Raw genomic sequence first — 576,716 nt, forward strand, 5'->3', positions numbered from 1 at the left:
CAAAACAGGTTCCTTCCTATTCTTCCAAAACCATCAAGGACCACATTGACACCTTCGTTCCTGCCCTGGCTGACTTCTGAAACCCCTCCTTCACCTCAGGAACCTTCCCCTTCCCTCTGAAACACTCTCTTGTGTACCCTGTTCTTAAGAAACCCACTGCTGACCCTTCTTACCCAGCTAACTATCGCACAATCTCGATCACTCCTTTTCTGGGCCAACTCCTGTAAAAGCTGTCTATTTCACAGCGTAACCTTCATTCTGATTCTGTTGGTTATCTACACGACCATTAGGCTGGCTTTATAGCAGCCAGAAGCACAGAAACCGCTCACCTGAACATCCGTTAAGATCTGCTCTCCAACTTTGATTCTAACATCCCCTCTGTCCTCTTTCTACTCAATCTCTCTTCTGCCTTTGACACGGTCAACCATACCATCCTGGCCTGGCTGACTTCTCTCCTCTCTGATCGGCCCTCCCAGGTCCAACTTGGGTCCTTCCTTTAATCTATCTCCCTTTCTACCTGCGATGTTCCCCAGGGGTCTATCCTCTCCCTGGCTTTTCAACAAATACCTGGCAACTCTTGTCCACCGCATTGCCATTTTCTGCTCCAATTTTCCGTGCTATGCTGATGACACTCAACTCATTTTTAGGCTTCCCTCGCTCGGCCACCTCCTCTCCTTCTCTCATCTCCGATTGCCTATCTGCCATTCAGGATTGGTGTGCCGCCAATGATCTCTGCCTCAACACCAGCAAGACGGAGATCCTTCTCATTGGCACACCTCCACCCTCCTTTCCTGTCACTCTCTGGTCGGCCTCCCTTGGCCCTCCTCCTACCCCCACCTGCAAGGCTAATATCCTCAGAGTCATCTTTGACTCCACGCTTTCTTTCTCTGCCTACCTCTCTGACGTCTCTAAAAAGGCAAATTTCATACTGCACCTCTTTAGAGGTATTCTGTCTTTCCTCTCCTTCCTTCAGAAGCTCACTGTCTCTCGAGCCCTGGTCCTCTCTAGGTTGGATTATTTCAACATCCTCTTTCTAAATCTACCTGCTTCTGCTCTCTGCCCTTTGCAACGTATCCTGAACAGGACTGCAAGACTTGTTTTTGGCCTTAAGCCCTGGGATCGTATCTCTGCAGCCCTGAAATCTCTCCATTGGCTCCCAGTGGCTGTAAGGATACAATTCAAGACCCTTTGCATGGTCCACAAGGCTTTCTGGGGCCTTGGTCCAAAATACCTTCAGCTTTCGCTCCGTAAATACCTTCCCTCCCTAGCTCTTCGCTCCTCCTCATCTAACTCCCCCAGGGTCAGTCATTTTTCTAAGAAACAAGCTGGGGGTAGAACTCTGTCTTTGGCTGGGGTCTCCCTCTGGAACAGCCTCCCTGCCACTCTGAAGCTCGAGGAGAACCATCTCTGGTTCTGGAAGCACCTCAAGACCTTCCTCTTTGCTTCTGCCTTTGCTCCTCCTCTCCCCTGCTGATCTGTTCTTTCTCTGCATTGTGCACCTGGTCACCCTCTGACTTTTGGGCACAGGTACCTGCTCACCCTGCCACCCACCCGCACTGTCTCCTGGCGTTCCCTTGCACTTGGGTCTATCTTGTGTCTATATCTGTAAATCTACAGCAGCCCCCCCATTTTGTCTTTCTGCACTTAACAGAAATGAAATAAAATTATATTGTTATATATTTATATCGGGCTCATACACCATTGTTTCACAGCATGAAAACACCCTGTCTGTTGCCTTAAACCTAGCACTTGCCACTCGCTGGCTGCAATACCACTGTTGGTTGCTTTTATTATTTATTGACTTATTTATTATCTATTTTTATGTTCATGTATTTGTATTCCTTTGCTCAACACTTTCCACTTCTCCTCCCCCTCCCATGCACTTTCCCCTTTCCCTCTCCTATGCACTTGCGCGTTCTCAATGTCACTGGGCCTAGTAAGATCGTTGTTTTTGTTTCTTCCTTGCTCCCCTCCCTTGCCTAGTCCCGTTCTGAAACACTTGTGTATGAGCGCAATACAAATAAAATATCAATATCAATTGCAGCTGAAATGGAGATTGAACTTTTATGAGAAACAGAAAATACGAATTACATAGGGAAAATCATAGAATTGTTTGGATTTGAAGTTTTCATTCCGGGATGGCAAGTGATTGTGCCAACTCTTTGTGATAGTTAAGGGTATTAGTTGGAAAGATTTTTAACAAGATAAGATACTAACTGTGACAAAATTCTTTTTTAGAAATGTGATTGAATTTGCCAGCTTTTTGTGACCGAAAAAGTAAAAAGAGAGCTGTGAAGAAAAATGTGTAGAATTGTTTGGAGGCAGGCATTCACATTTAGAGGCCCTAACTGAGTATGTCAAGCAGTGGCATCTTGGGGTTAGTGTCACAAATGGCTCAAAGAATGCACATGAAGTCTGAGAGAGAGTTCACAGGTGTTCAATAAAGTAGTATGGGCCCTAGAGCCATCATTCTCTCTCTTGTCTTGCTGCAAACCTTCTCCGTATCCATATCTCTCGGGAGGATAGCTCAGGGGCAACATGCTTGCTTTGAAAGCAAGAGGAGATGGAGCAACACAGGTTTGATCCCCGGGACCACACTTAGTAACCTCTGGGTATTAAGTGTGTTATAAACAACCAATAATATCATGTCTGTAATCCCTGGTTAGTGTTACCAAATGTTGACCCCTACTGTTTAAAAATCTCCCTTCTTTTAATGATGGTTCCCTAATGCAAACTATCTGAGCTCCCTCAGAAACTTCACAACTGTCCCTACTCTAACAGAGGGTTAGTGTTCTAATGGGGTGGGCGTTGGTTTCTTGCAATTACACTGTTTGATATGTTCTAGTTTAATTATGCCCCTACTCTTGCTAGCACACACCTCCTCTTAATCTTCCCACCAATTTTCTGTCCCTTCAATTTTTCACTCCTTATAGTCCTCACTTCCACCCTTTGAAGGTACACCTCCTCCCACTCATCCTCACCTCTCCACCTCTCCCTGACTACACCCATTCCTCACACTACTACCTCCTTCCTCCTACCACTTCTAATCTCTTTCCCACATGAATACTCTCCTCCTCCATTTACTACCGCTCACCTCCTCCCACTGCTACCATAGTCCTCAGACTACTACTCTTCCCCTTCCACTACTACTCTCCTCCTCCCACTACTACTTTCCTCCTCCCCTATTACTTCCCTACCACTATTCCTCCCTCCAAAACACTAATCAAACACCCGACTTTCACTCAGTACCATTCACTTCACTCGCTACACAAACACACACACTCACACTGCTGTACCCCTGCACTCACTAAGCCAATATTTCACCTTTCTCCAATAATTTCCTCCACACTCCACTGCTTCTTCCTACCTCCTTCTGATCTCTTGGTCAACCAGTCTCGGGAAGATAGCTCAGAGGCAACACGCTCGCCTTGGAAGCAAGATGACACGGAGCAACACATGTTTGATCCCTGGGTCTGTGCTTAGAACCTCTAGGTATTAAGCGCGTTATAAATAACCTATGATATCTTATATCATATCAAGTGCCACCCTTCTTCCTGTCCGTTGTAGATTAAAGTGTCTCTCTGGTTAACTGAGCCCTCTGATGCTCTTGATCAAAGTGCAGGTCTCCCTTGAAGTTTGTGGTGGGAACCGACTTCTGTCTCCCTCAAATCAAATACTTCATCTATTTGAAAGCGGTCCGCTTTGCATGGGTTACCTACGGTAAATAGTGGACCCAGACATGCCATTCACTTTCCTTCATAAAGAGGGGTGGGAACTAGTGTCAAGTTGACACATTGCATATCCAAGAGGTGTTAGTCCTGCCTCCATTCAGTGATGAAGCATGATGCAGGCTTGTTCCAATTAACTCCTATTAGTATCTGCTGCCACCAGCAGTTTAGACAATAGGAAGGCACATCCATGTAGCCTTTGCTATTTTAATTAGGCTGCACATGGCCGGAGGAAGGTGTCCCCTTTCCCCTTCTTGAGATGCTTTGATATACCCATGGCTGTCACATTCCAGCTGAACATGACAGGGGAGAACGGCGCCTTTAGGCTGTGTCCTCCCGGAGAACACTCGAGTATGCATTTGTTGTATGGTGAGCAGGGAAAATGTGTGTAGAATAGCCCCACACTTTTTTGGAGGCTGATCTCTCATCATTCATTTTCATTTTAATTTCAAAAATGAAAAAAGTCCAGACGAGTGCACACTCCCCATGCGGATGGTCGAAATCCTCACAATATCATCAGATTCCTCACAGAAGGTAAACATATGGATTAAGCAATGCAAGACCTTCTAGCACAAATGTACAGCCAAATGGAATGATTTACTAAAGAGAGAAGTGTTTTGTTCTGCTTTTTTTTACTTTTTGGGTAAAAATTGAAAGGGATTGGGAAACCTTTTTTTAGTTTTTTAGAGTTTTTCTGTCAACATTAAGGGGAAAAGGAACTGGAAGATGACCTAACTTTCATTAGAGAAAGTCCTAGTAAAAATGGAAATATGGCAAAGGTGCCCAGTAAAAACACAGACAGGCAAAAGTAAGCAAATACAGATTACCAAACACTCCTAAACATGATAGAAAAGACTACCAAACCTCACCAAATGTCCACCAAAACTCCTTGTCACTCATTTTCTATTGTCATTGGAAGAGTTTGATATGGCGATACAGAACCGTTGGGTTTGGTGTGTTCTTGTTTCTTCCAATTTTCAAAGATCCATGACATTACAATGAAGCAGTTTTGTGGTTTAGTGTCAAAACACCAATTGAAAGAGTTCTGCCCCATCCTTCCTTGCCTTCAATGCCTTCTATGAATTCCAACCCAAGACTGTCACATATCAATGGCAGTTCTCTTTACACTTTCTTCACTTTCATACCTTAATCTGTCACCCCATGCCGCTCTCTGCCCTGTGAAACCCTGCCCATGACCTCTAAAAAAGCCTCCCATAACTTTCACCCTAGCACTTTAAATGATCAATGCCAGTTCCCCATCGACTGTCTCCACCACTGTTTACCGTATTTTCCCAGTGACAACCCTGATCAGTATCCATCTTTGGATGTTTTGGGACTACTTGGCATACATTTCATCGGTGTGCCACACAGATTTAGACAAGATTACTCATGGTCATGGTATAAGAACAGTGGTGTTCCCTGTGAGATCAGGCTACCCCACTATTCACCTGAACCTATAGTGTGGATGATGTAAAGTGAAAATATGAGACAATATTTTTGAAATTCATTCAAGAGTGATTGTAGGGGATCATAATTATAGATTTCCAGCATTACAAGTTGTAGTGAAGGAGCCAAGTACCCCCACCTCAACCACCTCACCCATGTTGTCTATATGTTGGGAACCAGAGGCATGTGCAGTATCATTGAAACTGCAGATACCAAGGAGAATCCTGGAAGCAAGGTTCCCATTAAATAAGCCATACCTGAATACACGACAGTATGATGGCCATTTGAATGAAATTCCAGAAGAAACATGCCAGATGAATGAAAGAGAAGAATGGTGACATCACACTGGAAGCAAGGCTAACATGCATAAAAGAGATGCAGAGACAAGAGAATGCAGATATTCTATAAGGTATCAAGAAAGTATCAAAGATAAGTGACATCTTGGGCTCAAGATGAAGGAACTTATGATACAGAAACGATGAAGATATCAAGTAATTTTACATGTGTACATATGCAAACAAACGCAAGCAGACAAAGTATTCATGAGGATAGCTTTATAGTGAATAGATTGCAGCATGCACCAATGTATACATATATAGGAATGAGTAAAGAATTAATGTTTCCACTATGTATTATAGCAGTGGTGGACAAGCAAGGAAGGCCTTTCCAGTGTGTCGCAGTTATAAAAGAAATTGGATTAACAGGAGTTTAACTCAGAAAGGTGGGGCTGGATGAGCCCCAAGCAGCGAAGGTCGCATCAGAATTGGGTGAACTGACATTGGAATCAAATCATGTGAAAGAATGAAACTCCTGTTCAGAAGGCATGGGCAAAAACAAGGTAGATGTCAGAGGTTTATAAGAAAATAGCATTTTAAATGCACCAGAAGCTCAATTGTGTGGTCTTCAGTCACGTGGAAGGATAAAGTTGGACAAACATGACGACCACACCTACGCATGAAGGCAGAGAGTGCCTTCATACCCCTGAATTATCCAGAGCAAAGAACATTTCCAAGGACAAGTTCAAAGCCTTAATTGACAACAGACAACTGAGGTGATGATAGATGATATGCTAATTGGTGGGAAGCTATGGTTATGACCAGCTCACCAGTACCTGGGAGTCTAGCCTGTGTGCTGCTAACGTAGGTGGAAAAGTACTGTCAGAGATTAGAGTGGCAATCAATTATAGGGGGCTGTGTGATTAAGGGACTTATAGTTTGTGTAACCAATGGATCGTTGTGTATTTAGTGACATGTTTTGTGGGCGGGCTTAGTTGCCATACCTGATGTTAAGGAGCCTATTACTCTCTTAGACTACTATGGAACGTAAACTTAGATGTTCCCTCCAGTCCTATCACTGGAGGTCATTACAACTCAGGCGTTAAGGGTTAACGCTGTCGTTAACCCTTAACGCCTGATTCCAATTTTAATGGCTGCTTTTAGCAGGCGTTAAAATCCATGGCGCTAAACCTTCTTGGTGCTAATTACGGCACCATAATTTACGGTGCCGTAATTAGCGCCTTCCCCACTCCCATTATGCCCTATGGGGCAAAAATGGGAATGGGGAAGGGTAAATGGGAAATGGGGATTTACCGCCCCACTCACCTTGGAATGGGGCGGTAAATCCTCCATCCACCATGGTGTAAACGCAGTTTACACCATGGTGGTAAAGTTGGTGTACTTACCGCCTGGGTCGTAATGACCTCCACTTTCTTCAATAGGTTTTTGTAGTTTGCCACGTAGGATGACGTTAGTAAATACGTAGGTTGATGTCATCAATGATGAGTTTTTACTATAAAGAAGATGTTTTTTGTGAAGCAAATTGAGAAACCATGCAGTGAGATGTCCATTGATGTCTGTTGTGCTCCCTGTTTTAGATAATTGATATTAAAACAGTTAACCTTTTTGCCAACTACCTGAGTCATTTTGATTACTGATATTTGAGTAACCTCTGCATCCCCATTCATTTCCAGTGTATTGCTACCTCATCTTAAAGGGCTGGGCGGACACCCAGTTCACGCGGTAGCGGAGAGGATGGTTAAAAATCCATCGAGATAGTAGGCTTCGGGGTCCCGGAAATATTGAACGTCCTCTTCCATTTAGCTGAAAGGAAGTGAAGCTCCCTGTAGATAGCTGAATCAGTTTATTAACATTAGACTTGCAAGCAGGGGTAGATGGTTCCCCAGGTTTCCACTAAATCCCCTCCCGATGTCTACAGGAAGCTGAACGAACGGAAGGTCGAAGCAGCAAATAAGGTGGCATTGATCCTGAGTCGGAAGTCGAAAAAGCGAATGGTGAGTAAAAACTGAGTGAGGTGGGAATGGGTAGTGAATGGAGAAAGTGATCAATGGAAAACGAGTAATGGAGGGAGGTTGGGGTAAAGCAACTTGAGATGATGAGTGTCGAGTATTAAGTAATTGACTTGAGGAGAGGCCAAGCAATTAAGAGAAATCGTGAGGAAAGGGGCCACAATAAAGATTACGCCAAGTTTCCTGAGGCGTAAAGACGTAACAGAAGGAACCATATCTAGAGCCCTATTTACAGGTGACGTAGGCCACAGGTTTGTTTAAAGAGAACGGTTCACATCCCAATCACGGTATTTTTAGGGGCAATAAAGGGTCAGTCTTGAGGATAAGACTGAGATATATGTGACCGGTCGAGTATGTTGATTTGTCTAGTTGTGGTTTGTTTGTTTATTTTATGTGATTATATATGGTGAAGAAACAATAGGGAAATTGAGAAACGTAAAAAGAAACACGAGATTTAAGAATTAATTGTTTATTTGTTGGAACGAATTGAGGGTGTTTGAGTGAAAAAAAATAGATTGAAATAGAAAAATGTCATATAGAGGGTTTGGCACCTGCGACGATTAGTGCACGCTCATATTGTTTTATTTTCCTGAAACTTAGTTTTTGATTTCAGAGTGTAAAGGTGAGTATTGACAATCAAGTGTGACAAATCAAAATGGAGGATATTACTCCACTTATACATCTCTGCAAACAGTTGCCCAAACACGCACCCACACTTAAGCAGTACAGTGCAGAATGGGTTAAAGGCACAGCACATAAGATGTTCATGCCATGGCCACAAGGGGAATCACTATCGAAGGCAGTCTTGCTACATGCAGCATATACAGGAAAAAGTTAGATAAACGATTTGCGAGCTTAGAGCTCTGGAAAATGTACTAGAAGGAAAGAGAGCAGCCACCTCCTGAAGATTTAATATTGAATATATGCAAAGAGGGGGCTGAGGAGCCTTCTGCTCCCCCTGCCGCACCTGAAGTAGACGGTGATAGTAAGAAGGAAGATGGGTTGTACCCATTAAGAGAGCTTAAGGCAGCAACAGGGTAGAGCAAACCGGCATATTAGTCACCTGCGCAAAGCAGTGATGAGGGTGCAGAGAAAATTCCTAAGAGAGATGTAATCTCTAAGTTCCAGAGGGACAAGGAGAGACACGATAAAGAGAGAAGTGATCAACCAGGTACATCCTTAGATATAGGACGAGAAATAAAGAGATGGAAACGAGAGAAGGAAAAGGCTGATGAAGTAGCGCTTATAGAGCATGAATGGATGGGTGGTCAGATTTTGCTCAAACTCGATGGTAAGAGCATTGAGGACGTGAGGCAAAGGGAAGATCAAGACGAACAGGACAAAAAGGATAGAGAAAGAGAGGTACAATTGAAAGAAGATGAGATGAAAATGAAGGATAGAAAAAGACTGGAACAGTTGTATCAGGAGGAACAACTGAAAAAGCAGGAAAGAGCAGAGGAGCAAAGAAAGTATGATAACAGAGAGAGGGCAATTGAAGAACAAGAAAAACGAGAAAGAAAGAGAGAGGAACGGGAAGAACAGAAATTAAGGGATAAAAGAATGCAAAGACGAAGAGATGAAGAGAAACAAAGGGCAAATGAAAGAAGAGATATTAAAAGAAAGGAGGAAGAAAGGGGAAGAGAGGAATCAAGGAAGCGGAGAGAGTTTGATGATGAAATAAAAGGAAAGAGGAGATAGTGAGCATGCGATCTTGAATGTGTGGAAAAGGAATTAATGGATTCTAATCCAGTAATGGCATGGGAGGACATAGAATAATTCTTCCCAGCACAGGAGCCCATACCAGGTCCATCTAAAGCAAATCTAGAGGATGAATTTGACTCTAGAAGCATTGGGGACACAATTGATAAAGTCTATCATGATATGAGGACTAAGAAAGTACTACAGGGAAAAGGTAAAAATGACTGACTTGAGAGTACGCAGTTGTACAACAAAGAGGTAGCCTCATGTAGTTTTGAGCCTAAAGAACTGTCTTTAGATAGCCTGACTCTGAATAGAGACGAAGAGGAGAGAAGTCACACATGTTGGGGACAGGATATTTCAGACAAGGACAGAGAAACCTTCCATGGGGAGAAGGAAGGTAACACATGTGGCCCTGAAGGGTGTTTTTCAAAGGGCAATGAAGTAAGATGGCCAGATCTAGATCTACCCAAATCGCGGGCATCAAAGTTTCTGGTGCGACTAGATCAACCTAAAGGGTGATCCCATGGTGAGAGGGGGGACTCACCACCATATGTGAGCAGGTTAAGGTCACTGCCAGGAAGAATACGGTGCAGAGCCATTGTCCCTGTTATAAACAGACAGACGATGGGGGATGGGATTTCACAGTTTCCCTTGTTAGAGAAAGGAGGAGCCAGGGCACAGTATATTCCTTGGCCAGAGATGGATAAGGATAATTTAAGGTGTAAACTCCTGAGTGTAACTTCTGGTCCTGGGAAATGGATACATGAGTTAGAGAAAAGGAAAGGGGGAAACACTTTAGCTATAGGGGACATTAAAGGTCTGCTAATCGCTATCCTTGGAGAGAGAGCTGATGGCGTTTGGTCGAGAGCAGCATATTCAAGTGTTACTACTTTGAACACTGCTCATAATGGAGCACCGTTCAATAATTGTAGGGCGGTGGTATGGAAAGCACTTAGAGTACTGTATCCGGACATGTCAGATATGGGAGCTATAATGGCGAAAAAGATGCAGGAAGGGGAAGATCCTCTTGTTTACATATAGAATTTCTAAGATCAGTGGGCTTTGGAGACATGCGAGGCTTGGGGGATAACAATACCTGTATTTTACCGTATATTGTGTCAAGGACTGCCTGAATCAGAATCAGTACAAAAGCAGCTAAAGAAATTGGTGGGCATAGAAGCAAAGCCAAGGCCAGAAATACAGATGACCATTGTGCATTATTGCAGATTGTTGCAAGAATGAATCAAAAGAAAGACGATGCTAGGAAAGGTGAAGAGGAAAAGTTAGTACAGAAAAAGTTATCAAAATACGCCATTGAAGGGGCAATGTTGACTAGCGGAGAAGGATCAAGTTCACAGCAAACAGTATGCATGGCACAGGTAAATAACCGAAGACAGTTAGAGCAAGGTAATACTGGATTTGTACCACGAGGAAGGGGAGGCTTTCGAGGTAGAGACCTTCAGAATAATCAGGGATATTTCTATAGTTACCAAGGTGGGTTTCAAAACACACAGAACGACAGTTAAAGCATGCAGGAGGGACTGACTAGGAGACCTTCTATATGTTGGACATTTGGTATGTCAGGGCACTATGCTCGCATGTGTCGAAGTCAAGGATTTGTGCAAAATGGGCAGTTCTCAAGAGGGTGGACTACAAACCCGCCTGCATATTCGCAACAGAATAGAGATGTGTTTGCTAAAAATCAGACAGTGCAGCAAACACATGTGCCGAGAATGCAGCAAGATTTACAAACACAGCAGGTAACAATGAATCCACTGCAAGGGCAGTTGCAGCATTCACCCATGCAGATACAGCAGGGCCCAAGCATGGGACAGTTAATGACTCCTAGAATAGTGGGTGTCACTGTTGATGGAGGGAATCCTTTTACAGGTACAGGGATGAGAATGTATCCACAATAGGACAGCTCACTGGGAGACTTGATGTGTTCAATGTTATCTGTGACACCCAATCCTAAAGAGGAACCGAGGGTTGATGTCAATATAGGAGGCACATCTTTTTCTTTTTTAGTAGACACGGGTGCAACACGCTCCTGTATACGAGAGGGGAAATGTATGATGTCTGAAAACACCATGAATACTCAAGGTTTCACATGAACTGCAAGTAGAGTTCCTTTAACTGAAGAATTATCAGTTTCTATAGGAGTGTGTGACATGTCTGTACGATTATTATATTCAAGGCAGACACCTGTCAATATATTAGGTCAAGATCTAATGGCCAAGTTGAACATGACAATTTCATTCACTGATGAAGGCATAGTGTGTTGAACACCAGGAATGCATTATTTAAACGTTAGTGAATTTATTATGGCATTTTCAGGACAAGTGGTCATACGAGGAGTACAGTTAGAACCAGCAGTTTTTCACTTGGGGGTACGCATTTTGTTAGCATGGTTGCCAGGTTTAGTGAGTAGAACTATGAGAATACCTGATGAATTTTTATTTAGGCCAAAGATACCTATGGATGAAGAGGAAGGACATATCTTTCCTTTAGAATTACAAGCAGCCATAGTGAGAGGAGAAATGGCTTTGCTTGATGGGAATGATTATGAAGACAGACGATGGAGCATAGTGATTGCCATTGGGGAAGGTTACAGATTGACTGACGTCACTGATGAGGATATGTTTGGAGACTATCCATTAGATGATGAAGTAATATTTGAGTTGAGTATTACTTATTGGGTTCTAGCCATTAAACGTGAGGTACCCCAGAAAATGATGTTAGCACAGAAGCGCCCTGAGTATTTTGATGAAGACATAGCGAAAGTGCCAGTTTCATTATGGACAACAGGCCCCTATGATGTAGGCCTATTGAAGGGGGCTGGAGAAGTAATGATTAAATTAAAACCGGGACCAATTTTATCTTGAGAACAACAGTATCTCATGTCTCAAGAGGCAGATGAAAGTATTTTAAAGACGATATCCGCCATGATGGAACAGGGTATCTTGGTGATGTCAGAGTCACTGGGCCTCACCGTTCATTCCGGCCACCCTATTACGAGGTCTGCTACCGGGTCCCGCTGAGGAAGTCTGGTCAGACTATGCGTCCTTAGCGGGAACCGCTAGCAGACCAGGATGCTAACAACGGGCCCATCATTAACGGGCCTGTTGTTAGCATCCTCCCCATTCCATTTGAACCCTATGGGGGCTGAAATGGGAATGGGGATGTACCGGGTCCAGCGAAAGGGATTTACTGGGCCCTCCAAGGTCGGAATGGCCCAGTAAGTCCTGTTTTGTGAGACCCGGACCTGAGTTTGGAGGCATGGCTACCTCCAAACTCGTAATGAAGCCCACTGTGTAATACTGCAGTGTATCCTGTGAAAAAAAAGTAAAAGGGGGTCGTGGTGTCTAATTCAAGATATGAGGCCAATTAATCAGATTGTAGAGACCGAGTTCCCTCTAGTTCCTAATCCTGTGAAAATCTAATGTAGTATCCCGGTTGATGCATGATATTTCACTCTGATTGACTTGAAAAATGCGTTTTTCTCAATCCCATTGCATACTCACAAGATTTGATGTAATTTATGTTCAAACAAACTCGTCTGAAAACTACTCGCCTACCCCAGGAGTACTGTGAGTCTTCGTCGATTTTCAATAGAGTCCTGCAGATGGACTTAAGCAATATCGGAAAGTGTTGTGTTGCAATACATGGATGACATATTGGTCTGTAGCACCTCAGTGGAAGAGTGCAGACGTGATTCAGTTCAGCTAATGATTATTCTTGCGGAAAAAGGATATAAAGTAGAGGACAAATTGCAGTATGGTCAAGAAGAAGTACTGTATATAGGCCAGTTAATTTTGCATGAGGGTAAAAAGGTTACTCCTGAGATGGCTGAGGCTATTTTAAAAACAGCAAAACCACACACGATAAGGCAAAGGCAGAGATTTTTGGGACTATGTAATTATGTGAGAGCATGGGTCTTTAACTGATTAAAACATTGTCTGGACTGAAGAAATGGAAGAAGGGTTTGATGAGTTAAAAAAGACAATTTGCACAGCTCCAGTTTTAGGGATTACCAATTATGCAGAGAAATTATTTTTATTTTCACACACCAATGGCACTGTTATGACAGCTGTACTTATGCAGAGAACCACATTGGGGTACAAGCCCCTTGCATATTACACTGGGTTCTGGACCCAGTAATGAGAGGTCATTTTCCTTGCAAACAATATTTGGCAGCCGCCGCGTTCACCATTGAGATGGCTGGCAGCATAGTAATGGGGTGTTCCATGATGTTATTTGTTGAACATGTATTATTTGCCATTTTGGAAAAAAACTAAAGGCATGTTGACATCTCAAAGGGCTTCTGCCAATAAGGTGGCTATATCGAATCCAGCGATTAAAATACTTTGATGCAGAATAGTGAATCCTGCCATGTTTATAGCAGAACTACTGTCCGAGGACGAGCATGCGCATGATTGCTCGAAATATGAAGAATTCTATGACGAGCTGCCAAGGGTGAAGGAAAACGCCTTGGCAACTGGGGAGATTCTATTTATGGACGGTTCTTCTAGAATCGATCAAAATGATGAACAAAGATATACAGATGCCGCTATGGTGAAGCACATGGCCAATGGAGAGTTTGAAGTTCTGATAAATGCATGACTACCGTCTCACTTTTCGGCACAGGCTGCAGAATAAGTGTTGCTGATTGTCGCACTCGAGAATCATGCAGACCAGGAAGTAACAGTGTACAGTGACTCTGCCTAAGTGACGTCAATGCTGCACGCAGGGCAAGCATGTTGGAAAAGGAGGGGCTAGCTCCGAGCAGACGTCACTCCAGTGCAGCACACAGCCGTATTGGATCGACTCATTAAAGCACTACAACTCCCAGTAGGTATCACAGTCATTAAATGCACAGGTCACACTAAAAGAGCAGATTTTATCTAATATAGGAATCAAGCAGCAGACGAGGAAGCAAAACATGTAGCATGTTCAGAAAACATTCTGACATTTGATGTACCTGATGTGAACGAAATCATGGTGGTAATGATGAGTGTGTCTGATTGTTATAAAAATTTCTCTAAGACAAAATTAGAAGAGATTCAAGGGGAAGTGCCTCAGGATGAGAAAGACCTGTGGACGCGGAGGCAATGTTCTTTGAACCCTTCCCAAGCATTGTGGCAACAAGACAACACTAGTAAACTGGTGATGCCTGTATCCTTATTAAGGGTGGCGTTAGAACAGCTACACTACCCTGTGCATGTCACTAGATAGAGCCTTGCTGTAACTATTGCACAGGATTGGTTTGTTCCAAATTTGGTAGAACACATTGCATTTTATGTAGTAAATGGCATCGTATGTCGAACGTTTACCACTGGGCACATACTGCGCACAGTTAGGGGAGTCATTCCGAGACCTAATGGTCCCTTTCAGCATTTGCACATCGACTATATTGATATGCTGCAAGTATGCAATGGATTAAGATATATGATTGTAGTGGTATGTCCTTTTTCAAGGTAGATTGAGGCTGGTCCATGTACACACCCAGATTCCACCCGTGCAGCAGCATATTTATTACGAGTAGTGTTTCCTAGATGGGGATATGTGAAGTATTAAGATCAGATAATGGCCCTCATTTTGTTAATGAAGTCTTTGAACAGATAAGCTTGTTGCTTAGTATAAAGCACAGGTTTTCATCAACTTATCACCCGCAAGTGTGAGAGACTCAACGGCCTACTTAAAGAAAGAATAGCCAAATTGAAGCTTACCCTGAAGAAAGGATGGTTGCATTGCCTACCACTGGCAGTGTATGCATTAAGAAATCAACCAGGTTCCGACAACCATCTTACCCCCATGAAATAGTGACAGGGAGGCAAATAAGGACACCTCTCACACCTCCGTCTAGAACTAGAAGTGATGCCCAGATGACAGCAGAATTGTTAGGCAATGAGTTACGTGGTTACTTAACATGCATGACTTCAAGTATCTCTGTCATTTCAGATCTGCTCAAGCGAAAGGGTTGCGGGGCACAGAACACAGGAGATGCTACAAAAACCGGAGTTGAAGAATTACATCTTCCCAAACTTTTCCCCAGTGATTTGATCTTGATCTGCAACGTCACTAGGAGATCGCATGAACCACGTTTTAACGGGCCATACATCGTGGAAGACGTGATGCCGTCTGCAGTCAAAGTGCATGGCAGATGCCCTTGGATATTTCTCTGAGACGTGAAGATCTAGGCTGGAGAATCCCCTTCACCCCCATCCCCATTGGAAGCAAGCATTGAGGAAGAACCTCAGCACATGCAGACTAGATCCATGACGAGGAAGAAGGACACAAAAGCTGTCGAATAAACAGAGTATATTGGACTGTGGCTTGTTTTCGGGACTCTCTTTTTCAACAATTACAAAATGAGTTATGGGAAGCTCTTTGTTCTTGAGCCAGAGGAGTTTGTTGACATTGGACTGAGACATATTTAAGTCTTGATAGAGAAGGAAAGCATGTCAGATTTGGAATTCCTTTTCGACGACTGGAAGAGTGAACAATTCCCTGATTCCTTTCTCACTGAATTTCTTTTTCAGAGGTGCCCACGGTGGTGCCTAATGACAATGTTTCACGGATTGTTCTTGCAGTTTTTCTGTTCATTTCGCGTGCATACCCTGCACTTGTGGGAGAACTACTAGCTTTCATCTATTCCTGCAAGGTCCTAAGTCTGGTCCATTCATGAGGAGATTGCTATTATAGAGCAAGTTCTTCAGCTTCCTGAGTATAGTGGGGAAAACACAAATGCCCCTATCCGATGATAATGCGCATAGACTGGTCGGCTTGGTGTTCTACTACCTGATTGAGGAATGCCAGCATCTTGGTAAAACAAACTGAAGTCTGCACCCTTTGAGAGACCCAAGAAATAATGCGGCTCTTAATGAGATGTTTTGAGAAAAAATAGCACAAGTCAATCTGTATTAAGAGAGAACACTGAGAACTGAGAACTGAATTTGTATTTGTATTTATTTTAATGTATATAGCACTTTAATCCAAGGTGCTTTACATGAGGAACAAGAAAATACAACAAGCAACACATGACATTAAATCTAAACCAGAAAACAGTACAAGGAACAATTTACATTATTTATGAGGTTAAGTGCAAATGGAGAGGGGGGATAGGAGGTGAAGGTGGAGGTGGCTTCAATGGAGAAAAGGAAGAAAAAGAAGCTAAGGGGGCGAGTGGAAGGGATAGGATTTTAGAGAAGTGCGAAATGAATGGTAGGAGATAATAGAGTGGATGTGGAGAGGAAGGCGTTCCAATGGAAAGGAGTGAGAAGTTGGAAGGAGCAGAAGCGGGAAGGGGCACAGGGTGGAGGAGAAGAGAGAAGGAAGTGATCTGCAGAACAGAGAGAACGAGACGGAGTATAGAAATTAAGAAGGGATGATAGGTAGGGAGGGGCAATACAATAGCAGGCTTTGAAAACTAGGCAGAGGAAGTTGAATTTGAGCTGGGAGTGAAATGGGAGCCATCCTAATGAGTTAAGAAAAGAGGAGATGGAGTCGTGAGGTGAGAGAATGCAGAGGGAGCAGATGGCAGAGTGGTAGATAGATTTGAGAGTTTAGTAGCATGAATGGTTAGGAAAGGGCGAATGTTACGGATGTTGTAGAGGTGGAAGAGGCAAGATCTGGCAGTGAGAGAGATGTGGTTAGATAGAGAAAGGTGAGGGTCAATGTGGAGACCAAAGTTGCGGGAGTGAGGAGAGAAGGGGAGTTGGGATTGGGGAAAGAGAATGAAAGGAGCAGGGGAGGGAGGAGGGAAAGTGTTAGCAGGAAAGAATAGGAACTCGGTTTTATCAGTGTTAAGAGTAAGGAAATCAGAGGAAATACAAGATTTAATAGCAGAGAGGCAAGAAGTAAGCTTAAGGTGGATTTCAGGAGAGAAGGAGGAGAAAGAAAGGAAGAACTGGGTATCATCAGCATAGACATGGTTTGAGACGCCAAAGGAGGAATTTGCGTGACCTAGGAAGGAAGTATAGAGTGAGAAGAGAAGGGGGCAGAGGACAGAACCTTGGGGAATGCCATGGTTTAGGGGGAAGATAGGGGAGAAACAGCCACCCCATGAGACTGAAAAGGTACAGTTAGAAAGATAGGAGGAGAACCAATTAAGAACATAATCTTTAAGGCCAAATAAAGATAGAGAGCTAAGGAGTGGAGGGTGGTCAACAGTATCAAAGGCAGCAAAGAGGTCAAGTAGGATAAGAATAGAGGAATGCTTAGAGTAGCGAGTAGAAAAGAGAGAGTTGAGAACAGAGGTTCGAGCAGTTTCCGTGGAGTGCAGAGGGCGGAATCCAGATTGGGTGGGGGGGAGAGAATGGTGTGAGATGAAGTTAGAGAGTTGAGAATAGACAATGCATTATAGAAGTTTTGAAAGGAAAGGAAGGGGAGAAGAGAGATGTGGCGATAATTGGAAGCAAGAAGGGGATTAGCAGAAGGTTTTTTGAGAATAGGGATGATAGTAGCAAGCTTAAAAGGAGTGGGGAAGGTGGAGGTGGAGGGACAGATGTTGAAAAAGGAGGTGAGATAGGATATTAAGAGGGGGTAGATTTTAGGGATGAGGGAGGTAGGAATGGGGTCAGTGAGAGATGCAGTGGGATGGGTTTTAGAAAGGAGGAGGGTAACTTCAGACTGAGTGATAGGGGTAAAAGAGGACATGGAGAAGGAAGGGGAGGAGGGGAGTATGAAGGGGAGGAGAGGATAGTTTGTCGGAGATTGAGGACTTTGTTGGAGAAGAAGGTGGCAAAATCAGAGGCAGAGAGAGGAGAGGCAATAGAATGATAGGGGTTAAGAGGAGAGAGAAGTCGAATTAAGGTTTGAAAGATACGGTGGGGATGAGAGGACTGAGAGTGAAGAAGGTTGGAGAAATAAATGAAATAGGCAGAGTTGAGACAAGAGTCATAGAGGGAGTGATAGTAGAAGTATGCAGATAGGTTGGAGGGGGAGGGGTGTTTGAGCCAGGAGCGTTCAAGGCACCTAAGAAGGAGGCGCATGGAGGAAAGATGAGCTGAGAGCCATGGTTGAGTAGGTCAGCGAGAAGGGCGGAATGAGGAGAGAGGGTAAAGAAGATCTAGAGTAGAGGAGAGGGTGGAAGTTAAGATGGAGGATGCTTCAGTGGCCGAAAGAGAGGAGAAGTGGGAGGGGGGAGGGAAGAAGATCAAGAAGTGAGCAAGAGGGAAGGGTTGAAGTTACTTAGGTCACGCCGGAAGAAGGGGGTGGAAGAGGGAGAGGAGGGGAGGAGGGGGGGAATGAAGGAGAAGGAGAGTAAGGAGTGGTCAGAAAGATAGTTAGGAAGAGAAGTAATAGGAGAAGCGGAGAAGGAAGAGGTAAATATGAGGTCAATGGTAGAGCCAGATTGGTGAGTAGGGGGGGAAGGGAGAGGAGTGAGAAGGTAGGAATCAAGGATGGATAGTACAGGAGAGAAGGGGGACTGGTGGAGAGATGAAGATTGAAGTTGCCAAGTACGATTAAAGGGGTGGGGCTAGGGGAGAGGAGGCTGAGAAGATGGTCAATGTCCTCGTAGAAGGAGCCCTGATATAGCATAAGGAGAGTTAAAGATTTTATACATGAATTCAAAGGAAGGAAGAGTGGTTAGAGAAGTAGGAGAGGGAGAGGAGATAAAGTGAGGGTGAAAAAGAATGCCTGAGGAATGAGACGGAAGGAATGAGACTTTCGGGGGAAGAGATCCAAAAGTTTACTGATTAAAGTACTTTGGGCCTCATCACGACTTTGGCGGTAACCCCTAAATCCGGTGGTAGCGCTATTACCGCCGGATTTAGGGGTCCACCAAAGCAGGACTTCGGCGGATTTCTCCCCAGCTCTGAGCTGGGGGGAAATCCGCCCGAAAATTCGCGCTATTACCGCCTGCGGGAAATCCGCTGGCGGTATTAGCGTGAAATTTCCCCATTGAGCCCAATGGGGAATGGGGCATTCCCGAATGGGCTCAATGGGGAATGGGGATTGACATTACTGCCGAACTCGTGATCCGGCGCTATTAGCGCCGGGGAGTTCGGCGGTAGGGCTAATACCGCCCGCGCTAATAGCGTTACCGTTACCGCCCAAGTCGTGATGAGGCCCTATGTTTCATGCTGAAGGAGAATCTGCATTTCGTCTGGTGAAAGGATGATTCCTGTGTCTTCATTGGGAACTTTGTTCGCTGTCAAGCAGCAGCCAGCTGATCGATAAATGTGTGGAGCAGACTCAGCAGATTCCAGAGTACTGAATGATGTTGCCTGATTAAAGTTACATTTTTCCTTCCTTAAAAAAGAGTAAGAGGGGCAGTGTCAATAGTAATAACATTATGGCAGATAACGAGAGACGTCCACAGTGTGCAAGAAGCTATTGTTGCAAAAAATGGGCTTACTTGTACGTGATTTACACATGAATTTTGTTTACAGTGATATTGTTCTCACTTACAATACGCGAGAAAGGATTCCGGTGTATCTTCCTATGCAGAAGGAGGGTCCAGATGCGGCAACTACTCAACAACCCGAGACCTTAGGTGATTGTCCCTACTTTGGAGGTACCTTTAAAGACACCTTGGGCCACATTACAAGCATGGCGGTCCGAGAACTATGGTACCGGTAAGCATGCCGGTACCGTAGTTCCCGGACCACCATACTACGTGCTCTGCTCGTGGGTGTCGTTTCACTCACTAGGTTTTTCCTGGTGGGTGTAACGGCACCCACGAGCAGAGCATGTTGGATGCACCGGCACAACTCTGTATGTGCCGGTGCATCCGACCTCCCCATCCCCATTCAGCCCTATGGGGCAGAATGGGGATCGGGACGCCCTTGATTCCGGCACCCGCAAATGGGCAATTACCGGGTCCGCCAAGCTTGGCATGACCCGGTTCTTGCCCATTCATGGGTGCTGGAAAAAATGCGAATCCCGCGGCAGCCGTGCCCTTAATATGGGCACAGTTACCACCAGAGTTGTAATGAGGCCCCTTGTCCTGAAATAGACAAATCTGGGTTACCTTTTGGAGGGAGGTTGCATACGGAGGTTATAATGGAGTCTCTATGGCCAGCATGTTCTGCTGCTAAGAAAAGACATCAGGATAGGCAGAGGCTTTTGGACCTTTCTCCTACATATATAGTACACGGAAAAACACCCAGCACACTGACAACTGGGTCTATGATGGGTCCAGTATGAAGGCATTATGCTGACATACTTCATGAGATGATTATAGAAGCTCAGAAGAAAAGAATGAGACCTAAGAGAAGTGCTAGGGAGGGTGATCATGAGTTGAATGATTACCTGGACAGTACAGCACACTTGGGGAATAACATATGGTATCAGCATATGAAAGAAGTGGGAAGGAGCACCTGAAAGGAGGAATGCTTTGTATGTGCACTCTTGATTTATAGCATGGTGAAGTCTAAAATCTTTATAGCTATTGAAATAGACATCCAGACATAGCATTTTCTATCACACATAGCACTCTGCCATACAAGGGGTCAGTTCATGGGCCGAGATGCCCGTATCCAATGGGCAACTGAATGGGCAGATCCAGATGAAGACGATTATGTCCAAGATACAAAGACAAGGCTAAGAGCTCATACTAAGAATCACTTGATCAGATACGAAAAACCTGGAGTGAAAGGAGCTGAAATCAGATGGGCAGTAAACAGAAGACTTGAGAGTCCAAGAAAATCTGCAGAACAAATTTGTCGAAGGAAGAATAGAGGCGAGATGCAGGTTTGGGCATCAGTGTTATCACCAGATGGCTGGGAAGAAGCAGTGCTTATCTGCAGAGCCTAGTTGGTCATTAGTTATCAGCCAACCATTGACATTGTGCAGAATAGATCAACCCACTATTGCCAAGACTTGCTAAACCTCTGACCTGGGTCGGAAATAAAGGAGGACCCTTGCAGATAGTCGGCCTCATTACACGGTAGGTGGTAACCATGGCGCTATTAGCGCCATGGTTGCCGCCGGTATTTTACCTTGTCCGCCTTGGTGGATGGCGGAATTACCACCGTAATCCAAGGTGAACGGTGGCGGTAATTCCCCATTCACCAAGGCAATCCCCATTCCCATTTTTGCCCCCATAGGGCATAATGGGAATGGGGAAGGTGCTAATTACGGTACCGCAAACTGCGGTACCGTAATTAGCACCAAGGTCCCTTTGCGGCACCCTACTTTAATGGCTGGTAAAACCAGCCGTTAAGGTCGGGTCACGCAAAGGGAACTCGTAGTAAGGCGGTAAGGGTTTACCGGTACCGGTGCTCTTACCGATACCGGTAAACCCTTACCACCTACCGTGTAATGAGGCCCAGTGCCTTTGGACATTGCAAAATGATGCTTCAGAAACAATGGCACAAGAAAACCTGGAGAGAATCAGAACTGTGGTCGAATCTTTCATGTACCAGGAATGAAACTTGAACAGCAATGATAATGGATCACTATTGGACCTGTGGATCCAGAGCCTATATGAAGCTACCCAAGGATTGGGGAAGAAAATGCTCACTAGTGAATGTTCATGTTCCAGTTTTGGTGATTCCTAAAAGTGACTTAATCCATGACAGTTTCCCGAAAGCAGATGCTCACCTGAGGAAGAAGAGATCTGCAGAGCTGATAAATCGAATGAAGAGAGAGAGAAGTATTTATCTGCCAAGTCAATAGAAGCTTTTGAAGCCATCCCATACGAACACAGGTTGTTCAGCCAGACTTCTTTGATATTCACTTTGATCTTTATGCTGAGTATCCAGGTTGGAGCAAATACCAAACAGCTGCAGATTACCAGATGGGAGTTGTTCCAGACAATCAACACTACATCAAAGGGATTCAATGCTATCAGGGAAGAGCTGAGAGCCATAATACTGACAAATCTTCAGAACAGATACGTCCTAGACATGATCACAACTATGGATGGAGGTGTTTGTGCAAAAATCAGAGGATCATGTTGCACGTTCATACCTTCCCATGACGACGAGAATGGCACCTTGTCCGAGGCCATAGAGATGCTAACAAAGCTACACGTCCAGATGGTGGAGGAAGTAGAATATATTGCTGATGATAGCCAGTTTGGAACGCTCTTTCTTGGGTTACACAGTGGATGGAAGACATATTCAAATTCCTTGGAGTCCTGATTGTGATGGTATTGCTTGGATTTTGTGTGATCAAAATAATAATCTCACAATGCAAGAAGACAGCAAAGAAAGCTATAGGGATGAACATCATGTCTGATGTTGAATCAGGATGGAAGGGCAGAGATTTGACAGATGAATAAATCAAAAACTTCGTGAAGGCCAGCATTCATGCACCTGAGGGAACAAAGTTCCTACATCCAAAGAATCATAAGGGTTTTGTGGGAAAGTGGATCTATTGCAGCCCAAGTGCACAGTGCATGCCCATGACTTGGAAAAAGGATGAGCATGTAAAATCAGATGAATATCTGAAAGGAGTCGTAAAGATATGGATCCCAAAGAAGCATTACTTCAGAGGAGGATGTCTAGATGTGAAGGATGATGGGAGAGCGGTCAATGAAACACCCAGGGGCTCAAGATGAAGAAACCTATGCTACAGAAACAATGAAGATATCAAGTCATTTTACATGTGTACTTATGCAAAGAAACACAAGCAGACAAAGTATTCTTGAGGCTAACTTTATAGTAAATAGATTGCGGAATGCGCCAATGTATACATATACAGGAATGAGTAAAGAATGGATGTTTCCACTAAATATTATAGCAGTGCTGGACAAGAAAGGAAGGCCTTTCCAGTGTGTCACAGTTATAAAAGAAATTAGATTAACAGGAGTGAAACTCAGAAAGGCGAGGCTGGATGAGCCCCAAGCAGCCAAGGTCGTATCAGAATGGGATGAATAGACATTGCATACAAATCGTGGGAAAGAACGACACTCCTGTTCAGAAGGCATGGACAAAAACAAGGAAGACATCAGAGGTCTATTAGAAAATAGTATTTTAAATGCACCAGAAGCTCAATTGTATGGTCCTGAGTCACGTGCAAGGATAAAGTTGGACAAACATGATGACCACACCTACGCATAAAGGCAGAGTGTGCCTTCACTCCCCTGAATTCTCTTGAGAAAAGAATATTTCCAAGGACAAGTTCAAAGCCTTAATTGACAGCAGACCACTGAGGTGATGATACATGATATGCTAATTGGTGGGAAGCTATGGTTATGACGAGCTCACCAGCACCTGGAATTCTAGCCTGCGTGCTGTAAGAATGCCAACCAATGGTAGGGGGCCTCGTGATTAAGGGTCCTATAGTTTTTGTAACCAATGGGACGTTGTGTATTTAGTGACATTCATAGTGACATGTTTTGGGCAGGGCTTAGTTGCCTCATCTGATGTTAAGGAGCCTGGTACTCTCTTAGATTAGTATGGAACGTATACTTAGATGTTCCCTTCAGTCCTATCACTTTCTTCAGAGCCCTGGTTCTCTCGAAGCTGGACTACTGTAACAGCCTCTATCTAAATCTGCCTGCCTCTACTCTCCGCCCGCTGCAACTCATCCAGAACAGGACTGCGAGACTTGTCCTTGGCCTCAAGCCCAGGGACCGTATCTCTCCAGGACTGAAATCGCTACACTGGTTCCCTGTGGCTGCGAGGATTAAGTTCAAAACCCTCTGCATTGTCCACAAGGCCTTCTGGGGCTTTGGGCCAAAATACCTTCAACTCTCTCTTCCTAAATATCTTCCTTCTCGTGCTCTTCGCTCATCCGCCTCCAACTCCCTCAGGGTCAGCCGCTTCTCCAAGCAACGAGTTGGGAGATCTCTCTCCGCAGCAGGGGCCTCCCTCTGGAACAGCCTTCCTGCCTCCCTGAAACTTGAGGAGAACCATCTCCGGTTCTGGAAGCACCTCAAAACCTTCCTCTTTGCTTCTGCTTTCTCTCCCCCTCTCCCCTACTAAATCACTGAAACTGTACTGAATCAGCAACTTGGCCACTCACCAATCTCGGCCCTTGGCCCAGCCACTCTCCCCTTCACTGCCTCCCTGGCAACCCCTGCACTGCGGGACTGTCTCTGTATCCTTACAGTCCCCCTTCCCAGCACTTGTCTGCACTTATCCTGCACTTGCCACCAGCTGGCCCTTATTATTTATCTTGTATTTTACTGATCACTTTGTACTGCACTTTCCCCTCTCCCTTTCCCCCTTGCACTTTTCCCGTCCCCCCTACCCATGCACTTTCGCGATCTGAATGACACCTGTCCTAGTAGGATCGTTTGTCTGTCTCCCCTTGTTCCCCCCTCCCTGCCTCGTCACGCCTTGAAACACTTGTGTATAGGCGCGTTACAAATGCCATATCATATCATAATAGGTTTTTGTAGTTTGCCACGTAGAATGACGTTAGTAAATACATAGGTTGACATCATCAATGACAAGTTTTTACTATAAAGAAGATTTTTTTTGCTGAAGCAAATTGAGAATCCATGCGCTGGGACGTCCGTTGAGGTCTGTTGTGCTCCCTGTTTTAGATAATTGATATTAAAACAGGTAACCCTTTTTGACCAACAGTTGTTTCGATTATTGATGTTTGAGTAACTTCTGCATCCCCATTCATCTCCAGGGTATTGCTACCTCATCGTAAAGGGCTGGGCGAACACCCAGTTGAAAGAGACAAACATTATATTGCTTCTGATAAATGTTTGCCACACAAGGTATTACGAACAGAAATATGTTGAGTGTTGGCCAATGCTGAAGTGCCAAGGCTTTTCTGTATAATATTCTATTACATGGAGTCATTATAACTCTTTAGAGATTGTAAACTATATACTTCACCTACTTTCTGTAGGCTTTTTGTAGTAGAGCCTCACCTACTTTATGAGGTTATGAGTCAATGATTTGCAATTTTCTTTGCATATTTTGTAAATTGTTTTCACAGTAATTTAAGTGTGTGTGCTTTGTTATTGTATGTATATGTGCATTTTGTGATTTTGTTTGTATTTGATCAATTTCTTTATATTATGTAATAATGTTTTTTTTTATTATTTCTTTAGGTTGACAGATGTTTTAATTTTAAATTTGTAACAATAACGTGATTTGACTGTTTTCTACATTTGAAAGGTTGATTTTATCAGCCTAACATATAAAAACTAATTTAAAAAAAGTATTTCTTTATAGATGTTTTGTTATAGGTTATAGGTTGCCTTTTCCCCTACCCCACTGTTTTGACTAATTGTTCTAGTGACCGTGAAGGGTTTGGTACCGCAAGTTTACATTTTAAACTGTTGAGTCCCGGTTTTCCAATTTTGTTTTTTGCATTCTGCCCATGTCTTCCATCCTAGCTCCCTACAATTTCTACCACTAGCACTCCCCACAAATGTAGCCAGTACCCACTTTTCTCCCTTTAAGCCATTTGACATGACTCCCACCCAAGACTTCCACCACTTCTATGACTTCCACATAGAATCTTCAAATATTCATGAAAGGTAATGCGAATGATATCAATGCTTAGTGCTATAGTCACCTCCACAGCTTTAGCTGTCATCAGAGTAACCACCTTCCTCACAACAACCCTCACCATGACTTCTGCCCTAGCCTTTTATGTCTTCCATGATTTCAACACCAGCTTTAAAGCCAGCTCTCATCACAGTGTCTTCCCCTTCACAACTTAAACTGTCAACCCACTGCCCACACTCCTCCGCATGACACCCTACCTATAAGCCCAACCCCAGTCTTCCATCCCTTTGATGCATTCCGACCAACCACACTGACATATCCTTGCATTATCTTCACCTCCACAACTTGAACCCTCAAACCAGTGTCCACACTCCTCCCATTGACATGCTGCCTATGACTTGGCTGCTAACATTCTATCCCTGAAATGCCTTCCACCCCACAATCCGTGATTATCAATACCAGCACTCTCACTACTGTCTTCACATCCACCCCTGTATCTCCATCCCAGTTCACCCCTGACCAATTTGTACTAGTGTATTTATTAATGTATTTATTCATGCACACATTTATTTGCAGGTCAATGTATGTAAATAAAACATACAACAAAAACGTAAACTTGGGTTGTATTGTCTCTTTCTTTTCATGGCCCGGTCCTAGTGCTTAATTTGTGCCGGTGTTTGCTGGTGGGCAACACCGGCACTCTTTTTTGGGCATCGTCACTCGTTTTGGTCCTTCCTTCTGCAGAAGGAACCACCAAAATGAGTGTCGGTCTGCCTCATAATTTAAGTATGCTGCCTGCCTGCATGCGACAGCCCATACTTATTTATTTATTTTGTTTTCCTGCCTGACCTGCAGTGCCGAAGTGCAGCCTGTAGGTCAGGTCACGGTGGTCATCTGTTTTTTAATTGTGTGTCTGTGTACCGTGCACCGCCCGTGCATGACTGTACGTGCGTGCCAGCTAGGCGGGGGAGCGCAGACTCAGTGAGCCTGAGTCTCTGAGACCACACCCTGGTTAGTGCACACGTGCAGTCACAGTCAGCAGCAAGTCAGTGGGACCTGCAGGATTACTAGTCACCAGTAGTCCTCTCCTCCCCAAGATGTGGTACAGGCCAAGATAAGTGAGTGGAGGGGAGGCAAGAAACGTGCGCCACCGAAGCGACTGAGCGCTGAGCAACAAAACATGTGCTGGTCAGCTGATTGGCATGGACAAACGACTCTGCAGACAGATTTACACAAAATAATGGCATAGACGTCTGCTCTTAGGAGAAAGGCTGAAGGTGTGGGCTTTACTTTATCATTCCCCTATAACGCCAAAAACCCAGGCTGTCTAGTCCATGCAGCAAAAGAAAGCTATAAACTACTAAGGTAGCTCAATGAGTTAAACGTAGAGCACTGCTATGTATGCTTGACCTGTATGTTACGTGCTCAAATGCCACCACATCCTTCTTGCCCCTGTGAAAGACAGATTTAGAAATCTCTACATTGAGTATTAGTTGGGCATGTTTTTAAAGCGCTGCATGGTAATATAATTGCTGTACTGAGCACCATAAAGTTTACCATATTATAAGCAGGCATTCGTTGCCTAGAAAGAACCCAAGTGGCATATGAATATAAATGTACAATAAAGAGGTGGCATAAAGATAAGAAAAAATGCAAAGTGGAGAAGTGTGTTCTTTACAACTCCCGAGTGTCACACTGATGACCTACTATAAACTAAAGAAAGCTGCATGTGTTCTTCTACCATTTGTTGAAGACTTCTGATCAAACCAACACTACCTACATCGGTTGGCTAGGTCCTTTCACATTTGTTGCACAGGAACATAAGACACATGATTTAGAAGGTCTACAGGTCTCACAAGCCCTCTGGTTTACGTTTGACATTGGTAGACCCACATCGTCCCTATCGTTGCCCAGGTTTACTCATAAGCACATACATTACAGCCATGCACTATTGCTGCTGCCACCTTCTGAACCCTATGAAAACAACAATGTAAAAAAAAGTTGCTCCCAATAGAACCCCTCACCCAGCTGCTTCACACTGACCTTTACGGTTTGTTTTTGGGACAGTTTTCCTAATAGTTTCTCTAGCTTGTTTACGAGAAAGATTACTTTTTGCACCGTTACAACTAATTTGCTTATTTATTTTATTTAATTGGGCATTTGTAATGCACTTATACATCAAGAAATTGTGTTTCAAGGTGCCCACAGGGCAAAAGGGAGGGAACAAGAACAGCAAGACAATATAGTATGATAACAGTGATGAACAAATACAAGAACGGTCCTAGTAGGCCTTGTGAACATTTGGAGCATGCAAGTGCAGAGAGATAGAGAGAAGGGACATGGGAAGGGAGTAAGTGCTAGAGGTTACACAGAGTGCCAGAGAGCCAGTTGCAAAGGAAGAAGGTAAGTGCCAGAGAGCCAGTTGCAAGGCAACAGGTAAGTGCCAGGCAGTGGCCACTTGATGGTAGAGGGGTCACCGGCAGTACAATAAGTGCAGGCTTGTCAGTACACAGGCCAAGGGTGCCCAAAGGGCGGGTGCTGCGGGCAGTTGAACAGAAGGCCAGGACCCGGGTGGACACGTAAGGGCCCGGGACACCAATCAAAGCGACTCTGGGGTTTAGCACAGGAGTTAGAGAGGGTAGGAGGAGGAGAAGACGAACGTCTTGTGGTGCTTGCAGAATTTGAGGCGATCCAGCTCAAGACGGAGAGAAAGGGGGAGGCTGTTCCAGAGGACAGAGCCAGCAGAGGAAAGGGAACGGTTGCCACTCACGGCTTAGAGAAACACTTGACAAGTAAGAGAGTAAGAGCCATAGGATCGGAGGGACCTGGAAGGAGAGTATTTGGTGAAAGTTGTAGATAGCGTGGTCCGCAGCCCCAGACAGCCTTATGGATGATGCAGGGGGATTTAAATGTGATCTTTGCAGCTACCGGAAGCCAGTTCAGAGTTTTTTAGGGCTAGAGAAATACTGTCCCTGGGCTTAAGATCAAGGATACGTCTTGCAGCCCTATTCTGGATTCGCTGGAGAGGGCAGAGAGAAGAAGGTAGATTGAGGAAGAGGCTGTTACAATAGTTAAGCCTGGAGAGTACCAGATATCTTGAGATATTAAGCTTCTGGGGAAAGGTGAGGAAAGGGAGGATGCCCATGAGGAGGTAGAGTTGGAAATGGGACTTCTTGGCAAGGTCCAAGATGTGAGCAATGAAAGAGAGAGAGTAGTCGAAGATAACTCCCAGGTTTCTGGTTTCAGCAGAAGGAGAGGGGGAGAGCCCATCGATCGTGGCCAGGGTGAAGGGAGAAAAGAGGGAACAGGCATCCCAATAGGAAGAATCTCAGTCTTTCTGGCATTGAGACAGGGATCATTGGAAGTACACCAAGACTGGATGGCAGAAAGGCAATCGGGAATGACAGAGGAAGTCAAAAGAGATGCAGAGGGTATTCTGAAGAAGAGTGTGGTGCCATCTACATAACACTGAAAGAGGAGATAAGGTGAGTGGGAGGGGCATGATAGATGTTAACGAGCCATGGTGAAAAGATAGAGCCGTTGGGAACACCACAAGTGGAGATATAGGGGGGTGAGGAGAAAGAACCTGGGATACCCTGGGAGAGACAGTCAGTGATGAAGGAGGTCAGCCAGTCCAGTGCCCGCTCTAAGATACCAAGGGTATCATGGAGCCGTTTTCTGAGGATGGAGTGGTTGACCATGCCGAAAGCAGAGGAGAGATTGAGTAGAATGAGAACAGCCGGGGAGTTAGAGTCAAGAGATGCAAGCAGTTCTTCACTGGTGTTCAGGAGATCAGTTTCTGTGCCTCTGGGTGCTCGGATTAATGGTCGTGAAGGCAACCAACAAGATCAGTATGCTGGGCCAGTTGGGGAAAGACCAACTTCTCCAGAGGTTTCCCAAGGAAGGGAGTGAGAGATGGGGCAGTAGTTAGCCGGACACGAGGGGTCAGTGGAAGGCTTTTTCAGGAGTTGGTGCACAAAGGAGTGCTTGAGGGAAGAGGGGAAAGACCCATTGGCAAGAGAGTGATTATAGAAGTCAGCAAGGGTAGGTGCAAGGGATCTGATATTGTCCTTAATAGTTCTGGAAGGACCTGTTTGGAAGAAACCTTCACAGAGCAGACAACTTTTGTGACCTTGTCCGATGTGATAGGAGAGAATGAGTAAAGAGAGAATGGAGGAAAAGGAGGGGCCGATGGTGGTAGGGGGATGGGAGGAGGGCAAAGGAGGAAGAAAGAGAACTCAGTATGCCCTGAGTTTTGGCAGTGAAGTGGGTGGCCAGTGCAATGCAGATTGGCTTGGAGGGAAGAGGTGCGGTAGAGACTACAGATAGACTAGCTATTTCCTTGCATATTTTAAAGAGTTCAGACATGTTGTTAGAAGATCCAGAGACACAGGTCTGAATTTGAGCCCTCTTATTGGAGTGAATGGAGAGACGATATTGCCTTTGGAGAAGGTGACAGGCCAGTTTATCAGAGGATAAGCTCTAGGTCTGCCACTTCCGTTACACTTGGTGGCAGGTTTTAGACAGATCCTCATGGCAGATGTAGATTGTTGAGAGCAGAGTCAATAGTTGAGTCAGTAGTTGGAGGAGGGCGGGTGGTGAAGGTGGAAGCGAATGCAGCAACAGCCACTCATTTCATCGGACGGATGTCTGAAATTGAAGCTGGAAGAGCTGGGGGTGGTTCAGTCAGAGGGCTGAGAGGTCCCAGGTGGGGGGAGAAGAGGGGGTCGTCAGACCAAGAGAGAGGGGTGGAGAGTGGGGTACAAAGCAAATGATCAGTATGGATGAAGGCATCAGCAGTGTGTTCAGCAGAGTGGGTAGGACCGGAGGGGAGAATAGAGAGGGAGAGAGAGGTGCACAGATCACAGAATAGAGTAGTGATTGAGGAATCCAGGTGGATGTTGAAGTCAGCCAGGAGGAGGAGTTTAGAGGTGGAAGTCAGGACAGAGGATGAGAAATCTCGCCATTCTGAAAGGAAAGAGGAGATAGTACCCAGAGGCCTGTAGATAGTGGCAATGGTAAAAGAGGAAGTAGGAGAGATGCCAAGCTTGCAGACCAGGCTTCAAAGGATGAGTAGGGCTGGGTGGGTATGAGGGAAGAAGGGACAAACTCAGGGAAAATCAAGGCTACTCCACCACCAGCTTGGTTGGGACGAGGATTGGAGATGATCTTGTCGCCATCAGGGAGAAGGAAGTCAAAAGCAGTGACCGAGCTGACATCAAAGGTACTGTTTTGGTGATGCAGCCAGCCTCCAATCCCGACGGAGATGTAGGAATCAAAAAGACAACATACGCGCATACAGTGAAAAGATTTAGATGCCCCCTCACTAGATACCCCGAGATGTGCCACAATAACCAGGCACGATAACCAGAAACACATTTATTGGAATCAAAGCATATAGGTTAAACTAGCATTTGCCTCATCATGTTTTGAAGAAAGTCTCCCAGACTACTTAATAATTACTCATTCATCCATTGTGTGCTAATGGTTCCCAGGTGGTAGGCTTACTATGTACTGTCTCGCTGTCTGCAAATATCAATATTGGTAATGCTTAGGTGTTTGCAATGCGGACTGCACGTGATGGAACATACCCAAGAAACTCTGTAATTGGTTTGCACACTCTGCACAAGATTCTCGGATGTAGGTGACTTCTAAAAAATAAATATACCCACACCTAAAAGCTAAGCCCAAGTGGAACGTTTAACGCCATGGAAATATTGCCATGTTAATAAACGGTCTCTTAAATTTAAGTAACCCTTGTTTTGTGAGGCAGAACAATGTTGTGTGCTTATGGAACCTGATTACCATAACGATCTGAGAGCCACTGACACTGTGTGTGTGTGTGTGTGTGTGTGTGTCTGCCTAGCTGTGACTTGGGAAACAGGCAGTGTTTGAATGTCCGGACGCTTTTATTGAGCCTTCGAAATAAAGGTACACTATGTAAAAATTAAAAGATCTAGTGGTACGGCGTACCAATGATTTATACTACACTTCCATCTCTGACCTAACCTGTAAAAATTGCCATGCCCAATAATTCATATTTCTATATGGTCAGCTCCTCCGAGTAATTTAGTTCTCAGTGTGCGCACTTCAAAATATCTCCCCTCATGGTTAAATTGCCAATAGCACTGCTTCATGTATAATAATAGGGAGGTTTGGCATATAGCGCATCACAATTTGTTTCATGGCGCACTCCTGGCAACACTACTTAAAGAAATGGGATCTCTAACTAATCTGTATCCCCCCACCTATGCTGTGGTATGTGTATTCGGCTCATTGCGCCAGGTGTGTGTCGCTTTCATCCATGCTACAGCAGTTGTACATTCTGTGAAGCTGCTAATCTGAGTTCTGTATCAATGCTGGCGCATGTGTACCTTTAGCATACAGCAAAGTATCAGTGTCCTGCTGTACTACAGGCACAACAATGCTTCTCCTTCATTACTATGGCGCGATTTCGAGAGCGCATATCAGTGATATACAAATGATAACTACAAAGCAACATAACGTTCAGCGAGATTGATACTGAGCCAAGATTTCTTGGGCACTGGCACTTCTTTTTTACAAATTAAGCAATGGGCCCGGCCCTATGAACAATGAAAATAAAAATATCACTACTAGACTTACTCTGGCCTGTTGTACATTGCAAGGTATATGGAGGTAAAGCGAGAGTCCCATCCCTCTGTTATCCCCTATTCACAGTGGCCTAATGACTACACATGGAAAGATGCAACACTGCAGAAATAGCCCAGATTCCATCACCATGGGAGTAGCAGAGTGGCTAGATATATACATAGAACTGCAATGTTTCACAAACATCACACAATTAATTAAATGAAAAACCTGCCAATATGCCTGTGCTCGTCAGTCCTCGGACGGCCCACCTCTTCCCCGTCACGTCCACGCCCTGCATGGGCTTTCTCCACACAGCACTGTGCGTTGTCAGGTGATGGGAGGTTGCACTGCTTCCAGATGGTATCATTGTTTTTTTGTTCTCTGAAGGAAACGGGCCGGCAAAAAGGTACTGAACACTCAATATAATGTTTATTTAATGTTCATTAACATTTTTCTTTGTTAATTTCTTTTTCACACACTTATTTTGTGGTGCACGTCACCAATGAAACTTTGCAGATATAAACAAAGAGCACCATTCCAGATATGAAAATGTCGACCTCTAGATGACCGATGCCCTTTTCGTTTGCTTCTAAGCGGTTCTTCCTTATCTCCCATAATACATAATAGCAATCCTTTGTGCAGGGGCCATGTTTTTACTGGGTACTGCACTGAAATACCTCCCTTCCCCCACTTGTCCCCTTCACACCGTGCCCACTCGAATGGACTGTTGAAACTCTGTAATGCACTGTCTTTCTTAACGCTACTGCCTAGAACAGCTTCCCCCAGGATCTAGTTGAGTAATACAATGCATTGCCAAAAACTCTTCCTTTTACCACAACATGACCTCCAAAATGGCTGTTTGCCCATCTAAAGTGAGGTTGGTGTGACAGAGTGGCCAGATCTGAACACTTGTATTGTTGCGCGAACACCCAACTGAATGACTTCTGCTTTTATACCCCTCCCCACTCTCAGTCGTCTCACTTCCCATCTCCCCTCGAGATTGACTGTAGACTCAACTTAACATAGACCTCATCACGAAGTTGGCGGTATCCCGGTAGTAATTGCGCCGGGATACCGCCAACACAAATAGTGTTACCGCTACTGAGCCCGGTTCTATTCGTGCTGGATCATGAGTAGCTGTAAGGCGGTAAATCCCCATTCCCCATTGGTTCCATTGGGCCCAAAGGGTTTGGGGTGGCGCTATTAGTGCCGGCACAATCAGCGCTGCGCTAATACTGCCAAAAACAGACAGAAAGGGAACTGTTACTGGAGGTAAAAGTCCCAATTTTCAATCAACTAATGATTGGGCCAACCCTTAAATGTGATGGTAATAGGGTTGTTGTCGCATTTAAGAGTGACTGCCCAACTCGTGATGAGGCTAATGTTTTATTTAGCATCTATTCTTTATTTGGAAAACCATGGATAAGAAACACATTTTCAGACACAGGGCACCTTGCAAGAGCCAGCGTCAGTACTGGGTGCTTGGCAGGAGTTTAACACATGATTCCTTAGCTGTGTCGCTAAACAGTCAGTATTACTATTGCAAACATTGACAGATTCATTTAACAGTAATGGATGCACAAGGCCAAAAAGCATCAGGCCTTGTGCCGTATAATGAAAGCGGAGAGCACAAGAGATGATCTAGCTCGTGCTATGCAATGCCAAAACACTGGATGTGAAAGGTGGAGAAGGGGTCAGTAATACAATAGCTTGCAAGAAAGGTTTAACAGCAAGGCCATCATGCCCTGAGCGAAGACAGACACCAATCAACCATGTGCAACATTAGGTTCTGATCTGGCCTTATGAAAACAACAAAGGGAAAACCAAAAAAACAGCATTGGTCTAGATAATTGTATTATATTTTCTAAATCTGTACAATGGGATCCTTCGAAGACAGCCCCAAAGGTTGCTACCCTGGTTGAGTATTTAATCTTCTGCACTACTAAGGATGTGATCACTAAGCTCAAAAAAGGTGTTTATTAGCTTAAGCCAAAGGGCCTGGTTATGACTTTGGCGCTGGGGACAAAAATGGCACTAATGTAGTGTTAACAAAGTGAGCCGGTGGTAATTCCGACGAAATCCCCATGGAGTCCCAATGGCTCCATAAATGGGGACTAACACCGCCATATATCACTTGTGATCCAGCAGTAATTCCGCCGGACCAAGTGGTGGTAACAGTAAATACATCTGGTGGTATTTTGGTGGATTTAGTGCCGAGATAACACCAAACATGAAATTATACACAAATAGTTTGAGGGCCTGTTTCAGAGTTCTGTAGTAGTGGTAAAACATCAGGTATTTTCAAATACCCGAAAACTCACCACTGCACACAATTTCAACAATAGCATCTGGAAAAACCTGGTGCGTTCGGTTAAACCCAAAGCATGCAATAACAGAAGAAAAACAGGTCAAGAAAATAGCAGATGATGTTTACCTGACAATATTCATGCAGTAAATACCTGCAGATCCCAACTACCCATACCACTAAAAATAACACATATTAAACATCTTCAAAGGAGGTGAAAATGAATGCCAAGTGTTGTGAAGAGTAACACAGGTGCATCAGATTGATGTACACACGAAGCATAGCTAGACCTCTCACAAGAGACACAGAGCATCACTCAGCCTGTGTCAGCCCTGTCACTTCACTCTGGGGAGCTGTAACTACTATTTTAGGGCAGGAGAAATGAACACTCATGCAACAGAAGGCCCTCCAATTAAGGAGGAGAGCGTGAAGTTCAAACATCCCCTGAGTCACATTGTCCCTATGTGGCCTAAAAATCCACATGTCCTGAGATGGCTTTGACTGCACAGGCCCCATCATCTACATGCTCCAGCTCATTGAGGGTATCTTGAAAGCCAGATAATAATATGGACTGCCATACCACCCCCACTGAAGTTAATAGCTGCACTCCATTTCTTCCAACATGCTCTTCCATCACCCTATTGTCATGATGCATAGCCTAGAACAGCCAAAATTAATACGCACACTTGCACATGCTACAGTATTCTGCAGCATGCATAGACCTCCGCACAACCCCAGAGGCAATACATGCTATCAAAGGACACTTTTACAACGTTGCACAATTTCTAAAACCCCTCAATGCCCTCGACTACACACATATACCATTATTGTCCCCACATGTGAAGCAGCTGGTATTTTGCCAATGTAAACAACAGCACACCCTGAATGTACAGATGACGTGTGATGCAGACATGACCATCGCCCACTGCTGTACCAGGTTCTCTATGTCCAGTCACAACTCCAAGGTACTCTGCAACAGTGTCCTGCTGCATACGAAGCCACACACAGGGGCAATGGATATGGCTATCTGGCAAGTGGAGTATGGACATTAGCCTGTGGGGTGGGGAGGAGAGATGGAGAGCCTGGAAGGGGGTGGTGAAGAGAGAGTGCCTGGAAGTGGTGGGTGTAGAGGGAGGCCCTGAGATTGGGGAGTGAAGAGGAAGTGCATGGAAGAGGGAGGTGGAATGGCAAGCTATGACCTAAAATGATCTAGTATGCCCCCTAGAATATTGCACATGCAGAGACGCAATGCAGACCCCCGAATTGTGCATGTACATCAAAGGAACATACAACACTGACTCCTGACTCAATCCTACCCCCATCCTAAAAGAGTATGCCAGCTATGTGCTTCTGCTGGGCTCCTGGTACCATTCCGAAAATCTTAAGACCTAAGAGGAGAAATGTTACAGCGCGGCCTACATAGGGACATGCAACACCATCGAAGGGGCATTAAGACTGCAGAAAGCCAGGTTTGGCGTCTCCAAGGAAAAGGAGGAGCCCTCATAAATGAACCTCAGAATGTTGGTCATATCATAGCATGCTTCACTATCTGTGCATCACCACAATGTACCTATGCCCCACAATAAAATAATATATCCGGACAGTGACAATGATGATGTGGGCGACACACCTATGCACCCCGTTTGGATATGTCAGAACTCTGAATCCCAAAGCAGAGTTTGGTGACTGCATGCTTCTGGCTGTAGGTGTGATGAGTCCCTAAAACCACCTGGAAGTCATGGTTATATCTGTATATATGGTTCCGGATTCACCATCATCTGAAGAAGTAGAGATGTGCTCACTCTGTACTGTGTAAGTGTTCACAAATGTATGGCCTCATAGTTCATGTGAGGCAGCACATGGAATAATGGTCGATGTGTGCATGTCCAGGTTCTGCACTTGTATCAAATGGCCGCATGAATGACCTGCGCACAGAGTCCCATGAGGGAGATCCCTTGAAAATACTACAGCCTTGGTACATGAGGCATGTGACATGTTTCTTGCACATATCTTGCCGACAAATAAAAAAATGATGACATGGGAAACTCAATCGATGACAAGTCACAGGCATCCATTACACCTGCATGTGGTTGCATATGTGTGAACACAAATGTGAGATGGACAATATCAGCCTGTCATGGCATGCAGTGTATGTACAAATTACCTGCAGCATATCATGTGACCCTATGCAGGGAGGATAGCTCAGGGGCAACGTGTTTGTCTTGGAAGCAAGACAACGCATAGCAACACAGGTTTGAATCCTGGGCTCGCTCTTAGAAACTGGTCCCTGGTATTATGTGTGTTATGAAAGAACAGTTATTATATAATCCAATACTGTCTAAAGCTGACACCAGTAAAGAGGGGTCACTTCCACAAGATGGCCCAGAAACCTATATGGTTTATAAGACTGTTATTCAAACTTAAACATTGAAGTGCTCCTCGTCCCAGATACATCTTAGCATGAACCTCTACCCACCCTGCCTCTCACACACCACTTAAAACACTCCGCAAGCAATCAGATGTGAGGCTAAAGTAGCATCGAGTTATCAGTGACAGCGCTGTCTCTTGCCCTTCCCTGGAGAGCTAGAGGAGGAGATTAGAGAGTCTGTGTTATCAAGGGCTGTCTACCAATGATAGACTCAACAGTCATTTGCAGTGAGGTGGAGGGTCAGGTGCTAGATTGGCAGACCACATACAATGCATGAAGACCAGGGTGCGTTCTTTTCTCTTCAACATAGCAGAAATGAGTTGGAAGCCCTAGATGGTGCAGTCTGCACCCTCCCTATTTTTCTGATTCGACAGAGCTATGATAAATGCCCCACAACACTTCTTGCATGGTCAGTGATGGCATGATGTATGACCTGGAGCACTTGAAATTAAAGGAATAGTGCGCTCAAAAATTGGATTGTCCCGAGCGTTCGGGCATGTGGTTTAAAGCAATTTGTGATAGATCGTAAAAACATTTCCTATGCACCTTACCATAGTTTTCCTTACTCTTACACATGCAAAATCAAGCATCGGGGGCGGTCATTTTGTGCTAATTGTATCCGTTGCTGCATCGCCCTAAATTGAACTTCCCTTGCTGCATTAAATTATATCCCCGCCCCTGAAGCTGACATCACTAGATGCGTATGGCCCATTTCTCAATGCAAATGCACGTCTCGTGTCAATGTTCTCTGTGTGCCAGCTAATGACGCATCTCCATGGAAACAGCAGGACGCATCTTTCCTTAATAAGTATAAACAGACCACTTCTCATATGACAACATCAGATTTGATTTTTCAATAGTTTTACTGTCTTCCTTTGTATTTCCTGTGACTCGTTTCTGCTCTGTTCAGCTATCTTCATTGCTCGTAGCCTGTGCGAACAGATACTAGTACTAGCATTACTATCGATTTTAATTTTGTTGTATAATGGCAACAATACAGCCCTACCAGTACAAGCCAGAGTATTTGAAAGCAGAATTAGTTGAAAGAGAAAGATGCAGAAACGATGGGGCATCGGACGACAGTTGGGAGGACGAATCACCGGATCCTGAGCCAGAGCCTAGTCGCATGGAAGACGTCTTCACCTGATGTACCTGCAATCGGTGCGAAGTCATGCCAACTGAGGACGAGAACTGCTGCTGCAGAGAAAATTCTGGATGCTTGGCCAACATTCGGAAGACGACACACGGCCGCAATGCGTTACCGAGCTGCATGACTTCAGGGCAGCTTGCCTCACAAGGTCCGTGTTGAGGATTATGATGGGTCTTCTGCACGAACTTCGCGCAACAGTTTGCCCTTGCGATCCAAGTAAGGACTAAGTGTACTCTAGATGTGATGTAACTTTGGCAGTAACATTTCATGTTTGTCTCCTATATTGTTGTAACTTTGATCTATCACTGCCATATGAATGTAGTCTGGCAATTCAATACATATCTCGAGATTTGGGGAAATCATAGTGGTCATCTTATGTGTCTTTCACCTACAACCAAGAAACAATATTTCTCTGTCCCCAAACGTTATGGATTGCATGGGTGTTCACTTTTGTAATGTGTCTACACTTTAAAGCCCAAGTTGATTGATCCATGAAGTAACATTTGTACGGGCAACTTTTCCAATAGGATACTACAAGATTGCATTTTCAACTAAGGTTTGTACACTTACATGTTCATTTTAATACAGTTTGTATGTTTCTCTTCCACAGGTGGTACAGGCTGGTGGTCTATCATTTGTTTACATGGTGGCTTCATGAGAGGCTTGGATACCGCGTTCGATGAGTAATACCCGCCTGTGTCGTTGGTATCATTCGAGCCAAATTCCCCAGTGACATCGGTTAGAACAGGGGATTTTCTGACACTGTGCTGCAACCCGAAGTATACAATTTGTAGTACATTTGTGCCATCAACATCAGCAACAAAATAAAAATCATCTTTTATGAATAGGTGTTTCAATTTTTCATTGAATCAAGGACACGCTCACTTGTCCTGGCAGGGCTGCCAAGGTGGGAACGGCCAAGGTGCCAAACACTATGTACACTTCAAAGGTATCTTCCATGCAGGGGCCATTGCTCACATGGCTAGCCAGACCCTGTGTCTCCAGGCAGGCTCCCCTGAAGTAGGCCATGGCCCTGAAATCCACATAAGTGTGTCTCCATTCAGCAGTGTTCCGGCCCTTTTCTGCATGCCTCAGGCCCCTCCATCCACCCTCCAGTATCAATGGCAGTTCGCACCTATGGCCGTGCCCTCCCAAGGGGGCTGGCAGGGTGGGAACGGCCAAGGAGCCAAACACCATGTACATTCCAAAGGTATCTTCCACGCAGGGGCCATTGCTCACATGGCCTAGCCAGACCATGTCTCCAGGGAAGCACCCTGAAGAGGGCCGTGCCCCTGCAATCCACATAAGTGTGTCTCCATTCAGCAGTGTTCTGTCCCTTTTCTGCATCACAAACACACCCACTTGTCTAATTCTTTATAAACCCCTTGATAGTTATCCTGAGAACATCTGTGAGCACTGGAACTCAACTCGTAATCATGCTACCTGTTCACCTGCTACTAACTACCCTGCTTGCTGAATCCAATTGTTCGTTAGTCTAGGTAATGGCAGGTCACCTAATCATCTATTTCTGATCTCAAAATGTCTATTTTGAATGAGTGTACCTAGTAGTGTAATGTTCTTTCATCTCAATGACTTTACCATTGTCTACTGTTTAAAGTGTTCTGATCTCGATATATAGCAGATTTCATCAGTGTCAATTGTGATAGAATTTCATCTTTCTTGAACCATGTCTATAAGAATGTTTCCTTTTTGATGCATGAAAGTACATTCAACGGACAAGTAAAACATTACGATTTACATTGTGTCAATCAATTTTGTATGAAAGTTATCCTGGTGTATATTTATAAACGCTACACAGGTTTTGCTTTTTTGAACAAAAGAAACATGCTTAGAGAATTTTGATATAATCCCATCAATCTCATGCATTCAGTAGATTTTGTTTGTAATTATGTGTTCTTTTTTATACAGATTTTTCAAGAATGCCTGCTTATATGGTTTTTGGTTGCTGTTCTAGGAGCCATGTCAAAAGTATGGGCACTATCATGCAAAAATTCCCCAAGAATATTGATTTAATAAGAGAATGGGTTGGATGTTGTCGATTTCCGGTGGACGAGCTTGAAAGTATAGTCGAGGATGTCTTGGGAGACTCGAGGGCCAATCGATTCTGCATCTGCAGCCTGCACTTTACCCCGATATGTATGACCAATCACAGTACACAAAAAAGCATTGACTCAGAACATCTAGCAAATTGCTTCCAAATACAATTCCACCTCTATTCATGCACACGCTGCCTCAGGTGAGTCCCAGATGATGAATTGCATATTTACCAGATTGTATTACTTTTTAACTATACCATATTTTACTATACTTCTGTCCCGGTTTATGGAGCATCATAGAAAGTAATTATGACCATAGAAAACAATGCCATAGTGCCCATCAAAAGAAGCATAATCTTTTCGTAATTGCCTGCTTGACATGTCAATTTTTTTAGGAGAGCATACTGACTGGAGCATAGACCTTCGAAAGTGACAACACAACTGACCCGTCCATTATACCAATGGTGAGATCTACAGACTTGCAGAAGTTCATATTATCAAGAGTTGGATCTTCCCACATATCTAATGTAAATCTAATTTTCCCCTTTACCACTTTGTGACAATGCACTGAAAATGAAGGAGCACGATTCTGCATCCATTTCTTTTGCGGAGTCAACAACAACTTCTAGCATCTATCAGGTAATTTTATTTCACTTTTCATTTACGAGAATGTATTATGCTTGGAATTTCAAATAATATTAAATTGTTTATGTATCCTGTCGGTTGTTTACACTAGAAGCTTCAACATGAGTTGGGCGCTAACCCAGCCAATATTACCGCCAAGGCTATTACCCCTACCGCCAAACCCCCCCAGCGCTATTAGCGCCGGATCATGGGTTTGGCAGAACGGTAAGTCGCCATTCCCCATTGGGCCCATTTGGGAATTTCCCATTCCCCTTTGGGCCCAATGGGGAATGTTTGGCACTATTAACGCTGGTATTAATCAGCAAAATCGCAGTGGATTTTCGTCCAGCTCAGAGCTGGGGGTAAATCCACCAAGCCTGTGATTTGGCGGACCGTTAAATGCAGCGGTAATGGCGTTACCACCGCATTTAATGGTTACCAACAAACCCATGATGGGACAGTATGTGTCATTTAAGGGTTTCTCTTTATATGTACCATTGTCTGCATTCCATTGTCTTTGTTCCATTTCACTGTTTTCATCCATATTAAAACAAGTACTGTGTTACAGGGGAATGCTGGTACTTCAACTACAATTACATCATCCTTTGGAGCTTGTCCAGAGTAGGAGGTATGGGTACTGACAGTTCCCTTGAATGAAAGAAAGTAAATCCTACATAGGCTACTATTAGACAGTGACATTCTTACAAACGTGCAGTCTTTCAAACTTTTATCATTTCAGTTCTAACTTTACATTTTCTCCCTAATGCAGAATACATTGCAAACTGTTTGAGGGCAACATTACAATCAGTATGTTTGGCACGGTGATCTCTGATCGAGTACACTTGCCATCAATCAGGTGAAATTCAAAATGTATATTTTGACTAAATGACATACATTGTTAACGAGGGTATGTATGTAAGCGATGGGTGCGATGAAAGATTTTAATTTAAAAAATGTTTGATTCTTTTTTTTTTTAAATCAATATTCTATTCAAGGAATATATACAAGTTCGGGAATTAGAAGAGGAGACACATGGATCAGAGCTGGTGGACCAGCAAGCTGGTGTGGTCATTACAGAGAAGACCACAGTTTCACAGAAAATCAAGAAAACAAGGGTAAATAAAAAAAATGGTTTTCATTTTCTCTAAGTGTTTTGGGCTGGTGTTTTCTTCATAACATGTTTTTTTTTTCTTTAAAGTGCTATCTACTGTGTGTATGATTTACATTGAACATGTTTTTACAACCCATCTCCTAGAGGCCCAGAAGGAAAAGAAGTATAAAGACACAGACAACAAATGAAACCAAATATGATGCTTGCCAAACAGATTTCACCATGGAGCAACTACTATTTAAGGCACAGTGTGGTCCAGTCAATAAGCAGACTCGGGTGCTTATGTCCAATGGCCAGAAAATGAATTGAATGTGACTGACAAAGCCAGCAAAGTGTTGTTGAACCACTGCTACAATGTGAGAACTCGACAAGATGAAGATGAAACTGAATATAATGCAGATGCATTGGAATTCCTCGAGGACCACCTGACACAATCTACACCTGCAAAAAAGGTTTACCCAATAAACATTCATTGTTGACAGTTTCTCCAATTTGTGTGCAAATAACAGAAGCTGAACTAACAGAGACTGAATATTCAATGCAATTCACTGAGGAACTTCCCAAAGATCTTGACTACAATTTGCCTAGTTTGGACACACTGTCCACCACAGTTGAGTCACAAACCACAATCATGCACGAGGATTGGCTTATAAAGGAGCAGAACTACATTGTATTCGACAGCTGCCTGGCAAAGATTATACTGATGCTGAAATGTGTGCATCGAGTGAGGGGGAAAATATGCAGGGAGCTATTGGTGAATGTGACATGTGCATTACAAGACACTAACCTGAAAATCCAAGCCACGTGTGCTGATCTCCATGATACATTTTCATGGTCCGCTCCACTGATGCTGTGCAGAGTAAATGCCAGTTGGAAATCTACTGTGTTCAGCGGCTCTACTTTTCAGTGGCTCTACTTTTAATAAGTTGTCTAGTTTCTGTCAATTTGTGGGGCTTCAGTTCCTTGCTAAATCGCATACCACAAATATCAAAGATAACTGTTATTCCCCGCTATTAGTCAAGCCTGGAAAATTGAACAAATGTGAATTGACGGCACATTCTCTTGCAAATGGTTCAGGCTAGCTGGCGATGGACAACATGACTGCCCTAGATTTTCAGCAAACTATTGCACATACCATTTTCAGGACATGGAAACTAAAATAATTGTGAGTTTGGTGGTCGTGCAAGTATCCAAATGTAAATCCTCAGTGGCCATGCAGAAACATGGTTTCATAAAATCCCTCAAACATCTGAATCAAGGAAAATGCAAATAGACCTCATAGCCACTGACAGACATGTTTCAATAGCCAAGTCCATGTGAGAGCAGTTTCCAAACATTCGCCATAAGTTTGATGCATGGCATGTTGGCAAATCCATCAATAAAAAAATGACAGCTGCAGGTAAAAAAAGGGTTCTGAAAATATTTTACAGTGGTCCCAGTCTTTCAGCAACCATCTTTGGTGGAGCTCCAAAACTTGTGATGGGTCTGTGGAAATTCTACTTTTAAAGGGGGCGCTCATTTATGTACCACTGTTCCAATGTTCACTCATGGCATGAAAACCAACATTTTCACCAATGTGCACATGGACCTTTATTGGAAGAACAGGAAGGAACGCAAGAAGAAGTGGTTGGTTCCATCTTCACCTCCACATAAAGCTCTTGGGAAGATCTTGTCAGATAAAACTCTTCAAGAGACCTGAAGGGACTCACAGAATTCAGTCACACCAGAGATTTGGAGGTGCTCCACAATATGTGCCTAAAGTACAGGCCCAAGAGGATGCATTTCAGCATAGACGGTATGCAATATCGAACATTCCTAAAGATATTAGCGCATAATGAGAACATAGGGAGAGAACAATCGAAAACTGCAGGAAACTTTGGGATGCTTTTTTACACAATGGCCTTTGCAAAAAGAAGCAAAAAATGGATGCTCAAGCCAATAACCAGGAAATGGAATTCGATTTTGTGAAAAACCTCACTTTGACTGTGTTGGACATGCATACTCATGGAATCGATCATGATTTTCTTCCTAGGACACATACATTGCCACAAAAGATTGCAAATATGCCCTGTCCACCAAAAGCGGATCTGGTTGAACAGTTGACTTCTCGGTTTAAATGATTAGCAGTGGTGTGTATGTTCCACAATGTTTGTACATTGTACAGGACCAAAGAAAATATATTTAACTTGAATTTCAAAGCTATTAAAAGTCCAAATTGTCTTTTCAAATGTATCCTTATTGTCATTTTTTTTTGCAAGAAGTGCCTGTTGGAGGATGACATTCAATGTAACTCTGTGTTTTCCCCCTTCCCGCTCTTGTGGGTACTTCACTGATCAGGGCATGGGAGGGTCAGATGGATATCAGCATGAAAGCAAATGCAGGGTCTGCAGTTGCCTTAGCATGCACGTGTCCAAATAGACTGAAAAAATATGCGTCCCACTAAGGAATGAGACCTACGCTAAATAACAAAGTTGGCATGCAAGAACTAATGGCTGTAAGCAAAACACTGCATGAAAGGGGGCTGCTGGTGTGAAAAAGCTGCATTCGGACCTATAGTTTGAGGAGGGCATGTGTTACGGGTAGTTGCTTTCGGATGCCTTATCAGAAACGCTGATCTTTGATTTGCAGCCTTTGGAGTCTTACAATTTCAAACACAGTGGGGAAAGGTGTTAGTGTTACCAGAATATATGACCACTCTAGATAAGGTATATGGGAGGTGAATTTGAGGTGGTGCGGGGGTAGGGTCTGGTGACCAGATGTGTTTAAAGGGAATAGGGGTCATGGGTTCAGGAGGCCGTGGATTGGCAGGGAGGGGTTGGAGCAGGCCTTGCTCTCACATTCTTGGATGAACACATTTTGTCAGGGCTCGAAACTCGCTACTTGCAAATCATAATAGCTGCATTTCCTTGAGAACAGGAGACGCGCTGAGTTGACAGAGGACAGAGGTGGTGGGGGCTGGCTGTGCGCGACTCTGGGAGGGGGAAAGGGAACAGTTTGCCAGAGGGGCAGAGGAAAAAGAAGGCGTTAGGAAGGACACAAATGGAGCTCAAAGTATACACATTAGCACAGCGTTAATACACTTATATGAAACATGGGTGATACAAATAGGTGCTGGAGGGGTGGAGATGTCTCCCACCTTAGCTTATACACCATTTGCCCAGTACAAGAATGGTGAAGGGGGGCGGGATATACAGCCTCTCCTCCAACATTTGTTAGTGCACGCGAAGTTCAGTGGAGATGGGACGGCACTTGGATTTATGACTTGTCAGTGTCTCACGTTATCCGCAGAGAACACTCCCCTGCGAAAACACGGCGCATGAAATGGGGAGGACACTAACTGGAACTGTTGTCATAATAACTACATCACTATCAATGTAGAAGAGTAACATAGTATTCATGGTAGCGCAGCATTGGTGGATGCCAGCAAACAATTTGTGGCTTTCCTTCACCAAAAGTAAACTTTGCATGCGCGCTCCTATGACGGTTCAATTGTTTTTTGTCCATGGAAGAAAGGGAGGATTCACTTTGGATTAAATGACAGGAGGTTTATAATACCCGCAACAATGATAATGTTCACCATTTCAAAACTGGACCAAGGAACATATAATTTAATTTTATGAAACCCGTTGATCTGAGCGGACACTCTGCGATACACCAAGAGTATGGAAATACCAAATATAATGTCATTTTTACTGTAGACGAGGTAATAGTCGCGCCTTGAAACACTTGCATGTAGGCGCGTGACAAATACCATATCATATCATATCCTAGACAAAGGAGTCAGGGTTTCATTTTCTGACCGTTATTGCTTGATTACATTGTTATGGGTTGTTGGTTGGGGCATATTGTGACGACACGCAAACACAACATTTATGTATTTGTCTTTGTCCTAGGCACATGGGCAGTCCTGCACCGAAATGCATGAAGTCCACGTCTGGGTTCCCCCATGTTCCACCAACGCCAAGTCCATTGCTAATATTCCATTATAATGCCGTCTATGTGTTATTCTAATTCTTCCGTCACCTTCTGCATCCCCATCCCATTGCGAGCTAAACATATTCCACAGCACTAACCTCTCAAGCACATTGTCGAATCCAACTTTCCACAATATTTTCTCTGTGTTTCCATTGTTTCTGGTTTGTGTTCATTATTAGGTTTCACTCAGGGCAGAATTAAATGATAAATGGATAAGTTAGAATATATTTCTGTTATGTTTTCTACACAGCTACGATTGTCATCAATTCCAGATACCCATTGATGGGTTCTTCAGCAGGCAGTGGCAGATACACCTAAATGGCTGGCTTACAATTACGCTAATGTAGGACGATCGCCCCGGACCGATATGCCATTTCTCGGTACCAGCAATAAGAAGCAACATAGCATTGTTTACGGTGGTCTAGCAAGAAGCTGATGCCGAAGCCTTGCGATTCAAGGTGCGTCCAATGCGCTTCTTCTACCGAAAGGATCACAGTGTGCCCCATGATGAAGATTTGAGGTTTGAAAAGAAAGAAATAAAAAATGTGGTTGAATATGGAAATTGGCAGATGTTCTCGGAGCGTTTATTGTGAAATAAAAGCATATTATAAATTGCAGAGTATTAGTGTTTCCTTTAAAAATACTTCGATATTTCGATTTGGGACGCGCTGTGCTGTGAGAGGATGTGTGTGTTGATATTCTGGGTTCTGCGTCAACTAACGTTAAGACGTAGGTGATGACTGGGCGCATTTGGCTACGCTGCCCACTAACCTTCATAAAAATAGGTGGAGAATATCGCTAGGAATAGTGATTTCAGCTTCAGGGGCGAGGGATATGATTTAGTGCCGCGAGGTCAGTTCAATGTAGGGCGATGCACCAATGGATACATTTAGCACAAGATGATCACACCCCGACCCTGCTGCCTGATGTCACATGTGTAAAAGGGCAGAAAACTAAGGTAAGGTGCAAAGTAAATGTTTTTACGATCGTTCACAGTTTGCGTTAAACCACATACCCGAACTCTCGGGACAATACACATTTTTGAGCACACTATTCCTTTAATGGCTGTCTAGACCCTTCTGATTATGGAGACTTTTTTCCATTTCGCTGAGTCAGGTGAAAAAGAACAAATGTTGGCCCTTTTTGGTCATGCAGTATTTCTGGTCTAGCCCACCAGATGAACTATATGATGTCAAGTGTCCTGCTGCCAGCTGTATCTCACATGCATGTGTATGGATGTCACCACTGAGCTCAGAATCTGGGGATCACACAACTGTAACACCTATGTCTCCATCAATTTCCTCCAATCCTGCACTAGTAGGCATGCCAATTGAGGTGATTCTGTCATTCCCCATTATGTTATCTCCAGGATGCACTGTATTTGGTTTGGAGGAAGGAATAAGTGGGGTAATCTGTGTTGTCTGTCCACATGTTTCTTGCTTTCCCTGCTTCCCTTTGTTGGCATGGGTGGGTGCATCCTTTTTAGTGGCGTGTTGAGTGGTGGGTACAGAAGTTACAGTGGAAGTGTCTGTACCTGTGACACTGATTCTAACCGATGGAGCTGTGGCCACTCTTCCTCTTGAGCATGATGGGCCCTCTTCATCACAGGCGGTGTCATCTGTGGATACCCATGAGTAAAATGTCATTAATCATTGTGCAGATTTTTGAGGCTTGGTATATACAGTAGGTTCATCTGCATGCTTGATTGTTCTGTGGTCTACGTATGCTACCCATGTTTGTGTGTCAAGATATGCATTGTGAATTGGACACACCCCTTATGTGAAATGTAGCCTACAGTACATATTGCATGACATGGCAACCCCAATCGTGGCACCCTCCCATTGCTAGGTTCATGCTCATTAGTATAATAAAAAATAGCCACAGTCAAGGAGTGCATTGCCTGGTGTTGCAATAGGTGGTGGCAAGCGGCATGGTTCATGCTTTTGGCTATGTCAGAGATGCTGCCTGTGTCAGTGCAATGCTAACTCAATTTATACAGGTTTATTTGGGGTTTACAGGGTCTATGACATATTTGCTGGTTGTCTTATTTATTTATTTATCTATTTATTTATTTTGACATGTGTATAGCACACAGAACCGGGAGGCATCTGGGCATCTTAAAGTGAGGTATGGTCATGGCAGCCCTTCTTTGATCTAATGTTGTCTGATGCCCGCCCACTTTATACTGCATGGGCATTTCATCAATGGCATCTAGGCCTGTTCCTACCTTCCCATGGTATTGATAACAATATATAAATAGGGTACTCATTGCCAGCAAACTGCATGCCTGCTCAGACCTCAGCATCACCGATTCCTGTAATGCCAGTGATGTCTACTACCGTTGCTGACTTTTCCTCCCCCAGGTGCATGAAAGGGTCTATAATGGTTCCTCCACCTCTTGCCATGCACTCCTCCCTGTGGTAAAATATTATAAACCCACCTCTTTCTGTCATGCCATCACTTTTAAATGTTTCTTGTCATGTAGGGACGTGCCAACACAGCCATTACGTTGTCTCCCACCCTGTCCCATTCCTGTGCACTATTGGCTGCGGCTGTTTTGGACATCAGGTGCCCAACAATCATGGATGCCTCCTTGGCCACTTCCTCTGCTAATACAATCAGCTCCTGCTCAGAGAACATTAGTTTCCATTGCCACCTGCGAGGTCCTTGACCTACTGAAGGGTCCAATGACTTCTGGCTGCTGGCCATGTTTGATGGATAATTTTCCCTTGCTTTGATTTTAGATGGATTTAACTCTTAATCTGGGTGCCCTGTGAAGTAATTACTTCCGCATGTGCACTATTTCTGGTTTTGGTAACAGTATTACCCGATGCTGTGATGTGTTTCTGTTCTTTTTCGGGATATCATGTTGTTGTGTTTTCGCATCCTTCAATTACAGGCATCACATGTTTGGAGGTAAAACCCTAACTGTCTGGTACAACTCGCTTTAACACAGATGTCATTAATAGTTACTGGATTAACTTTTTCATGACATTTTAACTGACTCCAATAATAACATTTAGTGAAAATGAGTTCATGATGTAAACTGGATGCAGATTGAGTGAAATGCATGATGCTCTGAAAATGGAAAAGAAAAATGATTTAAACATGCAGGCTGGATCTATGTTGTAAGCTGAAGAATGTGAAGATCTGTAATACTAAAATGATGGCATTGTTTTGGGGTAGGAAGAAATGTAGCAATTTCTATTCAGCAATGCAGTGTGTGTTTTGGCTAAAAGGCACAGAGGAATCACGTGAGGTTTTAGTGGGATGATCTTGTGAAAGAGAGGTCCTCTTGAATTACTGGGGGTTTCATGAAAAGGGTTTGAGGCAGAGTTGCTGGGCATCATTCTTTCATTCACTGACGAAGGAGGCAGAAGTGCTGGTTGCTGGGCTGAGGCTGAGGATGTCTCTCTCCAGGGTTGGAAATCTCTAGAAGAGCTGCAAAGTCTCGAGCGACCTTAGCTGTGAATGACCTAGGTTACTGCCAAGCTGAATCGAGGAAGTTTGCCAGCTTAACCTTGGTAATTATGAGGTTAATTGAGGTGTGTGTGAAGTGAGTTATACTATGTAGCACAGATTAGATAATTCAGTTCATTTGTAGGCACTGCATTAATGATGAGAAATTAAATTTGCATGTACCACTTTGTTTGTATTTCTCTAAGTTTTTCTGCAAGTCAAAGTATAGTTATCCTGCCAAGTTTTGCTGCGAAGCCAAGGTTCATTTAGCAGAGCTTGGCACATTATCACACATAAATCGATGAAAGCCATTGCAAGGAAAACTTTGCTTACATTGTGAATTACAACGTGAGTGCACATGTCACTCTGTTTAACTTGAATAATTCTAGTTTATGATAAAGAACAAGTTCAAAAAGGTAATTTAGTCTCATTGTATTTTTCTGCATTTCAGTCTCATTGGTTTGGTGTCCATAGGTAGTTAGAGTGTGAGCTAAGAAATCTTAAAGCAAAGCGGGCCACGGTAAAAGGGAGAGGCTGAATTAATGTTTTGTATTTCATTTGCATACTTTACATTTGTTGAAATGCAGCCAAAAGGGCACAAATGTGATGTTGTAAATAAAACATCACAGGAGAGCATGAGCCATTTATTCAGAGTGTATTAAGTCCAGTATTTGTTTATTGTTAGTGACCCTGGTGAAGTTAATATATGGCAGCATTCTTAAATTAGTCTCACCACTATAAAAATACCACCAAAGCAAAGTACCAAAAAATACCATGAAATACTAGATATAACACCAACAATATCCTTCAGCGCTTCCCTTGAATCATCCAATCTGTATCATCTTTGCTGTGGTAGATTTACCTTGCTTGTTGCTTCTAGTTTGTCTCTGATATCTTATCTTGAGCACTTGTACATTCTAGGAGGTTTCAATTCTGGTTAGGTATATGCTGGGGTATATGTACTTTCAATGGATACAGATGGGTGTACTGTATCTAAGCTATAGCATGTGTAACTTTTCTTGTGGTTGCTTTTGTTAAAATGCATCCTATACCAATGCAAGGACACAAGTACCCAGATCTTAGACTGCTTTTGCTGCAAATGCCTTCGTTTATTATTCTGGTTCCAGAACAAATTATAGGGGGAAGGGAACTTTAAGAGAATTCCCATGCTTATCTTAATCCCTGCAAGAGCAGTATATGAACGTTCCACTTGTGATTGCAGTTATGGGGGCCATTGCACAACCATTGATTATTGGATCTTTTCCTTTCTTTGATTTAGTTCCCCAAAACTGGTCTGTGTCCTGGCCCAGAATTCATTAAGAAAGCCATGGCTCCTATGATGATCAAAGTCGTTGACAAATAAGGCTAATGTCAAGTGGAGAACAATTGAGCATCACCGGAGCACACATCTGGGCTTTGGGATATATCCATGGCTCTATCCTGGTCCAGGTGATCAAGAGCTTAAGGAGTGTTAGGGTGTGTCGGACATTGTTAGGCTTCCCAAAAGACACAATAGTCCAAGCTCCCAAAAGGCCAAAATACAAGTGAAATGAATGTGTTCTACATGGAAACCCCCCTCCATCACTTTCTGTCATCAGTCTTGAACTCTTTGTTCACTTGTATCAATTAGGGCTAGACAGAGCGAGAAGTAAAAGGAAGTAACTGTTTCAGACATATTGCGAGGAAGTGGAACAGACAGTTTTAGAGAAGAGGGGTGGTCATTTTGGTATCATGCGCTTCCTCAATCAGGTCTGAGTGTCCTTCCCAGTAACCATCGGATTTAAAACCCTTTGCCATGTTCTGAGTCCACTCACGGCTGAGAGCTTGGCCTAGACATGATGCAGGTTTTATAGTACTTGGTACAAATGCATGAGCTGGCCTGTTTCCATCCAGCTTTCAGGGTTTACGTTCTATGCCTTCTCAGACCTTGTTTTAGGGAGTTGATGGATAATCAACATCCTGTGGAGATCCTGACAGCTTGGGGAGGGAAGCAGACATACAAATGACTCAGATGAAAAACAGCTATACCTTCCTTTTACTCTCCCTAAGAAGTACTGTGAGAGGTTTCAGGGCTAATACACATATACGTTGAAAGGTCTATCGCAAGAGAGAGGGAGATTGTTGTAAATCCAGCCTTGTTATTGCAGGAATAATTTGAATTTATCAAATAAGAGAGTGGTTATATCTACTATGTTTTAAACCTTGTGAGTCTGTGGTGTGAAAAGAAAAAAGTTCAACCAACACTGTGTGGTTATATGTGATCTTACCGACGACAATTACAGAGTGGTAAATTTCATCACGGACAAAACACTGCAGAACACCAAATTTATTTTCGTTTTTTCAATTTGGGGGAGTCACCCCTAAAGCCCCCCATGTTTTAACCTTATAAATATAAACCTACCCCAACACCATTCCAACCCATTTTTACCACTTACCGCACTACATTTTATGTAGTTAATTCATGTTTACATTGTTTTTGCGGTGTTATGGTCCGCTCTGAAAAGGACCACTCTGTTTTGTTTGCAATAAAATGACTGGGTACCTGTTGTGTTGGTCCAGTTTTAAAAATCATACGTGATACCTTTTATAGGACTAACTGAAAATACCATGCAGATGGTAAGGTATAAAATGATTTGTAAAAACAAAGCCACAGTGCAGTTTGTTCACAAAATGAAGAAAAAAACAGCATTTTAAACTTTGTTGGTTAAAGGAAAAGTATGCCTGGAGTGTGGGTGTGGACACTTCTGTCTTATTAGGCCGTAACAACTCCTGGAGTAGGGAACATATACCGGTTGGGAAGCAGTACACATCCTTGGAGGACATTTTTATTTTGTCTTTATTGTCCTACATTTACTCCATGATTTCTGTCCACTAGGAAAACATTGAGATTTGCAGAGCGTTAAGATGGTGCATGTAGCACGTCTGTCATGCAATCTGAACGGGTCTGCCTTTGACAGACACGAGTCACGTGAACACCGCACTGCTCACATCTTGCATGTTGCCTCTCATCATGCTCCTCCTCATCCTGGGCTTGCTTTCAGTAGTGGATAAATGGAGAACCAGAATCCCAGAACAGATTTCAAAGGCAGAATGAGAAAGTGATTTTACAGGCAACAAGGTGGAGGGAGTCTATGTCAAGATGGGTAAGGGGTATTGTGTTTCCAAGGGATACTTTTTGGAAGTTCATTTCCCTGGAATGGTGGATCTATAAGGAAGGACGAGGGCAACGCAGTAGTGGGAGGTCGATTCAAGATGGCAGACCTGCATTCCTGGCAGATGCTCCCCCTTAATAGATTTTACGACCCGGTCAATGAATGCCTCCATCACTGGCGATAGGATGAAGTAGAAGCAGCACAAAAAATAGACCCATACACTCGAAAAAGTGCCCTGTGTGCACAAATTACAATTTGTGAGTTTTCAATGCAATCTGAGTAGTACTTGAGAGCACATAGTGGGAACATCTGTTGCAAAACGGTGCAGTGTGAAGTACCGCGTGTAGTGTCCTGTCCTGTTTTGCTATCCATGCACTGTTGCAAAACATGAAGGGAAGCGAGAGGAACAGAAGGAGTCTGTTTTAGTTGCGATGTATGAAGAGAATAAAGAAGACGTATATTTCTGACTCTGATGTTGGTATACATACACCAGGACATCACATTGGCTATGAGCTGAAGTGGACCGCGCATGCCCTCTGAAGACGGATCCGGCGTTGCCAACACCCGTTGTTCATGTGATGCGTAGAGACACCTGTGCGAGTGCCAAAACACCCCACCCAGGCCGGTCAGCATCCAAGCTTATCATTAAGGTGCAGTGGCAGTGGAGCAGTGAACTCCTGCCAGCACTCACCATGACCCGCTGAAGATGGGGGAAGGCCAACTGAGGTCGTACTAAAACATTGTCCTGCCTGCACACACGGTGCACCACCAGAGTTGGGAAGGTCTGCTCAGGCAGCGGCTGCAAGAAAAGAAAAACAAATATGCTTCTGTCAGCATGCGCCCTAAACCTGCTAGAGAGGAAGTAGGACCACTCCTCCAGAGGTATTTTTCCTGAAATTTGACCTGATCAGAGTGAAGAACAGTACAGTGAAACTCAGTGCAGCTCACATGGAAAGCTGACAGGCCAGTTTGCCACAGCACTGATTCTGAAGTCATCCTTTCAGATGAAGACAGTTCCTAAAACACACACACAATGTTTTCGCCACCGCAGGCTAGTCACCCTGAATGCCTGCATGATGCCGTGCAGTTGCAAACATGGGGAACCTTTTGAAATCACTTATTCCAGCCATCTAGAGCCCAGGTGGGATTGATGGCTTGCGCATTTTTATGTATATCTGGATGCAATGGGTTTACGTGACGACAGGCGCATGAGAGGTATTTTATGCGTGATTTTGATAATTACGCAAAAGAAGAAGCTCTTCGTTAACAGAAATATTGCAGGAAACAAGATCACTACCGGAAATCTTGATGCTATCACACACGTCAATGGCCATTGATCTGCCAGCAGAGATTATGGACAAGATCAAGATATCACAGTCAAACCTGCCACCTGTGTGTCAAGTAAATGTAGCACAAAAACAAGAGCATATTCACAAACGAATGTGCTACAGATGCGGATATGATTTTCTGCATGAAAGAATATGCCCGGCAATAGGAAGCAATGTGATGAATGTGATGGGCGAACCATTTCCAGTCGTTATACAGGAACTAAACATATGGACATTGCAAAAATGGCACGAGAGGATCCATGCCAAATTCAATGCCACCCTGACAAGAGAGAAGAAGATCACCTAAACAAAGACAAAGGAGGTCACCTGAAAAAAAGACACTCCCTGCGGAAAGCGCAAAAGCGTGCAGATAGACCCTGCAGGCCCCCTTCATGATAGAATCACCAACCAGAAGAGAGAGCCCAGAAGGCATTCAGCAGGTCACACAATACATTATGTTGGGTCATCACCACAGCTTAGAGAGGATTCTGACTCTTGATCCAGCGTAGAGAGGAAAAGAGGGTATGTATATGTCATAGGAAATCTGACAGCGATTGAACATAGTCCTACATTATTACTACAAGAGAATGGTAGTTCTCGCAAATTTGTAATTGATACATGCACAACAGTAAATGTCAGACATGAAGAGACACATACAGGGTTGAAATATACCTCTAGACTTATAACTGTATGGCTAAAAATGGGCACTTCCGTGTAAAGGGATGTTTCAAACCACATGCTCCTGTAACAGCAAAATGAATAATTAATGTCATCAAAGGGGACTTACCAGGAGGATGCATCCTCAGTATTAAGTCAGAAATGCAGATGGGCCTAGTCCACATTCTGTATTGCATCATATTGGCATAAACGTCAAGTGCAAAGGACATGGTTATGGCACTAATCCCCACTTTCTACCAAGGTCATGGCAAGCTAAAGGACAGACAGATAAAACTACATATAAATGAAATCATCAAACCTACAGCACAACATTACAGGGGCATCTCTCTCAATATACAATTGCAGGTGGAGGATGGAATAAAGTAATTACTGGAACAGGATATAATCAAACCTACGTCATTGGTTTCCCCAATAGTGCCAGTACCCAAGAAGGAGGCAGGTGGACAGATTTGTATGTGCTTGAACAACCCTGAACCAAGCTATCAAGAGAGAAGGGCACTTATGATATGATATGATATAAGTCATGTATAACGCACCTGTACACAAGTGTTTCTATGTATGACAAGACAAGCAGGGGAGGACAGAAGGAGCACAAAGCAACAATCTTACTAGACCTTGTTTCATTCAGATCACGCAAGAGCAGGGAGGAGGGAGGGGGAGAAGTGCCGAGGTATGGGGGGAGAATTGCAGGTCACTCAATAAGTGCTTCCAGAGGGTGGCTCATAAGTGCAGAGAAAAAAGGGACCGTAAGGTTGCAGATATAGACCCTTAAGTGCTGCAGAAGCCTGGAGGCAGTGCGAGGACAGGTGGACATGCAGGAGCCTGGGCCTGAGTTTCAGTGGGTGGCAAAGTGACCAATGTGCAGAGTAGTCAGCGACATCAGCAAGGGAGAGGAGTGAGCTTCTGGGGGAAGTGAGAAAAGGCAAAATACCTCTTAGGATGTGCATCTGATAGTGTGACTTTTAGAGACGTCAGATATGTGAGGAGAGAAGGAGAGGGTGGAGTCGAAGATGACACCAAGATTCATAGCCTCACAGGAAGTAGAAGGAAGAAGGCCCAGGGTTGGTGGCCAGGGGTAGAGAGGAAAGGAGGGAGCAGGTGTCCCGATGAGGAAGATCTCAGTTTTACTGGCATTGAGGCAGAGATCATTGGCAGCACACCATTCCTGAATTGCGGCCAAACAGTCTGGTATGAGAGAAGGAGCACAGGTGGCTGAGGGGAGCCTAAAGGAGAGCTGGGTGTCATCTGCATTGGACTGAATTTTAGAGCAGAATGTAGTGATGCAGTGGGCAAGAGGTACCAGGTAGTGGTTGAAAAGCCAGAGCGAAAGGTTTGACCCCTGGGGAACACCACAAGTAGACAGAAAGAAGAGAGGAAAGATCCAAGATGGACCTGGGAGGGTCAGTCAGTGAGAACTGAGGTCAACCGGGCCAGGTCCTGACCAGTGATACCAAGGTTGTTGCAGAAGCAATTGAGCAGGATGGCGTGGTTGACCATGTCGAAAGCAGAGGATAGATAGAGGAGAATGAAGACAGAAGGAAGGTTAGAGTCAAGATTAGAGAGCAAGTCTTCACAGGTGTTCAGGAGAGCTGTTTCTGTGCTCCTGGCAGCTCTGAAGCCAGATTGGTGGAGTGGAGAGAACCAACAGATTTAGTATGCAGATTAAGCTGGGAGAAGGCCAGCTTATCTGGGAGTTTTCCCAGGAAAGGAGTGATGGAGATTGGGCGATAGTTAGCAGGAGAAGAAGGATCGGCAGAGGGCTTCTTTAGAAGGGGGTGTACAAGGGAGTGTCTAAGGGGGGTTCCAGTGGCAAAGGAGTGCTTGCAGAAATTGGCCAGGCTGGAGCAAGGGCGTCAGTATGGTCATTTATGTTTCTGGATGAGCAGGGAAGAAACTGCTTTGATGAGACTTTCATAGATTGGAAGTGTCTAGAAACATTGTCAGGGGTGAACAGGGGAAAGGAGGAGAAAGGATGAGAAGAAGTGGCTGAAGAGAGGCCAGGGGTGGCAGAGGAGGAGGAAGAGGAGGTAGAGGAAGAGAGAGTGGACAGGATGTCCTGTGTTTTAGTGGTGAAATGAGAAACCAGGGTCATGCAGAGGGCCTGGAAGGGTACAGGAGAGGTAGAGACTGCAGCAGGATTTTCCAGCTGCTTACAGATTTTGAAAAGTTGGCTGAGTTGTTAGATGCCACAGAGACGTGGGATTGGACATAGGCTATCTTCTTAGAGAGGACAGAGAGTCTGTAGTGCCTTTGGAGAAGGTGGCAGGACAGTTTGTTAGAGGGTGCTCTTGATGTGCTCCACTTCCTCTCAGCCACCCTGCACTTGCGTTTAAGGGGGCAAGGTCGGAATCATACTAAGAATTGCACTTGGATGTGGGCTCCAAATGAAACCTCATGACAGGGGCAAGGACATCAAAAGAGTTTTAGAGATAGAGAGATGAAGGTTAGAGAGGGGTGTGTCAGAGTGTGAGTCAGCCAAAGTTGTAGGAGGAGGGGAGAAAATAGCAGCAAAAGCCGAAACTGACACACGCTTCATTGGCTGGATGAGCGTGAAGGTGGGTGGCAGTGCTGGGGCCGGCTTGACCTGAGGGGTATAGAGAGGAAGGTGGGAGGATGGAAGAAAGTGGTCACTTCAAGAGAGAGTAGTGGTGAGAGGGTTTGAGAGGGGGAGGTCTGAAGAGATCAGAACATTCAGGGTTTTCCCTGGAGAGTGAGTTGGGCCAGATGGAAGAAGAGTTAGAGAGAGACAGAGATTCGCAGAGGTTGCAAAAGAGCCCCAAAGAGGGGCTAGAAGCATCCAGGTGGATGTTCAGCTCTCTGAGGAGGAGAAGTTAAGAGGTAGATGCAAGGAGAAAGGAGAAGAGGTCAGACCACGCAGAGAGAAAAAGAGCAACCTGGCCAGCCGGCCTGTAAATAGTGGCCACAGTGAGAGAGGGGCCAGGAGAGATAGAGAGCCTTTAGATCAGGCATTCACAGGAGGAGTAGCCCTGCATTGGAATGAGAGAAGCAGTGATCCACTCTGGTAAAATCAGGGCTAAACCCAGCCGGGACGGTTGGTTCTGGGTTTGGAGAGGATCTTGTAGCCATCAGGAAGGAGTGTGTCAAAACTCATGACAGAGATGACCGTGAACCAAGTCTCGGTGAGACAGAGTACATCCAAATCAAGCTCTTCCAGAAGACGGCAGATGTTAGAGGAATGTTTGACAATGGAGCAAGAATTAAGAGTAGGTATGTGGAACAGGATGCCACTTTTGCAGGACTTCCATGGAGGGTTACAGGCCAGAGGTATGTCCTGTGGAAGTGTTGAAGGTGCCCGAAAATGGGCAGAGCAGGTAGGAGGAGATGGTAGGGTAGTCAGAGAGGAATAAGTGAGTGCTAAGGAAGTAGGCAACAGTGTGGCCAACAAAGCAGCAGAGGGTGCCAGAGAGCTGCGAGAGGAAGGAGGCAGCAGAGGAGCCAGAGAATGGTAAGCAGGGATAGGAGGAGAAAAAAGGAAGTTGATATGGCATGGGAAGGGTCTATCAAAAAGGAGGAGATTGGTCTGAGGACCTTGGACCAAGATGGTGCCATTTAAGTAGACATTAATGATGGTCTTAGAGGAGTGGGTGGAGGACAGAAGGGCCTCCCACTGGGTGCCATCATTAATGGGAGATGAAGAAAAAGGAGAGTGAACAGAGCCCATATGGGGGGGGGGCATCCATAGGCCTGGAGGACGCACTGGTGTAGGTATCAGCGATAGGGAGGCCTGGGTTGGAGATTTTGAGCTTCTTCCTGCCAGATGTATTGAGAGGGATAGGATAGTCGATAGAATAGCAGTTGGATAAGATAGTGGAGACAGAGAGCACCATAGAGGGTGCAGGGTGGAAATAGGGGGGAGGGGATCCCAACCAGAGGTCGGGGTAATACTGGGGGAAGGAGGGAGGCACAAGGGGGGGAGACAACTGAGAGGGGAGCACAACACAGAAACAAGAAACACCAAATCCTCCAATATCAGGTGCAATACTGAACCCATCAACAAAGCACAATACACGACCAAGTAAACCTAGAAGTAAAGAATTCAGGTAATGAAATGGAATGCCAATACCGTAGAGAACAACACAATGTCAATGCAGTATAGGAAAAACAACGGTGGTGTCAAAGAACAGTACACAAACCCAACCCAACAAGGCACAATACACAACTAAGGAACCTAGAAGTAGAGGAATGCAGGCAATGCAAAGGCACAGTAGAGAAAACAAAACAATGGAATGACCAGGGAAACACTGCACAAGGGGGTGACAATACAATAGGTTAGACAAAAAAGGGAGGAAAGATGCAATAGGAAGGTAGGGAAACCGCTCGGAGGGGAAGCATAGACAGGATGCGGGGGAGCCAAAGAAACGAAGGAGCGCACGCGACCAAGGTTGTGAGGGAGTGCACATGGCCTATGTTGCGAGGGAGCGCATGCAGCCTAAGTTGCGAAGGAGCGCACGCAGCCTAAGTAGTGGCACGGCCTGATACAAGGGAGCACATGTGGCCTGAGTTACAAGGAGTGCACGTGGCCTAAGTTGCGAGGAAGCACATGTGGACTAAGTTGTGAGGGAGCGCATGCATGCTTGGGTTGTGATGGAGCACACGTGGCCTAAGTTGCAAGGGAGCGCACACGGCCTAAGTTGCAAGTGATTGCACGTGGCCTAAGTTGCAAGGGGGTGCACAGAGACAATGGAGAAGACAAACACATGGGGGGTGAGGTTGAGGGGGAAAAGTGCGTGCAGAGGGAGAGGGGCACAAGGACAGGGGGTGCATGGAGTGTAGCATATACCCAAGAATGACCGGCATGATGCACTTAGTGTATGAAGCCACTGTGTTCTCTGTGCTGGATTTAAATAAAGAGTATCATCAACTAGAGTAACATCAAGATTCCTATTATAGAACAACTTTCACAATACCTTTAGGTACAAAAGACTCAGTTTCGGGGTTTCAGCAGTGGCCAAAATATTCCAAAATGCAATTCACAATGTCATACACTATATTCCTTTAAATATGGGAAAATAGAACGTGAATAAACAGGTCTAGAGAGGGACGTATAACTGACGGTGAATATAATGTATTTAAGACACTTATAAAACAAGTATTAAATAATTTGTTGCCAAGTCAAAAAATGTCATAGGAACTTTACAATGGCCCTCATTACGAGGTTGGCGGAATGGGTTTACTGGCACCACCGGCACCGGTAATGGTGCCGGTGCCGGTAAACCCATTCCGCCCTATTATGAGGTCTCCTCGCGGGACCCTCAATGGGCGCCCAGTAAAACCAGGCGTCTCCTTACTGGGTCCCGTGAGGAGACCAGGGAGCTAACAACAGGCCTGTTATAAACGGGCAACAGGCCCGTTGTTAGCTCCTTCCCCATTCCCGTTGAGCCCTATGGGGGCTCGAATGGGAATGGGGATGGACCGGGTCCGGGTTCCTCGGATGAGGAATTACCGGGTCCGTCAAGGTTGGCATGGAACCTGAGCCCGGTATGTGGTAAGGAGGCAACCTTGCTGTTAAATGTGGCATGGTTACCTCCAACCTCGTAATGAGGGCCTACTAACAGCTAACCTTCATTTGGAGCATAGAACAAAGCAAAACATGGTGAATCATTGTTTGCACTGGTTAGTATATTAACAAGTGGCACTGGTTTGTTGAGTCTGTTATTATACAGAGAAATATAGGGGGTCATTACGAGTTGGGCGGTAAGGGATACCGGGCACCGGTAAGGAGACCGGTGCTGGTAATCCCTTACCGCCCAATTCCGAGGTCCCCTAGCGGGAACCGTAAAGGACGTGTGGTCTTACCACACGTCGTTTACGGATCCCGCTAAGGGACCAGGGCGCTAATAACGGGCCTGCTATTCGCGAGCCCGTTATTAGTGCCCTCCCCATTCCCATTGAGCACTATAGGGGCTCAATTGGGAATGGGGAATGGTTTGTTCAATAGGGACTTACCGGTCCCTCCAGGGTCGGAATGCACCGGTAAGTCGCCACTGAACCAGACCGGTGCCGGACCTGGTATTGGAGGCAGCCATGGCACAAATAGCACCATGGCTACCTCCAATCTCGGATTGAGGCCCATAGTTTCGACATGTTTCAGTTCTAAAATGTCACATATACAGAACTTTCATCAGGAGGAGGTTGTGTGCAAAGAATTCATATTCTGCATCCAGTTTCTGTTAAGGTAGACAAACAAACACGACCTGTCGAGGTTAAAAAGAGAGAGAATATGTGTAAGCTATTACTGCTAATATAGATCTCTATGAGTTCAATAGATGAACACTGAACCAATCTTCAAGGATAAACACATTTACCTTGGAGTGGTTCTTGTGGGGGCGTACAACTCTTGTGATGAATTGTGGTAGGAGAAACAAGTAATCCTACAGCGTGGCTGCAAGAAAAGCAAGTAATTATCTTTCCATACGCAAATGGAGTACGAGGCTCTCTTAAGACAAACACAGTAGGGTTTGGGAGGTCAGTTTAAAAAACACAAGAATTTGTGTTGAACCCACCTGTAGTGGAGCTTGCTATCCTCGCTGCGTTATTGAGGAGTCTTGCCACTAGCATTAAAATTTGGAGTCACAGTCACTGTGCTGGACTCAAAGTCCTCAAGGGAAATGCTGGAGACATCTCACTCACATCCGTGGTGCAGCCGTCACCTGGAGTGAAGAACAGAAAAGGGGGGCGTTTTAAAGAGCCCTCTCTGTAAATTGTGTGCAAGCGGTGCCCCGGCTAGGGCATTCCATGGGCGCACAGCTAGTCTAAGTAGAACCTAAACCTGTCCACTTTTCCCTCTTATAGAGAGTGAAATTATCAAAAAGAAGTGAAATGCCTCTGAAATGTATCCCAAGCAGTAGTGTCTACACTGCGGTTACACCTCAACACCAACTACTGCTTGGGATACATTTCAGAGGCATTCACTACTTTTTGATAATTCCACTCTTTAACAAATTCACAAAATGAAAAGAGAAAAATATAAACATTTCATTGCCAGGTCACGGACATGGACCATTCTCTGGGTTTTTGTGTTCAGTACATATCACTGGAGGTGGGTGGGGGAATCAAGCACTGAAGAATACAGACGTGTGGAACAAATTCCCTGCACACAGCTATCCTAGCATAGGAGAGGGATGCGTGTACTATATCAATCATCCCTTTTATAAATAACCCATTCATTGTGTATGAGAATCACTCCCTCGCACCAGTTTTGGCTATATATTTTTTTAATTACAGAGGTGATGTTATGGGCCCCACGTAATTACGCAATGCACACAATATTTACAGTTTTGAAAAGTTGGCTCAAAAATGCCTTATGCCTATGAAGCAAGCGCTGCATTCAAATCAACCGATACATGACAAATGTTCTATTATTACCTGGCCAATATTGCAAAATATGTAAACTGCAGAATGTGCCGTATTATGAGTGTAAATAGTTGCAAAGGTGCATTGGAGAAACACCAGTAAATGAACCACACCCTGCGGGCTACATAAATCATAACCCAGGGAGTTAGATTTCCGGAGACAATTAAACAAAATGTCACTGAGCGGCAGTAGGCCAGGATAAAAAGGGCACAGATACATAGAAACTGGGAAATCTCTTTGAAGATGATGAGATGCACGCAATGACCTTGGAGCGGCCGAACACATCCTGGGCAAAGGTCCTGCCTGAGATGCTGTCTGTGTCTTATATGAAGGTCTTTCAGGGAGAAGAAAGTGATGTGCATTTACTAACTAAGTCTTGAATTCTGAAATTTGGTTCCGTGATCTGAGGTCTCACATTCTCCTCAATTTATAAAATGGTTAGTTGTGACCACGCCTCCTTGGTCTTTAGAAGAGGCTTTTGGAGACTGGTTCATTTCTCTTACAGGCGTGTTTTGGTTTGTGCTTAGGAATTCAAGCTGATCAAATGGATGAAGAGGACCCTTTAAAATACCACAGTACCCGTTTAAAATAGAGATTGAGATTATTAAAATGTTAAAAGGCAAATAAAATGTTTACAGGAAAACATGCTGAGAGATAGGCCTGAGGATTTGGCTAAACATAAGTGCATGGAGGAAACACTACTCGTGTCCCTGTTAACCATCTGTACAGACAAATTTTTTAATATTTCTTTTCAGTTTCCGACTTTTTGTTCTTGTTCTTACAATATACACCATAGAGATAAGAAGAAAACAGTATCCCTATTTCGAACCTGGTCAGTCATCAGGGGGCCCTCAGCAAGCCCTGTGCACCTTGCTTTCGAACTCACACATGTTCCCTTAACTGCCAAGAATCTCCTGTTGGGCACTCAAAGAAAGACTGTGTAGGACATACAGTGCCTGCAATCCACGCACAATGAACAAATCAGATGCTGGGTAAGCTGGAGAGAAAGAAGCACTTACCCCACAATTGCCAAGGTATTAAGATAATATACATAGAGAGGCCACGCCCCTTAGGTCCCTTGCCTCCATGCTAACCACATCAAAGACATCAATGAACTCAAGAAGGTGGACCAGATACTTGAGGTCTTGTTTCAACCTCCCAGCACTTCAGTGAGCCCAGGTGAGGGCATTAAGCAGAGGCAGTCATAAGCCACCACTACTTTACACACATTTGTGCAGACGCTCACCTGGAGACCAACTCAAGGTGATGGATGACCAAACTATGTAAGCCCACCTTCTCAGATTGGTGGTGTGGGTGTTTTGAGTTGTGGCAGGCATTTGACAAAATCTAGCAAATTTGGACAAAGGGGACGGACGGAACTTGAAGAGCAGAAAGGAGCAGAAATTGGTGGAGACCAGATAAGGATATAGATGTGGTAAGGGAGACTAAGAAGGAGGTTTATAGACATAAGGAGGATGTGGATTAACTTGAGGCGTGGATGGTAACATAGCTAAAGAAGAAGGTGGTGAAACAGAGGGAGAATGTAGAGAAACATAACAAGGACTTGGTAAGAAAGATAAAGGAGGAGGTAGAGAATCACAAGACGGAGATGGAGAAACATGAGGTGGTGGTGGTGGTAAAAGAGATTAATGTAGAGGTGGAAAAACAGAGGGTGGGATTAGTAAACAAGAAATTAAGGAGGAGGTTGATAAAGGAGGAGGTAGAAAAGGAGAGAACCCTCAGGAGGATGTTGTGAAAGTGATTCAGTAGCAAGTGAAGCAACATCAAGAAGGGTTTTAAAAGACAGAAATACCAGAAGGTGGAGAGAAAGATGAAGGAGGAGATGGGCAACATCAGGGGGAGGTGGTAAAATACATTAAGAAGATGCTAGGAGAAACAGAAGTGAGTTTGGAAAACAAATGGTCAATGAGAGAGAGACCGAAGAACATTAGGTGGAAAAAAAGTCTGGAAATTAGACTAAAGAACATCAGGAGAGAATTAGCAGAGAACAGAAAGGCTCAGCCTTGGACATTTTGCCCAAGGCAGTGGATAAGGTGCTGAGTGAAAGTCTGATTTAAAGGAATTGGACCAACAGTGGAAGATTAAATTATCTTATGGCATTGAGGTGAAGAGGGACAGCACAGGAGTAGAGAAGTGATTTGCAGGGTAAGGATCAAGGACCTAGATGAGGGAGGGGAAAATACCCTGGGATAATTCTCTACTAAGGACAATTAGTCAAAGCTACCCACCAACACTTTGCTCTATGCCCAATAGTTTAAAGTAAACTCCACCATCTGTGGCAGAAACAGACCACATACAATCATTCTGGGGTTGTAACAAGGATAGAGATAACTTTATTTCCTTGCACAGCAATGTACAGAACTACATGTTCACTCTACCAGAACATTCCTACACCAACCTGACTCACTCACCAGACTGCTCCCCTTATGGGATATGACCCTATGTGTGAAAGGGAAACCTAGAGAATAGCCTTCAAGAACGCAGATCCATTTTCCAGTCTCTAGAAGAGGCCTCACTCGCCAGTCTTTTTTATCTGGAAACATTAAATAACCCAGCGTCAATGCAGGTGTCACCACTGAGGCTGCCTATCACCTGACAGAGATTCTTCCGGAAGGTTTCCGACTGAGCGACAATCAGAACCACCATTTTCCTTCTTCCATTTGGCTGTAACTTTCCACAATTAACTGCTCTGTCCCTTAGTCTAATTTACCTATACAAGGTAACAACTCTGGTGCCTCACACAGAAAGATCACATCAGCATCTGTCACGACTCGAGTCAAATGATGCATTTTAGTCCCAAAAGTGAATGTAACAAAACACATAACACAATAAACACCATCATATTATGGTGCATTCTTATTGGCTGGAAGAAAATGAAACATTAGTGAGTATGAACATTAATGTCGGAGCAAAGCACAAATGAGACAATGGTGTCATGGGACTGATTTGCAAGAAGAAAACAAAAATAAATAATGAATTTGCCTAATTTCCCAGAGAGTTTGAGTAGATGAGAAACACCAAGATGTCAAAATTATGGTCAGCAACAGGAACAGTAACATAGGTTTTGGCTGCCCTTTGTGATCAACGTGATCGGAGAGGTCAGGTCCTGGAAGCCCTACAACCTGCCAGGAAAAACCTTTTTGAAACACCAAAGAAAGTCCAATGAAGCACACCCTAAGAACAGACACCCTGGTCTCCCAGGAGTGGATTCCATCAGGATGCACCAGAGGGTCTGAACTCTTTATCACTGAATAAAACAAGACCAAGAACAGACATACATTTGGATCTGGTTTCTGTTCCCACTCACTCACGTTGAAGGTGGTGTAAGAAGTGGGATAATTCTGATTAGTCAGGGTAGCTCACCGAGGAATTCCCACATTGATTAGAAAAAACTCTTCTCCACTGTCATTGTGGCAGGATTTTGTGGGGCCTCCTTGAGGTCTAGGGTGCAGGAATGTAGTATCAACTGCCCAAGGGAAGAAGAAAGTGAGCCCAATAAAGAGGTTGATGAAGAACATTTGCTCAGAGTCAAACTGGGCCACACCCCCTGAAGGCCAAACCCAAGCACACCTAAAACCAAACTAGAAATCATCTTTTCAGCAGCTGTTTTCTATTATCTTCAGTCAAATACCACAGGGAGACGGCCACATTTTTTTGTCTCCTGCACTGGTGATCAACTTCTTTGCGTAACCAAACAACCCTCAGTCAAGATGCAGGACACAATAAAACATGTACACCATGTGAAAACAACTGAAGCAGTGCCTGAGCACTGTGAAAAAGCACAGAACATTAGTGGTTGGCTATGTCCTGTGACAAAAGCTGAGAACCTAACTGGGTGGTTATCCCGTGTTAAAAAACCTGAGACCTCTACAGGGGGCATCTGTTTTGTGAAAGAACGCAAGAACCTTAGTGGGTGGATACGCCATGTGAAAGAAACAGAAACGTGGTAATTTACTGTGTAAAATCTGTGGCTGCATTATGTGGAAACAAGGGAGAAACTTAAGCGGTGGCTATGGCCTGTGAAAAAGAAATGGAGAACCTGAATGCGCGGACAATCCATCTGAAAAAAGTCAGAGAAACTTGTCTATGTCCTGTTAAAACACCTGCGGCTACATCATGTGGAAACAAAACCTGAGCATGTTAAAGGGTGGCTATGACCTGTGAAATAAAAATGAAAATTTTAAGAGGTGGTTGTGTCCTGTGAAAAAACATGGGAAACTTTGATAAATGTGTTATCAGGATTTGTAAACTTTACTTGCACCATTGACCATGCAACAGCATGTGTAACACAGCAACTGGTCAGGGCCTCTCAGTCACATTCACTAGCACTACAGGTATCTGTCTCCAACCCACATGCTCCACAAAATAATCCCAGTCCACTTTTCAATGCCTGGCATGTACCAGGTAAGAAGCCATTGTCATAATACATCAGCACTGGTGTAATTCCTTATTGGTTGATGTTGTTCCAAGTCTTCTGCAAGGAAATGCTTGTTCATTTTTATAAATGTTAATTGTTTAACCTATGGAAAAGTGATACTTTTCCTGTGGTTAGAGACAATAGCACTGCTGCACTAAATACTCTCTCGAACTGCACACTTTTTGGGTGGGGTGCAGCTTAGTTGTTCAAAAGCAGCTTGCGCGCGTGTCACTGTCCAAGCAGACGGCTTGCTGTACCAGGATTGTTATGGGCCATGATTCCTTCCCATAGCTGAAGTTTAAAATGAATAGGCAACAAGCACCTGTGTGGCTGTTGGCCTGCTATCTGTTCCTGATTACTTGCCTGTATTCAAGATTTCTGAGTTACTGAGAAGGATGTCACACACATGTTCCGACCCTTGGTCTGTCTCCTAACTTCTCACAAAGCTTTCAACAGGGGTCAGTGATGTTCCACCCATTGATCGCCCTTTCTTCTGTGACCTTCACATGCCTGATGCATTTGGAAAAATATGGGCTATTTTCCATTCTTCCTGATGTCTGTGTTATTTCTCTAATTAATGTTGCAGAAATTGCAGCAAAGCATCCTTGCTCATTTTCACAGTCTCTCCTCCTAGAGAAGCTAGTGGTGAGTCCTCCAGGTCCACCACCAAAACATGCATTTACTTTGATACATCAATCCACAAAGGCAGCCAGTTTATAACAAATGTCATGAACTGTGTGAAGTTGAATTCCTGAAACTTCGTAGAGGCCTCCGAAGATCTTTTGCCCCACGAAAATCATGAAGAATGGGCCTCATTATAAGTTTGCCTGTCCGGTAATAATGGTACCGGTAAGCTTGCCGGTACCGTTGTTACCAGACCGGAAAACTATGTGTTCTGCTCGCGGGTGCCTTCCCGCCCACCAGTTCCGACCTGGCGGGCATACCGGCACCCAGGAGCAGACCAGGTGGGATGCACCGCCACCATTCACGAATGGTGCCGTGCATCCAGCCTCCCCATTCCCATTGAGTCCCATAGGGCTCAATGGGAATGGGGAGTAATGCATTCCAGCGCCTGGCAATGGGGAAGTACAGGGTCCGCCAGGGCTGTAATGCCCCTGTATTTCTCCATTGCCAGGCACCGGAAAAATGTGCAAGTTCCGCGGCAGTCTGACAGTTTTACCGGCAAGGCTACTGCCAAACCTGTAATGAGGCCCAATGTATCAACTATCAATTACCCTACAGGTGCAGAATAACATTGCTTAGCTTGGGTAAGATCCAACCTTATCTTGGCAGATAATGGAAATGCCCAGCGATTAATGTCTTTTACCTATGTCCACAGAGACAGTGAAGCACACCTAAACGCCCAGCTAAAATTCACAGTGGCAGGACAAAGCTATAAGCAGAGAGGCCATCATTCCAGACCTGGCTGATGAAATAATTCTGGGAACAGACCAACCTCACTTTTATTAGTGATACAAAATAGTCAAAATAGAGGAGACTTCGTCTGACGAGAAAGAACTAGTCGACTGGTTTGGAAAATCCGGTCAGACCATGGAGCGACCTCAGGAAAGCCAGCGAAAGTTAGTGGTAAAGCCTACCCCCTAATGCAGTTTCAAACCACCAGGCCTCCGAGAGAAGAGGGGAAGATATGTGATGAAGTGTAATGTTTGACTCTGAGGGCTACAAATGTGGTGACTAAAAGGTTTGGGTACCTTCCCATTTAAGCGGATGATAGATCCGGAAGTGGTGCACAGAGGATTCCCAGGTCACCGCGACGTAATCCCTGTCATAGAGCAAGGGATCATCACAGCAACAATGTTGAGGACATTGGAACTTTAAGAAATACCACATAAAGTCTAGATCCCGAGCAAAGTAGCGAGTCAATAAGCCATTGTCCAGGCCACTCAATAGCAGAAGAACTATGTATTGCATTGATCCCAATGCAGAGCACACTGTTTTTTAAGAAGCACACAGAAACAACTAGGTTTCAAGTTAAGTAGCACAGTAATAATCCACAGTTTTTATTTCCGAATAGTAGGAATCACCTTAATTTTATGGGCTACCAAAAAAAGGGCACAGTCCCTTTAGGAGTTTGGGGATGCAAACATTTACACATAGCATATAAGGCCGGCAAAAATATTTTCCCATGTAGGAGCTTGGACCGTCATCAGGGGACTTTCATCAAGCCCTGCACGACTAGTCTTGGGAACCTGCATGGGTCCCCTTACCGGTCAAGCCATTCCCTTGCAACTGGTTTAGAAACTCCATGTAGATCTGAAAGTGCTGGCAATGTTAATTTGCTGAACAAACCAGACACATGAAACGGATTACACCATGATTGCCAAGGTAGTCTGATAATGTACAAAATGAGGCCTTGATCCTAGATTGTCTAGGGTTCCATGTAAACAACATCAAAAACATTAATGAACTCCCTGATGGTGCACGATCCATTTGAATGTTTTGTTCACCATTCCTAACTCTAAATGACCCAGGTGAACTCATTAGGCAGAGCCAAAACCAAGTTCCCATCAATTTACCAAAATAGTTGCAGACCTCCACAGTGAGAACAACCTATATATGCGCACGCGCTCAGACAGGCAGAGTGCATGTTTTGAGGAGGTTGTGTTAGGCTTTTGAAAGGAGTTGGCGAATTGGAAGGAAGGTGATTTGAGGAGCTTGGAGAGAAGGGAGGGGAAGAGGTGCTGGAAATCAGGGTGAAGAAGAAGATAGTAAGAGAGATATGAGGAGGTAGGAAACATAAGGAGGAAGTGGATAATGATGAGTATGAGATGATAAGAGGGGTTAAGAAGATGGTGAAGATATGTAAGGAGGCATTGATAAGAGAGATTAAGGAGGAGGTGAAGAAACATAAGGAGGAGGTCAAGAAGGATATGGTGGAAGTGGTAAGAGAGAGACACATCAGTAGGAGGGGGTAAAAGTGATAAAGACGAGACAGAGCACCAAGAAGAGATGACTAGCGTGATTCAGGAGGAGGTGGGAAACAACAAGAGGTGGTGAGAAAAGGGATTAAGACAGTGACTGGGCCTCATTACAAGTTTGGCGGTAGCCTTTCCGGTAAACCCGGCAGGCTGCCGCCAAACTTGCAATTTTATTCTGGCACCCGCAAATTGGCAATTACCGGGTCATTAGGGCCATACCAGACCTGGCAATTGCCCATTTGCGAGCACCGGAAAAAAGATGCTCCCCATTCCCATTCGCCCCCATAGGGCTGAATGTTGAGCTCGGATGCACCGGCACCGTTTGCAACGGTGCCGGTGCATCCGACATGCTGTCCTCGCGGGTGCCTTTCTGCCCGCCAGGTCCGACCCAGGTCCGACCTGGCGGGCAGAATGGCATCTGCAGGCACAACTTGTGGTTTGCCGGTCCGGGAACTATGGTACCGGCAAGCTTAATGGTACCGTAGTTCCCGACCGACAAACTTGTAATGAGGCCCAGTGTCATGAAATCTAGAAGAGGAAATTGGAAAACAGATGCATGTGAAAAGGAGAGACTACAGTACATTAGGAGGAGGTACCAGGAAAGACTGAGAAAGAGACTGGAGAATATCAGGAGAGATGTGGGCGGATGTGCCAGGAAAGACTGAGAAAGAGACTGGAGAATATCAGGAGAGATGCAGGCGGATGTTGTGAAAAGACATGTCTGAAAAGGCATGTTTTGGCCAGTGAAAGGGGCTGGTGGAAGATTACAATCAGATGGACCCATGGTGGGTGCAAGAATGTGCTTGTGGACTAGTGGTGATGAGGGACAGGGACAGGTCCAGCACAGGAGTAGGGTGGTGATTCACAACTCCTGGGAGCATGATTTGTATCAAGTACCGAAATTAGATGTATGTGGGTTGCAGTAGGATCAGGGTGTTGCTGAAGGGCGTGCAGTTTCCATAAGTAACACAAGACTTGAAGAGTTAGCATATGCCAAATTAATTAAAGACAAGGTGGTTGGTCAGTACTTGTGCAACAAATTTCACAGTGACGCATCTTAATAATGGTTCATTTATTGTCAAGCGATTACAATACACTGTTTTATATATGTCTGTCCCCAAAGATACAGTGGGGGGAGGAGGGGATGTTAACATTGTTTCATGTTGATGGGGACTTGTGGCAAGGTATAGTAGAAAATGTAAAACTCTTCCAAAGGAATACATTTCCCATAAATCCTGACATTGAGTATTTATTGAAGCACAAAAACGTCCACACTATGAAAATGAATATACATTAGAACAAGTTCACAATGAGTGACGTGGGCTTGACAGAGGGAGATGTTCACACATGGGGAACTTGGACGGAGAAGGGTCTGGTGATCATAGCTATGTCCATAGTATACTTTTTTGTGTGGTTGATAGTGGCTAAGCTCAGGTTACATTTGATGTTTACATCATATGTTCTTTGGCTGGGTTCTCTTTAACAGAGCCTCATTTGTTTAGGTAAAGGCACTAAAGAATGGAAGGAACAACACCTATGGAAAATGCTCTGCTATCGGAGAGTTAGTACAAGCTCCTTTAGCACCAGCTCTCATTTCCCAACAGTTTACAAGTCTACAGGTCATGCCACCATCATTTCCCAGAGGGATCCAAGAGATGAGAACACCAGGATGAAATAGAGAAGTGGAACCCGTCAATCCTGCAACAAAAAGCAGGAATGAAGGGTACAGGTACCCCTTTAATCCCAAAATAAGGAAGAGAACCCTTTTTGAGACCTCCCAAGGCGAGCACAGTGAAGCCTGCCTAAATACACACCATGGTTGCACAAGAGAAGTTGCATTATAATCCTCCCATGTGTATTATTTTGAGACACTCTGTAGAAGTCTTCTGAATAAAACAACACTAATGCATAAACACACGTTTGGATGTGGTTTCTGTTGCAGGTCACTCACGTGACGGTATCCATTGGCACGGCTGACGTTGTTCCTGCTAACCAGTAATTGTGTGTCCACAGATATTGCAGCAGGTGCATATTACTTTCAGAGGGTCGAGAAGCTAGTGCGTTTGGCAGGTGATCGCAATTATAGCCTGGGGGGCTGTTTTTTTTATTGCAGGATTTAGCATTGTTACTGGTTCCAAAGAAGCCCTGGTCAACAGTATGTGTTATTTATTCTTTTCAATTCCCACCGCTTATATTGTGTTACATTTTTCTTCATGATAATGGTCTGGAATGTTGTGAAAGAGATTCCGTACCAAATGTTTGCATCATGAACAAAGTACTATATTTTTTTGTTGGGTGCTAAGTTTTGTGCAGTACGTTCCTAGGTACAATCTTTCACGTTAGATGGTATATGGTTTGTTACACATTATAATGTTTTATGTTTCGCTGTGTTTTGTGTCTATTGTAATGTTTTACACTGATGCTTAGATGACTTATTGTTGTATTGCTATTTTCCTTCTTATTTGTTCTTTTTGTGGAAAAGATGCGATGTGTTTCGCTTCTGGAACTGTGCTTCTGTACTATGTTGTATGTCTTGTGTTGCGTTCAATAAGTTGTGTGTCAGGATGCTTTGTGCTATGTGTTAAATGATCTTGGCCTGGTAATACTGGGCCTCACTAAAATTGGGTGGTATGGTAAAAATGCGGCAGTAATAGCGTAACCACCGCATTACTGCACTGCTCAATCACGAGTTTGGGGGAAAGTTGGAGAATTCACCTCCAACTCCATACTACAGCTGCCAGCTGGAGGTGAATGCACCGACTTTCTGCCCATTTTCAGTGCAATTACCACAGCGCAATTACCGCCGTGGTTATGGTAATTGCATCGGGTGGTTTTCTGGTGGGATACTGCCCAACTTGTGATGAGGCCCACTGTGTTAAGTCGTGTTATATGATTTAGTGGTTTCAAGCTGTGTGTTATGCCGTGCAGGTCTTAAGCACACACGAGTTTGCGGTGACCTGAATTGACCAGCCAATGTAAACCAAGGGCTCAAGTCTTTAAGCCCATAAGTGTTGAAATAAAGAGGTTGATTGCTCTGCCTCAGAGCCAGCGCCAGCAGGTCTCCCTTACCTCGAATGGCGGCAGGCCTGGCAGCAGCAGGCTCACCACTTGCAAATCAAGCAGTTGAAGGCGGCAGAAAAATCAACGGCATTTGGGGTCAGAAGGAAGAAGTTTCGGAATGTCAGGCCAGGTCCACAAACAGCTGAGACAATTAAAATGCAGATCAGTCTTGTGCCAAATATGCTGATCCCATCTGCAAATGATTTAATGACGAAATAATTCGTAACGGGAGGCAAAACAATGGAATCATCCAGACCGCCAAAATTGTCCTGAAGTTGAAAAGAAAAAAAGGGATGGTTTTGTTCTTCAAGGATCCCTGCTTCTAGGCACGTTTTTAATGAACATGTCGGATCACTGCTGATCTATGACATATTCATCAAGATGGCGCGTTGTGATAGCATGATCAGCACTTTTAGTGTCCTTAACATTACCCTGCATACACTAGGGCTAGAGCGACCACTCTCACTATCTATTTCTCTATTACATTGGCTGGGAATGAAGAGTAGCCCAGAGCTCACACATACTTAAACTAGTAGGCGCTGCAGCTCTGAAGGACTGTATCAGGAATCAGCTTCTCATCATGGCCAATGGAGCAGGGGATTTGTTGTCTGGAGCCAATGTGATACCGAAGTGGACATTCACGCACCAGTGTCTGCATATCCTGAGCTCAGTTGCTCCCCAATGATGCGGCTCCGCAAAAGGCCACCTGAACAGGTGGTGTACTGAAGTGATTAGCAGCACGTTCTGGATGGGCCTTGGGCACCCTGCATGGGCATACTCGTCTCCAGGTGTGATGGCGGCATTCAAAGTTTATGAACTGACAATGAGACATTGAGTGATGAGTTGGTCAAGGTAGTTGAAGTGAAATTAGTGTTCTATTAGTTCCCCTCTGCCCAAGAACGATTGGATCTCGGGTTGTAATCCACTCCTGCGATCGAAACATTCCAATATGCACCAGATGCCACCTAAGACGCCTGGCCTCCAATCCCTCCAGCCATACGCTGCTGACTACCCAAGACCACTCCTTCTCTTTCTCTTAATATAAATAGTCCTCACTCACACTCCACGTTCTACCTCCACTCGCTTTTACACTGGTTGTGCTTAAAAAATAGAGAAGGGGCAGAAATGTTGCAGCAGTTCTAAAGGTGATATACTGCTCGGGCAAAATGCTAGTATCTGGCTGCATCCCTCGGTGTTCGGCCATTCCCACTCAAAGATAGTATGACCAACATATTGCCCTTTGTCCCCCATTAATAGGATTGTAAAAAAAGAAAAACACACACAATTATGATCAACCTATACTACATTATACTTTTAATTTGATTAGATTTTTCTGTGGGAGATGACTGCAGATTTTCTAGCTGTTGAATTTCAATTCATATTTGTTACTGGTACTTCTTAAATAAAAATACATCATATGAACAAACTGTTCAAACAGTATGAACCCATTTAATTCAATTGCATTAAATTGAATATTTAAAAAAAATAATAATAAAGGTGAGGAGGAAACTGCTTCTTATTTAAAGGATACTCAATGGGACTTGGTGAACAATGATTGCACGGAATCAACTTTTTTTTTTCCTTAACATTATTTTTCGAACTTGGCCTGTTCAACCTTAGCATTTGGGTGAGGGAAGAGAGTGGCTCTTGTCCTCTTTCTACTTGTAAATGCTCTAACATGGACATTGGAATTTCCAGGAACACATTTTCAAGATCTTATTTGCCATCATTATCTCATCTAACACGGCATCCTCAACTTTGCAGTCTTCTCAGTTTCACAATACACTTTAATCTCATCTAACACGGCATCCTCAACTTTGCAGTCTTCTCAGTTTCACAATACACTTTAATCTCATCTAACACGGCATCCTCAACTTTGCAGTCTTCTCAGTTTCACAATACACTTTAATCGTTTGTCTGCCAGGGCTCCATCATCTGATAATTCCCCTTTCAGAAGCACCAGCCTCTAGGGAAACCTCCTTATTCCTCTCTTTGCCCGACCACTAACTTTGAAGTCCAAGTCAATGGTCAGCTTGCTTTACATGTGTGGTAAGCTACCCTTGTATGTTGAATGAAGCAACCACGAATGTATACATATATAATGGATACACAGGAGTCGACCATGTTTTGTTGTGCTGTTATACCATTCACAGATTCTGCAGGCAAGATAATACAATAATAAACCACATGACGAAAGTCCGAGTGGTTTAAAAATAAATGTCACAGATTCGTGTGCCCATACGGTGTGTGATCTGCAAACATTGTCATCTTGTATGTTCTTTACACACAGTCCCAACGCATGATTCTCAAGCATGCTTGTCGCCTAGGTTCGTTTGACCAGTTCCAGGAATGCAGCAACCTTTTCATTACATAGCATATCCCATGTTGTATATGCAAATAATCATAATTTCTTGCCACAACTATAGTGAGAATTTCAAATAATCACCCTACCCATGTAACGCAGAATATAGTAAAATAATGTGTTTCACCACCGACACTATGGAAATGTATTTGACAAAACAATTTCCTGTGCTAATGTTATACAATATACCATGTTCATTGCACAAGGGACATACACTGACTACCAGACAAAGGGGCCGATTCATGGAACAAACGTGCGCCGAAAATCTTTGCGCAAGCAGGCGCAAGCGGAAAAAAACAGGCGCACGCGCACGCGTGCGATTCATGGAAATCCCTGCGCGTGTTCACCTCGGGATGTGCGCCAAACCCGTGCATGGCGCACAAGTCACTGCAACATCCCGAAAGGCGTGCGCGACGCGCACAGTGAAAGCGCACAACCTCGGCGCATACACCAGAAAGTGGGCGGGACACGGGGCGTAACGCGCAGAATGGGGAACAACGCGCGAAAATAAGGGCGTAACTGGGGATGTACTGCAGGGAAGCAGACGGGACGCTCACACGCACTCGAACCACACGTATTCATGGAATCGAATAGGGCAAAGCCACGCAGAGCCAAAGACACGCACAAGCTGAAACACGTCCGCCACACGAAGGCAGGCGGTAGAGTCCCAGCGCATCACAAAAGTGGCAACATACAGCAATTGGGCCTGTGTGAGCGGGGCACGTGTATTGCGGGGGTGCGCGGGAAGCAACACACGCGATTGAGCGGGGTACGTGTATTTCGGGGGTGCGCGGGAAGTCACACATGCGATTGAGCGGGGTACGTGTACATCGGGGGTGCGCGGGAAGTGACACGCGATTGAGCGGGGTACGTGTATTTCGGGGGTGCGCGGGAAGTCACACACGCGATTGAGCGAGGTACGTGTATTTCGGGGGTGCGCGGGAAGTCACACACGCGATTGAGCGGGGTACGTGTATTTCTGGGGTGCGTGGGAAGTTACACACGAGATTGAGCGGGGTACGTGTATTTTGGGGTGCGTGGGAAGTTACACACGCGATCACATCAGGGTACGTGTACTTCGGGGGTGCGCGGGTAGTTACACACGCAATCTCATCAGGGTACGTGTATTTCGGGGGTTTGCGGGAAGTTACACACGAGATCTCATCAGGGTACGTGTATTTCGGGGGTGCGCGGGAAGTCACACACCCGATTGAGCGGCGTACGTGTTTTTCTGGGGTGCGCAGGAAGTTACACATGCGATTGAGCGGGGTACGTGTATTTCGGGGGTGCGCGGGAAGTTACACACGCGATCACATCAGGGTACGTGTATTTCGGGGGTGAGCGGGTAGTTACACACGCAATCTCATCAGGGTACGTGTATTTCGGGGTGCGGGAGAAGTATCCCACGCAACATCAGCAGGGTACGTGTATTCCAGGGGTGCGCGGGAAGTTCCACACGCAATCCCATCAGGGTACGTGTATTACAGGGGTGCGCGGGAAGTTCCACACGCGACCTCATCAGGGTACGTGTATTACAGCGGTGCGCGGGGAGCAGCACACGTGAATTGCACGTGTGGGTCCTCCCAGGTGTTCCCTCTACACCCTCCACGGCCCCTGCAGGTGGCTCACACCACAGGGGCCTACCCTGCACATGTCCTGCAGGCACCCCTCCACCATGGCCATGCCCCCCAGCCAACCCACATGTCAACTTGCACTACTGCCCACCAACGCATGTCCCCCTGCACCCCCAGCCACCAGGGGCACCCCCCACCAGACCCCCACCCATGTCTCCCACCACCCCCACCCCCCAGCACTGTGGGGCACCTGCCAGCAGGCCCCCACCCATGTCCAACTCATGTTCCCCACCACCCCCACCCCCAGCCACCAGAGGCAGCCTCCACCAGGCCCCCACCCATGTCTCCCACCACCCCCACCCCCCAGCACTGTGGGGCACCTGCCAGCAGGCCCCCACCCATGTCCAACTCATGTTCCCCACCACCCCCACCCCCCAGCCACCAGGGGCAGCCTCCACCAGGCCCCCACCCATGTCCAACTCATGTTTCCCACCACCCCCACCCCCCAGCAGTGCAGGGACAGCCTCCACCAGGCCCCCACCCATGTCTCCCACCACCCCCACCCCCCAGTCACCAGAGGCAGCCTCCACCAGGATACCACCCATGCCTCCCACCACCCCCACCCCCCAGCAGTGCAGGGGCAGCCTCCACCAGGCCCCCACCCATGTCTCCCACCACCCCACCCCCCAGCCACCAGGGGCACCCACCACCAGGCCCCCACCCATGTCTCCCAGCACCCCCACCCCTCAGCCACCAGGGGCAGCCTCAACCAGGCCCCCACCCATGTCTCCCACCATCCCCACCCCCCAGCCACCAGGGGCAGCCTCCACCAGGCCCCCACCCATGTCTCCCACCACCCCCACCCCCCAGCCACCAGGGGCACCCACCACCAGGCCCCCACCCATGTCTCCCAGCATCCCCACCCCCAGCCACCAGGGGCACCCACCACCAGGCCCCCACCCATGTCTCCCACCACCCCCACCCCCCAGCCACCAGGGGCAGCCTCCAGCAGGCCCCCACCCATGTCTCCCACCACCCCCACCTCCCAGCACTGTGGGGCACCTGCCAGCAGGCCCCCACCCATGTCCAACTCATGTTCCCCACCACCCCCACCCCCCAGCACTGTGGGGCACCTGCCAGCAGGCCCCCACTCATGTGCAACTCATGTTCCCCAGCCAACATGTCATCACAATCCATATCCCTGGTCCCTATGGTCAGCCTCCAAATGCAAAACACCCACCCGAGTATTGCATCCACCCACTCATAATTTGCAATTACATCACAGAACACCAATTGCAAGTTCCGAAACAAACACATTTCCCTCACATGCACCCAATGGGTGTCAGTGAATCTCAAAACACATATCATGAAATGCATGAAACCAATGAGATACCACACATTGAAGTTCACCAAAAAAAATATGTATTAAAGGAAACATAAATAGAATCAAAAATGAAGAAACAGAAATGTGAATGTACAAAAATGAAAAGAAGCATGTCCGTGAAAAAAAGCAAAACCAAAAATAAAATTCCAAAGTTATGTTGTCCAAAGTCAATGTCCACAAAACAAAATCCAATGGGAAATAAAAAAGAAAGCCATTGCTCCATGGTTAAAATGTGAAAAAATAAATACAATCCAACAGTGAACTATGTACATGGGAACAAGCCAGGGTCCATTATCCCAACAAAAGAAAGGAAACCTATCTAACTACACTAAGTAATAAAAAAAACTATATACAAAAATGTGGCCAATGTCCGAAAGGTCCAAATAAAATCAAAACAAAAATGAAACCTAACACTACCTACATAACTATGTACAAGGGCAGCGGGGTAGTTTCACGGCTCAGTTGTGGATGTCCCAGGCCAGGGCATCATCGAACTCCTCCTCAATGTCCTGGAGGCGGTCCTCCTCCATGGCCCCGAGGGTCTGCAGGGCCATCGACGTGTCCACCTCCAAACCCCTGCGGATTGCCTCGAGGCACTCGGCCCGCCTCAGGGCCCTCCGCATGGAGTTCTCCGCCCTGACCATTGTGAGCCGTGCCTCTTCCGCCGGCTGCCGCTCCGCATCTATGGCGTGGCCCAACCGCTGCCACACGGAAGACACTCTCTGTCCTGGGTCCTCCTGCCCTCCGGCCGATGCCTGCCCCTCCGATGTTGAAGGCCCCGAGCCTTCAAGGCTCCCACCACGTTGCTGCTGCTGCTGTGCCTCTGCCCGTGCACTGCCTCCTGCTGCCTGCACATCCTCCGCCGGCTGGGGTGCAGTCGTAGATGTGGCCACCCCTGCTGGACGTCCGACTCCCGACTGTGGCAGGGATGCCTCCTCCACCAGTCTGGCCGCACCGTCAGAGGCAGCTCCACAGGGCACCCAGGTGACTGATGGGTGGGAAGATGGCACGGAGGTCGACTGGCGCGTAGGGGGTCCAGTTGAGGAGGGGGTCGTAGCAAGCCCCATCAGACGGAGGAATCCGGCCTGGGTGAGCTGTCCCAGCAGGCTGACGTGGTCAACGAGCCATTCGAGATGACATGCAGTCTCCTCATGAAAAGACTGCAGGTCACCACGCATGGCCCGTTGATGCAACGCCACACCAGCCAGGACAGGCTCAACCCGGACCCGGATAGCCACGTCCGCAGGCAGAGGAAGGCTAGTTGACATGAGCTCGTCCCCTGCGTGAAAACGGGTCTGGACGTAGGCATCCCTGCTGGTGCAAGATGATGCAGGGACAGGATGAGGGACAGGATTGCACACAGGCACCTCCGCGGCGGCCTGTGCTGCCTCCTGTCCCTGGTCCTGCACTGCACCACTAGCACCAGTGGGATCCCCACCTCCAGACCCCGTCTCTGGTGCTTGCACGGCCTCCTCCTCCACCAAACCCCCCACCAACCTGGATGACTCTGTGCCATCTTCCCCTGTAGGGCCCTGTGGGGTCCCAGCTGCCCCTTATGCTGCCGAGGAGTCCAACTCCAACCTCCGCCTCTTGGACCTCCCCCCGGCAGCTGCGGCCTGGGATGCGGCACCGGACTCCTCACTCCCCGACGAGATCACAACATGGGAGGGGAGCCGGGCCTTGCGTCTCCGGCTGGCGGTGGGATCCCCGCCGCTGTGCTCCACAGCACCTTCTCCGCCCTCTTCATCAGTTGACGCTGCAAACAGGAAGAAACAAAACACAGGCATCAGGGCACTGTACAATGGACACATACACACATGACAGTTGTACATGAGTGGCATTGGCAAACCTCAGACATGTCATCACAATCCCCAACACACATGTCATTTCAACTCGCACACATGAGCCATACCACAGCCATATCGCAACTGCCAGCACCATCCATACACATACAACAGCATGAGCAGCCAAAGGTGAGCCAGACATCACATGCAACACAGGAAGTGCACCACACATGTACACACACCACCACACTTGCATGCATGTGTACACCTCTGCCAAGTGTCGCAGTGTTCAGACGGGCATCCATGTCACATCTGCCAATCAGGCTTCCACATACCGCTGTCACATGCATCCATGTTGCATCACTGTTGCACCCTTGTCACACACACATGCACATGTACACAGTGCTGATACATGCAGCCGAAAACAACATACATGCGTAACATCACGGACATGTCTACTTACATACACATTCATCCAAACATGTGTGCCCACACAATTGCATTTGGCATGCAAGCCTACACACACAAGCACCATCCATGTCTCACACATTCCAGCCCTCGCATGTGTTAGCCCCACGGCCCTGTACACGCACTGCTCACAATCAGAATGCATGTACACTCACCGTTCGACTCCAGATGGGTCTGCCTCTCAAGGACCTGGACGTGGAGTGCTGGGGATATGCGTTCCAGGACCCTCATCTGTTCTTCCGACAAGTGGCCCCGGCGCCCCTTGGCATCCGCTGCCTTCAAGAGGCGCCGGGCCTTGTTCAGGGTCCTGGACCTGAAGTCCTCCCAGCGCTTCTTGACATGTTGTAAGTCGGGGACTGCCACCCCCTCCGCGTTGATGGCAGTCACAATGTCAGTCCAGATCCGAGTCCGTCCTTCCTTGTCGGCACGGGAACTTCCGAAGAGGGCATCATACTGCCCCAGGACTTGCTCCACCAGGACACCAACTTCGGTGGCACTGAAGCTGGTGCCCCTCTGCCTCTCTGGCCGGGGGTTGTCAGTGGTCTCAGATGGTGTTTGCCCCGACATGACAACCCCAGAGGCAGGAGTGGGTGGGCTACTGGGTCCTGGGGCTGGGCTGTGGAGCGATGGAATCCCAGTCGGGAGTCTTCGGTTCCAGCAGGGGTGGACACAGCAACAGCACCCCTGGCTGATGTGCAGGCAGCAAATGGCAGGGCACGTGGGCAGCAGGCAGTCAGGCAGCAGCAGATGGCAGGTGGGAGCGTGCTCGGGGCTCTGAGGGCAGTAGTTCGGCCTTCTGGGCAGGAGCGTGGTCTTCCGTGTGCTTAGACGTGGCCAGCTTGATACGGAGTGATTTGGCACGTGAAAAATCTGCACGTCAGCGTGTAATTCGAGGAAAGGCCCTTAGCGCGTAAGCGCGTCTGCACGCATACGCATTTTCATTGGACAGAAGGCCCCTCAAGCGCAAGCGCCCCTGTGACGTGACGTGTACAGACGTGCATGGGCATTTCAGCGCGCGTGAAAAACTGCACGTCCGCGTGTAATACGAGGAAAGGCCCTTAGCACGTAAGCGCGTCTGCACGCATACGCATTTTCATTGGACAGAAGGCCCCTCAAGCGCAAGCGCCCCTGTGACGTGACGCGTACAGACGTGCATGGGCATTTCAGCGCGCGTGAAAAACTGCACGTCCGCGTGTAATACGAGGAGAGGCCCTTAGCGCGTATGCACGGCAGCACGCATATGCGATTTCATTGGACCAAAGGCCCTTAGCGCGTGAGCATGTCTGTGACGTGACACGCGCGGGTGTTTCCCTCATTGCACGTGATGACAGAACACACGTGGATTTCTACCAATCGCGTGTGAAAGTTCCCGGCACCCCGGAACACACGTACCCAGGCTAATCGCGTGTGGAACTTCCCGCGCACCCCGAAACACACGTACCCAGTCCAATCGCATGTACGCTCACTCCCCTCCGATCACACGCGATGACACTCGGACCTACAGTCTTACCACGTATCCGAATACGGGAAACCCGTGCACGGCAAAAGACGTGCACAGGCGTCAACGCTTCCGCCCACACGAAGGCAGGCAGAGGCATCCCCGCGCACAGCATAAAAGTGCGCGCAAACAACAAACGCGTATATACAGCTACGATGAATGCCCCATTTGTCGCTGCACTGATCATGGGACACCGCAGGAGGAGAAGAATAGCTAGGGCACGCATTTTCTCACCACGGACAAGCCTTTTTGGGAAGCCTGACGACCAGGTCTACGGCAGGTATAGGTTTCCACCCCATATCATCCTAGACCTGGTCAGGGAGTGGGAAGATGACCTCACATCCCCCACCCTTTGCTCCCAAGCATTGAGCCCCTTGGAGAAGCTGCTCAATGTCCTGCATTTTTTGGCCACTGGGTCATTTCAGCAGACCACTGCCATATTGGGGGGGGTCTCACAGGCCACACAGTCATGCTGCCTACACCAGGTACTGGCAATCATGACAGCGCGCCCCTCAGTCCGCAGGCACATATACATGCCCAGAACACCCGCAGAAAGGCAGGCCGTTGTCCTGGATTTTTTCAGGGTGGAACACTTCCCCAAAGTGCTCGGTGCCATAGATTGCACCCATGTGGCCCTACGTCCACCTAGGGCCATTGAGCACATCTACTGAAACCGCAAGCACTGGCATTCCATCAATGTACAGGTGGTATGTGATGCAAAGGGAATCATCACCTCTGTCTATGCAAACTACCCTGGCTCCACCCATGACAGTTTCATATACAGAATGTCCGCCCTGAGCCGGGCCCTGGAAGCTGAGCAGCATGGCGACACATGGCTCCTAGGTCAGTACAAATGCCCTTGCACATGCATGCAAGTCACACACAGACAAATATCCAAACCCTAATGATCTCAACTATTATCACCTCCCCAGGGGACAGTGCCTACCCTGTGAGCAACCACATGATGGCGCCAATCCGGAACCCCACCACACCACTCCAGGTAAGATACAACGCCGCCCATATTGCAACCAGGGGCATAGTGGAGCGCACATTGACCGCTCTGGTGGGCAACTACTCTATGCACCACCAGTAGTGTGCAGGATCATTGTGGCAGCATGTGTTCTGCACAATGTTGCAACACGGCAGGGCGTCCCGGTGGACATGGTGGTGCCCCAACATCCCCAACCACAGGCACAGGTGCTGCCCATGGGAGGGGACAGGGCACGTGGCGAGGAAGCCCGGACCCAGCTTGTTGCCACATTTTTCACCTAAACTCCCACCCCTGCGGAGTGCACACAGGCCTGGCACATACCAGGTGACAATTGATGATGACAAAGAGACAGTCAACTGTCACAACCCTACCACCCTGAGATAGTTGCCATGGAAGTGCCACATCGTCTGCATCCCTAGCTACTTAAACACAAGCTATCCTGTGTGACCAAAAGGCACACATATGACATATGACATATGACATATGACATGATATGGGCCATACACAAGTATTTCAAGGCGCAATGAGGCAGGGAGGGGGGAACAAGGGAAGACAGACAACGGTACTACTAGGCCAGGTGTCATTGAGATCGTGCAAGTGCAGGGGTAGGGGGAAGGGAAAAGTGCAAGGGGAAGGGTGGGGGGAGTCCAGTACAGGGGAAGTAGCCCAAAACATAATACATAGGTCGGCTGGTGGCAACTGCAAAGGTAAGTGCAGACAAGTGCTGGGAAGGGAGGGCTGTAGGGATAGAGAGACAGTACTGCAGTGCAGGGGTTGCCAGGGAGTCATTGCAAGTGCAGAGTGGCTGGGCCAGGGACCGAGGTCGGTGAGAGTGGCCCAGTTGCAGCTCCTGTGCAGTACCAGTGAAGAATTCTGCAAGGGAAGGCAGAGAGTAAGCAGAAGCAAAGAGGAAGGTCTTGAGGTGCTTCCAGAACTGGAGATGGTTCCCCTCAAGTTCAAGTCAGGCAGGAAGTCTGTTCCAGGGGGAGGGCCCTGCTGCGGAGAGAAATCTACCCCCATCTAGTTGCTCTGAGAAGCGGATGACCCGGACATGCAAGGTGTGCATCACACACACCTGCAAAACAGGCCATGGCCATCACTGTCATGTCACTCAAACCCTCCCAAACATCAACATGACATGGCAAGCAATACCCATACACCAACACAGTAACGATAAGCTACACATTGCCATGTCCTAAATGTACAGTGGCATCGGACAATGATGCCTGACCCGGAATCAGATGAAATGACAGACCAACAAAATCTCCCACCCAAAATAAGTCATTTCCAAATGCATTACAACAGTCGTAGACGTAAAATAACAATGAATGCCTGTCTACATGCACATTATGCATTGCAAAATCAACACTGCAGCTCATGTGTGCAGTGTCCTACTCCTGCATCACACTGCTCAGCGCACAGCACAGTGAACAGCCATTGTGTGTGATGCACACCCTGAGCATCACATCTAAGTGACAGACCACATCAAACATCAAATTAGGCATGTACTGGATCCATAATCGGTCACAGAACATGTGCTGCCGGGACAGAGTGGGCACCAGAAGGCAAACAGTGTACACGTGGATATGCCAGGGTGGGAGTACATGCAGTGCATCAGAGTGCAAGTGTGTGGTTCTGCAAGGACATGCACTCCACATATGCATGTGCACTCAAGTGACCATCAGTGTTCCCTACACATCACATGTGAACATCCACCATGTGTACACCCCAGCATGTCAAACCACAACTATCCCCTCGCACCTGAAAGGAAAACACAACACATGAACAGGCATTGATCAGCAGAACACAACATGTACATAGGATACCACCATTACTATGTCAGAGTTCCCATCACACTGCAGGGCAAGGCAACTATCAACAACAACCCCCCCCTCCCTCACAAATGACCATCACCCACTGAACAACTGCACCTGGGTCATGGTGCCTCCAACCCTCAATTCCACCTGGCCACAGGATCACCTTTACCCTTCGTCACCATCTCCCACCTTGTGTGTAAAAAGATGCCTGAACCCTCAGAATCCACACTCATTTCCAAAATCACAAAATCCAAGGCATAAAAACGAACCCGAACACCCTCCAGTAGATGACTTGACGTAGCAGTACCTCACAAAGGCCAAGTACTACCACAATGATGCAACAACCAAGGTAGCACAGCAAAACAATGTCACGACAGGATGTGAGACATGTGTGGTACATGACATAGGATGATGCACCATGAATGGATGTGTACTGTCACAGGTCCCCTGTACAGGCGCGGGAGTGTCACGAAACAACCACCCCCACCATGTCCCAGGTGCCTGCAAGGTCAAACTCACACAGGCCCCTGAGACCCTGGTGGGGAAGGAGGTTCAGGGATATGCAGTCAGGACAGGTGTTGACACACTGGATGACTGGAATGAGTGGCAGGAGAGGGGAGGAGGAATGACACATGAAACTAGGGAATGCACGAAAATGAACAACCTGCATGAACACATACACAATCCAAACAAACTTGGACATCATTGTCATGGCCTTCTGTAGTACAGGCTCAGGAGTGGTACGAACCAACCACCCCCTCTAGGGTTTTGGCGCCTGCAAGTTCGGGGCTTACACAGGCATCCGCAACCCCAGTGGGGAAAGAAGGTCAGGGAACGTTGCTTGGATAGGTACGGGAAGCAGGAACACCGGGTAGAGGGTACAGGTTTCAAAATTGCATAGGATCACGGGTGATTAGGGAGAAAAAACATACCAAATTGAACCACACATACATCCATGCATCAGTACACTCCCCAGCAAGCCTATGCAGAGCAGTTCGAAAGAAAAACAACAAGACACTTAGCTCTGGTTTTGAGTGCTGGCCTCCTGCCTGCGCACTCTCAGGTCCGGTTACAGGAGCATTGCAATGCTGCAAAGAGAGCCACAGTCAACAACCTGTACGTGCCAATTACACAAAAACACAACACCAAACATGCCCCATAGCAACAAACTACTCTACAAACAGACAATCTGTGGTCAATGCTTCGTACCCATATATAACATCACCCCTGTGACGGGTCATACACAGTCAATGCAGTAAGTCAGCCGCTGGTGTGTGCGTGGCAAATGGAACACCAATGTGTCACAATTCACACAACATGCAATGTTCCCTGGGTAAGCAGACAGACCCATATTGCAAGCCATAACTACAGAGCAAGTTGCGTACCACCATGACCGAAACAAAGTTGGCAGTGCATTTATCATGAAGTACGTGGAAAAGACATGCACTGCACCCGAGTATGTCCCTTGCTGTATGTCCCTGTGAGCTGCCCCTTTCCATGTCTCGGAAGGCTACATGGTTGATACAAGTGCCTCAATGGACCTTGGTGTACCGGAGGGTATGTGCCACTGCCCCTGCATGTGTCCCAGACAACCCTACTATCAACAGCCATCAGTCCACAAACACATCTGAGCTGCATTGTGTGCTTCAACACCAATATTCGTCTAAGCTCACCCTCAGTGCTGTGACTAAGCCTGCATGTGCAACTCGCCTGGTGCAAGCTTTGCTGTGTCGTGGCCCCCCTGTGATGCTCACCTTGCCTGGAGTTCCTTGGAACATGTCAGCAGTTCTAGGATGTGGGTCTGCAATCACTGTGCCTCTGCTTGTGCACACATGTGCATGTGAGCACCAACAAACGGGTCCAGAATTCCGTCGTCCAATGGGCCATGTCTGCTGGCAAAGGTGCTCTGGAGGCTCATCCACCTGCAGAAAGGGCATGAAACACATGATTAATGCTTCAAAGTCATCTGTGTGTGTCTCATCAGGCATCTCATCACTTGACCATGTCAGAGAGTCACATCACAAATCACACCATCAGTCCGCCTTTCACCTCCAAAGTGTGGAACACTATCTACAGCATGAATTGCAAAAAGCATGTGTACAGGAAAGATATGAAACATACTACACAATGCATAGCAATCAATGTACACATTAATCATGACACGCCCCATCTAGCAAAAGCTGAACAATGGACAATGACACCTAAATCATCCCCACTAGGGGTGTCAACACAAGTCACACAGCACCAGACATGCCACAGATATGACAGTCCAAAGCCCTTGTGTAATATTCTTTAACACCGAACCATCCTTGCGAGCCCATGGATAAGGGAGGCAGGAGTGGCATATGTGAGTCAAGGACCCCAAGCAGCAAACACATACACAAGACAACCATGAAGGGCCCAGCTGGAACAGACAGTGGATGCCTTCAAAAGCCACAAAGCACCGCACCGTCACATGAAAGCACAATAGACTAGCAATTTTAAACTAACTCACTATTAACTAATTACACTAACTATGGAAAACCTACATTACCTATTTAAACTAACTATCAAACAGAAACTTAACTAACTAAACTAAAAGAAAAATCAAAAATGGCCACATACGACCCGGGGGGGAGGGGAGACACCCAGGAGGGGGGAGGTACAGGGTGATGCTCAACATCCACATGCGATGATGCTGAGCCAAAAAAAAAAATCCTCCATGGGCTCAACGCCTGCACAGCCCGACCTATGTGGGAGATAGATGGTCGTCCGAGTCTGGCTCATCCTGGAAAGGAGGATGTGGCACAGTAGCCTGGCCACGCCTAGCTGCAGCTTGTCCCTCGTCGGCAGCAAGTCTGCCGGACGGGTGAGCCTGGTTCTGTGTGGCGATGTGACATAGGTCTGCATGCAGAACCTTACGTGATACACGTGCTTCCTCTTGCAAGGCAGCACGTGTAACACGGAGTTCCTCCTGCAAGGCCTGGCTGGACAACCACTGCACCTCCCGGCAAGCCTGTAGCTCAGCCGAGATGGTACGCTCAAGCTGTGCAAACCTCTCCTCTGCCTGCTGCCTCTGGGACATCATAAGGACACCCAGAGTTGATCTGAGTGAAGCATACTCCTCCCTCAGGGCATCCATGTGCGCCTCTGCGTGAGCAGCAATTGCTTGACTCAGAGACGACATTTCAGCCTGGCGTGCCCTGTCTGAGGCCGCCATGCCCAGCCTGAGCGAGCGGGCCGTGGACCGTGCCGCCTGCTGCTGGAGAAGCACCTGCCTAGCAGGGGGGAGCACAGATCGGGCCACACGCTCCATGCTCTCAGCGATGTTCTCCATTGCTGCCCCCTGCCATTCTGAATTGGCAGTCATGTCTTGCTCCCACTCAGTATACAGCGGTTGCGCGCGGCGACCGCGTTGCCGGGCTTGACCCCTGCGGGACCCAAGGACCGGGGGTCCTCGCTGTGTTGGCACCGCCGGCGGCTGCACGACTACATGCCCCCGTCGACGTGATGTCCCAGGTACATCAGTGACTGGTGTGGAGGGTGACCCTGTGTCCCGATCCACCACGGGCGAAGGAAACAAGACTGTCTGATCCCTCAGTGCAGGTGTCGCAGACAGAGGAGTGTCCACATCAGAATCACTCACCCCTGACACATGGACTTGATGCTCATCCAACTCAACATGGACGTCAGAGTCGTCATCAAGGCTGGACTCATAGGCAGCCAGAGACAAGATGGACTGCAGCACTTGGGGGTTTTCGTGGCCTACCACCCCACAAACCCCACTAGTGCCGGGTTGATGTGGTGTTACCAACCCTGTGTCTGGCATGACAAAACTATCCTCTGCCTCCATTGCGTCATCACCTGAAAAATAGAGAGAAAAAGGTCATTACACATGTCAGAAGCACACGACACACACACACACCGACAGCAAAGGCATACGGCAGACATGTGACACACAACATATGACCTGGCATGCATGCTGGGTCTACTTTGAATAGCTTCTGTGATCAGACCTGTTGAAAGGTGGCAGTTTCCATGGAAGTGGGTCTATGCAGTGCAGAAAATGTGTACGCCACTCACTACCTATATGTACAAGCACTCCATGATGTGTGCCAGGAAATGTGAAGGCAGTGCAATGTCAAATTCAGACATCACGTGCATTGTGCATTCAATGTGTACCATGTCTAGAAGCCAAGCACCCCTCCACCCCAGTACCAAAGCAGGGATGCCTAGCATGGTATCAAAAGGCTGACCATACACCTATGTATTGACAGGCAGTGTTGACTGGCATCAACAGCTTAATGTGATTCAAATTACAACACTGCAAATGATGCTGGGACAGTGGGCAGGACACATTATGAAAACTCCGGAGGCCGCCCACGTGTGAAGAAGACACAAGAGTTGGACAGAGTCATTGGCCATTGAACAGGCTGAGGCCTGTGAGCCACACAGATTGTCAGAGCCTAAACATGTGTGCAACGCAGGACTGAGCCACAGTTGACATGGGGAGGCCGATGAGATGGCAGGCAATGTATGTAACCAAGGACTTGTATTACAGTGATCATCCAGTCAAGGACACATAGGGGCATGCGTGCAATGCACATGGAGCATGAATGGGCACTCATGTCCCTGCGGGACATCTGACCCATGCACAGTACAAGTGAGATCCCTGCATCGAGTACTAAGGCTGTACCACACGGCATATGTCTGGCAGTTTCTACGCTGGAAGTTAGCATCTACACAGGACACATGAACAAGAAACTACACATTGGCAAGATTGAAGCAGACCAGTGCAAAGGTGGAACTGGGGTGCAGAGTGGCGGAGGAGGGGCAAGGGAGCATGTCCACATGGAGTCCCGCATGCAGGCAGAGGAGACATGCATGACAGTAGCATTGCATTACTTACACATCAGAACCATGTACACGTCACATGTAGCAGCAATCATGCACAATACATCCCACAAGTGAAACACACACGTCCTCAACAAACACGCATCAACACTCACTGGACTGGGCATCAAAGTCCAGCATCTCTCCCACTCCTTCGACCAATTCAGGTGGTATGAACTCCGCAACGAGAGCCTCATGCGGAGTGAGTTCTTCCTCCTCTGGTGCAGACCCACCGCCAGTCACCAGAGTCTAGTTGTAATTTGAGGCACGCTTAGCCTTAGTGCTGCGCTTGATGTCATTCCAACGCTTTTTGCACTCCTGCGCCGTGCGCACCTTATGGCCGAATGAACTGACATGTTCCACAACATGCTTCCAGTGAGTGTCACGTTGGGCAGCCGTAGTCTGACTATTGGCACCCACTAGCATGTCACGGCTGTGGCCCCGCACGTAGTCCACGAGGAAGTCCAGTTCCTGCTTACAGAAAGGCTTCTTCCTCGACGTGCAGGAGGTCGTGGCTGTGTGTGGGGTCCCAGCCTGTGCTGCAGCTGCAACCTTCCTCCACTTGGACTGTGGCGCAGACCCTGGCTGGCTAATGCCGCCCTGACCAGTATGGCCAGTGGGTTCGGTGGATTGAGCCAAGGGAGTGGCAGGCGGAGGGATGACCAAAGGCCTGACTTGTGTCAGTGGCAGCTGGGTGCCCACTAACGGACCCTGAGCAGCAACATCAGCTGTGGCAGGGTCATTGACCGCAACGGTCCTGGTTGGCAGACTCACAAACGGGGTGCTGTTGGGTGCATCTGCCCCTGCACTCGCCAACACCCGGCTGTTCGCGCCAGCAGATGACATGACTCCCCCAGGGACACGTGTCTTGGTCTGAGCAGCCCGGCGTGCCCCTATGGTTTCCCCCCTGGCCTGTTGGAGATCTACCAAGGGCTCTTCAAGTGCCAATGCAGCCTGCGCTGGCAGACCCTGAGCCTGGGTGGCGGTGTCCACAGCTGCACCTTGTAGGGTATTTTGTGGAGATTTGGGGCCTGACGTTATTTTCTTACTGCCGAAAAATAACTTAGCAACAATCACTCCTTGTATTCAGATTGGGCCATGTACAACAATAATACAGTGGACATGCATTATTTCAGCACACAGACATGCGTATTTGGTATGCATGGTTGGTATGCGTGGTTGGTGGTATTTTGGTGAGCATAATTCCCTTGTTTTATTTGTGGCCCCGATATCCAGAACCCCTTATTTTTGTTTAGATTTTTCGTGTAATCACTAGAGAGACCTCAGGCTTGCATTTCAGGAACACCTCATTTTCATTTTTAGTGTGCCACCATGGGCAATTTCTCTCTGTCTTATTCACAGCAGCGAGCTATCATGTGGTATTTTCACTATCTTATATACGGTAGTGAACTATGTCCCGGGCCTACCTTTTTGCCGACGCATAGACCTCCGACAAACTACAACACACACAGTTAGTTATAATTGCTCATACTGAATTACATTGTGCACACGGCTGCAGCCAAATTTGATGTTTAGCTACCTTGAAAATGACAATTGCACTGTCTAAACATCTCCCCACATCATCAGCACTGTATTGGTAAATATAAAACACACCACCCGTCTGCTTTCAAATATTTTTGTGTATTATAAAAGTTGCATTTAAACACGATCTCACTCTTTACAGAAATAAATAAAATAGCACAGTAACAGCATTGTCTGTGATACACTGAAAAGAGAGTGGCGGAGACAAGAACTCAATTTGCAACATTAAAGATGAGAGTAAAGCACAGGAATCTCCTTTCCTACACTGACTGAATATTCTCGTACACACTCAGCCCCCACACTTCTGTAATTACCTTATCTGTTCAGCATGAGTTTTCTTCAGCTGTTTTCTTTCTGAATTTGGCTCCCTTGAAGATTAACCCCAGTGAAAACAAGCGTCTTTCGTTCTCAAACCGGGGTTATTGCCTGGAATTCTCAGCTTTTGCAGCAGGAATGCTTCAGCCAGGAAACAGGTCCTTCTCCCAGCTCTGCCAAATCTCGATTGTCCTCCCCCTCTTCTCAAGCTCCCCCAGCAAAACTCTAATCACTGCATGATACTTGCTATGATGCTGCTCCAATCAGAATCAATCATGCCATCTCCTCCCTCACTACACAATGGCTCATTTCTACAGTAACCATTTGTAACCAACTGATTTCCTGTTCCTTCGAGCCCTTTGCTTCCTGTAGTTATGTGGACAGAGCAGCAGAGAAGAAGAAAAAAAAATGAATGTGCGTTTAAAAGTTCACTTTCAGAGTAGGCCTAATTCTGCAGTGGAGACACATTTTTATTAGTGGGTTATGTTAAATGCAGTTTTATTAGTCAGGTTAGTTATTAATAAGGTTAGTTATTAATTTTCAAATGTGTCTCTTGCACCATAGGCATTTTAGGTGGAAAATAGTGTGCATTTTTGAATGTGCACGTGTGCTTTTAACTGTAAAAATAGATTTGCATCTTATATGTTAAAATCGTTTTTGACTGAATAGCCTGTCTTTACTTATATGTCCATGTTAATCTGGCAACACATATAGCAATGCACCACACCCATGTGGTGGTGCTGCATCAAAAAAATTGCTACCTGTGCAGTAGTGCTGTACTCTGTGCTGTAACACGCCAAATATCCTTACAACCTGCAGCTACCACTACCCTTGGGCCCGTGGCAGTCGATGGAACGGACTGCCGGGTCATATGGGTGCCAGTGCCAGATGCAGGAGCTGCATCCCCCGGAACCACAGGGGGTGGTGGCATGGCTGCACCGACACATGGCACAACATTGTGCTCAAGTGGCGCACCCCTGCCTCTTCCCCTTCTGTGGCTGCCCTGGACACCCTGGAGTCCCCCTACTCCCTGGTCACCACGGCCATGTCCCCGACCACGCCCGCCACGAGGAGGACGCCCAGCTGAGGCGCCCCTCACCTTTGGTGCCCTCCCAACCATGGCACAGATGTAGTAGTGCTGGCACAGATGGAGTGGTGCCAACGGGACGTGTACACCACAATTGACCTGGGCAATTGGGCTGAAGGGGGTGGGAAGCAAGATGTTAACAGCCCCCCTGCACCTGCAAGGCTGTATGTGACCCCGGTGATGTGGTGACGGGTCACGCAACGCTCAGGCACCCCAAAACTGCAGTAAAACCGTGCACGCAACCCTGCAGCCTAAGTGCGTGGATTCAACCTCCCGCAGTACGCGGTGGCACCCAGTAACACGAATAACGCGTACGCGTGGGACACGCAGGCTACTATGACATCGAAAATGGGTGCGATACACAGGGGCACCCGCAGTGGGAAAAAGAGCGTGTGCGACTCACGTCTGACTAGCGCGATGCAGAAAAACATGCGTAGCCAATACCCCCGCCAAAAGAAGAGATACGTCCTTGATAGCTGTGAAGTTGTGATGGTGCGCGAAACAACAGGAAGCAGCAACACACGTCGGTCTCCACGAAAGGCACGTACAGCGAACTGCTGGGCCCGCTCACCTTTAACCCGTGCTGAGGGAAACGCACACACGCATCACATCACTTACGTGCATGCGCCCTTTCCTCGTATTACACGCGGACGTGCAGTTTTCCACGCGCGCTTACACGCATGGGCCCTTTCCACGTATTGCATGCGGACGTGCAGTTTTTCATGCGTGCTGAAATGCCCATGCACGTCTGTACGCGTCACGTCGCAGGGGCGCTTGCGCTTGAGGGGCCTTCTGTCCAATGAAAATGCGTATGCGTGCAAACGCGCTTACGCGCTAAGGGCCTTTCCTCGAATTACACGCTGACGTGCAGATTTTTCACGTGCCAAATCACTCCGTATCAAGCTGGCCACGCGTAAGCACACGGAAGACCACGCTCCTGCCCAGAAGGCCGAACTACTGCCCCCCAGAGCCCCGAGCATGCTCCCACCTGCCATCTGCTGCTGCCTGACTGCCTGCTGCCCACGTGCCCTGCCATTTGCTGCCTGCACATCAGCCAGGGGTGCTGTTGCTGTGACCACCCCTGCTGGAACCGAATACTCCCGACTGGGATTCCATCGCTCCACAGCCCAGCCCCAGGACCCAGTTGCCCACCCACTCCTGCCTCTGGGGTTGTCATGTCGGGGCAAACACCATCTGAGACCACTGACAACCCCCGGCCAGAGAGGCAGAGGGGCACCAGCTTCAGTGCCACCGAAGTTGGTGTCCTGGTGGAGCAAGTCCTGGGGCAGTATGATGCCCTCTTCGGAAGTTCCCGCGCCGACAAGGAAGGACGGACTCGGATCTGGACTGACATCGTGACTGCCATCAAAGCGGAGGGGGTGGCAGTCCGCGACTTACGACACGTCAAGAAGCGCTGGGAGGACTTCAGGTCCAGGACCCTGAACAAGGCCCGGCGCCTCTTGAAGGCAGCGGATGCCAAGGGACGCCGGGGCCACTTGTCGGAAGAACAGATGAGGGTCCTGGAACGCATATCCCCAGCGCTCCACGTCCAGGTCCTTGAGAGGCAGACCCGTCTGGAGTCGAGCGGTGAGTGTACATGCATCCTGATTGTGAGCAGTGCGTGTGGTGATTATTCAGTAGTGTGCAGGTTGCACATCTGTTTGTATGGGGTCGAGTATGGGTGGGGGTGTACAGGGCCGTGGGGCTAACACATGCGAGGGCTGGAATGTGTGAGACATGGATGGTGCTTGTGTGTGTAGGCTTGCATGCCAAATGCAGTTGTGTGGGCACACATGTTTGGATGAATGTGTATGTAAGTAGACATGTCCGTGATGTCACGCATGTATGTTGTTTTCGGCTGCATGTATCAGCACTGTGTACATGTGCATGTGTGTGTATTTGACAAGGGTGCAACAGTGATGCAACATGGATGCATGTGACAGCGGTATGTGGAAGCCTGATTGGCAGATGTGACATGGATGCCCGTCTGAACACTGCGACACTTGGCAGAGGTGTACACATGCATGCAAGTGTGGTGGTGTGTGTACATGTGTGGTGCACTTCCTGTGTTGCATGTGATGTCTGGCTCACCTTTGGCTGCTCATGCTGTTGTATGTGTATGGATGGTGCTGGCAGTTGCGATATGGCTGTGGTATGGCTCATGTGTGCGAGTTGAAATGACATGTGTGTTGGGGATTGTGATGACATGTCTGAGGTTTGCCAATTCCACTCATGTACAACTGTCATGTGTGTATGTGTCCATTGTACAGTGCCCTGATGCCTGTGTTTTGTTTCTCCCTGTCTGCAGCATCAACTGATGAAGAGGGCGGAGAATGCGCTGTGGAGCACAGCGGCGGGGATCCCACCGCCAGCCGGAGACGCAAGGCCCGGCTCCCCTCCCATGTTGTGATCTCGTCGGGGAGTGAGGAGTCCGGTGCCGCGTCCCAGGCCACAGCTGCCGGGGGGAGGTCCAAGAGGCGGAGGTTGGAGTTGGACTCTTCGGCAGCAGAAGGGGCAGCTGGGACCCCACAGGGCCCAACAGGGGAAGATGGCACGGAGTCATCCAGGTTGGTGGGGGGTTTGGTGGAGGAGGAGGCCGTGCAAGCACCAGAGACAGGGTCTGGAGGTGGGGATCCCACTGGTGCTAGTGGTGCAGTGCAGGACCAGGGACAGGAGGCAGCACAGGCCGCCGCGGAGGTGCCTGTGTGCAATCCTGTCCCTCATCCTGTCCCTGCATCATCTTGCACCAGCAGGGATGCCTACGTCCAGACCCGTTTTCAGGCAGGGGATGAGCTCACGTCAACTGGCCTTCCTCTGCCTGCGGACGTGGCTATCCAGGTCCGGGTTGAGCCTGTCCTGGCTGGTGTGGCGTTGCGTCAACGGGCCATGCGAGGTGACCTGCAGTCTTTTCATGAGGAGACTGCACGTCATCTCGAATGGCTCGTTGACCACGTCAGCCTGCTGGGACAGGTCACCCAGGCCGGATTCCTCCGTCTGATGGGGCTTGCTACGACCCCCTCCTCAACTGGACCCCCTACGCGCCAGTCGTCCTCCGTGCCATCTTCCCACCCATCAGTCACCTGGGTGCCCTGTGGAGCTGCCTCTGACGGTGCGGCCAGGCTGGTGGAGGAGGCATCCCTGCCACAGTCGGGAGTCGGACGTCCAGCAGGGGTGGCCACATCTACGACTGCACCCCAGCCGGCGGAGGATGTGCAGGCAGCAGGAGGCAGTGCACGGGCAGAGGCACAGCAGCAGCAGCAACGTGGTGGGAGCCATGAAGGCTCGGCGCCTTCAACATCGGCGGGGCAGGCATCGGCCGGAGGGCAGGAGGACCCAGGACAGAGAGTGACTTCCGTGTGGCAGCGGTTGGGCCACGCCATAGATGCAGAGCGGCAGCGGGCGGAAGAGGCACGGCTCACAATGGTCAGGGCGGAGAACTCCATGCGGAGGGCCCTGAGGCGGGCCGAGTGCCTCGAGGCAATCCGCAGGGGTTTGGAGGTGGACACGTCGACGGACATGCGGACCCCCGGGGCCATGGAGGAGGACCGCCTCCGGGACATTGAGGAGGAGTTTGATGATGCCCTGGCCCGGGACATCCACAAGTGAGCCGTGAAACTAGCCCGCTGCCCTTGTACATAGTTATGTAGGTAGTGTTAGGTTTCATTTTTGTTTTGATTTTATTTGGACCTTTCGCACATTGGCCACATTTTTGTATATAGTTTATTTTATTAGTTAGTGTAGTTAGATATGTTTCCTTTCTTTTGTTGGGATAATGGACCCTGGCTTGTTCCCATATACATAGTTCACTGTTGGATTGTATTTCTTTTTCACATTTTAACCATGGAGCAATGGCTTTCTTTTTTATTTCCCATTGGATTTTGTTTTGTGGACATTGACTTTGGACAACATTACTTTGGAATTTTATTTTTGGTTTTGCTTTTTTTAACGGACATGCTTCTTTTCATTTTTGTACATTCACTTTCTGTTTCTTCATTTTTGATTCTATTTATGTTTCCTTTAATACATATTTTTTTTGGTGAACTTCAATGTGTGGTATCTCATTGGTTTCATGCATTTCATGATATGTGTTTTGAGATTCACTGACACCCATTGGGTGTATGTGAGGGAAATGTGTTTGTTTCGGAACTTGCAATTGGTGTTCTGTGATGTAATTGCAAATTATGAGTGGGTGGTTGCAATACTCGGGTGGGTGTTTTGCATTTGGAGGCTGACCATAGGGACCAGGGATCTGGATTGTGATGACATGTTGGCTGGGGAACATGAGTTGCACATGGGTGGGGGCCTGCTGGCAGGTACCCCACAGTGCTGGGGGGTGGGGGTGCTGGGAGACATGGATGGGGGCCTGGTGGTGGGTGCCCCTGGTGGCTGGGGGGTGGGGGTGGTGGGAGACATGGGTGGGGGCCTGGTGGAGGCTGCCCCTGGTGGCTGGGGGGTGGGGGTGCTGGGAGACATGGGTGGGGGCCTGGTGGCTGGGGGGTGGGGGTGGTGGGAGACATGGGTGGGGGCCTGGTGGTGGGTGCCCCTGGTGGCTGGGGAGTGGGGGTGCTGGGAGGCATGGGTGGGGGCCTGGTGGAGGCTCCCCCTGCACTGCTGGGGGGGTGGGGGTGGTGGGAGACATGGGTGGGGGCCTGCTGGAGGCTGCCCCTGGTGGCTGGGGGGTGGGGGTGGTGGGAGACATGGGTGGGGGCCTGGTGGATGCTGCCCCTGGTGCCTGGGGGGTGGGGGTGCTGGGAGACATGGGTGGGGGCCTGGTGGTGGGTGCCCCTGCACTGCTGGGGGGTGGGGGGTGGGAGACATGGGTGGGGGCCTGGTGGTGGGTGCCCCTGGTGGCTGGGGGGTGGGGGTGCTGGGAGACATGGGTGGGGGCCTGGTGGAGGCTGCCCCTGCACTGCTGGGGGGGTGGGGGTGGTGGGAGACATGGGTGGGGGCCTGGTGGAGGCTGCCCCTGGTGGCTGGGGGGTGGGAGTGGTGGGAGACATGGGTGGGGGCCTGGTGGAGGCTGCCACTGGTGCCTGGGGGGTGGGGGTGCTGGGAGACATGCGTGGGGGCCTGGTGGTGGGTGCCCCTGCACTGCTGGGGGGTAGGGGGGTGGGAGACATGGGTGGGGGCCTGGTGGAGGCTGCCCCTGGTGGCTGGGGGTGGGGGTGGTGGGAGACATGGGTGGGGGCCTGGTGGAGGCTGCCCCTGGTGGCTGGGGGGTGGGGGTGGTGGGAGACATGGGTAGGGCCTGGTGGTGGGTGCCCCTGGTGGCTGGGGGGTGGGGGTGCTGGTAGACATGGGTGGGGGCCTGGTGGAGGCTGCCCCTGCACTACTGGGGGGGGGTGGGGGTGTTGGGAGACATGGGTGGGGGCCTGGTGGAGGCTGCCCCTGGTGGCTGGGGGGTGGGGGTGGTGGGAGACATGGGTGGGGGCCTGGTGGAGGCTGCCCCTGGTGGCTGGGGGGTGGGGGTGCTGGGAGACATGGGTGGGGGCCTGGTGGAGGCTGCCCCTGGTGGCTGGGGGGTGGGGGTGGTGGGGAACATGAGTTGGACATGGGTGGGGGCCTGCTGGCAGGTGCCCCACAGTGCTGGGGGGTGGGGGCGGTGGGAGACATGGGTGGGGGCCTGGTGGAGGCTGCCCCTGGTGGCTGGGGGGGTGGGGGTGGTGGGAGACATGGGTGGGGGCCTGGTGGTTGGTGCCCCACAGTGCTGGGGTGGTGGGGGTGGTGGGAGACATGGGTGGGGGCCTGGTGGAGGCTGCCCCTGGTGGCTGGGGGGTGAGGGTGGTGGGAGACATGGGTGGGGGCCTGGTGGAGGCTGCCCCTTGTGGCTGGGGGGTGGGGGTGGTGTGAGACATGGGTGGGGGCCTGGTGGAGGCTGCCCCTGGTGGCTGGGGGGTGGGGGTGGTGGGAGACATGGGTGGGGGCCTGGTGGAGGCTGCCCCTGGTGGCTGGGGGGTGGGGGTGGTGGGAGACATGGGTCGGGGCCTGGTGGAGGCTGCCCCTGGTGGCTGGGGGTGCTGGGAGACATGGGTGGGGGCCTGGTGGTGGGTGCCCCTGCACTGCTGGGGGGTGGGGGGGTGGGAGACATGGGTGGGGGCCTGGTGGAGGCTGCCTCTGGTGGCTGGGTGGTGAGGGTGGTGGGTGACATGGGTGGGGGCCTGGTGGAGGGTGCCGCTGGTGGCTGGGGGTGCAGGGGGACATGCGTTGGTGGGCAGTAGTGCAAGTTGACATGTGGGTTGGCTGGGGGTCATGGCCATGGTGGATGGTGTTCCTGCAGGACATGTGCAGGGTAGGCCCCTGTGGTGTGAGCCACCTGCAGGGGCCATTGAGGGTGTAGAGGGAACACCTGGGAGGACCCACACGTGCAATTCACGTGTGTTGCTCCCCGTGCACCCCTGTAATACACGTACCCTGATGGAATTGCGTGTGGAACTTCCCGCGCACCCCTGAAATGCGCGTACCCTGCTTGCACGGGCCCAATCGCGTGTAGAACTTCCCGCGCACCCCTGGAATACACGTACCCTGATGGAATCGCGTGTGGAACTTCCGGCGCACCCCTGGAATACACGTACCCTGCTGATGTCGCGTGTGAAACTTCCCCCGCACCACGAAATACACGTACCCTGATGAGATCGCGTGTGGAACTTCCCGCGCACCCCTGAAATACACGTGCCCTGCTGATGTCACGTGTGAAACTTCCCCCGCACCCCAAAATACACGTACCATGATGAAATCGCGTGTGGAATTTCCCGCGCACCCCTGAAATACACGTACCCTGCTGAAATTGCGTGTGGCACTTCCCGCGCACCCCTGAGATACGCGTACCCTGCTCGCACGGGCCCAATCGCGTGTGGAAATTCCCGCGCACCCCTGAAATACACGTACCCTGCTGAGATCGTGTGTGAAACTTGCCCCGCACCCCGAACTACACGTACCCTGCTGAAATCGCGTGTGGAAATTCCCGCGCACCCCTGAAATACACGTACCCTGCTGCAATCGCGTGTGGCACTTCCCGCACACCCCTGAGATACGCGTACCATGCTCGCACGGGCACAATCGCGTATGGAATTTCCCGCGCACCCCTGAAATACACGTACCCTGCTGAAATCGCGTGTGGCACTTCCCGCGCACCCCTGAGATACGCGTACCCTGCTCGCACGGGCCCAATCGCGTGTGGAAATTCCCGCGCACCCCTGAAATACACGTACCCTGCTGAGATCGCGTGTGAAACTTGCCCCGCACTCTGAAATACACGTACCCTGCTGAAATCGCGTGTGGCACTTCCTGCGCACCCCTGAGATACGCGTACCCTGCAGGCACAGGGCCAATCGCGTGTGGAAATTCCCGCGCACCCCTGAAATACACGTACCCTGCTGAGATCGCGTGTGAAACTTGCCCCGCACTCTGAAATACACGTACCCTGCTGAAATCGCGTGTGGCACTTCCCGCGCACCCCTGAAATACGCGTACCCTGCTCGCACGGGGCCAATCGTGTAAGGTACTTCCCGCGCACCCCAGTGATACACGTAGCCCGCTTGCCGTGCTGGTACAGGGTTAGCGCAGCCTTTTGCGCTGGATTCGGTATATTGATGGCTTTTCCCTGCGCAAGAGGCATTCTTGGGGGCGTAACCGGCGCTGCTGCAGGTGCACTGCGCCACTGTGCACCACGGCTGGTTTTGGTGGCTGGAATCCATGAATACGCTGTGCGCGGAAATGGATTTTAGCGCACGCGGCTGGCGCAGGGATTCTAACGCGCACACTGTGCGCCAGCCGCGTGCGCCACTTGTGCGCTGAATTCTATGAATTACCCCCAAAATGTTTGGCACGTGATTGCAAATTCTCTTGAAGAAACCTACTTTGATTTGCTTTGATAGCATAGAAAAGCACACCACATCTTCCTATGTTTCACATATATGAGCTGTTAGTTTCCATTGTGGAGGAGGAGCCAAAAGCCTCTACCGGAAGTACCGCCCCTAACCTGCCTATATGTTGGGAACCAGAGATAGTGATAAAGACGACACCAGTAATGACACGAGCAGCCTTTGAAGCAAAGTACCCATTAAGAAAGCCATTCTTTATGTATCCACAAAGAGCTGATAGTCTCTTGGGGAAGATCCCCGAAGAGTGGGAGAAGATGAATGAAAGAGCAGACTGGTGACGTCACATGATGTAACGTGACGCACTGAGAAGAGATAATGATGAGGCACATAAAGAGAACATATACAATACGATGTCGAAGTAAAGAATCGAGTAACCTGTTACGTGTAAAATGAAGATTACACATGTGAAGAGCACGGAAGAAAATGCAAATCGTTTTATGAATGTACAAAGCCAGCAACACAAGTAGACTAAGTGATTAAAGAAGCTAGCTATATGTAGTATAATAGACTCGAGACGGTGCAGCCAAGATATATATATATATATAAGCATAAGAAATCTGGATATTCCACATTGTATTTTAGCAAACTGGGATCTCATGAGCAGGAAGCCTGAAGTGTGTTGCGGTTAACCAACATTAGCTGATGAGCAAGAAAGAATCAAGGAGGTTGTCTGGCCCAGTGTCAAAAGGTCAGTACTGCTGAGAACTGGTTGTCTCTTCAAAGGACACAATTAATACAAGGGACTAGCCCAGCTGCTGCCAAGGTGCATCTGAGAGACAATGAGTGTGTTTTAATACCATTTAATATTGATTTGAAGCTCGAATTGTGGTCTTCAGACATGTGACCTAGATGGAAATAAACTTGAGCAGATGACGTTGAGGTGAGAAGGTGCGAGTATGCCCATACTCCCTTTTTATTCCCAGGAGTTTGTGGAGCCTGCAAGGCCATGTTCAAAGGCTAATTATATGACAGACAGCTTGAGTGATGATAGATGTTAGGCTACTTGGGTGGGGAGGTATGGTCAGGAACAACCCACCCACACCTGGAGTACCAGCTTGTGCGCTGCTAGCGAGTGGAATATTCCAGAAGGGTACTAGTATGACAGCCAATGATAGAGGGCCACATAGCAAAGAGCCCTATAGTTTATGAACCAATAGATTGTCGTGTATTTTGTGACAATGAAGATGGCTTGCACTACAGGAGGGCTTAGTTTCCCACCTGATAGTAGAGACCCAATCACGACATGAAACCCCATAGAAAGTATATGTAGATGTTTCCCATTACCCAACCAGAGCCCCCATAAGTTTTACAATTTGCCACAGAGTATAACATCAACGATGACAAAGTTTTTATTATAAAATAGTGTTTTTTATGACAATCTTTGAGCTTGATACTGTTGCCAGCCGTAGATGTCCGTTGTAATCCCTGTTTTAGATAATTGTTAATAAAAAAAGTACCTTTTGCAAACTTCCAGAGACGACCTTATTAATGATGTTTGAGTAATTTCTGCATCCCCATCCTTCCCATAAGAGTGCCACCTCATATTAAAGGGCCCCCTCATGTTCACCATCATCTTATTCAATTTACTGCATGACAGGGCCTGCTGAGTCAGTAGCACGCGGCTACAGTACCACAGGATGTTACTATCCCTGCTGGGTCAAAAGAAAAACAGTGCTGCATTAAGCTGTCCAGTCATTTGGTCGAAAGACATTTGGTCGAAAGACAAATGGTCGACGGAATTTGGTCGAAAGACAAATGGTTGATTTTTTTTTTATTTATATATATATTTTTTAGGCTTTCGTTTAGGGAAAACAGGGTTTTTTAGAAAAGAAAGGGGGTTAAAAAAAGTGAAAATACACAAAAAAAAAATCGACCATTTGTCTTTCGACCAAATGGTGTCGACCATTTGTCCTGTCGACCTTTTTTTCGACCAAATGACTGGTAACCCTGCATTAAAGGCTGTTACTAGAAAATAACAAAATAATATATTGTTTTCTATAGAGCTTCATGTTAAATTCCTTCCTCCTGCTCCCATGTGCTGTAATATTAGTTGGCATTGTAATCCATTTAAATAATAATCAATTTATTGATCTTGGAAAAATGTATGTCTTAGTCAGTGCTTTCAAGATCAAACCTGGGTCTGCATTTTCACACAGATATCTGATGCAAGCATTTAACTCTGTGAGTGATCTTACCAGATGGCTTTATAGAGCCTGAAGAGAAAGGGTGCTGAACGTATGTAATCACTGAGCTTTTGGAATCAATAGAAGAAGGATGCAGTACCCTCTCCTGTTACTAGATGGCCCTGTACATTCAGCAGCACACGCATGCAGTACATCAGGGCATTGTTGTATGGCCCTTGAAGCCAGCGGAAACTGTCACTTCCAAGTGGGATGCTAATTATCAAATGGAGACTACTGAAATGGATAGTATGATATGATGTGTCCAGTGACTGCATTGATGATGTAATTATTGATTTCTTGATGAAATAACTGGTGTGATCAATGATGTTATTGAGGATGATAAATTGCATGCTATTAGTATTGTCACTGGCAATGTCTTCTTATGGATCCTTTGTGGCTATGTAGGAGTTAATGGTGTGTACCTAGCCTTAACTGGAACATTTTGAGACATTTGTGGTTTTATGTTATAACTGTAACCTCCATTTTTCATCAAATGTATACATTGTGTTCATAACATATTATCTTCGTTCTCCTTTTCAGGTGATCTCAATGTTGCCTCAATTACAATGCTGTCAACATTTCAAGTAGCTTTCTGCCAAATCTATCAACAAGCACATTTTTTTTTTATTTTTATTTTTATATTTGCATATAATCAATTTAGATTTTTACAAAAAGGATTTTAGTTCTTAAAGTTACACGAAGGACATTTCTGCGTAGTTGGTGATTTCTCAAAGAAGGCCAAGAAGGCGAAAAAAGCAAAGAGAGAGGCTTTTCCGAAGATTTACTTCTGTATCATTTGCGACGTCTTCTCTAATGCAATGGTTATCAGTTTGGTAGCTGCTATAAACCACCTTGTTTGGGCTTCCGTGATGAGGCGGTTCCACCAAATGTTGTCATCAACGACGTAAGACAATTCGTACACAGGACCGAGGAAGGCCTTTCTTTCTTGGTCTATTGCGGGACAAACCATCAGGAGATGTTTGATAGATTCTATGGATTGAGCATCTCGCAGAGTCTACAGGATCTTTCTTCAGTTGCTGAGCGGATGGTTAAGACTTCTTGTGTCGGTAAGAGATTTAGACGGGCTTACAACAGAGTTCTCATAAGAAGTTTGTTCGTGTATTTAGTACAGTATTCCATCAGTTGTTTCAGTTTATTGAAGACTGGTGGCAAGTGGACTAGCAGTTTGTTCGCCACAGCATTGTCATTTGTTTTTATCCAATCGAGCCATTCCATTTTTTCTTTTATTCTCAGAGGGTTCTGGATAAGTTCTTCTTCTGAGCAAGCTATATCTTGTAATATACGTTTTTGCTTATCAGCCCAGTTGTTGAGGAATGTGTTGCTCCCTTAAGATAATTCCTCAGAAATCATCCTGTATATTTCCAGGCTTTCTGGGTTCCTGATTTTCCTGTAGAGTTGGATGGTGCTATGAGCGACCACTGCCTCCATGGAAAGCAGCCCGAGTTCACGTCCTATAGGTGCCACAGCTGTCGATTTCGGTAGGCCTAAAATTGCTCTCCAGATAAAACCTTCTAATTTGGTCCACAGGGTCGAAGGAATTGCGGGGCTGGCGTCCATGCCGTAAGTTAATGCTGGAATCACTTTTGACTTATAGAATTGGATTGCCGGTAGAAGACTGTATTTGCCGTATTTTCTGTCGACTGCTCGTAGTTGGGCCGTTAAGTTTTTGGCCTTTGACCACAGGGTTGCCTGCATACTTAAACCTCTTTTCGTGCTGTCAATGTCGACTCCAAGGTATTTGAATGTGGAGACAATTTCAATTTTAGAGTGGTCAAGGAACCACTTCAAGGACTCTTTTTTGGCCCCTGCTTCTGAAGAATCAGGACTTTCGTTTTAGATTTATTGATCTCCAAATTGTTCTCCTTGGTGTAGTGGGCCAGGTTATCCAATTGGTGTTGAAGGCCCACCTGAGTATGATCTAGAATGATGAGATCATCGCTGTATAGAAGTCTGGTAACCGTTGTGTTTCCAATTTTTGGCGGAAAGGATCTAATCAGATCTTGTGAGGCTTTGAAGTCACCAAGAAAGGAGATGAAGAGAGTAGGAGCAAGAGGGCATCCCTGTTTGACTCCACGATTGGATGGTATGAGTTTGGAGAGTAGCCCTTGGTGGTTTAGTCTGACTGAAACGCTGGTATCGGTGTGTAAGGCGATAATCGGGTCAAGGATCCGGTTAGGGCAGATCCACTTCTTCAGTTTGGCCCAGAGTTTCGATCTGTCAACTCTATCGAAGGCCTGGGATAAGTCCACAAAGGCGAGGAAGATTCTTGGGGCACCTAACAAAACTTTTTCTTTCAGGATATTTAGAATCATTATTTTGGCACCTGTACTGGCGTTTTTCTGGAATCCCGTTTGGAGTGGGTCCCTGGCCGGAGAAATTCTTGCCCAGTTCTGGAAGTGGGTCAAAAGGCTAGTAGCAAAGACTTTGCCGATGACATCCAATAAGGCTATAGGACGGTAGTTGGAGAGGTCTTCCCTGATGCCTTTTTTAAAGATTGGAACGATGATTGCTTGGTTCCATGAGCTAGGGATTGTCTTTCGTTCTTTGCAGTCTTTGAATATCATGCTCAGAACCGCTGACCAAGCCTCCGGATGTTGCTTTAAATCAGTATTTGCTAGACCGTCGGGCCCTAGAGCGCACAACAGTTTCAATTTCGAAATGATAGACCTTATATCTTCTATATTGGAGAGATCAACCCAGTTAGATTTGGTAGAAGATTTAGTCCTCTCGATGGTGGAGGGAGGATGGTCAAACAGTTTTGAGAATGGTTAATCCAACACTCTTCAGAGACTGCGTTTATCATCTGAGAATTCGGATGGGGTTTGGTGTTGTTGACTAATTTCCAAAACTCTTGATTTTTTTTTGTTGGATATGATCTTGATCATATTTTCGGCATCAGCTTGGTAGAGGGCTGATTTGATGTTTCTTATCCACTGTTTATAGAGTCTCAGCTCGAAAAGATAGGATTCCCATAGCGTAGGAGAGCTCGAAGTCATAGCCTCTTTTTTAAATTTTCTTAAGAGACGACGCCTGATCACTAGGCTCCGATTATAAATGTGGTTATGGTTTCCGGCCTGCTTGTCTAGCCCTTTTAGAGTTTTTTGTAGGTCAGAAGCAGCAGGATGGAGCTGGACCTGAAGATTGCGTTATCTGCTTTGATGTCAGAGGTTAAGATTTTGTATTCATCTGACAAAGTTTTGATATCGTTTTCGGTCATGCGTAGACGAGAGAGCTGCGTGTTGGTCTCAATTGCAACGTTGTAGAATTGCTCATCCCGTCGTCTGGTACTGCACGTGAGGTTTAGCAGATTGTGATCGCTAGCTTCCGTTCTGATTACTTCGAAGGAAGCTATAATCGAATACATTTTTTCAGAAACAAAGATATAGTCGAGATTTGCTGTAGATTGATCGCGCTCCCATGTGGGAATTGTAGTTTGATTAGTAGATTTTTCAGCATTTCGAAGATTTTTAGAGTTCATTAACGTGATCCACATTTTTCCTCTTTCTGCCATCGGTGTTAACTCTGACAGGTTCAAGCAATTAGCATTGAGGTCTCCACAGATAAGGATGTTCGAGGTTTCGTGTTTGATCATTATTTCATCGATGAGGTTAGCTGCTTCGTCACAGAATTTACTGGAAGACGTTTTTTGGGGGTTCCAGTAGGCGTTGATAATCGCCCAAACTTCAGAAGAGTTTTCATCGCTCGTTGTTATGAGTACTGCCAGAAATGCATAGGTAGCTGCTATTGTCTTGTTGATAGTTATGTTCAATCCCGTCCGGATAGCAGTCAGTAGGCCAGAGGATGGTCTGCCAAACTGACCTTTCAGGGCAGGCGAGATCTCAATGGTGTAGCCGTCTAAAGCGGGCTTGTTCAGTAACCAAGTTTCTTGAAGGCAAAGAATATCGTGGACCCCAAGGTTGTAGCTACCCATTTTTGGTTAGGTGCGTGCGGCCTCTGGTGTTCCATGAAGCTATGGATATGGTAGAGTTCTGAAGAGCTTCGTAGTTCGCTTGGGGAAGCCACGGTAGAGAATTGGCTCCCCTCGTTTGCTGCTATCTTTTGAGGCCTGGTGTAAAGGCATCTCGTAACCAAGACCATGTGCCTTTAGTTGACTTGATGTCTAGATGGGGTGTAGACTGGTCTCTAATTTGTTTTGAGCGTACAAGGTGATCTGGTGATGCAGGTCTTTGTTCTTTGTGGTACTCTTTGTACTTTCTTGGGTCACTTTTTCCTTCAATTCTCTCATTGGCGTGGTGTTGATCTTTCGAGTAGTCCGATCTGTTTGGATATTTCACCGAATATCTGCGTTCGTTGTGGCCAAATTTTTCCTGACGAGACGGTGTTCTTCCCCGTCTTTTCAATCTGTACAGGTCCTCAGTTTGAGATTTGTATCTGTAGTTTTTAGCCGGGATTTTTTTAGAATGTTCCGCGTGGCTCTTGTTGGTATTTGCTGTGTGGATCTCCGTCAAGATGAAGCCTGCATGATCCAATTTTGCATAGACTTCTTGGGGAATCTCCCGAGCGCCAGACTTTTGATGTGTAGGAATGCCTTTGCTTGCTTGTTTCTGTGGTAAGGCTCTATGAGCGTGAAGACATCAGATTTTAAGGTGTTAAGTATGTCGACCTGCTTGAGGATCTTGAGGACGGTTCTTCTATTCAGGATCATGTAATGATCTTCGAATGGTTTTTGTTCGATTTTAAACAGGCGCGCAGAATCTGCAGACTTGCTTTTAGATTTTGAAGACGGTCCGCTTTGGTATTCGGTCGAAGACTTTCTGTCTTTAATAGGCGAATGTCTGGTCGAGGAGTTAGATTGGGTAGATTTTAGTTTTTGGTATAATTGTTCAACGCTCATGTCTTTCGCCTGGTTTGTGTTAGATGACCTTGTGCCCGGGTTAGAGAGTGGAGATTTGCTAGTGTTTTTTTTTGTTAATGGCGATTCGATTGGAATTTGGTTTCCAGGGCTATCTTCAGTTTCTGTGTCGAGCTCGCAAATTTCTGCTGAGTCCTCATGCTGTGATAGATCGATCAAGGAACTTTGACAGATAAATTCGTCAGCCGATCTTGCTGAGAGGATAGGGTGAGTCGCAGTGTTGATAATGTTTTTGGGTTTGTTCGGTTCATGCGAGGTCTCTCTTCTAGTTTTTTTAAGGTTTCCATTTGAACTCGTTGCTGGGTCTAGTGTCGGTTCTTTGCACCTTGCACTCGAGTCGTGTTGAGGGCTTCTGGATAGCTTCAATAAAGGTTGTTTAGCCGTTGATATTGTAGAAGTTACACTTTTGAGTGCCGGTTTCGTGGTCACGGTAGGTTGTGGGGAATTTTTGTTTTTTTGAGTATCAAAAAGGGGAGCCGTTTTAATGGTTTGTGGTTGGCATGAGGTCTGGGTTTCTTTATCATTTGAAGTGGTTTTTTTCTGGCTTGTGGATTGGAGGAGTCGTAGTTTCTCCTCCAAATCTGACATCTTCAGGTCCCAGGTTTCTCTATGCTTCTTGTTGATTTGGTCCAGAGCGGTGATAAATCCTTCCACGAATATCAGTTTGGTGTGCATCATTGTTGTAACTGTGATGCTGTCTTTTAATGAATCGTTGATACGTTCGTAGAGCTTCCCAAATGGGGCTAGAGCTATTGTTATAGCCGACATGATGGTGGCCAAGTCGATTTTTTTAGATGGTGAGTCTTTTGGATTTGTGGAAGCTATTTCGCTAAGTCTCCTATTTCTTGGAGTAGATCGTGTTCGAGGTGTGGATGGCGATATTGGTGGTGGTAGACATATACTTTCCTCTGTCTGAGTAGGTTGATCTAGATTTTTAGGTTTCAAAATTTGCTGCACTTGAGGAGGTTGGGTCTTCGGTTGAGTCCCAAGTAATGATTGGGGATTTGGGACTGGGAGAGGCGACGGTGTATTTCCATCAAAAGATTTTTCTATGAGAATGTTTTCTATGGTTGATGGCAACTGGGTGCCAGTTCGGTCTTCCACTTGAGGAGGCAAGGAAGTTTTGATCATGTCTGCTGCTTCAGGTTTTCCCAAGCTGTTTAAGCCTAGAGTAAGTGGAGGTGTACGCTGTGAGATAGCGGCCGGGGTGCTTGGTGTGACTTCTTTTGGGTTAGCGTCTGTAATCTCATTTATTGCCTTCGTTGGTTTCCTTCCCCTTTTCTCCGCATTGTTTGGGTCTAAATCTCTTTTGTCGGTACTCAAGGCGTCTATTGATTTTTTTGCTTGTGGTGTTGTTTTTCGAGCTTTGGTGGCTGGTGGGAGGTCTTGGATTGCCTCCAAAATTTCTACATCCGAAAGTTTGTTTGCCTCATCTAACTTTCTTTTGTACTGTTTTTTAAAGAAGTCCTTAAGAGCCAAAGATAACAGCGGGCGAGGGAGGATTGTCTTCCCTGTATCCTTTTTACTGTATTTTCTTTTAGAGTTTTGTGTTTTTTTAGATTGAGCATCGTGTTTGGTGTTCGACGCCAGGGTTTGAGGGTCAGTGAATTCGGGGACGAATACCTCTGGCAGTGCTTCAATGATTTCGTGAGATGCTTTAATAGTGCTGGCTTCGCTTATTTTTAACGAGGAGGGGTCTTTGGAGATTAGACGGTCCCCCTCGCTTTGCTCCCTTGGCGAGTTTGCTGGAGCAGTTTGCTCCATTGCTGCGTGGATTTGGGCCAGAGTTAGAACTGTAGATGTTGATGGTTTCACTAGCTGACAGGGGGTCCCCTGCGGGGGCACCACAATGTCGGCTGTTTGGGTTGTTTGAATTGCAGGCGGAAGCTGGGTTTCCGGCGGTGCTCGCGGGGCCGTGCTCGGGGGATAATGGCCACTGTCGCGAGGTGAAGTCTGAGCCGGCAAGATTTGATCCTGTTCCCTCTCATTTTCGCTTTCACTTTCTTCAGCAACTGGATAGTCTCCCACAACCTCCGGCTCAGCCCAGGCTGCAAGCACAGGGGCGGATGCTGACCATCCTCCGACAGTCAAATCGTCCACACCTCTCGCCACCGTGAGGGCCTGGCGGGAAGGCTGAGCAGGCTGGGTACTGGCGTTGGAAGGAGAGGAGGGAGGAGATTCCAGTGCGATGGGTGATTGCTGTGATGCGGGAACTGCAGTGTTGCGAAGATCCCATGAGTCCCGTAGGTCCCGAGAGACTTCGGTGTTCGTAGTCTGCTGAGCAGGTAAGACGGGGAATTCTGGGGGGGGGTGTAGTTGTTAGGGGAAACGTACGAGAAACTTGGTGGGACCGCCGGGGTGGAAAATGTCAATTCCCTGAGGTCGTGCTGGGAGAGCTGAGTTCTTGTGTTTGTTACATTTGTTGTTTTTGTGTCTTTCATAACTTCACTCAATTCACTCGATTCAGCAGCGTTAAGTAAGGGCTCCATGGGTGTCGAGCATGAAACAAAGGGTGAACGCTGGCTTCCGTAAAAGGGTTTTCAAAGTCGAATCGGGCTGCTGGATTTTTATCTGGCGGAGCGGAAGCCAAAGAAGTATTTCGTTGTGCCTTCGGTTTTTTTGCCGGGGGTTTCAGTGTCACTGGGTCCGTAGACTTAAAGTTACTCCTTAATAAGCGCTGCTCTGCTGCACGCTCGGGTTGAAGTTCCAGCGGGTTAGGAGTACTAATTAGAGTTTCATGCAAAGTTTTGCAAGGCTCGCAAGTCTCCATTCAAAGGGCTGTGCTGCTGCGGGCTACCGCGGACTGCCGGAGACTGTCTCAACCTCGTCTCAAGCTCCGCTCACCGCTCCGCGGTGTATGCTGTAGTTATGTGGGTCCTCCCACGATAGACAAGGTAGAGAGACTGCTGCTGCCGAAGACAGTCTCAACCTCGTCTCAAGCTCCGCAATAATGTATTTGATCATGTTTCATTTTAACTTTGGTGGTTTTGCTTTGTGTTTTTTTGTGGCTACTACTACAAACGTTTTGGGTTCAACATCACCTTACAAAACAGTGTACCCTAAATTTACACTTCATTCAGTAGGAATTAACACTTTTTGCCATTTTTTGTTGGACCACTTTTATGTAACCTGCACAAGAGTTTTTCAAGAGCTCGGTTGTTTTCATCTTGCATGATGCCATATGCCAATATGTCATCTTGAAAGTGCAATATGTTAGTGACCTTCATGCAAATGTATGTTATGACTCTCTGAAAATTAGAAGCTGCAGAGCTCAGTCCAAGCTTCATTCTTGCAATAAGCACAAAAAAACTACTGTGTCCATACCTGGTGCTTTACAAGTCTCCAATAAATGAATCAATAAGCCTTCTGAGGTAACACATCTTTAAGATACTTTGAGTCTAGTGTCAATTTTATGCGGTGGCTGGTACGTTTCAGGTAAATTTTCATGACATGTGCCGATTTTTCTCATAGTAGGACAGTTTCATTGATGTTTGGGTGTAGGTTTATCAAGCTTTTCCATTTTAAAACACCGGAAACTCTGAAACTCAATCAGAAGGGATCTTTACACAGAAAGGCCTCTCCTTTAATGGATTACATGAGTAACTACTTAGCCCCACCCCCACCCACTGAAATCCCAAAGAATATTTTGTTTCAGAGGGCAGAGCCACACACAGATGCATCCTGCGGCTCATGATAAACAGAGAGCAACCTGTTCAAAATGTCAGTTCCACCTGAATCTAAGATGGCGATCAGCCCATTTAAAACTTTGACCCGTGGACCGCACACTGTTAACAAACATAGTGACCAGGAATATGCATAGCACATATGGAAAGTGAAAGGGAAGAATCTAATACTGAAGGGAAATTAGGAACACAACATCAGAATCACTGCTGCAGTCCAGAGTTAATGAGAAGACGGTTAAATGAATGACAGACATCAGTGAGACACTTAGACCTATGTAGTCAATATAAAGGGATGCACAGGATGGACAAAACTGAATGCTAGGCCAGTCTTCCAGAAACATGGGTTATTAGTGGGCACCCTTTTAGGAGGCATGAGGAGAAGGTGGCCGAGTCATCTAGCCCAGTCCCCGAGTGAGGTCAGGCAGCAATAAGGACTTGGTGCAAGGAGCCAGCTGGTTGAGAACTCATTGCGAGTGTGATCTGCTTGCTGAGAGAGCCTATTGGCATCCAAAGACCACCATGACCTGTGAAGGAAAAGGGCCTATTTGTTGGGGTGGAGCTAGAAACCTAGAGAATCCAACCAGTGTTTATAGTCCAGGAAGGAACATCAGAAAAACCTCTGTCTGAAAAGCACCCTAGTGATGGGGCAGAGAATGTCCTGCCGGTAATCTTTTTCTGGGCACCATTATGGCATATGTTTTGGCACATGGGTGTTTTCTGTGTCAGATTTAAAATTAGAGAAAATTGTAAAAGGATTTTCTGTTGTAGTCAATAGACTCAGACCTTTATGCTGGTCATTTCCGTAACAAACCATATCACCTTACTGCATGTCTAAAGAATTTGTTATACTCTATTTCTACCACTTTATTATTATGTATTATTATAATAGTATTTTCTTCAGGAATTCAAATGTATGAAATCTTGATTTTTTTCATCAGTGGATATCATGACGTGATAAATTTTGCTATCCTTTTATGTTTTTAGATATGACTGCACCCAACTGGTAGGAAAGGTTAGTAGAAACTTACTTAGGTAATCCCTTCAAAGCAATTTTAGGTGAAAAAGACACCAGCTAAGTTTTGAGCATCAACCTCTGGGTCAGCATGGGCACATTTGCATAAAAGGCAGTGCTGCGCAGACATAACTCACTTTTATGCACATGTTTGGCAATTAAGCCTGCCATGACCTTGTTAACGCTGACCGGCTTGCATTAGACAATTTCTTCTGAAGGCTCTGAAACCTGTAGGATTTTTATTTATGAAGCTCGTAGAAAGAATAGGGCTTATGGGACATAAACTAAATTAACTCTTTGCATTAAGACATTACACAGGCTGTGGTAGAGGCTTTGTAGGTTATGGTTCAGTTGCTCAACCCATAAGAAGAGCACTTTTTGGGCAGCTTTTAACTTCGCTCCCCCTTGATAAATCCTTACCAAACTTTGCAAAAAAAGTATATGGCACAATCAGAAATCTTTTGGCAGGTTTGGTGAGGTTTCATCAAAGGGGGGCAAACTTATAGGGGGTCCCAATTTTTTTTTCATAGACATAAGGGAAAATAATTTTGCTCATGCCTACAGCCGAAACCGCTGGATGGATTTTCACCAAATTTGCACCAAGAGCAGTGACTTGGTCCCGAATGTGTGCATTTGTAAATTTTGTCTAAATCCGTCCAGCAATTCTTTTTAAAATGACCAAAAAGTAGGTCCAAAAAAATTAGTGATATCTGGGTTCAGTCCGCTGACCCATTTCCCTGTTTGGTCCGCAGACAGGCATCCGATTGGCCTGGAGGGTGCCGTGATGTCCGCGGCATCGGACGTGTCCATTGATTAGAGGGTGAAAAGCGTGAAGTGCGTCTGATTTTTGGAAACACCCGCCATGTTGGATTCACGGACAAAAGTTTTCAGAAAGATTATAGATCCAACCTTCAATTTTTGTGTAAAGACTGAATAGATTTTGTCAAGTGGGGGCTAAGTTATATGACTGTTATATGTACATACATTTTGACACTTTTGAAAAAATAAAACATGGGTGGATTTCAAGCAAACATGTGTAAGGAGCATTGGCAAGGACCTTAAAGAATGGTTTTGCAAATGTGCCCGTGTTTTATTTATTGACAAGTGTCATAATGTAGGTCATGTGGCCATGGGCAGTGGCCAGATTGTCCGAGTCATGGTATAAGGTCATGACCCGGACAATCTGGCTACTGGCCATGACCCCGAGGGACGAAAAATTTTGATAATGTGGCCATGTCCACCTAGGACCGGCTATGTGGTAAAGTTATTCGAAAGTGGGATAGGTTTGAAAAGAAAACAAAATGTGCTTGTGGTAATATGGTCAGAGACTTCTCTCTCTGCCTTCTGCAGGCTGCCATGGAAAAGGAAGAGTGTCTCTGTACGGTGCTCCGACTTCCCTTTCCATGGTGGCCATCTTGAAAAAGGAAGAAAATCTATTTTCTAGCACCACTTTGGGAACCAGTGGTGCTACTGGCCTTTATCCCCCATTGCAGGGGCTGCAATGGAGTATAATGGTCCAGAGCCCTCGTTATTCATTTATTCATTTATTTATAATGCACCGAAGCCCGCAGGCATCAGGGCGCACACAGACACACTTCGCTTGGGCTGATAACTTGGGCTACCATGCTGTTATCCCCCATTCCGGTCCCTGGAACGGGGGATTAACGTCACATTATTCCCATTAGCATTACACAAAATGCTAATGGAAATGTTGGAAAATGTATTGAATCTGTGTACTTTACTGAGAAATGTAAAGTAGATGGAGTCTATAAGACTTTTTTTAGTTCTATTTTTTAACTGTGAAAGGTGCTTCCTAAAGGAAACTTTCTTTTGTTGTTAAAAAAAAACATGCCTGCAGGAGAGGCTAGAAGGTAAGGTGAGGAGGGAAATGATTGAAGAGGCACCAAGCACTGATATGGAGGGGCAGGTGGACAGGGGAAGATGTTGCGCGTGTGTTACTTCTAGGCTAGTGGGCAGTGTTTCTAATGTACCTTGATTAGAGCTTTAAACGCAAGTCAAAATTACTTCCCCCTGCAGTAGTGTGTTGCAGTATATACAGAGGACTGTTGTCTTCCATAGATATGGATAACAGCCCCTTTTATAGCTTGCAAGGTAGCTGGTGGGATTTTGTGTCCCACAGAAGTAGGCTGTGTGGTTACAGCATTGGTTGAGGAAGATAATGTGAAGAGAGACTGCTTACTACTTGCTAAGAAAGGAACACTGTTTCTGAGAGCATTGCGGTAGTTGGATTTGGTGTGGCGGCGCATGGAGGTGGTCCCGTAGGAGTAATGTCCAGGTAGTCTGCGACTGAGTACAAAGTTGCACTCAGTGCATTTCACTTTTGTAGCTTTAGCCTTTGGTACATTCCCAACAGTGGTAAAGAACTGCCACACCCATGATTCTCTCTGGGTGGTAGAGATAGGCACTTTCTCTACCTCCTCTTTTTGGTCCTCTTCATTGTCTTTGGAAATACTGCGCTTTTTGTTGTTGTTTGGGTCCTGCAGCTGGTGGTGGTTGTGGCTCTTGGGGAGGAGGGATGGCAATAGCTGATGCCATTTTTAAGATAAATAGCAGTTTTGCTCCTATTCTTCCAAGTATGTGCTTTTTACTAGATTGTTAGGGGATAATGAGTAAGAATAGGCGTAGGAGCTGTGCAACGGTGCATTTTGAGCCTGAAAGTTCCTAGATCAGTAGAAAATGAAGTTCCGAACTGTCCTCGAAGCAAGGACCCGAACGCGAAGTGCAAACGCGTTCATGGACACATGTCGCGCGCAAGCGCATGGTCATCAATGACATTTGTGATGTCATCTTTGATGACCTGGGTGTTAGTCAAAGCAGTGCACAGTGGTGGGGCCAGTTATGGTTGCTTAGCTTACCATAACTGGTGAATTTCTTTTTTTTGGTTTTACCCATAACCATAACGTCACTTTAACAAAGTTTTTAATTGAATATATATATATATATATATATATATATATATATATATATATATATATATATATATATATATATATATACATCTGAATAAAATGGGCCGGTTTTGACTCTGAATGTACAAGTAAATACATCCTAATTTTCATTGGGAATCATTGAATTTGAAGAAGTTGGGGTCACTGGGTAGACAGGAACAGCACTGCCAGTGTTATCCTCCATGTGAGGTCCCACCCTGAGATCTAGTTTACTTTAATTTGGAAAAGAAATCATTTTATGAACACACAAATGGCGTCATGGCCAGGATTAATAGGAAACATAAGTAGTCATCACTTTCCATCACTAACCATCCACAGGTGGGAGGCTCTGCTAAGCAGCCTAGAAAATGGCTGCTGCCTGCTAGATCTCCATGACAGCCACCCGATCCTGTTGACATTGGTCTGTACGTGTGGCGTTCACCAGCACCAGACTGCAGGCTTTGAATCCTGGGGTTGCCGTGAACCTGTGGCACAAAAGAAGGAGATCCTGAGGGTGTCCCTGCAGTGGGAGGACACAGTTGGAGCCATGACCAGCTTCTGCGGCCTGCACTGCTGCCAACCCAAGTGGCCCGTGGCAGGTACATGCCATCACCCACCATGTGCAGATCACAGGTGGCTCCGTACGGAAGAAGATTATGCTCTGTAGAGCGCCAGAGCCCTGTCGAGACATCCGCATTATACGCTGCCCAGTATTGTAGCTAGGAGCCGTGAAGAGGAAACTGAGCTGCAGCAACGGGGTGGCGGTGTGCCGGAGCATGGCGCGATGTGTGTTCGGTGCCTATTGCAGCTTAGGTGGCCATTTCCCCAGGGCCAGCAAACACAATTCAATCCCCCACCTGACAAAAAGTGGGGGCTTGGCTCTGCTGAAGTGGCTGCCTGAGCAGCCTGGAGTGCAGCCCTGGGGACCTGCCGGCTTCCTCACACCTGGATGCTGCAGTAGGGCCATCTACATGAGGCACAGTAAGAGAGAAGGCGGAGGTGGGTGAAGAGAGCACTGCATGTATAGCAAGTGCCAATTTCTGGAACTGATCTGTGCAAGCAGTGGGCTGTTTGACTGCAGCTTCATGTAGCGGATAGGCCCATTGGTTTTGGGGAATGAGGCTGGAGGCAACGTAAACACACCAACCACCAATACACTCAGTGTTTAATGTTGCAAGTACAAGTACTCCAGGCCAGTGACAAGGGGCGTATGGTGTTCCCATGGGGCAGGCTTCACTGCGGTCACACTGCACTGCTGACATGACTAAACATGGTGGAGGAGCAAAAAAACAAAGCAACTTGGAGGCAGAACAGGAGGTATCCGGTGCAGGGGATCAAGAAATGCCAAATCTCCGGCAGATCATGCAAAGCATGCAAACTGGTTTCACGGAAGCAGACAATAAACTCGATGGTATAACCTCTATTATTACTGCCATGAATGCTAAGATGGAGCATGTGAAAATGAGGGTAACACAAGGGTAACAGAGGCGGAAACCCAAGTGTCCATGATGTCCAAGGATCTGAAACAGGCTTTGCTGAAGTGTGATCATCTGGACTCCTGCCTGAATTAAGACTTGCTCTGTAACCCATTGCTGTCTGCTACTTTTGTGTTGGAGTGGGCACATAGGTCACCTCCATCTAAGCCTCGGCTGGTGGCACTCCCCAGACAGGTCATTGTCAGGCTGCTCAACTATAGAGATTGTGATACTATCTTGCGACGGGCTAGGGAGAAGTAGCCCCTACATTTTGTATCTACCACAATACACATCTTTCCAAATTTTTCCATGGCAGTCCAGCTGGAAAGGAAATCCTTTATGGAAGTAATAACATTGCTGCAGGAGAGATCCATACAGTATGTGATGTTGTTCACAGCACAACTAAGAATACAGCACAATGGCAAGACCTATTTTTTCACGAGTCCGGAGGGGCCAATGGCATTTTTTTGAGGCGCACATTCTGACTTCCAAAGAAACATATGCTGGTTTTCCAAGCACTACTCAAACGACTTGAGATGATATTTATTAAATGATTTAAGATGGTGACTGTATCATTTTCTGAGCACAGCTAACTGTGCCCACAGGATGCTATGGACATATCTGTGGCAAACCTATCTGTCTGTGTGCTGGGAGCGATACTTGAAGAAGTAATGCAATAGCAATGTCTACTTATAGTTATTGATATTGATCCTTTCCTGAGCTTGCTGAGCTGGTGACGAAGACAACCAAGGTGTAAGGCATCAGCCCCGTATGCAAGGCTGCCTATTCATGGTTGGGTTGTACGTTATGTTAGGGGTACAGCATTGGGTGGAGGTTGTAGTAGACACACACTCCCCTGAATGGGAGGGGGAGTCTTGGGATGGTGGTTTTATGAAAAAGGGAAAATATCTGGGTAATGGCACAACATCATGTTACATGATCTATGGTACTGTTATGGGTATAAGACGAACAGGATATACTCTTGTCATGATATCCGCAAACTGAGTAAATGAAAATGGTTACGTTGTTGAGCTGGAACATGCTGGGCTTAAGCAATTATTTTAAATCCAGGAAAGTGGCAGCCTACATTAACAGACACTCATCCATTGTCCTTTTACTCCAGGAGACGCATGCTGTGGGTGGGGGTAATCTCAGTTTTGCTACAGTGTGGAGTCCAAACTGGTCCTACACCAACTATTCCATGCAGTCCAGGGGAGTACTCACCATAATACATAAGACCATCAAATTTCAACTATTGCATACCCATGTAAACACAGAAGGCCGATATGTGATAATACACTGTTATCTTGCCAATGTTGAACTATTGCTTGTAAACATATATGGCCCTAACCTAGTTGACCCTCTGTTCTATGAAGCTGTAGGAGACTTATTGAAACTATGTTCATTGACTCACGTTATATGAGGGGGCAACATGAATACAATACTCGACCAACATCTTGACAGAATGGGGAAAGTGCCCAGACCACGCTCTAAGGGAGCTCCTCGCATTATACGTCAGATGGTTAGGATGGAAATGTGTACCCCCGGGGCGCGAACCTACACTTATTACTCTACAGTACACAATATGTCGTCTAGAATTGATTTGTTTCTAGTTTCACGATGCCTGATAGGCAATGTGACTGGTACTGATACACTACCATGCACATAATTTGACCATTCACCCATTGTCCTGCAGTTTTAGTGGTGGAAAGGAGGCGTAACTGAGCTACATGGCGCTTTAAACCAGAGGCATTGCAAGACCTGGTATTCAGGACAGACATAGAAGATGATATTTGCAAGTTCTTCACTACTAATGACAACAATATGGTATCCCAGTGTATACTGTTGCAAACCTTTGAGGTTAATATCAGAGGGTTGTCCATGTCCAAGTAATTTGGCGTACTTGAGGTCATTGGGTGAGATCTGCAGCAGAGCAAACGTGGTTTACAGAACCTTGAGAAAGAAAATGCAGAGGAGCAGAATAGAGTCGCACTAGTGGAAATAAAGACTGCTCTGGACAAATTTAAAGAGCATGTTGATATGGAGGTCTGATACTTTACTAAACCTGTAGCGGTTTGGAAATATGGGGAGGAGGAGCATCCAGGTAGGACACTCGCTGGGTTGATTAGGAAAGAGAAGGACCCAATGCAGGAGACCTCCATAGCGGATGCTCAAAGGACGGTAAAGAATACTGATCAAGATATCAAACAGGTGTTCCAAACATTTTACTCTGCCCTGCATGGAGCAGGGGTGGTACATGATGGAGCAGATGTCCATGCATTGCTGCAGGGGGTCCCACTGTCTAGATCATCAGAGAATGCCACGGCACAAATGAACACCCCTCTCATTATTGACAAAATCATGCGGGTTATTAAAGAACTCCCAACAAATAAAGCCCCAGGGCCTGACGGGCTCACAACAGAATTCTATATGGAGTATGGAGTTTTATTTATCAAAGGTCTGGTTTGAGTCTCTGGAAAAGGGAAAACTCCCAGAGTCACTACGAGAGGCGGTGATCATTGTATTACTTAAGCTAGGGAAACCTGGCAATTAATGCAGGTTGTACCGCCCGCTATGGTAAATGAACGTCGACACGAAAATATATGCAAAAATCATTGCCAACCGCCAACTTCCCTTAATGCCCCATCTGATACACTGTGATCAAGCGGTATTAATTTCTGGTAGATCTGCAGCTCTAAATATCCACAAACTGTTCAATTTCATGGCACAAATATCTCTAGAGTCAACAGCTGTAACTGTAGCGCTTGATGCGTACGCAGAAGGCCTTTGATATATATCATATATATATATATAATATCAGTGAAAAAAACTTTGTTAAAGGGACATTATGGTTAAGTTGCGCTACTAAAAACCTATGAAATTCAGTGAAAAAACTTCGTTAAAGGGACGTTATGGTTCCAAGTAAAACCGAAAAACCCTTAAAATTCGCCAGTTATGGTAAGCTAAGCAACCATAACTCGCGCCACCACCGTGCACTGCTAAGACTAGCACCCAGGACATCAAAGATGACATCACAAATTTATATTTATAAACTTTCTGTATTAGATTAAAAAATATATTATCTTTTTTTTTTTCTCACAGAAATGTCTAGTACTCTGGAATGGCTAGAGGACAATTTCCCACATGAAGAAATGTCACAAGATAGTGAAACTAATGATATGATATGATATGATATGATATGGTATTTGTAATGCGCCTATACACAAGTGTTTCAAGGCGCGACGAGGCAGGGAGGGGGGTACAAGGGGAGACAGAAAACGATCCTACTAGGCCAGGTGTCATTCAGATCGCGCAAGTTCAGGGGTAGGGGAGGGGAAAAGTGCAAGGGGAAGGGGAGGGGGGGAAGTGCAGTACAAGGTAAGAGGCGTACGTAATAAATAAATAAATAGGGCCAGCTGGTGGCAAGTGTGAGGTAAGTGCAGAACAAGTGCTGGGGGAGGGGGGGCTGTAGGGATACAGAGACAGACCCGCAGTGCAAAGGGGTTCCAGGGCATCAGTGCAAGTGGAGAGTGGCAGGGCCCAGGACCGAGGCCGTTTAGAGTGGTCCAATTGCAGGATCAGTGCAGCTTCAGTGAAAATTAATTAGCCGCTCAGCAGGGGAGAGGGAGAGGGAAAGCAGAAGCAAAGAGGAAGGTTTTGAGGTGCTTCCGGAACCGGAGATGGTTCTCCTCAAGTTTCAGGGAGGCAGGAAGGCTGTTCCAGAGGGAGGCCCCTGCCGCGGAGAGAGATCTGGTAAACAGAGAGAATGGTAAACACTTTATAATATAAACCATTTAAATATTATTATTTTGTATACATTTAACATATATATATTTTTTTTGTACAGAGCATAACAAAATAGAAACTACCTCTGAAGAAGCTGTTATGGAAAACACGCTTGACAACATAAAAGAAAAAATTGATTTACTGTTGACCAATTTTAATAATTTGAAAACTTTTGTTGAAGATCATTTTAAAACAAAAATGTCATACCTTTGCCCCACATGTACTTGTTCCTCCTCACCATATCCCAGTCAATTATCCCCAAACCCTCTCCATAATCCAAAACGTTTTGATGAGATTTCCATCCCTTCTTCACCTAATACCAATCATGTTGAAACCCCAAATTCTCCTGTTTTTGTTTCTGTTTCTGCCTCACCTTCTCTGTCATAAATTATTAATATATGTTAAATAAAGTTTAATTTTTAAATTGTATTGTGAATAGTTTCCGTTTTTTTTTTTTAAAACAATAAAAGTGTCCGCGGACAGTGCGAGTGTTCTGAAATATTCGTACATAAACGAAAATGGAGGTGTCCTGAAGAACACCAGACCTGTTCGTACTGTTCGCTAGCAAGTTGAAACTGTCCTAAGAACACAATTGGTGTCCTGAAATGTTCGTAAAGAAACAAAAATTAAAGTGTTCTAAAGAACACTATATCTGTCCGTAATGTTCGCTATCAACTTAAAACTGTCCTAAGAACACATTTGGTGTCCTGAAATGTTCGTAAATAAACAAAAATGATGTGTCCTGAACAACAGTATAACTGTTCGTAGTGTTCGCTAGCAACATGAAACTGTACTAAGAACACACGCGGTGTCCTGAATTGTTCGTAAACAAACAAAAATTAAAGTGTCCTAAAGAACACTTTACCTGTCCGGTACTGTTCGCTAGCAAGTTCAAACTGTTCTAGGAACGCTATTGGTGTCCTGAAATGTTTGTACGTAAACGAAAATGGAGGTGTCCTGAAGAACACTATACCTGTTCGTAGTGTTCGCTACCCAATTGAAACTGTTCTAAGAACACAATTGGTGTCCTGAAATGTTCGTACATAAACTAAATTACACGTGTCTTGAAGAACACTATGGGCCTCATTACGACCCTGGCGGTAAGGGGTTTACGCCAGCGTTAGCTGCGCCGACCCCTTACCGCAAATTACGAGGTCCCCTAGCGCCATGGTGCTTTTAACACCTGCTTTTAGCAGGTGTTAAAATCCATGGCGCTAAGGGACCATGGAGTTAATTACGCCACCGTAATTTACGGTGGCGTAATTAACGCCTTCCCCACTCCCATTATGCCCTATGGGGCAAAAATGGGAATGGGGAAGGGTAAATGGGGATTGGGGACTTACCGCCCCGCCAAGGTCGGAATGGGGCGGTAAGTCCGCCAACCACCATGGCGTAAACGTAGTTTACGCCATGGTGGTAAAGTCACGGCCCAGGCGGTAACTTACCGCCTGGGTCGTAATGAGGCCCTATATCTGTCCTTACTGTTCGCTACCAAGTTTAAACTGTTCTAAGAACACACGCGGTGTCCTGAAATGTTCGTTTCACGTGTGACGCACTTTTAATTACTTCAGAACCCGAACAGTGTCCGTAGGACATCAATGCGCATGCGCTAACCAATCTCCGTGCACTTGGTGTCCTGCGGACAGGCGCTTCCTTCGCGGACTAGTTCGCAAACGGATCATATGACCGCGTCCACGCTCATCGTGTGTCCTGAAATGCGGACACTGTTCGTGTCCCCGAACAATTTAAAAGTACATTTTCAGTTAATCCATAATATTTTTCATTAACATCTCACCATGCCACAAGTCCCACATAGCAATCTTGAGTTTCTATATACCTTTTGAAACTTTCCGATCCTTTTTTTGTGTTTGATCTGTCCGTGCACAGTGCGCATGTCCGCGGACCGCGCACAAGCACCCCTATAAAAGACCACGCCCAAGAGCTTATTCCCATTGTGTTTCTGGCTATTCTTCAGAACACAGTGGGCCTCATTCCGAGGCTGGCGCTATCCATGGAGTAAATAGCACCATGGTAATCAACCATGGAGCTATTTACTCCATGGAAATCCGGCATGGTGAATGGAGTAATTACCGGTCCATTCCAAGGTTGGAGGGACCGGTAATTCCCCATTCACCATACCGGTTCCCCATCCCCATTCCTGCCCCCATAGGGCTCAATGGGAATGGGGAAGGAGTACATTACGGCACCGTAAATTACGGTGCCGTAATTTACTCCAAGGTCCCTTTGCGGGTTGGATTTTTAACGCCTGCTAAAAGCAGGTGTTACATGCCAACCCGCAAAAGGGAACTCGGAATATGGTGGTAAGTGTTAACGGTCACCGTTGCCATTAACGGTGACAGTTAACCCTTACCGCCAGCCTCGGAATGAGGCCCAGTGATTTTTGCTGCCACCTGCAGACTACACCATCATCGACATGGCATCCTTGGCTGCTGAACTGCCACTTGGTGCTGCACCTGCTTCAGCACCACCACCCCCTCCACCACCACCACCTCCCCAAGGGCCTGAAGAGGGGAACAGGACTGAGGATGCGGAGGAGGAAGAAGAGGATGATGAGAATGAGGTAGAGGAAATTCCTACTACCCGCACTAGACGTGAGTCTTGGGTGTGGCGTTTATTTACCATTCATGGGAATAGACCTAAGGCTCGTGTGAACCATGTTGCCTGCAATGTGTGCAAAATGATACTCAGTCGCGGGAAGCACGGTAACTACAGCTTTGGGACCACTACTATGAAGCGACACCTGAGGTAATTTCACTCTGGGGCTATTCGCAGGGTTGTACCTTGCGAAGAACATAGCAGGTTGATTTCCTCTACTTCATCCTCTATTTCTGATCCTGTCACCACAAGGACCACCTCTGTGGGACAGCGTCTTTCTCAACCTGCCTCACAGGCCATACAGAATGCTGATGACCCTTACCTTTCGAGGGTCACAGTTGTATGTATGTACTGTGACACAGTACTCTGCAGGGAGGAGCGACTTCGGAGTGCTTTTGAGACTATCAATCGAGAGCACGAGAAGACCTGCTCACTACCCAAATAAAACCCACTCTACATCTTCCTCTCTCAGCTCACCCTTTCTTATCCCTGTGGTTGGTGTCCCCCCTTTACCCTCCTTTACCCTCCTCTCCTAGTGTGTCGTGTCTGAAAAACCAAAAAAAATAGAAAATTACAAAAATCAAAAAAAATAAGGCTCTTTTCAGAGCCGCCTTTCCCAGTTAAAAAATAGAAGTGAAAATAAATGAAGCAGGGCTCTTTGTATTTTTTAGAAGTTCGCGGACAGTTCGCGAACATTAAAAAAATTGGGTTACTACTCCATCACAAACATTGTCATTTTCTCTGGAAAGAAGTGGTGGCTCTGAAAAGAGCCTTTGGGTGGTGTTTGTAAGTCAAAAATTGTAAATGCTTAACATCTACTTCAAAATCGCTGTTGTAATTCCAAAAAAGGTTGCAATGCATTTTGTACATTTCTCAGAAAAATCTGATTGCCAGCATAAGTAAGATGGACTCCATCTCTGAGAAAAATGTATGTACTACAAAACATAATATTTTCATTGTGAAAAGAAGACATGCCAAAATCTCTTAGAAAGCCACAAACAGCCTTATTAACATTGCGCCTTGCTTTTTCCATTTGTGGACCAAATGAAGAAGAACGAAGCCACATTTGTCTCTGCGCAATCCGTGAAAATATCACTTGAGAATTAGGAAACATGTCCATAACCTTCCTCAGTCCTTCTTTCATAGCAAATTGCAAATAAATTCCAGTCACATGCCCTAAACTGTTCCCTCCACAATGAATTACAATTATGTCTGGATGGTGCTCTGTCTCCAAAGTAGCACAGAGAGGTAGCAAGTCCAACCACATCATTCCACATACTCCATGCCAGTGTTCTTCCACATGTGGGAATCCAAGATCTACAGCTACTCCACAGCTTTCTGCATTCACCTTCAACCAATGTATCCACAAATCTAATAAAATTCAAACAATGTGTTTTCTGAAACACACAGCCATAGCTATCTTTTGTTCTCTCAGCAAAAAGAGTATCTCAGAAAATCTCCCCCGCACAACACACCCACCAAACTTTCCCGACCAATCCCTTTCAGTGCTTATTCTCATTTGCATGACTTCTGAACCCAAAAATCCCCGGATGTAACTCCCGATGTCCGGGAACTACCGCCATGTCCTCGGACATATTGTAACATGAACAGCCCTTCTATCATTTCCACTACACTCTCTCTGCCATTCCCTCATTGGATGTACCTCAAAAATCACATGACCATGCACCAATCACATTCAAGAGCTCTACATCTAACTGCATCATCATAGATCAGCACTGCAAATGTACTCTGAATCTCTCTGAGTACAAGTGTCATATCATTGGCAAGCAGCATCTACCACAAATACTGTACAAGTCTTCAAGATTTCTACTTGCAGTTCCATGCATATCCATATGCATGAAAACAAACTTCAGGTATGCATATTTTCTGTATAGTAGATGACATAGCTCTCAACCATTTTTGTTTTACAGGCGGGTGAAATCACCCGATTTTGTTTTTGGCGGGTGAGACGCCCATTGGAATGAATGGGCGTGCAGGAGGCTTGGCGGGTGAGTCTGCCCTTTACAAGGCCTGTGACACCCGCCAAAAGCGTGTGAGTTGAGAGGTATGGATGAACACATTTTCAAACAGACTTTTACCTTGTAAAATCTGTAAAATGAATTTACTGTACTTTTTTCAATTTCCTAAAATCAACTATCACTTATACACCTTTATACTTTTTACTTTCTTTATACACACACACTCAAATCATGTTAAACTAACATTTTTTAAATGAAATATATAGACTACATATATTCAAACAAAATTGCATGCAAACACAATCTATGTTTAAACCTTTATAAAAATACTTATACTATTTCATATTTTTTGTTTTTATTTATTTATTTACTTAATTACTTTATATTAGACATGACATTGAGGCGATATTACCTAGAACAGTTTAATTACAGAAATAGTAGTATTCACTAATATATTATAAATTTCACAAGACATAGTAAAGATATTTTATTTTTGCTACAGTTAGTCATTCAATACAATTTGTTCATTAAGAACATATCACATGTACTGAACTGATGCAATGTATCTTATGTAAATAAATTAGTTTAATGCTTTTACAGAAGGCACTGAGGATTTCAATTAAAAAAATCAATATCTAAATTAAAAACAGTGATATATACAAACAAAGTTACTAATTTGAAGCTTTTACAGTTACAGTGAAGACCAGTTTCCTGAAAAGAAGCAGCCGAATTCGAAGAAGAAAGAAAAACTAAGAAGTTTTTTTTTTGTCATCTGAACCCCAGTTTAGTGACACATAAATTCAAGAATACCTATCCCTACTAGTTTTAGTTTCCAATACACAATCACACACCATTGCATACATCTTTATCATCTTACTCAAACACTCATGCACACAGCACACATACATTCCGGAACACCCCAACCCATATCTTCTTTATTTTTTTCAACAGACCCTAAAGAATGCCTACCAAAAGACAACTCCGTAGAAAGCAACGCAAAATTAGAGCAAATGAAAATAAAGGAGTCCAACATAAGCATCCATCTCTAGCAGAATTTGTAAAAAAAGTTGAAACAAAACAGCTAATACAATCATTTAGTGAAACACAAGAAGTTTCAAGTACAACAACTTCGCTTCCTCTATCAAAATGTAAAACAAACCAAAAAACAATTAACAGAAAATCAGCTTTCAGTACAGATAAAACTACTTCTTCACATTTTAATATAGTGCAAAGTAAGCATACCAAGAAAAGTATTTTAGCCAAAATATACCGTCACAAAGTCCTTCAAAATCTTATAAAAACAGGAGAGAAATCAGGTTCAAAGCTTAAAACCTACCGTAGGAAATTAATCTTAGAAGCATTGATGGACAGTGCAATTCTTCTCAAAAGAAATGTATTTATTTTACTTTTAAACAAAATGAAACCACTAACAAAACTAATAACTAAATTACAAAAAAGACTTCTCAATAAGCGAAATGTCAACAGAAAGAACTTCTTAAGTATCTGCGGAGGTGAATGGAATCACAATATGAGCACAGAACCATATTTTAATGAAGAAGCATACAAACAAAAGCAAACGAATACAATTGCCATAAATAGCAGTGGTCGAGGTTATGAAAAAGTGAATAATACCATAATGGAACAAGAAGTACTCCTTACAAAAATATGCCCTGAAAACTTAGAATTACCCCTCCATTCAAGTGAATCAGAACGTCTAGTGTACAAATGGCCATGCACGTCAATGTGTAACATTCCCAAACAATGTTTCAAATCTTTACACCAATTGCTCAATAAATATGTAAAAAGCAAAGACCAAATCAAAATTAAATTACTGCAAAATATAGATACCTGTCCAGTGCGCAAGTACACAGGACTACAAGGACATTCATTGGCCTGCATTACAGGACCTACTTGTAAAATCACTTTCCATATCAAAAGGATATCAACACATCATTCAACTATAAGAAATCTAGTCTATAAACTGTACTATGCTAAAAGTCCTGCTTTAGCACTAGCAAAGTTAAATAACATCCTTCTACATGGTACAGCAAAAGACCTACTTGAAGAAATTCACTATATCCAGAAAAAATATTTTGGAAGTGAAAGCCATTTACAGAATGAAATAGCTTTAACCAATTAAGCAACAATTCTACACATGGCAACCTTTTGCTAAACGCATACAAAAAAGAAATACTAAAATTTAAAAGTACATCAGCTGAAGTACCAAACCATGTATGTGTATGTTGCCGTAGAATTTGTTATAAAAGTAACACAAAAACTGTGGACCTGTCATACAAAATAGAAGACAATGAAGATTCTAAATGGTTTGAATTAGCTCTCTACCTTCTAGCAGAAAACAAATATGAAATAACTGAGCCCTTAATACTTTGCAGTTATTGCACTACAAAACTTGACAACAACCAAACTCCTTCACGTTCTATCACAAATAATTTGGAATTATACCCAGTACCAAAACCTCTACAACAACTTAATTTATATGAGAGCATCATAATTCAAACAGTACACCCATTTCAAGCAATAATACGCCTTCAACCAAAAACAGCAAAATTACCTCCCTCTGAATTGGTAAAAGGCATTTGTGGAAAAGTAGTTTATTTACCATTAAATCTAAAAGAAAATGTGCATACTCCAGGAGTGCAACGTCCAATGCAGCAATCTTTAATTATATTAGTAAATGGAGTACCTACAAAAGACAAAAAAATATGGCAACAGCTGGTAGATTTATATAAAGTTAGACAAGCCTTCCAATATCTTAAAGAGAATAATGAATATTACAAAGAAATTAATATTGAAGAAAACTTGAAAGATACAACTGAAATAATTCAAGAAACACAAGAAGCTGGTCAATTTGAGCTACTAGATCCTGCTACAATATCAAATACTTTAGACCATTATACAATTCATCTTTTGCACTGTAATGACACCGTACAAGATGTACTGGAAACTTACCAAATGCGTCAAACAAAAGGATCGCCAATCAGCATATGGGAAAAAAGTGTAGAAGCACGTACTTTTCCTCTACTCTTTACTACTGGCAAAGGAGGAAGGTATGATGATAGACCTATTCAAATATCAGCTTCAGAATACCGCTCATTACGGATGTATTTTGAAGATCCCAGATTTAGACAAAATGTGGAATACATATTCCACCTACTCTTTGAAAGTGAACTAGCAACTTTATGTTACGGAGTGGCACACATATTAAAATCAGGATCAAACTTTCAAAATATGACAGCTACACAATTATTAGAAAAAGTGCAACAAAAGGATGAGGTTTAACAATCAAATATTACTAATCTATTAGCAAATATGCGTGGTACTAAAGAGTACTGGTTTCGACGTCATGGAGATGTACGTTGTATGATCAGAAACCTTGGCCCACCCACTTGGTTTGTTACATTAAGTTGTGCAGAATATGCAGGGGAAGATTTACATGATTTCCTACGCATATCAAATAAAAACAAAACAAACATAGATATTCTAACACCTGGAGAACTTTGTTCTTTGGATCCTGTTAATGTTTCAAGATATTTTTACCATCGCTTCATTGCTATGCTACATTTTATTTGTAATAAAACTGTTCCTCCAGCTTGGAGAAGTGCAACACTTCTTTTGGAGAAAAGAATACCAAGCCAGAGGAGCACCACATATCCACATGCTTTTATGGATTAAAGATGCTCCTAAATTTGGTCAAGACAGTGATGCCACTGTTTTACAGTTTATTGAAAAATATGTCACTTGTGAAATTCCATCAGAAGCCACAAATAGTGATCCTCGTGCACAAATTTTACAATTTCAAAGACACAAAGGTGGAAAATATTGTCGTCGCAAATACAAAAACAAAGGCAAATACTACACCAAATGCCGATTTGGTTTCCCTAGACCAGTTACAAATACAGGTCAAGTAAACAACCTCATGTCTTCAGTTAGACATACTGTTAAAGGAAAGTCACCTAAAAATACATATTACATAAAAAGAAAAGAAGAAGAAAAATATATCAATGATTATAATGCAATCATTGCCCACTTATGGAATGCAAACATAGATGTGCAGTACATTGCAGACAATTCTACTGCAGTTGCACGATATGTCACAGCATACTTAACTAAAGCAGAAAAAACAGAGCTCCAAGACCTCTGGAATGACCTGTCATCAGATAAAACAGTATCTCAGAAATTGTACAACTTGGGCATAAAAATGCTCACCCATAGAGAATGTGGATCTTATGAAGCAGCTGATCGTTTAACTGGTACTTCATTGTATGGTAAATCTGAAAATATAGTATGGCTAAGTCTTGGTGCAGCTAAATCTAGAAAGAGAGTTCTAAAATCATATGAAGATATAGACACAATAGCCAAACATGATCCCAACAGCCAAGACATTTTAAAAAACAATTTATTGGACACATACTACCCAAACAGAAGTAATACTTTGGAAAACATGTGTCTATACCAAATAGCCCAAAACTACACATACAAAAATAATATGAAACCCGATGAAAAAAAAGGTAAATATAGAGTGACAGACTGTGAAGGCAGCTTAGTTAAACTCACTAAACCAAATTTAATTAATCATATCAAATTGTCATTGAAGACTCCTCAACATAAAGAAGTATATTACATGTCCCTGCTACAACTCTTCAACCATGGAGAAAAGAAGAACAATTACTAGATAACTATGACTCATATGAGGATGCTTTCAAAGCAAATGAAAGCACTATAACTGATGTAAACTTTACACAGTACAAAACAATGTTGCACAATGTACAGCAACATGAAGAAGAACTCCAAGCCCAACTAGATAAGGATACTCCTGACAGTAGTCAACCTTCTGTAACAGGAAGCCAAGAACCACTGGGAGAACCACTAATAACAAATGAGGCAGAATTAGCTATGATAGAAGTAGAAAACACCATGTGTCAGTATGAAGATAAGGAAGACTTAACTATACTACAATCAAAACTAAACAATGAGCAAAGTAGCATTTTTCAAGAAGTAACAAAACAAATTGGACATGTTGTAAAACATGAAAATAAAGAATGTTCCTGCCATAATTATAAACCTATACTACTGTACATCAGTGGTGAAGCTGGTCTGGCAAAACATTCCTAATCAAAATCATAAGTAAGTTCCGTCAACAATTGACAAACAACAAACTGTCAGCTGTTGTCACTGATCCACAGGTTTAGCTGCCTACAACATAGGTGGTGTTACATTACACCGATTACTACTATTGCCAGTAGGACACCAGAACAAATTAGACTATTACAAACTTTCTGCAGAAGCTGCAATGGAATTACGCAGAGTATTGAAACAAGTGAAAATGCTACTAATAGATGAAGTGAGCATGGTCTCCAACCTGATGTTAGCTTTGATTCACCTCAGATTACAAGAAGTACTCAAAACAGATTATGAAGAGCTCTTTGCAGAAAAACACCTTATTGTTTTTGGAGATCTGCTTCAATTAACACCAGTAAAAGGTGAACCTATTTTTAAAACATTAGGGCACAAACTCTGCCGTAAAACTTTTGGCAGCATTGGAAATGTCAACCTTTGGCAACATTTCCAATACAGAGAATTAACAGAAAACATGTGCCAATCTGCAGACCTAACTTATGCCAACATTTTAAAAAGTTTGAGAGTTGGTATACTTTCTAAAGAAGCAGAAGCAACATTGAAAACCCGGCACATTAATGCACTTTATGGCAATAATGCATGTGCTACAGATGTTATGGAACAATTAGCCCACAAAAATGTCAATTGTATGGCCTTAATGCCAACTCTTGCAAGCTGTTTCAAATTCAATGAAATCATGCTAAGTAAAGAAATGCAACCAATAATGGAAATTAGCGCCACAGACAAACTATGTGTACATGGTATGACACTACCCAGGTGTGACCAAGCCACAACAAGACTAAATAATTTAGAAAAATCAATCTCAAACACAGGAGGCTTAGAAAAGATGTTAAAATTATCCTTAAATTGCAGAGTAATGCTTAAACGTAACCTTGACGTGGACCAAGGACTAGTTAATGGAGCACTGGGTACAGTAGTTGGCTTTCAAACATACCCACGTGACAACAAAATTCAGTTTGTCAATATACTCTTTGACAAACTTTCAGAAGTAAGACGGATAGGACGCTCAACAGCTAGATTCCTTCTCTTCAAAGATATGTATGTACGCAGAGAACAATTTTCTCTAACTCTTGCATGCGCAGTCACAATTCATAAATCACAAGGTCTTACCCTAGACAAAGCAATGATAGATATTGGTAACACAGTCTTTAAAGAAGGCATGAGCTACGTAGCACTATCACGCTTACGTACACTTGACGGTCTATTTCTAATCAACTTTGATGCAAGTAAAGTAAACGCTGATATTCCTTGCATTTTCGAATATAATAGACTTCTCTCACTATACACTCCCCATCTAAACACTTATTCTGTTCCACAAAAACTAAAACGTTGCAAAAGAAAACTAAATCAAACAGAAATGCAACAGGACATCACTGCAAATCCTCCAAAGAGAGTAAAAGAAACTAATACTTCATCAAGTACCACAAACAAAAAAGAATCAATTAGAGAAAGTAAACCAGGTACTTCTTTAAAGAAGGAAGACAAACTCCAAAAAAAGCAGTTAGATACAGAAATACCTGGACCATTTAAATTCTCAAATATAGTTGGTGTATGTTGCTATGCAAATGTAGCAATGAATATTCTACTTCAATTACCACCAATTGTTGACAACATTTACTCACACAGTACAGACCCATTGTGTTTGCAAATGTTAGTACTTCACAGAAATGCAGCAAACAATCTTGACAACACATATAGTGTTTTTGGAATAAGACGACAATTGGACTACTGTGCTGGAATGGTGAAATTCACTATAAACTCACAGGAAGATCCACAAGAATTTCTAATGTACTTACTACAAGTACTTGAAAACAAAAACATACCTATAAATGAAATCTTTCAGATTTCATACATGTGGAAACATACATGCACTCTCTGCAACAATGTGACACAAGAAGAAATCCCCAATGAACGCTTCATATATATATCAATACCAAATTGTGAACCCATTCCATTTCAGCGACTTGTACAAAATGCAAACCATGGTAGATTATGCTCTACCTGCAATTCAGATAATCGCTCCACGTTAGTAATACAAACACATAGTAAATACGTAATACTAATGCTTCTACGTTACAATGCAGATGGTACCAAAAACAAGTGCAAGCTGACTGGATTCACACATGGTCAAATATCACTTGGTAAGAAAACCTTCACAACAATAGGTATAATCTCCCACGCAGGAGCCACAACCAATTCAGGGCACTACACTGCATACATAAAAAAGAAATGTGGATGGTTTGAATGTAATGATAGTACCATTACTCTAAAGCAGAGATTACTAGCAAATCTTACAAACGCTTATTTGATGTTCTTAAAACCAAAATTTGATAAATAAACTGTATTTAAACCTTTAAGTAAATTTGTGTTACAAAAATATAAACTGTTAGAATACTCCAAAAGCTATCTAACTGCTCAAAGATTCTACAACAACTAATCAGATAAATGAATAACACTAAATTGGACCAAAAAATACACAGTTAGAATACGCCAATTGGTATCTAACTGTCCCAAAATTTAACAATATCCAAATAGGTAAATCAAAACCACTAAAACATATTAAAAAAATAGACAGAATACGCCAATTGGTATCTAACTGCTCCAAAATTTTATAATATCAAAACAAATGAAGAATCTGTTACTGCTCCAAAAAAAATACAACAAAGCAAAGTATAAAGCATTAGACAGAAACAACAAGTGAACACCGAAAACAAACAAACAAATAAACTGTAGCATAACAGAAAAAGTTTTTTTTTTAATCCAACATTGATTTTTTTTTCTCCCACAGACCCAATGATTTTAGCAACAAATACAGAAACTGAGCAAATTGCACAGTACTCTGATTTGTACTCTACTAAATATGAGAGTCGAAAAAAATAAAAGTATATTGCTTATACAATGTAATAAGTCATTACAAAATACTAATACTAACATGCTATTTTCTTTTATCACAGAAATGAAGAAGAAAAACATTGACTCCCATTACTAGACCAAACAGTAAGTATACAATAATAAGGACAACCATAGCAGCATATCACTTCCATAGTATCTAATACCTTTGTTCCTTATACATTTGTTTTTCACCCAAAGTTATAAGCAAATATGAATGTGATATGCTGCGGTGGTTGTTGCCAGGGCATAGAGTCTTGGGTGCATGGCCATGCACCCAAGACTCTATGCCCTGGCAACAACCACCGCAGCATATCACATCCATAGAGTCAAACATTTCAACTATGATCTATGGGAAAATTTTAATGTCCGCGAACAATGTGAGTGTTCTTAGAAAACTTTGAACTTGCCAGCGAACAATACGGACACCGTTTTCAGGACACCCCCTACGAACATTTCAGAACAACGCGATAGTTCTTACAACACTTTCAACTTAACAACGAACAATACGGACAGCGTCCTTAGGACACCCCCTACGAACACTCCCCGGACACCGGGAGTGTTCTTAGAAGTGTCTTCAGAACACCACCATCTTGTTTATTTGCGAACATTTCAGGACACCGCGAGTGTTCTTAGGACACATTCAACTTGACAGAGAACAATACGGACAGCGTCCTCAGGACACCCCCTACGAACACTCCCCGGACACCGCGAGTGTTCTTAGAAGCATCTTCAGAACACCCCCATTTTGTTTATTTGCGAACATTTCAGGACACCGCGAGTGTTCTTAGAACACATTCAACTTGACAGAGAACAATACGGACAGCGTCCTTAGAACAACCCCTACAAACATTTCAGGACACCGAGAGTGCTCTAAAAAACGTCTTCAGAACACCCCCATTTTGTTTATTTGTGAACATTTCAGGACACCGCGCGTGTTCTTAGAACACATTCAACTTGACAGAGAACAATACTGACAGCGTCCTCGGGACACCACCTACGAACACTCCCCGGACACCGCGAGTGTTCTTAGAACAGTTTCACTTTGCTTGCGAACAAAACAGACACATATTGACTCCTTAGAACACCCCCTAGTCAGTTTATTTAGAACATTTCAGAACACCCGTGATGGCCGCAAACAAATCGAACACAAAAAGAACGTCTAACACATAAAAAACACAACTTTCATCCTATCTCATACACTCCCACCCTCCCCAAACACTCCTACACACCAACACACTCTACAAAATACACATTTTGAACAAAGTTTCACCGCGCTGTCCGGGGACGTCTGCGAATCCAATATGGCGGGCACTACTGAAAAATCTGACGCGCTTCACGCTCCACGCCCTCCAATCAGTGAACACGTCGCATGTCCGCGGACATGACGCAAGCCCATGGGCCAATCGGGGTGCTGTCCGCGGAGCGAACAGGGAAGTCCGTCCGCGAAGCGAACGCAGATATCACACATTTTTTTGCCTTACATTTTGGTCATTTTTAAAAAAACTACTGGACAAATTTACACCAAATTTAGAAAAGCACGCTTTTGGGACCAGGCCGCCGCTCCTGCCGCAAATTTGGTGTAAATCCGTCCAGCGGTACGGGCTGTAGCCGTGCGCAAAGTTTTTTCCCATTCAGTCTATGGGAAAAAAAAAAGTTTTAGGACCCCCCCTATAACTTTTCCCTCCCTGGACGAATCCTCACCAAACTTTGCAACAAAATTCAGAGTGACCCAACTACTTTTTTTGCAAAGGTGGTGAGGATCCGTCCAGGGAGAGCGAAGTTATAAGTTGCCCAAAAAGTGCTCTTCCTATGGAAACAGCAACTTAACCATAACTACATGGCCACTACTGTGGCCATGTAATATATATATATATATATATATATATATATATATATATATATATATATATATATATATATATATATATATATATATATATATATATATATATATATCGTGTTATCGTGTCCTGGGAGTACCTGTTTGTGGTTTTGAAAAAATGCTGGCTGGGAGAACAGATGATTAAAGTTATACAGCTCCTATACTGATCCAATGGACAGGGTCCAGGTGAATTCAGTAAGCTCAGACTAGTTTGTATTGCATAGGGGTACTCATCAGGGTTGGCCCCTGTCACCTATACTTTTTGCGCTTGTGATTAAACCTATGGCAGACTTCATCAAAGCATGACATAAAGGACGGGGGGGTTTGTATAGCAGGACCCCCAGAAATCATCTCACTATATGCAGATGATGTGCTAGTGTATGTCAGGGAGCCATGTGTAAACCTAGATTCTATTATGGAGCATATTATGCATTTTGGGAAATATTCGGGGTTCACTATAAACTGTACCAAGTCCGAAATATTCCCCTTAACAGCCAACACAACTAGGCCAGTCTTTAGTCATCCGCTTAAATGGTCCCATATGGGATTCAAGTACTTGGGAGCAATGGTTTCTAGGGAGAAGAAGTCTTTCTTGGTCGATAACTTCTATAAACAGGAGACTTGCGTATAATCTAGACCAGATAGATGGTCCAAGATCCCATTCTCTCTAGCGGGCAGAGTAGCTCTTGTCAAAATGATACTGCTCCCCAAGATGCTATGCATGTTCGTTAATGTCCCTATCTGGCCTGGTAAAACGTTTTTGTAATCTTCATAAAACACTGTCCCAATTCCTATGGCATGCAGGTGCACTAAGGAAGAAATGGGGCAATATGGTGCTTCTGCATATCAAAGAGGGATTTTCCTGTCCAAATTTTTAAGTATATTGGGTGGCAGCCCAGGCGCAGTTCGCAACTTACTGCTAAGGACAAGGTGGATGCCTCACCTCATGTAAAGTTGGAACGTGCAGCTGTTGACATGGATGGCAAGAGGACCCTCGTACTGCAATTCACGTAGGTAGATGAATGCCCGTACCACCCAGTACAGACTACCTTGCTTGCATGGTGATCTATATTAAAACTTTTTTTACGTGAAACGGCCATACTAAATATGCTTTCCACTGTAGAGGTTTCCAGGTCTGCAACCTACTGGGGATACAACACTCAACACACACTCAGAGAAAATAGGCTACAGAGCTTAGGGGGACTTATTCCCAGAGGGCCGATTATTGACATTGCAGACATGGAGGGAGGAACATAGAGGCACTGCCATAGAAAAGATACCCCCTTGAGAAAGCTTGGGTGAGGGAATTATGCCATTATGCCTAACATCACACCCCCACCCTCCGCACTCATCCCCCCTACGCCCTTCCTTCCATCCTTCTTCACCAAACCCACTGATCACAAACCCAGCACACCTTCGACCCGCCCTAGAGCTACTAACTCTAGAAATCAAATATTAGGCCTCCGCTCCAGATCCTCACCACAAACCCAATCAGCCAAATCTGAAAACAAACCAACCTCAGAACACCACAAACTGGCCTCTACCAAGAAGGCAGCCAAAGGGCAGAATACCACCCCACTGCCACGCCCGACTTACAATGCGCATTAATTAATGCCAGATCCCTCCCTGACCATGCTACTGAAATTCATGACCTGCTTACCAACCTCGACCTTGACATTCTCGCCATCACCGAAACCTGGCTAAACAATGCCGCCGGCCCTGCCATCTCCCTAGCCATCCCATCAGGATACTCCATCCTTAGACAGGACAGAACAGTGTCCACAGGTGGGGGTGTAGCCCTCATAGTCAAAGATCACCTAGAAATAAGACAACTCTCCTCAAAATTAGGGGAGAACGTAGACTCTCTATCTGCTAAAATCGCACTCTCCCCCAATACCACCATCACCCTCAATCTAGTATACCGCCCACCAGGCCCAATACTGGACTTTCAGGACAACGTCTCACATCTACTAGGTGAAAACCTTAAAACAACTACCAAAACTATTCTTCTAGGAGATCTTAACTTGGGACTCCACGACCAGAAAGATAGACCCTCCACTACACTAGCACAAGCTCTCCGAGAAATGGGCTTTGAACAAAAAGTACTTGATCCTACCCACAACAAAGGACGTACTCTTGATTGGATAGCTGACCACAACTGTGGCATCGACATCAGCTCCATCACACCCACCCCATGGTCCGACCACTCCTCATTTATTTCCTCATCCCTACACCTAACAACTCTGTAAAAAAACTCAAGCCAGCACCTCCAGCCCTAGCCAGAAGCGCCAAGAGCATCACCAAAGAAAATATCTCACCCTACCTACACACCCTCACTTCTAACCTCCCTGCCACATCTGACCCAGCTGCACTGGCGGATATCTACAAATCCACCATTAGCACTGCCATAGATATCATCGCCCCTCTACAAAATAAAAAACCAAAAAATACTAGACACTCCAATACCTGGTTCTCAGCAGAACTAAAAGAATTACAAACCAAAAAACGCAAAGCCCTAAATTTATGGCAAAGTGCGCCCAACACATCCTCGCTATCCTCCTACAAATCACTGGCCACCCAATACAAAAAAAAGTATCATAGCAGCCAAATCCGCGTCCTACAACGAAAGAATCTCCAACGCCACCTCAGAATCCAAAGAGCTTTTTGCCATCTTCAGTGAACTATCCACACCTGCTACTAAGTCTCAAGAGGTTGTTAAGGACCAAGCATGGTGTAACACCATACAGTCCGCCCTCTTAAACAAAATCAAACTCCTTCAAGCTAAAATCCTAGACCATCACAAAAATCTCACTCAGCACATCCTATCATCATCCCATACGGAAACTGTGACTGAGAACATAAAGTCTAAGCTCTTTACTCCATTCAAATTCAGAGAAGTCTCAGAAAAAGAGGTAATTGATATTGTTAGCAGAATCAAACCTTCAAATGTAAAGACGACGCCTGCCCCGCCAAACTAGTTAAAGACTGCGTAGAAACACTAGCACCATTTCTTAAAACTTTCATCAATGCATCCTTCAACACAAACTCAGTCCCAACCAGCCTAAAAGAAGCCTGGGTGCGCCCTCTTCTTAAAAAACCCACTCTAGATCCCGAAAACGCCAACAACTATAGACCCATCACTACCGTTCCCTTCCTGCTCAAGATCCTCGACAAAGTTGCCTACACGCAAATACAGCAATACCTGGAAGAAAACCGCATTCTAGGAAAAAGGCAATCGGGTTTCCGTCCTGGACATGGTACCGAATCGGCCCTACTAGATCTCAGAATCCAACTAAATGACATCATGGACAAAGGCAAACCTGCACTCCTGTTCCTGCTAGACCTATCTGCCGCCTTCGACCTGGTCAATCACGATATTTTAGGCACGCAACTCAAAAATGAAGCCCACTTCTCACCAGAAGCCATCTCCTGGGTCAAATCATTCATCGAGGGTCGACTTATGAAAGTCTTTTCAGACTCTGTGAGCGCTACCCCCACCACCATCTACTGTGGCGTCCCACAAGGGTCCTGCACTGCACCCACCCTATGCAACCTCTTCACTCTCCCACTGTTTAATGACTTGGACCGTCGTCACATAGCATACACCAATTATGCTGACGACACGCAAGTTCTGCTCCCTCTCACAGGGGTCTATGAACAAGACGCAGCGGCACTAACCAAGATCTATACTGCCATCCAAACCTGGATGCCAGCCAACGGCCTCTGCCTAAACGGGGACAAAACAGAGATCTTACTAGTTGGCACCAAAGAAATACTAAACAAGCTCCCACTGCAGTACAAATCCTTCAACATAGATAACTCCACCATCACAGTCTCCACTGCAGTAAAAACACTAGGAGTATACCTTGACTCCACTCTCTCCATGACACGGCAAGTCAATGCCATAGCTTCATCTGCCGCACTCACAACTAAGATAATCAACGCTGTTAAACCCTTCCTATCCACTAAAAACTATCTGGCCGTAGCAAGAGCCACAGTAGGTACCAAATTGGACTATTGCAATGCCCTCTTCCTGGGCACATCTGTACAAAACTTTAAAAAAATGCAAGTCACACAAAACAATGCCCTAAGGGCAGCCTTAAGCATCCTCAAAAGGGAGCACATCTCCCAAGCCAGAAAAGAAGCCCACTGGTTACCAATAAAAGAATGGATACTATTCAAATCCATGGCCATCACCCACAGATGCCTCTCCGCAAAGGCTCCACCCTATCTTTCCAAAAGAATCACCCTTAACACATCCACTAGACCCACTAGGTCACACATGACCAATCAGACCTACGTACCCACATTTAAAAGAAGCAAAGCCGGGGGGTCGAGCTTACAACACCTAGCACCCAAAAATTGGAACGCACTCCCCACCGCGTTTAGGAACGAAAACTCATACCATATCTTCCGCAGACTTCTCAAAACCACGTTGTTTAACTAACTCCACCCCACCTTACCTATCCTACTGTATTTTCACAAATGTATGTACATAAGCACAATTGTATGTATATATGCTAACATGTTCTGCATTGTTTTTCTATAAATATACCATGTATGCCTGTACCAAGTTAAGATTGCCTCAGCGCCACGATGCCCCTGGGCAGATGTGCTCTATACCAATCCAAATAAATAAATAAATAAATAAATAAATAAATAAATATGATCCAATGAGTGTGAAAAAGTATTCATTTCCCTACAGCCACCAACATTATATATGATGCAAATTCCGTGGGTTCATCTCACGAACCAACACTATTTTTTGACCCCCTGGGGGGGACCAGTTGGGCTCTAGTGTTCCTTGTTTACTGCCTTCTGTTTTTTCCTTTTTTTTTTTTTACTTTTCCCGCCAACATTGTATCACAATAGATAAGTCTTAAGTACTGTCATACAATATGTGCATAATTGTTTCATGCAACTGGTGTTCATGATATGTGCCTAACATGCTTAAATAAAGTTGTAAATAAATGTTTAAAAAAATTAAGGAAAATAAGCATCCACAGGTCACAGTTCCATGCCTCCATGATGACCCACATACAGTTAGAACCACCAATTTCCTCGGGTGTGTTACATAAAGATAGTAAAACCCACAACAATGCTAGAACTCACCTGAAGGAGGAACATCTTGTACACCCCAATAAAAGTACATTCACACAATCACTGCATTACAATATCAGTTGTGCAAACCGAAAACATGGAGACCAGGGTACACATAACTCACCTCCCTAATACAACAACATTAGGAGTAACACCGACTAAAGGCCAATACAAGGACACTCCCTCATTATTGAAAAAAGCATGCCATTGGCCGGGCGGATACCTCAAGCACAACATGGTCTTCTTGGAAACAGGACAATGCCGTGATCCCTGGGTTTGAGACCCCTGTAGAGACAACTGAGCCCTTCACCCTCCTGAGGTCAATAAATGGAGTACCACGAGTGGGTAATACAACCACCATGTTATTATCATTCTTAGTATAATTGGTTAACTATGCAGATAAGCTGCAAGGTGGTATGGGCATCGGAAATCCTACTGACTCAACAGACTGGTGAGTCCTGGGAGAAGGTTCTTCCAGAGGGTTACATTAATATTGTTTTCAAACTGTTTGAACCAGCACCTTTCCTCTTTAACACTATAGTCTTTGCAGATACTGGTGAACAGGGCAAATAGATCCCGCTTATAAGATTTTTCTATGCCCGCACATTACATTTCCGACAGCTCCTCCACACCCTAGATGGCTGCCCATGGCAGCCACCCTGAGGAACTGAGCCTCAGCCTCACATATAAGCAACTAATGTATAAAAATGAGGTGCACATACCAGATCATACATCTCATTCTCTGCAAAAGAGACTTGACCACCTATCAGAACGGTCAAAATGAGATGTCATAGATTACGTTTTTTTTTTTTTTTTTTTTTTAATTGTTGGGAGCAAGTGGCCCCATATTTCTGCAGAATAATAGCAGCAAGGGATACATAAAACATCTCCATTTCATCTCTGGATATGTCTCACAATCTTCCCACAGTTCAGTACAGTTATTCCATTTGCCACTTCTACACTAATACCTGTACTCTATCCTCATTAATGTTAATATTAGTTTAGGCTATTAACTGGTGAGCAACCCCCATCTGTAAGCCATAACTAAAGCATTTAGGTACAGCTATGATGGTTATGGCATGTCGAGGAGGGGCACACAGATTGTGGGTGTTGTTTGGTTATTTACTTACTTACTAACTGCTCATGGCCATGCTAATCCCTATGGTGTTCCCACCCACTACCTGCCTCTACCCACCCAAAACACCCTCCTCATATCTCTTTAAGCTACCTCTATCAAGCAGTAACATCAAACAATGGCCTTCCAGTGTTATTTCTATGCAGTCTGCTGGGAGTAATTGCTTTAGCAGGCAGTTATAAATTTGGTGTACTAAAAATGACTTAACAAAGTGTGCCTTCAGTCACTTGATTTATATCTGTTTCCTGTGCGGCACTCCTGTTAAAAATTAGCATTGACAAAGCCAACAGCAATGGCTTTTCTGAAGTAATGGGATGGGCATTTGCTATGCACTGCTGACTTATGGCTAGGTAGTCTCACCTGGCAAATTCCCATGACATGCCAAACACAAAAGACAAAACTGTTGGCTTTGCCAATGCTTGTTTATTTCTAGCCATTGACCATATAATAGATAAAAGCATCTGCTTTACCTTCCAATACCAGGACTAGTCACGTATGGCCCATGAATACAATTCAACTGCTCTTTTGCTGATTGACATATTTTTGGTTAATCCAAATATCCCCATAGTGGGACGAGGAGCATTTTGTTTTCCTGCAATTTCCCTAATTGTTCCAAAAATATCCTTCCGGGATATTTCTAAACTTGGACAGAGTCAAGCATTTGGCTGGTACACATGCAGTAGAATTATGACTCTTATTTTCTTGTAGAATTTAGGATGTTGGAATGAGTAAAGAAAACCTTTCAAAGGGTTTTGGGATCCCATCTTAGTGAAACTTGAAATATCAAATAGAGAACTAGAAAGGTGTGTTAAGAGCCTCGAAAATGGAAATGCGGCAACAATGTGATATCTTCCTAGGTCAGGAAAAGACCATGCAGCAATTTTCTTCTGCTCGTTCTGCTTGATATTTGTTCCCATTTGACAGGCCACAGGACACGCCAGAGTCTGGAGTAGTCGACAGTAGCCTCCTCAGACACATCTATGAGTGTCTCTTTAGCCTGTGGTTATGATGTATCTTGGACTGCATCTTCTGTTCTTCTTTTTCCTTGCTTAGGAATATGAAGGTGTCACTTTCCAAAGGGATTCCTTCAGGATCCTGCATGTTTCTACCAGAGGGTGCCCAAAAGTGCCTTTGTGGTGGAAATCATAGGGCAGTGTGCTCCTTCACTTTACAAGTATTCTGGCACTGATTTATGCGTCTGGATGGTTTATGGAATCAACGGTGGTCCATTGCCCTATTTCAAATTTTACAGAGCCTCGGTGGTGCATTCTGGTCTTTGTAGTGTCTTTTAGTGTCTCATTCTGTGAGGCTATGAAAAGCCTTCCTTTTTGAAGGTTGTGTAGGGTTTTCCTTTAGCTCATCACGTGCCTGCATTGTTCAAGACTCCCGACAATTGTCAATGTACCGCTCTAACAAACTGAGGAGCCAACTGAAGCCAAGAACCCATTTCACACATTGTTGGATTCAAACTATGAAAAGACCATGTTCTGCAGATGGAGTGTCAAGGGTTCAAACTGGTCCAATGAGTACACCAGTGAGCCTGCATACCCCCATAATCCTGTCTCTGTCTATTTGTCACTTTCTCAAGTTGTGTTCCTCGTTTGAGTGCAGTTGTCTTTGTGTGTCAGTGACTCGACACTCTTTCTTAGCTTCAGCTTTGATGCTCGTTCCCTGTTCCTGAATTAGTTCTGTAGTCCACTCTTGTTTTCCAGCTCCTTACTATTGTAGCCACACCTTTTGTTTTCATCGGTTGTTAAGTTACACCTCTTGAACCTAGGATGCTTTCTTATCTATTGTGTTATTTCCTAGTTTTAAGGTTTGCATTTAGTTCGTGTGTTTAGCCGTGTTCTGTTTTTTTAGTATTTCCCTTTCTGGCCTGACCTTCACGTTTTGGCTTTCCATGATATCTTACTTTGACATCCTGATTTAAATTCCTTTGTTCCAGAACCATTCCTTGTTCTGTTCCTCAGGTCTCCTTCTAGTCCTGCATCATTGAAGCCCTCTCTTTGATCCCATTTCGTTTCCCACATTCCACTTTTTCTTGAGATATTCCTTTTGGTGACCTTTATTGGTTCTTCCCAAAATATCTTAAAAACAGCTCATATTAGTTCTGCACCTTGATGGATTGGTAAGAGAATGAGGGGCCCCTTTTTGTCAGTGGTCCTCAGCTCCTGGGGTCTGATGAAGGTGTCCAATCGACTTTCTTCCACCGAGAGGTAGTGCAGAAATGCCACACGTCCTATGGCAGTGGTCTTCAAACAGTGGATCACAACAGCACGGATGTGCCGCCAAGGCACATCAAGGGAGGTGGGATTTCCCAGGTTTAAAGATCAATTAATACACTAATTGACAATTAAATGAACAAAAGTAGGTATTACAGAAACCTGGCCTAGGTGCCGGCGCAAGTGACCTTGGACAGACATGGTCCTAGTGCAAAGAACATGCTCTTGCAATAATGTTTGTACCAGGGTAATGTTTGTAATAGTCCCATGCCTTTGCACGTTTGGACAATGTATTGAAATATTTATTTCTTTGCCCAGGGGCCATTTTTGCCCTAGTACTAATCACGTTCTTCAGTGGCAAGTGTCTGTAGTATAGCCCAAAGAGTTCATTTGGGCATCAACCTTCGAATCACAGAAAAGGGGTGGGGATCTGCATCTTCCATGTCTTTCCAAGCTCGGTCTGCCCGTGGACAAATCTGTTGTCACGACATCTGACTGACGACCAGGAGTTTTTAGAAAGGTTCTTTAAACTCACCCGTTCCTTGTTTAGTGCTCCTGTTGTGTTGTGCTCCTTTGTGATGGTTATTACATCAGTGGTTGAAGCAGCTACTTGGCAATGTGCAGCGCTGGTCATTGGGCCGTCTCTCGCTGGATCTAAGATCCGGCACCAGATGTGTAGCCGGATCTCGGGATCCGGCCAGAGTCAGCCCCCAAACCCATGCTCTGCCCTGGGTTACTAAAAAAAAAAAAAAAAGAGAGAGAGCGCCTGCGACGGTGTGGGGCAGAGCAGCTCCTTGCCGAGCCCCAACCTAATCTGCACTGTACTCTGTGCACAGTGCTCGCACAGGGCAGATTAGATCTCTGAGCCACCACCTTGGTGGCAGTGGTGGAAGTGAATGGGAGCGGTCGGGAGCAGTGCTCCTATACTTTTTAAAATTGCCTTGTACAGCTCCTATACTTTTATTTTAAAAAAAAAAACGTTCTGGAATGGTTTTGTTTTAAAATATAAGTGTAGGAAGAAGTTGAAACCTTCACTTGCACTGCACTGAATGTACCCTTAAACAGTAGGTGCAAGTGTTTGGGGGGTGTATTGTGTGTGGGAGGTGTTGTGGCAATGGGGTTTGTGGGGTGCAGGGGCAGGCCAGCAGGGAACATAGTTCCACTACTTCTTTTCGTACACTTCGGCCATGGGCTTGGAGTCTAATCTGCCCCACGATACAAGCGGATTGTGCACACTGCACGGAGCATTTTTGTTATTTTGTGCTCTCCGGGTGCTTTAATTTTCATTGTGCACCCGTTTCCGTTGTCTCTCTGGTGTTTATTCTTAGTTGGTTATACTTATTTGTATAAAAACAAACACCAGAGAGACACACGGAGGCAGCACACATTGCAATCTGACCTCTACAAAATGCAGCACATCAGATACGTTATATATTATGTGATGTGCTGCATTTTTTAGAGGCCAGATTTTAATGTGTGCTGACTCCGAGTAAAAGTGTGATTTGTGAGTGATGCTGTACGCACATTTTATGCGTCTGCATACTGACTGCCAGGGTTGAACTCGGGCATAAAATTGTCTCGGCTGCAATGCAAAAGTGGCCCACATTTGCACATGACCATTCATTCCTTTTGTGCCAGAATGTTTGATATTGCTGTTTAAACTATTATTTCCTCGGACAACACCCCATTCCCCCCAAACTCCACCCCCACCTCGACCGTTGTGGGATCCCCACCAACTTTTTTCCATTTCCATCACTGGCAATGTGTGTGTTTTATAAAACCACTGCAACCCAGCATCATAAACACGTGTACACGTGCACTACCCATAGTGATAAACGCAGATTCTAAAAGGTTCCATAAAGATTAACTTCAAACAGATGCCTGCTTTATTGATTACAACTCAATGTCAACCAGAGATCTTCACTTTAGAGAGATCTGCAGTGGGAGCATTACGTCCCGAGCAAAACAAAGCATGTTACACAAAGGGAATTTCAAGACTTAAAATGGCGGCCGTCGGGGGTTCAGAGTAGACATGCGCGTTACAGCACTGATTTCCTGTGGATATTCTGCCATATTTAATGCATGTTAGTGGTAACGTCTAAACTAAACATTAAAGGGAGACGCATAGGTATAAATAGAATGTGTCATCTTCAGTCTCCCATGCTGTGACATGCCAAATCAGATGCATAACACCAAAACATACAATAGTAGATAAAGGAGTGCTGAGCTCATCCACTCTCCTTATCTGATGTCACGCGACACAATGTCAATACACGGGCCACTGCTCATTCAAAAGCCGACATTTCCTAATCCCAACGTCTTTTCAGATCAGAACTTCAACTGCCAATCGTTCATCTAGCTCCGTTATTATAGTTTAGAAGAACAGCTGAGGAAATACAAGTCTGTCCAGTGAGTCGATGTGCTGCTGCAGTCGGTCAGTGAAAGGGCTCATTACTGCATAAACTGCATAACCCGTGCATCCGTCCATTTTGGACCCATCACATAGCAATAGCTCATTCCCCTTTCCCCTCAGAAATGTGTAGAATGAGTCTTGCTTTGTTTTTTGGCATAAAAAGGCCACAGATTTATTTTCCACAATATCATAAAAAACCACACAGCACACATTTGTGGAAATCACTCAGAAGATGCGGCGACTGCTCCATGTCCAAACAACCTGATTCCCCCTTTCCTTCCCAAGAGTCCAGAATAGGCCCAACTCTCCCAATCCTTTGCGTCTGAGCCTCTCCTGCCCCTGCAGGTGCTCATGGGCGGGGAGAGTGCTGTTTCCTTGGAGGAAGCTGAGCCCTTGTTGTTCCCCCCAGACACCCCTGCCGCTTAAGCTCCCAAGGGGCACTGGTCTGAGAAGAGCGAAGACTCTTCCGGCTTTCTCCTTGCTCATCCAGAGTCTGTCTCTTGTGTTTGGTCGCCCAAACACCGCCACACCACCTTGTCGTCCTGCGACGTCGACGACCAGGCCTCTCTGCTTTGCCCTGTTTGTAGGGTGGGTGGGTGGGAAAATGAAATCCTCTTCCTGGTTGCGGGCGGGCATCCTTCTGCCGAGGCTGGATGCTGCCTGCAGTAAGGAGCCCGCCGGTTATAAAGGGGTAGCTCCTCCCCTTTCCTTTGTTGCCCTTCGCAGACTTTTTCCTTATTTCGCCGCGCTTTCTCCCGGCGCCTCCCCTTCGTCCCCAGAGGGGGAGGACATGAGGAGGAGGACACTGCCTGGGTTATCGGGGTGCCTCCTCCATTTTGTTGTGCTGTTCAGCGTCACTGGCAGTACATGAATAGCTGAATATCATTGTTCTGTATTCAATCCATTTCAGAGTTTTGGTTTTGATGGATGGAAGTGGTGTTATCCACAAGATCCAGAAGTGATGTGTAATTATTGTCCAGACCCCATGGCTATCAGTCTTCTGTCATTTCATGGATGCAAAAAAAAAGTTTTAATAAATTGGTTTCTACTTTCTGGCAAAACGCACAATCTTCAAGTTTTTTTGTGCCCACATAACTTCTGGTTCTCGATGGCTTTGGGATTTAACAACACTCTGTGCTTATTTCTCATCCCTGATCTCTCCTAATGCATAAAGGGGGCCATCTGGTCAAAAGTGACACCTCATTATTAGTGTTTCTGTAAGGCAACAACGGCGGCGGTAGTGCTACTGGTGCCGTTGTTACCTCGCCGCAACATTACGGTTCTGCTCGAGGGGGCCGCTCTGCACGCCTAGTCAGACCAGACGTCCAGAGCGGCACCCGCGAGCAGTACCGGATGGTAGCAACGGCCCCGTTACTAACGGGACCGTTGTTATCATCCTCCCCATTGATTCCTACGGGGGCTCAAATGGGAATGGGGATGACCCGGGTCCCGCGTATGGGAATTACCGGGCCCGCCAAGGTCGGAATGGCCCGGTAATTTCAATTTTTCGGGACCCGGACCCGAGTTTGGGGGTAGCCATGCTGGTAAAAACAGCATGTCTACCTCCAAACTGGTAATGACGCACATAGTTATACTGTCACCGCCACTGCTAACGCCACTAATAATCAGTAATATGATTTGAAATAGCACAGCGAAGGTGTTTATCTCCAGTTTTGAATACCATATGGCATGATGGGGATTGGGGAGGAAATACCCTGGGTGGCAATTCCTCTGCAGTAATTATTTCCGTTGTTGGCAGTGGTTTGCAATAGATGCCTCCAATGTCGGAGTTATTTTCTCCACTTTACTGTCAAACGCATTGTATGCCTGAGTGGTAAAAGTTGCAGCAATTCTGTTAGTGCCACTTTTTACTGCCCCCTTGATACACATAATGACCCTTAATGGCCTCTAATCCTGAAAAGCTGGCAACAACGCATACGGTGTGAGAAGTCACGTATAAGCCATGGTAACGTACTGCTTATTTGACAAGGCCGACTTGCCGTCCGTATTTCACAGAAGAAACTGCAGCCTAAAGTACCTCCCTGCTAAGACATCTCCAAAATAGGATAGCAGAAATGTTGGAATCACAAATATATCTCTATGGGCAAATGCAATACCCCCAGCTAGTCCCTGTCCAATTATAGGAATACAGCTTACATACATAGGATGCAAATAGAGTGAAATATATGACAAACACAGAGTAAGCCTTGGAACAAAGTCATACATGTAAAAAAATAGTACGTGCTACTCCTATCTGCTCCACATGGTTATTTGCCTCCACTGTGATTTTCCAACAAGGTGATCATCCCTGTCACCTCCAGGTATGTCACCTCCAGGTATGTCCTCCACTGTGAAGTGCTCTTGGGTGATCTGCGCAGTGTCTTTGCTATCAAGTGCAACCATAGTAGGGCCGCTGCACAGATAAACAGGGTAGGACACTGAAAAAAGTCTGACAGGGACCTGGCTACCTGATCCCCTCACTAACCCACTCAACATCTGCATATCAACTTATGAAACACACACGAGCCGAGCCACCCACACAGCAATTGAGAAGAGCCTCCTAACACACAATAAAACCATCAGAACTCTACACCTCTCCCTTTGCACAACCCGGCCCAACCAATGCACCACAGCCCTATAGGCCCCTAGGCTCTCTTCAGGATCCAGATACCTCAAGATCCCTTGCCACAAATCACCCATATGCAGAGCGTGTGGTTCTTATGACCTGCACCCACCAATACAATAGCAAGACTATCTAGCACTTTCTTTCTGTCTCTAGTGAGTAAACCGGAAAAATGCCTCTCTTGCTGATCACTTAGACCATGCAAATGGAAGTGCGGAGTGGTATACATCCCAATATGGGCGGGTGAGCAGGGTCCAGCCTCATTCTTAGTGCAAGATGGCATCCCACCAAACGCTTAGAACAACATCAGCAAGTGTTCTAGTAGCAAGCACCTTGCTGCAGAGAATCTAAGCCCAACAAGCACGAGTTGTTTTGAGATGAGTGTGAGAAGTTGGGCTTCCAGGGAAAATGTTATGGTGTTCTGTCATAATTTCGAAAAAAAAAATTGAAAGACAATAATGTCGAAACAATAATATCGAAAAAAAATATATATTTTTTTATTATATATTTATTTTGGGGTCCGGGAGTAAAAAAAAATGGGTAAAACAAAAAAAAATTAAAAAAGGGGGGTTGGCAGGAACCCCCCCCCATTTCGAATAAAAAACGTAATTTAAAAAAAATTCAATTTTTTTTTCGAAATTTTATTTTCTTGATATTTTGACTTCCGAAATTTTTGTTTTCGAAATTATCACTATAAACCAAATGTTATACTAGGCCAGAGGTCAGAAGTGCATAGGATAAGAAGTCAGAGGGAGCAGTTCAGATGCACATACTCCGAATACTCACCCCTTGGATCCCTGATGAAATACAGGAGGACATCTCCAGCCAATCTGTGCTTTTTCTCACAACACAATAGTTGCCCATGCCCCCATTGCCACCCCATTTCATGAGTGAAGCTGCCTGAATAGGATAGCAAGACACATCAAAGGACTAAGGAATTGTGTCCACATTACCCCCAGATTGATAGACCTACAGTGGCGAATGCAGCGTTTGCTTCTGCAACCATGACATTTGCCCTGATTACGAGACTGCCGGTAAACCACTAGTGCTGCTGGAGGGTTACCGGCAGTTTCGCCTTGCCATTACTAGCACCAAATCATCCCGGTTTTACCGGATATTATGGCCATCGGCAATGGCGGTAAGTTACCATTCCATGGAGACCTGTAGAACTTCATGGAATGGGAACCACTGAAGCACCGGCACCTTTGTTAACCATGCCAGTGCATCAGTAATTGTTCTGCGGTAGGGGCCTGAACTACTGGCAGGTCAGGTCTGCTGGTAGTGCACTGCCCCTACCGGCACACTCGGAGTAACCCGGTCTGGGTAAAATGCCTGAGTCGGTAGTTCCAGCTATTGTACCAGCATTTTTCTCCACACCTGTTTACTTGTAATGAGGCTGGCTTTGCTTCAACAAACGACTATATCAGAAGGACTTCCCCTGGCTGGTGTTAGCATTTTAGAGCGTCTTACTTCTTCACCTTAACTACTCCCACGTTTCACTTTGGCAGTAACTGACATGTCAAAGAAAGTAGCAAGCACCAAAAACGAAATATTATCTCAAATTAGGAAAGGTAGTACGAGTTAATGACGCTGAATGCCTTTTTGTTTCAGAAATAACTAAACAAAAGAGCTGTTAAAAAGGCGGGTGGAAAGGGAAGTGCATATTGGAGAAGTAAATCAAAGCTTATTTAAGGAAAGTCATGAAAAATAACATTTTTCTTAGCTTTAAATTGAAGAACTTGTAAATCCAACGTCAAACAGCAATCCAAGAATAAAAAAAATCAAGAGAACAATAGAGGACCAATAAAGAATTGGTGCAGGGAGACCCACATATCCCCTCTTCCCCATTACACTTCCTACTACATTTACATTATGCTTCTATTTGAAAAATAATGTGCTGTTTATAAAGTAAGTGTGCTCAAATGAAGGTACAACAAACAGTTTTCTTGAAATACACATTGCGAAGTAACTAAGGAAATAACAAGGAAGAAGCACTGTGTCAGAAGATGTAGGACACTGTAGCAATACAAGAAAACGAGGTAATGGTAGAAAATGCTTTTAGGGTGAAGTCGATGGGATATCTGTTACTACTCCAGACACCAACCATATTTAAGACATGCTACGTTATTTACAAAGCAGTAACAATTAATGTCCCCTTGTGCCTTGCAGAGACATTCCCAACCTGGAAACCAACAGACGAAATAATGATGAGCCAAGCCTTTGATAACTATGTGCCAGGGATCTGGAACAATATCCCTGTAGAAACATGAGATTGGCACTATCATGCCTGCTCTCTAGGAGGGCACAGGAAGCTCATCCATGTAAAGATCACCTGATCCAATACAAATAAACTAGCCAATAAGAACACCAAGTACTTGAACCATACCCTTTGCAGCTAAGTACACGACTTGAATCTTTCCCCTCACCCATTCCTTGATCAACACCCCGCTGCTTCAAAGCTAGGATAACTCTCTATAAACCCCAATACATATATAAATAGCATCGCACACGAAGGGGAGAGACAATATGAATCTAAGTGATTTGCCCGCGGCTGAAAGTACCGTGGGCAAATCATTTGTATGAGAAAGGTGCGAACTACCACATTTTTGTACCTTTCTCGTGCAAACACACATACATTCTCACACCCACACACACAACACACCCAAAACACCCCCCACCCACACCCTCAGCAAACCCCCACCCACACCCCCAACATAAACAAACCCCACTTGCCTTCATCTTCACGCTGGGTTCCTGCAGCGCCAGTTACTTTCACTTCTGTGATCGGCAACCGGCGCTGCAGGGTCCTTATCTTTTCTTTTTTTTTGTAACAGAAGGCTGAGGGGTGTCCCACGCAGCCCCCGCTCACTATCCCATAAAGTATAGTGAGCGGGGGTTTTGGGGGACACCCCCGCAGACCCCGTTTTTTGTTTCTTTTTTAAACAGAAGGCTGCAGGTGTGTCCCCCGCAAACCGTGCTCACTATACCATGAAGTATAGTGAGCGGGGCAATGCGAGGGCCACCCCACAGCCCCCGTTTTTTTTTTTACAATGCTACCACCAAAGGTTTGAACTTTCGGTGGTAGCATTTTTAGAACTTTTGGTCAATGCAACCATTTATTTACTAAAAGGCCACCATACCAGGGATGCCTCATTACATGACTAGCATGCCTGATACCATTGGGTCATTGATTGAAATGCCCTGTACAAACAAGGCTTCAACAACTTCGCATCGGGAAGGCCTTCAGCACGCACATTTGAAGGATTGCCATCTCTAAATGGTGTAAAAGTCTGAGCTTTTTTATTTTTATTATCAATAGCATGATGTGGGTAATCCGTCTCAGAAAAGGTGGTCCGCTAACTAGACCTTCCTTTCATTAAACTCAATTCCAAAGGCATAGTCTACACCTTTGCTCTCTTGGGATGCTGAGCTTTAACCCCCTGCTCTTGCATGGCACAAGGTAGTTCAGATGCCCCGTTTGACCTGTTTGACAGCTGCTGGTGACAGCCAAGTCACTGCATTGCAGAGGTTGGATTTAAGTCTAAACATGTGTTACAAATTCAATTTGATTATGAAAAACTACCCACCTGGTGGCAGGGAAATCTGAAAATATAAGGAATACCTCTAGTGGTTTGGTTGTTGGTAGTTCACATACTTATTAAAGGCACACCTGGGGCCAGATTACAGAAATTGTGCACCGGTGCAAGTGCAAAGTTTGCACGGTATTAGCACTATGGCAAAGTCTGCCCTATTTTTAAAAACTTTGCGACACATTAAAAAAAACACTGCACCTCGCCAACTGCAAAAGCACCAGGGCAAACATTGCCCTAGTGCAAAAAAGATGCATTTCAACTACATATTTGCACCATCGCACAATTTGCCCTAGTGCTAATACGGAATGGTATCAGCACTAGGGCAAACTTTGCTCTGATGCAAAAATTCATCAAACATTTTTCTTTTTAGCATCAGGGCAATTTTAGCCCCGGTGCTTTTAAATTGTCAAACTGCACTTGTCGAGGTTGTCGAGGTGCAACGGTTTTTTAATGTGTCACAGGCACTGATTCATGGAACTATTTGCCTGTGAAATGGGTATTTGTGCGCCATTCAGCCCGCAATTCCCCATTTGTTAAACAGGGGTTTTGCAGGCAGAATGGCATGCACATTCACGTTTTACAGGCAAATAATTCCATGAATCAGGGTCACAGTGTTTTTAAAAATAGGGCAAACTTTGCCCTAGTGCTAATACCGTGCAAACTAGACCTCTTTGGGTGAGTTGATCTTTTCAAAGCCATCATCCATTGAATTGAAGAAGGAGTGCTTCAGGCCAGAAGCAGGCTCTGCTCCCTAACCACTCACAGGGACCATTGGGGGTGACTTGCTGAGGACTAAGTCCTATGATTTGGCTGAAACTATAACTGTGTTTGGGGGGGCCATAGGCTGAGAAGCACTCATCTTGTCCTACAGCAACCTGCAGTGGGTCTCACAGCAGCCTGAGACCCAGAATAGCCAGGTTTTCTGTTTTTCATCACATCAAAATGATATAATCATATTCAAATCATGTTACTGCACTGAAACAAAAGAGACCCAACCATGCTGCTTTTGTCATTCCCTCGAACTCCAAACCACCACTTTTACATCCATGGAACTGGCTCTCTGCCGCATCGCACTAAGAAGAGGAAGTCACCTGTTTGACTTGAAAAGCCAGCTCGCAGCTGTGAACAACTTGCGACCACCCCCTCAGTGAACATCGCATTGGATCATCAGGATGATAGCTTTGAACTGCCAGACCTCAACTTGAACCACTGGAACATTGTGTCACTTGTTGAACCAAACCAGCGGTTAGCAAACTTCTGAAATTGGCTCGTCCTTCAAACAGACCCTGGAGAGCCACCATATCTGCAACACTGAAATATTGCACTAGATTGAACCGAGCACCGGCTTGAGTGCATGGACAGATCAAAATTAGATGATACAAAGTCTCAATCCCTTCATTAGCATTACAAAGTCTGCATCTCCTACCCATTCGGCCACCCACGTCTGGCCTGCAGAATTTCGAATGTCCGATATAAGTTCAAGAAGAGCTGCAAAAACGTAGCTCTCCACACTAGGGAAGGAAACCTCTGGACATAGGATTCGGGAGTAAAGAAAGATTTAAAAACCCTTGTGATTTAATGAAATAATGAGTAGTTATACACTGCCTGAAATATTCAAATCCAATCTCCTTCATTTACCGCTCTCTTCACCTTAGCTGGATCAATAATTAAATGGTCAATTGAGCGATCAAGCTACGATAGCTTACCCTGTATGTCCGCTAACCACTTCCAGAGGGAAGTTACCACCCTACCCTCAAATGTTAAACTAATATTACAGTTGGCTTGTGAGCAGAAAGTATACGAAGAAAGCTTAGCAGGTTCCTGCCCACAACTTCCTTTATAGATAGAAGGCACAACTCATTCTTAATGATGGCTACAGAGACACCTTTGGAAAGACCAAGAACGCTCCTCCATATCAAGCCCTCCAAGATATTCCAATGTGGATGGTCAGTGTGCACATACAAATTAATATCATGGAACAGAGCCGGCAAGATTCAAACCTTATAGTAGGAAAAAGCCGGCAAAAGAGAGAATTTCCTGAGCTTAAAAATAATATGTCTCAACTGGGTGCTCTTCCTCTTCATAAAATCTATATGCAAGGTTTTAGAATTACCACTATAAATTGTGAAGCCCAGGTAGGAATACCAGTTCACTCTCCTCAAGACCGTTCCTTTTACCTTACCACTGAAAAGGGGCACATTTATTCTGCTTCCCACCACATACCACAATCTTTGTCTTTGAGATATTGATGCGAAGGCTGTGAGCATCCCTAAACAAGGATATTTTGTCCAGTGAGTGTTGTAGTCCAATGGGCATCAGGTCAAACATGACTAAAGTGTCAGCATAGAGAAGGTACAAATAATACTGGTAACCCATACTAGGAGTGAAAGACCCCTCCCCATCTAGCCAAATCCCGAGGTCGAAAAGATAAAAAATTAAAGAGTGTCAAAGCCATGACACAGCCCTGTCACACTCCGCATCATGTTTAAACCGACTCCAACAACCCACCCTCTGCGTTCAGATGCACCGGGATTGTTGTGCCTGTATGAAGTGTCATAAGTATATCCGATACATTGTGTGGAATGTCCCAATCCTTTAATTTCCACAAAAGAATCCCTCTATGAATACTATCAAATGCTTCAGTCAAATCGACAAAACATACGTAGAGAGGTTTTTTTGCCTGTCTACTGTGAATAGCAAACATAGAGAGCGTAAAACTATTAACTAAAGTCCCAATACCCTCATGGAAACCAGACTGATTAAAGTCAAAACAATTAGTACCGTCAATCCATTCATTAAGACTTTTCAAAACCACAGAAGCAAAAATCTTACTACTACAGTCATTGGCCATTAATTGGTGGTTAATAGTCAATCATTCTTCTTATATATTGGAACAAGAATATTTTTCTGCCCAGACTCTGGGATTGACTTGCTTCTGAGTATATCTTCAAACAAAGTAAAAAGAATATTGTCCCACAAACCCAGATACTCCTTCATAATACTAATGGGGATCCCATCGGAACTGGCCACCCTAGAAGGTTTTGCTTTCCTGATCAGAAGCTCAATGAGATACCTATCCATGGCTAACTCCCACTTCCCCGACTAACCAGTGGCATATATTTATATACAACTTTTATTGGGCAGTCTTTTATTTTGGAACTGTCTACTATTTTGGTTTGGAATGCTACTGCCTCACATTCACACCTCTTCTACAGTATAGCCTTAACACAGCCCACGTTACCACAAATACTGGAAGGAGGTATATCGCTTATGTTTGCCTGTTTTACTTTTAAGATTGGAATCGCTTTTGGTTTGTAGAAGTGTGGGAGCTGAGCAACCACTACTCACCCTCACTACTCTTCCACAACCTCTGTGAGTCTCTTTCCCTCACCAATCTTCAATCTGGTCCAACCCACTGAACCGGGCACACCTTGGATGCGCTCATCTCAGCTGATAACCCCTTCTCTAACCCTCTCACTACTCCTCTCTCCTAATCTGACCATGCTCTCCTCTCCTTCCATCTGGAGCGCCTGGGCTCCCCAGCGAAGCCTCCAACTGCACTGCCAGTCTCCTTCTCCATCATTCAACCAATGAAGCAAATGTCAGTAGCTACTTTTGCCACCTGCTTCACTGCTCCCACTCCTACTCTTCACTCACAAACAGACTCAGCTCCTGCTAACCTTCACCTCTCCATCTCCAACACCCTTGACATCTTTGCCCTAGCCATGAAGATCTGCATGAAGTCTGCTTCCAAGTGCAATAGTTAGTATGATTCTGACCAAGCTCTGCTGAAACACAGGGGCAAAGCTGCAGAACAGAATTGGTTGGGTTCTAGTACATCCTCTGATAAACTGGTCTGTCGCTTGCTCCAAACGCAATACAGACTCTCCATCTGCTCAAGGAAACGGGCCCATATCCAAGCTCACATATCTGTGGCCACAAACAATTTGGCTGAACTTTTCAAAATCTGTAAGGAACTTGCCAATCCTACTGCAGTCCCTACTTCTCCTCTTCCTTCCCAGGCCCTCTGCATGGTGTTGACCTACCATTTCACAACCAAAACTCATGACCTGTCCTGCCTCTCCTCTATGCCCCTCCCCCCATCCCCACCTGCATGCACACCTCCCTCTACCTTCCCCCTACTCTCTTCCTTCTCACCCGTAGCACCGGATGAGGTCACCAAGACAGTCTGCTCTGTGAAAGTCTCCTCCAAAAATGTGCTTTCCTGCTCCTCTTGAACTATCAAGGAAACAAATTCCTCTCTCAGTCCCTCCTTGGCTGAGTTCTGTAACCACTCTTTTGCCACTGGATCGTTCCCTTTACCCCTCAAGCACTTCCATGTGCACCCCCTCCTAAAAAAGCCATCTGCGGACCCTTCCTGCATGGCTAACTACCACCCTATGTCCACTACCCCCTTCTTGGGCAAACTCTTGGAGAAATGGGTCATCTCCCAACTAATCCATCACACTGAATATGTTGGCTGCCTCCACGCCTGCCAGTCTGGCTTCACAGTATCCAGAGGCACGGAAACTGCTCTCCTGAACACATATGATGACCTGCTCTCAAACCTTGATTGCAACTCACCTTCTGCCCTTATCCTCCTCGATCTGTCCTCTGCCTTTGACACAATCAATCATTCAATCCTCATAAAGTGGCTCTGTGATACCCTGGGAGTCACAGACCAGTCACTGGATTATTTTACCTCTTTCCTCTCAAATCGGCCCTACCAAGTTCAATTGGGCCCTTTCCTCTCCTCTGCCTCACTCTCGATTTGCGGCATCCCTCAGGGCTCTATCTTCTCGCCGTGGCTTTTCAGCATTTATCTCGCCCCTCTTGCCCACATGTTCTCCACCTTCTCTCCTCATTTCCATTGTTATGCCAATGGCACAGAGCTCTATTTTAAGCTTCCCCCCTCTTCCTCCTCTCCTTCCTCTCTCATTCCCGACTGTCGATTGCTATTCAGGAATTGTGTACTTCTACCAATCTCTGCCTTAATGCCAGTAAAACTGAGATCCTTCTCAGTGGGACTCCTACCCCCTCCTCCCCTCATAAACCCTGGCTGCCCTCCTTGGGCCTCCTCCCCTCAGCCTCGTGTGAGGCTAAAAATGTGGGTGTAATCCTCGACTCCTCTCTCTCCTTCTCACCTCATATCGCTAACCTTGCCAAGAAGGCCCACTTTCAGCATCCCTTCCTCAGAGGCAGTCTCCCCTTCCTCACCTTCCCCCAGAAACTCAATGTCTCCAGAGCTCAGGTTCTCTCTAGGCTGGATTATGGTAACAGCCTCTTCCTTATTCTGCCTCTTTCCTCGCTCCGCCCTCTTCAACTAATCCAAAATAGGACTGCAAGACTTATCCTTGGCCTCAATCCAAGGGACCGCCTCTCTCCAGCCCTAAAATCTCTCCACTGGCTCCCGGTGGTTGCAAGGATTACATTCCATTCCCTCTGCACATTCCATTCCCTCTGCATCATCCACAAGGCCTGGGACCTTGCTCGATCCAGCTCTCTCTCGCTAAATACCTCCTAGCTAGAGTCCTTCGGTCCTCTAGCTCCAACTCTCTGCAGATCAGTTGTTTCTCCAAGCAGAGAGTCGGACGAGATCTCTATCTTTGGCAGGAGCCTCCCTCTGGAACTGGCTCCCTGCCCCTCTCCAACTTGAGCTGGATTTCTTTAAGTTCCAGAAGCTTCTCAAGACCTTCCTTTTCACCTCCTCCTTCCCTCTCCTCCTCCCCTGCTATGCTCCTCTGCTGCGGCGACTGGTTGCCTGTGTCCCTTATGAATCTTATTGTGTCAGCCTCTCCTTCGACTAGTCTTCCCCTGCACCCTTCACAGCGGCACTTGCCCTCTGGCACCCTTACCTGACTAGCCTACTGAGGTTGGTCCTCCCTTCCTCGCACTAGTTGACCCCTACCCCTGGTTCCCCCTGGCACTTGCACTCGTGGGATCCCCTTCGCACTTGCCCAGCCCCTCGTGCCCCCTGCCTCCTGCACTACTCCCCTCTCACTGTTTCCCTATGCCATCTTTTTGCCCTGATCTGCTTCCTCCCCCTGCACTTCTTGATACTGCACTTGGACAATCCAAATGTCACAAGGCCTAGTAGCACTGTTATTGTTGTTTTCTCCTCTGTCCCACTGCCCCCTCTTTTTGTCTTGTGGTGCCGGAAACACTTTTTGCTCTATAGGCACCATACAAATGTTCAATAAATAAAAATAAAAATAACTCCCACTTCCTAGACTAACCTGTGGCGTAGTATATATTTTTATATAACTTTGGACAGTTTTTTTATTTTGGAACTGTGTACTATTTCTGTTTGGAATGCTACTGCCTCACATTCACACCTCTTCTATAGTATAGCCTTAACGCAGCCAATGGAACCGCAAATACCGAAGGAGGTATTTCGCTTAGCTCTGCATGATTTACTTTTAAGATTGGAATCGCTGTTGGTTTGTAGAAGTGTGGGGGCTGAGTAGCCACTACTCACTCTTGTGCACCTGCAGAGCAGAAGTCATTTCTTCACAGCCACTACTACTTAGAGTGCTATGTAGGTGAACCCACATGTGCACATCTATTGGTGGGGCACTAGTTTATTAATGAAGAAGCCATATGCAATGACAACAGCATTACTACGGCATTATCACATGGCAAGCACCATGGGCCAATCATAGCGGTCCTGGCGCTCAACCATTCTGCAAACAAATCGGTAGCCTTGAAACTAAGATAAATGCTGACTTCTTGACCAGAACAACTAATGATATTGTTGACTGATGAACTGAATTCACAATCAGACATATAAGCGAGGCACGCGTACAGTCCACAACCACCTGCGTGCACATGAGATGATATGATGTTAACATGGGTATGTTTCTTTGCTTTCTTTACCAAAATGTACAGCCGGTGCAAGAAGCTACAAATGCACAGCAGCAAAAATTGCACTCAATTAAACTAAAAAATAGTACAGAAATTCACCATGAGATGTCAAGTCAAAAAGGCACATTCATAGATCCGAAGGAGAAAATGAGTGTAAAGACATGACCTACTTGAATACACACAAGATAAGCGGATCACTCTTACTTCTACCTCCTACAGACCAATCAACCTTGTCAAAGGAAACCATCTAGCACACAAGCACTCATGTCTCACAAATGACTGTAGGTACAATCCATCACCTGACATGTCAATGTATTGAATATCATCCTCTCACACCAACTAAAAACAATAGCCTACGGAAAGATGTAAAGGATCTTGCCGTGCTCATATCTGACGTATTAGGCATAATAGGGTTACACTGATCACAACACAAGTCCATGTGAACATATTTCTGGTCTACACATACTGTAAAAGAGACTGCTACTGGACCCTGGCCTGTGAAATGCACTGTACTGCTGTGACAGTAAGCATGTGCACTAGAAATAGCATGAAATACAGGATGGCAACACCAGTGTAACATTATGGCTCAACCGATAGGAGGATCTAAGGACACTCAATGGTGTTTGTCTCATTTGAACATTGTTCAAATTCTACTTCAGGAAATGAGGGCCATTGAAATGTGTTGTTTCCTTTTTGTTATGTTAGAAATATGTATATTGTGCCATATCACAACTGTAGAGGTTTAGAAGCACGAGGCTTGTCTGGGAGTTCGTTTATTTTGGACCCTCCTGGGCTATCCAGATGGTAATCTGCAGAGGAAAGGAAAAGGAAGGGGGCAACATACTTTGGTAAATATGTTACAGAGAAAGCAAACAGAAGGGGGAGTCAAATAGGGAAAGGGCAGGTTAAAGGAATAAACAAATTGTTACTGGTAGTCTGGATGATTGTTGATCCAGATAAACTAGATCCAGACTGCAGAAATTAGGAAGGTAAATATTGATGTGTGAATCAGAAGGGAGTATTTACAAGAGGGTCAATTCAGAGGGCTGAATAGGTACTACTAAAAGTGTGTCTGCTGAGCCACAGAGTATCGTGTTATATCATCCCTGTTTAAAGGAAGCGGGATTGCAGTGAGCGTGCTGCATCGCTAGGTGTGACATCAAAAATCATGCCTTGCTGGATGCTAAGAGTCTCATTTGTTGCGGGCGATAGATTAAAATGGGAAGGAGCACAGAGGACTGAATTAGGCAGGTTCAGGGAAGGGGGTTGTGGTTGAGCTCAGAGAGGTTGCGTGCTCCATCCCAGGCGTGATCCAGTAAAAGTCTCACCTGTGACACATTCGAACTCCTGGCTCTCCTTATGTGTCCCCTCTTGGGCCCTATCTCTGTAGGCGGTGTGAGGGCCTCAAAATCATGCATTTGCCAGACATCAGAATGCATGTCTTTGTCATGACAGATCCATGATTACCAAGAAAGTGACTCTATTCCCATCTGGAATCTAGAGCCTGTGGTGACAGATTTCACTCTCCCGGGAACCCTCGGCTCACAGAGGAATAATGACAGATGCTAAGAAGGACATCATTATTCACAAAGACATGAGCCCTAAACCCACCCAAAAATAGGAGAAACCCACAGTCTCCTGAAAGTGGCATAACAATAGATCCTGTGCACAGATCTATAATTCAATATTGATAGGGAAATAACGTTCTCCCTTCATTATCTGATAATTCCAACATTCTAAAGGAGGTCTTGTGGCTGAACCATAGGATGTGCATTACAAGTGCAAATTGGGTCTAATTGCTGTCTAAAAATATTGTTCACGTTAATGTGCCACAAGCTCAACTCAACTGAATGTTACAGTCTACATCCTCTTGGAAGTCAGAAAAGCCCTCTGATACTGTTTATAATGTGTGGGGTACATTTACCAGCCCAGCAGAACTTCCCATACATCACCAAACTGCATTTTTAGAAGTTACAAGAATAATGGCTGCGCTGGCTCTGCTGAACACTTATTCCATTGCACCAAAACTGCATTTTTAGCAGTTACCAAAAATAATGGCTGCACTGGCTCTATAAGCACATATGGGGCGAGATGAAACATACAACACTGCAGTTATTTTCTTCATGTGCACCAAAAAGAAGAATTCAAAAGCAGCCGAGTGCAGTGCTGCTATGCCGCCAGCTTACACCTTCCAACTGAAAAAGGAAATGTTCCTCGTTTAAAATGGCTTTGCACTGGTGCCATTTTTCATCCCTCAACATTACACAGTTTGGTTGCAGTAAAACACAGCCATGCCCATCTATCTTCAGAAATGACCCCCATCTAATGAGGGCCATTCCTCCCTGAAAGGGATTGTGTGTCAAGCAAAATATAGGAACAGCAGAGAAATTTGTTTCAGGCCGTATGACCCGCGTTTACTTTTGCAACAATTTAACCTGTGCAGAGGACTTCAAAAATAAAGCTTTTCTCCCTTGATATGCATCAATTAAAAAATAAAACTATTTCTAGCACCTTTCCCTGCCATGAAACTGATCTGATCTATCCAGGCTGTTCTGAAAATGTGTGTTAAAGAAACTGCATCTGGTGAAATCCCCATGTAAAATAAGCATGTGTAAATTCGTTTTTTGCAACAGCAATGAAATAACACTTTGAAAGTTAAAATGTGAAATCCTCTCAACTACTCGCCCAGAAATATTATTTTAGGTGGGGATGGGGTTTGGTTTAAATGTATAATATATTTATGTACAAAAAGACTGGCTTTTGTAAAAGAAAGAGAGAAGAAAAATGTTTGAAAGCTATATGAGACCAGCAGAACCAGTTGGGCAAAAGGAGAACACTTCAAATGAAGCCCCTTTCCCAATGAAAGGACCAAGGTGTGAGAATTTGTGACCTGGTCAGACGGAGCGGCATTGCTGCAACATGAGAGAATGGAATGCCCTGGCACAGAGGTGTGAAATCCTCTGACACCTCTCCTCAGCTTCAAACAACCTAGGATTAAATGGGAGTTATAGCAACCCCATGTGCAAGTTGATCAGGGAAGGACATTTGCCTGGGGGGTTGGAAAGACGGCCCATATTTGGAAACAAAGCCAGCTCATTTGATTTCAAAGACTGTTCATATCATGACATTTATTTCAGTAATCTAAAGGAACAGTAATGGGAAATTATGACCGTTTTAAATGTCATTGTTGCGCCATTAAAATAGGACATTGTAGGTTTCTCTGACATGAGGTGGACACAAACGCCAGTAGAATGACATTTCTGGGGAAAGCGTACATGGTACAGTTTTGAAACGTGATGAAAATATGCCCAGTGATAATATGTATATATGAAGACAATTGTAGAATTTTAGGTGAAATGTTTTTCATGGAAATGGCGAAAGATTGCCATAATGACTAAACAGCATTGCACCGACTTGGGATTTGGAACAGCATATTCCTTGTAAAATATGGAGTCTGCCTATCTAATTTTCAGGAGGATAACAATTGTAAATATAGGGGTTTTGTGTCATAACTGATTTTGGAAACAGCAACTATGGCATAACAATGCAGCTCATAAAAACACACACACTAAAACAGAGTCACTTTCTTCAATTCAATCTGCTTACCGGGAGTCAGTGACAGTTACAGGCTGACCTATCCAATTTAGAGGTATGTCTTGTGGGATGTTTTAACCCACTAGTCCATGCTCTGCAACATTACTGTGCACTGCATGCATCAGAAACCTCAGAATGGCTGCAGGAAAGCATTGTGCGTGCTAAAAATCACCCAGAAATGCACAGGGAAACCTGAAAAATAGGCCACCAATCCACTTTTGCCTATGTCAGTGGCAACACAGAAGACCACTGCCAAAGCCCATCATTGGGCTACCCACAGAGTAACCTGAAACTACTTGAAAAAAGCAATGCTGATTGCAAAGGAAACACAAGCTGTTTAAAAATCTGTTTTTCCTTGACTGTGGAAAGTGCAAAAATCATGGTTCCCAAACATCACAAGAGATCCAACCTCCTTGTTCGGTGTGAAACATCAATGTATATAAAGAATTCACCGAAGCACAATGTCAGCATAAACATATTTGATCAGAAGAAAATCCACATTAAAAGATGCTTGCTTGGAAGAATATGTCAAAAATGGGCGCAGTACCGCTACTCGCCTGTGTCAGAAGCTGGCAATTACTTAACCTGTCATTTTAAACTTCTACATTAAGATCTAAGTATGGTATGGAAAAGAACTCCTATCGAAAGCAATAGAGGTGGATACAATTCAAAACTATATTTTAAAAAGGCTGGAATTAAGAGATTTGTGGATATATTTGTAAAAATGTAATTTGTATTTTAGGACAAGACTATTTAAACACTGTTTTAAAAGTGAGTAAAGTTAGCCACACTGAGCTTCAAAGACATTCCACACCTTTTACCCAACAAAGGAATCTTCCCCCCTGCTCTGCTGAGAAACTGGCAGGGGTGTGTGAAAGGAACTGGGAGGGGGACTTTGGCCTGTAGCTCTGCTAAGAGACAATGGGATTCTTGAACTGAAAGGAAATGCTAATTTGGGGCATCAATAGAAACCAGCCCTGGCAGGAAGAAGCTCAAGTTACTCTCTGTCTCAGCCAAGCCTTGGAGGCGGGCCCAGACTGAGATGTGGATTTTAAACTGAAGAAACTATATATTTGAGAAAAAAGACTTATAGAAAATTGTGCCGAACTGGTAAAAATCTGGAATTTATAGATTGTTAAAATTAAAATGTTGCTCACAAGTAGAAACTACTCTGGAAATTGTTCGATGTTCAGAGACTAACCCACGCAAATGTTGATATTGTAGCAATTGTGATTATGCTAGGAATATGACAATTTACAGGAATATGCCCAGATGAACACATAATATTAACATACAATCATGGCATGATAAAATTATTAGATCTCCACGCCCCCCCTAAAAAACAACAAGATATGCCCAGATGAACACATAATATTAACATACAATCATGGCATGATAAAATTATTAGATCTCCACGCCCCCATAAAAAACAAGAAAGTCAGACCCAATTCTAATCACCAAAAATGGTTCAATGCTGAAGCGATTGAGCTCAAGAAAGATAAAAGGGATCTTGAGAGGAAATGGCTAAAAGAACCCACAGAAATAAAAAAAACGAATTGGAAAAATGCAGACGGCATCTACAAATCTAAACTTATAGATCTGAAGAAAAATTACTATAACAACATCATTAGTACCGTGGCAAACTCCACTGGATAGCTCTTCCAAATTCTCAAATCCATAGACAAACCCACGACTCTCACTCCACCCTTCCAACCCACCGAAATAGATTGTGAGAATGTTCAAACTGCATTTCATAATAAAAGTGTTCAAGCCAGAGAAACCATCATAAACTGCCAGACCACAAATACCTCAATTGACACCCACTTTGTAGAAAATAAGATTGAATCAGAAAATCACAAATTTCAATTCAGGTCCATCACACTAGATGAAATGAAGAAAACACTCTCCAATATGAGATGCACCGCGTGTTCTCCAAAATTCATTCTGGACAATCCAGATATTTTTGTCTCCTTCCTCAGACGAATGGTAAATGCTTCTTTTAGGGACCAAACTGTACCCAACATCATTAAAACAGTCACGGTCACTCCCCTACCAAAGAAACCAGACCTCAATCAACAAGACCCAGCCAATCTCAGACCCATAACTAACTGCAATTTTCTGCTGAAAATTCTGGATAAAGTAGCTACAGAACAATTCCAAAGCTATGTGGACGAAAACAACTTATTACACCCACAGCAGTCCGGATTTAGATCCAGCCATAGTACCGAGTCTGCTCTGTTAGACCTCCAGACTGAAATGCTGTCAATAATAGATAAAGGCAAATCAGGCCTGTTAATATTATTGGACCTCTCAGCAGCATTCGATTTGCTGGATCACACAAAACTCAGAGAGGCCCTGGAAAAATCAGGAAATTGCTCATCAGGGGCAACCGATTGGATAGCCTCATTCCTTCAAAACAGGCAATCCAGGATTGTCTGGGAAATAAAAAATCAAACACCAAACCGGTGGATTGTGGTGTCCCACAAGGGGCCAGTTACTCCCCTCTTCTTTTCAACCTTTACATGCACTGCCTTTTCACCATGTTATCCCAAATGGGTATTTACTTTACGAACTTTGCCGATGATACCCAGCTAGTCTTCGAACTTAGCGGGGATTACAATAAGGACAGTGACAAACTCTCATCCCTATACAACACCATAGAATGTTGGATGAAAGAAAATTGGATGTGTCTAAACAGCTCCAAGACCGAGCTTATGATTTTCGGCTCTACACAAGCCAGAAAGAAATTGAGCCCATTCTACTCTACATTTTCTATTAAAAACACCCAAATTCCGATATCAGAAAAAGTGAAGACACTAGGTGTATATCTTCAAGCCTCGTTAGGTGCTGAAGCACACACACCCTATCTAAAGAAAAATTGCCAATACCACCAAATGCTACTGAAAAAAATCAGACCATTGCTAGACCAAAAAAACAGCACAACCATCGCTAGAGCCACTATACTATCTAGACTAGATTATGGAAATTCTCTACTCTTAGGAGCAAACAGCAAATGTGTGAAGAAATGTCAAACAATCCAAAATAACGCCATCGGGACCATCACAGGAAGAACCTGGAGGGAACATATCACTGGAGAAAGGAAGGCCCTCAATTGGTTGGCTATGAAAGAAAGAATTACTTCTAAGTCTCTCACCATGGTTCATCGTTGCTTATACGGCAAAGCACCGGCCTACCTCAAGAAACAATTCAAGTGGCATGAGCCACCAAGACGGCTCAGATCCTCCAACACAGGCCAATTGTAAACCACCATAACAAAAAAGCAGCACGGCCTTGGCAAGGCTTTCCCGACACTAAGCATAAAAAAATGGAATGAACTTCCAACCTCACTGAAGCTCGAATCCAACTACATTCTTTTTCAGAAGAAATTGAAAACAGTACTTTTCAACTAACTCCGGGTAACAGGCCCATTCGATCATGAGGAAATCGGTCATTCACACTCTGTTCTGTTTTTCCACTATCTGTTGTCTTGTCTCTTTATCAGTGCTCTGATGCCTGCAGGCTTTTAGCGCTATACAAACAAATAAACACATAAATAAATAAATAAATAAATAAATAAATAAATAAATAAATAAATAGATGGTATGTGCATGTATGTGAAAAAATTGGTACAGAACTGACACTGAGTAACCGACCAGAAGCGCAAAAAACTGTCACTTGTGAACCGAAGCTCTCCAGAAGATGGGACTTTGACAGACACGTGCCTTAATTAATCTGTAATGTAAATATGTAATATTAGCAAGTTTAGAATATTTTGATTATGTTTTTTTATGAAAAATAGATTTTCTGGTTAGACACAAAGGGGAGTTTTTTCTCCCTGGACCATACACATGACACATCATGACACACTGTTTCCTTCTCGAATAAGGAGAGAGGGAATACTTAGACCAATCAGTTTCCTAGAGGGTGGGCTTAGTATAATCAGCCTCCCCACCCCCTTGGGAAATACATAAATAGGGACTGTTCAGAACACACACACATTCACCCATCACTGATCTACTGGCGAAGCGCTCTGAAGGAGAATCCAGACTCCAGAACTATCCAGGCTCCAGAACTATCCAGACTCCAGAACCCTGAAGCAAAAGGCCCAATCCAAACAGCTGAACCCTTCTCAACTGGCCTTTAAAATCTTGCAACCTGATTTTAACCCCAAACTTCCATAGGGCCCAACCAATTCAACAGCCTGGCTGTGCTGTTTTGGCTGCTTCTTGCCAAAAACCCTTGCTAGAACACAGAGATCCAAACCAGTAGAGCAGAGCTGTACCCAGAACCAACCCATCAGATCCAGTCCAAGAAGCCGTGCAGTAACCAGAGGCCGTGCTGAGTGCAGAACCAAGCGTCTGAAACCTGTCCGGTGGCGAGCAAATTCCAGCCAAACCTTTGACCACATCTTGACGGGCCTATTCCTTTCCAAAGCCATAGTTGTGAGTATTTAGCATAGAATTGTGCATAGCCATCTCCTAACTTTAAGTAATCCTATCGAACTCATTCCAACATAACCAGTATTGCATTGTAGAATCTCTTTGGTCCATCCTGAATCCTTCTCTCATCCAGATAATTCTGTGATATTTGTAGTGATAATCATCTTTGCGCTAATATTTTTGCTGAAGAAGGCAAGTGTCGGAGTGGACAAAGATCAGACAGAGGCGCCTCTGGACTGGTGGCTGTACCGTTGGTATTGCGCATCTTCATAGCCTCCCTTAGTGTTAAGAAATCCTTGTTTGTAATATTCAAAAAGCGCATCTCTCATTTGAAATTTTGACTCTTTCTGAAAAATCGACCTTTACTAATTCCGTAATAACTTCTGAACCGTACATGCTAGGAACAACATTTAAATGTCAATTTGAAATGCACTAAGAAACACACTCCAGCTCCTTATAGTTTTTCTGTAATCACATTTCTCGTGCACTGGAAAGTTTGCCAAGATTCTGCATTTGTCTCAATTTCATTCCATATAAAATTGATATTTCTTGCATGCAATCTCTGAATTCAGCTTCCTATCTATTAGTTATTCCAACATCATTGCTAGTTTCTACCTGAACCTATCCAAAGCAGCTCCCACTAATTTTGAATCCCATTAGCGAATTAAAATCAATTTTTAGCATTTTTCCATTCATTACAAATCACATTCAAAAGCAATTGACCTGTTTAAAATCATTCCTGTTTTCTCTAAGTTTGCTCGGGGGAATTGGGATTGAACTTGCATTTGTTGATTGTATATTCCTGAAACCTGTGTTCCCTCATTCCATCTCTTCATATTGCATATTAGGGGGATTGAGTAGTAACAGGGGGAAAGAGGGATTACATTGTCTTTGATTGAATTCATATCACGTTTCATTTCTGTGCTGCATTAATTTCATATCATTGCATTTCATTCAACCTACACAAGTTATTCTCTGCTACGTTATTCTTCTCACCCATAATCCTATTGATTAAAGAGATTGTTGATTGTTGTGATATCACCCATTGCTGATCAGTGTATAAAGATTAATAAGTGTGATATCTAGATATTGTTCATATTAATAAAAGTGTGATATATTGTTCAATTCATCAAATAAATCTTTTAACTTTGCAAAACAACCTACTTCTTGGTTCAGTGATACCGGGGGGGATTCAAGGAGAGGGGTGTGATATAAGGGTACATCATCCAGAAATAAAAGAACTTTAGACATAAAAATATATAAATAAGGGTTCCAGCTGGGCATCTCATGCTAGGCATTAACTTAGGTGGCGTGCTGGGTTAAAACCACTTACCGATTGGGGGCTTGTCGCAGTATTTCTGGTTTAGATATACAATTTATGACAGCTTGACACAGTGTGCTAACTAATAGGATATATAAATCCTGTTGGGCTACCACGTTGTGTTACACTGTAAAAGCACCCCTCAAAAGGGAACGCTCTAAGGAAACGGTCTGTTTTGTAAAAATAAAATAAACTTCTGTAAGTCAGGAAGGAAATTAATATTTCCAGAATGGTGACATTCGTAGACATAAATATGGCTAGAGACACCTTTTGCATAAATTATTTGTGAGAGGTGAATGGACAGAGCAGGATCAGAATGTGTGGTTGCAGGCAATCACACAACAGATCACTGCAACAGGGTTCGATAAATGAAAAGACCAGGGTCCCTTACATTTGGCCCTGAGTGAACTATATATGGCCCCTAAGGCCAAGGAAGAACAAAACAAGATTGCCAACATAGCGGCATATCCATATTTATCTATGGGAGCCATACAGGAGAACTATGCTAAAGGCCAAGATCTGGCAAGTAAGCAATTGCAGGCATTAGAAAGGGCCCAAACTGATCTGGACTCTTCTGAGCAGAGGCTGCAGAGGAGCCAGGAGTCAGAAAATGAAAGCAGGCAGTATATAGTCAAAATAAAAGAGGACATTGGTATCCTGCAGCAGGAAAAGGCAGAACAGGATACCAGAATTCTGGCCTTGCAGAAGGAGTACCAAGAAAGTTTGGACTCCCTACTGCAGAGCCAGAAAAAACTGGAGCAACAAATAAACTCTACCTGCGCAGAGCAGGTAGTCACCCTGCAAAGCCAACTAGATAGAGAGAAAGAGGAAAGCAATTAATTAATTTTGAAAGACCTGGGTACCCAGGCAGAGTTTGATGAAGAGCGCCAGAAAGTTGGTGCGCTTCAAACACAGAGGGACGACCTGGCAGCACAGAGGCAGGCTCTTGCTCAGGAAAGGGACACCTTAGGCCAGGAAGTCTATTATTTAAAAGAGTAACTGGAAGAAAATCACCTGGCCCTCCAGAGACTGGGTGACCTCCAAACACACCATCAAAAACTGTTAGTGCACACCAGGAGGGTGGAAGAGGCTCTAGCAAGAAAGGACCAGGCCAGTATGGACAGGACTCAGGAGGTAACCCTCTTGCAGAAAATGAGGCTCTCTGTGAGAACAATGACAGGCTCCACAGGCAGGTAGCCATACAAGAGAGACTGATAGATACTAGTAAGGCCTTGATTGAGGAACAGAAAGCTCAGGTTCTTGCATGGCAACAGGGAGCAGGGGCTGATAGAGATGAGGTTCGCTGGGAAAGGGAAACACCTGAGCATAACCTCAGGAACCCTAGTACCAGAGGCCTTCATCTCTCCAGTCCCTGGACTCTGCCACCCCTATATCCACTGACGCACATGAGCCCAGGGCCACGGGGATGGCAGATTTCAATCCAATCAGAAGTATGGGGCTCATAGACCAGCACCTCCCAGCAATGGATGGGCGGGCATCTGGGTATGGGTACTCAAGCACTGTGAAATTTAGTGGGGAACCCCATGAGAGTAGGCCCACTAAGGGCATCCTGAAAACCTCTGCCCAGCTAGGACAGTGGGGGAGGTACCCATCAAATCCTGGGAGGAAGGAGGAATCAGAAGACTCCTCTGAGCGCCCCAGGATACAGGAGACTAGGTCCCCACATTCTGCCAGCCATTCCCAGGCTTGCAGAATCTGGGAGAAGCTAGAAGACCAGACGGGCACCTCTGGGAGCAGTGCCTCTGAGTCAGAGGAGGATTGGACCAGGGTTACCCAAACCAAGAAGGCCAATAAGGCAAAAAGGGCCTTGCATAAGGACCCCTTAAAACAAATCAAGGTGATAAGGTGCATCATCACGCTTTATCATAAGAACTCTAAGTATTCTGTTTGGGAGCACTTAGAGCTCTTTGAGCAGATGATGGAAACTTTCCATTTGAAAGACAGCATTAGCTGCATTCAGTATGTGAAATGGACCTTCTCACCAGAATACTCCAGCTTCTTTGCTGGGCTGGAGGACCAAAATCATTCTAGATGGTCCACCTATAGGGCGGCCATCTTGAAGCATTTTTCTGTTCACAGAAATCCCCAAGAGGCTCGCAGGGCAGCCTACAACTTACAATGTGGGGAGGATCAGGCCCTACAAGAATTTGGGCAGGAATTAAAGCGTGCCTTTGCGCAGACTACCAGAAGGGTGCGCACGGACAGCAAAGAATTTGCCAATACTTTTTTCCACGCTCTACCAAAGTACATCATGACCCAGCTAGTGAGAGATTTTCATGAGAAAAGATCACTAGACTGGGTCATTGAACAGGCCACACGGATCTATGAGGTGCAAAGTCCATAGAAAACAAGAATAATCATAAAAGCCCCAAAACAACCAACACCCCTGCTGCTGCTAAGGTGGCAGAGGTGAAGGTTGCCCCCATTTTAGATTTGGAGATGGGGGGCCTAAAGCCCACCTGCACAGCAGAATAATCTCAAGCCCAGAAGGCCCTCGGGCCAGTCACAGACAAGGAGCCAAGGAGGTAGTCCCACAAATGGGATCCCTCACACCCCTGACTATGTAAGTCCCTGCTACAAGGGGAATAGACCCATCCTGGGTTATGTGTGGACTCCTCCAGCCCAAGAGGGGCGGAGGGGGGGTCCAGCCAAGCAGCACCTAATCCAGGGAACTTCCCTCCTCACTTTCCCCAGGAGGGCAGAAATTCCCCAAATCCTCGACAGAACTTTTTCCCCAGGTACCCACAAAACTTTCAACCCCAGAACAATCCATCCTTCTTTCCCCAATTTCCTGAGCTCAGACAACCCAATCCAGGAGGCCATGCGTGGAGGGTTACCCAAATTATCCAAACCCGGGGTATTTCCAGAGAAGGGATAGCTACCTTTCCCGGAATCAGCCCAGGGGAGGAATGAGAACGCTGTATCAGCCTGAGCGGGTATCACAGCTGGAGCGCCAGGTCCAAAACATGGCACAGGATCTGGGTCGCATGCTGAGGCCTGAAAAGAACCCTCAGATGAGCATGCCGGTGCAGAATGCCCCAAACCCCGGACCTGGTGCTCCAGAACAATGACGGGGGCCGAACCCCGACAACCCACCGGTTCCCAGGGAGGAGTCACAAGGGGAAGGGGGGTGTAAAGCATTGGAGGAAGCTTCCTTCCCCACTTGTAAAAAGCCACTGGAAACCCAGGAACCAGAACGAAAATCTCCTACCCCTGAAAGTCTACCAGCCAAGGAGCAGAGGGGGGTAGGATAAACAGACCCATTTTGTGGAGGAGGTACAGATCTTCCAACTTGAAGGAGAGGGATCCTCAGAGGATCCTGGGAAAAGGATCTTCTCCTTCAGAGATGGGGGAACTCCTCCCAAAGAGAAATGGGTCCCAAAGTATTCAAATCCAGACTGGGTAGATGTGGGGACTGAGCTAGCGCCGCCCATCATCCAACCCCAGAACCAACAACATGAAAATCCCCTTGTTCAAACCCATCCTGGTGACTGCCTCCAAAAAGGGGGGGGCAGCCCAGCACCAGAACCAGGTGAACTCAAAACGTCTCCCATCTCTAGTGGCCACCTTTTCTTTTCAGATTCCCTAGACTCTGAACAGAATTCTTCCCAAATCTCTTCTCGATCAGTGCCCAAAACGAGAAAACTAACCCACTAGTTGTCCAAAAATGTACATTATCTGTGCTCCCTTGCGGAGAAGGAGGGAAGATTCTATGCCCCGGTACAAATATAAGGGCAGGGTACAATTTTGACACTGGTGGACACTGGATCCCAAGCTACCCTTCTGTCCAAAAAGGCCTTTGAGAAACTGAATTCAGGAAGGGGGGAGAATTATCAAATTCCTCTCACCCCTCTTCCTGGACAACTTCAGAACTTTGACGGGAAGGAAATTCCCGTCGAGGGGACTCTGGATTTGGACATTAAAATTGGGGGACACAAGGTGAAACACGCGGTTATAGTTGTAACTCCAGAGGGCACCCCTTGTTTACTAGGGAATGACCTCCTGCAAGCTTGTCACCCCTAATAGATTGTGTAAACAAGGTCCTCTGGACCCAGACTAGCAGACCAGTCAAACTAGAACAGATGTCAACCATGTTAGTTTAAACGGCACATGCCACATGGTTGAACAAAACTCTGACCAAGAAGAATTTCACTTCCAGAAAAACCAAATTCCAGACGTGACAGTAATAGCAGTAGGACAACAAACTGGTGATGGGGGTCCTCTCTATTTCTGAAAATCAACCTTCCTTCCAGTTTAAAGTTGCATTCCACACTGGAAGGAAACACTCTGAAATTCTTTACCAATCCACAATCAGACATTCCAACTCCTATAGTGCAGAAAGATGAGAAAGCAGCTCAGAGCCTGGCTGATATTCAGCAAATTGGAGAGCAGTTGTTCATCCCTGTTCAGTTAAATGAAGGGAAGGACTCTGTTCTCACCCGAGTGTGTGTGAACAACGGTAAGTGCTTCATCAGCAAAGCCATGTTCCGCCAACTCCCAAAAGATCCTGCCATTCCCACATTCAAACTAATAGACAAATGGGAAATGGATCTGGAAACACTGATGCAGTTGAAATTCAGATTGGAGAGGAAGTCACCATCCCAGAAAGGAACCGACAATTCTCCCTGGAAATGAGAGTTAAAAGAGGACAGAAATTGAAAAACTCTAATGCCTATATTCATTTAAATGCTTCTCTCCAACAGCAAGGGTTGGGGGTAAACCCCCAACACCACTAGTCAATCTAGAACATGACACCATTCCAATAGAGGTGGATAACAGCGACTTAAAGAGTATCACTCTAGCCGCAGGCACCATTATTGGAATGGCGGTTGATGACCAACATTTTTCCATAGATTTAGGTAATGAACTGTTAGGACCAATCCCCAAGGACTGTTTTGTCAGTGATAGTGATGACAACACAACACCAGACAGGATCTTTACCCGGCATGGGGGGAACTTCCTGGTGTACACTTCCTGCCCTTATGGTAAGGAAGATGTGACCTGTGACTTCAGGAGGGATGAGGTGATTTTCCAGGTCCATGAGGGCTGCCTTCCCCACCTGAACCCTCCAGTCCAAATCAGCACTGAGACCAGGGACTTCTCCACCCAGCTGGAGGAGGCTGCTGAGATAACAAAACCAGAAGTCTTTCCAGGCTTCAGGCAGATGGTTGAAGAGAGAGTCAACCTAGCTGATGCCTGTGAGACTCTGGAGCAGAAGCAAAAGCTGAAACAAGTTTTCTTGGATTTTAGAGATCTCTTTGCAGTGGACTCATATGACTGTGGTCGCACCGACATCCACACAACAACAATTCCCACGGACACTGGCATGACTCCAGTGTTTGTGAAGCAATATCGCTTGCCTCTCACATCAATGGAGTCCCTTACTGAAATAATTAAGAACCTTGAGTCCCATGGGATAATCCGTCCAGTCCACAGCACCTTCAATAATCCGGTGCTGGGGATATTGAAGCCAAACAGCCAGTGGAGACTCTGTTCCAACCTTAGGGAGCTCAAAAAACGGGTCCATACTTCCCTATGGCCTCTTTCCTACATCGACCAAGGGCTAGCCCAGATCCAGGGGTCACAGGTATTCACTACAATACACCTGACCAATGGGTACTAGACTGTACCTGTCAGTAGGGAGGACCAATAGAAGCTGGCCTTTACCTTCGAAGGGGCAGCAGTACACATGGACCCGGACTCCCTTTGGATACATCAACTCCGGCAATTAATTCAGCATTTTTCTGCATAAGGCCATGCCCGACCTGGGTGAGAGGGGTAACCTGGCTTACGTAGATGATGTTCTCATCAAAAGCTCAACTGTGGAGGAACACATAGCAGAGATCCGTTATGTTCTGACCCAGTTGAGGGCAGCCGGAGGAAAATTTTCCTTTCAAAAGGCACAGTGGTGTAGAACCTGTGTAAATTTCTTGGGGCATGAGATTACTCCTCGGGGTCTCTGTCCCCAGTAAAAGAAAGTGGAAGCACTCCAGAAATTGAAAGACCCCACAACTCTGCGGGAACTAAGAAGCCTCCTTGGACTGACTAATTACATCAGAAACTACATTGAGGACTACACAAAGATCACAAGACCCCTGATTCATCTTTTGAAGGGGGGGGTCAAGTGGGAATGGGGTCCAGAAAAAGCCGAGGCAGTAAGGCAACTCAAAAGGAGCCTCTCACAAGTGCCTTGCCTAGCTTACCCTGTCAAAAACAAGGAGTTCTTCTTGGAGACAGGGTTCTCTAATACATGCTTGACTGCAGTATTATACCAAAAGCATGACAAGGTCAATAAAGTAATCTCCTATGCGAGTAAAACTTTATCCTCTGTGGAGGAAAAATTCAGCAATTGTGAGAAGGCACTCCTGGCATCAGTGTGGGCATTGAAGAATTACCGCCCATTCATCCAGGGGAACACATCATAGTGGAGACTCCATACCAGCCTCTGCAATATCTCCAAAGTGACAGAATCTGGGCCGGAAATGTGAGTAATTCCCGAATTACTTCCTGGATTCTGTCAATGCAAGGCTTTCCTGTGGAGGTCAGATGTGGCCAAAACAAGAAGAGTCCCCTCGCACATGGTCTGGCTGACTTGCATGATTGTGCCAGAGAAAACTGTCTCGAGGACGAAAGTCTAAAAATCAAGGACAACATGGAGACATACCTCAATTCCCCACACAAAGTCTTTGAAGAAGAAATGTGTGAGGGAATGCCCACTGTCTATGTGGATGGATGCTCTTACCATGTTGACAACAACGGGGAAAACAAACTTTTGGCCGGCGTAGTTAATGCATGGGTGAATGAGACCCCAGAACCCTCCGCTAGGTACAAGATTGGTCCCTGAAGTAGTCAAGTGGCAGAGTTGATGGCTGTGCATAAAGCCATCCTCACTGCTGTCCAAATTCAATTCCACGAACTGGTCATAATCACTGATTCGGATTTTGTACGGAACGGGTTCGTGGAGAACCTGGTTAACTGGAAAACCAGAGGCATGTTATGTGCCAATAATAAACCGTTGAAACATGGGAAATTAATTCAAAACATTGATGATCTGGTCACCTCGAATGGGATGACCATCTACTGGAAAAAGATTAAGGGTCATTCCAAAGTAGAGGGACCAGACAAAACTAGAAATGACTTAGCTGATCAGCTGGCCAAAACCGGAGCCATCCAAGGGGATCTACTAGAGACTGAGTCCCTGTTGCGGAGATCCAGGTCACTGCTATCACTAGGTCCCAGACAAATGCTCACAATGAACTCTCAACTGTACAATGGAGTGAGGATACCCCAGATGCTGATTTGATTGCAGCTCAGAAAGGGGATCCAATAATTGGTAAGTTTTATCAACACATTGAGGAACCTGAGAACTTTCCCCTGACGGATAACGATTACATTGGGAAAGAGGACCTCAGAGTGTTGATGAAATGTCAAAAATGTTCCGAATCCAAGACGGTTTGGTGGTCAGGAGATCCCTAGCTGGCCATGATCAGAGGGTGGTCCCTACCTCATTCCGAAGCCTAATGTTAAGTCACGCCCATGATGCGACCACAGTCGGTGATAGGGGGTTTCATACAACACTTGAAATCTTAAGAGAGGTTGCATACTGGCCACACATGGGGCAGGACCTCGACCAATACTTGAAGGGGTGTCTTGTGTGTGCACAATTGCAGCCAACATCCCTCACACACCGTGCGCCTCTCCAAAAGAGGGGGATGACACTGCCATGGTCAGATTTACAAGTCGATTTCATCAGGCCTGTGATTCGCTCCTCTAGGGGAAACAAGTACATGTTGACCGTGACATGCTTGTTTACTAAATGGGTGGAATGTCTCCCGGCCCCAAACTGCAAGGCAGAAACAGCAGCTGCCCTGATGATCAACCACATCTTTTCTCGTTTTTGGACTACTCCAAAGGATCGAGTCAGACCGAGGTAGCCATTTCACCAGCAAACTAATGACAAAGATGTGGGAGATACTTGGGGTAAAAAGGAAGCTACACATTGCTTACCGGCTAGCCTCTAGTGGTGCAGTAGAGAGATACAACAAAACAATTGTGAGCATATTAAAAAAGTTTGTGGCAGATTCTTAGGATATTCAATTACCGCTTGTCTTAATGGCCATCAGATCTACCCCTTCATCTGCAAATAAAATGTCACCGTTTGAGCTGATGACTGGACGCAGGATGATGCTTCCCCAGCATCTGCTCTACAGAACCCAAGAGCAGACATTGATCAATGCCTCCACAACTCATGAATATGTTGAAAATCTAAGAAAACACCTTAACCATGCATTTGCCTATGCTCAGCGAAATCTAGAGAGATCTGCAGACAGCATGAAGACCCACTATGACTTAAAGACTACCAGAAAAGAATACAATGTAGGAGACCGGGTCTACTTATACAATTTCCAAAGGAACCAGGTCAAACAGCGCAAATCTTTGCCTACCTGGAGGGGTCCTTTTGAAATTCTAAACAAAATTTCACCAGTCGCCTACAAAATCCGCATCCCCAAAGGCAGTTTGGCAGAGGGGGAAGATAAGTGGGTCCATATTAACCAACTGAAGTGTTGCCATCCTAGGCACGCTCTGCAGCAACTGGAGGAGTCTCCTGGAACCCCAGAGGGGGTCACTCCAGCTCCTTAGTATTCCAACTATAAAATATTCCATATATATTCCATGATTTACCATATAAAAATGTGTCCAGTTTATCAAAATGTATGTGTCCGCCACACTACATTAATAGTGGTGGGGAAATGTCTACAAATATGCTTTTGCTTTGTCATCCCAAATAAAGGGAGCTCTAATCAACGCTAGATCTCTAGTAGCTCAAGCAACCGAAATTGCAGACCTAATTATCATTGAAGACCTGGACCTCCTTGCTATCACAGAGACCTGGCTCCATCCGGCAGCCGGCCCCATGCTTATGCTAGCTGTCCCTGATAACTACACCATCCTGAGACAAGACCGACCTAATTCTAGAGGAGGCGGTGTTGCCATCATTCATAAACAGAGCCTTCCAATAAGAGCAGCTACCACCATCAGTGTCCCTTCCTGCGAACTACTTTCAGCCAAAGTGCCCATTACCAATCCCCAAACCCTTAACATCCATGTGATACATCGCCCTCCAGGCCCACTCGGCACATTCAATGAGGATCTTAACTCCATCCTATCCAGGAACCTAAAAAACACCATGCAGGTACTCACCCTTGGAGACTTGAACATGGGTTTCAACGACCCCGAAGACCAAGCTGCCATCACCACACTTAACACCCTTACCGAGCTAGGATTCACTCAAAGAAGCCTTAAACCCACCCATGACAAGGGCAGAATACTTGACTGGGTGGCTGACTACAACTGCCTAGCTCACATTACTGACATCACACCACTAGCCTGGACTGATCACCACCTGGTATCGTTCTTGCTGTCCACCACTAGACCTCCTCCTATGCAGCCCAGTATGGCCCCACCCACACTCACGAGAAACAAAAAAAGTATCACGGTGGAGAGACTTATCCCCAACCTACTCCCCACTCTCAACTCACTCCCTGACAACTTGGATCCTGAGACCCTAGTTGAGGAATACAATAAAATCATGTCCACCTCCTCGGACCTAATCGCCCCTCTCAAACTTAGGCCAAGCAAGCCCAAAACACACCTTAACAATTGGTATACACCATTCCTCAAAAACTTAAGACAGCAAAAAAGAAATTGTGAAACCATCTGGAAAAGAGACCCATCAGTAGCCAATAAAACCAAATTCACTAAACTAGCGGTCCTGTACAAAAAAGAAATCATCCTAGCAAAACGTACCTCCTTTGACTCCCGCATCTCCCAAGCCAGTTCAAACATGAAGGAACTATTCTCTATTCTAAAAGAAGTAGAAACCCCCATAGCACCATCAAACACCTGTAATAAAGATAAGAATTGGTATACCGATATCCAAAATGCCTTAGCCAACAAAATCGCTATGCTACAAAATAAAATATCTTGTAAAAAAGCATCCTTGAACAACCCTGCCTTGTCCAAGCCACCCGTGAAGCAGACTACAAGTGAATATACACGATTCAATTTCACCGAAGTGACCACTCTCGAAGTCGAAAAAATCATCTTGTCATTGAAACCCTCGAACTGCCAGGGAGACCTATGTCCACTACAGCTCATAAAAGACGCTGCCCGCGACCTCTCCCCATTTATCACAAATCTTATCAATGCCTCCTTCTCCACTGGGTCCATCCCAACGAACCTAAAACAATCCTGGGTATTACCTCTACTAAAAAAACCTACCCTTGACCCAGCCACCCCCACCAATTACAGACCCATAACAACGGTACCATTCCTCTTGAAAATCCTGGACAAGGTCGCCTATGTTCAAATACAGAAGCACTTGGAAAACACCACCTGCTAGGAACCAGACAATCAGGCTTCCGACCCCAACATGGGACTGAGACAGCTCTCATCGACCTTAAAACACAGATCGACCTACTCAAAGACAATGGCCAAGCAGCACTACTCCTCCTCCTCGACCTCTCTGCAGCATTCGACCTGGTCGACCACTCGGTCCTCTGCTCTCACTTACACACGGCCGCCCACTTCTCCCCCGAGGCCATTACATGGATTAGATCCTTCCTCGATGGCAGAACCATGAGGGTTTTTTCGCCTACAGATGCTGCAGACCCCATACCCATTACCTGTGGCGTACCCCAGGGCTCCTTTGTCTCCCTCACACTGTACAACATATTTACCAAGCCCCTTTTTGATGATCTGGATCATCTCGGTATCACCTACACTAATTATGCAGATGATACCCAGATCCTCCTTCCGCTTTCTGGAGATTATGGAAAGGATGTGGCCTTGGTGAACAGGGTTTACATCATCATCCAGGCATGGATGGCCACTCACGGTCTATGCCTGAATGATGATAAAACTGAACTCATCACATTAGGTACCACTGCCAGCCTAAAGAAACTAAGCCCAGCTTACTCATCCTTCATAATTGATGGCAATACGATTAAAGTGGGACACGAAGTCAAAACATTGGGATTCTACCTGGACTCAAATTTCACCTTCAACAGACAGGTGAACTCACTAGCCTCCTCCACGGCATACACGTGCAAATTGATCCGCACAGCCAAACCTTTTCTTTCTGACACCAGCTGCCTGACCCTGGCCAGAGCCCTCATACTATCCCGTTTAGACTACTGCAACGCCCTTTACCTTGGGCCCTCTAAAGCCACCACTAGCAAGTTACAAACCCTCCAGAACAACGCACTCATGGCAGCCCTGGGCATCTCAAGAACAGATCACATCACAGCACACAGCCAGCAGCACAACTGGTCCCCTATCATAGACAAAATCTCCCTAAAAACTGCCTCGCTCACTCACAAGTCCCTCAATAACGCTGCACCCATATACCTGATGAACAGATTTCACAGACTAACATCCCTGAGACCGACAAGGACAGCATATAGAGACTGCCTCTCCATCCCTAATTACAAACGCTCGACCATAGGAGGTAACAGCTTCCCAGTTAAAGCGGCTAAATTGTGGAACTCCCTACCATCCACCCTCAGAATGGACCTACCCTACCAAAACTTCAGCTCCAAGATGATGTCTTGGCTGAAGACAGCCACGGTCTAACACACTGAGCCAGGCCCGACTCCCCCTCTTGTCACTTGCCATACTGGACACAGAACTGTTAACTGTATACATGTATATATTCCTGCTTACCTTCATTTTACTGTGTTTATGCCTTGTATATACTTTATTACCTGCTTACCTTCATTTTATTGTGTTCATGCCTCGTATGTATTTTATTGTTTGTAACTAAGTTTCGCATATTCTTGTATCTGCTGCGCCCTGTTACCTTAGGGTATTCCGGCGCATTACAAATAATAAACAAACAAACAAACAAACAATCCTAGGATTGGAAACCATGGAGACAAACCAACGAGGACTACCGGGGAACGGCAGCAAAGATCCGAGGGGCCTGGAGTATCGCTTCATTCTCACATCAGGACTGGGTGAGGGGAACCGGTCGATCCACTTCTGATGGAGGAAAAGATGATGAACTTTGCCATTTTTGGAATCAAAAGAGATGAGACTGACATCCCAGTCTTGCGAATTCCCATTGATGGACGGTCAATGCTAAATCGCAAGAGGGGGGGCTTGTGGGATGTTTTAACCCACTAGTCCATGCCCTGCAACATTACTGTGCACTGCTTGCATCAGAAGCCTTAGAATGGCTGCTGGAAAGCATTATGCTGCTAGAAATCACACAGAAATGCGCAGGAAAAACTGAAAAATAGGCTGCCAATCCACTTTTGCCTATGTCAGTGGCAACACAGAAGATCACTGCCAAAACCCATCATTGGGCTACCCACAGAGTAACCTGAAACTACTTGAAAAAGCAATGCTGATTGCAAGGGAAACACAAGCTGTTTAAAAATCCATTTTTCCTTGACTGTGGAAAGTGCAAAAATCATGGTTCCTAAACATCACAAGAGATCCAACCTCCTTGTTGGGTGTGAAACATCAGTGTATATAAAGAATTCACCGAAGCACAATGTCAGCAGAAACATATTTGATCAGAAGAAAATCCACATTTAAAGATGCTTGCTTGGAAGAATATGTCAAAAATGGGTGCAGTACCGCTACTCGCCTGTGTCAGAAGCTGGCGATTACTTAACCTGTCATTTTAAACTTCTACATTAAGATCTAAGTATGGAAAAGGACTCCTATCAAAAGCAATAGAGGTGGATACAATTCAAAACTATATTTTAAAAATTCTGTAATTAAGAGATTTGTGGATATATTTGTAAAAATGTAATTTGTATTTTAGGACAAGACTATTTAAACACTGTTTTCAAAGTGAGTAAAGTTAGCCACACTGAGCTTCAAAGACATTCCACACCTTCTACCCAACAAAGGAATCTTCCCCCCTGCTCTGCTGAGAAACTGGCAGGGATGTGTGAAACGAACTGGGAGGGGGAATTTGGCCTGTAGCTCTGCAAAGAGACAATGGGATTCTTGAACTGGAAGGAAATGCTAATTTGGGGCGTCAATAGAAACCAGCCCTGGCAGGAAGAAGCTCAAGTTTCTCTCTGGCTCAGCCAAGCTTTGGAGGCGAGCCCAGACTGAGATGTGGATTTTAAACTGAAGAAACTATATGTTTGAGAAAAAGACTTATAGAAAATTGTGCCGAACTGGTAAAAATGTGGAATTTAAAGATTGTAAAATGAAAATGTTGCTCACAAGTAGAAACTACTCTGGAAATTGTGTGATGTTCAGAGACTGAACCACGAAAATGTTGATATTGTAGCAATTGTGATTATGCTAGGAATATGAAAATCTACAGGAATATGCCCAGATGGTATGTGCATGTATGTAAAAAAATTGGTACAGAACTGACACTGAGTAACCGAACAAAAGCACGAAAAACTGTCATTTGTGAACCGAAGCTCTCCAGAAGATGGGACTTTCACAGGCACGTGCCTTAATTAATCTGTAATGTAAATATGTAATATTAGCAAGTTTGGGAAATTGTGAATATGTTTTTTATGAAAAATAAATTTTCTGGTTAGACACAAAGGGGAGTTTTTCTCCCTGGACCATAAACATGACACATCATGACACACTATTTCCTTCTCGAATCAGGAGAGAGGGAATACTTAGACCAATCAGTTTCCTAGAGGGTGGGCTTAGCATAATCAGCCTCGCCACCCCCTTGGGAAATACATAAATAGGGACTGTTGAAAATACACACACATTCACCCATCACTGATCTACTGGCGACGCGCTCTGAAGGAGAATCCAGACTCCAGAACTATCCGGACTACAGAACTATCCAGACTCCAGAACCCTGAAGCAAAAGGCCCAATCCAAACAGCTGAACTCTTCTCAGCTGGCCTTTAAAAATCTTGCAACCTGATTTTAACCCCAAACTTTCACAGGGCCCAACCAATTCAACAGCCTGGCTGTTCTATTTTGGCTGCTTATTGCCAAGAACCCTTGCTAGAACCCAGAGATCCAAACCAGTAGAGCAGAGCTGTACCCAGAACCAACCCGTCAGATCCAGCCCAAGAAGCCGTGCAGTAACCAGAGGCCGTGCTGAGTGCAGAACCAAGCGTCTGAAACCTGTCCAGTGGCGAGCGAATTCCAGCCAAACCTTTGACCAGATCATGACGGGCCTATTCCATTCCAAAGCCATAGTTTTGAGTATTTAGCATAGAATTGTCCATAGCCATCTCTTAACTTTAAGTAATCCTATCCAACCCATTCCAACATAACCAGAATTGAATTGTAGAATCTATTTTGTCCATCCTGAATCCTTCTCTCATCCATATAATTCTGTGATATTTGTAGTGATGATCATCTTTGCGCTAATATTTTTGCTGAAGAAGGCAAGTGTCACAGCGGTCAAAGACAGACAGAGGCGCCTCTGGACTGGTGGCTGTACCGTTGGTATCTCGCATCTTCATAGCCTCGCTTGGTGTTAAGAAATCCTTGTTTGTAATCTTCAAAAAGTGCATCTCTCATTTGAAATCTTAACTCTTTCTGAAAAATCAACCTTTACTAAAACCTTAATAACTTATGAACTGTACATGCTAGGAAATTTGAAGCTAACATCCCCAGCTTTCAAACGAACTAAGAACCGCACGCCAACTCCTTATAGTTTTTTCTGTAATCCCATTTCTCGCACGCTGAAAAGTTTGCAGCGATTCTGCATTTGGCTCAATTTCATTCCATATAAAATTGCTATTTCTTGCATGCAATCTCTGAATTCAGCTTCCTATCTATTAGTTTTTCCAACATCATTGCTAGTGTCTACCTGAACCTATCCAAAGCAGCTCCCACTAGTTTTGAATCCCATTAGTGAATTAAAATCCATTTTTAGCATTTTTCCCATTCATTACAAATCACATTCAAAAGCAATTGACCTGTTTAAAATCATTCCTGTTTTCTCTTAGCTTGCTCGGGGGAATTGGGATTGAACTTGCATTTGTTGATTGTATATTTCTGAAACCTTTGTTCCCTCATTCCATCTCTTCATATTGCATATTAGGGGGGATTGAGTAATAACAAGGGGAAAGAGTGATTACATTGTCTTTGATTGAATTCATATCAAGTTTAATTTCTGTGCTGCATTAATTTCAAATCATTGCATTTCATTGAACCTACACAAAGTTATTCTCTGCTACATTATTCTTCTCACCCATACTCCTATTGATTAAAGAGATTGTTAATTGTTGTGATATCACCCATTGCAGATCAGTGTATAAAGATTAATAAGTGTGGTATCTAGATAATGTTCATATTCATAAAAGTGTGATATATATATATATATTGTTCAATTCATCAAATAAATCTTTTAACTTTGCAAAACCACGTACTTCTTGGTTCAGTGAGACCGGGGGGATTCAAGGAGAGGGGCGTGATATAAGGGTACATCATCCAGAAATAAAAGAACTTTAGACATAAAAATATATAAATAAGTGTTCCAGCTGGGCATCTCACGCTAGGCATTGACTTAGGTGGAGTGCTGGGTTGAAACCACTTACAGTCTAGTTTAGTTCTGCCCACATAGTAAAAATCCTCTGATTTCAACCGGTCTATATAAGGTGGAGACATAGAGACAGACAGGATTCAAGAAAATCCAGCATTCATGAATCAACATCCAGAGATCCAGACATTCCACATTAACCCTGCAAGATTCCAGATTCCGGTGCCAGGCCAGGGGTAGCTGATAGCAGACCCAGACTCAACCTCTAATCCAGAATTAAACCCTACAAAAATCCCAATAATTCAGGGAAAAAGGCGGGAAGGCTGCTGAGCGCTTTGGGATTATCCAGTGACCAGACCTGCTTTGCCCAGCTACCTACTTTGCCCAGCTGATGCACCCCGCTGCCCACTGAGACCAGACCCCGGTTGCCTCGCTGTGTCCCAAGAGAAGAGCTGTGCTGCACAGTGACCAGACCCCTGTTTCGCTGTCCAAAGACCCGGCTGGCTGTCCAAACATTTCCATTCAAGTGCTTGTTCTAAGTATTCCCTTCCCCAGTAACCGAAAAACTGCATCCCTTGCTTTGTTACCTGGTTCATGGTCCATTGCGACACCGGGTGTACGTTAAGGTGGGTGTGAGACGGGTTGGCTGCCTTCTCAAAAATGAATCCAAATTCATAAATTTAAAAGCAGTTTTGATTGTGCGCTGCATCCCTGGCCAGTATAGAGAGTCCTTGTCTGGAGTGTGACGCCTCTTTAAAATCCTTAACAAATGTCCTGGTTCAATTGTTGCTCAATCCCCTTTTCTTACGCAAGATTCATCACAGATGGTCTGATTAATCACGGGAACATGGTTGGCAAGACCTTTCGCCAATCTGTCTGTGTTATGCTGGGTGTGAATGTGTACATGAAGTTTATATAAATGTTCTTTTCGTCATACAGCAGTACTGCTTATAGGTGGGGGCACTGTAAAAATGAATCCTATCCTCACTTAAGCCGGATGTGATAGGAGTGATTCAAAAACAATAAACTCAGAGAGTTTATTCATAGCCGGAACCCAAACGGTTCATATAATTGAAATTAATTATACTGTAATGTTTATAATTTTCATTCAGTGAAATCACTGAATAAGAATTAACTTATAAATAGCATTTAAAGCGCTGACTTGAGAACATATTGAGCATCTATAGTCCCTAATGTGCACAAATATTCTGCTGAAGGAGAAAGTAAGAAAACATAGCCACCCTTTATGAACACCTCCCATGCTTGCCATGTGCCAATCAACGTCCATGCAAGACTCAAAATTATAAGTAAAATGTTTGTCAAATCGTGACCCATAATCCTCTAGTTTCTCAGCTTCCCTATGGTTACACGCGCGTAGCCATACACATTTACTCGGTCCAGAAAACGTGCATTCAGTGAGTGTGATGTTCACGGGAGCAGGTACTTACACATGACAACAGATGCACGGTGCAACCATCACCCACATCCATCTATAGTCCACATATGTACCCTTAACGCCCATACTTAAGCCCTTGATGACTCTGCTAAGGAAATATAATTGTGTCTCAGCAGAAGAGGCTTAATCTTGGGCTTGGCATTGGAAATCCTCTGGTCAAGTCTCCAATGTCTACCCACCTTGTGTGGTGCACGGTAATGTGGTGTTGCATTTTGGACAACTCAAGCTTGTTACATAGTATGTAAAAGTGCTGAGTACAGAGGTGTACTTTTGGAAAAGCAATGAAGGCAAGAGCAGCTTTGAAAAAAACACATTTCTGGAGATTGAGGAGGAGTGAAGAGTGGTCAACAGTCTCAAAGGTGGCAGAGAGGACCAAAGGATGTTTTTAGAAGAGTATAGAGTAGTGAGCATCAGAGAGAAAGTTGGAGACATGCATAAGTGCAGTCTTGGTGGAGTGTTTACTAAGGAAGCCAAATTGAAGTTGATATCCTCGAGGAACTTTGTTATCTGGTTGAAGACCACCCACTCAAGGTCTTTTGACACGATTAATCATTTCATCCTCATAAATCGGCTCAGTGATAACATGTGCATCCCAGATGGGCCACTGGATTGGTTGACCTCTTTCCGCTCATATCGGCACTATGAAGTTCAACTAAGCTCTTCCCTCCCCTCTACCTCACTTCCAACTTGCATCAGGGCTCTATCCTCTCGCTGTTGTTTTGAAACATTTACCTTGCCCCTGTTGTCCACTTGATCTCCACCTTCTCTTCTCATTACCAGTGTTATGCCAATGATGCACAGCTCTCTTTTGAGCTTCCCTCCTCTTCCTCCTCTCCTTCCACTCTCATTCATTCCAGACTGTCTGACTGCTATTCAGGCATTGTGTACTGCTGAAAATATCTGTTTTAATGCCTGTTACACAGAGATCCGTCTCATGGGGACTGCTACCCCTCCTTCCCCCCTACACTCAGGCTACCCTCTTGCTCCCCTCCCCTCACCCTTGTGTGAGTCAAAAAATGTGGGTGTCATCTTAAACTCCTCTCTCTCCTTCTAACCTCATATCGCTAACCTTGCCAAGAAGGCCCACTTTCAGCATCACTTCCTCAGAGGCAGTCTACCCTTCCTCACCTTCCCCCAGAAACTCAATGGCCCTCATTACGACCCTTGCGGAAAGCGACTGACCGGAGCGCCACAGCGTAAATAGCGTTTCCGCCATTGCACGAAGGAGCAAAGTGCGGCCCATTCCGACCCATCGGGCACGAGCACCACGCCACGGCGGAAGTGCAAAGTCCGCGATGGCGGAAATGACCCCAAAACGGCCCACACCGCCGCCGTACGGCGCCCTAGGTGCAATACCGCCACCCCTCTTAGCGGTCACCGCAGTGTGCGCCTACCGGAAAGTACGGTGACCGGAAATATACGGAAACGGAAGTAAAAACATGGGCCCGGAACGGGAAACATCCCGGCGTACACCTATAAAACCACTAAAACCACACAACCACTAAAATCACTACCCTGAAACACACCCCAACCCGTCACCCACCCTAGCGAAACCAAGACAAATGGGAAAAGTAGCGAAGAAAGCGTGCGACCGCAAGCGGCAAGTCCACTTCTCCCGCGAGGAACTCACCGTGCTAACAGAGACCCTCCAGGAGAATGCTGCCGTCGTCTTCTCCACGCAAATGACCAGAACGGCACTTGCAAACAAGAAGACCATATGGGCTCTGGTGGCACAGCGGGTAAGTGCGGTGGGGACCGCACCCCGCACCCCACAGCAATGCCGCAAGCGATGGGACGACCTGCGGATACGCGTCCGCAGCATACTCTCTGCCAACCGCAACATTGCCACAGCCACCGGGGGAGGTCCTGAATCACCCATCAAGTTGACCCCCTGGGAAGAAATCTGTGCCTCCACCATCGGAATGGAGAGCATAGAGGGAGTCGGAGGGATGGAGAAAGGAGTGCAGACATCCGAAGATTCAGGTAGGTGTACCAGATAAAACAATGCCAAATCCACACAGTCCATCCATGTGAAGTACCATGCGTCCACATAGTGCAACAGAAACACATGTCCAGGAGAACGGCCACACACATCGGCCTGATAGCGCACGTTAAAACCCACAATAAATACATAAATAATTAAAAACCCCTAATACACGCACTACACGTGCAGCAGGCACACCCTAACTGCAGGCTGCCAAACAACTGCACCCTCACTCCACACACAAATCAAAGCACCTCCAAGGACCCGACCCAAATCACCCTCAGGTACCACCCCAGAGCATGTGATACAATGCCATTCCAATTCCCACAGACCCATCATTAACCCTCGCCCTCCTTTACTCCACCACAGGGTCCGATCCAAACGACGAGCTACAGGACACCCCTACCAGCACACCTGCAAAGAGGGCCAAGACCAACGGCCAGAGACCCTCCACCTCAGCTGCACGCATCAAGACACGGCAGCAGCACAAATCAGGTGGCAGCACAGAGGAGGGAACATCAACAGGCACCCCAGCAGCCAGCATGCCCACAACACCACCACCACAGGTCCCCCCAATGGATGCCACAGAAGGCACTGCCTCTGGTGGCAGCAGCACCATAGGTGACACCCCATTGATGGCAGCATGCTCCGACACAGAAAACGGGGATGTCGAAGTCAGATCCATCCATGACCTGTCCCAATCCCCCTGTCTGTCCCATCCCGTACAACATGAGGATACCACGCAGGGGCACCCACAAGACAACGACTGGCCATCCCCCCCAAGCCCTGTGGCAAGGCAAAATGAGAACAACAGCCCCTCTGTGACACCCCCGCAAATGGGCATGGCCCAGCAGAGGCAACAGTCCCTCGACCAGTTAATCGTGCAACAGCAGCAAATGGCCACGCTCCTCAAGGACCATGCCGATGAATGTGGGGGCACTAAGGCAGACATAGTAACATCAACTGAGACACTTAGGGCAGAAATGGAGAGAGGCACAGAGACGCTGAGGGCACAAATGGAGAGTAGCACCGAGAGCCTGAGAGTCCAAATGGAGAGAAGCACCGAGAGCCTGAGGGGGGAACTGCATGCGACGTCCAAAGACGTATGTGCCGAACTTGCCGCAGTGCGCCGTGTGCTCACTGAGCTCTCGCAAACCCTTAGGGACATGCATGGACGTGAGCAGGCAGACACATCATCCGTTGCAAGTTCCGTCCAGGGCAGCCCCCAACGTAGATCTGGAAGGAACCTGCGCTCCACAGGCAGGGGTGCCCCTGATACCCGCAGAGGGGGCTTGCAATAGCGACTGCCCACTGACAATGAGCATCTTTGGACACTGGGGTTCGTGGGGGAGGTAGGAGGGTGGAGGGGGTGTGTTGGGCTCACTTGGGTGGCGGGTCGATAGGGTGTTCAACATGACATCACATATGCCATAAAAAGTGCACGATCAACCAATGAGATGTGTGGACATTGATTTCTGTGTACTAGGCCATCATAGGCGTACAGTCCATATTGTGCATGTCCCAGACACGCACAGTGCCACGAGTCCCGTGTCCATGTATCAGCCACCAGGCGTGAGTGCTAGAAGCATACATCAATGAGATGCTGACGAATGTCACGGGCCTCCGGTGCCTCGCAGACTCCATGAGGTGCTGCCACATCCCCACCCTCATCATGACCATCATCATGTGCTTGCAGTTCTGCGTCAGGGGGCATGGGCACATTTCTACGTACGCACATGTTGTGGAGCATGACACATGCCATGACCATCTTTGCAACCTTCTCATGGCGGTACAGGAGTGCCCCGCCAGACCTGCTGAGGCAGCGGAAACGAGTCTTCAGTAGGCCGAATGCCTGTTCAATGACTACACGGGTACGTGAGTGGGCATGGTTGTAGTCCTCCTCATGCTGGTCCCGTGGGTTCCGGACTGGTGTGAGGAGCCATCTCTTCAGTGGATATCCAGCATCACCTGTATGTGGACGAGAAACGTATGATGTGGAATGCCATTGCTACGTACGCACACCCCCCCCCTTCCTGCCAGGTCATTGCCAAATCACATTCCCCACATAATCATGCATGTAATGAGACTCACCGAGTAGCCAGGATCTGTTCCCTGCGTGTCGCTCCATGTAGCGTGGTATTGTAGAGTTCCTCAAGACCATAGAATCATGGGTTGATCCAGGGAATCGGGCACAACAATGTGTAATGATCCTGTTGGAGTCACACACCATTTGTACATTCAGGGAATGAAATTGTTTTCTGTTGCGGTACTGGGCCTCCATGGCATGTGGGACGACCAATTCCACATGGGTGCAGTCGATGGCACCAATGCAACCCGGTATGCCGGCAAGTGCATGGAATCCCACTTTTGTGTTGGTAATTTCCTGCTCCGAGCGTGGTAGAGAGATGTAGTCGTCTGCGTGCTGCAGGAGGGCATCGAGCACTTGCGATAGTGTCCGTGAGAACAGTGGCTGAGAAATGCCATGCAACTGTCCGACTGTGTGCTGGTAGGTGCCTGTGGCCAGGAAGTGGAGTACAGACACCACCTTCAGTAGGGGTGGGATGGCGGTTGGGCTATCTATCATGCTGACAAGGTCAGCCTGTGTCATGTCCACAATGGCGGCTATGGTGTCCCGGTCCAGACGGTAGAGGGTGTGGATCTGCTCATCAGTGAGGTTGAACGGATGTGCTCGGAGGCGTGGGATTGCGGGCTGCCTGCGTGGTGGTAGTGGCTGTGCTGGCGGCCCTTGCTGGCCCTGCCTTGGCCTCCTCCTCCTCCTGCGTCTCCTTCGTGCGGCCGGTAGCACTTGGTGTTCGTCTTCTTCTTGGAGTTGGAGTACTTGCAGTGCTATCAGGTCCCCCAGGGCCAACATCGCGAGTCCTGCCGGTAGCATTTCGGTGTGGTTGTGGGAGGAGACTGGCTGTGCAATTTATGTGTTTTCAGGCTGTATGGCCTCCACCTGTGGTGATTAATTCCACCTGTGCAAGCTACTCTCCCCTTTGGCCGAGCACGTCCCGCGCACAACGCTGCAAATCTGGGAATGGCATCTTGCTATTGCAATCATGTATTTGTACCCGATGGCCGTGTAACATTGGTTGACATGTTCATTCTGCTGTGGTCCCATTGTTGCACATACTATCTGTGCAGTCGCGAACAGACTTGTGAAGGGTCAGTGGAACGTAGTACTCGAGTAACGGTGGGCCCTCATGCATCACTGTACCGAGTTGCAATGACGGGCGGGGCGTCCCATTTGTGGGTGAAGGCAGTTGCCATTTTCACACACAGCCGCACTCGATGGAATAATTAGTGATTTCAAACGGCCACAGATGCCTTTTCGGCGTGATGTTGCAAATGTGGAATTCCAAGGGCGGCGCTTTCGGTTTCCAGCTAGCGGCGAGGAGATGCCCACAGGTCTGACTGCAAATATAACGTTCTGTTGTTCAATGTCCTTGAGACAGGGCCTATGGCGAGGAAGCAATGATTGATATGAATAGTTTGGGATGCGCAATTGCTACGTGGGCGATGAGGCCGGCCGTTCCCACATACATGTTACTTCACAACACTGGAATTACGGGCTGGGGCACTGTGGATTTTGCAGGCTGCATAACGCACAGACTCAATGGATGTTTCTAATGTTATGTGAGTAATTATTCAGGCGTTTTGATTCCGGGATGAGGGAATGATGAATGGATGCATGGGCAGGTGATTTGATACAGAGTTTGCCATGTACAGGGCTTCTTGGGATCTATCCGCCTCCCCTACGCTATGTGATGCAGGGCTGCCATGGTGGGACCATCGTCTATCTGGCCTTGTTGAGCCCTCCCTGTCTCGACACGCCCTCAGACACTTGTGTCCATGCACATTAACATTCCCATCTGATGGATTCTGTTTTGACAGACGCATGCACAGGTACACTCGTTTGTGATGGTGTTTGCACCTCGATATAGATGGTTAGGAGTCGCAAGTGGTTTTGGGGTGGTGATGATCCTTTGGAGTGGGCTAGCATGCATATGGCTGTGGATTTCGTGTGATCATTGAAGTGAGTTGTTGGAATGTAGTTCTGATGGCCATTCTGTTCTTTTTCTTTTCTTTTGGTTGACAGGTATCTCCTCCCCTTTTGCCACTGCCATCTGTATGCCACTCCTGCAGATGGGTTTTACTCCCGACACCTGCTGCTTCGTGTTAATCAGTGGAGCAGCATTACGATCTTATGGGACGATCGCCAATGGCCCACATGCCCTTACGCAGTACTGGTGGCTCGGAGCAACATTTCGGCCTTTCAGCTGGACTAGTGCCTCCCCATTGGGACGGCCCTGCGGTTCTGTGCGCTTCCATGTTGCCTTTTCGTACGTGAATGTGGCTCTGTGTACCATGAGGGAACAGGACGACACACAAGTAGTGGCTGGTCATTTCCTGCGGATGCAGCCCACAATGGTGATTGGTGTTTAGGAGTTCATGGCCTGATGGCTGTATGGGCTTGGTGACTTTGATGTGCATTAAATTTCTATTCTGATTTGGCCCGTGTAGCGTTTTTCTTTGCAAGTGATGTGGCATATGCCTATTTGGGGGGCGATGTATTGTGAGGAGATCTGCATTGGGTTCCAGCTTCGGAGTTTAGTTGCGTGGTACTGTACTGGGCGCGTTTGGCTACTAAGCCCGTGAGGTCAGGGATGGGGGCTGCCAATATGACAGTTTGAATGTTGTCATGCTCAGGGGCGGGGGATTGGGTTTTGTGTAACAGATGCCGGTCAGCCAGGTGGACTGGTGGAATGATGTGATTCTCGGAATATGGCTGGTCACAGGTGCCTGTGTTTGCGTGCGTTTCTTGGTGGGGGACTGTGGTCATGTCCATTGGGATGGCTTCTGTATTCGTGCCATCTGTGCCCTGCAGCTCCCATTGGCCCCTCTTGTGTTTCTTTTGTTCGTTGCCATGCATGGGTGACTTGTACATTTCAATGGTTGCATTGTGGCTTCATTGCACCTACGGGGAGTTGTACTTTGTGGGCAGGGAGCGGTGTACAGGCACTCAGTGGGGCCGTTTACGGTTGATTCGCGATGCCGTACTTCTCACCATGGCGGAATGGTACATTACGCCATGCCTGATGGCGTTAGGTACATGTCCGCTAGGGTCGGAATTGGCGTACCGTTGCGCCGTGGTGGTGTTTGCGGTTTGGCATGGCGCGCGCGCGCGTGCTTGGTGCAGTTAGCGTTGGCGTTCACTACGGTGTCGCTAATGGCTTCGTACTTTGCGGTGACGGGTCATAGTCGCACCGAGCGCTATTCGATGGCGGTATTGCATTTCCGCCATCGTTTTCCGATTTCCGCAAGGGTCGTAATGAGGGCCAATGTCTCCTGAGCTCTGGTTCTCTCCAGGCTGGATTCCGGCAATAGCATCTTCCTTAATCTGCCTCTTTCCTCTCTCTGCCCACTTCAACTAATCCAAAATAGGGCTGCAAGACATATCCTTGGCCTAAATCCCAGGGACAGCATCTCTCCAGCCCTAAAATCTCTCCACTGGCTCCCGGTGGTTGCAAGGATGATCAAATACAAGACTCTCTGCATCATCCAAAAGGCTTTCTTGGGCCTGGCTCCTTGGTTGATCCAGCTCTATCTTCCCAAATACCTCCCTGCTAGAGTCCTTCATTCTATAGCTCCAACTCTCTGCAGATCAGGCATTTCTGCCAGCAGAGAGTGGGGGTAGATCTCTTTCTTTGGCAGGGGCTTCCCTCTGGAACTGCATCCTTGCCCCTCTCCAACTTGAGCTGGATCTCCCTAAGTTCTGGAAGCTTCTCAAGACCCCCTTTCTCCCCCTTCTTCCCTCTCCCCCTCCCCTTCTGGGTTCCTCCTGTAGCTGCGACTGGTTGTCTGTGTCCCTTAAGAATATTATTGGGGTCAGCCCCTCCTTCGACCAGTCTTCCCATAAATCCTTCTTACTCGCACTTGCCCTCTGGCACCATTCCCTGACTAGCCTACTGAGGCTGATCCCCTCTGTCCTCACACTATTTGACCCCTATCTATAGTTCCCCCTAGCACTTGCCCTCATGGACTCTCCTTAGCACTTGCCCAGCCATTGGTACCCCCTCACTCTCGCACTTCTCCCTTCTCATTGTTTCCCTATCCCATCCCTTCCCCCTGATCAGCCCCCTCCCCCTGCACTTCTTGATACTGCCCTTGCACAATCTGAATGTCACAAGGCCCAGTAGGACCGTTATTGTTGTTTTCTCCTCTGTCCCGTCCCCGCTTTGCGGTGTGTGGAAGCACTTTTTGCTGAATAGGCGCCATACACATGTTCAATAAATAAAAATAAAAATAACTCCCACTTCCTGGACTAACCAGTGGTGTAGTATATATGTTATAGGGCTTTGATTGGACAGTCTTTTATTTTGGAACTGTGTACTATTTCTGTTTGGAATGCTACTGCCTCACATTCACACCCCTTCTATAGTATAGCCTTAACGTAGCTCACGTTAACACAAATACCAGAAGGAGGTATTTCGCTTAGCTCTGCCTGTTTTACCTTTAAGATTGGAATTGATGTTGGTTTGTAGAAGTGTGGGGGCTGAGTAGCCACTTCTCACCCTTGTGCACCTGCAGAACAGAAGTCATTTCTTCACAGCTACTACTACTTAGGGGGCTATGTAGGTCAACCCACATGTGCACATCTGTTGGTTTGCCACTAGTTTATTAAAGAAGAAGCCATATGCAATGACGACAGCATTACTACGGCATTACCACATGGCAAGCACTATGGGCCAAGCACAGAAGTCCTTGGGCTCATCCATTCTGCAAACGAATCCGTAGGCTTGAAAATAAGATAAATGCTGACTTCTTGACCAGAACAACTAATTATACTGTTGACTGATGTACTGAATTCACAATCAGGCAAAGAAGCGAGGCAAGAATACAGTCCACAACCACCTGCGTGCACATGAGATGACATGATATTAGCTTGGGTATGTTTCTTTGCTTTCTTTACCAAAACGTACAGCCGGGGCAAGAAGCTTCAAATGCACAGCAGCAAACATTGCACTCAATCAAATCAAAAAATAGCACACAAATTCAACATGCGATGTCCGGTCAAAATGGCACATTCATAGATGCGAAAGAGAATATGAGTGTAAAGACATGACCTACTTGCACGCACAGAAGCTAAGCGGATCCCTGTTATTTTTGCCTCCTACAGACCAATCACCCTTTTCAACCACAAACCACCTAGCTCACAAGCACTCATGTCCCACTAATGACTGTAGGTACAGTCCATCACCTGACATGTCAATGTATTGAATATCATCCTCTCACACCAACTCAAAACAATAGCCTACGGAAAGATGTAAAGGATCTTGCTGTGCTCATATCCGACGTATTAGGCATAATAGGGTTACACTGATCACAACACAAGTCCATGTGAACATATTTCTGGTCTACAAATACTGTAAAAGAGACTACTACTTGACCCTGGCCTGTGAAATGCACTGTACTGCCGTGACAGTAAGCATGGGCACTAGAAATAGCATGAAATACAGGGTGGCAACACCAGTGTAATATTATGGCTCAACCGATAGGAGGATCTAAGGACACTCAATGGTGTTTGTGTCATATCAACATTGATCAAATTCGACTTCAGGAAATTAGGGCCATTGAAATGTGTTGTTTCATTTTTGTTATGTTAGAAATATGTATATTGTGCCATATCACAACTGTAGAAGTTTAGAAGCACGCAGCTCGTCTAGGAGTTGATTTATTTTGGACCCTCCTGGGCTATCCAGATGGTAATCTGTAGAGGAAAGGAAAAGGAAGGGGGCAACGTACTTTGGGAAATATGTTACATATAAAGCAAACAGTAGGGGGAGTCAAACAGGGAAAGGGCAGGTTAAAGGAATAAGCAAAGTGTTCTTCAGACTGCAGAAATTAGGAAGGTAAATATTGACGTGTGAAGCAGAAGGGAGTATTTATAAGAGGGTTATTTCAGAGAGCTGAATAGGTATTCCTAAAAGTGTTTCTGCTGAGCCACAGAGTATCATGTTATATCATCCCTGTTTAAAGGAAGGGGGATTACAGTGAGCGTGCTGCATCGCTAGGTGCCGGACCAAAAATCATGCCTTGCTGGAAGCTAAGAGTCGTGTCTGTCTAGGCGATAGATTAAAATGGGAAGGAGCACAGAGGACTTCATGAGGCAGGTTCAGGGAAGGGGGTTGTGGTTCAGTTAAGCTCAGAGCGGTTGTGTGCTCCATCCCAGGCGCGATCCAGTAAAAGTCTCACCTGGGACACATTCAAACTCCTGGCTCTCCTTATGTGTCCCCTCTTGGGCCCTATCTCTGTAGGCGGTGTGAGGGCCTCAAAATCATGCATTTGCAAGACATCAGAATGCATGCCTTTGTCATGACAGATCAATGATTACCAAGAAAGTGACTCTATTCTCATCTGGAATCTAGAGCCTGTGATGACAGATTTCACTCTCCCGGGATCCCTCGGCTCACAGAGGAATAATGCCAGATGCTAAGAAGGACATCATTATTCATAAAAGCATGGGCCCTAAACCCACCCAAAAATAGGAGAACCCAACAGGCTCTTGAAAGTGACGTAACGATGGATCCTGTGCACAGATCTATAATGCAATAGTGACAGGGACACAACTTTCTCCCTTCATTATCTGCTAATTCCAACATTCTAAAGGAGGCCTTGTGGCCTTGTGGCTGAACCATAGGATGTGCATTACAAGTGTAAATTGGGTGTCGAAACATATTGTTCACGTTAATGTGCCGCAAGCTCAACTCAATTGTGCTAATCAAATGTTACAGCCCTCTTGGAAGTCAGACAAGCCCTCTGGTACTGTGCATAATGTCCTGGTTCAATTGTTGCTAAATCCCCTTTTCGTACACAAGATTCATCACAGATGGCCTGGTTAATCACGAGGAGCATGATTGGCAAAATTTTTCGACAAACTGTCTGTGTTGTGTTGGGTGTGAATGTTTACATGATGTTTATGTAAATGATATTTTCGTCATATAGCAGTACTTCTCATAGGTGGGGGAACTGTAAGAATGAATCCTATCCTCACTTAAGCCGGATGTGATAGGAGTGATTCAAAACAATAAACTCAGCGAGTTTACTCATTGCAGGAACCTAGACGATTCATATCATTGAAATTAGTTATACTGTAATGTTTATAATTTTCATTCAGTGAAAATGACCGAATAAGAATTACCTTATGAATAGCATTTAAAGCGTTGACTTAAGAATATGTTGAGCATCTATACTCCCCATGAGCTCTGAGCCATGAGTAAGTAGGAAAATACATAGCCACACTTTAAGAACATCTCCCATGCTTGTCATGTGCCAATCAATGTCCATGCAAGACGCAAAGCTATAAATCAAAGGTTTGTCAAACAGTGACCCATAATCCTCTAGTTTCTCAGCTTCCCTATGGTTACACACGCGCAGCCATACACATTTCTGCCCCGTCCAGAAAACGTGCATTCAGGGAGTGTGATTTTCAGGAGAGCAGGTATTTACACATGACAACAGATGCACGGTGCGACCATCACCCACATCCATCTATAGTCCACATATGTGCCATTATCCCCCATACTTAACCCCTTGTGTCCCAGCAGAAGAGGCTTCATCTTTGGCTTGGCATTGGAAATCCCCTGGTCGAGCCTCCAATGTCTACCCACCTCGTGTGGTGCACGGTAATGTGGTGTTACATTTGGGACAACTCAAGCTTGTTACATAGTAGGTAAAAGTGCTGAGTACAAAGGTGTACTTTTGGAAAAATATCAGCTTTGCAGTCATCTCTCCTCTAAAATACTATATTACCCAGAGTGTCACATTGTCCGTCTCCGTTTCTAATCCACACCATGCACGCATGCAAAAAGTCACTATGCCTAATACACTTCTTTGCATGCACTTCTTTGCCCATGCTGGTAGGTTGTGCACACCTTCAACTACTAATCCAACCCGTGCAACACCTCTGTCCTTTGACATGTTAGAGGTCACACACCTTTGCGCCTGGGTTTCAACCTTCTGGGTTTTCTGCTGAGTAGGAGTTGGGAGTATACGGGACGTGAGTGGAGTACACGGAAGAAGAGCAAAATCTGAATGGGAAGGGTGGTTTTTCAGACCTAAGGTGTACCCTTCCCCCTAGAGGGTTAAAGGGGAAACAGGGGAGTGAGATGGGTCCGACTTAATTGGACCACTAATAGAGGGCCAAAGATTGAAACAAGGGGACAGAGAGGTGTCCCTATCTCAGAACTGATGGACCCCAGGGCACAGGGAACACATCCCCCTGGAGGAAGCCGTGGGGGTGGCAATTGCTGCACACCATAATGTACTAAAGGGGAAGGGATGTGGGCAGCACTTAGTCAGAACTCCAGGGGTAGAAATGATACTGCCAACAAATAGCTTGACACTTCTGCAAATACCATTGGGGTGAGAATTGCAGCATACCATAATATACAACAGGGAAGAGATACGGGCCACTGTTAGTCAGAACAGCTGGGGTAGGAAGGGGTACTGCCACTAACTAACCCTACTAAAAACTCACCCTTCTGCATACACCTCTCAAACTCTGAACTAAACACAACCATGCCTTTGCAGCAAAACAAACCGCACGCACTTCTCTACACCACAACAACAAAAAAACCACACATAGCCTTGCCCAACAGCACATGGCAGCTACCAACTGAAAAACACACCTGCGTTTAGTGAACAGTGTCAACCGAAATGAAGCTGCCAACAGCAAATCACAACTCTCTTGTGCTTTTCTCCCGCTCAGTCATACCAACTTACCCTCCTATCCCCTTCTTTTACAGATCCGCCAGAGTGCCAAGAAACTACGCAGGTGGCAACAGTGTGCGGTATAATAGCCTTTAGCATAACATAACGTGCTGATGATGTGGGCCCGCAGTGACACTGGCACAAGGTAAATTCTAAATATCCCCAGAATTCAGAACAAGAATACTGGAAAAACTCCAGTTGCCTTTGATGGTCATCAACCACCTTCCTTCCATAAGAGCTCTTCAGTGGCTGTCCATCAGGCATGGTCATATGTGTCATATATGGGCACTTGAGAGGACTACTGTATTGCCTAAATTCTCTGCAGCTCCAGGTCTAGAGTGCCAGTGATGTGCGCTTTCTTTCCCCAGTAACGTTATAATTTTAGACCCCCCCTCTCCCCTTTGCACTAAGATGCACTGAGATGCATTGAGCCAATTGTGGTCTAAAATTGTGATCTAATACTCAAAAGCAGATGATAAAATGGTCACAAAAGAACAGACCCTGAGAACTGAGGAGAAAACCTAAAAATTCAATTTAGATATAATACAAACTGACACTTGTCAAAATAGGTCCTGCACACGTCAGGTATAGGTCTGGCAAATGATTGATTTAGTATTCTTCAATACCCTTTAGGTATGACTCTCACATTGAGTCTACTTTCAGCCATCTGCTAAAAAAAAATATAGTTTGCTTCTACAAATTGGCTTTGCTCTCTGAGTACCCATTGTATTTGGCTTTCTGATTGGTGGAGCTGTTGAGGTGGAGCCAAGTAACCCACTCCAACTACCCCGCCTTCATTACCTGAAACGTATGAACCAAAGTATGTGACGTCTACTGAACAGCTAAACCAGCAAAGAGAAGAGCGTGGACTCTGTGCAGTTCCCATAAGAATACCTATACCTAAGAGACTATCGGAGGTAAAGTATTTGTATTTGTATTTATTTAGTTTATATAGTGCTTTACTCCAAAGCGATGCACATTTTAACAACAGGATACATAAAACAATTAACATTATAACAGTTACAGTAGAAGCAATTTACAATTGTGAATCAGACCAACAAAACAGTAAGTAGAACAATTAAACTGAAGGGAAGAGGAGAGTAGTGCAGTGGAACTGAGAGGGAGAGGGAGGGATGGGGAAGAGGAGGAGGAGGGAAACGGATGGGGTAAAGGGTGAGAATGAGGGGTGAGGGGAGGGAGATGATCAAGGTGATGAGGCAAGGGGGGAGGGGAGCAAGAAGGGGGAGGGGTTTTAAGGCGGGGAATGGAGAAGGGGAGATTTAAGGGATGTGCGGAATGAGGAAAAGGTAGAAATAGAGCGGAGATAGAGAGGTAAGGAGTTCCAGTGCAGGGGGGCTAGGAGATGGAAGGAGCGGAAAACGGGATGTGGCACAAGGGGAAGGAGGAACAACAGTGAGAAGGAAGTGGTCAGCAGAGCGAAGGGAGGGGGAGGGAGTGTAGAAAGAGAGGAGGGAGGAGAGATAAGTGGAAGCAAGACCGTGGAGATATTTAAACACTAGGCAAAGAAAATGAAATTTAAGTTGGGAGTGAAAGGGAAGCCAGCCAAGTGAGGAAAAGGAAGCAGAGATGGAGTCACGAGAGGAGAGGAGAGGAGAGGAGACAGAGGGTACGGATGGCAGAGTGGTAGATAGATTTAAGGGGGGCGAGATGAGAAGTAGGAAGTCCAAAGAGTAAGGAGGAGCAGTAGAAGAGGTGAGAGAAGATAAGGGAGGAGATTAAAAGTTTAGTAGCGTGGAAAGTGAGAGGGCAGACTTTGCAAATATTAAAGAGGTAGAAGCGACAGGCACGAGAGGTGAGAGAGATATGATGGGAAAAGGTGAGAGAGGAGTCAAAGTGAATGCCTAGGTTACGAGCGTGGGGGGAGAAAGTAAGATTAGAGGGAGGAAAATGAATGAAAGGGGGAGGAGAGGAAGGGGGAAGGGAGTTGGAAGGGAAGAAAACTACTTCAGTTTTGTCAGAGTTAAGGGAAAGAAAGCGAGAAGCCATCTAATTATTTAATGTCTGCGAATTTCTTGTGACCGCACCCACTCGAAAGCAAAAAGCGGTCAAAGCCTGGGTATTAAATAGTTAAATATTAGCTCTGTCAATAATAAACTATACTATGTTCTGGTGTCATCAATGTACCCGGAGCAGACAGGTGTGTTGGGATGATGCATATTTCTGGGTGAAAGAAGCAGAGGTGGGGGAAGGAGCACAGCGGAAGGAGAACAGGTGGCTAAGGAACAGAGGAAGAGAAGAGGAAATGGGGGAAGGAGTACCCCTTCCCCTCTATTTCACTCCGTTTGTTCCTCCTCCCCCCTTTATCCCCTCCCTGCCCGTCTCCTTTCCCACATGTGCTCCTCTCCCCAGACGCCTTTTCCCCCATACTTCTATTGCACTGTGTATTCCTATTTGATCATCCCCCATGCTTACGAGCTGAGCCTGAATGTGGGTCCTCTGCCTGCTGGACCTAGAGAACTGCACACAATCCTCACTGATGAGGACCAACCAGGCCGAAACATGTCTGGGGATGCTTGTGATCTTGTGTAGAAGGGATGTGACCAAGTAGTTTGGGCTGGACTGCCCCTTTTGGGTGGGAACAAACCTGACTGGCATATGGTCTTTCCCATTCCTATAATGACTTGGCAGGCGGAGAACTATGGTCTGGAGGGTTGCCCAGAGCAATGGCAGAGGTTAAGATTCATTCTATTCCAGCCATCGCCTCTTTTGGTTTTCGAGTTGATCTTGGGCCACATTATCAAACCTTTGTCCTTCTAGGAAATGGATCTTGCATTAACTTTGCTGGTTATACAGTGCAGAATGGAAAAATCAGATCATGCCCCAATCCGTATTATCCAAACATGTTTAACTAGGGCAAAAATTAAACTTGCACTGTCCTGCTGCATGGAGGTTCAAACAGTGCGCTCCAAGGTCTCGACCCCAAAACACACAAAGTATAGTCATTTGTAAAACTGTCAGATGACCACCCAGTGGTATGATAATTACCTCCATGTAAAGCCATGGGATTCAGATCTTGCTTCACACTACCAGGCAGATCAGTTCACTTAGATCCAGGGCTTAGATTCGAAGTACCAGGTCTTAACTGTACCTTTTAATGGGAAACAGTGAACCAATGGCACTGCACAATGAGCCAGCACGGAAGCTGGCGCAGAACATGGAATCTTTGCCTTCAGAGCAGCAGAGCTTAAGAAGTGGCAGTGATATGATGACCCGCCGCTGACTAGTCCAGAACAAAAGTAGATAAGTCTAGTTCTGTTGTGAGACCTACTAGTCATGGATTGATCAAATATTCTATTTCATGCCTAGGTGCCGGAAAACGTGACCACTGTACAATAGCACAAAAATCAGAATAAGTGGTGATCCAGTATATGATGGTGTAATAACGTGGGACATATAACGGGTGGAGAACAAAAACAAACATAAATAAATATCTGTAAGAAAACAGTTGACAGATAAAGGTAACATTAAACCAATGGGGTGAGGCCTTCAAACTAAAGAGGTGTACTAAACAACGCTGTAACCTTTTTAATAAATTGCAACTATTTTAGACTTTTGAATTACATTTTAAGGAAATATATATTGTAACCTAATTTTTTTAATTAATTTGTTGGGAAGAAATTTGAAATTTTAATTGAGTTGTGAATTGTTTGATTTTGTACGGTCTTTGTATACGGTTTGAAATCAGAACAAAAAATAAAGAGGTGTACTATATAAATAAAAATAAATGACATTATTAAGTGTCACTGAAGTGAGTGGTGGAGTCAGGTAGGGAGGATGGCGTACAGGGCAGAGGGAGGTCCTTCTTTAGCAAGTTAGTGAAGTGTAAGCCAAGCTTTGAAAAGTTTGGCAGTTGTGCTGGCTTTGAATGTGATGGGCAGTAGGTTCCAGTGGAGAGCGGCGAGTACGGAGAAATAGCGGAAGCAAGGGGAGGCATAGGGAGGCACAGGAAGGCTATGCATACCTCTCAACCTTTATGGCCCCATAGGCAGATGAAAATAGCCAATTTCATTTTGGGCAGTAGAGAGCCCATTGAAGTGAATCGACATGTAAGGAGCTTGGCGGTTGAGAGAACTGAGTCCATGGTGGGTGACACTCACCAAAAGAGTGTAAGTTGAAAGGTATGTCTATGGGACATTGAGGTTAAGCACAGAGGAGGATCGGAGGGAATAAGATGTTGAGTAAACTAAGGTAAATCAGACAAGCACCGAAGAGAGTTTCGGCCAAAATGACCGAATCTAAATGACCTATACCACCAAAAGTTCTAAAATAGATAGTACTAAATGTCCTACTGACTAAATGTTCGTAGGACATTTTGTAGTATATATTTGGGGGTGTTGGTAAAAAAAAAGGCTGCGGGGGCTGCAGGGGTGTCCCCCACAACACCCCACTCACTGTACTATACACAGTACAGTAAGCGGGGGTTGCAGGGGACACCCCTGCAGCGTCAAAAAAAAAATAAAAAGAAAAAAAAGAAAAAGAAAAGGACCCAATCACGAAAGTGAAAGGGAACCAACGTTGCAGGGACACAGCACATCAGAAAGAAAGGTATGTAGGGGTGGGGGTGTGTTGGGGTGTGGGCAGGGGTGTGGGTGGGGGTGGGTGTGGGAATGTGGGCAGGGTTTAGAGTTTCTATATATTTGGGGTTGTTTTACCGTGGATGTCCGAAATGGAAATGTATGAACAATTTTGTATAATGTACATTTCTCAAGCAGTCATTTACGTCGCAGACATTTCATCCGTGGTAAAACAACCCAAATCCCAACGAGCAAGGCCATTTATAGCTTTGTAGACTAGACAAAGGAACTGGAAATGGGTGTGGTTGTGCATGGAGCGCCAACAAACATATTGTTGTTAGGTAGAAGTGGGTGAGGATCTGGGTAGGTGGGGAGAGTGCATGTAGAAAAGTTGAAGACTTTGTCTAGAGGAGGATGGAGTAGAGAGGAAGGCCAAGCAATAGGTTTGAGCAGTCATCAAGTTTGCTAAGTACAAGGGCAGAGATTAGAATTCTTTTTGATTGTCTAGTAAGAAAGGTACACATTTTCAGAATGTTAAGGAGGTTAAAATGAACAGTGGTGGTGAGGAATTATTGCAGTCGGAGTTTGCTATAAAGAGAAACCCAAGTTTTCAAGCCTTTGGCGATGAAGCAAGAATGCCAGGAAGAAGCTATGGAAATGGGGGTGGCATTGCAGGGAGGCAGAACAATGACTTCTATTTTCAAAGCGTTCAGCATGAGGCAGCCGAGAGCTATCCAGTGATGAATTGCAGTGAAACAGTATGTAATCTGTTCCTAGATGTCAAGGGTAAAGGAGGAAAAGGAGAAACATATTTGCGTGTAATCAGCAAAATTGTGATAGTGAAAGCCAAAGGACAAGAAAAGGCTTCCTATGGCATAGGTGTAGAGGGTGAAGGGCAGAGGTCGAAGGAGTGATCCTTCCGGGACACTGACAGGGACATGTCAGTTCCAATAAAGTTTTAATACTTGAACCACCTGGTAGACAGCAAGGCAGGCAAGAGCAGATTTGAAAAAAACAAAGTTCTGGAGATTGAGGAGGAGAGATGAGTGGTCAACAGTCTCAAAAGAGGCAGAGAGGACCAAAAGGATGTGTTTAGAAGAGTTTAGAGTGGCGAGCATCAGAGAGGAATTTGGAGACATACATAAGTACAGTCTTGGTGGAGTGTTTACTATGGAAGCAAGATTGAAGTTGATCTTCATTATCCTCAAGGAACTTTGTTATCTGGTTGAAGACCACCCACTCAAGGTCTTCTGAACAATGGGGAAGGAGGGAAACAGGTCAATAGTTTGCTGGGACGTTTGGGTCAGCAGAGGTGTTCTTCAATAGAGTTAAGAGAGTTGCAGATTTGACACAGGGAGGGAAGAGCCCAGTAGAGAGATAATGTTCAAAGATAGTGTCAATTGATTGAGACTAAGTCCATGACCATTTGGGGAGCAAAAAGGTTGATATGAGGGTACAATGGGTTTCTACTGAGAATAATGGGTGCGAATTCAATAGGGGAGGTCGGGGAGAATTAGTCGAGAGTCAAAGAGGTGGGGGTGAGGTAGTGGGCAGTAGGAGATCTCAGAAGAGGATGAGAGGAGGGCTGTGAGAGTGTCAGGAATTTTGGAGATTTATGAGGCATGGTAGTGAGCAAAGTTATTGGCAGAAAGGGAGGAGGTGATGGATATTTATTTTATTTTTTACTTTTTATTTATTACATTTGTTATATGCCCAGACCCTGAGGTATCACGGCGTAGTTACAGATAAAGCAAGTGCAATCTTGGTGTCAAGCAAAGCATTAAGACAGTTGATAAAGGTTTGCATTTATACATTTATATACAATTACATGCACTTATATACAGTGAAGATTGGGTAGTTGGTCTGATATGCTAGGTATCTGGGTGAAACTTAGAACTGGTTGAATAACCATGTTTGAGTCATTTTTTAAATTGTGGGGAGGACGTTCCGTTCTTGATGTTGATAGGTAATGCATTCCAGTGCTTAGGAGCGAGTACTTTGAAACTGCTACCCCCTGCTTTTTCTCTTTAGTATCGTGGGATTTCGAGGTTTTCGCTGTTGTTCGATCTGAGGGGTGTGGTATGGGTTTTCTTAGTAACTGTGTTGAGGAGGTATTTAGGAGCTTTGTTGGCGATGCATTTATGGGAGAAGCTGATGGCTTTGAAGAGTATTCTGCCTTTGATAGGAAGCCAGTGGTTTTGTCTCCTGATATTGGAAATATGATTAGATTTTTTTATGCCTAGTGCAGCTCGTAGGGCTTTGTTCTGCATTAGTTGGAGTTTGGAAAGGTTGGTATTGGAAGTGCCTAGAAAGAGGACGTTACAATAATCAAGCTTTGAAAGTATGAGCGCTCTTGCTAATGTGACGCAATTTTCTGGTGTCAGGAATTTGCGGCTGAGGGAGATGAGTTTGGCTGTGTAGGAGGTAGAGGAGGCTAGGGTGTTTACTTGCTTGGACATGGTTAGTGTCACTTCTAGGTAAACCCTGAGTGTCTTTACTTGTTTAAGTACTGGGATTGTGGTGCCATCAATGATGAACGATGAGTAAACAGGCTGTAGGCAATTTTGGATGATGATCCTAATATGAGTAGCTCTGTTTTGTCATCATTGAGACATAGGTTGTTGCTAGCCATCCAGTTTTGGATTAGTGAGTAGATTTTATTGATAAGCAAGGAATCTTGCTCGTGATTACCTTTTAGTGGGATGAGGATCTGAGTGTCATCTACAACATTGGTGTAGATGACACCCATAGCATCCAGTTCTGCGAAGAGCAGCTTGGTGTAGGCTTTATATTGGGTGGGAGAGAGACACGAACCTTGAGGGACACATATCGGGACTGGTATGGGATCTGCTGATTCTTTACCAATGCCAACTCTAGAGGTCCTATCTGCGAGGAAGGATTTAATCCAGTCTGTGGCATTGTTAGATAGGTTGAAGTTGTTGTTAAGGGTGGCACATAGTTTGTCATGGTCGACCAAATCGAAAGCTGCCGATAGGTCTAGGAGCATAAGCAGGCAGAGTTTACCTGCTTCTCTAGTGGCATCCATTTGGATCTTCAGGCCGAGTAGGGCTGTTTCCGTACTATGGTTAGGGCGGGATCCTGACTGTCGGTCCCCTAATAGTTAATGGTGTTTTAGGTGGTTTTGAATTTGGGAGTATGCTATTTTGTCGATGGTTTTCAGTAAAAATGGGACAGTGGTTATGGGTCGGTAGTTGGTGGGGTTTGAGGGGTCCAGAGTTGTTTTTTTAAGGAGGGATGTTACCCAGGCTTTTTTATGCTAGCGGGGACTGTGTTTGAGCTGAAGGATGCGTTAACAAATTCAGTAATGAGTGGTGATAAGGTAGGGGCGCACAGTTTGACTAGATGGGAGGGGAATTGGTCTTCTTTGCAGTTGGAAGCTTTGAGTTTCATTATAGTGTCTAGTACTTCTTTATTAGAGGTGAATTGAAAAGGGATGCAGGTGGAAGTAGTGGGAAGGTTGGAGGCTATATTAGGTAGTGTTTTTTCGGCAAGGAATGTTTTTTTGCAGTCAATTTTCTTTTGTAGTAGCATAATTTTAGAGGCTAATGTGTCTTGTATTGTGGTGCACCAGGTTTTACTGGAATTATAGGGTACTGTCACTTGGCATGGGTTCTCAAGCTCTCTGAGGATGGTAAACAATTCTTTACTGTCAGAGTTGGCATTGGTTATACGAGTGTTGAGGGTGTTGGCTTTATGAGTGATTATGGCTGATTTATACTTTTTATTGGCTGTTTTGAAAGCTTCTGCTGATTCAATGGTGTTGGTTTTCCTATGTATCGTTTGCCTGGTTTCCGAGTTTTGGTGGTGACAGGGGCGAGGGAGTCAATGGTAATGGTGAGACATTGTTGACAACAGTCTACTAAGTAGTCGGAATTGTTCTTATTGAGGGTAACGTTGGCTAGGGCGGTGCGCAGAATGGGGGAGGGGTTGTCTGCTGTGAGTTTTTTAATATTTCTAGATTCAAAGGTGTCTGGTGGGTTGGGGCTGGTGGGGTCAGTTTTATTGTATTTCAAGGTAAAGCTGATGACAAAGTGGTCTGACCATTCTACCGGGAGGATGGAATCTATAGTGACTTGAGACTTCAGGGAGACAATCCAGTCCAGGGTTCTGCCTTTGGAGTGGGTGGGTTCATTAATCAGCTGGGTGAAGTTCATATCTGACATGGCTGTGTGAAAGGCGGCAGCGTCTGTGTCCAAGACTTGAGAGGAGTGATCAAAGCTTGAAGCGTAGATACAAGTTTGCGGGAGTGACAGTGAAGGGAGGAAATTAGATTTGTGAAGTCAGTTGATTTGGCAGAGTCCATTAAGAGTTAAAGGCAGCAAGGGAATTTTGATAGGCTAGGAGAAGTGTAGGGGTTCATAATTGATGTCAGCATTTTAGGTCACAGTGCATATTTGTTTTGCGGTTCTGAATTTCAGAGGTGATCCAAGGCTGGATACGGGGAAAGGAGGGTGTGAGTGTGTAGGAAGGATAGGAGGAAATGGAATCATAAATGCATAGAGAATGTCAGAAAAAGAATAATCCATGTAAGTGGCATGAAGAGGGGTGAGAGACATGAAAAGAGGCCCTCGCATCATCAAGATAAAAGGCGAGACAGTACTACCTGAATTTCCTCTTAGACTTCGAAGAGGGGAGAGGAGGTGTAGAAGGTGGAGGACTAGGAGCTGAGATGTTTAAGAGGACAATACAGCAATCTGAGGGAGAGGGGTCAATGAAGAGGTCAGAAGAGGAGTGTGAATCAGAGAGAAAGACAAGATCAAGAGAGTTCCCACCAGAGTGGGTTGGCTGGAATGTTGGGATTAGAGGGAGTGGCCAGGTAGAAGGAAGACAATTTCAAGGCAGGTGGCTGCAAAGGGTTTTGGAAGGTTAAAGTCCCCTATTATGACAACAGAGAAGTCAGTAGTAACTGACACTAGGAGAAAGTTCATATCAGGGAAGAAAGAGTTGAGAGGACCAGGCATTTGATAGAGAGCCAGAACAGTAAGTGAAGTAGGAGGGAAGAGTTCAATAGAGGCATATCCAATCCATATCTCGGGAATTGTCACAGATCAGATGGAAAGCTCATAGACAACCAAATTCAATGCTCCAGGAGTTCTGGGAAGGCCATTCGGCAGCTGAAGGACTTCCTTTGCCATGCCCCTCTTCTTATCATGCCAAACCCTACTGATCCACTTATCCTTCTACCCCATTATTCACAAAAAGGTCTGGGGCAGGAATTGTACAAGTAAAAAATGGCTTGGAACAATATATTCAATTCAAGAGCAAGGCGTTTTATCCAAGAAAAAATAACTACCCCACTATACAGTGGAAGTGTGGAGCTATAAGGTGGACCATATGAAATCTAAAATACTATTTAGCAGGTCACAAAATTACTTTAGAGACCAATATTGCTCCACTGACATTATTTTTTGGACCAACAACAGCGACCTAAGAGTCATGAGGTGGTTCCTAGCTCTACATCCCAACTCTTTGTCATGGTGTATAGGGATAGGGATGCATAGCTTCAGGCAAATGTGAATTACCAGAGTCTTTACCCAGTGGGAGATCACCAAGAGAGCCCTGCAGAAGAAGGGGGTTATGTGATGAATTCTCCTGCCTGGCCCTTTGGACTTCTACTGGGGGGGACCAAAGGGCTGAGTCTCTCCCCAATTTAGGAGGTGATGGGCATGGACCTGAAAAAAGGAGTACTTCATGGACAACTTCAGTTTGACCTCACCTTAGGGGCAGGTATAGTCACAGTCGGTATGCAGGGGGACTCTAGTCCTTTAAAAACCATCAGTGAAACACACAACCTATAGTACAATGGCCAGATCTCACTGTCCTGGCTCCCCATTTTCAGAGACTACCTAAAATGAATTGACTACTATAAAAAAAAGGCCACTGTCCATGTAAGGTAACAGGACTCAAACTGGTCACTGAAAGTCATAGTGTACAAATCAGGAGAAATGATTGCCCCAAATTGGAGCCCATTCATCTATCAGGGCCCTCCCTTACCAATGTTTTCTGATGACATGAAGAGTGAAACAGCATGCCACAGGTCCACATACTACATACAAGCACGATCAAAGGCACGATGGACGAGTCATTTTAAAGCTTGGTTTACTCTCCCAGCCCATCAGCAAGCCAAGGTGAGTTCATTAAGCACAGCCAATGCCAATCCCTCACCAATTCATCAATGCAGCAGCAGACCCTCACAGGGAGCCCAATGCCAGTGGCTACAGGGTTACAGGAGCCCACTTTCTCAGACAGGCTGTGTGGGTTTTCTGAGCCAGTTCTGGCAGGCATTTGGAGAGGGTTGGTGAATCTTGAGGAAAGTGGCAGAAGGTGTTTGGAAAGGAGGAGGTTGAGAATAGGGAGGGAAGAAGAGGCGGTTGGAGAGACTGAAGAGAATGAGGAGGAGTAGGATTGAAAGACCCAGTAGGAGGTAGCAGGAGAGAATGTCAGATCCAGGCACGAATAGTATAGCTCAGTGGCAACGTGCTCGTCTTTGAAGCAAGATGACCCAGAGCAACACAGGTTTGAATCCCGGGTCCGCGTTTAGAAACCTCTTCGGTATTAAGCAAGTTATAAAAAAAACAATTAAAATATTTTACAAAATTTGGCGGATGTTAAAGATCATCACAAGGAGATGGTAGGATAGACTGAGTAGGAGGATGGATAGCATTGGGGGTGGCAGAAGAGATTAAAGAGCAGGTTGGGAACCATTAGGAGAAAGGCAAAGATAACCAGAACAAAAGAATTGAAAGAACTTTGGCCCCATTAATGGGAAAAGTGAACACTTTGATTTGAAATTGGTGTACACAAGGGGGTAGGGCACAAGGGAGTGGCATGGAAGAATGTCAGATGCAGAATAGGGATAAGGATTGGATTGGTAAAAGTGGATAGGAATGAGTTCCACAGCAGAGAGTGCTGATAAGGTCCTACTAGGTTCACAAGTACACCTCCGTTGGAAAACTCTAAGCCTGGTTGACAAATTACAACTGTACAGCAGTTAGTGAAAGAGACCCATTGACATCTGTCAGCATTACCTTGGCTGTGATTGGAGGAGAGGACAACGAACTGGAGAAGCAGAAAGAGGTTTTGAGAACCACTGAAAACCTCAAGGGAACTTGTGAAGAAGTCAGGATTACCCTTAATGCTGCAACAAAAGAAGCGGGAAGTTGTATAAAGTTCTTATCCCCCACCAATGTGGGAAGCCATAGAAAACAGCAGGTCCAAGACTTTAGTAAACCTTACCCAGAGGTGTGAGCCATGATTGTGGTCAGACATTATTGCCTAGATATATGCGTGCTCAAATAAAGACTGTTTTAAACTTACATTCATTGTCCAGTCACTTTGTGATGCCCTTTGGTTAAATGACAATATATACATATACATTTATTTTTATATCAATTGTTGATTTTTAATTGTTTTTCTTGGACTGGTTGTTTATGATCACTTTGATGGTTCTAAAACTACAATAAACACAATGACGATAATGAAAAGTGACATGTTCGAAAACGTATCTACTATCACCATTCTCACCAAACATCCATCAAAACACCTACTGCACAATAAACTCTCTTACTAGGAAATACCATGTTTCAGCTATCACAAGCAAAGGTCATAACAAACCCACTCGCCATTGATCAGGGGATTTACTCTGTGTGCAAACAGAACAAGAATTTGCATACGTATGAACATTTATACCCAAAGTTACACGATAAATTGAACTTTGGGCCTTGTGGATAATTTACTTTATTATTGTATGTCTTATAGATGCACTAGCGCATTGTGATCACTTCAACATGTAACTCGGTACAACACACTGAAGACGCAGTCCACCCTTCTTTACTTTAGGTTCTTCCCGAGGAACTGAGGATACAACTTCAGAGAATCAGCCCGCATCTCCTTACATATTCTAGCATTAAAGGAACGTGCCAAACATACTAATTGCTTTGAGGCCAGTGTTGAAAATTGGACTTCTCAACCACAAACTCAAGAGTCATTTCTTAAGACATCAGGCTTAACATCCTCTCAACTCAAAATATAGATAAAGAAGGAAAATAAAATCTTTGGAATGCCTGATGGCTATTTCGATAATGTACATGATGCAATATTTGGAAATTTGTATGACCAGATTGAAGACAAAAGGAAAAAGTGCTCCAAAAACCAATGCGTCAGTTCAGTGCCCAGGCCCCTTCAAGGCTAATATCACCCCTTTGAACATGTACCAGGAAAGTTAAAATACCTGTAAAGAAAGATGTGCCCCAAAACGTGCACAATAAAATTACTCAAACAGGCCAAACAACCACTGCACCACTTTGCAACGGAAAACTGATTTTATTATATGCAAAATTCTCAGACGGTCCCATAGAACCAAACTGACACAGAGCTCTCCACGCCCCAAGAAGTTACAAGTAATATAGCGGAAAACCCTATAGTAGCACACATAGGTTACAATGTCATCTCACTACCCTCATTGGCTAGCACCTATAGAATATGCTAATGCCCCCTTATATTCCCTGGACTGATTGCCCATACCTTATCTAAACCCATTCCTCTATCAACGTGACCCACTACATTGTCACTATTGAATCCAAGTACATGATTGGCTAACGGGTATTTTGACAAACTAATTGATTGTGACCGTCATGTGATGTGCACCTCTTCGACCCATACATGTTCAAAGTAAGAATGGCCAAGCCAACTCTGCTTTGGTAAAAAAATGGGCTTCTCATTATACCAGACTCTGCGGCACAAATAAGCTGCACGGCCAACCTTGTATTGAATGTACTGGCATCACCTCTGCTCCTCCTATGCCAAATCACAGAACATTTCAGACATGGCTCCTCCTTATTTCCTTCAAACCTCAGGTGCCCAGTAATGACGTGACCAGGGTACCACTCTTGAGTCTGAATTTCAGGGATTTATTTGCTGTTGTTATGCATCTACTTGTAATTCATATGGGTTGACCACACCTGGCCTATTGGCATCACACAACCTTGTGCCGTATTCTCATGAACTTGTCCTTCAAAGAGTACATCTCTATCTGCCCCTACCCCCCGCAAAGCTAACATTATATTCCCATCACCTTCAAGCTCTGCAGCTGGATACAATTAGCACTTGTCTGCACAATGTGGGTGCCTCTGACCTTTGCTTCTCTCTTGGGGAATGCAAAAAGGATTTGTCTTGGGACTGAGCTAAACAGAGCCGCAGCCCCACGCCAGGGCCTTTATTCTGTTCATTGTGGACTAGGCTTTAAAATGCAATATGGCAGCACTCTTGCCATGGCGACTCTCTGACCATGCTTCGCCCACAATACCTCTCTGACTCCATTTTCCACCTGCTTCAGCTCCCTTCTCGCATCTCACATAAAGTGTAACCTCATATAATATTTCTAAGCACAGGCCTATAACACACTGCCCTATCTGTAACAACTGCAACCGCAACAGTGATACATTTGATTCTCAATCTGTGTTGCTATGTTGGGGTATTTATGAGGTGAAACTCAATCTGCTCCCATTGTGGCCCCTACTAATAGGTTTTTCTCAGCCTGAACCTTTTTGCCTGGCTTGGATGCTGCACGTGCATCTCAACATATCTCTATCAATATTGACTGTTTCTATATCCAAAAATAGTTCTGTGTATATCATGACAGAGCAATACAAAGCTTGTTGGATAATTAATGCTTTTTCAGCTTGTGCATTGCTCTTTGTACAAGTTTGTATTTTTAACAAATGCATAATTGCAGAAGCATTTTGAGAGCACATTTTAATGAGACATCTATAAAAGTTTGAAAACAACAAAATCCGTTTAGTTTCATTAGCAGACCGCGAGAATAACTTCTGCATTACACATCCATCTTCTACGATATATAGGATATGATATTATAGGTTATTTATAATGCACATAATACCCAGAGCTTTCTAAGCGTGGACAAGGTCATCGAACATGTGTTGCTCTGTGTCGTCCTGTTTCCAAGGCGAGCACGTTGCCCCTGAGCTATCCTCCCGAGATAGTCATTCTGAGTAAAGATCAGGAAAACCCTAGTTATTCAACACTCTACGCCACAAACCCACATTTCTCTTACCCAACAGGCCATTCCTGCACAAATACTGGAAGACTTCACCTATCTACCCTTGAAGTTCTAATCAAGATGAACAGATGAAAATATCAATTAGCTAAACAATGTGAATTAATTCAAAATAGCAAAATATCCTTAATCTGTTTAAAGATGCTGGGACAGTACATAGCCCAAATGGCTTTAACCTATCCTCATAAAAATCAAAGGCTGTCCAGAAAGAGGTGGGACATTTAGAGATTGTGTTACTTAAGTGTATTTAGTTATTGAAAATTAAATTCAGTTTGCCAAGAAGTACTGTAAAGGGCATATTGATGGGTGGGACCGTGCCATTGTGGGATGCTTTACAAACCTTCACAGACCCTGATCCAATAGTTTCTGCATTAAACTGACCGGTGGAAGAGAATTAGATGGATACAGTAAGTGGGAATCATGCAATAGAGATTTCAAATACATCTTCAGTTATTAGCAATTCATTCCTAAGTAATTACATGTAATTATGCTATTTAAATATATGCATATGCAAATTAGTAATAGATGTGTCTGTCCTATAAGAAAGATCAACTGAAAGCACTCATCAAGAGTCTTTTTTTTCTTCTTTTTCTGACAAAGTATGCATCCGTCATAAAAGAACAACTGTTCCGGTTTCAATCTCTATTAAAAGATTCATAGTACTGGTGTCCAAATAGTACAGGATGAGTGGGCTTCGGAAACATTTCAGAAACTCATGATGCTGACATGGAACAGATTCATTACCAATACCAAATGCTCTTACTGCAGCATCACTTCAACTACATCAATCCGTAGGGATTCAATAGCGGCCTCAGTGTAATGATTATTACCATTCAGTATGATTGATACTAGGGCACCATTACGAGTCCGGCGGTAACCATGATGGTGCTACCGGCAGGTTGCCGCCAGACTTGTAATATTTTACCGGTGCCTTACTTCCCGGTGCCACCAGGACATTACAAGTCCGGCAGCCCGGGAAGTCAGGCACCAGTAAAATGTTAGTCCCCATTCCCATAGAGTCCAGTAGGACTCTATGGGAGTGGGGCCTCGGAAGCGCCAGCACCATTGCTAACGGTGCTGGCGCTTCCATGAAGAGTCTGCCTACCGTGGCCACCACTCCCAGCAGGGTCAGACCTGTTGGGCGCAGCGGCCCCGACAAAAAACCTGCAGTTTACCGGTCCGGTAACAAGGGTGCCACTAAGTTTACCTGCACCCTTGTTTCCCGGACCTTGTTTCAGGACCGGCAAAGGTGTAATGAGGCCCTAGTTACTGTTTCCTACTTACATAAACAGGGTTCCCTAAGATGTTCTGATGGACCTTCTGGTCCAGCAATCAGACCTTGGTCTCTGTGGCTGATTGTATTGGTACAAGATAAGCAGTAATACCACATCATAGTGATGGAAGAATAGGTATTTTCAGCTAAAAAGTGACATATGCACAGTTCCTCTCGAGGTCAGAGCCACAAAAAATGCATTATACGCATGCAGATTAGTTGAAAAACATGTTTTTGTCCCATATGAGGAAATTGTCATGTCTTAAAGTGCACTCCCATTTTATACACCCAAGACGGACAGAGTTGAAGGATGCCCCAGCGGTTTCGCCTCCCTGTGCACATCAAGATGAGGCAAAACCAGGGGCGCAGGAGATGCATACAGTCTGAGGGGGACAGGGGACACCTTAGGATCTTTTCTACAGACACAAACGAACCACAAATATCTTTTTGCGGCATTCTGTACACCTCACAAATGCTTTATGTTAATCAACTTTACTAGCTTAATATGCCGTGTAATCTGTCCGCTTTCCTGTTGTGGTTCGACTGCTGCAAGTAATCAAAAATCAGCTCTTGTTTTGCTTTCTTCAGGCACATGAGTTTCACTGTTTCACTTCAAATTTCCCTTTTGAACTAAATACATATGAAGCACAATGTTATGATGCGAACAGCATATTTATTTATGATGTTTTCGTACATGCACATCACAGTTACTAGCTTTCCATCGCATGACTCTTGCATAACACTGTAATAGGCACAAGACATCAAGTGCCAGGCTCTTGTTAACATCTCTGGCTCTAGAAACAAAGGGCCTGAAGCATTTTACAATCAAGGAATCCCATTAAAAAACACTTTGTAAATCAGGCCCAGTGCTGAGCAATATAGGATGGTAGGTAACACATACTAGCTTATTTGAGAATCCCATTACCGTAGGGAGTAGGACTCCTGACACATTTAACATCATGTTACTGACTGCACTGCAACCTGGTCAATTTGCACAATGCTCGGAACATAGCAACCGCTGGGGACATTAACCAATAGGCTCCTCGAAGCCACTGTTACCAAAAATAAAGGAACCTGTGTGTGACTATGTAATATGCGGCCAAAATGATATTTTTTTTCTATTTGCATTTCCCACTACGTCCTCTGCATGTTTACCGCAAAAGAACCAAACATTTCCCCGATGGGCTCCTGCGCAAACACGTTAACTCACTGCGACCCCTTACACTGCCCTGTGAATAGAAATGGATTAAAATGCCTGAGAAAAGAGCATTCGACCTATGTTTGCCGGAATTTCCACGTCTCTTACCAAATTAGTCTCAGTTAAAGCGCCTCAGTGAGGTGCGATTTTTAATTGAGTTAGGCTGTGCAGCTTAAATACTTACCAAGGTTTTAAAATTATAATTCTAGAATGAGCAAGATGGAACACTGTGAGATGATTTAATGGTCACCTTATGCGCCAAACCGCAACTGCACCTTTCAGGCATGGAGTGATGTGTACACAATCTGGCAACGACTGGTAGATAATTCATTTAAAAAAATGTATATTCATGTAGTGACTCATGTCAGCGATGCACAATGGAATGATCACACACTAAAAAACACTTCTATTGAACTGCATTTTATAATTCCTACATTTTCAGGTAACAAAGGACGAATATACGAAGGTAGGAAGTGAATTTTGTTTTTTTGTACAAAAACGCACTTGACGTTGACATTTGCTTGGTCATTGCTGCAGCCTGCAGAATCCGAAGAGTGGGGTTCTGAATATAAACGCACGCCCCCAGAAAACAATTCGAGAGTCCACATAGTAACGGTGGCCTAGCACTTAAACAGCACTTTATAATCACAAGCGCTAGAATTACTGCACCCGCATGTCAGACAATATATAAAAATGTATACAGAAAGCACATTAATCTTGCAACTATTTCAGTGCTCTGATGCACCCCATTGTGACAAATGACAACGGAGTGAAGAAAATGCTGGAGATGCCAAAGGGAGATTTCTCTTGGAACGGTGTCACTTTTTGAGGATGGGGTCGTTTCTCAATTAAGAAACATTTCTGAGTCAATCGTTAGAAAGTTTGGCTGATAAAATGAACCCATCCGTTTCCCCAACACTCAACCGCTTCAGTCCTGGATTTAAGTTTTACAAAGGAATGTGCTTAGCTGCTTACATCTGTATGCATATGCACACAAGTTGTAACGACTCCCTCCTAGAGATGGTTCGTTCTGTATGGCGCAATCGCAAAGCATGCAGTGCCGGAAGGATGCTGCTTGCAGCAAGGGCAGTCTCAGTACGATTTGAAGTCCCTTCCAAGGGAGATGCAGTCGACTACAGACTGCAAGCTAAAATGAGGACGGACTGGAAGCTGGAAAAACATAACTGCAGAGCTTCCTTGAGGAAATGTAATCCCGAAAACCCACATTAGGCATTTAGAAGTTAGCAGCAAGAAGAAATAATCAAGCCTGTATTTAGCCTGTATTTAGCATGGGAGAACGAGCGTTCTCCTTTTCAGCCACCCATAAACCGGGGGGCTCAGATTATAGCGAAATGAAGGTACTGTCCTTCAGACAGTGCTGTCCGTTTAACCCATCTAGTACTCCGCACACTCATGTAGCATATTATGTTTTCCCCCCCACACTACTACTAACCTTTAGCTTGTCTCGGTCTCAGACTCAGTCTGAGTCTTGCTAAATCAGACAAACTCACCTCAAGACAGTCATCAGCAACCACTGCCAGCCAGCAACCACTTGAATTTCGATTTCTGCAAATATAAGCCCAGCCTGACTATGACTAAGCACAGAGCACGTGTCGCTGCCTGCTCCTGCTCTCTGCGTCCTGGTCGAATGCCATGCACAGGGCACATGCAGTTTGTTCCCCGGCCGGGGAGGTGCCGGAGTCAAATGAGCAGGAGCCGTGAAGTGCGCCAGTATTTTTGGTCAAAGAGTGCCACATTTTTGGCCAATTTTTGCCGGTTTGATAAGTTAATTCGCTTTGTGGTTAGTAGTTTTGACCAATGTTGCTGAATAAATATTCTTTAAAATGCACAATTTGCATCACATTGTATCCAACAACAAAAAAACTTTGGTTACTATTCAAACAGTGTCACAAAAGGAATGAATAGCCATCTGCAACTGTGGGCCACTTTTTGCTTTGGTGCCCGAGACAATTTTACGTTCTAGTCCGACCCTGGCCAGGAATATGCAGCAGCAGTGACAGTGCACAAGTCACACCTCAGAGATTCTGGGTGGGATAAATGCCATTTTATCCCCCTCCTTAAAATTGTGGGGGGAATTTGTCCCTCCTACGCTCCCCATGTCCTACGCCCATGGGCAAAACCAAGATATAGATGAAGCCATTATCAGTCCACACTGCAAAGACACAGTAAAATGAGCCGCCTATAATTATTATAGCCATCCAATCAGGGATCAGAGATCTAAAACTAGAACAACTGAAGTTGGATAGAGTCATGGACTTATTGATGGCTTGTGCATGGGCACAAGGGTGTATGTGTCTGGAGTAGTTTATTGGGAAGAGGATGGACGCGAGAGAGAGAAGACAGAGTGAGAACAGGAGGCTAGAGGAGGATGAGGAGGAGGAAAGGAAGAGGAATGAAAGAGAGGTGGCACATTAGAACTTAGAGTGAGAAGGAGGAGTGCGAGAATAGAAGGAATAAGGAGAGGTGGCACATCAGAATTTGAGGCAAGAGGAAGAGGAGAGTGAAACGAAAGAAAAGGAGCAGAGGTGGAACATCAGAAGTTGGAGATAGAGGGAGGAATAGAGGAAAAAGAGAGGGGAAGAGTGAGAGACAGGAAGGGAGATAGAGGCGAGTAAAGAAGAGTGTAGGTGAGAAAAGAAGAGGGGGAGAAGTAGGTGGGAGAATAGGAGAAGACGGGAAAGAAGAGGAAACGGTAGAAGATGTGATGTGAGGAGAGATGAGAGGAGAAGAGAGGAGTTGAGTGGAGAAGAGAGGAGAGGAGGAGAGGAGTACCATCAGGGAGAGAGAGTGGAGGCAGTGAGAGAGAAATAATTTGGCTCAGAGAATTATAATGTGGTAGAGTGGACATGTTTGAACCCTAAAACTACCAAAGGGGAGACTGGAATGGGTGGAATAAGAAGCATGTGGCTAAGAAATGAGGAGGTGCAGGTGAAGCATGAGAACGAGAGGAAAGACGAGGGAAGTGGAGAATGCCTCTTAGGCCTGGGCACATGTAAGATGATGTGGGGGAGGAGAGAGAGTGAACGGTTGGTTAGTTGTAGAGTCAGGAGCCTCAGAGAGTGGGGTGGTAAGAGGCCGAAGGAAAAGCCAGTAGAAATGTCAGGCAGGATTCTGCCTGCGTAGTATTCCTGGCTTTTGGCTGAAATAGCCCAACTCAATGTTTGACACATATCCAGAATGCAATTATCACTCAGTGCATGTAACTCCGGGAGGAGGTCTTCCCCACTGTACTCAAGAAACTCAAAGACCCAGCTGAGAAAATAAAAACTTCAAGTGAGAGAGAGCGAGAGAGAGGGAGAGAGGAAGCAAGAGAGAGAGAAACTGCAGCCAGAAACTGTGAATGATGGGACAAGGCCATGCTAATTCGCAAGCGGAATTGTGAGACATGCATTTTGTCTGAGTTTTTTGTTTTTGCCTAATCTGTATACATCCCACATTAGTTTTGTCATGTCAATCCACTGGGTGAGAACATGAGCTATCGTTGATAACAACTAGAAAGGCTCTGACTTAGTTCCTTTCAAGCCTCAACCAGAGAAATGGAGATCTTCAGCCATTCTGAAACTCATCTAGGGTATTTGTGCACATCTAAGTGATTCTCTGTCGTGGTTAAGATCAAGTTTGCATTTGTGTGTATATTATTGCTCTCAAATGCTTGGTCTGTTTAAGCCCTGTGAGAAAATCCAAATAAAAATATATTTGAAAAGATAGTTTGTGTCTGGTCTATGATTTATCAACACTCACTTCTTGACGTATGGTATGAGAAATGGGATCAGTTGGGTTAGATCTAGTGGGTTAACTAGAATTGAGATGTATTTAAGGTGGCAGGGTTGATCATTAGGGCATACAGGTTTCAATTTAGGGCTAAGGGGTAGAACCTAAACCAAACCAACCTCCTACTTAGGGGTCACCATAGTTTTAAGATCACAATGCAACCAACCATTTCATCTCCTTGTGGGTAAAATTCAGAAGACAAACCTCTGTACCTGTATGAGGCCAGCACTGGGACAGTCCAAGCCAAATCAGAACGTCTCACGTGGAGAGTAAGGGAAAGGGGCACCAACCCTCAGTAACAAATAAAAACAAGGAAGGAGCAAGGTGACTGCCTAGAGAACCCCTTGAATGCTACATTCCTTGTGACACTTGTAATAACCTGGACAAGGTTACAATTTCACCTCGGCTAGTTTGGATACTCAGACTAAGGGCAGTTTGGGGATCCAAGTAAACCGGGCCCTTGCAAAATCTCCAGCGCCGGGTGGAACCAGTCAAGAAGGAAAGCCTGTTTTCCCACTACCAAAAGTAGAACGTCAGAACTGACCTATCATTTAACCAGCTACTGGATCTGGCCCATACTCCTACAAACTATTCTGTAGAAGTTAGTTTCCACATTTCCACAAAAGTTGCTGTGCTAGACCACGTTGGTCACCTACTTGCACACTTTATACCCCTGTCTCTTTACTCCAAGCTTTGTGCAGAGGTTTTCTTATGAACCTTTCAGTGATTCACCAAGACTGAAAAATAGGACAAGCACCCTAGCCTCAAGACATTGCTCTATTAATAACAGGCAACCTACAAGCAGTATATCAAGTACTGAACACCAATGGATAGACACAATACAAGACACAAAGGAATGGAACTTTGGGTTGACAAGGATGAGATAAAAAGTACCACTGCCAACAACTAAGAGTGGTACAATTGGCCGACCTTGAGACCCTACAACAGATGACATTTGGATGCGTTTAATGTTGGTGAAAATATTTGGCAGTATGAAGTGACTGGAAATGAAGGAACATCTCATTAATTTTGTAAATTCCCTCCGCACCTATTTACAGTACCCCTTTAGGCACCTAATGAGCAATAATTAAAAAAAGCATTTCAGACAGTCACTTTCTTCCTCCGAGCCCAGCAATGGATTCCAGTTCCTGCTGAGTGGACATCACGGAGGCCCCACTGCCCCGCCAATTAGTAAACCAGTGGAAAGCATGGTAACACCACCTTTATTGCCCCTATCAAATAAGGAGGCCATGCAAGCTTGCTACATCAAGGTTCTTTGGTACATGTGGTTGAGAGAGTGAGCCCTTTGCTGTCAGAGATAACACACATCAAGTTCTACGCTAGTGAAAAGGTAGGTACATGGCAACAATAGGTCCCAGTGCTTCAAAACTCAAACTAATAGACAATAGTTACTGCACCACAGGGGAACCTGACCCCAGAATGGAGGACTGATAGTTGAACAGGAAACCAAAAAGTGGGAGAAGAGAGATATGCTCACCCAGGAATGGCCGAGACAGAGGTAATATCTCCCCATCAACTAGAAGATCAGCCAGCGGTGGTCCTGCTCAATTTCGGAAGCCAATCTATGGATATCCACTCATACTTTGTATACCTGCATTGACTTATAGTGAATAGATAGATTCTGGTTATCTTTAAGCATTCGAACTGAGTAATCTATCCGAAAGCTCACTTGCACTTCTCAATCGATGACCATCTGTTTCAAGCAGAGGCGACAGCAATGCTTGGGCTCCCAGACGAGTGTCCATGGTTCTGAACCCAATCCTTTTGACGCCTGGTTTCAACTGAGCCAGGAGACAATTATGTTTGAACACGTTAGAACAGGTACACTTGAGAGAAGAGGCACCAATGAAAATGAAAGGAATGGTTGGCCTGGAGATACTGATGGTGGTTGTGAAGGGTCCCAGGATTATCTGGATCCCTCAAGCTAAAGCAGCGTTGACCCTAGAAGCCCCCCCCAAAACAAACAGGGATGGATTCAAATATCGGGGAAAGATATGTATGCAATCACCTATCTGTCCCTTGGGATGATGGTTGCGCTGGTGGCTAAGGGGGTCAAAGTACTTCAACTTGCACTGTGATGCTGGGTCCAAGGCAGAATAGAGATGATCCCTTGCCCGGCAGCAAAAAAGAACAAACAATGCTAGTCAGAAGTACTACTTACCAATTGTACAGAAGATCCCAAGGATCGTGTCTCTACATGCTTTGCAGTCTTCCCGCAGGAGTTAAGAGCATGAGCGAGCAAGTGGATCGCTTGAGCAGATAAACACACAGTTTGGCTGCCTGATTGCATGTGATGGAAACAGTTCCAAGGCTGTGGACCAAGGGCCTCATCACAAGTTGGATGGAGCAGTAGAAATGCAGTGGGAATGCTGATACCACCGCATTATTGCTCCGCCCAACTATGAGATGGGCGGAAAGTTGGAGATGTACCTCCAGCTTTGAGCTGGAGGTTAATCTGGCCCCTTTCCACCAATTTCTGGCGCTACTTGCATCATGGTAATAGCGCCTAAAATGCCTCATTGGTTCCAATGGACCCAATATAAATGGGGACTTACTGCCCCACTATAACTCGGGATCCGGCGCTAATAGCGCTGGGCCGAGTTGCGGTAACGCTATTTGCATTGGGCGATATCCTGGCAGATTTACCGGCACAATACCGCCAACTTGTGATGAGGCCCCAAAACTTCATCATCTTGCACAACAGAGATACAGGGAAAGGGGCAGGGCCTAGAATGGGTGCAATATACCACATTAGTACATCTAATGCCTGTGAAGTCAGGGACCTATATTATCCTGGGGCTCTGGCAGAAGGGTATGGTTATTTGTGGAAGGTGTTTATTCTGAATAGCCCGGAGGAGAGACAGAAAGAGTAAGAAGAGGGGGTCATGAGTTGGAGAGAGGAGGAGATAGGTGGGAAGTTGGGAAAGGAGTAAAGGGGGACACCCAGGAGGTGAAACGAGAAGAAGGAGGAAGACAGTGAAAATAGTGGAAAAGAGAAGAGTAGGAACTTTAGGTATTGGGAAGAGGAGAATTAATCTGAGAGAATGGCAAAAAGGTGGAAAGGGGAACATCAGGATTTGGAGAGGGATGGAACAGTGTGAGAAGGGAGGCAATGGGAAGACAAACAATGTGAGTAGGAATACAAACAGAGATAGAAAGGGGGTGGGTCAGTGAAGTACAGTGGGGTAGTGAGGAGTAGGATAAACCCAGTAGTTACCTATGCTGTTCATGGCACAGTTAGAGGAAAGAGAAGCATTGTGGAAACACAGCTGAAGCACAGAAGTAGAAAGAAGAGGATAGCGAAGAAGCCATGGCCCCACAGATACATGCAAATGGCAAGATTTCAAGGAGGAGTGAGGGAGAGAGTGCGGGCTGGTGGGTTGTAGCGCAAGAACCATGGGATATGGAGATGGTGAGCACTACAGAGAAGCGAGTATATTTATTAGGGAGCCTCTTGTCTGCTTCGAGGTCTGGGAATTTGGGTAAAGTGAGTCATACTCAAGATCCAGTGGTTCACGAACATTCCTGGCCTGAGACCACGGAAGGAGGTCTTCCCCACTGTATTTATGCAGCTCAAAGACCTACCTGAGAAAACAGGAAGTGAGTGAGAGAGAGCGAGAGAGAAAGAGAGAAAGAGAGAGAAAGAGAGAAAGAGAGAGAAAGAGAGAGAGAGAGAGAGAGAGAGAGAGAGAGAGAGAGAGAGAGAGAGAGAGAGAGAGAGAGACACTTCATCCATAGATTTTTAGTGGTGGAGTAAGGCCCTGAAAATCCACAAGAGGAAATGTAAGATACATTTTTGCTTTGAGTTATTAACGTTTTATGTTGCCGGTACATACCCCACATCTGTTTTGTCATGTCAAGCCGGCCAGAGACAACAAAGCCGGGCTTTGACAGCAACTGGAAGACTTTTGCTTTGACCGTTTTGACCCTCAACCAGTGGCCCTAATGTCTTCTGCCTTTCTGGACCTGACCCTAGGGAGGGAAATGAGCACATCTAATTGAACCATTGTCTGTCTATCATGATATTGACTTGTGTCTCTATATTCTTGCTATCAACTGCTTAACATGTTTTAAACCTGTGAGAAAAACCCAATTAAAACGTGTTGGGACAGATCTCTCAGCTATGATTGATGCACTTTCACATCGTGACACTGCCACTTTTGCAGTGCTCTACACATTCAACTTTTACGAGCTTCTTTCTGGTCAATTGAGTCCAGACACACTTGTCACATTGGCAAGAATTGCCCTTGCCTCAACATGCCTTCTCAAAGTCCCACTCTGGTTAGCAATGACTCTCTGTGAGCACATCTGTATTCTATAAGCACCTCGTAGAATCAATGTCCTGGGTCCCTGCTTGAGATATCTGAAAGAGCGGGAGCCTGTATGTGATCCCTCTGACTGCTGCCATGCCGTGCCTTCTGAAATGAAGTAAACAAGCTTTCCTGTGAATCACCCTTATTAATAGGTGAGCAAGGATTTAAATGTTACACCCATTCCACAGAGTCTGGAATGCTTGCAGCATGGTCTACGAACCACAGTCTAACATGCTTCAATAATACAATCCAAACGGTCTGCCAAACCCTCCAGTTACAGGAATGTAAGCTGTAATATCAGGTCTCTTTGGGCCTTTGCCTACTGCCAACATTCTCTGACACATGCTTGATTAACAATGCCAAGACCCTGGTGAACGTCTCTGAGGGATGCTTGCTTGAAAAACCCAGAAAGCTTCTGAGACCTTTGCCCCTTTCTTCCAGTAGTGAAGGAACCCAGAAATTGCAGTTCAGCATCCCGCGACAGCACTGAAAATCCAAGCCACGGTGCACCCTCTCACAACAGCCTTTCTGGACCTCCCACCACCCAGGCCCCATTGCCACCCAGCTCCATTGGAGTTACCAAAGACCTCCTGTCATTGCTCAGTATCTTATGTCCTTCCCAAAATGTATTAACAAGTGAGTGAGGGAGGGAGGGAGGGAGGGAGGGAGTGAGGGAGTGAATGTCTGAATACATTTATGTAATACACAATACAGGCCACTTTCTCTAGGCACTGTATCCCAGCTCTAGTCACTGTGACCTCTCCCTTAGCAATATTATTGAGATGCGTCATGCAGGAGGGGACCCAAACACTATGGCAGCTTGTACTGCCAGATCTCCGAATGCCTGTCAACACACTGACCTCAGGATGGTGTTTCTTTATTTTTGACCCGCTCCCCCTGTGGTAGTAGGGATGTCAGCGATGCAATTGATTGTGCCTGCAGTTTAAAGCATTTGTTCATTTTGATACTGAAATGCGAAAGCAAAATCAATCACAAAACAGCGACACACTCAAGTAAAACACAACAAACCTATTGCTGCATGTATTGTTCCTCCATGTATTGTTCCATCCTTCCTCGCTGAGGGTAGAGGGCAGGAGCCCCCCCTCCCATCCACTCTACGCACACGGAGTGCATCCTCGCCGGCACCATCGAAGGGCCTGCCTGACCCTGTCTTCAAGAGTTCCTGACTCCCGCATGCCGGGCGCCGCGCGGCACGAAAGCGAGGCTGATCCTCGCTCGAAGCAGTTTTACACTGCTTTCATCCGCCGGTAGGCGGAACCGCCGGCGGCCAGCACGAAGGCCACACAAAGGCCTGTTCCTGCACCTGTTGCGCGCATGGGAGCGCGGTGTGGCCACCCCCCCTGCCCAATTTAAACCTCCCCGACCGCCTTCTGCAAAGCCCGAGGCAAGCTATCGGATCCAAGCATCCTAACATCTCCATTCATACAAGGAGATCCTACTGTAAGTACTTTGCCCCTGTCCTTGTCCAATTACTGAGATTGCAATGTTACGACTCCTCCTCAGTCGGCCCATTTCAGTACCCCTTTTACTACGTGGTCATTTCAAGGAGTATAATCTCGCATGCCAGTACCGGGGATACTACTGTAGCCATGTTCTCTGAGCCACTATTATCTGAACGTGTTTCCGGCCACCCTTGAAACTCTCGAACTATAGCATATCATAATTATATTGTGCCTCTGGGCCACTACTAGACTACCTTATAACTGTATTGTGCCTTAAGGTCTCTTACAGACCATTCAATTGTGTTGTGCCTTAAGGTCTCTTACAGACTATTTCAATTGTGTTGTGCCTTAAGGTCGTTTACAGACCACTTCAATTGTGTTGTGCCTTAAGGTCTCTTACAGACCATTCAATTGTGTTGTGCCTTAAGGTCTCTTACAGACTATTTCAATTGTGTTGTGCCTTAAGGTCGTTTACAGACCACTTCAATTGTGTTGTGCCTCTTGGTCGCCTACAGACCATTTCCTGTCCCTGCCAACTAGCTCATAGGGAACCCAATCTGGCAGCCAGCACCACCATCATGCACATCAGCGTGCGCCTTCTATTGCACTACCTCCTTACCACACATCTGTCCCTATTCACTCAACCACCCAAGTCAACCACTCCTACCATTGAGGCTAATAACCTTGCCTGCCCTTACCCACTTGACCTAGCGTCACCCACCATGACCTTGACACCCTCAACGAGTCCTCCAGTAACTACCGTCGACGCTCACCACCCCTGCAACCAGATTAACCAATACCTCAATGACCCAGCCCTCTGGCTCAAACACTTTGCCACAAAACCTACCCCCAACCAACCCTGCCCTCTCACTCTCAGGAACACGAGACTAGGCACTAGATTCCGCATTCGTCCTTCCCGCACCAATACTACCAAGCAAGCCCCACGCATTCCACCCATCCCACCTTCGCCCACCGCCACTTGCAAAACTAAGACCACAGGGGTTAAATTGCCTGTGTTCAAGGGTGCCCTCATCAATGCAAGATCTCTCACAGCACACGCTCTTGACATAGCCGACCTTATCACCATTGCCGACCTTGACTTCATTGCCATATCTGAAACCTGGCTACATGCCGCCTCTGGCCCTTCTCTATCCTTGGCCTTACCACCTGACTATGGCATCACTCGCTGTGACCGCTCCTCTACCCATACTAGAGGTGGCGGCGTGGCATTCATCCACAAAAACTCCCTTGACCTAAGAGTGGTATCCGAATCCAAACTTGAATCAGCTGAACTGCTGACAATCAAATTACTACTAACACCTAACCAAACGGCCACCCTTCACCTTATCTACAGGCCTGCACCCACCTTTGTCAGTGAAATTTCCACTCTTCTTCTTGACAAAACAAAAAACAACTCCCAAACAATCATCTTAGGTGACTTCAATCTTGGTCGCGGTGACCCTAAGGATCCTGTAGCAACTGATCTGGAATATGCTCTTACCGACCTTGGCCTCACCTTGTACATACAAGAACCGACCCACATCAAAGGCAGGACCATCGATTGGTTAGCCGGTTCCAACTGCAACATCCAGGTCCTCAATAACTCCCCTTGCTTATGGTCTGACCATCACATCATAACATTTAACATTGAAGCTACCCCGCGAGCCCTAACACCCATAGCCCCAGCCCTCCCCACCCGTAATAAAAAAAACATAACAAGAGAACAACTCCTCCCACTGCTACTCCCCTCTCTTAATGCGGCGACCAACGCCTGTTCTGATCCCACCTCCCTAGCAGACATCTACAACCAAACGATGCTCACGGCCATTGACACCATAGCACCAATTAAAACCAGGAAGGCTAAACCACGAGCACATCTCAACTCATGGTTCACTCCACAGCTAAGAATCCTCTGCAAAGCCAAACGCTGCGCGGAAAACCGTTGGAAAGCCACCCTTCTGATGAGCATAAAGACGGCTTCCTTCTCGCCTCCCTCACTTATAAAGACGCCATCATCACTGCTAAAAAAGAATCGCTTAATAATCGTATCATGCAAGCCGACTCTAATTCCAAGGAACTCTTTAGAGTCCTAAAAGAGCTCGAAACCCCAGTCTCCCCATCAGACACTTGCACGAAAGACAGCAAATGGTGTGCTAACATTCAAGCAGCCCTTCTAAACAAAATCTCTACGCTCCAATCTAAAATAAATGAAAAACAGGACTGCCTGAGGCGGGACAACCGCTCATTCTCCCCCACTAGGCCCACCTTCTCCAACTCTGCCAACATCAAACCTTTCACCTTCGCACCGCTCACTGTCACCGAAGTAGAAAACATCATCCTCAGGATGAAACCTTCCAACTGCCAAGGTGACCCGTGCCCAGCTCCCATCATTAAGGACTCCGCCCATGACCTAGCCCCATTCATTACAACCTTCATTAACTCATCCTTTGAAACAGGTATTGTCCCGGATAACCTTAAAGACGCCTGGGTGATCCCGCTACTAAAAAAACCGTCCCTTGACCCAAGCATACCCACAAACTTCCGACCCATCACCACAGTACCATTTCTGCTGAAGATACTGGACCGGGCAGCTTATCTGCAGATCCAAAACTACCTTGAATCTAACAATCTGTTAGGTCTACGACAATCCGGATTTCGGCCCAGACATGGGACCGAAACGGCTTTACTAGACCTAAAAACCCAGATCGAAGCCCTGAAGGACAAGGGCAAATTAGCAATGCTATTACTCCTCGACCTCTCCGCCGCATTTGATTTGGTTAACCACCAGATCCTTTGCAGGCACCTCCACTCTGCTGCCAACTTCTCTCCCTCCGCAGCAGCCTGGATCAAATCCTTCCTGAGCAACAGATCTATGAGGGTCTTTGCACCCTCCGCTGCCGCAGCTCCCTCCCCTATTCATTGCGGTGTTCCTCAGGGTTCTTGCGTGTCACCTACTCTTTACAATATCTTCACGAAACCACTCTTTGATGTGCTTGATTATCTGGGTGTCTCCTACACCAACTATGCGGACGACACCCAGATACTCATTCCCATTTCTGGTGATTATCTTGCTGACACCAAGGCCCTCAATGACGTCTACTTGGTCATCCAAGCCTGGATGGCCCAGCACCAGCTATGTCTGAACGACGATAAGACGGAGCTACTTATCCTGGGTACTTCACAACGCCTTAGCAAACTTGAGCCTTCCTATCAGTCATTCATCATAGACGGCAACTCCATACAAGTCTCGAAAGACACCAAAACACTAGGCTTTTACCTAGATTCCACCTTATCCCTGTCAAGACAAACTAATGCAGTCAGGTCCACCTCCGCCTACACGTGCAAACTCATTTCAGCCTGTAGACCTTTCCTCACCACCCACAACAGCGTCACACTAGCGAGAACACTTATCATGGCAAAAATAGATTACTGCAGTGCTCTATATTTAGGCACTAGTCAAGAAAACCTATCCAAACTCCAAACCACCCAGAACAATGCAATTCGAGCGGCCCTGAACATCCCTCGTAACCACCACATCTCAGAAGCCAGAACTAGCCTTAAGTGGTTACCCGTGAAGCAGAGAATTTCCCTAAAAACGCTTGCCCTCACACACAAATGCCTAGCCAACAAGGCTCCGATCTATCTCTGCAGTCGGCTTTCGCGCCACTCCACTGCCCGTCCACTAAGAACTGCTCAGACTAACTGCCTTACTATCCCCAGGTTTAAGCTCCAAAAAGCCGGAGGCACCAGCTTCCCTGTCCTAGCCTCCAAACTTTGGAATACCCTCCCCGCTGCCATCAGAGCTGAAGACTCCTTCAACTCCTTCAAGAATAAAACCAAATCCTGGCTCTTTGACCAGCAATAGTTGTGTCAGACATTTGTCCTACTTACCCAGCCCGCCTGTTCCCTTACATGATTTCAGGGCTGCTACCCTCCCAACTACCTCAGGGATACTTCCTCTGCTGAGCCTAGGGATACTGTACCCTGTGTAATATTTATAATTATTAAGTTTGTTTTTTGCTGTATTGATACACTTTTATTGTAATTTATATCCCTGTATGTTCTTTTCTTGCAACCTTGTACAAATTGCGCCCTGATGCCCCTGGGCCTATTGGTTTGCGCGTTATAAATAAACAAATACAAATACAAATTGTATTAAATGAATAGAAATGAAGATGTTCGGTGTCTTATGGAAGGTGACTCGAGGACACTCTGATCATTCCCTTCATGTCTTATTTCGGCTCATTGAGCACCTGGTATTGGAATCCGCGGTCTCTTTGGCAATTTGACATTAGTTTGCTGCTAAGTCTACTGTCAAGACTCCAAAGCTGGATGCGTCCTCGCTTCGGTGTGTTTCTTTTCGTATGGAATGCTATGTGATTCGCTATTCTTTTGAACTTCAAGAGTACTGCTTTTGGAGTGGCCTTTCAAAGCAAGATGAATGTTTTAACACTGTTTATTGGGTGTTTCTTTTCTAAGCAGTGATCTTATTGTATTTGACATTTATGGAGCACAATGTTCACCAGAGGCTTCTGGCCCACGAGGAGGGGAATATAGAAATGATATTAGTTAAAACAGCAAGTTCTTCTGACCCTCTCTGAATAGCAGATGGTCTTTGTTTGGGAATGGTGTCTTTTTGCAGCTTTCTCAACATTGATTTCAATGGCACCCCATGCATATCTGTCTATGTTTTGGGATCCTGCCTGACGTGTAAGGTAAGTGAACCCTTTTGAGCGTCTCTTGCCTTCTCAGCCAGTTTATTTTGGGGGCACTAGTAAGGCATCAGAGACTAGCATTGCGGGGACGCAGTTTCTCCCATTTATGATGCCCTGCGTTTTCTTTTTGCCACACCCACCACCTTAAGTGGAGTGTGAAAGGGCGCCTTTATATCCCCTTTCCCTTTCGCCTGGCAACATTTTCTATGTCTTTGTGATGTGTCATCTTCCTGCCCTCTCAGGGTGGAAGCTCCCCTTAAGTGCATGTACTTTCTTGGGGGCCCGCTGCAGGCTTCTGTGCGGGTGTGACTGAGCTGGTATGGTCCCAATCCACTCTTCTTCCGGGAGATACCTCTTGACGTGGGGTAAGTGTCTGTTCATGATTGTGCAGCCTGTGGCTGTTTGAATGGCTCAGGTCGTTCCCATTGCTAGGCCAGGGCAACCGCTAGTCTGGATTTTGGATAAGAAGAAAGGGTCTGGAGATTTTCTAGTGTTTTCCCACTGGACCCAAAAGTGCAAAGATGTGAATACTGCACTAAAGGCCCAGAGCACTGATGTAAAATGAACCAGCGTTAAATAGACCATCGACCAGTGAACTTCATCTGCCTCTCCTGTGACCAGGGAAGGCCTTTGATGTGCCTTCCTGCCTTCCTTACACTGGTGGGATGAACTAGTCCTGTGTCCTGCACCCTGACCCTGCCTACCGTGGACCTTGGAAGTTCCCCCGGGCCATCATGTGGGCTACCCATTCACTGACCAGGCCTCTATGTTACAATGGTTGCATCCTGCAGGTCCTCATTTTGTGGCGCGGGAACATTGTTGCCTGCATTAGCTGTCCTCCATCCTGAATAGGGACCTGCCTGATATCTGTTCTTTACCGCTGCCTTTTGCTGAGCATGCTGAGCCCTGACCGAGGTTTCTTTGCTGCTTCACTTCTCCTGCAGCGTCCTGGGGCTCCATCCTCTTTGTGGGAGTCATTGTGGCTGCTGTCCTTGGGTGTCATGCCCCTCCTGCTGCAACTCTGATGGAACCCTCCCAGAACCAAACATGAGAACAGCCGCTTCTAGCCGCCAGACTCAGAGCCGGCACCTACTTGGAGAGAGCTTGGATTCGGAGTGGAATTGACTGTGGGATGTTGGGATTAGTCAAGAGGTTTGATCTCTGGAGAAATGTGATGCTGATATTCATGGTAAAACAATGTTGTATTTTATATGGATTTAAGCATTGCGAATGGCACGTGTATGACTGTACTTTGTTGTGGCAGACATTTAATAAGGGAAGTACCTATTTGATTCAGACACACTATTAAAAAGTAATGTTCTCCTCCTGCACGCTGCAGTGAGTGTTGATGATAGTCAAGAACTTTGCCTTCTTGTTCTTCCTGCATCTGTTATTATGTACTTAACTATCATGCAGGCCTGGAGCGTGGCAGTGGGGTTTTGGTTAATTGGTGTGTGGTGTGGGTATTAGAGCTGGAGATCAGGTCCACTGTGTTGCGTGAGTTCTATTGTTAGACACAGAACTGAGGTTTGCGGTGGTGACCGCTATCTTCAGTAGTACCTCAAATCTAGCACTCAGAGGTGCAGCCTTATTGAACTTTCCATCATTTCCTCCACATGATGTGTTCTTTGTTTCTATCCACATTGGTGGCTTAGAGGAGGCCAAGCCACAATGGCCTTTGGGTACATCCTTTCCATCTGGTGTCAAGACAATAGGTCAAGAGGGGTAACCTGCCAAAGGAAGCTCCATTGTGACCCTTACGGAACTTCACCTCCACTCATGCTTCCACTCACGCTCCCAATGCCTCTTGGCTAAACCTGCTAAGACCATTGACCTTGGTTTAAAGCAATGCCTATCTACTTGACGTTTTTACTGCCAGTTATCTTTCCAGGTGTCTCACAACCTTCCTTTGATGTATCCATTTCATTGGACCAATTTTTCAACTTCAGGGGTCTGTCTTTGACCACGAGGTCATAGGTGAAAATCCTTGCTGGTCCACTGACCCATGTATCAGTCCGATGTCGATAAAATCAGTAGCATTAAGTTGCGCAACAATACACATCTGCCATCAGTCAATAGTCTCAGGAGACAATCTCCCCCTCGGGGTCAATGTGTGCTCTACAAATACACCTGTTACAGTATGTGTATGTTGAATCTAGAGGTGGCACCCTGGCATCAGGGCTGCCTGCTTCTGTTTACCAAGAAAGCTAAAGGATACTTTTCTTTAAGGTTAACTTTTTTTGTTTTTGTTGTTTTATTCTTGTGGTATAGCTGCTTATTTCTTTGTTATTGATTGGTTTGCCTCTTATGATATCATTCTGAAATAGCTATTCTTTGATTTTGATATTATTAATGAATTGCGTTCTATAGGAGTGGCTGTAACCTGTGTGTCCAGGGCCACTTGATAAAACAATCAGATTAAAATAAAAGAAACAAAATATCCTTGGCCATGACAGCTTTCTTTAAAAAATAAATTGTGTTTTTATTTGTTTGGCTGAATAATTCAACCTTTCAAATTTTATTAATTTTAGATACATAATTTCGATATACATTGAGTAAGATTGCGAGTACAAAAATTTACTAAAATACAAAGTAGTCATTTTGACTTTCTTAATAAAAGAAAAGGACAATCTGTACCTTATACCATAAAACAATATTTTTAGAATATATAATCAAACCAGACTTCATCCATGATCAAAATGTATGATAATGAACTAAATTAAATGTGTCTCTCTGGGTAAAATAGCATTTACAAACTGAGTAAGTGCAATGTATATGACAGTTTTTGAATAATAATAATACTTAAGGCCATCCTTGTTTAGTAGCTTTTAAACCCTAACCCTGACACTCTGACCTTTTGATCACATGCTTTCAAGCTTTGTTCTGCTGCCAACCGGCTGCGCGATGGCACCGTATTATTTATGCTTCCCACAGTAGCATCCACCCTCTTGGTTGTACCACATGAATTGTCTGCTGTATAGCTCTGCTATGCATGTATTTTGTTCTATAAAACACTTTGTATTGTAATGGCACTTCACCAAATCCCCTCCCTTCATCCAGCACGTACAGGATCTGTAATGTTCCAAGGCTGTGAATGAACAGATCCCATCTGCTCCACCCTCCCTCTACTTCCCAACCTCTTCCATTCGGGCACAACCAGTGACTGTTTTAACAGTTAACACTGTTAAAATCACTAAGAAAATAATAACTAAATGTCAGTGGGTCAAGCATCAAAAAAGGAAAACAATGCAGTTCATTCATGCAGAAGAGAAAAGGGTGAGCAGGAGGCAAAGTGATTGTCATTTAACAGAACTCTATGTGGCCAGTCTTATACATGCTGAAAAATGTTTCAGTTCACCAAATGATTACAATTGTCTTTATCCTTAGAACTTAATATACAGGTAGATGCAATAGAAATTATCACATAAGATCAGGGATTTCAAATGTCTGAATCTGAAGCTTAAAAAGATGGGGCTTGTCTATATTCCTTTTGTTTGGCCCAAGTGATGGGATGTGCTAACTTATCCCCAACCGAGAGCCTGCATCCAGATTGAATGTGCTTTGGCATGCATAGAAAAGATAACCGCATGCACCTATTTTGAACAGGCTCAGGGGGATGTGCACTGCATGAGAAAGTGATTTTTTCGGATACTTTCTGACATGTATTTTCTCCACTAAAAAGTGGTACCGGGTGAGGTCATCACACAAATGGCTATATAGAAGTTACCCATGGGCCTTTAAAATTGGGAACTAACCCATGCAGATATTTACATGTATTACATGTTCTCCACAGGCAATAACGAGTAACACCTTTTTTCAGTGTTTCAGGATGACGTACCACCAAATGCTTAATTTTTTCTATTGGTGTTTTATGTCAATTGTAATGCCCTTGGCCTGAAATTAAGCCCATTTTGCACTACATCATCTTGTTCCAAAGGCGAATGCGTTGCCTCTGTGCTGTCGCCACAGGCTGTTAGGCCCTGAAGCTTTTGTGAGCATCATTGTACTAGCCATATAGAATAATTATAAAATGGGTCCCTGACATGCATCTTCAGTGCACTGCCCCCTAGGGATCTGCTTCCAGAGGAAAGTAGATGGATTGGGCAGGCTGGCAGTGGGTGGTCACAGCGCGGGCAGATTCTTCTTCTTGTGGCTTACAGACCATTTTGGTGCAGCACAGAGCTACAAGCACCAATTAATTGTCAGAGTCTCGTACTCAGGTCATCTACACTGGGGAGAAAGTCTGCTCTTCAGCAAAGCCCAAATCTGGAATGCTACTGTCCCACGATCCATGTGGATCTTCCGTGAAATTCAAAGAATGGTTGGGTTTAGGATGCATGTGACAGTACCAATCAGATTAGAGCAGCTGGTCACTAAGGGCAAAGATCATCCAGTTGATCACTCACAGGAATACCACCTTAGATTCCTGGTGCAACCGTGCATTTGCATTGGCCCAGTAAAGCCAGACAAAGAAAAAAGGTTCTGCATGCGGCAATAGCTGGCTTCCGGCAGAGAGACTGGTTATCTCCACATCTGCACGGGAATACTTCATGGAGAAAGAAGGATTGGATTTTGGGAATAACAGGATATTTATTTGGGTGGCTGGTAACCACTATTCTTTTGAATGGCTGTAAGGTGTCCCAAGATATGAGAGGAAATGCCATTGGTCAGGCAGCTTGTATACCCAGCCAGGGGAGGGCAATTGCCTGCAGAAAGGGAGATAGTTTGGGGACCTAATCCTGAAGGAGACTAGGCATTCTGTGTAGCATCTGATCCTGGAGGGTAGTGGTGTGAGCCGGCTAAATTAAGGCGGGGATAAGATTGCGAAACGACTACGAAACTGAAAGATAGTCACAGCTAAGGAGTTTGGTTTCACAGTAAAGATTGTATTTTGGAACGTGTATTTTAGATGGCAGCTGAAGTCCTTAGAACTCGAAGATACCTAAAAATTGACAGTCGCTAACTTTCAAAAAATTACTACAAAAGGCACACAAACGTTGCTGAAAATATGAAAGACTATAAGGTGGACGACAGTTAGAGGATTCTCTCTGCAGAGAAATTCTGATTAAGTTTTTTAATGAAAGGAAGCAGGATTGCAATTTGCGAATTCCCTGCAGATTAGAGCCTGGTGTCGGAGCCATGCTTGAGCTGCCTTAAAATATCGTAACACACTCATACACAACTCTTAAGTTGTAATAACAATGCTCATGGGGTGTTCAGATATTCAGCAACCCTATTTTGAAGCAGTGACACTGCTACAAAAATACAAAAAAGAACAATCTGTGATTAGAGCTGCTTTTTTCTGTCACATTAAAAGCCTTGACGAAATGTTCTTGTTTTGGTTAATTATAGCACAATCTTGCCGAACACTTCTTTTTGTGGCCTTCATACGTACAGCAGCCGGGCATGAAACCTGGGCATAGGGCGTGGCTTGGATTGTGGCTATTCGCCAAGCGGCAAGGATGTAAGTTGAGAACATTGCGTTCGGTAAGCAAGTATATAGAAGGGTCAGTGACTGTCAGGAGGCCGGAACCATGCTATGCTTTCTTATAATTGTATTTGGTTCTTTCTTAAAATGGCTGTGGTTTGAGTGGGCCAGTCCTCTTCTGGTTAATATACTTCATCCTGGTGATCGACTGCCTCTGGATTCTCAGGAATCGTCTTTGAGCTTGCAATGTTTGCTGTGGATGTGGAATTCTGAATATCCCCCTGAAACGGCAATGGAGAGTAAGCCTGGCTTCCTTATATGCATTTAATGCTCTTCTTATGTCAGATGCATCCCCAATAGGCCATTTCCTTGAGGTGTTGGAGTAGTTTGGTCTTCTTCTCTGCCCTTACCCTCTCCTGCCGTTAGTATGCTCCCTGGATGCCAGGTGCTCAGCAAAAATGAAGTAGTACCAAAGGTGCCCAAAACCTAACAGTAGGAGTCCAAATAGGCAGGGATCCTTTATTTATTTTTTATTTTATTGTTGTTTTGATCAGTAAAACCTGACCTTTCAACATATCAATACAAGTTTAGAAAAAAGAAGAGAAAAAAAATAAATTAGGTATATAAAATTAAATTACATTCAATTTTTTTTACAAACAATAATTAATAATAAAACAATAATTCATAATAAAATACCATCAGTTTTTATACAATTGTTACGTAAATCACTCTCAACATTATTCAACATGATATAGATATATTTATCACACCACTCTTTCTTGAGCTCTGATGACTTGAGTTTCGATGATTTTAGACACAATTGGGACATACTTCACTCGCAAGATAATTCAACATGATATGCATACAGTTGTCACATCTCTTCCACTTTAACATCATTAGTCTCCGGTAACCTAATTTTCAATGAGTTTAGATAATTCACGATCGCAAACTTATTTGTTTTGAATGTCCTCCAAATAATATTGTCCATAATTCATCATGCATGACCACCGTCTTGTTAATCAAGTGCTTAAAGTAAATTATTCTTGTTGATAAAAGACTAACACATTCTACCACCAAATGTTTAATCGTTTCTACCTGTTGATGACAGAATCGACAGGTTTGAGCAGATGTCTTCTTCCATCTAAACAGAATCTCTCTCATAGGCCAAATGTTCAATCTGAAGCGCATGAAATCAGTACGATGTGTAGGATTCGGGGATTGTTTTAGATCATTTTCTAAATGACCTTGTGCTTTTAAGGCAAATGGATTTGACCCGAATTTAATTATTTTCATGCACGCATCACGGGTTTTGATCCAATCGGATTCCCATAATTTGGTTTTGGCTTTATTGGGATTTTCGATAAGCAAGATTTCAGAGACATCTGCTCCTTTCAAAAATTTTCTAGCACATGTACGCCATTTCTTTGGAAAGTTGTCATCTGATAACAATAAATAGCTAGATATGATGTCAAGTAGCCCATTAGTGCTGTCTTTCATGATGCATTTTCTATATAATAGACAAAGCTTCCATTTATACGCAGCATAGAGGGATGTAAGCCCCAATTCGTGTCTGATGATTGAAATAGACTCAGAATTTGGAAGCATGAGGGATCTTTTCCAAAATTTGCTTTCATATTTAACCCAGTATGTATATGAATGACATATCTCCACTTCAGACCCATACAGGATAGTGGGCACATATTTTTGCTTATAAAATATGATCATAGGGTCAATGGTAAATTTGCACTATTTTGCCCGGATTATTCGTAGTTGGGATAACGCACTCAAATGTTTTAGTTGCAAATGATGTTCCTGCATTTTATCGGACAATTGACTAGCCACACAGACCCCCAAGTAGATGTATGATCTTACAAGCAGCAGGTCATTGCCTTGAAGTTGCCAGTGACATGTTTGTTTGACCTTTGTTAACACCAAATTGCATGATTTGGTTTTTTTTAGTATTAATGCAAATACAATTACGTTTAGCATATGTATCCAATGCATTTAGCATATTACATAGGCCAATAGGTGTTTTGGACAGTAATACCATGTCATCGGCGTACAAAAGCCACTTAATGGCTACGCCTTGCAATTTAGGTGGATCAACAATCAGCCCCTCAATGCTGGAGCCAAAATCTAGAAGAAAGTAATTAAACAAGGCGGACGCTAACAGGCATCCTTGTTTCAGACCCCGAGTAGTCTGTATGGGTTCAGACAAGAGGCCTTCGTTGTTCAGGCGAATAGAAATTGAGGTGTTTGAGTGTAATTGAATGATCCATTTAAGTATACACCAGGGGCACCTTAGATCCATCAATTTCTTAAATAACAATTCCCTTGGGACAAGGTCAAAAGCTGCCCTAAAATCAACAAAGGCCATATAAATTGGTTGATTGCGTTGTTTATTCAAGTAAATAATAGCCTTTAAAGTAATCAAGTTGATGGCAGTGCCTAACCCAGGGACAAACCCTGTTTGAAAGGGGTCTCTATGATTCAGTTGGTTTAGCCAGCGATTAAACTCACCCAAGATCAGGCGGGGAGAGATTTTTAACAGACAGTCCAGCAAGGCAATAGGTCTATAAAATGCTGGGTTTGTCCTATCACCTTTCTTAAATATGGGGAGAATGATAGATGTTTTCCAATTTGCTGGCACTAGACCTGTCAACATGATGTGGTTGAACATATAAAATAAAATGTCCGACCACAAATGTTTATTTTGTTTAATCATGGCAATATGTAGCCCATCTGGTCCAGCAGCTCTGGATACACTCAATTTTGATATGAGAAACAGCATATCCTCGCGATCGAAATTCACATTATGATTGCCTGTGATGGTGTCCCAGGTTATACCAAGATCTAGAAAGGGTGAGGTGTATGTATTACCATAGAAATCATTCCAAGATTCTTGGGAGATGGAATTCACCTGCAGTGAATGTTGGTTTTTAAACGCGGTGTTGTTTAACAAAGCCCATATGCCTGCAGATGACTTGAGGATGATTTGTTTCAACATTGCCTCCCCATCGAGTTGGTATTGGGAGGCACACCGATGTCTAATCCAGTTTTTATACTCCTTTTTTATTTGTTTGATCTGTTCTTGATTAGAACCTGGGACAAGAGTGTACCTATTAGATAGCTTCTTGACATGCCTTCTTAGTTCGCTTTTCTTGTATTTTACTTCTAAGTCAAAAGCATGATGATGTACCTGGGTAGATCTTTTAGGACAAGCCCTCCGTACTGAAAAGCGCTGGATGGCATGTACATAGCAACCACTAAGACATTCATTGTCACCAGCATATTGTTCCCACAAGGTATCTCTAAGCTGGTATAGTTTCCTCTGAGTGCATTTTAATCGATTACCAGCATTGTTAATCTGTAGGGTAGTAACATTCATATTCTGCGGAAGTTTCTTCGTTTCAGGCCAATCATATTTCAAATGTAATAGACTATGATCACTCAAAATAGTTGGTTTAATGGAGAACATATTTATATTATTCAAAAGATTAGTATTAACAAAGATATAATCCAACGTTACATGGCTATTAGCATTGTGCCATGTAGGTTTAGGAGGAATATCCCCATGTATTGAACCATTAACCATTACAAAATTGCGATCAGCCATTAGGGTTAACCAGCGACGTTCATCAGACATGGGACTCAAATGTTTGGGAGCTAAGAGATGAAGATTCAAATCCCCCATTATGAACGTGTTGGTGATAGAGACATCAAATGATACTTGATCAAGGATCATAGTCAGAGTTTCAAAAAATACCTTCCAGGATATGTTTCTTCCACCAATAGATGTTTACCATGGCACAGAAGGTTTCTCCAACATGGAGCTTCACATACTGGAAGCAGGGTGACGGTGACCTATGCCAAATGATTTCAATATTCTTATTCTTTCGGAAGGCCATAAGGAGCCCAGCCATGGGGTGTCCCTTCACCGGCTCAATGGCTGGTACCACAAAGATATTGTACTGATCCCATGTTGGTGTATCACAAAGCCATGTCTCCTGGAACACTAATATATCAAACTGAAAGAGGTCCTTGTTTCCATTATTAATAAAATGTCTGTGACCTCTAGTATTCCAAGAGAGAAGACTAACTGATTCCATCTTCTGGGATGGTTACGATCTCGGATTATCACTGTCACAGGTCCTTGCATCATAAGTAGTTCCTACCTCCGATATCGTGGAGGTTACGTTATCACCATACGTTCAACTTTTAGGATGTTGAATGTTGGATTGCTTCTGATCGTCATGAATCACATCTTGTGTTAATGAGAACCCAAATTATAAAATGCAGTTCGAGCCAGCCACAACTTGTTTAATACCACTCTTTATTGTATGTATAAACGTGCTTCTGTTAGATCTTGGTCATTAATAAATTCAACCAAACTAATATCAGCTGATGTTATATCTTCAAGAGCGGTAATATCAGCACAGATATTCAAAAGGCTAGCTCGATTAAGGTCATAAGTGGGAAATGGATGACCACGACATTTTATACGAAGGCGAAGGTGATTTTTAAATTGAGCATTACCAAGATGCCTAGACGACCCTGAAATATGCTCACTCTGTTGTCTCATGGGCAGCATGATAGAGGATGATGAACCCCTATTTCCCACATCCACATGCTCGTGTGAAGTAATTTTTTGTAATTTTTTAGGTCCGAGTAATAAGGGTTCAGTACAGGGTTCAGTACAGGGTATGTCCCTTCGAAAATCCTGGGTGGGTAGATCGATTTTATTCAGTGAGCCCTGATTAATTGACCTAATAGTTTGCGTAAGAGCTTCATTTTCTCTGGTGTATCTTGCGAACGAAGCTCGTATCTCCTCACGCAGATCTTGTAGTATCACATCAGACTGAGGTACTTGTGTATTAGCTTCTTGCAAATGGGTGATGTTCATTTGTTTAACCTTATTCTCAGTAGGTGGAACAATGTAACGCTGTACAAGAGCCTCATTGACTTTGGTCTGTTTGTCAAATGAGGCTCGTAGTTCAGCACATAAGTCTTGTAAGATATCACCAGTAGTATTTGAAGCATTTTCGAAAGTAACAGCAGATTTAACTCGGTCACCACATAAACTTTTGGTCGACGTCCTATTTTCAACAGATGGTGGTTGAGGACCCCCTACGGTTACGGACTGAGATGTAGTAGCCCCACTTTGAGTCTGATTACCCTGATATAATGGATTTAGGGATGAATTTGTTACACTGTCGAGCAAATCATCAAGTGGTTGATATTTTAAAGCTTCTTGTCTAGTCAGCTGATTTTCAATATTTGCGCTCAATTTTCATTTTTTCCTGGCAGATGTCACTAGTCTGGCGGCTTTTTTTGCTTTTAATTTAGTATTAGTATTGCCAAATGATTGACGCTTTATTGGTTCTGGTTCAACTAGGGTTTGACTCAGGATGGTCACGGGATGAACTTTCAAATTACTAAACATTGGTGCAAATGTTACACCTTGTACTTTCGGGGTTATCCCGATCGTCATAGCAAGAGCTGACTGCGTAGAAGCTTCTTGAATTGGAAGCAGAGTACCCTGATCTTTCAGGACTGCCTCAGAGGGATTGATAGGCACTAGTTGAACTCCATCATCCAGGATGGTAGTTGGAGCAGATTTTATATTAGGTATTAAATTTAACGGCAAATCTACCATCACATCTGGTGCGTGGCTTATGTTTGTTTGTATGGATTGATTTGTCATCTTATGTATAGTAGAACCAGATGATAATATGCGTGCCTTCTGTTCTTTTTTAAGGAGCATGTGGAGCATATGTAGCTCGCTATTCTGGTACCACATCTTTTCGTCTAATGATTCATAGAGCTTGGCCAAAGACAATAAGGCGGTGTTCATGGCACTCAATGTATTGTTTAAGGCCGGGCCTCAGGAAAAGAAAACCTATTTTCTTTAAATGGCATCTGACTATCACAAATGGAATATGGGTGGCTAGTATCAGGTTCTATAAACCTGGTACGTCTAGGTGTTGGAGCTACGAAAGATGTATTTGATATTAATGATGGAGATTTGTCAAATAATACCGGAGATTTGTATAAGTCAGGATTCTCTGACTCAGCTGGTAAAGTGGAATTTAGTTTTTGAACATGGTTTATGCATTCACTTGTATGAACGTGCGAGTGATCAGCCAATTGGATCAGATCGCCCGTATTTGAGCAAATATTCATTATGTCAGGTGTTTCAGATTCATGAGGACTAGACGCTAGAATAGATGCTAAGGTATCATCTCCAAATTCACCCACCGCTGTTAGTTTAGCATATTTAGTTCGTAATAACTGCTGAGCTGCAACAGAGCACAATGGCACAGGGGGGGGTTCATTCGATTTAGCCGCGGCGGTGAATGCTACTTGTGATGTGCATATTTCGCCTGATGTATAGGCTAAAGCAATTGTAGCATCTGCTACTTCTGTTCCTACATGTTTTGGTTGAACACTGGTAGAGTATGCTTTAGGCTTAATTACAACCTTCTCTGAATTAATACTTGAAGTCACTGAGTTTGTATCGGACTCCTTAGAAGCAAGATTTAGGGGCAACGGGACCCTGGGCAGAGCTGTTGTGTTAGGACAGACCGCCTGATGACCAATGGCCGTCTCAGACACATTAGAACAAATCACCTGGTGAACCCTAGCTAACTCTGTCGCAGAGGGAATGATTATTGACGGCAGAGTTGTCTCCGTTTGTAAGGACATTGATGAAATCTTTTCGGTTCCCGCAGCATCTGCTGTACAATAGGAACGAATATCCACATTAAGGGAGATTGCTCGTTTCCTCTCTTTAGTTTCTTTTATTCTTTTAGTGATTAGGGTCTTTTTAGTCAAAGGGGGCACCAGGTGATACGTGTTAGCTACAGACTCAGGCATTCCCGTTTTTAACAAGTTGATTTGACGTAACATAGGGAAAGATTGAAGAAATCTACAGAAAAGAACACAGGTGTATTGTAATTAAAAAAAAACAAAAACAAAAATGAAATAAAACACGGCAAACAACAAATCTTACTTTGGAACCTGAACCCGCTCTCCCGCTAGACAGCGAGACAGCAATACACTTTGCATTTCACTTGTGCAATTCGCGCGCACATTCGCGCATGCGCGGTGTTTTTATGGAAAACTGCGGGATTTGCGTGATGGGTGGGTTCAGTTAGCTAAGCAGAAAGAAACAAAAAAAATGGGTCACAGTCTAGAATTCAAAAAAACTCTTCAGTTCGCAGCCCAAAAAAAAAAAACTCTGGCTGCGCCTACCCAATAGGATCAGTCCATCAAAGGCAGAAGGGCGTGTCCAGCAGGTCTCAGCGGGGCAGGTGAATCTGATCGGCAAGAATCCTCTGGCAACCCGGCAAGACACAGCGAGACAGCAATATACTTTGCAATTCACTTGTGCAATTCACTTTTGCAATTCGGGATCCTTTAGGTTGATGGGTCCTGCTACACACCCACACCCTCATCTTTTCTGAGATGAGGTAAAATGAAAGATTATCCAACGGTCTTGATAAGAAGTAAGCACTGGCTTGTGCCCTCGCTTTGCGTGTGGGTTATGAACCATTGAAGGACCTTGGGATCTTAACCCTTGTATCAAGCCGTACAGGCTGGAAGGGTGGCAGCCATCAGATGTTGACATTGTCAACCTGGAAGTAATATTAATTACATCCCAGGACTACTTTTAAACTGTGGAATAGGGTTGTTCACTGGGTTGTAACATGCGGCTAATGTGCAAAGTGGGCTTCTCAATCATGACTTCTTTCTGAGGGTGGATTCTCCCAGACATTTATATTGCCATAGTAAAGAGGGCCCTGCTTAGGTGTAGGTAAAGCATCATGAGCATCAGGTCTTCATTGAAATTTGGTTTGGGCATTCCTCTTTAATAGGGATATGAGGTTGCAGCTCTGTGGAAAAGTGGGGTTGCAGCAGCGATCATATGTGTTATGTTATGTTACCTTATGTTATGTTAAGTTATGTTATGTTATGTTATGTTAAATGTTCTTATACCACGCGCTGTTGCCACCTGCATGCTCTCTTGGCGCTCTTCCAAGAAGACTTAGGAAAACCATGACTTCTTATTTGTTTTTTTGGGAGAGGGATTTTCTTGGTGGCTTCTAACTTTGAGGCTAGTGGCCAGATTATCCTATTTCTTGCCAGGTGGCTCCGGTATCTTGTTGGCTTGTGTCTCAGGACTCAAGGTGCAAGATTTGACAGTAGGGTGTGGCTTTTCAACACAGAGCAGATGTACCAGATGACACTTCCAGATAGCACTACAGATGACAATGTTGTTCAAATAGGTCCCTGCATATTTGACATGGATCATCAGTGTTTTGTCCGTCAGTCGTTGGAAAGTGGCTGATGCCAATTAAGGGCAACATTTCATGACCTGCAACTTTTTATAGCCCGGATTGTGAGGAGAATACTGTCTTTTCTCCATCAGGGAAGTTCAAAGGGGTTTGCTAGTAGCCTTTACTGAGCAGGTCTAATGTGTATGTAGCCCAGTTGTTCTTGCCCTAAAGCGCTGGATTTCCCATAACCACCAGCTGTAGAAAATAGCATGTTAGACAGCCTTCAAGTAAACAAAAATAGGGTTAGCGTGACTGAACAGGAGATGGGAGTCCACAAATAACTGACACATGCGGCATGGAGGATATTTTTTTACCCCAAGAGGAACTTCATTTTTTAAACCGTGAGCAGCCACAAGGTGACATTTCATATACTTTGAGGTACATTTTCAGATGTCTTTTCAACAGTCTCACCTATTTTTCACTGGTCTGGCTAACCACCTCTCCCTCAAGTAATTCACACAAAGGACCTTTAAGGCAGACAACCTGAGAAACACCAACTCCCTACCTATAACAACATCGATGTTTCCACCTGATCCTTGAGAAAAAAGTAGCTTTTAGGAAAATTCAATCTGCAAGTGAGGTAAAAAGCAGGCTGCAACTCACATCACAACCACCACCCTGCCACTTTCCCCCTGTGACCTCTCACACCTTGGTAACAGCAGACACACTTTTCCCCCTATGAACATTTATATAACTAACCCTAACTGTTCGGGAATTCCTTCAAAGACAGTACCTTTACTCGGTCATATTGGTTATTTCTCCTGCAGCTATGCAGTTACTGGAAAGCTACTTGATATCACAGCAGAGCTTTGGTCCCCTCATCATTGTTCCATGAATCATCCAATCTCCTCCTCCTGCTGTCAGGCCGGCCCCACTCCAATCTTGTCTCAGACAGCTGAAGCGATGTCTCCCTCCACTGAGGTTGAGTGCGTTGGGCCTTGCCCATGGTGATCTGATTCTCCTTCAGCGAGAGGCCACTCCCACATTGTAAGTGGTTTCTACCCAGCACTCCACTCAAGTCAATGCCTAGCGTGAGATGCCCACCTGGAACCCTTATTTATATATTTTTATGTCAAAAGTTCTTTTATTTCTGAACGATGTACCCTTATATAATGCCCCTCACTTTGAATACCGCCCGGTCTCACTGAACCAAGAAGTAGGTTTGTTTTGAAAGTTAAAAAATGTATTTGATGAATTAAAAAGTATATATATATCACAAATTTATGAATATGAACAATATCTAGATATCACACGTATTAATATTTATACACTGATCAGCAATGGGTGATATCACAACAATCTCTTTAATGAATAGGAGTATGGGTGAGAAGAATAATGTAGCAGAGAATAAAAACTTTGTGTGGGTTCAATGAAATGCAATGATATGAAATTAATGCAGCACAGAAATAAAACTCGATATGAATTCAATCAAAGACAATGTAATCACTCTTTCCCCCTGTTACTACTGAATACCCCTTAATATGCAGTATGAAGAGATGGAATGAGGGCACACAGGTTTCAGGGATATACAATCAACAATGCAGTTTCACTCCCAATTCCCCCCAGCAAGCTTAGAGAACAGGAATGATTTTAAACAGGTCAAATGCTTTTGAATGTGATCTGAAATGAATGGGAAAAATGCTAAAATGACTTTAATTCGCTATAAGGGGTTCAAAACTAGTGGGAGCTGCTTTGGATAGGTTCAGGTAGACACTAGCAATGATGTTTGAATGACTGGCAGATAAGAAACTGAATTCCGAGGTTGAATGCAATAAATATCAATTTTTATATGGAATGAAATTGAGGCAAATGCAGAATCGTGGCAAACTTTTCAGCGCACGAGAAATGCGATTACAGAAAAACTATAAGGTGTTGGAATACGCATCGTAGTTCGAAGGCTGAGGATGTTAGCTTCAATTTGACACTTAAAGTTCACTCCTAGCATGTTCGGTTCAAAAGTTACAGAGGTGTTAGTAGAGGTCGATTTTTCTCAGAAAAGAGTCAACATTTCAAATGAAAGATGCGCGTTTGAAGATTAGGAACAAAGATTTCTTAACACTAGGGAGTCTGTGGACCCACAAGCTACACAACAGCACAGCCACCGATCCAGAGGCGCCCCCGGATGGTTTCTATCTGCCGAGATGCTTGCCTTTCTCCAGCAAATATATATTAGCGCAAAGATGATTATCAATACAATTATCACAGGATTATATGGATGAGAGAAGGAGTCAGTATAGACAAAAGAGATTCTACAATGCAGTTCTGGATATGTTGGAATGGTTTGGATAGGATTACTTAAAACTAAGAGATGGCTATGGACAGTTCTATGCTAAATACTCACAACTACGGCTTTGGAATGGAATATGCCTGTCAGGATCTGGTCAAGGGTTTTGGACTGGAATCTGCTAGCCACCGGACAGGGTTCAGGTGCTGGTTCTGCTTTCAGCAAGGCACTCTGGTCTGCACGGCCTCCTGGACTGGATCTGACGGGTTGGTTCTGGGTACCAGCTCTGCTCTACTGGTTTGGATCTCTGGGATATAGCAAGGGTTTTTGGCCAGAAGCAGCAAAACAGCATGGCCAGGCTATTGGATTTGTGGTGCCCCTCGGAAGTTTGGGGTTAAATCAATTTGTAAGATTTTAAAGGCCAGCTGAGAAGGGTTCAGCTTTTTGGATTGGGCCTTCCCGTTCAGGGTTCTGGAGTCTGGATATTTCTGGAGTCTGGATAGTTCTGGATCTGGATTCTCCTTCAGAGCGCTTCGTCAGTAGATCCATGATGGGTGAATGGGTGTGTCTTTCTGTGCCCTCAACAGTCCCTATTTATGTATTTCCCAAAGGGGTGGGGAGGCTGTTTATACTAGGCCCACCCTATTGGAAACAGATTGGTCCCAGTATTCCCTCTCTCCTGACTTGAGAAGGAAACAGTGTGTCATGATGTGTCATAGTGACACTGTGTTTATGGTCCAGAGAAAAATCCTCCCCTTTGTTTCTACCCAGAAAATCTATTTTTCATAAGAAAACATATTCAAAATAACACCATCTTGCTAATATTACATATTTACATCCCAAATTAAATAAGGCACGCATCCGTCAAAGTCCCATCTTCTGGAGAGCTTCGGTTCACAAATGACAGTTTTTTGCGCTTTTGGTCGGTTACTCAGTGCCAGTTCTGTACCGATTTTTTCACGTACATGCACATACCATCTGGGCATATTCCTATAAAGTTTCATATTTTTAACATTATCACAACTGCTACTAAGTCCACATTTTGATAATTCTGTCTCTGAATATCGCACAAGTAACAGAGTAGTTTCTACTTGTGAGTAACATTTTCATTTTAATAACCTCTAAATTCCATATTTTTACCAGTTTGGCACAATTTTCTATAAGTCTTTTAAAAAAGATATTGGCCCTCATTACGACCCTGGCGGAGGACCATGGTGCAATTTGCACCATGGTCCATGGCGCAGAGCTGCCAACTCCGCCATGGGGGTTGGCGGACTTACCGCCCCATCCCGACCTTGGCGGGGCGGTAAGTCCCCAATCCCCATTTACCCTTCCCCATTCCCATTTTTGCCCCATAGGGTATAATGGGAGTGGGGAAGGCGTTAATTACGCCACCGTAAATTACGGTGGCGTAATTAACAACAGGTCCCGTAGCGCCATGGATTTTTCCGCCCGGAAAAACCAGGCGAAAAAACCACCATGGCGCTACGGGAACTCGTAGTACGGCGGAGAGGTACGCCATGCATTACGCTGGCGTAAACCCCTCTCCGCCAGGGTCGTAATGAGGGCCATTGTCTGTGCTTTCTGAATAAACAAAACTGCTTGTCTCTGCCTCCAAGGTCTTGCCTGGGCTAGAGAGCAGTTCCAGGCCTCTCTGACTTTGGCATCTGGTTTCAGCCTACACCCGAATTAGCATTTCCTTTGAGTCAAAGGGAGTCTTTTGTCTCCTAGCAGAGCAACAGGCCAAAGTGCTCCTCCCTTTTCCTTTCACACCTCCCTGCCAGTTCCTTAGGCAGAGAGCAGGGGAAAAGATTCCTTTGTTTGGGAGAAGGTGTGGAATGTCTTTGAAGCTCAGTGTAGCTGGCTTTAACTTTTAACACAATGTTTAAAATAGTCTTGTCCTAAAATACAAATTACATTTTTAACAAATATATCCACCAATCTCTTAATTCCAGCCTTTTTAAAATATAGTTTTGAATTGTATCCACCTCTATTGCTTCTGAAAGCAAGTCTTTCCTTTTCATACTTTGATTTCAATGTACCAGTTTAAATTGACAAGTTAAGTAATCGCCAGCCGCTGACACAGGCGAGCGGCGGTACTACACCCATTTTTAACATATTTTTTCAAGCAAGCATCTTTAAAGGTGGATTTTCTTCTGATAAATGTACTTCTGCTGACATTGTACTTAGGTGGATTCTTGAAGTAAAGTGATGTTTAACACCCAACAAGGAGGTTGGATCTTTGTGAGGTTTGGGAACCATGATTTTTGCAAATTTAACAGCCAAGAAAAAAAGGATTTTCAAGCAGCTCTGTGTTTCTCTTGCAATGCAGCACTACTTTTTCAAGTAGTTTCATTTTACTCTGTGGGCAGCCGAATGATAGGTTTTGGCAGTGATCTCCTGTGTTACCACTGACATAGGCAATAGTGGATTGGCGGCTTATTTTTCAGGTTTTCCTGCGCACCTCTGGGTGATTTTAGCGCGCATAATGCTTTCCAGTGGCCATTCTGATGTTCCTGATGCACACAGCGCACAGCAATGTTGCAGGGCATAGACTAGTGGATTAACACATCCCACAACATTCATGCAGTACCAGAGCAGCATTTGCACAGGGAGGGCCACCCTTCTGCATTTCTTATTCGGGTGGCCCATGCAACATGTTGCCACCACCTCCACTGGGAGCCACCACTTCTCCCTGAGTTGATCGCTCAGCCCACGACCCAGACTGCTGTTGGCTGGTGGCCGCTGTGGGGCCTCTACTAGAGTCTTCTTTGAGGACTACTCTCCCTACACCATCACACTCAAGTAGTGAAGGGGTGAGCAGGAACACTATCGTTCATCCCCGGGATCCAACAGGCCATCACTCATCCGGGCAAGATGTGGCCATCTTGGCCAGGCCAACCTAAGGACACGGCAGCCAGAATGTCTACATTGTCGGCTTTGATATAGCACTGCCTCCAACCCGGGCCACTCCTGGCAGACACAGATGGGGGTATCTCCTTCCATGTCTCAGGGGGACACTCTTCGGTGGTGGCCCCAGCTGCACAACCTCCTTTGCATTGGGGAACTGACCAAGGCTGCAGCCGCACAGGACCAACTCTTTGCTGTTCTCCCTCCTCCAACCAACCTACATTTGTTTTCTTGCTGTTCTTCCTTCTTCTAGTGTACAGGCTGCCCGCCATCCTGAGTCAATGTAGCGGTGACCCTACCATGTCCCTTACATTTCAACATGGCCTGTCTTCCTCTTAGAGAGAGTATACCCTGCTGCTTGAGTAACTCATAACACATGTGCACAGGTTACACATACATTGATTAAACTGTAATTAACTAAGTTAAAGTGTGTGCATATGCATGTGCCTGCATGTGTGTGTGTTCTTGTGTGACGTGGCCCTTTTTGCTGCAGATAATATTACGTTTTCCTTGGCTTGGGAAACTTGTAATGGTTTTGGTGGACACAGTTCCCAGAGTTACATGTTGATGTATTTGGCAATACCCAGGCACTCTGTATGCTCACCTACCCTCACCAACCCTTGCCATATTGCAGCAATCATATTGCGACATAGCATTGAGCACGCGGAAAACCATTTAAAAACAGATGCTCCTATCCAGCTTAGAAATAAGTACCACAGAAGCGTATAGTCAGATTTCTGATTCCTCGCTGGCTTGATTACTTAGTATTCTCTTCAAGTTCAGATTCTATTACTTTTTCCTTGTCTTGGGAAACTGGTCTAGATTTTGATGGACGCGGATATATACAATACAAAATATCCACGATCCACCCATATTTTTCATGAAAGAGCTCAACATAGGTAAATAACTCATTCTTCAATGTTGACAAATTTGGAGGTTATTCCTGGTTTGCAATCATCTAGAACTACTTCAGATGAATATAGCCTTGCTTTAAGATATTCGCTTGTTCACCTCTCTGACTGGAAAACATGTTACTTTCTCCCACTCATGGCTTCCTTGACTGTATGTGGCTCTCACCTGTGAGCTGACATCCTGTTGGAAGACATAAGATGCGATACTAAATCTTGATCATTGGGTTGGAACCTGCATAGTCTGCCATTCTTGTAATACTGTGAAAAACTCATGGTAGGCTTGTTTTTCCCTGAAAAATTTGAGAAAACAATCTAGAGTCAGTTATGCAAATGCATTTTTTTAAAACAACACAAATTTCTGTGATTCAACAAAGCATGGAAAGGAGGCTCACATTAATAGGACCCTAAATGCTTAGGGTATCACCCCATTATTGGACAGCCAAACACTGTAAATCTGAAGATATTGCATTTTTAATGCCGCATTTTGCTGCATATATGTGTGCAGGGTGAAAAAAAACGAGTTGGTATGGGTGTTACTCCCTATAGAGTGCGCTATGATCACAAGCCCGTTAGGCGTGGCTAGCTGCATCGCAGAATCTGGGTGTAGGTGCACGCATAAGCACCTACAAGGGTTACAAGGTTTGACTTTCAAATTCGGCGTGTCGCGCTCTGCCTGGTATTCACTTATGCCATATAAATGAACAGTAAAATAACTGCAAAAATTGCAACAACAATGTGTTTCGACTGAGGTCGTTTTCAAGGCAGTAATCAAATGGCTTTAAAGAAAAATGTCAGCTATGCAGTGTTTTATTCGCAGTGATCATATAGATCCAATGCCTAGCACTGTCACCTGACACTTTCAAGTGCCTAGCAATGGCATTTGACACCTTCTGTAATTGGTGATACAGATATTTATATGGTGCAATAGTACCCTGAATAACTACTTTAGAAACCTCCTGGAGAGAGTGTTGCTGCTGTTATTCAACACCTGTAGTTGATAATCAATGTTGTTGAAACATGCAAAATGTTATTAGAAATCATCGAGACTTTTGGCAATATTATCTGCCAATATTGCCTACAAAACGTTATTAGAAATGATCGAAACCTTTGCCGATATTGCCTGGTGATGTTGCCTACACGTTATCCGATGCATAAGGAGTGAGTTGCCCCCTATGACAGTACATAATTCAATTAGTCTCCTGTATATTGACACATAGGTAAAAATGGGGTCACACTTCTCCAGGTCTTCCTCAGGGAATCGATGTTAGCATGTTTATGTGTGTCACATGAAGATGAGATTGCGTTGTGTTGTTGGAGCAGTTGGCCATAATTTTGTGCTCCCTGAAATAAGAGAAAATAAATGAAAAAGTAATCTTATTTTGAAATAAACTGTCCCACTGTGTTAGAAAAGAATGATACGTGTGCGTATTTGGATATGCTTATTCCTGTTCTCACTCGTGAATCTATTGTGCACAGTGATTCACCTCCATTTGTGCAACTCTCCCATTGAATGTGGCTACGAAGAACCGCTGGCTTGTTAATATACTTTTGGTGTGCAAGAAAATACTGCTCACCTACTACAATGGTGGCACATCCCCACACGTGCAACAAGTGTTGTGTGTCTTAATCTTCAGTGAATTAATGCCAGGTTACTATGGAAAAATGGCAAAAATGGTTACTATGAAAAATAAGCGGTGGATTTAAGTCCAGTGTCTCATGCAGAACATACATGTAATAAACATGAGTATGCTTACTATTTTCTGGATAACAGGCTTATCCATGTGAAGAGAGGGTGTTATTTGAAACCTGCAGATCAATCAAAAAACAAAACCAATCTTTTCAGAGCACACCTCACAGCTTGGGTTGTTGTCAAAATAAACTTGAAAGTTTAAAGGTTTGTGGTGTCTGTCATAAAGTAAAATGGGTCTAAGTTATAAGCTTTTCTATCTGCTATCACTAACTACTCAGTTAGTTCAAGATGGTTTTCAGCATTTAGTGGAGGCATTCCACATAGCCGTCTATTTGATTGAGGAAGAGGTTATTGCAGTAGCCCAGCCTAGAGAGGATCAGAGCTCTGGAGACGTTGAGCTTCTGGGGAAAGGTGAGGAAAGAGAGAAGGCCTCTAAGGAGGTGAAGTTGGAAGTGGCCTTATTGCCAAGGTCCAAGATGTGAATGGGTGAAGGAGAGAGCTGAGTCAAAGATGACGTTTTTGGCCTCACAGGATGGGGATGGGTAGAGGGCCGAAGAGGGCAGCCAGAGGACAGGAGGGAAACAGGGCGCAGGTGCCCCAATGAGAAGGATCTCGGTCTTACTGGCATTAAGACTGAGATAATTATCTGCACAGCATGCCTGGATGGCGGTCAGACAATCAGGGATGAGAGAGGAGGAAGAGGAGCCACGGCGTAAGGATAGAGCCCTGGGGGAAGCCACAGGAAGAGAGTGAGGTGGTGGGGGAGAAAGGATGAAGATTCAGCTGGGACAGGTGGTTAGTGAGGAAAGAGGTCAGCTAATCTAGCTCCCGATCCGTGATGCCAAGGGTGTCACTGAGCCATTTTATGAGGATAGAGCGGTGACTGTGTCAAATGCAGAGGAGAGGTTGATCGAGGAGAATGAGAACAGCGGGGGAGCTAAAGTCTAGATTTGCAAGCATGTCTTCGCGGGTGGTCAGGAGAGCAGTCTCCATGCCTCTGAATGCTCGGAATCCAGACTGGTGGTCATGGAGGCAACCAACATGTTCAGTATGAAGGTTCAGTTGGGGGGGGACTAACTTCTCCAAGAGTTTACCCCGTAAGGGGGTAGTGGAGAAAGAGTGGTAGCCGGGCAGGAGGGGTCAGCAGATGGCTTTTTTGCAGAGAGGGTGCACAAGGGAGTGCTTGAGGAAAAGGGGGAAGAGCCAGTGGTGAGGGAGTGGTTGCAGGAATCGCAAAGAGCCGGGGCAATAGAGGAGATGTTGTCCTTAATGGTTCTAGAAGAGCAGTGGAGCATCTGTTGGGATAACTGGATAAGTTTGGATAAGTTTGGATACGTTTGGATAACTGCCGGAAGACTTGGGGTTACCAGTGGTTTAGCCTTTTCCCTTTGCGGCAAGGTAGGTGCACGCACACATGTGAGGTACCATTTTTGTTGGGACACCTGTGGGAATGTGGGAAGGTAGAACATCCGGTGTTGTTGGTGTGTTTTGGTGGGTGGGCAGAGTGAAATATCCGAAAATTGTGATTTATTTTGCCAAATTTCAGACTTTGACGTTGGTTGTGGGTAGTACATTCTGGGGCGATTCGCACTTCTCAGACCTTTGTGGATTCCCACGGGTGTGCTCTTTTCAGAAATGCATGGGGTTCACTGTTTTTCTTGGTGGCTTCGACAGCCTAGGCCAAAATCTGTAGATTGTCCACATGAGCAAAATTCCTCAAAATCTGCTCTGCCGAAAGACTTGGGGTTACCACTTGTTTAGCCTTTTCCCTTTGCACCCAGGTATGTGCACAAACTCATGTGAGGTACTGTTTTTGTCAGGTCACCTGTGGGAACTCAGGATGGTACAACATTTGTTGTGTTTGCGTGGTTATCATAATGTTTTGACATATTTTCTGCTGCCCTTTGTCATACAAGCCTTTCATTTCCCAAATGTGACCTGCATTTAGTCGCTACTTTAGGCACTATACACTTTTGTAACTTTCACAAGTCACCTACTCTTCAAAAGGTCTACCTGTGCTCTTTCAAAGAATGTATGCTTGCACTTCCTCACCACATTTATTTTCCTTATTTACACATGCTAAGTATGTCTTTTTAGGCCGTAAGCATAAAACTCCTTTGTTCCATGGCTCCGATTTTGGCTTGTGGTATTGCTTGTTTTGTGAAACATTTCAAAATATGTATGATTTCCTAACTGAAAGAGTCGGAGGAATGCAGCAGAGCATTGTTTTAAAAAAAATCACAGAAGCCATTGCCTTACAGGCCAAACATGTCCACCACATATTTATTTTTTCAGTAATTTTCCCGATTTTTCCCCAAACTATGGAATTTTTCCCTACATAGTTGTTGCCTGACCTGCGCAAATCACCCCTTCCTAAACTTGAAATTTTGTCTACTTTTCAATGTATGCTTTTATGTCTTCCCGTTCAGCTTTCCTACCCTTCTCTTCCATTCCGTCCATGCATGTCCTATTGGAAAAAAAAGGCCAAAATTGCCTACCTCTCACAAAGCAGCTAGTAATCATATCATAATACGTTTTATTGATTTCCACTCAACCTGTTCTTGAAAGCCTGAAAAACGGGGAATTCAGCACAGCAAACCATTAGTTCCTAGCACGTACAAGGAAAAAAACCATAGGCTTCTTTGTACATCATTTTATTGCCATTTTCTGAAATAAAACCAAATGTTCTCACTTTTTGGCTATATTCTCTCACCTCCTACAGCAAACTAGGCTTCCATGGTGGCTTTATGACCGCCTACATGTGGGAAAAAAGGGGCCAAATTTGGCCGAGATATCTCATGTAACAACAAAAGCTAAAAGGGATTGAATGGCAGCATACAGAAATCACCAAAAAAGGCCTTGGCACGGTGGGGGGTGAGGGGGCCATGGCAGTTAAGGGTTTAAAGTTCATCTTCAGGTATATACATTTATTGTGTGTTTGAGGCCTACTTATTGCCCCATGTATGTGCACCATGAGCTGAGACCAAACCCTAAGGAAAGTACTTTAAAAACATACAACAAGGTTAACGTCTGGATGCATAGCACATTTTAATTTTAATATTCTGTCAGTGAACAAAAACACTTTGGTCTTGATATGTCAGTGAACAAAAATGAGTGGACTAGATATGTGATGTCATCAATAACTATTGTGATGTCATCTTTGATGTCCTGGGTGTTAGTGTTATCAGTGTACGGTGGTAGCGCGATTTATGGTTGCTTAGCTTACCATGACTGGCAAATTTCTGGGGTTTTTCGGTTTTACTTGTAACCATAATGCCCCTTTAACAAAGATTTATCAGTAAATATATATATATATATTCCCATCGGTTTATTATTGATCTTAGGGTTATTTATATCGCATGGTGCTGTTTTGAAAGTGAGGTTTTATTATGTGGAGGCAATTTCCCAAATAATGATCTGGTAAAACTGTTCTTAATTCATGCTATTTATAAATGATTCAAGGGTAAAAGACATCTGTTTTTAAGGATGCACAAAGCACTTTATCTTGTTACGACATAGGATTCTGTCACGCTGTTAAATGCACTAGGCACTTTATAAACTGTAAAATTAATTTTTAGGTTATCATATATGGGGCTGTTTTGAAAGTGAGGTTTTATTATGTATAGGCAATTGCCCAAATAATCTGGTAAAACTGTTCTTAATTCTTGCCATTTATAAATGATTCAAGTGCAAAATACATCTGTTCTTAAGAATGCACTAAGCACTTTATTATGTTTCGACATAGGATCTTGTCACGCTGCTAAATGCACTAGGCACTTTACAAACTGTAAAATTAATTTTTAGGTTATCAAATGCACATAGCACTTTAACAACATTTGCTGTACTTTGCAAATTTTGCACAGCTCGTGAATACCGGTTCAGGTGTTTGCACGGGTCAAATTAAGTACACTTGAATCGAACAATTCGAAAGAATGAGTGCACTACGCACTGTATTTTAGATACTGCATGTAATTATTCATTCATTTTTACCAGAATTTACCTCACATAAAGCGTTTTTTTTTGTTAACAATAACCATTTACCCTGGGTTAGCCGAGCATGTCCATATAAGCATGTATTGTTTCTCTTTGCTATTGAGCTTAATGAGTTTTAATACGCTTTAACCCATTCCAAGATGGTGTACTTCTACAAGAGACAAGAAAAGAAAGTGTGCACGACTCTCTAAACAGAAATCATAGAGTTGATGACTGCATAAATAGTCCTTCCATTGTGTTTGTTGCCCTAAACGTGAACAAGCGGTTTGTTACCGCGAAACGCGTCGTTTTTCGTGTTTGTTTCTCCCGTCCTGGACATTTTATGAATTAAAGTATTGATTTTTGGCTGACATTTCCTGGTTTCCTGCCTCAGTGTTTTGCTGTGACTATTGCAAGCAAGAATGTTTCCTGGAGTGTCTTCCACCTTTCCTGGACCTTGGTGCAGGGTTTTCAACATATATATATATATATATATATATATATATATATATATATATATATATATATATATATATATATATATATATTACACAGCCACGGTAGTGGCTGTGTAGTTATGGTTAAGTTGCTAATCCCATAGGAAGAACACTTTTTGGGTAGTTTATAGCTTCGCTCCCCCTGGACAAATCCACACCAAAAAAAAAAGTATATGGCCCACTCTGATTTTTTTGCGAAGTTTGGTGAGGTTTGGCCCAGGGGGGAAAAGTTATAGGGGGGTCCCGAAATTTATTTTTTTCCCATAGACTGAATGGGGAAAAATATTTGCTCACGCCTAGAGCCCAAACCGCTGGACGGATTTTCACCAAATTTGCGGCAGGAGCAGCGGCTTGGCTCCGAAAGGGTGCTTTTGTAAATTTGGTGAAAATCCATCCAGTCGATTTTTTTAAAATGACTAAAACGTAGGTCACCAAAAATTTGTGATATCTATGTATGCTCCGCGGACACACTTCCCTGTTTGCTCCCCGGACAGGACACCGATTGGGTAATTAGCTTGCGTCATGTGCGCAGACATGCAACGTGTTCGCTGATTGGCTTGGATGAAGCGTGAGGTGCGTCGGATTGTTTCGATGCGCCCGACATCTTGAATGCGTGTTTGATGTCCACGGACACCGCAGTAAAAACAAATTAAAAACACAACATTGCGCAGTAAAAACTAATTAAAAAACACAACATTGCACTTGTTAAAGTTATCAAATAATCTTTGGGGAGGTGAGGGGTGATGAGGATGGGATGGGATATGGCTGCAAGAAGCAAAAACGGGTGTTTTTTTCCGCAAAAGTCACACAGTAGATTTGGCGTTGTTCCACACTATGTGCTTAAAGTACAGGCCAAAGAGATTGCATTTTGGCCTTCAAAGGATGAGATGTATAATCATGGAATTGTGGACTTGTAAACATAGATTGTTTCTTTTGCAGTCTGCAACCTCAACCTTACCGTGTGGTATTACAGAGTAATACTACATTCCGAATGCCCGTTCCTCTATATTGTTTATATTGGTTGCCCAATATTTATTAATATTAAATAGAAGCAATTTCAGGTTATTTTACACTCTTAATTAAAACGCTTGATGTTTATAAATTGATGTGGTGGTGCTACACCCAGAGCGCGGCAAATAAAGGGCTAATGATGTCTGTGTTAAAATGTAATTAAAATAATAATGGAGTCAGACTGGCGCCCCCTAGAGCCTCGCACCTCAGGCAGCCACCTGCAGTGCCTTATGCATGTGGATCAGAATAACGGTTCTCATGGATGCGGTGAGGCAAGTTGTTGCAAACTAAGAATGTATGTTGATTCTGAGTGAAGGTCACCAGCTTTGAATTTTTGCTTGCGAGCTAAGGAAGCGCACGCATCGGACACACAGTATAAAGTTCAATTGATTTTTGACCTTGAGAGAAAGGGACTATTCCGAAAGGAATTGAATGAAAGGAGGTTTGTAATAATGCAATATATGATAAGGTTATGCATTCCAAAACTCGCTAAGGAACATGTAAATTCAGTTTATGAAGAATCGTTGGTGTGAACGCAGTTGCGTTATGGTCTGAGTTACGGCAAGAGAATGGAAATGGTGAATATAATGCAAGTTTGATTTTCGACGATTGGATACCGGAACGAGCATGAACTTATTATTATCTGACCATTATTTCTGAGTTGCATTCTATTTGTTTGTTCTGTGTGGCATATTTCAATGAAACGCAAGTACAATCTTTGTGTCTAGTGGTCTTTCTAACGTGCATATGGGGAGTCCAGCATCAAGGTGCATGTAGACCACCACTCGGTTTCCCCAGGTTCAACGCTAATATTTCATTAAAATGTCATGTATGACCATCTCGAATTGAGTACCACTTTCCACATTGTTTTCTCTCTGTTGAGATTGTTTCATGTCTGTGCTAATCATTAGTTTAAACTCTATGCCGAATTAATAAGTCAATAGATAAATTGTAATAAAGATTGGCTAGTGAGACACATTTCTGTTATGTTTTCGAAACAGGTACATCCTGCCATTCTGTGATTGTCATAGATTCCAGATGCCAACTGATGGGTTTTTTAACCGGCAGCTGCACATAGTTGTGAACAACTGGATCACAGTGACTCTTTTTTGGGACGATCGCCAAGGGCCCATATGCCCTTAAGCTGTACTAGCGATTAGGAGCAATATAACATCCTTTACGGTGGTCTAGCCCCAAGTTGATGCAGAAGCACTGGAATTCACTGTGCGACGCCAGCGCTTCTTTTACTGAAAACAAACACCTTGTGTACGCAAAAAGAACAGCGCGTGCCTCACAATAAACATTTTGGATCGCGAGCAAAGAAACAAATTTGCAATTTGATTGAACATGACAATAGTCGGATGTTCTCAGAGCGTTTATTGTGAAATAAAATTACTTTACAAATTGTACAGAAATGTTGTTTTCTTTTAAAGTATGGTTTAATATTTGTTGTTTTCTTTTAAAGTATGGTTTAATATTCCGAATTGGGACATGCTGTGTTGTGAGTCGATGTTGTTAATTTTCAGGTTCTGCCTCATGTCACGTAGGTGACTATGGGCACATTTGGCTACGCTGACGAGGAACGTCACCGAGAAAGGTTGAGAATATCATTAGGTTTGGTGATGTGAGGTTCAGGGGTAGGGTATATGATTTAGTGACGTCAGGGCAGTTTACCTTAGGCCGATGCAGCAATGGATAAGATGGCCACGCCCTGCTGCCAGATTTTGCATGTTTACAAAAGAGGAAAACTAAAGTAAGGCGCTTTGGCAAGGATCTACAAGCATGGTTTTATAAACGTGCCAGTGTTTTATTATTTGACAAGTGTCATAATGTAGTTGCAAAAAATAGTGGTATACCTTTAGTGACTGAGGGGTAGCCTGTGGCCATGGGCAGTGGCCAGATTGTCCGGTTCATGGAATAAGGTCATGATCCGGACTATCTGGCTACTGGTTATGACCACAAGGGACAAAACATAGAATTAAAGAGGCCATATCCACTTGGGACTGGCTTTGTGGTGAAGTTATTCGAAATTAGGGTAAATCTGAAAGGGAAGACAAATGTGTTTGTGGTAATATTGTCATAGGGTTCTCTTTTTGCCTTCTGCATGCTGCCATGGAAAGTGAAGAGGGCCCTGTATGGAACCCTCACCTTCTCATTCTATGGTGGCCATGTTGGAAAAGGATTTTCCTTCCTACACCGGGACGCCAGCAAAATCCTCTTTTTTGGCACCTCAGGTTCCCTGGGTCCTGGGTGTTAGTATTAGCAGTGCACGGTTGTGGTGCGAGTTATGGTTGCTTAGCTTACCATAACTGGTGAATAACAGGGGGTTTTCGGTTTTACTTGGAACCATAACGTCCCTTTAACAACGTTTTTTTACTGAATATATATATATATATAGATATAAAATTTTGTCAGCGCATTATGAAGCAAGACACAGACAACAGACTTAAGTTCAATATAAATTACTTTATTAAATAAAATGTCAGGATGGTATAAGGCCTTACTTGTCCTATGATAAGTTAGGGTCTCCTTACCCGAATTAAACTAACGAAAGTCTGAGTCAAAGTGTTCAACTTAAATGTCTGTCTGTGTCCAAAATCCTTGCCCTCACAACTAAAGCTAAACAATGTTAAGGGATGTCAATAATAAAAGAAATAGTGTTTAACTCAAAGTTCTGAGCTTCTTCCAGCTTCCAGCTCTCTTTCAACTCCCCTTACCCAAGTGTAAAATAGTTCCACAAAAGTCCCAAGATTACCTTTCCCAAGTTCAAGGTGATATAGTTCCAAACAATCCTTGGGGATCCCTTCGCCAATTTCCATGCAATATAGTTAAAACACAAAAAGGTCTTGAGGCTCGGTTCTTAAGACAACAAATGTAGTTCCTCAAGTCTCAGGTTTCCCTTCCCCAAGACTTTAACTTCACCATCCCAATGTCCTTGGTGGTCAGCATTCAGGGCTCACTGGTCTAAGTGCAGTTGTCAAACCAAATGGTCCACCCACCGCAGGTTGTTCAACAAGGATCCCTGGCATCTTCAGCCCACACATGTTCTTTGATACTGGCTCATGTGCACCAAATCACCTTCACTCAGTTCCTCTTTATAAGCATCTAGGCTTTACGTGCTGATTTACACTCCTCTGGATTCTCTTTGTCAGCCTTGAGGCTCTGCCATCACATGTCACAAACCACTTGCCAGTCTTTGGCCTTGCTGCACTGCATTCACTCATAAATGTTTGAGATTATTTTGTCCACACTCCATGTCGCTCTGTCACACTTGCACACTTTTCTATAATTTGTTTTCACATGGACACCTTGGATGTATTCTTTATTTGCTTGGTCCATAACGTTTTATTCCATTCCACATTCAATATGCTTAACTTCAGGCTTTCATTTAATTCAGCGTTCAATATGCATTCATGCAGTTTGCTTTTTAAGTTTTCACTCAGTTCAGTATTAAATGTGCATTTGGTTTGCTTAATTTTAATGTTCCATTCAGTTTGGTATTTAATATGCATTTGTTTTGCTTAATTTTAAGGTTGTATTTAGTTTGGTATTCAATATGCATTTTTCTTGCTTAAGTTTAAGTTTCCATTCGGTTCGGCATTCAATATACATTTTTTTTACTTAAGTTTAAGTTTCCAACAACCGGATAGTTTCGAAAATGTTCTCTCGTAGATAAGCAAACATTCCAGTAAAACGCATTCCTTTTCTAACTTAAACAATGGAAAGGATCTTGCTAATGCACTAACGTACCAGGTTATACCGGGTCACTCATCTGACAGAAACTCACCGCCCCATCGATAACTTCCACAGCAATGCAGAGCACACAGCGGTCTGCTTCTGATGTTAGGGGTCCACCTTTTACCACTCAGACACTCCTGTGTCTTCTCACCAACACAGGAGAACAAACACTTTTGTTCAAAGGGAAAGTGACAGACTCTCCACATGGCTCCCTTCTGCGTTTTCAGTCTGCCCAAAGGAGCCCCAGCTCCCACGCTACGGTTTCTGAGACCACCTCTCTCTGCAATCTCTAGCGTCTCAGCATTCTGCAAATGGCAGACTGACTCACCACAGTTCCATTTTACGGCTCGCCTCCTCTCAACAATGTCCCCTGCTGGTGCTCTCTGCCTTTCATTTTATACACCTGCAACACTTTAACAGGTTGCAGGTGTGCTTTTTCAATTGAGCTGGTCTGACTCTGATTAAGAGGATATGCCTGACCTTCACAACACCCTACAGGCATCCTCTTTGTCAGAGTATGAAAGTGGTGAAATGACATAGTGTTCATCACTCTTAGTCGCTGCTTCCTCGTCTCAGTACTAAAGTGGTGAAATGGCATAGTGTTCATCACTCTTAGTTCCCTCCTCCTTGCCTCAGTACTGTCAAGTGTCACATGAGGGGAAATGAGGCGAGCTGCCTTAAAATTGCCCATAATGGTTGGGGGGTTAGGGGGGTTGTCAATAGGGAAAGAGGGATAACATGTCACGCCTGTGTGCACTCAACTCTGAATCCCTAAGGACCGTCCACCCAGGTGGGCCTCCCTCGCTTTTCCACCCCCAGGATCAGGATCCAAGAGTGATGGCATTTCCCTGGCCACCTCAGAAGAGGATCCAGGGGTTTTAGGAGTGAGAATACCCTCATGTCTCTCTCTCTCTCTCTCTCTATATATATATATATATATATATATATATATATATATATATATATATATATATATATATATATATATACATATATATATATATATATTACATGGCCACGGTAGTGGCCATGTAGTTATGGTTAAGTTGCTGTTTCCACAGGAAGAGTACTTTTTGGGTGGCTTATAACTTCGCTCTCCCTGGACGGATCCTCACCAAACTTTGCAAAAAAAGTAGTTGGGTCACTCTGAATTTATTTGCAAAGTGTGGTGAGGATTCGTCCAGGGGGGGAAAAGTTATAGGGGGGGTCCCAAAACTTTTTTTTTCCCATAGACTGAATGGGAAAAAACTTTGCGCACGGCTACAGCCCGAACCGCTGGACGGATTTACACCAAATTTGTGGCAGGAGCGGCGGCCTGGTCCCAAAAGCGTGCTTTTGTAAATTTGGTGTAAATATGTCCAGTAGTTTTTTAAAAAATGACCAAAATGTAAGGCAAAAAAATTAGTGATATCTGTGTTCGCTTCGCGGACGGACTTCCCTGTTCGCTCCGCGGACAGCACCCCGATTGGCCCATGGCCTTGCGTCATGTCCACGTACATGCGATGTGTTCGCTGATTGGACGGCGAGGGGCATGGAGCGCGTCAGATTTTCTGTGGCGCTCGCCATCTTGTATTCGCAGTCGACCGCGTACAGCGCAGTGAAACGTGGATAAAGAATTGTATTTAGTGCCGTGTGTTGGTGTGTAAGAGTGTTTGGGGAGGGTGGGGGAGTATGAGATAGGTTCAATGTTTTGTTTTTTTATGTGCTAGACGTTTTTGTTGCTTTCGATTTGTCCACGGAGAACACAGCTGTTCTGACATTTTGTAAATAAACTAAATGGTGGGGTGTTTAGAGGACGGAGTATGTGTCATTTTTGTTCACAAGGAAGGTAAAAATGAGCTATGAACACTCGCAGTGAACTTAATTGTTCGTAAATACACAAACTGGGGGTGTCCTCAGGAAGCTGTCTGTATTGTAATCTGTCTAGTTGAATGTGTTCTAAGAACACTCGCAGTGTCCCGAAATGGTTGCAATTACACAAAATGGGGGTGTTCTGAGAACGTTGTTTGTATTGTTCGTTGTCAGGGTGAAAGTGTTTTAAGAGCACTCCTTTTGTTCGCTAATAGTACAATTTCCTATGGGCGTCAACTGACTTTTTGTCCACTAAAGAAACGATAAATCCGGCTGGTGTGTGCCGACATTATGTGATAATCCTATGACTGGTGCTATTGACCTGGCTGACTTGCTTTTGCGACACTAAATCATATCTCCCGCCCCTAAGCCTGATATTATCAAAGCATTCATATTCCCCGGCTCTCTCCGTGACGTTACAGGGTGCGTAATCAAACGCGCCCAGTCGTCTCCAGTAATATGCGACTTTACACAGAACCCGGAAGACAACACACATTATGTCACAACACAGCGCGCCACAATTCGGAATATGAAACTGTGATTTTAAAGCAAACAGCAAGATTGTAAATGTTGTAAAGTACATTTATTTGACATCAAATGTTTAGAGAATATTCAGCAATTTTCATTTGTCTTTGTTGTCGATCCGCAAAAGTTCATGTTGAGACACGCGATGTTCCTTTGCGGTACAGAGAGTGTTAGATCAGCTTACAACTCAGTGCGCCACAATTCGGAATATGAAACTGTGGTTTAAAAGTAAACAGCAGGATTGTACATTTGGTAAAGTACATTTATTTCACATGAAATGTTTAGTGAATATTCAGCGATTTGCTATTGTCTCTGCTGTCAATCAGCAAAAGTTTATTTGGAGCCACGCGTTGTTCCTTTGCGGTAGATAGGCTGTTGGTTTATGATAAAAGCAGTAAATGGTCGCTCTGATAATCGGAAGGTTGCTCCAACAACGAGCCATTAGACCACCCTATTGGTTGGTATGTTGTTTGTAGCCTCTAGTACTGCGTAAGGGCATATTGGTCCTTGGCGATTGTCCCATAAAATGGTGAGGGTGATGAAGTTGCATATTTGGACCTGCACCTGGCAGTTGAAGACGCCATCCGCTGGAGTCTGTAAATCGTGACATAGGCAAAATGGAGCCACATACCTGTTTTAAAAAAAACATAAATTAGTATCACCAGCCGATCTTCATTAAAAATCATCATTTTATTTATTAGGGCATGAAAATATTTGCTATCGAAGATAGTGCAACAGAGTATGTTAATAAAATAATAATATTTTCCCATTCATATAGCGCTAAGAACCGTGAGGTATGTAAGCGGTGCTTATTATTAACCACGGTGTGTGGTGCTCATTTATCGACAACGGAAGGATGAAAGGCTGAGTTTGGCCTTGCCGGGATTCAAACTTGCGTTAGCAAGCTGTGCACGGATGTCAAAGCGAGCGCTGTACTCGCTGTGCCACTTGACAGGCTACAGTGAAGTGGCACAGCGAGTAGAGCGGTTGACCGCCTATAGACCGTTTAAATTATTTCTATTAACCCACCCTGTGTCGTCTGCCTTTTTCAGAGCCCTCTAAACGACAGGGGATCAATTCGGCGGTGATAGTGCGTGGTAGAAAACATTATGCCACTTTCAACGAACAAGTTCAACTTGAGCGGTCTTTAATGCTACGCTATTATATTTGGTATAAAATAATCTAAAGGGTTACTTACAGTACAATTGCAATTTCCATTGTCTACGAGTAGTGCAGTCCCAAAATACGACTCCGTGTGTGCCAATGATCTTTGGCTTAGTGATATAATATATAAAAGTGGTTTCGTTTCAGAAATTTCATCTTTATCTTCCCTTACGTTTTAGCAACACTCCTTCAAGAGAAGTCTTTCATCACAATCTCTGTCTGTCAAGGTCAAAACACAATACAACCTTATAGTCCGCTTCGTGAGCCTCTCCGGGGCCTGAGAAAAAAATGGAAGCAGCTGACCTTCACTGTGAACGAGCATAAATTCTTACTTTGCAACATTCTGTGTAAAGCCATCTGTAGAAGTTGTGGAAGCAGCTGACCTTCACTGTGAACGAGCATAAATTCTTACTTTGAAACATTCTGTGTAAAGCCATCTGTAGAAGTTGGTTTTTGCACACCATGTTTGTATATTGTTTGCGTGATATTAAAAAAAGTTTGTTTAAAGGACGTTATGGTTCTAAGTACAGCCGAAAGACCCCTGAAAATCGCAAGTTATGGTAAGCTTTGAAAAATAACTGGCGCCACCACCGTGCACTGCTAAGACTAACACCCAGGACTTTAAAGATGACATTGCAAATGTCATTGATGAAATCACTGATGACATCACGTGTGTATGTACTTTTCATGGAATTTGTGTACTAGGGATTTTTATTATAATGTTGCGAAAAAAGTGTCAAGGATATTGCAATAAATATCATACCGTTATTAGTGCTTTGAACGATGCATTGATATAAATAGCATTGTATTATGGGATTCTATCTAGTGTACTGAGCTACTAATGGAGAAACATAGCATTGTGTGCAGAGTACAAGATGAAAGTATAATATGTGTAATGTTAATATGTTGAATAATGAAATAATAATTGTCCTGAAATGTTCGAAAATTCACAAAATGGGGGTGTTCTGAGGACGTTATTCGTATTGTGTGATTGCTTAGCTGTATGCAATGAGGGAATGGCACAGAGAGTAAAGTGGACGCCGTCCGCGGACACCGCGGCTGTTCGTGGACAGGGCGTGCTACATCAGGGTTTTTCCAGGAAATCCAACATGGAAAGAAGACTGTACGGATCAGCCAATCAGATGTCGAGGTTGTGGATTTGTGTTGAAAGAGACTGTGTGTGGTGAAGATGACAGAAGTGGAGAAAGTCAGGGTGTTGGTGCTCGCAGATATGTATGGGCATGGTTTACAGCAGTACGCTGAATGCAGGCATGTTGCAAAGAACTTTGATGTGAAAGGAGTGGAGGTGGTGTGGAGCAGTGTGCCTGATTGCAATGTACAGGGAATTGTACAAGTTTGTGAGGATATGGCCACGATGAACAGTCCGCATGTGGTAGTTTTGCACTATGGTGCTTTCCATTTGGGCAACGTCAGTGCCCCTACTTTGTTGGCTGATTTGGAACGCTTGGTTCAAGCAGTAATGAAGATCCTTCCAAATGCAAAAGTAATTTTTTCTGGATTACTACCTAGGGCAATATGGGACAAACGTTCAGTTTTTTGTCCTCAGCAAAATATTGCTAGGTGTGTCATCAACCGAGGCATGTGTGCTTTCATGCTTAGAGCTGGTATGTTCTTCTATAACAATGAGAATATTGATGCCAGTAATGCTGTTAATTTTAAAGAAGATGGCATTTCTTTATCTTTTACGGGAAATGCCTTTCTATTTTGGAATGTAAGGGTTGCTTTGGAGAAGGTTATGTGAAGATTTTAGGAGTAAAGTAAGAAAAAAAAACAAGAAAAAAAAGACAAAATAACAGGTGTCTGTAAAGCATCTGTAAAAAAAAAAAAAAGAAAAACGGCTCTTTTCAGAGCCAACTTCAAAGGGGAAGTGGGGCACACTATTTAAATTTACATTCACATTCACCACGCTCAGATTTTCGATGTGTCCGCGGACATGGCGGTAGTCCGCGGATATGAAAATCACTACGAGGGGGTTAGTATGTTCTATGTTACATGTATATGAAGTCAGGGATATTATGGTTAAGTTGTGCACTAAAAACCTATGAAATTCAGTGAAAAAACTTTGTTAAAGGGACTTTATGGTTAAGTTGCGCTACTAAAAACCTATGAAATTCAGTGAAAAAACTTTGTTAAAGGGACGTTATGGCTCAAAGTAAAACCGAAAAACCCCTGAAATTCGGCAGTTATGGTAACATAAGCAACCATAACTCGCGCCACCGTGCACTGCTAACACTAACACTCAGGACATCAAAGATGACATCACAAATGTCATTGATGACATCACTGATGACATCACATGGCTGGCTCTCCCTTTTTATCCTTTACAGACATATCAAAGCCACATAGTTTTCTTCAGTAACAGTCAGGAAGTAAAAATTGAAAAGGTACTATATTTGTAGACTTAGGGTCCAGTCACATCATATGAAACATATACATAACGGAAGATACAGGCTTGAAAGAGAGCAATCCTTTCTGTGCATGAAGATAATCATTATGGTTATCAGCACTTTCTCATAGTTTTATTTTTATTACTCTACCTTCCCTCTATATGCTCATATTTGTATACATTATACTCACTCTCCATAGAGTGAATGGGAAAAAGATTTTGCTCGCGCCTACAGTCCAAACCGCTGGACGGATTTCCACCAAGTTTGGACCAGGAGCAGCGGCTTGGTCCCAAAAGCGTGCTTTTGCAAATTTGGTGAAAATCCGTCCAGTAGTTTTTTTTAAAATGACCAAAAAGTAGGTAGAAAAAAATTAGTGATATCTGTGTTGGTTTTGCGGACACACTTCCCTGTTCGCTCCGCGGAAAGTGTCCTGATTGGCCAATCGTCTTGCGTAATGTTCACGGACATGCAAAGAGTTCGCTGATTGGACGGCGTGGAGCGTGAAGCGCGTCAGATTTTTCGGTAGCGCCCGCCATATTGGATTTGCGGACGTCCCCGGCCAGCGCGGTGAAACTTTGTTCAAAATGTGTATTTTGTAGAGTGTGTTGGTGTGTAGGAGTGTTTGGGGAGGGTGGGAGTGTATGAGATAGGATGAAAGTTGTGTTTTCTATGTGTTAGATGTTCTTTTTGTGTTCGATTTGTTTGCGGCCATCACGGGTGTTCTGAAATGTTCTAAATAAACTGACTAGGGGGTATTCTAAGGAGTCAATATGTGTCCGTTTTGTTCGCAAGCAAAGTGAAACTGTTCTAAGAACACTCGCGGTGTCCGGGGAGTGTTCCTAGGGGGTGTCCTGAGGACGCTGTCCCTATTGTTCACTGTCAAGTTGAATGTGTTCTAAGAACACGCGCGGTGTCCTGAAATGTTCGCAAATAAACAAAATGGGGGTGTTCTGAAGACGCTTCTAAGAACACTCACGGTGTCCAGGGAGTGTTCGTAGGGGGTGTCCTGAGGACGCTGTCCGTATTGTTCTTTGTCAAGTTGAATGTGTCCTAAGAACACTCACGGTGTACTGAAATGTTCGCAAATAAACAAGATGGTGGTGTTCTGAAGATGCTTCTAAGAACACTTGCGGTCTCCGGGGAGTGTTCGTAGGGGGTGTCCTGAGGACGCTGTCTGTATTGTTTTCTGTCAAGTTGAATGTGCCCTAAGAACACTCGCAGTGTCCTGAAATGTTCGCAAATAAACAAAATGGGGGTGTTCTGAAGACGCTTCTAAGAACACTCACGGTGTCCGGGGAGTGTTCGTAGGGGGTGTCCTGAGGACACTGTCCGTATTGTTCTTTGTCAAGTTGAATGTGTCCTAAGAACACTCGCGGTGTCCTGAAATGTTCGCAAATAAACAAAATGGGGTTGTTCTGAAGACGCTTCTAAGAACACTCGCGGTGTCCGGGGAGTGTTCGTATGGGGTGTCCTGAGGACGCTGTCCGTATTGTTCTTTGTCAAGTTGAATGTGTCCTAAGAACACTCGCGGTGTCCTGAAATGTTTGCAAATAAACAAGATGGTGGTGTTCTGAAGACGCTTCTAAGAACACTCCCGGTGTCCGGGGAATATTCGAAAATATGAATGGGGGTTGTGGCTGACAAGTTGAATGTGTTCTAAGAACACTCGCGGTGTCCTGAAATGTTCGCAAATAAACAAAATGGGGGTGTCCTGAGGATGCTGTCCGTATTGTTCTCTGTCAAGTTGAATGTGTTCTAAGAACACTCGAGGTGTCCTGAAATGTTTGCAAATAAACAAGATGGTGGTGTTCTGATGATGCTTCTAAGAACACTCGCGGTGTCCTGAAATGTTCGCAATAAACAAAATGGGGGTGTTCTGAAGACGTTTCTAAGAACACTCCGGTGTCCTGGAATGTTCGTAGGGGGTGTCCTGAAGGCGTAGTCCGTATTGTTCGCTGGCAAGTTGAATGTGCTCTAAGAACACTCGCAGTGTCCTGAAATGTTTGCAAATAAACAAAATGGGGGTGTCCTGAGGACGCTGTCCGTATTGTTCTCTGTCAAGTTGAATGTGTTCTTAGAACACTCATGGTGTCCTGAAATGTTCGCAAATAAACGAAATGGGGGTGTTCTGAGGACACTGTCTGTATTGTTCGTTGTCAAGTTGAATGTGTTCTAAGAACACTCGTGGTGTCCTGAAATGTTCGTAAATAAACAAGATGGTGGTGTTCTGGAGACGTTTCTAAGAACACTCCCGGTGTCCTGGAATGTTCGTAGGGGGTGTCCTGAAGGCGTAGTCCGTATTGTTCACTGGCAAGTTGAATGTGTTCTAAGAACACTCGCAGTGTCCTGAAATGTTCGCAAATAAACAAAATGGGGGTGTCCTGAGGACGCTGTCCGTATTGTTCTCTGTCAAGTTGAATGTGTTCTTAGAACACTCATGGTGTCCTGAAATGTTCGCAAATAAACGAAATGGGGGTGTTCTGAGGACACTGTCCGTATTGTTCGTTGTCAAGTTGAATGTGTTCTAAGAACACTCGCGGTGTCCTGAAATGTTCGCAAATAAACAAGATGGTGGTGTTCTGAAGACGCTTCCAAGAACACTTGCGGTGTCCGGGGAATGTTCGTAGGGGGTGTCCTGAGGACGCTGTCCCTATTGTTCTCTGTCAAGCTGAATGTGTTCTAAGAACACTCGCGGTGTCCTGAAATGTTCGCAAATAAACAAAATGGGGGTGTCCTGAGGACACTGTCCGTATTGTTCGTTGTCAAGTTGAAAGTGTTCTAAGAACTATCGCGTTGTTCTGAAATGTTCGTAGGGGGTGCCCTGAAAACGCTGTCCGTATTGTTCGCTGGCAAGTTGAAAGTGTTCTAAGAACACTCATAATGTCCGCGGACATTAAAAGTTTCCATAGACCATAGTTGAAATGTTTGACTCTATGGATGTGATATGCTGCGGTGGTTGTTGCCAGGGCATACAGTCTTGGGTGCATGGCCAAATGGCCATGCACCCAAGACTGTATGCCCTGGCAACAACCACCGCAGCATATCACTATCATATGTGCTTATAACTTTGGGTGAAAAACAAATGTATAAGGAACAAAGGTATTAGATACTATGGATGTGATATGCTGCTATGGTTCTCTTTATTATTGTATACTTACTGTTTGGTCTAGTAACGGGAGTCCATGTTTTTCTTGTTCATTTCTGTGATAAAAGAAAATAGCATGTTAGTATTAGTATTTTGTAATGACTTATTACATTGTATAATCAATATACTTTTTTTTTTTGGACCCTCATATTTAGTAGATTACAAATCAGAGTACTGTGCAATTTGCTCAGTTTCTGTATTTGTTGCTAAAATCATTGGTTCTCTGGGAGAAAAAAAAAAAATCCATGTTGGATTAAAAAAAACCTTTTTTCTGTTATGCTACAGTTTATTTGTTTGTTTGTTTTCAGTGTTCCCTTGTTGTTTCTGGCGAATGCTTTATACTTTGGCTTGTTGTATTTTTTTGGAGTAGTAACATATTATTTATTTGTTTTGATATTATAAAATTTTGGAGCAGTTAGATACCAATTGGCGTATTCTAACTGTCTATGTTTTTGATATATTTTAGTGGTATTGATTTATCTATTTGGATATTGTTAAATTTTGGGACAGTTAGATACCAATTGGCGTATTCTAACTGTGTATTTTCTGGTCTAATTTAGTGGTATTCATTTATCTGATTAGTTGTTGTAGAATCTTTGAGCAGTTAGATAGCTTTTGGAGTATTCTAACAGTTTATATTTTTTAACACAAGTTTACTTAGGGTTTAAATACAGTTTAGTTATCAAATTTTGGTTTTAAGAACATCAAATAAGCGTTTGTAAGATTTCCTGGTAATCTCTGCTTTAGAGTAATGGTACTATCATTAAATTCAAACCATCCACATTTCTTTTTTATGTATGCAGTGTAGTGCCCTGAATTGGTTGTGGCTCCTGCGTGGTATATTATACCTATTGTTGGGAAGGTTTTCTTAAAAAGTAATATTTGACCATGTGTGAATCCAGTCAGCTTGCAGTTGTTTTTGGTACCATCTGCATTGTAACGTAGAAGCATTAGTATTATGTATTTACTATGTGTTTGTGTTACTAACATGGAGCGATTATCTAAATTGCAGGTAGAGCATAATCTACCATGGTTTGCATTTTGGACAAGTCGCTGAAATGGATTCACAATTTGGTATTGATATATATATGAAGCGTTCATTGGGGATTTCTTCTTGTGTCACATTGTTGCAGAGAGTGCATGTATGTTTCCACATGTATGAAATCTGAAAGATTTCATTTATAGGTATGTTTTTGTTTTCCAGTACTTGTAGTAAGTACATTAGAAATTCTTGTGGATCTTCCTGTGAATTTATAGTGAATTTCACCATTCCAGCACAGTAGTACAATTGTTGTCTTATTCCATAAACACTATACGTGTTGTCAGGATTGTTTGCTGCATTTCTGTGAAGTACTAACATTTGCAAACACAATGGGTCTGTATTGTGTAAGTAAATGTTGTCAACAATTGGTGGTAATTGAAATAGAATATTCATTGCTACATTTGCATAGCAACTTACACCAACTATATTTGAGAATGTAAATGGTCCAGGTAGTTCTGTATCTAACTGCTTTTTTTGGAGTTTGTCTTCCTTCTTTAAAGAAGTACCTGGTTTACTTTCCCTAATTGATTCTTTTTTGCTTGTGGTACTTGATGAAGTATTAGTTTCTTTTACTCTCTTTGGAGGATGTGCAGTGACATCCTGTTGCATTTCTGTTTGATTTATTTTTCTTTTATAACGTTTTACTTTTTGTGAAACAGAATATGTGTTTAGGTGGGGGGTGTATAGTGAGCGAAGTTTATTGTATTCTAAAATGCAAGGAATATCAGCGTTTATTTTACTTGCATCAAAGTTGATTAGAAATAGACCGTCAAGTGTACTTAAGCGTGCTAGTGCTACATAGCTCTTGCCTTCTTTAAGACTGTGTTACCAATATCTATCATTGCTTTGTCTAGGGTAAGACCTTGTGATTTATGAATCGTGACTGCGTGTGCAAGAGTTAGAGAAAATTGTTCTCTGCGTACATACATATCTTTGAAGAGAAGGAATCTAGCTGTTCAGCGTCCTATCCTTTTTACTTCTGAAAGTTTGTCAAAGAGTATATTGACAAACTGAATTTTGTTGTCGCGTGGGTATGTTTGAAAGCCAACAACTGTACCCAGTGCTCCCTTAACTAGTCCTTGGTCCACGTCAAGGTTACGTTTAAGCATTACTCTGCAATTTAAGGATAATTTTAATATCTTTTCTAAACCTGCTGTGTTTGAGATTGATTTTTCTAAACTATTTAGGGGCCGATTCATAGAATTCAGCGCACAAGTGGCGCACGCGGCTGGCGCACAGTGTGCGCGTGCGAATCCCTGCGCCAGCCGCGTGCGCTAAAATCCATTTCCGCGCACAGCGTATTCATGGATTCCAGCCACCAAAACCAGCCGTGGCGCACAGTTGCGCAGCGACCCTGCAGCAGCGCCAGTTACGCCTCCAAGAACGCCTCTCGCGCAGGGAAAAGCCATCAAAATCCCCAACCGAGCGCAAAGGGCAGCAGCAAACGCAGAGCTGGGAGCGTGTATTCCAGGGGTGTGCGGGTGTTTCCATACGCGACTGGGCTGGGTACGTGTATTTCAGGGGTGCGCGAGAAAGTCTACACGCGATTGGCCTGGGTACGTGGATTTCAGGGGTGCGCGAGAAAGACTACACGCGATTGGCCTGGGTACGTGGATTTCAGGGGTGCGCGAGAAAGTCTACACACGATTGGCCTGGGTATGTGGATTTCAGGGGTGCGCGAGAAAGACTACACGCGATTGGCCTGGGTACGTGGATTTCAGGGGTGCGCGAGAAAGTCTACACACGATTGGCCTGGGTACGTGGATTTCAGGGGTGCGCGAGAAAGTCTACACGCGATTGGCCTGGGTACGTGGATTTCAGGGGTGCGCGAGAAAGTCTACATGCGATTGGCCTGGGTACGTGGATTTCAGGGGTGCGCGAGAAAGTCTACACGCGATTGGCCTGGGTACGTGGATTTCAGGGGTGCGCGAGAAAGTCTACACGCGATTGGCCTGGGTACGTGGATTTCAGGGGTGCGCGAGAAAGTCTACACGCGATTGGCCTGGGTACGTGGATTTCAGGGGTGCGCGAGAAAGTCTACACGCGATTGGCCTGGGTACGTGGATTTCAGGGGTGCGCGAGAAAGTCTACACGCGATTGGCCTAGGTACGTGGATTTCAGGGGTGCGCGAGAAAGTCTACACGCGATTGGCCTGGGTACGTGGATTTCAGGGGTGCACGGGTGGTGGGTGTGTGGGAAGTTCAAGACGTGAATTGGCAGTGTGGGTCCTCCAGGTCTCCCCTCTACCCCCTCCACGACCTCTGCAGGCATCCCACACCACAGGGGACTACCCTGCACCCCATGTCATGTCCCACAGGCAGCCCATCCACCATGGCCATGCCCCCCAGCCAAGCCACATGTCCCCTTGCACCCCCACCCCCCAGCACTGTGGGGCACCTGCCAGCAGGCCCCCACCCATGTCCAACTCCTGTTCCCCACCACCCCCACCCCCCAGCACTGTGGGGCACCCTCCACCAGGCCCCCACCCATGTCTCCCAGCACCCCCACCCCCCAGCCACCAGGGGCACCCTCCACCAGGCCCCCACCCATGTCTCCCAGCACCCCCACCCCCCAGCCACCAGGGGCAGCCTCCACCAGGCCCCCACCCATGTCTCCCACCACCCCCACCCCCCAGCCACCAGGGGCAGCCTCCACAGGCCCCCACCCATGTCTCCCACCACCCCCACCCACCAGCCACCAGGGGCAGCCTCAACCAGGCCCCCACCCATGTCCGACTCATGTCTCACAGCACCCCCACCCCCCCAGCCACCAGGGGCAGCCTCCACCAGGCCCCACCCATGTCCGACTCATGTCTCCCAGCAACCCCACCCCCCCAGCCACCAGGGGCAGCCTCCACCAGGCCCCCACCCATGTCTCCCAGCACCCCCACCCCCCAGCCACCAGGGGCAGCCTCCACCAGGCCCCCACCCATGTCCGACTCATGTCTCCCAGCACCCCCACCCCCCAGCCACCAGGGGCAGCCTCCACCAGGCCCCCACCCATGTCTCCCAGCACCCCCACCCCCCAGCCACCAGGGGCAGCCTCCACCAGGCCCCACCCATGTCCGACTCATGTCTCCCAGCACCCCCACCCCCCCAGCCACCAGGGGCAGCCTCCACCAGGCCCCCACCCATGTCTCCCAGCACCCCCACCCCCCAGCCACCAGGGGCAGCCTCCACCAGGCCCCCACCCATGTCTCCCAGCACCCCCACCCCCCAGCCACCAGGGGCAGCCTCCACCAGGCCCCCACCCATGTCCGACTCATGTCTCCCAGCACCCCCACCCCCCAGCCACCAGGGGCAGCCTCCACCAGGCCCCCACCCATGTCTCCCACCACCCCCACCCCCCAGCCACCAGGGGCACCCTCCAACAGGCCCCCACCCATGTCTCCCACCACCCCCACCCCCCAGCCACCAGGGGCAGCCTCCACCAGGCCCCCACCCATGTCTCCCAGCACCCCCACCCCCCAGCCACCAGGGGCAGCCTCCACCAGGCCCCCACCCATGTCTCCCAGCACCCCCACCCACCAGCCACCAGGGGCAGCCTCCACCAGGCCCCCACCCATGTCTCCCAGCACCCCCACCCCCCCAGCCACCAGGGGCAGCCTCCACCAGGCCCCCACCCATGTCCGACTCATGTCTCCCAGCACCCCCACCCCCCCAGCCACCAGGGGCAGCCTCCACCAGGCCCCCACCCATGTCTCCCAGCACCCCCACCCCCCAGCCACCAGGGGCAGCCTCCACCAGGCCCCCACCCATGTCCGACTCATGTCTCCCAGCACCCCCACCCCCCCAGCCACCAGGGGCAGCCTCCACCAGGCCCCCACCCATGTCTCCCAGCACCCCCACCCCCCAGCCACCAGGGGCAGCCTCCACCAGGCCCCCACCCATGTCTCCCACCACCCCCACCCACCAGCCACCAGGGGCAGCCTCAACCAGGCCCCCACCCATGTCTCCCAGCACCCCCACCCACCAGCCACCAGGGGCAGCCTCCACCAGGCCCCCACCCATGTCTCCCAGCACCCCCACCCCCCAGCCACCAGGGGCAGCCTCCACCAGGCCCCCACCCATGTCTCCCACCACCCCCACCCACCAGCCACCAGGGGCAGCCTCAACCAGGCCCCCACCCATGTCAGACTCATGTCTCCCAGCACCCCCACCCCCCCAGCCACCAGGGGCAGCCTCCACCAGGCCCCCACCCATGTCTCCCAGCACCCCCACCCCCCCAGCCACCAGGGGCAGCCTCCACCAGGCCCCCACCCATGTCTCCCACCACCCCCACCCACCAGCCACCAGGGGCAGCCTCCACCAGGCCCCCACCCATGTCCGACTCATGTCTCCCACCACCCCCACCCACCAGCCACCAGGGGCAGCCTCCACCAGGCCCCCACCCATGTCCGACTCATGTCTCCCAGCACCCCCACCCCCCCAGCCACCAGGGGCAGCCTCCACCAGGCCCCCACCCATGTCTCCCACCACCCCCACCCCCCAGCCACCAGGGGCACCCTCCACCAGGCCCCCACCCATGTCCGACTCATGTCTCCCAGCACCCCCACCCCCCCAGCCACCAGGGGCACCCTCCACCAGGCCCCCACCCATGTCCGACTCATGTCTCCCAGCACCCCCACCCCCCAGCCACCAGGGGCAGCCTCCACCAGGCCCCCACCCATGTCTCCCAGCACCCCCACCCACCAGCCACCAGGGGCAGCCTCCACCAGGCCCCCACCCATGTCTCCCAGCACCCCCACCCCCCAGCCACCAGGGGCAGCCTCCACCAGGCCCCCACCCATGTCTCCCAGCACCCCCACCCCCCAGCCACCAGGGGCAGCCTCCACCAGGCCCCCACCCATGTCTCCCAGCACCCCCACCCCCCCAGCCACCAGGGGCAGCCTCCACCAGGCCCCCACCCATGTCCGACTCATGTCTCCCAGCACCCCCACCCCCCCAGCCACCAGGGGCAGCCTCCACCAGGCCCCCACCCATGTCTCCCAGCACCCCCACCCCCCAGCCACCAGGGGCAGCCTCCACCAGGCCCCCACCCATGTCCGACTCATGTCTCCCAGCACCCCCACCCCCCCAGCCACCAGGGGCAGCCTCAACCAGGCCCCCACCCATGTCCAGGAACAGAGACTTCCATGCTGTCATGTGTGCAATCTGCACAGGGCTCCCCATGTCACAATCAAACACATGCAACAACCATGCGGTTCACACATTACAGGTCGCACATGCATTACCATGATGTCCCTGCACACATACATGCGTACATGGCCTATGTCACACATGCAGGCAAGTATCAGACAACCAGCACACTGCAACATGCCCTGTCTCACACAGCAATGCTTGGCCACTTACCGCTCAACTCCAGACGGGTCTCCCTCTCAAGGACCTGGCTGTGGAGCGCTGGGTGTGCGCGTTCCAGGACCCTCAACTGGATGGAACTCATGCGGCCCCGGCCCCCCTCCACAAGGCGCCGGGCCTTCATGAGGGTCCTGGACCTCAAGTCCTCCCAGCGCTTCTTGACCTTCTGGATGGTGCGGGTTGCCACCCCCTCCGCGTCCTCTCCCGTCCTTCCCTGTTGGCGCGGGACGATCCGAAGAGGGCATCATACTGCCCCAGGACATGCTCCACCAGGACACCAACTTCGGTGGCAGTGAAGCTGGTGCCCCTCTGCCCCTCTGCCCCTCTGGCCGGGGGTTGCAACTGGTGTCAGATGTGGATGTGCTCGACATGGCAACCCCAGGGGCAGGAGTGGGTGACCAACTGGGTCCTGGGGCTGGGCTGTGGAGCGATGTCATTTGAGTCGGGACTCTTCTGTACCAGCAGGGGTTTACACAGCAACTGGACCCCTGCAGATGGCTGATGTGCAGGCACCAAATGGCAGGGCACGGTGGCAGCAGGCAGGCAGGCAGGCAGCAGCAGATGGCATGTGGGAGGCTGCTTGGGGCACTGGGGGCCAGTGAATTGGCCTTCTGGGCAGGAGCGTGGTCTTCCGTGTGTTTTCGCGTGGCCAGCTTCATACGGAGTGATTAGGCACGTGAAAAATCTGCACGCTGCGTGTAATGCGCGTAAGCGCGCGTGAAAAACTGCACGTCCGCGTGTAATAGGAGGAAAGGGCCCATGCATAAGCGTGCGCGCGTGAAAAACTGCACGTCCGCGTGTAATGCGCGTAATCAAACGTGAAAAAGTGCACGTCCGCATGTGACGTGACGCGCGCGTGCGTTTCCCTCAGCACGGGTTAAAGGTGAGCGGGCCCAGCAGTTCGCTGTACGTGCCTTTCGTGGAGACCGACGTGTGTTGCTGCTTCCAGTTGTTTCGCGCGCCATCTACTTCACAGCTCTCAAGGACGTATCTCTTCTTTTGGCGGGGGTATTGGCTACGCGTGTTTTTCTGCATCGCGCTAGTCAGACGGTGAGTCGCAAACGCTCCTTTTCCCACTGCGGGTGCCCCTGTGTATCACACCCATTTTCGATGTCATCGTAGCCTGCGTGTCCCACGCGTACACGTTATACGTGTTACTGGGTGCCACCGCGTACTGCGGGAGGTTTAATCCACGCACGTAGGCTGGAGGGTTGCGTGCACGGTTTTACTGCAGTTTTGGGGTGCCTGAGCGTTGCGTGACCCGTCAACACATCACCGGGGTCACATACAGCCTTGCAGGTGCAGGGGGGCTGTTAACATCTTGCTTCCCACCCACTTCACCCCAATTGCCCAGGTCAATTGTGCTGTACACCTCCCATTGGCACCACTCCATCTGTGCCAGCACTATTACATCTGTGCCATGGTAGGGAGGCTACCAAAGGTGAGGGGCGCCTCAGCTGGGCGTCCTCCTCGTGGCGGGCGTGGTCGGGGACGTGGCCGTGGTGACCAGGGAGTAGGGGGACTCCAGGGTGTCCAGGGCAGCCACAGAGGGGGAAGAGGCAGGGGTGCGCCACTTGAGCACAATGTTGTGCCATGTGTTGGTGCAGCCATGCCACCACCCCCTGTGGTTCAGGGGGATGCAGCTCCTGCATCTGGCACTGGCACCCGTATGACCCGGCAGTCCGTTTCATCGACTGCCACGGGCCCAAGGGTAGCGGTAGCTGCAGGTGCAGTTGTGGACACCGCCACCCAGGCTCAGGGTCTGCCAGCGCAGGCTGCGTTGGCACTTGAAGAGCCCTTGGTAGATCTCCAACAGGCCAGGGGGGAAACCATTGGGGCAGGCCGGGCTGCTCAGACCAAGACACGTGTCCCTGGGGCAGTCATGTCATCTGCTGCCCCGAACAGCCGGGTGTTGGCAAGTGCAGGGGCAGATGCACCCAACAGCACCCCGGTTGTGAGTCTGCCAACGAGGACCGTTGCGGTCAATGACCCTGCCACAGCTGATGTTGCTGCGCAGGGTCCATTAGTGGGCACCCAGCTGCCACTGACACAAGTCAGGCCTTTGGTCATCCCTCCACCTGCCACTCCCTCGGCTCAATCCACCCAACCCACTGGCCATACTGGTCAGGGCGGCATTAGCCAGCCAGGGTCTGCGCCACAGTCCAAGAGGAGGAAGGTTGCATCTGCAGCACAGGCTGGGACCCCACACACAGCCACGACCTCCTGCACGTCGAGGAAGAAGCCTTTCTGTAAGCAGAAACTGGACTTCCTCGTGGACTACGTGCGGGGACACAGCCGTGACATGCTAGTGGGTGCCAATAGTCAGACTACGGCTGCCCAACGTGACACCCACTGGAAGCATGTGGCGGAACATGTTAGTTCATTCGGCCATGAGATGCGCACGGCGCAGGAGTGCAAAAAGCGCTGGAATGACATCAAGCGCAGCACTAAGGCCAAGCGTGCCTCAAATTACAACTTGACTCTGGTGACTGGCGGTGGGCCTGCACCAGAAGAGGAAGAACTCACTCCGCATGAGGCTCTCGTTGCGGAGTTCATACCACCAGAATTGGTCGAAGGTGTGGGAGAGATGCTGGACTTTGATGCCCAGTCCAGTGAGTGTTGATGCGTAGTTGTTGAGGACGTGTGTGTTTCACTTGTGGGATGTGTTGTGCATGATTGCTGCTACATGTGACCTGTACATGGTTCTGATGTGTAAGTAATGCAATGCCACCCTCATGCGTGTCTCCTCTGCCTGCATGCGGGACTCCATGTGGCCATGCTCCCTTGCCCCTCCTCCGCCACTCTGCACCCCAGTTCCACCTTTGCACTGGTCTGCTACATTCTTGCCAATGTGTAGTTTCATGTTCATGTGTCCTGTGTAGATGCTAACTTCCAGCTTAGAAACTGCCAGACATATGCCGTGTGGTACAGCCTTAGTACTCGATGCAGGGCATCCCACTTGTACTGTGCATGGGTCAGATGTCCCGCAGGGACATGAGTGCCCATTCATGCTCCATGTGCATTGCACACATGCCCCTATGTGTCCTTGACTGGATGATCACTGTAATATGAGTCCTTGGTTACATACATTGCCTGCCATATTATCGGCCTCCCCATGTCAACTGTGGCTCAGTCCTGCGTTGCACACATGTTTAGGCTCTGACAATCTGTGTGGCTCACAGGCCTCAGCCTGTTCAATGGCCAATGACTCTGTCCAACTCTTGTCGTGTCTTCTTCACACGTGGCCGGCCTCCGGATCTTCCATCATGTGTTCTGCCCACTGTCCCAGCATCATTTGCAGTGTTGTAATTGAAATCACATTAAGCTGTTGATGCCAGTCAACACTGCTTGTCAATACACAGGTGTATGGTCAGCCTTTTGATACCATGCTAGGCATCCCTGCTTTGGTACTGGGGTGGAGGGGTGCTTGCCTTCTAGACATGGTACACATTGAATACACAATGCACGTGATGTCTGATTTTGACATTGCACTGCCTTCACATTTCCTGGCACACACCATGGAGTGCTTGTACATGTAGGTAGTGAGTGGCGTACACATTTTCTGCACTGCTTAGACCCACTTCCATGCAAACTGCCACCTTTCAACAGGTCTGATCACAGAAGCTATTCTAAGTAGACCCAGCATGCATGCAAGGTCATATGTTGTGTGTCACATGTCTGCCAGATGCCTTTGCTGTCGGTGTGTGTGTGTGTGTGTTGTGTGCTTCTGACATGTGTACTGACCTTTTCCTCTCTATTTTTCAGGTGATGACGCAATGGATGCAGAGGATGGTGTTGTCATGCCAGACACAGGGTTGGTAAGACCACATCAACCCGGCACTAGTGGGGGTCGTGGGGTGGTAGGCCACGAAAACCCCCAAGTGCTGCAGTCCATCCTGTCTCTGGCTGCCTATGAGTCCAGCCTTGATGACGACTCTGACGTCCATGTTGAGTTGGATGACCATCAAGTCCATGTGTCAGGGGTGAGTGATTCTGATGTGGACACTCCTCTGTCTGCGACCCCTGCACTGAGGGATCAGACAGTCTTGGTTCCTCCGCCCGTGGTGGATCGGGACGCAGGGTCACCCTCCACACCAGTCACTGATGTGCCTGGGACATCACGTCGACGGGGGCATGTAGTCGTGCAGCCGCAGGCGGTGCCAACACAGCGAGGACCCCCGGTCCTTGGGTCCCGCAGGGGTCAAGCCCGGCAACGCGGTCGCCGCGCGCAACCGCTGTATACTGAGTGGGAGCAAGACATGACTGCCAATTCAGAACGGCAGGGGGCAGCAATGGAGAACATCGCTGACAGCATGGAGCGTGTGGCCCGATCTGTGCTCCCCCCTGCTAGGCAGGTGCTTCTCCAGCAGCAGGCGGCACGGTCCACGGCCCGCTCACTCAGGCTGGGCATGGCGGCCTCAGACAGGGCACGCCAGGCTGAAATGTCGTCTCTGCGTCAAGCAATTGCTGCTCACGCAGAGGCGCACATGGATGCCCTGAGGGAGGAGTATGCCTCCCTCAGATCCACTCTGGGTGTCCTTATGATGTCCCAGAGGCAGCAGGCAGAGGAGAGGTTTGCACAGCTTGAGCGCACCATCTCGGCTGAGCTACAGGCTTGCCGGGAGGTGCAGCGGTTGTCCAGCCAGGCCTTGCAGGAGGAACTCCGTGTTACACGTGCTACCTTGCAAGAGGAAGCACGTGTATCACGTGAGGTCCTGCATGCAGACCTATGTAACATCGCCACACAGAACCAGGCTCACCTGTCCGGCAGACTTGCTGCCGACGAGGGGCAAGCTGCGGCTAGGCGTGGCCAGGCTACTGTGCCACGTCCTCCTTACCAGGATGAGCCAGACTCGGACGACCATCTATCTCCCACATAGGTCGTGCTGTGAAGGCGTTGAGCCCATGGAGGTATTTTTTTTTGGCTCAGCATCATCGCATGTGGATGTTGAGCAGCACCCTGTACCTCCCCCCTCCTGGGTGCCTCCCCTCCCCCCCGGGTCGTATGTGGCCATTTTTGATTTTTCTTTTAGTTTAGTTAGTTAAGTTTCTGTTTGATAGTTAGTTTAAATAGGTAATGTAGGTTTTCCATAGTTAGTGTAATTAGTTAATAGTTGAGTTAGTTTAAAATTTGTAGTCTATTGTGCTTACATGTGACAGTGCGGTGCCTTGTGGTTTTTGAAGGCATCCACTGTCTGTTCCAGCTGGGCCCTTCATGGTTGTCTTGTGTATGTGTTTGCTGCTTGGGTTCCTTGACTCACATATGCCACTCCTGCCTCCCTTATCCATGGGCTCGCAAGGATGGTTCGGTGTAACAGATTTTTACACAAGGGCTTTGGACTGTCATATCTGTGGCATGTCTGGTGCTTTTTGACTTGTGTTGACACCCCTAGTGGGGATGATTTAGGTGTAATTGTCCACTGTTCAGCTTTTGCTAGATGGGGCGTGTCATGATTAATGTGGACATTGATTGCTATGCATTGTGTATTATGTTTCATATCTTTCCTGTACACGTGCTTGTTGCAAATCATGCTGTAGATAGTGTTCCACACTTTGGAGGTGAAAGACGGACTGATGGTGTGATTTGTGATGTGACTCTCTGACATGGTCAAGTAATGAGATGCATGATGAGACACACACAGATCACTTTGATGCATTAATCATGTGTTTCATGCACTTTCTGCAGGGGGATGAGGCACCAGAGCACCTTTGCCAGCAGACATGGCCCATTGGACGACGTAATTCCTGACCCGTTTGTTGGTGCCCACATGCACATGTGTGCACAAGCAGAGCCACAGTGATTGCAGACCCACATCCTAGAACTGCTGACATGTTCCAAGGAACTCCAGGCAAGGTGAGCATCACAGGGGGGCCACGAGACAGCAAAGCTTGCACCAGGCGAGTTGCACGTGCAGGCTTAGTCACAGCACTGAGGGTGAGCTTAGACAAATATTGGTGTTGAAGCACACAATGCAGCTCAGATGTGTTTGTGGACTGATGGCTGTTGATAGTAGGGTTGTCTGGGACACATGCGGGGGCAGTGGCACATACCCTGCGGTACACCAAGGTTCATTGAGGCACTTGTATCAACCATGTAGCCTTCCAAGACATGGAAAGGGGCAGCTCACAGGGACATACAGCAAGGGACATACTCGGGTGCAGTGCATGTCTATTCCACGTACTTCATGATAAATGCACTGGCAACTTTGTTTTGGTCATGGTGGTACGCAACTTGCTCTGTAGTCATGGCTTGCCATATGGGTCTGTCTGCTTACCCAGGGAACATTGCATGTTGTGTGAATTGTGACACATTGGTGTTCCATTTGCCACGCACCCACCAGCGGCTGACTTACTGCATTAACTGTGAATGACCCGTCACAGGGGTGATGTTATATATGGGTACGAAGCATGGAGCACAGATTGTCTGTTTGTAGAGTTGTATGTTGTTATGGGGCATGTTTTGTGTTGTGTTTTTGTGTAATTGGCACGTACAGGTTGCTGACTGTGTCTCTCTTTGCAGCATTGCAGTGCTCCTGTAACCGGACCTGAGAGTGCGCAGGCAGGAGGCCAGCACTCAAAACCAGAGCTAAGTGTCTTGTTGTATTTTCTTACAAACTGCCCTGCATAGGCTTGCTGGGGAGTGTACTGATGCATGGATGTATGTGTGGTCCTATTTGGTATGTTTTTTACCCTAATCACCCGTGATCCTATGCAATCTCGAAACCTGTACCCTCTACCCGGTGTTCCTGCTTCCCATGCCTATCCAAGCAATGTTCCCTGACCCTCTTTCCCCACTGGGGTTGCGGATGCCTGTGTAAGCCCCGAACTTGCAGGCGCCAAAACCCTAGAGGGGGTGGTTGGTTCGTACCACTCCTGAGCCTGGACTACAGAAGGCCATGACAATGATGTCCAAGTTTGTTTGGATTGTGCATGTGTTCATGCAGGTTGTACATTTTCGTGCATTCCCTGGTTTCATGTGTCATTCCTACTCCCCTCACCTGCCACGCATTCCAATCATCCAGTGTGTCTACACCTGTCCCGACTGCATATCCCTGAACCTCTTTCCCCACCAGGATCTCAGGGGCCTGTGTGAGTTTGACCTTGCAGGCACCCGGGACATGGTGTGGGTGGTTGTTTCATGAGACTCCAGCGCCTGTACAGGGGATCTGTGACAGTACACATCCATTCATGGTGCATCATCCTATGTCATGTACCACACATGTCTCACATCCTGTCGTGACATTGTTTTGCTGTGCTACCTTGGTTGTTGCATCATTGTGGTAGTACTTGGCCTTTGAGACGTACTGCTATGTCAAGTCATCTACTGGAGGGTGTTTGGGTTCCTTTTCATGCCTTGGATTATGTGATTTTGGAAATGAGTGTGGATTCTGAGGGTTCAGGCATCTCTTTACACACAAGGTGGGAGATGGACACGAAGGGTAAAGGTGATCCTGTGGCCAGGTGGGAGTGAGGGTTGGAGGCTCCATGACCCAGGTGCAGTTGTTCAGTGGGTCATGGTCATTTGCGAGGGGGGGGGGGTTGTTGTTGATAGTTGCGTTGCCCTGCAGTGTGATGGGAACTCTGACATTGTAATGTTGTTGTCCTATGTACATGTTGTGTTCTGCTGATCAATGCCTGTTCATGTGTTGTGTTTTCCTTTCAGGTGCGAGGGGATAGTAGTGGTTTGACATGCTGGGGTGTACACATGGTGGATGTTCACATGTGATGTGTAGGGAACACTGATGGTCACTTGAGTGCACATGCATATGTGGAGTGCATGTCCTTGCAGAACCACACACTTGCACTCGGATGCACTCCATGTACTCCCACCCTTGCATATCCACGTGTACACTGTTTGCCTTCTGGTGCCCACTGTGTCCCGCCAGCACATGTTCTGTGACCGATTATGGTTCGAGTACATGCCTAATTTGATTTTTGATGTAGTCTGTCACTTAGATGTGATGCTCAGGGTGTGCATCACACGCAATGGCTGTTCACTGTGCTGTGCGCTGAGCAGTGTGATGCAGGAGTAGGACATTGCACACATGAGCTGCAGTGTTCATTTTGCAATGCATCATGTGCATATAGCCAGGCATTCATTGTGATGTTACGTCTACGACTGTTGTAATGCATTTGGAATCGACTTATTTTTGGTGGGACATTTTGTTGGTCTGTCATTTCATCGGATTCCGGGTCAGGCATCATTGTCCGATGCCACTGTACATTTAGGACATGGAAATGTGTACCTTATCGTTACTGGGTCGGTGTATGGGTATTGCTTGCCATGTCATGTTGATGTTTGGGAGGGTTTGACTGACATGACAGTGATGGCCATGGCCTGTTTTGCAGGTGTGTGTGATGCACACCTTGCATGTCCAGGTCATCCGCTTCTCAGAGCAACTAGCTGGGGGTAGGTTTCTCTCCGCAGCAGGGCCCTCCCCCTCGAACAGACTTCCTGACTTGAACTTGAGGGGAACCATCTCCAGTTCTGGAAGCACCTCAAGACCTTCCTCTTTGCTTCTGCTTACTCTCTGCCTCTCCCTTGCAGAATTGTTCACTGGAACTGCACAGGAGCTGCAACTGGGCCACTCTCACCAACCTCGGTCCCTGGCCCAGCCACTGTCCACTTGCACTGCCACCCTGGCAACCCCTGCACTGCAGTACTGTCTCTCTATCCCTACAGCCCTCCCTTCCCAGCACTCGTCTGCACTTACCTTAGCAGTTGCCACCAGGCGACCTATGTATAATTTTTTGGCCTACTTCCCCTGTACTGGACTCCCCCCCACCCTTGCACTTTTCCCTTCCCCCTACCCCTGCACTTGCACAATCACAATGACACCTGGCCTAGTAGTACCGTTCTCTGTGTTCCCTTGTTCCCCCCCCCGCCTCATTGTGCCTTGTAATACTTGTGTATGGCTCATGTCATGTCACATGTCATATGTGTGCATTTTGGTTGCACAGGATAGCTTGTGTTTAAGTAGCTAGGGATGCAGACGATGTGGCACTTCCATGGCAACTATCTCAGGGTGGTAGGGTTGTGACAGTTGACTGTCACTTTGTCATCATCGATTGTCACCTGGTATGTGCCAGGCCTGTGTGCACTCCGCAGGGGTGGGAGTTTAGGTGAAAAATGTGGCCACAAGCTGGGTCCGGGCTACCTCGCCACGTGCCCTGTCCCCTCCCATGGGCAGCGCCTGTGCCTGTGGTTGGGGATGTGGGGGCACCACCATGTCCACCGGGACGCCCTGCCGTGTTGCAACATTGTGCAGGACACATGCTGCCACAATGATCCTGCACACAACTGCTGGTGCATAGAGTAGTTGCCCACCAGAGCGGTCAAGGGAGCGGAAACGTGACTTGAGCACTCCGAATGTGCGCTCCACTATGCCCCTGGTTGCAATATGGGCAGCGTTGTATCTTACCTGGGGTGGTGTGGTGGGGTTCCGGATTGGCGTCATCATGTGGTTGCTCAGAGGGTAGGCACTGTCCCCTGGGGAGGTGATAATTGTTCAGATTATTAGGGTTGGTATATTTGTCTGTGTGTGACTTGCATGCATGTGCAAGGGCATTTGTACTCACCTAGGAGCCATGTGTCGCCATGCTGCCCAGCTTCCAGGGCCCGGCTCAGGGCGGACATTCTGTATATGAAACTGTCATGGGTGGAGCCAGGGTAGTTTGCATACACAGAGGTGATGATTCCCTTTGCATCGCATACCACCTGTACATTGATGGAATGCCAGTGCTTGCGGTTTCGGTAGATGTGCTCAGTGGCCCTAGGTGGACGTAGGGCCACATGGGTGCAATCTATGGCACCGAGCACTTTGGGGAAGTGTGCCACCCTGAAAAAATCCAGGACAACGGCCTGCCTTTCTGCGGGTGTTCTGGGCATGTATATGTGCCTGCGGACTGAGGGGCGCGCTGTCATGATTGCCAGTACCTGGTGTAGGCAGCGTGACTGCGTGGCCTGTGAGACCCCCCCACTATGGCAGTGGTCCGCTGAAACGACCCAGTGGCCAAGAAATGCAAGACATTGAGCAGCTTCTCCAAGGGGCTCAATGCTTGGGAGCAAAGGGTGGGGGATGTGAGGTCATCTTCCCACTCCCTGACCAGGTCTAGGATGATATGGGGTGGAAACCTATACCTGCCGTTGACCTGGTCGTCAGGCATCCCAAAAAGGCCTGTCCGTGGTGCAAAAATGCGTGCCCTGGCTATTCTCCTCCTCCTGCGGTGTCCCACAATCACTGCAGCAACAAATGGGGCATTCATCGTCGCTGTATATACGCGTTTGTTGTTTGCGCGCACTTTTATGCTGTGCGCGGGCGCGGGATGCCTCCGTGTGGGCGGACTTGTTGGTTTCCCGTATTCGGGTGTCATCGCGTGTGATCGGAGGGGAGCGAGCGTACACGCGATTGGCCTGGGTACGTGTGTTTCGGGGTGCGCGGGTAGTTCCACACGCGATTGGCCTGGGTACGTGTGTTTCGGGGTGCGCGGGTAGTTCCACACGCGATTGGCCTGGGTATGTGTGTTTCGGGGTGCGCGGGTAGTTCCACACGCGATTGGCCGGGGTACGTGTGTTTCGGGGTGCGCGGGTAGTTCCACACGCGATTGGCCTGGGTACGTGTGTTTCGGGGTGCGCGGGTAGTTCCACACGCCATTGGCCTGGGTACGTGTGTTCCGGGGTCCCGTGAACTTTCACACGCGATTGGTTGGGATCCACGTGTGTACTGTCATCACGTGCAATGAGGGATACTCCCTCGCACGTCACGTCACAGACGCGCTCACGCGCTGAGGGCCTTTGGTCCAATGAAAATGCGTATGCGTGCAGACGCGCTTACGCGCTAAGGGCCTTTCCTCGAATTACACGCTGACGTGCAGAATTTTCACGTGCCAAATCACTCCGTATCAAGCTGGCCACGCGTAAGCACACGGAAGACCACGCTCCTGCCCAGAAGGCCGAACTACTGCCCCCCAGAGCCCCGAGCACGCTCCCACCTGCCATCTGCTGCTGCCTGACTGCCTGCTGCCCACGTGCCCTGCCATTTGCTGCCTGCACATCAGCCAGGGGTGCTGTTGGTGTGACCACCCCTGCTGGAACCAAAGACTCCCGACTGGGATTCCATCGCTCCACAGCCCAGCCCCAGGACCCAGTTGCCCACCCACTCCTGCCTCTGGGGTTGTCATGTCGGGGCAAACTCCATCTGTGACCACTGACAACCCCCGGCCAGAGAGGCAGAGGGGCACCAGCTTCAGTGCCACCGAAGTTGGTGTCCTGGTGGAGCAAGTCCTGGGGCAGTATGATGCCCTCTTCGGAAGTTGCCGCGCCGACAAGGAAGGACGGACTCGGATCTGGACTGACATCGTGACTGCCATCAACGCGGAGGGGGTGGCAGTCCGCGACTTCCAACATGTCAAGAAGCGCTGGGAGGACTTCAGGTCCAGGACCCTGACCAAGGCCCGGCGCCTCTTGAAGGCAGCGGATGCCAAGGGGCGCCGGGGCCACTTGTCGGAAGAACAGATGAGGGTCCTGGAACACATATCCCCAGCGCTCCACGTCCAGGTCCTTGAGAGGCAGACCCGTCTGGAGTCGAGCGGTGAGTGTACATGCATCCTGATTGTGAGCAGTGCGTGTGGTGATTGTTCAGTAGTGTGCAGGTTGCACATCTGTTTGTATGGGGTCGAGTATGGGTGCGGGTGTACAGGGCCGTGGGGCTGACACATGCGAGGGCTGTAATGTGTGAGACATGGATGGTGCCTGTGTGTGTGGGCTTGCATGCCAAATGCAGTTGTGTGGGCACACAAGTTTGTATGAATGTGTATGTGAGTAGACATGTCCGTGATGTCACGCATGTATGTTGTTTTCAGCTGATTGTATCAGCGCTGTGTACATGTGCATGTGTGTGTATTTGACAAGGGTGCAACAGTGATGCAACATGGATGCATGTGACAGCGGTATGTGGAAGCCTGATTGGCAGATGTGACATGGATGCCCGTCTGAACACTGCGACACTTAGCAGAGGTGTACACATGCATGCAAGTGTGGTGGTTGGTGTGTACATGTGTGGTGCACTTCCTGTGTTGCATGTGATGTCTGGCTCACCTTTGGCTGCTGATGCTGTTGTATGTGTATGGATGGTGTTGGCAGTTGCAACATGGCTGTGGTATGGCTCGTGTGTGCAAGTTGTAATGACATGTGTGTTGGGGATTGTGATGACATGTCAGAGGTTTGCCAATGCCACTCATGTACAACTGTCATGTGTGTATGTGTCCATTGTACAGTGCCCTGATGCCTGTGTTTTGTTTCTCCCTGTCTGCAGCGTCAACTGATGAAGAGGGCGGAGAAGGTGCTGTGGAGCACAGCGGCGGGGATCCCACCGCCAGCCGGAGACGCAAGGCCAGGCTCCCCTCCCAGGTTGTCATCTCGTCGGGGAGTGAGGAGTCCGGTGCCGCGTCCCAGGCCGCAGCTGCCGGGGGGAGGTCCAAGAGGCGGAGGTTGCAGTTGGACTCCTCGGCAGCAGAAGGGGCAGCTGGGACCCCACAGGGCCCAACGGGGGAAGATGGCACAGAGTCATCCAGGTTGGTGGGGGGTTTGGTGGAGGAGGAGGCCGTGCAAGCACCGGAGACGGGGTCTGGGGGTGGGGATTCCACTGGTGCTAGTGGTGCAGTGCAGGACCAGGGACAGGAGGCAGCACAGGCCGCCGCGGAGGTGCCTGTGTGCAATCCTGTCCCTGATCCTGTCCCTGCATCATCTTGCACCAGCAGGGATGCCCATGTCCAGACCAGTTTTCAGGCAGGGGATGAGCTGACGTCAACTGGCCTTCCTCTGCCTGCGGACGTGGCTATCCAGGCCCGGGTTGAGCCTGTCCTGGCTGGAGTGGCGTTGCGTCAACGGGCCATGCGAGGTGACCTGCAGTCTTTTCATGAAGAGACTGCACATCATCTCGAATGGCTCGTTGACCACGTCAGCCTGCTGGGACAGGTCACCCAGGCCGGATTCCTCCGTCTGATGGGGCTTGCCACAACCCCCTCCTCAGCTGGACCCCCTACGCGCCAGTCGTCCTCTGTGCCATCTTCCCACCCATCAGTCACCTGGGTGCCCTGTGGAGCTGCCTCTGACGGTGCGGCCAGGCTGGTGGAGGAGGCATCCCTGCCGCAGTCGGGAGTCGGACGTCCAGCAGGGGTGGCCACGTCAACGACTGCACCCCAGCCGGCGGAGGATGTGCAGGCAGCAGGAGGTAGTGCAGGGGCAGAGGCACAGCAGCAGCAGCACCATGGTGGGAGCCATGAAGGCTCGGGGCCTTCGACATCGGAGGGGCAGGCATCGGCCGGAGGGCAGGAGGACCCAGGACAAAAAGTGTCTTCCGTGTGGCAGCGGTTGGGCCACGCCATAGATGCGGAGCGGCAGCGGGCGGAAGAGGCACGGCTCTCAATGGTCAGGGCGGAGAACTCCATGCAGAGGGCCCTGAGGCGGGTCGAGTGCCTCGAGGCAATCCGCAGGGCTTTGGAGGTGGACACGTCGACGGCCCTGCGGACCCTCGGGGCCATGGAGGAGGACCGCCTCCGGGACATTGAGGAGGAGTTCGATGATGCCCTGGCCCGGCACATCCAGAAGTGAGCCGTGGAACTAGCCCGCTGCCCTTGTACATAGTTATGTAGGTAGTGTTAAGTTTCATTTTTGTTTTTATTTCATTTGGACCTTTTGGACATTGGCCACATTTTTGTATATAGTTTTTTTTATTAGTTAGTGTAGTTAGTTAGGTTTCCTTTATTTTGTTGGGATGATGGACCCTGGCTTCTTGCATTGTACATAGTTGTGGACTTGTACATACTTTCTTTTTTAACATTATCCATGGATCAATGGCTTATAATTTTTTTTTCACATTGGATTTTGTTTGGTGGACATTGACTTTGTACTACATTACTTTGGATTTCTATATTCTTTAATTTTTTTTTTATTTTGAACGGACATGCTTCTTTTCATTTTTTTCCATTCACATTTCTGTTTCTTCATTTTTGTTTCTATTCATCTTTCCTTTAATACATTATTTATTTGTTGCACTTCAATGTGTGGTGTCTCATTGTTTTCATGCATTTCATGTTATGTGTTTTGAGAATCACTGACACCCATTGGGTGTATGTGAGGGACATGTGTTTGTTTTGGAACTTGCAATTGGTGTTCTGTGATGTAATTGCAGAATATGAGTGGGTGGATGCAATACTCGGGTGGGTGTTTTGCATTTGGGGGCTGACCATAGAGACCAGGGATCTGGACTGTGATGACATGTTGGGTGGGGAACATGAGTTGGACATGGGTGGGGGCCTGCTGGAGGCTGCCCCTGGTGGCTGGGGGGTGGGGGTGGTGGGAGACATGGGTGGGGGCCTGGTGGAGGGTTCCCCTGGATGCTGGGGGGTGGGGGTGCAGGGGGACATGTGTGGGGGCCTGGTGGAGGGTGCCCTGCACTGCTGGTGGGTGGGGGTGATGGGTGACATGAGTGGGGGTCTGGTGGAGGGTGCCCCTGGATGCTGGGGGGTGAGGGTGCAGGGGGACATGTGTGGGGGCCTGGTGGAGGGTGCCCCTGCACTGCTGGGGGGTGGGGGTGGTGGGACACATGTGTGGGTGCCAGGTGGAGGGTGCCCCTGGATGCTAGGGGGTGGGGGTGCAGGGGGACATGAGTGGGGGCCTGGTGGAGGGTGCCCCTGGATGCTGGGGGGTGGGGGTGGTGGGAGACATGAGTGGGGGCCTGGTGGAGGGTGCCCCTGGATGCTAGGGGGTGGGGGTGCAGGGGGTCATGAGTGGGGGCCTGGTGGAGGGTGCCCCTGGATGCTGGGGGGTGAGGGTGCAGTGGGACATGTGTGGGGGCCTGGTGGAGGGTGCCCCTGCACTGCTGGGGGGTGGGGGTGGTGGGAGACATGTGTGGGTGCCAGGTGGAGGGTGCCCCTGGATGCTAGGGGGTGGGGGTGCAGGGGGACATGAGTGGGGGCCTGGTGGAGGGTGCCCCTGGATGCTGGGGGGTGGGGGTGGTGGGAGACATGAGTGGGGGCCTGGTGGAGGGTGCCCCTGGATGCTAGGGGGTGGGGGTGCAGGGGGACATGAGTGGGGGCCTGGTGGAGGGTGCCCTGCACAGCTGGGGGGTGGGGGTGATGGGTGACATGAGTGGGGGCCTGTTTGAGGGTGCCCCTGCACTGCTGGGGGGTGGGGGTGATAGGAGACATGTGTGGGGGCCTGGTGGAGGCTGCCCCTGGTGGCTGGGGGGGGTGGGGGTGCTGGGAGACATGAGTTGGACATGGGTGGGGGCCTGGTGGAGGCTGCCCCTGGTGGCTGGGGGGGTGGGGGTGCTGGGAGACATGGGTGGGGGCCTGGTGGAGGCTGCCCCTGGTGGCTGGGGGGGTGGGGGTGCTGGGAGACATGAGTCGGACATGGGTGGGGGCCTGGTTGAGGCTGCCCCTGGTGGCTGGGGGGTGGGGGTGGTGGGAGACATGGGTGGGGGCCTGGTTGAGGCTGCCCCTGGTGGCTGGGGGGGTGGGGGTGCTGGGAGACATGAGTCGGACATGGGTGGGGGCCTGGTGGAGGCTGCCCCTGGTGGCTGGGGGGTGGGGGTGGTGGGAGACATGGGTGGGGGCCTGGTGGAGGCTGCCCCTGGTGGCTGGGGGGTGGGGGTGGTGGGAGACATGAGTGGGGGCCTGGTGGAGGGTGCCCCTGGATGCTGGGGGGTGAGGGCGCAGGGGGACATGAGTGGGGGCCTGGTGGAGGGTGCCCCTGGATGCTGGGGGGTGGGGGTGGTGGGAGACATGAGTGGGGGCCTGGTGGAGGGTGCCCCTGGATGCTAGGGGGTGGGGGTGCAGGGGGACATGAGTGGGGGCCTGTTTGAGGCTGCCCCTGCACTGCTGGGGGGTGGGGGTGGGGGGAGACATGGGTGGGGGCCTGCTGGAAGCTGCCCCTGGTGGCTGGGGGTGCAGGGGGACATGCGTTGGTGGGCAGTAGTGCTAGTTGATATGTGGGTTGGCTGGTGGGCATGGCCATGGTGGATGGGGTGCCTGCAGGACATGTGCTGGGTAGGCCCCTGTGGTGTGAGCCACCTGCAGGGGCCGTGGAGGGTGTAGAGGGTACACCTGGGAGGACCCACACGTGCAATTCACGTGTGCTGCTCCCCGCGCACCCCCGGAATACACGTACCCCGCTCAATCGCGTGTGGAACTTCCCGCGCACCCCTGAAATCCACGTACCCGGCCAACTCGCGTGTGGAACTTCCCGCGCACCCCTGAAATCCACGTACCCGGCCAAATCGCATGTGGAACTTCCCGCGCACCCCTGGAATCCACGTACCCGGCCAAATCGCGTGTGGAACTTCCCGCGCACCCCCGAAATACACGTACCCCGCTCGATCGCGTGTGGAACTTCCCGCGCACCCCTGAAATCCACGTACCCGGCCAAATCGCGTGTGGAACTTCCCGTGCACCCCTGGAATCCACGTGCCCGGCCAAATCGCGTGTGTCACTTCCCGCGCACCCCCGAAATACACGTACCCCGCTCAATCGCATGTGGAACTTCCCGCGCACCCCTGAAATCCACGTACCCGGCCAACTCGCGTGTGGAACTTACCGCGCACCCCTGAAATCCACGTACCCGGCCAAATAGCGTGTGGAACTTCCCGCGCACCCCTGGAATCCACGTACCCGGCCAAATCGCGTGTGGAACTTCCCGCGCACCCCCGAAATACACGTACCCCGCTCAATCGCGTGTGGAACTTCCCGCGCACCCCTGAAATCCACGTACCCGGCCAAATCGCGTGTGGAACTTCCCGTGCACCCCTGGAATCCACGTGCCCGGCCAAATCGCGTGTGTCACTTCCCGCGCACCCCCGAAATACACGTACCCCGCTCAATCGCATGTGGAACTTCCCGCGCACCCCTGGAATCCACGTACCCGGCCAAATCGCGTGTGGAACTTCCCGCGCACCCCCGAAATACACGTACCCCGCTCAATCGCGTGTGGAACTTCCCGCGCACCCCTGAAATCCACGTACCCGGCCAAATCGCGTGTGGAACTTCCCGCGCACCCCTGGAATCCACGTACATGGCCAAATCGCGTGTGGAACTTCCCGCGCACCCCTGGAATCCACGTACCCGGCCAAATCGCGTGTGGAACTTCCCGCGCACCCCTGGAATCCACGTACCCGGCCAAATCGCGTGTGGAACTTCCCGCGCACCCCCGTAATACACGTACCCCGCTCATTCGCGTGTGTAACTTCCCGCGCACCCCCGGAATACACGTACCCCGCTCAATCGCGTGTGTCACTTCCCGTGCACACCCGGAATACACGTACCCCGCTCAATCGCGTGTGTCACTTCCCGCGCACCCCCGGAATACACGTACCCCGCTCATTCGCGTGTGTAACTTCCCGTGCACCCCCGGAATACACGTACCCCGCTCAATCGCGTGTGTCACTTCCCGCGCACACCCGGAATACACGTACCCCGCTCAATCGCGTGTGTCACTTCCCGCGCACCCCCGGAATACACGTACCCCGCTCATTCGCGTGTGTAACTTCCCGCGCACCCCCGGAATACACGTACCCCGCTCAATCGCGTGTGTCACTTCCCGCGCACACCCGGAATACACGTACCCCGCTCAATCGCGTATTTTACTTCCCGCGGCGCCACTTTTTTGATGCGCTGGGACTCTACCGCCTGCCTTCGTGTGGCGGACGTGTTTCAGCTTGTGCGCGGCTTTGGCTGTGCGTGGGTTTGCCCTATTCCATTCCATGAATACGTGTGGTTCGTGTGCGTGTGGGCGTTACCTCTGCTTCCGTGCAGTGCATCCCCAGTTACGCCCTTATTTTCGCGTGTTGTTCCCCATTCCACGCGTTACGCCCCATGTCCCGCCCACTTTCTGCTGTGTGCGCTGAGGTTGTGCGCTTTCACTGTGCGCGTCGCGCACCGTCGCGCACGCCTTTCGCGATGTTGCAGTGACTTGTGCGCCATGCACGGGTTTGGCGCACATCCCGCGGTGAACACGCGCAGGGACTTCCATGAATCGCACGCGTGCGCGTGCGCCTGTTTTTTTCCGCTTGCGCATGCTTGCGCATGCTTGCGCCTAGATTTTCGGCGCACGTTGGTTCCATGAATCGGCCCCTTAGTCTTGTTGTGGCTTGGTCACACATGGGTAGTGTCATACCATGTACATCTAGTTTGTCTGTGGCGCTAATTTCCATGATTGGTTGCATTTCTTTACTTAGAATGATTTCATTGAATTTGAAACAGCTTGCAAGAGTTGGCATTAAGGCCATACAATTGACATTTTTGTGGGCTAATTGTTCCATAACATCATTGCACATGCATTATTGCCATGAAGTGCATTAATGTGCCGGGTTTTCAATATTGCTTCTGCTTCTTTAGAAAGTATACCAACTCTGATGCTTTTTAATATGTTGGCATAAGTGAGATCTGCAGATTGCCGCATGTTTTCTGTTAATTGTCTGTATTGGAAATGTTGTCAAAGGTTGACATTTCCAATGCTGCCAACAGTTTTACGGCAGAGTTTGTGTCCTAATGTTTTAAAAATAGGCTCACCTTTTACTGGTGTTAATTGAAGCAGATCTCCAAAAACAATAATGTGTTTTCCTGCAAAGAGCTCTTCATAGTATGTTTTGAGTACTTCTTGTAATCTGAGGTGAATCAAAGCTAACATCAGTTTGGAGACCATGCTCACTTCATCTATTAGTAGCATTTTAATTTGTTTCAATACTCTGCGTAATTCCATTGCAGCGTCTGCAGAAAGTTTGTAATAGTCTAATTTGTTCTGGTGTTCTACTGGTAATAGTAGTAATCGGTGTAAAGTAACACCACCTATGTTGTAGGCAGCTAAACCTGTGGGGGCAGTGACAACAGCTGACAGTTTGTTGTTTGTCAATTGTTGAAGGAACTTACTAATGATTTTGATTAGGAGAGTTTTGCCAGAACCAGCTTCACCACTGATGTACAGTAGTATAGGTTTATAATTATGGCAGGAACATTCTTTATTTTGATGTTTTACACCATGTGCAATTTGTTTTGTTACTTCTTGAAAAATGCTACTTTGCTCATTGTTTAGTTTTGATTGTAGTATAGTTAAGTCTTCCTTATCTTCATACTGACACATGGTGTTTTCTACTTCTATCATAGCTAATTCTGCCTCATGTATTATTAGTGGTTCTCCCAGTGGTTCTTGGCTTCCTATTACAGAAGGTTGACTACTGTCAGGAGTGTCCTTATCTAGTTGGGCTTGGAGTTCTTCTTCGTGTTGCTTTTCATTGTGCAACATTGTTTTGTACTATGTAAAGTTTACATCAGTTATAGTGCTTTCATTTGATTTGAAAGCATCCTCATATGAGTCATAGTTATCTAGTAATTGTTCTTCTTTTCTCAATGGTTTGAAGAGTTGTAGCAGGGACATGTAATATACTTCTTTATGTTGAGGAGTCTTTAATGACAATTTGATATGATTAATTAAATTTGGTTTAGTGAGTTTAACTAAGCTGCCTTCACAGTTTGTCACTCTATATTTACCTTTTTTCATCAGGTTTCATATTATTTTTGTATGTGTAGTTTTTGGCTATGTGGTATAGACACATGTTTTCCAAAGTATTACTTCTGTTTGGGTAGTATGTGTCCAATAAATTGTTTTTTAAAATGTCTTGGCTGTTGGGATCATGTTTGGCTATTGTTTCTATATCTTCATATGATTTTAGAACTCTTTTTCTAGATTTAGCTGGACCAAGACTTAGCCATACTATATTTTCAGATTTACCATACAATGCAGAACCAGTTAAACGATCAGCTGCTTCATATGATCCACATTCTCTATGGGTGAGCATTTTTATGGCCAAGCTGTATAATTTCTGAGATACTGTTTTATCTGATGACAGGTCATTCCAGAGGTCTTGGAGCTCTGTCTTTTCTGCTTTAGTTAGGTATGCTGTGACATATCGTGCAACTGCAGTAGAATTGTCTGCAATGTACTGCACATCTATGTTTGAATTCCATAAGTGGGCAATGATTGCATTATGATCATTGATATATTTTTCTTCTTCTTTTCTTTTTATGTAATATGTATTTTTAGGTGACTTACCTTTAACAGTATGTCTATATGAAGACATGAGGTTGTTCACTTGACCTGTATTTGTAACTGGTCTAGGGAAACCAAATCGGCATTTGGTGTAGTATTTCCCTTTGTTTTTGTATTTGCGACGACAATATTTTCCACATTTGTGTCTTTAAAATTGTAAAATTTGTGCATGAAGATCACTATTGTGGCTTCTGATGGAATTTCACAAGTGACATATTTTTCAATAAACTGTAAAACAGTGGCATCACTGTCTTGACCAAATTTAGGAGCATCTTTAATCCATAAAAGCATGTGGATATGTGGTGCTCCTCTGGCTTGGTATTCATTTCTCCAAAAGAAGTGTTGCACTTCTCCAAGGGGAGGAACAGTTTTATTACAAATAAAATGTAGCATAGCAATGAAGCGATGGTGAAAATATCTTGAAACATTAACAGGATCCAAAGAACAAAGTTCTCCAGGTGTTAGAATATCTATGTTTGTTTTGTTTTTATTTGATATGCGAGGGAAACCATGTAAATCTTCCCATGCATATTCTGCACAAATTAATGTAACAAACCAAGTGGGTGGGCCAAGGTTTCTGATCATACAACGTACATCTCCATGATGTCGAAACCAGTACTCTTTAGTACCACGCATATTTGCTAATAGATTAGTAATATTTGATTGTAAAACCTCATCCTTTTGTTGCACTTTCTCTAATAATTGTGTAGCTGTCATATTTTGAAAGTGTGATCCTGATTTTAATATGTGTGCAACTCCGTAACATAAAGTTGCTAGTTCACTTTCAAAGAGTAGGTGGAATATGTATTCCACATTTTGTCTAAATCTGGGATCTTCAGAATACATCCGTAATGAGCGGTATTCTGAAGCTGATATTTGAATAGGTCTATCATCATATCTTCCTCCTTTGCCAGTAGGAAAGAGTAGAGGAAAAGCACGTGCTTCTATACTTTTTTCCCATATACTGATTGGCGATCCTTTTGTTTGACGCATTTGGTAAGTTTCCAGTACATCATGTACGGTGTCATTACAGTGCAAAGGATGAATTGTATAATGGTCTAAAGTATTTGATAGTGTAGCAGGATCTAGTAGCTCAAATTGACCAGCTTCTTGTGTTTCTTGAATTATTTCAGTTGTATCTTTCAAGTTTTCTTCAATATTAATTTCTTTGTAATATTCATTATTCTCTTTAAGATATTGGAAGGCTTGTCTAACTTTATATAAATCTACCAGCTGTTGCCATATTTTTTTGTCTTTTGTAGGTACTCCATTTACTAAGATAATTAAAGATTGCTGCATTGGACGTTGCACTCCTAGAGTATGCACATTTTCTTTTAGATCTAATGGTAAATAAACTACTTTTCCATGAATGCCTTTTACCAATTCAGAGGGAGGTAATTTTGCTGTTTTTGGTTGAAGGCGTATTATTGCTTGAAATGGGTGTACTGTTTGAATTATGATGCTCCCATATAAATTAAGTTGTAGTAGGGGTTTTGGTACTGGGTATAATTCCAAATTATTTGTGATAGCACGTGAAAGAGTTTGGTTGTTGTCAAGTTTTGTAGTGCAGTAACTGCAAAGTATTAAGGGCTCAGTTATTTCGTATTTGTTTTCTGCTACAAGGTAGAGAGCTAATTCAAACCATTTAGAATCTTCATTGTCTTCTATTTTGTATGATAGGTCTACAGTTTTTGTGTTACTTTTATAAAAAGTTCTACGGCAACATACACATACATGGTTTGGTACTTCAGCTGATGTACTTTTAAATTTTAGTATTTCTTTTTTGTATGTGTTTAGCAAAAGGTTGCCATGTGTAGAATTGTTGCTTAATTGGTTTAAAGCTATTTCATTCTGTAAATGGCTTTCACTTCCAAAATATTTTTTCTGGATATAGTGAATTTCTTCAAGTAGGTCTTTTGCTGTACCATGTAGAAGGATGTTATTTAACTTTGCTAGTGCTAAAGCAGGACTTTTAGCATAGTACAGTTTATGGACTAGATTTCTTATAGTTGAATGATGTGTTGATATTGTTTTGATATCATGGAAAGTGGTTTTACAAGTAGGTCCTGTAATGCAGGCCAATGAATGTCCTTGTAGTCCTGTGTACTTGCACACCGGACAGGTATCAATATTTTGCAGTAATTTAATTTTGATTTTGTCTTTGTTTTTTACATATTTATTGAGGAATTGGTGTAAAGATTTGAAACATTGTTTGGGAATGTTACACATTGACGTGCATGGCCATTTGTACACTAGACGTTCTGATTCAGTTGAATGGAGGGGTAATTCTAAGTTTTCAGGGCATATTTTTGTAAGGAGTACTTCTTGTTCTATTACGGTATTATTCACTTTTTCATAACCTCGACCACTGCTATGTATGGCAATTGTATTTGTTTGCTTTTGTTTGTACGCTTCTTCATTAAAATATGGTTCTGTGCTCGTAGTGTGATTCCATTCACCTCCGCAGATACTTAAGAAGTTCTTTCTGTTGACATTTCGCTTATTGAGAAGTCTTTTTTGTAATTTAGTTATTAGTTTTGTTAGTGGTTTCATTTTGTTTAACAGTAAAATAAATAACTTTCTTTTGAGAAGAATTGCACGGTACATCAACGCTTCTAAGATTAATTTCCTTCGATAGGTTTTAAGCATTGAACCTGATTTCTCTCCTGTTTTTATAAGATTTTGAAGGACTTTGTGAAGGTACATTTTGGCTAAAATACTTTTCTTGGTATGCTTACTTTGCACTATATTAAAATTTGAAGAAGTAGTTTTATCTGTAGTGATAGCTGATTTTCTGTTAATTGCTTTTTGGTTTATTTTACATTTTGATAGAAGAGGCAAAGTTTTTGTACTTGAAACTTCTTGTGTTTCACTAAATGACTGTTTTAGCTGTTTTGTTTCAACCTTTTTTACAAATTCTGCTAGAGATGGATGCTTATGTTGGACACTTTTATTTTCATTTGCTCTACTTTTGCGTTGCTTTCTACGGACTTGTCTTTTGGTAGGCATTCTTTAGGGTCTGTTGAAAAAAATAAAGAAGATATGGGTTGGGGTGTTCTGGAATGTATGTGTGCTGTGTCATGAGTGTTTGAGTAACATGATAAAGATGTATGTAATGGTGTGTGATTATGCATTGGGAACTAAAACTAGTAGGGATAGGTATCCTTGAATTTATGTGTTACTAAACTGGGGTTCAGATGACAGAAAAAAAGTAAGCTAGTGGTGTGGAAAAGTACAAATAGTAAATCTAATGTATACAATTAAAACAGTTTTTTGTTCTATAATAAGAAAAATTGTAGTGGTTCAGTCGGCTAATTTGTGTGTCCAAAAATATAAATTTGTGGGCCATTCTGGCTGTAAATTGCTGTTTAAGACATGGAAATTTTTGGACAAAATGGTTCAAAATCTCTATTTTAAGAAACCAAAATAGCTTGTATTAATGTTATAGTATATCTGATTAATAATACAAATATTATGGTGATATTTTACTTACTTATTTTTTAAATTAACAGGTAACTTCTTAGTTTTTCTTTCTTCTTCGAATTCGGCTGCTTCTTTTCAGGAAACTGGTCTTCACTGCAATTGCAAAAGCTTCAAATTAGTAACTTTGTTTTTATATAGCACTGTTTTTAATTTAGATATTGTTTTTTTTAATTGAAATCCTCAGTTCTGTAAAACCATTAAACTAATTTATTTACATAAGATACATTGCATCAGTTCAGTACATATGATATGTTCTTAATGAACAAATTGTATTGAATGACTAATTGTAGCAAAAAAAAAATATCTTTACTATGTCTTGTGAAATTTATAATATATTAGTGAATACCACTATTTCTGTAAGTAAACTGTTCTAGGTAATAGCGCCTCAATGTCATGTCTAATTTAAAGTAATTAAGTAAATAAATAAATAAAAACAAAAAATATGAAATTGTATAAGTATTTTTATAAAGGTTTAAACATAGATTGTTTTTTCATGCAATTTTGTTTGAATATATGTAGTCTATATATTTCATTTAAAAAATGTTAGTTTAACATGATTTAAGTGTGTGTGTATAAAGAAAGTAAAAAGTATAAAGGTTTATAAGTGATAGTTGATTTTAGGAAATTGAAAAAAGTACAGTAAATTCATTTTACAGATTTTACAAGGTAAAAGTCTGTTTGAAAATGTGTTCATCTCATAGCTCTCAACTCACACGCTTTTGGCGGGTGTCACAAGCCTTGTAAAGGGCAGACTCACCCGCCAAGCCTCCTGCACGCCCATTCATTCCAATGGGCGTCTCACCCGCCAAAAACAAAATCGGGTGATTTCACCCGCCTGTAAAACAAAAATGGTTGAGAGCTATGTCATCTACTATACAGAAAATATGCATACCTGAAGTTTGTGTTCATGCATATGGATATGGATGGAGCTGCAAGTAGAAATCTTGAAGACTTGTACCGTATTTCTGGTAGATGCTGCTTGCCAATGATATGACACTTGTACTCAGAGAGATTCAGAGTACATTTGCAGTGCTGATCTATGATGATGCACTTGATTGTGATTGGTGCATGGTCATGTGATTTTTGAGGTACATCAAATGAGGGAATGGCAGAGAGAGTGTAGTGGAAATGGTAGAAGGGCTGTTCATGTTACGATATGTCCACGGACATGGCGGTAGTTCGCGGACATCGGGAGTTACATCCGGGGATTTTTGGGTTCAGAAGTCATGCAAATGAGAATAAGCACTGAAAGGGATTGGTCAGGAAAGTTTGGTGGGTGTGTTGTGCCAGGAGAGCTTTTCTCAGATACTCTTTTTGCTGAGAGACCAAACGATAGCTATGGCTGTGTGTTTCAAAAAACAGATTGTTTGGATTTTAGGGGATTCGTGGATACATTGGTTGAAGGTGCATGCAGAAAGCTGTGGAGTAGCTGTAGATCTTGGATTCCCACATGTGGAAGTACACTGGCATGGAGTACGTGGAATGAAGTGGTTGGATTTGCTACCTCTCTGTGCCACTTTGGAGACAGAGCAACATCCAGACATAATTGTAATTCATTGTGGAGGGAACAGTTTAGGACATGTGACTGGAATTTTTTTGCAATTTGCTATGAAAGAAGGACTTAGGAAGGTTAAGGACATGTTTCCTAATTCTCAAGTGATATTTTCACGGATTGCGCAGAGACAAATGTGGCTTCGTTCTTCTTCTTCATTTGGTCCACAAATGGTAAAAGCAAGGCGCAATGTTAATAAGGCTGTTTGTGGCTTTCTAAAAGATTTTGGCATGTCTTCTTTTCACAATGAAAATATTATGTTTTGTAGTACATACATTTTTCGCAGAGATGGAGTCCACCTTACTTATGCTGGCAATCAAATTTTTCTGAGAAATGTACAAAATGCATTGCGACCTTTTTTGGAATTACAACAACGATTTTGAAGTAGATGTTAAGCATTTACAATTTTTGACTTACAAGCACCACCCAAAGGCTCTTTTCAGAGCCACCACTTCTTCCCAGAGAACATTACAATGTTTGTGATGGAGTAGCAACCCAATTTTTTTAATGTTCGCGAACTGTCCGCGGACTTCTAAATTATTATTACTTCTAATTAACTCTGAAAAGAGCCTTATTTTTTTTTGATTTTTGTAGTTTTGTATTTTTTTTGTTTTTTTCAGACACGACACACAAATATGACCATATACAGGGAAAGTACAGCCATAAAAAAAAAACAACAGAACTATCAGAAAGTGCTCATAAGTCTAGTGATTATCTTTATGCACAAAAAGGATTGCTGTCTTTCAAGCTTGTGTTTTCCCGTATGTATATGTTTCATATGATGTGACTGTACTCTAAGGGAATTACTGTAAGAACCTACTAGAAGGATATGTCTACAAATAAAATAAAATTCTTAGTTTCTGACTGTTACTGAAGAAAACCATGTGGCCTAGATATGTCAGCAAAAGAAAAAATAGTGAGCCAGACATGTGATGTCATCAGTGATGTCATCAATGACATTTGTGATGTCATCTTTGATGTCGTGGGTGTTAGTCTTAGCAGTGCACGGTGGTGGCGCGAGTTATGGTTGCTTAGCTTACCATAACTGGCGAATTTCAAGGGTTTTTCGGTTTTACTTGGAACCATAACGTCCCTTTAACAAAGTTTTTTCACTGAATTTCATAGGTTTTTAGTAGCGCAACTTAACCATAACGTCCCTTTAACAAAGTTTTTTACTGAATTTCATAGGTTTATAGTAGCGCAACTTAACCATAACGTCCCGTTAACAAAGTTTTTTTACTGAATTTCATAGGTTTTTAGTAGCGCAAGTTGACCATAAACTCCCTTTAACAAACTTTTTTCATTAGCACGCAGACAATATACAAAGATGGAGTGTAAAAAGCAATTTCTCAGGGATGGCTTTACACAGAATGTTGCAAAGTAAGAATTTATGCTCGTTCACAGTGAAGGTCAGCTGCTTCCATTTTTTGCTCGCGGGCCTAGTGGCCCACGACTCGCACTATAAGGTTCTATTGTTTTTTGACCTTGACAGACAGGGATCGTGCCAAAAGACTTCTTTTGAAGGAGGGGTGCAAAAACGTAAGAGACGATAAGGATGAAATTTCTGAAACAAAATCGCTTTTATATATTATATCACTATGAGAAAGATCGTTGGCACAGACGGAGTCGTATTTAGGGACTGCATTACGCGTAGACAATGGAAAATGCCAATATAATGTAAGTAACCCTTTAAATTATTTTATACCGGAACATAATAACAATAGCGTGGCGTTAAAGCCCGGTTAAGTTGTACTTGTTAGATCAATGTGGCATATTGTTTTGTACCGCGCACTATCACCGCTGAAGTGGTCCGCTGGCGCTCAGACGGTCTGAAAAAGGCAGAGGAGAGAGGGTGGGTTAGTGGGAATAAGTTAACATACTGCGTTGTACTATCCTCGCTAGCAAATAGTTTCACGCCCTGATAAATAAAATGAAGATTTTTAATAAAGATCGGCTCGTGAGACTAATTTATGTTTTTAAAACAGGTACATCCTTCCCTACTGTCAATGCCACGATTTTCAGACCCCGGCCAATGCATTTTTTAACTGCCAGGTGCAGCTCCTAGTAAACAACTTCATGACCCTCACCATTTTATGGGACAATCGCCAAGGACCAATATGCCCTTACGCGGTACTAGCGGCTAGAAGCAACATATCAACTGTTATGGTGGTCTAATGCCTCGTTGTTGGAACAGCCTTCCGATTATCAGTGCGACCACAGTCCTTCTTTTATCATAAACCAACACCCTGTGTAACGCAAAGGAACAGCGCGTGACTCAAGATGAATTTTTGCAGATCGACAGCAAAGACAAATGCAAATCGCTGAATATTCTCTAAACATTTGATGTCAAATAAATGTACTTTACGAAATGTACAATCTTGCTGTTTTCTTTTAAATCACAGTTTCATATTCCGAATTGTGGCGCGCTGTGTTGTGAGATGATCTGTGTTGTTTTCCGGATTCTGTATGAAGTCGCGTAGGAGCAGTGTTGGCAACTCCTTAGTAAGAAAAGTAGCTATTGGCCGTCATAAAAGTAGCTAGAAGTAGCTAAATGACGTCATAACCTAATTTGCATAATTCACCAGGTGCATGATCGTTGATTGCCGAGGGCATGGTTGTTATAGCCTCTCATTGAGCTCACCCCTTTTTTGCAATGAAAGTCGCGAATGCACAGATGCAAACTCATTACATCCATATGCATACATTCACATGTAAATGCAGTAGTATTTAAATAAACCCCACAATGATTAGGTTGTTCTGTTGTCGCTTCTTAAACGTGTACTGCCATTTTTAATATGCTAGTATTTTATAATCCATAATGCCTCGTTGTTGGATCAACCTTCCGATTATCAGTGCGACCATAGTGCTTCTTTTATCATAAACCAACACCCTGTGTAGCGCAAAGGGACAGCGTGTGAGTCAAGATGAACTTTTGCGGATCGACAGCAAAGACAAATGCAAATCGCTGAATATTCTCTAAACATTTGATGTCAAATAAATGTACTTTACGAAATGTACAATGTTGCTGTTTGCTTTTAAATCATAGTTTCATATTCTGAATTGTGGTGCGCTATGTTGTGAGATGATGTGTGTTGTTTTCGGGGTTCTGTGTAAAGTCGCATAGGACTGGAGACGACTGGGCGCGTTTGGCTACGCGCCCTGTAACATCACGGAGAGAGACGGGGAATATGAATGCTTTGATAATGTCAGGCTTAGGGGCGGGAGATATGATTTAGTGTCGCAAAAACAGGTCAGCCAGGTCGATGGGGCAAGTGATAGGATTATCACATAATGTCGGCGCACAGCAGCCTGATTCATCGTTTGTTTGGTGGACAAAAAGTCGGGTAAGGCCCATAGGAAATTGTTATGTCAGCGGACATAAGGAGGGTTCTTAGAACACTTTCAACCTGACAACGAACAATACTAACATCGTTCTCAGAACACCCCCATTTTGTTTAATTGCAAAAATTTCAGCACCGCGAGTGTTCTTAGAACCCATTCAACTTGCCAGAGTACAATACGGACAGCGTCCTCAGGACACCCTCATTTTGTTTATGTACCAACATTTGAGGACACCGTGAGTGTTCTTAGCTCAATTTTAGCTTGCTTATGAACAAAACAGACACATACTCCGTCCTCGGAACACCCCACCATTTAGTTTATATAGAAAATTTCAGAACAGCCGTGTTGTCCGCAGACAAATCGAACACAACAAAAGCGTCTAGCACATAAAAAAACAGTCCATTGAACCTATCTCATACTCCCCCACCCTCCCCAAACACTCTTACACACCAACACACTCCACTAAATACAATTTTTAATCCAAGTACCACCACGCTGTCCGCGGTCGTCGGTGAATGAAAGATGGCGGGTGCCACAAAAAATCTGACGCGCTTCACGCACCACGCCGTCCAATCAGGGAACACGTTTCATGTCCGCGGACATCACGCAAGCCGCTCTGCCAATCGGGGCGCTGTCCGCGGAGCGAACAGGGAAGTCCGTCCACGGAGCGAACAGAGATATCACTAATTTTTTTGCCTTACATTTTGGTCATTTTAAAAACAACTAATGGATGGATTTACACCAAATTTGCAAAAGCACGCTTTCGGGACCAAGCCCCCACTCCTGACACAAATTTGGTGTAAAACCGTCCAGCGGTTTGGGCTGTAGGCTTGTGCGAATTTTTTTCCCATTATGTCTATGGGAAAAAACAAAAGTTTTGGGACCCCCCCTATAACTTTGCCCCCCCTGCACCAAACCTCTCCAAACTTTGCAAAATACTTCAGAGTGGGCCATATACTTTATTTTCAAGGATTCGTCCAGAGGGAGCGAAGTTATAAGCCACCCAACAAATGCTCTTCCTATGGAAACACCAACTTAACCATAACTACATGGATGCTACCACGTCCATGTAATATATATATAAATATACAGGTTGTGGTGAACAAAATATCAACAGACCTATCCTCCTCGGATGTAGACACAACTGAGAGTGAGAGTCAACAGCCCCCTAGAAAACTACATTTTTTAGAGCAAATCAGGCTGCTGGGAATAGATGGAAGGCAAAACAACAGCAAAAAACAAGAGGCAGAGGTCGAGGCAAACCAACTGGACAAAGAGGAAGAAAAAAACAAGGAGTGGGAGACCTGGCATCAACATCAGGTGTGGACAAATCGGAGCGGTTAATTCACTCTGGGACCAAGAAGTAGCTGAAGATTCTATGGAAGTATTGGATATGTCTGTTATAATCTTTCTAGCCATCCCCTCACCACAAGAGAAACAAGTATACTCAAGTTGGACCTCAACTACTGCCCCACATCCCGTTATGACTATGCAGATACCCGCATCGATTTTGACAAATATATATGAAAAATCAGATAAAAAAATTCTTCGCCATAAACCCACCACAGATGAAGGAGAAACCGTGTACTACAGGGTGTACAAACACATCCATACAAGATATGGTAACATTACAAAATCTTGAAAGCCAACAATTCGATAATGATGCAAGCATGGATATCTTGGATCAAGATTGGCATTTAATGAACATCAACACTACCTGGCCTGGCAAAACTGAATTGACGATTAAATCAAGATTTAATCCTATTTTTAATCCAGAAGGAAATGTGGAAGCCTTTCAAGACCTGGTGATTCATGATTTAAAAAAGATCCGGAAAAAACAACCTGATTATGGCAATAATCTGACCCTTGTTCAACAAGACACTCTAAAACAACTGGCAGCTTTGACTAACATTATCATCAAACCGTCAGACAAAGGGTCTAATATAGTCATCATGGATCGCCATGACTATATTCACGAGGCAGAAAGACAACTAGATGACAAAGCCTGTTATGCCAAACTTACAGAGAATCCGTCCACTATTATGAATGACAAACTTCATAATACGTTGTTGAAATGGAAAGAGAGAGATCTTTTAGATTATGATATATATACATGTTTGCATCCTAAATTTCTGGTGTTTCCCCAAAACTGAAAAACCTCAGAAATTTGCCAGTTATGGTAAATTATGGTAAGCTAAGCATCCATAACTCACGCCACCACCGTGCACTGCTAAGACTAACATCAAGGACATCAAAGTTGACATCACAAAAGTCATTGATGACATCACATGTGACATTAATTTTGATGAAAAGTCCATACAAGAGCTTGTGTTTATAATTTTGGTTACATGTTATCAGGAGTGATTGTGTAATGTTAAACATGTAGCTGACAATTCAAGACTTACTACACACTTGTGCTAGTACAAACAATACAAGTGAAGTCCCACAATGCATACAAATCAGAGGCACATACAGTGAAACTAAAGTAGGGAAGAAAGGAACACATCATCAGAAAATGTTAATAGCAATAAAGTGTATCTTCATACACTTCTGCCTTTGACACTGTCAACCATGCCATTCTGCTTGAGCTGAGCGTGGGTGAGCGGTCGCCGGTAGTCCTGCTGAAAGTATAGGCCTAGGAAGCCCTGCCTGGCCCTAGCGGGCCTCTGTGAGTAGCAAGTGTTTATTTTTCCTTGGATGCCTTTTGCATCCGCGCTCTGAGCGCGTTGTTGTGCCTGCTCTCCCCTCCCCTCCCACTTCCTGGTCCTCCTCTCCCTCCCGCCTCCCTGCCCGCCCACCCCCCCCTCTGATTGGCTGTCCGGCTGCCTCCCTTCTGGGCTACTCGACGCCCGCTTCCCCTGCTCGCTTCTTTGTTGAGCTGAGCCTGGGTGAGCGGTCGCCGGTAGCCCTGCTGAATGTTTAGGCCTAGGAAGCCCTGCCTGGCCCTAGCGGGCCTCCGTGAGTAGCAAGTGTTTATTTTTCCTTGGATGCCTTTTGCATCCGCGCTCTGAGCGCGTTGTTGTGCCTGCTCTCCCCTCCCCTCCCACTTCCTGGTCCTCCTCTCCCTCCCGCCTCCCTGCCCGCCCACCCCCCCCTCTGATTGGCTGTCCGGCTGCCTCCCTTCTGGGCTACTCGACACCCGCTCCCCCTGCTCGCTTCTTTGTTGAGCTGAGCGTGGGTGAGCGGTCGCCGGTAGCCCTGCTGAAAGTATAGGCCTAGGAAGCCCTGCCTGGCCCTAGCGGGCCTCCGTGAGTAGCAAGTGTTTATTTTTCCTTGGATGCCTTTTGCATCCGCGCTCTGAGCGCGTTGTTGTGCCTGCTCTCCCCTCCCCTCCCACTTCCTGGTCCTCCTCTCCCTCCCGCCTCCCTGCCCACCCACACCCCCCCTCCCCTTTCTCTTCCTATAACCATTCCCTCCTGGGCAGCCCTCTGCCCGGCAGCCCCCTGTGGCTAAGGGCCCCTAGGCCAAGGGCGACTCCTACAGTTGCGGCTCCCTGTGTGTCTGCAAGTGTCCGCAGGGGACGCCAGGCGCCAGCATCACTTTCTATCTCCACCTTCTCCCGGCCCACCCCACCTACACCAGGTCACTACATTCGCATTGGTGTCTTCACCTCACTGTGTCCAACAGTTGTGGTTAACTAGGGTTTTTTCTCCCCTCGCAGGATTCTCAAACCTAGGTGGGCTCTCCACTGTGTACCTAATACGCATTACTGCTGTTGTTTCTGAAATGTGGTGAGCTAGGGTTTTTCTCCCCTCGCAGGATTCTCAAACCTAGGTGGGCTCTCCACTGTGTACCTAATACGCATTACTGCTGTTGTTTCTGAAATGTGGTGAACTAGGTTTTTTCTCCCCTCGCAGGATTCTCAAACTTAGGTGGGCTCTCCACTGTGTACCAAATACGCATTACTGCTGTTGTTTCTGAAATGTGGTGAACTAGGGTTTTTCTCCCCTCGTAGGATTCTCAAACTTAGGTGGGCTCTCCACTGTGTACCTAATACGCATTACTGTTGTTGTTCTGAACTGTGGTAAACGTGTGCCTGCCGCTCTATTCCTGTCTGCGGGCTCTCGCATCGTCTGTCTCCCCCCTCCACTCCCTCCTACTCCATGGTGCTCTCTATCTCGCCTATCTTCTCTAACTGCTTCTCCATCGATTATCCTGCTCTCCTCACTAAATCTGGTAGGAAAAAGTTTAAAAAGGACATCCTGGTCTCCAACCCAGGCCTCCCTATCGCTGACACCTATACCAGTGCCTGCTCCAAGGAAACTCTTACTGACATCCTCTTTTTTGTGCCTTCGCCTGACCTATGGACCCTTCATATGGTCTCTGTGCTCTCTCCTTTCTCCTCTTCTCCCATTAATGGTGGCACCCGTTGGGATGTCCTCCTGGCCCCCTTCTGCTCCTCTAAGGCCATCATTAATGTCTATGCTATTGGGACCGTCTTGGTCCAAGGTCCTCAGGCCAACCTTCACCTCTTTGATAGACGCTTCCCTCGCCTCATCAACTTCCTTTCCTCTCCCGCTGTCCCCCCTCCTCTGTCCTCGGCTACCTTGCCTCTACCCTCCCTCCCTGCCCCCTCTAGTGCTCCTTCTTCACCTCCTTCTTCTACACCTCCGCAGGGCGTACCTCTGATCTGTACCCCCCCCCGGAAGTCCTTCAAGGCTGGCAACCTTCTCCACATTGCCACTCTTAACTCTCGCTCTGCCATCAAGCATTCCTCTGATATCTGTCACCTTCTTGAGGAACTGGACCTTGACGTCCTCGGTCTCACTGAGACATGGTTCACAGCCAGCTCTGTCACCAGCTTTGACACACTCCTTCCTGACGGTTACAAGATCTTCTCCGTGCCCAGGCCCAACCGTGCAGGTGGGGGTGTTGCCCTTATCTTCCCTGAGTGGATTCCTGCCACTGTCACTCCTACGCAGACCTACTCCTCTTTTGAATGTCTTGTCTGCCGACTCTCTCTCTCTCCTAGCCATTCCCTTACTGTGGCTACTATCTATCGGCCACCTGGTCAAATTTCCTCCTTCCTCTCTGAGTGGGCTGACCTCTCCTCCTCACTCTTGTCCTCAACCACTCAACTCCTCTTTCTTCGTGACTTCAACATCCACCTTGATGCCTCCTGTCCCCCCACTGGACTCTTTCGTGACCTCTGCGACTCTCTCTCACTCTCTATTCTCCCGTCTGGGCCTACTCATTCTGCAGGGCACACTCTTGATGCTCTGATTTCTTCTGACCTTCCCCTCTCTGTCCCTCTCTCCACTCCTCTCTCCTGGAGTGATCACTTTCTCCTATCCTCCCACCTCACCCTCCCTACCCCACAGGCAAAGCCACCCTCATCATTGCCACCCACCTTCTCGGTCATCCGACCCATGAAGCGCGTGTCAGTTGAGGCTTTCGCTGCCACCTTCTCGCCCCCCCTCCCCCTTCGGCTGACTCCCACCCTGACACAGCCCTCTCCATGCTCCACTCTGCTATATCTGATACTCTTGATATCCTTGCCCCTGTCATGAGAATCCGCCTGAAGCCCAAAGCCAAATGTAACTCCTGGTATGACTCGGATCTCGTAACCCTAAAACGCAAGTGCAGGGTGGCTGAGAGGAAATGGCGTGCTTCATGTTCATCCTCTGATAAACTGGCCTGCCGCCTGCTCCAAAGGCAATACCGTCTCTCCGTTCTCACCAAAAAGAGAGCCCTTATCCAAGCCCGCATCTCTGCGGCATCCAACAACTCGGCTGAACTCTTTAAAATCTGCAAGGAGCTTGCCAACCCTGCTGCAGGCTCTACCTCTCCTGTCCCCTCCCAGGCCCTCTGCACTGCACTGGCCTCTCACTTCATCTCAAAAACTCAGGACATCCTGTCCTCACTCTCCTCCTATCACCTCCCTCCCTCTCTTCCCGACTCTTCCTCTGGCCCTTCTGCAGCCACCCCTCCTCCCTTCTTCTCTGCCTTTCCACTTTTTTCTGCTGACGAGGTTTCCAGACAAGTCGATCTATGAAAGTCTCGTCTAAACAGGTTCACCCCTGTTCCTCCAAAACTATCAAGGACCACAATGACACCCTGGCTCCTGCCCTGGCTGACTTTTGCAACCACTCCTTCGCCTCTGGAGTCTTCCCTTCCCCCCTCAAGCACTCCCTTGTGCATCCTCTTCTTAAGAAACCCTCTTCCGACCCCTCCTGCCTGGCTAACTATCGCCCAATCTCATTCACTCCCTTCCTGGGCAAGCTCCTGGAGAAACTGGCCATCTCCCAGCTTAACCTCCATCCCGAAACTGTTGGTAGTCTCCATGACCATCAATCTGGCTTCAGAGCGGCCAGAAGCATGGAAACTGCTCTCCTGAACATCCGTGAGGACCTGCTCTTGAACCTCGACTCCAACACTCCTGCCTTTGACACTGTCAACCATGCCATCCTGCTCAACCGTCTCCGTGATGACCTGGGTATCACTGGTCAGGCTCTGGCGTGGCTGACCTCTTTCTTTTCAAATCGACCCTCCCAGGTCCAACTTGGGTCCTTCCTCTCTGACATCTTTTTTCCACCTGTGGTGTTCCCCAGGGATCTAATCTCTCTCCCTGGCTGTTCAACCAGTATCTGGCACTCCTTGCCCACCGCATCGCCGCTCTCTGCCCCTACTTTCAGTGCTATGCGGACGACACCCAGCTCATTTTCAGGCTACCCTTGGCCTCCTCCTTTCCTTCCCTCATCTCTGACTGTCTGTCTGCCATCCAGGAATGGTGTGCCGCCAATGACCTCTGCCTTAATGCTAGTAAGACTGAGATTCTACTCATCGGCACACCCACTCCCTCCTTCCCTGTAGCTCTCTGGCCATCCTCGCTTGGCCCTCCTCCTGCTCCTACCTGCAAGGCAAAAAACCTCGGGGTCATCTTCGACTCCACACTCTCCTTCTCCCCTCATATATCTGACGTCTCTAAGAAGTCACACTACCAGCTGCACCTCCTCAGAGGTATTCTTCCCTTCCTCTCCTTCCCCCAGAAGCTCACTGTCTCCCGAGCCCTGGTTCTCTCGAAGCTGGACTACTGTAACAGTCTCTATCTTAATCTGCCTGCCTCCACTCTCCGCCCCCTGCAACTCATCCAGAACAGAACTGCGAGACTTGTCCTTGGCCACAAGCCCAGGGACCGTATCTCTCCAGGGCTGAAATCTCTACACTGGCTCCCAGTGGTTGCGAGGATTAAGTTCAAAACCCTCTGCATTGTCCACAAGGCCTTCTGGGGCCTGGGGCCTAAATACCTTCAACTCGCTCTTCCTAAATATCTTCCTTCCCGAGCCCCTCGTTCATCCATCTCCAACTCCCTCAGGGTCAGCCGCTTCTCGAAGCAACGAGCCGGGGGTCGATCTCTCGCCGTGGCAGGGGCCTCCCTCTGGAACAGCCTTCCTGCCTCCCTGAAACTTGAGGAGAACCATCTCCGGTTCCGGAAGCACCTCAAAACCTTCCTCTTTGCTTCTGCTTTCTCTCTCCCTCTCCCCTGCTAAAGTCTCGACATGAATCTGCACCGAATCTGCAACTGGGCCACTCTCACCGACCTCGGTCCTGGTCCCAGCCACTCTCCTCTTGCACTGCCTCCCTGGCAACCCCTGCACTGAGGGACTGTCTCTGTATCCCTACAGCCCCCCTTTTCCCAGCACTTGTCTGCACTTACCTTGCACTTGCCACCAGCTGGCCCTATTTATTTACTTGTTCTACTTACTTGTACTGCACTTCCCCCTTTCCCTTGCACTTTTCCCTTCCCCCTACCCCTGCACTTACACGGTCTGAATGTCACCTGGCCTAGTAGGATCGTTGTCTGTCTTCCCCTTGTTTCCCCCCCCGCCTCGTCGCGCCTTGAAACACTTGTGTATAGGCGCGTTACAAATGCCATATCATATCATATCATATCATACAAATTAATTGTATGTTGAGGCCTGCCTATCGCCCCATGTACGTGCACCATGAGCTGAGAAAGTACTTTAAGAACATATGACAATTTTAATATTCTGACTGTCAGTAAACAAAACCACCTGGCCTAGATATTTCAGTGAACAAAAACAAGTGGGCCAGATATGTGATGTAATCAGTGATGTCATGAATGACATTTGTGATGTCTTTGATGTCTAGGTGTTAGTCTTAGCAGTGCGCTATGGTGGTGTGAGTTATGTTTGCTTATGTTACCTTAACTGGCGTATTTCTGAGGTTTTCCGGTTTTACTTGTAACCATAACGTCGCTTTAACAAAGATGTATCATTGAATTTCATAGGTTTTATTAGTGCAACCTAACCATAACGTCCCTTTAACAAAGTTTTTTCACTGAATTTCATAGGTTTTTACCAATGCATGCTATTTTCCTACAACTTCCTTACCACAATATAGCAACACTTCTGTCAAATTTGCAATGTGTCACCTTAAAACTCTGCCATTTTACACCTTCTAGCATAATTTTTACCACTTCTAAACACTTTTTGCATCCGTCGACGTCCGCAAATGTCTGATGTCATCACAGACATTCCGGACAATGCCACGTGACCACGCGCTCGCACACAGCAGGATGAAGTGCCGCGAAGGCATCAACACTTCATAATTGGATCCATGCTTTGAGGACTGTTTGGAACTGCATTTTTTGACTGATCTAGGAACTTTCAAGCTCAAAATGTACTCATGCACAGCTCCTACACCAATACTTACTCATTATCCATTAACAATCTATTACAAAGCACATAGTTGGAAGAATATTACCAAAACTGATATTTCTCTTAAAAATTGCATCAACTATTGTCATCTCTCCTCCCCAAGAGCCACCACCACCACCAGCTGGAGGACCTACACAACAAAAAAGTGCAGTACTACCATAGGCAATGAAGAGGACCAAAAAAATGAGGTAGAGGAAGTGCCTAGCTCTAGCACCCAGAGAGAATCATGGGTTTGGCAGTTCTTTACCACTGTTGGGAGTGTACCAAAGGCTAAAGCTACCAAAGTGAAATGCAATGAGTGCAACTTTGCACTCAGTCGCGGACTACCTGGACAGTACTCCTACAGAACCACATCCATGCGCCGCCTCACCTACTCCAACCACGGCAATGCTCTCAGAAAGGTTGTTCCTTTATAAGCAAGTAGTAGGCTGTCTTCATCCACCTCATCTTCCTCAACCAATACTGTAACCACACAGCCTACTTCTGTGGTACACAAAATCCCACAAGCTACCTTGCAAGCATTAAAATAGGCTGTTGATCCATATCTTTCGAAGATATGGATCAAAGGAAGCAATATCCTTTTTTTTACAGCCCTGCGTTACCGCTTTGGGAACCCAGGGTGCTAATGGTCTTCATCACGGGGGATAATGGTCCAGAGCCTTTGTTATCCACTTTCGCTGGCTTGGGCTGATAACCTGGGCTGCCGGGCTGTTATCCCCTGTTTCAGTCCCTGTAAAGTGGTATGAATGCCACTTTATTCCCATTAGCATAACACAACATCTTATTGAGTCTATGTACTTTACTGAGAAATGTAAAGTAGATGGAGTCTATAAGATTATTATTTTTTTGTTCTATTTCTTGTTCTATTTTTTAACTGTGAAATTTGGTTTCCTAAAGGAACCTTTCTTTGTTGTTTTTTGATGTATTTTATTTTTGCAGGAGAGGTTAGAACGTAAAGTGGGGAGGGAAATGAGGCAAGAGGCACCAAGCACTAACATGGAGGTGCAGGTGGACAGGGGAAGATGTTGAGCGTGTGTTACTTCTAAGGTAGGGGCCAGTGTTTCTCATGCTCCTTGCTTAGAGCTTCAAAAACACTTTGAAATTGCTTCCCCCTGCAGAGAGCTGTGTTGTAGTATATACAGAGGACTTTGTCTTTGAAAGATATGGATCAACAGCCTCTTTTATTGCTTGCAAAGTAGCTGGTGGGGTTTGGTGTCCCACGGAAGTAGGCTGTGGGTTACAATATTGGCTGAGGAAGATTAGATGGAGGAAGACAGTCTACTACTTGTTAAGAAAGGGACAACCTTTCTGAGAGCATTGCAGTGGTTGGATTTGGTGTGGCGGCGCATGGAGGTGGTTCCGTAGGAGTACTGTCCAGGCAGTACACGACTGAGTACAAAGTTTCACTCAGTTCATTTCACTTAAGTAGCTTAAGCCTTTGGTGCACTCCCAACAGTGGTAAAGAACTGCCACACCCATGATTCTCTCTGAGTGCTAGAGGTAGGCACTTCCTCTACCTCATCTTCTTGGTTCTCTTCATTGCCTTTGGAAGTACTGCGCTTCTTTTGTTGTGTAGGCCCTCCAGCTGGTGGTGGTGTTGGCTCTTGAGGAGGAGGCATGACAATAGTTGTCATTATAAGAGAAATAGCAGTTTTGCTAATATTCTTCCAAGTATTTGCTTTGTACTAGATTGTTAATGGATAATGAGTAAGAATAGGTGTAGGAGCTCTGCAAGGGTACATTCTGAGCTTGAAAGTTCCTATATCAGTAGAAAATGCAGTACCAAACTGTTCTCGAAGCACGGACCCGATCGTGAAGAGCAAACACGTTTGCAGACACATCATCATGCCGCGGATTAGTTCTTAGTCACGCAGCACTGTCCGGAAGGTCCGCGATGAGATCAGACGTTCGCACACATCTACAGATGCAAAAACAGTGGAAAAAGTTGCAAAAAGTGTGTAGAAGTGTTAAAAATGATGCTAGAAGGTGGGAAATGGCAGAGTTTTAAGGTAAAACTTTGTAAATTGGACAACAATGTTGCTATTTTGGGGTAAGTATGATATTAGTAAGTTGTAGGAAATTAGCACGCGCTGGTAAAAACCCATGAAATTCACTGAAAAAATGTTGTTAATGGGACGTTATGGTTAAGCTGCACTAATAAAAACTTATGAAATTGAATGAAAACATTTTGTCAAAGGGACATTATGGTTACAAGTAAAACTGAAAAACCTCAGAAATTCACCAGCTATGGTAAGCTAAGCAACCATAACTCGCGCCACCACCGTGCACTGCTAAGACTAACAACAAGCACATCAAAGATGACATCACAAATGTCATTGATGACATCACTGATGACATAGGCAATGGATGCAGCATGCACCATAGAAGTACAATATTTATAATCTTATAATGTTGGATAGTAAAAAAATGAATGGTACCGTATAAGAGTTTTGAGTAATGTTAAACATGTAATGACAATGTATCATCACATTTCAGCTTATAACTTTAGTTCTCATAGTCACATTTTTATATGAGATTTAAATCATGGGATGGAGCTTCCCATAAGCTTTATAAAGTTGTTTGATTGATTTCTGTACACCTTATGCTTCATGAGAAAATGAACAAAGTTTGATCATCTACGTAACCCTATGGCAAGATAATGATATACATATTGTTCCTTCAATTTCACATTCCTTTCTTGTCTTCAAACTGAACATGTGAGCTGATATCTGCTTCCTCTGTTGGTTTTGGTCTGGTGTAAATCCATTAAAATTCCTGCAAAGTCAATGGCCGGACCCTGTGGCTGCTTATCTCCAGATGCAGATGAAGACAACTCCACCCCTGACTCATAAAGCACCTTCTGGTGTACGTCAAATGTCATTAGCTCAGGGAGAGGGACCGACCATGAATTTCAGTTTTAAATCCATGTATTTTAGAATGGTCAACCAATTAATGACTGCCTTTATTTACCCAGTTGATGGCTCCTGAGGGGTGAAATAGCCCCTGATGCCATAACGAAAGAGGCGAGAGTCATGAGGGGATGTGCCTCTAAGTAAAAGGCCTGCCCTGAAATAATGTGGAACATAAGGCATTGTACATTCAAATCAAAAGTAAAGGAAATGTGCTTAATTGCAAAATATGGAAAGATGCCAACTGCCTTGAATGAAGGAAGCAAAAGACACATGGCTAGGATATTTTGATTAATCCATGAAGAGCTGCACTGATATTCCATTAAACCACAGTGCACAGGACCACAGGGCACAGTATCTCAAAGGAAATTGCCAAGACTATGTTTTATGCAGCTGTGCTAACAGGAGGTTTCTCTTATGTGTTAACTAAAGGAAAGATCCTTTCATGTTTCCTCCAAAAGTGACAATCTGCAAAATCAAATGGTCACCAAAGCCACTAAAAGTGTGATTATGATGCCCTCATTTAACCAGCATACGCAGGTGGCAACTTTGTAGTAGCACTTATAGATGATAAAACTGTGTGCCTTCCAAGATTGCATTTTAAAGTGAAATGTGAAGTTAAAAGGCAATTCACGGCTGAGTTTGAAAGGTCCTCTGCTGCTTGCCATTTGTGTTTTTTTCTCTTTGCTCAAGATGTGAAACTGAATTCCAGGGTCCATGTTGCCTGGATATCTGGGCCTGCAACTTCAAACCTCAGTGCCTTCCATTAGAAATACAACTTAAAATACTTATAGAGATCAAATTTGCGGTGGAAGACTATATAAGGAGGTCTGTTCTGTCACACTGCTGACCTCCAGGTCACCAAAACGCATAAAAAGTGAATTAGTGGTCATTAGCTCTTGGAGAGCTGAGCTAATCTAAACACAGAACCCTCTCCGAACATCACAGGCATGAACAGGGAAACTGAAACTGGGAGAGCAAGGATGGGGGCCAGAGCCAAGGAGTGGTTTGGCTGCCCATTGTTTAAAAAGGAAAATGCTCTTTATCTTGTAAAATGAACAATATTCATGGTACAGTGTTCATTTTGGGGTTTCTGGAAAGGTGACAGTTAACCCTTTCTGTTCATCCCAAGACGATTTTTGTGAGATAAACAAAACTAAAGTTATTCAGGAAAATGTGATTTGGACCTTATTGTGTTTACCAGTGATGCGAAAATTTGATAAAGCATGTAATATATGATCAGAACGGTGCCCTTAAAGGGCCATGTTTTTCAATGATATGATCCTGGAGTAAATAAAGAAAAACTATAACTCTGCACAGGAATGACATACAGACTCCTGAGTAGCGTCATTGGACTCGCAGAAAAATTTTGTTTTCAAAAATACATATCTGCCAAAACGTGGAAGTTATGGTTATTTGCAAGATAGTGAGATTTTATGTGCAAAAACATGACCAAGCCAACCTGTTGAGCTGAGATGATGAAGTGCTCTCCTCCCCTTGAGTCCCAAAGCACATCCACATTTTATGGACCTATCAGCACACATGTGGGAGTGGGGTAGTGGAGCATTAACCAATGCCTTCTGTGGGAACTATGACAAGTCGAGATATCATTTGCACTATAACTAAGTCTGCCCGCCTCAGAGCAGGACTTTTTCCACTAATCCCATGAGGTGATCGCCTGCGAAATCTGGAGAAACATCTCAGCAGTGAGAGGCCTAAATCTTGCAGAGGAGCCAGGAGATTAGAAGCTGGCTTGGGAAGCCTTGGAGGACTCCGCAGAGACCTTGAATGGCCTTATTTTGCTGTCCCAACAGTGCCCTGACGCTCCTTGATGTTCGGCCCAGACCTCTCCTGTAAGTATAACTAAACCCCAAAAGCCATAGAGTGTGTAGGCCCTGTATTCTTGTAGCATTGCCTTAGATAATTCACCATTGTCAAATCCCCATTTGCCTTTATTCTTGTAGATTGGCTTGGATAAATCTCCATTGCAAATTCCCCATTTTCCTGTAGATATCTGTCCTTTCCCCATTGAAGAATCCCCTTGCCTGTGTATTCCAGCCATTTCCCCATTGAAAAATATCGCATTTACCTGTGTAGATCCATAGTCTATTTATCAAAGTAAATCTATTAATTCCCCTATTGAATCCACAGGATATTGGTGTAATTCAAAACCAACAATCTTTTTTCTGTGTTTTGTGAGCCTGTATAGTCCCATATATTTGCCAAAACAATTGACTTTAAAAAGCCCTTGTTCCATGTGTCCCACTGTAAGGTGCAAAATGAAATTGTTCCCATTTTCCCATTCTGTTCCTATTTCCCCATTGTAAGGTGTAAAACGAAATTGTTCCCATTTCCCCATGCTGCTCCTATTTCCCCATTGTAAGGTAAAAACAAATTCCCATTTGTGGTTTTTCCCCAATTGAAATTGTGCTAAAAATCCCAAAATCGGGTTTCCTCTTCTGTTCTTATCATAAACTTAAAGCCCTGTGTGTAATTGTCAGTTGTGGCAAAACACATTTTCCCCTTGCATCCCTGTCTCCTCTTAAATGTTGTTGTGATTAAGTCTTCCAAAATCTGATGTTCCCCCTGTGTTCTGACTAGTATTCTCTAAAGCCATGCCTGTCTTTCTAAGTATAAACAGAACACATTCCCTTCCTTTCTATTATTTCCCATAGCAGTTGTGATAAATAACAGCAAAAAACATGTTCCCATTGTGCTGTGGCAAACGGATTTTACGTTTTCCTTTCTGTCTCCCATATTGTTTCCGTGAGCATCACACAAAAAATGATGTTCCCCTTGCATTCCTACTCCCTGCCACTGCCTTTCATTCAAAGTAATTAAGCCCAATTGATGTTTGTGGGGGTGAGGGTCGCTGGGGGAGTGTTTAACCATGATGCTATTGCTGTGGGTTGAATTGTTCTTCCTCTGTTTTGTAATTTAAAAGAAAGTACTTGTGACAGTATATCTCAGCCTGGTCGCTTTACAGAAGTCCTTGTGTTTTTGTGTTGCCCTAACATTGCTGGCTGATGTGATCTGTTGGTTCTAATTTGATTGTAATGAATATATTAATAAATATCTTATGAATACACACCGGCCTGGTTCTTAGTCCATTGTGATGCGGGGTATTCATTGGGGTTGTGTGTGAGACGGGTTGGAGGCCTTATCAAAAAAGGACCTGAAGTATAGCAATCAAAGCATTTTTGTTGTGCGCCACATTCATTGTAGGGGAAGGAGGTCCCTGACTTGCGTGTGCCGCATAATAAACCTTGACACTCCAACGCGCATTAAATTCCAAGCTGGTCACTATTGTGGCGTGAAACAATGTTTCAGGTAGATAGAAGATAGAGAGGAGGTGTGCAGTCCTGGCCCTGTGAATCTCATGAGACAATGTCATTTTGGTCTAACCCAGCATTTCTGTAGAAAAATCGCTGACCTAAGCACAGCTCTTCATCATGCACAGAAAACGTGTACTTTTAAATGTTGCAATTCCTACACACATTGGCTTGCTTTCATATCTTGCATAAGGCCATATCTGTCCAATTTTAATTTATACTTTAGATTAAATTGGCACAGGCACTGAAGTTTCGCTGATAGACAGGTCCTTTCAATCCCAGATGTAGTTGTCTTCATTTCCATTCTGCTCTCTTTTTGTAAAAAAGTGCCTTGCATTGTTTCATAATGCAGTGAAAGGTAGGGCTCTAATGTTAGTTGTTTGTGATTCGCACACAGATAGGAAAGTATTTCTGGATTTCTAGGATTCAATCAGCCGAACACAGTTTTCATTTTTACTTGGGGCTCCATTTAAACCCCACAGTCTGGACACAAAGAGTGGGACACAGAATGGCATGGCAGTTTATGGATACATGACGCTTCCCTTATAGCTGTACTTTGGAATTGTGTATTTCCTCTCCAGCCAAACTCCACTAATGCTGCACTGTCCTGACTCAATTTTTCCACAGACCTTGGAAATACTAGTATATATTAGTTGGGCAGGACGAAGAATATTCTGAGGGCACAGCTTGCTTCAAAAGTGGGCAAAGCAGGCAAAGAATGTTGAGGCAAGCCTCATAATGGTCTTTGAGCACAAGAAGCATAAAAGTGTTTTACAGTGGCAATGCTAGCATGTATTATTGGACAGGACTCTGAATTTTGTTTCAGAACGCCTAACTTAAAATAACTTAGCAGCTCTGGCTTATATTGTTCACAGAAGCATCATGAGGGTCTTTGGGCACAAGCTGAATCAAAATGTTTTTCAGAGGCCATGCCATGCTAGCATAATTTATTTGAGTAGAAATCAGAAATTGAGGCATTTTACAAGAAAAGACTCCGAGACTTATGTACCATATTTATGTCATCAGGAAGGTGATGTTAGTGTGTGTGTACCTGTTGCCCATCACAAAGGTAATTTTCTAAACATGCAATTGTAAAAGCAAAACTGTGTTGCACAGTACCGCAAGGAAGACTGCAGGCCCAGTTGACGATGTCAGTGGTGAGCATATCTTGTGGAAACCAAGATACCTCAATACATATAGTGATGTCTTCAAGGCAAAATGTGTCTACGTCATGGAGCTTAAGCCCATTGTAAATATTCATTAAGACAGTTAAAGCATTTTTACTCAGAGGGCTCACTTTCCAATTGCCCACACCTGTGGGCCTCATTATGACCCAGGCGCTAAGTGTTTAACGGCGCCGTAAAAGGCTGCGGCGCCGTTAAACCCTTAACGACTGATTACGAGGTCCCTTTGCGGGTGGCACTTTAACGCTTGCTATTAGCAGGCGTTAAAAAACCAACCCGCAAAGGGACCTTGGTGCTAAGTACCGTACTTAGCGCCTTCCCCATTCCCATTGAGCCATATGGGGCAAAAATGGGAATGGGGAAGGACCATGGCGGCATGGGGAATTACCGCCCGCCAACCTCGGAATGAGGTGGTAATTCCCCATTCCGCCACGGCAGAGTCGGTAAATTACCGGCATGGACCATGGTGCTATTAGCACCATGGTCCAACGCCTGGGTCGTAATGAGGGCCTCAGTGTCTTAAACTGTTGCTATTACAGGATATATGTTGTTCTGACAACCAGAACTAAACATATCAAGTGCAAATAAGGATAGAATTGGGAACTGCTACAGCGCCCACTATGCACTAAAGATGTGTTTGAAGTTTTATGAGATGTAAGCCTTTCAAATCAAGTTTGTGGCACACTTTAGACCCTCCACTAGATCTGCCCCGAAAAGGCTGTAAGTAACACCCCCCTGATTATGACCCCATCATGGTGCTGTACGCTCTCAAAAAGCGCCAGTGGCCTAGACAAAAACCTGCCCACAGTAGCACAATTGTCCATATGGTGAGTTCCCAGAATCCGTTTTTTAACATTTTATTTCCAGCTACGAATGACAGAAAAACTTGCAAACTAGCGTTAAATGATGAAAGATTGAGTTTGTTTTGAGCCCAGCCCAAAGCTAAAAACGATGTCAGCCAATTCAAGGAGTAGAAACGAATTTCAACCTTGGCGGGCCTTCCTGTATTTTGGTCTCTAAAGAAGCCTTGAGCAGAACAAAGGGCTGCACGTAGGTTACCTGAAGATGGCGCTATTGAGCCAATCCAGGGCTGGCTATACGTTGCTGTTCTCACAATTGTATTAGTCCAACCTGGACTGATATATAAAAGAGGGGACATGCTCCTTACCATCACCGTGACTTGAGCGGGTTAAGACTTAGTTCACGAATAGTCGGTCCGTCCTTCAGAGGGCAATAAATGAGCACCAAACACCGTGTGTAATAATAAGCAGCGGTCAGATTCCTGAGGGTTCCTAGCGCTATATAAATACTAAATTTATGAAGGCGAGAATCTCAATAATTATGTGCCACAGTGATTAAAAGTTGCAGCCAGCTTTCTTAAAACAAAAAATGTTTAAAGGAATTATGCAGATGTTAAATTGGAAGCACAGCGTATTTAAGTTGTATTTAAAAAAGTCGAATGAAAATAAAATGGAATCTCTTTTTAAATTGCTTTTAACTATAGCGTTGAATTTCACTGAACTCAGGTTCGGCAGAGAAGATGATGGAGCTGATGTTAGAGCTTCTGTCGAGGGCGCTGCAGTTATATACACCTCACGTCCTTATGAAATGGCCGTTCGGCGTCCCTCGTAGATTGCCCACGCTGGAGCTCGCATACAGCAGGTGTAGGCGTATTGCCTCCTCGAAAATGGCGTGTTTTCCTCATTCCTCGGGCACCGCCCCTTACCAGTGAGCTTATCTTGCGGCAACAGGCGGGCTTGCAGTCTTTCAGACAACGTATCACCCCATAAGAACATTTCACAAAAAAAAAGAAGAGCAGCTATTGCCAAAGAAAAATGACTCACTGAGTCCTGAAGCAAAGATGTTGCTGCCTATGTGCGTGAGTGTGAATTGGAGAACAAGGTGACATGTTTTCTTCTGGATGATGGACGCATGGCAACACTGGGATCATGGGTGGCAAACAGAGACTCGGAGGCCAAATGCACAGAGCCACATACGAACCTATATACACGATAACATATCCCTAACCGGTGAGCAAATACACTGTAATTTCTACACCACCACCACAGGACACATCCATGACCCCCTCCCCGCCCCCACTCCATGATATCACTTTCTTCTTACTTCTCGAGCATCAGGTCTCATGGATAACGTCTTCCCATTAGATCGCCTGACAAATGATTTATTCCTGATCCTTCTGGTCTACTTTTTGCAGGGCTCCATCAAATAGCCAGCCTCCTAGCCTTCTCTTATTTCAGCAAACTCGACATCTTTCTTGCCCAGGATTTATCAGGCGCTAGGCTAGGCTGCCTTCTTTGGAAAGAGCTCACAATGACTTGCCCCTGATTAAACCTCTACATCTTTTCAGGACTGAATTGTTTCTAAACCTAAGCATGCATCAACCAAGGAGGCCTTCTTTGTGACATCTCTATCCTCTACCGGGCAGACTGGCTGAACTATCAACATAACTCTTTCAGGCTTTATTTTCTCCTGTCTCATCCTGCAAATTAATACAGCCAGGCCTCTCTTGATCTCTACCTTCCTAGTGTGAAAGGGTGGTTGTGAGGGGTCATGGCTTCTGGCTAAACTGAGGCCCTGGCGTGTGAACATGCATTCCGCACGTGCTCCCACAAGCGAGTTAGCCAGCTTAGAAGACATGTGTCACACCCACTGCTGGCAGCCCCAGGAGAGGAGGCCTTGTAAAAAAAAGAACGACCCATTCAGCCCTTCTGCTCAGCTGTGTCAGTACACAGATATTCTCTGTAATGCTGGTAGGCCAACAGGACCACATGCCCCATTCTATTTTGGTGGGATTCGTCCAGTGTTGTTTTCTCGGTCTTGGAGCCTTAAACTTCTAATTATTAGTACTGGACTAGAAAGCCCCTGCGCAGCCCCTGCGCAGCCCCTGCGACTGTGTACAAAGTGTACATGAGCCATCCATGGGCCAAAGGCCCTGTTACATGTTATACAATCAGATGATGTGAAAATAAGCAAGTAGGGAATGGACACAGAGAGGGACACATGCATCCTTTGTGCAATTCTCAATGTACATGTTGTCGGTGACCAAGAATAAATATGGGTTAGTCATAAATATATATTTAGACACAGAGAGTAACTATTAACAGGCTCTGGGAATGACAATTTAGCCCTGAAGATGCACAACACACACTTAAGCAATAGGCCCCGAGCAAAGGGGGGTGGAGGGGCATTACCACTTCAAGTAATGCTCCAGGGCCCATAGTTACAGCCTTAACGAAGGCCCTGGGGCATTACCTGAAGTGGTAATGCCCCCCTGCCAGGGGCCTATTGCTATTACTACCCGGGCCCATAAGACCAGGGTACTAAAAGCATTTTGTTTTCTGTTCCAAACCACTACGGCTTTTTGGAAAAGAAAAAAAAATGAAATAAATGCCTGCTGTTGAAGGGAAAATAAAGTTTGTTTTCCCTTTCCATGGCAGCCATTGAAAAAATAGAAAAAAGTAAACATAAAATTGGCCGCCATGGAAACGGGAAGAAAGAACCTACACGTAGTCCCTTCTCGTTTTGTAAAAAGTAAACAAAAAAATTGCTGCCATGAAAAGGAAGAAGGGACTACATGTAGTCCCTTCTTCCTTTCCATGACGGCCTGTGGCAGATCAGCAGCAGACGCAAACGCGCTGGGGGCGCAAGTGTTCCCAGCATGTATGTTCTCAAAATGGACAGAAAAGAAAGTAAGTGGGTGGGGAGAGAATTCTGTGGATGCGGGTGGAGGGAAGACTTACCTCATTCCCTGGCGAGCGGAGATGGTGGCCGCCAGCCCTGAGGAGGCTCTGGGCAGTGGGATTATTTTCTGGTATTGCCGGTGTTCTGAGCCTCCCCATTGGCTGAGAAGCCACCACACCCCCCCAGGCTGTGTACTAATTAGAGTTTATCTGTGCAGTACAAAATTATTTTACTCAATGCAATAAAAACATCTAGGTTTACTTTATTCACCATACCTACATAAGGTTGGCTCTCCTAAACAAAAGCTCCCTTAACATATTATGTACTAAGTAGGCACACAGATTTGGTGTGTTTCCCTTTTTTCTTGGTCAGTGCTATGCTTTTATTCCTCTCCAATGGCCCTACAGATATGACATGTATCACACCATTTCTCTCTACCTTCCATTGTCTAGCATTACTCTACAAACATTTCATATTTGTTTAACTGTGCTCCATCCTTCCAACGTCCTCCACTATGATGCCCTTTTCCATTCCTCTGTAGAGAAAGGTCTCATATCTCTGAAGGGGACACAGTACGCTATTTTCCATACAGCACTTGGTGCTGTTTAGTACACTATGAAGGTGATTGCCTTTGTATACAGATCTATTAACATAACAGATATTGGGCACAGCAATTAACGTGATTTAAAGTGGCAGTGTTGGCAAATATCATGATCACCACTTAATGAAAGTGATTACATGGAAATAAGGGGCATGTGTTATGCGAGTGATATCAAAGTGATTTACACTTTAATGCTGCCCTATGTTATGGGTGCATCAGCATCAAAGTTATAAGAGAGGCAATACTGTCATATATTTTGCGTGCAGTTTTATGACAGGGATTTACTGTGACAATACAGGGATGTGTGTGCAACATAATCAAAGTGAAGGAGGGGTGGGAGCATGGGAGGTGGCTATGGGGGTAGCTTGCTGTAAGGAAGGCATGGTATCAAACAGTAAGGCAGACACAAGTGATCACAGTTCAAGGGCGTTTACTGAACTTCAATTGGGTTTGATAAAAAGCCTATCTGATCCTAAATTTAAAGATGGGAGCAAGCTACAACCATCAAATAATAATAACGCACTCGTAGTGGTGACTTGTCAAAATAAAAGGGCCTATACTAATAAACCTATTGCCAATCCTTACTTCTAAATACAAATTGTGTGGGAAACAATGTTATCCAAAAGAAAAGTGTTAAAGAAATGATATGTCAGGATATTCAAGCCATTGGCTTCCCTTCCCCACATTTTAAGCACAGGACAAGGTGGCACACTCGAGCTTAGCACACTGTCTTCACTAGCACAAGGATGCAGTTCAAGACTTCAACATCAGGGACTTCTGTGGCAAAGTCTCTTTGTCATTCAAAGTCTCTTATTTCAGAGGGCCTGCTGCAACATGACAAAACAGTAAAGTTCCTGTCCTCTCAAGTTTTTCACGTATACAACTTCTCAGGTGTTTTACTGTTGACTGAGGGTCACACTCTGCTGGGCTCAGACCCACTTTAACACAAAACCTTCAATTGGTCTCCCTCTGCCGGGCTTAGACCTGATTCATGTACTTTTTTAAACTTTCTCTATTTCCTCAAAATCAAAGACTTTCAACCGTGTGCTGGATTTTGCTTGACCCGTCGCAGGCCCACTTTCATTCACATGTTTTTGTTCTCTTTCAGTTGGTTTCCCTTTGCTGGGCTCAGACCTAATTTATCTACTTGTATCACTTCTCAGATGGATACCTTAGAGAGACCTTTGATTGAGCACCCACACAGTGCCAAACCACTCCATCAACGGTATTGTAGCTTGCTTTAAAGTTCAATCACTCATCAGCAGTTTAACTTCACTCACATCTCTTATCACACGTGTTTCAACAATGTTTGTTCCAGTGCTTGCCATACAATATTGCTGCTTGCAACTTTGGCTTCAACACAAACCGGTAATGTATTTGTCTCCCCAACTCACCTGCTGTGCTGACTTCACTGAAGCTGCTTTGAACTTCGAGCCAAAGATGGTACCACGGCGGCAGTTGATTCTCCCCACCTTGATTACTGATGCGGGAGGGCCCTGGGTGACACACAATGCAGGATTGTCCAGCCTAGCTTCCTGGTCTTACGCTTTCTATTCCAAGGTCTATGGAAAGTGATGGTTCCTTGTCGAAAAGGTCAAAGGAATGTCCCTTCTTGCGATCCCCTTCAGTTTGCCGTCTTTCCTCCCTTGCTCAACTGCTGTTTCCTCATGTGCTTTGACTCACTCAGAGTATGCTCTCATGCTCCGGCTTTTATCCGTTTGGGGAAGTGTTATGGAGTTAAGGTGTGAGTGATTGTCGATAATTGCCTGCCTGACCTCGCCTGACCATAGTCTTGGGAAATGTCAGGTAGACGGCTCGGGTGTTAGTCTGTTTTCCCTTATAGTACCTGTCTGTGACAAAGTGTTTGTGTTGTAAAAGAGAGGGTAGAGTTCCTAAATATCCTATTGGGTACGATGGGGTAAAGGTGTTACAAGGAAGGGGATACAGCATCTCACCACCCAGTGTCCCACTCCCACTCCCCAAACACCCCTCACCCAGGTGATCCTCCCGCATTGGTACACCCCCAGGAACTGGATCCAAAAGCAATAACCGTGTCCTGGTCACCTGGATGGCAGATCCCCGGGGACTAGTGGGTGAGACACCTTCTGGTTTCTCACATTGTCCATTTAAAAAAATGCAGCACAAAAGACCCCACACAAAGAAATGGTCCAGACCCTAAAAAGCATAATGAAGTTGATTTTCATTGGCAATGCTGGTGTGTATATTTTTGGACACAAGTTCATGAAAATGATTTACAATTACATATATTGTGGACAAAAGCATTATCAAAATGTAAAACGCTACTTTATACTGGTGGTGGCATTACAACAATTTGATTTATTCAGGTGTTAAAGAGCCACTTGTAAATTGTTTCTTTTTTTAGCCTACTTTTCTCACAAATTGTGCACAAATCCAACTTATTATATCAAACATGTTCTCAGAGGGAAAAACCCTAACCACCCGTTTATTTAGGGCTGCCAAATCATACCTGGTCATCATGCCTAATTCACGGGGGATGTTAATACCCTCCAATGAATCGATTCCCCAGCCACCACCAACCTTGAATCATTTACAATTCCGGTGCCCAGCTTAGAAGCATCTTGCACTCCCAGGCAGTAAAAGCTGCACCACTCCTTTATGGCTGATCCTCTGATGGTTTTGGGATGAATCTCTGATGTGATGTGCATCCTAATGTCTCCCCATCAGCCTAAAGTCTATCATAACAGTGATACCAGTCCACGATGTGACTTCCCAATGTGCTCCTGTTCAAGGATTGCAATTATGCTCTAAAGCGTTCAATTTATGTACAATGTTTATACTCAAGCAATTTAATGTCTACACCTTATCTGATATGGCCCTGCTCACATTCTCTTTACACCCATTTAAGTCCTCACATTGCACCATGGTGATCTTGATGAAGACTTCTCCACTGGACAGTTGGCCTCAAAAAGTGGGAACAATACTAAGATTGTAAGATAGCTCAGCTAGTTGTGTGTTCTCTGATGCATTCGCTGTGTGATCTCCAGGTAAACACTTTGAATCCTTTGACAAAGCTAATTCAACCTTTCATCCTTCTGGGGTCAATAAATGAGTACCACAGGGATACTGTACCGCTGCCTCTTTGTTTAACATCTATATCAGGCCACTACTCAGCCTACTGGGCAACCTGCGTGTCCAATATATCAACTGCACTGATGACACCCAGGTGGCCCTTAAGTTGTATGACAATTGGACACAGCACTCAGAAGCCCTCAATACAGACTATGGATAGGATCAAGATCTCTGGCACTTAATAGGGAAAACACAGAGCTCCTTATTGAGGCCTCAGGACCACGATTAAAGAAACTGAACTCCGACTGCAAAAGCTTTGTCATCGCTGGTACCAGGATTACAGTAGCCAAATGTGTGAAGACCGGGGAGTATATTTGGATGCAGAATTATAAATGAGATCTCAGGCCTCACAGATTCGATCCACCGGTGGCTATGTCACCAAGCTCTTAAACCATAAGACCATACATCTACACCAACAGCATGCATTTCTGGCCACAGCTTTAATTAACACCAGGCTAGACTACTACAACAGTCTGCTGGTTGGAAGTTGACAGGCTAACATTCCTCACCGCAAGTCACCCAAAACTGTGCCGTGCGTGTGATTCACAGTCTCTCGAGACGTAAACACATTGCGACAGCCAGAAGGACCTAAAACTGGCTATCCATTAAACAAAGAATCACACATCAGCTCCTTACTCTGTCCCAAGTACTCGACGATGAGTCAGCCAAGTCAAAACCTGCTATTTAAAGACAACTTCAAATGGCCTCAAATGAACTGCGGTTCAAGTTGGCCAGATTTGGAGGTATCAGCTTCAACATTCAGGCACCAAAAGTATGGAATGATCTGCCAGTCGCACTGATAGCTATTAGCTCCCTCTCAGTATGTATTTAAAAGATCAGTAAAGACCCACCTGTTCAACCTCAAGCTAGTTTAAATTGTCCCTTGTCATTTCCATGTCCCCCCTCCACTGCTTTGACCTTTATATGTGAGTGCCCTGTTTTGTCATGCTTGTTTGTGTGTGCTCTGAACCCCACGGGCATGTGGCGCCCTATAAGAAATAAATAATAATAATAATAATAATAATATTAATAATAATAATAATAATACCAATTTCAGTTTGGAGATAATTGTATATAAATGTTCTATGCACAGCGCTATAGAAATAAGAAATTTCTATCATTGCTCCAGCACAGCGTGTACCATTGATTTATACAGTGGAGTAAAACAACTACAATGTGTTCTGTTGATTAGGAGTCTAATTGGTCCAAAAAGCCAATCGGCAGGCTGAAATTTGAATAAGAAGTGCACATTTTTAAAATAAGAAGGAAAAAGACGCACCATGATCAGAATCTGTCATTCCATACGCAATGCTATTGTGATGGGATTATTCACGAGAGATGCATGATGGCACTTTTTTCAATTAGAGAAAAACATAAAATCACTAGAAAGCAACTAAAAAAGGAAAGCAGAAATTCATAGCGGCTGACTTAATGCACATACGAAATTAAATCTGGTGCCACTCACTCCGAGCCTACTGTCCTGTTCCCCCCTCTCTGTGAATTAGTTTGTTTGGTAGCTTATTATTTCATTGTGTTCCAGTTCGGGAGCAAAACCTTTGAAAATGTATGCACTTTATGATATTTAAACCCTTAAGTACTCGGGGCATATCGTATATTCGTATTCTAATTTACATAGGAAATCATTGAAGACCGCCCAGTCTTGCACCATGCAACTATTAATATAGCATGCATGCCCTGTGGCTGTTAGACCATTTTCTATTGGTGAATGTATGACTCTGGTGATGACCCCATCTTAACTCAGCTTTTGGAGTCATTTTTAAGGTCACATTCATCTTCGGATTGATGACCAAACCCATGGTTCATTCAAACAGTGAATAAAGCAACTCATAAAGAATGGCTACGCATTAAAGATGATATTAACTGTTTACTATTCAGTATCTCAATAAAAAATGAGGAGATCATAGACTTGTTCTGGTCAAACCAGGTGCTAATCAAAGGCCTACAATTTACAACATGTAGGGAGCTTAGAAAATCCTACCCTGCTACCGATCTTGGCGAAGCAGTGAAAGAAGATTACACATGAGGTGTTTGCTTCTGCCTTCCATGACACCGAAAGGGGATTGGCCAATGTCTTCACCATCCCGTAATCCTCCTCATGTACTCACAGTCAGACCTCTAGTCCAGGGGGTCTGCAACCTGAGGCTCTTCAGATGCCGTTGACTCTGAATCACATGATCACTAACAATAGGTTACGGTGATAAGGGCTGATGGGCATTGTACTCTAAAACCACTGGAGAGTGAAAAGTTGTAGACCTCTATTCTAGATCGCTCACTAACCTAAGACACTTAAGAGAGTAAAATATTCAGAACACGTCACAAAATGCGTCAACAGTAATGAGGTAGTCAAGAAAATAAAACAGTTAAGGAATTTGAAAGAGTATGGCAAAGATTCAGCTCTGGGATGGATAAACTGGCTTTCAAGGTGCACTCTAGCGATAATTGCTAAGTTATCTTTCAGAAAACAGAAGGGCATTTGTTCTCAAGAGAACCCAAGTGGCATCAAATAAATCAGATTAACTCTTTCAATGCCAATGTATAAAAAAGACATAGCCAAGCCAAATCAACCCCACTTCAATTCTTCCTCAAAAATTAACCACTGACCTTGCATAATAATGTAAAAATATAAGGTAGGAAAAATAAGGAGAAATGTCCATACACGACAGCATATTCCAAATATCACACCACTCCTTGGCATGACAAGAATGGACTTCTTGGGACAAAACGCCATCTGGTGAGGGTGTGAAAGCCCGGGCTTTTTTTATTTGTACTGAATAAAATAATAATGGGGTAATTCTGTTCCTGAAAGCATAGTCTGCAAATCAGAGACCCTTTTCATGAAGCTCAATGGCAAAAACATAGCACATGTATGTGCCCTTGCTGCACCAATCTCCTGGGAACTGCAGCACCTGCTTTTCAGTGGCACAGGGAAGATTCAAGGGCGCCTGTGCATTTGTGACAGCTGCTGTGACCCAAAGTCATTGCAGCCACGGGTAAGATTCTAACTTCTGAACTTTTGATTTAAAGTGAAATGATTGTTGCCTTAACAGTCTGGTGGCAGGTTCTCTTTTAACAATAAGCCATACCTGGCAAGGCTATGATGATGGATAAGAACAAACAATTGTTAAATCCACCAACATTTGATATCATGGAATAACTGATCTCTGTGAGCTCAAACCAGTTATTTGAGGGCAATGGGTATTCATGGCAGCCATGCTCTCTCCACTCCTGCAAGTGAGACAAAAGTCAGTGTGCTGTCTTCCTTTAATTCCTCAGGAGAAAGGGTTCACCTCCCCCTCAGGTACAGGAGCTCTCACCTGGAGATCTCCTGGGACCCCTGCCTTAAAAAGGCACTCACATGACAAGGGCCAGCCTCACACCAGGGTGCTGTACACCAAAGGGCCTTTATAGTCTACAGGCATGGGAAGAGGATGAAGTTACAGTAGTGAGAGAAAAAAGTAGACCTGGGAAAGGGGTCCACTGTCTTGGTTTGCTGTTGGGGCTCTTCTCCTTCCTGCTGCCCTCTCCCCATCCTTTCCTGCAGCAAACAACACTCTCAGAATAATTCAAAAATTCACCGGTCACTTTTTAATGCAAGAGGGATCGGGCCCCACTCCTTCATTGATTCATCTTCGGACTATGAAGAAAAGAAGAAGTATACACTTTTGGAACTCTTTTGGGATTGTAGTCCATTCGAAGACCTTTGCCACATATGTAAAGACTTCGGTATCCAAGACAGAGGAGAGCTATGTCCCCTAACCATCCCCAGAGAACTATGGGGGCAACAGCTGTAGGACTAATGCCTCACTGCGTGCTGCATTGGAACCAGATCCCTATTTACTGAAGGAGAAGGATCCCTATAGGTGCCAGCTATACTCCCTGGAGTGCAAGTGCAACAAACAGACTTATCTTTTTCCTGGAGACCCTGGATTAGGTCTCCCACCAACCCAGAATTCAAGGAACAGCTACCAACCCTGGTTCCTGCATTGAACTGCTTGTGAGCTTCACCAACCCAGATATCACCTGCCTGTCCCAAGCTTCTCACGACACGTGCCATTGCTGCTTGGACCATACTGAATGATCGACCCTGCCAGCCAGCTCAAAAACCCAATTTCAGATCATCACCTCAGGAAGCTCCTAGAAGCCTGAATCAAGGCTGTTGAGCCCCCACAGACAATAAACCTTTTGGGACCACAGGGACTTTAAAGCCCCAATTTTCTACCTTTTTGCCAACGAATGCATATCCTGAATCTAATGACATTTTGCCACACCTCTTGTCCGAACACCCCTGCTGATCAACCCAGCCAGAGTGCCCTTTCACACCAAGTTTTGCATTTGCTGTTTTTATTTTACAGCAGTGGGCTTGTAGTGTTTTGAATTAGTTGATTTAATTTTATTATTCAATTAAAAGTCTTTTTGTTAATAAAAGTTTGGTTGGACATTCTTTCATTTTGGAAGCATTGTGATTATGTTGTATGGGTTGCTACTGTTTTCAGCTCACACCATTCCAGAAGATCTAACCTGCCCTTGGCCTGCACTGTCAAAAGAAGCAAAAGGGGTATACCTTTCAGGCCGTCCCTGTTTCTCCTTTATGATTGGCTTCACTCTTGGTTTTGCAGTAGTGTGGGACGGAGTAGCCGGTTTAGCCACTACTTATCCCTGCCCTCCTATAGCAGTAATAATTCTGTTACACTAGGAATAATGTTTATTACCAAGCTCTCATTCATTTCCCATACTAAACATCATAGCTAAAACATGTGACTACCAAATTCATTTAGAGAAGAAAATATTCCCCTTGCTGTACCTAGTACATTAGAAAGAATCTGTGCTCTCCAGTCCTTTAAAAAGTTGACTAATGCAATAGACTACCAATCCCATGAATCAAGACCACATAATTGGGATCTATAAAGCACTCCTTAGCCCTCCAGAGACACCCTATCCTACAAAGTCTACACACCTGCAAGGACGTGCTCCATTGTATTCTTTAAAAGAAACAACATCATAGCAAATGATTTGTGCCATAGATTAGACACAATCTTTAGAATAGTCTTGCACAGAATTTGAGGATTGAAAGGAAAGTCCTCATATTCAGAAAACATGTTAAATATGGCAATTTCGTACAAACATTCCAAACTTGATCGATCTAGCTCTTAGAACGGTTAAAAAAGATAAAAGGGTTAAAAAATCCCTCATCGACCCTCATTGGTCCTGCTGGATCCATATATCCCCTTCAAATCCTCCTGCATCATCTACAAGTCCATAGTCCTCAAGTCACCAAGCTACCTTGCTGAGAAGCTTAGTATTTCTGGAGGTCTATGATCCACCAGAAGCAAAAACATGTGCAGACTTGAAATACTCAGGTTCAGGAATGAAAGAACCAGAAGTCAGGCTTTCTCTGTCTATGCCCATCGGCTCTAGGACCTGCTGCCCATCAACAACAAACTCACCTCCTCGCTTTTACATTTCAGGAAGGAGTTCAAGAGCCTCCTCTTCAAGGAATGGATCCTCCCTTACACTGGTCCCCACATCTTTCACTACTCACTTAACTTAAAACTAGGAGATCTGTTCCCCTCCAGCTGTCTTCCCTTGTTGCTTGTAGATCCCTTGTTGTCTAATAGCCAGCCTACTCCCTTCCCCATTGTTAGCTCCCACTCCCTTGTATTGATCCCTTGTGATCTGCTTCCATCAGGTTGGCTTGCAAAGTGCCCCGTTGCTTCCCAAAACTAGGTCTGCACTCAATAAATACCCTAATAATAATAATAGTAATAATAGTAAAAACTGATTGTCCTTGAAACAGTAACTGGAATGCAAATTATTTTGGAAAGAATGCTTGTTGAACCCCTTCCATCTTCTATCCTGCACCATTTCCAACCCTGCAAATGTGTGTTTGCACATCCTCTTGCTGTTTTTGTTTGCTTGTAGTGTTTATTGCCTCGTATATGCACCTGTTTACCCATGGGCAGAGGGCACTGTATAAATTTGTAAATAGATAAATAAATGAATAACTCCCTTACCATGCCACTCTAACACTCTGAAATTATCGTTTATGCATGTAGCACTGTAAACCTAACTAAATAAACAAATACTTGTATCCTGCTGTATCAATGTGCTTCTCTGCCCCGAAATCCTAGACTGCTGTGCTTCTCTGTACCTCTAACTTGACAGATTTTCTTGTCCCATGCTCTTCCCCTCTCGCGTTGTTCCTGGTGTCAAGCTGGGCCATAGCTGCTTTTTGTGAAGTGGGCAGAAATGCAAGAGAAATAGTCCAAAGGTCAGAGAAATAGCACTGGTCTGCTTGTTTCTCCTGGGCTTCTATTTGATATCCAAAAAGAAACAAAACGCTATGAGAAAATGACATTCAGTGGAACCAGATTCTCCTATTTGTTAGCCATTCTATGGAACTCGGTAACAAATGAAATACGAATGACGGAAGACAACTGATTTTTCAGAAAACAACTGAAAATCTGGCTATTCAAGCATAAAAAAGTGCACCTCCACAAACCATACTCTGGGACCAAAGCAAACATGGGACAATATACATTGAAGGACCAACAATAAAACGACCACACCCAGAGCCAAATAGAAACCAACTAACCACCCCCTCCTCTTTTCCACACATGCATGCCTCTTATATACTACACATGGCCAAGAGGCAAGTAAAACTACAAACAAAAACACAAAAGCAAATCCAATGCTAACCACGCTACAAGACCAAACAGTTGCAAACAGCCCAGACGCTGGATGTTACCCCTCCATACACAACAACCCCAGTGCGCACAACAAAGCAGACCCAGAAAGCTGAAATTCACAGAAATCTGTTTCTCCTGGTTCTGCAAGCATCAGCAGAAGAGCCCAACTTCTGTCCTATCCTTCTTACCTCACTAACCAACCCCACCCAATTTTCTTAGAGTCACGTGAGTGCCTGGAGAACAGATAAATGGCAGCTGTGCCCGGTGTAAATCATCATAACATAACATAGCATAACATTCACCTCCTCCTGCTCTTCTAAACAGGTGGACGTACAAAGAAGTTGATTACAGAGGGGCAGAGACTAACAGAAAAGAGGTATCTGTTGGTTTAATTTAAAGGTATTGGGCTACCTCATCAATCATGAACTCATTCCTTGCTGTCCACAGTGCCCATGGGGATTTGCTAATGGGCAAACACAAACAGTCACACAAAGGGAGAAGATAGCAAACGTGAACCCTTGACACAGAACTCCAATCCAGCCAGAATAATTTTGTTTCAGCTGGTTCATGCATTTTCCAGCCCTTTTCCATCAGTGGATAAAGTAGATATATTGTTCTTATATGCACATTGCTTGCATGACAGCCTCTGATATTTCTGCAGATAATCTGCCTTCCATGACCAAGCTGTAATTGGGATAATGAACTTGCATATGGAGGGTCATCTACTTTCAGGCTTTTCTTAAGATTCTGGTATCATGATGGAATGATCAGCTGATTTTAAGGTACTAATACATCAAAGTTCCAATGATCCAGGGTATTTGGTACTGGTCCTTCAGATGTCCGACAGGACTTTGTTGCTTCCTAAGGTCATATAAGGCTGCTGCAATAGAGCAATCACGGACAAACCTCTGAGGATGGGTGTGTAGAGTGGAGCAAGAGTTACTATAACACAGGTATTACCAAAGACAAATAAGGCAATAGTAAACATTAGTTAGGGGTTGGAAGGCATATAATTGTAATTGTGAAACAAAAAGCATTAACCGTGTAATCAACGTTAGAGGATGAAAACCACAATTATTCTGACCCCAACATTTCCAAGGTTTTATCTCAAGCATGGTTTGTTAAAATGTTGGGGCCACCACATTCATAGCAGAGTGAGCCCACTAGCATTAGTCTGTGAGTCAAGGTTTTTTCAATAGTGGTCCAACATAAGGGACTGAGCCAGAGAGGCCCCTGATCCAGACGTCCCTTTTCTATAGATGTCTTTGGAGCGTGACTTCTCTGAGCTAGTAGTTTGAGTTTTCTGATAGCTTGTCTTTTTTGGGGATTCCAGACCCTCTGATACATGTTTTCTTGGCTGCCTGCCTTAGTCCAAAACACAGATATTAGTAGGTGAAACAAGGCACAGGGAGGGGGACACAGCTGTGCTGAAACTGCTTTGGTGAACTTCTTGGATCTTGCAATTAGAGAAAAAGGGGTGCCGAAGCTATCTCCAAGACACAGAGCCATGCCTCTTTCCTAGATGACTGTCCTTGTGTGATGGGACCCATGAACCCATGGGCCATAAGAAGAATAGGGAAATAAGTGAGATAGGAGATGCTCATGGAACTGCATGGAGGGCGAGTAGTGTCCTGGGGCACTGATCAAGCAGAGGTGAGTTGGCAGATGTCAGGCATAGAATATACCAGTAGCTGTGAGGACGAGAAGAGCAATATACCTATCTGGACAGGAAAGACAGATTCTATTGAGAGATAGTGAGTGCAAGGGGCAGAGGAGGAATGCAAGACTTTGTGAACTTAAAGGGAAGTTGGATGGTACACTGAGCATGAGCGGTGCCCAGCAGACTAGACCAGGAGAAGGAAAGGAAGTGCTTAAAAGGATTCATGCTTGAGAGAAGTTTGTGTATACATAACAATGTAAAGAGTGTGCATTAGGGCTAAGGCCCATGGAAAACGAGGGGAAATCCAAGGCAATATTAGTAAAGTCCAGTGCGAAATTGATTGAAATGAGAAAGGCTGACAGCTGGAACCTGGGCAGAACATTCCTGTAGCCAATTGCGAAAGTGGACTTCAAGCTGAATCCTAGAGTCAATTGCTGAAGTGAGTAAAAGTGCTGGAACTTGAAAGCAACATTGCTAAAGCCATTGAGCAAATGATAAGCAGGAGAAGCAGTGCATGATGGAGCTTGAAGGTAAAGTTCCTTAAGCCCTTGAGAAAACGAATATGCTCTTTCATCATTTTCTCCAGATCCTGGTCCCTAGTGGGAGTAGTCAGCATTCTTTATGACAGTACTGCATCATCTCCTTCTGTTCCGGGATACAAAGGGCTACACCTGCAGATGTATGGCGGACCTTTGAGGCTTCCTATGCTCATGTTAATGTGTTAATGATTGGTGTGTGGAGTGGAGCAAGACTCAGTCTAACAGATGTTTTCCAAGGTCAATTAAGGCAATTGTCCAGTCAAGGGGTCATTACGAGTTTGGAGGCAGCCATGGATCTATTAGACCCCTCTGACCCTATTACACCCCTATTACACCCCTCTGACCCCTCTGCCACCTCTGACGGGTGTACCACATTCCTGTACTCCTCCTCGGAAGACCATCAAAAATGGCAACCAGCTTCACTTAGCTACCCTCAATTCTCGCTCTGTCGAGCGTAGAGAAGATAGGCGAGATTGAAAGCACCACGGAGGGAGAGCACGCACAGAAGGAGGGGGGGGAGAACTGCAGTGCATGATGCCCAAATTCAACACAAAATAATGCAATAATGCAACAATCAAGAATCAAGTGTCCAGGATAAAAGGGAAACCTAGGTTACAGCAAACAGCAGAAAAACAGGTTATCTGGATAGTGGGAAAAACCTAGATACAGGGAGAGGGAAAAATCATATTTTCAAGTACAGCAGAAAATGTAAGAACAAATAGATTTTACTTTTTACGATAGAGTGGAAAAAGCCGGATTTTCAAACACAACAGCAAATGTAAAAACAAACAGATTCGACTTTCCTAGATAGAGGGGAAAAAAAGACTAATTTTCAAACAAAACTGTAAATGCAAAAACACACAGGTTCGAATTTCCTGGAGAGAAGGAAAAGGCCTGATTTTCAATCATAACAGCAAATGCAAAAACAAACAGATTCGACTTTCCTAGATATACAGAAAAAAATGAATTTTCAAACACAACAGCAAATGCAAAAACAAACAGATTTGACATATTTTAGATAGAGTGGAAAAGCCTCACTGGCTAACTACAACAAATCGCCTAATGCCAGATTAGGAGAACATACAGCAGACTGCAGACTTAGCTCATTGGTGTAATAAGAGAGGAGGGACAGTTAAATAATGAGCAGTAATAGCTGTTCCCTCTGCTCACACCTTTCTTACCTTGTCAGTTGCTGCTAGTTGATGGCTGTGCTGCAGGCTCCCACGGTGAAAACCAGCAAACACAATCTGGAGCTGCTACTGTAGGAGCTGCCCTTTTCCGCAGGGCCTTTAGTTCAGCAGGCTGCATGGGCAGGGGGCTGCCCTGCTGGGTTCACAGAAATGGGGCAGCATGCCCAATCAGGGTTCTGGGTGGGGTGGGAGACGCTGTGGGAACCAGGAGGGTGGAGGAACAGGAAGGGAATTGGGCAAGGAATGCTGCGATGCAGCGAGTGCACAACAAATACAGCACAGAAAGGAAAATGCTTTTAAATATGGGCCCGAGCGTACAAACGGATTTTCAGCTCACTGCAGCTCCAGCTAGATGTAAGTGAGGCGTGCAGAGCAGTGCTGAGTGGTGCTGCAAGCGGGAACCTAGAGCCAGTTGTGAAAGTGATTGGAAGTAGAGATGCTGCATGCTAGAACTGAAAGACTGTTTCTATAGCCAATTAAGAAGTTGACTGAATGCAGAAATTCTGCATACTGGTACTTAAATGCAAAGTTCATGGAACACCTGAGAAAGTAATCACCAGAAGAAAAGCTACATGTTGGAACTTGAAGGCAAATGTTATAGAGCACTTGAGAAAGTAATCATCGGAACATTTTCTGCATACGGAAACTTGAAGGCAACATTCATATAACACTTGTGAAAGTAACACCCAAGACAAAAGCTGCATTCTGGAACTTGAATGAAACGATTCAACAGCACTTGATAAAGTAATCACCAGACAAAAGCTGCATGCTGGCACTTGAACGCAAAGTGTAAAGAGCACTTGAGAAAGTGATCACCAGAACATCTGCTGCATGCTGCCACTTGAAGGCCAAGTTCATAGAACACTTGTGAAAGTAATCACCAGACAAATGCTGCTTGCTGGCACTTGAATGAAAAGATTCAACAGCGCTTGATAAAGTAATCACCAGAACAAAAGCTGCATGCTGGACTTGAAGGCACATATTATAGATCACTTGAGAAAGTAATCACCAGAACATCTGCTGCATGCTGGACTTGAAGGCCAAGTTCATAGAACACTTGTGAAAGTAATCACCAGACAAAAGCTGCATGCTGGCACTTGAACGCAAAGATTAAAGAGCACTTGAGAAAGTAATCACCAGACAAAAGCTGCATGCTGGCACTTGAACGCAAAGATTAAAGAGCACTTGAAAAAGTAATCACAAGAACAAAATCTGCATCCTGGAACTTGAAGGCAATGTTCACAGAGAACTTGAGAAAGTGATCACCAGAACAAATGCTGCATGCTGGAACTTGAAGGCAAAGTTCATGGAACACTTGAGAAATTAATCACCAGGACAAATGTTGCATACTGGATTTTAACGATAAAGTGGCTAGAGCTTTAGGTAAAGATATCGGCAGAAGAAAAACTGCACAATGAGACTTTAAGGCAGGTTCCAAAAAAGGTAAAACCCTGCATGCTGGAATCTGAAACTAGCACACTTTAGAGCCCTTGAAAATGAGGTTAACAGGAGAAATATAGGCAGGTGACATATGTCATTGGGACACATTTCCTAGGACCAACATGGGAAAAGACTAATCAATAGACGTGAGTTAAGGCATGCCGGTAATACAAGAAACAAGCATAAACTTTCCTTACCCCCTTACAAGCAATATATGTTATAGGATTGCTGATATGCTGCCTGACTGAGATTGTAGTCGTGAGCCATCACCACAAACGAGTGGGGCAGATTGGGGTTTTTAAAAGTTAATTCAACTGTATTTGGTAGAAGGAAAACTGCAGGTATGGGTTTCAATGTCTTTCATTGATGGTAAAGTCCTCGTGACATACAGTTGCCTGAAGAGTGACTGGACGGTTTCAGAGGGGTACAGGGAATACATATTCATCCAAGCAGGCAGATCTTCAGTAGTGGCTTTTCTGAACCTTGGAGATGCAGTAATGGCAGATCGAAGAAGGGAGAACACTAATGGGTGCAGAAAAAGGGGTGATGTGCAAATTGGGCGGTGGCTCTCACCACTGATGGTGGCAGTGCCACTGTCGGCCACCAGTGCTTGAGACAGTTCTGTATGGGGGCACACTGGTGTGTGCGTGCACAGCAAGGTGAGTGGCATGTCTGTATTCAGAGACTACAAAGCACTTTACTGAATGTTGTATATAGCACATGGAGTGGCGGTATGCTGCCGGTGTTGAGAGACACTTTCCCATTATACTTCGTGGCAGCTCTTTTAGTGCTCTCAACAGGCACATTTACAAGCCTCCCTTCGTTGTCAAAAGCCGTTTAAGTTGCCTTACATTCATTCTCAAATACTACTCAGTTCCAATTTGCAAGATAAATAAAATGTCTTCGCCTACCCATGAGCATTGAAGCTGATAGGAATGCCCAACAAAGACACTTTGGGAAGATACGACTACAACATAATCAATAAACAATCATATTCAGGGTGCATTATAACATTAAATAAAACTCATCCACAGAGACAAGTTCTGTGTATCAGACGTGCATTAATGTTCATGAAGTGAAGGCTTAAGAACAAATTAATGAAATGGTGCTCATCTATATAAGGGTTTTGCATAAAGGTCGGAAAAAGATTCATATCCATTCATCTGCATTTGATCGATCACAAAACATACACATTTACTATAAAAATAAAACGTATATATGAGAAAATCAATGTATTAAAGAAAAACTGCATATACACCGGTGCACAACCTCCATTACAGTATAGCCCAATCTAAAAGCTTCTTGTGTCTAATACCTAGTGCAACCAACAGACACTTTCCTAGACCATATCAAATAGAAGTGTCGTCTGCTGCAGGGAAAAGTGCCAAGAAGCCTGCTTGATGCTGCTATTAGGCCCGTTGAAAAGACTTTTTTGATTAACAAGTGGTCAAGGTGCTCACATCAAGGCATTTTTAGCAACCTTAACCCCATGGCTTTTACCTTGAGCCTTAGAGGCTGGTTGGGTCCCACTTTCCCACCTTACCCAAGACACTTTAAAGTAACCAAACGTGTTTTGTGTTTCCAATCCTTATTTCTTTCTTGCCTGGCTTTTCTCCCTCGCAAATTATAATACCGAAAGTGTACATTCTATATATAAATATCTACCCTAAAATATCTGTGTACTTTCTTTGCAGAATTTGGTTTGTTGCCTTTGTGTGAAGTAGATATTTGTCTAGAACCGTGATTGGATGATTATTTTATTTATTTTAGCTGTTGTTACCGTATTATTGTTGTCTGGATGCCTCCACTACTGACTCAAATCGCTGAACATCATGGCCTGCCCTTCCCCACATTATGAAATGCATGCTAAAGGAGGTATTCAATTTACTTTTGCCTTGTTTTACCCTTTTGACTGAAAAACCACTGAGGCAACATGTTGTACTGTTTTGAAGATAGCACCTAGATGGTTTTGGTCTTTCCCACATAGACACCTTTGCTCTCTCTCACACCAATACGGTCAATATCCATGACTTCACAAAAGTATAAAATCTAATCTATGCCTACGTTTTCTCCAAATGTATTCCACAGGCATGCACAGAATTGGATGAACCTATGTTCCTCAGATTGAACCCAAAATATAGGGTACAAATTGGTGCCAGGTTTGCCTTAAAAAGAAAATTAGCTGGACAGTTCAGACAATAGTGCAATGGCTGTTGGCGTTTGGTGTTTGTGGCAGAGACTGTGCTGCTACACGGACCGACTTGGAGGCAACATTCCCAGCATTCAAAATCTCGGGGCGGGCGTGGACCACCGCAGAGTGCTGGAGATTTCAGACAGCACTGCATTGGCAGTTGGAGTTTGGTGTTGTTGGCAGATACGGTGTTGCTACACGTACCTTGTTGGACCTTGTTGGCGCCAACATTCCCAGCATTCGAAACCACTGTGTGGGCCTGGAGCACCCCAGAGTGCTGGAGAGTACAAGACTGCAGTGCATTGGTTGTTGCCGTTTGGTGTTTTTGGCAGAGACTGTGTGGCTACATGGACCTACTTAGCAACAAAACTCCCAGCATTCAAAATCTCTGGGGGGGTGCAGAGTGCTGCAGAGTACTCGAGAGCACAGACAACACTGCATTGGCTGTTGGTGTTTTTGGCAGAGACTGTGCAACTACACAAGCCTACTTGGCAGCAACAGTCCGAGCATTCAGAAACTATGGGTGCGCACAGAGCGCTGCAGAGTGCTGGAGAGTGCTGTCAGCCCTGCATTGGCTGTTGGCGTTTGGGGTTTTTGGCAGAGACTGTGTTGCTACATGGACCAAATTGGCAGCAACTCTCCCAGCATTCAAAATCTCCAGATGGGTGCGGAGCACGACAGAGTGCTACAGAGTGTAGACAGCACTGCATTGGCTGTAGGTGTTTGGTGTTTTTGACAGACACTGTGTTGCTACATGGACCTTCGTGGCGGTAAGACTCCAAGCATTAAAAATCTCTGGGCATGTGCAGAGCACTGCAGAGTGTTGGAGAGTGCAGACAGCATTGCGGACAGGTCTGCTGAGAGACATGCTTAGAAATATAAGCTTGGTAGCATTAGTTTGAGCGCATGCAGGCCTAAGTCTGGTGAATGCTGTCTGATGTGGTTAGTTGACAGCTAATGTATGAATTGCGCAGCAGGGCATGTTGTCTTGAACACTAAAAGGCCTGGCAGAGTGGTTTGAGCAAGTGCATGCCCTTCCCCTTCCTGCCTCCCCTGCAGCTTAGGTGGTAATTGAGGGAGGTAGTGTGGACAATATTAATGAAAAAGTCATGAATACCATTCATATGCATATTGAGGCAGCGCAAGCGACAGCCTCTACAAGTAGGCTAAGTAAGCACAACAAACAACAAAAACTTACGAACAGTATACATAAGCATATTGTGGTAATGGAAGAAGTAGCCTCTACGAGTGGACGAAGTAATGAGAGTCTCAGATGTGCTCGAGATAAAATAGCTAAACGAGGAAAGATGACAGCCTTTTTAAATATTTTGAATAAAGGAAAATCTGACGAAACAAATATTAAGAGAAGGCCTTTGATTTCGGGCACAGAGCTCCTGAATCTATTCCATTTGCAGGTGGAAGACAGATTTGAGGAAGATGATAGGAATTTTCACCGGACTCGCCTCCATACTGCCACGAGGAAGAGACTCAAGATAACATTAGCTCTGTGGGATCTCATTCACGATCCTAGTTCGGGAGGGATGGACGTATTTATTTCTTGAAGCAACATCTAACAGCAGATAGGGGCCGAATTCTTCCAACTTGCATGCTTTGAATTATGTTTTGTCTTCCTTTGTCTGCCTCTATGAAAGTCTTACGATTGAGGTCAAGCTCTATGTTGGAATCTGTAACAAGTAAATTAGAAACAATTTCAAAGATGAATGAATTCCGTGCACACTTTAGACTTTTTACTAAGGAGCCTGTGAGTAATACGGGTAGGAAAGACTCATCATCCCTGGCCCCTGTGCCCCATGAAAGCCACACCCGGGGAACAGACAGTACATCTTCAACAAATGCTGCAAGGGGGAGGCATAAGGGAATCTGCAGCCAAGGTCAATGACTTAGGACCAGCTAAAATTGGGTCAGAATGGTCTAGTCCCATTGTCTCTGTTGAGTCAGAATCTTCTGAATGTGGAAGCCCTGCAACTATTATGGAAGCTGAAGAGAATATAAGTTTAAGTAAAAAGATTGATGAAAAGTGGCAGCATAAGCAACCGGTAAAGAAATTGAAGAATATCCAATTTAAAAGCACAAAAAGGCAGGGCTCAAGAAAATTCAGAAGAATCCTGCCACAATTAGTTACTGAACAAACATCAGTTACGTCTATGAAGAAAGGAGTTCTATTTCAGTCTATCTGTTTTAAATGAACAGTTCCTGGAGGTAAGGAGAGTAAAAGGCTAGAGTCTTCCCCAGTTCTTTCATGTTCTTTGGACACTCCTAAGGTAGATCAGGTGACAATATTGGTAGCACCTGGTAAGAACGGCACAGATGTGGAGGTCACCGATAATGAGAGGAGGTGCACTAAAGACTTAGGTGAGGACTTGGGCAAAATACTGCAAAATTACTTGGCGTTAATTTAGCATCATCAACATAAGGAGCAACAGATACTTCTGCAGTCAATATTGCTTGGACCCCAGGAACAAGGTATTTCCCAGAATTCGTGCATTAACCCAGGTACCTCAGACCTCTGGTGTGGCTACATATCTAGCCAACCTATTCTATAATGAAGTCACAGAAATTAAATCTGATAAGGAAATGTATTAATCTATGACAGGAATAGGGCTAGAGTCAGTAGTTGGTGGTTGTAGACCTCTTGATTGTAATTGTTCTTTTACAACACGCTTAATAACAGAGATTGGTTTCTAAGTGTGGGATCAGGATTCAAACCTGTGTTGCGCTGTGTTGTCTTGCTTTCAAGACAAATGTATTGCCCCTGAGCTATCCCCCGCTATTGCCTGCATTGGCCCCTGATCTATCCCCCTTCACTAAGCAGTTATATATAATATTGAGAAGGGCTATTTCCTCAGAGAAACAATCTGGATTGTTTTCGATTTCACTCTCAAATTTCCACAGGGTTATCTACAATGATTATCTACAATGAACAGAAGAGAAAGTAGGTTACAACTACAGTGCATCTTCAGAGAAATACATCCGGTGGTAATGACCTGACGAAACATTATCTTGCTATTCACAGAAATTCCAAATGTGAGAGCCATGTCAATGAAAGACATATCTCGTGTTGAATCCATTGATGATGACTGGGTGGATTTGGTTACTCTGGTTTAAAAAATGGTATATGATGTGGTTTTTAGGGAAGCCACGCTTGCGAGACAATTAGGATATGATATGACATTGTATGTAATGCCATCTAATAGGGAGCCTGATACTTGGTCCAGAACTTCCCTATCCCATTCTAAATAGCTGATAGTAACAATACACAAGAGGTTTGTCTGAAAACAAAAGAATAGCCTCACAAATCGACTGTTCAAGACTGGGCATGGGTGGCGAAAGCGTTTTGCTGCAGTTTAGTGGGGGGAGGTGTCAACACGAGCAAGATCTTTAAGAGCTGTAAGGATATTTGGCGTGTTACAGCACAGAGTACAGCACTACTGCACAGGTAGCAATTTTTTCTTGATGCAGCACCACCACATGGGTGTGGTGCATTGCTATATGTGTTGCCAGAGTAACATGGACATATAAGTAAAGACAGGCTATTCAGTCAAAAACGATTTTTACATATAAGATGCAAATCTATTTTTACAGTTAAAAGCGCACATGTGCACATTCAAAAATGCACACTATTTTTCACCTGAAATGCCTATGGTGCAAGAGACACATTTGAAAATTAATAACTAACCTTATTAATAACTAACCTGACTAATAAAACTGCATTTAACATAACCCACTAATAAAAATGTGTCTCCACTGCAGAATTAGGCCTACTCTGAAAGTGAACTTTTAAACGCACATTCATTTTTTTTTCTCTGCTGCTCTGTCCACATAACTACAGGAAGCAAAGAGCTCGAAGGAACAGGAAATCAGTTGGTTACAAATTTTTACTGTAGAAATGAGCCATTGTGTAGTGAGGGAGGAGATGACATGATTGATTCTGATTGGAGCAGCGTCATAGCAAGTATCATGCTAGAGGGAGTGATTAGAGTTTTGCTGGGGAAGCTTGAGGAGAGGGGGAGAACGATCGAGATCTTGCAGAGCTGGGAGAAGGACCTGTTTCCTGGCTGAAGCATTCCTGCTGCAAAAGCTGAGAATTCCAGGCAATAACCCCGGTTTGAGAACGACAGACGCTTGTTTTCACTGGGGTTAATCTTCAAGGGAGCCAAATTCAGAAAGAGAATAGCCGGAGAAAACTCATGCTGAACAGATAAGGTAATTACAGAAGTGTGGGAGCTGTGCGAAAGTGTGCGAAACTGTTCAGTCAGTGTATTCGAGGGAGTCCCAGTCCCTTATCAGCATATGTAATGTTACCAATTGAATATATTCTCGCAGTTCTCTGTTCATTTTATCACAAATAATGTTGTACCATTTCATTTATTTCTGTAAAAAAGGGTTAAACTGTGTTTAAAGGAAATTTCTATAATACAAAAATATCTGAAAACAGATAGCTAGTGTGTATTATTTCTCTCTTTCATTTTGCATGGGAAAAGGTTTAAACGTGGGTAGATTTTTAAACAGTGCAATTGTCATTTTAAAACAGATGTGTGCATGATTATATTCAGTATGGACAGTTGTGAGTGACTGTTTGTAGCATAGCTTGTTGGAGGTACATGAGCCAACGGGAAGAGAGACTCTCTGGACATAGTTCCATACCGTATATAAGGTAGTGGAAATTACCACAAAAATACCACAATAGCCCATGGTGGCACACAACACTAACACTGAAAATGTGGTATCCCTAAAATGTAGGCCTGAGGTCTCTAAGTGATCAAGAACAATATAGCTAAAAAAAAAGGGATGTTGGATATTGGGGCCACAAATAAACCAACCACCAAATTATCGCGCACATTATCTAAATAGGTCTGAATTCTGAAATAATGCAATGTATTATTGTTATGTGTGATCCAATATGAATACAGAGAGTGATTATTGCTGAAGGTATTTTGGCGGTAAGAAAATACCGCAAAGCCCCAAATATCCACAAAATACCCAACATATTACATTGAAATTGGCCTTGTCAAGCTCGTGAGGGTTTAATCACTTGTAGGCAAATCTGAAATTAAGTCAAAGTTTAAAAACGTATGATATTATTTTGTTGCAAGAACTCAAGAACTGTAGATGTTGTAGGTGCTGGTTATAGATGGTTATTAGATGGCATTTGAACTGGCCAGACATTATAGAGGGGGTCGTCCCTGTTGAAGACTTTTATCAGCCATTAAATTTGGTCCCAAATTTGGTCCGAATACAGTCTTGGGTAAATCCTTTGACATTCAGTTTGGGGCCCTGGGAATAGAGCTATGTGTTAAAATTGATGGTGATAGGTTAATAATAAACAGCTATTGGTATCAAGGGGTGGTGTCCTTGACTAGCTTTCTGGAGAAATTGATGAAATTTGTGGAATACTGGACTCTTCAACAACCAGGGGGTTACATCTTGGTGGGAGGCGATCTCAACTCTACCTGTAGGAATGTGGATGGAAATGAGGTGGGTAGTTTAGGGTTGTGTCCTCTAAATAGATGTTCACAGAAACTGCTGCATGGAAGGTTATGGTTGATAACTCCATCATCATTGAGACTGTGTGAGCTAAATTTGGATTATGGAAGGGGATATTATAATGGCTGCAACATGGCATAATGGAATATTATCATCAGTAATTGATTATATTTTCGTGGACCAACTGTTGTTAAGTACGTGTACAAACATGACCAGTATGGAATCCAGATTGAGTGATCATTATATGGTGAGATTAGAATTTAATATTAATATATTGTCCAGAGATGTGATTGTTAATTCTGAAAAGAACAGGATAAAATGGAGTAGACAGAGATTGCTGAGATTCACAGGGTTGTTAGAAGGAAGTTTTAGCTAATACCAGTAATGAATGGAAACAAAAGGTATTTGGACTGGAACACCTCCTCAACTATATGGAAGATTTAGTGAATGAGCAAATCCATTTTATGAACAGACTGGGACATTTATAAAAAGGGAAATTAATGGTAAACGCTTGAACTGGATATCCCAGCCCCTTTGATGAGTAGCAATTACCCTTGAGATGGATGGGGATGCAGATTTTATTCATACATCAATAATCAAAATGGCTCAGGTAGTTTGGCAGAAGGATATCTGTTTTAATATCAACTATCTAAAACAGGGAGTATAACGAACATCAGTACTCACTCGATCCTCTTACTCAACGAATTTTACAAAAAACTGAGGTTATATTAAGCAGAATCGTCATGAGTTAAGTGTTGACCTGCGTCATTACCAACGTCATCCTACGTGGCAAACTAAAAAAACCTATTGAGGGAAGTTATAGGCTCTAAGTGAGTGTCTAAGTTCCATATGAGTATAGAACAGTGAAGGAAAATGATAGGGTACTTAACATCAGGTGGAGCAACTAAGCCCTCCCCTTAAAATGGCCACTATGAATGTCACTAAATGTACAACATTGCATTGGCTACACAAACTATAGAACCCTTAATTACGTGGTCGTCCACAATTGGTTGGCTTCTAACCCCCGTCAGTCCTTTTCCACCTATGTCTAGCAGCTTGGAGAATGAACATCCAGGTGCAGGTGAGCTTGTTTTAACACTAGCTTCCCACCAATTAGCAAATCAATCCATCATCATTTCAAAGCTCAAGTGTCAATTAGGGCTATGAAACCTGGCCTTGAGTTTGTACTGTGCTCCGAGAAATTTTAAGGAGTGTGGACACACACTGCCCACGTGTGTAGGTGTGACCACCTCGTTCTTCCGACTTCATCCTTTCACATGACTGGAGACCATAGAATTGAGCCTTTTAGTGTATTAAAATACTATTTTCTAATAGTCCTCTGACGTCTCTTGTTTTGGTCAAGCCTTCTGGACATGAGTTTCTGTTATTTCACACGAATTGTATCCAATGTCAGTGCACTACAGTTTGATAAGTCCTTGGCTTCTTGGCTCATCCAACTATTTCTGCTGATATTCATTTTGTAATTCAATTTGCTTTTTAACTGCGACACACTGAAATGACGCCTTCTTGCTAAAGTCCAGCACTGCCTATAATGTGTAGTGGAAACATTCATCCTTTACTTGTCCATATGCATATATATATATTGGCGCTTGCCACAATCTATTCACTGTAAAGCTAGCCTCAAGATTACTTTGTCTGCTTGCGTTTCTTTTGCATCCGTACATGTTTAAACTAACTTAATGGGCCTCATCATGACATCAGTGGTAACCGTGCCTGTAATACAGGCACAATTGCCGCCGGTGTCATTTTTTTTCCGGTGCCCACAAATGGGCAATTACCGAGTCATTATAGCCCTGCCTGACCCGGTAATTGCCCATTGGCGGGCGCCTGAAAAAAGATGCTCTCCATTCCCATTCGACTGCATAGGGCAGAATGGGAATGGGGAGGTCAGATGAACCGGCACCGGCACCTCAGCATGTCGGAGGCACCGGCACCGTTATAAACGATGGCAGTGCCTCTGACATGCTGTGCTTGTGGGTGCCTTTCTGCCAGCCAGGTCCGACCTGGCAGGCCGAAAGGCACCCGTGAGCACAACTCGTAGTTTGCCGGTCCGGGAACTACGTTACCGGCATGCTTACCGGTACCATAGTTCCCGGACCGGCAAACTTATAAAGAGGCCCACTGTCTTTATCTATTTCTGTGGCATACGTTTCTTCACCTTGATCCCAAGATGTCACTTATCCTTGCTACTTTCTTGATGCCTTATAGAATATCTGCATTCTCTGGTCTCCACATCTCTTCTTCAGACATCACATCGATTCTAGTTGATGTCACCATTCATTTTTGCCATTTATCTGCTCTGCTTTTTCAGGAATCTCATTCAAATGGCCATCATATTTTTTTGTATGCAGGTACGGTTTTCTCAATGGGTACCTTGCCTCCCAGATCTTCTTAGGTATTGGTAATTTCACTGGCCCTGCACAGAATCCATACTCTGCTCTTTGTCTGTTCAACTGCTCCGTGTATGTCTCATACTCTGGTTTCCAACAGACAGGTAATATGGGCAGGGCGGTTGGAGTGAGGGTACTTGGCTCATCCTCTACTCTCCCCCCTCTGGGTGATTCATCAACCACTTTCTCATCATCCTCTACATCCAGGCACCCTCTTCTGAAAAAGAGCTTTTTAGGAACCCATATGGTTTTGACTCCTTTCAGGCATCCTGCTGATTTCACATGCTCATCCTTACTCCATGTCATGAGCATGCATTGTCCACTTGGACTGCAATAGATCCATCTTCCCACATACCTCTTATGATTTTTTGGATAAAGGAACTTTGTTCCCTCAGGTGAATGAATACTGGCCCTCACAAAGTCTTTGATTTCTTCATCTGTCAGGTCTCTGGCTTTCCATCTTGGCTCAAAATCGATCATGATCTTCATCCCTATGGCTTTCTTTACTCTCTTCTTGCACTGTGATTTCACATGCTCATCCTTACTCCATTTCATGTGCATGCATTGTCCACTTGAACTGCAATAGATCCATCTTCCCACATATGTCTTATGATTTTTTCGATAGAGGAACTTTGCTCCCCCAGGTGCATGAATACCCTACCTCACAAAGTCTTTGATTTCTTCATCTGTCAGGTCTCTGGGTTTCCATCCTGGCTCAACATTGATCATGATCTTCATCCCTATGGCTTTCTTTGCTATATTCTTGCACTGTGAGATTATTATCTTGATCACACAGAATCCAAGCAACACCAACACTATCAGGGCTCCAAGAAACTTCAACATGTCTGCCATCCATTGTGCAACCCAAGAAAATACCGATCCAAACCAGCTATCATCAGCAATGTTTTCAACTTCGTCTGTCATCTGGCCATTGAGTTTCCTCAGCATGTCTATAGCCTCTGGCAAGTATCCATTCTCGTCATCATGAGAAGGTATAAATGTGCAACATAATTCTCCAATTTTTGCACAAACACCGCCATCCATAGCTGTGATCATGTCCAAGATGTGTCTATTCTGTCATCAGTCTTATGGCTCTCATCTCTTCTCTGATTGCAATGAATCCCTTTATTGTAGTGTTAATTGTCGGCAGCAATTCCCACCTGGTTATATGTAACCACTTGGTAATTGCTCCAACCTGGTTTATCAGCATGAAGATCAACATGAACACTGAAGAAGTTTGGCTAAACACTCTGTGCACATACAGGATCGGGTCAAAAGCTTCTTTTGATTTGGCTGAGAAATAGGTCTCTCATTTCATCCTCTTTATCATATCCACAGATCTCTTCTTCCTCAGGTGAGTATCTGCTTTTGGAAAACTGTCAAGATTCAGATCACTCTTTGGAATCACTAATGCTGGAACATGGACATTTAGCAATGAGCATATTCCTTCCCAGTCTTTAGGTAACTTCATGTATGCCTTGGATCTGCAAGCAAAATACTGATCCATAATTACTGTTGTCCAAATGTTCATTCCTGGTGCTTCAAATATTCACCCACATTTCTGATTCTCTCCCATTGTTTTTGTTCCATTATTTCTGAAACTTAGCTTTGAACTCTCTAAAGCGACTATCTGCAAGGGACTTCCTCTGCCTTTGACCCATGTGAGTAGCCTTGCAAGTTTCACCGATAAAGGTTTACACAACATTTGTGCATGTTCAATCGTTGGCTGGTAGTGACCCATTATTACACAGTCTCTGCAGAACACCACACCTTCTTCCCAGCCATCTGGAGATAGGACAGTTCCCCAAATCTGCATCTGGCCTCTGTTCTTCCATCTAGGAATGTCTTCTGTAGACTTTCCTGGAACTTGCAGTCTTTTATCCAATTCTCATCTGATTCCAGTTCCGTTTACTCCAGGCTTCTCGTATCTGATCACATGATTCCTAGTCTGGGCTTTGTTCCTTGTCTTTATGTCTTGAATATAATCATCTTCATCTGGATCTGTCCATTCAGTTGCCCATTTGAGAGAGGCTGTTCAACCCATGAACTGGTCTCTTGTACTACAGAATGCTAAATGCACTATGGAGTGTGCAGTTAGGACATCTATTTCAACAGTTATGAAGATTTTTGACTTCCCCATGCTGTATGGCAGGAGTGTACATACAAGCATTCCTCCTTTGAAGTTCTTCTCCCAACGTCCTTCATATGTTAATACCATATGTTATTTCCCAAGTGTGCCGTGCTGTCCAGGTAATCATTTAATTCATAAATATCTTCCTGGGTGCTTCCTATAGTCCTCATTCTCTGCATGTGAGCTTCCATAATCATATCATTAAGTGTACCAGCATAGCCTCTTCCAGCTGGCCTGATTACAGGAACATCCATCAATGCTCCCTGTATAGGAGAAGTTTCAGCAAGTTTCATCCTCTCAACATACCCTTTTGGCATAGAAATGTCTCGCAAAATGTCTATGTTTGACTGTCTTTTGAGGATTATCTTTGGGTCATTTAATACAGGACCAGGTGTATTTGCATGCATTACTGGTGTAGGCCCACCCTCTAGCAATCCCTTGTCTTGCCTGTCTTGCCAAGCCTGGATCTGGCATCCAAAACGAATTACTACAACACTTTTTCTCATATTAATGGCACTTATCTCAGGCTTAGGCAATTTGTCATCTTTCTTTGGGGCAGGAATGACCACATAGGGTCTGGGCTTCCCAGTAGTTACCATATATACATTTTCCTTCTGCTCAGCAATATGCACAGGCGTCTTAGCTCCATTTGCACCAATGTAGAATGTTGTGCGTAAAGTCAGTGAAAGCAGTATGACAATGAACACAATGCAAGAGTAAATAACACAAAGGTAAATTACTTTACAGTATCTACTTCATGGACACCGTAGACGTCTGTCTGTGTTAGGCATGATGATGTTACTATTGATGTTGCCCATCTTTATTGCATAAGGAAGGAAAAACTTAAACTTTAATACACCAGCATTGTGACCTGCCTTTTGGAAGCTGCTTTCTTGACTCAGCAATTCGTCCTCATTCAGCTATCCGCTTTCTGGATGATCAGAACAAATTCTTTTACTATATTTCTGGAACTAGTCTTTCACCAGCTGAAATACAGATGCCTCTCCAGTATGAAAAAATGATCTCTGTAAGTCTAAATGATCTCAACAACACAGATCAGCTCCCAGTTGATGCCTCGAATCTGCTTCAGCACAGATGACATGTTGAATTTCTTTCAGCATGAAACAAGAGTCTGTCTTTATCAGCAACCTCTCGATCTGTCCCTCGAAGGAAAGTTTCACACCAATCTGTGATTTTGCTCAGAATATATGGTCACTTGGATTATAATGCTTTCCAAGATCACATTCAAATGTGCATTGTTTCTAGGATCCCTTAGAAAGGTTAGCACATCAGTATGCCTTCCAACAAGGTGTGAGTATTCCTCAATCAGATGAAAGACCACCACACTGACTATTCTATGTGCTGCATCAGTTGATAGTGAAATTTGTGCTCTCCTCACTGTACTCAGACAATTGCAAAATTTGTCCAGTGATAACTATAAGCAATCTTCTTATAACTTGGCCATTTTTAGGATCTTGTAAGAAAGCAGGAATGTGATTAGTTCTCCCCACCAGTGAAGGGAAAGAGCGCAACACCAACTCAAAATAAGTAAGAACCAGCCGAGAAAGGTCATCCCTGGGTAACTCCATAAGTAAATCCAAACAAGAACTGGGTAATGCACCCTCTTCCAATTGATGTAACCACAATCAGAATCTGGCATAATCCTCTTTGTATCAAGGCTTAAGCATACCTCAGTCCAAAGATTTTTAACAAGCTTCTCTGTGGCTTAAGAACAAATCATGTTTTCCTCAACCCTATGATGACTTCTCAGAGTATTCAAAACAAGCCACAGTACAATGAATAATTTTCCATTATTCGACAGCTTCTGCATCGTCCTTCTTCCTCCTCATAGATCTTGTCTGCACGTGCTGTGGTTTGTCCCTGATGCTTGTACTTGCTTCCTGTAGGGGTGTGAGCAGAAGGGTTTCTCCAGAAAAGATCTTTACATTGCCTAGGAAAGTCCAAGCATGCCTGCCCTGCACTTTGACAGCAGACGGCATGACGTCTTCAATGATAAACGGACCGTTAAAACGGGGTTCGTCCCACGACTTCCTTGTATGATTGTGGATTAAGACCGCATCTCCGGGGAAAGGTTTATGAACACGTAATTCTTGAGATTCACTTGTAGAAGCAGCTCCTTCTGTGTTCTGTACTGTCCTACAGCCTTGACGCTGCAGCTACCCCGAAATGACAGAGATACTTGAAGTCATACAGTTCAAATAGTCACGCAATTCCATTCCTAGCAAATCTGCAGTTGGCTGAGCATCACTTCTAACCCTGGATGGAGGCATTAGAGGTGTTCTCATTCGTCTCCATGTCACTATCTCGTGGGGCGTGAGATGGTGGTCAGAACCCGGTTGGTTCTTTAAAGTATATAATGCCAGTGGTAGGCAATGCAACCACCCTTTCTTCAAGGAAAACTTCAATTTGGCTATTCTTTCCTTGAGCATGCCGTTGAGCCTCTCACAGATTCTATTTCCTTGTGGATGATAAGCCAAAGAAAATGTGTGCTTTATACCAAGCAACACGCTGATCTGTTCAAATGTTTGATTCACAAAATGTGGGCCATTGTCTGACCTCATTACTTCACATACTCCCCATCTAGGAAATACTTCCCACACTAAGAATTTTGCTGCACAGGTGGAATCTGGGTGTGTACAGGAACCTGCTTCAATCCACCTTCAAAAGGGACACACTACGACGATGAGGTATCTATATCCATTACATACTTGTATCATGTCGACATAGTCAACATGCAAATGCTGAAAAGGGTCATTAGGTCTCAGAATAACTCCCCTAACTGTGCGCAGTGTATGCCCAGCAGTGAATTTCTGGCACACAAGACAATTCACTACATAAAATGCAACATGCTCTAATAGGTTTCGTACAAACCAATCCTCAGCAATAGTTGCAGCGAGATTCTCCCTCGTTGTGTGTGCAGGGTGGTGTAAATGTTCCAGCGCTACCCTTCATAAGGCAACAGGCATCACCGGTTTACCAGTACTGTCTTGTTGCCACAATGCTTCAGAGGCGTCTAAAGTACACCCTCTTCGTGTCCACAAATTATTTTCCTCTTCAGATGCTTCCCCTTGGACCTCTATCAACTGCATTTTTGACAGGGTATTATAACTTTCAGATACAGTCATCACAACAACCATTTTTTCATTTACATTAGGAGTTTCAACATTCATAATTTCGTTATCTTTATTTGCTACGCGCTTAGCCTCAACATCTGCTGCTTGATTTCCATGTGAGATAAAATCTGCCCTTTGATTCTTGCAATCTGAGGTGAATCAAAGCCAACATTAGGTTGGAGACCATGCTCACTTCATCTATTAGTAACATTTTCCTTTGTTTTAACACTCTGCGTAGTTCCATTGCAGCTTCTGTAGAAAGTTTGTAAAATTATAATTCATTTTGGTTTTCTACTGGAAGGAGTAGTAATCAGTGTAAAGTGACACGGCCTATGTTGTAGGCAGCTAAACCTGTGGGGGCAGTTACAACCGCTGACTGTTTGTTGTTTGTCAATTGTTGAAGGAACTTGCTCATAATTTTAAGTAAGAATGTTTTGCCTGAACCAGCTTCACCACTGATGTATAGTAGTATAGGTTTGTAATTTTGGCAGGTGCATTCTTTATTTTCATGTTGTACACCATGTGCAATTTGTTTTCTTACTTCTTGAAAGATGGTACGCTGCTCTTTGTTCAATTTTGATTGTAGTACAGTTAAGTCTTCTGTATCTTCTTCATAGTGATACATGGTGTTCTCTACTTCTGTCAAAGCTAATTCTGCCTCATTTGCTATTAGTGGCTGTCCCAGTGGTTCTTGGCTTCCAGTTACAGAAGGTTGACTACTGTCGGGAGTGTCCTTATCTAGTTGGGCCTGGAGTTCTTCTTCGTGTTGCTGTTCATTGTGCAACATTGTTTTGTACTGTGTAAAGTTTACATCGGTGATAGTGCTTTCATTTGCTTTGAAAGCGTCTTCATAGGAGTCATAGTTTTCTAGTATCTCTTCTTCTTTTCTCCATGATTTAAAAAGTTGTAATAGGGACATGTAATATAGTTATTTATGTTGAGGAGTTTTTAATGACAATTTGATATGATTAATTAAGCTTCGTTTGTTAAGTTTCTCTATGCTGCCTTCACAAGTTGTCACTTTATATCTACCTTTTTTTTCCATCGGGTTTTATATTATCTTTGTATGTGAAGTTTTGGGCTATGTGGTATAGACACATGGTTTCCAAAGTGGTACTCCTGTTTGGGTAGTATGTGTCTGGTAATTTGTCTTTCAAAATGTCGTGGCTGTTGGGATCATTTTTGGCTATTGTTTCTATGTCGTCGTATGATTTGAGAACTCTTTTTCTAGATTTAGCAGGACCAAGACTTAGCCATACTATATTTTCAGATTTTCCATACAAAGCAGTATCGGTTAAATGATCTGCAGCTTCATAGGAGCCACAGTCTCTGTGAGAGAGTATTTTTATGCCTAAACTGTACAATTTCTGAGATAGTGTTTTGTCCTATGATAGGTAATTCCAGAGGTCTTGAAGCTCTGTTTTTTCTGCTTTTGTTAAGTAGGATGTAACATATAGTGCAACTGCAGTGGAATTGTCTGTAATGTACTGCACATCTATGTTTGCATTCCATAAGAGGGCAATGATTGCATTGTAATCATTGATATATTTTGCTTCTTCTGTTCTTTTTATGTAATATGTGTTCTTAGGTGATATAACTTTAACACTATGTCTAAATGAAGACATGAAGTTGTTCACTTCACTTGTTTCTGTAACTGGTCTAGTGAAACCAAAGCAGCATTGGTGTAGTATTTCCCTTTGTTTTTGTATTTGCAACGACAATATTTGCCACATTTGTGTCTTTGAAATTGTACAATTTGTGCATGAAGATCACTATTTGTTGCTTTCGATGGAATTTCAGAAGTGACATATTTTTCGCTAAACTGTAAAACAGTGGCATCACCATCACTGTCTTGACCAAATTTAGGAGCATCTTTAATCCATAAAAGCATGTGTATATGTGTTGCTCCTCTGGCTTGGTATTCTTTCTCCAAAAGAAGCGTTGCACTTCTCCGAGGGGAAGAACAGTTTTATTACAAATAAAGTGTAGCATAGCAATGAAACGATGATGGAAATATCTTGAAACATTAACAGCAAAGTTCTCCAGGTGTTTGTATATCTATGTTTATTTTGTTTTTGTTTGATATGCGTAGGAAATCATGTAAATCTTCCCATGCATATTCTGCACAACTTAATGTCACAAACCAATTGGGTGGACCAAGGTTTCTTATCATACAACGTACATCTCCATGATGTCGGAACCAGTACTCTTTCGTACCACGCATGTTTGCTAACAGATTTGTAATGCTTGATTGTAAAACCTCATCTTTTTCTTGCACTTTTTGTATTAGTTGCGTAGCTGACATATTTTGAAAGTGGGTTCCTGATTTCAATATGTGTGCAACTCCGTAACATAGAGTTGCTAGTTCACTTTCAAGGAGTAGGTGGAATATGTATTCCACATTTTGTATAAATCTGGGATCTTTAGAATACATTTGTTACGAGCAGTATTCAGATGCTGTTATCTGAATAGGTTTATCATTGTACCTTCCTCCTTTGCCAGTAGGAAAGAGTAGAGGAAAAGAATGTGCTTCTATACTTTTTTCCCATATGCTGATTGGTGATTCTTTGGTTTGTCGCATTTGGTACGTTTCTAGTGCATCATCTATGGTGTCATTAGAATGTAAAGGATGAATTGTATAATGGTCTAAAATATTGGATACTGTAGCAGGATCTAGAAGTTCAAATTGACCAGTTTCTGGTGAGTCTTGAATTATATCAGTTCTTTCCCTTAAGTTTTCTTCAATATTTATTTCTTTGTAGTATTCATTATTGTCTTTTAGATATTGCAAGGCCTGTCTAACTTTATGTAAGTCTACTAGTTGTTGCCAAATGTTTTTGTCTTTTGTAGGTACACTATTTACTAAGACAACAAAGGATTGCTCTATTGGACGTTGCACTCCCAGAGTGCACATTTTCTTTAAGATCTAATGGTAAATAAACTACTTTGCCACGAATGCCTTTCACCGATTCAGAGGGAGGTAATTTTGCTGTTTGTGGTGGAAGGTGTGTTATTGCTTGATATGGGTGCACTGTTTGAATTTTGATGCTCTCATATAAATTGAGTTGTTGCAGGGGTTTCGGTAGTGGGAATATTCTAAGTTATTTGTGATAGCACGTGAAGGAGTTTGGTTGTTGTCAAGTTTTGTAGAGCAGTAACTGCAAAGTATTAAGGGGTCAGTTATTTTGTATTTGTTTTCTGCTATAAGGTAGAGGGCTAATTCAAACCATTTTGAATCTTCATTGTCTTCTATTTTGTATGTTACATCTACAGTCTTTGTGTTAGTTATATAAAAAGGTCTGAGGCACCACACACACACATGGTTTGGTACTTCAGCGGATGTACTTTTAAATTTTAGTTTTTCTTTTTTGTATGTGTGTAGTAGAAGGTTGCCATGTGTAAAATTGTTGCTAGTCTGCTGTAAAGTTATTGCATTTTGTAAGTGGCTTTCAGTTCCAAAATATTTTTGTTGGAGATGGTCGATTTCTTTGAGTAGGTCGTTGGCTGTACCATGTTTCTACATGGTACAGTCAAAGACCTACCCAAAGAAATCTACAGCCAAATTCTTCTGAATGTTATTTAAATTGGCTAGTGCTAAAGCATGACCTTTAGCATAGTACAGTTTATAGACTATATTTCTTATAGTTGAATGATTTGTTGATATCATTTTGGTATGATGGAAGGTGCTTTTGTAAATAGGTCCTGAAATGCAGGCTATTAAATGTCTTTGTAGTCCTGTGTATTTGCGCACTGGACAGGTATCCATATTTTGCAGCACTTTCATTCTGATTTTGTCTTTGCCTTTCACATACTGATTGAGGAACTGGCGTAAAGATTTGAAAGATTTTTTGGGAATGTTATACATTCCCAAAATGTTATACAAAGAAAAAACTTTGTTAAAGGGACTTTATGGTTAAGTTGCGCTACTAAAGACCTATGAAATTCAGTGAAAAAACTTAGTTAAAGGGACGTTATGGTTCCAAGTAAAACCGAAAAACCCTTGAAATTCGTCTGTTATGGTAAGCTAGGCAACCAAAACTCGCGCCACCACCGTGCACTGCTAAGACTAACACCGAGGATATCAAAGATGACATCACAAATGTCATTGATGACATCACTGATGACATCACATGTCTGGCTCACTCTTTTTTCTTTTGCTGACATATCTAGGCCACATGGTTTTCTTCAGTAACAGTCAGAAACTAAAAATTTTATTTTATTTGTAGACGTATCCTTCAAGTAGGTTCTTACAGTAATTCCCTTAGAGTCCAGTCACATCATATGAAACATATACACAGGGGAAGACACAAACTTGAAAGATAGCAATCCTTTTTGTGCATAAAGATAATCAATAGACTTATCAGCACTTTCTGATAGTTCTGTTGTTTTTTTATGGCTGTACTTTCCCTGTATATGGTCATATTTGTATACATTGTACTCACAATACTTTCCTTAGGGTCCAATCACATCAAGTGATACATATACATAGGGTAAATAGCAGCTCTGAAACAGCAATCATTTATTTGCATGAAAATAATCAGTTAGGTTATTAATTGTTTCTGCTACTACTTGTGCTTTTTTGCTAACTTCACTTTCCCTGTATTTACCCATATTGGTATGTGTTCTTATCTCTTTGTGTTTTGTCTATAGTAAAGCAATTATGTAATACATGGGTTTTATTAGCTACTTATTACATATTTCACAGTACACAAAAATCTATTAAGAAAACAATTATCATTTCATTATTCAACATATTAACATTACGAATATTATACCTTCATCTTGTACGCTGCACAATGCTATGTTTCTGCATGAGTAGCTTATTATTCTAGATAGAACCCCATAATAGAATGCTATTTATATCAATGCATCGTTCAATGCACTAATTAGGGTATGATATTTATTGCAATGATCCTTGACACTTATTTCGCAACATTATAATAAGAATCCCTTGTCCACATATTTCATGAAAAGTACATACACATGTGATGTCATCAGTGATGTCATCAATGACATTTGTGATGTCATCTTTGATGTCCTGGGTGTTAGTCTTAGTAGTGCACGGTGGTGGCGCGAGTTATGGTGCTTAGTTTACCATAACTGGCGAATTTCAAGGGTTTTTCGGTTTTACTTGGAACCATAACGTCCCTTTAACAAAGTTTTTTCACTGAATTTCATAGGTTTTTAGTAGTGCAACTTAACCATAACGTCCCTTTTACAAAGTTTTTTCACTGAATTTCATAGGCTTTTAGTAGCGCAACTTAACCATAACGTCCCTTTAACTAAGTTTTTTCACTGAATTTCATAGGTTTTTAGTAGCGCAACTTAACCATAACGTCCCTTTAACAAAGTTTTTTCATTGAATTTCGTAGGTTTTTAGTAGTGCAATTTAACAATAATGACTTTCACTTTATATACATATCATATGGAACTGACTGAATCTCTTCTACTGTACTTGATGTCCCCAAACTCATTTAATGTTCGCCGACATGTTCGAAGAACAGTACCACTACCTAAAAAACTCTGGGGGGGTATGTTTGATTGTTATATCATAACATAGGAACATTTAACAAATTCAAAAAAAGCACACAAACACATTACATGTACTAATACATAAGAAATGTAACCCATATATACAACACACTAACCATTCATTTAAATGCACTATGTTCTAAAATGGAATATACCACAAGAAAATAAATTGGCTTCCAACATAATTACCTTACAAACACAACAGAACTGAGAACAAGAGCAGACCCACTAAGTACATAGGACAAATCTTACCTGAAATAGTAAGTGTACTTAAGTTTATTCATATATTTATAAACTTTCTGTATTAGATAAAAAAAATATATTATCTTTTTTTTTTTCTCCTACAGAAATGTCTAGTACTCTGGAATAGCTAGAGGAACATTTCCCACATGAAGAAATGTCACAAGATAGTGAAACTAATGGTAAACACTTTATAATATAAACCATTTAATTATTATTATTTTGTATACATTTAACATATATATTTTTTTTTTGTACAGAGCATACCAAAATAGAAAATACTTCAGAAAAACCTGTCATGGATAACACTTTTCACAGTATAGAAGAAACAATTGATTTATTGTTGACTAATTTTAATAATTTGAAAACTTTTGTGGAAGATCATTTTAAACCAAAAACCTCGTACCATGGCCCCACATGTACTTGTCCCTCCTCACCATATCCCAGTCAATTATCCCCAAACCCTCTATATAACCCAAAACGTTTTGATGAGACTTCCATCCCTTCTTCACCTAATAACAATCATGATGAAACCCCTAATTCTCCTGTTTTTGCTTCTGTTTCTGCCTCACCTTCTCTGTCATAAATTATTAATATATGTTAAATAAAGTTTAATTTGTATATTGTGTTGTAAATAGTTTCGTTTTTTTTTTTTTTAAAACAATGTAGGTGTCCGCAGACAGTGCAGGTGTTCTGAAATGTTCGTAAATAAACGAAAATGGAGGTGTCCTGAAGAACACTATACCTGTTTGGACTGTTCGCTAGCAAGATGAAACTATTCTGAGAACACACGCGGTGTCCTGAAATGTTCGTAAAAAAAAAAGAATTAAAGTGTCCTAAAGAACACTATATCTGTCCGTAGTGTTCGCTAGCAAGTTCAAACTGTTCTAAGAACACACGCGGTGTCCTGAATTGTTCGTAATTAAACGCAAATGGAGGTGTCTTAACGAACATTATACCTGTCCGTACTGTTCGCTAGCAAGTTAAAAATGTTCTAAGAACCCAATTGTTGTCCTGTAATGTTGTGCATAAACGAAATTGAAGGTGTCCTGAAGAACACTATATCTGTCCTTACTGTTCGCTAGCAAATTTAAACTGTTCTAAGAACACACGCAGTGTCCTGAAATGTTTGTTTCACGTGTGACGCAATTTTAATTAGTTCAGGACCCGGACAGTGTCCGTAGAACATCAACGCGCATGCGCTAGCCAATCTCTGTGCATTTGGTGTCCTGCAGACATGCGCTTCCTTCGCAGACTTGTTCGCGAATGGATCATATGACCGCGCCCACGCTGATCGCGTGTTATGAATACGGACACTGTTCGGGTCCCCGAACAAATTAAAAGTACATTTTCAATTAATCCATAATATTTTTCAATAAAATCTCACCATGGCACAAGTCCCACATAGTAATCCTGAGTTTCTACATACCTTTTGAAACTTTTCAAACTTTTTTTTGTGTTCGATCTGTCCGCGGACAGCGCGCATGTCCGCGAACCGCGCACAACCACCCCTATAAAATACCACGCCCTAGAGCTTATTCTCATTGTGTTTCTGGCTATTCGTCAGAGCACAGCTATTTCTCCAGCAACTTGCTGATTACACCATCGAGATGGCATCCCTGGCTGCAAAACTGCCACCTGGTGCTGCACCTGCTTCAGCACCACCCCCACCCCCTCCACCACCACCACCTCCCCAAGGGCCTGAAGAGGGGAACAGGAGTGAGGATGCGGACGAGGAAGAAGAGTATGATGAGAATGAGGTAGAGGAAAACCCTAGTACCCGCACTAGGCGTGAGTCTTGGGTGTGGCAGTTAATTACCATTCATGGTAATGTTCCTAAGGCTTGTGCGAACCGTGTTACCTGCAATGAGTGCAAAATGATACTCAGTTGCGGGAAGCACGGTAAGTACAGCTTTGGGACCACTACTATGAAGCGACACCTGAGGTCATTTCACTCTGGGGCTATTCGCAGGGTTGTACCTTGCGAAGAACGTAGCAAGTTGATTTCCTCTACTTCATCCTCTGTTTCTGATCCTGTCACCACAAGGACCACCTCTGTGGGACAGCGTCTTGCTCAAGCTGCCTCACAGGCCATACAGAATGCTGATGACCCTTACCTTTCGAGGGTCACAGTTGTATGTATGTATTGTGACACAGTACTCTGCAGGGGGGAGCGACTTTGTAGTGCTTTTGAGACTATCACCTCAGAGCATGAGAAGATCTGCTCACTAGCCAAATAAAACCCACTCTACATCTTCCTCTCTCAGCTCGCCCTTTCTTATCCCTGTGGTTGGTGTCCCCCCCTTTACCTTCCTTTCCCCTCCTCTCCTAGTGTGTCGTGTATAAAAAACCAGAAAAAAATACAAAATATCAAACATCAAAAAAGAAAGAAGGCTCTTTTCAGAGCCGCCTTTCACAGTTAAAAAATAGAACTGAAAATAAATGAAGCAGGGCCCTTTGCATTTTTTAGAAGTCCGCAGACAGTTTGCGAACATTTAAAAAATTGGGTTGCTACCCCATCACAAACATTGCAATTTTCTCTGGGAAGAAGTGGTGGCTCTGAAAAAAGCCTTTGGGTGGTGTTTGTAAGTCAAAAATTATAAATGCTTAACACCTACTTCAAAATGGTTGTTGTAATTCCAAAAAAGGTCGCTATGCATTTTGTACATTTCTCAGAAAAATCTGATTGCCAGCATAAGTAAGATGGACTCCATCTCTGCGAAAAATGTATGTACTACGAAACATAATATTTTCATTGTGAAAAGAGGACATGCCAAAATCTCTTAGAAAGGCACAAACAGCCTTATTAACATTGCGCCTTGCTTTTTCCATTTGTGGACCAAATGAAGAAGAACGAAGCCACATTTGTCTCTGCGCAATCCGTGAAAATATCACTTGAGAATTAGGAAACATGTCCATAACCTTCCCAAGTCCTTCTTTCATAGCAAATTGCAAAAAAATTCCAGTCCCATGTCCTAAACTGGTCCCTCCACAATGAATTACAATTATGTCTGGATGTTGCTCTGTCTTCAAAGTAGCACAGAGAGGTAGCAAGTCCAACCATTTCATTCCACGTACTCCATGCCAGTGTACTTCCACATGTGGGAATCCAAGATCTACAGCTACTCCACAGCTTTCGGCATGCACCTTCAACCAATGTATCCACGAATCTCCCAAAATCCAAACAATCTGTTTTCTGAAACACACAGCCATAGCTATCTATTGTTCTCTCAGCAAAAAGAGTATCTGAGAAACTCTCTCCTGGCACAACACACCCACTAAACTTTCCTGACCAATCCCTTTCAGTGCTTATTTTCATTTGCATGGCTTCTGAACCCAAAAATCCCCAGATGTAACTCCCTATGTCCGCGAACTACCGCCATGTCCGCGGACATATCGTAACATGAACTGCCCTTCTACCATTTCCACTTCACTCTTTCTGCCATTCCCTCATTGGATGTAGCTAAAAAAATCACATGACCATGCACCAATCACATTCAAGACCTCTAGATCTAACTGCATCATCATAGATCAGCACTGCAAATGTACTGTGAATCTCTCTGAGTACAAGTGTCATATCATTGGCAAGGACCATCTACCAGAAATACTGTACAAGTCTCCAAGATTTCTACTTGCAGCTACATGCATATCCATATGCATGAACACAAACTTCAGGTATGTATATTTTCTGTACAGTAGATGAACACATTTTCAAACAGACTTTTAGCTTGTGTAATCTGTAAAATGAATTTACTGTATTTTTTTCAATTTCCTAAAATCAACTAACACTTATAAACCTTTATACTATTTACTTTGGTTTTACACACACACTCAAATCATGTTAAACTAACATTTTTTAAATGAAATATATAGACTACATATATTCAATCAAAATTGCATGCAAGCACAATCTATGTTTAAATCTTTTAAATAATACTTATACAATTTCATAATTTTTAGTTTGTATTTATTTATTTACTTAATTACTTTAATTTAGACATGACATTGAGGCGCTATTACCTAGAACAGCTTACTTACAGAAATAGTGGTATTCACTGGTATATTATAAATTTCATAAGACATAGTAAAGATATTTTTTTTTGCTACAGTTAGTCATTCAATACAATTTGTTCATTAAGAACATATCATATGTACTGAACTGATGCAATGTATCTTATGTAAATAAATTAGTTTAATGGTTTTAAAGAAGGCACTGAGGATTTCAATTAAAAAAATCAATATCTAAATTAAAAACAGCGCTATATACAAATAAAGTTACTAATTTGAAGCTTTTACAATTGCAGTGAAGACCAGTCTCCTGAAATGAAGCAGCCGAATTCGAAGAACAAAGAACTAAGAAGTTACCTGTTAATTTAAGAAAAAAAGTAAGTAGAATATCACCATAATATTTGTATTATTAATCAAACATACTATAATGTTAATACAAGCTATTTCGGTACCTAAACATAGAGATTGTGTACCATTTTTTCCAAAAATCTCCATGTCTTAAACAGCGATTTACAGCCAGAATGGCCCACAAATTCCTATTTTTGGACACACAAATTACCCAACTGAACCGCTACAATTTTCATATTATAGAACAAACAACTGTTTTAATTGTATACATTAGATTTACTATTTGTACTTTTCCACACCACTAGCTTACTTTTTTTTTGTCATCTGAACCCCAGTTTAGTAACACATACATTCAAGAATACCTATCCCTACTGGTTGTAGTTCCCAATGCACAATCACACACCATTACATACATCTTTATCATCTTACTCAAACACTCATGCACATAGCACACATACATTCCAGAACACCCCAACCCATATCTTCTTTATTTTTTTCAACAGACCCTAAAGAATGCCTACCAAAAGTCAAGTCTGTAGAAAGCAACGCAAAAGTAGAGCAAATGAAAATAAAAGTGTCCAACATAAGCATCCATCTCTAGCAGAATTTGTAAAAAAAGTTGAAACAAAACAGCTAAAACAGTCATTTAGTGAAACACAAGAAGTTTCAAGTACAAAAACTTTGCCTCTTCTATCAAAATGTAAAAGAAACCAAAAAGCAATTAACAGAAAATCAGCTATCACTACAGATAAAACTATTTCTTCAAATTTTAATATAGTGCAAAGTAAGCATACCAAGAAAAGGATTTTAGCCAAAATGGAATACATATTCCACCTACTCTTTGAAAGTGAACTAGCAACTTTATGTTACGGAGTTGCACACATATTAAAATCAGGATCACACTTTCAAAATATGAAAGATACACAATTATTAGAGAAAGTGCAACAAAAGGATGAGGTTTTACAATCAAATATTACTAATCTATTAGCAAATATGCGTGGTACTAAAGAGTACTGGTTTCGACGTCATGGAGATGTACGTTGTATGATCAGAAACCTTGGCCCACCCACTTGGTTTGTTACATTAAGTTGTGAAGAATATGCATGGGAAGATTTACATGATTTCCTACGCATATCAAATGAAAACAAAACAAACATAGATATTCTAACACCTGGAGATCTTTGTTCTTTGGATCCTGTTAATGTTTCAAGATATTTTCACCATCGCTTCATTGCTATGCTACATTTTATTTGTAATAAAACTGTTCCTCCCCTTGGAGAAGTGCAACACTTCTTTTGGAGAAAAGAATACCAAGCCAGAGGAGCACCACATATCCACATGCTTTTATGGATTAAAGATGCTCCTAAATTTGATCAAGACAGTGATGCCACTGTTTTACAGTTTATTGAAAAATATGTCACTTGTGAAATTCCATCAGAAGCCACAATAGTGATCTTCATGCACAAATTTTACAATTTCAAAGACACAAATGTGGAAAATATTGTCGTCGCAAATACAAAAACAAAGGGAAATACTACACCAAATGCCGATTTGGTTTCCCTAGACCAGTTACAAATACAGGTCAAGTGAACAACCTCATGTCTTCAGTTAGACATAGTGTTAAAGGTAAGTCACCTAAAAATACATATTACATAAAAAGAAAAGAAGAAGAAAAATATATCAATGATCATAATGCAATCATTGCCCACTTATGGAATGCAAACATAGATGTGCAGTACATTGCAGACAATTCTACTGCAGTTGCACGATATGTCACAGCATACTTAACTAAAGCAGAAAAGACAGAGCTCCAAGACCTCTGGAATGACCTGTCATCAGATAAAACAGTATCTCAGAAATTATACAGTTTGGGCATAAAAATGCTCACCCATAGAGAATGTGGATCATATGAAGCAGCTGATCGTTTAACTGGTTCTGCATTGTATGGTAAATCTGAAAATATAGTATGGCTAAGTCTTGGTCCAGCTAAATCTAGAAAAAGAGTTCTAAAATCATATGAAGATATAGAAACAATAGCCAAACATGATCCCAACAGCCAAGACATTTTAAAAAACAATTTATTGGACACATACTACCCAAACAGAAGTAATACTTTGGAAAACATGTGTCTATACCACATAGCCCAAAACTACATATACAAAAATAATATGAAACCTGATGAAAAAAAAAGGTAAATATAGAGTGACAAACTGTGAAGGCAGCTTAGTTAAACTCACTAAACCAAATTTAATTAATCATATCAAATTGTCATTAAAGACTCCTCAACATAAAGAAGTATATTAAATGTCCCTGCTACAACTCTTCAAACCATGGAGAAAAGAAGAACAATAACTAGATAACTATGACTCATATGAGGATGCTTTCAAATCAAATGAAAGCACTATAACTGATATAAACTTTACATAGTACAAAACAATGTTGCACAATGAAAAGCAACACGAAGAATAACTCCAAGCCCAACTAGATAAGGACACTCCTGACAGTAGTCAACCTTCTGTAACAGGAAGCCAAGAACCACTGGGAGAACCACTAATAATAAATGAGGCAGAATTAGCTATGATAGAAGTAGAAAACACCATGTGTCAGTATGAAGATAAGGAAGACTTAACTATACTACAATCAAAACTAAACAATGAGCAAAGTAGCATTTTTCAAGAAGTAACAAAACAAATTGCACATGGTGTAAAACATCAAAATAAAGAATGTTCCTGCCATAATTATAAACCTATACTACTGTACATCAGTGGTGAAGCTGGTTCTGGCAAAACTTTCCTAATCAAAATCATTAGTAAGTTCCTTCAACAATTGACAAACAACAAACTGTCAGCTGTTGTCACTGCCCCCACAGGTTTAGCTGCCTACAACATAGGTGGTGTTACATTACACCGATTACTACTATTACCAGTAGAACACCAGAACAAATTAGACTATTACAAACTTTCTGCAGAAGCTGCAATGGAATTACGCAGAGTATTGAAACAAATTAAAATGCTACTAATAGATGAAGTGAGCATGGTCTCCAAACTGATGTTAGCTTTGATTCACCTCAGATTACAAGTACTCAAAACAGACTATGAAGAGCTCTTTGCAGGAAAACACATTATTGTTTTTGGAGATCTGCTTCAATTAACACCAGTAAAAGGTGAACCTATTTTTAAAACATTAGGACACAAACTCTGCCGTAAAACTGTTGGCAGCATTGGAAATGTCAACCTTTGACAACATTTCCAATACAGACAATTAACAGAAAACATGCGGCAATCTGCAGATCTCACTTATGCCAACATATTAAAAAGTATCAGAGTTGGTATACTTTCTAAAGAAGCAGAAGCAATATTGAAAACCCGGCACATTTATGCACTTTATGGCAATAATACATGTGCTACAGATGTTATGGAACAATTAGCCCACAAAAATGTCAATTGTATGGCCTTAATGCCAACTCTTGCAAGCTGTTTCAAATTCAATGAAATCATTCTAAGTAAAGAAATGCAAACAATCATGGAAATTAGCGCCACAGACAAACTAGATGTACATGGTATGACACTACCCATGTGTGACCAAGCCACAACAAGACTAAATAGTTTAGAAAAATCAATCTCAAACACAGCAGGCTTAGAAAAGATATTAAAATTATCCTTAAATTGCAGAGTAATGCTTAAACGTAACCTTGACATGGACCAAGGACTAGTTAATGGAGCACTGGGTACAGTTGTTGGCTTTCAAACATACCCACGCGACAACAAAATTCAGTTTGTCAATATACTCTTTGACAAACTTTCAGAAGTAAAAAGGATAGGACGCTCAACAGCTAGATTCCTTCTCTTCAAAGATATGTATGTACGCAGAGAACACACAGTCACGATTCATAAATCACAAGGTCTTACCCTAGACAAAGCAATGATAGATATTGGTAACACAGTCTTAAAGAAGGCAAGAGCTATGTAGCACTATCACGCTTACGTACACTTGACGGTCTATTTCTAATCAACTTTGATGCAAGTAAAATAAACGCTGATATTCCTTGCATTTTAGAATACAATAAACTTCGCTCACTATACACCCCCCACCTAAACACATATTCTGTTTCACAAAAAGTAAAACGTTATAAAAGAAAAATAAATCAAACAGAAATGCAACAGGATGTCACTGCACATCCTCCAAAGAGAGTAAAAGAAACTAATACTTCATCAAGTACCACAAGCAAAAAAGAATCAATTAGGGAAAGTAAACCAGGTACTTCTTTAAAGAAGGAAGACAAACTCCAAAAAAAGCAGTTAGATACAGAACTACCTGGACCATTTACATTCTCAAATATAGTTGGTGTAAGTTGCTATGCAAATGTAGCAATGAATATTCTATTTCAATTACCACCAATTGTTGACAACATTTACTTACACAGTACAGACCCATTGTGTTTGCAAATGTTAGTACTTCACAGAAATGCAGCAAACAATCCTGACAACACGTATAGTGTTTATGGAATAAAACAACAATTGGACTACTGTGCTGGAATGGTGAAATTCACTATAAATTCACAGGAAGATCCACAAGAATTTCTAATGTACTTACTACAAGTACTGGAAAACAAAAACATACCTATAAATGAAATCTTTCAGATTTTATACATGTGGAAACATACATGCACTCTCTGCAACAATGTGACACAAGAAGAAATCCCCAATGAACGCTTCATATATATATCAATACCAAATTGTGAATCCATTCCATTTCAGCGACTTGTACAAAATGCAAACCATGCTAGATTATGCTCTACCTGCAATTTAGATAATCGCTCCACGTTAGTAACACAAACACATAGTAAATACATAATATTAATGCTTCTAAGTTACAATGCAGATGGTACCAAAAACAACTGCAAGCTGACTGGATTCACACATGGTCAAATATTACTTTTTAAGAAAACCTTCACAACAATAGGTATAATATACCACGCAGGAGCCACAACCAATTCAGGGCACTACACTGCATATATAAAAAAGAAATGTGGATGGTTTGAATGTAATGATAGTACCATTACTCTAAAGCAGAGATTACCAGGAAATCTTACAAACGCTTATTTGATGTTCTTAAAACCAAAATTTGATAACTAAACTGTATTTAAACCCTAAGTAAACTTGTGTTAAAAAATATAAACTGTTAGAATACTCCAAAAGCTATCTAACTGCTCAAAGATTCTACAACAACTAATCAGATAAATGAATACCACTAAATTAGACCAAAAAATACACAGTTAGAATACGCCAATTGGTATCTAACTGTCCCAAAATTTAACAATATCCAAATAGATAAATCAATACCACTAAAATATATCAAAAAAATAGACAGTTAGAATACGCCAATTGGTATCTAACTGCTCCAAAATTTTATAATATCAAAACAAATAAATAATATGTTACTACTCCAAAAAAATATAACAAGCCAAAGTATAAAGCACACTGAAGTATAAAGCACACTGAAAACAAACAAACAAATAAACTGTAGCATAACAGAAAAAGTTTTTTTTTTAATCCAACATGGATTTTTTTTCTCCCAGAGAACCAATGATTTTAGCAACAAATACAGAAACTGAGCAAATTGCACAGTACTCTGATTTGTAATCTACTAAATATGAGGGTCCATACAATGTAATAAGTCATTACAAAATACTGATACTAACATGCTATTTTCTTTTATCACAGAAATGAACAAGAAAAACATGGACTCCCGTTACTAGACCAAACAGTAAGTATACAATAATAAGGAGAACCATAGCAGCATATCACATCCATAGTATCTAATACCTTTGTTCCTTATACATTTGTTTTTCACCCAAAGTTATAAGCACATATGATAGTGATATGCTGCGGTGGTTGTTGCCAGGGCATACAGTCTTGGGTGCATGGCCATTTGGCAATTGTATGCCCTGGCAACAACCACTGCAGCATATCACATCCATAGAGTCAAACATTTCAACTATGGTCTATGGAAACTTTTAATGTCCGCGGACATTATGAGTGTTCTTAGAACACTTTCAACTTTCCAGCGAACAATACGGACAGCGTTTTCAGGACACTCCCTACGAACATTTCAGAACAACGCGATAGTTCTTAGAACACTTTCAACTTGACAACGAACAATACGGACAGTGTCCTCAGAACACCCCCTTTTCGTTTATTTGCGAACATTTCAGGACACCATGAGTGTTCTAAGAACACATTCAACTTGACAGAGAACAATACGGACAGCGTCCTCAGGACACCCCCATTTTGTTTATTTGCGAACATTTCAGGACACTGCGAGTGTTCTTAGAACACATTCAACTTGCCAGCGAACAATACGGACTACGCCTTCAGGACACCCCCTACGAACATTCCAGGACACCGCAGTGTTCTTAGAAACGTCTTCAGAACACCTCCATTTTGTTTATTTGCGAACATTTCAGGACACCACGAGTGTTCTTAGAAGCATCATCAGAACACCACCATCTTGTTTATTTGCAAACATTTCAGGACACCTCGAGTGTTCTTAGAACACATTCAACTTGACAGAGAACAATACGGACAGCGTCCTCAGGACACCCCCATTTTGTTTATTTGCGAACATTTCAGGACACCGCGAGTGTTCTTAGAACACATTCAGCTTGTCAGCCACAACCCCCATTCATATTTGCGAACATTCCCCGGACACCGCGAGTGTTCTTAGAAGCGTCTTCAGAACACCCCCATTTTGTGTATTTGCAAACAATTCAGGACACCGCGAGTGTTCTTAGAACATATTCAACTTGACAACGAACAATACGGACAGCGTCCTCAGGACACCCCCATTTTGTTTATTTGCGAACATTTCAGGACACCGCGAGTGTTCTTAGAACACATTCAACTTGTCAGCCACAACCCGGATTCATATTTGCGAACATTTCAGGACACAGCGAGTGTTCGACAACGTCTTCAGAACACCCCCATTTTGTGTATTTGCGAACAATTCAGGACACCGCAAGTGTTCTTAGAACATATTCAACTTGACAACGAACAATACGGACAGCGTCCTCAGGACACCCCCATTTTGTTTATTTGCGAACATTTCAGGTCACTGCGAGTGTTCTTAGAACAGTTTCAGTTTGCTTGCGAACAAAACGGACACATATTGAGTCCTCAGAACACCCCCCATTCAGTTTATTTAGAACTCCTAACACTCCTACACACCAACACACTCTACTAAATACAAATTTTGAACAAAGTTTCACTGCGCTGTCCGTGGACGACCGCGAATCCAAGATGGCGGGCGCTACCGAAAAAAACTGACGCGCTTCACGCTCCACGCTGTTCAATCAGCGAACATGTTGCATGTCCGCGAACATCACACAAACCGATTGGCCAATCAGGACACTGTCCGCGGAGCAAACAGGGAAGTGTGTCCGCGGACCGAACACAGATATCACTAATTTTTTTTACCTACTTTTTGGTCATTTTAAAAAAAACTACTGGACGGATTTTCACCAAATTTGCAAAAGCACGCTTTCGGGACCAAGCCGCTGCTCCTGGTCCAAATTTGGTGAAAATCCCTCCAGCGGTTTGGGCTGTAGACGCGAGCAAAAATGTTTTCCCATTCAGTCTATGGGGAAATAAAAGTTTTGGGACCCCCCTATAACTTTGTCCCCCCTGGACGAATCCTCACCAAACTTTGCAAACGAATTCAGAGTGACCCAAATACTTTTTTTGCAAAGTTTGGTGAGGATCGGTCCAGGGAGAGCGAAGTTATAAGCCACCCAAAACGTGCTCTTCCTATGGAAATAGCAACTTAACCATAACTACATGGCCACTACCGTGGCCATGTAATACATATATATATATATATATATATAGGTGCTTGCTGCATTCTATTCACTATAAAGCTAGCCTCAATATTACTTTGTCTGCTTGCGTTCTTTTGCATCTGTACATGTTCAAACTAACTTAATGGGCCTCATTACGACTTTGGAGGTAGCCATGGCGCTTATTAGCATCATGGCTGCCTCCAAAATGGTGTCCTTGTCCAGGTTCCCTGATTGGGGAATGACCGGGCCATTCCGAGTTTGAAGGGCCCGGTTATTCCTCCTTCAGGGAACCCGGGCCTGGTCCTTCCCCATTTCTATTCAAGTCATAGGGCTCAATGGGAATGGGGAGGGAGCTATTAATGGGCCCATCAATTATGGGCCTGTTGTTAGCTTCCTGGTTCCCTCGAGGAACCCGCTATCGATGTCTGGAAAAACCAGACGTCCACAGCGGGTCCTGCGAGGGGACCTCGTAATAGTGCAGAGTAGGTTTAATGGCACCGGCACCATTACCGGCGCCGTTAAACCCATTCTGCACTTCTCGTAAAGAGGCCCAATGTCTTTATCTGTTTCAGTGGCATAAATTTCTTCATCTTGATCCCAAGATGTCACTTATCCTTTCTACTTTCTTGATGCCTTATAGAATATCTGCATTCTCTGGTCTCTGCATCTCTTCTTCAGACATCAGCTCGATTCTGTGTTACGTCATTCATCTTTGCCATTTATCTGCTCTGCTTTTTCAGGAATCTAATTCAAATAGCCATCATATTTTCTTGTATGAAGGTACGGTTTTCTCAATGGGTACCTTGCCACGCAGATCTTCTTAGGTATTCGTACTTTCACTGGCACTGCACAGAGTCCATACTCTGCTCTTTGTCTGTTCAACTGCTCCATGTATGTCTCATACTCTGGTTTCCAACAGACAGGTAATATGTGCGGGGAGGTTGGAGTAGGGGTTCATGGCTCCTCCTCTACACGTTAATAAGTTTGACCATCAGCAAAAAGATTGTAAAAACGTATGCACCAGGAATTGAGAAAGCTTGGAAAGTTGCCATTGGATATTGGTTCCCAGAACATGGCTATTAAGAAAGTCAAGCAGCAATACCATAACTGGGTAAAAAATCATAGATGGAAAATAATACAGCATGATAGTGAGAACACGCTGATCGAATTGAAAAAGAAGGATGTAACTAGCGTTTGGCATCTTATTAATAACATGGAGACCTGCCAACAGACGGTACAGGCTAATACAATTTCTGAATAGGAATGGGCACAATATTCTAGGGGCAAGTTCAATGCTTGGAAACGAAGCAAGACATAGATAAAAAAAAAAAAATTTCATGAGAGGGTCACTTTGATATTTCTTTTGATGGTAATGATGTGCTGATCAAAAACCAGCGAGCCATTTCATCTCGGGCTATTGGGCCAAATACGCTGACCAATTCTCTTTTCAAATCACTGCCAAAGGTATGGTCTGTAATTCTGGATATGGTAATTAAGCACATTTTGCTGACATTTTCCCAGAGTCATGGCAAACTTCTTATGTAAAACCAATTCATAAAAAAGGGCCAAGGTCAAAACCCAAGAATTATAGACCCATAATGCTAATGCACGCAGACAGTAACATATTTGCATCCTTAGCACTTGCACACCTAGAAAAATGGGAATCGGAAAAGGGTATAATTAAGGAGCGTCAAATTGGGCTAGCTTGGCCCAGAAATATGAGTCCCTTTTCGCAGCCTCAGTGGATCTTACTTCTGCTTTTGGTGTTGGGGTGTGCAACTGATTATGGACAAAATTTGCAGGTTGGGAATATCTGATGGACTTTTGAGAATGTTGATTAGATTCCATGAACATTCAAACATTCAAATCAGACAAAACCTAGATGGAAATATATCAAGGAAAATCGAGGCTATGCTGGGTTTAAGACAGCGGTGCATTCTTGCCTGCTGCCTCTTTAATTTGTGTGTAGCAGATTTGGATGCAGGCTTCACCCAGTACCAAAGTTAGGGGAGCAGCGCCTTAGATGGATTACATATGAAGATGACATTTTGTTATTGGTTTGAGCTTGCATAGGTTTGCAAAGGGCTCTCTCTGCATTTCCCAAAATTTGCATCAGATAACGGTCTGCAATTCAATCTGCAAAACGCTAATATTTTACAATTTTCAATGTCAAAAAAATCTGCCAGCTTATCTTCTGTCATAAACAAGGTAAGCTTAACAAAAATGGACAATCTTATATGTAGGTTTCCCGGTTTTGACCATGCTTGTAAAATTCACCCTGCAAACTTCTTGAAAATAAAGCAGTTATAATGGCTGGTTAGTTAAGAAAGATAAACAATAGATGTCGCACATTTTCGGTGGTTCCTCTAGTTCATGTTTATGAGGGAAACATTAGAACCAAAGCTCCTCTTTCGAACTGAGATGATGCATCCTTGGGTTCTAGGCAGAGTAGAGGAACTGTAAGCAATGTTATGAGAGAGATCACTGGACATCCTAATTGTACTCCTATGGCATTTTTACGCTACAAACTAGGTCTGAAGCCATCGAAAGTAAGAGCTAACTGGAAATCCTTTTCCACTTTTTTTGTGCTTAAAATATTGGTGCCACTGGATGGCTCTTTGCATATGGTTTTAGCTATTTTGAAGGATAGAAGGTGTAATGAAACAGTGAATCAATGGGTAGATCACAGTACAGAGTTATTGATGGGGTTGGGGGTCACTATGGATGACTTAGTGTTAAGTCCTGGGCATGTGAATATAGCATTGTACCGAGCCGACTGATCTTTAACTGCTGAAGCCATGCACAAGTATAGATCTGTGTCTCATCTTTCTTTGGAAAGTAAAACTTTGGGCCTATTAGCACCTTGCTCAGTCTGCTTTGTGAATGTTGGGGTACAAACTGTATTATTGAGATTTCAATAATGGCCCGGCAGCCCAAGTTAACAGACTGAGCGAAGTGAGGGCCATTAACTAGGGCTCCCGGCCATTACCCCCCGTTGCAGCAGTTGGAACAGGGGCTTAAAACCATTAGCACCCCGAGCTACCAAAGCGGTAAACTGGGGTGCTAAAAAAAAGTATGTTCAGTCATTGAATGTGACCGCTCGTGCGTCTCGTTCAATGTCTGAAAATACTGTCTAAAGATGGCCGCCATGGAAAGGGAAGGCAGGGCTCTGAACGGAGCCCTTCTTCCTTTTCCATACGACTGTCGGGAGCACAGAGGAAGGTGCAGCTGCGGCAGCGAGTGCCGTTGCAGCCGAAATAAGGTAAGTGGGGAGTAGGGGAATTAATAACAAAGGGGATGGGAGGGTGGGGTCAAGATGGTGACGGGGAGCTAGCTTTCATGTGGGATGGAATGGGGACTTTCACTGGCAGTTTGTGCCCGCCTTCCTAGTCACCTGATTGATTGGCTCCCCCCACTTGAGTGCTAATGTTTATTATGTGGACAACGATAATCTGTGGCATAGAGTGGTGAGTTTAAGACCTATTTCGCTGGCACTTGAACTCTGGGTTTTTATTAATATGTACATTTTAACTGTAGGAGTAATAACTATGGACAACATGGCTGGATTTATGTATTGATATATTTAATCAGCATATTGTTTGTATAATATAACTTATTAATATGATTGATAAATTTATTGGAAATTGTATTTTGTTCACTGTGTATATTTGTTTTATAATTCATATTTTTTAAGATTGAATTTTTTGTAATGGTTGAAGTATTTCAACCATAGACAATAAACAATAAACAAAAAAAAGAAATTGAGCACTGGCAAAACTAAATCTAGGGCAATGCATGATGACTATCCCGGACTAGACAGCTCCCTGCCTGCACATCTACCTTGCACAAGCAGATAAATTACATTTTCTTACCCAGGATTATAATGGTATGGCAAAAGTTGCAAATGGCTACCTTTGTAGGGTGGGCTTTTGCCCTGTTTTTTCCCATCCTTCCCACTTACCCCACATCCCCATATACCATTACCTATACACCACTTACTTTTTTTCCATTTGTCAATGTTAACAAATTGCACTTTTCTATTGTTAACATGTAATAAGGATTATGGCAGTATTCCCCCAGGATTGTAAATAACACAAGTGAAAAGGATAGGTCTTGCCTAGATGACTATCCCCATAGACTCATTAACATAACATAGTAGTCATATCTGTTTCTTCAACAATTATTTTATATTTAAAGCAACACCTATTGGTCTATTGGCACAAATAAACAATTAAACAAGTTACTTTTGGCTGGACATGGACATAATACATGTTGATTGTAAATAATACATGTTCGAAAAGAGTTGTTTTGAATTTGTTAATACAGAATGACATTCAATGCATAACCACCTACTGTTATGAAGAACAGGTTTAACACAATTCATACAGGTACTAAACAGAATAATAGAACAACAAATAGAACAGTGTGTATACATGGCACGCAGGGGGTACAAAAAGTCTACACAGGTGCACTAACCAGAGATGTTTGGCTTCCATTTGCAAAAACTTTGTGTGGCGCAAAGTGACGTTGCGTCATAAAAGTACACATTGCACAGCGCAAAAAAACAATGTCCGATTAACAAATCGAAATTTGCACAAGCGTTTCTCACTTTCTGCTGTGCAGGAGCGCTTTTGTGTGACACAGAGTGCAACGGTTGACAAGGGCCAACACATAGAAATAAATATGGGGCAGAACATGCAAAATCCCCATTCAAGGAGGAAAATGAGGAAGAACATGGCCGTGCGAAGGGAGCGACCGTGCAAACAGCAAACATGCCCAAAAAAGCGCTAAGGAAACCGTATTCACCAAAGTTCTAGTGCAATTGTCTGGAGTCCAAAGGAGAACGCACATCTCACAATCTTATCACAAGCCTTTACACATCCCAAAGCACAAAGCAGGATTAAAGCTCACACATAAAAGCACAATTCAGCCCCAATGAACATAGACTGTCACAATGCCAGATCCTGCTGGGCTAGCACTGATAATATTACATGGAAGGAGGAGAAGGAGGATGAGGAAGAGGCCCAGAAAATTCCATCCACAAACACATTATTCGGGATGCCAGACAAGTAGGTGCATGGAAGATACTGCTTCCCTCTCCATGTCATCCTAGACCTGGTCAGGGAGTTGGAGAATGACCTGGTATCACACACCATGTGCTCACAGGCTGTGCCTCCTCTGGTCAAAGTGCTATCAGCCCTACACTTCCTGGCCACAGCATCATTGCAGCATACCACAGCCATTGTGGCAGAATATCACAGCCCACACAATCAAGGTGCCTCCACCAGGTCTTGTGCTGCATCCTAACACTTGTGCATATGTACATAAACATCCCACACACACACTAGAGGCCAGGCAAAAGTATGTGCCAGAATGCTATGCATTTGCACACTTTTCCCGGGTTCTGGGACCCATCAATATCTCTAACAACTGGAAACATTGGCATTACATTAATTTCCAAGTGATAGGTGAATCCCAGGGACACAACATGCATGTCATGACAGCTAAATATTCTGGGATTCCCCCATATACCAGCCCCTTGCATCAGGGACCTTTGGAAACATTTGGCTGGTGGGTATCAACTATCATGCACACACAAGCAGTCACCTCGAAGGTATCGCACTCTCTCGATGCTGGAGTGCGACGCCTTGGAGGATCTACATGCTAATGCATAAAGGACTCGGAAAGGCCCTGCATCTACGTGGTTTCCCTCTGCGTTTGAACTGTGCTTGCCGCTGCAGGTAAGAATGATAAAGGTTATGTTCAGTCACGATCGTGCAAAAACAGAATGGATAACTCAACAGTTATAGAATCTGTGGGTACTCATACATATTTGTTAGGTTACCCTACTTACCGCAGACAATAGAATGTGCCCCGTACACATGATTTTGCAGAATCTGAGATGAAAAACTACTGAAATAAGGTACTGGCTCAATTTGGTTTTTACACTGTGTGGAAAGCACAAAGTGAAATATATATTACCTGATATTTCTTGAAGAGAGTTACTTATACTGATGTTTCTGTTTTTCTTTGCATATTTGGACACACTTCACACGCAATGGTATGTACCTAAAACTGAATGCATTAATTTGTATGAATAACATTATATAGCACGTCTAGCCCTGAACATGGTGTTTAGCACCGAAATGCATTGGCTGAATGCGTGAATAGACCAAAGGGTCTTTTTCGACCAAGAAACACAGCACAGTGAAGCTCTGAATATTCGGAATAAATATTTTTCTGCACATTTTTACAAAGGACTTGTCATGAATGAAAAAGAGAATGTGCACACCTGAGAAGTAAAAATATTCATGCTAATGAAAAGGAGAAATAAAAAATACAGCGATACAAATATATAAACTATACACTCAGATTTTGAGGAAACTGAGAGCGTCAGAGATAGCTAGGTGATTTCACACGGTTCTGCTTGTATAATGTTGTGCATTTTACCATCTGGGACACCATTGTGATCTGTTGGGACACTGAATGGGGAGCCATACATGGTATGTCATCATGACATTGGTTGGGGTTGGGAGCGACTGCATTTCTGCTTGACCCTCAGAAGCGTGGCAGGAATGTGTTGCATGCATTCACGTTGTACTGTCAGGAGTGCATGTTGCTAAATTTGGTTGGTTGGAGATGTGCCCTTTCCATTATCCTACTTGCAGGATGCACTTGGGTCACTGCATCATTGGTTTTGTGATGTGAAATGAGTTGTTGCCTTGTGTATGTGGCCACACATGAATATGCTAGGTTCACATGTGCATGTCTCATCATTGTGACTTGTCATTTTGCTTTCACTTCTGAGACTGTATTTATTCTGATTTCAGGGTATGGACCTCTGTGTATGCAGCAGTTGCTTGTTGATTCATGCTGACTGCATGCTATTGTTACTATTGAGGAGACTGCACATGCATTGGCACTGATCATTGATACCTATGTTCCCTGTTACCTTTTCCACAGTTTTGGCTGCTAGAGCAGAGAGTACAAGCTGTGCTTTGAAGCTGCAACCCAGGGACAATGCCCACAAGTGCAGACCCCGGCCATGCCCCTGAGCGTGTTGTGGCTGGGGGAGCATCCCATACATCTGGCGTTGATGCTGAGAGGGGAGTCCCAGGATTCTATCATTGTTGTAGACACCTCAGCTGTAGTAGGACAGGGTGGTGGAGTCATTGCCACACAGCGGGCCAAAACCGTGGAGACCCCTGCTCCTCATCTCTGCCCCAGTCATCCTGAACTGAGGCCTCCATACCAGTGACCACCATAGCCTCCTGTGCACCTGTCCCACCTTTGTACAGTCTGGATGTGCCTGTGTTCCGTGTGAAAGTGCAAGTCCATTTGATGCAGATTCAGTGATCAGCGGGCCTGCCCAGGAACCTACAGGACAACAGGCTGTGGAGGAATGCAAGGCACTTCAGTGCAGTGCTTGTGCTGTACTCCCCCAACGCAGACTTCCATCCAGTCAGAGGGAGTACATTAGTTAAAATGTACATTTTAACTGTAGGAGTAATAACTATGGAACTATGGACAACATGGCTGGATTTTTGGATTGATATATTTAATGAGCATATTGTTTGTATAATATAACTTATTAATGTGATTGATAATTTTATTGGAAATTGTATTTTGTTCAATGTGCATATTTGTTTTATAATTAATCTTTTTTTAAGATTGAATTTTTTGTAATGGTTGAAGTATTTCAACCATAGACAATAAACAATAAACAAAAAAAAAAGAAATTGAGCACTGGCAAAACTAAATCTAGGGCAATGCATGATGACTATCCCGGAATAGACAGCTCCCTGCCTGCACATCTACCTTGCACAAGCAGCTAAATTACATTTTCTTACCCAGGATTATAACGCTATGGCAAAAACTGCAAATGGCTACCTTTGTAGGGTGGGCATTTGCCCTGTTTTTCTCCCATCCTTCCCCCTTACCCCACCTCCCCATATACCTTTACCTAGCCACCACTTTTATTTTTATTTGTCAATGTTAACAAATTGCACTTTTCTATTGTTAACATGCAATAAGGATTATGGCAGTATTCCCCCAGGATTGTAAATAACACAAGTGAAAAGGATTGGTCTTGCCTAGATGACTATCCCCATAGTCTCATTAACATAACATAGTAGTCATATCTGTTTCTTCAACAATTATTTTATATTTAAAGCAACACCTATTGGTCTATTGGCACAAATAAAACATTGAACAAGTTATATCTGAATGGACATGGACATAATACATGTTGATTGTAAATAATACATGTTCGAAAAGAGTTGTTTTGAATTTGTTAATACAGAATGACATTCAATGCATAACCAGCTACTGTTATGAAGAACAAGTTTAACACAATTCATACAGTTACTAGACAGAAGAATAGAACAGTGTGTATACATGGCACACAGGGGGTACAAAAGGTCTACACAGGTGCACTAAACAGAGATGTTGGGCTTCCATTTGCAAAAACTTTGTGTGGCGCAAAGTGACTTTGCGTCATAAAAGTACACATTGCACAGCGCAAAAAAACAATGTCCGATTAACAAATCGAAATTTGCATAAGCGTTTCTCACTTTCTGCTGTGAATGAGCGCTTTTGTGTGACACAGAGCGGAACGGTTGACAAGGGCTAACACATAGAACTAAATATGGGGCAGAACATGCAAAATCCCCATTCAAGGAGGAAAATGAGGAAGAACATGGCTGTGCGGAGGGAGCGACCGTGCAAACAGCAAACATGCCCTAACAAGCGCTAAGGAAACCGTATTCACCAAAGCTCTAGTGCAATTGTCTGGAGTCCAAAGGAGAACGCACATCTCGCAATCTTATCACAAGCCTTTACACATCCCAAAGCATAAAGCAGGATTAAAGCTCACACATAAAAGCACAATTCAACCCCAATGAACCTAGCCTGTCACAATGCCAGGTCCTGCTGGGCTAGCACTGATAATATTACATGGAAGGAGGAGAAGGAGGATGAGGAAGAGGCCCAGAAAATTCCATCCACAAATACATTATTCGGGATGCCAGACGAGTAGGTGCATGGAAGATACTGCTTCCCTCTCCATGTCATCCTAGACCTGGTCAGGGAGTTGGAGAATGACCTGGTATCACACACCATGTGCTCACAGGCTGTGCCTCCTCTGGTCAAAGAGCTATCAGCCCTACACTTCCTGGCCACAGCATCATTGCAGTATACCACAGCCATTGTGGGCAGAATATCACAGCCCACACAATCAAGGTGCCTCCACCAGGTCTTGTGCTGCATCCTAACACTTGTGCATATGTACATGAACATCCCACACACACTAGAGGCCAGGCAAAGTATGTGTCAGAATGCTATGCATTTGCACACTTTTCCCGGGTTCTGGGACGCATCAATATCTCCAACAACTGGAAACATTGGCATTACATTAATTTCCAAGTGATATGTGAATCCCAAGGACACAACGTGCATGTCAATGCCAAATACCAGGCATGCATGCATGACAGCTACATCTTCCGGGATTCCCCCATATACTAGTCCCTTGCATCAGGGACCTTTGGGAACATTTGGCTGGTGGGCATCAACTATCATGCACACACAAGCAGTCACCTCGAAGGTATCACACTCTCTCGATGCTGGAGTGCGACGCCTTGGAGGATCTCCATGCTAATGCATTAAAGCCTCGGAAAGGCCCTGCATCTACGTGGATTCCCTCTGCGTTTGAACTGTGCTTGCCGCTGCAGGTAAGAATGATAAAGGTTATGTTCAGTCATGATCGTGCAAAAACAGAATGGATAACTCAACAGTTATAGAATCTATGGGTACTCATACATATTTGTTAGGTTACCCTACTTACCGCAGACAATAGAATGCGCCCCGTACACATGATTTTGCAGAATCTGAGATGAAAAACTACTGAAATAAGGTACTGGCTCAATTTGGTTTTTACACTGTGTGGAAAGCACAAAGTGAAATATATATTACCTGATATTTCTTGAAGAGAGTTACTTATACTGATGTTTCTGTTTTTCTTTGCATATTTGGACACACTTCACATGCAATGGTATGTACCTAAAACTGAATGCATTAATTTGTATGAATAACATTATATAGCACGTCTAGCCCTGAAGATGGTGTTTAGCACCGAAATGCATTGGCTGAATGCGTAAATAGACCAAAGGGTCTTTTTCTGCCAAGAAACACAGCACAGTGAAGCTCTGAATATTCGGAATAAATATTTTTCTGCACATTTTTACAAAGGACTTTGTCATTAATGAAAAACAGAATGTGGACACCTGAGAAGTAAAAATATTCATGCTAATGAAAAGGAGAAATAACAAATACAGCGATAAAAGTATATAAACTATGTGCTCAGATTTTGAGGAAACTGAGAGCATCAGAGTTAGCTAGGTGATTTCACACGGTTCTGCTTGTATAATGTTGTGCATTTTACCATCTGGGACACCATTGTGATCTGTTGGGACACTGAATGGGGAGCCATACATGGTATGTCATCATGACATTGGTTGGGGTTGGGAGCGACTGCATTTCTGCTTGACCCTCAGCAGCGTGGCAGGAATGTGTTGCATGCATTCACGTTGTACTGTCAGGAGTGCATGTTGCTAAATTTGGTTGGTTGGAGATGTGTCCTTTCCATTACCCTACTTGCAGGATGCACTTGGGTCACTGCATCATTGGTATTGTGATGTGAAATGAGTTGTTGCCATGTGTATGTGGCCACACATGAATATGCTAGGTTCACATGTGCATGTCTCAACATTGTGACTTGTCATTTTGCTTTCACTTCTGAGACTGTATTTATTCTGATTTCAGGGTATGGACCTCTGTGTATGCAGCAGTTGCTTGTTGATTCATGCTGACTGCATGCTATTGTTACTATTGAGGAGACTGCACATGCATTGGCACTGATCATTGATACCTATGTTCCCTGTTACTTTTTCCACAGTTGTGGCTGCTAGAGCAGAGAGTATAAGCTGTGCTTTGAAGCTGCAACCCAGGGACAATGCCCACAAGTGCAGACCCCGGCCATGCCCCTGAGCGTGTTGTGGCTGGGGGAGCATCCCATACATCTGGCATTGATACTGAGAGGGGAGTCCCAGGATTCCATCATTGTTGTAGACACCTCTGCTGTAGTGGGACAGGGTGGTGGAGTCATTGCCACACAGCGGGCCAAAACCGTGGAGACCCCTGCTCCTCATCTCTGCCCCAGTCATCCTGAACTGAGGCCTCCATACCAGCTACCACCATAGCCTCCTGTGCACCTGTCCCACCTTTGTCCAGTCTGGATGTGCCTGTGTTCCGTGTGAAAGTGCAAGTCCATTTGATGCAGATTCAGTGATCAGCGAGCCTGACCAGTAGCCTACAGGACATCAGGCTGTGGAGGAACACCAGGCACTTCAGTGCAGTGCTTGTGCTGTACTCCCCCAATGCAGACTTCCATCCAGTCAGAGGGAGTACATGAGCACATTGCCAGGCAGCAGAAGATGTTGACAGTGAGGAGACAAATCCTGAATGCCATTCTCAGAGGGAGGAGGCAAGGAAGAACACACATGGTACAAGTGAGGCAGGAGGCACGATGGCACCTGCAGGCTGTGGTGTCAGCCTAGGTGCACTTTGTGAGGCATCAGGTGGAAGAGAGGCAACGGACACATGATACGACAATACCCAGGGACAGTGCTGAGGTTGAGGAGAACATGGTGCAGGCGCAGGTAGGGACTTCTGTCCTGGAGGAATCTTGCAGAACAGCAGAGGGGAATGAGTGTGGGATGATGAAGGCAATCCAAGCCCTGCAGGAAACAACTGAGGCCCACCTGCAGGATGCAGAATTGGAGGGAGATTCTTCCTTGGCTGAGACATTGTCAGAAATCGTCATAAACTAGCCTGCTGACTCCTGTATATAGTTCAGTAGTTTTAGGTTTCCTTTTTATATATTTATTTTTTCTACAACAATTTATCTGTTGCCATTCTTGTGCATAGTTTTTCATCAATACAGTTTATTTGTTTAATTCAACAACACAGCTTGCCATCTCTTTGTCTATGCGCACGTTTTGTTTGTACATTATCTCCAACTAAGCATGTTCTATGGCTGTCATGCAGGATTAGTCCACACTTTGAGGGTCATGTTGGTACTGGCCTATTTGCTGGGGGACATGTGTGCATGCATCATGTGAGTGTGATATTTAATATGATGCTTTTGTGTCCAATGTACATATGTGGACAATGGTAGATTTGCAGTCATGTTGGTCATTAATGCGCATGGTGTGTGTGGGTGTGTCTGACATGTATGCTGTGGTTGGCATGGCACTTCCTTTGTACATGTGTTCATGGGTCTTGGGTCATGTTGGAGGTTATATGAGGTAGGCCTGGTGCCATAACATTGATTGACTTGCCCATATTGCCATACGGACGTGTGTCTCTGTTAACATTTGTATGTTCATGCGTCAAAAGCAAACAGTAAAATCAACAATTGTAATACAGAAAAAAACATAAACTGTAAGATCACTGCTGGCGAACAGTAGAACAATCAGGTTATAACAAGCATTACAAAAACAACGGCAAGGCAATAGAGAAAAGAAAAATACACCATTCACTTCTCAGGATTTCTGTTTCTTGCACGTTGTGTTCTTCATGCTTTCACAGCAATTTGGGTGGCCCTTTGGCACTTGCTTGTCCATGTGGATGTACTCACACTTCATGAACGGGTATTGCTTACTGGCATTGGGGATGAGGGGGATGGATGTGGTCTCACTCTGATTCACTGGGCTACACACCTCACATGTGGAATATGTCACCTGACCATCAAGGGACAAAAGTGTAGCTGCTGTGATGTTTTAGTTAGCTGTTGTTGTGCAGCTGGATGTGATCCAAGGGGAGGCCATGGATGGGCTGCCTGTCCTGAATTCAACAGGACTGCTTCCAAGTGATCAACTTGGAGGAGGATGTCTGCTAGGCGTAGTTCATGGAAGACACAGGCCAGAGGAGTTGAGGAAGGTAAGTTCTCCAGAGTGAACTGGGCCATGGATGTTAATGATGCATAGCTGGCAAGTGTTGGTGTTACAATGATCACTAGGCTGACACCACCATCGTACTGAACAGGGCCTGCAAGCCTTGTTTGTCACCTTGTAGGGACAGTGGATGTGTGTGTATATCCATTGCTGTTGGGTATGCAACAGTACCCTTTTCCGGAACAGATCATTGGTGTGTGCCAGCATACTGTTTTGTCTGTTCGGCATGCAAAATATTTAGTGCATCTGCGGGAGTACGATGGTGGTGTCCCAACATACAAGGAGTATCGGGGGCGGGGATCCATTGAGCTGTTGTGAAACTAGTGTCGTGGCTATATTACAAGGGAGTGTATGTGGTCTACTTAGGTGGTCTGGTGATTCATCATGGACCTCTGTAAGCAGGATGGTTCAATGGATGTTCTATCAGATATGTCAAATTTCATTCAACTCCTGGAATCAGTACTGTGCACTGTTGTAACGATCACCTGGTATCCACAGGGATGCCACTCAGCCTGTCTGGACCTCTCAGGACCTCGAACCCTTCCCCAGAATATGTTTGGTTGGAGACTGGGCAAGAAACACAGGATGTCCGGATTTAAACTCTGTTGTCTCTGGATGCTTAACCCCCTCTTCCCTTGGGGACCAAACCTTCCCCTATGTTCTCTCCTCACCTTGTTTTCTGGTGTTGTGTGCTCTCCATACTGCCTTCTGTGCAGGGGTGCGTCGGTTGATGTGGGCGCTATGCAGCCTAGTTGCTTCACTGGTGCAGGCCCAATTGGGTCTGACATGGTAGGCTTGTTGATCCTTAATGAATTGTCCTTTTCTCGTCTTTTGCCCCCTTTATAACGTTTCTCTTCTCCCCTAGGTGTTGGCGGGTTGGAGATGGTGTTGTGCTGCTTAAGGGAGCCGACCACTAAGCGGTGAGTGAAAGCGCGATGCGCTACACTGTTCGCTTTTTCTTGTGCTGATCAAAGCATCTCTTTCTGTCCCCTACAGGCGCTGTAATGTCCCATGCGTGGCAGCCGGCTGAGAGAATAAGGTGCGGTGAGTAAGCATGATATGCGGCACCTTCTTGTCCTTTATATGCTAACCTGTCTTGTATTTTCCCTTTGCAGGTCGATGGCGTACTCCGGAGCGGAATGTACCCTGAGCGGCTCGAGTCCGGGTAAGCGTTTCACTCTTCTTGCTGTTTTTCGAGTGAACTGGGATACGAGAATGCTTAATAATGTCTTTTCCTTTCGTTCGTTTCTTCCAGGATGTGGCGTGTCGAGCTGGATATGACACCACCGTAATGCTGCCCACAGGACTGGAGGAGCGATGGATGGAAGCAGGATACTCGCCAAGGTAAGTATACTATTAACGCTGTTCTTGTTCTTGCAGGTGCACGAGATATGGAGGAAAAGGCAAAGGCCTACAGGAGACCGATCCGCACACGGTGAGTTTCACGCAGCAGGTGCAGAGTAATGCAAAGCGTGTTCCTCTGCCCGGGCGTGGTTTAAATAGCCTCCAGGTATCCCAGGTATCCCTGGGTTGAACTACACCCAAAAAGCTAGACCGCATAGCTCAGTTCATAGAACTGAGTTATGTGGTGGCATCCATATTGCCCACAGTGCATTACAGAGTCCAATGCAAGTTGTCCTCAGAGTTATGTATGACCCTGGCAACACTGGCGCCAGGTCTGACTCCAAGTGAGTCTCAGATAAGACAGAGAGGCCTTTAAGGTCCATGTGGGTGATCGAGGCCTGGCTCCAGTATGTTGTCTCAGGGATTTGGGGGCAGGGATCATGACACTGAGTAAGTGTGGGTGTTGTGGTGATGTGTATTTGGGGTGCTTGATTGTGATGTCGCACCTTGTTGGAGCAAGTACTGTGTAGGTGAGGGGTGGGCATGTAGTGATGCAGTTTGGGGGCACAGTTTAGCAGGGCTACTGGGATGAGGGTGGACTTGTGGGTGCAGCCTGAGTTTAGGGGCTTGGGGAAAAGATCAGTGTGGGTACTGGACAAGGGCGATTTGTGGGAGCTGCTTTAGGTTTAAGGGGTTGGGGCACAGATCAGTGGGGGTACTGGGAGGAGCAGGACTTTTGGGTGTTGTCTTAGGTCAGTGGGCTGGGGCACAGTTTAGTGGAGGTACGTGGGTGCTTCCTTAAGTTAGGGGGCTAGGGACACTTTAGTGGAGATACATGGGTTCTGCTTTGAGTTAGGTAGCCAGGGCGCAGTTTAGTGGAGGTATGTGGGTGCTACCTTTATGTAGGGGGCCGGGGAGCAGTTTAGTGTGGGTGCTGGGATGAGGACTTGTCAGTCACAAGAGTGGAGTGGGAGCAATGTGATTGCTGGTAAGTAATACTTGATTACTTTTTTTCATGGGTCCGGCGCAAAGGTTGTTCAACACTGCTATGTTCTGTTTCGAATGGGGGCATGTTAGGGCATTTTGGGAACTACTCTTTATTGTTTGTGCTGCAGGTTTCTGCTTGCATTTATTTAAAATGCATTAATCGGCTCCTGAGAAATTTGAAGAGAAGTTTTAATTAGCACAAAAAATGGCACAGCAGGAACAACTTGGTCCCTGAAGATGGTCCACAGACTGAAATGGATTGGACATTAATGACTGTATGTGTCTTTGAAATAAACACCTTTCTTATGGATTATACGTTAACGCTCTGGGAAGCAAAAACTTTGGGGCTGATTCATGGAATCGACTATGCAGGACTTTTCCAGGACTTGCATGGAGTTGCTGCAGGCTCGGCACGTCTCTGCAAGCAGACAAGTGCCTTGAGCGAGACACCACACAGAGCATAGGCGCGGCCTGCACAGAAGGCAGAGTGGGGGGCGGAACTCAGAAAATGGGGAAGAACAACACAAAAAGTGGGCATTATGAGGGACGGGCCACAGGCAGTCCATTGCATGCTTTCAAATGCGCACAACAAAGTGTATTCAACCTCCCACCTGCGAAATGCCCATGCAAATCCCTCCACCTCTCCGCCAACTGAAGGCAGGCGTAAATACACTTGTGCATAGCAGCGCAGAGGTGGGTTTCTATGTTGGATTTACAAGTGTGTGTATGCAACCAGGTATCCGATCGGACTTAGGGGTGTGTGTACGCAGTGTAGTGTGGAGCAGGAACCATTTACGGGGGTCACACACAGATTCTCTGAATTTTACCCGAGTTACAATATGTCATACGCATGTCTTCAGGTGCTGGTAAAAGTTATGGGGGACCCCGCACAGGGTCCACGGGATGCAAGCCCACTTGGGGGCAACCACATGCACTGTTTGAAGGGTGTATCTAGTTGCGTCTGGGGTGCACACAAAGGTAGCTGTTCTGGCTTTTTTTGCTTCGCGTGGGGGTGTGTCAGGGCCGTTCCAGGTGCGACTTGTGTATACATTTACTTTGCGCAGTGAATTCCATGAATACACAGAGCACGCATTTCTTACTCTGCGTGCAGGCTCACGCAGTGTCGTTTTTGGGGCCCTGCCATTGCGGGAAGAATGCACACTTTTCCATGAATCGGACTTTTAATGTTGAACTTTATGTTAAACAAAATGTTTTACTATATATAAAAGTTGAATTTATAACTCTACGTGATTTTACACACGGGGTCCTTCCAATCTCCTATGTTGTCCGATCCAGGAACTATTTTTTTCAAGAAATCATTCATGCCCACTTGGGATGGTTGGTGGTGGGAGCCGAGGGAGCCCTGGCAGTGCCCTGCCTCAAAAAACGTTTTTGGAGACTGCCTGAGCTCCACCCATGGCTGGCACCATTCTTCTAGGCCAGCCTGAACTAATTCTGCCCGTCAAAAAAGCACTCTACAAATCATAATCCTAGGATTAATCAAGAAACTTCAGTTTGGACTTACGAATTCACCTTAAATGTGCAAACCCTGTTCCAAAGAGAAATCAGAGATACAATTATCCAAGTAATCTGCATCACACTTAGTGCAAGCAACATAGGCTTCCTATTGCACCAGAACAACAAAGTGAATAAGCTCAGTCCTCCAATACATATACACAGTACGACCAGGGCAACATCATCCACTTAACGAACACCACTGAAAAGATATGAAAGAAGTAACAGAAATATCCAGCAACACAGTAAATGGAACAAGCACCCACACACCTGTCCATTCAACTGGATAATGACTGGACCACACACTGTTACCACTGTAATACTTCCCAGTTGACCTACATGTCAACACAGTGTTCCCAAGCACCCACTAGCAAGAAAAGGGAGTCGTTCATTAAGAGCTTGAAAAGCAAGCACACTATTTTATGCTGTGCATGAGAATGATGAAATGATCGACAGGTCTGCATGCTGCTGGGTGGGTATGTGGTGGCTTCATAGAAACAAAATAGTTTGTGGTAAATTTCATTGAGAGAATTTGATAGTTCGACCCAATAGAAGAGCAAGGAGAAAAGGGCTGAGGCAGAAGGTGTTGGTCGGGGGTCAAAGCAGAGAGAACTAGGGAATGGGGAACCTCTCCATTAAAGGGAAAAATAGTCACATAATCAATAATAGGTCGACCAAACTTGCCTCTCAAAAAATTGTTTCTAAAAAACCACATGAATCCACTGAGTGGAATGCTGAGAGTATGCTCTGGGCGAAAAATATGTGAAACTGAACTGATGTTCGAAAACTGGCAACGAAGGAGTGGCCAGTGTTTACCCTGGTTTTGTGCAGGGTCGGATTAGGACAAGAAGTAGGCCCGATCACTCAAAAAAAAAGGGGGCCGCCCCTCACATCATGACCCGTGACCTCTGATGACATCACCAGAAGTGATGTCATTTCATCCCACTCCAAAGTGACATCCTGGGAAGCGATGAAACACGACCTTTCACCCCTTGACAAAACAGGAAATGGCATGAAAGAGCATTGTTCCTAAGTACACTAAATTACTGTGAATCCAAGCAGACGTCCAAGGCCAAATGATAATATGTTATTGTATAGCACTTACGCTTAAGCTCTTTTTTTACAGAACAAATATGCATACAATATCACCCAATCTGTGTCGGTACTCATTTATCTACCTAAGGAGGAAGAAAGGCTTTTTGAAGAAAAAAAAATGTTGAAAAAAAATATCTTTTTTTCTCCACATTTTATTTTTTCCAAACCGGTCCAGGCATGGCCAGAAACCGGACCCCAGTCTCCAAGGACGATTTCGTCCCGGCCACGGGCCAATCCGAACCTGGTTATGTGGCGTGTAACCTGCAACTAAGAAGGCGAAAACAGCACCGTGGAGACGTATTTGCGACTAATGAAATAGCTGCAGCCTCGGGTTCTGCGCTGAAGGTGTGACGTCTGCGTTGCATTAGGAGAGTCCAACAAAGGGATGGCTTCTGTGCCTGGGACACGGTGCGGATGTCAGGTTATTTTCCATCTGGGATGGTCTGTGCACTTGACTATTTATACACGCTGATGACGCAACAGCCTCCAGCGGCTGCTCTATGGAGAGACACCTGACACTTGATACCCAGAAACCACGAGGTGCCATGGGGCACTCTGTCCTTCTGGAAAGGGACAGCATGATTAGAGCGTGCCCCCTGACATACTCCCCACTCTCAGAAGCGTCACTGTATGGTGCATTGCAAACAATCAGCAAAGACTGAGGGGCGTGCTTTGCAAAGCGTTTTCAAAGGAAGTTTTGCCCATTCAAAAAACGCTTTGATAAAGCAAGCGCTGGGTGTTGCTTTCGGTTCAAACGAATACGGAAGCCTCATCCAAGTGATGCAAATCTGAAATTAATTTGCAAGTCAATATGTTTTCATTTTGTGTTTTTCTCCGGCCCGCCTTTAATGAATGGAACTCATTGCCCTCATTCCAAGTATCGTGCTCTGAAAATAAGGGTGCCAGTAGCAACGTACTGGCGCCCTCTCCAGACCGCCATACCACGACGATGCCGGTAGGGCCCACGGATACCCCGGCAGGGCTGACCTGCCAGGTTTTCTGGCCCCTAGCTGCATGGTTGTCACGGACGTTCTGGCACCGTTAGCAACAGTATGTTAGCTTCCGTGTCGCCGTTTCCACGAAATTGTGGAATAACCTTTACCGATGTTATCCCAGTGGCAGCCAATAAATCGTTGGCAAAAGGTAAAGAGACATTGTAAAGACGGACAATGTCTCAGAGCTGTAATGGATGTCGATAGTCTTACATCTGTTACAAAGCTTAGATAATGTGCTGTTAGGGCAGAGGTCGCGTTTTTCTTGAGAACTAATAAACTTGCTCATAGATGTTGAGTTTTGTTTATCAAAAGTTCCCTCAAGACTAAAGGACATACTATAATAATCCTACTTATGCATTTTCTGTTGCTGAAGATCCCTACGCCTGATTTTAAGCATTAGAATCCAATCCATGGCGTGTCCCTTTATATGTGTCAGGAAGGATATGGCTTGTTCAACGCCTAGCACTTTAAGAGCATCCCAGCAATGTAAGGCAAACGTTAGTTTAGCTTTTGAAGACAGCCAAGCAGAAACCTTTGAGCGTTGCGACAAAGCTAAAGATGAGACGGAAGAAATATAGACTTCTGCATGAATTGCAAAATGTGCAAAAAAGACACATGCCCCAAAATCCCAGTTTACCAGTTTGACCACATTGCGTGATCCTGGGCAAATCTCTTTGAATTGCTGTGCCTTATTTCCCTTACCATTTATAGGCATGTACCGGGCAGAGTTGTTTCTAAGGTCCCTCATGGGACGTCACTGGGGAGGGGAGTCATGGCTCTCTTCTCACAGACATGTGAATTGAACGAAACTAAAATGTGTGGTGGGTCAAGGAAGCTTGCAGGGTCCCGTGCATGATTCGGTTTAGGAGACATGAAAGAATGTGATTATGCTTAGGGGTGCCGGAACCGCTATCTCGCCCGCTATCTTTTCTCTTTCTAGAACAGTACTCGACTTTGAAAAGAGAAAAGACCGGCAGAAGATGGCAGTCTTCCTTCCTCTACAGCAAAGGTCTGCAACCTTTGGCTCTCTAGAGGTTTTGGACTACATCTCCCATCATCCCTAACCAGCATAGTCAATAGCCAGATATCATGGGAATTGTAGCCTGAAACATCTGGAGAGCCAAAGGTTGTAGAACCCTGCTCTCCATAGAACCTTTCCACTTGCTTGCCCATACATCAATGAAAACGCTTTAAAGTTCCAGGAGCCTGGAAACCACACACAATTCAAGTGGCTAGAATTCTTTTTCAAGCAAAGCTAACATTTTGAGATGTATCCTGGAAGTGCAGGGTAATATAACAGAACATACAAAAGCACAGCAAATGTTCTACTTATTCATAATTTTCGCGCCTTGAAACACTTGTGTATAGGCGCGTTATAAATGCCATATCTTATCAATAGTGTACTAGTCCCGACTAGTCACGCTTCCCTTTTTAGATGTGTTTTGCTTGTTGGTAAATCACTCAATAACCCCAGCCCTCTAAATAGCACTGATTAATCTACTGGCAGGCCCCTAATTACCTATGGACCTCCTGGAGCTCCAGGGCAGCACAGTTCTTACACCTGTCTCCAATCCAAGGTGCCGATGACGGCAGAGTGGCGCAACATGAAGATTCAGCGGGACAGCAAAAGTGTCAGGACTGGGCTTGCCTCCCCTTCCTGCCGGGAATGCCCGGCACGCGAGGGGAAGCACGCTGCAGATGCTATCGCTCGGCCTTCACGCTGGTATTTTCTTTCCCCGAGGTCTTTGCCACCATTCAGTGAAAATGAGGTCCTTCTCTCCTGATCTGATTTACCTGCAAGGAGTGATTAGGCCCGATCTGCGTCTTGCCCTGGCGCCAAGGGCGCAGCCAACATACAGGTGTATGCCAGGGGCCCCAGCAGATGTCACGGAGCAGCTCCTTCATTTACCCACTGGTGCCTGATTCGTTCAACTCGATAAGATTTCACTTTGTTGTGTCTTCGTTTAACTCAGTCAGCCAGAGTGCGATGAGAGGCAGGGAATACTGACAATTGTGTGTGTGACTCAATCCTCCCCATCCTGTAGACTCAGTAGACTCAGCAGTCAACCATCCCACACTGCCCCCCCCCCCCCTCCATGCAGCAAAATCACCCCCACGCTGGTCCCCCACTGCGGCAAGCCATCTCCACACTTCAATTCAATCATACTCACAATTCTTCTCATATTGAGTTTTAGCGATAATCGGTGGAATGGGATTATATATTGTGCACGTGATACCACAGCTGATACTTCTGGCATGATATATGGTGTGCGTAAAGCTAACTAGTGCCTAATTCATGGAACTTTTAGCGTGGTGCAAAGAGTACGTTTGCAGTGCAAAGTGACTTTGCTCTGCAAAAATACACTTTGCCCCCTCCGTGAATCAGAGTCGGTGTTCATGTACACTTTGCACTGCGCTAAAAAAAATCCATGAATTAGGCCTCTGAAGTGTTTTGAAGGGATGATGTCACCCCTCCAAACTTACATTCTACCCCCGCCCCCCACATACTCCTCAGAGCGCTTCTGCCTTATTTTGTGAAATATTCATATGCCATGCCCTTGACAGACAAATATTTAATATTTGTACCAATTACAGCTCAGAAGGCATATTACAAGTGCCCAATTTGCAGAGGGTTTTGGTTAAAATCCCGGTTTCATTGTTTAACAAAAGTGTGTACCCTCACTGTAGATTAACTGCAGAAAGTGGAGTCTAGAAGAGATTAAGTTCACACTATGTGAAAAAAAAACTGCCTTGCAAAGGGGCAGATTTCATGATATTAGGGGCACAATGGTGTCTCTGTGTGTTCCTCCAGTAGTAGCCTCTGACTTCGCCACCTAGAATTGCGTCAATGTTGTAACCCTCCTTCAGGTCCCACATCACTTCATTTGATAGGCTGATGTATAGCCTCACCAGCCAGTCATTGCAGCTGAGATTATTGCGCAGAACTACTTTTACGATTTACAGAGTACGATTGGGAATGATTGAAACTCTTTGCTGTGCCTGGTTTTCCTATTGAATTGATTCTTGCATAAGACACCTCTCCTTTTCACAGTTTCCTTGAGCTTCCTGATCTTTCAGCTGCGGGTGGTGGAACTGATGAAACAGGGCAAGGATGCTTTGTTGCAATGTTGATGTGCGTGGATCTGCAAAGAACAGACTGCATGTAGCCTGTACATTTTAGATATTGTTTGACTTGTCTAGAGCAGTGTTTTATTTGTGTTCCGGGTAACTAACGTACATTGTTTGTTTGGTTTACTCTGGTGTCTGTCAGAGTGATGTTAAAGGTGTGTGGAGTGTAGATTTGGTGGATGTGTGTCATGTTCTGTTAGTGTGCTGTTTCGGGAAATTGAATGTATGCGTTTGTCTTCTGTTGGTGCATATGTTCCATTGTGTAACATATGTCGTTTTGCTGATGGAGTTGTGTTGAAATGTGTTGTTAGGCTAGAGGATGCTATGTTAGGTGACATTATGCCATGACACAAATTCAGGGACCACAGAACCAAGTCACTTTCCTGGTTCCTTCCTCCTGAATGCCCACTGACACATCAAAGATACTGCATCTGTAGCGCCACTCAATCTTACATAGAATTATGGTACCATGCAGCTAGATATGCACCATGAATTAGCAACTGGAAAACACAACCATGCACCACATCACAACCACAGCATTGCTCTGCTGGCAGCTGCAACCACAATGTGCATTTTGCATTTCATTATCATCAATAACACTTTATTTCGTCTTGGACCATAAAAGCATCAAAATGCTAAAATACAATTGCTACAATGAAAATAAAAAAAAATCGTTCAATTTTGGTTATATTTAACCGCATAAAATATGCGACACCCATTGCAACAATCCACTACAACTGCAGCTAATACAAATGTGGGATTTAAAGCCCTAGATTTCCATGATAATTGGTAACCTGTGAATAAAATAATCTTAAATACGCGATGCAAAAGAAATGAATATCCTAGGTGCACAATGTGTATTGATTGGATTCCCCAATCCGACTCAGAGCATTGCCCCTTCATAACCACGTCTTGAAAATGTATTTTGCAATAAAATATAGAATGGTATCGTCATCACATCTTTTGCAATATTCCAATCCCTCTAGCACCCTCCAGAAACCTTTCAGCTTGAAGACTCATTCTGTCCACCACAGGACAAACAGTCTGGGAAATTTAGATGACTCCATTTCCTCGTGACGGAGAACACCAGCAGAGTTCCGTCTCTCAAATCCAATATTTGTGAACGGGCCAGGCTAGGTGTGATAGCATTTAAGTAGTCTTCATAGCCACATGTACCCTTGATCTGCAAATAGTGCTGGATACTAGAAAGCTATTCACAAGCTACCACCAAAGCCTGTTCATAGTACATACTACTGATCGATTTAAACACTTCCTTACACCCAGAATTCATAGTTGAAGGTTGCTCCCAATATTGTTCAAGGCCCAAGATTACATGCCAATATTTGATGGGCCTCAGCCCTGCTGTTGTGTGGCTACCTTCCAGTGCTAGGAAGTTTACCAGTAACTACATATGTGGCTCCGGGTACTGACCAGATACGGACCCATGGAAACAACAAAGGTTTAATAGCAGCTCAATGCCCGTTGGGACACACATCACATTCCAAGTGTAATATAACGTTTGGGGACCTGTTCGGTTGTAGCATTAATGATTTTAAAAATGTATTCTTCGCTACTCCTAAGTTCGTCAACTTAAACATAAACAGCGGTCCATGAATATCAGAAGCTTGTAGGTGCCTGGGTGAGTGTAAGCTGTATGTATCAACACAGATTAATGTCAAAAGTCAAAAAGGTGAGCACTTATGCAATGAAACAGCCCCTCCTCCCCACAATTGTGGTAAGTGTGCAAAAATGCACAAGGAATCTGAACCAACAGCTATATAGCTGTCTAAGGAGAAGCACGGTCTGTCAGTCAAGCACACATTGGCTACTGACACCAGAGCTTGTTCATGCTCAAAATGCAGAAAACTTGCAGGTGCGAGAGAAGAAGTCTCTTAGTCATAGGAAAGTTCTTAATTCATCCCATCAATATGGGTCCAAAGTTCGAATATCCACAAGTGTTTTTTGATTTCGGACACTGGGTAAATTTGCAGCCATGTCCACTTTGTCCAAGGCTCATGAAAAGATTTCTTCCTGGGAGTGTTACCATCGGGGCATCTAACTTCCTGCACCATATCTGGGATCTACGTCCCAGGATCCTTTTGTGCACGGGTCTGCTGGTCTGGCCAACATACCTCTTGAAACGCGGGCATTGGATGCAATACACAACATGGGAGGTTTTACACTTAGAAAATGGTGTGTTTGTTCCCATGATGCGCTCGCAATGTCAAATGTTTTGACTTTACGTGTAAACTGGCCGGCCGTGCAGTTCCCACAAGGATGATGCCCCAGCACAGGGTGCAAGTTCCACTTAGTCTCTTTCAAAGGTTTTTTGATAAACTGCAAGTGTACATGATGCTCCAGCAAGTTCTTCGATTTCCTTAAAGTTATACATGTGAATGGTTCAGAAGGAAACACTAATCTCACTAGGGCCCACCATTTCCTGAGGATTCTTCTGAACCTAGTGTATTGGGACAATAAGTTATAACACATATCATTCTATTGTCCCCATTACTGTGTTCACGCAGGCTAAGTAGGGTTTCTTGTGGGGTGAACCTTGAGCTTTTGCAAGACTGTTTTACCAGTTTTTTGGGATAACCCCGAGCCCTAAAGCAGGCAAACAGTTTTCCCACATGATTAAACACCTTGAGCACGGAACAATTATGCCTCACCCAAAGGTATTGACTGTATGGTGAACCTTGCTTCAAAGGCATAGGGTGGTAACTCTCAAAATACTGTAGAGTATTGCAATCTGTTGTCTTTTTATAAAGGCTGCAACTCAATCTCCATTCTGTGTGGCTGATGGAATGATCCAAAAATGTAATCTCCTCAGTACTCGCTGTCATGGTAAACAGGATGTGGATACTCCTACAGTTGATCCATTCTAAATATTCTGCCAAACATTCCCGAGTTCCTGACCACACAAAGATCACATTGTCGATGCATCTCCGCCATTTGCATATACTTGTGGCGTAAGGTGCATCCAAAGGAAAAACATAGGATTGCTCAAACCGTGCCATATATATAATGGGCAGAATCGGGACAAATGCAGCGCCAATGGTGGTTCTGCAAATTTGCTGGTAAAAACATTATCCAAGATAAAGTAATTGCAAGTGAGTGCAATGGACATGAGATCCAAGATGAATTCCACAGGAACTCTTTGTTGTAGGTTGTGTGCAGTTAAAGACTCCTTGGCACATTCAGTGATTTGCTGTTGTGGGATGTTTGTATACAGTGCCTTGATATCCACTGTGGCAAGTATCTCTCTCTCAGGATTCAATCTCTAATCTTCAAAGCATTGTATGGAAGCCATTGTGTCTCATAAATAGTACTTGAAGAGTGTGCTAACGGGTTTGAGGAACGACCAACACATATGCTGATAGATTCAAGCACTGCTCCACTCCCTGAAACGGTCGGGCGGCATAGAGGTGTGCCTTGATTCTTGTGAAACTTAGGGAATGCATAAAATGTCAGCATTCTCCCTTATGATTTATTCAAAAATTCCAGGAAATCCAATCTCTCTGGAAACTGAATGTCATTTCCAAAATGTCCAGTCTAATGTCTATTAGATCACTGGATAATTTCTTATAATGTTCCAAATTGTTAAGTAGGTCAAAAATCATGTCATGATATTGATTCTGGTGCTCAATCACTATACCTCTCACCTTGTCCATGGGCTTGATAACTAACTCCTTGTTGGAGCTCAAAGATTTCAATGCTGCCCTTTGTATGTTCGTAAGATTGTGTCTGATTGACTGCCTCACTCCCTGGAGTCAATGTATTTCATTAAAGATGCATTTCTTGAAAGTAATCAATTCCTTGGGTGTTTGGCTCTCAACCAAATCCCAGAGCATCAATGCGCTTGAACAGTTTTAGGTCCCTTTCACCGAGGTAGCACTCTACAATGTGGATGGGTGTGGAGAATTTACTCAAACAACAGTAATAAAACCGGCTCAGAAAGTTGGCAAAATACATTTTGTCTGTTTTAATAACAATTATCTAAAACAGGGAGTACAACAGACATCATCCGATGTCCGGCAGTAAGGTCTTGGTTGCATTTCATTAAAAAAATGATTATATAGTAAATATTCATCATCAGTGATGTCATCCTACATGGCAAACCAAGAAACTTATGGAGGGCTGTGGTTAGGTAAAGGGAAAAATCTAGGTATATTTTCTATGAGGTTTGGTGTTGTGATTGGATCTCTACTCTCAGGTGGACAACTCTGCCCACCGCTAGTGCAAGTCATTGTGAGCATCATAAAATACACAACGTCTTATTGGGTCTCTAAACTATAGGGCTCTTTGGTACGTGGCCCTTTATAATTGGCTGGCACGCATGTGCCCTTCTGTAATATTCCACTCGTTAGCAGCACATAAGCTTGTACCCCAGGTGCCGGTGCGCCATACTTGACCATGCCTCCCCACCCAATTAGCCCATCATCCATCATCACTCAACCTGTCTGCCATGAGAATAGTTTTTGTACTCAGCCTTGTAAAGTAGCACTGCTCCTAGGAATAAAAGGGAGTGTGGGCATGACTGCAGCTTCTGGTCTCAGTGTAGCTGTTCAAAAGTTTATTTTCATCTCACCATGTGACTGGAGACCACGTTTCGAGCTTCCTGGCCATGTTTAATGGTTTTAAACAAATAGAACTTGGCACCCAATGTCCTTCGTGTGCACCTTAACAGGAGCTCAGCTTCTCGCCTTCTCGTACATTGTATCATTCCATTATAATGCACTCGTTTCTTGGCTGATTCAACCCTTGACACTTGGCCAAGCAGGCCTCTTGATGCTCCTTCTAGTCTCAGCTGAGTTTATCTTGCTGAGTCACACTTTTCCAGCCCTTCTATTCATGAGGTCCAGTTTGCTCAAATATGATGTAGAACTTGCAGATTCCTATGCATATATATACCTTGGCGCATCGCTGCAATCTATTCACTATGTACAGCCAGCCTTATGATTACTTCATCTATTTGCGTTACTGCATCTGTACAATTATAGAATGGTTGTCATTTTCCTAAATGCTTTTCACACGTGCAATCTTCACTCCGCATGTCAAAGTTTACTCGGTCTTTACTTCGTCATCACATTCTATATGGTCTATTCATCTTTTCTTTTGTCATCTCTTCTTAGGTGTATCACTTTCTTCATGTAACGTCACCAGTCTCTTCTTTAATCCGACTTCACATGCTCTTCAGGGATTTTTCCCAAAAGGCTGTCAGTTCTTCGTGGGTACATAAAGAATGGTTTTCTCAATGGATACTTTGCTTCAAAGGCTGCTCGTGTTGTAGGCATCATTACAGGTATCTTGCTTGTCACTATTTCCGGCTCCCAACACATAGGCAATTTAAGGGCGGGACTTCCTGTAGAGGTTTTTGGCTTCTCTTCTACACTCTTTTATCTTTTGTATTAACTTTTGTATCATTTCATACACACAATATATGTTGTTAAAAGAGCAATGCATATTGTGGTAATAGTTGTATTTATTTATATGCACTTTTTTGACACTTTAGTAATTAAATAAAACATGGATGTATTAAGAAAACTGTAGTTTACTGAAAGAAAGCACACACAGTATAGTAGTGGACCAGCCACTAGGACTCCTTAGTAGGGGCTCAGAACCTCTAAAGAGGAAAGAAAATTATTGAAGTTAATTTCATGAACGAAGCATACAAGATTATCCATACACTTGATTAGTGTGGTTTTCGCTTGATATCCCTGCCAGTGTGTGGTATTACAGGCCCCCCCTGCATAGGACATTGACTTAGGTACAGCGTTTTAACTGAGGTATTGTTTTCCTAGAAAAGGAATAGCTAATTTCCAATACATCCAGTATGGAACGCTTTTCATATACATAGCAACAAATTGCAGATGCCATGAATGGACCCTTGTTTTTCGAGGGGATACAGGCAGAAGGCAACTTTCAAAGGAAAATGGGCAGAGATAGCCTTTTACAATGAAAAAGGAAACAGTTCAGGACTGAGATGCATGGACATCTGTTTAGAGAATGCATTAAGGAAAATTGTATTCCAATGGGGCTGCAGTTACAAAACAAACACTGCTTATTCTTGGACAGCCCAGAATATAAAAAGCTTTTAGTCACATGAAGATCTTCTCTCCAACCTTGACTCTAACACTCCCTCTGTCCTCATCTTTCTCGATCTCTCTTCTGCCTTCGACACAGTCAACCATACCATCCTGCTCAACCGTCTCTGTGATAACCTGGGTATCACTGATCAGGCTCTGGCCTGGCTGACCTCTTTCCTCTCTGATCGACCCTCTAGGTCCAACTTGGGTCCTTCCTATCATCTATCTTCCTCTCTACCTGTGATGTTCCCCAGGGGTCTAACCTCTCGCCCTGGCTTTTCAGCCAATAACTGGCAACTCTCGCCCATTGTATTGCCATTTTCTGCTCAAATTTTCAGTGCTACGCTGATGACGCTCAACTAATTTTCAGGCTGCCCTCGGCCACCTCCTCTCCCTCTCTCATCTCTGATTGCCTAACTGCCATTCAAGATTGGTGTGCCGCCAATGATCTTTGTCTGAATGCCAGCAAGATGGAGATCCTCCTCATCGGCACACCTTCACCATCCTTTCCCCTCACTCTCTGGCCGGCCTCCCTTGGCCCTCCAAGGCTAAGAACCTCAGGGTCATCTTTGACTCCACACTTTCCTTCTCTGCTCACATCTCTCATGTCTCTAAAAGATCAAACTTCTTACTGCTCCTCCTCAGAGGTACTCTGCCTTTCCTCTCCTTCACCCAGAAGCTCATGGTGTCCCAAGCTCTGGTTCTCTCTAGGTTGGACTATTGTAACAGCCTCTTTCTAAATCTACCTGCCTCTACTCTCCGCCTTCTGCAACTAATCCAGAACAGGACTGCAAGACTTGTCCTTGGCCTCAAGCCCTGGGATCGTATCTCTACAGCTCTGAAATCTCTCCATTGGCTCCCAGTGGATGCAAGGATTCAATTCAAAACCCTCTGCATTGTCCACAAGGTTTTCTGGGGCCTGGGTCGGAAATACCTTCAGCTATCCCTCCGCAAATACATCCCCTCTCAAGCTCTTTTCTCACCTTTTGCTGGCGCCTCCCTCTGGAACAGCCTCCTTGCCTCTCTGAAACTTGAGGAGAACGGTTCCAGAAGCACAGCAAGACCTTCCTCTTTGCTTCTGCTTTCTCTCCTCCTCTCTCCTACGGATCTCCTGGCTGAATCTGAAACCGCACTGGTCACCTGGCTAGTCTCTGATCTCGGGCCCAGGTCCCAACCGCTGCCAGTTGCACACCTGCACTGCCCCCCTGACAATCCATGCACTCAGGGACTGTTTCTGTATCCCTACAGTCCCTTCTTGCACTTGACCCCTGAAGTCTGCACTTACCTTTGTACTTGGCACCAGCTGGCAGCACTTTCATTTATTGTCTTTATTTATTTATTTGTACTGTTATCCTATGTATTGCACTGCCCCCTCCCCTTTCCCCTTGCACTTTCACCTTCTCCCCTCCTTCCCTGCACTTGCGCTATCTCATTGTCACCTGGCCTAGTAGGATTGTTGTCTCTGTCTTCCATCTGTTTCCCCTCCCTTGCATCGTCGCACCTTGAAACACTTGTGTATAGGCACGTTATAAATGCGATAGTCTTCTTAGGTCCGTCAGTTATGTACTGTATAGCTTTGTCTAGTGGCCAATAGTTTTCATCATGTCTAATGTCTTTATGTAGTTTGTTTGTACGGGAATGTTCCTTTGGACATCCATCTTAACGTTGCTGACTTTCCTTGAAATCTTCCTCATGCTTGCACCATTGCGAGATACATCAGGCATTGTGCTCTTGATGATGGTATTTCAGTTGCTATGAACGTCCTAGAGGCACTCATTGCGTAGCGGATTAATGAGCAGACATAACAGCGCTCCTCTGTGGTTTCCTTACCTACTTTTGTCATGTGTTGGTATCACATGTTATTAGACACTCGAGTAGTGTCGGTGAGATACATGTCAACTCCCTTCATGTCTCTGTCAACACTCCACTTACCTCTCCTTATCTTATCAGCAGTGTTTTCCCGTCCACCTGACATGATCGTTCCACCAGCTTGGGTTGGGGGAATGTTAGTAGAGGTTATAGCGGCAGTGCTAACAGCAACATATAACTGCCAAAATATGTATCCCATCAATCCATTGGGAAGTAATAGACACACCATAATGATAATGTTCTTTATTGTTTCCCTCATGTCCACTTATGCTGCTTGATCATTGCAGCTTGAAGATATAGTTGTCCACCTGGAATGCGCAAAGAAGTGTGTTACTGCGTAGTATTGTCAATAGCCTTAAGCCCCGCAGATCAAATATTCCATAACTGCAAAGGCAAACACCTCCTCCCACACCTTTCTTAATGATGGGTCTCTTAAAGTGACCAGTACTGGGGGTCCACCATACTCAAGTTGTAAGTATGTTTGGGCCAAGGCTGTATGAAGACAAGATAATATACTCTAGGGGATTGTGCTCTGAATCGGTTGGGTCTCCTTACAGCGTGAACAAACTGGTTAGAGAATGTGTCTGGGTGTCGGGTGGAATGTAACATGGGTGAAGACGAATAGTACATTTCTCACAGTATTCACGTAGGCCCTCCATGTGCAGAAAGGGAAAATAAGAAACAGACAGTGTATCCTTAATCGATTTCTACAAGTGTTGCAGTTGCTGCTTCTGCTGCTTTGGAGCGTGTGACCATCGGGTGTCCTTTTCTTCCGAGTCATAAAAGTTCAGAATGCACTTGTAGCTCTTCTAGGTGCTGAACGTTTGTCCTGTCGTCACTGATACTTTGTTGCCAGGTGAGGCCACTGCTTTGTAGGGCTTGACATATTGCAGGTGGTTCCAGACCGCCTTCCCTACTAACTTGACAGCACGGTTGGCCACCTGCTCGACCACATGAGAGCCAGTAAACCAGTGCGTGTTTCAGCAGCTTATAAAGTTTCACAAGAGAACGATGTCGCCCACGTTCACAGAGTTTGAGTTTTTTAGTTCACAGTCTTGTGGTGAATTGTTGCAGTCTGTCTCTTTGCCGTCTTCAGGGCCCCCGTGGATTTGCTGTATCTGGCGAGAGATAAAAGAAGCTCTAGCCACCAGAGAAGTGATGTACTCGTACATTTCCTGTCCTAACACATCTGCACTATTCTCACAGTTTTTCAGTGCCCTTGTGGGAGGAGCCAGTGGAAGATGCATGGGCTGTCCTGTCACCACCTCATGAGGCGTTAAATGGTGGTCGGACCCAGGCTTATTGCGCAGTGCAAACAGTGCAAGGGGCAAACAGTGCAGCCAATTTTTCTTGGTGCTTTGCTGTGTCTTGACTATGCACTTGTTTAGGAGTCCATCAGGCGTTCACACATCCCAGTTGCTTGTGGTTGTTCTGCACAGGCAAACATATGCTGAATGCCTAGCAGGGCTGTGATATGCTGAAACATTTCATTGGCGAAGTGAGGGATGTTGTCAGACCGCAGGACCTCACACATGCCCCATCTCGGGGAAACTTCCCTAACCAAGAACTTGGCTGCTCTAAGGGCGTCAGCGTGTGACAGGGATCTGCCTCAATCCTGGAGAATGGGCAGACAACCCCTATCATGTAGCGGTATTGTTGGCAGACTTGGATTGGATCATATCCACATAATCCATATGCACATGCAGAAATGGGCCTACTTGTTTTGGCATGGCTCCTCTCACAACTCTTAAAGTATTCCCTGCTGTAAACTGCTGACAGGTCAAGCAGGTATGCACAACTCAGCCAGATGTTCATTTAAATTGGAGCAGAACCACATTTCTTCAATGCGTGCAGGAATGACCTCCTTCCCTGTATGTGTTGGGTAGTGCAATTGCGCTAATGCTGTTTTCAATAATGCTAGTTCCATGACCACCTTTCCTGTGTTGTTCTGTAATCATAAGGCATCTGTTGGGAGCAGCTCCCTGCAGCTCCATGATCTGTGTCTCTGGTAATACATTGTAACCCTCTTTCAGCACCATGTTTCTTGCTCCTTCCCTGTGCATTTTGTCTCTCCCTCAGTTCCCACAACTCCCCTAAAATATGCTGCGCATTTTGCCTCAAAATCTGCTGGTACGTTTCCTCTTAGGATATGGTCTTCCCCTTTTGTGTGGGCTTTTTCACTTCACTATTGCTACCTTTGTTGGATAAGCAATCACCCTGATCAATCTGTCCAATAATAGCGCATTCTGCACCGGAGTCCCATCTGCTCTCCTGAACCCTCTCCTGAGCCATTGTGCCAGCGTGCCAGTCCAGACTGTACTGTTGCCTTCACGTAGGCAGAGTCAGAATAGATCGTCACCTCTCTCTCTACACTGTTTTCTAGTGCTAGTATAAGAGCCACTAGTTCTGCTGCTTGGGCTGAATAATGGAATGGCATTCGTGCACTTGCGACCACATCACTTGTTCCATCTTCCTTCCGTTTTACCACTGCAGTCTCAGTATGTCTGACCCCATCAGTTTGATCAATTGTTGAAGAACCATCAATGTAGAGCACGTCTCCCCTCTCAAGTGCGTCCTCCTCTACCTTGCTATGTCTCACTGAACATCTCTATGTTCTTTTTGCAGTCATGTGCACAGTCTCCTACTTGAAGGACATCTGCCAAGAATGTTGCTGGGTTTGAAGTCTTGCATCTTACTATCTACAAGCCTACATTCAGTAGTATCACATCGTACCCTGATGATCTCTGTGTGGTCAGTGTGTTCTTTGGCTTCTGCAGTATCGGAAAGAGGGTGGCTCCACTTAAAGGGTGGTGGTGAACCCCATTGATACCGCTGCTGATTTCTCCACTGTGAATGCGGCAGCTGCCAAAGTTTGTTTGCACGGATAGTGTCCTCTCACCACTGGGTCAAACTGCCCACTATAGTAAGCTATTGGCTGATGGCACATGCTTGTTCTTTGTGTCAGTACTACCTTCATCACTCTACTGTCAGTTTGTGAGAGCAAGAAGAACTCCTTTATGTAGTCTGGTATTCCTAACACTGGGGCTGTGTGCTTCCTTCAGTACATTGAATGCTTCAGTCATCTCTGTGGTCCATGTCAGTGTCTTGTTTCCCCTCTGTGCTTCCTTCAGAGCGCACAATAGTGGCTTTGTGTATGTGCTGTAGTCAAAGACCCATGCTCTGCAGTAGTTGCATAACCCCAAGAACTGTTGCATTTCCCTCACTGTCGTGGGCTTCAGTGTTTTGCGTATTGTCTCTGCTCTCTGTGGGGTGATCTGTCAGCCATTTTGGGATATTGTCTGTCCAATGTATAGCACCTCCTTCTGGCAGTACTGTAACTTGGCCTTGTCCATCTTGTACCCCTTGTAAGCTAGCACAGTCAGCATGTGTAATGAGTCCTTTCTACACTGATCTTCTGTCTCAATGCAAGTCAAAATGCCATCTACATATTGTAAAACTGTGCTTTCCGTCTGTATGTTGCTCAGGTCCATCTGTATCACTCTGTTAAAGATAGATGGTGACTCGCAGTACCCCTGTGGGAGCCTAGTATGTTTTCACTTCTGGTTTCTGTACATAAAGCTGGTCAGGTCTTGTGAGTGGTGGAGTGGTACTATGAAGAATGTGTTCTTCAAGTCAATAACCGTGAAAGAGGCAGCTTCCGCCGGAATGCTGCATACAATTGTCACTGGATTTGCAACTAAAGGATACTCTGCTACTACAATGTTGTTAAGATGCCTTAAATCCTGCATAAAATGACATGTCCCCCCCTTTGCCTTGTGCATGGGATACACTGCTGTGTTACATGGGGATTCTGATGGTACCAGGATGCATCTCCTAATTAGTGCTGGGATCGTCTCATAAATGCCTTAATCAGCTTCCTTTTTATTGGGTACTGTTTTACTCTTGGCAAAATTGCTCCTAGCTTCAGCTTGATCTTCACTCCCCCTATGCTTTTTATGCAACCTACGTCATAAGGACTTGTGGTGCATGAACTGCTCCCAGAATTGTCATTCTCTGTGGCACTTCTCTATCGTGTATCTGTAGCCAGTACGTTGCACTCATCTCGAACAACATCTCTAGTTCCTGTCTTGCCTCCTTAAAGAGTGCATCGTCTTTCACTGTGGTTAACCTGCACCCCTCTGCAACTGCGATTATTGCTTTCCATGCCCGCACTGTGTCATCCATCCCATGCACTGCAATCCAATCCTCTCTTGCCACAACTGCCTCTATTTCTATGGGCACTCTTGTTCCTTCTGGCTCGTCCAGTGGTGTTTCTGGCCTGAACAGGTACTCATTTGGAACTTGCCACATTGTTCCTGTGATGCCTGGAAGCCATGCAATGACAATGTCAGTTACATGCTGGAACATCTCTGGATCCACTGGCACTCCCCTCTGTACCGTGCATCCACAATATGCTTGAACAATCTGTCTTACATTTAGCATGTGTATGCCTGGTGTAGAGCACATGATGCCCTTGTCTGTGAATGAGATGGTAATTTTTTGTCAGCTCATAATGTCTCATCCCAGTATGTTTACAGGTGTCTGTCGAGAGTAAAGTAAATGCAGTGATAGATCGTGATCTCCCATAGAATGTGAGATTTTGTCTGTAAAACAAACCACTTCCCGAGCCCCAGAGAAACCTTGAATGTTCATGGTATCACCTGACAATGTAAACACTCATTCCCTAATGCAGGACCTAGTCCCCCTGTGTCAACAAGAAACGAAAATGTTTTATCACATATCACCGCCCCTATGGGAGGTTCCTCCGCAGGGTTGGGTATGATCGACAGGATTGGACACATCAAGTTTGTCTGTGGGCTATCCTATTGCGGGTACAGGGAAAACCCATTCCCAGTAAAGGGGTTGTTCCCTACCATGGTAACTCCCCCCAGTTGTCTTACAGGAACTGTCGCCACTGTGTCGACGGGTGTTGATGCGTTGTGGGCTGTATTTGAGCTAATCCTGTGTGCTCCCTCGAATTCGTGGTGCTTGTCAATACTGCACTACTGTGCCAGCATCTGTGATATCTGCCCTGGTGTTTGTGGTGCTTGCGTCTGTGCTTGTGGCGTTTGTTGATACGTGCCCTGCATCTGTCCTTGCTGTTGTTGGTCCTGTGCATAATAATCGTCCTGATCGCCTTGATATTGCTGCTGGCACTGCCCTCCATAATTCTGTTGCATCCCTCTGAACCGACATACTCTTGAAATGTGTTTCATATGCCCACAGGTCCAACACTGAGGTGGGTCCCTCCCTTGACCTTGGAAACCACTCGGAAAGTCCCCTGGGTTCTGCTGCATTGTGGCCCATATCCCTGAAACCCTCCTGGAAAGCCCTCTTCATTGTGGTGCATCTGTGGCCCAATGCCAGGGCCCCTGTGTAGGCTCCCCTACCTCGGAACCCTTGCTGTGGTCCACTCCACCCCATAAAACCTGCTCCCATGGGCAGTGCAAACAATTATGGCTACTGTACTTGTGGGGTGGGGCCAGTAGAGTAACTTTGCTGAGTATGTTTCTGGGGACATGACAACTGAAGGCGAGGGGTGGGGTTAAGGGAGGGCGGATGGTGGCTCTGAAGGATCGTTTCGGCCAAATTGTTAAAAAAAGAAATTTGGTCAAATAGTAGATTTGTCCGAATTCGGTCACCACCATTAGTTCGAAGCCAAAGATACTGAACATGAAGAGCAGCGCTTGCAGGGTTGGCCCTCTCAGCCCATGTGCAGTATTTTTGGCTTCAGCGGTTGCGGGGTTGACCCCCGCTTCCTCAGCATTGGTGGCAGGGGACCCAACAACAAAAAAAGAAGAAAAGGGACACTGCAACGTCAGATCCGACCCGACCCGCTGCAGATTACAGGAGTGGCAGCGGATGGAGAAAAGGTAAGTGGGGAGGTTTATGGATCTACTGGAGGTTTGAGGGGACATGTGTTTGTTTTTTTGTACATAGGTAAAAACGTATTTGCAGCGATAATGACTACAGTTAATTTCGCCATGATTTTGTAGATCAGTCCAACAACCTAAATCCCTGAGGGATAACATTAAACTACTACACCACAAGAGTCCATTGCTGACACTCTGTTATAACTTTCACAAGACTGGTGGCGTAGCCTAAACATTCAATTGGGCCCCCACACATCTTCAGCTAGCCTGCCATGCACCCAGTGACACAACATAACATTCACAAATTTAATTCCACTAGAACATACAAACAATGCATTATTCATCATTCATTCAGACACAAAAGTCAACACACATATGCTTGCACACACTCTCACTCACACACAAATGCACCCAGCAACTCCACTGACATACACTTTGTGCACACAACATTTATATGTACATTTAGATAACACATGGAAACAGTGGCGCAACATCCATTGAGCAGACCAGACTTCATCACATCCTGATACCTGAAATTTTGGGATAAATTGACTTGACCTAGCTGAACTATAAAGCCATGGCCGAAAGGACCAGATTCACTGGAATGTCAGCAAATTTCCTGATTTTTCCTTTCATTCAAAGGCAGAAACCATTGGGTTAATGCAGTGCAGTGGGCGATAAAGTATAATTGGTATAGATTTTTAAATGCCATATATCTCCAAACTTGGGTTCTGCACAGCACCTTATATGTCTATGTGCTGATAGATGTTTTCTACAAGATTCTGACTGACTAAAATTAAGCTTTCCTGTGTTCAAATGGCTCCAAGCAGTGGAGTACCGAGCAGGAGAGTGACAAGGGAGTGGTCTAGCTGCCCCCCCCCCCCCGTAGCTCTTTTAAGAGCCAGACTGGGACATTTGTCATTGGGACACCTCTCCCATTCGGCACCTCAAAGAGGGTGCCCAATGGCAAAAGTGTCCCGCTGGCAGGACAATGGGCCTCATTATAAGTTTGCCGGTCCAGTCGTAACAGCGCCGGCAAGCTACCGGTGCCGTTACTACCGGACCAGAAACTACGAGTTCCGCTCACGGGTGCCTTTTCGCCCGCCAGATCTGACCTGGCGGGCATACCGGCACCCTCAAGCAGAGTATGTTGGATGCACCGGCACCATTCACGAATGTTGCCGGTGCATCCGGCTTCCCCATTCCCATTGAGCCCTATGGGGCTCAATTGGGATTGGGGAAGAATATTTACCGGCGCCCGCGAATGGACAATTATCGGGTTCGGCAAGGCCATAATGACAGAATAATTTCCCATTTGTGGGCGCTGGAAAAAAATTATACCTGCTGCAGCCGTGCTGGTTTTACACAGCTACCGCCAGTATCATAATGAGGCCCAATGTGTGCTGAGCAAATTCCTGCTCAACATGCTCATTGTCCTGGCAGCAGGACACATTACCCGTTCTGAATGGTAGAGGTGTCCCACTGCCAGGACAATGTCCCTAGGAGCGCCGGGCAGCAGAGGGTCCTCACGTTGCTCTGTATTAACAGAGTATCACAATGTTTTATTTTTTTATTTATTTTTGCATTTGTAAAGCGCCTAACAGCCCAGAAGCATCAAGGCGCTGTTTCAAGAAGCTGTCTTAGTTACATGAGGAAAGAGGCAATGCATGGGTTACACATTGCATGTGCCTTACAAGGTGGATGTGCAGGCATCGGAAAACATAGAGGAGGTACTTGAGATGTTGTACATTACAGTGATACCTTAGACACAATGTGCAGCTGAAGTGCTGGTAGCATGGCACGTTAGAATTTACACAAACTGGGATGAGCTGAGAATCTTTGAGAGAGGTAGAGAGGTGCTGTGTCATGGAGACACTTGTGGGTTAGTGCCAAGGACTCAAAAAAGATACGTTCCTTAACGGGTAGCCAATGGACAGATTTCCTTGTTGCAGGGATGTGGTCTCTCCTGGAAATGCCTGTGGCTGCTCTGAGGGCATTGTTTTGCACCGTATGGAGTTTCTTGATGTTCTTTGCTGAAGTGCCTAGAAGGAGCGCGTTGCAGTAATCGAGGCGAGATCCAATGATTGCTCATGAGATGGTGATGCAATTTTGTTGCCTTAAAAATGGCCTGGCAGCCGTGATGAATTTCGCGTGGTAAGCTGCTGCCGATGATACTGCATTCACCTGTCTGGCCATGGTGAGGTTAGAGTCTAGATATACTCCCATGGTTTTGACTGACTGAGATACAGGGATGCGAGTGTTGTCGATGACGAAGGAGTCATATTTTGATCCCATTTTTCTAATAGTGTCCGGTGAACCGATGAGTAGAAGTTCTGTCTTTTCACTGCTAAGACAAAGCCAATTTTCAGCCATCCAGGTCTGGATGGTGGCGTAGATGAAGGTGAGGGTTTTCTGGTCGGCCTCGTAGTCTCACGTGAGGGGGATGAGGACCAGCGTAGTGAGCCATTATGGGACGGAGGGGGTTAAATTTAGCATGGACATTTTTCCCTTTAGAAATGGGAGGGAGTGATCAGAAGTGAGAAGCGTGCATAATGTTGCATGCTTCATGAAATAATGACTATGGCTTTAAAACCCAAGGAGGATTTGTTAGGCTCTAATTAATCTGCATAATGCATGCAGAATGGGGAGAATGAAACTAAACCCATACTCCCATTGCTCAACATATTTCTATGACAATGTATATAGTGAATGGTTAGTTTACTATGAAAGGCACATTTATTATGTAATGTGGTTTGCTTCCAATGCATTGCTATAAATAATTATATTTTATATGTATTATATACATAATAAGCACATAAAATTTAAAGCAAAACCTTAATAAATATCTACATCAACTAAGCCTGGAAAGATGTGCACGGTCGCTTAAATTGTCCACATCCCAGTTTCACCATTTAACCAAGCATGTGATCCTCAGCAAATTATTTAATCACATTGTGACTTATCTGCTGCTCTTTAAGTGATTCTGATTCACTTCAAAGCTTATGTTGATGTATCATGCTATTATAATGGAAAAGCATAATAACTATAGAGTTGCTCCACATATAACAATAGTGCAATTTAGGTATTTTGCACCACAAAGTTATTTGTCACTTGACCTATTTATGGCAACTTATTCTATAGTCACTTCCACGGTGCCTCCAAGTATCAAAGACTGATGATGCGCTTTGCAATGTCCTTTTCTGTGAAGTCACTTCTGTTGGTGCAATCCATATGCTAATTAGGAAGTTTGCATGTATTTTGACTCAGGGGGCTTGGACAGAGCTCCCCAACAAACATACACAAACACAATACATTTTTTTTAAAGTACCTCTGCTCTGCCTTCAAATGCTGCCCAGGCCACGTCTCATGCTATTTTACCTAACCTCTTCGCACTCATGCGCCTCCAGACAGAAAGCAGGAAGCTGAATGAGCTTCCTAGTTCCTGTCTGTGTGTCACACGAACATGAAGCCGGAAAGCGATGCTCTGTGACGCTGGCCCCCGGAAGTGCTGCTGCTAGGGTGACATCACAGGTGCCAGGCCCTGCACACCTAGTTCAGCACCCTGGCTGCTGACTTTGAGTGAGGCCAGCCAGGGTGAGGGACTGAGCCACGCAGGGCATCCCAGCCCTGAATGTGGTGCAGCGCGGCTGCCAGGCATCTCAGAATTATGTAATGAGACAGGGCAAGCCTTGCTGAGCACCCCAGCCGGCTCACGCTGTGCAATTACATAATTGATGATTGCGGCCCTCCCTCCAAAAGATGGGGGGACAAAAAGGCATGCCAGAAAAGTTGGGGGGGACAAAACCCCCTGTACCCACTATAATTACGCCCATGGGTGGGGCTGGTTATTACCGCCCCACCCATCGCATATTTTGATAGTTTTTTCTGTACTAGCTTTTCTTCATCTGCCTTCCTGTCCTCTTCTTCTTGCTTAACCTTCTCCTGCCACAACCTACAATGATGAACTATTGTGTACTGTACCTCTGGCCAACCCTTTGCCTCCATCCCTGCTAATTTCCTTAAACTGTGTTTCCATGGCACATACTGAATTACACACCTCCTCTCTCAAAGGAGGGCATCTGTGTGAATGCTTCCTCCTCCTTATGTGTCCTCCTGGTCAGTCTCAATTGACGGTCACTCCTCTCGCGCTCGATACCTGCGCACATATCTATTGGCTCTAGTATGGGCATACTCCTGTTGTCCTCATATATTCTAGTCAATCGTCCCTGTGAACAGGCTATTGCTGTCTCCCCTCTCCATCCTGGAAGATCCCTTAGTCTGTTGATATAGGTGCTGTGTGAGGTGCAAAAGTAATTTGCCTGTTGTTCCTGCTCGTCCGAGCCGCCCCCTCCATCTCCCTGTGTGTGCGTCCTGAATTCCTATGACACCCACTTGTGTGTCCCCGTGGACTGGGATTTAAACTGCTCCCCTCTCTCATCCCCACTGTACTTGTCCTCATTTTCAGATCCTGTGTCCATGTTGATACAGAAATTGTCTGCAAAACTCAGTCTCCTCGATGTCAAGTCTGTGTTGGACTTCATGCTGAGATCGATATCGCTCAAGTCGTACCTACTTCCTCCCACTCAGACCCCTAGGCCTGCTCCTCCTCCCATAGCTGCGCTCCTTCCCCGAGAGTTGGTGCTGTCAGACTCTGTCCGTCTGTCCTCCTCATGTCTGTCCTTTCGCCTATCTAGTGATACTTGTGTCTTTACTGCCCTTATAGCTCACTCGTCCTCCTCCCTACGTGCTCGTTCCCTTGCCAGTCTGTCCAATTGTAACTTCCTCTGCTCCATCTCAGCTAACATGCATTTTTCTTGCTCTGCTGTCTCCCTCCGTCTTTCTGCCTTCTCCAGCTCGCGATCCCCTTCTCCCTCATCCCCTTTTCAAACCTTTTCCATTCCTTGAGATCTCTCTCAATCTTGTCTTCCCGTTCCCTTTCCATGCATTCCTTTACCTCCTCCCTTCTTCGCTCCCTATCCTCCCTTTCCAACTTCTCTTCTCTCCTTCTTTCCCTGTTCTCGCACTCTATTTATTTATTTAGTTTATTTGTAATGCGCTGGGACAACGCCGAAGGGCATAGCAGCGTGGAGACAAGACAAACAACTGATAAATCAGATACATAATACGAACAATTTAGTCATCAAAAACGTGGCAGCCAGGAGGGAAGCAAAACGCAAGAAAGTTGAAATTATTCAAATAGCAGTCTTTAGCCTGCGCCTGAAAGTTGAGATTGCCCCACACACTATAAGATCCAATGGGAGGGCATTCCAGAGCCGAGGTACGCCACTCAGAAGCAGCCATTCTGGACATGAGAGAGTATGACTGCCGGTCTTTTCCACCAGGCCAGTGTTGTTGGTGCATACTGTTTGCTTAGCTGGCAACCATCTAATCCGTTTGGTTAGATAGGCTTGCCCAATTCCTACATTTATAGGTGTCAATCAGGGTTGTAACTTGGCCTCCACCATGTTCAACCTATACTTGAATGCTCTCAATGACGCCTGACAACAACACACAACCTTTCCAGTTAGACTAGGTAAACTTTGTATTCACTGGATGGTGTTTGCCGATGATCTAATCTTCTTTGACAAAACACTGTTTGGCTTACAGATAAAACTCAAAATCTTTTCAATTTATGCCCATAAATGTAATCTTCATCCGAATGTAGCGAAGTCCAAGATTGTGATATTTGCGGTAGGAAAAAAATCAGAACTATGAAACGGACTATGGAATTTAACACAATTGAACGTGTTCTGCAATTGTGCTGTTTAGGATACAATCTGTGTGACACCTTATTGGTAAGCATATGGAGAAATTCTCTCATGAAGAAACTTAGGCGGTTGTTATCACAAATGAAAATAATCTACAAAAAAGATTGCACATTTTCCATCATTCCTGCAATAGAATTTTACACCTTAAAAGTTGAATCTATTCTATTGTACGGCCTTGATATGTGCTTACTGGACATGAGTAAACCTCTTAACCAACTGCAGTGTCGTATTTGGAAGGAAACTTTGGGGCTAGCCAAAGCATTTCCCAATCCGATCATTAGACACAAACGGGGGGGTGAGCTCACTTTCATCCAGGGAGCGAATTAAATATTGGGATAAAGGAGGTTTGGTGCAAACAGCCACTACTTGTCGATTCTATTCCCATGGCAACCAAACTGAAACCTTGCAACATCTCGTCACTACATGTCCTTATTTTGAATCTGACAGAATTACATTTCTTGGGAAAAACATTATCAGTGACACGTTATTTGAGACATTTTCTTTGGTTGAGATGCATGTGGGGTGAAAATGTTTCCTTGATAGTCTTGCTCACTTGCTTATTGAATACCATAAACAAAGAATGAATGCCAAAGGCGAACATCTAGCCTTGATGCCATCACTGCGCATCTTTGGAGGTGTGAATTCTATTTGCTTTGCTGAACTAAACTTCTGTGTTGTGACCTAAGCCTAGGCTTTTCATTGATTTGCACAACTGTTGTTTTGCACAAAATATCAGACGAAATTGTGGTATATAAGATATGTTTTTAAGAAGTATATTTTTGTTCTCTTTTTTAATTGTTATTATGTACAAACAGGCAATTGTGACGCATAGAGTTCTGAACTGTATTTGCTTCTGTACATGCAACCAATGAAGTGATCTTCTTTCTGCAGACACATGCTCAGTTCTGCGCAAGCTAGTCACTGCCCTCACTGCCCTAACTGCATTATTGTGGACCACCTGCAGCCGATTAATCTGTTTTTCCTATGTCCTGCAGAAGAGTTGCACAATAATCCAGACGTGATCCAATAATTGCACCTGCCAGTGTTTCGCTGTCTGCCTTATCAAGAATTGGTCTTGCCTGTACTAGTAGCTTGAAATAATAGGAAGCATGTGATACCAGGCTACTGACGTGTGCTTTCATAGTGAGCTCCGAGTCCAGTATGAAGCCCAGTGTTTTAATTTTGGGAAGTGTTGTTAAGAGGCAGCCGGAGATTAGAAAAGAGGCATACGCAGTATCCAATTTACGTAGTTTGGAGGTTGTTCCTACCAACATAATGGGCCTCATTACGAGGTTGGAAGTAGCCATGGAGCTATTAGCTCCATGGCTGCCTCCAAAACCCTCCCATTCACCAGGGCCATTCCCCATTCCCATTGGGCTCCAATGGGAATGGGGAAGGCGCTAATAACGGTACCGCAAATTGCGGTACCGTTATTAGCTCTAGAGTCCCTTTGCGGGTCCCGCCCTTAATGCCTGAAAAAAACAGGTGTTAAGGAAGGACCCGCAAAGGGAACTCGTAGTCGGGCGGTAGGGGATTACCAGCACCGGTGCCGTTACCGGTGCCGGAAATCCCTTAATGCCCACCTCGTAATGAGGCCCAATCTCTGTCTTCCCTTTGTTAAGTACCAGGCCATTACTACTCATCCACTGACGGATGCGTTTAAACGTGATATTAATGGCCTGTGAGTCAAGCTCATGATTGCCGGAAAGGGGAAAGAGACAGTGAGTGTCATCCACATAATGTGCATATCCAACCCCTTCCACATCCAGACTACTGAAAAGAGGCAGAATAAAAATGTTGAAAAGCGTTGGGGATAGACAAGAGCCCTGGGGCACCCCACACTCCAGGACATATTCTTCTGCCACAAAGTCATCAAAGAAAACTCTCGTCATCCGCTTGCCTCTAATCTCACCTCCCTATCCTTCTCCCTCCTATTTTCCTTGGACAATAACTCTGCCCAATCTGTTATCGCCTCTGTCGCCCCTTCTGCCTCTCCATTTGTCTTCCCTTGAAGCTTCAGGAGTACCTGTGCTGCTATCCGTTTGTTTGTGGTTACACCCTTGAGCCCGTAATTCACGCCCTGCTGCGCCTGCTGTGCCTCACTGCTTGCCTCTGTGTTACTAGCTAGCAGCCCTCCGCCTTTCTGCTTCTCTTCCTTCGTATATGGTGGTGGTTTATATGTTGGGTTTGAGTACACCTCTGCTGCCCTGAGTTCCTAGATTGGGTGCATTCCCTGTTCATTGTCTGTATCATCGAATGCACACTCCGAGGGGTAGGGGGATGTCCAGAGGGATGGGCCCCTGGGTCCTTCACCTCATACTGGCTTAGCATCCACTGATGCCTTTCGGCATCCCCCTCGCCCTTCTGAAACATGTGCCATAGCTCAACTATAGCTGTGCGCTAGGTCTGTTTCTTCTCCTTATAGGTAACCTGTAAGTGTGTCAATAGGGATTGCTGCACATCTTTGGAGAAACTTCCACAAGGTGGCCATCGTTTAGTCAATTTCCCCTCGGTACCTTTGGACCATTCTATGCTATATTTACAGATCTTCTCCCTGTAAGGCGGGAGTGTCTTACACAGGTGCTGAAGGGGCAGGTCCCCCCACACTTTCCCTGAGACATCTTTTAATACCTTTACCTGACATCAAGTAGAGGATTTCAACAGTCCGCTGTTAAGGGAAGAACGGTACATTATGAAACCAATACTTTTCAATTTCTACAAGGCTCTCAAGCTCCACAACTTAACAGACGTTCCTCGCGCACAACCCCTCCTTCACATGCGTTGCCTCCTCAGGTGCACCCACAATCTTGGGCATGTGCTCTTGTGCACTGGCTCTGGTTCACCTCATCTGCCAATCCCAATTTTCCAGTTCTAGCTCCTCACCGTCTCAAGCTCTCTGTGTCCTATGTCCAAACCTAAGGGTGACGTCACCAAGCTAACAGAACTATATAGGAAAATCAAACACCTCGCACACACTGTAATAGGCCATTACTCCTAAACCACACAAAACCCCACAGCTGTCTACCAATATTATTTTGTGATCGAACTGCACCTGCTGCATCGCCTAGCCTGTGAAACCTCTCACTCCAGTAGACTTAACCAGTTGACTCACCTTCCGCAATCTGGGCCATCTCCCTTCCTAACCTTCACGGGGATAACGTCATATATGACCCGAGCTAAAACACCCAAACCACAGGAATACCAATATTTACATATCTTCTGTTATCCAAGCCCTTGAGTCAATAGTCTAGGTTATTCAGCAGAACGTTTCACCTTTAAAACCGAATGTAACCTAAACATAGAAAAGGGACTTCTACCGCCGCTCCTGTCCCATTTCACTATGACAATACTAGGCAATACTTTGACAATGCTCAATGATACTAGACAATACTCCACAATACTCAATATCCTCCCTCACACCCACAGTTGCCGTTAGACTGGGTCAATACTTACACTCCATTGTTTGCTGGTGCTGCTTGGCAGCCAACTCCTCAAGGCATTCACCTCCCGTCTTGGTCTGCCTGGACAACTCGCTGACTTCGGGCAGGATGATTCACAAGGGGCTCCTGATGGCCTGTACACGGGCATGCGTTTTCCCATCTATTTGAAGGTTCTGCAGGTTTGGCGGTTCGGCAGGTTCTGCGGCCAATCCTCTCAGCTACCAACTTGTTGGGAAGAACTCCCAGGTATACCAGAGGGACAATGAAAGTCCTCAGACTCTTGGAATGTCCAACACCCTCCCTAGCATAAACGGAGGACTCAGTGAATGGCAAGTTCAAACTGCAGTTTATTACAGACGAAACCAACAGAAATCAGCACAGGAAAAGGAACAGGAACAGGAGAAATCCATGCATGTCTCGTTCGTTCTCGGCTTGCAGGATGGTTGTACTCTGGTGTGTCATCAGCACCACGTCAAAACTAGGACCTTTCTCCAGAAAACCTATCGGCCCTTCTAATTGGGTACTGAGTACCTTACTAGCTTTAGTGGACACTATACATGTTATTCTACTGGCCCTCGCATGTCAGGTGGCTGGCCTGGTCCATCCCCTAGTCAATATCTATAACAATGTTGCAGTGTGGGGGTCTTACCATTGGTTCTCGTCCATTGCTACCCACCCGTTCTCAGTTCTCAGATCTCGGTGTACCCCTTCATGGTATTAAGAATGACTATGTGTCTGCATTGTAAACTTGTGTTTACCAGCTGTCTATAACAGTGCTCTTTTGCTCGGTGCGACACTTCCCATCTTGTAGCATATTTGTTGCAGTCTTTTGTCTGGTAGCCTGAGATCGGCTCTCTTTCCCTTTGCTGGTCGCTGTCCATTGTCTGCTTCGGCCTAGTCACGTGTTCAGAGACCATGAATTTGAGCTGTGCAGCTCTGAATTATGAGGAATTATTCGTTTTTACTGCACCTGGTGCCTTTGTTATCTAGGGAATGGAATGTCATCCGTATCTTGTGACCTTGGCTACGGGTCCTGTCTCACACCTCTTGCTTTCTGTCTGGCCTGAATTCAGCTCAGATCAGCTCGTGCTGAGAGGCCTGTGGCCTGCTGTAATTTTCCTAAACCATGGTAATGCAGTTTTTACAGTGTTCAAGCTATACGACATTCTCCATAGGTTAGTCACACTTAGTTCTTTCAGGTCCCATAGGTACTCCTGCAGTTCCATAGGGTTAGTCGCATGTAAGTATCTGCAAGCTTTGCTCAGGATCTCTTACTTCTTGCGGTTTCTGTGTTGCTGCATTTGGCAAGTGACAAAAATAATAAAAGCAATGACAGTATTTATATGTGGCTGTCCTCTGACTATAGAACTGTACGCTTGTGTTCTTCATGTATTCGAGTGAGTGGTTGTGTCCTGAAGTGCGGATGGCACGTGTGCTTCCTGTCTAACCCAGCTATGTTGTGGAGTCTCTAACGACGTCAGCAACATGGCTTCTTGGTGCTTTAATCGAGGCTGTCAATGGAGGTGTCTTTGGTTACGACCTGGGGCTCTCCATCCACGCTGGGGTAAATTCATATCACACCTGGTCTGTAGGGCTGGGGTATCTCTCGACATACTTGTCAATCATTGGACCACTGGGAATTGGTCCAAAATACAATGGGTGATTGCAGTGTTTCCTGGCCTTCTTCCGCGTCATGAATTTTGTAGGAGGGGGAGGATGGGATAGGCTTCCCCATCCCTCTTCAGTGCCAAACCTTCCATTGGGTCAGCAGCGGTTCCACTGATCTGCTTCTTTGGTTCAGGATACTTGGCTCCTTTACTAAGTTTGGTGGGAACTCAGAAGATTGACCTGGAATAGGTTTAGAATCTCCTTCGTGCCAAACAAAGAGAAACCAATAGGAGATCTGCTCACAATCAACCATCCCAGATGTGGACCAATCATGGACCACAGTGATCCTAGTCATCCCAGCACACCAGACATCCTGGCACCCAGGATGTGTATTGGAACTAGATAGCTCCAACCCACATCCTGGGCGCACACACACACAAGGCATGCAGAAGCCTGCGAAAGCTTTCATTTGCACAGGGTCTGCATCACCAAATATGGAATTTCCCGAGTGCTCGACATGGGGAAGACAAAGGGACAAAACTGCCAAAGGACAGAACAAAGGAATTTGTGGCGTGGACATTTTAGGCACTGTCCACAGTCCTGGGCCAAACACGGTAAACACGGTTTGGAAAAGAGTCAATAATTCTTTAAAAGTAACTGCTGCCAAAAGCTCTGTCCTGGACACACTTGTACATTCACCAAAAATCCTTTGAGGGTGTCTAGGGCCTTAAAAATGACAAAGAGAACCCAGCGCACTGTACTGGAAGGTACATTGTGCACTGATAAAATGTTGCTAAGAAATAGCAACAAAGTGAAAGACTAAGGGAAACATGGTCTCCCAGTACTGACAGTCTGAAGGGCATGTCAGTTTCCCCATAACAAAATGAGCAAAAGCCCAGCGGAATACAGCAGAAGCAAAAGCAAAACGTTGGGTGGTTCAGAACTGGAGGGAAAATTACCCATACATGGAAATCTTTCCTAACAATGGCCTACACACATAGAGTACAATCTAATAACCTGGCAGTCTTCTGGGATTTCCAGTACTGTAGTGCACAACCAATTACAGACAAGGTACAAGTGCTAGTGTCGGTAGCTGTATATAGAAATGTTGTTGGTCATTGCAAATATTTCATATATTCCGGAGACTGAATTAAATTTTTAGAATAAGTCATCCAGAGAATCTACATCACAAAGTCCTTGCTAAGTACTTGCAGTTTCAGTATGTGCATTGAGTGTCATTGCCATGCCAAGATGGCCACTGAGTTCACCAGCCACAAAAGCCACAAAACCAGCACCATAGAGTAATACCAAGCATATAGATAAGACCCCTCGGCTTAGCGTAGACCGACACTAAGGAAAATCGACACGAGTGGCTGCAGCCGGCCGACCGTTACTGTTATCATTACCCGCATTACAAGGTAACAGAACTAGACCTAGCGAGCAGGTATTATATGTGCATACAGTCCACTAAACATCTAGAGAACTGTTTATTGGCTGTGTTGGATACTCTCAGCGGGAGCTACTACACTGCCTTTGGTTTTACCACCCGCGAGTGTTAAACGCTGTGCCTTTGTCAAAGGAATAATGAAAAGGACGCCGTCTATCCAGTAAACGATCCATCCATACCGCCTAGAACTTGAAGCACCATGCAGCAGGTAAACAATAATTCCAACATAAATTCTACCACAAATTAAATTCTAACGCACAGTTACAAATATAATAGAAATGCAATGAATGGCGCTCTGCCACCAGAAGTTAAATACATGTATACTATTCATCCTGCAGGATGGATTTTAAATCATTCAAATTGGTGAAAAGCAATAGGAGAAAAGGATCATTTCATCAGTACTAGCACACCAGACCAAAGTGAGCATAGGCATTTAAGCATTCACAAGGGTTGGTGAAAAATGAGGTTAATTGCAGATTTAACAATTTATGGCAACGGTTTTCATAACAAAGTATGCATACTTGTGCTAAAACATGGCACCTTGTAGCAGCTTAATTGTCTAAACTAGTATATTGTACAATAGGTCTGGTTTTCAAAGCACCAATATATCTACAAGGGGGAAACCTATTAATTATCTGTATCCTATGGCAAATACATCTGAAAAACTGGCTGAGATTATAATTATAATGAACACATACTATAATTATAATCTTAGTCTGTACAATTGTGTGTACTTTCAAAGCACCAAGTCACACGATAAAGCAACATGCCAAAATATAAGAGAACTAGTAATTGAAACATATGTTCATAAAGCAAATATGCATAATTTCGTCCCAAAAAAGAAAGGGGTCATGCCAGTCCCACAATTGGGTTCAGTGACATGCAGGTCAGACATAGATCACAGTCAACCTGCTGACCTACCATTTCAGATGTTTACCTCTGTCTCATGTACCCTATTTTTTTTACCCATTATCCTCTAGTGTCCTTCACTTGCACCACACTCTCAATGCCCCCTGTCTCTTACAAATAACTTTCAGACCTCTGTCCCCCTTTTGCTCCATCCTTTAACTATTAATTCCATCCCCTTCCTTTGTCCGGCATGTACGTCCTTCCCTTGCCCATATAGCTCAGTCACCAATTCCTTGCCACTCATTCCCTTTAATTTCTGCTCACACCAGTCCCATTCCTTGCCCCTCACCAAATTCTGTTGCGCTGGCTGATAGACAGTAGACCACCTTGATTTGCCAAACAGCCTCTGTCAGACACAACAAAAAGCTGTGGTCGGGGTCTTGCTGGTAATTATGGCTATGGAGTCTGCACTTGGATAATGCAGAGAGAAAGATGGCATGGATATATGGCTTTTTTTGTACTCTCACATTGTACTTTCTTAGAAAGTCAGCTGCATATTTCAACTCACGGAAGCAGAGTGAAATGCAAGTGGAATACGTCTTGGACCAGGTGATGAAGAAGGAGCAAGAGCAACCTATGATATTTATGTGTGGGTTTAAATAAGGTGGAGTATGTGTGTGTGTGTTTCAGTTTCTGTGACTGGGTTAATGTATTTAAGTGTAATTGTGAAAGTGTAAAGTATAGATGAAAGGATGTACATGTGTTCATGTGACTTTGTATCTTTGTATCTGAATCTGGTGTTGATTGCATATTTGTTTTTGTTGGTCATATAAGAGAAGAGTGTCCTGGACAAGACAATGGAAAAAGATCAGAGAATGAGGGGGTCATTCACAGTTGGTTGATAACAGTAAAACCATCAGTATTTGGCAAATACCATTGATTTTACCATCCACCCAGTTCAGGGTTTGATCAAATACCATCAGTGGTATTCCATGGAAATACCAGTGGTGGTATTTTAGGCAGACCTTTTGTTGAAACAAAGTTTAACATTACTGCCATCGGTGGTGGTATTGTTGAAATAGCTCTAGAGGTATTCCAGAAGTACCACCTCTGCTGGTGGGAACATTTGAGTAGGGCAGATTTTCTCAGTTGTATTAAAAAAACAAAATCTGAATGACCCCCCTTAGCTTGTAGTCTTCTAATAATACCTGAGTATTACATCTTTCTTTGATGTTTTTCAACTGTGTCCAAGCGTAAGTGCTGCAAACAGTCCAACAACCATTTCTATAACCACAACATAAGTAACATTTGTGGGTGCTCTTTAGGGTGCTATTAAACTCTTTTTGTATGAACCCACTGGATCAAGAAATTCACCAAAACATAGGGGAAGCATTCGTACAGAATCAAACCAAAGACAAACTCTAATAAGATATGCACCCTTACTTTCTTGGCAAGTAAGAGTCATGATAGGCTGCTGTGGGTTGTAACAGACTATTAGTGTATGGGGAGCAGTGCTGCCAATGTAACCATCCAGGGTCACATAATCTGTTATTTAAAGTGCTACATTGCCACTGGATGGTATGAACATGTCCCTGCAACCTCGACTCCTATCTCTCTCACTCACTGTGGAGGCCCATGTGTTGGGACCACCGAGGCCCATCTACAACATTGCCGAAATCAAGACGAATGACTCGCTCCAATCTACACAGAATCTGAGCAGGCTTTGCAGCACTCAGTTCCTTTGTGGCTGGTTAGATTCTGAAGGATTGTGTCTTTTTTATTGTTTATTCTACACCGTGGAGCTCTGGCTCTTGGGGCAACATCCAAGCCAGCATGGGGGGAAATTGCCCCCTTGTCAGTCTGCCCCTGACTAGCACTATCCACCTCATTTCCAGAGATGTTTCCTTTAGCTAAAATCGCAGCCTTGATGAACAGCTGAGAGGTTAAACTGGATCAATGTCTGCAGTTATGGGGCAGCCCACTCCCCAGCGTATCCAGTGATAATTTTGCAGTGAAAATGACCACTAGGAGGTGATATTTCCCTATAAATGCACCCTCCAGACAATCAAATACTTTCCCCTAATATTCTAGGATTGGAGGTAATAATATATAATGATACCCCTCCGAGAATATTTGGGGAAAGACGTTTAGGGTTCAGGAAAAAAAAGTCACCTACCTGGTGACTTTTCCATGGCCACATTATCACATAGAACTGTTCCCAGTGCCTAGACATCCTTAGAAAATTAAACTCATTTGACAAAATAATTGATTTAGGGTAAAACAATGTGGTGCATATACATTTAGCATAGTCCTGGCTCTCCCTCTGCTGAACATGGCATGATCTTCCTCAAGAATGTTGCTCAAGTCCGGCCTTCTGGAAGAAAACAGAACTGGAGCAAGAGGTGCCACAGAGCAATTAGCTGGTAGCTCCTGCACAAAGGACTAATTCCGCTGGCACTCTGAGCTGCCCCTAGGTGCCCGGCTCTGCGCTTTGATGTGTCCCTCTCCACACACCTGGCAATCCAGCCAGCAGCCTAGTGTTGCCTGGTGGTGCTCCATCTGTCAGTGGGTGCATTGGGTAGTCACCACGTTGCAGAGGCGTTTTCTCTCCATCTCCATGGGAACCATTTTACATGAGCCGATCCTGACCTGCATGCCTGGGGCTTCCCCATGCATCATCTTAATGGCCTGCCTAGGGTCCAGGTAGCCCAATTAGAGGCTGGAGACTCCAAACCTCTCAGATCGCTCTTCCTGCCACTGCCAGCCGGCACTCTAGGACTGGGCACAGCAGCTTCAATTTCCTCCAGTCCTATACCAAGAGTAACTGTTAAAGAGCATTGAGGATCCCTCCAACAAAATCCTCTGCCAAGATTCAATATTGGAGTTATTCTCACTGGAATTAAAGAAACTTAGGTAACGTTGCCTATGTTAAAACACTAAGACAGCATTTTCATATTTTTATATACACAGTGTGGAATTTATGTTTTTGTTTTGTACTGCAGCTGCAAGGTTTCTTATATGTATATTTTGCGATGTTATTAGAACTTGAAAAAATTCTTCTGAGGGCATCAAGTAACCTGCCAATGTAAGTCTGTTGTACTTTATACTTCTGCTGTGTCCTGCTACAACATGTGCTCACATTGTGACCACTCGTATATATAGAATACAAAGAATCAGTACACCTGATGCCAAGGTTGTCTGAGTATGTCCTCCAACCAACATGCCTAACACATACACATTGGCCAGGTGCACAAGAAGCAATCCAAATAGAGATGTAATATTTGTAGACAGTGCGAAGCCAATGGCTTTGTTATGGTTTCTCTCATTTCTGCGACTTTAGTTCATTACTTGCCCTCCTTCGAGCACTCACCTACATTATTTTTTAATTCCCAATGCCGTTGTTGTCCTTATTCATAACTGCCCTGTTCTCTTTGCAGGTTCCTCTGCCCAGACTAATTATCCTATTCTCCTCTTGATGCTGGCTGCAAACACAGGTTTCCTTTGCCTTCTCCTTCCCTGGCAGTCAGCCTGATGTTTTTATGATGGCCACCCATTGATACTGTTAGGGAGAATTCTCTGTTTAGGCTGAATTTCCTAACCTAGTGAGTCCCCCAGCAGCTTTGCTGGATTTCGGGAGTTTGTTTTTTTCCATCCTGCCAAGAGTGAGACTCTTTCCCTCCCACTCTTGGACATGAATGTGTGTAATTCCTTTGAATGTCAATGTGTTCTATGGGCTATGGGGTCTTTTACTCCATAGGGTCTCATATGTTTTTCTATGTGTGTTACACCGCACCCTACGTGCCGTAACACTGGGGCATTCTAGCGGACCTCCACCATAGACTCCATACCCGGGGACTGAGTACTGTCTCCCCGGGCATGTAAAGTCACCATTGGCTTTACTAGACCTAAATTTACTAACGGAACTAGCACAAACCATCTTATTGTGGACGTGCTAATAGGGGTAATTCGATTACTCCTGGGTCTGTTACTCGAGGGGGCACTGTCCCGTCCCCCCTCATCGAGTTTTGGCTGGTGGCAGTGGAAACAACTTGTTATGTTCGACCCCGAACATAACCCTATGGGATTCGTCCCGTTGTTGGAGATTGATCCTTTTTCTCGTTAATCTCTAACGTACCACCGGTCTACTTATCTTAAATAAGTTTCTCGGATGGTATTTTCTGCCAGAATTCGGTTTGTAAAATGGCATATGTGTTCGTCTCTGTGACTCCTAAACCAAAGGATGAGCCCTTTGTTCCACTATTGGCGGGCCTCTGTACAGAGACCCTCCTAAGTGGTGCCATTCTGTCTGGGTTACCACAGGAGTGGGGGAGGGGGTTTAGGCACCCTGGACCGAGTTGCCTTGCCAACTCCGGTCGCACTCTGGAGTGATTGGCCCAAGTTGTGAGCCTCCCCGCTCACCACTTAGCATGTGTTGATTGACAGCTAAGCTGAATGAATGGGGGTTTTCTGCATAAAAGCAGGGCTTTTGGGACTGGATCTTCAGAAGTCGCCACAGGACCTAAGAATCCGACGAGGGTAACGCTGAGCCGACCTGCAACGATGAGACCTCCAGTGGAGCCCTGCTGAACCGACTCACCACTTCCCGACGACAGAGGAGATCTCCCTGCCGGAGAGTCTCTTCCCCTGACTGGTGGGAACAACCAGTCCCCTTTTGCTTTTTCTTCGCCTCAGGACGCGGTGGTTGAATTGCCAGTGCAGAGCACCCCGGCAACCGGATAGCCACTACCCCTGTACCGAGACCAAAAGGTGGTGCCTTGTGACGGAGCACTACGCGGCTGGTCTCTTCCCTGGTGGTGCACCGGACTTTACTTTTCTTCGACGACGAGAACATCTCTACTCTTGTGAAAGACCCGACGTGCATCCACCACCAGGAACAACTGCCCCCGCCGGAGCTGCCCTCCACAACAAGGTACCGTGTCCGCCTGGCTTCCCTTTCGATCGGTTCGAGTGATGTGTCTTAATCCTCTCCTTTCCGTTGGGTCACCTCCAAGCTTCCTCACTTATTGTTCTGAACTAGTTCAATCTGCCGATAACAAATTGCTACAAAGACTCGAACGCATTTCCACTAGAGACTTTTGGGTCATATCGCCTTGCCTCTCTCCGAGTGGACCTGGCCTCTGAACTTTATGATCTATTGTGGTTCTTGCCTTCTTGCCTTGCATTTTACCCGTGAAGTATTGAACTGTGTTGATTTCATAACCTGCCTATTTTTCTCTCCCGTCCTAACTAATATTAGAGTGCCATCTAGGTTGAGGCATACACCTCTGTCTGTAAATAAGTGGTGCCGGTAGAACCTAGACTTGTCGAAACATTGTTAGGGGGTTTGATTGTTTCTTCTTCGTAGAGTAATTGTGATTGATTTGTTTGCCGTGATAGTGCCATAGTGTTTTTGATAGATGTTTCGTTATAAATAAATACCTTAATATCTTTACACTGAGCCTAGTTGCGTGTTTGCTTGTTTTACTGCAAAGAATTGCCCTATTTTGTATACTCCACATACTGCTCAACTCTTCTTGAGGGAAGTCTGACTGCTTAGCCACAGCTACCAAGTGAATCTGTGTGGTACAGACTGCTACCAAGTGGGTTCACCGCCAAACGCCTGTAGTCCTAAATCTTTTGCAGTGGTCCCAGAGGGAACTGCACAGGTTTCCGCCTAACACTGGTGTACAGCGGTGGGATTTGTATTGAGTATACAGTTTAGAGTGTTTTTCGACACTTTAGGATAACTAACCACAAAACTTAGCACTAAAAAGCAACTTTAAAAAAAAAACATGTCTACGATGGAAACTTACAGTCAAGAATCCTTGTCAGGTGAAAATACTGAGAGTTTGCGAGCTCTCTGTAGGCAAGAGAATCTTTCTGTAAGAGGCAAGAAGTTAGAATTAATAGAGAGATTGCTGGCAAACCAAAGTCTGGGTACTGGTTCAGAGGAACCAATCTCTCCAGCAAAGGTAGATAACAGTGATGGTGTTGATCTAAATCGTAATTCTGATGATAGCGATGAAGAGGCTGACGAGGACGGACAGGCTAACAAAACTGTCTCCCCTGCTCCTCTACCTGCCTTACCAGCTGTGCCTACGGGGCCCGTACCAGGTCCCACAAGTAACCCTGCTTATTTTGAACTTGAAAAAATGAAGCTCGAATTAGAATACAAACGGTTCTTGGCTCAATCTGAACGAAACCAAGAGCTCGAGTTCAGACGGATGAATGCCCAGGCTGAGCAGCAGCAAGCTGAGTTGAGACTCAGGGAAATAGAACTTAATCACGAATTAGAAATGAAAAAGTTGTCTATGGAAAATGCTTCTCTCTCCTCTGGTTCCTCTAGGAGCTCCAGTCCCAAAAGACCCCGGATACCGAAGGAATAAGTGGGTATGCATGAACCGAGATTGGATGTGTTGGATTGGTTAAAACTGTTTGAATACAATCATGGGCTCCAGGACATCGCCGGGAATGATTTACTTCCCTGGTTGTTCTCTAGGCTCCCTCCTGTTGCGACTGATGTGGTAATGGAGTTGGGGGAGGCGGATAAGACGGATTACGAAAGTGTGAAACTAGCTTTAATATCTAGATTCGGGAAGACCCCTTTCCAGTATCTTAAGAGGTTTAGAACCCTCAAAAAGCATGATGGTACCCCTTGGGCTACCTGGGTGAGTGAAGGGTTGAAAAACTTAGAGGGATGGATTAAGGGTTACAAAGTGAACACTTATGAGGGTATGAGGAATCTTTTTATGTTGGAGTCTATTTATGATGCCTGTTCTCCTGAGCTCAGACAGCACTTGGCTGATTCGAGGGAATTGGATTCCCGGAAGCTGGCTAAGGCTGCTGACTTGTGGGTTGCCAACAGGGCTACTCATAAGGATTCTGGGGCAACTCAGAAAAAGGATGAGGGAAAACAGCCTAAAAAAGACTCAAAAGAGAATTCTAATAACTCAAATTCTAAAGAGGGCCCCAAACAAAACCAGAAGGGTAAGTCACAAGGTAAACCACAGCAGAATAGTGTGTCTTCTGGTGCCAAACCGGAAGGAGGTCAGAACAAGCCACCATTCCAAAAAGCGTTCTGTAAATGCTTTGTTTGTGGTTCGAATGACCATGTGAAAGGAGATCCCAGATGTAAGGGTAAACCTTCAGGGGTCCAGCTTGTCTCCTTAGCCTTCGCTCCAGAGGAGGAAGTCCAAATGGCAAGTGGAATCTTTCTACTGCTAGCTGACGAACCCATTGGAATCTCAGCCAGCGTTTCTTTAGTATCTCTGGGGTTGTGGGAACAACAGAATTTAGATGTCTATAATTCTATCCCGGATAATACTAAAGAGTATTATAAGGACAGTGTCCAGGTGAATGGTCAGGAAACTCCTGCCATTAGCGACACTGGGGCCAGCATAACTGTGGTGGATAAATTGTTTTTTCAGGCTGAGGATGTTGCTAAGGCACCCAAACGCCTCACCAAGTTAGCTGGAGGGCCTGTGCAGATGCTTCCCCAATTACCAGTTCTCATCCAGTGTAACGACATGACTGTAAAGATACCTGTCAGCATACAGTGTGAGGTACCAGGACGTGTACTGTTGGGTAACGATTTGAAAACTCTCGGAGTTGTATTGCATACTCCCAGACCTCCTAGTAAACGGTTACAGGAGCTAACCAGACCCGCAAGAGAGAGGACCATGCGCGGTACTCTCCAGGAGATGATGAAGAAGGAAATCACTCCTGCTCCACTGGAATTGTCGGCCGCTTTCTCAAAGAAAACAGAAGTGTAAGGGAAACCTAAGACTTCTATCCCGAAACCCGCAGCCAGCATTTCAGTGAATCCAACACGGACTTCCCTGCGGTTGTCCAAAGTTACACCTGTAACTCCACCTCCAGCTGAGGCTGAGAGGGAGGTTCAACCCTGTGTGGTAGAATTAGACTCTGAGGAAGAGCTAATGGAAGGCCAGGAACTCATTGGAGATCTGGATCCTGTTGACCATCCTGAGCTGCAGTCTTTACTGGCAGAAGGTGGACCCAGCAGGGCAGACTTCAGTAAGGGACAGAGGGAATGTCCAACTCTGGAAGGTCTTCACCACCAGGCAGAAGCTCAGGCTGAAGGGCAAGAGCCTGGCAAATACAGGTTGCACTGGGAAGATGGCCTCTTCTACAGTGAACCGACCGAGTCTGCACCTGGAGTCTACAAACGACTTGTAGTACCCCAAGAGAACAGACCACAGATCTTGCAGTTAGCCCACGAGATTCCTTTGGCTGGTCACTTGAGTTTCAAGAAGACTAAGGAAAGGCTCTCGCTCTACTTCTATTGGCCAAAGATGGGGGCCGAAGTAGAAAAACACTGCAGGAGCTGCCACACCTGCCAGATCTCTGGTAAGGTTGGCTCCAAGAATGTGGCACCTTTAGTGCCTCTCCCAGTTGTGGGAGTCCCGTTTGAGAGAGTAGGGATTGACATTGTTGGTCCCCTTGATCCTCCAACCTCCTCAGGCAACAGATTTATACTTGTTGTAGTAGACCATGCTACTAGGTATCCTAAGGCAATTCCTATGAGGACTGTTACAGCTCCGGCTGTGGCTAAGGCCCTCCTTGGTATTTTTACTAGGGTCGGGTTTCCTAAGGAAGTAATCTCTGACAGGGGGTCAAACTTTATGTCCCACTACATGAAAGCCATGTGGAAAACCTGTGGAGTTACTTACAAGTTCTCAACAGCTTACCACCCACAAACCAATGGGTTGGTAGAACGGTTCAACCAAACCATGAAGAGCATGATAGGTGCTTTAGAGGAACCCCTTAAGCGTAAGTGGGACCTTCTACTGCCATGCCTTCTCTTTGCTTATAGAGAAGTCCCTCAGGAGGGAGTAGGTTATTCTCCCTTCGAACTACTCTATGGTCATCCCGTCAGAGGTCCATTGGCCCTGATTAAGGAGGGGTTGGAGAGTGCTCCTTCACCCAAGCCAGTCAGAGTGACTGACTACGTGATAGGTCTCCGGAGGAGAATGTCGCACATGATGACGGAAGCAAGCGATAACTTGAAAGCTGGACAAGCATTGGTCAAGCACTGGCACGATCAAAAGGCTAACATGGTTGAGTTCGCTCAAGACCAGCTCGTTCTCGTTATGATCCCAACAAGGCAGAGGGCCTTGCAAGATAAGTGGATGGGACCCTTCAGAGTTGTGGGTAAACTCGGAGAGGTTAACTATCTGGTGGACTTGGGCATTCCCAAGGAGGCTCCGACAGTCTTTCACACCAACCGCCTCAAAGCGTATGTCTCAAGACCCGATGTAGGAGCGTTGCTTCTAGCATCATCCGAGGAAGAACAAGAGAGTGAAGCTCTTCCGGATCTCCTCAGAGGCTTACCTTTAGATGAAAAAATTGAAGGAGTAAATCTCTCCTCCAATCTGACACCCGAGCAACAAGAAGAGTGAAAATCTATGTTGAATCAGTTTGCCTCTCTGTTCTCGCTTTCATCAGGCTTGACCCCTTGGGGCCAGCACGACATACTCACTGGTGACTGTCTGCCAGTCAAAAGCAGAGGATACCGCATGTCAGAAAACGTACGAACCCACATCAAAGGTGAGGTCAGCAAGATGCTCGATCTCGGGGTAATAGAGCCCTCTACTAGTCCATGGTCTAGCCCAGTTGTGTTAGTACCAAAGGCCGGATCTAAAGAGCTTAGATTCTGCGTGGATTATAGAGCTCTTAATGCAGTCACCAAAACTGATGCCCACCCTTTGCCAAGAACAGATGAGTTGGTGGATAAACTTGGCGCCGCCAAGTTCCTCAGCACATTTGACTTGACGTCAGGCTATTGGCAGATAGCCCTGACAGACCATGCCAAGGAGAAAACTGCATTTTCTACCCCCATTGGCTTATACCAGTTTAAGGTAATGCCTTTCGGATTAAAGAATGCACCTGCTACGTTTCAACGGATGGTGAACCAGGTTCTGAATGGGATGGAGGACTTCTGCATGGCATACTTGGATGACATCGCAGTGTTTAGCAATTCCTTGAAAGCTTCATCAGCCGTAAGCTGAAGGACCCTGAAACAAGGTGGGCAACAATCGAAAGAGAGTGCTTTGCTATTGTGTGGGCTCTGAAGAAGTTTAGGCCGTACTTGTATGGTTCTACTTTTGTCATTCAGACTGACCACCAACCCTTGAGATGGTTAATGCAAATGAAAGGGGAAAAGCCGAAACTATTGAGATGGTCGATCTGCCTGCAAGGGTTTGATTTCACCATTGAGCACAGGTCAGGATGTCAGCACCAAAATGCTGATGGTCTCTCTAGGATGTATGTCATCGACTAGAGGTATGAGATTCATCCAGGAGTGGATTAAATCCTCCTGTCCCTTAGTCTGGGGGGGGCGAGTGTTAGGGAGAATTCTCTGTTTAGGCTGAATTTCCTAACCTAGTGAGTCCCCCAGCAGCTTTGCTGGATTTCAGGAGTTTGTTTTTTTCCATCCTGCCAAGAGTGAGCCTCTTTTCCTCCCACTCTTGGACATGTATGTGTGTTGTTCCTTTGGATGTCAATGTGTTCTATGGGCTATGGGGTCTTTTACTCCATAGGGTCTCATATGTTTTTCTATGTGTGTTACACCGCACCCTATGTGCCGTAACACTGGGGCGTCCTAACGGACCTCCACCATAGACTCCATACCCGGGGACTGACTACTGTCTCCCTGGGCATGTAAAGTCACCATTGCCTTTACTAGACCTAAATTTACTAACGGAAATAGTACAAACCATCTTATTGTGGACGTGCTAGTAGGGGTAATTCGATTACTCCTGGGTCTGTTACTCGAGGGGGCACTGTCCCGTCCCCCCTCGTCGAGTTTTGGCTGGTGGCAGTGGAAACTACTTGTTATGTTCGACCCCGAACATAACCCTATGGGATTCATCCCGTTGTTGGAGATTGATCCTTTTTCTCGTTAATCTCTAACGTACCACCGGTCTACTTATCTTAAATAAGTTTCTCGGATGGTATTTTCTGCCAGAACATGGTTTGTAAAATGGCGTCTGTGTTCGTCTCTGTGACTCCTAAACCAAAGGTTGAGCCCTTTGTTCCACTTTTGGCGGGCCTCTGTACAGAGACCCTCCAAAGTGGTGCCATTCTGTCTGTGTTACCACAGGGGTGTGGGAGGGGGATTAGGCACCCTGGACCGAGTTGCCTTGCCAACTCTGGTCGCACTCTGGAGTGATTGGCCCAAGTGGTGAGCCTCCCCGCTCACCACTTAGCATTTGTTGATTGACAGCTAGGCTGAATGAATGGGGGTTTTCTGCATAAAAGCAGGGCTTTTGGGACTGGATCTTCAGAAGTCGCCACAGGACCTAAGAATCCGACGAGGGTAACGCTGAGCCGACCTGCAACAACGACACCTCCGGTGGAGCCCTGCTGAACCGACTCACCACTTCCCGACGACAGAGGAGATCTCCCTGCCGGAGAGTCTCTTCCCCTGACTGGTGGGAACAACCAGTCCCCTTTTGCTTTTTCTTCGCCTCAGGACGCGGTGGTCGAATTGCCAGTGCAGAGCACCCCGGCAACCGGATAGCCACTACCCCTGTACCGAGACCAAAAGATGGTGCCTTGTGACAGAGCACTACGCGGCTGGTCTCTTCCCTGGTGGTGCACCGGCCTTCACTTTTCTTCGACGACGAGAACATCTCTACTCTTGGCGAAGACCCGACGTGCATCCACCACCAGGAACAACTGCCTCCGCCGGAGCTGCCCTCCACAACAAGGTACCGTGTCCGCCTGGCTTCCCTTTCGATCGGTTCGAGTGAGGTGTCTTAATCCTCTCCTTTCCGTTGGGTCGCCTCCAAGCTTCCTCACTTATTGTTCTGAACTAGTTCAATCTGCCGATAACAAATTGCTACAAAGACTCGAACGCATTTCCACTAGAGACTTTTGGGACATATCGCCTTGCCTATCTCCGAGTGGACCTGGCCTCTGAACTTTATGATCTATTGTGGTTCTTGCCTTCTTGCCTTGCATTTTACCCGTGAAGTATTGAACTGTGTTGATTTCATAACCTGCCTATTTTTCTCTCCCGTCCTAACTAATATTAGAGTGCCATCTAGGTTGAGGCATACACCTCTGTCTGTAAATAAGTGGTGCTGGTAGAACCTAGACTTGTTGAAACATTGTTAGGGGGTTTGATCATTTCTTCTTCGTAGAGTAATTGTGATTGATTTGTTTGCTGTGATAGTGCCATAGTGTTTTTGATAGATGTTTTGTTATAAATAAATACCTTAATATCTTTACACTGAGCCTCGTTGCGTGTTTGCTTGTCTTACTGCGAAGAATTGCCCTATTTTGTATACTCCACATACTGCTCAACTCTTCTTGAGGGAAGTCTGACTGCTCAGCCACAGCTACCAAGTGAATCTGTGTGGTACAGACTGCTACCAAGTGGGTTCACCGCCAAACGCCTGTAGTCCTAAATCTTTTGCAGTGGTCCCAGAGGGAACTGCACAGGTTTCCGCCTAACAGATACTCACTATTGCCCAGTATCCAGTAAGTGCATTATTGGGAAAAAGTGTTGTGAAGTGTCTGAACTTGCAAAGTGTGATTTTATTTATGTTTTCTTTTCGCCTGTTTGTTTATAGCTGCTGTCAGAAAGCTGACAGTATCCATCCTGTCATGGCAAGCAAGACCCTTATCTCTCAATCCCTTTCCCCCATATTGGTTCAGGAATTTCTGGGTTGTCAGGTTTTCAGTGTTGCAGTTTTTATGGACTGTGAAGTTTAAACCTGGACATGGTAGAAGGATCAGCAATAGTTTATCTTTCAAATATCCCCGATAATGACATGGCCCTTTTGGAAGAATATGTTTAGAGCAGGTGCGTCAGTAGCTGGACACTCTTAGAGGGTAATTCATTGATTTCAATGCAGAGGCAGTGCACGTGAGCAGCGCAGAGATTTATCGTGGGCCAGCGTGCGCCAGCGTGCGCCAGCTGTGTGCGCTAAACAGCATTCTGGAACACAACGTTTTCATGGAATATCAAAGCCGTTTTGAGAGCTGGCGCAGAGAACATCCCGCAGTGTCAGTTACGCCCCCAGGAATGCGCCTTGCGCAAGGATAAGGCATTAAAATCCCCAATGCAGCGCAAAGGGCCGTGCTAACCCTGGATCAGCTAACAGGGCCGCTAGACTGCAATCGCGCATGCGGGGAACATGTATTACTGGGGTGCGCTGGAAATATCACACGCGATAGGCCTTGGGTGAGTGGGGTACGTGTATTTGTGGGGTGCGCGGGAAGTTTCACACGTGATAGGGCTTGTGCGAGCAGGGTACATGTATTTCTGGGGTGCTCGGGAAGTGTCACACACGATAGGGCTTGTGCAAGCGGGGTATGTGTATTTTGGGGGTGTGCGGGAAGTTTCACATGCGATAGGCCATGGGTGAGCGGGGTACGAGTATTTCTGGGGTGCGCGGGAATTTTCACACGTGATAAGGCTTGTGCGAGCGGGGTACGTGTATTTCTGGGGTGCGTGGGAAGTTTCACACACGATAGTGCTTGTGCGAGCGGCGTACGTGTATTTTGGGGGTGCGCAGGAAGTTTCACACGCGATAGGCCTTGGGCGAGCGGAGTACGTGTATTTGTGGGGTGCGCGTAAGTTTCACACACGATAGGGCTTGTGCGAGCGGGGTACGTGTATTTCTGGAGTGTGCGGGAAGTTTCACACACAATGGGCCTTGGGTGAGCGGGGTACGTGTATTTCTGGGGTGCGCGGGAAGTTTCACACGCAATAGCCCATGGGCGAGCGGGGTACATGTATTTCTGGGGTGTGCCGGAAGTTTCACACGCGATAGGCCTTGGGCAAGCGGGGTATGTGCATTTCTGTGGTGCGTGGGAAGTTTCACAGGTGATAGGCCTTGGGCGAGCAGGGTATGTGTATTTCGGTGGTGCGTGGGGAAGTTTATATGTGTTTTCACTGCCACGGGAGGGGTACGTGTACTCCTGGTGTGCCCCAACACGAATTGTCAGTGTGTGTCCTCCCAGGTATGCCCTCTCACCCCTCCCCAGGCCCTGCAGGCAGCCCACAACACAGGGGACTACCCTGCATCCCTGGCCATGCCTCGCAGGCAGCCCATCCACCCTGCCCATGCCCCCTAGCGACCGCACATGTCACCATGCACAAGTGAGCACCAACACATGTCCCCCTGCACCCCCACCCACCCAGCAGTGACAGGCACCTGCCAGCAGGCCCCGACTCATTTCTCCACACCCACTCACCCACCCAGCAGTGACAGTCACCTACCAGCAGGCCCCGACTCATGTCCCCCTGCACCCCCACCCACCCAGCAGTGACAGGCACCTGCCAGCAGGCCCCGACTCATGTCCCCCTGCACCCCCACCCACCCAGCAGTGACAGGCACCTGCCAGCAGGCCCCGACTCATGTCCCCCTGCACCCCCACCCACCCAGTAGTGACAGTCACCTGCCAGCAGGCCCCGACTCATGTCCCCCTGCACCCCACCCACCCAGCAGTGACAGGCACCTGCCAGCAGGCCCTGACTCATGTCCCCATGCACCCCCACCCACCCAGCAGTGACAGTTACCTGCCAGCAGGCCCCGACTCATGTCCCCCTGCACTCCCACCCACCCAGCAGTGACAGTCACCTGCCAGCAGGCCCTGACTCATGTCCCCCTGCACCCCCCCCACCCAGCAGTGACAGTCACCTGCCAGCAGGCCCTGACTCATGTCCCCCTGCACCCTCACCCACCCAGCAGTGACAGGCACCTGCCAGCAGGCCCCAACTCATGTCCCCCTGCACCTCCATCCACCCAGCAGTGACAGTCACCTGTCAGCAGGCCCCGACTCATGTCCCCCTGCACCCCCACTGACCCAGCAGTGATAGGCACCTGGAGCAGGCCCCGACTCATGTCCCCCCAACACCTCATGACGATCCACAATCATGGGCCTTATGGCCACCCAAATCACACCCCATGCCACTCCAGTCCAAACACACAACCAGGTATGACATCCACCCCACAATGAAATCCCCATCACGTGATACATCCCAAATGGCAAGTATGCACATCAATATATTTCCGTCACACCCACACAATGGGTGCATGTGATTGAGAAACCACACATTGTGACATGCATGAAACCAAAGAGGGAATACCACACATTGAAGTAGGAAATAAAAATGTATTAAACGCAAAAGCAAGGGAATGAAATGAAACACACAAAAATGGAACTAAATAATGAAAAGCTGCATGTCCAAAATATAAACCAAAAATGCATGATAGTAAAATCCAAAGCAATCCAAAAGCATGTGTCCAAAGTGTCAGTCCGGCAAAACAAATCCAAAGTGAAAAAACAATAAAAAACCATTGATTCATGGAAAAAATAATGAGAAGCCAAATCCATTGTCGAATTATTTACAAAGTACATATTCAGGGTCCATGTGCCCAATCATTGAAATGAAACCTATAAAAAAAAACCTACCTAACGAAGAACTATATACAAAAATGTGGGGCATTGTTCAAGCTCCCCCAACAGAAATAAAAACAGAAAGGAAACCTAACACTAACTAGCTATACACAATGGCTCACACTGTGATGTCCCGGGCCAGGGCATCATCGAACTCCATGTCAATGTGCTGGACGCGGGCCTCTGCCCTGGCCCCGAGGTCTTGCAGCGATAACGCCATGTCCACCTCCAACTCCCTGCGAGTTGCCTCGAGGCACTCAGCCCGCCTCAATGCCTGGCGCATGGAGAACTACGCCCTGACCATGGTGAGCCGTGCCTCTTCCACCCGCCGCCACTCCGCATCTATCCGCTGGCCCAACCGCCGCCACATGGAAGACACCACTCCCATTCCAGGGTCCTCCTGCCCTCCGGCCGATGCCTGCCCCTCTGATGTTGATGGCCCCGAGCCATCATCACTCCCACCTTGAGCCTGCTGCTGCTGTCCATGTGCCCTGGCTGATGATGCCGGCACATCCTCCATCTGCTGGTCTCCAGTTGGTGGGGTGTCTGCCCCTGCTGGACCTCCGACTCCCGACTGTGGAAGGGAGGGGAGCTCCACCAAGCTGGCTGCATTGGTCGGGCCAGGTCCACAGGGGGCATGACTGGGTAGGGAGAACGACTGGCACATAGTCTCCACAGAGAAGGAGAGGGCCGCCAGAGTGGTCGACACATGTGGGAACCCTCCGACCAGGGCCCCTCCCAACTATGCCACGTTGCCACGCAGCTCTTCGTGATGGCGTGCGTGGTCCACCCAGGAAGCATGTATGTGATCACGAATGACACGCGTGCGAAACGCGACACCAATCAGGACAGAACCCATATGGTCAGGGGTCTCCTCGTCCGCAGGTAGTGGAGTGCCAGATGACGTGGGCCTCCCCCCTACCTGCGGATGGGCCTGAGACAGGGCATCCCTGCTGGTGCATGGTTGTGCAGTCACATGGTCAGGGACAGTGACATGCACAGGCCCCTCTGTGGCGACCTGTGCTGCCTCCTGCCCCTGTCCCTGGACTGCACCACTTGCACCAGTGGTACTACCCCCACCAGGCCCCATGTGCGGCTCAGTAGCGGCCTCCTCCTTCGCTGTGGAGACCACCAACCTGGATGTCTCTGCACTGTCTTCTGCCATTGCAAGCCCCTGTGGGGGCTCACCCAGCCCTTCTGCTACAGCCGTAGTGGCAGATGCGGCACCAGTCCCCTCACTCCCGAAAGATGGCAATTCCTGGGAGGGTGCTGGGCTTTGCGTCTCCGCCCTCTTGTTCACTCGACGCTGCGTAGAGGGAGACATTGAACACAAGCATCAGGGTACTCTACAATAGTCCCCTAGACAAGAATCAATAATACATGAGTGGCACTGGCAAACGTCACTTTCATCCTGTCCGTCCACAACACATCGGTCAATGCAGGCAACACACATGCAGAAACAGGCACAGCGCATGCAATCAACATCAGCATCCATGTACAAGGCATGACAGAAATGTTGGCTTCAAACTCACATGCATCATGGCTCATACTGATCCCATGCACACACATCACCGGAGGGTCATGCATCAGGGCTTGTACACCCCAGACACAGTGGATACAAGGATGACTAGTCTGCATAAGTGAATCAACACATCATCACGGAAATGTGTCATGCATCCATGGCGTTTCAGAGTCACACACACGCTTCTCAGCCACACAGACATGCACACCATACATGTACATGAGAGCAACACCCATCTATCACACCCCATCCATGTCCAAGAACAGAGACAGGCATGCATTCATGTGTGCATAACGCATGCTGCGCCCCATGTTGCATTGGAACACATGCACCATCCATGAGGTACACGCATGACTGGTCTCACATGCATTACTATGATGTCCCTGCGCACACACATCCATACATGGCCTATGTCACACATACAGGCAAGTAGCTGACTACCAGCACACTGCAACATGCCATGTTTCACACAGCAATGCATGCCCACTTACCACTTGACTCCAGACGGGCCTGCATCCTGAGGATCTGGTGGTGAAGCACTGGGCAAATGCGCTCCAGGACCCTGATCTGCCTCTAAGAGGCGCCAGGCCTTCTTGAGGGTTCTGGACTTGTAGTCCTCCCAGCGCATCTGGACGTGTTTGATGTCACGGGGTGCCACCCTCTCCGTGTTGATGGCACCCACTATGTCCGTCCAGATCCTCCTCCGTCCTTCCTTGTCGGCGCACGATGGTGTGAAGAGGGCATCATAATGCCCCAGAACTTGCTCCACAAGGATACCAACTTCCTTATCGCTGAAGCTGGTAGCCCTCTGCCTCTCTGGCTGGGGGTCGCCAGTGGTCTTGGATGGCGTTTGCCCCGACATGGCGACCCCCGAGGCAGGTGTGGGTGGGCAACTGGGTCCTGGGGCTGGGCTGTGGAGCGATGGTATCCCAGTCGGGAGTCTTCTGTTCCAGCAGGGGTGGACACAGCAACTGGACCCCTGCAGATGGCTGACGTGCAGGCACCAAATAGCAGGGCACGTGGGCAGCAGGCAGGCAGGCAGCAGCAGATGGGAGCATGCTCGGGGCTCTGGAGGGCAGGAAAATGGCCTTTTGGGCAGGAGCGTGGTCTTCCGTGTGTTGTTGCGCGGCCAGCTTGATATGGAGTGATTTGGCATGTGAAAAAACTGCACGTCAGCATGTAATTCGAGGAAAGGCCCTTAGCGCATAAGCGCGTCTGTGACGTAATGCGCACGGACGTTTCCCTCAACACGGGTGCATAGTGAATCAGCATGCGTAAAAAATATACGTCAGCGTGCAATTGGAGGAAAAGGCCTTAGCGCGTACGCGCGTAAGTGAAATTGCACGTGTGGGCTGGCTCAAAAGGCACGCGTATGATGCCATTTTCTCATATGTGCTTTTTGTGGAGAGCGAGTGTGTGATTCTTGTACTTCTTGATGGTTCACACACGATTACTTCACAACGGTTCGAGTTCGTACTCCCTGTTTACTCAGACAGCGTTCATTCTTCTTTTGGCGGGGGTGTTGCCAACGTGCACATGCGCGTCTTTTTCACGTTCCTTTTCCAGGCAGACGGTAAGTTGCGCACGTATTTTCCCACTGTGCTTTCCCCCGTGTGTCGCGTACCCCTTCAGAGGTCATTGTAGGCTGCGTGTATCACGCGTACACTTATTTTTGTGTTTCTGGGTGCCACAGCGTAGTGCGGGTTCATTTTTCCACGCACGTGGTCTACCAGGGGTTGCGTGCATGTTTAATATTGTTTTCGGGGTGCCTGTGCATTGCGTGACCTTTCATCATCCCCCAGGGGTCACAGACATCCTTGCTAGAGAACTAGGGTACAAATTCCATCTAGTACCCTACCCCTTCCACCCCAATTGCCCAGGACAATTGTTTACTGCAACTCCCATACATACAACAACATCAGTGCCATGGTTGGGAGGCGACCAAGCAATAAGGGAGGCAAAGGTGTCCTAGCTCAAAGAGGTGGGCACGGTAGGGGACGTGGCCAGGATGAGAAGGGTGGCCCAAGAGGCCAGTGTGTGGAGGACCAATCAGGGCCACCTATGCCCCCACCTGCACCCCAATGGTTGGGGGAAATGTAGCTGACACCATCCCAGCTCAGCCCTTCCGTGTGACCAAGTCTAAGCCACGTGTGTCAGTGAAAGTTGCTGTCACCAGGCCACGTGGATCTGGGGCAGCAATGTCATCTGCTGCCCCAAGTAGCCAGGGTGAGGAGGCTGCAGGGCCAGCTGCAGCTCAATCCACCCCAGCTCTGAGTCTCCCAGCCGGGTCAGTGTCGGTCCAAGTCCATCACACCGAGGTTGGTCCTGTCAACATCACCCTGCAGCCAATGCCTGCAGTGAGACCTTTGGTCATTGTGCCTTTGGAAACTTCCAGTGCCCAGTCCACTTGCGCTTCTGCCCCTACCAACCAGAGTAGCGTAAGCCACTCAGGATCCGCACCACCTTCCAAGAAGAAGAAGGGTGCTCTTGCACTACAGGCTGGGACCCCAGACACGGCTACACACTCCGGCACGTCAAGGAAGCCTAGTTTCAATGACGCCGAACTAGATGCACTTGTGGCCTATGTGTTGGCACATAGCCGCGAAAGGTGGTGACTGCAGGGTGCTCAACGTAGGGCCCACTGACAGACCATCACGACCCGCATTAGTTTCCTTGGATTCGTGAAGCGCACAGCTGATGATTGCTCTAAGCGGTGGAATGACCTGAAACCCAGAGCAAAGAACAAGCTGGCTTCCAATCATGCCTCTACTCTGGTGACTGGCGGTGGGTCTCCACCAGAGGACGACCAACTCACTGAACATGAGTCTGTCGCTGGAGACTTCATCACAGAGGATCAGATCCGAGGCGTGGGAGACCTACCAGATCTTGAAGCATTCTCCGCTGAGTGCTCATGCATGTGTGTGCAATCCATGCGTATGTTGCTTGGGTGATGTGTTCTGATTGAGTGCCAGGTGAGGCTGTGTAGTCATGACTGGTATGGGTCGCCCATGTGGTCCCTCCAAACCATTCCCTGGCCTTGGGTTTGGGTATGACATTATCCCTTCTGACCACAGTTGCCAATTTGCACCAGATTACTGCAGTTGCCCTTCAACTGTCATCTTGCAACAACATTGTTCAAAATGTTTTCCTGTTCATTCAGCCTGATTGTTTCAATCCTTGCCATTTTTACCACGCATTGTTTTGCTGTACTGCCACAAATATAACATACTTCTGTCATAGATTAAACCCCACAATGGCCCACATGTATTACCTTGTTATAGGAATGATTTAACCATTCAGGCTGATTGAGTAATGGCCTGCACACAATCATTTCTGGACCCTGTTTGAATGTTGAACATGACTGTTGTCTTCTGTCATGTTGAAGTGACCAACCATTGATGTATCCTTCTGCCTGCCATCACTGCATCATTGAACACTGGATTTGTTGCAGTGTGTGGCACTTGCATGTTTTGTCACACTATTTTGCATGTTTTATCTCATGATGTCCATCTCACATGGATGGGTGACAGTACTTATTTCCTACCATATGGCTGTACTTGTCAAATGTGCCATGGCTATGCTACGTGCCATCTGTGTGCTGGCATGTGTCATGTATGTGTATTGGACATGCCACTCACAGGCTATTGTGTGATGCCAGTGCTATCCAGCATGCAGCGCATGTGTTGCTTTTCCATCTTGGAGTCCTCAGTGTCTGCTTTTTGCCTCCCCTTCCAACTTATTGACAGTGCATGCATGCCAGGGTTATTGTCATGTGGGATATGTGTAATTTATTTACTGGATCTTTCATGTTTTTGCAGGTGATGAGGCACTTGATGCTGTTGAGGAGGAGGAGATGGTGCAGACCCAGGAGGAATCACAGCCACAACCGGGCACCACTGGAGGACGTGGGGTGGTGGTGGGTGAAAACCCATTTGTCCGATAGACTATGCTGTCCATGAGTGTCTCTGGGTACACCTCGGCAGACCTCTATGGGTCTATCAGGTGCTGAATCGGACATTGAGACATATGTGCCGTCGCAGGTGAGTGTTTCTGGCAGGGATGCTATTCTGTCCAACCCACCTGCACCAGGGGTAGACCCCTCTATGGGAATTTCAGTGATTAGAAAGTCTGTCTATGGCGGTTAGGGACGCAGGGTCACACTCCACAATATTTGCTCCTGTTCCTGGGCCAGCAGATCAAAGGAGGAATGCAGTCCTGCAGCCTCAGGCAGTGCCAGCACAGCAAGGTGCAGATCGCCTTGCCCCAAACAGGTGTGGTGCCCGCCAACGTGGTGGCCGTGCTCCACCAGGCAATACTGTGTGGGAGAACTCCATGTACAATATAGCAGCATAACAGGGGGCATCGTGTGAAATGATGGCTCAGGCAATGGATAGGGTGGCCACTTCCATTCTCCCCCCTGAAAGGCAGATGGAGCTCCAGCTGCAGGCAGCAGGCTCCATTTGCCACTCACAGAGGGAGGACATGTTGGCGTCCAACAGGGACTGACTGGCTGGACTGGAGACTATGCGCACAGCCATATCTGCAGAGTCCCAGGCACACAGGGAAGCCCTGAGGTTAGAAAACAGGTCCCTCAGAGATACTCTGGGTGAACTTGATGTTTCCTGAAATGTTAGGTCAGAACAGCAGCTGGAGCAGCTCACACGTTCACTCTCAGCTGAGCTCCAGGCAACCCATGTGGAGATCTGGGCATCACACAAGGCCATGCAGGCAGAAATGCGTGCTACCCATGAGGAGCTACATGGGGATCTCCGTACCATCATCCTGCAGAACCAAACCTTCCAGACCCGCATACTTGCTGCCATGGAGGACCATACCAGGGCTTTGCGTGGGCTGCCTCCCATATCACGGCCACCTCCTGATGTCGCAGCAGAGGGTGATGACAGCGACGGCAATTCTCCCCTGTAGCGTAGCCGTGCAGGCCATGAGCCCATGGGGTAATTTTTTTCTCAACATCCACGCATGTGGGTGTTGGGGTGCACCCTGTACCTCATCCCTCATGGGTGCCCCCCCCCGGTCCACACATGGCCATTTTTGATTTTTATTTTTTTTAAATATTTTTTTTTACAGTGTGTTGCTCCCGTGGGCATCCACTGTGTATTCCAGCTGGGCACATGCAGGATTGTCCTGCCTTTAAGTTAGATGCTTGGGTTCCTGACACACACACCCCCCCTGCTTCCCCTTTCCATGGGCTTGCAAAGGGTGTGACCAAGTGACAGTAACTTACATAGTGACATTGGACTCCCATGCGTTGTGTGGGCAGTCTGTAGTCAAAACTGTGTGTACATCCCTAGTGGGGATTGTTTTTGGATTCTACACTGCATGGTGTATTGATATATGCTTGTGCATCCATGTCTTTCTCCTTATATACAAGTAGTTTCTTCATGTCTTCACAAGCCTGTCTCCTTAGCAGATGCAGTTCATGTTGTATGCAGTACACTGACACATTTGCCTGACAGCAACACTCTGCAGTTGGAAGGGGTCGATGTGCTGCCTTAGTCAGATTGTGAGACTTGCACTACTTTAATTTTATACTGTCATATATTGCCACTGTTACATCCTGTGCTGCTGTTTTGTGTTGCTGGTAAGTATTTGTTCATGTGTGCTTTTTTTAATTGGTTACTGGGAGCATATTGTCTGTGGCCTGTTTCCATTTGGGACAGTGCACTTTGTGACACTTGTGTCATGTGTTATGCATTCATTTGGTTGCTTTCACATTGAATGCCATTCCATGGTGTGTTGGGTAGCTGAGATGGGGAGGGGTCGGTGACATGCCACTATTTTTATGTGGTATTTTGCAAGGGGGTAGTCACTCATGCTGCATGAATGTGTGGCTTTTTGTGACACAGCATTGGGTGTCTTTAAGTAGGTAGGGATGCACACATTGTAACACTTCCAGGTGACCAATCTCAGGCTGGTATGGTTGTGACAGTTGACTGTCCCTTTTGTCATCATCATTGATTGTCAGCTGGTATGTGCCAGGGCTGTGTGCACTCCGCAGGGGTGGGATTTTAGGTGAAATAATTTGCCACTACCTGGTTACGGGCTGCCTCACCACGTGCCCTTTCACCTCACATGCGCAGCTGCCGTGCATGTGGTTGGGGATGTGGGGGCACCACCATGTCCACCGGCACGCCCCGGCAGGTTGCAACGTTGTGCAGGACACATGCTGCCACTATGATCCTGTACACTACTGGGGCGCATATAGCAGTTGCCCACCAGAGCGGTCAAGAGAGCGAAAGTGTGACTTGAGCACTCCGAATGTGCGTTCCACTATGCCCCGGATTGCAATATGGGCTGTGTTGTATCTTAGCTCGGATGGTGTGGTGGGGTTCCGAATTGGCGTCATCATGTATGTGCTCAGAGGGTAGGCACTGTCCCCTTGGGAGGTGATGATGGCTATCATTAGTTGGGTTTTCACATTACTCAGTATCTGACATGCATGCATCTGCAGAGGCATTTATACTCACCAATCAGCCATTTGTCGCCATGCCGCCCAGCTTTCAGGTCCCGGTTTAGGGGTGACATTCTGAAAATGAAACTATCATGGCTTGACCCTGGATAGTTGGCAGATACTGAAGTGATGATTCCCTTTGCATCACATACTACCTGCTCGTTGATTGAATGCCAGTGCTTGCGGTTTCGATATATGTGCTCAGTGGCCCTGGGAGGACGTAGAGCCACATAGGTGAAATCAATGGCACCTAGCACTTTGGGGAAGTGTGCCACCCTGTAAAAGTCCTGGACCGCGGCCTGCCTTTCTGCAGGTGTTCTGGGCATGTATATGTGCCTGCAGACTGAGGGGCTTGCAGTCATGATGGCCAACACCTGGTGTAGGCAGCGTGACTGTGTGGCCTGTGACACCCCTCCCACTATGGCACTTGTCTGCTGAAATGAACCAGTAGCCAAGAAGTGCATTACATTGTGCATCTTTTCCAAGGGGCTCAGTGCTTGCTAGCACACGGTGGGTGATGTGAGGTCATCCTCCCACTCACTCACCAGGTCGAGGATTATGTGTGGTGGAAACCTGTACCTCCCATAGACCTGGTCATCAGGCATCCCAAAAAGGCTGGTCCTGGGTAAAAAAAATGCGGGGCCTGGCTATCCTCCTCCTCCTGCGGTGTCCCACGACCACTGCTGCGAGAAACGCTATATTCATCGCAGCGTCTGAGCTTGTTTGTTGTTTGCGCGCACTTTTATGCTGTGCAGGCCGCTTACGCCTGCTTCCTGCTGGCGTACGTGTTTCCGGATTATCGCATCTTTTTTGGTGCACGCCTTTCCCCTGTTCGATTCCATGAATACGTGTTGCTGGCGCGTGTGTGGGCATTGCGAGCATTTACCTCCTGTACTTCCCCCGTAACGCCCACATTTTCATGCGTTGTTCCCCATTCCGCGTGTTACGCCCCCATGTTACGCCCCCTTTTGTTGTGTGCGCTGTGCTATGTGCGCTTTCCCTGTGCGCGAAGCGCACGCCATTTAATGACGTGTGCGCCCATTTGCGCCACCCACGATTTTAGCGCACATTCCAGGATTTACACACGCACTGAATTCCATTAATCGATGTGCGCGGCTTTGGCACGCATGCGCTGCGATTTTCACACTTGCGCTGCGATTTTCACACTTGTGCTGCGATTTTCACACTTGCACTCCCCTTTTCGGCGCACATTTATTCCATGAATCAGCCCCTTATTGTTTCTGAGAAGGACTGTAGCAAAATCCATTCGAAGAAGAGAATCCTTAGAAAGAAAAGTGCCAGTTTAAAAACAAATGAATGAGCTGTGGCCTGTGCACATCATCTGAAAAATGACACATGTGAGGAAATGTGCAATGTTTGAAGCCCATCTATAATCAGACTAAAATATTCTGCAGTACCAAATCTGTAATATATGTAATCAGTTGCAGTTGTAATCTCTGGTACATATGAAGTACAAAGTTGGAAGTCAAGGTCAGAATTTTGCAGCACCTTAGAGCAATTAAAAACATTGATCCCACTTATCCTCTAGCAAAACATTTTGCTGATATACATGGAGGAGATATTCAGTCCCTCAAGTTCTTCGGTATAGATCATGTACAGCCACATGTAAGAGGGGTAAACAGGGAGCGCAAATTGCGACAATTGGAAAGTCGATATATAATTGACTACAACACCAAATCTCCAGGTGGACACAATAAAGACGAAGAATTGTATACATTTATAGGGGAGTAACATGACCATCACAATGTATCAGAATGACTTAACAGCTCGGGATTGGAATTGGAGAGAGAAAATAAATGTCATGACGGACCCCGAAAAAGAGATAAGAACTGAACAGTAGGGTCAAGCAAAAAGTAGCTAATAATAGACAAAAACTTAGTATACTCACTGAATAAGCTTTTTCAATGTGTGACTTTTTACGTGTGATTTCAAATATGTTTAATACAGTTTTAAAATTAGTTCACTTTTGCACATTTAAATATCCGGGTTTTAGCACATTTGTATAATATGTTTTTATTGACACCTTGCAATTCATCAAAGTATAAAAGAACAAAGCTTAGATAGGGGCAAAGCCAAGCAAAGCAATTTATGATACCGTAGGATATTAGAATGCATTTAAGTATGTTGGGACACTAGTCCGGCCAATAGATAGAAATTATATGCAATTAGAGAACACATTATATCTGATTAGATTAAATATATCGGTGTAGACACAACCAACTAGTAAATAACAAGGTACAAGATAATGCATGTGTTCAACTAATGTATTTGAAGGCACTAGGCACTTTACTGTACGATGCACTGAACTTTAACCACAGATAAATACAGCATATTTGCACATGGTATTATAAATATTCAGTTAGTAATATATCGCAAGGCACAAATACAATGTAGTATATGTAGTACATGATAGTAAAAATATCAAATATTTCATTCTAAATAAGCCTTGCATATTGAAAGCATAGGAGTTAACACTGTTGAATGCACTAGGCACTTTACTATATGATGTACTGAACTCTAACCTCAGGTAAATACAGCATATTTGCACATGGTATTATATAATATCCAGTTAGTAGTAATTTGATAGGCACAAAAATAAGGTATCTGTGCATGATAGTAGAAATATCAAATATTTCAATTGAAATAATCCCTGCATACCAAAAGCATAAGCGTCAACACCGCTTTTAAAGATCACTTGATCTCTATTAATGTATCAACAGATACAATGTAGACTTCCAAGCTCTAGTCACTTTATTTATTTTATATATTTGAGTAACGCATGAAAATTTAATTTCAGGTGAATGCATCAAATCTGCATATGTCATCTAGAATTCCAAGCACTTTGGGGGCCATTACGAGGTTGGAGGCAGCCATGGTGCGATTAGCACCATGGCTACCCCCATACCTCATACCGGGTACGGGTTCCCTGAATGGGGAAATACTGGGCCATTCCAACCTTGGAGTACCCGGTATTTCCCCATTCAGGGAACATATTCCCATTCCCATTCGAGCCCCCATAAGGCTCGATGGGAATGGGGACCAATGCTAACAACGGGCCCGTTAATAACGGGCCCATTGTTAGCATGCTGGTCCTTTAGCGGGTCCCGCTAAGGGCGCCTGGTAAAACCAGGCGCCCTTAGCGGGACCCGCTAAAGGACCTCGAATGCGGCGAAAAGGGGCTAACGGCACCAGCACCATTACCGGCGCCATTAACTCCTTACTCCTTACCTCCAACCTCGTAATGGCCACCTTTATCTATGTATTGAGAAAAGAGTCATCCAATATGGCCGCCATTTAAAGGCGAACAACAAAGGAAGAAGTGTAGGTCTAGTGGTTCCAACACAGGAAAGAGGCTGAATATAAACAGGAAATGAAATATAAACAATTGCTAACATGATGTCAGTTACAATCCGACGAAGCCCAGTTGGAGGTGAAACGCGTTATTGTGATTTTATTCACGGGTGTGCTCTTGGCTGTCCACACCAAAGAATAAAGGACGTTTTATAATGGAGAAAGCGCAGCAGTGTGGTGTACTTTTTGGAATGAAAGATGGAGGAGTGCCGCTGTGAGCTGCTGTCTTGCAGTTCGTTTTTTGCCTTTTAAATGCCAAAAGTAACTAATAATCCCAAGAAAACAAGGGCTACGAGTTACTAGAAAGTTTTAGCCCACTTTTTAAAATGAAAAGGAGTCCAATCTGAGATAAAAAAGCACAGCATTTATAATGACAGTAAAATAGAATTGGCCCGACATTTTGCGCTGATGTTTGTTGTTATTTTGTTTACAGGATGGATTAAGAACAAGTATTTTGAATCCTACAAAAGTTGAAAATGTGGAACTTTAATAGAAATTTGATTATGAAGAAAAAGTTATAATGTGGTTCTGTTATAAGGTGACAATTGCAACATGGAAAATAACATGACTTTTTAAGGTTGCTTAAGGGAACTAGAAACTTTTGGGAATAGAAGGCAAAGTGACATGTTTTGACACCCCCCTTCTGTCTAATAAGAGACAGGACATAGGACTGTTTTACCATTAAAGAAATGAAACTCAAGGCTTTGGGAGCTAAACCATACATTTTATGACTTTGCTTGGATTCTAATTCTCAGGAAGTCAAGCCTGCAAAATAAAAACATATGGTGCCCATTTACAACTGACCTCTGTCTCTGTGTTTGGGCTTAAACTCTTAAATATACATTGAATTTACTCTGAACAGTCGTCTGTAGTGGTCCTAGCTCATCTAATCTGCTATCACAATCAGCCAGGCCTTGCCTCAAGAAAGGTATTTAACACCTTTTGGAATTGGAGGTCTGCCTCAAAGGGGAATCCAAGTCTTGGGAACACCCAAAGAGGTGCGACTGCAGGCAATAAAAAACCCTGCCACCTTCAGTTTATCCAGAATAGGGCTGCAAACGTTATCCTTGGCCTCAGGCCCAGTAACCTCATCTCTCAAGCCCTAACATCTCTCCAGTGGCTCCTGGGTGCTGCAAGGATCAAATTCAGATCCCTCTACATCATCCACAAGGCTGTCTGGGTCTGGGGGCCATGCTATCTACAACTAGTTCTCACAAAATACTCTCCTTTACAATCCTCTGGCATCAACTCTCTACATGTCAAGCACTTCTCAAAACAGCAAGCTGGTGGCCGATCTCTTTCCTCGGCTGGCTACCTTTTTCTGGAACAGCCTCCCCCTTCCTCGCCATCTTGAGCTGGATACCATCAAATTCTGGAAGCTCCTCAAGACTTTTCTTTTTGCCTCCTCCTTCCCCCTCTCCCTCCCTTACATAACACAACAGTCACTGAGATTGGTAGCAAGGGCCGTCATGTATCCCTCTGGGTCCTGCTCCCCCACCCAATCACCTCCAGTCTCCACCCACTCCCAGCACGTGCCTTTGGGCGCCCACTGGCCTGTGCTGTCTCACAGACCTGCACTTATTATTGGCAGTTGACCACTCTTACCAAGTGATCTCTGCCAGCCACTTGAAAACTGCTTGCAACTGACTTCCCAGCACTTCCTCAGTGGAACACCTAGCACTTACCCCCTTCCCTCGTCCCCTCTCGCTCTCTGCACTTGCACATTCTGAATGCTCACAAGGCCTAGTAGTTGTGTCTCTTTCTTTCTCTTCATTGTTAGTATATTTGCCTTTCGTTCCCATGTTCCCTCCCTGCTGCCCTGTGGGCAATTTGAAACACAATTTACTTGATTTATAAGCACCTTACAAATGCACAATAAAATAAAAATAAATAAGTACAAAGAATATTTGCTGTGGTGACCGAGCATTCACAGGAGTAAACACATTTCCCAACTCTTAGCTGGAAGAAACTCACAACAGATGTTCTATATCTAGACATAGAAATGTGAGTTGCCATGTAGTATTTTGTCTATTGAAAAATAAATGTACCATGTTAATTACATCAGATTCATTTTTCTTTTGATAACTTTTAAACGTAGAAAGCTATTTTTTTTTAAATCAGCTTGGAAGGGCCTATTAGATGGTCATAAAACATGTATTTTTAAGCTTCAGTATGCAAATTAGGCAAATGTGGGTAGATGTGCACAGAAATGCTGCACGCTAATTAGTTGCATATCCTAAAGTTCATGCAGGCGAGCCTGTTATTCTGAGATGGAAAAACAATTTGTGTATAAAAGTATCGGAGCAAAAAAGACAAACTGTATAACTCATCCAACCAAAATCATGTCGCGGTCAGAGTAGCATTGTTTAATCAGTTGAAGTGTGAGAAATCTCATTAACCGATTAGTGATATAATCATGTGTGAAATATGCTGTGTTAGAAAGTTACAAATGTTTAATGCAGAAATCTCCAAGATGACATCACATCAAATGGGAAGGGAACTGGCTTTAGCAGTTACTCTCACCAGACTGCCCCTTTATCAACCCCTTAACTACTGGGCTATTATGCATGTCTATGCAAATAGGACAAGCATACTCATCTTCAGCACTTAAGAGGTTAATATGCCCAATGACCACGGATGGACTGACATCTTTTATCTACTTGTGGTGTCCCCCAGGGATCTAACCTCTCTCCCTGGCTTTTCAACCAGCATCTGGCACTTCTCGCCCACCGCATCGCCGCTCTCTGCCCCAACTTTCAGTGCTATGCGGATGATACCCAGCTCATTTGCAGGCTACCCTCGGCCTCCTCTTCTCCTTCCCTCATCTCTGTCTGTCTTTCTGCTATCCAGGAATGGTGTGCCGCCAACGACCTCTGCCTTAATGCCAGTGAGACTGAGATCCTACTTATCGGCACACCCACTCACACTACCAGCTACACCTCCTCAGAGGTATCCTTCCTTTTCTCTCCTTCCCCCAGAAGCTCACTGTCTCTAGAGCCCTGGTTCTCTCGAAGCTGGACTACTGTAACAGCCTCTATCTAAATCTGCCTGCCTCTACTCTCCGTCCTTTGCAACTCAACCAGAACAGGACTGCGAGACTTGTCCTTGGCCTCACTACACTGGCTCCCAGTGACTGCGAGGATCAAGTTCAAAACCCTCTGCATTGTCCACAAGGCCTTCTGGGGCCTTGGGCCAAAATACCTTCAACTCTCTCTTCCTAAATATCTTCCTTCTCGAGCTCTTCGCTCATCCGCCTCCAACTCCCTCACGGTCAGCCGCTTCTCCAAACAACGAGTTGGGGACATATCTCTCTCCTCTGCAGGTGCCTCCCTCTGGAACAGCCTTCCTGCCTCCCTGAAACTTGAGGAGAACCATCTCTGGTTCCGGAAGCACCTCAAAACCTTCCTCTTTGCCTCCGCTTTCTCTCCCCCTCTCCCCTGCTAAAATCACTGAACCTGCACTGAATCTGCAGCTGGGCCACTTACCGTTCTCGGTCCTTGGCCCAGCCACTCTCCCCTGCACTGCCTCCCTGGCAACCCCTGCACTGCGGGACTGTGTCTGTATCCCTACAGCCCCCCTTCCCAGCACTTGTCTGCACTTACCTCGCACTTGCCACTAGCTGGCCCTTGTTATTTATCCTGTATGCTATTAACCCTGTACTGCACTTTGCCCTCTCCCTTTCCCCCTTGCACGTTTCCCTTCCCCTCTACCCTTGCACTTGCGCGATCTGAATCACACCTGGCCTAGTAGGATAGTTGTCTGTCTCCCCTTGTTCCCCCCCGCCTCGTCGCGCCTTGAAACACTTGCGTTACAAATGCCATAACATATCATATCATTCAGAGAGATGTCACATTTGGGACACTGTCCCATCACATACATTGACCAATTAGATTAGAGGAATGGTACCCAACTTTATGGGGTGTGGTTTCTGCTCTATAAATGTTGAAACCCATAGATTCTGGACAGGCACTTGCTCACTCACTGATGGAGAGGGAGAAGGCGAGAAAAGAGTATTGATAACAACAGAAAGGAGAATGGAGCCTTCACTTTGGGGCCCATTTTATGGATTACGAGCAGAGCACTATAAGAGTGGCCTACCTGGAGTTTGACACATGCCCTCTTCAGTGGAAGAGACAACAAACAGGTCCTAGTACATAAAGAGGGAGACCAGGCTGTGGAGGGAAGCTAACAGAATCTTGCTGACCGTTGCCCACCTATTCCTAGAGGGGAAAAATTGGGCCACCTGTCTGTGAGACAGCCAAAATAAACTCACATGTAAGTATATTATAAAGGGGAAATATCCCTTGAGGGAGAAATACTCGAATGAGTAATATATTAAACCCCAGCCCCTTTCAAGTACTGAGGGGCAGGAGTAAATAAATTGAATGCATATCCTGTGAAATAAGTGAACATTTCTGAAGCGCATATGCTTCTGGAATTATAGATTTGATTAAATAGATCATATGGTGTGTGTATTTGGAGATTCCTTAACTCCATTTCTGTGTAAAGTACAAGCACAGAAGATCAAAGGACATCTCATTGAGGTAATTTCCTGGTTACATCACCAAGCAGAGTTCTGTTATTGGTGCTGAAATCCATTCATGAACAGCAGGAAAGGGTTATTTACTGCCATCTATTTTTCTGGCTTGTAAGTTGCCCATTGAAAATGAAAATGTACTCTTTTGCACATTAACACAATAGAAACACCACAGTAGATAATTTAGCAAGCATACACTTTCCTTTTGTAAGTGATTCACATGCAGAAATGTTAAGTAGCTTCTTATTTCAATTGAGTTTTCTAAAACGCTGTTTGAAAGAGACCTGTCTATTGAGTAGGAGGGAGGTATGTTTTCAATAAAGAGGAATTAGTGACATTTAGATAGACAGGGGCATTTTGATTTCATTTGATTTTTAACAAATGAAAGCCTTATCCTGGACCCTCATGTATTTTTCAATCCATGTGTGCCCAGGGTAAACAAAACATATATGGGGATGTGTGTGTTTAGAAACGTCTATGCAAGTAAATGTAGCATAGAAAAGTGATGCAGCCAGTGTATTGATAAGTGTTCATATTAGTACCATTTGACATTGGAGGTTCGTAGATGGATAATTTATGGATATTTAAGTTGATCAATTTACATTAATTATATTAATAAATAGACCTTTTGTGTAACCCTGTATGTTTCAAGTTCCAAAAGAGGAAGATGGCTATTGTGAATAAAAATTATTAAAGTTGCGGTCACTGGTTCATGAAAAGAACTGTATTAAAAAAATAAAATATGTGTATGCCAGTTTTGGTGTATGTGGAAAATTTCCCTGAATTGGATGTCACCCAATTAAAGCAACATACAAGGTGGATTCAAGTGAATACATTTTTGGCCATTTTATGTCTATAGCAAACATTTTGGGTGGTTTGAACTTTCATTCACATTTTTTGCGTTTTCTATGGATTGGCCAGTATTATGTGAGGTCAGGAGATGGAAGGGAACAAAGATTGCAAACGATGTGCAATGCAAGTAAATGTGCCATTTGCTATAACACTTGAAATGTGTTTGCAAGGTAAAGGCTCTAGTGACAGTGGCAGTGCTTTGTAGAAATATGGAATTTGCAATGAAAAGGGTGCCAAGCCTTCTCATATGTTGCTTGTTACTCACAGGATGCCAGAGAACGTATGCTTATGCAGATGTTTTTTCTTGGAATATAAAGTGTTAGGCTCTTTTGCTGGACTTTAGGACTTCTTATTTTGTCCTGGAGAGAGTGAGACCTTTTTCCCACTCTCTCGTGTATTTTTCTTTGATTTGAACACTGTGTTTCTTTTGGTTTTAGAGTCTGACAAACTCCATAGGCATCATCATTTTACATTGTGACACACAGCACCTTCAGTGCAGAGGCACAGGGAAGTCTTTCAGATTTCCCAAAGGTTTAAATACCTTCTCTTGGTTAAACTACTGTTTCTAAGAACAGTAAAATGAAATTGACTTTAATTACCTTTTGTAATTTGTAGACCCAGCACACACTATCTTACATAGACTGCTGGAGGGGTTACTTAGTATCCCATCTCTCTACTTTCTCTGGTAACATTTTTATGTTACTCTTTTTCCAATTAATGGCTGGTGGCAGTGGTTTACTTTTTCCTACCATTATGTATTTTAACCGCAGGCTGCAATTGCAGCTGCAGTACAGCACCAATGGGTGCCCATTTTGTTAAAATGACACTGGTCTTCTTTTTTCACCATTTCTTGTTGGAAAGGTCCTACTTGAAATTTACTCTGTGCAACAAACCAGGTTTGGTCCCTTTGTTTGTTTTGTATTTGGCAGTTTCACTGGTGAAGCCCGCCTTTTGCACTAGCGTGACTGGCAGGGCAGGAAGCAAGGGAGGTTCCCGAAACTCCTGGTGCTTTGTCTCCTTGGTTACAGGAATGCATTGAATGGTGATTTGCTTACTTGCTATCCTTGGAGGACAGCCAGCCTGCTTTGTGAGTGACAGCGAGGCTGCGAATGAATAGTAGAAACCTGCATAAAAGGAGAAGGGGGTCATTCCGAGGTTGGAGGTAAGGGATTACCGGCACCTGTAAGGGCACCGATGGCGGTAATCCCTTACCTCCGTATTCCGAGTTCCCTTTGCGGGTCCCTCTTTACCTCCTGCTTTTAGCAGGAGTAAATTACGGGACCCGCAAAGTGACCTTGGAGTAAATTACGGCACCGTGATTTACGGTGCCGTAATTACCTCCTTCTCCATTCCCATTGAGCCCTATGGGGGCAGAAATGGGGATGGGGAAGGGCTATGGTGAATGGGGAATTACCGGTCCATCCAACCTTGGAATGGACCGGAAATTACTCCATTCACCATGCCGGTATTCCATGGAGTAAATAGCTCCATGGTTGCCAACCATGGAGCTATTTACTCCATGGTGTAATCCTAACTCGGAATGAGGGCCGAAGTCTTTTAGACAGAAGGCAGAGTCAACCACCGGATGAATGAATCCGAAAAAGAACTTGAAAGAGAAGCTAGCTGCAACTTCTGGACTGTTGGTTTGCCCGGTGAAGCCCTGCTGCAGTGCTGAAGCTCTGAATTTGCCTTGACTAGAGAAGCCCTGTAAAGGACGACTTCTCCCCTTGGGTTGGTGGGACCAATGGTCCCCAAGATGAACTCTTCTGGAAATGTTCTCGAAGCTGGCTGTACTTCCATTGCTGCTGCAGTAACCGAGTGCCAGGGACATGAACATCAGAATCGAGTGCATCATTTTGAAGTCGGACCCGAGCTCCAGGAAGTCCCTCCAGACTTCCTCGAAGCAGGACTAACCAAGCCTGAGCCACCTTAACAGAGTGCTGAGCCCCAGAAGCAAGGAAAGCCTACAAGGTATCCGAGAACCACGGTGGTGCTATTCGCGAGAGGCTGAAACTGTGAAGTGCTGCTGATCTGAACTTTGCCTGTTGCTGCCGCTGACCTTCAAACCATAGGGCAGGAGTCCCCAGAGGTCCTCCCTCTTGTCCTCACGACTGAGGCCCAGGAACAACAGGATCTGCCATACTACAACAGGAACAGAAGCCAGCTAGAACCAATTTCTTCAGACCTAATATACTGTGAACTAAGGGGTACTAACCTCCTGCTGTGTAGTTTGCTAGCTCTCAGTTGAGACTTGCATTTACTGCCATTTGTAGAGTTGCTTGCAGATCTGCCTTGTCACGCCTCCCAGGTTGTGGCCCACCAGTGATTTCTTTTTCAACAAAAACTCTCTATAACATTGTGCAAGACTTTTTACTTACCTTCAAGAAGAACTTCAGCTCCCGCAGACTTTGCTCAATTGGCATTGGCTGTCCTGGCTCCCTGATAGACCAAATACCCTTGCAACTGGGAGCACACCTATGTTAATATAATATTTAGAAGAAAATACAAGAACGTTAGGGGGGTGCAAGGGAGAATAACAACCCTGACACTTGGTGGTATACAACAGTTTCAACAGTTCAAACAATTATACTCATTTATTGAATATAAGTTGAGCAATGAGTATAATTGTTTCTAGCTTATAATATATTTCTACACAAATTGCTCATTTGGAGACAGATATTTTTTGAGGACATTTTACATTGTTTCATTTGAATATTGTTGTTGATAAAAAATTGCTGTTGAAATTTATAAAAAGTTACACTGCACAAGTAACATAATACAAACTAAGAATCTTTATTGAACTTTACTAGTATTTGGTTGTTTTTTGCAACACATATAGGGTGTGCGAGAGACGGGAGTATTCCACAAGACTGTGGACATCTACAGTTTTCTACTGGCTCCCTGATAGACTCTTCTAACCTCTGACTAACCTCTAAGGGAAACGTGTACCTTAGCATCGGAGAGCGAAACAAGTTTTCAAGAGGCACGAAAAGCAAAAGAACAGGCTCAAGGGTGTACGAAAGCAAGAAGTGAATGTGCAAAAGGTACAGTGAAGAGAAAGTGAACACAAGAGAAGGTGACAGGGGTACAGTAAGTCGAGAGAAGCGAAAAACAAAGAATGTGCAGGTTTGCATAGCAAAGTGAGAGGCGCCAAAGTTCAGGGTGGTCCTGCTCGGAAGGAGCCAAGAACCTAGCATTTTCGACAGTCTCTGATGTTACCCCATGAGAAAGTTGTGTGTGAAAGGAACTGTAAATAAAATAAGGGCACATCTTGACAAGTTGAATTTTGTGTTTGGAACTGAACCTGTATTTTGAACTGAAAGGGCATGAGCTTGGGGAAGGTAACCCTAAGAGGCCTAACAAAGGTGAATCCTTATTTGGCAGAACAAGGAGGCATAGGCTTGGGGAAGGGTACTCTGGAAAGCCTGGAAGAAAAAATATTTTTGTTTTGTCTGAAACTTGGAAGGATTGAAGCTTGGGGAAGGGAATCCCCAGGAACTAAAGTCATTAGGAGTTGTTGGAACAGAGTGTAAGAACCTTGTGGAGAAGAGCTAATGAACAACTTATTTTTGATTGTGCTGAAAGTTGATGATACTGACCAAGCCTAACCAGGTGAGAAGACCACCTGAAACTAGCCTTGGTATATATCTCTTTTTGAATCACTATTTCTTCTTTAAAGAGACTTTCTACCACATTTTATCAGAGAGTGAGGGCCAGCATAGGTTTAGACACAGACAGATTTTGGTTTTTGACTTTCAGAAATTGACGGCCCTTAGAAACATCAGTTGAGGGAACCATCCCTTTAGATTTTTGGCCTGTTAGGTGTTATACCAACCCCAGCATTATAGTAAATAAAAGTTTTGAAATGATAACATTTGAGTTTGTGTCTCTTTTGATACCATGCCTGTCTCACAGTATATTGGAAGTATTTTTGCTTTGTCACAACTTGCATTTACCTTGTTCTGTGATGTATGCCTCCTTCCACCAACTTGCGTTCACCTTGCTCCTCTGAGTACAACAACTTGTCTATTATACTTGCTTTTCATTTAGTTCATAAGCATTCATGACAGCTTTCACTTTGTTTCTCAATGCCTTCTAGAAAATGTCACTCCTTTCATTATAGTACATTATTCACTTCCCATGTGTGCTATAATTTCACATGATTTCCATATCTTCTCTTTAGTTCGTAATTCAATATAAGGCCTTGTATTTTCCAAAATACTTGGCACCTTTTCCATGATTCATTACTCCTTCACTGTATTTCCCAAACCACTTGGCAACTTATGATGATTCATTATTTCTCCCTTCTTATACGTTTTTGGCTTGTTCGCAAACATGAAACGTCCTAGAATCGCTGCAAAGCACCCAGGTATGAGTATTCCCTGTCTCGCCCTCACCGAGCTGTGCTGCTTTGCCGGGCGTCTTCGTGCTGTTCTCCGTCCTTCTCTCGGCTCTCAGATATGAGTCGGGAGCTCCAGTGGGCAGCCCTCACTGTTGGAAAACCGTTGTGCAGCTTCCTGCAGCAGTCAGGAGTTCTCTGTGTTTCCCAGCACCAGCTAAGAAAACATGGTGCGGGCAATTGGTCCTGTTATGGCCCGCTCGGGTCGTGGAACCTCTCTTTTCCCCGGCAACCCACGGCGTCCTCTCTGCCAGTCATGCTCCAGCCTGCTCCTTGCCACACAGTTGTCACCTTCTCTCCAGATAGGATATCTCTGCTCTGCGGGTTGGGCTTCCTTTTAAGCACCTGTAGCCTACCAACAGGTTGCAGGTGCGAGTAGTTTGCCTGAACCTCATTGCACCAATTAACTGGACAGGCCTGATCCTTCACAGGCATCTTCCTGGTCTCAGTACCACAGTGGTGAAACTGACTAGAAGTGTGCATTACTCCACGTCCAAGTCTTAAAGGCATATGATTTAGGGTCATAGTGTGTGTGTGGAAGAGATAGGGACTGACAAAACCCTATGAAGGACGGGGGAGGGTAGAATTCATCCTCATAGGGAAAAGAGGTTACCAGGTTTCAACTGCAGACATCCTCTCCCCATTCCCCAAGGTCTCTCCACCCAGGTGATCCTCCCTCGCATGTCCACCCCCAGGGTCAGGATCCAAAAGTGATAACCTTTCCCAGGCCACCTGAGAGGAAGATCCAATGGGAGTAGATGGGAGGATGCCCTCAGGCTCCTCACATACCCTTCCCATATGGAGGCTGGACATGAGCATTTCACTTGGAAAAAGGAAGAGAAAGTCGACATTGCCCTGATCTCGACCCTTTCTGTGTTCCACTGTGAAATTAAAAGTCTGTAGGCCCAGGAACCTCTGCATGACCCTTGGGTTGGATTTCCTCTGCTGACTTATTCATATTAATGGGGAATGGTCTGTAATCAATCTAAATGTTCAGCCTAGCAAATAGTACTTCACATGGAGTATTGCCCACTTGATAGCTAATGCCTCCAGCTCGATGACTGAATGATTTTTTTTTCCCAGGGAAGAGCTTTCGGCTGATGTATAAAATTGGATGCTGTAAGCCATCATGAATTTGTGATTAGACCACCTCTAAACCCATTAAGGAAGCATCAGTGTTAAAAATACATTCTTTGGAGAAGTCGGCTACTTTCAAGTTGGGGCTCTGACAAAGGGTTTGCTTAAAGGGTGGAAACAGATCTCATCTTCGTCACACCTGATGTTTTGGGGCTCTGCGTTTTTCAGTTTGTCAGTAAGGCATAAGGTCTTACTAGAAAGGTTTGGGATAAACCGACAGTAATATCTGATTAAAACCAAAAAGACTCTTAGGTCTTTTTTTCATTTTCGGAGTGGGGATATCCAGGACAGATGTAACTTTTTTGTGCTGGAGGTTGAACAGTACATTTGCTTACAAAGAACCCTAGATATTTTACTGCAGATATAGCTGGCTTGCCTTTGCTAGGGTTTGCAGTTAAGCCAGCTTTTCCAAGTAACCTCATAACAGTGTAAAGGTGGTAAAAATGGTCTCTCCATGTCTTGCTATGTTTTACTATATCGTCTATGCAAGGTCTGCAAAAACTCAAATAGGGTTTTAGGAATCTATCCAATAATCGTTGAAAAGTTGCATAGCCTCATATAGACCGAATAGCAATACTTTAAACTGAAACAGGCCTATAGGGATATAAAAAACAGTTTTCTCTTTATCTGGTCCATGTAAGGGAATCTGCCAATAACCTTTCATAAGATCTATAGTGGAAAGATAGACAGCATTACCCAGCCGGTCGATAAGATTGTCAATACGTGGCCCTGGGTAAACATCAAAGGCAGAGATGGCATTTGCAGAATCTCCAACTCCCATCAGGCTTTGCCGCCAACATGATAGGGGAGGATCAGGGTGTCATGCTGGAAATGCCTTTTGGAGGAACAGGGCCACCTAATACTTGTCCTACCACTTCTCTGTGTGTGTTTTCTTTATGTTTTCTGCCAGTGAGGTCCATTGTGGACCTCTCGAAGTGCAGCTTGTCATGTTTTCCTTTTGGTGAACAACACCCATGGGATACCCTTAAGGAACCCATGGGTGGGGCTACACTCTTGTACACCTTATGTGGGTTTTTGGGTACCTGTGTGTTGCCCAAAGAGCAGTGTATGGACAAGTGGCAGCTACATGCAGACTTGACAGTGGTTCTGAGTGTCTTCCATTTTTGGAACACTCAGGCCCTGCTATAGGAATATTTTTGTGTGACACAATACTTGATACAGCCCTGACTGAAACTGACATGAATGCAGTGTAGTGAGCAGAAAGGCTGGGTGCTTACCCCAAACCGAATTCTTTGTTATGGTTGCCTGGGTGTAGTGAATGGCCTGAATGGCTGTGAGCCTGATTGGCTGCCTGCCTGCATGAATACCCTTCTGAGTGATTAGTTGACTGAACCTCGCTCATCCTGAGTGAATGGGGAACAAATGTGCATAACTAGGGTCCCTGCACTTACCAATTTGTTCAGAAGCTGAAGTCGAAACCGAAGCTGATCGCAACTGATCAAAGAGAGGGCCTGGCGCGGAGACCTCTCCCCGAGCTATGAGGGACCATCATGCAAACTGCTGCTCTTCATCAGAAGTACCCTGGTAGCCAGTCCTATGTGCCTGCCATCCAGAGAAGGGGTTTTGTGAATCCAGAAGAGGAGTGCATGGACATCTCGATTCAAAGAAGTCCAGTGGTGTCACACAAGGTACAGAGGAGCGTTTGTTCCCGCTGGAAGCCCGGTGCAATGTCTGGCCCAGAAGCGGGGGTATCCTGTCATAGTGCTGCTTGACACCCAGAGCTGAGAAAGTTCGAAACTGCTGAAGATCACTTCAAGGGACATTCTTGCCATCATCACTGACCACTTCTTCCTGCCAGGGAAGGTCTAGGGTCGCTGAGTGCAGAGGAAAGTTTGCCAGTGGGCTTTCTGCCACCAAAATCCAAAGAAGATGTCCTGGGGCCATACTTGGTGATGGTTCATGGTCTACTTGAATGGTTGAGGCTAGGTCACAAGAAGCCATCCAGGGCTTCCTGCTGTGGCTGCAGCACTGAAGAACCGAAAGGTGGAAAACCACAATATTCCAAAACCCGACACCAAAAGTGATCTCTGCGCCCATCGCCGCCAGATGTCATCGACGGTCCCCAGGGGTCTTACTCACATCTGCAAAGCCTTTGAGCATCCCACACCAAGTTTAATCTTCCCAGGGCTCCTACAGTTGGAGAAATTGTCGATCAACGGAGAGCACTGTGAAGAGCAAAACTGATGCACTTCAGAAATAATTTGGTTCCTTTTTTCTTCTTGTACTCAGCATCCCAGTGGCTCCTCTTCCAAGGGGGTGTCCCTCCTCAAAGGGAATTGTCAAGTGAAACCGAGAAACTCTGCCAAGGCACCAAATATACTGTGATGAGGAAGAGCATCTTCTAGCCTCAGGAGTCATCCAGCGGTCCCAGATTTGTCTTGGAAAATGTTCTCCCTTGGCCTCTCAGGTACTTTGGGGTGGTAGAACCTTTAAAAAGAAAAAGTGTTAACGACCATTTTTGGACTGGGTTGTAAAAGACAAGATAAGTTACTCCCTAACTTTTTCATTACAGATTGCCCAGGTGGGATGGGGGGGCGGTCCTCATACAGAATTGTGCATCTAGTCTAAATAAATAATTCTGCCACCGTTCACAGCTAACCTGCCATTCTTCTCTAATCTATGCTGTTATGCCTCACTTAAGAATTCACACGCCTATTTAAATTCGTCTGCAGTTGGTGCATTTATTACTGAATGTAAGTATTGTGTGGTACTACATAGAGTGTATTTATTTGCCATTCTTTTTAGTAGAACTGCCTGAGTACGAATTGGTATTATTTATATGTATGTGTATTACTGAAACTTATTTTATATAAAGAATCTGTGTTATTACCTAACATAGTGTGTAGACATTCTTTTGTTGGGGTCTTGGGGACTCACTGTACTTAACAACCTGCCTGCATCACCAACTGAGTCCTTAAGCCTTGGTTGCTCGTCCAAGCTACCATATAGAGAACCTTGGTTGGACTGCTCTGTGCCTTTGCCCCAACCATATAGAGGGCAGAAGTACAGATACCCCCTCCAGTCTTTACACTGGTGGTACAGCAGTGGAAATACTGTTTTTTAGACACTGGGAATCATCACTTGGTGGGCAGAGTGGTAAAAATGTGGCGGTAACGCTATTAGCGCTGCATTAACCCTCCGCCCAATACCGAGTTCGGGCAAAACGTTACAGATTTACCTCCAGCCTAAACTGGAGGTAAATCTTGCCACTTTCCACCCATTTAGAGTGTTATTACCACATCACTATTATCGCTGTTGGTAATAGCGCCCAGAATGCACCATTGGGTTCAAGGTATGGGAATGGGGACTTACCCCCAACCTCTGGACCCCGGGGTCCGGACCGAGTTGCGGTAGTGCAATTTACATTGGGTGGTATCCCAGCACCTTTACCGCAGGGATACCGCCCAACTTCTGATGAGGCCCACAGTGTTCAACCTTGCTACTACAAAATATCCACACTTATTTACTACTTTAGGGTCTAGTGGTGTATACTGATAACTACATTACAAACAATGGAAACTATTGAAAATTGTAAATTGACTAGGATGAGCTTAGAGGCTCTCCAGAGGGCTTGTGAAGTGAAGGAATAGACTGTGAGGATAAGTCTAGAGCAGAGCTTACGGCTGCCCTTGTGGACTACCAGGCAGATTGTGATACACAGGATGAAAATGGGGGAGGCTCTGATGGCGTCCTTACCCCTGGTGAAGTCACAGATGTTGCCATTGGAATTGCCACCTCTCCTGTCACTTTTATTCCAAAAGTCAGCATTGGTTCCCAGGGGAATACCCTGGAACTTCAGTTACTGAGGATGAAATTAGCCTTTGAATATAAAATGTTAGGGACTGAAGCTCAGTTGAAGAAGAGTAGTTGGCACTGCAAGTTATACTCAAAGAAAGAAATCTTGAACGCAAAGACAGAGCCACTGAATGTCAAAGACTCCAGCTAGAGGCAGCAGGGGTGGAGACTTCAGCCAAACCAGTTGAGAGTGTCAGGTCTCCTGCAACCACATTTATCAAAGATTTGGTTGGTGTGTATGTGGAACGGTCTGATATCCTCAAATGGATAGAAACATTTGAAATGGCGTGTGGTATCCATGCGACCATTGAATTTGGGCTAAGTGTTTGTTAAGTATAGTTCCTCAGACTGGGTATGACTGTATTCTGAAACTGAGTGTGGAAGAAAGAAGCCAGTATGTGTGTTTGAAAGACACCTACCCACTACCCTAAGAGGTTCGGGGATTGTAAGAAGAGAGAGATTACGTTGTGGGTTGATTGGGTGAGTACTGAACAAATGAATATGGGGGATGGGTTGGTGGTTACAAAGTGAAGTCTTTTGTTAAATTGTCTGACCTCCTGTTTTTGAAAATATTTATGAGGCTTGTTCAACAGAGCTGTGTCAGTACATTAATGACCAGAATATCTTGGACCCCTTTAAGTTGGCCAATTTGGTTGACAAGTGGGTCTCTCACAGGGTGTGCCCTAAGGATCCCAGTGGGAAGAACATGGACAAAGGAAAAGGGACCCCTCCGAGGCTGAGGAGTCCAGGAAGCAGCCATATCTGAATAAATCTAAGCATTCTTTCTCTAAGGTCCAAAAATCTAGTGCGGATAAGTCTAATGGGGGTGGCAGTAAGAGTAGTGGTGCTCCCGCTGCAATGCAGTCTCCCAGTGGATCCAATTAATTTCCCTGCATTCCTGGCACCTGTTGGGATTTTGTGGGCCTTGGACCACAGAAAGGGTGACCCCAAGCATAAAGGTAAGGCACTTGGTGTCCATGCTGTCAGCCTGACCTACCCTTACCCTATGTCTGAGGTGGAGGCCACTGTCCTCCCCTCCTCTCCAGGAATCACTTTTCGTGCTCCTGCAGAGATTTCCTAAGTGTCTCTTGGGGCCTAGGACCAGTACTCAGAAGTACTAGCTACTATCCCACAGAATACATGTAGATTTTTGAGAAGTGTCCTCATTAATGGCCAGCCTTCCACTGGTTTGAGAAACTCTCGGGCTAGAATGGCAGTGCTGGACAGGACTCTACACAGGCCAGAGGACTATGTAGGTGCTTCTCTGAGAAACACCAGATTAGCTGGTGGGCCTCCCAAACTTTCTCCTGTTGCCCTAGTCACCATATAGATTGATGACAAGACAGCAAAGCTTCCTGTCCTGGTTCAGGGCACGGTGCCTGCCAACATCGTGTTGGGGAATGACTTAGTAGAGATTGGGTTAATTTCTGATGAGTCACCCCTGACTGCTGCTGCCGTCACTAAGTCACAGGTCAAACAGGGTGTGACTGACAGTCAGCTACCCAAGACAAAGGGGAAACCTAAGGAAGAAGAGGAAAAATACACCTATGTGAAGGGGGCTCCTTCTCCTCCGGCTGTTTCAGCAGCACCCACTGTGGTCCCAGCTACTGAAGGAGTAGGCCCAGTGGTGACCCTAGACTTAACTACTGAGGGAGAAGAGCCAGATGACCCTCCTCAGAGAGAGGCACTCACCCTAGATGATTGCCGAGACCTCCAGTGTGGATTTCTGTAATGGTCAGAGAGAGTGCGGGTCTAAGAAAATTGGCCCAGTCCCAGGCACAAGGTGAAGTGTCTACGTCTTTTAAGATTTGTTGGGAGGGTGAGCTCCTTTACAGTGAACCCACTCAGCCTGAACCTGGTGCCTGAAGATTTTGGTTGTATTCAAAGTATACCGGCTCTTCCTTTTGCAGTTGGCACATGAGGTGCCCTTAGCTGGTCATCTTGGCACTAAGAAGACCAAGCAAAGGCTCTGAGCTCACTTGTATTGGCCCAGGATAGGAGTAGAAATGGAAGCTCACTGCAAGACCTATACTACTTGTCGGTTGTCTGGCAAGACTGGAGACAGTGTCATTGCCCCACTACAGCCTTTGCCAGTGGTTGCCACACCATTTGAGAGGATGGGCAACAACATTGTTGGTCCCCTACACGTCCAACATCAGGTGGACACAGATACATCCTGGTACTGGTAGATCAAGCCACAAGGTACTCTTAGGATATACCCTTTGGACCATAACAGCCAAGGTGGTTGCTGGGGCTCTCATGGGCATTTTCACCAGAGTTGGTTTTACTGACAAAGTGATTTCTGACAGAGGAACCAATTTCATGTCTAGTTACATGCACTCTAGGCAGAAGGAATGTGGGGTAACTTATAAGTTCTCCACCTCAAACCATCCTCCAGACCAATGGTCTGGTTGAGAGATTTAACAAGACTCTCGGGGTCATGTTGGGTGCTTTGGAAGAGCCCCTAAGGAGGAAATGGGAACTCCTCCTTCCATGCCTGCTATTTGCCTATATAGAGGTGCCTCAAGAGGCGGTTGGTGTCAGCCCCTTTGAGCCCCTTTGAGCTCCTCTTTGGACATCCAGTGAGAGGGGGACCTTGCCTTAGAATGAGAAGGTTTGGAAGCCACCCCTCCAGTTCCTGCCAAGCAAATAGGGGACTATGTGTTAGGCCTCAGAAGGAGGATGGCACAGATGATGGACCAGGCAACAGCAAACCTTAAGGCAAGCCAAGAATTGAACAAGTACTGGCATGGCCTAAAGGCCTCACAAGTGGATTGGACTTCTGGTCAGGGGATCCTTGTAATGGAGCCTACCAAGCCAAGAGTTTTGGCAGATAAGTAGACTGGATCATCAAGATAATCTCCAAGTTGGTTGAGGTCAACTATCTGGTGGACATGGATGTTCCTGGGGTAACCCCTCAAGTCTTCTCTGTCTTCCCTGTGGTGCTCCCCATCTCTCTTATCTACCCCACCTGCTTATCCATGCTCTCTCTCATAGTCTCTCATAGTCTGGTCGGAAGAAAATTAAGAAGGTTCTCCTGGACTCCAAGCATGGTCTGCCCATAGCCACCACCTACATCAATGGTTCCTCCAGGCAGACTATGACTGACATTCTCTTTTTTGTTCCTTCTCCAGACCTATGGACTCCCCATATAGTTTCTGTCCTCTCCCCTTTCTCTTCCTCACCCAGTAATGGTGGTACCACATCGGAACTGCTCTTGGCATACTTCTTACACTGCTTACATGAATGCCTTTCTGTGTGATTAGTTGACTGAGCCTGGCTCAGCCTGAGTGAATGGGTAACAAATGTGTATAGCTAGGGTTCCTGCACTCACCAATTTGTTCATAAGCTGAAGTCAAAACCGAAGGTGATCCCTGATCCCTCTCCCCGAACAATGAAGGACCATCATGCAAACTGCTGCTCTACATCAGAAGTACCATGCAAGTCAGTCCTGTGTGCCACCCGTCAGAAGAGGGGGTCTTGATGCATCCATAAGATGAGTGCCTGGACATTTCGAGTCGAACAAGTCCAGTGGTGTCACCCAGGTTCTGGAGGAGCATTCATGACCGCTGGAAGCCCGTTGCAGTGTAGCGCCCAGAGGAGGGGGTACCTTGGCATAGTGCTGCTTGACACCCAGAGCTGCTAAAGTTCCATACTACTTCAAAGGACATCCTTGACACCATCACTGACCACTTTTTCCAGCCAGAGAAGGTCCAGTGTCACTGAGTGCAGAGGAAGGTCTGCTGGTGGGTTTCCCGCCACCAGAATTCAACAAGGATATCCTGAGGGTCCAGACTTGGTGAGGCTCTGTGGTCCACTCCAGTGGTCGAGTCTGGGTTACCAGAAGCCATCCAGAGGTTGGTGCTGCGGCTGCAGCAATGAAGTACCAAAATGTGGAAAACCACGATATTCTGAAACCTGACAGCAAAAGTGACCTCTGCACCCATCACCGCCAGAAGTCATTGATGTCCCTTTTGAGGAGATTGCAGCAAGTTTCATCTTCCCAGGACGTCTACAGTCACAGAAATCATCAACCAATGGAAAGCATTGTGAAGAGCAAAACTGCTGCACTTCAGAAAGACTTTGATTCAATTTTGCTTCTTGTACTCAATATCCCAGTGGCTCCTTCTTCGAAGGGGGGGTCCATCTTCAAAGGAAATCATCAGGTGAAACTGAGAAACTCTGCCACTTTGCCTGCTAAGGCACCAAAGGTACTGTGATGAGGAAGAGCATATTCTGGCACCAGGAGTCGTCCAGAGGTCCCAGAATCATCTTGGATCATGTTCTCCTTTGGTGGTAGAACCTTTAAAAAGAAAGAGTGGTATTGAACATTTTTGGACTGGGATGTAAAAAAGAGAAGATAAGTTACTCCCTAACTTTTCGATTACAGGTTGCCCACATGGGGGATCCTCACACAGTATTGTGTATTTAGACTAAATAAAACATTCTGCCACTGTTCACAACTAACCAGCCAGTCTATGCTGTTACAGCTACTTAAGAATTCACATGCCTCACATGCCTATTTAAAACTGTCTGCAGTTGGTGCATGTATTAACACATTTAATTATTATGTGGTACCTCATAGAGTGCATATATTTTCCATTCTTCTCAATAGAACTGCCTGAGTACAAAGTATATATATATATATATATATATTACTGAACCCTAGTTTATATAAGGCAGCTATGTTATCACTGATCTGATCACAGTATATGGATATTCGTTTGTGGGGGGTTTACAGACTCACTGTACTTACGAACCTGCCTGTATCACCTCCTGAGTGCTTAACCCTTGATTGCTCATCCAAGCTACCATATAGAGAACCTTGGCTGGGGTGCTCTGTGCCTTTGTCCCAACCACATAGAGGGCAGAAGTACAGATACCCCACTCCAGTTTTTACACAGTGGCTTGTAGATGGTTCGATGATGTTAGCCTCCAACATTTACTTTACCCCTTGAATGATGGTTTCCTTTCGAGTCTCGGGGAGTCTATAGGGTTTTAAATGTTCCACTCTGCCTTCTGTGGAGTGTGGATATGATGATAAATGTCCTTCAACCTTCCTGGTGCTTCTTTAAACACGCCGGGAAACTGTGTTATGGGAACATATAGGTCTTGTTTATGGTTGTTAGAGGAATTAAGGTAGCATTATCGGAATCCTCTGGTAATAAGCAGGACAGAATGGTGAGATAATATTCTGAGGAATTCTCTATCCACTGCTTGAGAAGATTTATATGCTAGACTTGAGTTTTTAAGCAGCGATCAGGTTGGAAGATCTTATAGTTGCATGGCCCCATTTGTTATATTACCTCATATACCATGCCATTTAGATATTCGTTTGTTTTCTGAAGTGGGCAACATGACTAATACATTTTGGCCTATGAGGAATGATCTTAAAGAAACATTTTGATCATAAGAAGCTTTCTGTTGTTCTTGGGCCCTAACCATATGAGGGTGCACTAAAGATTTAACTTCAGTCATGTGTTCTTTAAGCTTAGTGGCAGTCTGCGAGAGTGGCATTGGGGCTTCTTCATGTCCCTCCCTTGCTTCTCTCAACATTTCCAGGGTGTCTCAGGGTTCTCGCCCATACAGTAATTCGAAAGGTGAGAATCCCATAGAGGCCTAAGGTGTTTCTCTATGTGCAAATAAAGCCCATATAATCTACTGATCCCAGTGAAGCAGCCCCCAAGAAAAGTACTCCAGTTGACCTATTCAGTATCTCTGCCACGGGGGCTATTTCCGCTGGTCATCTGGCCGGCTTCACTTTTCGACCTGAAGTACTTAGTGTAGTTTTGAACTACAACTACTTTAGCTCTACCCAACATAGTCAATAGTGAAGGATAATCGGAGTTATAGTACCAAACATCTTGGAAACCACAGTTTGCAGACCCCTGGCCTACTGGATTTTGGCCTACTGGATAAGCTGGTGGACTGGCGGTGACACCGCTCAGTGAAAAGAAAATACATAAATGAAATGGTTGCAGGCATACATGATTAGGAAATGTTAATACACCTGCAGAACATTTATGGCAGCAACTGAGTCATTAACTCTCATCAGGCTTCTTAGAAATGACACTTGCAGGCCAAAGGTTGATGCTACTGATTGATAGAGGTAGCTCCAAGAGATCCAAGAAGGATGTGCTGAGTGGAGAAGGTACAGTTAGTGGGCAGGAATACCAGTGGGATTAGCATGGCCATGGGCAATCAATGGGTGGGTAAATAACCAAGCAACAACCACAAGCTGTGTGCCCCTCCACTGGCGCTCTGAAAAACGTGTGCATGAGCAATATCAATAAAAAATAAATCAATCATGTTCTCTACCTCCTAGCTGTGCTCTAATGGAATAGATGTAGCCTATATGTGGAGCATAAGCACCACCGATATCAAAAACTAGAAAGTGTTTGCAGTTGATTAGTGATTCCCACAGTGCTCCAGAGGTGTTAAGAATCAGTGGTTACCCTGTATTTCCCCGATGACTGCTTTTGAGTGCAAGCTTTTTAGATATGGACAAAAACAAAGTTGCTCTGCTGATTTTCCTTGTGTCAAGGGTGTGGTGGGGGAAGGGCAGAAGGGCCGCCCTGGGACTATGCCTCATCTGGGCGTTAGATGTGGATGTGTTCAAGCCTTTTAGATATAAACAAAAACAACATTGCTCTGCTCCTTTTCCTTGCATCAAGGGTGTGGTGGGGAAGGGCAGAAGGACCGCCCTGGGACTTTGGGGGTCATTATGAGTTGGGGGGTAAGGGATACTGGGCACCGGTAAGGAGACCAATGCCGGTAATCCCTTACCTCCCAATTCCGAGGTCCCTTAACGGGAACCGTAAAGGATGTGTGGTCTGACCACACGTCCTTTACGGGTCCTGCTAAGGGACCAGGGCACTAATTACGGGCCTGCTATTAGCAGGCCCATAATTACCGCCTTCCCCATTCCCATTGAGCCCTCTGAGGGCTCAATGGGAATAGGGAATCGCTGGTTGAATGGGGATTTACTGGGTCCTCCAGGGTCGGAATGACCTGGTAAGTCCCACCATCCAACCAGAACGGACCCGGTATTGGAGGCAGCCATGGCGCTAATAGTGCCATGGCAACCTCCAATCTCCGAATGAGGACCTATATCTCTTCTGGGCGTTAGATGTGGATGTGTGCAAACCTTTTAGATATGGACAAAAACAAAGTTGCTCTGCTGATTTTCCTTGTGTCAAGGGTGTGGTGGGGGAAGGGCAGAAGGGCCGCCCTGGGACTATGCCTCATCTGGGCGTTAGATGTGGATGTGTTCAAGCCTTTTAGATATAAACAAAAACAACATTGCTCTGCTCATTTTCCTTGCGTCAAGGGTGTGGTGGGGACTTGAAAAGCTGAAGCTATTACCACAGCCCAGAAAGAGAACCAGGGAGATAAAGGTGGAGAGGGTTTGGGGGTTGATGGCAACATTGCCAGATTGGGGATATTTCATGATCCTTGTTATTTCATGGGAATTTCACGATTTCATGATATGAGTTTGTCAGTTCAATGTTTCAAAGTATAAGGTCGGAATGGGAGGAGGTCAGACCTGTTGTTTGATGATAGAGCAGCATAGGTTACTGGTAAGCCACAATGAAGAACCCTTTAAAGGAAAAGTCAGTAGGTGTCCACAAGGCTTTCTTAACAAGGAAGGTGGGTATTAGTAGTAAAGACAATATGGTATCAGAATTCCCAAAAGAGCAATGCATTTTCAAATGAAGAAGGCTGCAAGCTCACAAGGAGGAACAGGGTGGCATGGAAGTTGGGTTGTTAATGTTCTTAGAGGCTGGAGAGTGGTATTAGAATGTTGTGCACTAATATACTTGTCAGCGATTTTAGCTTGTAGTGCTACGTGCCCGAGAATACATTTATTCTCATTTTATTTTATTTATTGCATTAATTAAACGCCCAAACGCTGAGGTATCACGGCGTTGTTACAGACATATTATAATTGGTAAAAACAGCAATACAACGATATATACATATAGACAGCATTGGTACAGAAAATTATCTATTAAAGGTAAATATTGAGAATACATAGGTTAATGCATTACATGATTATATTGATTGTTTCATATTCTAGTAGTGGTCTGCTTAGGGTGGGTATCGATCTAGACCTAGAGGAGCTAGGTCGAGTTAGCTATGATTCAAAGGCTAGAATTGGTTCAATAGCCAAGATTGTAGTCGTTTTTTGAAACAGTGGAAGGAGTCCTTAATATCCTTGCATCCCCTAGGAAATGGGACCTCGCATCAGAACACAAACTCTTTGGTGAGTGCTTTGCACCACTGTTGCCCAAATTGTTTTGTGGCGTTGGCCCACATCTTCTCTCCTGCAATAAATTGGCAATTACTGGAAAAGCAACCAATCTCCCGAAATGGCTTGTACTCTGATGTGACACAAGAAGAACCAAAGCACGGCGCCTCTTTCTTCCAGGCACTACAACAAAACAATGTGTGCCGAGATACACTGATCTATAAAGACATCTGATTGCTTGCTGAAAAGCCACTTTCTTTGCAACAATTGATCTGCCAGCCTAGGGCCATGGCACTAGAATACATGCAGATGAACCGTTTTTTTTAGGGAAAATTATCGAAGTCCAGCTAGACCAATGCCACATTGTTCCAAGTGCTGGGCAGGATGATGCCCCCTTGGTCCATGGTTCTGTTAGGATTTGTTTCACAAATAAGAGCCTCATTTCATTAAATGAGATAGACCATATAAAAGGTGGTGAAGACAATCTCTCTTTCCATCCCATTGTAGTTAGCATTCACCGCATGGAGCACGACATGAAGCAGGCAGCATGTTCCAGGCATTTTCCAGGCGTTCTCACCTGTGAGGGAAAGCCGACAGCGTCTCTGCCTGTATCTGATCATGAGGCGGGCACCGAAGCTAAAATCCCAAGGAAGTCTGTTTTATATACCTGCTAAATATAGCAAATGGAGTCCATAGGGATTCATCGCAAAGATGGCCGCCATCCACATACATGGCGGCTACCATTTCTGCACATTTGATGGTCGTGGTTGTAAAAGGCACATGTTCCTGGGAACCAGCCAGGTTCTCATGCCTTTTATCAGCGCAGTCAGGAAATGATTAGAATACTCTGCAGGGCGCTGCAGTTCCAGAACTCAAAACGGGATTGTAAATGAGCTGCTAATATTCAGTTGGAGCCACCAGGCAACATGAGACAACACAGCCCAGAGTGAGGTTTGCTATCACTCTTAGATTGCTCCACCTTCAGTGTGAGGGTTCCCCTTTCTCAGGGTGGCATCTCGCTGTCCTCACCCACTTGCAGTATCTGCAGCTGTTCGTGGACGATCAGTGGGTCTGCCCTAATTACCCCGGGCGTGGAGCCCGCGTTTGTTTGCACTCTGCATGAAATGGAGCACCAGCCCACATACTTCTTTGTCACTTCCCACAATGCACAGATATAAGGTTTTTATGTTTCTTGGATACATAGAGCAAACATCAAACAGTAACCACTTCTAAAAAAAGCCACACGCATCTGATCTGTCCGCCATTTGATCCCATGTACAGGGCAAGTTGCGTGCCAGGGAACGTGGAGCGAATAAGCACCGCATCCTGAAGCTTAGGGTGTGTTGATAAGAATGAAGATGGATTTCTCTGTTTTCTGCTGACTTGTTTCACACTAAGGTCAACAGCTTCTTTAATAATCCAAAACAAGGATATCAAATTCTTAAAATCAACCAGTTTTGCCATGGCAACTGGCTAATTGCATTACAATCATCTTGTTTTTTAGTTCAAACATTTATTTGAAAAATAGCATGATACAATCCGGAAAAGAAGTCTGTTATCATTAACTGATATTTGGCACATAAACACAAAGAACGGAAAAGTCAAGGATAGGATGAATTAAAAAGAAATTGGATTAATTTAGTAAGACAGGACAGCTGGAAAGAGAACGTGGAGAAAGGGACTCTACTAAGAAGAAGCAAACACTGTCATGACTTTCAAAATAAGTTAACCATATCACAATATATATGATATTCGTTCCATAATGAATCAGAAATGCTCTAACACATATGGCATACATACATAAACATATACATTGTGACATCCCAGCTGACTACTTACATTATAACCTTTTAACGCTAACATCAATAGTAATGAAATATACTATAGCCTTCTGCTTGTGACATCACAAAGGAAACGCACATGTGGATATTAACTCGCTGCATTGTCCAACAACTAAAAGTCACCTCTCTAAACATTGAAGTTTTACTAACTTCAAACAATGTAATGATTACTTCAAAAGGAGAATACCTATTATGGTTCATGGAAGCCCGCAATATCTGTACACATTCATGTATATTATGCTCTTGTAATAGTCAAGTCGTGGCATCACAAATCACCTGGAATTAAATATGACATTACTACCCAACTGTAATAACGTAACTCAGTTGTGATGTCATACTGCTACTGCATAAGCTAGCAGAGTAGAATGTAGCAATCTGTAGTGTCTGCACGGATGGAAAACGGAGTCAGGGAAGTGGATATATATTATTTATTAAGTATTGTATAGGGAGCTCTCCTTTTCCTTTCCTATCTCTACGCTGCTCAACCGCAATTCCCTTTTCCTCTGCATTCCTAGAATCGTGTCACCATACTACACACCCTCCTTTCTTCATCAAGATTCTTCCTGCTCTCACCACTGTGGGTAATCGCTCAAATATCTCGGTCTCTGGTAACTTCTTCCACATCTAGCTTTTCTCTGTGGTTCCTCATCTGAATTACCTGGCAAGGAAAAATCACTTTACTCCACGTGCACTCTGTTCCTTTCACACCCCCTTCACAATCATCACTCTATCCATGTTCCACACCCTCCATCCTCAATCCTCATGGCACTCACATACACATCCAGAACCTTGACAGGGCTTGACCATTTGCTCCCCTCCTTCCTAAGAGATAAGGGCAACTTGATCCTGGCCCATTCACCAACCAAAGGGAACGCTACATCTTTCACGCCAGACCTGCCATACAGCTCCTTGCTTGTCACTTGTTGTTTCCTTATCTTGTCAACTACCCCATTCAACTTGATCTCAGTCGTATCAATCATCCCCAACCATCCCGGAAAAAGTCTTGTGTTTGCCTTCCTGCCTCTGCTGAATTTGAAAGGTGATACTCCTGTGGTGCTGTGTGGTGTCAATCTGTGGGCTAACACCATCTTCCTGACTACCTTTCTCCAATCCCTTGGATTCGTCCATGCCAACCTTATTGATTCTTTAATAACCCTCTTGAAGCGTTCCTCCACCCCATTTGTTTGAGAGTGATATATGTCACTCATGCGATGCGTCATGGCATGTTCTTGAAATATTTCCTCAATTCCCAAGATATTAATTGTGACCCATTATCTATCAACACTTCATTTGGATATCCTTCACGACCACATAAGTTCTTCAAAAATGCAATTACTCTCCTGGCATTCACCTGTGGTGGTATTATGACTTCTGCCCATCAGGTCAGAAGGCTATTACTACTACACAATACCTTTGAACCCCATCAATCCAAATCGGGCAAACTACATCCATGCCCAATTTCTCCAAAGGATTCCCAGGAATGTCTGTCATAGTCATTGGCCTCTTCACACTCATGCACACCTTGTCACTATTTTCGAAAAGGATACAGTTCCTCACTGTTCTCTCTGCCTGCATGTCGCATCCAGGCAACCAATAATCATTCCGCATCATCCTTTTCGTTTTCACAATTCCTTGGTGATCTTCATGCCCTTTGACAATTAACTGTTGTCTTATTCTTTCAGGTGGTACAACCGTGTCACCTCTTTTAAGTACTTTATTCTGAACATACTGTTCATCTTTGATGTTCCACCTCATCTCCATGCCATTTTCTTTGAGAATGTTCTTGTTTAATGTCCCCCCTCAAATGCTTTATGATTGCAACCATCCTTTTCTCATTTTCCAGTGTCTCAGCACAATCCTTTTCCGGGACTGGTGTCTCCATTACTTCCAGAATCCTTTCCTGTTCTTCCTCATCCTCCAGAATTTCACCTTTAGTCGTCATTCTGGACAAGCAGTCAGTCACATCATCTATAACACCTTGTATGTGGGTCACCACTAGATCATACTCGCGTATTCGGGAAACCCATCTTCATATTCACGCTGATACTTTGTCCAAACATTTTGATGCTATTATTTCCACTCAAGGTTTCTGATCTGTGTGCTCCTCAACCCTTGTCCCCCACACAAAGCTCCTACATGTATGTGATGCCTGCTGCCAATGCTTCCTTTTCAATAATGGCATATGCCTTCTCTGGTCCCTTTAAAAGCCGGGTGGCAAAAGCTATCACTTATTCTCTGTTTCTTTCCATCTGTGTAAGAACCGCACAGACACCCCAGTTGCTTGCATCGGTCGTGATAACTGTATGTTTGCCCCTCTTGTCGTTGTGCAATGCTGAAGCTAACATTCGTTTAAAATATTTCCACCAAGTCTTTGTGAGCGATATGCCCCTTTCCGAGATAGCGCGGCCAAGGTATTCAATCTCCTTCTCATTAACCTTGCACGTTTCCTTACTCAAAGTCCATCCTGCTTCATGCAGCTTCTTCAGAATTGCGTTGAGTCTCCTGTTGGGTTTCTCAATGCTCTCTGCACCAACCAAAATGCCATACTGAAAACACACAATTCCATCATCCCCATCAAAAATCCTATACATAATTCTCTGAAACACCAAAGAGCTGAAATAGCATTCTTTATTACTGATGTAGCCCTTCTGGTGTTATAAAGGCTGTTAGGTGTCTTGACTCTTTATGGAGCTTCACCTGATGATAAGCAGAGGTCAAATCAAGTGTTGAAAACACTTATGCTGAGCACATGTTTGATATCAATTCTTGAATGTTTGGCAGGGGATGCCTTTCCGGGATGACACATTTATTCTGCTCTCTGATGCCAACGCAAATTCTTACTTTCCCAGATGCACACCACACCATTACCAGTGGCGACATCCACTCTGAGGCATCTATGCTCTCTATTATTCCTTGAGCTTCTAATTTTTTTTCCACTCTGAGGCATCTATGCTCTCTATTATTCCTTGAGCTTCTAATTTTTTTAAGCTCTGTCTTCACCTCGACCCACATGGAGAGCCAAATGTTGCGCAACTTCTGAGCCACCGCCTGAGAACCTTCTTTCATCCTGATTTGGTGCGTAAATCCCTTCAAACTACCTATGTTCTCTTGGAATTCTTGTTCATGTATTAGTTGCTTCTCTCTCTGTCCGTGCTCTAGCATCTGAGTCAGGATTTATGTCTACTTCGTGCAAGTACTTCTTCCTACATTGTTCTTTCCATACAGTTGCTGGTAGTAGCATGTACTTTTCTCCAGAGTCAATCATCATCATAACTGGTACGTCGTTCATGAAAGTGTCTTCCTCATCATCTCTTACTGTGGATATGCACTCCTCCCCATCATCACCATCACTGTATTCATCGTACATCCAGTTTGTCTATGTAATCTTGCTTCTGGAACATCTTGAATATCCTGCAGATAATCCTGAGAGGTGGGCCAACAAGGTTATTTGCCGAGTGTGACATTCTGTCCCACACCTTTTCCACGGAGGCTGAGGATTTGTGGAAGATCTACCTCTTCCCCTGAAATCGTCAAATCCCCTGGAGTTCTCAAATCTGCTGGTGCCTCTTTTGTAAGTTCTGCTTTCCGTGGTCCATTTCCTGTTGCACGATTCCCGGCACTATTCCCTACAGCTGATACTGTCTCTGGAGTTTCACTTGACGCAGCTCCCGTGCTAGCTTTGATTTGTGTCTCTTACATCCTACCCTCTAACAGTTTGACACAGTTCTCTGTGTGTTAGACCTCCTTGGCAATCCTTAGTACAATATTGAGTGGTGGGTGTCCTCTGCCCACAGTCTTTCCCTGACCTTACTATTTCTGAACTCCAACATAAATTGACCCTATAACCTCTTGTCGAGTAGCTGGTGAAGATTGCATGAGCTGGTTAACTTCCTTAGCACTGCAATATATTCATTCAAATGTAAACCCTCTTCCTCAGATAGTTCAGGCAAATCTTCACATGTCTCTTGGCAAGCTCAGCCTAGACAAGCAGTAATCACTTATTCCTATCTTCAACACTGTAGTTGGTGCCGCACACGACATTTGCATAATGCTCACAAAGCCATCTTTTTAACAGCACAGTGGGCTCTCCTACTACCAGGAGGAACATCATTGGGTGGGGGAACATTCTGCATTGCTGCGTGGTCGCCTGTTCCTCTGCAATAGTTTGTGATGTCAAATATGTGGTTCTCGAATGCCATGGCCACTTATTGTCTCTGAGACACTGTTGTCCTAATAATCATGCCCATAAAGTTGTACCAACTTTTCATTCTTGAATAACTTTGTGTGTCTATATGAAATGATTTGCGCTGCAATTTCAAACACACACTTAAAATTGTAGATTGAATTTCTTTCTGGATTTCTGCAAACTTGCAGGGTCACGTACCCGCTCAGGCACATCTGGCAGCCCGATTTGCTCACAATGTCCGAAAACCATTGCTGGATCGGAAACCGTTGGTGGGTTCTTGGGAAGAGCGCCTCCTCTCTCACGTCTCATCCCCAAGTCTGTAGTGTCTGGTAAGTGGGCATAATATCTATTTATTAAGTATTGCATAAGGAGCTCTCCCTTTCCTTTCCTCTCTCTCACTGCTTAACCAGCATCCCCGTTTCTCTGCATTCTCCTTCTAGAATCTTGTCACCATACAACAGAATCACCCCTGCTTAGGGAAGGATACAGGCTTGGTAATGGCCCACCAGCCCGAGCCTAGGCAGGCTTGAGCAAAGCAAGGGCTCCGGCGAGGGCTCAGGGTCATTAACGGCTCTGTACAACCCCCTAAGCGGGTGTGATTTCTGTTTGTACCCTGTGGTTCATTTGGGGTGCAAATAACCTTTTTTTAACAGAAGAGTGGGCTCCACACATATTGTCCAATCTCCCTATAAGAAAAATGCCATAAAAAACAAGATTGCCACCACCATTGCAAATAGAAAAGGGACTGAGTCACTTTTCTATTTCTATGTCGTCGGCCATGGGACAAAGCTCCGGTCCAGCAGCTAAGTGGGAAGAGAGGAAGGGGACGGGTGCAGATGTCTTAGGGGGTTGTTGAGGACATGGAGAGGCAATATGGAGCGGCATCCTTTTGCCTCCCTACTATCAAGATGGTGCCACCTGGCAAAGGTCCTTGGGTGGTTGAAGAAACAGAGGCGGTACATTGTTGTTCTCACCCGCATATCCAGCCATCTGATTGGCTCAGCGCCCTTTCTCGAGTGCGGATTCCAGCTTTGAAAAGAACATTTAATTAAAGACATGCCTAGCATTTTTTAGAATCCGTTCTTCTGAATATTCTGTGACAATGCACAGACATTAGTTGATAAGGAGACCAATCCACTGCTGGAGTTTAGTCCTGGAAGCTTGCCAAATGTGACCTTGCAAAGAAGCTCTGCATTGGTCCCTGTCCCTCTATTTGATCATGGAACTCTTCAGTGGCTTGAAGTATCCTTATAACGTATGATTAGGATACTTTATTCCTCATACAATGTTGATGTTATAAAGCATAATGCCAACCCATCAAATACACTTTTTAGTATAGGACATCTGTCCTGGGGACTTTTAATATCTTTAAAATGTACATTTTGGAAGAGTCATGATCAATCATTGTTATACTTCAATGAGGAAATGGAATTAGTTGGTCTTTAAATAACAGGGGTTATCTTTTTCCGAATCACATGTACTTGATACGCCGACCTGGGAAGGGTTAAAGCCGAATCGTCCCTGCCAACAATCCCGCATATAAGATGTAGGTCAAAGCACATTAGACAACTCGCTGAGCTACCTCACAGGCTGTCACACTGTACTATCCCTCAGCACCACTGTATGGCTCACATGAAACCCTAAGCTTATGGTTATGTCCACGATCACATGGGCCTGTGACCAGTGGTTCAAGTAAGAGGTGATGCTTTCGTTAGGACCAGGTCAGAGACCAGAAGGCTTTCATCGGAAAGGCTATAAAAGGCTAATCTAGGAGAATCTGAATATTATAAAAGCTGTCAATTACAATATATAAAGGTGAGTGAGTTTAGGTGTTCAAATAGTGCCAAAATATGAAAGCATTACTTTAAGGCGCTTTTGTGAACTGTGTGCTGGAAATATGTGTTGACTTAAAGAATTCAAAACAGACTGCCATCATGGACAGGCACATCGTGGAGTGTCAAACGGTTGACCCTCAGACGCAGGTACACAGGAACACCACAACACAATGCTGGTGAATAAGAGAGCACTGTATTATCTGTCTGCCTAAAGCCCTTTCTATCACTGAATTGTGAAGCCACAACAAGACATTGTCGAATACAGATGGCAGTCGTGGTGGGTTTTCTGATGGCGGGCATCTGCATCATTGTGTTTAGTCTTCCATCAGCAACTCATGTCATATAGGTGCATGGAAAGACCTGCTGTTTTGTTTATTTATTTTGAGTTTTGTTATGCATGACGTGCAGAATAGCGCCACGAGTTAAGGGAGGTGGGAAAGGGGAAAGAAATAGCACATTGCACCAAAGCACATCAAACAAATTAATGAATTGGTACAAAAATAGTACAATCGAAAAACAGAAAAGGGAACACCATAATGAAAGCACATTTTTTTATGAACCTTGTCCCAGGCCATAATGGAAGTCAAGAAATAATATGAAGATTCCAGAACAAAATCAGACCACCCCCACATTCATTTAATTTAAGAAGAACCGGGATGGGGGAAGGGAAGGAGTAAGCCAAAAAAATATACAAGTTTAGAAAATACAAAAATGTGCTTTGCACCCTTTGGGGCGGGGGGGGGGCACGTTCTTACAGTGATCTTTGAGCCAGGTCAGTGTAGCACTGGAGAGATAGAAGAAAAAACAGAGTGATAGAGTGAGGTCAGAGCTAGTCTGTAAGAGGCAGAAGTCACCTAGGACGTTGGCATATAGGTAGGTTTCACTGCAGGTGTGCATTTTATTACCATGATGCATAGGTAGCCAGAACAGCTCATGGTAGGAGGGGCCCAACATTGATCTATGATCTCCAACAACACCTGATGGGACCGTTGTAAAAAGTGTCATGTGTCTGTTATGAGTTTGTCTGTGGGACGGGCTTGCCACGCATTGGTATTGGGTGAGTGGGCATTCCCTCACGCTCAGCATTGAGGGGGCAGTGGGATCCCGTGTCCTATGTTGTTTGGCACTCGGCTGATTATTATATTCCTAATAGCCAAGTTGTGTATGAAGGGTCTGAGATCTTCTGCAACTGAGCATGCGTGGGAGGTGAGTAGCGAGCTATGACGGGTTTCTCTGAAGAGTTTCTTATAAAGATCTATGCCATTTGTTTTGAGCCCATTTGCTCGAATTTTCTTTCCTGGCAAAGTAGTTTTACTGGATTTTACTGCATAACTACGAGGGAAGTCCCTGCACCCTTCCACAACCCCCTTCCTCTCCTCTCTGTCTAAATACCTAACCCACCCCCATCTACATGTTTGTGATAAAATGCAGAAAAGCATTGTGAGGTATAGGATTTGAGAAAATGGGCTGCGACCAAAGTGGGTAATATCTTTTACACAGGGGTTTCAGACTGGCCTATGTACGTGTGTGTGTGTGTCTGTCTGTCTGTCTGTCTGTCTGTGTGTGGTAAATACACTGTGTGTTTTGAAGTAGAGTGCCCTGAATTGGTAGCTTGTTTCCCTCCGAATGAGCTGAACAAGGTGTGATATCTGAGACTCGAGCAATATGTTCAGGGGAGTTGTGTTAACAAGCTCCATGTTTGTTGGGCTAGTACCCACTGCCTGCCAGGGGTTCCTCAGAGCGCTCGGGTCTTTGTGTTTATTGCTTGAATACTTGTTCTGGCAGCAGATTTTTTGAGAGGAAACCATTTTGAAGTGCAAGTTTTTCAGAGCAATGTTTTACTGTCTTTACCACGGTTCCCCAGCATCTGATTCCTTAAGTACTGAAAATTCCATGCTAATGTATGTTTTTCAAGAACATGGTGTTGTTGCAAGTCTATGGGTTTCCTATTAATCGTTGGCCACCAAGGTTTCAAGAGAAAGCTTTCCCCATCATTCTCATTCCCTGGAAATCCTCAGAAATGCAAGCTTATCTATAATTTTCTAAGCCAACCTTTTCATCAGAAAGTCTCAGATTTCCAGTCTCATTATATATTTGGGTCTGGGATGTGTGTGTGTGTGTGTATGCACGTGTGTGGCACGTGTGCATGTGTCAGAGAGTGGCATAGTTTGCAAGGAGGTGTACATGGGATTGCTGGGGTATCGATCTTTCTTGATCCATCCACGAGGTACCACACAGTAGACTATGAATTCCTAATAAACCATCTGAGATCCTGTGTATGGCAGGGCTAAGTCATCGGGTGAAAAATCTCTTATCCAGCTCAGCGTACACAGGCAATTATTATTGCCCTGTTTCTATCCACCTTTAGACAAGTGACATATGGGGTTCGCAGGGGTGATCATTGTAACCTTTATTACTTAATCCCTAGATCAAACCTCTGGCAGAATTAATTTGGAAGTGAGATTTATTTTTATGAATTATACAGACCATACTCAAATCTCTGTACAACTGTCAGCACACAGACAGCTGTCATCGAGTGAATGTCAGGAATGTCTGTCAGATAGTGGTGGGTGGAAGGATAAGAAAACTCTAAACACCAATCCAGGTAAAACACTAGTAATAGCCGTTAACGCAAAGACATATCCCTGCAACTCTTTGTTTTGGCCACAGTCCTTTGCAAAATGTCCTCGTCCATGAGGGGGATAGCACAGGGGCAACGTGTTTTTCTTGGAAGCAAGACAGTGTTGTGCAACAAAGGTTTGAATCCAGATCCCCCATTTAGAAACCAATCTCTGATATTAAGCGTGTTATAGAAGAACAATTGCAATTTAGTACAGTTAGGAATGTGGAGGAAATGGAGTCCACATGAAAGAATTTGGAAGAGCAGCAAGGACAGAGACAGTTTTACTTGCAATACAATATGAAAACTAGTAGCATGCCCTCATCTAAAGTCCAAACAGCATCCTGACCTCTGTCCCCATAAATCACACTCTTTGATAGACCAATTGGAGTGTGACTAATGAACTTCTTATTACTATGCTTTAATGCAGCCTTTGAGGGTCTTCCAGTCCTGGGAAGCTGCTCCATCTCCATCCTGTGCATCTGCTGAACCCGGTCCCGTCACAAAAACCTTCTGGAAATGTCCAGAATGAGCTGCATGCTTCGGGTGACATACCACCTTCTTCCTGGCATCCGGTACTTTTCCATTAGTTAGGTGACTTACACCGACCTGCTATTGTCATAGTTCTCTGCTGTTCCCCAGCACTAAGCAAAGTCAGCACTTTCATTGGCCTAGCATCCATCCCTACGTGACTGAGACCTCGTGTTATCATCTGAGCAGCCTAACTAACGGATGTGGTCTCACAGATGGATTTTTAGAGTCTTAGTACAGTTGAAGCTAAAAGTCCATGTTGAAAGTACGAAAGAAGAAACAAGAAAGGAAGTTATCCCACAGAACCGTAGGAGTAATCATGGACAGAAAACTATCTGTGGGCCCGCAGATTACTTCTATAATGAAGTTCTGTTCTGCGATAAGGGGAAACTTAAATAGTTGCTACATTTCCTACATTTCCTGCACAAAGTCACAGCTTTGAATATTCTTATTTCTTCATGAATGGACCTTGGGACCAGTATCTACCTGAGAAACGTATCGCACATCTGCAGAGAACTGCAGCAAGGTTCATTGTAAAAATCAAGACATTTAAGCATATGTGTGTCCCATCTACACTGGTGGCCTTACCAGTTAAGGAGATGGTGATAGTCAAACAGAGGTAGAAATAACAAAAAAAAAGTGAGTGGATTTGCCTGGGATAGAAGAGGGATAGAAGTGGTCAACCCTGGCACGAAGATCTCTGACGGCAGAAACATGGCGGAGCGTCAAACGTATGAATGTTATGCATCAGGAAGAAACTTCCAACTCCATGCGGTCAGAGTGGCGCATCAGGGAAGTAGCACCCGTCCATGAATGATCGGCAACGTACAGGCCCGGGAGTGGTAAAAAGTGGCATGGGCGTGCAAAAATCCACGTGACACCTACATCCATTTAAAAAGTGAATCCAAAAGGGGCAATCAAAACAGCAAGGGGGCGGACCATATGGATGTAAGAGAACAGGGCAGAGAGGGGAACCTTGCAGGACACCGCGAGTGAGAGGATGGGTCAAAGAAGAGAAGAGAGGGATGGTGGCAGTGATAGAATGGACAGCAGGCAAGGAGAAGAACTGGTAAAATGCGCTAGCTTAAACACTGAAGTTGCAAAGGGGTCTTAGGAAGGGTGCCATGGTGGAGGGATTGTAAAGAACTCCATTGCTTCCTGAAGCTAGGACCACGCTCAATAAATATCCTAATAATAATAATAATAATAATAATAATAATAATAATAATAATAATAACCGTATCAAAGGCAGCAGAGAAATTGAGATTAACAAGATGGAGCAAAGGGTGGAGCCGAGGGCGGAGCCAGGGGCGGAGCAATGCTCCAGAGCCAGTAGTCTTCAGGGAATCATCTGCGGCTGCACAAATGACAGACACAGTCCTTCAAAGTCCCTCTGGTACTGATTTCTTTTCTTCCCTAGTTTGTCTTTGTGACATGTCCGTGTTTGACTACTTTACGTAACTATAAGGCTGGGCACAGAATCAGAGTTCAGAACTTAGATTAGGTAAGCATGATTCATCATCTAGAACTCTGCATTTTATTTGTGTGTTTCCGCAATGTTTCTCACTTTGTGCCTCTCTAGGATTTTCCCCTTTAAGATCCAGGATGCAGGGTCATTCCTCATTTCTCAATGCCTCCAAATATCCGCACTCAGTTGTCAAGGGCATGGCTTTCTATGTTTGCAAAACTGGCATCATTGTGTGTTAAAAAAAAGGAAAATCTAACAAGCGATATACTTTTTAATATGGGCTCAGGGAAGGAATACTCAGACTTGCATGTTTTTTTATTTTTATTTTGGTTGGATTGGATTAATTTAATAGCAAAGTCCCCAGGATGTGCCTTGCACCCCCCTGTTAGGCAGAATCACATGCAGTACCCTTTGGGAACACTGCATGCAATTAAGACTACACGTGTCAGTATAATTTCACATTTGGTACAAGCCTGTACTACACAGTTATGTGGTAGCAGTGGCTGAGCAGCCAGACATATCTCAAGAGTTGAGTGAGCAGTAGAACAAGTTGCACAAAGGACCAACTAATACAGTGATTCATATATACACTTACTCAAGATTTCTTGGTAAAAGAATATACATTTATTTACACACTCAGAAAACATTCCGCTAGTGAGAGCAGCTCAATATCACACACTAATGCACTACAATACACCACCATTATGCTATTGAACAAGTTCAGCTCCCCTGAAGTGGGAGCAGAATGGCACTGCAGTTATTTAAAAAGGGGATAAAAAGACAAGGTCATAAAAAAGGCAGTCCAAATACATTCATAGGCAGGATAAAGGGTTTCAGTTAACTACAACCAGCAATTCTTCTCAATAGGCCTGGGCCAAAGTCAATGGTTCAGACTCTTTGTATAGGATAGCACAGTTCTGTTAGATAACGGTTAAGTCTTTGCCACAGAGTTTAGAAGAATTTGGCTAGGTGAAAAGTTTGACAAATGTTTAGGGAAGGACAAGCCTTCGAAGTTGAGAAAGTTTCCACCAACTTTCAGGATGGCCGAAAAGATTTCAGGGCCGCGTTTGCACAGTACCTTCTTAGTGAAGAAGAGCTGTAGCTGAGGCAGTTGTTCCTGGCAGTTCGAGCAGATCTAGCTTTTCCTGAGCTTCAGTCATGGGGACAAGAAGCAGGACGTCAGGAGGTTCCTGCAATGGCCAGGGATGAGGCCAAAAGCTTTTAGCAAGACGTCGGTTTAAGGTGTGAGTGCCTTAAAGTCCGCAAGCTGGTTTCCTTCCCTCTGGCTATCCAGTTTTCAACAGCACTCTGTAGAAAATTCGACCAGATGGGGACAGTGTCCAGGTGGCTTGCGAGTTGGTTGTTCCCACTGAACTCAAGGGAAAAAGATAACCTTGAAGGGCTTCTCTGTCGATGGAGTTTGAGAGGAGCGTCCCCCAGATAGCACGATCCTAACCACAATGAGAGACAGTAATGGACTCTCCCAAGATGGGAATAAGACTAGGACAAAGTGCGGGTGAGCTTAAATGGGAGTTTATCAATCAGAATAGGGCATGCAAAGGACCCTGCAAACTCCGAGAGCGCTCTGCCTGAAAATAGCAAAGACAGGCGTATACATTTACAAAAAGCGTCACAAGAACCTACATGCTATAGGGGACACAAGTTCGTGGGGATTGGGTGGCGAGGACTAACTATAGGTGTTGCTGCGATGTGGTTTTCCGTGGTTGGAGGACGTCACTGGTTACCCTCGTGGGTTGGGCTGGGCCTGGCAGGTCAGCTGGGCTCATCCGGATGGTGTTGTTGTGTCAGCCGTGACCAGTGTCAGTGATGAACGTCTTTCCTGGAGTTCTGCCCTAGGGCCACGCACACCGCAGTCATGCAACATTGCAATATTATCTTCTCCGGTAAATCATCCAATAGGTTATTCTACAGGTTAATGCAACACAGGAGGAATGCACCTAGAGCGGGGTCTTTTGGTGATACATCAATACATGGTTACCATCGTCCTGTTGACAGGGTATCATAGGTTGCGAGGTTGGGTCTCAGGACATGGGACGGCCTGTCCGTGTTATCATGTCTTGTTAGAAGTCATTATGATTGTGTTCCTGTAGTGTTGCCATAATATTGGGTGTCCTACTTTTACATGGGCCATTAACCTAGGGTGAGCCGGTGGGTCGTGGAGCCTAAGAAAGGGTGCCTTTGGATCTCTGTTTTAAGGCCGGGGTTTACTGCTGGGTTGTAAATAATTCAGGTGGCAGGCCGTGGCCTTGGGTGCTGCGGGGGGGGGAATGTGAATGTTTGAAGCGGCTCCAGCCGAATTGGGGGAGGTGGAGCAGAGCAGCACAGGCCTCTGCTTTTTCGTCTGGCAGGCTTCACTGGGAGGAAGGGGGAATGGCCTTGCATGTGTTCACAAAGGTATTTTCCTCGTGTGTTGCTGTTTTAAGTGGAAGAAACATAGTCATTCACATAATATACAATACTCATTGAGTCTTTTCAAAGCTTATGTTTTTGACATTGTTAGTGCCTTTCACATGGCCGTTTCAAACACGTTACCTATACGTTAAGTATTTAACAACCACAACATTTTGTTACATTTCTATACCTGTGCGGTAAGTTAGGTAGTAGTAAGGTTGGTGGAGCACGCAGGAGCAACCCGCCAGTAAGACTAAAGGCAGTGACACATAGTGAGCTTGGACATACATATGGTGCATTTTCGTGCACCCCTTGCATGAGCTCCCAATAGGGTTGCATTTGTCTTCCTTTGTGCTCTAGCAGCATTAGTTCAGTTATGGCATGGGACCTGGTGGTGCAGTCTTCTCGGCGAAACATACAACATGAAAAAAAACCCGGGACACTTTTACTATTTGCGCATAGCTACGGGGATGTGGATACTTCATCCCGAATATCAAATAAGCACACATTCTGTCATCTTAATGGTGGTTGCAGGTTTATAGTCAGAAAGGTCATGGAGAGAAAGGTTTCATCAAAGGTGGTTTGCTCATTAGTATTTGGGGACTCTGTTTTTGTCCGGGGACCATTTTACAGTTCTTTTCCACCCCGGCCCTGCTGGCCGGGTCATACTGGAAACAGCGATACACTGCGGAAGGTGAAATGTTACAGTGTTGGTATCTAACACTAGCTCATGTCCGTCTGTTCATGGGAACGGGCTCTCAGCGGATCTGCCAGAGAGCTGCGGCCACAGAGATAAGTGAAACTCTCCGAGGGTGGGGGCCGCGCTGCGGTGCACAGGGCTCAAACCATGTTTATTTCACAAAATGGTTTCCAGGGCCTAGCTAAATTCAGCATGTTTGGTCAATGTCTTCAGCCAGTGGCCCACCCACCACCTGGGCCCTGGTGGCAGGGGGGAACCTCTGACGAGCCATGGACTTCACAAGGGGGAGAGGATGCAGGGGAGGGGGATCTCTAGGACCAATCCTCCCATACAAGTTTCAGGCAATTTGGACCAGCTGCAGGGCTTCACCGGTCGTCCAGGAGTTGCAGCAGTTCTCTTCCTTCAGCTCGTCTTTGGTTATTTTGTTCCAGTGGTCGACTCTGCTTTCCCAGAGACCTGCTTTTAAACAGTTTTCCCCCATTCATTCCAGTCTGGTTGTCACTCAAACAGCAGGGTGGCTGTCCTTGCTGGACAGCCAGCTGGCCAATCACGCGAGAGTGCATTCAGGTGTCCTAGGAGACTAAGCACAGTGAGTTTCGGGCACCTCCCTCATATCCTGTCCACCCCAGGCACCCTAGCGCCAGAGGAGGGTTTGAGCATTGAAGCCCGCCAAAGACCAACAAACAAAGGGATCAAACCTGGTTTGGCGCACAGAGACAAACACAAGAAGGACCTTTCCTTAAAGAAATGGCGAAAAAGTCAACCAGAGTCTGCTTTTACAGATAGGTCTTGGGCGCTATATTGGCAAACATGGTTTTCCCGATTTTTAGCTACTGTTGGTCGGGGTCGGGAAAAATCATGGTATTTTAATCTAAACCACTGTCACCAGCCATTTACAGTAGGAAAGGGTAACATTTGACTGTTACATGAGTGTTTTGACTCAGGGGAAGCTAGACAACCCCTCCAGCACTCTAGAGGAAGATAGTGTGTACTGGGTCAGTACATTTAAAGTGATTAGTAAAGTCAATTTAACTTTATAAGCTCTGGGAGACAGTAGTCAGTCTAACCTTGGTAAGTCTGAAAGACATCCCTGTGCCACTGCACTGAAGGTGTTGTGGGGCACACAGAAAAAGATGATACCTATGGACTTGTTTTAAAACTCCATAACCAAAGAACTCAAAAGTAAAACACATTGAAAATGAAAAGTTCAAAGCCCCAAAATATAGCAAAAGAGCTTAAGGGCTCTAAGGTAGAGGGATTTTAGAAATACCACTTTGTACGGTCCATGGAACCGTGGGGCATTCCACCGGCGCACAAAACTCCGGACAAAAACAAACTCTCCTGCCATTAATTGTCCCTGTACTCCGTGTTCTGCATGGGACACTGTCGTGCTTCCCTCTTCCCTTGTGAATGGTGTTGAGTGCTGCTTTGAAATTGCACGCGCTGCCCTAGTTAGCTTCTTCAGGTATTCTGTGAACTCATCTCCCAATATCGTGGTGCTTCTGTGTGCGTCTGAGTGTTGGCGTAGTTGGGAATGTGCAGTGTGCATCCGTCTCCCTGTCACAATTTCGTGTGGGGACAGATGGTGGTCCTTGCTCGGCTGATTCCTCAGCTCAAACAGCGCAAGGGGCAAACAGTAGATCCAGTTTTTCTTTAACGAAAAACACAATTTGGGCAGTATCCCTTTTAACAGTCCATTCATCTTTTCGACAACCCCATTAATTTGAGGATGATAAATCGAGCACAGTTTATGTTTTATCCCCAATAATGTGGTCACTTCTTTGAAGAGCTCGTACACAAAGTGAGTGCCGTTGTCTGAGCGAATTACGTCGCAAATTCCCCAGCGTGGGAACACTTCACTAACTAGGAACTTTGCAGCGCTTTTAGCATCAGGTCGTGCACATGGGCCTGCTTCCACCCACCTTGAAAATGGGCATACAACCACTATCATGTAGCGTGCCCCATTAAACCTTTACCCCATATCTGCGTAGTCAATGTGCAGTTCTCTGAAGGGCCCTATGGGTTTTGGAACCCTGAGGGTTTGTAGCGTCATTCCAGAGTTATATATCTGGCACGTTGTGCACTCCATTGTCAATCTGGATATGTGCTCCTGGAGACAGGGCACGAACCAGTCTTCTTGTATCTCTGCTGCAATGTGTTGTTTGGTGTTGTGTGCTGGAAAGTGTAATTGCTGAAATGCTATCTCCAACAGTTTGATGGGCATTACTACTTTTCCTGAGTTATTTTGGCGCCATAATAGGTCTGTTGCCGATTGGCTGCACCCTCTTTTTTCCCACACCATCTTTTCATCACCACTTGCCCCTTCCTGCAGGTCTAGTATTTGTGATATGGGCATGGTGTTGTATCCTTCTGGGAGCTCTTCGCTCGTTTTGTGCTGTAATAGGTACTCACCTGTTCCATGTTTTTTGAAGTATGAAGCTTCCTTGGCAGCAGCGTCTGCTGCCGCGTTCCCCAAAGACACAACGTCTGTGTTGGACGTATGTGCTTGGCACTTCACTATTGCTACCACTGTTGGTTCTTTTAGGGCCTCAATCAATTCCTTCAGTAGTTCTGCATGTTGCACTGGGGTCCCATCTACCCTTCGGAACCCTCTCCACCCCCACCTTGCTAGCCCTCCATGTACTGTTGTCGTCATGTAAGCTGAATCTGTATATATTGTTACTGCACAACCTTTAGCTGCATGTAATGCTTCTATTAGGGCAATAAGTTCTGCTGTTTGTGTTGAGAAATGTGATGGAAGGCGATACTGTACTAGTACCTCATACTCACCTTCTTCTAACCTCACTACTGCCAGTCCCACATGCTTCTCTCCTGTGTCCATGTCAATCGATGCTGACCCGTCCACAAAGTACACCTCCCCCTCGCTCGGGGCATTTCGCACACCACCGTGTCCTCCCCTGTTTCCCCTGTGTAAATTGCACAATTGTGTTCTTGCAGGTCCTCTAGTGTGCACGGTTCTGTGATGAATGTTGCCGGGTTTACTGTCCTGCACCGTACCACGTGGATATTGGCGCTGGACAATATTATTTCATAGGCACTTGCTCGCTGTGTGGTCAGTGTACTTTTTGATCTTTCAAGTATTGCAAATAATGAGTGTTCCACGAACAACGTGACAGGGCACCCCATTACTATTGTGGCACTTTTCTCAATAGCGAATGCGGCGGCGGCGAGAGATTGCTCGCACGCGAAGCGGCCTTGCATCACCGCATCCAATGTGCCACTATAGTAAGCCAATGGTTTGTGTCCTAGGGAAGTCTTTTGTGTCAGTATAGCTGTCATAAAGGGGGTTCCTTACAATGTGAGAACAGGTAAAATTCGTGCTCATAATAAGGATTGGCGAGTACTGGAGCACTCAAAATCAGCTCTTTTAGTGACTTAAATGAGTCGCTCATCTCTTCTGACCACTCTATTTTCCTGTTCTCTTGTTGGGCCTCCTTGAGTGCTTGCAGTAATGGTCTGGTGTAGGCTGCATAATCCAATATCCATGCTCTACAATAGTTACACATTCCCAAGAATTTCTGCATCTCCTTCACTGTTGTGGGTTCTCTTACTGACCTTATTGCTTCCACTCTGTCAGGGATGATTCTTTTCCCGTCTCTTGATATCAGCTGCCCCAGGTACAGCACCTCTGTCTGACAGTATTGTAGCTTTTCCTTGTCCACCTTGTACCCTTTATTCGCCAGCAGCGTCAGGAGTGTTACTGAGTCTTTTCTGCACGTCTCTTCATTCTGTGCGCAGACAAGCAAATCGTCTACGTACTGAATGATCGTGCTTTCAACTGATAAATTACCCAGGTCTTCGTGTAGTATACGGTTGAATATGCTTGGGCTTTCACAGTATCCCTGAGGTAATCTGCAATGTTCGTATCTCTTTCCCCCCAATGTGAATGCTGTCAAGTATCTGCTCTCTTCTGCCAAGGGGATGGAGAAGAATGCATTTTTCAAATCAACCACTGTAAAATGTGATGCCGTTTTTGGGATGCTGCATAATATTGAAGCAGGGTTCGGGACTAGAGGGAAATCTTTCTGTATGACGTCATTTAGGGGGTGTAAATCCTGGATCATCCTCCAAGCCCCTCCCTTTGCTTTTTTGATCTGGTAGATACAGGTGTTACATGGGGAGTTTGAAGGTACTATTATCCCCTGTGCTAGCAATGCATTTATTGCCTCTTTTATCTCTTGCTCAGCTTCACGGGACAATGGATATTGTTTCACTCGGGGCAGAATTGCCCCTTGTTTGAGCTTTATTACCACTGGTGTCACTCCATGCAACAACCCTACATCATCGGGGCCCGTTGTCCACAAATTGTTTGGCACCAATCGCATGTCATCGTCAAAAAAGGACGGTGGAATTCCCACCACTGCCATCAACTGGGCGGGAATGTGTCTAGTCTGAATCAAAATGTCACAGGGCATTGCTATTTCCATTATTATTTCGCCATCATTTTCCGCATCAGAAAAGAGATCCTCATCAGACAAGTCTCGTAGGGCGATTTTGGCATTGATGCACAGTACAGTGCGCCATTCGCACCCATCTATGTCCATCCCAATCACTGCAATCCTTTTTGCTGATACTTGTATAGCATGCAAGTCGAAGGATACCACTGACCCTGGTGCTATGTCTGGGCATACTATTGGGCGGAAGACAAACTCTGCGGGTATTCTCCACTCTAACTTTTTTAGCTCAGGAACTACTTGGGCCAGCGTTTCTAAACCTTCGATGAACACTCTCTCATCCACTGGCATGCCACGTATTTCCAGTGCCGTTGTCCGAGCCTGCACTACCAGCATTACGCGTAATGGGCATATTCCTGGTGTCGAACACACTATCCCTCTTTCTGTGAATGATATTGTCATGTTAAGCTTGCTAAGAAGGTCCCTTCCGAGCAGGTTTATTGGCGATTGTTCATAATATAGTAAGGGTGTCTTTACCGTTTTACCCCCCACCGTCACATCCAAAGCTTCTGTGTAAGGAACTTCAATTACAGCCCCAGAGAACCCCTGCGTCTCTAACTTCCGGTTAGATAACGGAAACCGGCCCTCCCGAATACATGATTTCTCCTCTCCCGAATCCACCATGAATATGAACTGCTTGTCTCCTATCTGTGCCCCTACCAATGGTTCCTCCGCTGCATCGTAGGTTGTAGATAGTACAGGACACGCAAGTGTTCTCATTGGGCTGTCCTATGCTGGTTGTCTCATGGTCCCTCCCTGGTTGAAAACACTTCCTGAAACTACTGATACACCACTATCGGGGGCTGTTTACAGTGGTGAACTATTATGCTCTGTATTTCTGGCCATCCTTTTGCTTCAATACCTGCTATTTTGTCAAGTGCTTTCTGCACCTCTTTAGGGAGTCCCCTCTTTATTATGAAGTAGAATAATGAAGTTGATTGATACCAGGGCGTGCCCGTTTCGGCTCTGCCCATCTCTTGGACCCGAAAAATGTAATCCATAGCATCTTCCCCGTCGTTCATTATACATTGCATTACTGACTGCAAATCTGTGGTGTCTGGAAACGTCTCTCTTAAGGCGTCCCACACCCTGGCTCGTACTGTGTTAAAAGAGGCACCATCATGGCGATCGCAGTCTAAAGTTACTCCCGGGAAGCCAGCCTTTACCCATACTCTGTCAGCTTGATCCCCGACTGCTGATACTAGTAGACTCTTCACATCACCTATTGCTAGAGGTACCCCGGCTGTGTTTTTCTCAAATGCATATATCCACTTGCTTGCCCCTCCTGATAGCGGGGGCAATGATTTTAACAAATTGGCCTTATCCATCTGAGCCCAAGGTATGTAATTTGGCCTCCCTCCTCCCCTGTGTATTAGTGGGAGATGTAACCTCCCCTTTGTTGTTGTATCTGCACTCACTTTCGTTACGTTTCTTCCTAGCGGTGCCATTTTCCCCAACCTATTCCTTAGTCATCCTGCCCACTCTTCTTCCATTGTTCTCCCTGAACATGCGCCATCCAACCCCTCACTTCCTCCTCCCATGGCCATACTTAGCCTTTCACTTTCCTCTAAGTCTTCTCCTATATCACACAATAGTTCCTCTCTACCTCCTGTAGTCCTTGTCTCATCGTCAGTGCACTCCTCCCTCCCCTCTAGTTCAATTATTCGGGCCAGTTCTTCTTGTATCCTAAACAATATCTCCCCCTTCTTCCACCCCTCCTCAATCATTTTATTCTCACTCTGCCTGCTCGATGTGGGCTCTGACCTAGCAGCATTAATCGCAGTCTGTTCACATATACCTTTTATTCTTGAGAGCTCATCTTTTGCTATACAGAGCCTGGACTCTAGGTCTTCTGTTAATTTCTCTATGTTCACTATTGGTGTACTTACCTGGTCTTGCTCTCTATGACTCTTATACGGTGGGGGTGTTGTTGGCCCTTGGGTGGTAGTGGTTGTTGTTGGGGGTACATATGTTGGGTCACTGTATCCTTCTGCGGGCACTGGCTTATTTAGTATTGGGTACAACCTAGTTATCTCTACCGGTAGCTCCCCTCCTGGCAACACCTTGTCATTTTTTGGTATCAGTAATGGATTGTCAGTGGTAGATGGCAGATCAGTACCTAATTCCCTTTTCTTAGGCGGGGTATTTCTTCAAACAATCTCCATACGTCCAATATTTCTCTCCTATTATGTAGCTGCTTCCCCTTGTATTTCAAACAAATGCATGTAGCTACCATATCCAGGACACTCTTGTCAAATGATCCCCCTTTGGGCCATATCTGGGGTAATCCTTCCCCCTTCAGCTCTGTGATCCACTGACCATGATATTTCTTAATGCATTCAGCGTACCCAGGTAGATTCTGACAAATATGTGATAAGGGTGTTTCTGCCCCCATAGTTCGTGGTTGCTCGATACTGATGTATTTTTATATATATAGCTTTACATAAGTCTATCACCAAATTTATCTAAGTATTTGTGTATTACTGTGCGCGGGGACCGGCGTGTATTTCTGCCACATGTTCAATACGAAAATGGCCGTGCACAGCTTCTATTCTGTACACTTTAGGGGGCACATACAAAAGCAAACCACCCTTCGTACACCATCAATATCGTCAGCAATGTTACCCAACAAATCAAAAATAAACAATCACTTTACCATATTACACTCTTCTTTGTAAGATTTCTCCTGGTCACACTTACCATAACCACACCATAATTATGCATTTTTGACCACCTCTACACATTCATCGTAACAAATATGTTCCAACACATACAATGCTTACACACCAATAGACGACACTCTATTCATAGCCCAGTTTGTACTCCCTTTCCTCCCTTGCCAGCTGTCCCTTTCGATCTTACTCTGATATGAATTTGTTTTCTAGTTTTGATATAAACTTGTCTTTCGACTTAGATTATCTCTTTGTTTGTACTAACCCTGTTTTTATTTTCCTGTAAACCCAAAGAGAAGAATAGAAAAAATAACAGTCACTAATGTATTCACTGTGTCTTCCTTTACCAGAAACCTTTATTTCATTTTCCACTTCATATATTCCCAGTACTAGTCAAGGTAGCACTATGCGGCGCCGCCTTCTACCCCCTCGCGGAGCTAGGTTCCCGTCTCTTTACCTCTTTTCAACTCTTAATCCTAATGGCCATATACAAAGAAAAAGCAAAGAAAGTCTAGAGTGGTCCTTAGTAGACCCAAAGTGTCTCCTTTTAACCAACCTCGTTCCCTGTCCTATATTTCCTCCGCTACTCCCTTTATGGTCGCTCGCACTTAATACTCACGTGCCCGTCTTGAACTGAGAGTCTCCGAAATTGGGTCCGTCCAGGCAGTGTTGCCGTACGCTCAACGGTCAGCCCTGGCCCCGGCGAGCGGTACTCAAAGGGGATTTTTCAACTGGGATCCTGTACCCACTCTCTGTTGAGTGCGCACTTCTGAGCGTACCGGTCGCCGTTGGCGGGCAGCCTTCCGGAGCCGGCGCACCGTGCGTATCCCTTTTTGACCAGAGATTTTCGTGCCAAAGGGGACGGTAAGGGTATATATATATGTTAGCAGAAAATAATAATCACACTTTCGGGGTCACCACTGAAGGCGAGCGTCCCCCAGATAGCACGATCCTCCCCACAATGAGAGACAGTAATGGACTCTCCCAAGATGGGAATAAGACTAGGACAAAGTGCGGGTGAGCTTAAATGGGAGTTTATCAATCAGAATAGGGCATGCAAAGGACTTTGCAAACTCCGAGAGCGCTCTGCCTGACAATAGCAAAGACAGGCGTATCTATTTACAAAAATCGTCACAAGAACCTACATGCTATAGTGGGCACAAGTTCGTGGGGATTGGGTGGCGACGACTAACTATAGGTGTTGCTGCGATGTGGTTTGTCGTGGTTGGAGGACGTCACTGGTTACCCTTGTGGGTTGGGCTGGGTCTGGCAGGTCAGCTGGGCTCATCCGGACGGTGTTGTTGTGTCAGCCGTGACCAGTGTCAGTGATGAACGTCTTTCCTGGCTTTCTGCCCTAAGGCCACGCACACCGCAGTCATGCAACATTGCAATATTATCTTCTCCGGTAAATCATCCAATAGGTTATTCTACAGGTTAATGCAACACAGGAGGAATGCACCTATAGCGGGGTCTTTTGGTGATACATCAATACATGGTTACCATCGTCCTGTTGACCGGGTATCATAGGTCGCGAGGTTGGGTCTCAGGACATGGGACGGCCTGTCCGTGTTATCATGTCTTGTTACAAGTCATTATGAACGTGTTCCTGTACTGTTGCCATAATATTGGGTGTTCTACTTTTACAGGGGCCATTAACCTAGGGTGAGCCGGTGGGTCGTGGAGCCTAAGAAAGGGTGCCTTTGGATCTCTGTTTTAAGGCCGGGGTTTACTGCTGGGTTGTAAATAATTCAGTTGGCAGGCCGTGGCCTTGGCTGCTGCGGGGGGGGGGGGGAATGTGAATGTTTGAAGCGGCTCCAGCCGAATTGGGGGAGCTGGAGCAGAGCAGCACAGGCCTCTGCTTTTTCGTCTGGCAGGCTTCACTGGGAGGAAGGGGAAATGGCCTTGCATGTGTTCACAAAGGTACTTTCCTCGTGTGTTGCAGTTTTAAGTGGAAGAAACATAGTCATTCACATAATATACAATACTCATTGAGTCTTTTCAAAGCTTATGTTTTTGACATTGTTAGTGCCTTTCACATGGCCGTTTCAAACACGTTACCTATACATTAAGTATTTAACAACCACAACATTTTGTTACATTTCTATACCTGTGCGGTAAGTGAGGTAGTAGTAAGGTTGGTGGAGCACGCAGGAGCAACCCGCCAGTAAGACTGACGGCAGTGACACATAGTGAGCTTGGACATACATATGGTGCATTTTCGTGCACCCCTTGCATGAGCTCCCAATAGGATTGCATTTGTCTTCCTTTGTGCTCTAGCAGCATTAGTTCAGTTATGGCATGGGACCTGGGGGTGCAGTCTTCTCGGCGACACATACAACATGAAAAAAAAACCGGGACACTTTTACTATTTGCGCATAGCTACGGGGATGTGGATACTTCATCCCGAATATCATATAAGCACACATTCTGTCATCTTCATGGTGGTTGCAGGTTTTTAGTCAGAAAGGTCATGGAGAGAAATGTTCCATCACAGGTGGTTTGCTCATTAGTATTTGGGGACTCTGTTTTTGTTTGGGGACCATTTTACAGTTCTTTTCCACCCCGGCCCTGCTGGCCGGGTCATACTGGAAACAGCGATACACTGCGGAAGGTGAAATGTTACAGTGTTGGTATCTAACACTAGCTCATGTCCGTCTGTTCGTGGGAACGGGCTCTCAGCAGATCTGCCAGAGAGCTGCGGCCACAGGGATAAGTGAAACTCTCCGAGGGTGGGGCCGCGCTGCGGTGCACAGGGCTCAAACCATGTTTATTTCACAAAATGGTTTCCAGGGCCTAGCTAAATTCAGCATGTTTGGTCAATGTCTTCAGCCAGTGGCCCACCCACCACCTGGGCCCTGGTGGCAGGGGGGAACCCCTGACGAGCCATGGACTTCACAAGGGGGAGAGGATGCAGGGGAGGGGGGTCTCTTGGACCAATCCTCCCATACAAGTTTCAGGCAATTTGGACCAGCTGCAGGGCTTCACCGGTCGTCCAGGAGTTGCAGCAGTCCTCTTCCTTCAGCTCGTCTTTGGTTATTTTGTTCCAGTGGTCGACTCTGCTTTCCCAGAGACCTGCTTTTAAACAGTTTTCCCCCATTCATTCCAGTCTGGTTGTCACTCAAACAGCAGGGTGGCTGTCCTTGCTGGACAGCCAGCTGGCCAATCACGCGAGAGTGCATTCAGGTGTCCTAGGAGACTAAGCACAGTGAGTTTCGGGCACCTCCCTGATATCCTGTCCACCCAAGGCACCCTGGCGCCAGAGGAGGGTTTGAGTACTGAAGCTCGCCAAAGACCAACGAACAAAGGGATCAAACCTGGTTTGGCGCACAGAGACAAACACAAGAAGGACCTTTCCTTAAAGAAATGGCGAAAAAGTCAACCGGAGTCTGCTTTTACAGATAGGCCTTGGGCGCTATATTGGCAAACATGGTTTTCCCGATTTTTAGCTACTGTTGGTCGGGGTCGGGAAAAATCATGGTATTTTGATCTAAACCACTGTCACCAGCCATTTACAGTAGGAAAGGGTATCATTTGACTGTTACATGAGTGTTTTGACTCAGGGGAAGCTAGACAACCCCTCCAGCACTCTATAGGAAGATAGTGTGTACTAGGTCAGTACATTTAAAGTGATTAGTAAAGTCAATTTACCTTTATAAGCTCTGGGAGACAGTAGTCAGTCTAACCTTGGTAAGTCTGAAAGACATCCCTGTGCCACTGCAGTGAAGGTGTTGTGGGGCACACAGAAAAAGATGATACCTATGGACTTGTTTTAAAACTCCATAACCAAAGAACTCAAAAGTAAAACACATTGAAAATGAAAAGTTCAAAGCCCCAAAATATAGCAAAAGAGCTTGAGGGCTCTAAGGTAGAGGGATTTTAACACTTGTGTGAGAAATCTCCCTCCCCCCCCCCCGCTGAATGTTTCTGTTCACTATGCCCCTGATCACAGCAGTATATCAAGGAGCAGTTTGGTGCATGACACAGGTCGGTCCATCACAAACAATACCTTACATTGTGCAACACAGGACACACTCCATCATAGTGGCTTTTTTATCTAGACTATGGACTCAAACAGCCTGTGATGGCACTGATCAGTGAAGAAGTAGCTGGCAGATAAGTGCTGCAAGGTAATGCCAATGACGGTGTCGTGTGATGCAGGTTCAAATCCCGGCAGGGCCATCTCAGCTTTCCATATGCAACCTCAGCCTTCCATCCTTCCGAGGCCGATAAATTGAGTACCAGATGGTGGGTTATGATATCAACTGTTATTACAGCGCTTTGATGCCCTTGGGTAAAAACGGGAATTATTACAAATGGCAGGAGTGTCGCTATGTGGTTTCATATAGGATTTGCACGTGGGCAATATGTGGAATGGTTTATTCAAACATTCGGCTTTAAAACAACACATGGCCTATTTATTCGATTGCAGGATGAACGTGCCTACCTATTCAATGAGAGTCCACGTGTGTGCATGTCTCTTGAAATGGAGTCTGTATGTTTCAATCTGGGCACAGGCCATGCCAAAGGCCTTTATGCATTGTTGAGTGGGTTCCGGGGGCATGGCCATTGTCAGTTCCCACTAAGAGTGGATGGGGTGGGGCAATGGCTGTAGTCTGCATGCAGTGCCCAGGTCGCTTGTTGGGGTTCAGAGCATAGTCGAAGTTGATGGAGCTGGCCTCTGAATGCCCACTATGGGTCTCTTGCGGGGGCACTGTGCCTATCCAGAGGCCATTCCCCAGCATGGGGAGGGTTTAGGTGGCAAGGAACATGGACAACATGGTTTCAGCTAAAGTCATATCTATGGTTCCTGAAGCAACCATTCATCTGCTTAACCTTACTGAATATTTAACATTCCCATTTTTCATATAAAATGGTGTATATACGTGTTCCAGTTGAAAAGCCATTTAAGTACAAAGTAATACATAAAATGACACTACTAGGCCAATTTTTGCTAGCAAAGCACTAAAAGGAACACATGCATATCAAAGATTAACAAAAAGAAGCATTTAGAAACCATTCAAAGGCAATTTAGTGTGGTATCCAGGTGTCAAGGGTATATGAAAAGTGTACATGTGACCTCGAGTCGCTTGTGCTGGACACAGGACATTGCAACAAGACATGGAAGGCAGGGATTTCCAGTGGGTTCAGGTGGCCTTCAGCAAGGCCCAGACTTATGCCCTATGGGCACTGTTCGTAGGACATGGTATACTATCAAAAACCCTAAAAATGTATTGCAAACGCTTTGGTTAGAATGACGTTTGCATATGTTTCCTGCAAAAATACTTTGACATTCAGTGAAAAGCTTTGTTAAAGAGACAGTGTGGTTAGAGTGCAAAACAGCAAAACCCCATGAAGTTCGTAAACAAACCATAAACCTACTTAACCATAGGTATTTTGTAGCATTTGCGTTTCTCCTATAAAATGCCGCATGTACATCTTTCCGTCGACAAATACATGTATGTACGAATTGAACATATACAATGAACTGACCCTTTCCTTTCATCGTTGGTGTGTCTAGCCTGATTCCTTGTGTTCCTTAGATTGTGATGATGATTAGGAAAGAGACTGGCCATACGTGTGAGAGCGAGAGCCACAGAGACAGGAATGTGGAGAGAGAGAGAGATAGAGAGAGAGAGTGAGGAAGAGAGAGAGCGAGAGAGAGAGAGAAAAGGACGCATGGAGAATGACATAGACATAGGGCCTCATTACGCGTCCGGCGGTAACCGCGGCGGTAAAACCGCCTGGTTATCGCCAGACTTGTATTACCATTCCGCCTCCGTGATTCCCGGAATTACCGGGGCATTACAACCCCGGTTTTCCAGGAATCACGGAGGCGGAATAGTGTTAATCCCCATTCCCATTGAGTCCTATAGGACTCAATGGGAATGGGGATCAGGGAAACACCGGCAGCAGCTCGTAATGCTGCCGGTGTTTCCTCGTCCGCCTGCAGGCGGGCGGTGTTAAACCCGCCAGGTAGGGATCAGGTGGTCCGGAAACAACAATGGCGGCGGGTTTACCACCACCATTATTTCTGGACCGCCTGAGTTGTAATAGGCAAACAGGAGAGAGGAGAAGGAGAGACTGGCAGGGACAGAGACATAGAGAACCAGAGAGAGGAGCGAGAAAGAGAGAGAGAGAGAGAGAGAAAGAAAGAGAGAGAGAGAGAGAGAGAGAGAGAGAGAGAGAGAGAGAGGAGTGTGATAGAGAGGCAGAGAGCAAGAGAGTGAGGGGGCAAGTGAGGAGTGAGAGAAAGCGAGAGAGGAGAGAGAGGAGTGAGAAAGAGGGAGAAATAGTGAGAATGAGAGAGAGAGAGAGAGAGAGAGAGAGAGAGAGAGAGAGAGAGATACAGGAGAGTCCGGGAGAGACAGAGACAGAGAGAACCAAAGAGAGGAGCGAGGGAGAGAGAGGAGTGTGAAAGAGAGGCAGATAGAGCAAGAGAGAGAGGGGGCAAGAGAGAAGTGAGAGAGAGAGGGGGGGAGTGAGAATGAGAAAGAAAGACAGAGAGCGAGAAGACAGAGAGAGAGAGAGAGAGAGAGAGAGAGAGAGACAGAAACGTATGGAGAATGACATACGCAAAACGGAAGAGAGAAGGACAGACCAGTGGAGACAGAGAACCAGAGAAGAGTGAGAAAGAGAGAGAGAGAGAGAGAGAGAGAGAGAGAGAGGAGGTTTTACGCGAGGGAGACAAAGAGAGCGAGATACAGAGATGGAGAAAGAGCGAGAGAGGCGAGTGAGAAAGAGGGAGGAGTGAGAAAGAGCGAGAGAGCAATAGACAGAGGGAGCGTGAGAGGAGTGACAGAAAGAGAGATAGAGGAGAGAGAAAGACGGCGAGAGAGAGGGCGAAAGAGAGAGGAGTGAGAAAGAGAGAAATAGAGACAGAGAGCGAGATAGAGAGAGCAAGCGAGAGATAGAGAGAGCAAGAGAGAGACAGAGAGAGAGAGAGAGAGAGAGAGAGAGAGAGTTACAATGAATGTAGGGGCAAGGTTAGAAAGAGAAACCTAGGACAGGTGTGTGATAAATGGAGTGAGGAAGCTCTGGTGACTGGAGTAGCATGGCTGCCTGTAATTGCTTAGTTGTGTTATATATTTTGTAGATCGGCTTATTTACTCTGAGAAAATGTTGCAACACATATGTGCACATAATTAATTAAGTTGCTGATCCACATAAAATGTATTGCGAAGGTAAAATTCGACAGACAAAACCTGCCAATATGGCATGGGTAATGTATTCCATGGTGTCAGAGGCCGTAAATCAGAAGGCGAGGGCTGCATGCTCGCTACTATTGCAGCATACACAGGTGCAATGTGTCTCTGCCTGGCAACTGGAGAAATCCTCCTGAAATACTCCCTCTGGAGCCCCCGAGTGCTTCCTCAGCAGGAACATGCTTGTGCAAACTGTGGTCATGCGGTTCAATCATGCCATGGAGAGAATGTGCCCTTAAAGCACAGCCCAACGCTGCACTCTGCTTTGTGGAGGGTGAGGCGTGACTGAACGGATTGCTTACCGGTGCTCGCCATTACTCTGACTCCTAACTCTACTGTTCCTTGTCATCTCTACAGATCTAGGCAAACCTCACCTCTGGACAGGAGACCCCCAAGCCCCCCACTCCCCACCACCTTCACCATGCATCTTTTTCAGATGTGGGTTGTTTTCTCCATCTAGTAGCGAGAAAAAGGGCCTAGGCTCACTAGCTTTCGGTGTGGGCTGCACACCCTAACTTCCACTCAAGTGCCTTGTTTGATTCAACATTAATTAGTTGATCATTCATTCATAATTGTTACCATTCATCAATTAGTGCTTAATGAAGAAGAAGAATCCCTTCGTGTTAAGTTCAACAAGAAGCAATAACTTTTTTACAGATGCAGTAAAGCTGTTAATGCATTTCGGACAAAATGTCCTTCATTAGGGCAGGATTGCTTCATTTGATCGACAGGCATAATCAACCCACCAGTCTTGTAATGTTCCAAGGTGCTGTCTCATATTTACATTAAGAGATTTTTGTGTGTGCTAGAAAGTTTGAACTGTTTATTGGACCTTCTTTCTATTTACTGGAGATTTAAAAGCATAAATGCACCTGGGGTGTAATCTCTGATCTTGTGTTACTGTTTATCCCCAAAAGTTGAATGATTTGTATTGAATATTTGTTTTGATGCTATGGGGAATGTGGCCTGTTAAGTGAAGTAGTGTAAATATCACAATTTCCATAATAATGAAAGCACATATATCCTTTCTATACACCAGCCTGGTTCTTGGCTTAACATTGCTACAGGGCGAGGGATTCAATGCTTTTGGATGAGTCACTGATAGGGCAAGATAGAATAGCATGGTCTATTTTTTCTGTCTCTGTTGGTTTAGGGGGAAGGTACCCGCGTATCACCAGGGTTCCCATAAATATATCTCACATAATACAACTTCAATTATTTCATTTCTTTGAGAATATAGTGGCATGTCTTGTTAAATTCTGTCTGAGTGCACATTAAGGACAATAAAAATATTTACTCCTGAGAAAGTGTTGCCAATATATTTTGATGTGCAATATAGAAAAACAATGTTTGAAAAAATACTTACATGAAATGTCCCTGGTAAACAAGAAAATAAAATATAGCAGCATTTTTAACTTGTTCTCTTTTGCTCCCAGTAAACCTAAAATCGAACTGTCTCTAGAGTACAGGCAAAATGGTATCTCATCCATGTTTATTGACGGAACACCATAATTTGTGCTGGGAAGTGTCTTAATAAGATCCTACTGGTAAGACAAACCATGCACCAAAGGAGGTCTTTGTCCGGAGGTTGAGTGTATCCAAGAAAAGGATGTGGTAAGGAAGAGAATTCCATGTGCACATTAAGCCTGGAAAGAGGCCAGCCAAGAATTGATAAAACATTCACCATGGAGAGAAGTTACGGATTAAATGGCGATTTGCACCTACAGTGCCAGACTCAGGAAGTTGTATATTCCATACAAAAAAACATGTTAATTCGAGGTAATTGAGCCTGCACGAGTGGTCTCCAACCACATGACCCGACCAACCTGAGAACGCCCAAGACTCAGAGGCTGGGAACGAGAAGCCGGCCCATGGCTAAACAGCGGCCCGCAACATATTGATAACTCCAGACACCTTGTACAATGGGAATGGAACGCTCTCATGGCATTTGTCATCCACACACTATTGTAATACGCAGACACATAGTTGCAATTTGTTGGAACATAGTAGACATGTACTGAGAACAGCTGTCTCGCGGGCTCAGAACAGAGTTTGTCCCAGACTTGGGGGCCTGCAGCCTGGTCAATCAGGACACTGGGTTCTGGGGGTAGAGCAACTTTAGGGGATGATCCAAGTACACCACCTGACACAGCAATGTCCAATAACCATTGTTCACTATAGGGTCCTATACAGGACCTACTACTCAGGGGCCAATCCTAGTCCCCGATAGGTTTTGGAGGGAGTCTTGTGAGTGACGAAGGTTATTACATCATGGGTGTATAAAACTGGCCTGCGAGCCAGAATGCGGCGAGATGTGCCTGAATGTCGTTCATGCATATGACCCCTGTGTGTTTTGTATAATAAACCACAGTAAGCCTTTGCTCCTTGTGTGAACTTCGACTTCTTGGGACCAGGGAAAGAGTTAGGGCCTTGCGTGAGCTAGGAGTTCATGGACCCTTGGCACGGCTCTGCCGGCACCAGAAAATTACCCTAACAACATGTAGTCTCTGCTACAAGTACTTGGACACCCCAAACTATGTTTTAAGGGATGAACCCTGTACTGCCCTGTTTTGATTTCAATTAATTTTACGTTCATATTTTTATTTTAGTAAATGTTCTTGATTACTGATTAATGATATTACATTTAGCAACATTTTACATAGCTTTCTCCCTCTGATGCATGTATATTTTGTAATAGATTGTAAACTCGACTGTGTCTACTAAGCCACTTAGGTTGTGCCCCCAAATATTGCTCTGTTACTAGTTTTGGCGGTATCAGGTAATAATGTCCCCATATATAATGTTGCCGGGAAAAGCCATTGACAACATTATATATGGTGACATATGTATGGGGACGGGTTGCGGGGATGTCCCCTGCTCCCATTGTTATAAAAAAAAAGAAAACTGGGGTTGCAGGAGTGTCCCCCGCATGTTCAATGAAATAAAGTCTGCCAAAACCTGTGACTTTTTTGTCAGGGGAGACTTTTGCGGGAACATTATTACATGGAACTGTTTTTGGCCTACCTGAAAGCACTGGGTGGACTGACAAATGCTGATGTACCTCTTGCTGTCAGAACCACATTGTTATTTGAACTCCTGGGTAGGTGTTTCTATAGGGTAGGGCTTCTTGGGCCGGGCTTCATGGTCTCTTTGCAGTTAGGTTGCCTGGGTGATTCAAACACATACCAGACACCCTTAGGGTCACAGCCACAGGCATGATTATAATTTAGGGAAAAGACATCCTGCTGGTGAAACAAAGGTTTGGACCGTGGCCAGAGAGGAGAGTTGCTATACGTGCACATATTGTGACATACAGTCTGGTGTGATGTCTGGCGTGATGAGACTATCAGGGTGCAAAGAATGAGAGGCGTGATCGGGAATCTCTGTAAATTTCAGCCAGTGTGTGTTAGGAAGAATTCTCAAAATGTGCTAATTCCTCTCTACCTTAGAGACCCCCAGCACTTTTGCTGAACTTTGGGACTCTGTACATTTTAATTCTGTTTGTTTTCCATGTTTATTTCCTTTGGTTATGGAGTTTTAGATAACTCCCTAGGCATCATCTTTTGGTGTGTGTCACCCAGCAACCCCAGTGCAGTGACACAGGGAAGCCTTTTTAGGCTGTCCCACGGTTTAAATACCTTCTCTGGGATAAACTACTGTTTCCCAGAGAATGTAAAGTTAAATTGACTTTACTAGTCTTCTTAAATTCCTAGACCCAGCACACACTATCTTACAATAGAGTGCTGCAGGGGTTAACTAGTATCCCCTATGTCTAGAAACTCATGTAGCAGTCAAATCCTACCCTTTCCTATCGAAATGGCTGGTGGGAGTGGTTTCACAACTAACTACCATGATTTTTCCAGACTGCTAACACCGGTAGCAAAAAATCACAAGAACCATGTACTTCAAGATGGTGTCTGAGCCCCCTTTGTTTAAACAGGTCTTCTTTTTTCGCCATTTCTTTTTGGAAAGGTCTTTCTAGTGTTTGTCTCTGTGCACCAAACTAGGTTTGGTCCCTTTCTTCCTATGCCTTAGGTGTGCTTCAGGACTGAAGACCGCCGCTGGCGTCCGAGTGTCTGGGGTGGGCAGGAAGTGAGGAAGGAGACCAAAACTCCCTGTGCTGAGTCTCCTAGGAGACCCAAATGCACTCTGGCGTGATTGGCTGGCAGACTCTCTGCAAGGACAGCCACCCTGCTGGGTGAGTGGCAGCTAGACTGGAATGAATGGGAGAAAATTGTTTAAAAGGCGAGTCTCTTGGACTGGAAAGCAGAGTCGACCACTGGAATAAAAGAACCAAAGGCGAGCTGGAAGATGACGGCTGCCGCAACTACTGGACCGTTGCTTTGCCCAGTGGAGCACTGCTGCAGGTCCAAATCGCCAAGTTCACCTCGACAGAGAAGCCCTTCCAGGATGACTTCTTCCTTTGATTTGGTAGGACCCATCAACTCGTAAGCCACCTGGATACCATTCTCGGAACTGGTTAGGATTAACCAGGGGGAAGGACACCAGCTTGTGTGCTTGAAGAACAGCAACCGGAATCGAAGAGTTGCCAATTTGCCAGCTTTGCGACCAGTCCCCGTGCAGTGCAGGAGTCCCCCGACGTCCTCCCTCTTGTCCCCAAGACTAAGGCTCAGGAACAGCGAGATCTGCAGGAACTGCCAGGAACAGAAGTCTTCAGCTCCATCTTTTTCTTCAATATAAGGTACTGTGAAAACCTGACCGAGAGAACTTACCTCTCACTGCGAAAGTGCGTACAACTTTAGCCACTTGCAGGCCTATTCAGCTTGTGACCCGACATACAAACCTTTCTTCCGTGGACTACTTCTAAGAACTGTGGCAAAGACTTTTCAGTTTTAATACCAGAACCGTTTTTACTTACACAAGACACTAGCCCATTGACTTTGGCCTACCTATTGCATTGAATCAACTCCTCTGGTGAACTCAAACTATTGCAGTGTTTTAGACTAACTGTAATATTCGTTTTATTAATGTAAGCATTTTTGCTCCTACTTTGATGCTATTTTGCTCCTACTTCAAGGGAGCGCAACTGCTTAGCAATCAGTACTGTGGTATAATTATTGTGTGATATTGGTTGCCTCATTTAGTGAACGCTTTATAAAAATTTGTGTAATAAATTAATATGTTTTTTTACCAAGAAACCTTGAGTATGATACCCTGATTCATGGATTATTTGCGCAGAAAAAGCGGGATTTGTGCGCCATTCTGCCCGCAAATCCCCATTTGTTAAACAGGGATTTGCGGGCAGAATGGCGCACAAATCCCGTTTTTTTCAGCGCAAAAAATCCATGAATCAGTTTATTAGTGTCTATCTCAATACTTGTAATTATAGACCTCTGTGTGACACCCTTACAAGCTCAGATTCCCTCTTGAGATAGGCCTGGCTGTTCAGCTCGCTACCAAAAACTGGGTGGTACAGACTTATACCAAAGGTTGGTTTTGCTTACACCTGAAGTCCTAGTTGTGCGTAGTGGTCCCAGAGGGTACTGCATACAAACTTTTCCTAACAGTGTGCATTATCTGAGTGCATGTGGCAACGGTGCATTTCTGATTTGTTTTGCTCCAGTGGTGGAAAACGGTGCCGTTCACATGGTTTAACCGCAATAAATCTTTTCTTAGACATCTTTTTTTTTGTGTGCACTTTCGTTTGAAATCCAATGATATATACATATACATTTATATGTGGGGGGTCATGCGTGTGGCGTTTGGGAGGGCGGGTCTGGGCTTGAAGAGGGCACAGGAGAATCAGCATTTAAAAGAAATGGTCCAATTATTTTCGACAAGTGCACGAATATAGTCCACACGTTTAAGAAAATGGCTATGAAAACGCATAAAACCGCTTAAACGTGTCATGTGTTGTTGTTTTCACTGAATACACTGAAAATAAGCAAATAAAATGAAATGAAGAGAACATAAAATCAGATAGAAAAGAACAGGAAAGAGAGAAGAAAATAATTTCCCCTGACAAGCAGAGCATGTCATTGGGCACTATTTTCCATCCACACGCGCAACATTCCCCTGTGCAATGTATCAACATCACTGAAGAAAATAACTTTAAATTCAATTTAGCACAGCAATCTTGATTTGCATCACCCAGTGTAGTTTATATAATTATGTTTTAGGAACGAATAAGCTTGGCTGCACAATCTAATCAAATTGTGTGACCCTGGGCACATCTCTAGATCTCTCTCTCTCTCTCTGCAGCAGGATCGTTTTACGCCAAGAATTGGCGTATTGAGAAACACAGTAAGCCAAACCCTTCTATATTTATATGTACAGCTGTGGACAGAGAAAATTAGTTTAGTGGAGAGTCATTCATACCCACGTATCTTCTAATATTTTTTTTCAGGCTCTGTGGACTGTGAGTGAATTGTCAACATCATCCGCTATGCTTCAAATGATGCTGAGAGAACGCATAGCATTGGCATGCTACCCGTGAGGGCATATCTCCTCTCCGCAGTGCTGCCGAGAATCAACTGAAAGTGCCTGAAAGCACATCACGAGTCAGCACGATCAACACAGATCAGACCACGTCCTCTTGGCATAGATTTTCAAAGTCTGCTGTCTGTAGATAGCACCAGTTTCTGGAGCTAGCCCCATAACAAGCGAAGAGAAAACATGAGTCTTGTGACTATCAGAGGTGGAGATGGCACGTATTCCAGGCAGTTAAACCTTTGGGCAGTCAAAACAAAATAGGAAAGGTTCAACATCGGTACTCAAATTATGTCCCTGAGATGTTTTGGACTGCAACTCCCATGATCCTTCACCATTGACTGTTCAGGCCAGGCTGCTAAGAGATGGATTACCCACGATATGTAGCTGCAATTACTGATGGCATCACACATGATAGTGTTTGATATCTTGCACCACAGCGGTGTCAATATCTATTCTAGATTCAAAATCAAATCTCACAGGCCTTACCATGGGGACTGTGAACATTAAATGCAGGTTAATGCACAATGGTGGCTGGTGGATTTTTAAAGCCTTTGGTCCAAATGAAGTGAGCCAGCCTGAGACCACCGAGGACGGTCCCGAGGTGATTTCCCCTAGAGAAAGTTTATAAAATACTCAGACGAAATGGTGCATTTCGCTAAACTCATTTCTAGAGAACATTCTCACAAAAGGCACAGGATTTAAATTGCTGGAGGTCAATACATTACATGTTGCAATACTTCAGATAAACGATTTGCCAACAGCAGGGATGAGAGGGCCTTTAAGTGCTTGACTCAAATTCCGGTTCAAAGCTTTGGAGAATAGGTTCGACTCAGCTTCAAAGGCCAATCCATTGGTGGATTTGTGGAAGCACCTTAAATGCACAGAAACACCCACTTTTTAGCACAATTGTTCAAAGTGCCTGGCATTGTGAATTGCGCTCCCAGCACCAAAAAGAGTTTTGGGAACCAGCAATCACACATGTCAGGAGCATGCTACCGGCATTACTGTATGAAAGGTAACTACTCAGCACATCATTTGTATTTCCACACAAACCCCTTGAATTGTGCAGGTTACGTTTTTGGATGATGTGATCTGGGCCTTTTCTAAAATTAACGCAAATGAAAAAGTAGCTCCTCTGCGCTTTTTTGTTTTTATTTTAGTGTACCCTTAAAATAGTCTTCTAATCCTTTCCTAGTAATGCAAACTTCCAGGATTCTGGTACAATGTCCTAGAATTCAGTATGAAGAAAGAGCTGTAACCAGCCGAGTGGAACCTTCAAATACTCATATCTGTACAAGTGCCTTGAATTCCGGTTCAAAGGTTTTGAACCATTTTGAGCCTAAGCTCCAAACGCTCAGAATCTTTTTTAAGCCGAGGCGAACTCTCATTCTTTGGGCTCTGCAGGGGGAACTTGCCGGGCATGAGAGATACACACAGACACCTTCTCTTTTGATGGTATATCAGCCACATTTGTATTCCTTACATCATAACAAACAATGCGACTTAAAAACCACTCCTCATCAAAAACGTCATCTCCTAGTACTGATAAGTGGTCCAGGCAGACCACGCCCACCGCCCTTCAATGCGGCGCGTGGTGGTGATGTTCTATCCCGTCCCCACCATGCCCTGATCTTTGTGGTAGGGTGATCCCAGGTGGCTGACCCTTTGTTACCCAACTTGCCTCCTGAGCCCGCCTCCCCCCCACACCCTCTGACCCACTGGGACCCCCCAGAATCTGTTCAGGAATTCCGCAGGGGGGCGCCCTCTCCAATCCGCTAATTCCATCACTGGAGTCTCCCGGAAGGGGATTCTAATGTCTCGGTGGTCCTCCCCCACCTGCCACAGGGATGCAGACCCACTGGTCTGTGCCTCCCTTCATGCACAAATGTTCTCATTATTGCCAAAAAATTCTGCCTGAAAGATTAATTGCCCCATTGAGGCAGGTGCACCCCGTCCTGATGACAAGTCTCTGGTCCTCCTAATAACCCATTCTGGATAATCCGTAGCCACCCGTTGCACCTGACAAGCCTGGCCATCTCCCTGTTCATTTTCCATGCTGCAATGTTCAAAGGGTGCGAAGGCACATCGGACCCCCAGTTCACCCGTGGTATAATTTGCAACCATGCAAGCAATGCCTTTGGGCAAAATTGTCCAAACCAACAAAATAAAGACAACAGATCCATGATCAGTGCTCTTCACCCCCGTTGTACCATGTCATTGCCCGCCACGTGTAAGATCATACATCCGGATCTGGAAACCTTCGATCACTTATTCTCTCCTCTAACGCAGGTCCTGTAATTACACAGTCTGCGGTAGCAGCTGTGTAGCTATGGTTAAGTTGCTCAACCTATAGCAAGAGCACCTTTTGGGTGGCTTATAAATTCGCCCCCCTGGACGAATCCTCAAAAAAGGTATAGGGCCCCATCAGATTGATTCTGCGAAGGTTGGTGAGGTTTCATGCAGGGGGGTAGGGTTTATAGGGAGTCCCAAAATGTGTGTTTTTTTCCATAGATGTAATGGAAACCATTTTTTGCTCACTCCCACAGCCCAAACCGCTGGACGGATTTACACCAAATTTATGGCACGAGCGGCGGCTAGATCCCAAAAGCGTGCTTTAATAAATTTGGTGTAAATCCATCCAGTAGTTTAAAAAAAAAAAGAGTTAAAAAGTAGTTTAAAAAAATTGTGAAATCTGGGATTGGTCCGCCATCTCACTTCACTTCCCTGTTCGGCCTACGGATGGCCTCCGATTGGCCGAGAAAGCAGCGTGAGGTCCGTGGACTTCGGACGCACCCGCTGATTGGTCAATTAAAAACAAGAGGTGCGCAAGTTTTTTTGAAACATTCATCATGTTGTATTCGAGGACAGCGACCGTTGTCTGCGAACAATGCAGTAAAAGCATATTAAAAAACACAAAATTGCACTTGTCAAACTAATAAAACAATCTCTGGAGAGGTGAGGGGTGATGAAGATGGGATGGGATATGGCCTTACAAAGCTCAAAAAACATGTGGCTTTCCAACTCCAATGTCACGTCCACAAACAGTCCGCATGTCCGGGGGAGTCCTGTGATGTTCTGGGACATGTATGCTTATTTCTGCATTACGGGGCTGGTGAAACGCAGTTTTTGGATGGTTTATAACTTTGGCACCACTCAATGAAACTGCATGAAATTTTGTAATTTCATTCTAGACCTGACTCTGAATGGTTCTGAAAAGCGTGGTGCTGTTTTATCAGGAGGGAACTAAATTAGGAGTCCAAAATATTTTAAAGACTTATCAATGTGGTGCCATTTGACGAATCTGCGCAAAAGTTTGCAAAACGATTGTAGACCTAGACATGAGTATCTTTGTAAAGTGTGGTGAGATTTTGTCAAGAGGGGCAAAATTTGAGCAGAGTCTTAACATTTTTAGATAGCTTATAACTTTGTTACCATTTGACGAATGCGGACACATGTTTTCAGAAAGATTATAGACTCAACCTTGAATGTTTGTGCAAAGTCTGAATGGATCTTGTCAAGTGGGGACTAAGTTATATGACTATTGTATGCAGATACATTTTGACAATTTTGAAAAAATAAAACATGGTTGGATTTGCAGCAAAATTATGTAAGGAGCATTGGCAAGTCCCTGAAAAATGGTTTTGCAAATGTGTCCGTGTTTTATTTTTGCAAAAGTGTCATAATGTAGGTCCAAAAAATTGGGATATACCTTTGGTGACTGAGGTATAGCCTGTGGCCATTGGCAGTGGCCAGATTGACCGATTGACAATCTGGCTACTGGCCATCACCATGAGGGATCATCAATGCGGTTCAAGTGGGCATGGCCACCAGGGACTGGCTATGTGATAAAGCTTTTCCAAATTGGGATAGGTGGGTACAGGTTGAAATGCTCGATGGGATTGCAGAAAATATGCACGAGGAGGGTCAGCAAGTACTTGAAAGCATGATTTTGCAAACATTTCCTGTGTTTTCTTTTTTTCAAACGTGTCAAATGTAAGTACCCCACACGGTGCTATAACATTGGTGTCTGGGCAATGGACCTGGCTGTCAGCAAGGTGAAATGTGTACTGTAAATTGCTCATTGGAGCATGCAGAATGGCCGAAGCAGTAGGTTTGAATGGGAAAAAATAGTTTGCTTGTGGTTACAGCATAAAGTGGTGGACTAGATTACAGCACACTTGCATGATAAGCATTAGCAAGGACCTGAAAGCATGTTTTCTCTTGTGTTTTATTTTTTGAAAGTGTAAGAATATAAGTAGAAAAACTAGTGATATACATTTTGTGTCTGAGTAGTGGGCCTGGCCCTCGGCAAATGCACATTTGTACTCTTTGCTTATTGGGGAATGTAGCATTGACTGAAGCCTATGCCCCATGGATTTGGAGACTGCCCATGGGTATAAGCCATGAGCATGCACTGGCCATTGGTTACATTGTTACGGTATAGTAGACACTGAGCTAGGATGCAGGATAGGTGCAGTGAATAATAGGGGTGGTTTGGTTTGGCTGGGGCCAGTGTGGAGCCCTATGCCGTAGGCAATTGAACAATGATTTCCAACCTCCAGCATGTGCTGTTGATAACGACAGACATAAGTATGTGATGCAAAAAATAAGTTTCTTAAAGGAGGTTTATAGTTCTTTCAAATATATGAAAAGAGGAATTATGAATAACTTATATACAGTGATGTAACACCATTGACATTTTTTCACTTATAATAAAAGCCTACTAAATTGACAGAAAAAAATGTTAAAGGGATGTCATGGTTAAGATGCATCTCTCTTTTGGGACTCCTCTCCTCCAGTAGTTAGCCAATGGCGTCTCACCTTGGCATCTGCAATGCAGATACAAATGATTTGTAGAAGATTGTTAAGTGGCAGTTGGTGTGTGGAAGCTTAATATGGTCATAGGGTTAAATGAACAGTCTTTGAAAGTGATTAGGGGATGGTTGTGTGACTGTTTGAAAGCAGGCATTTAGGGAATGTTACAAATATAAAATTGAAAAGGGTAGGACGGCTGCCCTGTGCAATGGTGTGCACGTGCCAAACCCAGTGTTTTAATGATCCATGTCCTGGAAAGGGGACTGTGGAGACTTTGGATAGTAATAAAGGTTGATTGTTATGGTCCTTATTATATGCTAGAGAAATGTATTTGGGACAGACATTTTTTTCTATCCTTTTATATTTTTCTATAGTATACAATTGTCGATTGGCACAGTGGGTGGGTGAGCCAGCCAATCTGTACAACCCTGCATACCAAGCTGCCTGGTGGCTGGCTCTCCCCACTGCCATCTCCCCCCACCCTCTGTCCCATTTTTATCCACCCCCCACTTGCCTTATTTCAGTAGCAGCTGGTGCTGCCGCCCAATTTGCTCTTTCTCTTCGCCTCCCACAGGCCACTGTGGAAAGGGAAGAGGGGCTCTGTGTAGAGCCCTGTCTTACCTTTCATTGGTGGCCATCTTGCAAAAGGATTTTACTTCCTATAGCGGGACCCTGTGTGCTTCCCGCTGTAGGAAGGAAAATCCTTTTTTTAGCACCCGGGTTACCACTTTGGCAACCCGGGTGCTATTGGCATTCATCCCCAGTTGCAGGGACTGGAACAGGGGATAACGGCACAGAGCCCTCATTATCTGCCATCGCTTCACTTGGGCCGATAACTTGGGCTGCCACGCCATTATCCCCCATTCCATCCTTTGGAACGGGGGATGAATGCACATTATTTCCATTAGCATAACAAAAACTGCTAATGGAAATTTTGGAGAATCCATATGAGTCTATGTACTTCATTGAGAAATGTAAAGTAGATGGAATCAATAAGATTATTTCTTTAAGTTCTAATTTTCAACTCTGAAAGTTAGTTCCTAAAGGAACCTTTTTTTTTGCAGGAAAGGTCATAAAGTAAGGTGGAAGGAAAAGGAGGGAAGATGCACCAACCACTAATATGGAGGGGCAGGTGTACATGGGAAGGTGTTACGTGTGTGTTACATCTAAGTTAGTGGCAGTGTTTCTCATGCTCCTTTATTACAGCTTTAAAAAGCACTTCAAAATTGTTCCCCCCTTGCAGAGTGGTGTGTTGCAGTATATACAGAGTACTGTTGTCTTCGAAAGATATGGATTAACAGCCTCTTTTATAACTTGCAAGGTAGCTGGTGGGATGTTGTGTCCTACAGAAGTAGGCTCTGTGGTTACAGTTTTGGTTGAAGAAGACGAGTTGGAGGAAGAGTGCCTACTACTTGCTAAGAAAGGAACAACCTTTCTGAGAGCATTGCAGTCATTGGGTTTGGTGTGCTGGTGCAAAGAAGGTGGTCCCATAGGAGTACTGTCCAGGTAGTCCATGACTGAGTATAACGTTGCACTCAGCGCATTTCACTTTGGTAGCTTTAGCCTTTGGAACATTCCCAACACTGGTAAAGAACTGCCACACCCATAATTCTCTCTGGGTGCTAGAGATATGCACTTCCTCTACCTCATCTTCTTGGATCTCTTCATTGTCTTTGGAAGTACTGAGCTTTTTTAGTTGTGTAGGTCCTTAGGCTGCTGCTGGTGGTGGTGGCGGCTCATGGAGAGGAGGGATGGCAATAGCTGATGCCATTTTTAAGATAAATAGCAGTTTTGCTAATATTCTTCCAAATGTGTGCTTTGTGCTAGATTGATAATGGATAATGAGTAAGAATAGGTGTAGGAGCTGTGCAAGGTAACTTTTGAGCTTGAAAGTTCCTAAATCAGCAGAAAATGTAGTTCGGAACTGTTCATGAAGCACAGACCCATTTGCAAAGTGTGAACGCGTTTGCAGACACTTCTTCATTCCATGCACATGTGCATGGTCACGTGACACTGCCTGGAAAGTCTGCGATGACGTCAGACGTTCGCGAATGTTGACATACACAAAAACACTGGAAAAAGTAGGAAACAGTATATAGAAGTGTTAAAAATGATGCTAGAAGTTGGGGAATTTTAATGTGAAATTTTGTAAATTGGACAAAAATGTTGCTATATTGGGGCAAGTATGATATTTGTAAGTTATAGGAAATTAGCCTGCACTGGTAAAAACCCATGAAATTCACTGAAAAAACATTGTTACAGGGACGTTATGGTTAATTTGCACTAATTAAAACCTATGAAATTCACTGAAAAAACTTTGTTAAAGGGACTTTATTGTCGGGGTGATTCCCCGGGAGCTGCCAGAGCCGTCTGCAGACCTCCGGGACTGGAGAGGCCCCAACTCCTCCCGCGTCCCAAAAGGAGTATGAGGCACACACAAGAGCAAAGTAATTACTGCTGTTTATTTTAGTAACGGCAGGGATAGTTCTCAGCTCGTATGCATCTGGAGAGACTCTCAGCATTAGTGGGGCTCGCAGGCCCTTTTTGCCGTAGTATGACGCGCTACTTGCGTCACCTGGGAAAATTGTCACAAAACCTAACGCCACTTCGGGTTGGCTCCCCGAGTGGTAGGGTCATTATAGTTACTTATGGCTGAGGGGGTTATTGGATAAGGACAGGTCAGGTGGTACACTTGGGTTGTCCCTAAAAGTTGCTACACCGAAATTGTTACAAGGGGACACTTGGTGATTGGCTAACTAAAATGGCATCAGTGGTGAGCACCTCGTATTCTGATTGGTTACCTCGCGAGCCCCCAAGCCTTGGACCATGGCTGTTCCCAGCTCACTATGTACCTGATGCTTGCAACAATGTGCAACTATGTGCTAGTGGGGGACAATGGACAGGTCTGGCTAGTGGCTGATGTGCATGTCTTTCCCATCGCTGTAGGTGTCCAACCTGTCGCTTCGTTGTTGCAGCCTGTGTCCCAGACGTGGGACTCCGGCGACTTTCTGTCTCGTAAGCTTGGCATCTTGTCAGTTCAGCTTGGTCACGTGTGGGGACACCGTACCTGGAGCAGAATTATGAGCATTTGATTTGTATTTCGGCTATGAGGAGCGCTTGGCGGTGGCAGGTGTAACCTTGGCGCTGAGAGCGTGGCATGTGGGTTATAACATCGCAGCCTTGGCTGTAGGCTCTCATTGGGGCTCATTCTGTGTGCTCAGTGCTTTGCTTTTTCGTTCTGTGATGATTTTCGTCTGAGAGGTTCCTGCCTGGGGACCCTGGCATTGCAGCCTACTTTGGGCCTAGCTTCTGGGTGGCGGTACATAATCCATAATATGGGGTCGTGAGGGGTGACAGAGTGTCATAAGCATCTGTAAATACATAGGGAGGCGTCTTCATAGGGATAGGTAGTGAGAAAGCATCTGCAAGCATGTATACAAAAGCTCTTCAGGCGTCTTGCGTTTCTGCGGAGCTGTAGGAGGCCTATGTGAAAAATAACAGCGAGCGTGTCTGTGGGTGTGTCAGTCCGCTACGTCATAGCACTGAGTATGTTCTTCGTGTGGGTTGGTGTGTGAGTGACCAATGTGCATGGTGGCACATGTGTTCTTGTCTGTTGGCTATGTCGTCATGGCATCTCTAACAATGATGGTGTTTGTGGCTGTTGTCTAATCGAGTTGGTCCATGAGGCTGATGTCGACTGGACCAGGATGTGGTAGGGGGCAGGCTCCCCGGGTGTGTGGGCCATGGACACAGGGGACCTGGGCATCTGGTGAGGACTTGAATTGGTTGAACTCCTCTTGCGGGGGGTGCTTGGGTCTTGATGTCCTGGGCCATGGTCTGGATGAGACTGGGGGGAGGGTATATTCCCATTTTCCCACTTCAGTCCCCCCTCTGGTCGACTTGTCGACCACAAAATTATCCGCTCTCTTGTCTCCTCGCAGTCTCCATACTTTCGTTATTCCTACCAGGTGTCCATACTGGTTTCATGCGGTCTTCAAATGACCAGTATATGTATACGCATCCACCACCAGGCTTGCAATAAACCCTCTTTCCAACTTAACTCTTCAGGTTCTTGGGTTTTCTACCTTCACTGATGGTGGATATAAGTCTGCTTCCATTATCTGCTGGCGTAACCTTTCTCGTTCCTTTATGATGATGTCTGTGTGTTTGTCGTCTTCAGCTGGTATCAGGGCGTGCATGTCGATCATTTCTATCATTTCGTCAGTAGTACGTGCTGTCCTTGCTTTCCACAATCTCATCCCCAACTGTCAGGATCGCCTTCTTGGGTTGCCCTCGTAGTGTAGACGAAGAATTCTACCCTACAATGTAACCCTGTGTCTGGATATAAAATAAACCAGCACCAGGGATCTATTGTTTGGAAGAATGGACCCAAATGGCGCGTGGCAGCAGATTCCCTCGTGTCTGACAGTTTACCAGTTGATTCCCTCGTGTCTGACAGTATACCAGCTGACTACAGAACAGCCTTTTTATGCCGATGTCACAAGGAACAGAAATAGCTGTTACAAAATATGAGAGAAAACAATCCTTAATACTTATACCAGGGACACCAAGAACAGAACATGAAAGTAGGACAGACACTCTTACCATGGGGTTGTTGATAGGAATTCCACGGGCATCCAATGCTCCAGTAAGACCGCCAAGGTACAGGGATGTAGGACTATTCCCGCCGGCACGCGTACGCCTAAGGGTCGGCAGTACAATCCCCGACGAAAAGAGGACGCTCCTACCTCCGCCCCTAATGGTACCAAGGCAGTCTCTAGTCCGTACCGGGGGATGGAGAGGAGTAGAGTACCGGCAGTCTAGAAATAAGGAGCACTGGTCAGGTGGATCCAAAACGGGAGATAATGTCCAGGTTGATCAAGTCGAGAGGCAGAGGCAATCCGTAAGGCAATCCAGGTCGATAGTAGACAAAAGTTCTGAAGGCAAAATCATGAGACAGAGGCAATCCTGGGCGAGGTCCGGTCCGGTAACAATTAGCAGAGAGGCAGAACGGGGTTTTCCGCAGGTGGGCTAGACAGAAGACAGGAGCGAGTAAGCAGAAAGCGTGGGGAAAATGTCCCAACAAGAGGTAACAGGGCTAGACAGTAAAACAAAGATACAAGTGCAGGAAGACAAGAATTTTCGCAAACACGTAGCAGACTCCAGGATTCAAAATCAGAAGCAACGAGTTTACTGCAGGCTAGTGTTTTATAAAATCGTGATCACATGACCTGTACGTGCGGCCGCTGTGGTGCGGGTCGACGTCGCTGCCCTAATCTCCATGGTAACCGCCAACGCAAAAATCCTGAAGGACGAGATTGTAACCGGTTCTTGTGGCCGTGGATTAAACCTTTAATGCAAGGTAACCGAATGGATAGCGACCGCCGAAGCAATGTATCCTGATCCCGTTTACTGTGAGACTGCGGGGGCAGAGCTCGCCTATGACCCCTGCGGCTCCCGGGCCGATTCCTGACAGTACCCCACCTCAAAGAATGCTTCCCTCTACGGGAAGCCCAAAAATCCTGCAAACAGGCCGGAGCATGTATATTCTCCAAAGGTTCCCAAGTCCGATCTTCCGGACCATAACCCTTCCAATCAATAAGGAAGAGACGGACACCACGATGAACCTTGGAGTCCATTATCTGCTGAACCTCGTACTCGTCTGAACCAATAGCAGGCAGGGGACGCTTCGGGGCTAGTAGCCTTGAACCCCCTTGAACAGGTTTCAGGAGCGAAACGTGGAAGACAGGATGGATCTTCCAAGTGGGGGGAAGCTGTAAACGGACAGCCACTGGGTTTATTACTCCAGAGACCATGAAAGGGCCTGAGAACCGAGGCATGAGGGAACTGCGACCAGGTAAGCGCAAATTCCGTGTGGATAACCAGACCTGCATACCTGGGGAGTAAGCTGGAGAGGCCGAACGATTAACATCCGCACGTTGTTTGCTAAGCCTTTGAGCCTCCAACAGATGTTGTCGCACTTGGGTATGCAGAACCGCAAGCGATCGGACACAGGAATTAGCAGCCGGGTTACTGGATCCAGTAGACAAAGGCAATGGCAAGGTACGTGGATGATGTCCATAAAGAGCAAAATATGGAGTAACCCCTGTGGCAGTATGCAAAGAATTGTTATATGCGAATTCGGCCATGGCCAAACAAGATGTCCAAGAACCCTGATAATGGAGCAGAAGACAACGGAGGTATTGTTCTAAAGTTGCATTGGTTCTCTCTGTTTGCCCATCAGTCTGAGGGTGATATGCGCTGGAATACCTGCCGTCTATGCCCAAAGACGCAGTGATAGCCCTCCAAAAACGTGAAGTAAATTGCGACCCCCGATCCGTGACAATGCTACTAGGAAGACCAAAACGCCGAAACACATGGGTAATGAACAAGTCAGCTAATGCTGGGGCAGAAGGCAATCCCGAACAGGGTATAAACAAGGCAGACTTCGTCAAATAGTCGACAACAACCCAGATGGTATTTTGGCCATTGATTGGAGGCAACTCTACAATGAAATCCATAGATAACATAGTCCATGGTAACCTGGGAACGGGCAAAGGCTGCAATAACCCCATGGGTTTTGCGTGAGATGATTTGCCCTGAGCACAGACAGCGCAGGTCTTGATGTACTGGGCAGTGTCAGACCTCATGGTAGGCCACCATGCCCATCTCTCTAGTAATTCCACGGTTTTTCTAATCCCCGGATGAGCAGAAAACTTAGAATCATGGCACCAATTCAATGCCATGGAACGAGTTGTGTCGGTGGGGAGATACAGTTTTTCATGAAGATAGGGTAGCATATTCATGACGCTGATATTCTCATCCCTAATGACCAGTGGATGTTGCTTAACCCAGTTCTCCAGGAGAGCTCTTAAAGTAGGATCAACCGTACAACCACAAACCACCTGACTAGGGAGTAATACTGGAGTAGGAATCGGTTTTGATACATCGATTCCCGGAATACGTGATAGGGCGTCTGCCTTGGTGTTACAGGAACCCGGGCGATAAGTAATCGTGAAATTGAAAGCAGAAAAGAACTCATGCCAGCGGGCTAGTCTGGCCGTGGTACATTTCACAGAGCGAATGGCAACTAGATTGCGATGATCAGTGTACACCTGGACAGGAAGCTGGGTACCAAGCAAATGATGTCTCCAGACGGTGAACGCGTCTTTTACGGCCAAGAGTTCTCGCTCAGTGATAGTATAATTCCGTTCATGAACGAAGAGTTTCCTGGAGTGGTAGGCAACAGGATGTAAGGCCGTAGAGTCACGACACGCTTGTGATAGAACGGCTCCTACTGCCGTATCAGAAGCATCCGCCTCGACCACAAACTGCTGAAGTGGGTTAGGATGCTGGAGCACTGGGGCCGTAGTGAAAGCTAACTTGAGAGATTCAAACGCGTCTTGGGCGTTTTGATTCCAAGCGAAAACCTTCTTGTTGCTAGTCAAGGACGTCAACGGAGCGACGATTTCAGAGAATGATCGGACAAAGCGCCGGTAAAAATTGGCAAAACCCAAGAACGATTGTAAAGTTTTTAGATCTTTTGGAACCGGCCAATCCAAAACTGCCTTTACTTTGTTTCTACTCATCTGTATTCCCTGGTCTGTTATATCATACCCAAGGAACTCCACAGAGTTCACATGGAATATGCATTTTTCTCGTTTAGCATATAGGGAATGCTCCCCTAAGCGTTGTAAAACTTGACGAGCATGGTGTACATGGTTTTCATAGGAGTCTGAATATATGAGAATATCATCAAGATACAAAACAAGAAATCGATCAGTCATATCTCTGAATATATCGTTAACAAAATGTTGAAATGTAGCCGGGGCGTTACACAACCCAAAGGGCATCACGCAATATTCAAAAAGACCATACTTGGTCTTAAAAGCCGTTTTCCATTCGTCCCCTTCCCTTATTCTAACTAAATTGTAAGCCCCTCGTAGGTCGAGTTTGGTGAAGATCTTAGAAGAGCCGAGTTGATCAAGAAGGACAGATATTAGGGGAATCGGATATTGATTCCTGATGGTAATGACGTTAAGAGCACGATAGTCTATACAGGGCCTAAGATCCCCTTCCTTTTTGGGTACAAAAAACATTGGAGAAGCAGCCGGTGAACGTGAGTGACGGATAAATCCATTTTTCAGGGATTTATCGATATATTCCTTTAGAATGCCTTCCTCCTTTTGCGTCAATGAGTAAATACGACCTACAGGTATTTTAGCCCCAGGAATCAGATCGATAGGACAATCATATGGCCTATGAGGAGGGAGGATTTCTGCTCCTTTCGCATCAAATACATCCCCAAAGGCAGCATATTCTTCGGGTAATGTTGTAGTAACAATGGCTCCAATAGTGGAAATGCCATGCAACAATGGTCGACACTGATTTTTTGACTCGGAATTCGATGAAAAACATGAGGACTCACAATAGTCGGACACACATTCCAGCTCCCCGGAGTTCCAATCTACCACCGGATTGTGACGCCTCAGCCAAGGTAGACCCAAGATTAGTCGATATTGTGGTGCAGCGATCAGATCGAAACTAATAGTCTCTTCATGACCTTGACAGGTGGTTAGCACCAAATCCACCGTTTGTTTCGTAACTAAGCCAGAAAGCAGTACCGAACCATCCACAGTATTAACCATTTCTGGTTGGGACTTGGTAACTACTGGAATGCCTAGTTTCTTAGCAAAGGCCTCATCAACATAATTACCGGTGGCTCCAGAATCCAACACCGCATTAATGAACCATTCTTGGTCCGAGTCAAGGGCGCAACGGATAGGAACAAGGAAAGGTCTCTTAGTCATGGAGTCAAGGAACGGTGAGCTCGGCAGAGTGACTCCCTCTACTGCCGGGCTTTGGCGTTTCCCTGACGCTTGGGCTTCTTAGTGCAGTTTTTTAACAGATGTTCTGATGAACCACAATAGAAGCAAAGATTGTTCTTCTTTCGGATCTCCCTTTCTTCAGGAGTTAAAGGACCCCGGATAGCCCCAATCTGCATTGGTTCCGGTCCCCCCTGAACAAGAACTGTAGGTAACATAGCCAAGGGTGTAGAAGCCCTTTTCTCTCCTTTCCTTTCGGCTCTCCTTGCGTCAATCTGAAGAACCATATCTAGGAGTTCCGGAAAGTTAGTAGGTACGATAGGTACCGTGGACAAGGTATCTTTCAAGGAGTCGGATAATCCATGATAGAACATAGAGGCCTTCTTGTCCTCAGGCCACCCCGTTTCAGCCACAAGTTGATTAAACCGGGCCAAGTATGCCAACAACGGGGTATCGCCCTGGTGTAGCTTCAACAGCTCAATATCCGTTGCTTGGGTCTTGTATCGGGTATCAAATACCCGACTCATTGCGGCAATCAACGCATCACAGTCGAACAACAATGGAGTACCCTGTTCGAGTAAAGGGTTAGCCCATGATGCTGCAGTCCCTCCAAGATGAGACAAGAGAAAAGCCGCCTTGGTTTTGGAATCAGGAAACGAGGTAGGTCTACATAAAAAATGCAGCCGACACTGATTCAGGAAGGTACGATAAGTACGAGGGTCTCCAGTGAACCTTTCTGGTTGAGCTAGAGGAAAATGAGCTGTCATAAACACAGGACCTGATTCCTTTCCAGACCCAGCCATTCCTGAACCTGAGGGGACCATGGGGTCGACTACAGGAGGGGCGGTAGAAACCATTCCTGCCTGTATCTCATTGATGCGCTGTTGGGTAGCGGCATGAGCTGCAGTCATATCCGCCCGTAGATCAGTAACCATTTGCATAATCTGGGTCAGAGCATCACTTGGGTCCATGAGGGTGTTTATGAGGCTTCTGATTATGTCAGGATCGCCTTCTTGGGTTGCCCTTGTAGTGTAGACGAAGAATTCTACCCTACAATGTAACCCTGTGTCTAGATATAAAATAAACCAGCACCAGGGATCTATTGTTTGGAAGAATGGACCCAAATGGCGCGTGGCAGCTGATTCCCTCGTGTCTGACAGTTTACCAGTTGATTCCCTCGTGTCTGACAGTATACCAGCTGACTACAGAACAGCCTTTTTATGCCGATGTCACAAGGAACAGAAATAGCTGTTACAAAATATGAGAGAAAACAATCCTTAATACTTATACCAGGGACACCAAGAACAGAACATGAAAGTAGGACAGACACTCTTACCATGGGGTTGTTGATAGGAATTCCACGGGCATCCAATGCTCCAGTAAGACCGCCAAGGTACAGGGATGTAGGACTATTCCCGTCGGCACGCGTACGCCTAAGGGTCGGCAGTACAATCCCCGACGAAACGAGGACGCTCCTACCTCCGCCCCTAATGGTACCAAGGCAGTCTCTAGTCCGTACCGGGGGATGGAGAGGAGTAGAGTACCGGCAGTCTAGAAATAAGGAGCACTGGTCAGGTGGATCCAAAACGGGAGATAATGTCCAGGTTGATCAAGTCGAGAGGCAGAGGCAATCCGTAAGGCAATCCAGGTCGATAGTAGACAAAAGTTCAGAAGGCAAAATCATGAGACAGAGGCAATCCTGGGCGAGGTCCGGTCCGGTAACAATTAGCAGAGAGGCAGAACGGGGTTTTCCGCAGGTGGGCTAGACAGAAGACAGGAACGAGTAACCAGAAAGCGTGGGGAAAATGTCCCGACAAGAGGTAACAGGGCTAGACAGGAAAACAAAGATACAAGTGCAGGAAGACAAGAATTTTCGCAAACACGTAGCAGACTCCAGGATTCAAAATCAGAAGCAACGAGTTTACTGCAGGCTAGTGTTTTATAAAATCGTGATCACATGACCTGTACGTGCGGCCGCCGTGGTGCGGGTCGACGTCGCTGCCCTAATCTCCATGGTAACCGCCAACGCAAAAATCCTGAAGGACGAGATTGTAACCGGTTCTTGTGGCCGTGGATTAAACCTTTAATGCGAGGTAACCGAATGGATAGCGACCGCCGAAGCAATGTATCCTGATCCCGTTTACTGTGAGACTGCGGGGGCAGAGCTCGCCTATGACCCCTGCGGCTCCCGGGCCGATTCCTGACACCAACAGGGCAGCCATTCCCAATATTATGCATCCAGCTATTATTTTAAGACCATCCGACAGCCACAATGGCATCCATGACCACAAGTATGAGAACCAGCTACCGTCTCCCTTTACTCCCTTTGCTTCTTCTTCCATCTTGGCGTGCATCTTGGCCAGTTGTGATACAGCGTCAGAAAGCGTGCCATTGGCCGCGTCGTTGGCAGGGAGGAATGTGCAACATGAGCTTTCAATTTTTGCACAAAATCCTCCTTGAATTGCTGTTAGGAGATCCAACACATATCGGTTCAGGAGTGCCACCATTCGTACTGCCCTCAGTTATTCTTTTATTGCATTGAATCCATTGACGGTGGAGTTAATTGTCATCATTAGTTCCCACCTGGTGATCTGGAGCCACTTCGCATTTTCATATGCTTGCATTCCTGGATGTATTATGGAAGAGAAAAACATTGCCGCTCTGCTGAACAGTCTGTGTTCTGGTGGAATGTCACTAAGAGCTGTTTCTGATCTTCCCCACAGGTAATTCCCCGTCAGTGTTTCTCCTTGTTGTTTTACTCTTGACAATATCGTCGTGCCGTTCTTTTCTCTTCCTCCTCCTATCTTCACTTATCTTTTCTTCCTTTTGTTCCCTTCGTCCACCTTAGGGAAGTTTCCCAGGTTGACATGTTTCTGCGGTACTACCAGGGATGGTACATTGATGTGTACTATAGTGCATATTCCATTCCATGATGGTGGCAAGCTGTGGTATGCTCTTGCTCCGCAGGCCCAATAGTGATGCATTAGAACTGCTGTACCGGCACCCCTTCAGCTATCATTACGGTTCTTTTGCAGTTGCTGTTTCTTCCAACATCGACATCCCCGTCGTGTTGATAACATAGTGTAGGTGCAGTTAGTGGAAGTATTGTTATTGGATCCTCGTCCTTCTCTAGCCATGTTACTAGTGCTGCGCTCCTTGTCCATCCGTTGTAACATTTATTGTTCTCTTCTTCAGTTACTGTTACTACTGTTGCCGTTGTCAATGTTACCATATTGCTTCCCACAACCCCATCTACCCATCCTTCTTTCGTGTATACCTTTCCATATATTAATATCAGTGGTCTTTCCCAGCACCCTGGTATCCCAGGAAATTCTCTTGCGCGCCATTCACATGGTAGGTAATTCAATGTTACTTCCTTTGTTTCCCCTTTATCAGGTCCATCCGTCACATATTGGAGCCCTTGTGTATGCTGCCAGTAGTTGTCGTACATGGGTAGTGTTTTGATGAAGTTATTTTCACATGGGTACGTGTCCCTCGTTTTCCATTTCAGCGTTGCTAGTCTCCCTTGGAATCGTCCTTTTGTTTGGAACAGGGCCAGGTATAGCAAGCACTCCACTGATGTTGCCGGTACCTCAGTCACCACAAATGTTCTGGATCTGCTCATGGAGTATGGGATCAATGAGCACACATAGCAGTTGTCCTTAGTTGTCCCCTTACCAATTTTGGACATGTGCTAATACCACATGTTATTTGAGACAGGTGCGGATTTTGTAAGGTATGTGTCTACCCCGTTGTTATCAATAGATGTACTACGCTTAACCCTCTTCCCGTTTTCTCTTGGGTTACTTGTACCACCTGACACTGTACCTGTTGCAGCCGTCGATGGGGGTTTTTAGTAGGAGGTGCAGCCATGACATAGGAAGCATAGTGTGCCTGCCAGACAGTGGCAGCAAGTAAACCAGTGATATAGAGTAGGCCTATTATCTGTATTACAATTGCTAATATCGCTGGAATTGTTCTTCTTACTTGTGCTGCGGTCCTGCAGCTTTTACTTTTACTTTTGGCGATATAGATGCCCGCCTGAAAATTTTAAAAAATAATCATTAATTTGTTAGTTTCTTTATTCAAGCTCTCCCTATCATATAGTCGTTCAGTGCCCAGGCAAAAAGCTGTTCCCACGCTTTCCTCACCATCCTATCCCTTAGAACTGGTAAGTGTTTGTGGATATGTGGGAATGATTGCTCTATGATCAAAAGAAAGGTTTTATAATACACACATATCCTTCTTTTCTTTAGGTGTTTTGGTGTTTTTATAACATGAACAAATGGATGTGGCAATGCTTCTGGGGTATTGTCATCCGTGGGCAGCATTTACCTCTGGGCAATGACGTATGCGTTAGTACCTTTATTCAACTCCTTTCCATATAAAACAATACTGCACGGTACCTGCATGTGCGAGAAGAGAACATGCATGTGTCTACAGAGTGTGGTGTAAAATTGCAGATCTTTTGACAATGTTCTTTATTTAGGTAGTGGCTGGGGCGGGGCGTGTCTGGTCAGGGCTTGTTGGGGCAGTGTTTGTTTTACTCTGGGATCTCGTGACCATGGGGTGGGCTATGGGCGATTGTTCACTTGTGTCCTTTGGGGGGTTTGGGGTTTGGGCTGTGTTGGCGGTGTCGTTGGTTGCTGTTGCTGCTGCGTTGGCTCTGTCGTCGACGCAAGGGCGGGTCTCATCTTTGTAGGCCTGGATGTCATGCAGGTAGGTCCAGACGTTTTTATCTCGGAGCTTCACAGCTCTAGGAGCTGTTTTCTCCACCTGGTGGGGCCCAATAAACTGGGGGCAGTTTCACCGGCAGTTGTAATTTCGCAAGAGAACATGGTCCCCCTCTTTTACTGTCCACTGGGCTGTTTGTTCCTGTTCTTCCTTTGTTTCTCCTTCTTGGTGGGTGTTCTTCGACCCGGCCCACGTCCGTTCGATCTGTTGGGAGATAAAGGCGACACTAGTAACCAAGGAAGAGACGTATTTGTACATTTCTTCACCAAAGATATTCTGTGATGCATGACAATCTGTTATAGCTCTTGATGGTGGTGTGAGTGGAAGGTGCATTTGGCATCCGGTCACCACCTCGTGGGGTGTGAGGTGGTGGTCCGACCCTGGCCTGTTTCTTAACTTGAGTAGGGCTAAGGGGAGGCAGTAGAGCCAACTTTTCATGGTTGTTTGCTGAATTTGTGCTATCTCTTCTTTTAGGAGGCTGTTGAGGCGTTCACAGACGCCATTGGCCTGTGGGTGGTACGCGCATGCAAACTTATGCTTAATACCAAGGAGGGCAGTGATGTGTTGGAACATTTCATTGGCAAAGTGTGGGCCATTGTCATACCCCAACACTTTGCATACCCCCAACCTCGGGAACACCTCCCTTACCAGGAACTTCGCTGCTCTGATGGCGTCTGCATGGGCGCATGAACCGGCCTCGATCCACCTTGAAAATGGACATACTACCACAATCATGTATCTGTATCCTTGACATACACTAATCATGTCAACGTAGTCAATTTGTAGGTACAGGAAGGGTCCATCTGGCCGGGGTATAGTACCTTTGATCACTTGCAGCGTGTGACCGGCAGTGAATTGTTGACTAGTGAGGCAATTGCTAAGGAAGTTTTTAACGTGTGAATTTAGCTCGGGACAGAACCATGCCTCTTTTATTCGTGCTGCAATCACCTCTTTTCCTGTGTGTGGGGGATGGTGTAGTTGGGCCAAGGCTGTTTTTAATATGGCCACGGACTTCACTAATTTGCCTGTATTGTTCTGTCTCCATAATGTGTCTGTGGTGGACATTGTGCATCCTCTTTTGACCCATAGCTCCTTCTCTGCCATAGGTGCTGCTGCCTGTAATTCCATTATTTGATTTTTAGGGATGTGTGTGTACCCATCCATCATCAACATCTGTCTTGCCCCCGTCCTCCCCTTATCTTTTTCTTTTTCAGGGGGGGGTCCAGATCTCGGCAAAATATGCAGCATGTTTAGCATGTGCGTCTGCTTTTTCGTTACCTTTGGAAATGGGATCATCCCCGTTTGTATGGGCCTGACACTTCACCAAGGCTATTTCTTTGGGGTCTTCAATTGCTTCAATGAGTTCATCCAGTAGTAGGGCATGTTGCACCGGGGTGCTGTCTGCTCTTCTGAAACCTCTTCTCTGCCATTTAATTAATCCAGAATGTACAGTTGATGTGACGTATGCGCTGTCAGAATATATGGTTACTCTTTTGTCATTGCTTTCCTTCAGTGCTGATATTAGGGCCACTAACTCTGCTGCTTGGGCTGAGTAGTGTTGTGGTAACTGAACGCATTTTACTGGGACATAGGTCCAATCCTCTCTCAGTCTCACCACTGCTGCTCCTGTTCTGCGTACCCTATCACTCTGGTCAATTGTGGAGGACCCATCAATGTACAGTATCTCTCCCCCCTCTTGGGCGTTTTCCTCAACTTTTCTCGTGCTGGAGTAACTTTCAATGGCCTGTGTGCAGTCATGAGCATAGTTGCCATCTTCTACTGCCTCTGCTATAAACCTCGCTGGGTTCACATTGCTGCACTTCACAATTTTTAACTCTGGTCTGGACAAGATTACTTCGTACCCTGATGCCCTTTGAGTGGTCAAGGTTGCTTTTGGTTTGTTCAGTATTGCAAAAAGGGCATGTTCCACTGACAGTGTGGTTGGGCAGACCACTGTTATTGAGGATGATTTTTCTACTGCAAAAGCTGCGGCGGCCAGACTCTCTTCGCACGGGAAGTGACCTAACATTACAGGGTCCAGGTGTCCACTGTAGAATGCTACTGGTTTGTGTCCCATGCTAGTTTTTTCTTGTCAGTACTGCCCTCATTACTGCTGAGCTACAATGTGAAAAGATGAAAAACTGTTGCTCATAATTTGGGGTGGCCAGTACTGGTGCTGTGGATATGGCATGTTTTAGTTCCTGAAATGCCTCTGTCATTTCCCTGGTCCATCCCAACTTCTTCTCCCCCCTCTGTGCTTCTCTGAGGGCCTCAAACAGTGGTCCTGTATATGAGCTGTAGTCAAAAACCCATGCCCTGCAGTAGTTGCATAGGCCCAAAAACTGCTGCAGTTCTCTCACCGTCTGTGGCTGTGGTGTGTTTGTTATGGCCTGTGCCCTTTGTGGTGCAATGTTCCTTCCATGTTGTCAAATGAGCTGGCCTATGTAGAGCACTTGTTCTTGACTGTACTGTAGCTTTTCCTTGTCTACCTTGTACCCTTTTTCTGCTAACACTGTGAGCATTTTGGCAGAGTCTTTTCTGCACTTCTCTTCTGTGGTGCTGCAGATGATGATGTCATCTACATATTGCAGCACTGTGCTTTCAATGTCAATGTTACCCAAGTCCATTTGTATCACCCTGTTAAAGATGGATGGTGACTCGCAGTATCCTTGGGGCAGCCTGGTGTGTTTCCATTTTGTGTTGCGGTATGTGAAACTTGTTAAATCTTGTGATTCAGGGTGCAGAGGTATTGAGAAAAATGCATTTTTTAGGTCAATCACAGTAAATCGTGACGCCTCTGCTGGTATTCCACATAGTATAGTGGCTGGGTTAGCCGCTATAGGGTATTCTGCTTCTACAATGTGATTGAGGGGTCTTAAATCATGGATGAAATGCCAAGACCCTCCTTTAGCCTTGCGCACCGGGTACACAGCAGTGTTGCAGGGAGACTCTGATGGTACTAGTATACCTCTGTTTATTAGTGCTGTTATTGTTTCATTTATCCCCTAATCTGCCGTTTTTGATAATGGGTATTGCTTAACTCTTGGCAGCATTGCTCCTTCTTTCAGTTTTATTTTCACTCCTCCAATTCTTTTGATGCAGCCCACGTCATATGGACTGGTGGTCCATAGAGATGCTGGTACTGCTGCCAGATCCTCCTCATAAAATGGCACAGCTGTAGTGGCTGGTGCCTCTAGCGCCAGTGCCTTCTTTTGTTCTACTTCTTTGTATGTCATTGTCACCCAGATGTGAACGCTCATCTCAAACACCATCTCCCCCTCACCATTATCGTCCGAGAAGAGCTCCTCATCGGATACCTCGGTTAATCGGCACCCCTCTGCTAGTGCTATTACTGCTCTCCATGCTCTCCCTTCCCTGTCCTGGGCATGTACTGCGATGGAGTCTGGTACTGCTACAATGCTCTCAATGCTCACTGATATCATTGCCCCTTCCTTCTCACTGGCTGGTGTTTTGGGTCTAAAAAGGTAAACTGCTGGTCTCCTCCAAATGTTGCCCTCAATTCCTGGCAGCCAAGCTATTGTCATGTCTGTCCCATATTGGAAGATGTCTCCATCTACTGGTTCTGCTCTGGCCACTGTTTTACTGCAATAGGCCTGCAGTATTTGTCGCGCTGTGAGCATGTTAATGCCTGGTGTGGAGCATATTATTCCCTTTCCAGTAAAGGAGATGGTCATGTTCACTCTGCTCATGATGCCTCTACCTAGTATGTTTACTGGTGATTGTTTTGAGTACAGCAGTGGGAGAGACATATCGTGATCTCCTACAGATAAAGAGAAGTTATCAGTGAAGGGAACCAACCGTCGAGCCCCAGAGAATCCTTGAGTGTTCATAGCTTTGCCTGACAATTTAAACTTTCCCTCCCTTATGCATGACCTAGTGGCCCCTGTGTCAACTAGGAAGGAACATTTTTTGTCACCTATCGCCACCTGTATGCGTGGTTCCTCCGCAGGGTTAGGTGTTACTGATAGGATGGGACACATCAAAGACATCTGTGGGCTGTCCTATTGTGGGTATAGTGACTGTCCATTCCCCGTGTAAGGGTTGTGACCCAATAGTGTCACCTTCCCCAGCTGCGTCTGTGTTACAGGTGTCTCAGTCGGGGTTATTGCATTGTCCTGTATTTGTGCGAGCTGCTGTACTGTTTGGACCTGTTGTTGTTGTTTTGCAATAGTCTACTGCTGTGGTTGCGTGTATGTTTGTATGTGTAGTTGTGGTCGCTGTTGTGGTTGCAGTGCCTGTTGTTGTGGTTGTTGTTGCATTTGTGGTTGTTGTGTGTATGCTTGTAAGTGTAACTGGGGCTGTGGCATTGGTGCTTGTTGTAGTAGTAGTGATTGGTGTGTGTCTTGGTGTTGTTGGTAAACTTGTTGTTCCCCTATAGGCCCTTGCTGTCCTTGCTCTCCCCACGCTGCCTGTGCTGGTCTCATTCTGCATGTGAGTGACATGTGTCCCACCATCCCACATATCCAGCATGTCGGTGGTTCCCGTGCTTGCCATGGAAATCCCCCCATGTTGTCTTGGTACCCCAGCTGTCCTTGTTGATTGTAACCCCGGAACCCTCCCCCTTGTTGTTGTGCGGGTGGGCCATAGCCCCACCCTCTCATTAGGCCGCCCCTCCCTCTGTAGTTATTTGAGTACCCATTTCCCATCTGCATATACCCTCCTCCCGCGTGCGCTGTGTATGGTGTGGGTGGAGGCATCTGCTGTGTCATTATCTATGCTTGTTGTAGTGGTACTACCTGTTGTTGGTTTGTGTCTTGCGTCACTGTGACTTGCGTGTGTGCGGGTGCTGTTATGAGGGCTCCTTCCATGGTATATGTAGATAGTTTCTTTTGAACCAATTTCACTTCCTCTGTCTTCCTATCTTCCACCTTTTGCTTCATCTTTTCTTGCCACCTCCTGCAGTGGTGTACTATTGTCAGTTGTATTTCGGGCCATGCCTTTGCTTCCATTCCCACTAATTTCTTCAACTGCCTCTGTACTTCTTCCGGGAGCACTTGTATCAGTATGTGGTAAAAAATTGCTAGTGTTTTGTCCCATGGCTCCCGCGTTTCCAGGCGCATCTTCTCCTGAATCTCCTGGATGCAATCAACAGGATCTTCATTGTCGTGCATCTTGCTTGAGGTTATTGCTCCTATGTCTGATGTGTCTGGGTATTGGACCCTCAATGCCTGCCAGAGCGCGTGCTTACAGTTGGCGAATGTTGCTCCATCATGTGACTTGTCACTTATTTTTACCCCTGAGAATCCCGCCCTCTTCCAAATGTCATCTCGAGCATCCCCCAGTATTGAAATAAGCAGCCCCTTTACGTCCCCCATGGCTAGTTTTTGCCCGCAGTTTGTTTTTCCATCTCATATATCCACTTACCGGCTCCCCCACTTAGTGATGGGATCCTGCATTTTATATTTTCCTTATCGGCATGCTTCCAGGGGACATATTGTGGTCTAGCTCCTCCCCTCTCTAGTAGTGGCATTAAATTGTACTCCCTCACTTCCCCCGGTGTCTGCCTGTGTGGGGTTATGTTAGTATATTCATCATATTCCTCCATATTTGGTAACTCTTCAATGCTGTCAATGTTACAGTAGTTTATTCTATCACATCCTACGTTCTTCCATCCACTCCTGTTACCCTCTTGCCCCATCATGGACGTGTTTGCTCGCTCTTCCTGCCTGCGTCCTGGGAGGTCCCTAAGTCTGCCGACATATGGGGTGTGTACAGGGGTTGGTGTTAGTGGGCGTGGTGTTTTCCTGTTCACTTCTCTTATTTTTGTTTCTCCTGCTTTGGTTCTCCCCGTGTCTCGCAGGCCCATGGTGACTCGCAGTTAGTGCGCGTTATGTATAATTTATCTAAACTCTCCCTATTTCCATTTCTTCCACTGTCGCACAAACCTTCCTCTTCCACGCTGCAAAATTTATCAGGAAATGTCAATCCCCACTCTGTGTGTTTTCTCCCCACTGTCACTGTCCTTAAATCTATTAAGTCCACATCTGTGTACTCACCGCCTTTAACCGCAGCCCCCTCTGTTGATGTTGTTGCCACCTCCTTGTCCTGGCGTGCATACATTTTTGCTCCATGTCCTCTCTCCTATCTCCTCTTTCTTCGTTCTTCTTTTTCACTACCTTGCCACCTATTTCCGCTCGTTTCCTGTGGAGTTCTTCCAACACTTCTGTGCTCACCTTTGCTAATATCCTTTCCTCTTCTTCTTTTCTCCCCCATATTCCCCCTTCCCTCTTTAGTATGCTTTCTATAACCTTCCCTTCTTTTTCCACAGTCCCATTTCCCTATCATTTTCTTCCCTCTCCTCCTCCTTCCTTCTCATCTCCCTGTGCTCTGCACGTGCCACTCTTTCTGCTATTGCCCTAATGCGCGCTTCTTCCTTCTTCCTTTCTTCTGTCTGTTCCTTCATTCTCACCTTCTCTTCCTTATGTGCTTTCTTTTTCTCCTGTCTTTCACGTGTTTCCTTCTCAAACTGCCTAATCAGTGCACTTTGTACGTCCCTCAATTCTGCCAACCTTTTTCCAGCATCTCTTCCTCTTCTTGTGAAAGTCGCCCTTCTGTCCCTTTACTTACCTCATGCCCTGTTTGTATGTGATCCATCTCTTCCTCGGTTACCTTTCTCACTGCGTCCTCCTCTTCCCCTGTTAGCACCCTGGAGCTTCAGAAGCACCTGTGCTGCTATCCATTCATCTGGCCCTATGTTTGCAAAACTTCACAGGGCCCTCCTTTCGCCCCCCATTCCTGCCTGCGTTGTGGTTGAATCTACTGTGCCCGTCACCCTCATCCCCTTTTGAGAATCATCAGTGGGTGCGTATGGTTGAGGGCTGTATGCAGGGTTTGAGTACCCCTCAGCAGCCGTTAGTTGCTGTCGGGCAGCTTCTCTAAGTTCTGTTATTGGATACAACCCCCCTTCCTCCTTCTTCACTACCTTAGCCATCGGCATGTCCTCTGCCCCTTCTTTTTCAACCTTTGCCTCTGCTGCCGCAAATGATCCTTCTGCCTCCTCCTCACTTTCGTCAGTGCTGGGTGGGTTTTTGTTCGCTGTACCCCCACCCCCTCCTTTCACCTTCTCCTCTTTTACCTCCTTCTCTTCCCTTATCCCCTTCTCCTCCTTTACCCCCTTTACCGCGAACTTTCCCGGGGCTCCTGGTGTACCTCCCTGGAACATCTTCCAGAGATCAAAAACCTCTAAATGGTTTGCTAACTTTTTCCCTTTGTATGTGTTATGTAAATATGTCAGCAAGTAGTGTTGGGTAAACGTGTCGAAGCTGCCGTTGGGCGGCCACGGTACCCTTATTTTGTTGTCTGTTCCTTGTGTCCATTAAATACTGTATTTTATCATTTTCTCTTTGTGCGGTGACAGTGTCGTACAGATGTGCTGGAATGGTGTAGTTAAAGGGCTTGCTCTGAACCCCAACCCTGCTCCTGCCCCAACCCATAATAAGTGGCCATGTTACAATTTTACTTTTCTCAACGTCATCCATTTACCTGGCCCCGTAAACTGGGGACTTTCGACTGCCACTGAAAGGAAAAGCAATTTTAATTTTACAATACTTTGCTTTTACTGTTCTTTCTTCCCGATGTTACAACTATGGCCCCCCTCGGCCGTGGCGCACAAAGCCCCCTGTGGCTATGTGCCCTGTGCGGCGTCCTTTTGGCTGCTCCACCTTCCTGTGCCACCTCCCCCCTTGTCTCCTCCCCGTTCGAGCACGGCCAGCATTCTCCGTGCATGGCCGCCTCTCCCCCTTCGCCCCTACCCTTTCATACCTCATGCCCCCAACCACCCGTGTATGAACACGAGATGGTCGTTGAGTCCTATACAAGCACTATTGGTGACGTCACCAACCTCTACAAGATATTACAAGTTCGTATGATTTTGGAACCGTATGAACGTGCGCTATCCTTTGACACTTTTAATCCCATTACCCCACAGCTGTCTTCTCATTACGACTGGAGTGGAGTAATCAACAATCAATTTACTTAGTATAATCGGACTGCGCATGCTGCGTCGCCTCGCGTGTGACATGCCCCCTCCCCAAGGGAGCTTATCCAGCCAATTATCTTCCGCACTTGGGAAACAATCTAGCTACCTCCTGCGGGAAAACATCATCTACCTAACGAGCTTCAACACTCAATTAGTAGGAATCCTCATCTACTCATTGATCTACAACGTCAATTCATTGGAAAGCCACACCTCCCTTATATAGGTGTCCGCGATCTAGACCAATCCGCGCCCTCTAACAGTCACATGTGGGTGCTTGAAGCCCCACCCAATCCACATCTTGACTATGTAGCGTACACCCTTGTGCCTGTCCCGCTACACCTCACACCTCTATCGCCGCTTATCAGTCGAAATCAATTTCCACACACTGTTACAACCACCCGCCACCCTCTTTACAATTCCTCCCCCCTCCCACACAACATTATGTTGCTGGTTGGGTGTGCCATACTCACCAAGTCCTCGTGAGCTGGGGCTGCTCGACCGCGGGGACCCCTCCAAAGCGGTTCGCCACCTCCCCTCGTCTGGACCACGTCTGGACACTCCCCAACCGCGGGCGGGATACTTCTCAAGTCGGCTCCCGATGGCCAATGTCCGGATTGTGCTGTCCGATCGTCTCGCAGTTCTGCGATGGTCCTGTGGTCCTCAAAAAGGGGGCAATGGCAGAGGGAGCCGTGCTGCCGGGTTGCCTCGTTGCAAGTGGCCTGGTCGTTGCCCTTAGGTTAGGTAGACCTCAAACAGATCTCAGCAATGCCTCCAACTTGTCGGGGTGATTCCCCGGGGGCCGGCAGAGCTGTCCGCTGACCTCCGGGGCTGGGAAGGCCCAAACTCCTCCCGCGTCCCAAAAGGAGTATGAGGCACACACAAGAGCAAAGTAATTACTGCTGTTTATTATAGTAACGGCAGGGATAGTTCTCAGCTCGTAAGCATCCGGAGAGACTCTCAGCATTAGTGGGGCTCGCAGGCCCTTTTTACCGTAGTGTGACGTGCTACTTGCGTCACCTGGGAAAATTGTCACAAAACCTAATGCCACTTCGGGTTGGCTCCTCGAGTGGTAGGGTCAGTATATTTACTTGTGGCAGAGGGGGTTATTGGATAAGGACAGGTCAGGTGGTACACTTGGGCTGTCCCTAAAAGTTGCTACACCAAAGGTGTTACAATGGGACATTTGGTGATTGGCTAACTAAAATGGCATCAGTGGTGAGCCCCTCATATTCTGATTGGTTCCCTTGTGAGCCCCGAAGCGTGGGACCATCGCTGTTCCCAGCTCGCGATGTACCTGGTGCTTAGTGGCGGACAATGGATAGGTCTGGCTAGTGGCTGATGTGCATGTCTTTACCTTCGCTGTAGGTGTCCAACTTGTCGCTTCATTGTTTCAGCCTGTGTCCCAGACGTGGGTCTCTGGCGACTTTCTGTCTCGCTTGGCATCTTGTCAGTTCGGCTTGGTCACGTGTGGGGAGACTGAAGCTGGAGCAGAATTATGAGCATTTGATTTGTATTACGGCTCTGAGGAGCACTTGGCGGTAGCAGGTGTAACCTTGGCGCTGAGAGTGCGGCTTATGGGTTGCAACATCGCGGCCTTGGCTGTGGGCTCTCGTTGGGGCTCGCTCTGCGTGGTCAGCGCTGTGCTTTTTCGTTCTGTGATGATTTTCGTCTGAGAGGCTCCTGCCTGGGGACCCTGGAATTGAGGCCCACTTTGGGCCTAGTTTCTGGGTGGCGGTACATAATCCATAATATGGGGTTGTGAGGGGCGACAGAGTGTCATAAGCATCTGTAAATACATAGGGTGGCGTCTTCATAGGGATAGGTAGCGAGAAAGCATCTGCAAGCATGTATACACCAGCTCTTCAGGCGTCTTGCGTTTCTGCGGTGCTGTAGGAGGCCTATGTGAAAAATAACAACGATGCGTGTCTGTGGGTGTGTCAGTCCGCTACGGCATAGCACTGAGTATGTTCTTCGTGTGGGTTGGTGTGTGAGTGACCAGTGTGCATGGTGGCACATGTGTTCTTGTTTATTGGCTATGTCGTCATGGCATCTCTAACAATGATGGTGTTTGTGGCTGTTGTCTAATCGAGATGGTGCATGAGGCTGACGTCGGCTTGACCAGGATGTGGTAGGGGGCAGGCTCCCCAGATGTGTGGGCAATGGACACAGGGGACCTGGGCATCCGGTGAGGAGGTGAACTGGTCAAACTCCTCTCGCGGGGGGTGCTTGGGTCTTGATGTCCTGGGACATGGTCTGGATGAGACTGGGGGGAGGGTATTTTCCCATTTTCCCACTTCATTATGGTTACAAGTAAAACCGAAAAACCTTGGAAATTTGCCAGTACTGGTAAGCTAAGCAATCATGGTAAAAACTGCTTTGTCCAATGGCAAAGCGCTCTGCCTCATTATGTAGCCGGTGCTCTAGGGTTAAGGTAGACTAGAATCTCAATGTATGCATAAACAATCTCCCACAAAAGGGATACAAGAATGGCCCAAGCACTCGGAGATCGTGCTTACTTCATGAAATCACTTTATTGACAGAATGCATCACAACAAATTGCAGTAAAAAGTTAGCTTACTGCCAGTCTAGGCGGTCCAGCAAAAAAGCACACTCACCATTGCGGGTAGAAAATGCCACGCATTCCTCTCGCAACTCGAGCTTCCTCAGGCAGGGATTAGACAACATCTAATATCGCTTCCTCACTAATATAGAAGCGGTATGTGAGGCTTCGCCTCTCAGCCCATAGGTAATTTGATGGCACATCTGAATAGCACTAAGTAGCATCAATGGAAAAGTAGTCAGCCATGTTTGAAAGTGCAAAGCATATCCAAACAGTGAAATGCCGGTGAATAATAGTGCAGCTTATATGCAGCATGATGCCAAGGCATGGTGAGAGGCTTCGCCTGACAGACCGCTTACAATTAATTTGTAAATAACAGAAGCATAAGGTGCAAGTGCATGTTTATTTAATAGTTTGCTGCTCATAGCTTGTATTAATGTCAGCACATGGGCGGCTAAGCCGGATTGATGAGAGAGCTATAGAAAGGCAGCTGCTGCATGAATGTTACCATGCAGTCTTGTACTAATATCAATAAAACTGTACACTTGGTTAAACAGAAAGAAATTATTGAGAACATTCACCAATAGATAACACTCAATAATATAGTGTATCTATTGGACCACTCTCATAATCGTAGGGAGTCTGATCCTATAAAGTACAAGTGCATTACAGTACAAATACACATGAAAGTGCAAGATAAATTGCCATAAAGTGCAAGTATTGCATTTAGTAAACCTTGGTACTCTCCTGTCCCCTCCCATGCCCTCTGCATGGCCCTGGCATCTCATTTCATCTCTAAAACTCAGGACATCCTGTACACCCTGTAGTCCTCTCCACCTCCTCCCTCTACTCTCTCCTCTACCTCTGGCCCCCCTGTGGCGACCTCTCCTCCCTCTTTCTCTTCCTTTCCTCTGTTCTCCCCTGACAAGGTTTCTAGACAAGTCCGGTCTATAAAAGTCTCATCAAAACAGGCACTTCCCTGTTCTTCCAAAACAATCAAGGACCACATTGATACCCTCGCTCCTGCCTTGGCTGACTTCTGCAACCACTCCTTCACCACTGTAGCCTTCCCTTCCCCCTTGAAGCACTCTTGTGTGCACCCTCTTCTCAAGAAACCCTCAGCCAACCCCTCCGGCCCGGCTAACTATCGACCGATCTCCATCACTCCTTTCCTGGGCAAACTGCTGGAAAAGTTGTCCATAGCCTGGAAAACCTGATAATTTCCCAGCTTAATCTTCACACTGAATCTGTTGGAGGAAGGATATTCATGATTTCACTGAATCCACTTAACCTAAAGGAGAAATCTTCAAATTTGTTTTTCTTTGGAGACACATGTATTATGCAGGGGAAGATCCCCGCCCCCTCTTCACCCTCCCTTATCCTAGCACCTTACTCCACCCCCATTTATGTTTTAAAATGTACCTACTTAACTAACCAATTCTAAGAAAAACATTCAAAGATTTCTGAGTAGGTGAAATTGGATTCTGTGAAATCTATGGTATCAATGGAGTAAAGCGCTGAGTGAGGCACACAACCATACAACTGTAAGCGACTGCATGGAAGTCAAGCATAATGCATTCATGAAATGTGTGTCTGTATCAAAAATAAGCAGGTGTGACATAAAAGGCTTTTGAGTGTATTCAATTAAATAGGCAGTAACTAGTGCACCTCCACTGATAAAAGGTTTGTATACATGGTTCCCAATCCATCATGGCCACCATTTTGAAAAGAGAGAAACTACTAAGCAAACTTGCTCCACCCAGTGGCAGCCATTATGGATTCAGAACCTCATTAATGTATATGTTACCACATAAAAATGCACACCATAGAAAATAATAATAGTAATTATGAAAATGAAAAGAATCAATACAATGCAATACCATACAAAAGTAAAAGATATCAGTGTGCCAAGCAGCATAGAAACAAAACATACACTTAAACGCCTTATTCAACACCTCTCTTCCCAAACTAGGCATTCCCCCTTACTCCATAAAAATGACTACTACTAACCCAGCATTTTCCCCATGATTCTATGGTTCAGCATCAGTGAGAGGTTGAATGGCACCAGCGTGTCTCAAATATGTATCTTCGGGAACACTGGCAGAAATCCAAAGACATTGTATGTTTTAATTTAGAAAGCAGGTGTTATATTTGTCTGTACTTGGAATGCTTCTCTACACAAATGTTGTTTCCTTACTAAAAAAGGGAGACATTGTCAACGTACATTCTTTCTTTCCTAATGTTGAAATGCACTTCCACCAGCAGCAATGATTGCAGAGAAAATTCTTAACTTTTTTGTTTTGCTATGTCACCAATAACTCAAGTGATGACAGGGCAGTGATCTTACTTGAGAAGCTAAGGAAGATACCTAGGTTCCATGACCACAGCACTCTAGTGCAATCAACAGGGTGAGTGCTTATGGCCATGGCTCACAGTGAATCTTCTCCATTTATAGCAGGAAAATCTGTCCAGAGCTGATGCCAAATTGGCTCCTTGAGTTGACTGGCAGGACCTCATCCAGCGACACAGGACTGTTCCAGGTAAATCCATGAATGGGTAAAGGACGAACTGAGTCTGATTGAGTCTATCTGACAGACATGTCCCAGGAGATACCGCCTGCTATGTCTATTGCCCTTTTACCACGAAAAACACCTACTGAGATCAGCCTGTGCTCCCTTGCCTCTCAACTCAGGTTTACATCTGACCATAACAAAACCCTTCCCTGATCACTAGACAGCCTTAGTGGAAACTCTCTACGGGTGGCAATCTTAGCATTTTCCAGCAACAAAGTGACTAAAGTTTCACGGGAGAGACAATGTGGATGTCCCTGAGCAAAGGGGGACAAGTCTTCCAAATGGCACCATTAGAAAATTAAAGGCAGACCAAATATTTAAAGGGGTTACCTCCATCACTGCCTTGGCATAACACTGTACGTAAGCTAAATTGACCGGGCCTATTCCCACTGACTATGAACATGTGTCACTCAAATTCTCTTTGATTTTGTAGTTTTTGTGTGAAGTTTTGACACATGCACTGACACTGCACACCGTTAAGAAAGGGTTCAGACATGATCACAGTTTCTATAAAGATTTCCCATTGACACTTCCATGTGCTGGTAGCTGGAACCTTTTTAAAGAAACCTTTTTTAAATATAATGTTTGTAAATAGTTTTGCCACTTTCCTCAGTGACTGTGTGTTCAATGTAAGTTTCCTCATTTTTCGTGTTGGCTTAGATCGTACTGTTGTGTATGCAGCTCAACTGTTGAGCTGATCTGCTTTATCCAAAGACCTGTGCTGGATGTTAAAGATATTCTACTCAAAATACCAGGTAAAGGTGATATTGGAATAATGATACCGTTGGACCTGTCTGTGACTTTTGATAACTTGGCCATGACATTTTGTAAAGGCACCTGAAAGAAGTCCCTGCAATGGCAGATGTGGCTTCTCTTTAGTTTGAGTCATGTCTATCTCATAGTGTCTTCAGGGTAAAGAGTAATGTAAAGAGGCTATTTCAAATCCAGGGGTCTTTAATTGTGGTGCACCCCAAAGGTCTGGCATTTCATCTTTATTGTTCAATATTTAACTTAAACCTCTGCGTGACTTGCGGGTAGGACTGGGTTTGGCCTTCCAGAGCTTCACGGATGACACCCATTTTATATTTAAATTTCAGGGGCACGCTCAAGATAACCTGACTTGACCCAGCTCTTTAAAAATTTCTAAATGGATGTCCACCGATTGGTTGGGCTTAAACCAACGACAATTGAGCTCTTGATGATTCCCTCAGTTTCTAAGCATTGAGGGAAATCTCGCATCCCCAGGAATTTATTATCTCAAACTATTCCAATCAAGTCTTGGATGATGTGAAATCACTTATTATCATCATCTATGGCACCCAAAACTAGCTGTGTTGTAAGCTCTACAAACTGCCTACCATCTTATGATGGTCATTATATAACTAAGATCTAGACCATAATTGAGTCAGAAATCAACTATTGTAATAGTCTCTATGCAGTTATGACTAAGAAATTGATCCAGCATCTGCAAATTCTTCAAAATTCTGCTGCTCGTATTGTCATAAAAAGTCTCAAATTACTCCTGCATTGGGGAGTGTTAAATGGCAGCTCATCTTTGCCTGGGTTAAGTTTATACTACTGGTAATGGTGTATAAAACCCTCCATTCTTCTACCCTTTGGTAACTTGGTCAACCTTGTGCTCGCTATGCTTGACCTATGAGATCTTCTCTATGCTTGACGCTGTCATTGCCCAGATTTCAGAAGAATTGAGCTTTTCATGGGCCAGGCACAGTGCTAAGATCCAAACTTTGGGAAAGCCTTCCCCTGTATTTTAGGGACCCCCCCTAATCAGTTAAAATTTAGAAGAAGGGTAAACCCTTTTTTTATTTGATCAATGGCTTTAGTGAAGTTCCATTCTGTTGCCCTGCTTGGGTCTTTTTGCGATTATCTGATTGTTAGAAAACCATAAGGTAGTACAACCTCCAAAACTCCTTATGAAACAGAAATATAGAAAAAGGGGTATTACCCAAGTTGACCGGGGCCGATTTGCCCGTCACCGAATAGGCCGAATTATCTGCAGCCATTTTGACTGGAAATACATGTGGGCGGTGGGCTTGGGATAATAAATGATATAGAGGGTTTGGGAGCTGCAGGGGGACTGCCCTCACATATATCTGCGTTAAAAACGGCAGCAAAAAATTCATCCAAATCGGCCATGGGCAATTTGATGCGAACAATTCGTCTACATCCTATAGAGGTAGACTCTTCAAAAAATTATCACACATGGTTTAACTGGATCGAGTGTTACATCATGTATCATTAATAATAGTCACCATTCATATATTGCACAATGCAAAGAAGGTGTTAAGTTACTCATTCATGCCAATCCAGCTTGAAACCCATGGCCCTCTTGTAATGAAAGCCTGGGGTCATACACATGCACCTTACTGTTTAATTCTAATCTGTGTTCTTTATTTATGTCTACACTTGTGCACCTTGCGGGCTGTGTCCACTGTGCCTCCTGCAGGAATGCTTGAGCACTTGCGAATTCTAGTAGCGCTGCTACTCTAGGTCCTTAGTCCACGCTGGGTTGTGGGCACCTTTCCGTGATCTGTGCCCTGCAGCTTTACTGCAGCTCGTATACCTTCAGTATTACCGCTGTTATTAAATGCATCCTCTACCTATGCCTGAACCCCGGTTTCCTCATCGTGGACTGCAAATGCTGCTTTTTTAAAAAATTCTGATTCGGAATGGATGAACGGTATTCGAGGGGTTCAAGTAAGTGCCAACGCGTATTTTGCTCACTCCCAGGGCGGTATTTCAAGTTATAGGCTGTGGCTGTGTTGAGGAGGAGGGGGAGCACATGGAGAATCTCAGATCCCTAAATTTCCTTGATTTAGGAGACCCAAATGTATCTGTGCCTAATGACCCAACACGCAGTATGTAGCCCTGAAATATGGCCTTCAATGGGGGCCCTGTGAGGCATGGCGGGGTTCACTCATCCTCTTCTAACCTTAAATGCCAAGAGAAATGAACACCTTCGCTGACTACTGCAGAAAGTCTGCAGTGGAAAAACCTTTGTTTTTGTAAAAATGTGCTTTCACCTTTCTGGGAGAACGTGATACCAAATGTTTTATTCATTAGATATTTATGAGTTGCAGATTGGAGCGGTTTGGAGGGGTGGGATCAGGGTTTGAAACTGCTGTGAGCTATATAGATCATGTGCGTAGCTTAGAAGAGTCGCAGGAGCTTGGAAGACACAGCTAGCAGGATCTATCTTTGATACCTAGCAAACAGGGGCCTTACAAACGTATCCATGTGACATTAAAACATTGAAATGCTGCCACTGTTGCTAGGTTTGGAAAAGATCCGGGGCTATGCTAATTTTGGGACTGTCAGACTGGGGCCTAGCCAGTCTTTTTGGTTGTAACCCCTGAGCTTCTATCCGGGGCTACAACCAAAAGACCCGGGGCTATAGCCCCCTTCGCCCTCCCCCTAGCAACGCCTCTGGCTGGTAGGCCATTGAAAACAATGAGCCAGCAGAGGAACTTTGCTACTGTTACTAAGCGTGATGTTTCCCTCCCAACATTTTGCCGCAATGCTTTGTGTCCACATTGGCCAATAGTCAACTAGGACAATGCTCACTGCAAGGTTCACAGTACCTTCCCTAACTGCTTTCTTTTGTTTCTAACCTATCTTGACCTGTTTTGGGGAGTTTGCCATATTACCATAGTGTCACAGCTCTGGCATGTGGCGAGTGACCTTTAACAGGTGTTGTCGACGCTTATCCTTGTTTCGGTCTTTCAGTTTCACCTTCTGCTTATATCTGGGCTGTGAGCCGATAACTCCTGTTGCAGCCTCCTCCAGCGCTGTAATGCCTGATTATAGCATTGGCATGTTGGTGTATCGTTCTAAACGATAGTTCATCGTTTTGCCCGCTGTGTCTCACCCAACAACATTCTGCAGCAATGACCAGTGTCTTCGTTATTCGACGTTCAACCTGAACCATGCCCAATTCCAGCTTCCAAATAGTTTTTCGCACTGCTTTTGTAGCCTGTTTTGTGATGTTGACATCTTATAATGGCATTACAGTCCTGGGCATTAGGGCTACTATTGGTACTATTATCATTTACCCTCAATTGTCACCCTCAGTTTTGCCTCGGGTGCATAATTGAAGTGCGGGACAACCGGTTATTGACCTCTTGGGCCAGGCTTCATGGGTTATTCAAGCATATACACCCTTAGGGTCACAGGCATGATTATAATTTAGGGAAAAGACATCCTGCTGGTGAAAGAAAGGTTTGGACCCTGGCCAGAGATTAGAGTTGCTCTGTGTACACATATTGCGACATGCAGTCTGGCGTGATGAGACTATCAGGGTGCAAAGAATGAGAGGCGTGATCAGGAATCTGTTTCTCTCAATCATCGAGTGCAGGTGACAACGTTGCATTCCTCATTTGTTTTGCTCCGCTGGCAGTCCATTGTGCTGATTATATCTTTAAGCTTGTTATGTGCGATTGCATTCATTGAATGCACTTTAAAAATATGAAAAAAGGCAAATAAACCAACATTTCAAAACAAACAAAATCAAATCAGACGTGGACCCCTTGATCACTGTGCTCAGAGAGGCACAGCTCACCTCACTGATGAAGGCCTACTAAGCCGAAACACGTGTCTTCGGATGCTGTTGGCACTCTTGTTCAAAGGAGGTTTGCCAGGCCTTTTGGAGCTAGACTGCCCTTCTGGGCGGGACAAAGACTAAGATGTAAATGGATATTTCTCTTTTGTGAAAGGTACAGTGAGCAGAAATCGATGCCTGCAGACTCTCAAAGTGAGTATAAACCACAGAACAGGTTATCATGCCATGCTCTTTCTAGAGAGGGTGCCTGCTACCTTTTTTGTACCTCATGATCAGGATGCTGAGAAACCACAGAGAATTGGCCTGCTAACCATGAGGAGGTACCTCTTCTTTTCAGTGCTACCCAGAAACACCTGAAAGTGCCTGCAAGCACATCATGACAATGGGGGTGTGCGGGGGGTATCCCTGCGTATAAATGTGTGAAAAAATGCCTTTAAAATGGATGTGTTTCCGGCCTCGATATTATCACATAGGACCATGAGAGTTTTAATGATATCCTCTTTATATTTGTACCATATCATCAATGAAGAAGAGCCTGATACTTGGTAAAATGTTAGTAAAAATCACAACACATCATTAAAGGGTTTTCCAAGAGCTATATCTCAAGTTGCAGCATTAAAATCATTTTATGGCGTAGGTTTACAATTTGAGGTTTTCTTCTGAGGTTACCTTGTTAAGCACCTTTTATGACATGCAGGTGCAAAATGACATTGCACCTGCAAGCCCATAGTACAGCTTGTGCCATACAAACCCCAGGCTTAGTCACAGTCAAAATGCTGCATTCTAATAGGCGGTAGCTCACTCATTCTAAATTCGGTTGCCTTTATGCTGACCTCCCTATAAGACTACTTTTTTTGATAATTGTGTGTTCCAACATATAGTGCTATTATTTTTAATGCAGCTGTTTAGCCTCAAATTGTTCTAAATATTACTTGTTTCAACCTGATTGCCCTCTGCAATTCTAGTTCCACCATTTCTGAAGGAAGGACTGTAGTCTTTCAGCCACCGAAATATAGAACCTTGATTTTATTTAAGAATACGTTGTGTGTTAAAAGATGCCTGATTTTCTCAAGGACTGATCGTGGCCCATTTAAGTCCCTACCTGCCCTCACATTGATTTAACAGCAAGAACATTCTTCCCAGACAACCCTAAAAAGTCATGAGATGCCATATGTGGTTATCAATGTCATTGGTCATGTAGATGATGAAGTCCCCAGGCTGCCCTGATGTTCTCGCTTAGGCTCCGAACATGGTCCTGTCATCTGAGTAGTCCCCCAGGATTCCATTCTCTTACAGGTCATCTTCAACCTCTATAGGGGCTCGCTGGGATCATTGTTAGGTGACCTCAATATCTTGTTGAGAAGAGAGATCTAACGCCATTGGTGAAATTGACATGACGAAAATTATGCCTTCCTCAGTAAAGCATCAAGTGGGTCAACATTTTGTGTTTCCTTAACATGCTCAATTTAAAACCATTGCCAATTAAAGCTGAAACCTTTATGCTGCTCCCTGGGTTGTTAATTTCAAGCAACATTATTGTTCCTTCAAAGATGTAACAAATGACTACAGGACTTTTCATTATTTGTATACTTTTTTAAACATCATTCCCAAAAGATGGGTTTGGTAATAGTTGACATTTTAAGCTTTTTTTGTGACATCAATGTATAGAACTAATTTTGCCTACACACCTTTGTATCCTTGAAGGGATGTCTCGATTTGCATGCTGCTTTCTGGATGTGAAGTTAACGGGAGGCCAGCCTACAGCTCACAAGTATGAAACCAGGCAGGGCCCACTCAGCCCTTCAGTCTTCTGAGGTTGATAAATTGACGATAATTCATTTATATATTTATTTATTTGTATATTTGTAAAGTGCCCAAACCCTGAGGCGCCAGGGCGCTGTTGCAAACAGTTAAATGAAACAAGCTTAGATGAATAAGTATTAGGACAAATTAACAGAAAAAAAACTAAAGGGAAGTGAAGTGCATATTGACAAAAGGTGAGGGAGAAAGGCTGTTGCACTCAGACACGCTTACCAGATACAAAGTACATATTGGCACAGGTGAGAAATAAATAGCTGATGCTCGGTTTTAGACAAAGAGACAAGTTTTTAGGACCTTACGGAAGGCCCACTAGGAGGTTTCTGCTCTCTAGGAGCAGCGTAGGACTTTCCACTGGTGAGCTGCTATTGAGGGAAATCTTACCCCACCACCCTTGGCTCTCTTGATTTTGGGGCAGATGAGTCTATGCTGGTAGGTAGATCTGACTGGTCTAGCAGAGTTCTTTCTCTGAATGTTGTGGACTAAGTAGGGTGGGGCGGAGTTACTCAAGAATTTGTGTGTAATCGAAAGTGTCTTGAAGGGGATCCTTTCTTTGATTGGGAGCCAATGGGCAAAAAAAGAAATGTGGTTTCTTCTCGGGATATTCAAGGCCGTTCGGAGGGCGTTATTTTGAATTGTCTGCAGTTTGTCAAAGTTCTGTTTAGAGGTACCGGCATACACAATGTTACAGTAGTCAAGTTTAGCGCCTGTGATGGCTCTGGCAATGCTAAGGCAGTTCTTTGGTGTGATTGTTAGGCGGAAACCTGTGCAGTTCCCTCTGGGACCACTGCAAAAGATTTAGGACTACAGGTGTTTGGCAGTAAACCCACTTGGTAGCAGTCTGTACCACACAAATTCACATGGTAGCTGTGGCTGAGCAGTCAGACTTCCATCAAGAAGAGTTAGGCAGTATGTGGAGTATACAAAATAGGGCACTCTACACAGTAGAACAAGCAAACACAGAACAGAGCTTCGGTGTAAAGATATATAGTTTTTTTATTTATAAAAACACATCTATGGAAAACACACTGGCACTAATACGGCAAACAACTTCAATCACAATTACTATAAGTAAATCAATCCCCCTAACAATAGTTCGACAAGTCTAGGTTCAACGCCACCACTTATTTGCAGACAGAGGTGAATGCTTTAACCTAGATGGCACTCTAGTATTCGTTAGAACGGGAGAGAAAAGGCAGGGTATGAAATCAACTCGGTAACAACACTTTTACGAACAAATGCAAGGCAAGTAAGGCAGGGTCTACTGTAGATCACAAAGTTCAGAGGCCAGGGCCACTCGGAGAGAGGCAAGGCGATATGTCCCAAAAAGTATCACAGTGGAAATGCACTTCGAGTCTTTGGCACAAATTGTCACAGAAAGATTGGACCAGCTCAGAACAGAAAGTTAAGAAGGCTTGGAGGCGACCCAATGGAGAGGCGAGGATTAAGACACATCACGCTAACCGACACAAGGGAAGCCAGGCGGACACGGTACCTTGTATGTGGAGCGACAGCTCCGGCGGGGGCAGTTGTTCCTGGTGGTGGATGCAAGTCGGGGCTTTGCCAAGAGAAGAGATGATCTCATCGTCGAAGGAAAGTTGAAGATCGTTGCACCACCAGGGAAGAGACCAGCCGCGGAGTGCTCCGTCACAAGGGACCACCTTTTGGTCGCAGTACGCGTTAGTGGCTATCAGGTTGCCGTGGTGCTCAGCACGGCAATTCGACCACTACGCCCTGGAAGCGAAAAAAAAGCAAAAGGTACTGGTTGTTCCCACCAGTCAGGGGAAGAAGACTCTCCAGCCGGGAGATTTCCTCTGTCGTTGGAAAGTGGTGAGTTGGTTCAGCAGGGCTCCACCGGAGGTGTCGTCGTTGCAGGTCGGCTCAGCTTTACCCTCGTCGGATTCTTAGGTCCTGTGGCGACTTCTGAAGATCCAGTCCCAAAAGTCCTGCTTTTATGCAGAAAACCCCCATTCATTCATCCTAGCTGTCAATCAAAACATGCTAAGTGGTGAGCGGGGTGGCTCACCACTTGGGCCAATCACACCAGAGTGCGACTTGAGTTGGCAAGGCAATTCAGTCCAGGGTGCCTAAACCCCCTCCCACACCCCCTGTGATACCCAGACAGAATGGCACCACTCTGGAGGGCCTCTGTGCAGAAGCCTGCCAAAAGTGGAACAAAGGGCTCAACCTTTGGTTTAGGAGTCACAGAGACGAACACAGACGCCATTTTAAAAACCGAGTTCTGGCAGAAAATACCAACCGATAGATTTACTTAAGATAAATAAACCGGTGGTATGTTAGAGATTAACGAGAAAAAGTATTAACCTCCAACAATGGGAAGAATCCCATAGGGTTATATTCGGGGTCGAATATAACAAGTAGTTTCTACTGCCACCAGCCAAAACTTGACGAGGGGGGACGGGACAGTGCCCCCTCGAATAACAGACCCAGGGGTAATCGAATTACCCTTACCAGTACGTCCACAATAGGATGGTTTGTACTAGTTCTGTTAGTAAATTTAGGTCTAGTAAAGCCAATGGTGAGACAGTAGTCAGTCCCCGGGTATGGAGTCTATGGTGGGGGTCCTCTAGGACGTTCCGGTGTTACGGCATGCAGGGTGCATTGTAACACACATAGTAAAACATATGAGACCCTATGGAGTAAAAGACCCCATAGCCCATCGAACACATTGACATTCAAAGGAATTAACCACATTCATGCCCAAGAGTGGGAGAAAAGAGTCTCACTCTTGGCAGGATGGAAAAAAACAAACTCCAGAAATCCAGCAAAGCTGCTGGGGGACTCACTAGGTTAGGAAATTCAGTCTAAACAGAGAATTCTCCCTAACATTCGCCCCCCCCCAAGACTAAGGGACAGGAGGAATTAATCCACTCCTAGATGAATCTCATACCTCTAGTCGATGACATACATCCTAGAGAGACCATCAGCATTTTGGTGGTGACACCCTGACCTGTGCTCAATGGTGAAATCAAACCCTTGCAGGCAGATCGACCATCTCAGTAGTTTTGGGTTTTCCCCTTTCATTTGCATTAACCATCTCAAGGGTTGGTGGTCAGTCTGAATGACAAAAGTAGAACCATACAAGTATGGCCTAAACCTCTTCAGAGCCCACAAGATAGCAAAGCACTCTCTTTCGATTGTTGCCCACCTTGTCTCAGGATCCTTCAGCTTGCGGCTGATGAAGCAAAGGGGGTGCTCCCTACCTTTCCCATGCAGTTGACTGAGTACGGCACCTATTCCTACATTTGAAGCATCTGTCTGCACAATGAAAGTTTGGTGGTAATCAGGAGCTCTGAGTACTGGGGCTTGGCAAAGAGCCGTTTTCAGGTTTTCAAAAGCCTGATTGCACTCCCCGTTCCATCTAACCTTTTTAGGAAATTTGGGCGAGGAGATGACATTCAGTGGAGAAGCTAGTTCTCAATGAAATTCCTGTAATACCCAGTGAGGCCTAGGAAGGCTCTCACTTGGGTCTGAGTAGTAGGTGTTGTCCAATTTTGCACAGCTTCAATCTTACTGAGCAAAGGCCTTATTTCTCCACCTCCTACCTCATGTCCAAGATAGACTACCTTACTCTGTCCAATTTGGCATTTACTCGCCTTTATGGTCAGATTGGCTCGTCCAAGAGCCTGCAAAACATCTCTCAAGTGGGTTACATGTTCTTCCCAGGAATTACTGAACAGTGCTATGCCATCCCAGTATGCCATGCAGAAGTCCTCCATCCCATTCAGAACCTGGTTTACCATCCGTTGAAATGTAGCAGGTGCATTCTTCAATCTGAAAGGCATTACCTTAAACTGGTATAAGCCAACGGGGGTAGAAAATGCAGTTTTCTCCTTGGCATGGTCTGTCACGGCTATTTGCCAATAGCTTGATGTCAAGTCAAATGTGCTGTGGAACTTGGCGGCACCAAGTTTATCCACCAACTCATCTGTTCTTGTCAAAGGGTGGACATCAGTCTTGGTGACTGCATTAAGAGCTCTATAATCCACACAGAATCTAAGTTCTTTAGATCTGGCCTTTGGTACTAACACAACTGGGCTAGACCATGGACTAGTAGAGGGCTCTATTACCCCGAGATCAAGCATCTTGCAGACCTCACCTTTGATGTGGGTTTGTACGTTCTCTGACATTCGGTATCCTCTGCTTTTGACAGGCCGACAGTCACCAGTGAGTATGTCATGCTGGCCCCAAGGGGTCAAGCCTGGTGAAAGTGAGAACAGAGAGGCAAACTGATTCAACATAGATTTGCACTCTTCTTGTTGCTCAGGTGTCAGATTTGAAGAGAGATTTACTCCTTCAATTTTTTCGTCTAAAGGTAAGCCTCTGAGGAGATCCGGAAGAGCTTCACTCTCTTCTTCTTCCTCTGATGATGCTAGAAGCAACGCTCCTACATCAGGTCTCGAGACATACGCTTTGAGTCGGTTGGTGTGGAAGACTGTCGGAGCCTCCTTGGGATTGCCCAAGTCCACGAGATAGTTGACCTCTCCGAGTTTACCCACAACTCTGAAGGGTCCCATCCATTTGTCTTGCAAGGCCCTCTGCCTTGTTGGGATCATAACGAGAACGAGCTGGTCTTGAGCAAACTCAACCATGTTAGCCTTTTGGTCATGCCAGTGCTTGACCAATGCTTGTCCAGCTTTCAAGTTATCGCTTGCTTCTGTCATCATGTGCGACATTCTCCTCCGGAGACCTATCACGTAGTCAGTCACTCTGACTGTCTTGGGGGAAGGAGCACTCTCCAACCCCTCCTTAATCAGGGCCAATAGACCTCTGACGGGATGACCATAGAGGAGCTCAAATGGAGAATAACCTACTCCCTCCTGAGGGACTTCTCTATAAGCAAAGAGAAGGCATGGCAGTAGAAGGTCCCACTTACGCTTAAGGGGTTCTTCTAAAGCACCTATCATGCTCTTCATGGTTCGGTTGAACCGTTCTACCAACCCATTGGTTTGGGGGTGGTAGGCTGTTGAGAACTTGTAAGTAACTCCACAGGTTTTCCACATGGCTTTCATGTAGTGGGACATAAAGTTTGACCCCCTGTCAGAGATTACTTCCTTAGGAAACCCTACCCTGGTAAAAATACCAAGGAGGGCCTTAGCCACTGCCGGAGCTGTAACAGTCCTCATAGGAATTGCCTCAGGATACCTGGTAGCATGGTCTACTACAACAAGTATAAACCTGTTGCCTGAGGAGGTTGGAGGATCAAGCGGACCAACAATGTCAATCCCTACTCTCTCAAATGGGACTTTCACAACTGGGAGAGGCACTAAAGGTGCCACATTCTTGGAGCCAACCTTACCAGAGGTCTGGCAGGTGTGGCAGCTCCTGCAGTGTTTTTCTACTTCGGCCCTCATCTTTGGCCAATAAAAGTAGAGAGAGAGCCTTTCCTTAGTCTTCTTGAAACTCAAGTGACCAGCCAAAGGAATCTTGTGGGCTAACTGCAAGAACTGTGGTCTGTTCTCTTGGGGTACTACAAGTCGTTTGTAGTCTCCAGGTGCAGACTCGGTCGGTTTACTGTAGACGAGGCCATCTTCCTAGTGCAACCTGTATTTCCCATGCTCTTGCCCTTCAGCCTGAGCTTCTGCCTGGTGGCGAAGACCTTCCAGTGTTGGACATTCTCTTTGTCCCTTACTGAAGTCTGCCCTGTTGGGTCCACCTTCTGCCAGTAAAAACTGCAGCTCAGGATGGTCAACAGGATACAGATCTCCAATGAGTTCCTGGCCTTTCATTAGCTCTTCTTCAGAGTCTAATTCTACCACACACAGTTGTACCTCCCTCTCAGCCTCAGCTGGAGGTGGAGTTACGGGTGTAACTTTGGGCAACCGCGGGGAAGTCCTTGTTGGCTGCACTGAAATGCTGGCTGCTGGTTTTGGTATAGAAGTCTTAGGTTTCCCTTTCGCTTCGGATTTCTTTGAGACAGCGGCCGACAATTCCAGTGGAGCAGGAGTGATTTCTTTCTTCATCATCTCCTGGAGAGTACCTCGCATGGTTCTCTCCCTTGCAGGTCTGGTTAGCTCCTGTAACCGTTTACTAGGAGGTCTGGGGGTATGCGACACAACTCCAAGAGTTTTCAAATCGTTACCCAACAGAACGCGTCCTGGTACCTCACTCTGTATGCTGACAGGTATCTTTACAGTCATGTTGTTACACTGGATGAGAACTGGTAATTGGGGAAGCATCTGCACAGGCCCTCCAGCTAACTTGGTGAGGCGTTTGGGTGCCTTAGCAACATCCTCAGCCTGAAAAAAAGATGTATCCACCACAGTTATGCTGGCCCCAGTGTCCCTAATGGCAGGAGTCTCCTGACCATTCACCTGGACACTGTCCTTATAATACTCTGTAGTATTATCGGGGATAGAATTATAGACGTCTAAATTCTGTTGTTCCCACAACCCCAGAGATACTAAAGAAACACTGGCTGAGACTCCAATGGTTTCATCAGCCAGCAGTAGAAAGTTTCCACTTGCCATTTGGACTTCCTCCTCTGGAGCGAAGGCTAAGGAGACAAGCTGGACCCCTGAAGGTTTACCCTTACATCTGGGATCTCCTTTCACGTGGTCAGTCGAGCCACAAACAAAGCATTTACCGAATGCTTTCTGGAATGGCGGCTTGTTCTGGCCTCCTTCCGGTTTGGCACCAGAAGACACACTATTCTGCTGCGGTTTTCCTTGTGGCTTACCCTTGTGGTTTTGTTTGGGGCCCTCTTTGGAATTTGAGTTATTCGAATTCTCTTTTGAGTCTTTTTTAGGCTGTTTTCCCTCATCCTTTTTCTGAGTTGTCCCAGAATCCTTATGGGTAGCCCTGTTGGCAACCCACAAGTCAGCAGCCTTAGCTAGCTCCCTGGAATCCAATTCATTCGAATCAGCCAAGTGCTGTCTGAGCTCAGGAGAACAGACATCATAAATAGTCTCCAACATAAAAAGATTATTCATACCCTAAGTATTCACTTTGTAACCCTTAATCCATCCCTCTAAGTTTTTCAATCCTTCACTCACCCAGGAAGCCCAAGGGGTACCATCATGCTTTTTGAGGGTTCTAAACCTCTTAAGATACTGGGAAGGGGTCTTCCCGAATCTAGCTATCAAAGCTAGTTTCACACTTTCGTAATCCTTCTTATCCACCTCCCCCAACTCCATTACCACATCAGTCGCAACAGGAGGAAGCCTACAGAACAACCAGGGAAGTAACTCATTCCCGATGATGTCCTGGAGCCCATGATTATATTCAAACGGTTTCAACCAATCCAACACATCCAATCTCGGTTCATACATACCCACTAATTCCTTCGGCATCCGGGGTCTTTTGGGACTGGAGCTTCTAGAGGAACCAGAGGAGAGAGAAGCATTTTCCACAGACAACTTTTTCATCTCTAACTCGTGATTAAGTTCTATTTCTCTGAGCCTTAACCCAGCTTGCTTCTGCTCAGCCTGGGCATTCATCCGTCTGAACTCTAGCTCTTGGTTTCTTTCAGATTGAGCCAAAAACCGTTTGTATTCTAACTCGAGCTTCATTTTTTCAAGTTCAAAATAAGCAGGGTTACATGTGGGACCTGGTATGGGCCCCGTAGGAACAGCTGGTAAGGCAGACAGAGGAGCAGGGGAGACAGTTTTGTTAGCCTCTCCTTCCTCTTCAGCCTCTTCATCACTATCATCAGAACTTTGATTTAGATCAACACCATTACTGTTATCTACATTTGCTGGAGAAGTTGGTTCCTCTGAACCAGTATCCAGACTTTGGTTTGCCAGCAGTCTCGCTATCAGTTCTACTTTCTTGCCTCTTACAGAAAGATTCTCTTGTCTACAGAGAGCTCGTAAACTCTCAGTATTTTCACCTGACAAGGACTCTTGACTGTAAACTTCCATAGTAGACATGTTTTTGAAAGTTGCTTTTTTTAGTGCTAAACTTTGTGGTTAGTTATCCTAAAGTGTTAAAAAGCACTCTAAACTGTATACTCGATACAAATCCCACCGCTGTACACCAGTGTTAGGCGGAAACCTGTGCAGTTCCCTCTGGGACCACTGCAAAAGATTTAGGACTACAGGTGTTTGGCAGTAAACCCACTTGGTAGCAGTCTGTACCACACAGATTCACTTGGTAGCTGTGGCTGAGCAGTCAGACTTCCCTCAAGAAGAGCTAGGTAGTATGTGGAGTATACAAAATAGGGCACTCTACACAGTAGAACAAGCAAACGCAGAACAGAGCTTTGGTGTAAAGATATATAGTTTTTTTATTTATAAAAACACATCCATCGAAAACACACTGGCACTAATACGGCAAACAACTTCAATCACAATTACTATTAGTAAATCAATCCCCCTAACAATGGTTCAACAAGTCTAGGTTCAACGGCACCACTTATTTGCAGACAGAGGTGAATGCTTTAACCTAGATGGCACTCTAGTATTCGTTAGGATGGGAGAGAAAACGCACGGTATGAAATCAACTCGTACCAACACTTTTACGAACAAATGCAAGGCAAGTAAGGCAGGGTCTACTGTAGATCACAAAGTTCAGAGGCCAGGCCCACTCGGAGAGAGGCAAGGAGATATGTCCCAAAAAGTATCACAGTGGAAATGCACTTCGAGTCTTTGGCGCAAATTGTCACAGAAAGATTGGACCAGTTCAGAACAGAAAGTTAAGAAGGCTTGGAGGCGACCCAATGGAGAAGCGAGGATTAAGACACCTCACGCTAACCGACACAAGGGAAGCCAGGCGGACACGGCGGGGGCAGTTGTTCCTGGTGGTGGATGCAAGTCGGGGCTTTGCCAAGAGAAGAGATGATCTCGTTGTCGAAGGAAAGTTGAAGATCGTTGCACCACCAGGGAAGAGACCAGCCGCGGAGTGCTCCGTCACAAGGCACCACCTTTTGGTCGCGGTACGGGTTAGTGGCTATCCGGTTGCCGGGGTGCTCAGCACGGGCAATTCGACCACTATGCCCTGGAAGCGAAGAAAAAGCAAAGGGGACTGGTTGTTCTCACCAGTCAGGGGAAGAAGACTCTCCAGCCGGGAGATCTCCTCTGTCGTTGGGAAGTGGTGAGTCGGTTCAGCAGGGCTCCACCGGAGGTGTCGTCGTTGCAGGTCAGCTCAGCTTTACCCTCGTCGGATTCTTAGGTCCTGTGGCGACTTCTGAAGATCCAGTCCCAAAAGCCCTGCTTTTATGCAGAAAACCCCCATTCATTCAGCCTAGCTGTCAATCAAAACATGCTAAGTGATGAGCGGGGTGGCTCCCCACTTGGGCCAATCACACCAGAGTGTGACTTGAGTTGGCAAGGCAACTCAGTCCAGGGTGCCTAAACCCCCTCCCACATCCTCTGTGGTACCCAGACAGAATGGCACCACTTTGGAGGGCCTCTGTGCAGAAGCCCGCCAAAAGTGGAACAAAGGGCTCAACCTTTGGTTTAGGAGTCACAGAGACGAACACAGACGCCATTTTAAAAACCGAGTTCTGGTAGAAAATACCAACCGATAGATTTATTTAAGATAAATAAACCTGTGGTATGTTAGAGATTAACAAGAAAAAGTATTAACCTCCAACAATGGGAAGAATCCCATTGGGTTATATTTGGGGTCGAATATAACAAGTAGTTTCCACTACCACCAGCCAAAACTCGACGAGGGGGGACGGGACAGTGCCCCCTCGAATAACAGACCCAGGGGTAATCGAATTACCCCTACCAGTACGTCCACAATAGTATGGTTTGTACTAGTTCTGTTAGTAAATTTAGGTCTAGTAAAGCCAATGGTGACTTTACATGCCCGGGGAGACAGTAGTCAGTCCCCGGGTATGAAGTCTATGGTGGGGGTCCTCTAGGACGCCCCGGTGTTATGGCACGGAGGGTGCGTTGTAACACACATAGCAAAACATATGAGACCCTATGGAGTAAAAGACCCCATAGCCCATCGAACACATTGACATTCAAAGGAATGAACCACATTCATGACCAAGAGTGGGAGAAAAGAGTCTCACTCTTGGCAGGATGGAAAAAAACAAACTCCAGAAATCCAGTAAAGCTGCTGGGGGACTCACTAGGTTAGGAAATTCAGCCTAAACAGAGAATTCTCCCTAACAGTGATGAATTGTCTGGCGGTGGTGAGGAGTTTAGCCGTGTAAGCTGCCGATGAGGCAACAGCACTTACTTGTTTGGTATGGGAGAGGGCACAGTCGAGGTGGACGCCCAGCGTTTCTACAGAGTTTGAGACTGGGATGAGAATTCAGTCTATGATAAAGGAGGAGTATTGTGAACTGAGCTACTGTAGATGGGTAGGTGAGCCTTTGAGGAGGAACTCTGTTTTTTCATCATTGAGGCAAAGGTGGTTTTTGGCCATCCAGGTTTGGATGATGGAGAAGATGTCATTCAATTAGATAAACATTACACAAATTATTAGAGCACTTAGAACCAGGATGCATCTTGTATGAAGTACTGTACAAAAGCGGATGGCAATATTATCATTATTATCTGTATTATTATTATTATTATTATTATTATTATTATTATTATTATTATTATTATTATTAGTATTATTAGTATTATTTATTTATTCTTTTGCTGGCTGATGTAATGTTAGGAAAGAGAACTAAATGAACATAAAGGCTGTTGTTGGTCTCTTATCTTGGAAGTTCAAGGTTAGGAACTGAGTTAGAATGAAGACCTGCGCTAAGAGTTAGGATAAAGATTAGTGATATGAATGGTTTAGGATACAGATAGGGTTAAGGTTCAGGAAAGGCTGGGAATGACGGTAAATGTAAGGGTGTGGTAGGAGATGGATTGGGTTCCGGAAAAAGGTTAGATTAAGAGTATAGTTAGGGTTATATTTACATGTATGGTTACTATAAACATTAGAGCCCATTATTTTTCACTTACTTCTAGGCTTTAGGAACAGTTCAGGACATGGGATGTGCCCCTTATGTTTTCTGAGTTTGTGGCTGCTTCTGTTTTTCTATATAGGTCTTGCAACTGCCAAATCCTCTCTTTGATTCTATATGGCTTTCAGGACTTTGTGGTTTAAAAAAATGAAATAAAATCAAGTAATATAAAACGTTTTAATGTAGGGAATGCTGGCTGTTAGGCTTCTGCTAAAGTCGGAAACTATTGGAATGCACTCCAAAATATGCCATTATTAACCCATTCCACTGGCTATAACGGGCTAACATCCCGGCAGTCCGAGTTAAAGGCCTGAGCGAAACAAGGGGATTTAACGAAGGCACCGGGACGTTACCCCAGTATAGCCCGTGAAACAGGTTAATAACGCCATTAGCACCCTGGCTTTCCAAAGTGGTAACCCGGGGTGTCAAAAAAAGTATTTTCATTCAAAGAACAGGACGTACCCGACGTCCCGTTCATTGAATAAAAATGCTGTGCAAAGATGGCTGCCATGCTTCAGGAAGGCGGTGCTCCATATAGAGGCCCTCTTCCCTTTCCATGGCAGGCAAACCGATTGAGTAGAGAAGCTGCAGGAGCTGTGACGGCAACCGCCACCACAACAAACACGTAAGTAGGGAATTTGGGGGTGGGGGAAACATTTCTGCAGTGGTGGTGGTGTGGAAAAATGGCGGGCTTGAGAGCCGGCATCAGGCAACTTGGAATGCAGGCTGGATCGGGAGTATCAGCCCACGTTTCTAGCCTCCTGACTGGCCGGCTCCACCCACAGGGTGATAATGGTATCCAGTTAATATGTTGAAAATAAAATTTCAAATGACAAAAATGTCTAAAATAAAATACCGAAATGTTTTTTTTAATGGATTATTTTTTTAATTGACAAGTTTTTTTTTGTTTTGCGAGAAAAAAAAAGGGTTTAAAAAAAAAACTGGGGTTGTGGGGGAACACCTCCATTTCAAACTAAAAAAAAAAAAAAGACATTCGACATTTTTTTTTTCGGTAACATTTTTTCAACATTTTTGCATTCGAAATAATGAAATTCGAAATATTAACTATAAACCGGTGATAATAGAGATGGCAGACGTGTATTATGAGCATTTTGTTTGGTTCAATGGTGGCCAGTTCTGGCTTGCTTATGTTAATCATTCAATATTACACAGAGTTGCAGGCAAAACAGGCTCTTAGAAGCCCACCAGTTTGAATTATGGGCCCAGGTAAAGCAAGGGTGTATAAGTAGGCTACAGGCTCATAGGAACCGTATTGCCCTTCACTTCCGGGTAAGTTTCTATTCGCATATGGACCCCGCGCCGGGTCCTAGGCAGAAGTTTAAATCGTGCCTGAAATAACAGTGGCTCACAGGGCAGTGTGTGTTGGTCTCTCTTCACTTTCCACATAATTACAGTGATCAGGAGTGTGAGGGAGAGACTGAGCGACCACTGGGTCCTGAAGTAGGAGCGGATGCCCAGAGAGGGAGGCAGTGGCTGGAGGGAGGGAGATGACGTGGAAATCGAAACACAAACGGAAAGTTAGAATCATGCCAATCCACAGGATGCATGGTTGCACTAGCGATTATTGACAGGGAGACATGGGTCCTGATTTCTTGGCAGGATTCTGTTGGTCCCTTCCTGGTGCTAATAGCATTTAGACCATTATTTTCTGAAGAGTAAATCAGTTTTTTTTGTTCTTTAACAGCTCCACACTTAAATCCCACAACATTGCTGCTTTTCTTATATTAAACACTAGACCTAACTCGTGTCATTTTTTTGGCTTGGCCAGTACGTGCTGCTGCCTGTGTTACTGTAGACAAAGCAGGGCTATGGTGTTTTCGTTAGCACAAACAAATGTCAACTTGACAGATGAAGACAAAAGAAAATTAAAAACACCTACAATTAGATAATTGCCAGGAAGCAGTGCACCCCCCATTGGGCATTGAGCAATGCAGTGCTTTGCCCTCAAGCACTTGGAGAGTGAGCTGGGCGGAGACGTCCGGTGCTGTCCATAACCAGTAGCCGAAGGACAAGCCTGACCTCATGCGAGTGCTTCAGGATACCGGTGGTGCCGTGGTGTTTTCAGCTTGTGACAATGGGTTGTGATGTTGTCAAAGCAGTTCTCATCACATGCTCCACCATTTACCTTCACTTTCACAAAATACATATCCTTCAAAACGTTACTGGAAAATTGCCAAAGGCAATGCACGAAATGTGTCCACCAGTGGCGTTTTTGTGCGCTGGGTTTATGTGCATGCCGCGGTTGTGCATGGCAACAGGCTGAGAGATCTTCTACTAAGGGCAAGACTAGACTAGCAAAGTTGTGCAAAGATATAATGAGAACTCACAATAATATGATCAGCCGGTGTTCTCACACCTGAGGCCGCCGGAAGGCCCTGTATGCTTGCTTCAATCATAGGCCGTCTCATTTTACAGGTCTGGAGCCAAATTATCTTTACTTCGGGGCGCAGCTTTGTGTAATAGAAAGGATGAAATGCATCTGTGTCAATTTTGACCCTCTGCTTTGGTAATGGGATAATCCCTCATTTGAAAGGTGGTGTTCCAATTTCCATGTTTTCCCTCATTATTGAGATAGGCGGTCAAGCAGATGTTGAATGAGGGCCAGAAGATCCCAAGGAAACCTCTGAGCCCCTCGACCATGAGAGGATGCAGTCCCATACCACATTCCGTCTCTGGGGCTGTTGCCCCATGGCACACGGAAATTTCTGAGGCAAATATGAGTAGATTCTACTACAATAAAGTGTCCTTGACTGCTGGTCTAGGATGTGTGTAAAGTTAAAAATAGATTCTTAATTTCTTATCGACTTGTCTTTATTTGTTTTGAAAGAATATCTGGAATTTAACATAAACTGTCTACAAAGAAAGGTGCACATGATGTTCCCAAGGGAGGTCAACCTATATAACACCACTCATTCGTTTTAGGTATATAACATTCATTAGTGTATCATGCAATAACCTATGATCTGTGCAAAGACATGGCCACGCAATGCAGAGCCTTTTGCCATTGCATTATTCTATGGTGTGAATATCCTTAATATATTTGTTTATTTGTAATCTTTATGTACTCTAGATAACTCTTGAGCAGATCATTGGTTGTACTGTAATTAGTTATAGAAGGCTACTAGTTTTGTCAGCCTACTCTAAGGAATTAGCTGGGGCACAGCTACAGGTCCTACAGGTCCTAAAAAATGGGTGGATACGTATTTTGGCAAATCCCTTTCAGACCCATACACTATCTGTTTAAAGAGTAGATGAGCCGGATAGACTACACTGATGTGGAGTAGAGGCAAAGAATTTGATCCCATAAACCAGGATAACACACTAGAGATCTCAAAAATGTTCGGAAAAATTATTATTTGTTCTAGAAGACAGTTATGGGAAAACAGAAAAAATGTGTTCTATGTTTAAGCAATTTTTTGCATAAGGAATATGTTGGGGATAACAGTGCTGGGAACTCAGTAGCTCCGCATCCGGATGTCAGATATGTCTGAGCAGCAGGATGCACAAACACGGAGGGGGACATATTCTATGAAAATGTAATTTGACTGCAGGGAGCCGCTATGTTTACACTATAACGTAAGTGTGTGAGACGCCTTTTGGGCTTCACATTTGCACTGCAGTGCAAACTGAGTAATGGCAAGTGGTGCTCACAATTGAAATTAAACCCTCCGAGTGTTTAACTGTTCAATGTATGATTAATGACTTTCCAGTTGTGATCAGTCTATAGGCAGAATTTATTATGAATGCATTGCGATGAGCCATGGAGGCAATAAAGCACCACACACTATTAATGAAGAGGTGTAACATGCTACTACCGTTGGCATAAGAAATGTGAAGTTACTGTAGGAATGGGTGTGTAAACCCCCATTATTTTAGTGTTTGCTCTGCAGGCTCAGCATTTGTATTTGAAATATGGAGAAACCGCATTCTCCCGTTTGATAGCCAAACTATAAAACTCGATACCGAAGGAAATAAGAAAGACAGAAGATTACCTAACCTTCAGAAAATGGCTGAAAATCTGAGCCCTTTTTCTCACTCTCTCATGTATTTTGATCTGATTTGGATTATCTTTACTTTGTTTTTGGAGTCTGACAAACTCCATAGGCATCTACTTTTTGCATGGTGACACACAGCACCTTCAGTGCTATGTCACAGAGAAATCCTTTACATTTCTCATAAGGTTTCATACCTTTTCTGGTGAGAACTATTGTTCCCAAGAATTGTAAATTGAAATTGACTTTACTTACCTTTTCTCTTTGTAGGTCCAGCACACACCATCTTATGTGGAGTGCTGGGGGGATTACTTAGGAGCCCCTTGTCCTACTTACTCATGTATCATTTTGCATGTTACCCTAACTACTTTAAATGGCTGGTGCCAGTGGTTTAATTTTCCTACCATTGTACCTTTCTACCGCAGGATGAATCCTCAGCTGCAGCATAGCACCCATGGGTGACCATTGTGTCAAAATGGCCCCAGTCTTCTTTTTTTTCCATTTCTTGTTTGTGAGGTCTTTCTTGGGTTTTACTCTGCGTGCCAAAGGTTTGAGCCCTTTGTTCGATTTGCCTTTGGCAGGCTTCAGTACTGAAACTCGCCTCTGGCTCCAGTGTGTCTGGAAGGGCAGGAAGTGAGGGAGGTGCCCGAAACTCCCCTGACCTTTGTCTCCTTGGTTACCTGAATGCACCGAGTCCTGATTGGCTGGCAGTCATTGTAGGACAGACACCCTGCTGTGTGAGTGACAACTATGCTGTGCATGAATGGGAGAAACCTGCTTAAAAGTAGAGGCTTCTTGTTTTGAAGACAGAGTCGACCACTGGGAAGAACACCCCGACAAAGAAACCATCAACAAAGCTTGCTGAATCCTCCTGGACTGTTGAACTGCCCGGGGAAGCCCTGCTTCTGTGCTAAAACTCCTCTTTCTGATCGACAAGAGACGCTCCGGAAAGGATGACTTCTTCAATTGGGTTAGTGGGACCAACTAACCCTGAGACGAACTTGACTGGAAGACCTTCCCCAACTGGCTGTACGTCTTTGCTACTGCTGGAACCGAGTGCAAGGGGTTGAGAAATCTGTAGTCGTGTACAACATCTGGAAGCCGGCCAGAAGCTCCAGGAGTCTCCAAGTCACCTCAGCAGAGTGCTGGACTCAAGGAGTCAAGGAAGCTCAACTGGTGTCCAAGATCCGCAGTTGTGCTGTTTACCGAGCACTGAAACCCTGAACTGCTGCTGATGCAAAGAACGCCCATAGCGGCCACTGACCTTTTAATTGCTCTGCAGGAGTCCTCGCGACTTTCTCCTTCTTTTCCCCAGGACTGTGGTCCAGGAACTCAGGATCTGCATCACTGCAACCAGACATAAGCCAGCTGGATCCTCTTGTTCTAACCAAAGGTACTGTTCTGACTTTGGGGTATTTACCTCATCATCCGTAGCTTGCTTTTTCTCAGTTGAGACTTGCAGTAGCTGTGTTTCTAGAGTTGATTATAGCTCTACACTTTCACAAGTGTAACAGCTTGTGACCCTACAGTGATATTTCTTCAAAAAACTCTCTAACTTTGTGCAAGACTTTTCCAATCTAAGAAGTGTCTCAACTCCATAGACTTGGCTCCTGTTGACTTTGGCTGGCCTGGCTCCCTGCAGACTCTTCTATTCCATTAACTTTGATTCTTACTGTCCCTCATAGGTGATACATTGGATTTTAACTAATATTGCTGGGAAAGGTTTTTATCTAGAATTCATTGGAAGATTTAAAGTGTGCACCTGCTCTGAGAACCTGTTTAACCCTTTTCCTTCCTTTAAATGTTCCTTTCTACTAACCTCAGAATTTACCAAGTGCAAAAGTGATATATAAATGCCAATACTGTCCTAGTTAGTGAAGTCACCCCAGGATGTAGGAAGTGTGTATGAAGCATCTCTAAAGAGTATCTACTTGCTTGAACTTGATTCTGGGAAAGGATTTTGAAGTGTGTTTTTATTGTTGCACATTGCCCTTTTTAAAGAATGCTTATTTAAAATTGACTGTTAAATAACTAGAAAACCTTGAGTGTAAGTGTTATTTAGATACTTGTATTGGTGAATTTGATGCTACAGCTCTACAGCTCACATTTACCCCACTTGAGATAAGTCTGGTTGCTCAGTCACACTACAAACTCAGACCTATACCAATAGGTGGGTTACCTAATACCAAGAGGACACGGGTGGTGTAGTCTTCCACAGGGTTAATACATCAATTCTTACCTAACAGCCCTTCTCCACGCTCCTCTCCCACATACCTCCTACATAAAACACGCCAAACATGGGCTAGCCTTACTACACACTAAACACACGAGCCACACATCTGCCACAAGAACAAACTGCTGCAAATAATAAACAAACAATGCAGACTTTGGATGTTGCCCGTCTAGGCACAATAACCCCAGTGCACACAATCCAAGCATACTCAGAAAGCCGACATGCACAGATGCCAATTTCTACTGGTTCTACATCCATCAACAGAAGAGAGCAATCTCTATCCTAGCCCCTCTTCCCTACCAAACCCACTTTCTTACAGAGCCACGTGATTGCCTGGAGACCATGTAAATCGTAACTGTTCATGGTATACGTCAACTTAACATACCATAACATGCTGGATGCAGACACAAATGTGTCAATGCTTACATGGGTGCATGCTCTTTTTGCGACAATACATGCCAGTCAGGTACTGCCCATGAACAGGGGACAGCTAAGATGTGCGCACTGAGCTGGAGGTCCCTACCTAATTATCAAAGGGCTTACCCAAGCACACAGAATGCTAAAACCATAGGTTGCACTGGTGGCATTGAGGAAATGCACCAGTCAACTGGGGCTATTGGGCACAAACGCACTTTAATAGCTACGGGGGTAGGAACAGAGACACAGTAAGAAACACTTAAATGGTTGTTTCCGTCAGGGGCGTGAAAGACACTATTGATATCGGCCATAGGTGGCAAGATCTACTTATTTTAATTTATTTCCTATTGCACTCAAAGAAAGGCACCGACAGGTCCTCCACAAAGGTAGTATGCTAGCACAGCCAAATATACACTTGAACAACCAATCTACCATCTTGAGAGACCTAGGAAAATGACACTGAATGAAAATCCATCTGAGACTAAGGTATGCATAACTTGCACTAGGTCTGTAGGCACATGCCACAGGCATAGCTCCTCATTCATGTACTCTACAATGCATCTATGGCTATGCAAATCCGGTCTACCAGCTTGCATAGCCATCCACACTGAAACCCCTGACGTACCTCAACACCTCAGCCATTAGTATGCAGTGACAACCTATGTAAAAGATCTGGTCAAGCTGGGCACACATCGAATCTCCTGCACTCGCACTCTATCCTAATCCACCAACAGCACCCTCCCACATGCATGACCTCGAGGCTGCTTACTGACCTCAGCAAACCCTCCTAAATCCTAACCTGGCAGAATGCACACACGCATCTTAAACTTAACTCTTAGCCTCTCCTATACATGGACATCAGTCCCCAAAGGGGTTCCAACCACAAAGCACATTGATGCCCTACAAATGACGCAAGGGCACTATATAAATGACTATTGCAATTACATGGAATTGATTTTTGCTGATTCGAGGATGTAGAAATTGGAAAATAAGGAAATGGCATTTTGGAAATGCAAAATGAAATTCAGTGAGGCAGAGATTGAAGGACTCGTCGATTGGGTAAGCATGTCTGTTTGTAACCATGGCATTCCAAACTCCCAAGTCTATTAAGAGCAACATTTGTGACAGAATACTGGATAAGATAAATTTGGTGAGAGGAATGGTTCACGATGTAGAAGATATTTAAAAACGTTAGCCTGAAGGCTGGCACAATGTTAGGGTGAAAGGATCTGATAACTATGAGCATGGAACCAGAGGCAGATCACCAAAGCCTGTAGTTTTAATCACGTTACAGCAGTGTGTCATTTCCACAATGCTGCATGCAGACGTTAGTGTCAGACTGGAAGGCGGAAGCCACACAACTAGTAGAATATGTGTGATTTTGGTGGAGGGTTCTAGTGCACACATTTCATAAATGTAACTCTGTCCGTCTTGCAGAAATACCTGTGATGTAGGCACCTGAGGAGGGGAAGAAAACTGAACAGAGAGAAAAAGAGGAAGGAAGTACCTGAGAATGGTTAAAGTGGGCAGGCAACACCTGCATGGCAGGCGAGAACCCCTCCAGGGGCAATTAAATGTATATGAGTTTTTTCAAAGTGATGATGACATGATGATATAGCAGGAATTACTGGCTTGTGAGGGGGGTGTGGTGGCCTCCCAGCCAATGGGGAGGCTCGGAACAGGGTATTTTCCACACAAGGAAAGACCCCGCTCTGAGCCTCCTCAGATCGGGAGTCTGCCATCTTCGCGTATCAGATTGACGGTAAGTGGGACCTCTACCTGCGTCTCTGTGTACCCTTCCCTCACCCCATCCCCCTTTTCCACATCTCGTCTCCCCCTCCCCAACCCCACCCCACTTACTTGCGCTGCTCTATTCTTCCCTGTTCCTGGAGCAGCATTGATCCAGTGATGGCCGCCGTGGAAAGGGAGAAGGGACTCCATTTTTTTTGTAGTTTTTCTCGAGTTGAGAAATGGTTTACACGCTGCTTCTCAACTTGTGAAAGATAAACTATTAGTACTCCGGTACAAAGTGCTGAGGGACTAATAGCTATAAAACTCTCAAAGGGGAGGCATTACTGGTCTGGTAATGCCCCTGGACTTATGTTAAGGCCCTCACACGCTCAGGCCTGTAACTGATGCCTAGCTAGCATTACCAGACCAGTAATATACCCGCTCCTTGGGTGCTATTGCTTTAATGATGACAGCTCTCACAATAGTTTACGTAGCCCTGTCCTAGCAGTCGGCAATGAGGTGTACACTGTATGGTTCTAAGTGATTTGGTTGAGGATAATTTGTCGAATTCGATTTCAACAATTATTTTTTTGTCAACCCTTTTGTTGAAAATATGTGTGGAGGGAGACCCTCCACCACCACCCCCTTCCACCCCACCTTAATTATTACACTTGCCCACCCCTCTGTTTGAGGCAAAATTTGATAAAATAAATTCATTGAAATTGAATTCGACTAATTCTCCTCCGCAGTAATCTACGTATCCCTAATGTGCAGAGTGAGGTGATGGTGGTCACGGAAATACCAAGGCCTATTGCAGTGAGCCCTGCGATAAAGGTAGGGTAAATTGCTTCTGACTTCATCACACCATTGTTTGAAAGAAAGCATACCCCTATGCTCATACAGATATGGATGCGTTGAGTCATTCAGTAGCATGACTGATGACAACTGTCACTGAAAGCAGCAATAACCTGGCAGTGGCCTTGAAGGCATACACATGCAAGAGGAGAGCTGTAAAAGTATATCAACACTAGTCTTTGACCTCAGAAGGCTTCGGCAGTAGTCCTCCAATGAATATCTGGAACTAATGAAAGTGTTAACCGCATGTGTACAAAGAAAGTACAATTTGTTTGATATCCCCCATAAAGCTGATGCAGAATCAAAAATATAGATATGGCCTGCTAGCGGCACCCACGGAAAATGGAACTCTACTGCAACTCCTTGGTGTAACTGTTATTCAGTCCAGTGACACAAGAAGTAGATTTAGTGTTGAGAGTGAGAGGCCTCATTATAAGGTTGGTAATCCAGAAATAAATGTGCCGGTAGCGATGTACCAGCACCCTTTCCGGACCGTCAAACTACTAGCCTGCCGGTAGGGCCACGGGACTCGTGGCAAGCTTGAGCTGCCGGGAGTTCAGGACTCTACCGGCGGGATTTTCACTGAAGCACTGGCACCGTTAATAATGGTGTCGGTGCTTCAGGTTTCCCATTCCCATGGAGTCCAATAGGAAGTAAACGTACAGCATGTGATATGCCAGTAGCACCAGGAAGTCAGGTGGCAATAAAGGTGTTACGTGTTACGGGGTTGCAAGTAACCCACTGCGTACCAGCGGGTTTTACCAGCAACCCCATAAGGAGTGCGCTTGTCCTTGGTGAGTGTTACAAATGACTAAGAATGATAGCACAGGAAAATGTACGAGTATGAACAAAGACCTTTGAGCACAAACTCTAGACACACATGATGTAGGAAAGCAGGCCCAGTTCTCGAGGGAAAGTGAGTCTAATGTTGAACCCACCAATATATTGTTTAGGTCTGAGGACACTGTGGACTGGGTTTGTTGTCTGTTGGCTTTATAAATGCTAGAGGGGCCCCTCTTTGTTGTAGATGCAGAGTTTCATGCATATTGTGTTCACTTAACTCAACCGTTCTACATTGCAAAGCAATCAAGCAAGCCGTCATGTAGCCCCGGGATGAAATACTTACTCATGGTGGCACAGTCTCAAAAAGCAGCTGTCTTCCGAAATGCTGTACTAAAGTGTGGGAATTCTATCAGCCACACATGTCATCAAAACAGTTGGTGAATGTTTATTTTGATAACGTTTGCATATATTCTTGGAAAAATCAAGAAATGTGATTCCATGAACCATTGGATGGGTGCGACTTTGTTGACAAGATGTTCCATGCGCAGTTCTGGTGCACTCTATACTTCAGTTTCATAAGAAAGCATTATTCACTGCTCCATTCTGTAGTGCAAGTTCCTCATTTTGATCACACCGCTGTCAATCACTGTTTACGCCCCTATTTTAGGACCTCCTCATCTGCAGATCTATGGTTGAATTTAATTTTACTGCGGTTAAGGGGAGGGGGGAACCCCGCACCCTCTCCCACATCCCCCACCGTTCTAAAAATCTAAACCCGACCAGACCTACATTTTGCAGTAAAATGTGGTAAAATACTTAGTTAAATGGGCTTCGAGCAAACTGGCCTGCGAGGAAATGGGGCTGTTCCCTCTTCTCTACCCCTTCATCTTCATTTCAGGTAAGCGGGAGCGTAGCGGTGGGCCTTCTTGCAAGGCTGTGAAGCATACAGTACAACATGATTTCGCAGGTGTAAACATCAGGTACCCGCCAGACAAATCAAGACATTGGAACCTACTGCTCAAGAGACCAAACATGTGCTCCATAGTCAAGCATCATGGTACCTGACCTCTGCTGCATTAGTTGTTTAAGGGATTTCAATCAGGCACTCACCCAGATCTCGCCCAGCATGTAGCGCGCAATGAAACCCTCATTTATTTTTGTCTATAAATTCAATATTCTGAATGATATACCACTCATATCACACCCGTCTCAAAATACCCACCAGGTCACACTGAACCAGGAATTAGGTTGGTTTGTAAAGGTAAATATTTATTTATTTATTTTAATATTCAAATCACACATACGTTTAATATAGATATATATGGGGCAGCAATCACCTAATGGAGACAATACAATTTGGAATAAGCAAAGCAATTGATTCACTTATAATGAGGCAACGTAGAAAACACAGGAAAAAGAACAGTTTTGTTTTGTGCACAGATAGCGTTTAGGTTAATATTCCCCCTGCAAAGTTTTGTTTAAATACCAATGAGCAATCCAACACCAATGTGAGTAGCCAACAGGTATTCAGGAATGAAAGACAAGTTCTAGAGTTTATAGGCAATCTTCCCTCCCCAAACAAGAGAGGAAAACCGTTTTTGGAAATGGACTCTTTGAAAATGACAGGTGAAAATGGCTTTGTGAAATACTGCAAAAGGGTGCAAAAATGCTTAAATGGATAGATATTCTAAGTAAAGCAACTCTAAATAAGTCCTAACACACATGAGCTATAATATAAACAACAATACACACTTGAGATCAGGATGGGATGGAAAAAGCACTTTCAAATGGGCAAAGACACATGTAAACTTTTGAACTTTTGCAAATTCGTGAAAAACCTTTACTATGCGATATTGAAGAAAAACGGGTCAAACACACTGTTCCGCGATGCGGTTTTTAGTTGTTTTGTTTCTATCTTTAAAACTGAAGAGGTTATAGAGGTTTTAGTGACAGGCGTTTTTACAAAATAGGCGCGAAAATATAAACAGAAATGCACTTTTGAAAATGACAGATGGGTTTGATTACACTATATTATGACTATGAAAAAGAGAATGCCACATGTGGATCTTACAGCTACGTGGCCAGCGTAACCCGTCACATTGTGGATACTCTACTTCTTCCTGGGATTTACTTTAGTTACTTGAAATCATTAAGGAGTTATGGTTTTGTAACACAGATGAGAGAAAAATCAGCGCAAGATGGATTCTAACAATACTATGGTTCTGAATTAAAGATGGGTTGGGTTGAGATAGGGATAATACAATGCAGATATACTATAGGTCACTGTCCTTCCTATTAATGCTTACAGATAGAGTTATTAAATTGGACCATCAGCTCTGGTCAATGAATCAGATCAGCTCTACCGGCAGCAGGGCACACCTCTGGAGGGGTTTGGATCAGCGGCACGGTTCTGGTCAATTTTGGACTGTGCCTCAGGCTTCATTAGGATGGATCCTTTCTGGGTACTGGACACTGTAGATAGCGGGATGCAAGTTTCAGCAGGCAAGCCTTAATGGTAGCAAGCCAAGCTGAATCAGAATTATTCTTTTAAGTTCTGGAGGTTTGCAATTGGGTCAAGCTAGCAAGAGTTCTGCAATGCTAAGTCTAGCGTCTGCAAAGAAATCTGGATCTTCAAAAATTCTGGAGTCAGCTACAAAATGAAGAGGTCTGGAATAAGGTGCTGCACGGACATCTGGATGTGTTCTGGAAGCAGTGTGTTCTGGAAGCAGTCTCTCTATGTGTAGAGAAACTCTTATATTTATCCATTACAAATTTTATGGCATGGGCAGAACTTCAAAACACACCCCCATGGTTGTGAGTGGCTACAGGCATGTGCTTTGTCCGGTTGGTGGTCTGAACAGAGCTATCATCTCATGACAGGATTTAGGAACTCCCACCTGGATTTTTATCCAAAACATACTTTTGCACAAATGTACATTTCTAACATTATGTACCCTCATAAAATTGGACACATATATTTTCTATTCGATTGTCTACATTTACATTCACTTCCCATCTTTGTGAGAGCAGTTTTACCCATAACACTTTGGATTAATCATTTCTAATTTGGTACATCTCTGGGCGCTTATCAGTGGATCATATACATACAATCGTCACTTTGCAACATTCATAGTTTTGCCACAATCAGACATTTTTCATAACTTTGGTCCTTAAATGGTACAAGTTTCATCAATGTCTTCAAATCACATCTCTGAAATTAATTTAATGTCTACCAAATTTCAGATGTATCCCTCTTTAGGTTGCTCGGTTAAAGAGTTTTGAACTTTAATCCCAAATAAGGATTTCACATCAAAGTTTCCCAGGCAGCAGCTGTCTAGTCCTTTGAAGTTCACTCAGAAAACTCCTCCACATCCTGCAGAGGTCAATGCTCAGCCTGTCCTTTGTTCTTTGGTCAGCCAGAAGACGAATGTCTAATGTGGCCCCATTGTATTTCTTGTTGGCATTATGCGGGAACCATTAGCAGCCATTAGCCTTCCTGTTCACGGAAGTGTCAAGCAGAGATATCAATTTTCCCAGGCCAGGCTGTCAGATCAGAATTGAATAGTGTATTGGCCCCAGACTGGGCTCCTTGACATTAAAGTATTTTTATTTCACATATAAAATATAAACACAGCTTATAAAGGATTTAAACATTTTAAAAGAATTGGCCCTTCACAAACATGCTTTAAATAGTGGATTTTACAATTTCTTCCAGAAAAAGAAACACCTTTACATGGGTTTGACAGCTAGTTTCCTTAGGCAGCTGTCAGGCAGGGAGGCCTGGAATGCTCTGAGTGCCTGGAGAATTCATGATTTCAGCACAGTTTTCTTTCCATAATTCTCTCGCAAAATGACAGAATTTTTAAGGGCATTTTTGGTTTAGGCCCTTCTGTGGCCTTGTTTCAGGTGACCAATGACACATGACAGATGACAGATGACAGGTGACAGCTGTGATTCATGTTTTTACACCAACTCTGCCTGTGTGTGTGGCAGGGTATGCAGCTCTTTTGGTGGTTTATGCACCATGCGCAATTTTTCAGATTTGGCGCGCACAGGGGTTATTGTCTCCATTTTTGGCAGTTTTCTTTCCCCATTGGCAAAAGGGGTGCAGTATGGTGCATTGATGTGGATACAAATACTCCACAGTTGGCTTGAGATTGGGTGTCAATAGCTATGGTTTCAGTCGGTGGGCACTGTCCCCAGTAAAGAGACATTGGAATAATGTAAGTGAAGGACATGGACAAACCATCACATATCATCAAATGCAAATTCTCTCTAATGCTCCACTTACCAAACAGTCATCCATGTTCCTGTTGTAAACCTCTCCTTATTGAAGGATGGGTACTGTCAAATCAGCTGGACACATTATTTGCACATTTAGAGAGTGTACCATTTTACGATTGCAAACTATGTGTTCACACCCCGATACAAGACGGATGTGTGTGCAATCCAACACACCTGAGGAAAACAGGCAACTCCATAAATGCAAGCTTTTATTGTGTGCATTTCATTATCAGGAAACATTGGGCCTCATTACACGGATGGCGGTGAACCATGGCGCTATTAGCGCCATGGTTCATGCCGGTAAAATACCAGCACCGCCTTGGTGGAAAGGGGAATTACCGCCCTATTCCAAGGTTGGCGGGGCGGTAATTCCCCCTTCCACCATTGCCCTTCCCCATTCCCATTTTTGCCCCATAGGGCTCTATGGGAATGGGGAAGGCGCTAATTACGCTACTGCAAATTGCGGTACCGTAATTAGCTCCACTGGTCCCTTTGCGGGTTGGTTTTTAACGGCTGCAAAAAGCAGGTGTTAAATTCCCCAACCCGCAAAGGCACCTCGCAGTAAGGCGGTAAGGATTTACCGGTACCGTTAAAATACCGGTACCGGTAAACCCTTACCGCCATCCGTGTAATGAGGCCCATTGTGTATTCGCCAATGCACTGCTGCATAGCTTCCAAAATCTGTTCCAGAATCGGGTAGAACAAAGTTTGTGAAACACCAGCAGACATGGTGAGTGTACTTTGAAAGAAGCCACTTGCATAGAAGTGCAGCCCTGACAACTGTTTCACCAGAGGCAGAATGCCTGAGTGCAGGTTCAGTGCAGGCTCCAAATGGAGCCTGATGCTGTCTACCAGTTCCACCAATTTCCTTGTGTCCAACCGATACATCTTCATGGCTTCTTCTTCCTTAATTCCCATTCCAACCCTCATCCTTTAAATACTTCTGCCCCTCTTGGATGGCTGCTGCACCACAACTTCCTCAGTAGCCTCTAATTGCATTATCAGGAGACAAGCAAACCCAGTACCTCTCGCACCTCTTGACAAGCAAACAATTACGGCGGTCGTTTTTTTTATCAGTGTTCTTTGTTGATTTTGTGGCCTCATTTTCAACTTTCTAATTGGTTTTAGTAGTTCATCGGGTCATTCTTATCTTATGTATTTAAAAATCCAATGAAAGGAACAGTGCGCACAGCATTTTCAAGCTTGGAATATTCTGTCCAGGATTGTAAGCATCGGAAGAATGCATATTTTATTGAAGGTGATCACAGAGGTACCATAAAAAATAGAAAATGCAAGAGCGCAGCCCCTAAAGAGGGGTCTCTGACGATCTTGGTTCCCTAGTAGCTTGTGAAGTCCTGGAGGGGGCAGGAAGTGTGTGTGGGCAAGGAATCTATAGCTTAGTTGGTTGATAAATAATTGTCCTGTCATTTTATTAGGATTTACACAAGTGTTTTTAATTTGTTCTTGATTTATATCTGATGCTAGTTGGCTTATTTGCCCAAAAGTTTGAGTTATCATGCTCAGTGCTTTCAGTCTCTAAGCAGTCAAGACTACTGGCCGGTAGCGAACCATCAGGGATTCCTTGCCTGCATCCCCCTTCACAATGAGTGTCCCCATTTTGGTACTGCACTGCAGCATTTTCTTTTCTTTCCCGTGATCACCTTGAATAAAAAAAGCATTCATCTGATTGGCATCAACTGAGTGTTTTGTTTTTTGTTGCTTGCGCAAATTACAGACACCTAGTCCACCCCTAGCCTACAAAGATCCCCTTGCTACCCTATCTCTGCACTGGAATCTGACAAATCCTCCTACTTCACAAACCTAATCATTTCCATTCGGAATCACCCCTGCAAACTTTCATTCACTGTCCAAACTTTACACACAGCTCTCAAGCCAATATCCATCTCCTCCTTCCTTTCTGTTAATTACTTTGCTCACTACATTTCCTCTAAAATCTCTAATATGTGTGACACTCTCACAGCCCTTCTCTCTCTCTCTCGCTTCCTAGCCCTCTTTCTGTCCACTGCCTCAGTGCTAGTGCCAAACGGCCATCTCACACACCTCTGAATTACACGATCTAGTGGAACAACATGATTTTGATTTTCTGTTTATCACTGAAACCTGCTTCAATGAGACCTTCCCCGACAATGCAACATTGTTTCACCTCTTAGTCACCCAAGATTATTCCATCCAATTCACAAATCACCCCAGGTGGTGGCATTTTGCTAATTTACAAGAATACAGGAACATTTCACATTTGGATTCACTAAATTGGGATGAGACTTCCCAAGTAGGGCATATGAATCTGTGTCTCTCTCCTACGGTGTCGTTTGATATTATCCTCTGTTACAGACCACCAGGTCCAGCAGAAACTTTCCTAACCAACTTTGATATTTTCCTCACAACCACAGGTATTAAACACCATAAATTAGTGTATTGGAGATTAAAACATGTTGTTAGATTATCACTCAGCACCAGGAAATCATGAATTGTGACCCCTTAGTACCTCTCCCTCTCATCAACATGGTCACTGCCTTGACCTTATTTTGGGATATGGCCGTAGAACTTCGATGCTCAACACCCGGGCCATTTCCTTGTCAGACCATTTTGATTGCTCTCCCTTACTTCTGGCAGGAAGACACAGAGCTCTTGCCAATCAAGTACTTTTTTAATGTATCACAGGAAGAAAGATCTGCTTATGAGTTCAGGTCGAAATTGATTGATTCCTTGTCTCCCATTAAGTTGGGGTGTGATGAGTTTTTCAAACTTGGATCTAAGGAGTTGGAACTAATGTGTGGAGTCTATGCACCCTGCTACCTCAGAGCTCCCAGAAAAACAGTATAGTCCTTGGTATTCCCCATCCCTAGCTCTAATGAAACAAAAGAGTTGCCAAATAAAAAGAAAATGGAGGAATTCTAGGAATAATTTCCAATGTTAAAAATGTAATCAAAATATATACAAATGTAATCTTTGGAGCTAAAACGAAGTCTCTTCACATTAAACTTCAAAATTAATTAAACAAACCCAGAGTACTCTTACCTACTATTTCAGTTTGTCTGTGCCCCAGTGGTCGTTCAGTGTCTCTACCCGTTCTTTGACACAAGCTAATGCCTTTAATGAGTTCTTTGTGAATACAACTATAGCCATTCAGAAGAAAATTGACCAGTGCAAAGGCATCATGAAGTAAGACACATACAAAAGATTCAAGTGTTAAAAAAAATGGTTTATTAACTCAAATGTCTGGATTGCTGAAGGCCTAACTTGCCCTATGCTAAGTTGGGATTTCCCTATCTGCACGAAACTAAGGAAAGTCTGAGTCAGAGAGTTCAACTAAAGCTAAACCATGTGTAGGCATGTAAGCAATGAAAGAAAGTTCTGAGCTTCTTCCAGCACTTAGCTTCCTTTTCGCTTCCCTTACCCAAGTTCAAGAAAGTTCCACAACAGTCTCAAGATTTCCACTCTCAAGTTCAAAACAGTTCCGAAAATCCTCAGGGTTCCATTCCCCAAGTTCATGGCAACACAGTTCGAAAGAAAATGGTCTTGAGGGCTCTGTCCTCAAGACAGCATTAAAGTTCATGAAGTCTCCGGGTTCCCTTCCCAAAGACATCACTTGTCAACTTATACTTGATCTCAGTCTTTCAATGTTCAAAAACAACTCCAAATCCACTTAATACTTCTTCTGGATAAGCTTAACAATTCAATCAGCTTACTTCTTCTTGGTTTGCTTTAACAAGGTCTGTGGTTTTCACGATTGAGGGTTGCTTGGTCCAGGTGCAGTTGTCAGACCACATGGTCCACCCATTACAGGTTGCGCAACCAGGAACCTTAGGCTCTTTGACCTACACAGGTTCTTCTGTTTCTACCCCGGTGTCAAGTCAAGTTTCGAAAAAATAGTTTCAAATGGCAAAAGTTTCGACACAAAAGTGGTGAAAAAAAAAGTTTGGAATTTATTTTTTTATATTAAAGTTTTTATTTTTATTTTGTATTGTAAAAGAAGTGTTGTTTTAAAAATAAAACAGGGGCACCGACAATCACCACAAACCTGCACAAGCTCAGAGTACATAAATACCCCCAGAGCACACTTGTTCTCAGTACACACTCTTTACAAGACTTAGAGATTCTGAGGTGGTAATGGTGCGCACCAAACAATGACAGCAATTACAAGACCATCACAGCAACCAGTGCCCCCTCTTGCACCTGCGGATCTTGTGGAGTCTAATGTTCCCTCTTTTTCTGCCCCTGCTAAACAACCAAAGACTTCTACTGCAAGTTCACAGCATGTATCTTTGGTGTGGAATTTATTTGTGCATGGTCAAAGCGCCTTCCTGTCACTTGCACTCTACAGAAAGGTTGTGTCCTGTGAGCTGGTGGGGGCCAATTTGGGCAATGCAGGAATATGAAGAAACATCATACACAATAGTGGGACCAAGATATTCCACAGCATACCCCCAAGCACCCAGTAACATGCTGGCACTGCACTTAGATTGGATCCAGAACTGTAACTTGGACCGTCCTGCAGCAAAGTAGTGCGACTGTTAATGCTACCAGCAGCACCCAAACACAAAGTAGCGGTAGGGTAACAATTATTTTGTGTCAGGCCAGCCTTGCGAACCATTTGATTCCAGTCATAAATATCATCATAACCATTCATGTCCACAACTGCTCAATGCTAGTTGTTGATAATGCTGGGAGTAGACCTCCTGACAAAGGCCTTTGTTGAAAACAAAAATTTCAAGAGCTTTTGGCAAGTACTGATGCCGGCTGGCAATTTCCTGGCCAGATTTACTTTTCAGGCAAGGCTGTAACTGTGTTGCAGGATGCAGTAGTTCCTGGGGTGAGTAAGGCTTTTGACAGGTCAGAAGGTGGGAATGGCAACTTCCAAATGGAAATGTGGACAAGACAAAGCACTGATTACTTGGCTGTAGCAGCATATTGGGTCACTCATCAGCTGGGATGGTGACCCAATGTTCATCAGGCAGGCAAGGAAAGTCATGCATGTAGCTACATGCTGTCCACCAAAAAGCCACTATGTGTATGCAAGGTTTGGATGTAGCAGCCAAATAAGAGCATACATCCGGGTAAAGTGAAGCAGAAGATTGAAGAGTGCCTCACTTCCTGGCAATGAGTATTGTTCTTTTTGCCAGCAAACAGTGGCTTCAAATGTCATTTCTGCACGTACTCTGGAACACAATGCATGTGCCATCCTTTGCACCTGTTCACCTTGTGGTCAGTGATTGCTCCTCTGCCTGCTATATGCTTGATGTTGCGCACAAGATCTGCTCTCATTCCAGCCAGTGATACAGTACCAGAAATGCTTTGAGTCAATTACAGGTGCACCACAAACTCCCACACTTCCAGTTAAAAATATTTGTTCCAACCCACTGGGATTCAACATTGAATATGGTTGGCTGGTTGTGTGAGCAAAGACATGCTGTGTGTGGCTACAGCTACAGTCACACATTGCATTGGGCCTTTTTTTACTGGGACTCAGTGGCAGTTCATCAGCATTGTCTGCTGTTTCCCTTTTTTAAATAATTGTTGTTTTATAACTTACTTAATACTGGGGACCAGTTCCTAATTGCAAGCCCGGGATTCAAACCTGTGTTGCTATGCGTTGTCTTGCTTCCAAGACAAATGGGTTGCCCCTGAGCTATCCTCCCAGCCTGACAAAGGTAACAGCTTGTGAGCCAAAGCTCTTTGCCATTGATTGAAGTTTTCCATTGATCTACTTGCTCAAAATGAAACTATCCAAATCAGCACAATAACAAGAGTGAGTCAGGCATCATGAAGCCCTTGAGAGAACCGCTGGCAATCTTTCCAAATAACCTAAATATAAAATACAAGAAAGAAAACATTGAATATCTTGTGGCATTATATTTTGGCGCCTGTTTTAAGGATAAAATTGCTGTGTTCCAGACTGTGGGCATTCAAACCACACATACAGAAGGTACAGAAGGCATAGCTGGAATGTGCACGACTACACGTGAGAACCATTTGCAAGTTCACTTGCTTGCTGAGCAAAGGTTTGAAGGACAGGCAATAACAAAATCAACTGAATACTCCAACAGCCATTGCAAACACTGGGCCTCATTACGGCGTTGGCGGTATGGCTGCCACCAAAACCGGGTCCGGGTCTGGGTTCCCTGAATGGGGAATTACCAGGCCATTCCGAGTTTGGAGGGCCCGGTAATTCCTCCTTCCAGGTACATGGACCCAGACCGTCCCCATTCCCATTTGATCCCCCATAGGGCTCAATGGGGATGGGGGAGGGAGCTAACAATGGGCCGATTACGACCAGCCCGTTGTTAGCTCCCTCTTCCCCTCGCGGGACCCGGTAACAACGCTTGGTTTTACCAGGCATCGTTATCAGGTCCCGCGAGGGGACCTCGTAATCAGGCAGAATGGTGTCAATGGGCCCGCCACCATTAGCGGAGCCTGTTAACCCATTCTGCCTGACTTCTAATGAGGTCCACTGTCTTTATCTTGTAGCACCTTCCCTACTGCAACTTTGTCAGATTCAGAGGCGCTCCTGTAAGGTTTACAACTCTCACTTATACAC

This window comes from Ambystoma mexicanum, chromosome 10, assembly GCF_040938575.1.
Source record: "Ambystoma mexicanum isolate Mex_15411 chromosome 10, UKY_AmexF1_1, whole genome shotgun sequence".
Lineage (NCBI taxonomy): Eukaryota > Metazoa > Chordata > Amphibia > Caudata > Ambystomatidae > Ambystoma > Ambystoma mexicanum.